The following is a 564,581-nucleotide window of genomic DNA, read 5'->3' on the forward strand; positions in this document are numbered from 1 at the left end:
CCAGGGATATGGGCAAAGTGTTTGCAGTGGTGAGGCTTGGGGTACAAATGTCACCTAGCCGACATCTGTGTTTCTGCCAACCTGTACCTATTCACCCCTGTTTGTGGTAATAGTACCCTGAATCACCTTTCAGGAACTCTTCCTCCACTCTGTCAACACGGGGCTGACCTCACTGCCTGGCTCGTGAGGGCACGTGATTAGTTCAGGAATGGCCATCTGATTCAGTTTAAGTCAATGAGAATCAGTCCTGTGATTTTGCTGCTGCTAGAGAGAAAAATGTTGCTAAGGAGCTACCTGGAGTTATCCTGGCACAGAGCGGGGAAAACCTGACTGAGAATGACCCCAGAGGAGAGCAAAGCCAAAAGATGGAAAGATATTCTGGATGAGTGTTTGAGGCCTGGATCCAGCCATGCCTGAAGCCAGAGTGTAAACCAACTCCCCTTCTTTACTTAAACCAGGAGAGACAGATGTTCCTGAATCTACAGCCAGGGACCTGGTTGGGCACCACGGCTCTCTTACCCTTTCCCTAGGGGTGCCCAAACCCTCTCAGAATGTGACCAAGGTGTTGGCAGTGAGAACTTTATTGGGGAAGGGTGACTTTGGCTCCAGAAAAGGGAGATGATGGGGGCCTAGTAACACTAACCACTCCAAGGAAGCCCTGGCCCTGAACCCAGGGCTGTGACAGGAAGCGGGGCAGGCACCTGCGTCCCCCAGGGCCTGGGTATCTCAAGGCACCATGGCAGCCATGTTCAGAAGGAAGTTTCAGTGAGCTTCATCTTGGGGGGTGCAAGGGGAGCCCCGAGACCCGCGGAGGGCCGGGGGGCTGGTGTCGGTGGCCGCCGGGGCTCCGGCCCGCTCCGCACCAGTTCCTGGCAGCGTTCCACGAAGCTGCCTCCCCAGCGGCGCCGGGCCTCAGCCTGTGGGGGGCTCGGGCTCCCACGGCGGCTGGACAGGGAGGCGCTGCTGAAGGCTGAGTGGAGACTGAGGAGGTGATGAGGGTCAGTGCAGGTCATCAGGGTGGAGCTGGGTCCCCCCTGCCCCCAGGCCACCATGTTCTGCCCTCCGCCTCATTGCTCAGAAGGGGAAGTGGAGTCACGCCTACCTGGTGAGAGAGGTCCGGGGTGAGGGGCTGGGGGGAGCACCCCTCAAGGAAGCCAGCGGGGCTAGTTCGCACTGCTCCAGCTGTTCCAGCAGCTCTTCCTCTGTCAGGCCCCCTGCTGGGGGCGGCAAGGAAGCAGGGTCAGGGGCAAGACAAGGGCACAGGCCAAGAGACAAAGGTCATGTGCAAGGACTGAGGTCGGGATAGGAGGAAAGATGCAGAGGTCGATGGACAGGGGTCAGAAGCTAAGAAAGAGAGGTTAAAAAGCAAGGGCGAGGAGGGGTTGGGGGCCAGGGAAAGGGGCCAGAGGGCAAGGGCTTGGGGAGGGAGCTCATGGCGAAGGAGGTTGTGGAGAGGGTGCAGGGTGAGTCTGTGGGGCTTGGGACGGGACTGGAGCGGGGAGTACCAGGCGCCTGGCCGAGGCCGTCCATGGCGGTGGTCAGGTCCCACATGGCCAAGCTGCCGTTCGCCTGGCCAGTGAGCAGGTAGCGCCGGGGCCGGGAGCCCAGCCTCCGGGAGCCCTCACACTCGAGCACTGTGAAGGCGGTGGTGGGCGAGCCGTCCACGGAGCGCACGGAGCACACCCTGAGAGGGGAGGGGCAGGGGTCACCTTGGCCACACCAGGGCCTGGCCTGGTCCCTCTTCTCATCTTTATACCCCTCCCAGGCCTCAGTCCCCACCGCCCTTGTGGTTTCAGTTCCTGCTTCTCGGATGAGCACCCAAGCCTCTCCATCCCTCCCAAATCTACTGTCTTGGGTTCCAGCCCTGTGGGGACCAGGAGCCTCCTGGATGTCCCCAGCCCCACACACTCACCATGGGGCCCAAATGGGATTCTCCCCCAAACATGTTGCCCTCCCTGTTCCTGTCTCAGGGAGGGCCCAAGACTCATCCTGGGTGCCTGCCTCACTTCCCAGCATTCCCCATGGCCGGCCCCCTCCTCCCCTCCCCATCTGGCCCTGATCAAGCCCTGCCCTCTCAGGCCAGGCATCTGTCCCAGCCTGCTCTCCAACCTCCAGTCCATCCCCCTCAAAGCAGCCATGGCTCCCCAGGACACTCAGGACAGTCTCAGCTCTTCCATACAATTGGCAAGGCTGCGCCCCTCTGCAGCCCCATTTCTCACCTCTTGGTGCTCCAGCCCCCAGAGACCACGTGCATGTCCCTGGTTATCCTCTCTGGCTGTTCCAGCCTTTGCACATGCTGCCCCTTCAGCCAGGCACAGACTTTCCCCTCCCTCCTTTCTTCTGCTCATTCCTATTTATCCTCAAGGTCTCTGCTCAGAGACTCCTCTTCAACAGGCCCCCTTCCCAGGCTGGAGCAAGCACCGCCTCTGGGCTCCCACAGCTTCCCGTCCCTCCCCCATCCTGGCCCTCACCCCCCAGCCTGTGCACACACTCCCAGCCCCCAGCCCGGCCCTGACTACACTGGGCGATCTCTGCTTGCGGTCCAGCAGGGGCACCTGGGATTGTTCCAGCTTCACTCCCATCCACACATGTCACACCTTTGATACCCCAAACTCCAAATCTAGGACCAGGCTTGTGCTCCTTCCCAGCCTCTGCTCCTGCGGTGTCCCTTGGCTGGGATGCCCTTCTGACCTCCCTGGCATCTTGCCTTCTCCTCTGACTGCCCCCCCTCCATTTGACGGGATGGTCCTCACCGCTGACCAGTGGAGGAAAGACGCACGAAGAGCTGGCTGGCATTTGGTACCACCTTCTGAATGAACACTTGCTGGTCGTCCCGCTCGCCGTAGGGGCCTGGGCCAGGTAGAGGGGGGCAGTCAGGGCCAGCTGGGGTCCCTGTGACCTCCAGATTCCAAGACTCTGCCTCCTTCCCCACTGCTGAACCTCCCCCCCAGGACCAGGTCCCCATCCCCAGGTGGCTAGGGTTGGGCGAGGTCAGACAGGGTTGGATGTCAGCAACAGTCAGTGCAGTTCAGGCACATGAGGGGCAGGGGGCGGATCCTGGGTCAGCAGGAATCAGTGGGGGTAACAGAATTCAACTGGGATAGCTGGGAGTAAGTGGCGGTCAATAGGGGTCAGGTGGTGATGGGTGGAGGTCAACCCCATCAGCTGGGTGGGTCAAGAGAGGTCTACAGGGGTCAGGAAAGGGATCAGTGGAGGCCAATGGAGGTCAGGCAGGGTCCGTGCGGTGGGGGACCCGGGGCTAGGAGGCACCAATGTCATTGCCAGCACTGCAGCCGCCATGCCCATCGGCCGATTCCAGCGCCAGGATCTTGAATGAAGCGAGCGGGGTGGAGCCAGGCTGGGTGGAAATCATGCCACGGAAGCGAGTCACAGACCACGTCCGCACATGGTTGTTGTCGGCACAGACTGAGGAGCCAGGGGGCAGGCGCAGGTCAGGCCCGGCCGTGGCATCACCACTGCCCGACCTTCCTGAGCCCCGGGATGACCTCCTTCCAAAGGTGTCAGGATTCAGGCCCCTCTGAATGCTTCCCTTTCAGAGAATTCTCTCTTCCCCAGAACTCCAAATAGTTAACAATCCTGGTGGCTCTGCCTCCAAATCATTCCAGGGCCTGATCTCACTTTTCCCTGTCCACTGCTCCCACCCCACCCCTACTCTGGTCCTGTCCATCTCATCTCCTGCCTGGACCATTGCAGCAGCCTGCTCTTTGGCCTTCCTGCTCCCATCCTGTCCCCACATGCAGTCAGAGGGACCCTGTGAACACCTGTGTCAGGTCACAGCCCTCCTCTGCTGTGAGACCTCCCGCGGCGCCATCTCATTCAGGGTTAAGGACAAAGTCTTCTCCATGGGTTACAAGGTCCCACTGACCTACCCCATCGCCCCCCACCCTCTTCCTCATCCACTCCACTCTGGGCCCAGTGGGCCCCTGCTCTTCCTTAGACACACCAAACATCCTCCCACCTCAGAGCCTTTGCAATGCCTGTTCCCTCTGCCTGGAATGCTTGTCCCCACTGACCTGCACTGCTCATTTCTGTTCAGAGCTCCTTCCTCAGGAAGAACTTCCTGAACCATGCACTCTCCAGTGATCCTGGCACTCTCTTGGCCTCTCACATAGCTTTGTTTTTATTCATGGCCCCCATCCCCATTGCCAGATAGTGATTTATATTTTTATTGATTTATTGTCTGCTGCCCCCGCTAGAGCATCAGCTCCACGAGGGTAGGGACTTGGCCTGTCTTATCACTGTTTCCCCCGTGCCTGGCAATTGCTAAATTGATTAATTTTCCCCTCTCCCTGGCAAATCCACTCTCCCCCAGACTGGTCCCCTTCACGGAATTCTCCAGAGGCCACTCCCCACACACTGTCCCTCCCCAGTGTAAACCCTCATCCACCTGGCTTCGTGCTCACAGCTAAGCCATCCCTCCTGCAGGGAGATGGGCATGCGGGACAGCCGGCCAAGGCTCACCTGAGATGAGGTGCTTCTCTGACAGCATGATCTTGGTGACAGGGCTGCGGTGCACGGTGAAGGTCTGAAAGAGCTGAGGCCCCGAGCCCACGGTCTCGGGATGCTGCACGATGACACGCACACCCCCTGAGCTCGTGCCGTAGGCGATCTCAATCCAGTTCCCACTGTCACCTGGTGAGGGGCCAAGGAGGAAGAGAGGGACAGGGTCACAGAGAGACAGAAACCAAGGCAGAGAGAAGAGGCAACAGATAAAGAACAGATGCAGAGTCAGAAAGTAAAGGGAGAGGGAGAGATGGAGAGAACAAGGTGGCGAGACGTGGGAAACGGAGGAATGGGAGACAGAGGGATGGGGCAGAGAAACCAGAGACAGAAATTAAGACAGAGAGGGAGACAGATTGACATATGTACACTAATATGTGTAAAATAGATAACTAATAAGAACGTGCTATATAAAAAATAAATTAAAATTTTTAAAAAGACAGAGAGAGGGCTTCCCTGGTGGCGCAGTGGTTGAGAGTCCGCCTGCCAATGCAGGGGACACGGGTTCGTGCCCCGGTCCGGGAAGATCCCACATGCTGAGGAGCGGCTGGGCCCGTGAGCCATGGCCGTTGAGCCTGTGCATCCAGAGCCTGTGCTCCGCAACAGGAGAGGCCACAACAGTGAGAGGCCGGCGTACCGCAAAAAAAAAAAAAACAAAACAAAACAGAGAGAGACAAAGCTGAGAAGAGGGGGAAGAGAGATAGAAAAATAGAGAAACAGGGAACCAAGAAACAAATCACAGGGAGGGATACAGAGACAGAGACTGACAGAGAGAGAGATGGAATTCGAGAGAAAGACAGAGAAACATGGAAAGGGACATATAAACAAACAGGCCCGGGTTCAGTCTCTTCAGGGAACTAAGATCCTGCAAGCCCCATGGTGGGGTGGGGTCAAACAAACAAACAAAACCAGACAGACAGCAAGGCAAGAAAATGAAACTTGACACAGCGTGCCTGAGGAACTCCCCAAACTTGCCAAATTTCCACAGGGGAAAGGTATGTTGTAACGTCACAAACTTAATGGACCATCTTAAGGAATGTGGGTAAAATGTGGTTTTAATATTTTATGCAGGAGTTAGAAGCAATGGATTCAGGTTATGAATAGCAACATGGATGGATATTTAACCTAGGGCAGGATGGACAAAAGTAAGATATATAAACTGAGTTATATACCCCATACCATTTATGCAAATTCAAAAACATGTCCATAATATCCATTTTGTAAGGACACAAACAAATGAAAATATAAATGCTAAACGTGACAGAATAGTGGCACGTGGAGAGGAGGGGGATGGGGAGGAAAGGAGTAAATCAATGACATAAAAAAGGGGCCTTAGGAATTCCCTGGCAGTCCAGTGGTTGGGGCTCCGCGGTCTCACTGCCAAGGGCCTGGGCTCAATCCCTGGTCAGGGAACTAAGATCCCACAAGCCACACGGTGTGGCCAAATAAATAACTAAATACAGTTTAAAAAAAGAAAGGGGCCTTATGTGATGACATGCTGTGAAGTTAAGTTTATTATTAATTTACGCCTGCTAGAAAGAAATGCACTGTGACCCCTACCTCACACCATACCTAAAAGTTAATTTGAAATGGAACAGAAACCTACGTGTAAAAGCTAAAACTGCAAAGCTTCTAGAAGAAAACATAGGGAAAAATCTTCACAACCTGGGGGTAGGGTAAGAGATCTTAAGCTCCAAAAAAGCACTAACCATTAAAAAAAAAATTAATCGTTAACCAAAGTGAAAAAAGTCAGACACAAAAAGCCATGTACTGCATGATTCCATTTACATTAAATGTCTAGAACAGGCAAATCCACAGAGACAGAAAGTAGATTAGAGGTGTCCAGGGGCTGTCAGGAGGGAGGACTGGGGTGTGATTGCTAACAAGCATGGGTTGTTTTGGGGGTGATAAAAACGTTCTGGAATTAGATAGTGGTGATGGCGGCACAACTTTGTGAATCTACTAAAACTACTCAGTTGTGAATTTTATGGTATGGGAATTATATCTCAGTAAAAACAAACAAAAAAACTATTTCTCTGCATTTGCAATCAAGAAAACAAAACACAAAGACTGTCTCAAGTGAGAGAACTCAGCTTCATCCACTGTAACCCATGCATCCTCTTTTTGTTTGACTGTTTATGTTTTTTTGATTTTGTTTGTTTTGGGTTTTTGTTTGTTGTTGTTGCTGTTGCTGTTTTGGTGTGCGTGGGGGGGTTTGGCCACGCTACACAGCTTATGGGATTTTAGTTTCCGACTAGGAATTGAACCTGGGCCCTCAGTAGTGAGAACCTGGAGTCCTAACCACTGGACCACCTGGGAATTCCCAAGACATGCATCCTCTTTGTTTCAGGAGCGTGCAAGCATCACGCCCTAATCACAGATATGGGAAAGAAACACCAAGATCAACAACTAGAGGTCAATTTTGCCCCTGGTGAAGAGGCCTGCCATGGCGGAGCACCTAGAACAGTGCCTATATGTAAGTGGTGCTCAGTAACTGTTTGTTGAATGACTGTATGAGTTGAATCTGTCTGCTTCTCCATAAATCTCACTGGGTCATGCTACACAAGTGATGGGGAGACAGCTCCAGGCTGCGGTCGGGGCTGGCTGCTGATGGCAGGGCAGGGAGCTGAGCTATAGCTTACTGGTCTTTGGGGTGAGGTAGACACTCAGGGCTGTGACTCCATCCTCCGCTGGGTCCCGGTAGAGCTCGCTGACAAGGAGGTCATTGTCCTTCATGCGCAGGGGGAATTTCTGCACATCTGGGGTGAACAGGGAGGATAGAGTGGGTTTGTTCAAGGTACCCCAGCCTTTCCCCTCCTCTCCCACCTCTCAGGGGAGGTTCTCAGGCAGCTGGAGTGCCAGCTGCTGCTCACCCACGTAGTAGATGGAGCCGTTGTTGCAGCCCAGGAGGAGGAAGGAGCCTGCAGCATCGTAACTGGTGATGGGCTGCACCTCCTGGACCTGAGGGTGGGGCAGGGTGGGCTGTGGCCATGGTGCCATCCCTTCCTGCCTTTGCCTCTGCAGTGCCCCCCCGGCATGCCCACGCCTCCCTGCTCCAGCACCCTCCCACCAGTTTCTAGGCCCACTCCTCCCCTGCCTTGCCTGCTCCAGGCCTGCATCATTGGCGTCTGTCTCTGAACGGCTCTTGGTTGGCGCTTCTGTCTCGTGGCCTCTCCTTGACTCTGTATTTCTGACATTTCTTTATTCATCTCCCTCTTTCTCTCTGTGTCCCTTCATCTACTACAGTCATTTAGTCCTGGTTTCTCTCCACCCACCCTCTTTCTGTCTCTCTGGCACCTCTGACCTCCTGTTTCTATTTGTCTGTTTCTCTCCATCTCTGTTTCTTTCTCTGTCCTTTCTGTTTGTCTGTCTCTCTCAGCCAAACGCTCACACTTTAGAAAACAACGCTGTGGGTGTATTTTCTGTTTTACATGTTGGACAGAGCTTGGGGCGAGTGCAGAGAGAATGACGGACGTTTGCACGTCTGTCTCTGGGTTTCCGCCTCCTCTACCATCTCCCCTCACCCGGTCTCCCACCCAGTGTCTGGAGAACCCTCTCTTCCTTTCCAAACCCACCATCCTTCACATCAGCCACGAAGGCCTCCTGGATCCTCCTTTGGCCTTTATCATACCCCATCCTACCCCACCACTGGATCTGGCCCACTGCTGGGTCCCCTGGTTCTCTCCAGGTCGGGTGGGGCAGAAAGGAACCCCTCCCTGGGTCTGACTGGTCTGGGCACCCGAGAAAGAGGCAGCCAGGCTGGCCAGTGCCCCGACCTGCCAGTGCTTGGTGACGGCATTCCACACCCCGATGCGCCCTGTGTGGCTTGTGGCGATGAGTTGGTTCCCGACGAAGAATAAGGCCTCCACAGGCACGCCCAGATGGAACACTCCTGCACAGGGTGAGGAAGGCTGAGCCAGGACCCCCTTTCACGGGGGAGAAGCGGGGTGGCAGGAAGAACTCCAAGGGCCAGAGGATTCAACTTGGTCATAGAATCTTTACAGGCTAGAGGATTCCAGCAGGAATTACAGAGGATTACAACGGGCCAGATTCCTGCTGCGGCGGCAAGGGACTCTAACAGGGCGTGGGACTCTAACGCAGCTAAGATTTTCAACAAAGGCAAAAAACTCTATGGGCGGCAGAGGATTCTCACGAGGATTAAGATTTGTTAGCGAACAGATTAGTCTAAGGAGTCAGATTTCTAATGGGAACAGATTCTAACAGGTCTGGGATTTCACTGGCAGGGAGAATTCTACCCAAAGAGATCTAACAGGGCAGTGAATTCTGACGGAGGAGAGAATTGTATGTGGGTGGATTTTTCTACCAGACCAAGGAATGCTAACAGGATACGGAATTCTGAAGGGCTGGAGCACCCTAATAACGCAGAGAATGGTGGCACGTGGGCTGTTTTAACAGGCCACAAGTTGGAGTAGAATTCTAAAGGGCAAAAGGGTTCTGGAAAAAGCCTGGTGCCATACCTATCTCAGAGCCACCGCCTTCTGCCTGCAGAGCCCACAGCAGAATCTCGCTGCCCGTGGCTGCTGCCACCATCTTGTCATGCTCACCCAGGGCCCCACTGAGCACCCGGGCTGTGAGTGCCAGTCGCTCAATGGGCCAGTCCAGGCGGGGACTGGAAAACACCAGCTGCCAGCCAGAGGCTTCCTTCAGCCTGGAAGATTGAGGGACATCGTGAACCCTCACCCTGAGCCCTCCCCATCAACAGGGCTTAAGGTGTCCTCCCACCACCCTCCCTGAGCACCTATAGCAGACAAGAAACTGGGTATAGGCCACGGCGATCCAGTTGTGGTGTCCACACACCAGGCGCACCATTCCCGGCTCCTCTGGTAGCCCTTGCGGGGAAAGGCAGGGATCAGGGCAGGGTCACAGGGGCCCACTGGCTGCCCCAATCTCCCAAGAGACAGAAATGTACCTGATGGGGAGGGAGGGGCTTTCTCATCTAGCATTCGGCCCAGCAGCCCTGCGTTGCCCAGGTTGGGGGGCATCGTGTTGCTCCGTCGAACAGGGGCTGGGCGTCCCCCTGCTTGCTGGGGCCCCACCAGGCTATGCCTGTTCCGCCGCTTCACCGGGAACACTGTGGCAGGGAGAAGGGGCAGAGTGACAATCATTGTAATAATTGTAATAATTGTCACGTAGCAAGCACTTAAAGTGTGCCAGATGCTGATTTTGCCACATGGGTAGCATCGTCTACTAGAGAAAAGATTTTCGGTGGTGCAGGGACATGGCGTTAAATGAGACTGAATCACACAGCGAGCTGCTCCCTTTTCAGTTCCTTTGAGCCCATCACAAATAAAGAATCAGTTTGGGGCTGCCACGATATTAATACCTCTTCAATATTTGGCAATCTTTCCTTTTAAGAAATGGAAGCCTGTCTCATCGGCAGACAACAGTATCTACCCAGAGTTTAATTACACTGTTATGTTTCGGGTTTATTTCACGTCTACTTATTTATGGCATGAAGGTAGTGACAAAAAGCTTCTATTTAAAACAATTAAAAAAAAACAGGGTCAAACTAAGTTAAGAGAACAATACATCTTCATATTTGACAAACTTCATGAAGGTAGTAGGTCTTGACTGAGGTTAGGGAAATAAAGCCATAAACTGAATTTCCCCACTCTATTCCTTCTACCTATCAGCAAAGCCTAGTAGATTACAGTTCCCAATAACCACTGGTGCATATTTTCCATGGCCAGTGGGCTGGCTGCTCCATGGAGATTATAGTCAATAACTCTCCTTTAATATTTCTCCCCTCCATGCAAAGGACACCAGTTCTCCCTAAGCCTCCCTACAAGGAAATCAAACCTGGACTACAACTCCCATTGGGCTCTAGGGTAAGCTTCTGAGCCTCAGGGGGACTAGCTTGGCCCATTGCCTCATTGGAAATGCTGTTTCTTACTTCCTTTCCAAGCATCAGTCCAAGCATCTGATATAGAACTACAACTCCCATAGCGTCTCAGGGCCCACAGCTCAGGCAACCAAGAGCTGCAGCCTTATGGGAAATGTAGTCTTTAGCCCCCCCTCCATTCCTTAGTAGTTCCCACCTGGTGGAGGCAGGTAACCATTGAAGAGGACGTTTCCGCAAGAAGATCGATCCAACTCTTCCCGAAGCTGCAGACGACGAACTAAGACGGAAGGACTCAAAGGCTGGGACTTGGAGAACACTGAGGCAGGTCCCTTTCCCCCTCCCCCATCTCTTTCTCCACAGAGTATCACCACCCTCCTGAGACCCAGGACCAAACCCAGGGCTCTCAGCTCTAACCCAACCTTCTTTCAGGAGAGAGGGGAAAGGGGGAGCATCACTAGTGAGCTGGTTTTCTATGGGATGAGGATGCTAAAGGGGGCCCCACTTACCCAGAGGAGTGAGTCCATAGAACTGGGCTTCGTGGAGGAGGCTGGAACCGTGGATACCCCTGGGTAGTAGAATTGACTAGGGGTCAGGGTCTGGGGAGTGGGAGTGGACAGAGAATGCTGAGGACGAAGTTTTCAAAACTGCACAGAGAATCTCAAGAGGTAGAAAATTTTGATTGGATCAAGATTCTAAGGTGAAAATGTGTGTGTATGTGTGTGTGTGTGTTTTGTGGGGGAGAATTCTAAGGACGCATAATTTAAATATGATCAAGGAGCTTAAGTGAACATTCTGAGGGAAGAAGAGACTTCCCGGGGGGGCGGTGAAGACGGTGGGGGACTCCCCTTTATCTTCCATGCCAACCTGGGGTCCAACTCTTTGGTGCGCAGGAAGTTGAGGATAGGGGCGAAGACGGTGGGGTCCCTGTCGATGAAGATCTGCGGGGAAGGGAGGCAGAGGATAGATAGGGCAAAGAGCCGGGCTGAGTGCGGATCCTGTCCCTCCTCCTACGGGCCGCCCCATATCAGCTCTTGCTCCACTCACGGCTCCGGTCTCATCTTTCAGTGTTGAGATGCGTCCACTCAGAAGACTGCAGGGAGGGGACGCAGAGCAGGTGTCACGGGCCGGGGTGTGTGTGTGAGGGGGAGATTAGGTCTCCCCATACCCTCTCCTCCCGCCCCCCCACCCCAAACTCGCTCTCCCAATCACCTGGAGAAGAAGGAGTCTGGGATCCAGGTGAGAGTCTGGCGAGAGGTACTGAATCTGTGCGGGGACCGTGAGCGGACGCGAGATGATGGAGGGAGGATGAGGAATGGGGCCCCCAATCTCAACCCGGTAAGTTCCCTTCCTTCCCCCAGCACCCATCCAGGCTCCCCACCTCCAGCAGGGGGCGGAGCAATCCCTGACGGACAGGAATTCCCCCGGTAGAGGCGGGTACTCCCACCACGTTCCCCGCTCCTGAGAGTAGCGCCTCAGGAAACTCCTACACTCACATTTTGCCTCCCACGTTCAGATGAATCACCTCCCCGGGAGGTCCCCGACCTGGGACCCCGTCTGCTGCAGGTGCCGCGGCTGCCATGGCCCCCGGGTTAGCCGGCCGGCCTGCACCCGCTTCCGGGTGTGCATCCCGCCCCGCCCCCACCGGGTGCTCATTGGGCAGGAGACTCCCGGAGCCACCGGCGATTGGGTAAAGCGCTCACCCGTCGCAGTTAATTTCTCCGCCTCCTTAAAGGGTCCCGCCTTTCCTGTCCTGGACGGGACGGACCGAACGGCTCCTTTGGGGAAGTTTAGTTACCACGGATAGCAAAACGTTCCTCCATCCCTCTGGGGTTCCCGATTTAGGAATGGCATCTAGGTGATTCGTCGGGGACACGTGTTTAGACCTCGAAATTAGTCCACACCAAGAGGGACATCTAAATGTTCTCCGCAAGACAGTTTCTTCCCCTCGCCCCACCCAGTCCTCCTGGGCGCAGCCCATGAAACGCGAAAAAACCAGCACAGACCGTCAAAGCCAAAGGATTTATTATAGGTACACAGAGTGCGCGCCTGCCACACGCCCCCACACCCCTGGGTCCCAGCGGCTTCTCCAGGTGGCCATGGGGGCTGCCCACAACCCGGTTCCCCCACTCCCCAGGAAAGTGCTCCAGCCAGAAGCATGCAGGGGGAGGGCTTCCCCTCGCCCCTCCCCTCCCGAAGTGGCATTTACAGCTGGAGGGGGGAGGAGAGAGGAAGACAGTTTTGAGCTCTGACGCCCCTCCCATTAAAAGCCTTCGCGGATGCGGGGCGGGGGGAGGAGGAGGTCGACGTTTTGCAAAAATAAACTAAGTCAGGAACTAACCGCATGGCTCTGAGACGGCGGAGCTCGGGGGCTAGGGCCCCTTCACTCCCCCTTCCCAGACAGAGATCAAGGCAGCATTGGAAGTGAGGTAAAGGCGGGGAGGGGGGCGTCCCCTCCCCACCCCCTAGCACCCTGGATGGTCCAGGGGACCTCACCAGCGCCCCCATGCCCATCCCTAGGGCGGGAATTATCGCCCCTACCACCCCAGCTTCTTGGGGCTGGATCTGGGCATTCGGGCAGGGAGCTTGGTTCAACTGGCCCCTTACCCGCCCCCCCCACAAGCTCAGTTATTGCATAAAAATAATGGAGCCCCAGCACCTGGGGTGGAGGTGGCGAGCGGGAAGGGGCCGAGATATGGCTATAGGGGCAGCAATCTCCCCACCACTTCTTGGGGTGCAGGAGAAGTCCCCTCCTTTCCGGTGCCGGTCAGGGCGCGTCCGCAGTGTTGGTGGGACTAGGGCCTCCAGCCCCTGCGGAAGAGAAAGTGCCTTTGTGCCCACAGTGCGGGGAGGAGGGGCGGGGAGGTGAGTCAGGCCCTGCGGGTGGGAAGTCACTTCCGGCGCCCGCTGGCCCTGCGCTCCCCCGCCTCCCGCTTGGGATTGCCCTCGTCTGTGGACGACGTGGTGGGTTGTGTCTGGCCCCAGCGGGCGATCTCGGCGTGTTCCCCCACCGAGGCGGCCACAGCCTCCAGCCAGCCGTTCATCTCCTCCTGGAGAGAGAAACAGGACACAGTCTATATTCGGAAGAGCGGAGACTGATGAATCTAGAATCAGACTGCCCACTCTGAACCTAAGTTTCCTCATCTATTAAATGGATAATAATAACAATAACAGTAATGACGATGATGATGTAAATAGCTACATAGCACTTATTTTGTGCCTAGCTCTGTTCTAAGCACTTTTGTGGATTAATTCACTTAATCCTATGCATTTGGATTATATCTAACTCCCACTATAGAGATAAACAACAGGAAGCAATAATGTCAGCAGACACAAAGCACTGTAATTTTACAGGCCCTGTAAGTGCTCTACCTGTATCAACTTATTTAATTCTCACAATAATCCTATGATGGGAAACTATTTTTATCTCCATTTTAAAGATAAGTAAAAGAGGCATGGAGGGAAGAAAGGCCTACTTCATAGCCTCTTGTGATGATGAATGAGGTAACAAGTGTTACTATTTTCAGCATCTCTTCAAACCACCTCCATGCCTGCTCCTCCTCCCCTGACCTCTCCCCTTAGCCCCAGTCCCAAGGTCCACTCACATTCTTGTCTCTCACCCACCTCCTCCTCCCCTTCCCACAGGCCTGCCCTAATCCAGCCTTGTGGTCTCCCACTTGGGTTCCTGCCCTGGCCACCTCCTGTGCTCCACACCTCCACTCTCACCCTCTCCAATCTACCCTGCACATGGTAACCAAATGGATCTTTCTTATGCATCACTGTAACCCTCCCTTGCTCAAAACTCTGCCATGGCTTCCTAGTGCCCTTAGAATAAATTCCAGCCTCCGAATGACCCACGGTGTCCTTAGAGATCCAGCCTCTGGGAACCTTTCTGAGAACTTTCCTCCTTGAACTCTCTCCTCCAGCACAGTTAACCCTTTGCGATTCTGTACTTCTGGTTCTTTGCACTTGTAGTTCATCTTTTTTTTTTTTTTTTTACGCTAACTCCCTCCCAACTTTCCAGTTTCATCTCAGAGGCCAAGGCAAGGAGGTTGGACGTTGTCCTGGGGCCTCCAGGCCAGCCTCTGATCTTCCACCTCCCCCCAGCTAGATTAGAAACTTCTGGTTTCTCATTGTCCATGGGCTTTCCCAGTTCAGCCCTGGTAACTCTGGCTTGTGCTTCTCCTCTTCACAGCCCCATCACTCTGGGCCAGGAGTCAGCCAGCCAGATGGTTCCTGAGGTCGAATAGGGGAGAGAAAGGAACAGATCTCACCTCATCTTTAGCCTGGAGCAAAAACTCACTGCCGTCCTGGGTTCTGTGGGAGAGGACACAGGATCTAGGGGCTCTGAGGCAGAGGCCCAGCCCACCCATCCACCAACCGTCCTCCAGGGAAGCAGGGTATTGCTGGGAGGGGGAAGGTGGGTCTTGGACCCTCCCTCTTGCCCATTGAGGGGGCTCACTGGAGCTTGAAGACGTGCTTCTTTTTCTTGTAGTCACTAGCCACCTCGCTGGTGGCCTTGTGCAGGCTGAGCAGTGGCTCTCCGCCATGCGTGCCCCCCGATGCTGGGCCCTTGGCGTCCTTGTAGAAGCCCAGCTCCCCCTTGCTGAGCACGCAGTACAGGCTCACCCACGACCTGGGGTGACGACATGGGGCTCAAGGCAGAGTCGCAGCACTCTGCCTGAGTACTCTTCATTAATACCCTTCATGGGCTGAATATGCTTGAGCCTTCCTCCCTGGGGACCTTTGCCCTAGTTGGGCCATACACCTGGAGTGCTCCTCCTTATGGCAGTTGCTGAGCTGAGAGGAGGGTCTAAGTCTCTGGATACCAAGCCTTTGTCCATGCTGGCCCCTGCTGGGGTTGGCCTTCCTTATCCCCTCCCACACTGAATTTCCTGAAGGCAACACTTAAGCTGTCTCCTCCACAGGCCTCTGCTTGGGCATGTTCCTCGCCACTCCTCCACCACCGAACCCCGAATTCCCTGAAGGGAGATCTATTAGTCTATTGGTCTACTGTCTGGAGTGAGGAATTCTTGTCTCCCCATTCAGCGGAAGCCCCAACCGAGGAGGAAGTCTCCCACGATCAAAATACATCCAGGTGCCTCTGTTTATTCCCACCTTGCTCTCAGCACAAGGAGGAAAGACTCCCTCCACAGGCAAAACCTCAATCTGTTCTGCCCAACTCCTTCTGCTTGTTCAACACTTCTCTTATGGGCTCCACCTCTCCCCAGATTCTGCCTCTCAGTTGGACAAAAAAGGGTTGGACAATCCGGAGCTGGACTCCAAGAGTAGACACATCACTGTTAGGCCCCCATCTGGAAACCTATATGAGGTGCCCCCCACCCCTCAGCCCTCAGTTTGGGATCCGCCCCTTATCAGGCCTTTCCTCAATTGAAATTGAAATAAATGAACCCACCCCACTCACTGGTTGAAGGACCTCTCCAGGCTCCACCTCACGAGCCTTGAGAACCCTCTAGACGAGACCCCACACCGTTTGCTATTAGCTCTAGTTAACTCTTGGGTTGGTTGCTATAAGATTGGGTAGTAATAACTTTTTCTTCAGGTCCCGCCCCCATCTAAGCTCCACCCACTCACCCATTGGACGCACTAACCTTAAGCCCCGCTCCTCCGGTTCACTGATTGAGTCTTTGAAGTTAAGGCCCCCTTTACAGGCCTCGCCTACCCCGCCACGGGTTGGGCGCCCTAAAGTTTAGCCCCACCTCCCTCTTCAGACCCACTTATTCACTCATTCGACCCTGAGCTTGGGACCCGCCTTCCAAAGCCCCGCCCACACGCTCACCGGTTGGACGACTTGCGGTTAGCGTCGAGCTCGCGCTTGCGCAGCAGGAAGCCCTCGTGCTGCACTGTATGAGTGGGCGGTGGCGGAGGCGCGGGGGCGGAGCTGCCCTGGGCCGGGGCGGACCGCGAGCGCCGGCTTCCCCCGCCCTCACCACCCTCTCGGGGCCGCGGCCGCCGTCGCGGCTTGGGCCGGTCCCGCGCCCGCGGCCGGTCCGGCCGAGGTGTCCGCTCGGGCGGCTCAAGCCCGTTGGGCAGGCGGCCGGGGGGAAGCTCGCGAGGCTGAGGCAGCGACGGCTGTGTGAAGGGAGGGGGAAGAGGGGTGCTGTCCATAGTGGGGTGTGGGAGCCATCTGTCTGGGGGAACTCACAGGTCTGGGGGTCCCATCTGTCTGCAGGGAAATCTGTCTTGAAGGCGAGTATGGGAGGATCTCAGGGTTGGAGGCCCAACTCTTAAGGGCTCCCCCGGTCTTGGGAGTGGGTCTGTCAGGACTCCTACGTTTGGAATCCCTCTCTATCTTAGGGGGAAGGGAGTTAGACCTATGGAGGTAGGGGGTGCAGGCAGGTAGATGTCCCAGCATCTTTGTAGGAGGAATCTGGGGCCTCCTGTGTGCGTACGGCTGTCAGTAAGGAAATTTGAGACCCCCATTGGGCTAGAGAAAAAGTCCAGGACAGATGTGGGAAGAGTCTGGAGTCTACTTGTGTGTGTGTGTGTGTGTGTGTGTGTGTGTGTGTGTGTGTGTGTGTAGGGCGGTAGGAGTCTCTTAGGTCGGTGGCCTCATCTTTCTAAGGGAGAAAATTTCAGATTGTGGGAGGCATCTGGGAGCCCTCTCCATCCCCTGAGAGCCTCTGCAGGGTTCAGATAGGGGGGCAGGGCTAAGCACTGGTGTTTTTGGGATTCTGACTCCGGTTCTGAGGAGAGGGGCCCCCATACCCCCACCCACACCGAGGCTCAACTTACCCCAACAGGGAGCCCTGGGCCTGCCTCCTTCTCCTGCAGCTGCTCCACAATGTCAGCCAGGGTGGCCTTCCTGGGGGTGGGGGGGTGGGCACAGAAAGACCCAATGGAACTGGGATGCCTTCTCCCAGAGACCAGCCTGGCTGGCCAGAGGAGCCTCAACCTCTTAGCCTGAGATGCCAGGTCCCTGTCCACTTCTGCAGCTGCCTGTCTCAGATGTTTGCCTTACACACCACAGGTGCTCAGCACATGTCTGCCAAATGGAAGATGGAACCTCTCTCCCCTCTTGAGTTTTAAGCAACACAGAGACCAAAATGCAAACTGGTGCCTTCAAGCCTTTGAACATACTGTTGCCTTTTTCCACCCACCCCCTAAGCTTTCAAGCTCCCTGGACTTCCCCCATCCCAGCCCTGATCATTCTGGGTCACACTCTCTGGTGACAAGTCTGTTTCCCCCACTGGACTGTGAGCCCCATGAAAGCAGGGCTGGAGCTGGTTGGGTCATTGCTCTCCCCAGCACATACCACACACAGAGTGGGCACTCAGCCAATGTTCACGAAATACAAAATTAAAAGGGGTCAGGAAGTCATTGTCACTGAAACGTATTTGACCAAAGGCCTCTTTCTGGGGACACAGCTGGTTGAAGTGATGTGCACAACACACTCAGGATTCTGAAAGGCCTGGGTTCCAGTCATGCTTCACCCAAGCTGAGTGACTTGCCCTCTGTGAGCCTCAGTTGCTCCATCCATAAAATGGATATGATTACAGCACCCAGTTTATAAGATTGAGAGAGACTGTGATAAAGGGTCTTAACTCCAATCAGGGAGGTGATGGTTCCACCATTAGCCCAGTGGAGAAACTGAGATGCAGAGAGAATAAAATCCCTGCCCAGGGTCATCCAGGGGATTTGATGCAGGGGTCAGAAACTCAGTAGCAGAGAACCTGCACCTGGAGGAAGCCACTGCCACTGTGGGATAGTGGGAACGACTCCCAACCTCTTCCAGCCTCAGTTTACATCTCTACATAATGGGTGCCACAAATGTATCTCCATCCCTAGGCAGTTCTGAGCCTGGAAGCCCTCTCCGCTGGGCCTGTGTGGCTCCAGGAGCTCTCCGTGTCCCCCTTCCTCCACTCCCTGGGCACATGGGGCCTCACCCCTTGGCCAGGTCTCCTCTGGTGGACATCTCCTGTTCGCTGGACTCCTGCCGCTCCAACCGCCGCTCCCGCCGCTCGCGCCGCCTCTCCATCTGCTCGTAGCGGCCCAGGGTAAGGCTGTGTGCCACCTCATGTTCCGTTGACTCCGGCCGCTCTGGCCGCCGCCTCCGCGCAGCCTCCTCAGATTGCTCGGCCGATTCCTGCCGCTCCTGCCGCCGCCTCCTGGGCAGCTCCTCCGCGCGATCAGCGGACTCCTGGCGCTCTGGCCGCGGCCGGACCTGCTCCGCTGCCGCGGGGGCCCCAGGGGTCTCCGCGGCGTCCTCTGCTGCAGCCGGCAGGGCCGTGGGCTCCACCCTCGCCGGGACCTCCGGCAGCCGGTCGATGCGCGGCTGGAGGCGCTCCGGCTTGAGCTCCTGGCGTACGTACCCCACCCGGGTCCGCACCTCGGCCGAGAGCGTGTCTGAGGCCCGGCGGGCCAGGGGCTCCAAGCCCCTCTCATAGCCCCCTGGTCGCAGCAGGGGCGCAGCCTTGGCCGCCAGTTCCGTAGGGTCTCCAAAGAACTTGCGCCCCAGTAGGGGGGTGGGTGGCTGCTTGCTCTGTTCTGCCTTGAGTTTCTCGATCTGGGGACAGAGGGGCCAGGCTCAGGCGGAAAGGCGGGGTGGGGTCGGGGCATGGGAAGGTGGCTCTGGGTCGTCTGCCTCACCACCTAGTTTATTAGTTATTAGTGAAAAAGCAAGGTTGTCCAGGCCTGTCTCTGCCAGGAGCTTAATTCCTATCTTCTCCTGCAAACACCTAGGGTTCCTTTAAGAACTGGCTAAATCATCACTTTCTCTAGGTGCCTTTCTGCACCCCCCATTGCCTCCTTCCTTCCAGACCTTAAGACTTTTAATTACAATGGTCTCTTCTCCTCATTTTTCAAGTCTCAGATCAGACTCCCCCAGGCCAAGACAAGTGTTTCTGGGCTCTCATGTCCCCCTGTGCTTCCCCCATCCTAGCCCTGGACTGTCATTGGTGACAGGTGACAGGTCTGTCCCCTACCCCCTTCAACCCTCTCCCCCCACCCCCGTCCCCCCAAGGACTGGGAGCCCAATGAGGGTGTGTCCCGGCTCTCACTCAACACAGCGCTGAGCCCGTGTGTTTGTCTCATACAGAGAGATGGGTGTGGAGCCGTGGGAGGGGCGCTGGGGCAGGAAATGGGGTGCTGACCGTGGTCAGGCGCCGTAGAGAGCTGAACCTTTCTTCCCAGGCCGCAGCCGCTTTGCGGAAGGCCTCGTGTCGCCGGATAAGCTGCTCCACCTCGTCCACGCTGCTCCCCAGCTCCCGGCTCTGCAGGAGCGGCTCCTGGGCCGTCAGCCAGGCATCAGCCACCACTGCCTCCTGGGCAAACTGGTGCACTTCCAGCACTGAGGAGAGACATTTGGGGTAAGGGTGCTGGGGGCACCTGTGGGCCCTTCACAGGGGCACTGGCTATTTTTTCTGGCCTTCCACACCCCCTCTGGTTTCCCAGCCCTGACCGCTCTGGGCTCTGCAGGAAGGAGAGAGGCAGGGGCTATTTCCGAGGGCACCAGCTTCTCCCCTAGGTGTCTGCCATCAGGGAGTCAATGATGGGGCAGCCCCCTTGTCCACCCTCCCAGGCCTTCATGTTTGCTGCTGAGGACCCATGGGGTGTGCAAAGCATGACTGTCACCCTCTGGGCTTTTCCTGACACGCCGGGGCATATCCCTGTGCCCTTGAGCCACGTGTGTCCGGGGCCCCACTCACTCTGCTGCAGCCACTCCCAATGGCGGTCCCACTTGTCCGACACCTCCTCCTTCCTGGTTCCCAGCTTGTCCAGCTGTGCCTGGATCTGGGAGTGGCGGGTGGGTAGGGAGAGGCGTCAGGGGTGGCTCCCACCCCGATGGGCACAGATGGCAGAGGGAGACCCCTGCTCCCCTCCCACCTCATCAGCCACGGCACTCCTGTTGAGCAGCAGAGAGCGCCCCAGCTCCTGGCAGGCTGTCAGCTCGGGCACCCGTGCCTCCAGCTCAGTCTTCAGGCCCTGGTGGTAGTTCATGAGCACCTCCACCGATGACACGTCCCTACAGTGGGTGGTGGGTAGGAATCTGAGCCATGGGCCGCCTCCCTCGACCTCCCCCACCCCTCCACGTACACAGCTCCTGATGAACCCAAATCCCTGAGGCTGGGATTCCACACCGCCTTGGGACACCCCCTTCCCATGATCAAGTTCTGAAGGGCCAATCTTCTTCACTGATTCCAACTTTCCCAGAGGGCTAAAATGTCCCACTTTGGTGATTCTAACCTAGAATTTCAAGATCCAATTTTTCTAATTTTCTAAAGCTATACTTCTGAAGCTTCCACTAGCCAATGATTCTAACCTAAGTCTGTGCTGTCCCATATGGTAACCACTAGACATGTGTGGCAGGTGAACACTTGAAATGTGGCTGGTCTGACTTGAGATGTGTTCAAGTGTAAAGTAGACACCATATTTTGAAGATTTAGTATAAAGAAGAAGGTAAAATTATCTCAATAATTTTGACTACATGTTGAAGTAACAATATTTGGGGTATAATGGGTTAAATAAAATGAATTACTAAAATTAATTTTCACTTGCTTCTCTTTACTTTTTCTAATGTGGTTACAAGAAAATCTTTTTTTTTTTTTTGCGGTACGCAGGCCTCCCACTGCTGCGGCCTCTCCCGTTGCGGAGCACAGGCTCCGGACGCGCAGGCCCAGCGGCCATGGCTCACGGGCCCAGCCGCTCCGCGGCATGTGGGATCCTCCCAGACCGGGGCACGAACCCGTGTCACCCGCATCGGCAGGCGGACTCTCAACCACTGCGCCACCAGGGAAGCCCAAGAAAATCTTAAGTTATATATGTGGCTCACATCTGTGGCCTGCATTGTATAACTATTGGACAGTGCCGTTCTAAGCTGTTATACGGTCAAAGCAAATTCCAAATTTCTGAAGGTTCTGTCAGTCAACAAGTGTAGCTTTATAAGTCTTAATATGTCCAGGGACTTCTCTGGTGGTCCAGTGGTTAGGACTCCACGGTTTCACTGCTGAGGGCCTGGGTTCGATCCCTGGTTAGGGAACTAGGATCCCACAAGCCACACGATGCAGGGAAAAAAAAAAAAAAAGACTTAATATGTCCAAATTTATTTTTGATGGTCCCACATTGTAATGATTCCTACCTAAGACTTAGTATGCCTAGAACAATCTCCCTGATTCTCCCCTATCTCCCAAATGTACCCTCCTCGAAAATGTCTACCTCAGTAAATTCACCCATCATTCATCCGTGACTCCTCTTTTTCCCTCAGCCCCTGAAGCTAATCCATCAGTCAAGACTGGACATTTATAACTTGAAAACATACTCTGTGAAATGATACGAAATCTGAGATTTGTTTTAAAATAACTCCGTCAAGGGTGGAGGGGACGTGGGGGAGTGTATAGATGAAGATGGGCCAGGGGTTCACTGTACACACGTGGGTTCCCTATGTGTTACTGCTACATCTGTGTAGAGTTGAAATTTTCCATAATGAAAAGATTTTTTCAATTCCTAAAATCAATCATGCTGCCACATTTCTTCAACGGCCACACTGGGCCAAGCCAACATCACCTCTCACTTGGATGATGGCGGCAGCCTACTGAGTGGCCTACCTGCTTCCACCCTGGCTCTCCATCATCTATTTGTCACAGGTACCTGGAGTGATCTTTCTCAAATGTATATCATATCACATCACTCCCCTGCCCTAAGCTCCCCCATGGCTCCCATCTCACTCCAAGCAAAGGGAAACTCCTCACCATGCCCTATTGCCCCTCTGACGTCATTTCCTACCATTCCCCACTCTCCCCCCTCACTCCATCCAGCCACAAGGACCACCTAGCCTTTGCTGAAACATGTTTAACGACAGCCTACTTCAGGGCCTTTGCACTTGCTGATCCCTCCACCTGGAAGACCCTTCCCCCCAGAACTTTACCCAACTCACGATCACTTCACTTCCTCTTACCTTGCTCTATTTTTCTTTTATTACTCTCTGAAATAACATTACGTGTTTGTTTATTTACTTATCTGTTGCCTGCTTCCTCCCTCAGAATGTAAGCTGCATCAGGGCAGGGGCTGGGCCTTGCTCACCATCTGGCATACAGTAGGCATCAATAAATATTTGCTGAGTAAACGAATGCAGGCTCAAGGGCCCACAGTTCACAAAAACAATGTTACGTATCCACCACTCTCCAGGCCCTTGTTTCCCTGGACACACTGCTGGGCTAACATTTCCCAGCCTCCTTGGCAGATAGGTTGGGACCACTGAGCCAACAGAACGTGAGTGCAGGTTTAATCCCTAAAAGCTCCCACGGTATCCTCCCGCTTTCTTTTTCTCATCTGTAGCTGGATGCAGAAGGTCCAGCAAATCACCCCAGGGCTGATGATGGAAGAACACTGGCTCCCAATCACCATGGGACAGGCTTCTGCTGGATACTTATATCGAACTGTTATGTGAGCAATAAATCAGTGCCTACTAGGTTAAGCCTCCAGTACACCTCCCTGTCCCTATCTTGAGTCAGCCCATCCCATGCTGCGACCCCTCCACAAAGGCAGGAGGATGCACTGTGCTCTGAGCCCCAATGCCAGGCCTGACAAGGGGTCTTAAAACACAAGAAGCATGTAGAACAGTGCATGGTAGGCAGAGGTGCTACACAGGTATTGGCTATTGTGATTTTTTTTATGGGAAGGGGACTGCTGATGGGCTGGGGGTTGCTGCCCAAAGGCAGGTAAGAAGCCCGAGGTGGGATGAGGGGCACCTGGGCTTGTCAGCTGCCCCAATCTGGCCAGCGATGCCATCCATCCAGGAGAGCAGGTCACGGGCCTGGCTGTGGAATCGCAGGGCGTCAGCCGTGGAGCTCACGTGCAGGCGGGCATCCTCGCAGGCTGCCAGCAGCTCCTTCCAGCCCAGCAGCACCTCCTGCTCCCGGCTGGCGATGGCCTCCGCGTACTCGCCCGCGTACACCGTCCGCAGCTGGGCTGCCCCCTCCTGGAGCTGCCGTACCTGAGGGGCATGCCAGGTCGAGCACCAGCCCTCCACGGGGTCCAGGCTCCACCCTCTCTTTCCCCCATCTGCTGGCTGGGTGCAGAGCCTAAAGAAGTAAGGAGCCTGCACCCTTGAGATTCCAACTGGGTTTCATTCCTATCCGCTGCCTGATTTCTTTTTGACTTTCCCACTTTCTGACTTCTTTTAAACCCACTACCGTATTTCTCTCATGTCTGCTGCCTGATGTTTCTTTGACTTACCTGCATTCTGACTTCTTTTACACCTACCATCAGGTTTCTTTCAGTCTACTATCTGATTTCTTTTAGTCTGAGAGCTCTATTTCTATTGGGTCTACCACCTCATTTTTTCAGGCCCACCTCTATCTTGTTTCTTTCAGGAAACCCTTCCTCCACCCTGACATCTATTAGACATGCTGTCCAATATTTTCCACTCAATGTTTTTCAGACCCACTCCCTACTACCCAATTTCCTTCAGAATCGCTCTCCAATTACTATCAGGTCTCCTGCCCAATTTCCGTTGGTTCTGCTGTGTGTGTTAGACCCACTGCTCATGCTCCATGAGCTCAACCACCTGATTTCTTTTGGCGGGACCACCATACTTGTATCAGACCCACCATGTAACCACTATCAGTCTCTCTGCCTGATTTCTAACAGTCGTCTGTACGATGCATATACAATAACTGTCCAATTTCTACCTTCCGTTAGACCTGCAACCCAATTTCCTTCGGTTCTACTGCTTGAGTCCTATTAGGCCCACAGCTTCATTTCCATCTGACGTCTCAGATCCACCTCCTAATTCCTATCAGACCCACTGCCTGATTCTTATTAGCTCTGATTTCCATTCATTAAATCCAAACCCACCAAATTTCTTCGAGGAAAATCATGTGATTTCTGTCAGAGACCTGCTGCCTAATTTCTATCTGCCCCACAGCCAAATTTCTCTCAATGCCCTCGCAATTCCTTTTAGACTCTCCATCTGGATTTGGGTAACAGTTTCTAGGAGAACCCCTGCCCAATCTCCACTGGAAACACTGTCTAATTTCTATCAGGCATGCTATACCACTTTTCTTCCGTCACTGTCTGAGTCTATGCAGCATGCCATCAGTCCGTTTTCCACCTGCCACATCATGTGATTTCTCCCGGTTCCGTGGTCTGTTTTCTATCTATCCCACCATCTAATTTCAATGTGGTCCACAGCCTGATTTTTGCCTGCTCTGCTGCTCCCATCCCTTGGTCACACTGTCCAGGCCCTCCCACCTGTCCCTCCTGGCCGCCAGCTCCCCACCTGGGACACGAGGAGCTGCAGGTCATGTTCAAAGGCGCGCAGGGTCCGCTGCATGGAGCCGGCGCTGGGCCTCGGCTCAGGCGGGGTGGTCAGGCGAGGCAGTCGCCTCCGCTTCTCCTCGATCTGTCCTTGAAGCTCTCGGGCATCGCTGAAGAACTTGTGCAGCTCCCGAGAGGCGGCCAGCAGCTGGGCCCGTGTGCCCATTAGCTCCAGAAGCTCGGCCCAGGCCTCGTTCAGCCCGTCCTTCCACTCAGCCATGGTGGCCGCCGCCGTGTGGCCGCCCTCGATCAGCTCGTCCACCATCTGGTTCACTGCCGCCAGCCGCTCCCGCCCTGCCGTGCCGGTCTCACTGGCGAACTCCGAGAATTTCTCCTGCAGCACCTGCCACCAGGAAATGGGGCCCCAGCGTGGGCAAAGGTGCCGTACACGCCAGCCCCCTCCAGCCCACCATCTTGTGGCAGGTGAGAACAGCAACAACACTAATGATGACAATCAACAAAAAATACCCAACACTTACTGAGCGCTCATTCTGTAGCGATAATAGTAACAGCAAGAATAAAAATAAGACAACAAGAGTAATAACTAACACTGTGTTAGGCCCTGTGTGTGCTCGGTACTGTCCTAAGGGCTTTACGTTATATTAATCCATCTGTGTCTCAACAGAGCCATGCGGTGGTGCTATTACAATTCTCCTATGATGGATGGGGAAACTGAGGCCCAGAGAACCTTAGTAGCAGACACAGCGGCCACTGGATCATTGCTCCTTCCTAATGCTGCTCACCGTGACGTGCTCAAAGTCCTGGCCGAGCTCAGGTGAGCCAGCTACCACCTCCTTCTCTGCGATCCAGTGCTCGAGCTCGTCCACCTGGCGGCTGAGCTGGTACAGCCAGTACTGCTGCTCCAGGCCCACCCTGCGTTCCTCGCCCAGCTCCTTGAGTGCCACGTACAGGCGGTCCACCTGAGACTGCCGCCGGCTGATCTGCTCGCTGCTGGGGGACAGGCAGGGGCAGGGATGGAGCCCCCTGAGACTTCCAGCACAGAGCTCTGACCCCCTGCCACCCCCCGCCCCAGCTCAGGGCAGAGCTGTGCAACCCTTCAGGCAGGCCACCCTTCAGGCAAGGTTGAGTCCCGTCAGACTCCTTCATGCGGGACTCTGTTCTGCAAGCCTTGGATGCAGCCAACCCAGCACTTGCATCTCAGCGCTCAGGGAAAATTCTGCTTTCCTAAGCTCATCACCCCCTCTCACCCCCTCCCAGCCTTCCAGTCTGTGGTCCCACACTTGGCCCCTCCAGCGACCTGAGTGGGACTCCAGACCCCCTACTTGGGTCCCCAGACAACCCACCTCACCTCCAGTCCCAGTCTCCAGGCTCAGGCGGACAGAGGTCTAGCTCTGTGCCTCTGTCTCAGATCTCACCCCTCGGCCCAGCCTCCTAGATGTGGGCCCTGCACTTAAACTCAGGGAGGCCATATGACCCGCTGTCCAAGAGGTCTCAGGCCATGCCCAATCCCAGTGCTCCAGGCTTTTCTGTCCTAGGGAGAGGACCCTTCTCTGTCCTGAGCTCTTACTTCTCCCCTCAGACCTAGACATCACCCCCCTCCCCTACACTCAAATCCTAGTGCTCCCGGCCCCACCCCCTCAAACATCCCTGCGCAGCGCTCCTCTCTTCCCGGCCCCCAGCCACTTGCCAAAATCCGAAAGCACCAGCCCGGGGCAGTGAGGGACCCCACCCCCACCCCAATGTCCAATCCTGGCCTTGCCCCAATTTCCAACAGCGAAGCTCCAGATCCTGCTGGATCATTCCCTAAGAACCGGCCCCGCACCCTTGCGTGGCCCCGATCCCCCGCCCGCCCACCTGTCCGGGTGCCCCATCTCCAGCAGCGCCCGGCACTGGCGCGACAGCTGCGCGATGCTTTCCTCGTAGTTCTCCACGCCCTGCTCCAGCTGCAGGTGCTTCTTGAGCAGCTGCAGGGTACTCTGTTCGTCCTGGGGGCACACGGCGCCCGCGATGAGGAGGCAGGGGCCGGCCCCGGGCTCCAGCGCCCCCAGGCCCCCCCGCACCCCCAGCCCGGGCGCACCTTGCCCTTGTCCTCACTCATCATGAGCAGCTCCTGCTCGCCCAGCCACGCCTCCACCTCGGCCACGTCGAAGTAATACTGCTCCACTTGGAAGGCGGCGTCCAGCACCTGCTGCCGCCGCTCGGCCGCCTCCCGCAGTCCGGCCCAGGCGCTCTGCAGCTGCTCTTGGCCGCGGCGCACGGCCTCAGCTTCGGGGCTGCGCAGCGACACCAGGGCGCCCGCGCGCTCCAGCACCTCCTCCAGGCGCGTCCCGTGCGCCTGGATCTCCCGCCGCAGGCCCTGGGGGTGGGAGTGGAGAGGAGCGTTCAGAGGGCGCCTCCACGACTGGCGCCGCCCAGGAGAGGATAACAAACAGCCGCAGATGGCCCACCACGTGCCGGGTACCACTTAAGCATTTTGCGGTTCCTCGCTCACCCATCCCCCCGCCACGTTGCAGGTGGGAAAACAGGCACGGAGAGGTGACGTATGTTGCCAGAGAACATGCAGCTAGTAAGGGGGTGACAGGATTTGAACACAGGAGGCTGGATCCAGAGACTCTGCTCTCAAACAAGATGCCCGATGATTGCAAGATTACCCCCCTAATGGTTGCAACACAGACCTAAACACAGGTATCATTTACATGCATATCATTTACATACAGTGAAGTGCACAAATCTTAGGGGTACAGCTCGACACATTTTTACACATTATACACCTGTGTACCCAGATCAGGATACAGAATTCTTCTGTCACCCCCAGAAGGTTCTCTCCACCAGCTCTGTAATTGCTGAGTACTTTAGTTAACCTCTCCTATGCCTCGGTTCCCCAACTGGTAAATGGAGTTAATAATAATAGCCAACACCAAGTGCCTGCCAGACACTTTGCTAAGTAAGGGCTTTGCATAATGTAGCCACTCTTTTTTTTTTTTTCCTGCCACACCTCATGGCATGGAGCGGTTCGCGGTGGAAGCGCAGAGCCCTAATCACTGCGCTGCCAGGGAATTCCCTGCAGCCACTCATTTACTCCTCACTCCAACGCCAGGAGCCAGACATCATTCTCATTTTACAGATGAGGAAACTGAGGCACAGGGAGGTTGAGGAACTTGCTGAAGGCACATGGCTAGTGGCGGCCCCCTAATATCTACCTTGTGGGGTTGCTGTACTGTGGAGCACTTAGAACCGTGTCCGGCAGGCAGTAGGTGCTCAGTCAACACCAGCGGCTAGTATGTGTTTAACAGCCCCTGTGTAGCCAACATTCTCTCACACACACAGCTGAGCTCCCCCAATTTTAAGCATTAAGTGCACTTGATCAGTTTCCTCAACTGTGAAAACGATGGGCCAGTTTTGTTTGTTCCCAACACTGTTGACAGCCAGGAGTATTTTCATCAAGATAGAAAAACAAAACTCAAAGCAAAACTCCAGCCTCTTAAAGAATTCCACCAAGTGCAGCATAATCACGAATCTTTCCAAAATAATTTCTGTACTCACCTTCCCACCATCCTTCAATGCCCTATTCTCCCAACTTAGATTTTTTTAAAAATAAAAGGTGGTAATGACAATACCTACCTCACAGGGTTATTGTGGAGATTAAATTAAATAACTGATATAACCCCCTAGGACAGTATTTGACACACAGTAAGTCTTTAATCAATGTATTACTATTATTGTTATCATTATTATTATTTTTTTTTTGGCCATGCCACGTGGCATTCGGGATATTAGTTCCCCCGACCAGGGATCGAACCTGTGCGTGCCCCTACAGTGGAAGCGTAGAGTCTTTTTTTGGGGGGGGATGGGAGTTGTTTTTTTTTAACATCTTTATTGGAGTATAATTGCTTTACAATGGTGTGTTAGTTTCTGCTGTATAACAAAGTGAATCAGCTATACGTATACATATATCCCCATATCCCCTCCCTCTTGGAGCGTAGAGTCTTAACCACTGGACCACCAGGGAGGTCCCATCACTGTATTATTATTACCCCTCTTATATATGTCTTACTTTGGGCTTTGGCGAGAGAGTGGCTTTGATCAAAGGGTTCCTCTGCAATTGAGTTCCTCTGCAAAAGGGTTCCCTAAGCAACTGGAGAACCACGGCTCTAGACCAAGTCTCTACTTATTTAGATGTGGAAATTGAGTCTCAGGGAAGTAAATAAAGGTCCAGAGATTTTTAGCAGCTCAGAAGCCCCCCACTGTGCTCGGTGTAGGTGTCAGCCCTCCGATTATCTCTGTCCTCTCTCCCTATAGGTGTCTGCGGTTCTTGTTGGTTTGTTGTTTTCTTTTTCGTGGCCCAGTAGCCAGTGTCCTTACTTCTAGTCACAGGACCCTAATTTTCATGTGGGGAATCCCCCTGTCTCCATCTCAGCCCAGATAAAGTTAAGGCTGACCCCACCTACAGGTTCCAAGGGCGAGCCCTTAGTCCAGACCAGGCCATTCAGAGCTGTCTAAATCCCTGGCCACCATGATTAGTTCAGTGTGGACATGTGATTCAAGTTGAGTCCAAAAGAGTTATTCCTGGGACTACTGCTGAAATTACTGAGAGAGAAAAATTCTCTTCGGTTTTACTGGTGGGATATAAACTTGAATCTGTTGGAGTTCTTTTACCAGCAGGAGAGGAGAGCTGGCCTGAGAACAAAGCTAACAGGAAAAAAAAATGGAAATGAGAGATTCATGACATCTTGGAAGCACCTAATGCATCTATCTGCGGTCCACGGTCTCCCCAGTTACAAGAGCCTATAAATTCCCCTCTTTGGCTTTAACCACCTTGAGCTGTTTTCTATCATTTGTATCCAAATGTGTCCTAACCCACTCCCTTGCCATGGCTCTGCTCACCTGGTTCTTTTTGATGTACTGCTGGACGGCCTGCAAACCACTGCCTCGCTCTGTCTGCGTGGCCAGTGGCAGCCGCTCCTGGACCCATGCCTGGAGAGGAATCAGGGATAAGGTGAAGGGAAGGACACAGGGAGCAGCGCAAGGACCCCTCCCTCCCAACTAAGCTGTAAGCATCCAAGTCTCCCCGGCATCCAAGCCCCTTCCTCGCCTAAAAGTCTGCTCACGTCTTCAGCCTCCTCTCTGGACATGTTCTGTCTTGCTCTCTGCACTCGAGCCAGGCTCATGCTTACCTCTGGCCTTTGCACAGGCAGGTCTTGCTTCCTGGAATTCCCCTCCCACTCCCTCAGCAGGCTCCCTCAAATGTACTCTTCCTTCACGTCTCAGCTCAGACATCCCCTCCTCCAGGAAACTCTCCCTGACTCTTGAACTTGGCCAGATGCCTCCTCCCGGCTTTCACAGCCCCCTGCTTCCCCATCACATTCCTAACCACACTGGGTTGTCACTGACTTAGGACAAGTCTGAATGAGCAAATTAGTGAATGAGGAAATGAATGGATGAGTGACAAGTGAGTAAGTGAATAATAAATAAATGAGTGAAAGAATGAATAAAGGATGAGTGGATGAATAAATCAATAACTTCATGAATAAATCAATGAGTGATTGAAAGTGTTAATGAAATGTGGAAGAGTGAATTAATGAGTGAATAAGTAAGTGAAAAAGTTAAGGACTGAATGACTGAGTCTATCTGCTTATTAGTGGATAGGTCCCTCAGCCATCTCCACCCTTGAACCCTCTTAAGTCCCATGGCCCCGCCCCCATCCCAGTCTCCACCCCCTCTGCCCGCTGGCCCGCCTCTGGCCTCATGCCCCGCCCCACCCTCGCACACCCCTCCCGCCCCAGATCCCCGCGCGGATCCTCACCAGCTCGTCCTCGACGTCGTGCGCCACCTGGTGCAGCTCCTTGGAGGCGAGCAGCAGGCGGCGGCGCTCCTGCAGCGGCTCGAGCAGACGCACCAGGCGCTCGCCCACCGCGTTCTGCCGCTCGCCCACCAGCTCCTTGCTCGCCGGCTCCAGCGGCAACGCCGCCGTCTGCGCCTGCAACTCTCCCACCTCGCGGTACCACTCCTCCACTTGAGACTCCATCGACTGTAGGGACAAGGGTAGGGTCAGCAGGCCCCACCCTCCCTCCTGATCCCGCTGTGGCTCTCCAGTACCTTTATGGTGACAGCCAAACCCCTGGTCGAGGCCACTATTCCACTCTCCCCAGGCCCAATTCCTTCCAGAAGCGCTGCCCTCCTCTCTGATCCTGCAACCCACTAAGCTAGTTCCTGTCTCAAGGCCTCTGCCATAACTATTCCCTCTACCAGCCATGCTCTTCCCAGTCAATCAGATTTCAGCTTAGCTGTTACCTTTTCAAAGAGTCTTTCCTGACCCCCTGGACTAAAGTGGCCCATTAGTTCATTAGTTCTCAGAAAAACCCTTCGAGGTTGGTGGTATCCCTATGTTACAGAGGAGGAAACTGAGGCCCAGAAAAGTTAGGTAATTTGTCCAAAGAGTCAACCTTTCCAAATATCAAAAATCAATACAAAGCTATAATGGTTGATGTGCCACAGGGATAGACAGAAAGTGGAAAAGCAGACCCAAATACACAGGAGAATTCATACAGTTTATAGATGCCATTTCCAACCTCCGACGAAAGGATGGGTTATTCAATGAATGGTCAGGGGCCAAGTCGCTGACCAATTTAGCTGGATCCCTTCCTCACTCTTTATGCTGAAAATAATTCCAGATGGATTAAAGACTTAAGTGGAATAAGTAAATCCATAAGGCATACTAAGGAAACCGGGTCAAATGCTTTTATAATCTTGGGATGGAGAAAATCTTTCCAAGCACATAAACCGTAAAGGGAAAGATTTATAAATTTGGCCACAAAAAATACTTTTGTTTTTAAAAAAATACTTTTGCAACAACCTAAATTTCTAGATTAGTTAAAGGCAAATAACAAGCTGGAAAAATAGTATGTGTTAGAGCAAGGCACTAGTTTCTTTAACAGTAAAAGAATTCCCTTTTATCCTTCTTCCTTTGTCTCTGCAGCACTTAACCACCATCCGATAACTGTCTTTACTTGTGAAGCCTTTTTTAATTGGTCTCCTGCTTCTGGAATGTTAGCTTCATGAGGGCACAGGCTGTGTCAATTCACCTCTGTATTCCCAAGTGCCTAGAACAGTGTCCAGCATGTAACAGGCCTTCAATTGCGGTTTGTTCAACGCACAAATGAATGACATCAGCAAAGAGAGATCACCCAAAAGAGAAATGGGCATTAGATGTGAACAGGCAACACAAAGAAGAAAAAATAAGCGCACGAAAAGATTCCCAGTCTCACTAATCAGCAGGATAATACAGATTAAAACAAGGTATCCTTTTCTATTCATCAGATTGGCAAAAATTTTAAAGATCAATAATATCTAGTGTTGGCAAAGATACAGGGAGATGGGCACACTCAGCCACTGTCAGTGGTGGCGTAAATTAGTAGAGCCTTTTTGGAAGGCAGTTTGGCAGGTCCTATCAAAATGCAACATGTGTCAAAATGCTTTGATCCAGCACTGGCACTTGCACTTCTAGGAATGTATTTAAAGAAACACTGGCACAGGGACTTCCCGGGTGGCACAGTGGTTAAGAATCTGCCTGCCAGTGCAGGGGACATGGGTTCGAGCCCTGGTCCGGGAAGATCCCACATGCTGTGGAGCAACTAAGCCTGTGCGCCACAACTACTGTGCCCGCGCTCTGGAGCCCGCGAGCCACAACGACTGAGCCCGCATGCCACAACTACTGAAGCCCGCGCCTAGAGCCCGTGCTCCACAACAAGAGAAGCCACCGCAATGAGAAGCCCGCACACCGCAATGAAGAGTAGTCCCCACTCGCTGCAACTAGAGAAAGCCCATGCACAGCAACGAAGACCCCACGCAGCCAAAAATAAAATAAATAATACTAATAAAACTAAATTAACAAAAAAAAGAAACACTGGCACATACGCACAAAGATGTTTGTCTGAGGATGGTCACCATAGCAGAGATGTTTGTCCAAAGACCTCATCATAGCAGAGCTTATAACGGGGAAAAAAAAATGGAAACAACCTCGATGCTCGTCAAGATTGAAACGGTTAAACAAATCCACATCAGTATTGAATAATACCCAAGATTTACTGTTAAGAGGAAAACAATTTGAGAACATACTTATGAATAGATATTTGTAGTGGATTACACATGCATAAAAATTCCCTGGAATAAACAAGAAATTAATAACAGGTGGTACCTATTGGGGGGATGAGAATTTAGTGAATGGGGACAGGGATGAAGGAGAGACTTTTCACATAGGATTTTTTATATAGTTTTTGATGTCTGGACCATGATATTTATTTATTCAAGAATTTAAATTAAGCATGAAATACAAAGAAAATGAAACCATTGGTAATCCATATAGGTACATCTATTAACACATAGAAAGAGACCTAGAAGGATGCACACCAAATTATAGTTGAAGTCCCCTTTGCAGTGTGGGATCCGGAGGCACGTTGAAGTGAGACTTTATGTTTTACCGAAGATATCTAGGTTAGTAGGATCTTCCCCCCCCCCAAATTTTATGTATTGTGTGATTCTAAACAGATGGGGGAAGTCTAGAAAAGAAAACAAAATAATGAAATTAAGTGGTAACAGATTACAGCAAAAGACTGAAACCCAAAGCTGGAAACTTAAGAACCAAATTAAGACTTTTGTTGGGAGGTTCTGTAGTGCAGAGGGGTTGGTTTTGCCTGCCTAACATCCGTCCCTTCCTTTGCAGCACCTGAAAATCCACTCTCAGGTCCTGAACTTCTTGAGGAACTGATAAAACCTAGAGGGCCAAGGTGGCCACGTGATCTAAACCTGGCCAATCAGAACACTGGGTCAGGGATGGTCCTATTACCTAAGCTGGGCCAATGAAAACTATTCCTGTTTCCTAAGGGGCTGATGAAACCAAGCGGTCCAAGAATGGCCATGTGAGTCAGGCCTGGTCAATGAGAACACTGAATCACCCTGGCCACAGGGATTGGGTAAGAGATGGCATGTAACCTATGATCAGCCAATGAAAACTCTTCCCACTTTTGCTGGAAAGGTGTGTGAGCTCAAAAGGGGTGGTCTCCTTCTCATCGTATTCCTAAAGGTAGAAGAACACAGACCTGGGATACTGGAGACAATTTTGCCACCAGGAGGGAACAGGCTCCCCAGTGACGAGGCCAACACAGAGAAAAGCAGGGTGTAGAAACAAAGACAGAGAGAGATTCCTGAGGACGTAATTTGAGGAACTGATCCAGCCATGCCCCAAGCTCATACCCCCTGGATCTTCCAGCTATGTGAGCCAACACTGTCCCCTTTTAGCCTAAGTCCTATGAACTGCACCCCAAAGAATCCCAGCTGATACAGTTCACAATCTGTAGGAGTCATAAAAATGGGTAAAAATCAAACCTTATAACAAGTCAAAACCATGTACAATGGAAAAAATATTAAAGGCACAATTATAAGTGGCAGAAATCAAAGAAAAATGAAATAGTCATCCCCCAAACTTTTTCGCTAAGAAAAACATTGTAGTGATGTGTAGAAAACTAAAAATGCATTAGAATTCAGGAAACTTTCAATATAGTCTGAAATATGCAGGTTATAAGTTCCACTTCCCCATGAAATGAAAACTCCTCTACCACCTCTCCAGCAAGTGGCCGTGTGACCTGAGATGGAATAATTCCAGGGGCTGCCACTTTTCTACTTCTACAAAAATGCCACGTATTTTGAACACCCATTTAATGTGTATCCTTTCCTGCAAACATGGGCTAAGGATACAGAAGTACAATGGTCCTTAAACACATGAAAAGATGTTCAGCCTCCTTCAATATTTAGGAAGATGCAAATTCAAATAACTACAAAAGAATATCTTTCACTTCTCAGATTAGCAGAGGTGAAGAAGCTTGCTAATACCTAATGATGTCCGCCATGTGGGGAGATGGATGGCTCTCACAATGCAGGTGTGTCCACTGCCGTGTCAGGAGGACACTTGGCAATATTTATGAAAAAGTTTAATGCATACACATTTTGGTCCCAAAATTTTACTTTGAGGATTATTATCTACAGAATATTTGCATGTAGGCTCAAATACATATGGACAGGGATGTCTGTTGTGGCATTATTTATACTAGTGGAAGATTGAAAACAGCCCGAAGGTTTCTCAAAGGCTGGTTAATGACATTGTCAAACTACCCCTGGAATACCATGCAACAGTTTAAAAGGACAGACTATATCCTCGATTTTGTGACAAGGAAGGATGCCTAGGGTGTTTTGGCAAGTGAAAAGGCAAGCTTCACTATAGTCTGTATGTCATGTGTATGTGTGTGGGTATGCAGAGAATATTTCTAGAAGGATAGAGCAGAAACAGTTGAGAGCAGTTACACCCCTGCGGAGTGGGACTTGCATGTGGAGGAGGAAGGAAGACTTCACTTTTCACGTCATACCCTTCTGTTTGAACTTCTTGCCATAGCAGCAATAATGGGTAACACACCCTGATTGCTCTAAGCGCTTGACAAGAATGAATTCGTTTAATCCTCACAACAGCATATGAGGTCAGGGAAGATGGGGATGTTTGTACGGTTCACAACTGGAGCCCAGCTCCTGGCTCCATGCCTGGCACACAGTAAGTCTCCATAAATGCGTGTTGATTTTGTTTGTTGGATTGGTCACCGTGCTCTTCTGCTTCTCTTGGTATTAAAGGTTAACATTAAAAAAAAAAAAGGTAAACTAGCTTTAAACGTTAAAACCAAAGAAACAACATGGATGATTCTTGAAAACATTGTGAAAGAAGCCAGACACAGAGGACAATATATTGTACGATTCCATTTACGTGAAATGTCCAAAACAGGCAAGTCTGTAGAGACAGAAAGTAGACTAGTAGAGGGAACTAATGGGTGCGGGGTTTCTCTTTGGGGTGATGCAAATGTTCTGGAATTAGATAGTGGTGAGAGTCACTTGACTTTGTAAATACACTAAAAATCACTGAATTGTACTCTTTAAGAGTGTGTATTTTGGGAATTCCCTGGTGGTCCAGTGTTAGAACTCCATGCTCTCACTGCTGAGGCCCTGGGTTCAATCCCCGGTCGGGGAACTAACATCCCACAAGCCGTGCAGCACAGCCAAAAAAAAAAAAAAAAAGATAAAAAAAGAGATTAAAGGTAAAAAACAAAACAAACAAACAAAAGACAGAAGAGCCTACTTCCAAAAGAGCTTCAGGCGCTCTGCCACATGGTGACACACAAGCCCTGACCCCCACATCAACCTGATTCCTTCTCGGATCCACCTGCTGTCTTCCCATATTCCAGCTGGGGAGACTGAGGCTCAGAGACGATCAATGCCTGGTCCAGAGTAAAAACTGCCAGAACCAGAATTTGAACCCAGGACCAAGTGACCACGAAACCCTAGTGGCCCTCAGTCACTCTGCTTCTCTGTAATTGGGGATGATGCGGCTCAGGAAGGTGGGGTCACTTGTCCTCAGTCACACAGTAGGAGAACGAGGGTTCAAACCCTGGACAGTGTAGCTCTTGACTCTGGGCCATGATGAGCTAGATGAAGAAATGTGGGGCAAAGAGAGTGTTTTCTCGGCCAGAGGAAAGAGCCTGGCTTAGGGTGGGAGGCAGTCTTTATGGACTCAGCTCAGCAGCTGCAAAGACTCCACGTGCATCTTCCCCTGACTGGTCCCCCTTAGATGGCAGGAGACCAGCCCCCCACCTCCCTCCCCAGGCAAGAGCCCACGGCTGAGCCAGGCCAGCTGGTCAGACCCCTGGGACTGGGAAAGCAGGGGTTTGGGACTCTACCATCTGGCCCCTCGGCCGGCAAGGACAATTGGAGGAGGCCCTGAAGGAGGACTCTGGGTCACATGGCCTAGACCTGGGAGGCGGGGTTCCAGGAAGGCTGCTGCAGCAGCTGGGCTGGGGGACAAGGGGAAGGACACGAGGAGGACACAGGGATGAGGAGAGATCAAGGGAGAGGGGCAGAGATGGAGAACTGAAATGAAAAGAGACGGAGAGAAGAGAGTGAGAGAGTAAGACAGAGAGAGGTAAAGAGACAGAGAGACAGACAGACAGGTGAGAAAGAGAGAGAAAAAAACTAAGAGAAAGAGAGACACAGAGGAACTGGGGGAGACTGGGAGACAGGCCCAGAGTGAGGCAGAGGGGGAAGAGATCACTCTCACAGCCACACACCCTCAGACCCGGAGCCAGCACTTCCCCCAGCCCAGCCTGGCCCTGGTGCCCTGAGGGGTAGAGCAGCGAGGAGATGTGCCCGGCTGGACCGACCCCCTCCCTCCTGCATATGCACAGTGTCTGGGATCTCAGGCAGGCCCCAGGGGACAGCAGGGCCTTGGGAGGCCGCTCCCCTCCCCAGTGGCAGCTCCTGAGGCCCAGCTGGACTCCATATGGGGGCCTTGGCCCACTGAGTCACTCCCCACCTCGGGCTCCCTCTGCTGGGGAAAGGGGCCAGGAGTCCTGTGCTGGGCCTACCCATCGCTGCGTGACCCCCCCCCCCCCGCCCCACCCCCCGCAGGCTCTCATCTGCCCTGGGCCTCAGTCTCTCCCTTAAACAACGGGGACCTCACCTCCTGGTCCCCAGGGCTTGGTGGGCCTAACCCCCTCCATGTGGAGGGAAGAGCCGGCTCTGCACTTGTCTAGGGCAGGAGGCCCCAAACCTTCCCTCTGAAACCTAAATGGCCAAAAAGGGAGACAAGGATGCTCAAGGTCACCAGTTCCCCTCAAAATGCAAATGCAAAGACCGCAGTGAGATATGCTGCCTATTCACCAGACTGGGAAAAAAAATCTAAAAAGTCTGCCAACACCAAGTGTTGGCAAGCATGGGTAGAAACAGGAGCTCTCATTTGCTGCTGGGGCGAGAGCATTAAATGGCATCAGGACTCAGGCGAGCAAGCTGTCACACAGGTGAACTATAAACTGGCAGTTGTAACTTTCGGCACTATATTAACGTCTCATATGGCACCTCCCCCCGCCCCGCCAAATACATTTTTTAAAAGCTCCATGGATGGGGGGAAGTGCCAAACTGGAATATAATCAGAAACAAATGAAACAACTATTTCACATAAATAACAGAATTGACGGAAGGCAGAGAAATAACCCAACTTTTGAACACAGTATAGTGACGATGTGCCCTCTGGTGGAAGGCAATTAAAAATTTAAAACCTGTAGGCAAGAATTGTCTCTTAGTTAGATTTGCTGGGTCAGCAATTCTGAAACTACATCATGCAGTACGTCTTGTAATCTTTACAATGTTCGTATGAAATCACTACTGTTATTATGTTCATTTGACTGAAGAAGAAACTGACGCACAAAAAGAGAAATAATTCCAAGTTAGCCAGTTGGTAAGCCACAGAGCTGGGCTTGACCCCAGGCAGCCAGGCTCCAGCATCCATGGCCTTGACCTTGGCATGTACTGCCACCCAGAATCCCGCTGTCACCAAATGGCTTAGCATTAGGGTCCTTCCCTTTGCACAGAGGAGGCGCCTGAGGCTCAGACCAGAGGCAAAGCCACGTGCCCAACATCGCACACCTAGTAAGTGGCAGAGCTCTGATTCAAACCCACACCTGCTGAGTCCTGAGTCTGTGCTTTTACTCACTGCAATAAACTACTGAGGAAGAGTTAGTCATCATCGTAAGACAATGAATAATCGTAGTAATAGTTGCTGCTGTGCTGGAGGTCTCCATTTGCCCCTCCTGACCCACAGTCTAAGCTTCTCCATCCTGCTCTGTGCCCCGGGGTCGCCGGGGGCGGAGTGGGGTGGGCTGACCTGTATGGACCATAGCAACTGGCTCCCCTGTCTTCTGGCTTCCAGGTTGGCTGGGCTCAGGATTGGCTACATAATTTGCAGGGCCCAGTGCAAAATGCAAATGCAGGTCCCTTGATTCAAATGTTCAGAATTTCAGAACAGGACAGGGATTTCCCTGGCAGTCCAGTGGTTAAGAATCCACGCTTCCACTGCAGGGGGCACGGGTTCTATCCCTGGTCGGGGAACTAAGATCCTGCATGCTCCGCGGCACGGCCAAAAGAATTTCAAAACAGGAGAGCAGAGCATAAAACCGAGTGTGGGGTCCCGTGGGGCTGCACCCATGAAGTAAGTCCTGTGAACGTAGCGGAGGGGACCTATCATTTCCCGGCTCCTCCCTGCAGCAGCGGCCATTCTTGCCTAAGGGTCTCCGCTCCTTCCAGGTGACTCTGCACCCCCTGTCCTCCCCCACCCCCCTCACCCCTGCCCGGAAGTAAAGCTCCCTCCTATTGGCCCCAAGGCTTCCCCATTCCCTGCTCACACCTTTGTCAAGACTCTCGATAGGCCCTCTTCAAATCGTCCTCAATGGAGCATGCCTTCTGTTTCCTGTTGGGATCCTGACAGTCACAGATCCCCATTTGCTGGGAACTCACCACATCCCAGTGCACACCTTCACCTGGCCCTGGGATGCCCGCGCTGAGGCAGTCCTACTTAAGATGGGATGACAGAGGTTCAGAGAGGGACTACACTTGCGCCCTGGCTGGGATTTGAACCCAGGTCTGTCTGCCACCCCTTAGGGCTTTCATCACTTGGCCCCTAGCTGCTACTACTCCTTGCTCCCTCCTCTGTCTGACCATCCAGGCCACCACTTGTTTCTGCCGATATTCCAGGTGATCCCTCAGAGCAGACGTGGGGCCGAGTCATCCCTGCGTGACCACTGCCTGCACAGCTATGGACCTCAGGCAGTGATGGATTTTTCAGAGGCCAGTGAGAGGGTCATGTTCCCCACTATGGTCTGGGAGTATCGAGGGAGGAGGGTGGATGGGAACTAAACGTGGTCCTGAATGGCCACTTGGTGGCTGTGTGACTTTGGGAGAGCCAGGACTCTTTCTGTGCTGTGGTTTCCTCACATGTCCAGTGAGGATAAACCACAGCACTTCCCTCGTAGGGCTGCTGGGGAGGAGGGACAGGTTATCAGTGGCTGGCACAGAACACAGATCAGCGGTTCTCAAAGTGTGGTCCGGGTACTCCTGCGGATTCCCAAGATCTTTTCAAGGGGTCTGCAAGGTTACAACATTGTTTAAAAAAATACTAAGCTGTTAATTTGCCTTTATCCCTCTCATTCTCTTCCAGGTGCACAGCAGGGTTTTGCAGGGACCGCATGACCAGTGCTATTGCAAGAGACACTGAATGCAGAAGCAGAGGTGAGAAGCCAGTGCTCTTTTTTTTTTGGCCACACCGGGTGGCATGCAGGATCTTAGTTCCCCGACCAGGGATCAAACCTGTGCTAACCACTGGACTGTCAGGGAATTCCCTCCAGTGCTCCTTTAAGCCGGGCATGAAAGGGAGCTGCAACGTTGAAAACGATGCCAATCTTCTGTCTACATTTTTTTTTGTTGTTTTGGAAAATATAGTTATTCTTCATAAAAGAATGCTTTGGGGTTCATAGGTGATTGATTTATTGTTGTTGTTTTTAAACAAAATCGATCGTTTAAATATGTCCAGTTTTCATTTTTAATATAGTAAATATTAAACACGCAAACAAGCTCTTTGGGGTCTCAGTGATTTGTAAGAGGTAAAGGGATCCTGGAGACAAGGCAGTTGAGAACCGCTGGGGTACAGAAAGCAATGACGTCCCTGACAGCCTATTCAGATCTGTTGCTCTTTGCTTCTTTGCCCGTCTTCCTCACCAGAATGTGAGCCCCACGGGGGCCAAGAGTTTTTGTCAGTTTTGCTTACTGCTGTATTCCAGAAAAGCGCCTAGCGTGTTGACATAGGTGCTCAATAAAGATTTGCTGCATAGATAACTGAATAAATACTAATTAGTGTCATGTGCTTTTATTATCAGTCGACTTTTTTTTTTTTTTTTTTTGGCCAGACACTGTGTCGAGCACTTTAGAAGCATAACTATGCAGGAGTGATGAAGAGTTGAGGGACCTGGATTTGAATCCAAGCTCTGCCATTGGCTACCCTGGGCCGTTAGTTCACCTCCCAGAGCCTCAGACATTGTTCCTGGGATGTAAAGGCAGGAGTTGTCACACCTTGGGAGGTGAGACGCAACTCCTACATTCGCACCTCCAGTCAGCGCATCAAACAGTAAGATACCAAGCACCACAGGCTGCCAGGCTAGGAGCAGAGATAAAGCAGACACGGTGTCTGTTCTCTAAGAGCCGCTGTTTTGTAATGGAGACACTGGCTAGCTGTCTGTCCTTGGGCCAGGCGCTCTACCTTCCGTGCCTCAGTTTCCCCGTTGGTCAAATGGGGGATAATAACAGTACCAATCTCTTAGCGTTGCTGGGAGGGGTCAGTGAGAACTCGGCACAGAGGCTGGTGGGGGAAGCACTCCATGAATGCCGTTATTTTATTCATTTATTTATTTTGGCTGCCCGAGTGGCATGGGGATCTTAGTTCCCCCACCAGGGATCGAACTTGTGCCCCCTGCACTGGGAGCGTGGAGTCTTAACCATCGGACCACCAGGGAAGTCCCATGAATGCTGTTACTATTCTATGCAAAGCCAGCCCCCTACCTCTGGGCCTTGGTTTCTCCATCCAGGAAACAGGTGTCAGGGTCCTGGAAAACCCTCAGTGTGCTTGTTATCTACCTACTGCTTTTTGGCTCTAAATCTTTCCTCCTCCTTTGTACCCCCTTCCCTAGGGGTGGTGGGTGCTTCCAACAGTGGCTACTAGCTGGACTGCCTCAGTATTCCCCTTCTGTTTCCAGCTCTTCTAACACATTTGAAATAAATCCCTATCTTAAATCCCCTCTGTCTGAAATACCTCAACTGGGATCTGACCCTGACTCTGGCCCCACTGTGTTTAGAAAGCCCCCGTCTGTGTCACCCAGGCCGTACCTGCAGCTTCTTGAGCTGGCTGTTGACAGTGGCCAGGTCCCCACCAGGGTCCACATCTTGCAGCTGGCTTTCCATGTGAAGGAGCTTCTTGTCCAGCTCAGCGAAGCTCTGCACCAGCTGGTCGGCTTTGCTGGCCTCAAAGAGCTGCCTCGCCTTGGCCTGGGTGGTGCTCTCCAGCTCCGCCCAGCACTGCCGGATCTCACCCAGCTTCTTCCGCACCGAGGCTGCCAGCTCTGGTTTCTCCTGCATCAGTTGCTGGCCCTCCTGCCCCAGACGATGGGAGGCAGGAAATGAGGGGGAGGGAGTGGATGGTGGGGAGGCACAGAGAAATATGGGGGCAGCAGAACATAGGGAGAGACGTGGAGAGAGAGACAGAATCAAGGAGTTGGAGACACACAGAGAGACAGAGACATGACGGGTGGTTGGAGAGAAAGCACCAAGCATGGAAAGAGAGATGAGGAGAGACAGACAGATAGACAGAGGTGTGGGGAGGGAGACAGACAACACAGAGGCATGAGAAGCAGACAGAGAGAGACAGGTAGCCATAGAGTGATGGATACAGAGCCGTGCACAAAGTTAGAAACATGGGAAGAGGGCCACAAGACAGAGAAGGGGAGCGAGAGACAGAGATGGAAGAAAGAGACAGAGAGAACAAACCTCCATTAAACTCCAAGTCAAGGAGAGTGGCTTTGCCACGTGCCACCATTATGGGGCATCGGTGGCCATTTAAGGGTTTAAGACCCACCTGGGTGCCTCTGTTTGAGTGAAAAGAGTGGGGGGGATCCAGGGCAGCAGGTCTAGGGGCAGTTTTGGGGGTTGATGCTTAGAGCAAAAATCTGCCTGGGTCCCTCCAAGCTGAAGTCAAGCTCCAATGTATGTTGGCCTAGAGCCACATATATCATATTACGTATTAAAAAGAACAATACCATAGCAATTACAGCTCCTAGGTGCCTGGCCTTGTGTTAAGCACTTTATGTACTCAAGAGCCTACATTTCTTATTTCCTGATTTTAAAGCAGAGCATAAACAACAAGGTCCAATTGTATAGCACAACGAACTATATTCAAAATCTTGTAATAAACCATATGAAAAATAATATGGATACATGTATATGTACGTATATATGTATACACATATATACAACTGAATCACTTTGCTGTACACCAGAAACTAACACCACGTTGTAAATCAACTATACTTCAATAAAACTGAGGCTCAAAGGAGTTAACACAATTCCCCCAAGGCCCCAGAGCTGGCAACAGCATAGACAGAATGAGAACCCACAGTTGTAGGAACCCAATGTTCACTTTAACCCCAGCTTCCCAGGGCTGCCCCAACCTGACTACCTGACTTTCTATTTTAAATGCTTCAAATGGTGTGGAGGGAAGCCTGGTGGGGGAGATTATAAGAAGGGGTGAAATATTTAACAACCATTCAGAAGAGATGTTGGCCATTTTACAGACAGGCAAACTGAGGCTCAAAGAGGTTACGTGAATTACTCAAGGCCACAGAACTAGGAGCAGATGTGGGAGTTATCTGAACCAGTTCAGGGGTATGAGAAGAGCGGGCTGGCAGAGGAGGGTGAAGGAGGTGAGACATGGGTTCCCTGGAGGCCCCTGGCACCTGGCATGGGCAGCGGGTCCTTCTGCATACTCACCCTCTCAATCTTCTCCAGCCACTCCTTATTCTGAGCCAGCTCTGCCATGAACGCCTGATGCCGGAGCCATCTCTTATGCAGCTTGTGGCCGTCTTCCCGCGTGCTGTCTCGCGCCATCAGCATCTTCTCATGGATCCAGCCATCCAGCTGTGCAGGATGGGGGAGGGGCTCAGCCAATTCCCCACAACCTGCCATAGCCCCGCCCCCCCCATCCCCTCCACAATGTCCCAGGTTCAGGGCCTAGGCTTCTAGGACTGGGGAAGGAGAGAAGGGTGGGATGGAAAAAGCTGTGCAAGTGAGGCCTTTATGGCAGGGGGGTGCAGCTTAAGCCCTTTCCTAGGGAGTAGGGGATGGATGAAAGGGTCCCCAGAATGCATCATCTCTTAGCCCTCTGTCCTCAGGGCAGCTCTTCTCAACTCCTCATAAGCCCTAAGTCCCAAGGTAGGGTTCCTAGGCCAGTCTTCCCACCCATAGCCAAATCAGCCCTCCAAAACGAGCCCTCCGACCTAATTTAGCTCACTTCCAATTCAGTCTTGCACCCCTCACCCCCAGCAATACTTAGACCCTTCAATTCAGTCTCAGCCACCTCCAATAAGGACCAATTCAAGATCTCCAACCCATTCCCAAAGGTATCAGGTGAAGCCCCCATATCTAGTCCCAGACCCCCAATATAGCCAGATGAACCCCTAAGAAACCTCCCAACTAGGGCCAAGTCTAGTTCCCTCCAAACCATCCCTCCAATGTGGGGTAGACCCATCCCCTGCAACCCAGATCCAGCCTCCTTAATGAGCCCACAGAACTCCCCAAATCCAGCCTTGAGGATCCAGCCCAAGGCCACAGTTCACCAAAACTATGATGCACTGTGGCCCCCAGCCAAAGCCAACCCCCCAAATGCAAGCATCAGGGCTACCTTCTGGCTCCCCAAATGAGTCTACCCCAAATGAGATGCTACAAATCTAGCATCAGGCTCTCCAGCATGGACCAGATAGAACCTCCGCAGCCAACCCCCCCTCCCAAACTAAAGCTATTTCTAGTGCCCCCCACTCACCAACAAAACCAGTCATCCCAAATGCAAGCAACAGGAGTGGGCCCCTCTCACTACCCTCAGCAGGCCCAGTCACAGGGCTGCTTTCTGAGCCACCCCTCCCTCCCAATGAGACTTGTCCCTCAAGCAGGAACCTCCCCACTCATGACCAAACCTGGCACCTGGGCAGTTTGCTCCTCCCCTTTCTCCTCCCCCCTCAGTCACAAGATCCTCCTCCTCCCTCTTGGAAAAAAAAACAACAAAAAACCACGGACTCTGGCTTACAGTCATAGCCAAGGACAAATTCCCAGTCGGCCAAACCCCACTCCATGTCCCCTGAGCATGTGCTCCCCAGGGGTCCAGGACAGCGTCATACTCCCTCATACATACACAGACACACACACGAGCCAAGTCAAATGCTGAATCCCCCAATGCTATCAGATTCCCGACAAGCAGGGAAGAGTTTGCCAATGGCAGCCACAGCGCATAGGGAAGGCAAAGCCCCTGAAGGAGAGGTACTCTGTCATCAAGGTAAAGCCCCCCAAAAGTGATTGACCCCCATCACTGAGGGCAAAGCCAGAGTCCCCAACAACCCAGGAAAAAAGCTCCCAAATGTCAGAGCCCTCCAAACCCAGAGCAAGTCCAAGACCCTCATCGCCCACGGCAGACCCACGCAAAAGTGATTCGCCCCCATCATCTAAGGCTAACAGATTCTGCAAGAACCAGGGAAGAATCTCTCCAAAGGCTGAGAGTCCCCCAACCCCAGGGCAAATCTCAGAGGCCCCATTACCCAGAGGAGAGGCCCCTAGAGAGGTTGGGACCCCCTTAGCCCCCAGGGCAAATCCACACTACCCCAGGAGTAGCCTTAGAAGTCCTCCCTTTCCGCTACTCTCCCTTGGGACCTGGGCCCTCAGTCTGGCCCGCAGCAGCACCGCGGACAGCTCCCGGCATCTGGGCCCCTCCCCAGGGCTGGGGTCCCTGCGCCTTACCGACCCGCCCCCGCGCCGCCGGCGCCCCTCCCTCCCGCGGCGGGCGGGCGAGCACGCGCCCAAGCCCCCTCCCCCGCCCGCCTCGGCGGGGGTGCGCGTCAGCCCCCTCCCCTGGGCGCCCCCGAGACCTGAAGTGGCGGAGGCGTTGGCGGGCGGTCCCTGCAGCGGGCGGGCGGGCTCTCGCCCCTCTACCGCGACGGCGGCGGCAGCGGTGGTGACGGCTGAGTCTCCGGCGGACGCGCGCCCCCTCCCCCGCCACCGCGCAGCGGCAGCGCGCCCGCCCGCGCGCGCCCCCTACCTGCCTACGTGCCCGCCTCTCTGCCGGGCCCCAGATGCGCGTAGAGGAGAAATCATCACCCTCCCTAAAGCTTGGGGAGGGGGGTGTTCCTGCGCCATCTCAGATGATTGTTGCTTGGTCCAGAAGAATCTAACGAGAGGGGGAAGGGGCTCCTGGGCCAAATCAAACGGCGGGGGGGGAGAGGTGGTAGGCTGGGGCCTGGGCTACGTCAACTATGTGAGGGGGTGAGGTGGGGTGGGAAAGGGCTCAGATTCCTGGCTACCTCAGCTATACAGGGGTAAAAAATATGGGAGGGAGCCGGAAATATCTCTTATAAGACTTCAGTCCAGAATAATCTCCAGTGGGAAGAAGGGGGACAGGGGGTTCTTGAACTCATCTCTAGTGGGCTCGAGTCCCAGACCCATCTCTAATGGACTTGAGTTGGGAGGGGGTATATGGAAGCCCTTATCCATTTCATGTGTGGGGAGAACATGGGGGTTCACCATGGGGGGAATCAAATCATCTCTAATTGGGGAGATTCGGACCTGGTTCCTGAACCATCTTTGGTTGGGGGAAACTTAAGTACTGTATCATCGCGGAGGGGGTACTAATTATCCTGAGTCAGGTAGATAGATGAGACCAGGACCATCTCTGTTTGGGTTTAGGAAAATGTTTACTGGGCCGTCTCTCATGGGGCCATCTCTTATGTGGTCAGGGCCCAGGATAGTTTCTATGGAATGCAGGGTAAGGAGAGAAAGGCAGCATATCTCCTGGGCTGTCTCTAATGGAGAAGGGGACCTGGACCACCTCTGATTTGGGTTGATCCTAACGGTTGTGTAGTTCATCTCTAAAGGGGCAGAGCTTGATACCTGGACACTGTTAAAGGGGCGAAGGCTTGGTCGGGGACTGTCTCTGACCGAAGCTGCGCTCTGGGCTTCTGGTCCACCCACGGCTCCCCCGCGACCCCTCTCCTGTCTCCCGTCCCTCTCTCCCCATCAGAGAGCTTCTCACGAACCTCCGGCGGGGAAAGGCGAGATCAGCACGCGTCCCCGCGGGACCTGTGGACGCGGACGCGCGCCGTTGCCAGGGGCACCCAAGGCCCCTCCCTCCTTCCCCAGCGCGTGGGTGGAGGAGACTTGAGGAGCATGCGCACTGAGGCCAGGATCCGCACGCCTCCTGGCGGCGCGAGGTGAACTTCGCTCCGCGACCCACTTAGACGGGGCGCCCCCTCCCCCACTGCGCCTCGGTGCTGGAGCACTTCCCTGCCTAGGAAGGAAGTCCCTGTGCCCCAGCACAGCTGAAGTTCCTACCTCGTGGCAGTCTCGGAGGAAGTGCTGCAGCCCAAGTTGGTCGTGTAGCTTCTGCATCCATTGCTGGGCCCGTAGTTGGTTTTCTTGGCTCCTGGGGGTGGGGAGATAGGAATTGGGGGAAGCCTGTGTCTGGGGGCGCTGGCAGTAGGGCTGTGAGGGCGTCAGGCTTGGCAGGGCTAGGAACCTGGGGCATATGTACAAGCGAGGAAGAGGAGAGAGCAAGGCAGGGATGGGAGTAAAGGCAAAGAAACATCAGTGGGGGCAGAGCCAGGGACAGAGCTGGGGGAGGAAGAGAGAGGAGGGAGGGAGAGGAAGGCGGCGGGGTGGGGGGAGAGAATGGGAGAGAGAGGGACAGAGACAGACAGATATCTGAAAAGAAAGAAATACCCTTAGAGAGACACAATCCCATAGAGAGAGATAACAGACCTACAGAGTAAGAGATACCGAGAGGGAGAAAAACTTAGAGTATGAGAGACACCTAGGGAGAAAGAGAGATCAGGAGGGAGAGATAGATTGACGGGGGTGGGGGGTATGCAAAGGCTTAGAGAGATAAACAGGAACACATACAGGCACAAGACCAGAGATAAAGAGAAACAAAGACTTCAAGAGGGAATGATTGACAGAGACTTGGACGAGAGACAGAAAAAGAAAGAGACCCAGAGATAGAGAAAATAGGAAAACACGAGGGAAGAAATGAAGCAAGCGTAGTGCCAGAGACAGAGAGAGAGATAGAGAGACAGAGAGGAGAGCAGTAGACAGAAAGCAGAGGGAAGGAAAGTGACAGAGAGGGTCAGGGGAGGGACAGCCCAAAAAGGGACAGGAAGAGAAGTGGCCAGATGCCCCCAGTAAAAGACACAGCCAGACAGACAGAAGGCTGCAACAGAGTTGGAGAGAGGGATGAGAGCAGGGCATGGATAGATGCAGCTGGAGCCACACGGAGGCAAGGAGGGGCGGGCCCTTGGCCTAAGTGAACTGGCTGGGCTGGACCCAGGCCCGACCACCCTGGAGCCAGCAAGCACCACAGCCCCAGAAAGTCTGGCCTCCTGCCCACAGTGCAGGGCAAAGTGCCCAAGAGGCCTGGTGGAGGCGGCTGAGGGGGTCCCTCTTTGCTGTGCCTTGAACAAGCAACTCCCAGCTCAGGGCCTTGGCACTGGCTGTTTCCTCTTCCTGGAACGGTCTTCCCCCCAAAGTGTACTCAAATGTCACGTTCTTAGCGAGACCCCCGCTGATCACTCCCCAACACTTTCTGGCTTTCTTTCCTTCTTTAACTTTCTCCTTTGCACTTAACACTATCTAACACACTGTATATGTTACATATTTCTCTTGTCTGTCTCCCCCCCAGGATGTCATTCCATGAGGGCAGGAATTTTTTGTCTGTTTTGCTCACACCTGTATCCCCAATGCCTAGAAAAAGGAGCTGGCACACAGTAGGTACTCAACACATATTTTATGAATGAAAGAAAGCAAGAGAGACAGAGAGGCAGAAAAAAAGACAGAGAGATGCAGGTATAGGTAGAAAAAACAAGGAGAGACAGACAAGGAAACAGAGATACCTAGTTGTACAGGGAGATGGAGGCAAAGAGATGGAGTGTGTGGGAGAGAGTTACGGAGAGAACCAAGGGCAGAGCTGGATGGAAGGGCCAGAGACAAGCAAAATATGTACTCCGTCCTGCCAAGACTCAGCTCAGGAACCAGGAAATAGGAAATGCCTCTGAAATTGAACCAGACTCAATCCCTCCAGGCCTTCAGCAGCCAACTTGTCAAGCATCAGTCCTAGGGATGAGGAAAATCCCTTGTTTCTGGGAGGGTGAGAAAAGAGCTGTGACCTCTGGCAAGTCTGTTCCCCTCTCTGAGCCTCATGTGCCAAATGCAGACAAGATGCAAGAGCGCCCTGCACGCAGGGCTGGGCCAGGTTCCAGGCGAGGTGAGGCTCGTGGAGAGAGAAGTGACTTGCTCTGAATCTACAGGTTGAGAGGCAGAGCTGGGACTAGGACCTGGTCCTCTTTGACCCCAGGGCTCCCATGGCCCCCTGCATCTCTCCCATCCTGGCCCTGACCATTCTGGGCCATCCTTGTCAGACAGCATGAGAGCTCTAATGAGGGCAGGAATCGTGTTCTGTCCTGGTCACCGCTGCATGCCCAGCATTGCCCCACACAGGGCCTGGAACACAGCGTGGACTCAGTACTTGTTTAACTGGCTGAAGAATAAATGAATAGGGACTTCCCTGGTGGTCCAGTGGCTAAGACTCTGTGCTCCCAATGCAGGGGGGCCCGGGTTCGATCCTTGGTCAGGGAACTAGACCCCGCATGCTGCAACTAAAGATCCCACATGCTGCAACTAAAGATCCCGCATGCGGCAACGAAGCTCCCACGTGCTGCAACTACGACCCCTGGCACAGCCAAATAAATTTTTTAAAAGAATAAATGAATAAACAATAGAATGAAAGGAGCCATTAATGACTGCAAAGGAATGAAAGCATGACTCAGAAGAACAGCCCTCCAGGCTCCTCCTCCCCATTCTGCAGAGCCCGGCAGACAGCAGACACTCAAGAAATGCTGGGTAAAAGAAGGAAGGGGCCAGGCCTGGAGCGGAGGATGCTGGATCATGAATTTGCATCCTCAGGATGAGAATCTCCATAAAAGTTTTCCTTTAGGAAACTCCAACCTTGTCCCAAATTAATTTAGGGAAAAAAGACACCAGAGACTGAAAAGCCAAGGGGCTGGGGCCTCGGGGCTGTGGACGGTGGTGGAGGGACTGGGTATGATTTCCATCAGGAGACAGAAGATGGAGCAGCGTTGGGCTCTCTTCCTGCCTCGCTCATGCCAGAGAGGAGAAAGCTGGGGTCACCAGGACGGGCAGAAACAGCAACAATGACGGACAGAAAGAAGTGGGGCTGAAGGGAATCCTCTAAAGGACTCTGCTTGAGGGCTGGGGTTTGTTTTGTATTTTTTTGCGGCGGGGCGGGGTTGCTGTTTTGTTCAGGGCTTAGAATAGTACCTGGCACACAGTAGATGTTAACATTTTAACAACCAGTCCGGCTATCCCAGGCTGAGGGCAGGCTTGGGAGAGAAACTTTTCATTTTTGCAGCTTTTGGGTTATCGACCACAAGTTACCTTTTCACAGATCATCAGTTTAAATCGAATCTAAAGCAATATGGAATTAAATAGAAATCAAAGACACAGAGAGGGAATTCCCTGGAGGTCCAGTGGTTAGGACTCCATGCTTCCATTGCAGGGGGCATGGGTTCGATCTCTGGTTGGGGAACTAAGATCCCGCAAGCCGATTGGCACGGCCAAGAAAAAAAAAAAAAGAGAGAGAGAGACAGAAGAGCAGAAATGTGATGGAAAGAAAGGGAATTCTGGCCTCCTTGCCCCTCCCCTGTGCTGAGATCCCACCCCCTGTGCCCCTGGGGTCTGAGGGACCTACTTCTCCAGCAGCCGAGTCACGGCCTCCTGGGCCTGCTCCCCGTAGGCGTTGCCCTGTCTCAGCAGGCTCTCAGCAGCCTGCACAGCCACCTGCATCTTCTGCTGGTTCAGCTCCATCGTGGTGAGAAAATCCCGGTGCCGTTTCAGTGCCTCCTCCACCGACTCCACGGTGCCCGGCAGGTCCAGACCCGACAGTGCCATCTCCTGGAGTGGGGGAGGGGTAATGCTCCGTTTAGCCCTGCTTCATTCCAGGACCAGGGAGAGGCTGCCAGCCTGCCTTGCCACCACTTTCCTCTCCCCTGCTCACTGTTCTAGCATTGAACACGCCAGGCATGGTCCCACTTCAGATCCTTTTCCCATGCTGGTCCCTCCAGATAGCCCCATGGCTGGCTCTTTCACTTTCTTCAGGTCTCTGACCATCTGTTTAAAATAGCATCCTCCTCCCCCAGCCATATCCCTTTATCTTGCTTTATTATTTTTCATAGCATATACCTGACATGATATTGTATATGCTATTACTTGTTCATCATCTCCTCCCCCACATATATACACACACACTAGAACGCCAGCCACACGAGGGTGGGATTTTGTGTTTTGTTTCCTCTGTGCTCAGCCGCAGAACAGTGCCTGGCACAGAGGAGGCACTCAGTAAATATTGGTTAATTGATGAAGACTGACCTGGGTCCTGTGTGACTTCAAGGAAGTTCTTTCCCTCTCTGGGGTTAGTTTTCTAACTGGTAAAATGGGTGGATCAGAAAGGGTCTCTCAAGGCCACCTCAGCTCCAATGTCTAGTAACCTCATGATTCCAGGGGCCCCCTGTCTGTTTCTCCAGGTAATCCTCTAACTGGGTCAGCTTTCTCTAGATAACCGGCACAGGTAGTCATGCTTTCTAAAATGACCCCTAGGGACTTCCCTGGTGGCCCAGTGGTAAAGAATCCACCTTACAATGCAGGGGACACAGGTTCGATCCCTGCTCAAGGAACTGGGATCCCACATGCCATGGGGCAACTAAGCCCGCGTGCCACAACTGCTGAGCTCGCGCGCCTCAACTAGAGAGACCGTGTGCCGCAAACTACAGAGCCCACGCGCTCTGGAACCCGCGCGCCACAACTAGAGAGAAGCCCACGCCACAACGAAAAGTCCCGCATGCCGCGGGCCACAACTAAGACCCGATGCAGCCAAATAAATAAATAAAATGATCCCTAAAAGCTGGTACCTACTCTTGGACAATCTGAAAACTGGGTGTTCCATCTTGTCCAAATCCTCAAATTTGGTTCCCATCCCGGAAAGTTCCCCCAAATGGATTAGCTGTTCCCAGATAACCACAGCACTTGATTCCTCAAGCCATAAAGGCAGTTACCCTCTCCAGAGAATCTGCAAATTGCCATTCGCAATAAGAAGATAATCTGCTAATTTAGGCCCCCAAAACCACTTAATCCACCATCATTTACTGACCCCAATAATCTCTCAGCCTGAATTCCCTCTACCATAGTCTTCATCCTCTGTTATCCACCCCAAGATCTTCTTTAAACCCCATTGACCATCACCAATCAACCTCATACTCTTATTTCCTTCCAGACAATCCACAAACCCAAGAAGCCACTCCAATGAACACCCAAATGCATTACTTACTCAGAATAGCCCACAAACTGTTAATCACCTAAAATAAGACGCCACCCCACACATCATAATCCTCAAATTCTGTTACACACCCACCCACGCATGTTCACACCGGATGCTCCACAAACCCAGCCATCCGTACCAGATACCTGCCCCCCCCACACACACACACCGCCGCTGACAGCAAATAAGCCACGAAGCCAGTGGTCCCCGCAAACACACTCCTCCATACATTTCCTTGTCCCCGAAATCCCCCGCGGCCTCAGACCCCCGCCCTCGTCAACCCGGAAGCGGGCACCTGGTTGCGCAGCACCGCCCGCGCCTGGCGTAGGTCGCGCAGAAAGAGCTGGTAGACGTGCGCCTGGACCAGCGCCTCCCTGCGCGCCTCCCACAAGCCAAGCAGCTTGTGCCAACCAAGTTCGAGGTGCGGCAGCCACTCGTCGAGTGCCAGGCCCGGACCCAGCTCGGTGCCGTCGCCCGCCAGCAGTGCCTCGCTGGCCGCCACGATGCGCGCGTAGTCCTCCTCGCGCTGGTCCACTTCCTCCTTGAGGGCGGCGTGGCGCGCCAGCAGCGCGTCCGCCTCTTCCAGGCTGCCGGGCAGGGGCCCCTCGCCGCCGCCCGCCGTCTCCTGGGCGCGCACCAGCCAGTCCAGAAAAGCGTCCAGATCATGCAGGAAGCGCTGTAGGCGCCCGGCCGCCGCCACCGCCTCGCCACAGGCCTGAGCTGCGCTAGCCAACGCGCCCCACTCGGCGCCCAGTTCCTCGGCACCCTGATGCAGCCGCGCAGCCTGAGCCGGGAAGCGCACAGCCAGCAGGGCCGCCTCCTCCTGGAGGGCCGCCTGGCGCGGCTCTAGCGCTTGCAGAGCAGCCTCCAGGCCGCTGAGGCGCCACTGCAAGGCGCCGCCCGCGCGGGGCGCGCTCTCCACAGCCCTCCGCTTCTCGCGCACCTGGGCGCGCACCTCCGCCACCTCCAGCAGGTGGTTCTCCACCAGCAGCACGGCGTTCACCTCCTCTTTGCGTTGTTCCGCCAGCTCCACGATGCGGTTCCACCTGCCCAGGGGAAGCAGGGCGGCTTAAGGAGGACGGAGACCCCTCTTGGGTGTGGAGGGCCCATCGACCCTAGGTAGAACCCAGCCACTGTGTGACCTTAGAATGTCACCTTATCTCACCGAGCCCCAGTTTCTGTCTGTGTAAAATGGACTCTGCCAGGTACATTTGCTTAGATCAGCGGTTCTCAAAATGTAATCTAAGCAAGGGCAAAACTATCTTCATCAAAACTCTAAGATGCTATTTGCCTTTTCACTTTCGTTCTGTCCCGAGTGTACAGTGGAGTTTTCCAGAGGCTGCAGGACAGAGACTGAGTGCAGAAGCAGACCTGAGAACTCAGCTGCCTTCTCTTAAGCCAGACATTGAACAGATGTGCAAAAACGCAGAACAACGCCATCCTTCTCGCTACATTCTTTTTGTTTTGAAAGGTTTTTTTTTTCATTAAAACATGTTAGCTATGTTAACAGACTAAGTTTATTATTATTTTTAACGACGTAATATTTTTAAATTACTCAGTATTAATTTCTAATATAGTAAATATTGATAGCTATAACCCACTAAAACAAGCTCTTTGGGGTCCTTAATAGTTTCTAAGAGTGCAAAGTGTTCTGAAACCAAAGAGTGTGGGAACTGCTGGCTTATGACATCAGATAATACGTTGGATGCAATGAATAGTTACTGAGCATGTACTATAAGCCAGGTGCTAAGGCAAACCTGTTTTATTCCAAAATAAATAAATGGGGAAAATTACGCATTGCCCTGTGCCTTCAGGCAAGAGATGATAGTTCTCTGGGCCTCAGTCTCCTTTCATAGGCAGTGTATGGTCCAGTTTATAAGCACAGAATCCGAGCCAGACTGCCTGGCTGTGTCAGGCTCAAAGTCAAATCTGAGCTATGTACCCTTCGGTTAGTAACCACCTCTGTGCCTCAGTTTCCCCGCCAGTAAAATGGACATAGCACAGAACCTACCTCATAGGGGTGTTGTGAGAGTCAAATGAGTTATGGTTTGTGAAGTGCTCAAAACAGTACCTATTAGCTACTATTATTGAGTGGGGATAATAGTCCCCACTATTGATATGGGGACTTGATATGGTCCCAAAGACCATATCAGGGCCTTTGCCTTGGCTGTGCTCCCTGCCTGGAATGCTCTGTACCCTCCCTCCCCTCCCCCATATGTACTCTTCCTGTGGATGGATCCTTCTTGTTCCCCCCCACCCCTTTTTTTAAACCTCTGCCCTCACCATTGAAATCCTTTCCTCAGCCAGCCCCCAGGGAAGTGGCCCCAAAGCAGGCTGCCCTCCCTTCTCAGGGAAGCTGAAGCAAAAGGGCTTCCCCCAGGTCCACCCGGAGCCCCCCGGGTCCCTCACCTGGAGGACCCACCTGATGGGGGGGACCTTCCTTGGCTGCCTTCTCATCTCCTTCGAGGGGCCAGCTCAAAATGTTATGGCTGACCACAAGATCTAAAATCACCCCCAAGCTCCAGTTATGCCCTACCAGGTCACTCTATTTCCTGCATAAATCCTTAAAACTCTCTAAATATCTTGTTCATGTATTAGTCTATTTGTGAACTCTCTGTCACCTCTAGAATGGACACAGCATAAGGGCAGAAATTAGGACTCTGAAATCAGAAGGACTTAAGTTCAAGTTCTGCTCTGGCCAGATTTGCCATGTGAACTTGGGCAAATCGTTTCCATCTCTGATCCTGTTTCCTTATTTGGAGAATGGGGATAATTATGTCCACTTCATTGGGTGTTTTTAATGAGTTCATGTGGCTAAAGCACTTAGCACATCATCTCACTAAACGCCGTAAATCACTATTGCTGTCATTATCTTTTTAGGCCCTGGTGCCCTGGGATTGTTGAGTCTACAGAGACTTGGAAATCACTGGATATTGGGATCTTCCAGCACAGCAGTGAAGGGCACAATCTTTGGAGTCAGACAAATCCAGGCTTGATCCCCATAACTTGCCATGTGACCTCAGGCCACCTTCACCTCTCTGAGCCCCCATTTCCTCCTCTCTCACGTGGGTAATTTACACCCCACAGAATTGCTGGGAAGACTGAATAAAGAAATATGATCAAGAGCCCCAGTTCTGGATTCAGGCAGAACTGGGTTTGACTCCTACTTACTAGACTGAGTAAGCTTGAATAAGGATTTCACCTCTCTGGATCTGTGTCTTTATCCATAAACCCTACTTTGCAAGAACTACTGGCAGTGTTCTAGCGGGAAAGATTTAATTTGTTGCTATTCTTAAAGAGTTCTGAATTCTGGAAACTTTACCATAGAAATTGGGATATGGGGAGATAAAACAAAAGTACTTGGAAAATTTCCTAGCAGACAGTGGATACTCAATAAATCATTCCTGAACAAGTAAGTTAATACCCCATTAAAATGTATTGTGTCCTCATTTTACCACATCACCACTAGCACTGGGTATTTTAATTGTTTTCAAGATTTTGCTAATTTACTAGGTGGCCCTTACCATCTCGGGGATTTGAAAGTGCACGTTCTTGACTTCTACAGTTGGTGAATGAGGAAAAGAATGATGGGAAGAACTGGTGTGGGATACCTAGAGGAACTTCCAGCCCCAGGCCTCACCTACCTGCTGTTGAGGTGGTCCTGGCAGCAGCGCACCTCCTCTGAGCTGGGGTGGCCTCCTTCCACCAGTTCCTGAACTGTGCGGTTCACATCCAGGACACGGCCCATGAGACTGCTCATCTCCTGGTCCAGACTCTCAAATCTGCGGGAGAAGGATGGACGTGCTCAGAGAGGCCTGGGCCCTGGGGGCCTGTTCACTGGGTTTTGGGAAGATGCCTTCCCCTGCTTCTTCTCTTAACTCTCCAACCTCACCTCCTTAGGCTCCTTTGCTGGCTTCTCTTCTTCTACCTGCCACTTACATGTTAGATTCCTCAGGGCTCTGTCCTGGGCCCTCTGAGCTTTCCCTCACATCCTGCCTGGCCCATCTCACCCACTCCCACAGTCCTTGCCCCTGAACCCGTCACTCACACATCTGTCTCCAGCTTCAACCTCATTCCTTTTGAACCTGTTTCCAACATTAAAGCCTGCTGTGCATCTCCCCCAGGGTCCTCACTGTACTCAAACTAGCTTCAGCATCTCCCCCAATTTGTTCTTCCTCTGGGTCTCCATCTCAGGGACAGCCCCCGACCCCATTCCCTGGGCTCTGTTTTGGACACTCCCCCCAAGCCTGTCTGCCCCCATGGCCTGTCTACTTGGGCTCCAGCCCTGGTCCAGTCCTGTCCTCTCCTACCTGAATCCTCACCCCAGCTGCCTCTCTGGGCTCCCAGCCACCACTCTCACACCCTCCAACCTACCCTCCACATGGCAGCCAGGGAAATCTGTTTTAAGCTGGCCATGGTCCTCCATTGTTTAAAACAATGCCCAAGGCTGTGGCTTGGGTAACTGTGGGCACAGTAACAGCAGGGACCAGACCTGTGTTTCCAGGAATGCTCAGCCCAAGACCTGGAACAGGGCAGGAGCTCAGTAAGTACCCACTGAATGAGTGGATGGATGAACATGCTCAGAGAGAGAGGTGCAGAGGGTTCATCCACTATTTTAACAACCCATTTCTAAATCTGCCAACAGACAAATCAGTATCTAATGTGTCACATGGTGGTAACCGCTGTGAAGAAATGTGAAGTGGGGTGAGGGAAGAGAAAGTGACAAGGGTCAGAACAATTTTATAGCTAGGGAGGTAACATCTATGCAAGGGCAGTAGGAGTCACAGGGAGAGGGGTCAGGCTGGGACACCCCTGGAGGAGCTCAGGTTAATTTCGTGCCAGGTGACTGTAAGCCTCATAGTAATAATAGCAGCCACTCATGGAATGCTCCCTGGACCCAGGCATTTGCTAAGTAGTTTGCACATACTAAGTCATTTATTGTTCTCCAGTAGCCTGTGAGGTTGGGGCTAATATCATTCCCATTTTACTGGAACCCCCGGTTCCTGGTGAGTGGACACGGGAACTGTTGAACCAAGGAAGGTGAGACTGTGTGCGTGAGAAAGGGGACCGGGGAATCCCACCAGTGCGCGCTCACCGGTGCTGCACCACCTCGACGTCGTCGAGTGAATCGGGCACACGCATGGCGAGCAGCCACTGTTCCTTCTCACCGATCCACAGCTCGCACGCGTGCACCTCGCCGAACATGCGGTAGACAGCGAGGGCATCCCGCAGCCACTGGCGCCGCAGAGCAGCCACCTCGGTCACCTCGGAGAACAGCTGCTCGGCCTCCACCACGCGCACCTGCAGTGCCACCACCAGTGGCCCGGCGCCGCTGGCGCCCCCCAGTGTCGCCAGCTGACGCCGCAGGCCGCCCACGGGCCCGCGATGCGCCTCCACCTCCCCGGTGAGCGCGCGGTGCTGGCGGGCCAGGCGGCGGCTGGATGCTTCGTCGTGGCCGAAGTCGCCCGCGGCTGCTAGGCGGTAGGCGTCGCGGAGCCAGTCCAGGAGCCCGTCGAGGTCAGCACCGAACTGGTGCAGCGCCCGCGCCTCCTGCAGACGCCGCTCGCGCCGCGCCGCCGCCTCTTCCAGCCGCTGCCAGCGCCGCCGCGCGCTCGCCGCGCGCTCCGCCAGGCCCGCCTGGTGCACCGTCTCGGCGCCCGGGCCCACGGTACCACCGGCCGCGGCCAGCTCCTCGCCGCGCCGCAGGGCCTGCTGCAGCAGCACCCGCCGCCCGCCCACCTCGCCCTGCAGGATCTTGTGCTGAGCCAGGAGGCGCGCGGTGCTGTACAGGTCGTGGGCGCCGTCCGCCGCTCCCGCCGCGCCGCCGCCGCCCGCCGCCTCTAGGAGGCGCTCCTTGTCGCGGGCCCAGCTCTCGGCCTCCTCCAGCTCCTGCAGCAGCGCCCACAGGCTGCGCGAGGCCTCCAGTTCCGCGCGCCGCCCAGCCGCCTGCTCCTGCAGCTCCGCCAGACAGCCGTGCACGTGGTTCACGCGGTTGCAGATGACCTGCGGATCGCAGGGCTGGTAACCTGGACCAGGAAAAGGGGCAGATCCCGGGTTGGGCACGGGCCAGGGGGCGTCCAAGAGAGGGTGGTATAAGGCTACCTGCCTAGTCCTTGGCCCGACTTCATCAGATGCCAAGTTACACCTCCCCTCCTCCAGGCAGCTTTCCCTGACACCCCGAATCTGGAGCAGGCGCCTTCTCTGGCTCTCCCAGGCTTCTCTGCTTCCCATCCCAGCCCGGACCACTCTGCCTGTGACTCCTTCACCCAGCTCTGAACCCTCTGGGCCGTCACTGACAGTCTGTCTCCCCTACTGGATTGGGAGCCCCGTAAGGACAGGGCCAGGGACTGTCTCCAGCACACCATGTCCCCACCACTGCCCAGCACGGGGTGGAGCCCAGAGCAGTCACCTAGTGAAAACGGTGACTTATTGATTGAATGATGAATGGAAACAGAGATTCAGAGAATCCTAGAATGTATATATTTCAGTGTCAGTATACAGTGTTTTCCCTTCAGAAATGGACCCGATGAAACTTCTTCAGAAATGGACCCGATGAAACTTCTCTACTCTTAAGCTATGCTTCTGGGTTCCCTCTCTCATCCTCTGTCACCTTATCTATTAACCCAGTGATGATCTAAACTCCTTTTTTGTCTTCAAATATTTCACCTTCCTCCTGGACCTCTGGTTTGTGACTGAGAACTGTGAGATTAACTTAATGGGTTGCAGCCAGCATTTCTTTAATGAAATGGAATAGAATGAATAGAAAATATCAGAGGTAAGGGGAGGAGCATTGTTTTATAAAGGCTTGGTGTCTCTGTGTGTCTGCGTGTGTGTGTGTCTGCACGTGTGCCTGTGAACTCTGGGTCATGAGGTAAATGTATTTCTTACTGGGTCAAAACAGTATGAGAGGGGCTTCCCTGGTGGTGCAGTGGTTGAGAGTCCGCCTGCCGATGCAGGGGACACGGGTTTGTGCCCCGGTCTGGGAGGATCCCACATGCCGCGGAGCGGCTGGGCCCGTGAGCCATGGCCGCTGAGCTCGGCAACGGGAGAGGCCACAACAGTGAGAGGCCGGCGTACCGCAAAAAAACAAAACAAACAAACCAGTATGAGAGACACTGCCCTAGATGGCCTGGGATTTCTGCATTTGTGGACATTCACTGAAATGGACCCAAATACGGAGGCATCCAACTGAATAATAAACACCAGCAGCATCCATGTATCTGGCCCTTACTCTGACGCACGGTCATTTAATTCTCACAACCATTCTATGAGGCCAGTATCCTCCTTAGCCCCGTCTTGCAGATGAAGAAACTCACACCCAGGGAGGGGAGCTACTTGCCCAGGATCAGCTAAGAAGTAGTCAAGCAGGACGTCACACTCCGGACCACTTATCAGACAGCGCTACCTCCCGTCACCATGACAACACACACCCCACACTAGCCTCTTTGCTGTTTCCACGGTGCTGCTGGCGCATTGTCACCAGGCACCGAGACCTCACAAGGAAAAGACCGAGGGAGCTTCCTTGACAAACATCCGTAAGAATGAGGATGAAGAGTGAAGATGAAGGAGAGGGTCCCAACAGTGTCTCGTGGGGTCATGAGGTTGGCGATGGGCTGAGCTGGGATGGGGATGTCCGCACTGGGGCTTGGAAGGAGACCTCAACATCAGCTCTTAGGACATGACCCAGCCCATGAGGGTGAGAAACCCCCGACCATCCTGCAAGCTGGACAGCGTCTCCCTTTCCTAACAATGCTCCGGGATTCCCAAGGGCCGTGGCTCCAGATAAAGGAGTGAGACGGACCAGCCTGCAAGCCCTCTCTCTGATCAGCTCTGAGGCTCTGGGCCTCAGTTTCCTCATCAGTGAGAAAGAAAAAAGCAGCCCTGATGCTGTCAGCGCTCATACACAGTGGCACAGCACACAACGTCAGACAAGACCACTCTGCAATAGGGATGGAGCGGGACGAAGAAAAGACCGTTCCACAATCACGTCTGAGAGCACCCAAAACAAAGTCACTGTGCAAACCACAAAAGCAGTCACCCCCCTGCCCGCCCCCTCACCTGGCCAAGGTGAACCGCTCCTGCCAATCCTTTTCCTCCCACTACCTGGATAAAAATGATTAAGATGCGCAATCATCTAATTACCCCCACTTCCTGACAGCATCCAATCTGCAGCAAAACACACTATGTTAAATCATCCCAAATCACCTAACACAAGCCCACATCCTACAACAAGCCCGTCTTAACATCCTCTTACTAAGATGCCCCATGGTTCCCCTGGTGTGTGCCAAGAACCAAAAAACCCAGCTTGGTTTGACTACAGCAGGGTTCCTGGTGGTCTTTGGCTGGAGGGCGTTATCATCAGTAAAATGAGAACGGTTTTAGAGCCAGTCTGGGTTTTGCCTATCAGCATCCATGTCCCTGCTTCTGCTAATGGCGCCCCACCCCCCTCCTTCTCAGTTCATGTCTTTGGAGGGAGCTGACCCCACTCTTGGCTCTGGGAGGGCATGTCACATAGATGTGGCCAGTTAGATCACTGGATAGCCTGGGGCCATAATGCTTGGCTGAGTGACGGGAACGGGACCCACAGTGGGCTAATGAAAACTTTCCTTGGACCTTTTGCCAGAATATTGAGAGAAAGGGGGCTGTCTCTTGCTGGGTCTGCGAAGCTGCTGGATGATCCCAGATTTACACCACAAGGGGAGGGACAGCCCAATAGCGACACAAACAGAAAGACTGGAGTCAGAAACAGATGGAGTCTTAAAAGCATCACTGAACTATCCCTGGATCCAGCCATACCTGAAGCAAAACTCATCCTTTCCTGCACATTTAGTTACATCAGCCAGTACATTCCCCTTTCCTCCTTAAGTGAATTAAATTGAGTTTCTATCACTTGATGCTAAACAGGCCTTGACAATAATTACCTTACCCAGTCTTTTTATGGTATTCACTGAGATCGGCTGTGAAAGGCTTAGCACATAACAAGTGCTCAAGAAACATGAACTATTACTGCAGAATCTCAAAGCAGGAAGAAGTCATGTGGTCCAACCTCTCACTCAAGGCACTAATTTCCCATGTGATATCCCTGATGGAGTGTGATCCTAGTTGGTGCTTGGATGCCTCCAAAGATGGAGAGCTCACTCCTTCATTCTGTCTCTCAGGAGACATTCTGCTTCTATTAGCACCAGCCCTGAAAGTCTCCACCCCAATCCCCAACCTCGGACTCACCCTGAAGCTGGGAGAAACGCAGGGCAGCAGCATTGAGTGCCTCCACCCGCTCACTCTGGGCCGAGATGTCCCCCTCCAGCAGTCCATGCTTCTGCAACAGGTCCTCTGCCTCCACCAGGTGCTGCCCACACTCCCGGGACAGCAGCTGAGCCTACAAGTAGGGGCAGCCCTGAGTATATTTTTGGCATTGGCCCTTAGGCCACTCGCGACCCCCCACTCATCGCCCATGCCAGCCCTCTGCTTCTCTACTCCATCACTTGAACTCTGATCTGTCTCAGTCTCCGTGTATCTGTCATCATCTCTCTCCATCTCTGTCTCTCTGGATGTTCCATCTCTCATCGTCTCCACGATTCTGGACTATGTCTATGTCACCGTGTCTCCCTCTCTACGCCTCCATCTCCCTCTTCTTCTGTCTCTCTTTGCCTTCCCCCCTTTCTCATTTACACTTCTGTCTCCATCTCAACCTCTATCTCTTTCTTTGCATGTCTCTCCCTCTTTTTTAAAAAAATACTGGGACTTCCCTGGTGGTCCAGTGATAAAGAATCCACCTTCCAATGCAGGGGACACAGGTTTGATCCCTGGTCATGGAACTAAGATCCTACATGCCGCGGGGCAACTAAGCCCACGCGTCACAACTACTGAGCTCGCACATCTCAACTAAGACCCGACGCAGCCAAAAATAATTAATTAATCTTAAAAAAATATTTATTTGGCTGTGCTGGGTCTTAGGTGTGGCATGCGGGATCTTCTGTTGCAGCATGTGGGATCTAGTTCCCTGCCCAGGGATCGAACCTGGGCCCCCTGCATTGGGAGCGTGGAGTCTTACCCACTGGACCGCCAGGGAAGTCCCTCCATGTCTCTCTTCGTGTCTGTACTTCTCTCTGTCTCTTTGCTTCCATCCTTCTTATCTCCATCTTGCTCTGTATCTGTCTATCTATCTCCAGTAGGTCTCTCTCTTTCTCACATGGATTCCATCTTCCTATGTGTCTTTCTCTGTAGCCGTTTAGATTTCTGTTGCTACCTTTGGGTCTTCTTCTCCAGCTCTCTCTCTTTCTTTCTCTGATTTCTCTTTCTCTCAAATTGTCGCGATCTTCCTCTGACTTAATCTCTCTGCCTCTGTCTGTCCCTGACTCGCTCTGTCTCCATATTACTGTGTATTTTTATCTATTTCTCCAGATATTTTTCTCTCTTTCTCACATTTTCTTTTTCTGCCTCTCTGTCTCTCTCTGTATCTTTCACTCTTTCTTTTTGTCCCCCTTTCTCTTTACCTCTTTCTGTCTCTCTCCCCTTCCCTCTCCATCTTTGACAACCCTTTCAGTGTATATACCCTTTCCTCCCCTCCTGGCATGCCACTCCCATCATTGGCCCCCGATCTGGCCCCTACCTGCATCTCCTCCATCCAGTCCACCATGTACACCATCTCCTGGAAGACTTTCTGCAGGGCCAGGTTCTGCTCGAGCCGTGTCCGCCGGGCACCTACCAGCCCAGTCAGCAGGGCCCACTGCCGCAGGACACTGTCACGCTGGGCTGCTACTCGGCGGGCATCATAGTAGCCTTCAATCGCCAATGCCTGGGCCAGCTCTGCCACGCCCTGCACCCGCTCCTCATAGGCTGCAATGTCTGCCTCAATCGCTTCATGCTTCTTCATGGCTGCCTCCACTGCTGGCAGCTCGTACCCAAAGTTGTCCTGGGGCAGGGCAGGCCACAGACACTCATCCACGTTGCCTCAGCAGTCAACCTGTTACCTTGAGCCTGTGTGACCCTGGAAACTCCCCCACCGGCTCCTGTTACTCTGGAGACCAGTCCCATCCTTCTGTGTTACCCTGGAGACCAGCCCCACCACCCCAAGTTGCCCTGGAGACCAGCTCCACCCTTCCCTGTTACCCTAGAGACAAGCCCCACCATCCCCAGTTACCCTGGAGACCAGCTCCACCACCCACAGTTACCCTGGAGATCAGCGCCACCATTCCCTGTTACATCTCTAACCCTAAACTTGTTACCCAGGAAATAGGCCCCATCCTTCCATTTCCTTAGAGACTAGGGACCAGGCCTACGTATCCTGTTACTCAGGAGACCAATTCTATCCTCCTGAGTTACGCTGGACACCAGATAACAACCTCCTTTGTCACTTAAGAGAAAATTAAATACTCTCCCTACTCTGTCCTCTCTAGTTACCCTGGAGACCAGTCTCACCCTCCTATTACCCTGGAGAGCAGGTCCACACCCCTCCCCCGCCAAACACTTAGGAAACCAATTCTCCCTTCCCACCTTCATTTGTCACCTAGGAGACTAATCCAACACTTCTCTGTTGCTTAGGAGATCAAGTCTCTCTCTCTGGTCCCAGGGCCATCAGCGCCATCCTCCCTCCCTTTCCCCCGGAGCCAAGCCCTACGCCCTGTACCTGGGAGACCAGGCGCTGGTTCTCATTCAGCCAGCTCTCCCGCATAGCCACCTTGTGGTCAAACCTCTGGGCTAGTAGTTCCAGCTTCTCCTGCCGGATCAGCTCAGCCCGTAGGGCAGCCTCCCGCTCATGTTCTGCCTTCTCCAGCTGTCCCCATGCCTAAGGAGGCAGGAGGAGGCAGTCAGATTCCAACAGCTGCCCACAGTTTAATGGCCCTGGCTTCTCTATTTGAGGTCACTCCTAGCACTTATGGCACCTTGGCGCAGATTGGAAAAAAAAAACGTTGCTTCCTCGGGACCCTTTACTGCTGGAAAAACCATCAGAATGAATACCCAGTCCATGATGTCTGCCATGTGAACGGCTCCCCTTGAGCAGTGCACGACCCACACAACTTCACAGAGCAACCCTTCCTCCCCCCGACATCCTCAGCCTCACCTTGTCAATATCCCAGATGCCACAGCCCTCCCGGGGCACGTAGAGGCGACGGTTGCTGGCACGCAATTTGCTCTGGATGCTGAAGAGCAGCACCTCCAGGTTCCCCTTCTCCTGAAACCTAAAGGGGCCTGAGCTCAGGAACCCTGCCTCCACACCCCCACCTGCCACCCTCCCTCCCGGGCTGGGCCTCACTTGACGGGCTTCTCCAGTGTGCAGTAGGCTGTGAAAGCCTGAAGCTGCTGCTGCACCCCACTCAACGAGTTGGCAAACTTCTGGTTGCTGATAAGGCCCACGGTGCGGTGGATCCAGGCCAGCAGCTCGGCTGCCAGCTCCTCGTAGCGCTCAATGATCTTCCCCACCTCCAACACCTGGTCCAGGACCTGACCCGGCAAAGGAAGGTGGGGTCAGCCTCATCCCGGATATGCCCCCATATGGTTCCCAGGCTCCCACCCTCCCCATTCCTTGGCTCCTCTTACCTTCCCAATTCGTTTCCCCTCCACAGCCAGAGCCTTCATCTTAGAGAAATAATGGTAGAAAGAGACCACATAGGTGATGATGGACTTCTCATCCGGAGCCTCCATGTTCACATCTGATAATTAAAGGAGAGTGAGGGAGCAGGAGGATGAGCGCTCTGACAGAGACACTGAAGGTATTAAGTGGTGGGAGGGAGAACTCATTCTTACTTGTTGTGTGACCTTGGGCAAGATAACTAACCTCTCTGTTCCTCAGTTTTTGTATCTGCCCAGTGGGCATCTACCTCATGGGATTAAATAGTGCCTGACACATATAAACCACCATAGAGAAATTATCTCTAATGATTTCTTATTTATTTATTTTTTTGGCTGCTTTGGGTCTTTGTTGCTGTGCACGGGCTTTTCTCTATTTGCAGTGAGCAGGTTTTTTTCTCATTGCGGTGGCTTCTCTTGTTGCGGAGCATGGGCTCTAGGCGCGTGGGCTTCAGTAGTTGTGGCTCGCGGGCTCAGTAGTTGTGGCACATGGGCTTAGTTGCTCCACAGCATGTGGGATCTTCCCGGACCAGGCTCAAACCCGTGTCCCCTGCATTGGCAAGTGGATTCTTAACCACCGTGCCACCAGGGACGTCCCTCTATAATGATTTCTGGAACACACTATTCTACCTTCTACCTCAGGGCCTTTGCACATGCTGTTCTGTCTGAAACACTGTTCCTTTTCTTCATGCCAAACTCCCACTCATCCTTCAGGGCTCCACTCAAGTGTCCTCAAATAAGCCTTTCTGTTCATCCTGTCTAGAGATGGTCTCCTCCTGTTATTCTTCCTCATAACATCTTATCATTTCTTCCTAGAATGAATCACAATTTATAATTACATATTCCCTTATGTGATTATGTTCTTACCTAGAGTTTGAGCTCCATGAGGACAAGGGCTATGCCTGTCTTTTGCCACTGTTCCTTCCATGCCCAGCACACAGTAGGAGCTCAGTAAATACATACACTAAGTGTATGAATGGTATGTGAAGTTTGAGGTCAAGGACACGGGCTCTGGAGGCAGCCTTGAATCCCAGCTCGACCACTTACTCACTGAATATCCTTATAACATAGACCTAACTTCTTTGAGCTCAGTTTCCCCATTGTTACAGTAAGGATAGTCACAATGCCAGACACCTAGAAACACTGTCAGTATTAGAGAGAATAACCTGGCACTGAGGAGAAACTCAGTAAATCCTGATTATCATTTTAATTTACTCATTGAATGCACAGCATTATACTTTGCCCTTATCCTTCCTCAGCTCATGAAACTGACATCCAATAAACACCTGCTATGTGTCAGGCACTGTAAGAGGCAAGGTAGAGGAATGATTCAGACCATGAATTCTGGAATCAGAAAGTCCTTTTTACTGGGTTTTCAGTGTGACGCTGGGCTACTGACTTCACATCTCTGAGCCTTCGTTTCCATCACTTTATGACAGGATTGATGACTTCTATCCAACCAGGTCAGTGTGAGGATGAAAGGGAACAGTGCTGATACAATTCCCAGCCATGTGCTTGGCCCATGGTAGATGCTCAGCAAAAGGGAGCAACCCTTATTCCAGATATGGGGGATTGGTGGGGTATGATTATGGCCATTATTCCAGAGATGGGGGGTTGGTATTGGGTGAGATCATGGACTGGGAATGAGGTTGAAGTCGGGGGTGGGGTTGGAAATAAACTGAAAATGGGAAAGGGGTTGGGGATGAGGACAGAGTTGTGGATGGGGACAGACAGAGGGATGGGCTGGGGCTGGGGAGGGGGGTGGGCATGGGGATAGGGCAGTGCTGCAGATTGGGTCGGGGATGGTGTTGGCTTCAGGGATGGGGCCGGGCTTAGGAAGAGATGGGGGTTGGGTTTGGTGGGGAGCTGATTAAGGATGGGGTTGGGGAAGGGGGGTTAAGCTGAACATGGGAATGGAGATGGGGTTGGGTCTGAGGTAGAGATAGAGAAAGTAGATGTGGGGATGGGAAGGAGGTGGGACTGGAGATGAGGAAGGGGAGGGAGATGGGAGGGAGCTGGAATTTGAAATGGCCTTGGGGTTTAGGATGATACTGCAGCCAGATGGGGCTGAGTTTGGGATGGCACTGGGGCTGGGAGTCCCCCAAGAGGAAATCTGGGCTGGGGCCATGCAGGGCTCACCCTCAGGGTCCAGCAGACGTGCCAGCCCCAGGTGCTGCTCAGCCGTGCGGAAAGCTCTCTGCAGGTTGTAGTTGGCGTTGGACTTGGTGAGTTTGCTGAAGTCCACGAGATCGGGCCTGGGCAGGGGCACAGAGAGGGCAGGCAGCAGGCAGGCTCCAAAGCCAGTGGGCAAATGGATGAAAAGACATCCTTGTCTGAGTCCCACCCAGGGCGAGGGCAGGAGGAGCACGACCCGGCCAGTGGGAAAGCTGTGTGTGCTGGTGTGTGTCTGTACAGCACTTAGCTGTGGGTGTGAGCGCTGCATGAGGGCACATGTACGTCTGACTTCATGACACACACGTGTCTATGTGGGTGCGTTTCTGTACAGTATTATGTAGTGCTTGGAAGTCTGAGGTCTGGAGCCAGCGCTCCTGACTCAAGCCCCAGCTTAGCCATTTCCTGGCTGTCACTCTGGGTGAGCTACTGCATCGTTTTTGTGCCTCAGTTTCCTCGTTTGTAAAATGGGTAGAATAGTAGCATCTGCCTCATAGGGTCATTGAATATTAATGACTTACTGGAAAGCACTTAGACCAATGCCGGTACAGCCAGTAAATGGTCCCCTTGTTAGCAGGACCCTGGTTACAGCTTGCGGGTTTCTGGGTATGTCGGTGGGGCTGGGTCTCCCCATACGTGCATGAGTGTGTACATATGGGTTCTGGCTTCCCTCACACTAGAGCAAGTCCCTCCCAGTCTCTAGGCCTCAGTTTCCCCAAACTGTCACATGGTCAATCATGACGTCGGTGTAATTTGTCTGGGTACCCTTCCTCAGCCAGCTCAGTCCCGGGCCCTGAAGCATGAATAGGTGGGTTCACAGGGAGCCAGATGGGGGGCCTGGGAGCTCACCATGAGGAAGGACTTTCTGATGGGAGGAGATGCTGTGCACACTCCACAGTGGACCATCCATGGGGAGTGAGCTGCCCACCCTGTGGGCATCCAAGCAGCAGGCAGAGGTAGAAGCCATATATGTGCATGAGTATATTCCTGTGTGCACACATCTGTGCAAGGGCACACGTGTTTCCATGTGTGCACAGGGTATGTGGCCCGGGCAGGGGTCTGTGTGTGCATCTGTGTGTAAGTGTGTGTGTTAGAGCATGTGTGTGAACGGAAATGTGTATGTGTGCAGAGGGGTGAAGGGGGTGGGTGCTGTGTCTGTGTGTGTCATCTATGTACATCCGTGTACGGGTGTGTACCTGAGGGATGGGGGCGGGGGTAGCGTGCAGGGCAGGGCTGCCCCAGGCCAGGTGGTACCTGTGCCGGTGAATTAGGGCATTGAAGGCCAAGCCGTCCCGCCAGCTGGTGGTAAAATTCTGGATGTTTACCTCAGGGTAACTGGCAGCATGGAAGGGAGAGACAGAGGCAGAGATGGAGAGAGTCAGGAGGAAAGAGGCAGGAAGGGAGAGACAGACAAACAGAGATGGATTGATGGATGGTTGGATAGATAGATAGATAGATAGATAGGAGATAGATAGGTGATAAAAGATAGATGATATGTAGGTAGATAGAAGGGTAGATAGATACAGATGATATATAAGTAGATAAGGAAGAAAGAAAGAAAGGAAGAAAGAGAGAGAGAGAAAGAAGGAAGGAAGGAAAGAAAGAAACAAAGAGCCAGGAAGATGGAAAGAGAAAGAGAAAGAGAGAGAGAGGGAGAGGGAAGGGGACAGGAGAGGAGCAAGAAAGAGAGAGAGGCAGAGGGAATAAGCAAGAGAAGGAAAGGAGAAAAGAGGAACGGACAGAGATAGAGCAAGATACAGACAGAGATGGGGAAAGAAAGGAGTGGGGAGAGAGATATAGGAGGGGAGAGAGGAGGGAGGGAGAGATCGGAACAAGGAAAAGCAGACATAGAGGTAAACACAGACACACGGAAGAACAGATAGCATTGCAAGACAGACAGAGAGCCCCAGGAGGACAAGAGTCAGAGAGAGCCCAGTCTGCATCCTTACCCGCCCCTCCCGCCTTCCTCCCAGGGCTGCTCTCCAGAGGGCACTTCAGTTTCAGGTCAGGCCCCTCCCAGCAGGGGGACCAGAGACATGCCCGGTGGTGTCTGTGAGACCCTCTTCCCAACCCCACTGCAGGTACCAGGACCCTGAGCTGCCTGAGCCCTGGTGTGTGCCCCCCTAGACTGAAGGGTGGCTGCTTTCAGGGGTGGGGGGCCGGGGGAAAGCTTGGGGATAGGGTCGGGGGTCCACCTAGGTGCACATGAGGCCTTTTGAGGTGGAGGACGAGATGAGGGGAGAGAAGGGAGCAGGATGGGGACAGCCCACCACCTCTGACATTGTTCCCTGAGGAGTCCGAGTTCTAAATTTGAACCTGGCCTTCCGGATTGTTATACAGGTTTATTCATCAAGGTCGGAAGAGTTTGCTACCAGTTTGTTAATTTCAGATATAACTTTTGATGCTGAGGATTTGGGCTGCCCCTTGTGCTCCTGTCCCAGGGGGAAGCCCAGAGGTTAGGGCCTGGCCCTCCTGGGGGTGGGGGAGCTTAAGGGGGTGGGGGAGCTTACCCAGCTGTCTTCATCTGACACCACAAGAGCAGCGCGTCCTTGGCCGAGCGAGTCTCTCTGTTGTCCTCAGTCTCAATTTTGATGACTTGAATCTGTGAGGATACAAAACATGGCTGTTGGGGTGTGGAGGGCTTGAACCTGGGAGTGGCAGAGGAGATGGGGGAGGCAGCTTCAGGCGGAGGGTGGGAGCACCCCTTCTCTCCCCCTCCCCTTCCCTTATGGCATGTCCACTCCTCCCTCCTCCCAGAGTCTTTCCTACCTGGCCCCCTCTTCACCTCCCTATGGCCACACGGTGGTCCGGCTCCAGTCTCTTCCTTGGGCTCCCAGCTTCCAATTTTGGCCATGACCCCCAACCCAGAAGGATCCTTCTAAATCTGATTATGCCCCTCCTCTTGATAAAACTCTCTAATTTCTCCCCATCTCAGACAGAGTAAGATCAAATTGCTAATCACAGATCACCAAGGCCCTGCCGACCCTTCTGAGCTCAACTCCTCCCTGTCTCCCCCCTGCCTCCCAGTCTCTAGCCATACTGGTCTTTCTGTACCTGCAACATGCCAAGCTCATTCCCACCCCAGGGCCTTTGCATCTGCTGTGCCCCCTGCCTGGAATGCTTTCTCCTTTCATCTTCATTCAGCCATCAGCTTCTCAGAGAGCCCTTCTCTGGTCACCAAGGCTAAAATCTCAACACAATCAACGGGATATTTTAGATCGCTTTTACTGCTTTCTCATAATCTATTCTTTGCTCATAGCTCTTTTTACTTCTCTGCCTAGAATTCATTCTCTTCCCATATATGTCTTGTTTGCACGTTGACGTGTTTATTTATTATCTGTCTAACCCCCCCGCCCATGTCTTGCTCCATAAAACAGAAAATTTGTCTATTTTGTTTCTGAACTAGAGCAAGATTGCCTGGATTCCAGTTCCAACCCTACTACCTAGCTGTGTGATCTTGAGCATTTACTTCACGTCCCTCGGCTTCAGTTACCTCACTGCTAAAATGGAATAATGAATAGTACCTCATTTACGCGGTTGCTGTGCATATTAAATGCCAAGTGCTTAGAAGAGAGTAAAAACTATGTAAACGAGGATCATGATGACGGTGGTGATCATGATTTTTTATAACAGGGTTCCTGGAACGTATTAGGAATATTTTTGGAATGATTGATTGAGTGGGTGAGGGACACCCTCCTAAGGCCCCGCCCCGGGGGGTGGGCTGGGCTGGGGTCACTTGGAGATCACCTGGAAGCGCAGGATGATGGTCCAGACCAGCCCGAGGGTCAGTCGGTGGTTCCCGTCCACGATGTCATGTGAGCCCACATTCTCCAGGTGCACACGCTGCTCCTTCAGGAACTGCAGTGCCTTGTCTACATTTTCCAGTGAGTGGATCCTCATGCGACCACGCGTGGGCCTTGGCTAGGGCGGCAGGGGCATTAGGAAATCCGGAACCTGGCCAAGAGCACTGTGCCCTCGACCCCACCCCTTCCAAAGAAGGCCACCCCCATAACTACGCTCCCCAACCCCATGTCCAAGTCCAGGCCACGCCCCTTCAGTCTTATCAAAGACCCAGGACCTAATCCTTCTAAAGAAGGCCTGCCCTGTTCATAGCCAGAACCTTTCAAGTCATGTCCTTTCAGGGCTTTTTCAAGTTCCTGGCCTCGCCCCTTCAACTTAAGCTCCACCTCCAAACTGATAGCCACACCTTTTATTAGAAGCTCCGCCCTCTGCCTGTAGCCATACTCCCGCCCCTTCCATTGGATCTCTGCCCCAGGCCACCAACGTTTTGCCACTAGTTCCACCCCTCACTTTCTCCTTTTCGGGTGCCTGTCTAGAGCCACGCCCATTCCTATCAAGCCCCGCCCCACCCCAGGACTCTCCTCTTTTATTATAGCTCTATTCCTTCCAAGGGTGTTTGTTCTATAGCCATGCTCTTCACGACTTCCTGAGCTTCAGGCTCCGGTCCTTTAATCAATCTCTAGCTCCATCAGAACACCACCCTTTGCGATGAAGTCCCATCCAAGCCCAGAAATACAACTGCAACCCATACAACAAGCCACACCCATACAAGAGTTCCGTCTCGTCCCCCAGACTCCTGCGACCTAGGCCTCACGCTTTCGATGACAACCACGCCCTCAACCATAGACCCCCTACAACAGAGTTCTGCCCGTGTTTTTAGCCATGCCTCCTACTACCGCACACCCAGGCCAGTTCCTTTTAATAAAGCTCCTCCCTTTTCCAATAGCCCCACCCCTTCCAGCGGAGCCCCACTCAAGCCCAGAGTCCCGCCCCGAAGGGCAGCCCTCTCTGAAGGAAACCCGTCTCTGTTCCAAGCCACACCCCCAGGCTCCTCACAACCAGGCTCCATCCCTGGGCCATAGCCCAGCCCACCCAAATGAGGTGCCTTTTACCCACCCAGCCTTTCTAGGTCGCTCCATCCACCCATTAGCCAGGCCTGCAGTAGTCCAGCCCGAGACGCTAGGGCCGCCCCCTTTACCCAGCCCTTCTGGCCCCCTCACCAGCTGCTCCCCGGACAGCACTTCCAGGAGCCGCGTGAGCACGAAGCCATCCCTGAGGTCCGCATAGAGGTCCCCGATGTGGCAGCCAACGCGAGCGAGGTGCGAGTTCACCCACTTGGTGAAGGTTTTCTTCTGCACGGCCTCCCGCTCATCTGAAGGACAGGCCCTGATGAGCCCTCGCCTCCTCCAGGAACTCCCCCTTCCAGCTTCACCCCAGCCCTCCACCGCCCAGCCGAATCGTGCTCAGGCCCAGCTCCCTGCAACTATCAGGTCTTTAGGCAGGCGGCTCCTCCTACCTGGGACGCCCTCCCCCTCTTGCCCCCCATGCCCACCTGGAGACCGCTTCTCTGTCCTTTAAAGTTTTCCTGAGATGTCACTTCCACAGGAAAGCTGCCCTGTTTCTTACCCTAGTTAGCGCTGTTCATTCGTTCAGGAAATATCTGAGCACCCACTATGTGCCCCACACTGTTCTAGACTCTGAATGCGAGGCAGAGCTCAGTTTAGTGGGGACACATAATACGCTAGGGAGCCACAGAGGGTTAAGGAGGGAGAAGGACAGGATGAGAGTTGGGTCTCAGGAATATCTCTGGCTTCTGTGGGAAGGGTGCATCAGAGAGGGCAAGAATAGCAGTCCAGAGCCCAGGGAGGAAGGGATTGGGGAAAGGACCCAGGAGAGGAAGAGGCTGGACCAGGGCAGAAGCTGAGGGGATGGGAGAAAGAGGCATACTGGAGAGTTATTTAGAGATGAAAAAGTAAGAGTCAGCCACTGACAGGCTGTGGGGAATGAAGAGGAAGGAATATGCTATACCGAATGTTCCTTGAGAGCAGGAACCACATCTCCCCCTCTGTAGTAGCTGGACTGCCAGGTTTCCCACATCCCTGGGGCAAGAAGTAGGTGCGGGATTACTTAAGCGGGTGGGGAGGGGGAATGTGTACAACTTCCGCCTTGCTTGCTTACAAAGAAATTGTTTGGGACCTCTCTTCCCTCTTCCCGTTTTTGTTGTTGTTTTTTCGGCGGCGTGGCATTCGGGATCTTAGTTCCCCAACCAGGGATGGAACCCATGCCCCTGCAGTGGAAGCGCAGAGTCCTAACCACTGGACCGCCAGGCAGGGAATTCTCGCCCCATTTTCTTTTTTTTAATAACAGTTTTAGGGACTTCCCTGGTGGAAGATCCCACATGCCGCGGCGCTACTAAGCCCGTGTGCCACAACTACTGAGCCCGCGTGCCTAGAGCCCGTGCTCTGCAACAAGAGAAGCCACCGCGATGAGAAGCCTGTGCACCACAACGAAGAGTAGCCCCCGCTTGCTGTAACTAAAAAAAGCCCACGTGCAGCAATGAAGATCCAAAGCAGCCAAAAATAAATAAATAAAAATTTAAAAAAATAACAGTTTTAGTATGAGCTACATTCCCATACTATAAAATTCACCTTTTTTTAAAAAAAAAATTCACCCTTTTAAGGTGTAAATTCAGTGGCTTTTAGTATATTCACAGAGGTGTGCAACCATCACCTCTATCTAGTAACATTTTCATCACCCCAAAAAGAAACCCTGTACCCATTAGAAGTCACTCCCCATTCTCCCATCTCCTAACCCTAGGCAACCATTCATCTATTTTCTGTCTCTAAGGATTTACCTACTCTGTATACGTCACATAAATGGAATCAGGCAGGCCTCTTGTGTCTGGCTCCTTTCACTCAGCATAATGTTTTCAAGGTCCGTCCACGTTGTGGCATGTATCAGTACTTTATTCCTTTTACAGTCAAGTAATATTCCATTGTATGGATATACTACATTTTACTTATCTATCCCTCAGCTGATGGACATTTGGGTTGTTTCCACTTTTTGGTGATTATGAACAATACTGCTACAAACAATAAGGTACAAGTTTTTGTGTAGACACGTGTTTTCAGTTATCTTGAGTATCACCCTGGGAGTGGAAAGGCTGGGTCATCTGGTAACTCTATGTTTAACCTTTTGAGGAAATGCCAGACTGTCTCCCAAAGCAGCTGAACCATTTTACATTCCCACCAGCAATGTACAAGGGTTCCAATTTCCCCACATCCTCGCCACCACTTGTTATTTTCCTTTTTTATCTTACTTTTTAAAATTACGGTCAACCCGGTGGGTGTGAAGTAGTTTCTCAATGTGATTTTTCCCCCCAGGTTCATAATTTATTGTACAAATTTAGTATAACATGATGAGTTGACATCAGTTTCTCCAGGCATGAGAACTTATGAGATGAGGTACAATTTAGAATCCATTTATGTGGCTTTCACAGCTGGAGTTTTTTTGGACCTTAACTTGAAGTATAAGACTATCCAAGCAATGCCTTTATACGTGGCCAGTACACAGTTCATTCTCCCTGTGAGAGTATAAGAGTTGAAATATTTTTTTGATACCAGTGAAATGGAATTGGGTGTCAGTTTCTGGACCTGCCATGATTTCAGCCTTCTAAAAGGCACAAACCGCAAGCCTGTCTCAAGGTGGTTTCGATTTGCGCTTCCCTAATGATGAAAGATTTTGAGCATCTTTCACATGCTTATTGGCCATTTGTATTGCTTCTTTGGTGAAATGATCTATGCAAATCATTTGCCCACTTTTATTTTATTTTATTTATTTATTTTATTTATTTATTTTTGGTTGTGTTGGGTCTTCGTTGCTGCGCGTGGGCTTCCTCTAGTTGCGGTGAGCGGGGACTACTCTTCATTGGGGTGCGGGGGGCTTCTCATTGCGGTGGCTCCTCTTGTTGCGGAGCACAGGCTCTAGGCACGTGGGCTTCAGTAGCTGTGGCATGTGGGCTCAGTAGTTGTGGCTCGCGGACTCTAGAGCGCAGGCTCAGTAGTTGTGGCGCACAGGCTTAGTTGCTCCACGCCATGTGGGATCTTCCCGGACCAGGGCTCGAACCCGTGCCCCCTGCATTGGCAGGCTGATTCTTAACCACTGCACCACCAGGGAAGCCCTGCCTGGCCTTCCTCACTCTTCCCCTGACTCCCACAGCTTGAACACCAAGGTCCACAGAGCATGGGATGGAAGAAGGAACTGGGAACCCACACTAACTGCTTGGAGCAGAGCCTCCTTGCCAATGAGGCTGCTCGTGTAGGAACTATCCAGGGGAGAGAAATACGCTTCTATCTCCTTTAAGCCACTGTATTGTTGGGTCTCTTGTTACAGCAGCTTAGCCTGTACAGACACTGCTTGCATTTTATCACTAAATAATTTAGCAGTCGCACTTTTAAGTTTCCCATGAGTGCAGAAATCATGATTTATATTGCCAGTTTATTTCCATTTTTAGCCACTTGAAATCTCCCAATAATTTTATTTCCTAACATTAACCATTTGTAACATTACCAGCTACTGCATTTGACTCTGGCAGTAGAAAATACACATTGCTAGAAAACACACACTGACTGCCCTGTATTTTTTTTGTGCTTCAAGTTGGATCTTGAATGTTTGCCTCTAATTTGAAAGTGAATATGCAGAAACGAACAGTAAATCCAAATGGCAATCTTGTTTGCCTAAGTGTGGGTTTTGTGCTGTTTGGATAGGATGGGGGACCTGTGTGAACACATCGATCACACACGAGGAAGTGATGACAGAACAGACGCTGAACTGGGTATTTGTTGATTCTGCCTTCCAAAGGCGATGCCCATAGCAGATTGTGGTCCATGCTGAGGCCCAAGTGGAACTTGAGTGCATCCCCAGCGTGGTGCAGAATGAGGGCAACTGGATTCAGTCCTGCTTTTACTGATGACCAGCTATGTGACTTCAAAAGCACATCCCTCCTCTTTGGGCCTCCATTTTCCCATTTCCAAAATGAGGGTTTAGGACTAGATCAGGATTTCTTCAGTGGGCTCTGGGGGACCCTGGGTGTTTGGGAACTCAAGCTTGGCAGACAAGGACCCAGGAGAATATTTTTAATTTTGTAACTTCATTTCAATGATCCTCAGAGAAAATTAATAGAAACACATCCTGGACTATCTGGATGGTGACTTTATAGAGGACTATGCTGTGAGACTTGGGGGTTTGTGATTACAATCTCGTCAGCATAAAGCTGAGGTCCAGAACTGAAATGCCCACCAGGGCCAGGCAGGCTCCACATGAGAGAACGAGGCCCTCCTAAAAGGGGGCAACGGCCACGTGGCCCTGGCGTCTGGAGTCTCACAGGAATGAAGGCCCAGTGTTGCCATATCACATGATAGCCCATGAGGTACCAAAAATCTGGAGATAAAAATCTCCCTGTTTTTAAATGTTGGCAGCTGATTTACGTTTTTATAAAACACAGTGGGGCTGAAAACCAAATGTGTCCCAGGGTGCCACTTCTGACCTAAGTCGACATTGAATGTTTACTGTGTTGGTGAGTGTGTGTGGCTACCTCACTGGGTGTCTTCCGTCTGCCCCTCAGGTGCCTTCTCCCCTCTTCTGCACCTACTCTGAGCCCAGGGAGGCTGGCTGGCGTGAACTATATGAATGGGCTCCCTGGCCCTTAAAGGCCTCAGACTTCTGGCTGGGTTTCGCTAGCAGGAGATGAGAGGAGAGAAAAAGGGCTGAGGGACTTGTTCCCTCCCTGCCTGACCAGCTTCCCCAGGACCTGGTGCCTCTCCCTACATCCCCCACTCCTCCTGGGGATGCCTCTCTCCCCTCTCACTACTCCCTGCCCTGCCCCAGTCCCTGGGGGTGGGGAGGAATCTCCACACCTCTCTAAATAGTCCCTTCATTAAACTCTCCTCAATTTTCCCCCTTTGAGGGGGCCATCTGCTTCCTCCTGGCCCTCTAGCTGGCACACATACTTTTGGGTTGTCAAGACTCCAAGGCAAATGACAATCGTCCTACCTCTGCCATTGTGCTCATATTATTTTGCCATTTATATATTCTTCCCCACTGTGGTACTCACCGATCACAAGTGAAATGCATTTCCTTAGAATAACACTTTAATTTTTCACATCTTTAATACATTGAGGTTTTCATAGAGTAGGAACTAACTACTCCCTTATCTACCACTGGTTACAGAGAAAGGATGGAGAGAGACAATATGTAAATGATAGGAAGTTAGGAAGAAAAGTTAGGAAGCCGGAGACACTAAGTATTGGTGGAAATGTGAGGACATCATAACCCTCATGCCTGCTGGTGGGGCAGCCATTCGGAAGGCAATCTGAGTCAAATTAAATTAGTGCACAGCCGCCATGAGCCAGCAATTCTTTCCCTATGTATATGTCCCGTAAACTTTTCCACGCTGGTTTATAAAGAGCATGTATGACAATGTTCAGTGTAGTGCTATTAGGGGGGACGGGGCAGGGACAGGTTGGGGGCTGGGGAGAGCCTGGTTGTCTATTATTGGTAAAGTGGAACATGGCGAGTGCACACCATCAGCTCCATGCAGCAGTTAGAAGCCAGAGTAGAGGCGCACAGAGCCACATGGATGAGTCTTGAGGCTATAAGGCATAGCGCTGAATGAGAACATAATGCAAAAAATGTAATCGAGACTATGATAAAACATGCATCGATTAGCAATACCTGCATGTACAAACCCACATGTATAGGGCTCCCAGATTTATGACAAAGTGAAATTGCAGTTCAGTAGGGAAAGTCTTTTCGATAAATGGAGCTGAGTCAACTGGACATCCATGTGGGGGAAAAAGAGAACCTTGACCCACACTGTACACAATAATAAATATACTAAATACCATTTGGCTTGTAAATCTAAATGTGAAAGGAATACAATAAGGCTTTCAGAAGAAAACATCAAAGAATTCTCCATGACCTTGGAGTAGGCAAAGATTTCTTACACAAGACACAGAATTTTAGCCATACAGGAAATAATGATTAAATAATTATCAAATTAGACTACCTTTAAATTAAGAAATACTGTTCATCAAAAGGCAACGTTAAGAGAATGAAAAGGCAAGCCACACAGTGGGAGAAAATATTCACAACACATATATCAGACAAAGGACTTGTACCCAGAATATATAAGAACACCTGCAAAACAATTAGAAAAAGACAGGAAAATTAATAGGAAAATGGGCAAAAGACTTGAATGGGCGCTTCACAGGAGGATATCCAAATAGTCAGTAAATATATGAAGAGGAGCTCCACTTCATTAGTTGTTTTTAGTCATCAGGAAAATGCAAATTAAAACCACAGTAGAATGCACACCCATTAGAATGGCTAAAATTACAAGACTGGCCACACCAAGGGTTGGATGTACAACGACTGAATCATTCATACACTGCTGGTGGGAATGTAAAATGATACAAACTGGAAGTTTCTACTAAAGTTAGATATACACATACCTTATGACCCAACAATTTCACTCCTGGCTGGGTATAAGCCTCAAAAATGAGTGCTTATATCTCTCAAAACACGTATATTTAGAGCAGCAATAATCTGTAATAGTTTGTGATACTACAAATCACTAGTTTGCAACAGTCTAGTTTGTGACATCCCCAAATTAGAAGCAAACCAAATGCTCATCAACAGGTGAATGGATAAACCATGGCATTTTCACACTGTGGAATACTATACAGCAATGAAAAGGAACAACCTACACATACAGGTAGACATGGGTGAATCTCATGAGAAGCATGTTGAGTGAATGAACTCAAACACAGAAGGGTACCCACTGCATGATTCCATTTATATAAAATTCAAATGCTAGCAAAACGAATGTACACTGGCTAGGACAGTGTTTACTCTCGGGATGATACAAAGGCAGCCTGAGAGGGACTTCTCTGGGGCTGTCAGATTCTGTTTCCTGATCTGGTTACAAGGGGGTGCTCATTGTGGAAATGCTGGACACACAATATATCTGCCTTTCTGTGTCATGTAATACCTTTTAGAGTTAAAAAAACATGGATACATGCAAACTAATTAGCAACGCACGTGTTGCGAAGAAAAAGATTTGCGTTAAAACAATCAGAATGATTGCCTATAGGAGAGAAGGCATTGGTGTGAGACATGGGACTAAAAGAGAATAAAGGAGTAGATCAAGAGGAAAGGGGCTTCCAACATTGTGAAGCAACTATAGTCCAATTAAAAAAAAAAAAAAAAGAGGAAAGGGCCCTCCACACAAACTGTGGAGCATGGGACTTCCCTGGTGGTCCAGCGGTTAAGACTCCGTGCTCCCACTGCAGGGGGCTGGGTTCAATTCCTGGTCAGGAACTAGATCCCGCATGACGCAACTAAAAAGATCCTGCATGCTACAACTAAGATGCAGTGCAGCCAAATACATAAATAAATATTTAAAAGAAAAAAAACCCAAAAAAACTGTGGAGCATGATTATGGGAACTCTCTGTAATGGATGGGACCAGACAATTTTTAAAAATATCTCCATGCAGGGACTTCCTGGCGGCCCAGTGGTTAAGACCCCACGATTCCACTGCAGGGGGCATGGGTTCGATCCCTAGTGGGGGAACTAAGATCCCGCATGCTGCACAGTGCGGCCAAAAAAAAAACACCTTCATGCAAAAACATATTACGGAGGACTCTGCTCAAGGGTTTGGCCTTAGTGTGAATAGAGGAAAACCATGAGAGAAGTGGGCAAAGGGATGCAAAAGAAAATGCACCCTAGCTGTCTACGTCATGTTGGTATCTTGAACAGCAGGATAGCAGCATCTCGAAGTCACCGTTAAGCTGAAGTTACTGGTTTTGTGGTTTGGGTCTGGAATCCAATATAATGTGTTTTAGTTGTAGAGAACCATAGGCACAAGAGATATAAACAGAGTTGTGTGTTTTTGTGCATTTAAGAAAACCATATTTCAGTGATAACACTTATGTGTGGAATCTAAAATACGACACAAATGAATTTATCTATGAAACAGAAACAGACTCACCGATATAGAGAACAGACTTGTGGTTGCCAAGGGGGGGGTGGGGGAGGGAAGGATTGGGAGTTTGGGATTAGCAGATGCAAACTATTTTATCTAGAATGGATAAACAACAAGGTCCTACTGCATAGCACAGGGAACTACAATATATTCAATATCCCGTAACAAACCATAACGGAACAGAAAACCATAGTTCTAATAATTAAGTAGACACAGGGAGTATATGAGAATTTTTTTTTTTCTTAGCTGGGTCCCTACATTTCTCTGGACTCTATGCTGTCTGAGGTGTCCAGGGCTGGTGCTCTCTGAATCAGCGGTTCTAACAGTTGAGGAGTCCTTGATCCTCACGTTACCACATCCCACCTCTGCTTAAAATCTCACCATAGCTCCAGGTGCCCTCACACTCTATGGAATGGCCTACAAGGCCCCTCAAGATCTGGTGGCCACTGGCTCCTTGCCTGCCATCATTTACTCACCACCTCGCTCCAGCCACTCTCAACTTCTAGAGGTCTTGCCTATTCTGTTCCCTCTCTCTGGAATATTCTTCCACTCTCTTCCCCAGGGTTCACTCTTGTTTTTCCATTAGGGCTCAGCTCAGCCATCTCTTCCTCCAGAAAGCACTCTGATTCTCTAGACAGGATCAGGCCCCTCATCTGGTCTCCTACAGCCCTGAACTTCCACATCTGGCCTCTGCCTGTGCCTCCCCCATCTCGGCCCTGATCCCTGTGGGTCATCATTTTGGGCTGGATCTAAATTTCCCACTGGACTGGGAGCCCTGGTGGAGCAGGACCAGGGCTGCCTCAGTCACTACTATGCCTCTCATATTGTCCAGGACAGGCCAGGTGCAGAGCAGTCACTGATTAAATATTTTGTGGATGAAATAATAAATTCTAGAATTCTAAGTAGATACGTTCCCAAGTTTTTTAATTTATGAGTCTAAAAATACAATTTTGGGACTTCCCTGGTGGTCCAGTGGTTAAGACTCCACACTTCCAACACGTAGGCGGGGGGGTGTGCAGGTTTGATTGTTGGTTGGGGAACTAAGATCCCACGTGCCGTGCATCACAGCCAAGAAAGGAATAAAAAATAAAAATTTTTTAAAAGTACAATTTTGGGCTTCCCTGGTGGCACAGTGGTTAAGAATCTGCCTGCCAATGCAGGGGACACGGGTTTGAGCCCTGGTCCGGGAAGATCCCATATGCCGCAGAGCAACTAAGCCTGTGCGCCACAACTACTGAGCCTGAGCTCTAGAGCCCACACGCCACAACTACTGAGCCCACGTGCTGCAACTACTGAAGCCCACGTGCCTAAAGCATGTGCTCCACAACAAGAGAAGACACCACAATGAGAAGCTCGCACACCACAACGAAGAATAGCCCCTGCTCACCACAACTAGAGAAAGCCCGTGCGCAGCAACAAAGACCCAGTGCAGCCAAAAATAAATAAATAAATAAATTTATAGAAAAAAAAATTTTAAGTTTCCACAAGTATATGTTTATATTCTTCTAGGTGTCTAAACCAGAGGAAGCTAGCAATCCATGGGCTGAATCTGGTTCAGACTTTATGCACTTAAAGTTGTTTTTTGTTTTTTTGATTGGGAAATTGCAGATAAACATCAGAGCTAGCAGCTCTGGGCCTGCATTTCCCCATGGCTAGAGCAGGTGACTAGGGCAACCACAGTCCCCAGGCCACTCACTCGTGTATGTCACCTGCTTTCCCAGAGGCCCTTGAGTTTAACAACCTGCTCGATATCTTATAAGTTTCCAAGAATCTTAATATTGAAGATCCCATGATTGTCAAATGCTGAGTTACTAAAATTCTGAGATTCTAAGGGAACTCATTCTGACTTTTGGATTTTAAGATTTCGTGACTCTTGACAATATATATTTTATGTGTATAACACTCCATGTTTCTGAGATATTAACATTCCAAGGGTCATCGTGCTAAGGGTCTAATGTTTCAAAGGCTTATGATTTGGAGTTACATGTCTCTGAAGGGTCTTTGTTCATAAAACTTTAATATTGATGATTAAACACTTCTGAGGTTCTAAAGCCCCGTGAATACAAAGTCCTAAAGTTCAAGGGCCTACAGTTCCAAAGGTCTAAGATCGTAAGACTCTAACTATACAGTTCTCCGGTCTTTGCTTATATTGTCCTAAAACGTCCAAGTATGGTGACCAACCATTCCAGTTGTCCCAAGACTGAGGGTTTCAGTGCAAAAAACATGAATGTGTGGTTATTCTTTCTTAAAGTGCTCAGGATAAACGTTTCTTATCTGAAATTCTATAGGTTTAGGATTATAAAGCCCTAAGGATCTATGTGCATTAGAGCTTAAGTTTCTGATGTTCTAAGACCCTAGGAGCCAACGATTAAAATGTCTTAAGATCTGTGATTAAAAAGTTCTGTTTACACGAGTCTCCACTTCTAAAGGTCTTGGGTTCAAAGAATCTCTGGGTATGACATTCCAAGGTCCTAAGATGCGAGGTTTCAGCATTTCGGGATTCTAAAGAAGTACGCTTAGAAAGTCCCCCGTTTCTGGGATTGTATTGATACATTTCTAAGGTTCTATGGCTGCACTGCTCCATACAGCAGCCACTAACCACATGTGGCTATTGAAATTTAAATTAATTAAAACTAAATCAAATTAAAAATTCAGTCCCTCAAATAGCACTGGCCACATTTCAAGTGCTCACAGCCACAAGTATCAGTGGTTAGTATATTGGACATCACAGATACAGAACATTATCCCAGCATCATGGAAAGTTCTATTGGACAGTGCTGGTCTAAAAATTCAAGGTCAGGGCTTCCCTGGTGGTGCAGTGGTTGAGAGTCCGCCTGCCGATACAGGGAACATGGGTTCGTGCCCCGGTCCGGGATCCCACATGCTGCGGAGCGGCTGGGCCCGTGAGCCATGGCCGCTGAGCCTGTGCCTCCGGAGCCTGTGCTCCGCAACGGGAGAGGCCACAACAGTGAGAGGCCCGCGTACCGCAAAGAAAAAAAAAAAAAGATTCAAGGAAGGTCCAAATGTCTGTAACTCTCTTCCCATCCTCCAGGCCATCAAGGTACAAAGACACCACCCCAGCAGCTTCCTCCCTTCCTTCCCTCCCACCCTCGCACCCCAGCCCTCCTCCAGGTACCTGCCAAGGCCTTGATCCGGGAGCACTCAAAGAGTGAGGCGGCTGCGGTGGAGGCGGCTGGTTGCTCCCGCTCCCAGCCCCGATCTGGACTCTCCCAGCGGGCTGCAGGGTTGTTATTGTTAGGGGCTGGCGGCCCCTCCATGTTATCCACTTCCCCTGGTACCTGCGCCATCAGGGAAGGTGAGGCCTGGGGATGAGGAGAGGAAGGTTAGGGCTAGAAACAGGTCCTGAGTTCAGAGGTGCCACTTCTAAGAGCAACTGGCTGTGAGTCCTGTTCCCTCTCACCTTCAATTTCTCTGTCTTTAGAAGGGACATGATAATAATGACAATAATGTTCACCCTGACCACATCATAGAGCTGTGGTCAAGCACCAAGTTTAGTGCAGGGTAGGGGCTCGGCAAATTGTCACTGTTGGGACTTCCCTGGCCGTCCAGTGGTTAAGACTCAGCGCTTCCACTGAAGAGGTCACAGGTTCGATCTCTGGTTGAGGACCTAAGATCCCACATGACACAGACACCCCGCATGCAGTGCGGCAAAAAAAAAAAATTGTCACTGCTATTATTGTTAGAAAGATAACGTTGTTATCAATAGAACTCTATAAGGCAGTAATAACAATAATTCACATTTATCGAGCAGTTGCACTGTGCTCAGTACATTATATGCATTATCTTACTTAATTTCCACAAATTTAATTCTGTAAAGAAAGGTACCATTAAGCCTATTTTACAGAGGAGGAAGCTGAGGCACAGAGGGGGTAATTCACTTGCCCAAGGTCACACAGCTAGTGAGTAACCAGGATTCAAATGTAGTCACTGTGATCAAATAACTGCATTAATGCCCTCAGTTTTTCATCCTTATAGCCACACCCTTTGCCATATAACTCTTCAGTGTTCTCCCACTCTGGGGATGGGAGGAATGGAAGAGGGGGGTGGGGGGACATGCCCTACCCCTTGACTCTGGGTTTGGCCACATGACTTGCTTTGACCAACAGTATTAGGTAGAAGTGCTGGTGAGTTCTGAGCCCAGGACTCAGGAGACATTGCATGTTTTTGCTTGTGTTTGACTGTGGTCATGAGACTACTAGGCTAGTCCAGGTCCAAGGCCTTCATCACAGCCAAGGTCAGCTAGAGCAACCAACAGTCAACATCCCCCTACCCGTCCCAACTGGTGAATAAGCTCATATAAGCCCAGCCTAAGTCGCTGATCTCAGACTGACTCGAGGCTAAATAAATGCTTAGTGTTTTAAGACACTGAGTTTGGGGGTGGTTTCTTATGCAGCATTATTGTGGCAACAGCTAACTGACATACTGTCTGACTCCAGAGCTATGTTCTAGAACACTGCCAGATTGTAAATATGAAATTTAAGGGTGTGGGAGACATTAGATACATCTCCTCCACCCTCTGGAACCCCAGGCCTGATTCTAAGACTAAGAAAGGAGGGAGTTGGGAGGAGATCAGTGTCCGCATTCCCAAAATATTCCGACAGTTGCCAACTCACCAGATTTTAGGCAGGCAGGGTCTAGGTCTTGGTCAGTGTAGTGGAGACTGGCCCTTTCAACAGACACTCAAAAATCCATTATTTTTCCCTTCTTCCACAGAAAGCTGTAAGTGGGCACCTGTGTGACCTTGGCTGAGTCACTTACCCTCTCTGGGGCTCAGTTTGTTCATCTGTAAAGTGGTAATGATAATGGTACCCATTCCCTAGGGGTGTTTGAAGATGACAGGATTAATAATGCAGGGAACATGGTATCTAGTACACAGCAAGCCCTCAATACATGGACTTTGCTATTATTATTCATCCTCCAGTCACATATCTTAGCAAATAAAAGTGCCTGTGCTGGAGTCTGACAGAAATGAGTTCAAGTCCTGCTTTATTCTTGCTGTATCTTTAAACCCCATTACCTTTAACTTGGCTTCTCTGTGCCTCAGTTTCCCTCCCTGTGAAACGGTGAGCACAACTGTTTCCTCAATGGAGGATACTTGGAGATGGAGAGGCACTTAGCACTTCGTGATCTCTCAGGCAGTCTGGAGGTGGAACAGCCCTGGCCATTACGTGATTCAACGGGAGAAGGAAGGGAGAAGGCGGTGGCGGAGGTGGAAGGGGGTGTCCTGCAGACTCCAGGAAAGGTTGGCTGGGCGAGGCTGGGGATGGGACCTGAGATAGGATGCTTTAACCCTTCCAAGCCCGTGCCTCTCTCTCCCTGCAGTCTAGTCACCGTTCCCAAGGAGAGGGGCCTGGGAAGGACAAGGCTTGGATGAAAGACCCACGCATGGCGCGGAGGCTGGACTGGGTTGAGGGATGGGAGCTGATTCTGCCCTCGACCCTCCGCCTCCCCCAGCCGGGGAGACCCTCGGGGCTCAGTCCATGTCCAAGGCGCGCGGGGGAGGGATGCTAGGGCAGGTGGGAAGATGCTGGAGGGAGGGGCTATCCATCCCCAAGCCGCTCACCTGGGCCCGCGGCCGCCGGTGCCGCTGTCCCCGCTGCTGACCGTGCCCGACCGCCCTCCCTGTCGGCGTCCACTGCCCGGCCTGCCCGTCTCTGCTCGGCCCCACCGGCCCAGCCGCGCGGTCAGATCCGCATGCGCCGCGGCCGCCGGCGCGCCTCCTCCTGCTCGCGCGGCCGCCGCGCTCGGCGCGCCCCCGGGACCCCCTCCCGCCCGCGGTGCCCCGCCAACCCCGGCCGCCTGCAGCGCCGGCCCACGCGCGGTCACACACCCGGCCACGGCGTGTGATACACAGCTGCAGGGGCCCGAGATAGCGTCACACACAGTCCACACTCTCACGGGGTCACACAGTCCCACACTGCCACACACACACGGGGTCACCTACAGCGTCACAGACATTATCCACATCCACACACACACTGCCACCCCCTCACATGGGGTCACACAGTGTCAAATATTCAAACCGTCTCACGCAGTCATAAGCTCACATGAGGTCCCGCCCTGGAACAGGGCCCGACAGCGTCACACACCGTAAAGCACTCAAATGCTGTCACCACCATTCACGCGGTCTCGTACACAGGTACACATATGCCGCACACTGCTGCACACCTCCATGGGGTCACAAGGAGTGTCATACACTCACACATCACACACGGCTTCACTATCACACAGTGTCACACACTTTTACACACTCGAACTTGTTACACCCCTTACACACTCACATGGGGGTCATACACCCTGCACTGTCACCCACTTACACATCACACAGTCACAGGTCACAAATAGCACCACAACAACAGTCAACACCCACAGCCACACTCAAATGATGGCACGTTGTCACACAACTTACATGACACACGCAGTGTCACACACTAACAGAGTCACACACTCCCACATAACACAACTCACACATGTCCCACACTCACACCATATCCCCCAGCAGCATGGATGCATACAGCATCACAGACTGACCCACTGTCACCCAGTGTCACTACAAGGTCTCAGAAGAACAGCATCAATGTCTTCCACACGTGGTGTCACACACAGTCTCATACTGTAATACGGTGTTTTACGCAGAGGATGGCACATGGTACCACCCACAATCATGCTCTCCTTTGGCGTTATTCACAGTCACACAGGGCCACACGGGCACATAGACACGCAGTTACACAGTGTCACACCCACACACCCACACTGTCCTCCCTCACTTTTTCCCATTGTAGCCTAGAGGAGGCCTTGGGGCGTAGTGTGAGTCCCACATCAGCCTAGTGGCCCTGAGAGAGGGGGCCTGAGCGAGGAGAGAGATGTGGGTGTGGCCCGCGCTCGCCCCGCCCCGCTCTGGGAGTTTAGAGCTCGGAGGCGGGGCACTGGGTTCACCGTCGTAGACCGCCAGATACGGCCACGCCTCCCAGTCTAAGTGGTGGGCTGGAAGGCGGTGCTGGGCCGCAGGCGGAGGCGAGCCGACTCCCGCCCCGCCCACCCCGTTCTTAACCAGAGGAGTGGCCTTATGGCCCCGCCCCTCGGCCGGAGTCGAGGGCAGGAGGCTGGCTGAGGCGTGGCCCTCTGAGCGGCCCCGCCCCGTCTCTCCCGCTAGGAAAGGACGGAGAGGGCGGCCTAGCACCCAGTCGGTTCCCGCGTGTCCTGCGACTCCGCGGCCTCGCAACCCCACGACCCCGCAGCATGGCCGTCAAGAAGATTGCCATCTTCGGCGCCACCGGAAGGACCGGGCTCACCACCCTGGCGCAGGCGGTGCAAGCAGGCATGAGCTGGGGCGGGCAGGGCGTGTCATGGGGTACACAGACAGAACTTTAGGAACCGGAATCATGGGGTCGGGCCGAGGCTGGTTGGGGCCCTCAGTGCCTTGATGTGTGAGGACCTAGGGGGGCAAAACAGGTGGCCACGGAGGCAGAAACGGGGGACGCTGTGAGGTCCAATTTTACGTGAGCCCAAGGAACAGGTATTGGCCCTAGGAGGCTGGGGGACTGTAGTGACAGGTTTAAATCCAATGCTCTGACGAAATGTAGTTGTTATTGTGGTGCTGGTGGTTGCACACCCAGCAAGGGCTTAACTAAGCCAGGCATTGGGCTGGCCTCCCAGCACTGTCCTCTCTTTAGCACGTGTTAAATCCGCACAGCACTCATGTCGGGTGGGAACTAGTATCACCCCATTTGACAGGTGAGAAAACTGAGGCCCACTGAGTGATCTGCACAATGTCACATAGCTGTAAAGTGGCAGTGCTGGAATTTGTACCCAGCGCTTGCTCTTTGTTTGTTTGTTTTTTATTGAGACCACCAATGGGTCTTTTTCTCCCCCACCACATTTTATTTATTTATTTTTGGCTGCGTTGGGTCTTCGTTGCTGCGTGTGGGCTTTCTCTAGTTTCAGAGAGCAGGGCTACTCTTCATCATGGTGCATGGGCTTCTCATTGCAGTGGCTTCTCTTCTTGTGGAGCACGGGCTCTAGGCGTGCTGGCTTCAATAGTTGCAGCACGTGGGCTCAATAGTTGTGGCTCGTGGGCTCTAGAGCACAGGCTCAGTAGTTGTGGCACATGGGCTTAGTTGCTCCGCCGCATGTGGGATCCTCCCGGACCAGGGCTCGAACTCGTGTCCCCTGCATTGGCAGGCAGATTCTTAACTACTGCGGCACCAGAGAAGTCCCACCAGTGCTTGCTCTTAACTGCCAAAAGACCACCGGCTCTTGGTGTGGGCACCAAGGCTTAAAGTTGAAAAGGCTGAGGGGTGGGTTGCTGTGGGCACCTAATGGAAAGAAGATCACGGAGACAAGGGTGAAGACTTGGGCACACGGGTCCCGGGAAAGTCAATGAGCACTGAAAATTTGCAGTTGCCCCAGGAAAGGGGGCAGGAAAGGGGATCAGTATCATGCAGCAGTACCCTGCCCCCACCGTCCAGACTTCACCAACCCCCATCGGAGCCTGACACTTCCAGATATAGCGCCCCACCCTTGCTGGCCTTGGTGACTCTGAAGATATTGACTATCTGGTTGCCCCAAAAGGGTGGAGGCCACCAGGATCCCACTCTCAGCTGTCTCCTAGCCCAGCTCTCCCTTCAAGGGACTCTGCCTGAAAGTTCCCCATTCAGCCCACTGCTCTCCCCCTCCCTGGGAAGACCTAGTGAGGATCTTGGCTTGTAGGGACAGGAGAAACGAATTTGCTGGTAAACATTTCCAGGGGAGGAAGTAAGAGGGAGATGTTGAGAGTTGCTGAGTCACCCTGAGGAACTGGATTACCGTGTTACTACCTTTCTCTCAATCCTGGATTCTATGAAATTCTGCTCATCCACCCTGCTGGGCACAGCTGGGACTACGCCTGGGGGTGTGGAGCGTTGAGGCCTAGGGGAGTCCGCGGCTTCTCACTGTGGCCCTGACAGCTCTCTTCAGAGCCACAGTGAACCTGAGCCTCGCTGTCCCCATCAGAAAAAGGAAGGGGTTAAATGAGCTCGGCTTTTATTTATCTCAGTGATTCTGTAGGGCTGAGTCCTGACAGGCATAGACTCTGGTGCCTGTGTGTCTGCATTCCAAACCCCAGCTCTGCCACTTAACAGCTGTGTGGTCAAGTGCCTTGTCATCTGTGTACCTAGATATCTGTAAAGTGAGGATGAAACTAGTAGAACTCGACCTGGGGTTCTTGTGATGATTAAATGAGATATTACAATATATGGAAAATGCTTAGAACCGTGTCCAGCATATAGTTGGTGCTCAGTAGGCACTCCTTGGCTGAGAGAACTCAGATTATAGCTGTGTGATCCTGGCCCAATTACCTAAAATTGCCTTAGTTTCCCCATCCTCAAAATGGGCATATAATACAACCTACTTTGTGGGGTTGTTGCAATCTGGGGCTTTTCAAACTGTGGGTCATAATGAGTTCTGAAATATATTTAATTGGTCACAAGAGTGTCAGAATGTATCACATGTTAAATATTGGTTTTATGAAACTTTCGTTTCAATTATATATGTATGGGTTTGTGTATACTGGGTTTGGAAGTGAAATCTATTTTGTATGGAGGGTTGAGATCAAAAAAGCTTAAAAGGGGCATGATCTCTACAACTGACTCTCACATCGTTAGGAAAAAACTTTATACACGTATATAATTATACATGTTATGTGTATATTTTATATATACACAGAGAGAAAGATAAAGCAAATATGCGAATCTAGGTCTTGGAACTTTCCTATAGGTCTGAATTTATTTCAAAATTAAAAATTAATGGAAAACGATAAAGTAAACAAGTCTTTTTTAAACAAAAAAAAGAAAGAAAAGAAAGAAAAAGAAAAGAAATGTTTAGAAATAACCTACAAATGCTCTTGTTCTTTGTGAAGGGCAAAATTTGTGAATTCTAACACTATAGTTTGGTATGGTAGCCACTAGCCACATGTTGCTATTAAAATTTAAATGTGGGTTGTGTTAAAAATTTTTGGAAAAAAACATCATTCATCTGCAGAAAGAGCTTAGCACAGCACTTGGCACATAGGAGGCTCTCTCTCTCTCTCTCTCTCTCTTTTTTTGGCTGTGCCACACAGCCTGTGAGATCTTAGTTCCCCGACCAGGGATTGAAGATTGAACCTGGGCCCTCAGCAGTGAGACTGTGGAATCCTAACCACTGGACTGCCAGGGAATTCCCTAGGAGGCCTTCAATAAATGTCACTAATCACCAATAATGTACCATTAACAGGCACTCTTGTGCTGGGCCTGTGTCAGAGCTCTCACTGTCCGTGAGAACGTTTCTCCTTCAAAATACCCACAGTTTACTAGGGTCCGTTTTAACTAATACAGTGGTAATTAACCAGTGCCTGCGGTGGCATCATGAAAGCTCTCATTGCTCCGCGATGTGTGTGAGGGCAGCACAGGTGTCATTCCCTAATGAAAGGTGGTCACACAGGATGGGGATGCTAGGGATTGTGATTTTCACTTTAGAGAGGAGACTGAGGGCCAGTCAGGGAAGGTGTTTCCTGAGGTTCCTCAGCCAGTAAGTGGAGCTGGGACTTCCCCTGTGGTCCAGTGGTTAAGACTCCGCACTTCCACTGCAGGGGGCACAGGTTCGATCCCTAGTCAGGAAACTAAGATCCCACATGCCCGGCTGGGCCAAAAAAAAAAAAAAAGAGGTGGAGCCAGAGTTCGAACCCAGGTCCGTGAGACAGTATATCGTGTGCTTTTGTGTTGATATAAAAGTCAGGGAGATGGTGGTGAATATGTCACAGTCCCTGGACCCACAGGGCCCTTGCTTGATTCCAGGTCAGCATAAGTAGGGCCATGACAGAGGAAGCACGATTGGCTGGGGGTTCTGGGGAAAGAGGGTAAGGGTGCTCCAGGCAGAGGGGCACGTGCAAAAGCCAGGAGGCAGGAAACAGCATGATGCATTTGAGGAACTGAAAGAAGTTCAGTGTGCGAAAAGGGCCATGGCTCCAGCACAGGTGAGAGAGGAGAGGCCATATCCTGGGGGACCTTGAAGTCTGTCCTAAGGAACATGACTATCTCAGGGCACCGGTGGGGGGGGCGGTCAGGGGAGGGATCTGAGCCAAGGGCACTTTGATATAACAGTGGAAAGCTCTACCTGGCTACCACGTGAAATATGGGTTGGAGCGGTTGAGAGAGGCCAGGAGCCCAGGGAATACTAGACCAGGACGGGAAAAAAAAATTGTGAGATGGTGAAAAGGTATAGTAACAACCAACACCCATATAATGCTCTTTCCTGTGCTGGACACTCTTCTAATCTTTTCATTTGTTTTCGTTTTGCATTTTTTACATAGCAGCTTTTTTAAGATATCATTCACATGCCATACAATTCACCCATTTAAAGTATACAGTTCAGTAGGTTTTAGCATATTCACAGACTCGTGCAAACCTCACCACAATCAGTTTAAAACATTTTCATCACCACCAAAAGAAACCCTTAGAAGTCACTCCCCATTTTCCTGCTCAACCCCTTCCCCAGCCCTAGGCAACCACTCACCTACTTCTTTTCCTTTTTCCCCCCCCCCCCCCGTATGCGGGCCTCTCACTGTTGTGGTCTCTCCCATTGTGGAGCATAGGCTCCAGACGCGCAGACTCAGCAGCCATGGCTCATGGGCCCAGCCGCTCTGCGGCATGTGGGATCTTCCCGGACCGGGGCATGAACCCGTGTCCCCTGCATCGGCAGGCGGACTCTCAACCACTGCGCCACCAGGGAAGCCCACAACTGCTCCTTGTTTATATGGATTTGCCTGTTCTGAACCTTTCATATAAATGGAATCGTACACTATGTGGCTCTTTATGACTGGCTTCCTTCACTTAGCAAAAAAAATGTTTTTTCAAAGTTCATCCATATCGTAGCATGTGTATCATTTCTTTTTATTGTTGAATACCATTACATTGTTTAGATATACCACATTTTATTTATCCATTCGGTTGATGGAAATTTGGGTTGTTTCCACTTTGGGGCTATGATGAGTAATGCCTCTATGAACATTCACGTATGAGTTTTGTGTGCACAGATGTTTTCATTTCTCTTTGGCATATACTTAGGAGTGGAATTGCTGAGTCACATGGTAACAATACGTTTAACCTTCTGAGGAACTGCCAGATTACCTTCCAAAGCAGGTGTATAATTCAACGTTCCCATCAGCAGTGTATGAGGGTTCCTGTTTCACCACATGCACATCAACATTTATTATGTCTTTTTGATTATGGCCGTCCTAGTGGTTATGGCCGTCCTAGTGGGTGTGAAATGGGATCTTGCTGTGGTTCTGATTTGCATTTCCCTGATGGCTAATGATATTGAGTATCTTTTCATGTGTTTATTGGCCATTTGTATAACCTCTTTGGAGAAATGTCTATTCAGATCTTTTGCCCAGCTTTCTTTTTTTTTTTTTTTTTTTAAATTTATTTAGGCTGTGCCGGGTCTTAGTTGCAGCATGCAGGATCTTCGTTGAGGCATGCAGGATCTTTGTTTATTTATTTTTTGGGGTTGCGGCACGCGGGATCTTTTAGTTGCAGCATGTGGACTCCTTAGTTGCAACATGTGAACTCTTAGTTGCGGCTTGCGGGATCTAGTTCCCGGATCAGGGATTGAACCCGGGCCCCCTGCATTGGGAGTGTGGAGTCTTACCCACTGGACCACCAGGGAAGTCCTTGCCCAGCTTTTAATATTCATCTTTTATTATCAAGTTGTAGGTGTTCTTTCTATATTCTAAATACAAGTCTCTTATCAGCTATATGACTTGCAAAATTTTTCTCCCATTTTGTGGGTTGTCTTTTCACTTTCTTGATAGTGTCCTTGGAAGCTCAAAAATTTTTAATTTTGATGATGTCCAGTGTATCTATTTTTTCTTCTGTTGCGTGTGCTTTTGGTGTCATAGCTAGGAAGCCATTGCCTCATCCAAAGACGCAAAGATTTATGCCCATGTTTTATTCTAAGATTTTTTTTTATTAATTTATTTTATTCTATTTATTTGGGGCTGTGTTGGGTCTTCGTTGCTGTGCGCGGGCTTTCTCTAGTTGCAGCGAACAGGGGCTACTCTTCGTTGAGGTGCACAGGCTTCTCATTGCGGTGGCTTCTCTTGTTGCGGAGCACGGGCTCTAGGCATGCGGGCTTCAGTAGTTGTGGCTTGCGGGCTCTAGAGCACAGGCTCAGTAATTGCGGCACACGGGCTTAGTTGCTCCTCGGTATGTGGGATCTTCCCGGACCAGGGCTCAAACCCATGTCCCCTGCATTGGCAGGCAGATTCTTAACCACTGTACCACCAGGGAAGCCCTCTTCTAAGATTTTTATAGTTTTAGCACTTACATTTAGGTCTTTGATCATTTTGAGTTAATTTTTGTATATGGTGTGAGGTAATAGGGATCCAACTTCATTCTTTTACATATGGATATCAAGTTGTCCCTGCATCATTTGTTGAAAAGACTGTACTTGCCCCATTGAATCATCTTGGCACCCTTGTCAAAAATCAACCAACTACATTAAACTTTTAGAAATATTATTTAGGGAGTTCGCTGGTGGTCTAGTGGTTAGGACTCGGCGTTTTCACTGCTGTGGCCCTGAGTTCAATCCCTGGTCAGGGAACTAAGTTCCTGCAAGCTGCATGGCACGCCCAAAAAAAAAAAAAGAAATGTTATTTAAACCCACAATAACCCTATAAGGTAGAGACTATTATTAGTGTCATTTTAAAAATGAAGGCCCTAAGGCCCAGACAGGTTAAGTGAGTTGCCCAGTGTCACAGCTAGGTAGTGGTAGGGCCAGACAGAATTCAAACCCAGGATTGCTTTGAGGATTAAAGAAGCTAATAACTGTAAGGAATTTGGCACCTGGCATATATTGAGTGCTCTCTAAATACTATGTATCATTATGATCATTATCACTGCCCCAGAGTGTACAAATTTCTAATCATTTGTTTTTTACGTATATGATGATAGCTATCAAGAGAAATGTAACAGGGGCGTTCCCTGGCGGTCCAGTGGTTAGGACTCTGTGCTTTCACTGCCAAGGGCCCGGGTTCAATCCCTGGCCGGGGAACTAAGATCCCACGAACCCGTGTCCCCTGCATCGGCAGGCGGACTCTCAACCACTGCACCACCAGGGAAGCCCACCCCATCATTTTTTTCATTTCTTGTACCAGCTGGAGGTACAAGATAAGATGTTCCGGGCTCATCTTGTCCTCTCCCTGGCGTGGCCCAGCAAGCAGCCATTTCTTCAACGAGCTCTGGCTCATTTTTCATGAGAATGCTATTTAGAGGCCGTCTTCATCAGCTCAGGCCACTACAACAAAATGTCGTAGACCGGGTTGCTTAGACAACAGACATTTCTCACAGTTCTAGAGAGCGGAGAGTTCAAGATCAAGGTACTAACAGGTTTGGTTTCTGATGAGGGCCCTCTTCCTGGCTTGCAGATGGCCGCCTTCTTGCTGTGTTCTCACATGGTAGACAGAGAGAGAGCGAGCCTTGGTCTTCCTCTTCTTATAAGGACACTAATTCCATTATGGGGACCCTACCCTCATGACCTCATCTAATCTAATTACCTCCCAAAGGGTCCGTCTCCAGATACCATCACATTGGGGGTTAGGGTTTCAGCATATGAATTCAGCATATGACATAAGCATTCAGTCCATAACAGAGACTACAACTACTAATTTTATTTTTTTTGCGATACACATAAACATTGATATATTTTGCCGTTATTTAAAACAAAGGAAGAAATATGTTGGTTGTAATCTTTAAAAGGGAGGGTATGTGTCAGAAAGGGGACACAGAGTTACAGAGTTATCCAAAATTCTTTTGGGAGGTGACATGCCAAAGTGATGTTCAGACTGTTTAGTAACCACTAAGACAGGACCCAGCCCTTCAGAAGTAAGACCTAGGGAACCAAACCCAATGATGGACAACCTTTGGGCAGCTCATGTCCTTCTCTGTACCTCAGCTTGCTCCAGGACCATGGATGGGGGGCATAGACCAGTGTGATGCCAGGCATTAACCCTTTAGTCACCGGAGGGTGGAGAAATCGCAAGAGTGGGGAGTGAAGGGAAGAAGAGACCCTTGGAGGCATCAGAGCAGGTTATTTATGAATCGACATCAAGGTATCACCTTATTTTAACAACCAGCTGGATATCAACTGTGGGTATGCCAGCGAAAATATTTGAAGACCGTTGTCTCAGAACAGGGGACCTGCGGGATGGATTTGGGGGTTCATGGCACCCTCCAGGACCCAGCCCCTGGAGGCTGGGAGTGCCAGCCCACAAGCCGACTGACCTGCCTCTCTGCCCCTCTTTGCAGGCTATGAGGTGACAGTGCTGGTGCGGGACACCTCCAGGCTGCCCTCAGAGGGGCCCCAGCCGGCCCACGTGATAGTGGGTGACGTTCGGCAGGCGGCCGATGTGGACAAGACTGTGGCGGGGCAGGACGCCGTCATCGTGCTGCTGGGCACCGGCAATGACCTCAGTACTGGGCCCCCCCTCTGCCCACGGCCCACCCCTGCACCTCGGCCCCCAGCGCCACCCCCGCCCCCAGCCCCACCCCTGCCGCCGCCGCCACCGCCGCCGCCCACCAGTGACAGCCACTCTCTGTCTCCTCTAAGGTCCTACCACAGTGATGTCCAAGGGTGCCCAGAACATTGTGGCGGCCATGAAGGCCCACGGCGTGGACAAGGTCGTGGCCTGCACCTCGGGTGGGTGGCGGGGTCATAGGGGTGGGGCTGAAGAGTGGGGGATAGGTACTGGACGGGCAGCCCAGGGGCTCCTACAAGGTGGCATTAGAGCCACTCCAAGTTACTGTGTATTTATTGAGCACCACCTGAGTGCCTGAACCTTGCTGGATGAGGCCAGAGACACAATACAGCCCTGGGCCCTGTGCCATGGTTCTTACAAGGAGGAGGGACGTGGCAACAGAGCCACCATCAAACAGTGACCAGTCAGGGCCAGGGTTGGGGGAAGCACAGGCAGAGAGGTCAAGGCCAGGATTCGGGGGGAGCATGGGCAGAGGGATCAGGGCCGGGATAGGGGAAGCCTAGAGGACTCTGGGGGCCCAGAGGGGTGCCTGACTCATCCTGAAAAAGGGACAGGGGGAGAGCATCATAGAGGAAATGACAGAGCTGTGTATACATAGGCCAGGTCTTTACCCTCACAGAGCTCCCAATTTATGGGGAGATGGTATTAAACAAATGGTTGCCTGGAATAATCTGAAAGGAAGGCTGCAGGGTGTGTAACAGGAGCAGTTAATTCTAACAGCATTTATTGAGCTCTTATTGTGTGCTCGGCACCATCTGAGTGCCTTACAGATGAATGCCACTTAAACCTCTCAAAACTCCTTTGAGTAGCACTTATATTCACAGTGGGTCACAGTAGGTGCTCAGTGAGTAGTAGCTGTTCTTATTGCTTCCTAGCTAAGGGAGTGGAGGCACAGAGAGGCCCATCACCTTACGCGAGATCACACAGCCTGTGGCTGGCAGAGCTGGGGTGTGGAACCGGACTGTCTCCATGGTCCACACTCCTCACCTTTGTTCCATCACACATTGTCTCCCAGGGAAGGGAAGTGACATGAGGGAGCAGTGGGAGGATAAGGGCACTCCAGGCAGAGGGATCAGCATTTACAAAGGCTGTGAGGTGGGAGGGAGTGTGGCTGCAGCAGAGCGGGTGAAGGGGAGAGTGTTGGGTGGTGAGGTCAGGTGGGGCCTCGTGGACCTGATGGGGCCTTTGCTTTTACCCTGAGTGAGATAGGGTCACAGATGAGTCTGACCCCTCTGGCTGTGCCGGGGGAACAGAATGTAGGGGGGCAGGGGCAGGGAGACCAGGGAGGAGGCTGCTGCCATGGTCTAGGCAGGAGGTAACAGTGGACAGGAGCAGGCAGGGTGAGAAGCCTGGAGAAATTGGAGGGCAGTAGTGAGCCCCCGTAGGGGTTGGTCCTGGCAGGAGACCTGCGGGCTATGGGCCTGGCCAGGCTGTCCTCAAGCCTTGGCTGACCCTACCCTGTGTTCCCCCAGCCTTCCTCCTGTGGGACCCGTCCAAGGTGCCCCCAAGACTGCAGGATGTGACTGATGACCATATCCGGATGCACGAGATACTACAGCAGTCGGGCCTGAAGTACGTGGCTGTGATGCCGCCACACATAGGTGAGTGGGTGGGTCCCAGCTGCAGGGTTACCGCCAGCCTGCCCCCTCCTGTCCTCTGTCGACATTCACTGGGCCTTCCCTGGGCAGTTGAAAATTGCAAACCTTCCTCCTACACTTTCTATGCTCCTTCCTGCTTGATTTGTATCTCCTTTCTAACATACTTTTCAATTATCTCTGTTGTACAAACTATCCAAAATTTTAAAATGTAAAACAAAAACCCTCATTTATGATGACTCTCTCAGTACTGGGAGCTGACTAGGCTCTGGGGGCACTTCTTGCTGGCGTCTCGCATGCCGTTGCTCAGTAGCTGGCAATAGAATTGTGTGGAAGGAAGCCACGACAGGGCTCGTGGTAGGTGCAGACTGTCTGTCCCTGGAACACCTGCATGCTGCCTTGCCTAGCGTCAGATCTCTCAGGGCTGCTTCCGCTGTATTCTCTTTATTAGAAGCAAGTTATGGGACTTCCCCGGTGGTCCGGTGGTTAAGACTCCATGCTCCCAATGCAGGGGGCCCGGGTTCGATCCCTGGTCAGGGAACTAGATCCCACATGCATGCCGCAACTAAAAAGATCCCACATCCCGCAACTAAGACCTGGTGCAGCCAAATAAAATAAATACAGAAATAAATATTTTAAAAAAAGAAGCAAGTTATACTGGGGCTGCCCCACATTCAAGGGACAGGGACTTATGCTTCACATCGTCTCTTTCTTTCTTTCTTTTTTTAAACCCATTTATTTATTCATTTATTTGGCCACACCACGCAGCATGCAGGATCTTAGTTCCCTGATCAGGGATTGAACCCATGCCCCCTGCTGTGGAAACGTGGAGTCCTAACCACTGGACCACCAGGGAAGTCCCTCGTTTCTTTCTTTATCTTACTTAGCGCGTGTCTCCCACACTAGAATTTTGTTTGAAGCACAGATTTTGTCTTGTTTTGATTACAGCTGTGTTCCTAGTGCCTAGAACAGGGCTTGGCATGTAGTAGGTGCTCAGTAAATATTTGTCCCATAAGCCAATACCGGAGAAGATGCCTCACCTCCAGGTGGTGCTGTGGAGGGAACCACACCCTCTTTTCCCCTCCCAGGTCTGGAATACACATTGAGAGAGAGTCAGACCGAGGGAGAGATGCATTTACAAATGTCTCTTGCATAGGAAGTGTGTGCCTGGCCACGATTACAAGTACCAATGATGTAGTCTCTGCTCTCATGAGGCTTACATTTCTAGCGGAGGAGACAAACGAAATAGATGATCTATATTACTGTTGGGTTGTGCTACGCTGAATGAAGAAACCATAAAGTTCAGTGAAGGAACTTCCCTGGTGGCTCAGTGGTTAAGAATCCGCCTGCCAATGCATGGGACACGGGTTCGATCCCTGGTCTGGGAAGATCCCACATGCCGCGGACCAGCCGCGGAACAACTAAGCCCCTGCACCACAACTACTGAGCCCGCGCGCCACAACTACTGAAGCCCGCATGCCTAGAGACCATGCTCCGCAACAAGAGAAGCCACCGCATTGAGAAGCCCACTCGCCACAACTAGAGAAAGCCCGTGCACAGCAACAAAGACCCAACACAGCCAAAAAAAAAAAAAACTTGGTGAAGAGAGTAAGCCTCAGCTATAAGCAGAGGCTCGCTAAGGAGATGGCCCTTCCCCCAGATACTCACCTGATTCCCCCGCTCAGGGGACTACATTCAATGTCCTGGGCTAAACCATAATGGAAAAGAATATTAGAAAAGAATGTGTGTGTGTGTGTGTATATATATATATATATATATATATATATATATATATGTTAAAAAAAAAAAGACACCAGACCTGTTATGTTTCATGCTATGAAAAACATTAAAAAAAAAATGATTGTTCCAGGTTAAAGATGACATGGCGACTGAACTGGATTCTGATTTTGAGGGGAGGGGGAGGTCGGAAGATATTTTTTGGCAGTTGGGGAAATCTGAATTTCTAAATTCATCATTCTAAATGATGTCTCTTGCATAGGAAGTGTGTGTCTGGCCACGATTCCCCTCAGGGGGAATCAGGTGAGTGTCTGGGGGAAGGGAGGACATTCTGGGATGAGGGAACCGCAGTGCGGATGCCGGAGCCAGGCACTTGTATCTCCTTCACATTTGCCTGCCTGCTGATGAGCACTTCTGCTGTGCCCTCTGCCTTCTGCTTGGAGAAAGACGAGCCCTGCACGCCTTTAGTTCTTCTTTTTTTGAATATTTATTTTATTTATTTTCCTTATTTTTTTTTTTTGGCTTCGTCGGGTCTTAGTTGCGGCACACGGGATCTTTGTTGAGGCACACGGGGTCTTTTTCATTCCGGCACGTGGTCTGCTCGGGCTGCTCTCTAGTTGTGGCCTGCGGGTTTTTTCTCTTCTCTAGTTGTGGCGCGCAGGCTCCAGGGCGCGTGGGCTCTGTAGTTTGCAGCACGCAGGGTCTCTCGTTGAGGCGTGAGAACTCAGTAGTTGTGGCGCGTGGGCTTAGTTGTGCTGCGGCATGTGGGATCTTAGTTCCCCGACCAGGGATGGAACTCGTGTCCCCTGCATTGGAAGGTGAATTCTTTACCACTGGACCACGAGGGAAGTCCCAGTCCTTTTTTTGTACGTGTATGAAAACTTTGAAACCTCCAGAAAAGTTAAAGAAATTAAAGGTTTGTGAATACCCATAAACCCTTCATCTAGGTTCACTTGTTAACATTTCGGCCTTTTTGCTTTCCCTATCTATCTATCTATCTATCTATCTATCTATGCATGCATCTAATGTGTATATGTATATATGTGAATACATATGTAATGTATATTTTTTAAATAAGTGTGTATTTTTATTTTTTTCTTTTTCTTTCTTTCTTTCTTTCTTTTCTTTTTTTTTGGCTGAACCATTTGAAAGTAGGTTGCAGACATCGGCACACTCTACTCCTAGAACCTCTTGATAGGCATCTTCCAAGAAGGAATATTTGGATACGAACCACAGTACTGTTATCGCACCAAGGGAATTGACATTCACTCTACCACATCATTTAGTATCCAGCCCATATTCAGATTTCCCCAACTGCCAAAAAATATCTTCCAACCTTCCCCTCCCCTCAAAATCAGGATCCACTCCAGGATCGTGTGTTGTGTTTAGTCACTATATCATATTTAACCTGGAACAATCCTCCATATCCTTTTTTTCTTTTTTTTAATGTTTTTCATAACATGAAACATAACAGGCCTGGTGTTTTTGTTCTTTTTTTTTTTTAACATATGTATACAGTCTTTCTAATATTCTTTTCCATTATGGTTTATCCCAGGACATTGACTGTAGTTCCCTGTGCTATACAGTAGGACTTTGTTATCCCAGGTGTCTTTTAAAATATCCCACGTTCTGGATTTCTGTAGTTATTTTCTTACAGACTCAGATTAAAAATTTTGGGCAGGGTCTTCCCTGGAGGCGCAGTGGTTGAGCATCCGCCTGCCGATGCAGGGGACACGGGTTCGTGCCCCGGTCCGGGAAGATCCCACATGCCGCGGCGCGGCTGGGCCCGTGAGCCATGGCCGCTGAGCCTGCGCGTCCGGAGCCTGTGCTCCGCAACGGGAGAGGCCACAACAGTGAGAGGCCCGCGTACCGCGAAAAAAAAAAAAAAACAACAAATTTTTGGCAGGATTGCCACATGGGTGAGGGTGTGTGTTTCTTTTTTTTTTTTTTTTTTCAGTACGCGGGCCTCTCACTGCTGTGGCCTCTCCCATTGCGGAGCACAGGCTCCGGACGCGCAGGCTCAGCGGCCATGGCTCACGGGCCCAGCCGCGCCGCGGCATGTGGGATCTTCCCGGACCGGGGCACGAACCCGTGTCCCCTGCATCGGCAGGCGGACGCTCAACCACTGCGCCTCCAGGGAAGCCCTGTGTGTTTCTTATTGCACATGATTCCAGGTTGTCTCTGCACTGGTATGCTGCATTTGATCCCTAAGTTAAGTTGGTCACTGTCAGAATACAGGCGCTAGATGCCCTGGTAACAGCCAGGTCATGGTGGGGGAGGGCGAGGGGGGACACAGAGCAAATGTAGCCTTTGCCACTGTGAAGTCACCCTCTGCAACCATGGGACATAACTTCCTCTCTCCAAGACTCAATTTGCCCACTTGTAAAATAGAATTAATAATAACTCCTAGCCCATTCTCTGCTTTATTTCTCACCATCTAACATATTATCTATTTTACTTTCTTATCTTATTATTTGCCTTTTCCTAGTGACTGTCTGAATGCTGAGGGCAGGGATTCATATCTGTTTTGTCCCTTTCAGTGTGCCCAGCACCTGACGTATAATAAGTCATCAATAAGAATTTGGCGAATGGGACCTCCCTGGTGGTACAGCGGTTAAGACTCCACGCTTCCACTGCAGGGGGCAAGGGTTTGATCCCTGGTCAGGGAAGTTCTGCATGCCGCGCCAAAAAAAAAAAAAAACTCACTTAGCGAGTGAATGAAGTAAAGGGTACAGGTTAGTGCCCTGCACGTGGGAAGGGTTTCATACATTGTTGGCTGTTATACCATCTGGGCTGGGCACACTGTAGACACCCTGGGATGATCATTTGAAGTGATCACATGTTGGTTGCAGGAGGGGAAAGGACATCTGATGTACCCAGTCCCTTTGTCTTTACCTTGCAGGAGACCAACCGCTGACTGGGGCCTACTCAGTGACCCTGGATGGACGAGGGCCGTCGAGGGTCATCTCCAAACACGACCTGGGCCACTTCATGCTGCGCTGCCTCACCACTGATGAGTACAACGGGCACAGCACCTACCCCTCCCATCAGTACGACTAGGGCTCTGGCCCCGTCCAGGAGGACGGCATCCCAGGAAATAGAGAACAAAGGAAGGGAGCAATAAATCTTGAGCCAAGAGCTTCAAGTTATTTTAGAGCACCCACCTCTGTGACTCTTCCTCTCTCTGGCTCTGTCTGGGTGTCTCAGTGTCTCTGCCTCTGTGTGAGATTTTCAAGGTATTCATTCATTCATTTCCTCGCTTGGTCCTGTGCTGGGGACCCAGTGGTGGCTGTGAGGACCCAGTGGTGACCCTGCCTTCACAGATCTCACAGTCCAGTGGGGAAGACAGCCCTGCCTCTGTCAGTGACAACACAGAGTGGCCAGGACTCTGATAGAGGAAGTACAGTAGGGCTGAGGGACCCAGCTTGAGGAGTGAACAGGGTTCTGTGGAAGAGGGAATGTCCCACCTGAAACCTCGTTTGGTGCGAATGAGCCAGGAGAAGGTTCTAAGGAATGATAGCAATCTGGGCAGAAGATACCACATGAGCAAAGGCCAGGAGGCTGGAGAGCACGTAGCCCCTTTGAAGAACTAAAATCTATCCCCTACAGTTAATAACACTTTGCTCAGAGGAGAGAAGCAATCAGCCCCCAGAGGCTGTTCGAAGGACACTAAACTGTCCAGGGTCATTGTAGAAAGTTTAAGCTTTAGTCTAAGGTGTTATGCAAGGAGTGGAGCAGGGGAGAGGTGGGGAGGGGACAGTCAGGTTTGTGTTTTGTAAAGCTTCCCTTGGCTACTGTGTGAAGGTGGGTCAGAGGATGAAAGAGTGGAGGCTGGGAACCCAGGGGGTTCCCAGAGGCAGAGAAGGGAGAGTGGGCGGGAGGGAGCCTGAGTGGACAGTTCATTGGGGAGGGGCAGGGAGGGAGGCATCCAGAAGGAAGCCTAGGGCTATATCCTGGAGATGGGGTTTTATGGGGGCCACCCTGAGAAGGAAACCCTGGAGGAGCAAGTCTGAGAGGGGGAAGGGGAAGAATTGCCCCTTCCTTATGTCCCTCTTTGGAATTTACCTTTGTTCCCTAGAAACACCTTTCCCAGGCCTGAGCAAGCCAGTGCTCTCTCCCCTCCATACCCCCCGCCCCCCCCCAAATCCATTCCAATCATGTACTGCTTCTGCAAACAGCTGGATAACTTGGTTAACACATTCCAACCGATGAGAACTGGTCTGAGGATCCTTAAACCTTCCTTCCCAGGGGTGGCCTGGAGAAAACTGCCTCCTCTGCCCCTTGGTGACAACTTCTTGTGGAGGTGAGGCAATGCTGGTTCAGGCTTTCAGGGCACTAGCACTGTTTTATTTCTTCCCTCTTTATTTCTTTCTGTCACATTGTCTGGGCATTTAGCAAACTTTCACTGAGTGCTTGCTTTGTGTCCAACCCTGTGCTAGGTGATGCTGTGGACCAAGCAGTGGGTGACTGAGATAACCTTGGTCCATATCCTCAGGAGGCCCACAGTCCAGAGACAGCCCAGGGCCAAGATGGGGGAGGCAGGGGCAGAGGAGTCAAGGCCAAGAGAGAGGAAGCACAGGACACCATGGGAGTCCAGAATGGGTCCTAACTCATCCTGGAGGCTCAGGGAGGGCTTCTGAGAGGAGGAATCCTTTGAGATGAGTTCTGATGAGAATTCTGGGTTCTGGGAAGTGAGGGTGTATTTTCAGGATGGGGAAGCAAATTTAAAGATCCAGAGGCCTTTTATTTTTCTCATTTTTGAGAACTTGTTATGTACCTGAGATTGTTGTAAACACTGGGGATAAGGCAAGAAGGAAAACAGAATCTCTTGTGTTCATGATGGTGGAGAGCACTTGAAGCCATTTTAGAGAACCTGAAAGTCAGTCGGTGTGGCAGGATTGCTGGGATCAAGGAGGAGTGTGTATCAGGCCAGACCTGAAGGGCTTTGAAGCAAAAATATGAGTTTGGACTTTGTCCCCAGGACAGTGGGGAGCCATGAACCAGTTTCCAGCAGCAGGGGTTGCCATCCTGAGAGAGGAAGGATGGGGCGTCAGGAGGACGTATGAGACACCACCAGAGGACACGCTGCGGAAAAGTCCTTATAAGAAGAAGGCCGCGGGGTAAAGTGTGGGGGGCAGAAGGACAGGGGCGGTGTTGCGATCGCCCAGGCAACATAAGCCACGCCAAACTATTGGCTGGTCTTCAATGCGTCATCCTCCCCCGCCCCGCAGCGTCCGCCCTCGGAACCCAGGGGGCGCGGCCTCAGCGAGAGGCTCAGACCCGCCCGTCCGGAAGACGGGTTGGAGTGGGGAGTGCCACTCTTACTCCGCGACGTGGTCCAAGCTGGTATAAAGAGATCGTAGAGAGCAATAATGACGATCTCTGAGCAAGGATAGTAACTGAGTTGAAAGAAACAGCGTTGATATCCCCTCCACTCTAGAGACGTGGCCCCGCCTCCCAGCGAGTTGCAATCCTTTAAATGGTCCGCGGAGCAAGGGAGGGGAGGACCGGTGGGGCGTCTCCTGGCGACGGCCTGGGGGCCCCGCCCAACTAATCCGGGCCTGGCGGCGGGCAGCACTTCAGCCAATCGTGGCTCGCGGCTTGGCTCCCGGGCTGAGCTGGGTGGGCCTGAGGCCAGACTGAGAGTCCCCGGGGAGGTGAGCGAGGGCCCTACCCAGCACTGGAGGGTCGCAAAGCCGCGGGCGTTCCCGGAGGTGGTCATTGCGAACCTGGTAGCGGAGGTGAGGTGTGGCTGCCTGGCTTGGGATCAGCCTTGGGTTGGGAGAGGAGGAGGCGCGCCTCCGAGAGTTGCGGAGGCGGGGTACTGGCGGGAGTAGGGGGCGCAGATTAGGGGAGGGTTAGGGACCGGAGTTTCGAGATCCTGGACGGAAGGCGAAGTTTTGGGGGCAGGATCTTCAAGTGAAGGGAGTTTGAAGCTGGGACATGGGGTGTTTGGAGAAGCAAGAAAACTAGAGAAGGAACTTTTGGGGTAGGAAATCTGAAGATTAGGACAATTCGGGCCTCCGGGACGGGTTGAATTCGGGGTTCTAGTGTTCAGGAAAAGGTGTGAGGGGGTGGGCTGGGATCCCAGGCATTTGGAGAAGCGCGAGAACTAGGGGCAAGGACACTTGGTCTCCAAGACGCCGTGTCGGAGAGGGGGTGCAGGGGAGAGTTCCCTGTCAGGTATTGGAGCCAGAGGGGGAGACTGGAGGTGAAGTCGAGAAGCGTTTGAAAGACGGGAGAACAGGGGAAGTTGACGGGAGAAGGTCTCAAAATTGAGATACCTAGTGTCCCGAACGGAGTGCGTCGTAGAGCATTTGTAAATCTTTGAGAATTGTGTTGGGGTCTGGGTCTCTGGACCCGAGGGCAGTTTGAGGGGAAAATCCAGGACCTTCTGCGGTCCGAAGAAAAGCAGTTTCACAGCCCGAGTCTGGAGTGGGGGAGGGGTGTTCCGGGCTCGGAGCTCAGACCCTCCGCCCTGGAGGCGGTGGAGGGCGGGGCTCGGCAGGCGCCCGGCCGCTGGACGTCCGGGTTCCCTTCCCCCACGTACTGCGGGCCCCTCTGCGCATGCCTTGGGGGAGGGCGGGGAAGGTTAGTCCCTGCGGCGTGCGGAGCCCTCCGGGAATTGTAGTGCGTGCTCAACGTCAGTGCGTGTACCTGGTGGCTATTGGCCCACATTTCCCAGAAGCCTCTGGGCCAAATTGGGGCGTGTCTGAATGCTGAAAGGAGACTCCGTAAAGGGGCGGGGCCTGTTGAGGGCCGACGTCTGGTTGGATGGGCCGATAGGGGCGGGGCTTGGCTTGAGTCGAGTTCTAGCAAGTTTTCCTGCGGGGCGAGCCCTGGGATAATCTGAAGGCACCCGCGAGGGCCTGAGGGAGGCTCCTTCACTGTCATTGGGCGCGCTCCCAAGTCAGTTAGCGAGAGGGCATGGACAGAGAAACATCTTCCCTGTGAAAGAAGAGTGTCCATAGATAGGTGCCCTTACAGGGCTCCAGGTGGTTGGAATATAGTAGGCACTCAAAATATCGAATGAATAAATGGCAACTAACTCTTGTTCATTAAGTGTGTAATGTCACATTACTTCCCGAGATCACACAGCTGAGCAGTGTGAAAGGCAGAATTCAAACCCAGGATTTTCTGCTTTGAGGCCAGGTCTCTGTACTCAACCCCTGTCTTGTGTACGTCACATTTGAAGAAGGGTATTGTGGAAAGAACAGCTTTAAGATTTAGGGGTACTTGAGTTAGGAGGAAGTTGAGTCTCAAGGAGGTAAATTCACTATTTGAGCCCACATGGGCAAGTAAGTGGGACTCAAACCCAGCTGTTTAAGTCCAGATCTTGTTTTCTTTCTTTTTTTTTTTTTTAATGTGGATTTTTTTTTTTTTTTTTTTTTTGCGGTACGCGGGCCTCTCACTGCTGTGGTCTCTCCCGTTGCGGAGCACAGGCTCCGGACGCGCAGGCTCAGCGGCCATGGCTCACGGGCCCAGCCGCTCCGTGGCATGTGGGATCATCCCGGACCGGGGCACGAACCCGTGTCCCCTGCATCGGCAGGCGGACTCTCAACCACTGCGCCACCAGGGAAGCCCTATGTGGATCATTTTTAAAGTCCTTACTGAATTTGTTACAATATTGCTTCTGTTTTATGGTTTTCTTTTTTTATTTTCTTTTTTTTGGCCGCGAGGCATGTGGGGTCTTAGCTCCCCAACCAGGGACCAAACCTGCACCCCCTGCATTGGAAGGCGAAGTCTTAACTACTGGACCGCCAGGGAAGCCCCCCAGATCTTGTTTTCTTTTCTTTTCTTTTTTTAAATTATTTATTTTTGGCTGCATTGAGTCTTCGTTGCTGTGCGCAGGCTTTCTCTAGTTGTGACAAGCGGGGGCTACTCTTTGTTGTGGTACATGTTTCTCATTGCTGTGGCTTCTCTTGTTGCGGAGCACAGGCTCCGGGCCCATGGGCTTCATTAGCTGTGGCACGCAGGCTCAGTAGTTGTGGCGCACGGGCTTAGTTGTTCCGCGGCATGTGGGATCTTCCCGGACCAGGGCTCGAACCCGTGTCCCCTGCATTGGCAGGTGGATTCTTAACCACTGTGCCACGAGGGAAGTTCCAGATCTTGTTTTCTTAATCATATACATTTACTCTCCTCCTTAGCCTTGTGGGATTCATGCTATCTCCATTTTATAGATGCAGAAACTGAAGTTTGGATCATTACAAATCAACAGCAACCATACAGGAGATTCAGGGTTTGAACTAGCCTGGTGTGTCTAACTTGCCCCTCTTCTCTCCACAGGGCATCATGGTAGGAGGCTTGAAGAGGAAACACTCAGATCTGGAGGAGGAAGAGGAGGATGAGAAGTGGGACTGGGGTCCAGCAGGCCTGCGGAGCTACCAGCAAGCCCTGCTCCGTATCTCCCTAGACAAAGTCCAGCGAAGCCTGGGCCCCCGAGCACCCAGCCTTCGCAGGCATGTCCTCATCCACAACACCCTCCAGCAGCTCCAAGCTGCGCTTTGCCTGACTCCTGCACCTGCCCTGCCCCCAGAGCCCCTCTTCCTGGGCGAGGAGGACTTCTCCCTGTCGGCCACCATCGGCTCTATTCTCAGGGAGCTGGAGACCTCCATGGATGAGACCGAGCCCCCTCAGAATCCAGTGGCTCCCCCAGGCCCTCAGAATGAAGTGCTGCCCCAGCCCGATCCAGTCTTCTTAGAAGCTCTGAGCTCCCGGTACCTGGGGGACTCTGGCCTGGATGACTTCTTCCTGGACATTGACACATCTGCAGTGGAGAAGGAGCCTTCACTGGCCCCACCAGAGCCTCCTCACAACCTTTTCTGTGCCCCAGGGTCCTGGGAGTGGAATGAACTAGATCACATCATGGAAATCATTCTGGGATCCTAAAACTTTGATGGGGGAGGGTGCTTCCTCATCGCAGCCTTGGTGGGCTGAATCCCTGGATGCAACTCTCTGTGTGTGTGTGTGTGTGTGTGTGTGTGTGTGTGTGTGTTTTGATGGGGGCTCTAAGCAGTGGCTGTGGCCTCCTCCCATTTCAGGGTTCCAAATTGTCTCGCATGTATGTGTGTGTCTGGTTATCACAACCTTCTGTGAAGGTGGGTCTTCCTGAATTAATTTATCTGTTCCAAATGCCTTAATGAGACTGTTTCTGGGAGTCTGGTTTCCCACTTCCACATTTCTTCTGCCTTTCCCTCCAGTTCCTATTCCCCTTGTGTCCACTGGGGCCTCAGGGAAGATAGTTTGGGCCTGTCAAAGGATGACAGGGATGTGCGCCTGATTGCTATGGAAACCCAGCCTCTGCCTCTCGCACCTCCAGGTAGTGGGAGGGGCAGGCCTCCTCCCCACAGGCTGAACCCCACCTCCTTCACAGGACCGCAATCCAAGCAGCCTCCTGATTCATGACCAGGCCGGACCACGTGCAATAGGGTGGAAACCAAACTGCTCCATGCCACATTATTTAAAAGAAAGGCGGGTTTTGTGGTGGTTTTTTGTTTCTGTTTTTGTTTTTTGATTGTTTGTAATGATTTTTTTTTTTTTTTAAATAAAAGTACTTTGGAAGGAGTGGTGTTGCCTAAAGTTTCTAAACTTCAGTGGGTCAGTGGGAGGGACCTGGTAATTTCCCTAGACTCCTGTACCCCTTCCCTGTCAAAGGTGGGGCAGGTATATTATTAAACATAACATTTATTGAATGCTTTTTAAGAGCACTGTTCTACCTACTTTATTTGAATTAAGTCATCTAATCCTCATGATTATACAGAAATAGGAGGAGCTTGAGTTTCAGAGAGGCCAAGTCACTTGCTCAGGGTCACACAGCCAGGAAGACTGAGGACCAAGGAGCTAGAACTCAAATTCAGTCTACCTCCAGAGCCTTCTTAACAATTGTATTTGTTGCTTCTTTGTAGATTTAGATTCCCCAGACACATGGGTGGACACAGGAGAGAGAAGCTGGGTCACATGAATTACATGTCAAATGATAGAGCCCTCTGGCACATAAAAGTCAGCCCTTTCATTGTATGAAATGTGCTGCTGAGGCCCAGAGGAGAAAGATAATGCCCAAAGACCCCCAGTACTAACAGCAGATCTTTCTAGAAAACTGTTGGCTAGGAAGCAGAGTAAAGTTAATGGTTCTAATGATTTATTTAGGAGGTGCAAGCCCAGGCTGGTGAGAGTGAGGGGAAAAAACAGGAGGCCAGGGAAGATGTGTTGAGATACACTAATGCAGGGACTTCCCTGGCGGTCCAGTGGTTAAGACTCCATGCTTCCAATGCAAGGGGTGCAGCCAAAAAAAAGATATATTGGCTAGGCCTCCACAAAGACCTTTGAAGACATGACAGCAGGTAAGGTTACACAGCACTTAGGGACTTTTCTAGAAGGGTTGCAAGGAGGAACTGCACCTGGATGTAACACAAAGGGAATGGAGGGGGATTTTGCCTTTGTTTTCTGGCTCAAAGCCAGATTCTCACCCTGAGAGGGGCATTGCATCTAAGTCTGAAAACAGCTGGGTAACTAACAGGTGGGTGCCAAGCCGGAGAAAGAGGAGGTGGTCAAGGGATCTCAAGAAGGTACATGGGGTCCACATTGAGATGTGGATGCCCAGTGGACCGTGTCTAACTCCTAGTTAAAACTTTCGGTGACTTCTCACACTCAGAATAAAATCCCAACCCCTGCAAGGCCTATCTTGCTTCTAACTTCGCCAGTTTAATCTCCCATTCTCCCCTCCCTCACGCAACTCCTGTCAGCCCCAGGGCTTTTGCACTTGCTGTTAACAGGGCAGAGGACACTTCCTCCATAGTTTCACCAGTCTAAATGTCCCCTTCTCAGAGAGGTCTTCCCTGTCCTTCCTAGTTCAACATGACCAGGTGCACCCCCAACCCAGCCCACTTCCCATTGTTTGATTTTCTTAGTAGCACCTATCCAATCTCAAGTTATTTATGACCTCTTTAGGCTCCTGGTCTGTTGGAGAAATCTCTCAGAGAGAGGGGTCATGCTGTAGTGCATAGAACTATGCTCGGCACAGATAAGCACTCAAATTTTTGTTGTTGTTGTTGTTGTTGAGAAGGCGAACTCCCAACTTTGCAATGGCCAAGCCTCCTTCCCACCTCCCTCAACTCATCTCCCCCACACCATTCTCTGCTGTTCTTCAAACACACCATGTCCCACCCTCAAGACCTGGAGTAACACCTACCTCACTGAGCGATCATGCCAAGTGTGTAAGAGGGCGTCTGATGCACACCAAGTATTCCAATAATTGCTCAAATTTACTGAGTGCCTACTGTGGACCTGGCACTCTTCCAGGCACTTGAACAAAGCAGAGTTCCCACTCTCATAAAGCATCATAGTGGGAGACAGCTGAGTGTTTACTGAAATAAACAGTAAAATGTAGTCTGTCTAGTCTGTCCGGGGTGATAACTGCTGTGGAGAAAGAGCAGAAGAGTGATGGGGGTGTTGCTATTTAGATGGGATGGCAAGAGAAGGCCTCACTGACAGGATGACATTTGAGAAAGACCTGAAGGAGGTGAGAAGTGAGCCATGTGAATCTGTGGGGAAACAATCCTGTGGCAGGAACACAGTGCAAAGGCCCTGTGGTCAGAGCATGAGTGGAGTGTTTGAAGGACCATTTGGAGGTCTGTGTGGCTGGAGTAGAGAGAACAAGGGGGAGAGTACTAGGAGATGAGATGAGAAAGAGTTGAGGGGGGCAAATCATGTAGAGTCTTGTGGGAGTCCCGTAGGGAGCATTTGAGCTTTACCCTGAACCCTGAGTGAGATGGAAGGCATGCGGCGGCATTGAGCAGTGGAGGAAGGAGATCTGACTCACTTTTACATGGACTCTCTTTGCCCTAAAGATACAGGAGTGAAGAGGAATCATGGAGCTTGTTAGGACCACAGTGAGTCCAGAATGAGGAGCACCCCAACTTTCCAGATCATCACACTGAGGCTCAGAGAGGCCCAGCTCCAGCCGTCAAGAAACTGGCAAGTTAAGTGGAAAGGCTGGCGCTGCAGAGGGAAGCGGGTCCCTGAGGGCAGAGTCCGCGTTCCGCAAGCTGCCCTCCCCCACGGCCCCGCGGTGGGGGATGGGCCTCGATCCCTCCCACCTGCCCACTCTCCGCCCCGAGCTGGATGCCCGGGAGCCCCGCCGGCGCCTCCTCTCTCCCCAGGGGCCAGGTGGGGCGGCCGGCGGGGGGCGGGGCGCTCCCCCGAACCCCCCCTCCCTCCTCCCCAGCTGGCGGAGGCTCCGCCCCAGGGCTGCCTGGTCAGTAGCTTCGCTTCTGGTTTCATTTCCCAAGGCCCGGGCTCTCTCCTTTTCCCTTCCCCCAGCCCTTTGAATTCCTGGCTCCTTTTCCACTTTCTGGTCTCAGCTCCAATGTCACCTCCTCTGGGAGACTCTCCCGGACCACCCTGGCTACAGGCACCGCTCTCCCGGCCTCTCTATTACCCCGTCCTATTTGTATTCTCCAAGTCACTGAACAGAAGCAGAAAGTATCTTCCTCATTTATTCATCTTCCAGGGTCTTCTCATCCCACTCAGAATGAAAAACAAAGGTCCAAAGAGTGCTCTCAGCAGCGGTCCCCAACCTTTTTGGCACCAGGGACCGGTTTCGTGGAAGACAATTTTTCCACAGACGTGTGTGTGTGTAGGGATGGTTCAGGCGAGCGATGGGGAGCGATGGGCAGCGGCAGATGAAGCTTCTGTTGCTCGCCCTCCCGCCACTCACCTCCTGCTGTGCGGCCTGGTCCCTAACAGGCGGGGGACCGGTACCGGTCCGCGGCCTGTAAGTTGGGGACCCCTGCTCTAAAGGGCCTGAAAACTTCTCTGACCTCTTCCCTGGCAGCAGAAACAGCACCTCTCAGCCCAGGGCCTTTGCAGTGGCCCTTTCCTCTGGCTGGAACACTCTTCTTCCACAGCTTTACTACCTCTCCCACTTCATCAAGTCTCTACTCGATGTCACCTCTTCGGAGACCCCTCCGCCACCACCAGCTGCCTGTCCAAACTGCAAACCCTTTCATTACTCTCGTCCTGTTCTGCTTTTCCATTTCCCTTGTCACCTTCTAAGATACTAAGTAATTGCTTTATTAAGTTTATTATTGTCCACCTCCTCATATCAGGGATTTTTGTTTATAATTTTACTGCCATATCTTCAGTGCCTAGAACAGTGCCTGGCACACAATTTATTTGTTTTCATATTTCTTTTTCCACCCCATCCATCCCCTCATCCATAAGAAGAGAGGCTCTGTGAGGCGATTCCAGAGCTGTAGCCCCATTGTCTACAACAGTGCCCACAACATAGTAGATGCTCAATAAACCACATGTTAATCAAACTCAGACTCCTGTGAGCTCTTCTTCCCTTCATGACCTAGAAAGACCCACTTGGAGACTCTGAGTCTCCTTTTCCCCCGGCCAAAAAGATAGGTTGTGAGGGAAATTAGTGAGTTTGCCTAGCAGATTAGCATTTTACTTCTTTTATTATGAAAAATTTCAAGCACAGAGAAATGATAGAAAAAAAAAAAGTATGTCTTCTGAGCACTTGAATACCCTCCCACCTAGGTTTAGTTTTCAACATTTTAAGTTTCCTTTACCTGCAGATGTGTATGTACATTTTTTCTTTTGCTGAAACATTGGAGAGTAAATTGCTGACATTTTGACATTCTACCCCTAATTAATAGCTCAGCAGACATCTCTTAAGAGTAAGGACACTTGCCTACAAACCACAATCCTTTTTCACATCTAAGAGAATTAAGAATTCCCTAATATCATCTAATATTCAGTCTATATTCAAATTTTCCCAGTTTTCTCAAGAAGGTCTTTTGTAGAAGTTTTTACGCCCAAATCAAAACCAGAATCTAATGCAGGTTCACATGCCTATTTGGTTGTAATAAATAAATTATATAGTATCTTTTATTCTGAAACTTCCTCCCCCTCAACCCGACCAATCCCTTCTTGTGATTTCTTGAAATTGAATTTTTGGTAGAACAACCCAGTTGTGCTGTAGATGTCCCATATTCTGTTTTTGTCTGACTGTGTTTGTGTTTAATTTTGTACATGCGAATTCAACTCTTGCAGAAACACTATGTGGCAGGTACTCTTTAGCTGAGTTTTTTTTTTTTATCTCCTTGTATAATTAAACTTTTTTTTTAAAATTTGTCTGTGCCCCACAGCATGCAGGATCTTAATTCCCTGACCAGGGCTCGAACCCGTGTCCCCTGCATTGGCAGGTGGATTCTTAACCAGTGTGCCACCAGGGAAGCCCTAGTTAGCATTTTTGATATCTTACTTTGGTCAGGAGTTTTATTCACAAACAGTTCTTCCCATAGGAGGAGTTAGCAAATGAGCTACTTGAAGAAGGTAAAGTCCCATTGTCGGTTTATCTTACAAGTATTAAACTCCTGCCTACTTGCGCCCCACCCTGAATGTCTCACTTGAACTAAGCACCTGTGCTATTACCACAACTATTACTACTGAAAAAAAGGACACGTTACACACCACTCTGAGCATTTTGCAGGAATTGTTTTATTTAATCCTCAAAACAATCCTCTGAGCCAGACGCTATTTCTCTCACTTTAAAAGTGAGGAAACTGAGACCCTCCTAAGGGACTAAAGCACTTGCCCAAAGTCAAACAGCTACTTAGGGAATGGAGCCCAGGGTGGGATTCCAGTGGCATCCCACCCCCACCCTCCCACTCCAGCCTGTAACCACGATTGAATACAACTACCCAGCATTTGCTGATATAGTGCTCTTACAGGTACTACCTTATTTTAATTTTCCTAATTCTCAAGAGGTAGGCAAGAAGACCCCCATTTAACAGATTTTGTAGGCTCAGAGACCAAGGTCACACACCGAGGGAGTGTGAGTCCGAATTTGAACCCAGGCCTAGCTAGCCTAGAGTGTAGACCCCTGTTGGGGCTGGGTGCGAAAGAAGCTCAGTTACTGGGTTTGGCAGGTGCGTGGGCAGGTGTGAGGGGCCCGACCTTAGGAGACAAAAGCCCCACCCCGCCACTGTCCCACAGGGCAAAGAGCCACCCTACCTTCCCCCGCTCCCCTCACGCAGCTGCCCGGACATGCGCCCTGAAGCCAACTTCCTCCCTCTTCGAACCTGCCCCCTACAGGCTCCGCCCATCACCGTCTAGGACCAATCCCTGGATGAAGGGCGGGGTTGCCACGGGAGTGGGCGGTAGCTAAGGGGAGTCAGTAGCCTGGAGTCGTGAGCCGGAGTCAGAACTGCGTCTCACAACTCAGGCGCTGGCTGCTGAAGGGGACCGGGCGAGCGATGCTGCCGCCACCGCTTCCTGATTGGCTGCGGGTGGCACCCTCTTCGTTCTGATTGGCAGCTGGTGACCTGGGTATGTAAATGAAGGGAAGAGGCCTGGGAAAGAAGGGGTACTGGCCGCGGGGTCCTTTGGCAGGTTCGATACCCGAGTCCGGCAGGTGCGCGCCAGGGCTGCCCGGGATCGAGACGCACGGGCCTCTCTGTGCCGCCCGCCCCGGCCAGGCCGGGTGAATCACGCCGCAGCCCGGGAAGGGGGCGGAGGCGCCGGCTCCCTGGCTCCGGCTGCGTGACTCACCCGCCCCCGCCGCCGCCGCCGCCGCTTCTGGAGGAGTAGCCTCCACTGCCTTCCGGAAGCGAGCGGAGGCCGAGAGGGCAGAACAGCTCTCCGGGGATCCAGGCACGCTATGTCCCGGGTGGCAAGCAGGAAAGACCGCGTCCCGCGGGGCAGCGTAAAGGGTCCCGGGATATGGGGAACCGGAATACCCGGGGGAAAGCCGGCCTAGTTCCGCTAGGGGGCGCCGGGACTGGGGGGGCGGAGTCGGGGGTGGGGGCCGAATTCCTGCGGTTCCGGATGCTCGGGTCTGCTGGGAAGGAGGCGAGGACCCAGTTTTGAGTAGTGTGAGGGGTCACTCTTAAAGTTCTGCTGGGCAAGGATCTGGGTACTGTACCCTGCAGGCTGCCTGGCTTAAAAAAGCAGGTTGGCTCAGGGGCACCCACCCCGCGGAAAGTGTGGGTCCTCAAACTTCTCTCCGTGAACCCCGTGCCCATCAGGATTTTCCGGCAGGCTCTGTCCACTCTGTCTCCCAAATAAATCCTGAATCGACCAACTTCATTCCATGTCCACTACCGCCTTATACTCCCAAGTCATCATCTTTGCCGACCCCAAAGAGTGCAGTAGCCTTCGAATGGATCTCAGGGCCACCCTCCCCGCCGCCCCCCCGCCCCTCTCCATCCCCCTACCCCTTCCTCTTAGCAGCCAAGGGGATCTTCTGGAAACTTAATCAGTCCACAATACCACTCTCCCTGTTCAAAACCATTCAGTGACTTCCCACCACACTCATAATAAAAATCGAAGCTCCTTGCCTCTGCCTACTCTCAGAACCCCCCTGCCCCAACCCCCAGCCTCTCTCTCTCTGTGCACTGACCACAGAGTCTTTTTTCAGTTCAAACTCATCCAGCCTCTAGGTCTTTCTTTGCCTTTGTTGTTCTTTATTCCCAGAATGCTTTCCCCCTGGTTCTTCCGTGGCTGATTCCTTCTCATACTTGAGGGCTCATTTCAATTGTCACCTCCTCAGGGGAGCCTTCCTTGACCACTCTCCAGAACCTTTTAGTATCTTCCTAGCACCATCTGTACATTTCCTGTATTTGTCTATTTATTTATTGTCTGATACTATTAGTAGACAATAAATATTTGATTAAACCATGTGAAACAATTGCTTTTGTGGGTAAAAAAAAAAAGGTTGAATATTGGACATTTCACATGGTTCATCGAAGAAATAAATATTAATAGTTATTATTAATAGTACTTATTCACAGGAGTAATTGCTATGTACCAGGCACTGTTCTAAGTGCTTTTTGTATCTCATTTATTGCTTAAAACAATTATAGGAAATAGATACAATTATCATTCATGTCTTAAAGTTTCCCTAAGAAAGCCTAGGCTCAGAGAGGTTAAGTGATTTGCCCAAGATCACACGGACAGCAGTGGTCCGAACTTCACATTGGCTTTCCATAACTGAGTGACTCTTCCCTCCCCACAGATGATGCTGAGCAAGGGCCTGAAGCGAAAGCGGGAGGAGGAGGAGGAGGGGAAAGAAGCCCTGGCAGTCGACACCTGGTGGCTGGATCCTGGCCACCCAGCAGTGGCACAGGCACCCCCAGCCGTGGCCTCCAGTTCCCTCTTTGACCTTTCGGTGCTCAAGCTCCACCACAGCCTGCGACAGAGTGAACCGGACCTGCGGCACCTGGTGCTGGTAGTGAACACACTGCGGCGAATTCAGGCGTCCATGGCACCCACAGCTGCCCTGCCACCTGTGCCCAGCCCGCCTACAGCCCCAGGCATAGCTGACAACCTGCTGGCCAGCTCTGATGCCGCCCTCTCAGCCTCCATGGCCAGCCTTCTGGAGGACCTCAGCCATATTGAGGGCCTGAGCCAGGCTCCCCAGCCCCTGGTAGATGAGGGGCCACCAGGGCGCCCCACTGGGGGAGCCCCACCCAGCTTGGGTGCCTTGGACCTGCTCGGCCCAGCCACTGGATGTCTGCTGGACGATGGGCTTGAGGGCCTGTTTGAGGACATTGACACATCCATGTATGACAGTGAACTTTGGGCACCAGCCTCTGAGGGCCACAAATCCAGCCCTGAGGATGGGCCAGGCAAGGAGGAAGCTCCAGAGCTGGATGAGGCCGAACTGGACTACCTCATGGACGTGCTGGTGGGCACACAGGCACTGGAGCGGCCACCAGGGCCAGGGCGCTGACTCCCCCAGAGCTGGGATGTTGATCTGGTGTCCAAACTGAGCCTGGTGGCTGGACCAACTCTCCTTTGAAAGGCACAGCTGGCTTCCCTAGAGAGGGGCTTTGGAGAGAAAGAATCCAGTCCTGGGCAACTTCACCTCCGTCCTCGGGTCTCTGGCTGATGGGGGTAGTCTGGAATTGGCCCTTGTGATGAAATGACAGGGCCTGGTGGCTGGAATGTGATTGGACCAGGCCCACTGCTGAATCCCTGGAGGCACAGCTTGGTGTACTCTTTCCCTGATGTGGGAAAAGACCCCAACCAGTTTTTTTGAAATTAAAGCCAGTCGTGGGAAGTCTCAAGTCTGTGTATTGCTTTATTTCTGGGCTAAGGCGAGGGTGATAAAATAACCTCTAACATTTATTGAGCCGTGGACACCCAGCACAGTTCTAAGCACTTGACATGTGTTAACTGATTTAATTCTCATAACAAGATGGGCATGTTATTAGCCCCATTTTATAGTTGAGAAAACTGAGGCTCCAAGAAGTCATCACTTGAGGAGATAGGTTTCAAACTTTACTGCTTTTTGTTCTGAGAAGCAGACCAGTTAGGTCTGGTAACTGGCCCTCTGTTAAACTCCTGGAATATACTCAGCCAGGTCTCCCTGATGTGGCTGTGTGTATACATGGTGGTGGAGGAGGAGCCCCGGGGCACTATTTAAAAACGAAATCTAGTCCTTGCCTGGAGTCCACCTGTGTGTCTTGGGGGCTGGGGTGGGGGCAGATGGGAGCCTTCATAATGAGCCAGAAATACAAGCACAAAGCTAAAGGCTGGATGGATCCTGTCCTTGGAGCGCTGAGAGCCAGCTCTCCAAAAAACACTTAAAGAAAGGGAGCCTCCAGCAAGTTTTAAATAAAATCCACTCTGGGTCTCAAATCTCTCTTTGGGCAAGGGATAAGGCAGCTTGGAAGCTGATTCCGAAATAAAGTCACCAAGTGTGGTGGCTTGACAGAACGTCAGGCGATCCTGCTTTCCTTCTAGCTGGGGCCACCTGCCTGACAGCCTGTGTGATAGGGTTGGCCTGAGCGCCGGGTGTCTGCGCCGCCCCCGCCGTCCAGCCGCATTCCTGGCCCCGCTGGGAGGGGCCCGCACACTCAGAGGCCTGGCACGGGACCCAGGCAGCGTCCTTCCTGGCGGCCGTGGGGGCAGGGCAGCGCCCGGGGTACGGGACGGGGGGAGGGGCACGATGAAAGCTGCAGCTGGGGAGGGTGGAGGTGGGTTGGGGGGAGGGGCAGAGGGTCGGACGGTGACCTGAGGGGCTGGCTGCACTTCGAATGCGGGAAGCCCCGGCTAAGGGACACGAAAATCGTGGGGCTCGGGTGCCTCCACTCTGGCCGGAAGCTTCAGGGAGTCTGAAGCTGGGGTGGAAACGGGGGGGTTGGGAAGGGAGGGGGGACAGGGGAGGGAGAGAGGCAGGCTGCTTCGGCCGGCCACTCGGGCCTGGAAGGGGCGGGCGGAGTGGAGCTTCCTGGAGGAGCGGAGGAAGTCGTGCCCATTTTTGGAAGTGGATGGGATGGCCCCGGGTGGGGAGTGGAAATGGCCCAAAGGGAGCTGGTGCCCAGGCTGAGGATCCTCCGGGTGCCTGACTCCAACACCTGGTGACTCCAGCCCCGGGGCAATGGGACTCAAACTCGGTTTTAACCCAGACCCAGACCTTGGGAGTTTGGACTGAGCTCAGCTATGCCCCCTGGTGCCCAGTCTGGGGGTCTGTCCTGCCACTGCCTTAGATTCCCTGGAGACCTGACCAGTGGTCAAGGAGTCCCCAGTGTGGGGTCAGCATTGCGTTCTGTTTACAACACCCTGAACACCTTTTTCTGATGTCTCTGGGTGCCAAACTGGGGGATAATCTGTGATACCTACTTCTATTTTTTTTTCTTTTGGCTGCGTCTTCCTTGGGGCGCACAGGCTTTCTCTAGTTGCGGCGAACGGGGGGCGGGGGCTACTCGTCATCGGGGTGCGCAGGCTTCTCATTGCGGTGGCTTCTCTTGTTGCGGAGCACAGGCTCTAGGCACATGGGCTTCAGTAGTTGTGGCATTGCGGGCTCAGTTGTTGTGGCTTGAGGGCTCTAGAGCGCAGGCTCAGTAGTGGTGGCACACGGGCTTAGTTGTTCTGTGGCATGTGGGATCTTCCCGGACCAGGGCTCTATCCTGTGTCCCCTGCATTGGCAGGCAGATTCTTAACCACTTGCGCCACCAGGGAAGTCCCTGTGATACCTACTGATGCAGACAGCCTACCCATCTGTCAACGATGGTCCCATCTGCCCCTGTGCCTGTTTGGCAAGCTTTGCTCCCCTCTCGGCAGAGTCTCTGTGTACAGTTTCTCCGGTTGTGCACTGCACATAGGCTCCATATTTATCTCACACACCATGCATTTACATATTTATTAAGGCAGTTTCTCAGCAGATGGAGGTCAAGTGCCTTGGGGAAGGGGTGTGCCTTTTGCACAAAAGCAGCATATGGGCTAGATCAGCCCTGGTCCCATCTCCCTGGTGCCCTCGGTTTATGACAGCTTGTGCCTGAAGACCTGCCCTACTCTCCCCATGTCTGACCCCTGGACGATTGTGCAGCTCCCTGGCTCTGGTGTGCCCCTCCACCCTCAGGCTCAACCCCAGGAGGCCACGCTACCTCAGCCAGCAGATTCCAGGGCCCACACCATTCCTAATGGAGCCACCAGCCCTGGAGCTGGGGCTGCTTTTCACAGAGCCTCTGTGTGCTCCCACCATTACACTCCCCAGGCCAGCTCCCCTCCATGGGCATTCACAGGGACCCCCATCACACACATACAGTTCTTTCCTCCAGCACCTGGGAGAGCTGTCCTTGGTCTCCTTCTCCCTCCCCTCCTTCCCTTCCCTCATTCAGCAAAGATTTATGGGTACCTACCCTACTGTGTGCCTGGCCCTATATAAAAGGCAAATCTGACCACATCTCTCCCCTGCTCTGGGCCCCTCAGAATGTATCCCGGTCCTTGGCGGGGGGGGGTCTGAACCCTGTACCGTCCAAGGCTCACCTTCTGCCCCTGTCCCATTCACTCAATGAGCATTTACGGGACACCCACGGTCTGCAGTCCCAGTGTGGAGAGCTAACGATGCTTAGTCAACAATGATGATTATTATTTTGGCTGCATTGGGTCTTCGTTGCTGCGCGTGGGCTTTCTCTAGTTGTGATGAGCGGGAGCTACTCTTCGTTGAGGTGCACGGGCTCCTCATTGTGGTGGCTTCTCTTGTTGCGGAGCACAGGCTCTAGGCACACAGCCTTCGGTAGTTGCAGCACATGGTCTCAGTAGTTGTGGCACGTGGGCCCTAGAGCACGTGGGCTTCAGTATTTGTGGTGCGTAGGCTCAGTAGTTGTGGCGCATGGGCTCAGTTACCCCGTGGCACGTGGGATCTTCCCGAACCAGGGATCAAACCCGTGTCCCCTGCCTTGGCAGGCAGACTCTTAACCTCTGTGCCACCAGGGAAGTCCAGTCAATGATTATGGACTCAATAAGCCATACTGTGTTGAAAGCCAGGCCACCTGTGTTTGAACTTCTGCTTTGCCGTTCTGTGGCTGTGTGACCCTAGGCAAGGTTCTCAACTTCTCTGGGCCTCAGGGTCCTCGTCTCTAAGCTGGGACGGTAAGAGTACCTACCTCAAAGGGCTGTTGTTCTGAGGGGAGAGTGTTCTAGGCAGAGGGATGTGCAAGGATTAGGGAGTGAGGGACCCTACAATCTTTTCAGGAATCTGTAAGCTGCTGGGTTTGATTGGAAACAGGGGAAAAGTGGTAAGGTAAGTGATGGAGCTGGAGGGGTTGGCAGGGACCAGGGCACACAAAGCCCTGGATGGGGGAACTTTACTCTGAAGGTACTAGGGTAAAGGAATCTGGAAGCAAATGGATCTCTCTGGCTGCCATTGGTGGGAGGTGAGACTGGGGGCCAGGGGTCCAGAGGGGAGGGAGGCCGCAGGGGGACAGAGAAGCCTTGGAGAGGAGACGGGAGGGGAGGGGAGGGGAGAGATGCTAGAGAGGACAGGCTGTGTGGGTGATGAGCTGCAATAGAGGAGGGGCCTAGGATGAGACCCAGGGCTCTAGCCAAGGGACTTGGGGATGGTGGGGCCACCCTGGGATGGTGACCCGGAGGGGGAGCTGGTCTGGGGTTGACACTGAGGCCAGAGGGGGACACAGTGGGTGCAGGGGTCTGTGAGGACACCCAGGGGCAGGCATCCAGGTGGCTGGGCCCCTGGAACTGCAGCTCGGTAGAGAGGGCAGGGGGCGGGAGCAGGCCTAAAGGACGGGGGTGAGGAAGACAGCAGTTTCCCTGGGCTGCACTGGGTAGGACCTGACTCCTGCTTGGCTCAGACTGGGTGGGGAGAGGGTGGTCCCTGAGGAGAGCCTTCCACCTCCTTCCCCAGCTCTACAGGATGTCCTGTGTTTATGGAGGTGGCCTTGCCCGGAACTGGGACACTGGTGCCACCCCTTAAATTCAACTTCCCATGGCCACACCCCCTTGGGTGAGGAAAAGCAAGAGACACAGAGAGAGAGACACAGAGAGACACGGAGAGAGATAAGGAATGAGGACAGAGACATAGAGGGGCACATAGAGAGACAGACACAGAGACAGAGACATATCTTTCACCACAAAAAACTTAGAGAAAACTGGGAAAGAAGGCTCCCTTCACCTGCTAAAGGGCAGCTACAAAAAACATACAGCTAACATCATACTTCATGGCAAAAAACTGTGCTTGTCCCCTAAGATTGGGAACAAACAAGGATATCTGCCCTCTGAGACCCAGAGAGGGACAAGATAGCCTGTACCAGCCTCCTTGTCTGTCTGACCCTGAGCGGCAAGGGGTGAATTTTCTTCCCAGCTCTAGCCTGGTCTGTCATCAGATTCCTTCCACCCTCAACCCTTTGTCCCTCCTGTAGGTACCCAGGGCCCTCAGAACAAAGTCGCAGCCCCTCCTCGTGGCCCTGCTGGCCCTCCCCTCATCTTCCCCTCACTCTCACATTCACCAGTTTCTCAAAGGGGCCCTTTGCACGGGCTGTTTCCTCTACCTGAAACCCACTCTCATTTATCCACCACCCACAGCTTGGCATGAACTCCTATGTATCCTTCAGGTGCCAGCTCAAATGTTACCTCCTCCAAGAAGCCCTCCATGCCATTTCTGATAGTATCAGAGTGCCAGACCCCTCTTACAGACCTCGATCCTTTTCTCAGAGCACTTAGCACAGAGTGTAATTATACACTCATTTCGTTAGTCACTTCTTAGTGTCTGCCCCCCTTGGACTGTGAGTCCTGTGAGGGCACAGTCACAGTCACTGCTGTGTCCCCAGCACCACCCAGCCCAGGGATGGATGGATACAGAGGAGGTGTCTGCAAATAGCTGGTGAATAAGTGTATAAAAGAGAAGGACATGCAAAGGAAGGGGCATGTGTGGCTCTAGAGACACAGCCATGAACAAGGACACAGTTCTCAGCTCCTGGAAATTTCCTATGCGCTGAGCTCTGTCTGGATCCAGATCCTTTGCACAGGCTGTTCCGTCTGCCCATGAAACTGTTCCACTCCCTCTTTTCTCTCTCCCTCTTTTTTGTTTGTTTGTTTTGTTTTGTTTTGTTCTGTTTTTTTGGCCAAGCTGTGTGGCTTGCAGGATCCTAGTTCCCTGACCAGGGATCAAACCCATGCCTCCTGCAGTGGAAGCACAGAGTCCTAACCACTGGACTGCCAGGGAATTTCCACACTCTCTCTTCTCTTGCCTAGATCCTATGGGTCATTCAAGTCTCAGCTCACATGTCCCCTCCTACAGGAAGCCTTCCCTGATCTCCCTTCCTAGGGTGAAGCAGGTACCTTTCCTGGGCTACCCCAGCAGGGCTCTGACCTCTCTGCCTGCAATTCCCCCATCCCAACCCTGGCCACTCTGGGTTTGTCTCCCTGTTGGACTGTGAACTCTGTGAAAGCAGGCCCAGGCTATCTTGGTCACACTGTGTCCCCAGCACCATCCAGCATGGGGCTGGGCACGAGACCAGGTGCTTATTGACTGTTAGCTGACATTGAATAAAGGACTGCTCCCTCTCTCCCCCCTGGTGCTTTCCCCATGTTCCTCCTCCCTCCTTCCGGAAAACTCTTCCCTAGCTTTTTACCTGGCTCCCTCCTCAACCCTCCAGTTTGACTCCAGGAATCCTGTCCTGAGCCTGCCCCCCATGGTGAATTTAGGTCCGTCAGTGTCCCCAGTGCTCAGCAAAGGGCCTGTCACCAAGGGCTTGTGAATGTTTGTTGAATGAATAAATGAACAGATGAATATTTGAATGAATCAATGAATGAGAGAGAGAGAGAGAGAGAGAGCGCACCTGCAATGGAGGAAGGGTCTCCTCAGGCCCATCAGCAGCCCTGACCACACTGTTCCTTCCACCCTTCCCGGGAGGAGGGTTCTGGCTGGGTTCCGCCACACCCCAACCCTTGGTGGCTGCCAGGCCTGGAAGGCATTTCCCAGAGGTCAGCACATTCCTGCCTTCCTTGGTGGCTGAGAGTGGGCAGGGGGCATTTCGGAGAGAGGGGAGGAGGGCCCTAGCATTCTGGGTTCCTGCCAACCAGTTCCTAGTCCCCCATGCCTTCGTGCCCTCGGGAGTAGGCCCCAACTGCTCAGTGTGGGGTGGGGGATGAATTCGCAGAGGGGCCAGAGAGCTGATGTGAAGGGTGAGGGTGCCGGCAGAGCTGAGGGCCTGGTGGCCCTGCCTGGCTGGACAATGGGGCCGAAGCTGCTGACATGCATTTTGGGGGTAATCCCCAGCCTCTTCCCAGCCCCAGCCCCAGGGCCGGGCTCAGAGAGCCAGGAGCATCCGAGGCAGCAGCCGGGTGGGTGTGAGGGGCATGTGGGGGTACTTGTGCTCCCTGTGCCGCCCCCCGGGGTCTGGTGAGTCAGGGCAGGCTGGGGGCCGGGGGTCAGGGGATCAGGGTGAGGCCTAGTGGCCTTGGTTTGGGAGTTGGGCAGGTCTGGGTTCAAATTCTGGTGCTACCTATTACGTGCTGTGGGTGACCTTGGTGTCATTCCCCTCTCTGAGCCTCCTTGTCTGTTTTATGAAGGGGACAGACGTGTGTTGCAGGGTCTTTGGGGTCCAGCAGAACTGAGGTTGGACCCCAGCTCCACGCCCCCCTGCTGTGTAGCTAAAAATTGGGCATAATCTATCTTGCGTCCTTGATTCCAGGAGCCGAGGTTTGGGTGCCCAGCACAGTATTTAGTACATGATAGGTGCCCCCTGAAATGGCAACTCCATTAAACAGAGAAGTGGGGCTCCCCTGGCCCCAGTCTCACTCAGACCAAAAGTCCCCTGACAAGTCTAGCTGGTCCCCTAATTTGTGTGAAGAATACAAAATATGTATAAGTAGCATTCACTCCGGGCCAGGCATTTATTAACGTTTTTAGTCTCTCTTAACTCATTTTATCTTCACAAGAAACCCATAAGGTGGGCACTTTTACTATCCCTGTTTTAGAGATGAAGAAACAGGCCGACAAAGATGCTGCGACTTGCCGAAGTTCACACAGCCGGGACATGGCTGAGCTGGGATTTGAACCCATATTGACCAGGAGAGGGAGTAGAAGTTTAATCTAGGGGCCCCAGGAACCAGCGGGGCCATGCCTGGGTGTGGAAGCCAGGGAATAGTGCTGGTGAGGGGCTGAGTCTCCAAGTGGCACCAGCAACGTGCAAATCCCAGGAGCGGGGCTCATGGTGGAGGTCTCAGCCCAGGCAAGGGAACAGCACCGGGCTGTCTTGGCTTCTCTTCTGTGGTTCCCACCCCCTTGCGGGTGGACATAGCTGGGAGATGGGGATGTTTGTTTCCCTACCACCCACCCCCTGGTGATGTCATACCTCGGCAGCCAATGGCTGGGGTCTCCCCTTCCTCCCCCTCCTCCCCCTCCCCATTCCTTTTCCCCCCCAGCTTGGGGCTGGGGCTGAGCAGACGGACCAGGAGCTCTCGAGGTGTCTGGATGCCCAGTGGTAAGAGACCTGCCCGCCAGTTCCCTTCCTGGCCAGGCTGAGAAGCCCTGGGAATGAGACCCAGGATCTTGGGAGGTGCTGGGAGGGTGTCTAGGGCCCAGGAGGCTGCGTGGTATAGGAGTTAAAGGTACAGACCTTGGAACCAGACCCTGGGTTCAAATCCCAATGTTCTCTTCTTTCTAGCTGTGTCGTCTTGGGCAAGATATTTCGTTCTTTGTGCCTCTGCTTTCCCATCTCTAAAATGGGCTGAGGGAGGCTACCTCCCAGGGCTAACATGAGAGTAAATGCGTTGCTGCTTATAAAGAGCCGGGGCAGGATGCTGAGGGTGGGACAGACCTTTTTGTCCCTGTAATAGAGTGCTGGGGAGGCAAGGCTGATCTTGTTGGTTGGAGGCTGGTGCCTGAGCTGCATTTTGTCCCTCACCCAAAGCTCCTCTTTGGTAGGGGAGAAAGTGGGGCCACTGTGAGCAAAGGCTAGATATGAGACACTTTGAGATGCACAGACACACTTGCTGTCAGAGACTAGTTTATGTTCCTTGAGCACTTACTATATTCTCTGAATATTCTAAGCACCTGCTGTTGTCTCACAATTCCTCAAAGCCAGTCTTACCGGCTCCATTTTATAGATGAAGAAACTGAGGCCCTGCGAGGTGAAATACCTTGCCCAAGTATTCAAACCTGAGGAGTGCTGGAGCAGGCCCTAATAGAGGCAGCTGGAAGCCACTGCCAGAATGCCTCTCCCCGCCACATCACTGGATGGCCTCAGACAACGCCTAGGGGCCCAGATGAGTCACGTCTACCCCCCACTCCCATTGCAAGGGCACCAGATCCCTCTGGTGGTTGGGGTGGCTGAGGCTCTGAGAGGGGAGAATTCCTAAACGAGGTTGACGCCAGCCATGGTGGGGGGAGGAGTGTACAGTGAGGCAGATCTGGGGGATTCCTCAGCAGGCCCAGCTTGGCTGAGGGGCCCAGGGTACAAATGACAACCCTTCACCCCAGCCACCCTGAAGGGCATGAGTGACATCTTAAATGGGCATCTAAGTTGTGATTTCCCCAGGGAGGTGTTTTCAGGAGTTAATGAGCCCAGGCAGGGAAGGATCTTTGCACATAGTAAGTGCTCAAGAAATGGAGACTCTCAGAATTCTGGAAGCTCAGGAATGTACTAGGGCAGCATCACAGGAATTGCTCAAGAAGTGGGCTGTTGGCCTGTGGAGGGTCTTGCCTGGCCTTGATTCTCCAGGGAATCTCCATTAGATCTTCCCCTAACACAAGTCAGCCCCCCCAACCCCACCTCCCTACCCCTCCTTCCCCTGCCTAGTGGGACAGGCAGATCTGGGAACAGAGAGTGCCCGGGGTTGGGCCCTTCCAAAGCTGCTTCCTTCCGAAGCTGCTCCCACCCCATCCCACCCCAGGAGCTGGGTACGTGGCTCAGGAAGGGCACAGCTGGGCTAAATATAACCTGGGCTGGGCAGCTGTCCCGGGCCGGGATGAAGAAGCAGGGCACTCTCTCTTGCCCTCACCCTGGCTGAGCTTCCTGTGCTAGCCTCTGGGTGTGAACTTCTCTGGCCTGTCCTGGAGCAGGGAGCTTGCGGCCTAGGGGATCCTCCCCTCCATCTCCACCACCTCCTACAAGTAGCAGGCTTCTCTCACCCCCAGCTCAGGATATTATGTTATATCAGGGAGTCAGAGTTAGCATTTCAGACCTGGGTTCAAGTCCCAACTCCCTCACAGTGATATCCTGGCTCTATTTTTTTTTTTTTTTGGCCAGGCCATGTGGCACGTGGGATCTTAGTTCCCTGATGAGGGATCGAACCCGGGTCTCCTGCAGTGGAAGCACGGAGTCCTAACCACTGGACCACCAGGGAATTCCCTGTGCTATCCCGTTTCTTAACCCTCATTTACTCATCAGTAAAATGGGGTACCATGAGGCCATGTCTATAAAGTGTCTGCCTGGCTCGGGGCTGGCACCGAGGTCCCTCTAAGAATGCCTGTTCCTGGCACCCTTGATCCCCTCTGCCCAGCCCAACTCCTGCCTCAGCTGTTTTGCTGCTTGGGCCTCCTCCAGTGCTCAGAGCCACCAACACAAGTGAAGGTGCAGAGTTGGGGTCAAGGGCACAGGTCCTAGCTGTGTGACCCCAGACAGGTCACTTGCCCTCTCTGAGCCTCAGTTTTCAACCCTAAAATAGCCATCACATCCAGAGTGATTTCAAGGCCTAAGGGTGCCAGCATAAGGCCCAGTTCAGAGGAAATAATCCAGATGTGGGAGGGGCTGGGGGCTCACAGGGGAGACCAGGACCCCTAGGAGAGCCAGAGAGGAGCCTTCTGACACCGTGGGGGGGCAACCAGTGAAGTGGGTACAGCTGGAGCATTGAGGGGGTCCCTGTGTCCTCTATCCTGGCCAGTGGTGGGCTATGAAGGGCCATTGTGCAGCTGGGGGTGGGTGGGCAGGGGCGGAATGTGACTGGGCACAGCAGATGGGCCATTGTTTGAGGGAATGCGCCGCGTGAGGCCTGACCTTTCCCTGTGGAGTGGGGGTTGGCGGGTTGGCATGCCAGCTGGGGGCTGGGAGGACAAGGCCAGAGTCGGGGGCTCGGAGGAGGGAGATAGGATCCATCCCCTTTTCCCCAGAAGGGCCTGTCGGGGAGGTTTCCCGGCTCTACCTCCTTCTCGCTGTGCTGTGTGACCTTGAACGAGGTCCCTGGCCTCTCTCAGGGCTTAGGGTTTTCTCTTTTTTTTTTTTTAAATTATTTTTTATTGGAGTATAGTTGATTTACAATGTTGTGGGGTTAGGGTTTTCTGCGGTGAGGTGGAAAGTGACGGTCTTAGCACAGGACTGGCAAAGAGTAACCACGCAATGCCCATTAGTTATTATCTGTATGAGCAGCTGGAGCTTTCCGACAAGTTCAAGTCCTGGCTGGGTCATTTGTGACCCAGGAAAGTGACTTTCCTTCTCCCAGCCTCAGGTGTCTTCTTTGTATCAAGCTCAGTAATTGTATTGACCTCACAGGGGTGTCCTGAAATCCACATGCAATGACCCCCGTGGGATATTTGACACAAGATCAAGACCACAGGAAGTTCTTAGTGATAATCATAGCAAGTGCTTATGAAGTGCCCACCATGTGCCTGGCACTGTATATTTACAAACACATCTGACCCTCCTAACAGCCCTGAGAGGTAGCTGCCCTCATTCTTCCCATTTTATAGATGAGGAGACTGAGGCACAGAGAGGTGAGGTGATTTGCCTACAGGGAGTACATGGCAGTGGATATAATGATTTTACAGTGAATTTGGCCCCCTCAGTCAGCTGAGGTGGTTGGCGTAGGGGCTCTGCTGTCAGAAAGGCCTAGGAGTCAGTTCTGGCTATACTGCTGTGTCACCTTGGATAAAGGTCTTCTGAGCCTTAGTGCCCCCACCTGCACTATAGGGATAGAGTACCCTTTTTTTTTTTTTTTTTGGCCACACCATGCAGGATGCAGGATCTTAGTTCCCTGACCAGGGATCAAACCTGTGCCCCCTGCAGTGGAAGCGCGGAGTCCTAACCACTGGACCTCCAGGGAATTCCTGCGGATAGAGTACTGACAGAGTGTGGGAAGGCTCAGACACTCAGGAAGCAATCAGTGGGGTTAGCTGATAGTAATGCTCACGTTATTCTTCTTAGAGCCCCGGACCCAGGAGGCCCAAGGAGCTGGAGGTGACCCTGAGGTGAGCACTGGCTGGTGCCACATGCCCCTCCCTGCCCCTCCCTCGCCTGTCTGGAGCCTCATGACCTGGTCTCTCCCTGGCAGGCAGCGAGACCCCAGAGGAAGGGCGCGAGACCCCAGAGGAAGGGCGCGAGTCCCGCAGACGACTGTGCACCACCCCAGGCTGGGCTCCTGTTAGGAGGGGGCGCTTGTTCCCAGGCAGCGGTAAGAGGACAGCTGGGATGGGGGGGGCCCTTCTTCCCTTCTCATACCCACCTTGACCTCTCCCTTTAAGCCCAGCCTTCTCCTCTTATCCTCTCCTGGCCTCAAGCCTCCATCCCTGCCCCTGCAGGCTCAGAGGCAGCTGCTCCATGCAGAACTGAAACTGGTCCTGCAGCAGAAGGGAGAGAGGAAGCAGGAGCCTGGGGCCCAGGTGACTCCCAGCAGCGCCATGGAGGCCAGGAGCCAGAGTGCTGAGGTGAGCGCCCAACACATCCTGCAAGGGGGACTTGTGGGGCCTTGGTGGGAGGCATGGACTAGGGTAGCAAGGAGACACTTCCTGGCTTCTCTGTGCCTCAGTCTCCCCATCTGTGAAATGGAGATAGCTGCAGGGCCTATTTTATGGGTCACTGTGAAGGAAAAAAAAATTAACATTTGTAATGTGCTTAACACAGTACCTGGCACAGACTAAGATTCAAAGAAGCTAATTCATTGAGCATAATGGAATTATATTAACAATAATAAGCTTAAAAAAATAGAGTAGAAACCCTTCATCAGAAGAGGCAGGATGGCGTAGGGGTTAAAGACATGGGCTTTGGACCCATGGGCTTACATCCCAACCCCATCACTTCAGCTGTACAGTCCTGAACAGATGACCTGAACTTTCTAAACCTCAGTTTCCCCATCGGTGAAACGGGGCAATGGTCCCCACCTCTGAGGGTGCTGAGGGCTCACACTTGTGTCATTTGCCCAGGGCCTGGTACCTAGGAAGCCCCCTCGAATGTTAACGGCTTTCACTGTTATGGAGACAGGGCACTAGCACTGACTGCATCCCATTGGATGCCAGGCACAAAGTGGGTCTCCTTTTACAGGAGTCAAGCTGAGGATGAGGGGTGGCAGGCAGGGAGTAAAGTGCACGGAGGCCACTGCCTACAGGACGGCCTATGGGCTCTGAGGTCACAGACCTGAGGTTGAGGCCCCACCGCTTAACTTGCTGTGTGGCATTAGGCAGTCACTTCACTTCTCTGGACCTTTGTGTCCTACTCAGTGACTGCCCAAGCCGCGGGGAGGATGAAAGGAGATGCCACACATAAAATGCTTAGCCCAGGGCCTAAGGGTGGTGGTGATGGTCATGCTTTTCCCTGCTGCCTCTACCACAACTCTTCCTACCCCTTCTCACCATGCTCCACCCAGCTCTCCAGTCCCAGGGCCACTGCTGTGGAGCATCTGGCCAGACCTGCTTTCCCCTCTCCAAGCCCTGGGCTCAACCCCAGTCTGTACCAGACTCAATGCACTACCCACTACAGCAACCCCTCACACGTCTGTTGCGTCAGGTCTCAGCTCACAGTCAGAGACTCCTTCCAGTACACCCATGTTACCCAACTTTACAGTAGGGAAATGGGTCCAGAGAGGGCAAAGTCCCCCCCCCACCAGCCCAAGACACACAGCAGATTGGGTTCCTGGATGGTTGTGGAACTGAGTCCTTTCACTGTTTCTTCTGGGAAGCCCGGGTGCGGATCCCACAGTGCACTGCTGGGCCAGGGCCAGGTCAGCACCATTTACAGTAAATACCAGGAATACCACGTCTGCCAGCCCACCGCTCATTACCCACGCACCCTTCTTCACTGGATTCCCTCTCCAATGGGCGTTATGCAGGGCTTGGGGTCATAGAGTCCACAATGGGGCACAGTCACACACAAGCCTTCAACGAGGCCAGTCCCACCGGCACCCCTCCATACCGCACCATTAAGGGTCGGCCCTTTCTTCGGGACCCCATCCTCCATCCCACCCCTGTTCTGCTGTTATTAAAGCCCCTCCCCATAGTTCAAGCCCGTCCACAGACTATGGGTCCCCTCCGCACCTCCACGGTTACGCTGTAGCCGCACCCATCTATCTTTCGCCGCTCCTCTCAGGCAACCGTCCTCTATCCGCAAATGCTCCAACCCTAGCCCCGCCCCTAACTGGCCACGCCCCTCGGGGGCACAGCCCCGCCCTCATGTCAGGCCCGCCTCTCAGTCGCAACTCAGGTTCCCTCTGGCCTCCCCACCCCGCCCCTCCTCTATAACACCGCCCCGCGCCCCGCCTCTCCCGATAGCGGTCTTTGGGGCTCCACCAGGCCTGTGAGCTTCGAGAGCCGTTGAACCCTTTCGCGGGGTGTCACTGAGCGAGCGGCCCTCGTGCTCACTTAAAGGGGAGATGCTGGAGAGGGTGGGCCCGCACAACCTGCCTGAGCCCCGCCGAGGCGCCTGTGCCCTGAGGACCCGGTTAAGAGCCGCTTTTAAGCTCAATGGCGGGCTCTGGGCGAAGTCCCGCCCTAGCGCCCCATGGCGACCCCTCGCCGCCCTCCGCAGGAGCTGAGGCGGGCGGAGTTGGTGGAGATCATCGTGGAGACGGAGGCGCAGACCGGGGTCAGTGGCATCAACGTAGCCGGCGGCGGCAAGGAGGGAATCTTCGTCCGCGAGCTGCGTGAGGACTCACCTGCGGCCAGGAGCCTCAGCCTACAGGAAGGTGAGTGGGGCGGGGGCATGGGGCGGAGCTTTCCTGCGGGGGCGGGGTTGGGAAGCTGCCCTGGGTACCGGGACCAGGAGGCGGGGTTAAGGGCTAGGGGCGGGGCTTTGTGTTACCTATCGGCTTTGCGGTTGATCCGAGCAGGAGCTCTGGAGGTTCATTGTCTCGGTTCGACTCCCAGATGTGCAGTTTACTGTCTTGTAATCTTTCTGTGCCTCGGTTTTTACACCTCTAAAATGGGACTAATTCTAGTACTTATCTCATAGGGTTATTATGTGGATTAAATGTTTGAAAACACAGCAAGTAGCTAAGTGGCACTTAGTGGTAAGCACTAAGTAAGTGCTAGTTATTGTTTTGTTGTTGAGGCTGAAGAAAAGAGGCGGAGTTAACAACTTGGAGGGGGTGGGGAGGGGAGCTTAGTAAGGGATATTTTAGGTAACATGGCTGAGGCTGATGCGATTTATTCATGCAACAACTATTTACTAAGTGCCTTCTATTTCCAGATATTATTCTGGGTGCTTGGGCTACTGAAGGGAACAAAACAGATAACACTCTCTGCACTTATGGAGCTTACGTTCTAGTAAGGAGAGACATATTTAAGCAAAATATGTAAAATACACAGTAAATTAGAAGGCAATATATGCTTACGGATGCCAGGACGGAAGCTGCATTTTAAATAATTAATTAATTAACTAATTAATTAATGGCTGCGTTGGGTCTTCATTGCTGCTCCCGGGCTTTCTCTAGTTGCGGCGATTGGGGCTGCTGTTTGTAATGGTGGGCGGGCTTCTCATTGCAGTGGCTTCTCTTGTTGCGGAGCACAGGCTCTAGGCACGTGGGCTTCAGTAGTTGTGGCACGTGGGCTCAGTAGTTGTGGCTCACGGACTCTAGAGCGCAGGCTCAGTAGTTGTGGCGCACGGGCTTAGTTGCTCTGCAGCATGTGGGATCTTCCCGGACCAGGGCTCGAACCCGTGTCCCCTGCATTGGCAGGCGGATTCTTAACCACTGTGCCACCGGGGAAGTCCCAGAAGCTGCATTTTTAAATAGGGTGAGCCAGGAAGAGCAGAAAGGCCTGAAGAAGGTAAGGGAATGAGCTATGTGGCCATCTGGAGGAGACTTCCAGGCAGAGAGAACAGCCAGTGCAAATGCCCCAAGATGGGAGCATGCCTGGCTTGTTGGAGGAACAGCAAGGAAGCCAGGGTGGATGGAGTGGAGTTAGTGAAGAGTAGAGTAAGAGATGGGGCCAGAGAGGTAAGAGAAAGGGTAGTTTTTAGAGGGCTTTATAGGCCATGGGGAAGACTTTGACTTTTAATCTGGAAGGTTTGTGAGTGAAGAAAGAACATGAATTGACTGTGTTGAAATGCTGTGTTAGCGGTAGACTGGGGGTGGTGGGGGGCAGGATGGGGAGCAGGAAAAGAGGCTACTGTGATTTTCCAGGTAAGAGATTGGTGATGCTTGGGGCCAAAAGAGTGTTATTGGAGATGAAGAGAAGGGTTTGGATTCTGGATATCATTTGGGTCTCAAGCAGGGGTTCAAGCAGATGAAGTCTGGGACTTGACCTTTGGACTGAACTACACAGAGGTCACTGCATAGCATCTTGAGAGGAGCAGTTCAAGGCTCTGGGAAGCGGGTGTCAAAAGTGTAATCAGAGAGGTGGAAATAATGCAGCTAGACAACTCAATGAATTTTGCCATCAAGGCGAAGCGCCTTCAGGACTGGATATGGGGTGGGTTGGAAAGAGAGGGATCAAGGATGTGTCCAGGGATTCTTGACCTGAGAATGGAGTTGGTAGTCCCACAAATGGGGAACACTGGGGCTGGAGCTTGTTTGCAGGAAAACCAGGAATATAATTTGGATGTGTCAGATGAGAGGTGGATCCCAAGGTGGAGATATGGAGGGATAGTTGGATATTTGAGTCTAGGATGGAGTGGGGGAGTGCTGGGCTGGAGAGATACACTTGGGAGTCAGCATATTTATGCTCTTCAAACTCCTGAATCTGGATGAGCTTCCCAAAGGGATGAGTGTAGCATGTAGATGGACCAGAGTAGAGGTCCAAGGCCTGAGCTCTGGGACTGTGTGTCTTTAAGAGGTCTGGGAGATGGGGAGGAACCATCCCAGGAGGCTGAGAAGGAACCTCGAGGGAGGTTCCAGAAGGTGTGGCACCCTGGAAGCCAAGCCAAGCAAGTAGATGAAGGAGAGGAGAGTGAAGCTGCGTCTCAAGCAGGAGTTCAAGCAGATGAAGTCTGGGACTTGACCGTTGGACTTAACTACACAGAGGTCACTGCATGGGACCTTGAGAGGAGCAGTTCAAGGCTCTGGGAGGGGGGATGTAAAAAGTGTAATTGGAGAACTGGAAATAATGCAGCTAGACAACTCAATGAATCTTGCCATCAAGCTGAACAGGTAAATGGGGCAGGAGCTCCAGAAGGAGTGAGGTCAAGACAGCCTTTCTTATGGGAGAAAGAATGGTATGTTGTGTGCTGATGGGAATAATGTAGACGAGAAGGACAAATTGATAACGTGGGGAGAGAGGGGAGAATTGCTGGAGTGTGTCCCTGAAAAGGTGGTGGAGGGATTGACCAGAGCTAGGAGTGGGGATGGTTTATCAAATTGATAACGTGGGGAGAGAGTGGAGAAAATCGCCACAGGATCAGAGGGTTGAATAATGGGGCGGGAGCTTCTGGAAGTTCTCTTCTGATTCAAAGTTAGTGTCCGAAGTGTGAGGATGGGGGAGGGGAGTAGAAAGGGGAGGGGTGTGACCTGAATGGGCTTGGATTAGCTCATTGAGGGAGACGGGGCTAAGGCCGAGGCCGTGGCTTTGTCCTTAAGTGTCAGAACCTCAAACCAGGAGGAACTTTGCGTCCCAATCTTGTGCTCGGGTATAGGCGGGGCCAAAAATTTGGGAGGCGCCTCGCTGCACAGGCTCCAGAGAAGTGGGCGGAACCAGGCCTGGGCGGAGCCGAGAGATGCCCACGCCCCGCCCACCTCCACCTGGCCTGCAGGGGACCAGCTGCTGAGCGCCCGAGTGTTCTTCGAGAACTTCAAGTACGAGGACGCACTACGCCTGCTGCAATGCGCCGAGCCTTACAAGGTCTCCTTCTGCCTGAAGCGCACTGTGCCCACCGGGGACCTGGCGCTGCGGCCTGGGACCGTGGCCGGCTACGAGATCAAGGGCCCGCGGGCCAAGGTGGCCAAGCTGGTACGCGTGCTTAGCCCGGTTGCGGCCCTGGACTGCCCCAGCGATCCGGTCTCTGCGCCTTGAGCCCCACTGCCCCACACTGGTGGGCCAGCCTTGCCCTCTGTCTTGTCACTAACCCAGCGCTAATCCCATCCACTGCCTCCTGTTCTCTGCCCCTAAACTCCTCCCTGGGGAGGGGGACCCACCCATCCCAAACCAGGACCCTCACCCACCTCGTCAGGCGTCCTGAACCAGAGAGGCCAGGTTCAAGCCTGAGGGCAGCTCATTTACTGCTGAGTGACCCTTGACAGCTTTCTTTCCCTCCTTGGGCCTCAGTTTCTCCATCTCTAGAGTGAGGGTTTGGGGGAAAATCCTGGAGGAGGAGCCAGAAGTCTTGGGTCACAGTTTCTACACTCCTGTTGATTCACTGTAGGATTCTAAATAAAGTCTTCGCCTTCTGGGGCAGTAAGGGTGCAGTGACAGGCAGGAAGTGGGGATGGTGTTCTGGGGACAAGATGCTCAATCCAGCACATCCCCAGCCTGGTAAAATAACCACGTGGGGCTCCCCCCGTCCACCCCAGGCCTCCCACTGTCCCACCGCCTCCTGCCTCTCTCCTCTCTCCCCAGAACATCCAGAGTCTGTCCCCTGTGAAGAAGAAGAAGATGGTGGTGCCCGGGGCCCTGGGGGTCCCTGCAGACCTGGCCCCTGTTGACGTCGAATTCTCCTTTCCCAAGTTCTCCCGTCTGCGTCGAGGCCTCAAAGCCGAGGCTGTCAAAGGTCCTGTCCCAGCTGCCCCCACCCGCCGGCGCCTCCAGCTGCCTCGGCTACGTGTCCGAGAAGTGGCCGAAGAGGCCCAGGTAGCCCGACTGGCCGCTGCAGCTCCTCCCCCCAGGAAGGCCAAAGCAGAGGCCGAGGGGGCTGCAGGAGCCCGATTCACAGCTCCCCAGGTGGAGCTGGTTGGGCCTCGGCTGCCGGGTGCTGCGGTGGGTGTCCCCCAGGTCGCAGCCCCCAAGGGGGAGGTGGCCCCTGCAGCAGAGGTAGTCAGCGGCTTTGCCCTCCACTTGCCAACCCTTGGGCTGGGAGCCCCAGCTGCACCTGCTGTGGAGCCTGCGGCTGGAGGGATCCAGGTCCCACAAGTGGAGCTGCCCACCTTGCCCTCGCTACCCACTCTGCCCACGCTTCCCTGCCTGGAGACCCGGGAAGGGGCTGCGGCAGTGACGGTGCCCACCCTGGACGTGGCAGCGCCTACAGTGGAGGTGGACCTGGCCTTGCCTGGTGCAGAGGTGGAAGCCCGAGTAGAGGCACCTGAGGTGGCCCTGAAGATGCCCCGCCTCAGTTTCCCCCGCTTTGGGGCTCGAGCAAAAGAAGTTGCCGAGGCCAAGGTGGCCAAGGGCAGCCCTGAGGCCAGGGTGAAGGGGCCCAAACTTCGAATGCCCACCTTTGGGCTTTCTCTCCTGGAGCCCCGGCCCGCTGCCCCTGAAGCCGTTGAGAGCAAGCTGAAGCTGCCCACCATCAAGATGCCCTCCTTTGGCATCGGGGTCTCGCCGCCTGAGGTCAAGGAGACCAAGGGGCCTGAGGTGAAGCTCCCCAAGGCCCCAGACGTCAAGCTCCCCAAAATGCCCGAGGCAGCCCTTCCAGATGTGCGACTCCCAGAGGTGGAGCTCCCCAAAGTGTCAGAGATGAAACTCCCAAAGGTGCCGGAGATGGCTGTGCCAGAGGTGAGGCTTCCAGAGGTGCAGCTGCCGAAAGTCCCTGAGGTGAAACTCCCAAAGGTGCCTGAGATGGCCGTGCCAGAAGTGCAGCTCCCGAAAGTTCCAGAGCTGAAGCTGCCAAAGGTACCCGAGATGAAATGCCCCGAAATGAAACTCCCGAAGGTGCCCGAGATGGCTGTGCCAGAGGTGCGACTCCCAGAGGTACAGCTGCCAAAAGTCTCGGAGATAAAACTCCCCAAGTTGCCCGAGATGGTCGTGCCGGACGTGCACCTCCCGGAAGTGCAGCTGCCAAAGGTACCCGAGATGAAATGCCCCGAGATGAAGCTCCCGAAGGTGCCCGAGATGGCCGTGCCAGAGGTGCGACTCCCAGAGGTGCAGCTGCCAAAAGTCTCGGAGATAAAACTCCCCAAGTTGCCCGAGATAGTCGTGCCGGACGTGCACCTCCCGGAAGTGCAGCTGCCAAAGGTGTCGGAGATGCGGCTGCCGGAAGTGCAGGCGCCAAAGGTCCCGGATGTGCATCTGCCGAAGGCACCTGAGGTGAAGCTGCTCAAGGCTCCAGAGGTGCAGCTAAAAGCTGCCAGGGCAGAGGAAGCAGAGGGGGTGGAATCTGGGTTCAAGATATCCAAGATGACCATGTCCAAGCTAGGGAGGGCAGAGTCCCCATCTCGAGGCAAGCCAGATGAGGCTGGTGCTGAGGTCTTGGGGAAGCTGGGGACACTTCCCTGTCTGAAGCCAGAGATGGGCAGCGAGGCTCGTGTGGGTGTTCCCCCTCTCACACTGCCCTCAGTAGAACTAGACCTGCCCGGGGCCTTCGGCCTGGAGGGGCAGGTCCCAGCAGCCCACATGGGCAAGGTGGAGCAGTCAGAAGCCCCTGGGGTGGTAGCAGGGGTCGGGGAAATGGCATTCTGGTTGCCCTCCGTTGAGATTGTCACGCCGCAGCTGCCCACAGTGGAGGTTGAGGAAGGGCAAGTAGAGGTGACGGAGGTGAAAGTCAAGCCTTCCTCCAAGTTCTCCCTGCCCAAGTTTGGACTCTCGGGGCCAAAGGTGACCAAGGCAGAGGCTGAGGGGGCTGGACGAGCCGCCAAGCTAAAGGTGTCCAAGTTTGCCATCTCACTCCCCAAGGCTCGGGTGGGCACCGAGGCGGAGGCCAGAGGGACGGGGGAGGCAGGCCTGCTGCCCGCCCTCGATCTGTCCATCCCACAGCTCAGCCTGGATTCCCATCTGCCCACAGGCAAGGCGGAGGTGGCAGGGACTGATGCCAAGCTCAAGGGGCCCAGGTTCAGCCTGCCCAAGTTTGGGGTCAGAGGCCGGGACAGCGAGGCAGGAGAACTAGTGCCAGGGGCGACTGAGTTGGAGGGCAAGAGCAGGGGTTGGGATGCGAGGGTGAAGATGCCCAAGCTGAAGATGCCCTCCTTTGGGCTGGCTCGAGGGAAGGAAGCAGAAATCCAGGGGGGGCGAGTCAGCCCCGGGGAAAAGCCAGAGTCCACGGCTGTGCAGCTTAAGATCCCTGAGGTGGAATTGGTTACTCTGGGGGCCCAGGAGGAAGGGCAAATGTCCGCAACCAGGCAGGTGGGCACTGAGGGCCAGGATGGGGGGCCAAGGGTGCCGCTCTGCATCTCCCTGCCCCAGGTGGAGCTGCCCAGCTTTGGGGAGGCTGACCTGGGTGCCACCCCCGGGCAGCAGGCCAAGAATGCACCTCCTCCAGCAGAGGGCACACCAGGCTATAGGATCCAGGTGCCTCAGGTGACCTTGTCTCTACCTGGAGCCCAGGTGGTGGGTGGTGAGCTGCTCGAGGGTGAGGGTGTCTTCAAGATGCCCGCTGTGACAGTGCCCCAGCTTGAGCTGGACGTGGGGCTGAGCCGAGAGGGGCAGGCGGGTGAGGCAGCCACAGGTGAGGGCGGGCTGAGGCAGAAGATGCCCACGCTGGGGGCTAGAGATGCGGTGGGGGGTGAGGGGCCTAGGGACCAGCCCCCAGGGGCCGAGTGCACCTTCCACCTCCCGCTGCCTGACGTGGAGCTCTCCCCGCCCGCTGTGGGCAGCCATGCTGAATACCAGGTGTCTGAGGGCGAGGGGGATGCCGGACACAAGCTCAAGGTGCGGCTGCCCCGGTTCAGCCTGGCACGGGCCAAGGAGGGGGTTGAGGAGTCCGAGAAGGCCAAGAACCCCAAACTCAGGCTGCCCCGCGTGGGCTTCAGCCAGAGCGAGGCGGCCAGTGGGGAAGGCTCCCCCAGCCCCGAGGACGAGGAAGAGGAGGGCTGCGGGGAAGGGGCCTCCGGGCGCCGGGGCCGCGTCCGAGTCCGCTTGCCCCGTGTGGGCCTGACTACCCCCTCCAAGGCCCCTCGGGGGCAGGAGGGCGAGGCGGCCCCCAAGTCACCTGGAGGGGAGAAGTCACCCAAGTTCCGCTTCCCCCGGGTGTCCCTAAGCCCCAAGGCCCAGGAGGAAGGTGGATTCCGGGTCCGGCTGCCCAACGTGGGGTTTTCGGAGACGGGGCCTCCAGGCCCCATGAGGATGGAGGGGGCTCAGGCTGCCGTCATCTGAAACCCCTCAGCAGAGGGAGACTCCCCTCCCGTCTTCCCATCCCCCCTCCTCGTTTTGTGTGTGAGATAACTAGCACTAACCCTCAGAGGGCTGGGAGGCGGGCGACTGACCGGGTCAGGGCCGGGGAGTCCATGCCTGACCCTTTGGCAGGAGTGCCCGTATCTTGCCAAGCCATGTGAATAAAATAATCCAGAGGTAGCTTTGTGTCAGGTCTCCTCTGTGTGTGTGTTTGTTGGGGGGTGGGGCGCGGGTGCAGAGAAAGGAGTCCCTTGAGGATGGCCTGAAAGGATGCTTTGTGCAGTGAGACAGGCCACCCCTGGTCTGAGGAGACTCTGGGAGGCCTTGGGGTGGGCCTGGTGGGAGGGGGCTGTCCTAGCCCTTCAGAATTCCCAGGGCCCTCTGAGCTGGGGAAGTTCCCCAGCAGAACCCAGCTGCGGGACCCCTCTGCGGGAAACTCTGTCTGTGCTGCGGGACCCACTCCTGCCAGGACAACCCCAGGGCCTCCACCCCAGGCACCCGGCTGCCCTCTTAGGACTAAGTCCCAGGGTCCTCAGCCCCTACTGGGGCTGGACCTCAGCCTCCAGGGACCCATCTCCACTCAGGATCCAAGTCCCTAAGCCCCCTCCAGGGTCCCCAGGCTCCCCCATTTCTCTCTGAGATGCCCTAGACAAGCTGTCTAGTCCCGAATCTCCCCCTGATGCCACTATAGCCACTCCTCCACTCTCTTCACATCTCCGCCCTCCCATTCTAGAGGAAGAAGGGCTATAGATCAGTGCCCTTGAGTTGTCCCAAACTCCCCACTTGGCTTCCTTCAAGCCGACCCCGCCTTGGGTCACTCACTACCCATCACATGCTTCCTCTTCATGCGCACCAAACGTGGCAGGAGTTACCTACGTTCCTGGTGCGCACCCCCTGCCCAGGCCCCCAGCATTTGGGGTTTTCCTCCTCTCAGTGGCCTGTCTGTGGCCACGCTCAGGGCCTCTTCTGTCTTCTGAGACTTCTCAGGGCTCCTTCCTCCTTCCTGAGCGCTCTCTTCTCTCTCTCTCTCCCGCACTCCTCCTCTCTCTCCTCCTGTCCCTTGGGCCCTCAGGGCTCCTCCCAGGCCCTCATCCATCCCCACACCCTCCCTGGGCCATGTCGCCCTCCCCTCGGTTTCCACTCCTCACCTCTGTGCTGATAATTCCCCAAATCTCTCCTGGGTCCACTCGGGCCTCCAGTGCACGTCTGCATCTCTGCACACCCCCCTGACGTCTCCTGGACACTAGGAGGTTGTGTCCAGTGGTTCAGAGCTTGGCTCGAGAGCCAGACTGCTCAAGGTCAAAACCTGCCTCTGGCACCCACCTGGGTGACCTTAGGCATTAAAAAAATTTCTTTTGGCCTCTACTTTCTTTTCCATAAAATAGAGGTATTGAGATGTATATTGTAAGGATCAGATAAGGCTTCTAAAGCACTCAGAACAGGGAATTCCCTGGTGGTGGTCCAGGGATTAGGACTCTGTGCTCTCACTGCTAAGGGCCTGGATTCAATCCTGGTCTGGGAACTAAGATTCCAACAAGCCGCATGGCCAAAATAAATAAATAAAAATTAAAAAAAAAACAAACCGGGCTTCCCTGGTGGCGCAGTGGTTGAGAGTCCGCCTGCCGATGCAGGGGACGCGGGTGTGTGCCCCGGTCCCGGGAAGATCCCACATGCCGCGGAGCGGCTGGGCCCATGAGCCGTGGCCGCTGAGCCTGCGCGTCCGGAGCCTGTGCTCCGCAACGGGAGAGGCCACAACAGTGAGAGGCCCGCGTACCGCAAAAAAAAACAAAAACAAAAACCCAACAACACTCAATACCCTTTTAAACGTTTTAATGTTAAATTTCCTAACGCCCTCTCTGCCAAACTGCTCCCGGTCCATGTCCCATCCCTCTCAGGGCCAGAGCCCTGCACGGCTCCCTCCTTCCCCCCAACCTGGCCTCCTGTGTGTCTCATCCATTTGCCTCTTCCCCCGCCTCCCCAACCTTCCCACCTGGGCCCTGCTGCAGGCTGGGGCCCTCCACTCTTGCCCCCTCCAATCCACTCTTCTTCACACAGTAGCTTTCTGATACTCAGATCTGACCCTGGGGAGTTTCCTGGTGGCCTAATGGTTAGGATTCGGCTCTGTCACTGCTGTGGCCCGGGTTCGATCCCTGGTCGGGGAACTGAGAAACTGCAAGCCGCGTGGCGCAGCTAAAATTTAAATAAATAAATAAATAAATATCTGAACCTGCCCTTCCTTGTTCAAAGTCCTTCCGTGGCTCCCCAGTTCCCTCAGGACAAAGTCCAGACTCCTTAGCCTGGCATTCAAGACCCTTTGCAACATGGCCCCCCTGTAGCCACGCCTCCCCAGGGCAGCCACAGGCAGGGGCAGCTGTTTTCTGAACACAGACGCACACACAAATCCCCTAGCTCGGGAAGCCTGCCGTTCCTCACCTCTGTTTAGGAATGTCCCATTCCTCTATGCCTGAGGCCCACGATCAGACTCCCCTCTCCGTCGACCCTTCTCCTGTCCAGCCCCTCTAGGGTTCCGCCACTGGACGGGGGAGGGGGCATTACCTGCCATCCCACCCCCCCATTCCAGCCAGGGGCTCAGGTCTCCAACAACAGAACCAGAGCCACTTAGCAACGCTGGAACCCATTCAGGGGGGCTTGGGGCCCCTCATCCCAAGCCAGGAGGTCTTCGGGGTAGGGGTGCACCCCCTGGCAGACTTGCTCTGTGGCCCAGGTGTCTGGGGGTTGTCAGGGAGGTGGGGGTGAACCTCGCAGGGCGAGGCACGAGTGCGGTTCTCTTTCCCCCACTGGGGAGGCCTCGGGGCCAGTGTTGGGGCAGGAGGCCTCGGAAGCAGAGCCCGTGGGGCGGAGGTGGCGGCAGGGCAGTGTCTGGTGGCAGAGGAACCATGGCCACCATCCAGTCGGAGACTGACTGCTATGACATCATCGAGGTGCTGGGCAAGGGCACCTTCGGGGAGGTGGCCAAGGGCTGGCGGCGAAGCACGGGCGAGATGGTGGCCATCAAGATCCTGAAGAATGATGCTTACCGCAACCGTATCATCAAGAACGAGCTGAAGCTGCTGCGTTGCATGAGGGGCCTGGACCCGGAGGAGGCCCACGTCATCCGCTTCCTCGAGTTCTTCCACGACGCCCTCAAGTTCTACCTGGTCTTTGAACTGCTGGAGCAAAACCTTTTCGAATTCCAGAAGGAGAACAACTTTGAGCCCCTCCCTGCCCGCCACATCCGCACGGTCACCCTGCAGGTGCTCAGAGCCCTGGCCCGGCTCAAGGAGCTAGCCATCATCCACGCCGACCTCAAGCCTGAGAACATCATGCTGGTGGACCAGACTCGCTGCCCCTTCAGGGTCAAGGTGAGCGTGGCCATCCAGCCCTGGACGCTCTCCTGAGGCTGAGGTTCCCCTTGTCCCACCTCCCAACCCTGAGGTCTCTCCCTCCCTGGCCATGATGGCTCTCCCCACCTCCTGGCTCTGAAATCCCCGTCTCCCCACCCCAATTCTGACATCCTCTCCCGCTCAGCCCTGAGGTCCCCCCTTCCTTGTTCAATTCTTAGCTCAGCTCCTCTGGCCCAGTCCTGTCCCTGTGGGGCTGACATTCTAGTTGAGGAGATAGAGTCGCCAAGGTAAACGAGTAAAATATGGTAGGGCTTCCCTGGTGCAGTGGTTGACAGTCTGCCTGCCGATGCAGGGGACATGGGTTCGTGTCCCGGTCCGGGAAGATCCCACATGCCGCAGAGCATCTAGGCCCGTGAGCCATGGCCGCTGAGCCTGTGCGCCCGGAGCCTGTGCTCCGCAATGGGAGAGGCCACAACAGTGAGAGGCCCGCGTACCGCAAAAAAAAAAAAAAAAAATGGTATATGAGTGAGAAGGAGACAAGATAAAGTAGGGAGGAGGAGGAGGTGGGGTGGTGATGAGTAAAACTTTAGACTCTGTGGTCAGGGAGGCCTCCCTGAGAAGGTCACATTTGAGAGAAGTCATGAAGGAGGGAGGGAGCTGTGTCGACATCTGGGAGAAAGAATCAGTGCAAAGGCCCTGAGGTAGGAGTGGACCAAGTATATGTATTTGAGGAGCACTGAGGAAGCCAGTGTGGCTGAAACGGAGTGACTGAGGGGAAGAGGGAGGAAATAAGATCAGGAAGGTGATGGGACCTGGTCGTACAGGGCCTTGTGGGCCACAGAGGGGACTTGGGCTTTATTCTGTATAAGGTGGAGCCATAGGAGGATCCTGGGCAGAGGAGGGCTGTGATTGGACGCAGGTGTTCACAGGCTCCCTCTGGCTGCAGTGGGGGGAAAGACTGAGGGGACAGGAGCAGGAAGACAGTGCGCGGTGACCGCCCCAGTCCAGGTCGGGGATGGGGGTGGGTTTGGGGTAGATCTTTTTTTTTTTCTTTTTTTTTTTGGCCACAAGGCGAGGCTTGCGGGATCTTAGTTCCCTGACCAGAGATTGAACCTTGGCCCCGGCAGTGAAAGTGCTGAGTCCTAACCACTGGACCGCCAGGGGATTCCCTCAGGGTAGATTTTAAAACAGGACTTGCTGGTAAATCTTATGTGAAGTGTGAGAGAGGAAGAGAGGGCTTGAGGGAGGATGAAAGCCTGTTGGCCTGAGCGACTGGAAGGATGGCATCAGCATCCTTCATCATGAGTTTGTTCACCAGCAAACATTTTCCGAATGCCCGCTCTGGGCCTGACCCTGTGCTGGGCACACAGGCACCTCCTCTGCGCTGTCACAGGTCCCTGGATTCCCCCACCCCGGCTCTGACCCTTCTGTCTGCTTATGGGTTTGTTTCTGTCTGGTGATGGTTCTGAACTAGGAGCATCGTGAGGGCGGAGCTAGGGGCATTTTGGTCACCACCGTGTCCCCGGCATCTCCCAGCACAGCGCCTTCATGGAGTCAGTGCTCAATGAATGTCAGAGACACAGGGAGATACAGAGACAGGAAAAGGCAGATCATTCTGTCCCAACAGATGGAGGGTTAGAGACCCAAGGAAGGAAGGTTTTCCACAAACATAGCAGGAGACAGACAGGACAGAGCTACAACACCTGGCCAGTGTTGGCACCCCTACCTCATCTGTGGAGTGAATGAATGAATCCCACGAATGTTGACTGAATGATCAGGGTCAGTCAAGCTCTCTGGGATTCAGGCCTCAGCCATCTGTGTTCAGAGTCCAGGTTAATAACCATTTCGTCATACTGCCTTCTGCAAATAGAAGGTGAGGGATAGCTGAATGAAAAGCAGAGAAACTCAGGGAGGGAAACTGAGGGAGGGACTAAGAGAGTCACAGAGATTCAGAGTGAAAAATGGCAGATCGCCCCAGAGGCATCGGGAGAGACAAGGGCTTTCAGTTGTTCACGATGTTAGTTCAACAGGTGTTCATCAAGCACCTGTATGAACCAGGGGCCCGTGTGGGGTGTTAACAATGCTTGATGGTGAAGACAGAAGAGGACCTGGGTGTCAGGGAGGTGTCCTTCTAGTTGGACGACCCAGAGATGGGGACAGAGAGACACACTGAGAGTTGAGGGACACAGACAAGTGACGAAGAGGCAAAGAAAGAAAAGAGAGAGATACCAACAAGAGTCAGAAAGAAAGAGAATGACAGGAACAAAAAGCCCATTCATTCATTCATTCATTCACTCTTTACTGAGCCCCTACTGCGTGCCAGGCACTGTTCTAGGGATTTAGGGATGCAGCAGTGAACAGACAAAATCCCTGCCCTTGTGGGACTGATATCCTAGTTGGGTAGAGAGACAATGAACTCCATACAAAAGTAAAAATATGTAGTACGTGAAATGGTGTTAAGAGCTATGGAGAAAAGCAGAGGGCTAGGGAGGTGGATAGGAAGGGAGGGGTGTGCTGTTTTTAATAGTGTGGTCAGCAGAGCCCTCCCTGAGAAGGTGACATTTGAGTAAAGACTTGAGGTGAGAGAGAGGAGCCATGTGGACATCCGGAGGAAGAGCATTCCAGGCAGAGGGAACAGCCAGTGCCAAGGCCCTGAACTGGGAATGTGTCCGGCTTGTTCAAGGAATAGCGAGAGGCTGGTGTGGTTGCAGCTGGGTGAGTGAGGGGGAAGGTGGGAGGAGGTGCGGGCAGAGAGGGGACCGGGCAGATTGTTGGAGCCTTGTGGGCCAGGGTGAAGACTTTGGCTTTTATCACAGGATGTGGTAAAGCCACAGGAAGATTCTGAGCAGGAGAGGGACGTGATCTGACTTAGGTGGTCACAGGGTCCCTCGGGCTGCATGTGAGAAGCAGACTGGAGGGAGAGGGAGGAACAGGGAGACCAGCAAGGAGGCCCTTACATTAGTCTAGCCAGGGGGAGGACAGGACTAGGGTGGGGCTGTGGCTGGGATGCAGAGTGGGCAGAACAGAAGGTGTTCTGCTGGGGCTGCCCTTCTTTGAGAAGGTGGACGTGTGGTCCCTGGGCTGCGTCATGGCTGAGCTGCACCTGGGCTGGCCCCTCTACCCAGCCAGCAAGATTTGCTGATGGACAAGGCATGGGGTGAGAGAGAAAGAGACAGGTCTCAACCCTCATGGACGTAAGTTCTAGTGGAGACAAACAGAGACAGAGAGACGAGTATGCAAACCAGAGACAAAGGCTGGAGGAGACAGATAGGGACGTAAACAAGAGATCAAGATTCACAGATGTAGCGACAGTCAGATGGCAGATGCAGAAAGACACTGGCAAGAGAGGCCGGGGAGGCTCAGATCGATCGGCTGTCCCGGCCCACTTGCCTCCCTCCCTCCACTCAGGTGATCGACTTCGGCTCGGCCAGCATATTCAGCGAGGTGCGCTACGTCAAGGGGCCGTATATCCAGTCTCGCTTCTACCGGGCCCCCGAGATTCTGCTGGGGCTGCCCTTCTGTGAGAAGGTGGACGTGTGGTCCCTGGGCTGCGTCATGGCTGAGCTGCACCTGGGCTGGCCCCTCTACCCAGGCAACAACGAGTACGACCAGGTGCGCTACATCTGTGAGACCCAGGGCCTGCCCAAGCCCCACGTGCTGCACGCCGCCTGTAAGGCCCACCACTTCTTCAAGCGCAACCCTCACCCCGACGCCACCAACCCCTGGCAGCTGAAGTCCTCGGCCGACTACCTGGCTGAGACCAAGGTAGGGGGGCAGGTGGGGTGAGGGCCGTCAGCGAGGCAGCTGCCGTATCAAGAAAAAAATCTAGGTTAGATCTCAGAGAGGACTGGAAACTTGAGGGCCAGCTGCGGGGGTTGTCACAGCCAGAGGGATCCGAGGGAGACCCCAGGTGGGACTGGAAGTCAGGGCAGCCTGTCTGCCACCTCTGTGACTGTGGTCATCAGACTTATGTGGCAAGAGTCTGGCTGAGACAGCAGAAAGGACTGGAAGTGTGGACCAGCCGTGGGAGCTGTCACAGCGAGAGAGGGGTCTGAGCGAGACCAAAGATGGGACCGAAAGCATATGGCAGATCCTCTGATAACTCCCGAGCTGGTCGTGGTTAAAGAATTTGGCAAGAATTGTCTGGGCTTGACTCCTCGGAGGCCTGAGGGCTGGGATCAGATGTGGGGATCAGCTGTGGCAGCAAGAGGGATCTGGATTTGATTCCAAGGAGCAGTAGAGGTTTAGGGCAGCCCTTCTGCTAGCTGCTGGTAGGGGCTGGACCCATGGCTCGAGGGAGGACTGGAGGGCTGGGGCAAGGTGTGAAACTTGGGTCAGTGAGACCCCTGGGTTAGACAAGAGGAGGACCAGAGATCACAGTCAGCTGTCCTTCCTGCAGCAGTAGGAGGGGTCTGGATTAGACTAGAGGGGTTCTGGTGTTAGTGAGCAGGTGTGGCCCCCCCAGATGCAAGGGAGCTCCAAGTCAGATCATGGGCAGAACTGGAAGTCCAGGTTCCTGTGGGTGGACTTCATAGCCACGAGAGAGCTCTGGGCCAGGCTGGAGGGCCCAATGGACGCTGGGGGGGTCACATGTGGGATCCACCGCAGAAGTACCTGGGGCCCAAGTCCTGGACTCGATGTCAACCCCTGCCCCACCCTGCGTCCCACCAGGTGCGCCCACTGGAGCGCCGCAAGTACATGCTCAAGTCACTGGACCAGATAGAGGTGGTGAATGGCGGCAGGGCAGTCCGTCGGCTGACCTTCCCCGACCGCGAGGCGCTGGCAGAGCACGCCGACCTCAAGAGCATGGTGGAGCTGATCAAACGCATGCTGACGTGGGAGTCGCACGAACGCATCAGCCCCAGCGCCGCCCTGCGCCACCCCTTCGTGTCCATGCAGCAGCTGCGCAGCGCCCATGAGACCACCCGCTACTACCAGCTCTCGCTGCACAGCTGCCGCCTCTCCCTGCAGGTGGAGGGCAAGACGCCTATGTCTGTCGTGGATGCCGCGGAAGACAGGCCCCCCTACTACGGTCTGGCCGAGGAGGAGGAGACCGTGGGTCTGGGCAGCGGGCCTTTGTTCCGGGAGGAGAAGGCACCGGTCGTGCAAAAGGCCATCGATCAGCTGGACGACTTGAGTCTGCAAGAGGCGGGGAGTGGGCTGTGGGGCGAGACCCGCACCGACGTCGTCCCCGACGTGCTGGCCCCGCTCAAGGCCGCTGCTGCCGGCCGCTGGGTGCCCGAGTCCGGCCCCGAGCCCATCCTGGCCTTCTACGGCAGCCGCCTGGCAGGCCACCACAAGGCCCGCAAGCCACCCACAGGCTCCAAGTCCAACTTCAGCAACCTCATCCGGCTGAGCCAGGCCTCGCCCGAGGAAGACGCCCCGTGCAGGGGCGGCGGCTGCGCGGAAGGAGAGCGGCGAGGGGCCTCTGCGGAGCTGCCTGCCATCCCGCAGTGGGACAGGGATGGGCCGGACATCAAGGACATGACCGTGGATGCTGAGGTGACCCAGGGGGCAGCTAGGATGCAGGTGGTTCTGGGATCAGGGCCTCCTCAGAGCTCTAGGATCGGGGCATAGTGAACCAACTTTGCCTCCCGTACATTTGCATGGCCCGCAGCTGGCTTAGGATCCAACACACACTACTAGCCCACCCTCAGGATGTGACAAGGCTCAGCAAACACTAATATACCCGTAGGATGCGATGAAACTCAGCAAACACTAACCCATATTAAGGCTGTGTAAAAACTCAGAACACAGTAATCCACATACGGGAAGTGATAGAGGCCATGGGACCGCTCAGCCCCCCCACCCCAGGAAGATGTGACAGAGCCTCAGCAAACACACCTTCAGGACACATTAAGGTCTCAACACACAGCATTTAAGCCTCCAAAATGGGATGAGGGTTCAGGATGTACAAAATCGTCCTCAGGAATTGACAAGGATGCAGCTGGGATCAGAAGGAGTCCATGAGGGGCAGCGTGGTTGTTCGGGGTGGGGTGGGGGGCGCTTCCTGGCTGATGCCCATCTCTTCTCCCCAACAGAGGCCAGGCCCTGAGTTCTTCGACCTCAGCAGCTGTCCTGGGGAATGGCTGGGTCAGCCAGACTGGACCCTGGAGGGCGTCGGGGGGCCACGGGCTCAGGGGCTCCCACCACGCCACACCCACCCGCATGGTCCACCCCGGGCCACCAGCTTTGTGCAGCACGTCGGTGGGCACCACTGATGGTGACTCCACCCCTGCCCATCACTGGGTGATGCGCTAGCGGGGCTGGCATCCCCTCCTCAGAGCTATCCCCTGAACCGACAAATTATCCTTACAGAAAGATAATTATCCAGAAATACCCCATTCCCCCCACCCCGCTCACGGTGCATGCCTGCCCACACACCCCGAACACAGGAGGGTTTTGGGGTCTGGCCCGTGGCCCCCTCGGCCAGAGGGACGCAGGAAGGGGGCTCACCCCACTGGCCCTGCTGCCTCTGTTTATTTCAATAAAGCATTGTTCAGCAGTACTGCCTCATGCCTGTCCTCCCTGCCTGAGGCCTGGACTGGCACGGGGGTGGGGTTCAGGGGGGCACCCAGGCCCTGCTCTCTAATGCTGCACCCAGTCAGCCATTGGCTCAGGCTGGAGGCTGTGCTTGGCACACTGACCCATCCCTTAAATATGCTCAGTGCCTGGCACGTAAGAATCCACCCTCAGAACATTCTCAGTGCTCAGCAGGTGCCAATCTGAGCTTGCCAGATGCCAGGTTCTCAGCGTCTGTTGACCTGTCTTTGCCACACGTGACAGGCTTGGCATGCACTCATCCATGCTTGGGACATGCGAAGTGTAAGTTCACTCAGCAGGTGTATGTAAATTCACGCTTGGTACATGCTCTCGTGTCCAGACGTGCGAGTCCACCCTCGGGCTATGGCAGTGGCTCAGCACGCGCTCATCTGGCTGGGGACGTGCCGAGCGTGCAGCACACGCTGTGCCATGCTGGCTCCGTGAGGCTCGGTTCATGCCAGCCCTCAAGGTCACACGCGCCTGCTCAGCACACGCTAGCTCACGTGCATTGTGCGCCGACGGCTCAGCACACGCCAGCCCACGCTGGTCACCCACTGAGGGCTCAGCACACGCCAGCCATGTGCTGAGCGTCCAGTACACACCAAACCACCCACTGAGGGTCACCCACTGAGGGCTCAGCATGCGTGAAGGTGTCCCCACCAGAGGCCCATGCCAGCTGTCCCCTACCCGGCACCCCACCTCACACCACTCAGTCAGGCACAGGCTGTACACACAAGTTATTTACTTCTTATTATGACCTCAGGCCCCCTTTGCCCTGGAAAGTGGGGTGGGCCAGGGGGCCAGGCCCAGCATGCACCCCTACTTCTTCGGGGGCTGATCCCTCCCCCAGCTTGGCTGGGTCCTCTGCGGCCACAGCATCAGGCTGGCGGGGGTGGAGGTAGAAGCGGGAGAGCAAGGGGGGAGCCTGTGGGAGCCACGATGGGGCAGACAGAAGCGGGGGCACGGGGACAGGGATTGAGACCCGGAACACCCGCGCCCGCGGGGCCCTCGCAGGCCTGGCCTGTCCACTGGACCGGGCCTCAGAGCAGGCGACAGGCGTTGCCCACGCTGTCGGCTGAGGTGTCAAGGTCATGGCTGTAAGGGGAGTCCCAGTCCCTCAGGAAAACGGCCTCCAGCTGGCTCCGCAGCCCGCCCCGCCCGTTCTGCGTCACCAGCAGCGAGGTGCCCGCTGTCTCGGTGAAGTAGCTGCCGGACCAGTTGGAGGTTCCTACAGGGAGCGGGGGTCCAGAGAGTCAGGGCCCGTGGTGCTGCCTGGACCCCCTTCCGTCCCCCCGCCCCAGCGGCGCCCAGGACACTCACCGATGTAGGTGGCACGTTCAGTCACCATGTACTTGTTGTGGTTGACGCGGGTGTAAGGGACTCGGGCCTGGGCCTCGTCCGCAGGGACCACAAAGAGTTTCTGAGAGGGAGGGGAGATGCGGGGTTGGGTTAGAGAAGCCCCAGGGTCTGGGGTGGGGAGTGGCACCAGGTCTGCAGGACTGGGGACTCAGCTGCTTCCCTCGCGGGCCTGGGGGCCAGCATGGGTACTCGGTAAATGCCGGCTGAAAGGGAGGACCCTGTCGCCTCATAGGCCGCCTGACCCCTCTAGAATGACTCCTATTCATCCCTTAGGTCTTACCTCAGATGTCCCCTTTTCCAGAAAGTCTTCCACGACCCCTCAGGCTGCGGCAGGAGCTTCTGCTGGGCTTCCCCATCCCAGCCCTAACCCCTCTGCCCGTGCCCTTGATTCTGGCCAATCAGGGCACAGCCCACTGTGGGTCGTCCCTGTCAGGTGACAGGTGAGCTCCACGATTGCTGTGTCCCCGGTACTGCCCCGCATAGGGGCTGATGGGTAGGTCTGGGGTAGTGTTGCTTACCACCTGGATGTCAAAGTGGGTGTGGTTGTCACGCAGGGCAGCCAAGGAGAGCAGGAAGGCCCGCATGGATGGCTCAGAGTGCCCCCAGCAGCTGACCAGCAGGCGCACCTTGACGCCCCGCTCATAGGCAGCCCGCCGCAGCCCGTCGTCAATGGCAGGCCAGAACCTTGGGGAGGGGGGGTGCAGGATGCGGAGGGAGGCCTCACTTCAGCTTTAGGGAGCCAGGCCTGGGGCCCGCTGCAGCTTCTGAGAAGCCCCAAGCCCCCACCCCATCTCTAGCTCCAAGCCCTGCTCCCCCCACCAATCTTCTCATTGTCTTGTCTGCTGCCCCCAGACTACCTGCTCTGAGCCCCCAGAGTCCAGTCATCGCCACTTCCTATCCCAGATCTCAAACCCCAACCCTGCTGCCCCAAACCTGAATACGCTTAGTCCTACCTCCCAAGCCCGTCATCCCATATCCAGCCCACACTCCCTGCCTCCTACCTGCAGAAATCCCACATCCTGCATCCTCTGCCTTAAGCCTCCAGTCCCCCGTCTCCACACCACCCCCCGAATATTCTCATCCTCTTCTCTGTCCCCTTCTCCTTGTCTTGACCATCCAGACCCACTCTCCCTGTCACCTCTGTCTCTCCCCATGGCATCCCCTCCCTCTGTCCCTTGGTCTTGGCCCCGTGACTGCTTTCTGGGCCCCATCGCTCTCTCTCCTGTCTCCTCTTCCACTCACGGTGGATCCCTACCCTAACCCCTGTCCACGCGCCCAGCGGTACCTGTGCGGGTGGGAGAACTCCATGGTGGGCAGGTAGTTCATGATCGCGATGTAGATGAAACTCCGGGCATTGTCCACCGCGTTGAGCAGGGCTTTCAAGTCTGGGGTGCGGCCACTTGGACACAGTGGTGGGGGTGCACTCTGGGGGATGAGGGGACAGTCAAGACACATGTCCTTCACAGTGGACCCCTGCTACAGAGAGCTTGTCACGAGCCAGGTCCTGCGGGTCTCACTAATGCTCAGCCTCCATGAAGGAGAGGGATAATTACCACGTCTTTTTTTGCAGGTGAGCAAACGGAGGCTCAGAGAGGGTAAGTGATTTGCCTAAGGTCACACAGCTGATAAATGGAGCCAGGGTTTGAACCTAGGCTGTCTGGTTCCAGAACTTATGCTCTAACCCAGTGGTTCTCAACATGAGGTCCCTGGTCAGGCAGCAACAGCATCACCTGGAAACTTGTTAGAAATGCAAGTTCTTGGGCCTCACTGCCCATGGCACACAGAACCAAGGTGCTGGGGTGGAGCCCAGGAATCTGGCTTTCCACAAGCCCTTCTGGTGATTCTAATGCATGCTCAAGTTTGAGGACCTCTGCTCTAATCACTTTTGTCCCTGACTTACAGTCCAGCCTGATGGCACTCCTCATGTGCCCAGCCACACCAGGCCCTTCACCCAGCTCTCTCCATCCTCACAACAGGTGAGCAAACTCGAGCTCTGAAAGGGGTAGTGGTAACGGGGGAACCATTAATGTCCCGTGGGAGGTCACAGGAGCAAAGGACCCCAATGAATCGCGTCCCTCCATCCATGCCTTAGTGTGGGCCCTCCAGGATGACACTGGGCTTGGCCAGGTGACTTGCTCGGGGGGACCCAGGTTGGCCACCCCAACTAGTGAAAATACCAACAGCTAAAAACAGCGGTGCCTTGTCCAGAGTGCCAAGGGCAATAGTGGGTGCTGTCCCATAGAACTTTCCACATTGATGGAAATGTTCTCTATCTGCACTGTCCCGTATGGCAACTGCTTGCTATGTGTGGCTGTTAAGCACTTGAAATGTGGCTAGGGTGACTGAGGAACTGAGTTTTTAACTGTAGTTCATTTTAATTGATTAAAAATGCGACATGCAGCTATACTGGACAGGTCACCCAGGGCTCGGCCTGCATGGACCCAGCCGTGCCTCTCACTAGCCCTAAGAGGTGGTAAATGTTGCAATACTTATTTTCTATGTGAAACCAAGGCCTAGGGAGGTTGGGACACAGCCCAGGCCCCGAGTGAGCAGAAGTGGCAGCCAGTGGTCAGGAACCCCCATCCCTACCAAGTCACTAGGCAGGGCTTGATGGGGGCCGAGAGAAGGGATGTGGCCGGGGTGTGACAGGCCCCTCTTCCCTCGGACTCACTGCCAGGTAGGCCAGAGCAGGGGTTCCGTTGAGGCAGATTTCCATTGGTGTCTCTTGATTGTAGCGGGTGTCATAAGGCCGGGGCCAGGTTGACGGGATGGAGCTGCCCGCCTGGCCCAGGTACCAGTAGGCCTCGAAGATCTTGGTCAGGTCTCGAGCTAGGCAACTGCAGTTGTACATGACCACGCCCAGCTCCTTAACCTGTGGGAGGGCAACAATGAGCCCGGGGATGATGGCCTGGCGCCCACAGATGACATGGACACCTGCAGCCCTTCCCCCTGCCCCCCCCAAGTCCCCCTTCCTGCCCCTTGCCCTTCTATCTCCCCCTCTCTCTGCCCCTGTCTCCTTTCTTTCTGCCCCTTAACCGTGCCCCCACCCCCCTTCCCCCAGCTGAAGTCCTGGGATGGACATGATCTTGACTCAAGATTAAAATCTTAAGTTTTGGTGAAAATCAGTTATTCCAAAGCTCCAGGTTTCCTGAACCTTTGCGTACACTGTTGCTTCTACCCTCCACTGAGCTCCTACTCAGTCTTAGGTCTCAGTTGACAGTTTCCTCCTCCGGGAATCCTGCCTTGACTGCCCAGCCTGTGTCAGGCATTCCTTGAGGCTCTCAGGGTCCCTTGGGCCTCCTTCATCACCCTCTCTGATGACAAACCTGCCTCCCCATTGGACTGGGAGGACAGGCACAGGGGATGTCTCAGGGACAGCTGTGTGTTCAGCATCTCCCCGCGGGGCTGGTGAGATTAGGGGTTTGGAAAATGTTTGTTGAGCAAATGATCACTGCCTAAGCTGTTCCTTTTTCCTGTCCTGTGCCAATTCCTCCAGCTCCTCCAGTTATCAGATTAGTTTTCATCTCTTTTGGGAGACTTTCCTTGGTACCCCAGGTTGGGTCGCCCATCCTGGCCCTGACCCCTCCACTTGTGCTCCCGCCTCGCCACCAACTCAGACTTGACCCTTTTGGGCTGACACTGGTGACAGGCCCGTCTCCACCCTGGACCGGGGGTTCCAAGAGGTCCACCACGTCCCCAGCATCAGAACAGGGCTGGGCTTAGAGCAGGCATGTAGAGAGTGAATCGTCAAGGTCAAATGGGTGGACAGGGCCTGGAATGTCCTGTAGATGCCATCGGGGATCAGAGGGGCTTCCCTGAGCAGAGCGAGGGTGGTGGAGGGCTGGATTTGGGGATGTTAGGTAGGAGGTGGGAAGGAAGCCATTGCAGAGACTGGAAGAGAGGACTCTGGGGTTGAGGCGGGGCGCAGCTGGAGGCCGGGTGCCCTGTGGGGCAGGGAGCGGCCTAGAAGGGCGGTGGGCAGGGTGCAGGCAGACCTGGGTCAGGGAACGCCAGTCCATGTTGGCACTGCCGAGGTAGAAGTGGGTCTGGTCTACCACCCAGAACTTGGTGTGCAGGACGCCATGGGTCAGCTTCTGCATGTCCACCATGCGGACCTGGGCACCTGGACAGACAGGGGTGGTGGTCAGGGTGCTGGCTTGGGCAGCCCCAGGCCCAGCCCACCCCCAGCTGCCCCCTAGCTCACCGCTTTGCAGCAGGGCCTGCAGATCTGCCTGGGGCTGGGGCCCACTTGGCTTGCTCACGGCAATGCGGACCTTCACACCTCGGGGTGCCAGGGTCTGTAGCTGCCGGAGGACCTCCTCGCCCTGGGAGGAGGGGAGAGCCTCTGAGGGGCTGGATGAGCCAACTCTCCAACCCCACGCAGGACCCCCCATGGAGCTGTTTTGAGATTAAGCTTCTAGATCTGATCAGGCTTTACATTAGCCGGTACACTCAGGGAAGGCTTTACACAGGTTAAGATGTTAAAACCTGTATCTATTTTATTTTATTGATTTTTTGGGGCCACACTGTGTGGCATGCGGGATCCTAGTTCCCCGACCAGGGATTGAACCCATGCCCCCCGCAGTGGAAGTGCAGAGTCTTAACCATTGGACCACCTGGGAAGTCCCTTTATCTGTTTTAATAATTGGCGCTCTGAGCCCTGCTAGGGCCTCCCTGCCACTCCTGCCCTTCACGGGACCTTCCCAAGATCCTGACTTGGAAGTATCAATGCCCGTCACAGAAGGGACCTCTGGGCACCTTGCAGGATGTTGGGGGCACAGTGCAGGCTTGGGGTCTGGGAAGGTTTGGGTGAGGCCTGATGATGCCAATAACATTAATAGCAACAGCCATTGATTCCCTGGTTTCTACTGTGAGCCAGGGCCCTTCTAAGCCCCTTTACATGTGAACTCACTGACTTCTCACCACTCTCACTGATGAGGCAAATCTGAGTATATCCCAAGGTGCAGATGGGGAAACTGAGCATTGGAGAAATCAATGGGGAAGCAGGATTTGAACTCAGATGGTCTGCCTCCTATGTCTGTGCTTTGTGCTTTGAACCATTCCAGTAGGAACCAGCAGGGCGTGGGAGCTCATGACTTTCTTTTCTTTTTGGCTTGTGGGATCTTAGTTCTCCAACCAGGGATTGAACCCGCGCCCTTGGCAGTGAAACTGCAGAGTCCTAACCACTGGACCGCCAGGGAATTTCCAGCTCATATCATTTTTAACTGTTGTATATTTTTTCAGGCAGTGCTTAATAAACCTCACGATTTTAATACATTTTAAGCCTACCTCTGACAAAGAGTGGCAGCAAGGAAAGGGGAAAAAAAGGGACAAATTCACCATGTCTTTCGATGAAGGGCTTATCCACCTAGGCTGTTCCTTTTCAAATCTTGAAGTTTTATGTTTTTTAAGTTTGTCTGCAGACCCTAACAAGGCTATCAGAGCAAATGCTTATAAAGGGCTGACTCTGTCGGGCATTGTGCTATAACTGGCAGGGATTAGCCCGTTTCATCCTCACAAGAGGGGAGTGCTAGATATTGCCCCATTCTACAGATGAGGAAACTGAAGACCGAGAGGTGAAGTGACCTGCCCAAGGTCACACAGCTGGGAAGTGGCAGCCTGGCCTGAGGCTGGGCTGGTACTCACTCCATGTTTCCATTTCTTTGTGTGACAGGGTCAGGGCAGCTTGTGGGTGAGCGATATCTGCCAGCCTAATCCCTCGTAACCAAACCCATACCCTGACATTCAGAGGCCTCCAGATGACTGTGACAAAACGCCCCCAGTCCAGAGGGCCATGTGAAGACAGTTGCTTCCAAACACCTGTGTCCAACCCGCTGTGTGAGACATGTCCACCTGTCTCCCGGGCTATAGGGAAACCCCTTTCATCCACCTCCCCAGTGCCTCCCTCCAACCCCCCCCCGCCCCCCCACCCGCTGCCAGCCAGGGCCCAGGTTGCCAGGTACCTGCTGAGCAGAGGGCTCCTGAGTGTGGGTGTCGTTGTTGGTGAGGGTCCAGTAGAAGGAGGCAATGTCCAGGCTGCTGTGGGCACCGGCGAGCAGGCCCAGCCAGGCCTGGCTGGTGGAGGGGTTGACCGTGGAGGCATTGGGGAAGTCCAGGCCCTCGGGAATGCTCTCCACCAGCACTGCTCTGGGGTTGGGGGGAGGCAGAATCAGCCATAGGGGGCTGGAATGTAAGTGCTCACTTGTCTGCCCACGGAGGATGGAAGACTATGTGTATTTGTGTCGGTACTCGTGATTCTCTGTGTGTCTGCATTTGTCTGTCTAGAGGTGTGGAAGGAAGGTTGTGCATGTGGATGTCTGTCTGTGTGTGTGTGTGTGTGTGTGTGTGTGTGTGTGTCTGTCCACAGATGTGGATGGAAGATGCCATGTGTGTCTGTTCACAGACAGATAGAAGATGATGCTGTGGCTGCCATGGCAACAGTGTGGGGGAAGGAGGTGGGCATGGAGGGAAGAACCGTGACGGTCCACTTGGGAGTCGGCAATCACCTTATTCTGTCTCGACCACTGGGTGCAGGCCCTGCTTAGTGCGTGTTGAAGTGTCCCCGGCCTGGCAGGGCCCCTCCCCCCACCATCTGAGTCGCCCACGCCCCCCTCCACTTACTCGCAAGGGTCATAGCAGGGGGCTGGGCGCTGGTTGGGCCCAAAGAGATGCAAGTCGCCGTATTCCCATAGAAACAGCTGAGTCATCAGGGCACCAAAGCCCACGACTGCCAGGATGAGGACCAGCAGGACCCAACGGGCCTTCTGTGGGGAGGAGGAGGTGATCAGCCAGCCCAAGGAGGGCAGCCCAGGCCATGGCTGAGACAGAGTGAGGGTGGCGGTGGGCTCCTACCTTTTCTGCAGCTTTCCATGCCTCGATCTCGTTCATGGGTAGTTCGTTGGAGGGCTCCTCAGCAGGCACCTTCAGCTGGGGGACAGGGATGATGGTGTGTGTGGGGGTGACAGGGCAGCTCAGTGGGGCCCCCACCCTCTGCTGGGTCCAGCCCCTCCCCACTGGGTCCCCCATCCACCTACCTCCTGGTACATCAGTTTAGGCTTCATCTTGCTGGGCAGCCAGGGGTTATACAGATTCCAGTGGGAAAGTGGGTGTGTCAGGGTCTCCAAACTGCAGGGAACAAAAGCTGGCACTGTGTGGGGTGTTCTAGGCTTTTGGGGGACATCACAGAAAGCGGATCAGCCTCGGGCTCACGGGACTCCCTGGGTCGCCTTGTCTGTGATCACGGGGGCCACTGGCACTGAGCCTGCCACCCCTAAAGGAGGAAGCTGACTGCTGGTCAGTTGGGATTTCGAAATCCCTCAAAGTCCAACTCCTCTGCTTTCCTCCTATTCCTCTGCGGTGCCCTCCCTGCCCCCCTTTAGTGCCCACCCTGCCCCCCCAAGCGCCCACCCTGCCCCTCATCAGCACCCACACTGCTCCCCATTAGCGCCTTCCCTTCTCTGAGCTCTAACCTATACATTCCCAAAATGACAGCTCCGGATTGGGTCAGCGGAGCCCTAAATCTTTGTGCCTGGCTTCTCCCAGCCCTGGGATTACCCAGAAGTCATTTTCCAGGTGGCTCCTTTGCCCTCACCCTCAGGTAACGACTAGACAGCTCAGGCCGGGAGCCCAGGACCATCGCGGCCTCCCCGCCAGACCCCAGCCCATCCCCGAAACCATCCTCCCCTCCCCTACCCCAGAGGGGCCTCGGCCTTACTCGGCAGGCAGCTGCTGCTACCTCCACGGGGCCCCAGCTTCTGCCCCGACAGGCTGAGCCGGGGCGGAGGGGCGGGGGCGGGGACCGAGGGGGGCTCCGCCCACTGCAGCGGGGAGTCTGCGCAGTGAGCGCGCCGGTCCGGGCTCACCGCAGGGAGAAGGGGGGCCCGGCCGCCCAGTACAGCCAACCTGACGGGGGTGGAGGGAGAGTACATGGCTGAGCGATTGGCTTTGCCAAGGTCCACCCTAGAGCCCCCATGTGGGGTAGGGAGGCCACAGGTAAACAGAAAAAAGACCCCCACATCTTTTCTCGTCTGCAAACCTTGTGAATTTTTGTACCACGGGCATGTATTACCTGGTCAAGAATAAATACATAAATAAGATTAATGACTTTAAAAATTATAAAATGAAATGGAATGATCAAGGCTGAATAACATGATTTAGGAACGTAGCGATGAAATCAGCTTAGAAGACACAGCCCACGCTAAGGGAGGGGAAGAGCGGTGGGGGGGAAGGGGATGGTGGGTTTTCCCTTGGATTGTGGACTGCAGTCAGTGTTTCGTTAAAAAAAAAAAAAAGTCAACTGATATTTTGATAAGGATTTTAAAAATTTTGTCTCTTAAATCCAGGCTCTGGCTGGAGGGGTAAACAAGGTTTCCCACATACCATCTCATATCTCCGAAGCAGGATTTAAGGCCACAGATGGAGAAATAAATTGGAGGTCCCCCTCCCCGCCCACCTTTCTCAATGAAAGAGGGGCAGGACCCCCTTCCCCACATCCAGGCAGGAAGTCAACAGATGCAGAGAAGGATTATTACTGAGGGGAGCAACAGCGTTGGAAGTGGTTGCCTTGACAGCGGGATTTGGGGGTGGGTCAGGATTGCTTTTTATCGTCGGCCTATTTTCTTTTTTAAAATTGTGAAATATGAGCGACTTACAGAAAAGAAGAGAAAACATCTCTGTGCAGGTTAAAAAATAATTATAAAGCCTACACAGGTGTTGCCGCGTCCCAGGTTTTGTCACGTTTTAAAAAATTCATGCGCATGCATTAATGTGTTTTAAAAAAAGGAAGAAAAAAGGAAGGAAATTCCAAAAGGGAGCCAGGTTCTCTCCTCACCGCAATATCCTGCCTAGATCTGAAAGGATAATTTGGAAACCCCTTTCCCCCCAACGTCCGATCCCAGATCGGCAAGGGCGGAAGAACACAGCTAGATCCCCTCCTATCATTGCAGGGAGCGAGCCAAACCGGGATGGGTCAAATGGATCCAGCAAGAAATGGCAACAGATCAAGGTTATTTGGAACTCCAGAGGTCACCAAGAGAAGCAGAAGATAAGTCTTGGATGTGGCTGACCGCAGGGTTGGAGGGTGGGGGGAGGGGGAGGCATGGGGTGCGAAACAAGTTTGCCTTTTATTTATTTATTTGTGAAGGACCGTGGTGAGAAATGTTTTAAGAATATGGGGTTGGAACAGCAGGTGATGTGAAATTAGGGAAGCTGATAAACAAAAACAAAACTGGGCAGAGGTAGGGTGCGGAGCTGTGAGGGACCCTGCAAGGTGAGCCAGGGGAACTGGGATGGCCGGTAATAAATCAAAAATAGGAAGAAAATAGACGCATTTCATTCAGTTTGTTAGCGAGCTTTTGGCTTTCAAATTGTGCCGTGATGACAGGTCTGTAATGATGGGTTTAATTTTGACTTGTTATATTTTTATCAAAGCAATACACCTAAGGTATCAATATTTAAAAAGAAAACTAGTCCTGAAGAGGTGGTGTAGACTGGGTTAGATTGGCGAGGCAGTTAACACTGTGGCTCCCAGAGCCAGGTGCCTGATCCTAATATGAGCCTCAGCATGTACGTGACTGACTTCAGAGAACTGACAGTGCATCTGTGCCCTAGTTTCCCCATCTGCAAAATGGGCACAGCAAGAATAGCACCTACTTTTTACAAGGCTGTTCATTAATTTTGCACACATTTATTGAGTACCTGTGCACCAGGTATTGTTTTAGGCACTGGGGATATCACTGTGAACAAAACTGACATGAGGAAAGACAGACAAAAAACAGTATTAAATTAAATTATATGTTAGAAGGTAATAAGTGCTATGGAGACTCAGGGAAGAGGGACAGGGGTGGGGCCGGGGTTGGGATTGCTTGCAATTTTAAATAAAGAGGTCAAGGAAGGCCTCGCAGAGAAGGGGATCCCTGAGGGAAAAAAACTTCAAGCAGAGGAGGAATGGAGCTACTGGACATCTTGGGGAAGAGTGTTCTGAGCAGAGGGAACAGCCAGTGCAAAGGCCGTGAGGCAGGAGTGTGCCTGGTGTGGATAGGGAAGAGCGAGGAGGCCAGTGTGTCTGTAGTGGAATGGCCTGTGGGAGGAGGCAGAGGAGGTAAGTCTGAGGTGACAGGACCAGATCATGCTGGGCTACCTGGACTGTGGCAAGAAGGACGGGGCCACGGGTAGGTTCTGAGCAGAGGAGGGAACATGATCTCCTTTGGGGATTGTGGTGGGTTGAATGGGGGCCTCAGAAAAGATATGTCAGATGTGGTCATCACTCCTGGAACTTGTGAATGTGACCTTATTTGGAAAAAGGATCTTTGTAGATGTAATTAAGTCAATGATTTAAAGATGAGATTATTCTGGATTATCTGGGTGGGTCCTAAACCCAAGGGCAAGTATCTCTAAAAGAGACAGAAACGAGACATGACCAGGGAGGCAGCGACTGGAATGATGGGCTGCAAACCCAGGTGCACCAGGAGCCACCGGAACCTGGCGGAGGCAGGGAACAGAATCTCCCCTAGAGGCTCTGGAGAGAGCACAGCCCTACTGACACCTTGATTTTGGACTTCTGGTCTCCAGAACTGTGAGAAAATAAATTTCTGTTGTTTTAAGCCACGCAGTTTGTGCTCACGTGTTACAGCAGCCCCAGGAAACGAATACAGGTTTACAGGCTCCCTCTGGCTGTGTGGGTAACTGACTGGGGTGGGCGTGTGATTTGGGGGAACACTGAGGAGGACCAAGTTTGGGGAAAAGACCAGGAATAAATTTTTTTAAAAATATCAAAAATAAATAAATAATGTGTGTCTTTTGAACATGTAAAATTTGAGATGTTTAAAATCTGAGTGGCTCCTTCTAACTCAAGGAATTCATATATATCAAGTGCAGAGAATGGGCATGCAAGAGGTTCTCAATAAATATGATTGTCTCAAGGGTCCTAACAGCCAAAAAGAAAAGAAAAAAGGCATGATTCCCTCCGCCTCCGTCCTCCCCACCCTCGGCCAGGCAAGATGACTGCTTTTTACTGTGGGCCTTTACTCACTATTTTAAAAAATGCACATAGGCCTTCCATGGAAATTAAATTGAGGCTCAGGCTCCTAGCTGCGGGCGCCCTTCCCCAACATCCCAGTCTCCAAAAGGGGACTGTGGCCTCAGCTGGATAGGTATCCAGCACCCTCAATCCCCAGATCCCTAGGGGGAGCAGGGCAGGGTGAAACTGAAGCAGGATATGGACAGCCGGGCCGACAGAGCCAGGCCGGCAAGTGCTGGCCTTCTCAGCTCACCTCAATTCCAGGGTTCCCAGGAACCTAGAACTCACCCTGGGGCTCCAGTGCAATGTCCAGGCTGGTCCTCATGCCCTGCTTCCTCGCTGGTGTAGGGGGCACCTCCACCAGCAGGTGTGCCCCCTCCCAGTGAAACGGGAGGGAAGGGGGCAGGGCACAATCTTTAAAAGAATGACACAGCCGTTGAGGATACAGCATGAACTGGTTAGAACCAACTAGGTCCAAGGTGGCGGAAGATTTGACTTCCAGTAGACTTTGAGCCTCATTATATACGTTAGCACAGGGGTCCCCAACACCCGCGCCACGGACCGCTAGCAGTCCACGGCCTGTTAGGAAGCAGGTCGCACAGCAGGAGGTGATCGGTGGGCGAGCGAGCGAAGCTTCATCTGCCGCTGCCCATCCCTCCGCCTGAACCACCCCCCACCCACCCCGCTCGTGGAAAAATTGGCTTCCACGAAACCGGTCCCTGGTGCCAAAAAGGCTGGGGACCAATGCATTTGCACATGCTAAATGACACAACCATAGGTGCCATGACAGTTCCAAGGTGACCTAAAAGACCAAAAAGTGGGCGGGGCCCAATTCCTGGAAATCTCCTCCCCTTCCCCAAGACAGTTGGAATAATCCTCCCACTCATTAGCCAATGAAATTACCCAGCTCATAAAAACTACCCCATATTTCCGGACCTCTCGCGTTCCGAGACGGCCCACACTCTATGGAGTGTGTTTTTCCCAGGGCCGTTCTTGCCTTTTGAGATGAACCACATTCTGTCTATGGAATGTGTATCTCTCTAAATAAATCCACTTTTTACCTATCACTTTGTCTCTCACTGAATTCTTTCTGCGCTGAGACATAAAGAACCTAAGCTTCATTAAGTCCTGAGACCGGGTGTGTGGTTTCAGTTAAAAGAACGTGGGTTCAAAGCCCACTCTGGGTTTTGGCTGGGTTCGAGTCCCAGCCTGCGGGACTGAGCTGTGCAGTTTCACCAGCCCACAGAATATCTCCCTGTTCCCTTGGCTTGTGCCCTGCCTGACTTGGGTTGTGAACCACAGCGCACAGAAAAGGAGGAAGCAAAACCCACCCGGCTTTTGAGACACGTGTTGGCTCACAGCTCCCTGAACACCCGTGAGGGTTGGGGTGGGAGACTTGATCCCTCTTCCATAGTAGTGTTTTGGGTTGGAGGCGCCAGGGTTCAGATCCCACCCCTGTCACTTTCTTACTCAGTGACATCAGGCGTGGGGCTTTACTTCTCTGAGCTCTGCTGCCCTCATTCATAAAAAGGGGATCACTTGGGCTTCCCTGGTGGCGCAGTGGTTGAGAGTCCGCCTGCCGATGCAGGGGACACGGGTTCGTGCCCCGGTTCGGGAAGATCCCACATGCCGCGGAGTGGCTGGGCCCGTGAGCCATGGCCGCTGAGCCTGCGCGTCCGGAGCCTGTGCTCCGCAACGGGAGAGGCCACAACAGTGAGAGGCCCGCGTACCGCAAAAAAAAAAAAAAAAAAAAAGGGGATCACTTTATACCCATCTGGGGAGTGGTGGCTGGGGGATCTCTGAATGGTTTAAGGGGGTGCGTCTTGCAGTCCCAACCCCCTGGGTTCAGATCTCAGCTCTGTGTGTTACTGGGAGAAGAGGCTCCCTTCTCTGAACCTCACTTGCGTTCCTTGCATTCTCAGAACAATGGGTAGACTAATATACCAACCTCACGTTTGTTGGGCAGTCAGTGAAACCATCCATAGCAGGCCAGGTAGCACAGATACAAGCTGGCTGGTTAGCTGTGTCCCCTAGCACCCTGGACACACTTTTATCATAGATAAACCTATATGTGTCCCTTAAAAAGCTAAGTCTATGTCTAATTTATTCCTCTACCCACCCTGTGCCTAGCACGTTGTAACCACTCAATAAATGTTTATTGAAAACAGAAGAAAAGAAGCAGTAGAATGGAAACCCTTGAGAAGAGACTTTCTTGGATGTCTCCCTAGACATAATGACACTCGTGTACACACAATGTGTAAGTAGCTTGTGTTCTAAGCCCAGAGCAACAGGGTAGGTGCAGATGACACCTCAGCCTGAGGGTAAAATTCAAGGTCAGTTCAAGGTTGATTCAAGACGTATGAAAGTGCAAAGAAGGGTGTGGGGCCAGTTAGCTGCTGAAGCCCACGTGAAGCACTGGACAGGCCATACCTCAGGAAACATTCACTAACCTATGGACCTTCCATACGGTTCAAAACAGAACTGTTCTTGGGTTTAAAGGAGCCGATTTTCATTTGATTGTGCAGACCCCTTCGGACTGACTGCACAATTGTCTGTGGTCAAGTCTACAGAAAACAGAACAGAGCACTGGTTTTGTAAACTTTTTTGTTTTGTTTTTAGCAGTAGACCTTTTATTTCAAAGGACCCCCTAGAAGGTGCCCCTTCTAGGGAGAGAAGATGCTTAGTCTGAAAAACAATTAAATAAGTAAAAAAATACACACGCAACCCCCTGTCCCCCAACACTCCATCATGAATGGCGAATACTTCTGAACTGGAACTCAAAAGTCTAAGCTGTCCCATCCCTACTCAAACCCCCTCTGTGGCTCCCCATTGCCTCCAGGACCAAGTGCAACCATCTTACAATGTCCTCTTGGGCCCTACATGGACAGCCCCTGTGGACCTTCCCCACCATTATAGCTTCAGTCCCCCTTTCTGACTCCAAAGCTGTCTCCGATTCCCACCTCCCCCCTGAATTTCAGCTCCGGAAGTCCCATGGCCTCCTAGACACCTCCACCCAGGTGTCCCTAAGCCCCATACACCCACCATGTCTCCAACTGTCCTTAGGATCTCTCCCAAACCTGCTCCTCCCCCGGGTCCCCCTTTCAAGGAGAGCTGTTCTACCCATCCTTCAGGTCTCAGCCTGTGTGCTACCTTCTCCAGAAAGCCCTGACTCCCCCAGAGTCCTGGGCCTTGTCCTGGACCGCCCACAACTTATCCACTTGGCCTCCCAAGTGTGTCTCCCACCCAACCGTTTTCTCTCCCCTCCATGGCCCCGAACTGGCCTCTCCCACTTGGGTCCCCACTCCAGCCACATCCTGTGGCTCCCAGCCTCCACTCAACCCTTCCAATTCCCCCTCCATCTGAGTCTGACTTGTCCACCCTCTGCTCAAAACCTTTCTGTGGCCCCCTGGTATCTGCAGAATAAAGTCTCAGCTCCTCACTGTGGCTCCCAAAGCCCTGAATGATCTCCCCTTAATAACCTCTTGGGCTTATTCTCTTACAAACCTTATCTAGAAATTGGAGATATAGCACAGAAAAAACAAACAAAAAGTCCCTAGGAAGGAAAAAATTCTTTTGAGGGAGTAAGACAGTAGATTAAATGAGCAAAACATACAGTTGGTGCCTTGGAGAAAAATAAAACGATGAAAATGGTTGATGTCTCAGTTCAAAAAGAACAACACAACACATCTGGGGCAAAGAAGCGTTATTATCTCTGTTTTTCAGATGACGAGGTAGGGCTCAGGGAAATCACTGCCCAGGTCACACGGCGTTGGTCTGTCGGCCAAGAATTTGAACCCAGAGCTCAGTTCTGTGCCAGGACACAACAGTGTCAAACCAATTCCCGAACACAGAATAAGGCAGAATGTCTTTTCCTTGCCACCCTCAGGGAGGTCTGAGCCTGTGAAAGGACAGGATGTGGGAGAGCGGGGTCTCCTTATGTTTATTGAACCAGGCACTGCTCAAAACACTTTATATTCTGTGACGCCCTCCGCCCCTCCCCAGTAGCCTCTCAAAACCCCTACCAACATCCCTCCCCACCCCATCCCACCCCTAATCTTTGAGAGGGACATTTGAAGCTTTCTCCAAATACAAAGGATATGTGAGTGCAGCTTTCAGAAGAGGAGTCTGGCTGTCCTTCCAACCAGGCTGCTCTTGCCAATCCATCCTTGGTAGACGTTCTCCAGCTGCTGCTGCTTCTTCATGTCACGTCATGTCACATCAGATCACATCCCTCCTCTCCTCCAAATCCTCCCATGGCTCCCACCTCACTCAGAGTAAAGCCAAAGTCTTCTCCATGGCCCATGAGACCCCAGATGATCTGCCCCCATCACCCTGCTGACTTCATTCCCCATCCCTCTCCTCCCTCACTGGTCTCCTTGCTATTCCTTAAATATTCCATGCATGCTCCTACCTCAGGACCTTTGCATTTGCTGTTCTCTCTGCCTAGAATGCCGCTCTTCCCCCAGACAGCCATGTCACTCTCTCCCCTCTTCAAGTCTTTGTTCAAATGTCACCAGATCACCCTACTTAAAACTATAATCTTTGCATCCCCCAACTCCCTCCTAACACATCATATAATCTACTTCCCTGTTTGTGTACTGTCTCTTACCCCTGATAGAATGTAAACTCCATGAGGCCAAGGATCTCTGTTTTATTCACTGATGTGTCCCCAATGCCTAGCACAATGCTGAACATGTAGAACATGCTTAATAAATATTTATTGAATGAATTAACTTGCATTTTTCATTCCCATGTTGCAGGATGTAGCAACTGAGGCACAGGGACCTTAAGCCAGCTGCCCAAGGTCATTTAGTACTATTTAAGTACTAAATGCTAGAACCAAGATTGGAACCAGGGTGTTCCAGTCCCCAGACACACACTGTAATGGCTGTCCTACATGGCCATGCTAAGGCAAGCTGAGTGACTAAGATACTTACCTTTCCACCTGGGGATTCAGGGTTGCTGAGGTTTGACAAAGGTGTGGTGAGACCTGCCTCATCTCTCTGCACCCCCAATTCTATAAGTCAAGGAAGGGTTGGGTCTAAGCTTTCTAGAGTCTTCCTCCCACCAAGCGCTCCTCGACTCCTGCCATTGGCTAAGTGCTCTCAATTTGGGGGTGGGAAATCAGTCACTCCAACAAGGTAAGGAGATAGGGATTAAGTATTTACATGAGCAAGGTTCGTGATGGCTGATGGGTCACCCCCTCAGGTGTGGTGATGTGGCAGAGGTGAGGACAGCATAGTGATCATGATGTGGGACAGCAGGGGTTGGCTGGTGTGGCAGAGAGTATCAGGATACAGGGAATGGTGACGACACCACGGTAATGATGAGGGCAGCTGGGGGGAGGGGGAGAGCGGCAATGAGGAGCGGATGAAGGTGACTGGATGAAGGTGAGGGTGCGATGATTAATAATATTAGCTCAAATGGCCACATCAAGCTGGGCATGTCACAAGAATAAACACGCAGGATCCTCACAATCATCCCTGACGTAGGTGTCCTTGTGTGCGTTTCACAGATGAGGAAGCTGCGACTGCAGACGTGTGATTAGGTGGTCAAGGTTACCCAGATGCTTAGTGGTGGAGCCAGGATAACGGGCTCTAGTACCCGGTATGTGAGAGGGGACACGGGGAAATACCGGAGACATGAAGGGAAGAATAACAACTGTAGGGCAGGGTAGGTCCTTATGGGGAAAACTAGAAGCATTAGGCACGGACAGTGACTGTCAGAGGACGGGGAGGGATGGAGACATAAAGGATGAGGAAGATATAAGGGAAGCGTGAGCGTAACTTACGGAGATGGTGACAGGAGGCGTGCGAAGGTGACACGGGGGTATGATGACGATTTATGAGAAGGACTTCGTAAAGGAGTAATAGCAACAAAAGAGGGGTGAAGGCGATATGAGAAGGCGACACGACTTAAAGGGGGGTAACTGCGACATGTGGTGGCCATGGGGACTTAAAGGAACGAAATCTTGTTAAGGGGGTTGACGACGACCTAAGGAGGGTGATGGCGACATAACGGGAGTGGTAACGATTTAAGCGGGATGCAACATAAGGGGAGGAATGGGGACATAAAGGGACAGAGGACGATATAAGAGGAGAGATGCATTATATTCGAAGGACGACACGAGGAGGGCAGCCGAGACGCCGCGCCCCCAGATCGCATATTACCTGCACTCCACGTCTCCCACTCCTGGACTCAGCCCCTCACGCACCTCCTAGGCTGGAGCCCCGCCCGACCGCCCCCGCTGCGCGCAGGCGCACTCCGGCTAGACTGCGGGCCGGCGGGGGCCGGGCAATTGCCTTTCTCATTGGCCGCGCTCCTCGCTAGCGTGGGGAGGGGGAAGCGCCTGGGAGAGTGCGGGTGGTCACGTGACGGTTGCCGCTGTGCTCTCGCTGGTGGCTACCCGGAGGGCTAGAGCGGCCGCGGGCCGGTAAGTCCGGCTTCCGGCGTTGAGGACGGTGCTTCCGGGGCGGGCAGCCGGGCCGAAGGAGGAGGGTCTGACAATTGGCGCCGCCGGGTGGGAGGGCGGGCGGCGCGAGTGGGCGCGGGCCCAGAGGGCCAGGTGAGGCGCGGGCCGTGGGTGGTGGGACTGGGTTGGATGAGGTGGGAATGAATGGCGCCCGGGGTTCCGGACTCAGTCCTGGCGCCGCTGTGCGACTCTGCTCTTGACAAGCTACTTCTTTCTCTGAACCTCAGTTTCCTCCTCTGTAGGATGGGGATCAGAATCTGGCTATGGCATCCTCTTTATGGGTTGGAGTGAGAAGTCAGCTCGTGCATGTCGGAGCCCCTAGCTCAGCGTCTGGCACACTGCTCACTTGGTTGCTATACTGTTATTGTTTGTATTGTTGATGATGTTTGTACTTGGTGTGGAAGAGCTGGGTGTGGGAGCGTGGAATTGGGAGCCAACAGATCTCAGTTCAAGTCCTAGCTACACTTTGTGGTAGTGGAACTGTGCCTTCACCTGTCTGAACCTCGTTTTCCTCGTCTATACAACGAAGGCTAATAGCCCCAATATCATAGAGTCATTGTGAGGATGCTGATGAAATGTGCGTGTAAACTCCTTAGCATAGGACCTGACAGTGTAGAGCAGGAGCTCAGTAGATTGGGACTATAATAAAAATGATTCTGAGAGTCATTGGTGTAGATGGGACTTGCAAGGAAGAGAGGAGGAAGGAAGCTCAGAGACGGCGATAGGAAAAACTTGGAATCTGGAGCTGGGCAAATCGACATCCCGCCACTTACTATTTGATAAATTTTGCCAAATCCCTTAGTATTACGTTTTCCTTTTTCTTTAAAACTGATGCATTTTCCTCCAGTCAGTTCATTTGAGAAAGAAAATTTGTATTGCTTTGTTAATGGAAAACTAGCATTTTGGCCGTGAGAAGAAGGAAAACTTAACCTGAACTCCAATGGAAGCAGAACGGTCTATTAAATTGTAGACAGAAACTGAAAGAATTGAAAAGGGGATAACTTGTACTATTGTGGTTCTATGTTGTCAGATCCCATGGACCCTGTTAAGTTATACTCTGTTCTCAGCTCACACTTTGCATATGACTGACATCAGCTTAGTGACTGTCCTACCCTTTTCCTGACTCACTTAAGATTTATTTAATGCACATGTACAAAACCTACTGAACATTGTTCTACGGGCTTGGCGTTTATAAACTCTTTTAACCCTGCTAAACACTTTAAGAATAGATATGCTTATCCTTTTTTTTTTAATTGAAGTATAGTTGATGTACAATAACTCCTATCATTGTTATTTTATAGTTGAAGGGAGTGAGATCCAGAAAGGTTAAGCCACTTGCCCCAGGGTCAGGGTTAGGAAGTTGGTAAAATCGAGATTTGGAGCCAAGCCTTCTAAGGGCTTAGGGTGAGGAGTCTGGTGCATGGTGATTACTTGAATTGGGGGAGCTGTCATTTTCCTGTTATTGTTAATGTTATATAATCTTCACTGTTCAGAAGGTCAGTGCTGGAGATGGGCTTTTGGTGGTGGAGAGAGGACACTTGAGTCCAGCAGGGAATTCTGCAGTTATAGTGGGAGGATACCAGTACTTAGAGCCTCCTAGTAAGTGTTAACTGAAACTTTGCAAAGACAGACAGACCACAGTGCCTGGCTCATAGTAATCCCTTGACCAGTGTTAATCATAGCCACTGACTGACTTCGGTTCAAACCCTGGCCCTGTAGTTGCTTGCTGTGTGACCTCGGACCTGCCACTCTAATCTGTGACTTGGAGATCACTTTTACTTTTTACCACGGGTGGTTGTGAGGAGTCACTGAGATGTGAACATATTCAGTGCCTGGCACGTAAACATTCAGCAGGAGCTACTGCATGGGCACTGGAATCAGGGAGAACTTGTTTTTGAGTCCTAGTAAAGTGCTTGCTAGATGTGGCATTTGGCAAATGACTGCACCACAATGAGTTGGTTCCTTCATTGATTAAAATGGGGCTAATTATAGTCCTCACTCATGAGGAGGTTGTGAGGCATCAGTGTGATGCCTGGCATTGGTCCTGGTGCATAGGTAGTGCTTGGTGTGTGAAATGCTGTTGCTCTGTCTGACTCACTGAAGCCTCTCCATGCCTTTTGCTCTTTGAGAGATGTTGGTTGTATTGTCTTTGTCCAGTGGTAAAATCCCAAAGGGAAAAGGGATCTTAGGAGCCAAGTACAGGGTGAAGTGATGTCCGTGGTCATGTTCGTCATCCTACTTGGGAGTAGAGGAGAGAGCCTCACATCCGGGGACTTTGGGAAGGCTTCACAAAGCAGGTGGCAGCCAAGCAGAGTGATGGAGAGCTTGCCAGGAGGACAGGAGGAGCAAGCATTCCAGGCACAGGTGACGTTCTGTGTGAAAAGTGGGTGGCAGGCAAAGCACTTGGGTGTTAGAGGGAAAGCTGGGGTGGGAGGCTGGGGAATAAGAAGAACCAGCACTTCTAGAGTAGGTACTTAGTATACACCAGGCACTCTTGAGCGCTTTGTACATAGAAACTCATCTAGCCCCACAGCAGTCCTCTAAGGCAAGTAATGTTTGTACCATCCCGGTTTACAGATGGGGACACTGAAGCCCGACTGGTGAAGTCCCTTGCCAAGGTCACACAGCTAGTAAGTGGTAGAGCCAGATTTGAATCCTGCAAGTCTGGTTCCAGAGTCCTTACTCTTGTACCATCTCTGTGATACCATCAGAATTGTTGGGGGGGGGGGCGGGAATGGGCAGATCGTACGTGATGGTAAACAGAAAGGTGCTGGACAGTGGGCCTTCTGCACCTGTAGAGGAGGCGGAGGCGGGGTGGGTGAAAAGGATCAGAACTGGGGGCTGGAGTGGGTGGAGGGGAGCAGCGTGAGGGGAGAGGGCAGGGACTGAGAAGAGGAGGCGGGCCAGGTGGGAAGTTTGGGCCAGGGCAGCATGGGACAGGTGGTCCTGGAGTCAGGTAGTAGCGAAGCATCAGGTGAGGAAATGATTTCTGTTAGTTCTCTTTCAACACTGCTGTTCATGTGCAGGAGGAAGTCTCCGTTGGGGCTAATATGTCTTTAACACCTTTCTGGCACCTGCTGATCTTACCCAAGCGAAAACTGGTTTTCCATTTCTGCTCTGGGACCCCCTCCTGACTGGTGCCCCACCTCTCTACCCTGGCCGCTCTCACTTGCCTCCTTGCTCCCTCCCCTGTTCCTGCTGCCCCACGGACATGCCAGATGGGTTCCTGGCTCAGGGCACTGGACTTGCTGTACCTTCTCCTGGAACACACTTCCTCTGTAAAACTGCATGGCTCACCCCTCCACCTCCTTCAGGCCTCTACATGTCACTTTAGAGAGCTCTTCTCTGACCACCCATTTAGAATTGCAAGCTCTCCCTTCCCGGGCCCTCTGTGTTTTCTCCATAAGGCTAAAGCCTTTCTGACACGTGATATTGTCAACTGGTTTGCTTGTTTACTCTCTGTCTCCCTGTTTCCCGTGTCCCCACCTAGATGCCAAGCTCTGGAGTTTGTTTGTTTTTTGCTGCGCCTTGCGGCATGTGGGATCTTAGTTCCCCGACCAGGGATCGAACCTGTGCCCCCTGCAGTGGAAGCGCGGAGTCTTAACCACTGGGCCGCCAGGGAAGTCCTCAAGCTCTGGTTTTTGTTAACCTCAGTATTCCTGGCTCCTAGAACAGTGCCTCACACACAGTAGGTTCTCAGGAAAGAGTTTTTGAATGGGTGAATGAATGGGTATTTATGGTTAAGGTCTTGGGCAGGGGGTGTCTTTTTTTCTGTCCCTCTCTTATTCCAGCCAGAAACTTGTGAGGTGTGTGGGAATGGAGATGTGGACATTTGCCACCCCTGGGCCTTATCCGAGGCAGGAGTGATAGTTGTGGTGACAGCTCTGCCCCAGGCTGACTTCCTGCCAGCTGCTCCAGGCTATTCCTGGGCTGTGAGCCCCCAGCCCAGGAACTCTCCCCTGGCAGGCAGACAGGCAGCGAGAGAGGGACGGACACTTAGCCAGCGGCGACTCATGGGTGCTCTCCCCTTGTTCTCTCATGCAGGCTCCAGGGAGCAGAGTGAAGGCGAGGGAGACAATGGTCTCTGTAACTATGGGTGAGTCTTCTCTCTGGGGCCCCCTCTCCCCTCTGCCCTTTCTGAGGTATGACCTTGGTGGGGGGGGGGCAGGCTGGGGAAGGGAGGGCTGGTCACTGGCAGGAACAGCTGTGCTCCGGGGAACGCGGAGGGAGGGCCAGGGCCTGCCCAGGGCCTATCCACCTCCGCTCTGTATCTGGGCCTGCTGACAACGTATTTTGGCCATAAAGAACTTCAGGCCATAAAGTCCTGAAGTCCAGCAGATTTCTCATATGACCTCTCAGAGCCTCGATTTTCTCACCTGTAAAATGGAGATAGTAACATCCTGGGATGTTGTAAGGATTAGGAGGTTGTTGCATGTGAAATCTTGGGCATGGTTCTCAGCAAACGTTATAGCTGTTATTACTCTCATGAGCTTTATCACCACATTCTCTTCGAACTCTGTACTTGGGGATTGCCAAAGCGCGAGATTATTAGCTGGTAGCTTTTAAAGTTTTGGAGATTTGTACGTATAGAAGAGTACGTACAACATATTTGTGTGGTCATAAGAGCAATTAAAAAGCAAACGTCTGAGTGCATCCTTTATGATTCTATTTATGTAAAGCACAGAAGCAGGCAAAATCACTCTGTGCTTGCTAGAAAGTGTTGACTGCCCTTGCGAGGCAGGGAGAAGTGACCGCCTGGGGGATGTGAGGCAGGGGATGCTTCTGGAATGTTGGAAATGTTTCATTTCTTGATCTGGGGACTGGTTACATGGGTATGTTGGTTTATGAAAATGTACTGACTTGTGTGTACTTTCGTGGGTGAAAATGATGGTTCAATAAAGAGGTTTTAAAAAAGCACCCCCCCCTCTAACCACCGTCCAGGTCAAGAACTAGAACATTGCCTGCCCCGCTGAGGGCTCCAACCCAATCATACACCCCCTCCCTCCTCCAGATGGAATAAACCACGATCTTCTCTTTGTGATAATCTCTCCTTACCTTTCCTATAGTTGTACCACTAATGAAAACATTCCTATAGACTTGGTTTTGAACTTACGTGAATGCAGTCGCGTCGTGAGGTCTTCCGCGTCTGGCTTCTGTTGCTCTGCGCAGTGTCTGAGTCATCTCTGGTGCTCTGTGTAGTTGCAGTTCTTTGCTTTGCACTGCTCCGTAGTAGTTACTGTGTGGGCAGCCACCATTTGTTTGTCGATGCTATTGTCAGTGGATATTGCATTGTTTCTGGGTTGCAGACAAGCTGCCGTGAATCTTCTAGTGCGTGTCTCCTGGTGTGTACAGCAAGCCACTCCTCTGAGTCCAAGACACACATCGTGGCCCATATTAATATTTCTGAAATGGGGGTTCATCTTACAGCTGGTGCTTGTGATCATTTAATTGGCAGCATATTTTCCTCCTTAAGTAGGACACGAAATGATGGTGACGACCAGACAGGAGGACTTTTGCAGTGCCTTGTCGTTGCTTCAGGCAGCTAGCTACCCCCAACCTATGTGGTGTTTTTCCTCCCCTTAATAACAGCTTAATTGAGAGGCAGTTCACATTTCATACAATTCACTGAAGCGTACGAGTCAATGGTCTTTATATTCTGTGTTCGCAGAGTTATGCAACCGTCACCACAATCAATTTCAAAATATTTTCATCACTTCCCGCAAAACCCGAATACCCATTAGCGTTCACCCCCCGCCCCCCGCTCTCCCACCCAGTCCCTGGCAACCACTAATCTACTTTCTGTCCCTATAGATCTCTACAGATTCACCTCTTCTGGACATTTCACATAAATGGAACTATTGTGTGGTAGTTTTTGACACTTAGACCAAAGGTGCCTGCTTTTGGCTAAGGGAACCCAGGGCCCCATGCCTGGACAGGTGGATAGTGCCTGTGAAAAGTAGAAAAAGGTCCGCCTTTCCTCTGGGCTGCTGGAGGATGTCCTGAGGGCATGAGCTCCTCACTTGCCTCAGGCCCAGGGGGACTGGCCTGTGGCTGGGTGGGCAGGGGCCTCTTCAGGAGGGGATGCGCCTGAGCCCCCTACCCCCCACCCATGCAGTGTCTCATCCAGAGTGTGTCTCTTTCCCTGCTCTGAGCCTCAGTTGTCTTACCAGCAAAATGGGCATAGTAACACCAAATTTCTTCTTATCTAAAATAGCATGGATTGTTGGATGTACTGTTATGTACCCTGAGAAAGATAAAGAAAACAATGTTGCCAATTAAATTGTGGCACACCATCAATTGTGAGGTAAATCCTAGTTTCAGAGATATTAAAATGTGAAAGAAAAGTTCTCCTTGGAACCAATGATCTTCTCTAACACCTGGCCTGACAGGTCAGGGTCAGCTTGAAGGTCACACCCAAGAGGCCAAGAAAGAACTTTGGAAGCAATAAAGCTACATGGATGGGGTCTGCCTGGTCTTGGCTCCATGTGTAGCGGTGGCACCATCATCACCATTATCCCCTTCATCATCATGATGGCTGCAGTGGGTTGAGGACATCCTCTGGGCCATGTGCCACTTAGAGCCCTTTTTGTGGACTTTCTCTTTAGTCTGCACAATGACCAAGGACGTCAGTGCTGTTATCACTAGAATGTCAGCTCCATGAGGAAAGGGACTCTGTCTTGTGCCCTGCGGTATCCCCAGTGCCTAGAGCAGGACCTGGTGTGTGCCAAGTGCTCAGTACATACTTGTTGAATGTATTACCCTAGAGGACACCGAAGCACCAAGCGTTACCTTGCCCAAAGTCCCTCAGCTGGGAGATGGCAGAACCAGGATTTGAACCCATGCTCCAAACATGCTCACTCTGAGGCCGGGCTGCTTCTGTGTGTGTGTGTAGAGGGGGGTTGCTTCTGACACCCAGGGGTCAGCTCTGCAACCCTTCTTTCCATCCACCTATGAATCCTGTCACCCTCGGGGCCCGCACCTGCTGATGGGGACCTGGATGGAGAACCCAGAGTCCTGACTCCCCCAAACCAGTCATTGGCCAAGCATGGGGGGGGCGGTGATTGCTGCGGGTCACGCTCCAGAGCAGGGCAGAGCTGCAAGGAGAAGGGCCGTATGGAAGCACAGGGCCTCGGGAAGTCTGCTTCTTGTTAGCAGGGTGGCCTGGGGAGGGTCCCCCGACCTCTCCCTGCCTCAGTTTCCTCACTGGCAAAATGGGGGCGTCAATGCTGCCTAACCCACAGGGCTGTCAGGCCGGCTTAGTTGCATCGTATATGCAGAGCTCTCAGGACCAGGGCCTGGCGTTTGATAAGCATTTAATTTGCGGGAGCTGCTGCTGTTGTGGTTTGCTGCTGCTCTTCTCTAAGGAGAGTAATGTGACTAATGAGCCCTGTCCATGCCCCCATCCCCCAGCCACTTCCGAGTGGATCCAGTTCTTTAAGGAAGCCGGCATTCCTCCGGGACCTGCTGTCAATTACGCAGTGATGTTTGTGGATAACAGGTAAGGCTGCCGAGGGGACAGGGCTGAACCTGGGGAAAGGAAGGGAGTCAGGGGGCTGGCTGGCCCACCCACCCTGGCCCACTGTGGCCTCCCTGCTGACCCTCCCCTGCAGGATCCAGAAGAGCATGCTGCTGGATCTCAACAAGGAGATCATGAATGAGCTGGGCGTGACTGTGGTGGGCGACATCATTGCCATCCTCAAGCATGCCAAGGTGGTGCACCGCCAGGTGGGTGCTCCACTCGACCCCTCTGTCTCTGGATTTAGGGTGGGGTAGGGGGGCAGTGGCAGAGCCGACTGGAGGCTTGGAAGTAAAGGTAGGAAGACTGGATTCCAAGGCTGGTTCCACTGTTTGCTGTGTGACATCGGGCATGTTGCCCAACCTCTCTGAACCTTACTTTCTCCACCTGTAGGATGTACGTAGGCAAACCAGTTTCGCAGGAGGGTTGTGAGTACTAAGTTATATAAAGCCCTAGGACAGTGTGAACAGGAGGCCGCAGTAGGGGCTCGCTTTAAGTATTATTATTGCTAGTTTTCATCTTCCTCATGATAGTTATCCATACCAGGACTCTTTCTCTGTCCCCAGAACAGGAGCTCTCTATGTGGGACCCAGTTGGTGGCTTGGCCAACAACATGGTGGTTCCCTTCTTGGCCCTTCTGCTTACAGTGACCTTGGACTAGTGATTTCACCTCCCCGAGTCTCTGAAACAGGCTTTTCACACAGCCCTGCTGCATGGGGTCGCTGTGGCCATTTACCAGAGAGTGTATGTGGCACCAAGTGCCAGGCCTGGAGTGAAGAGCTTGTTTAGTTATGATAGTTAGCACTTACCAAGTACTTGCCGTGGCCTGTCAGGCCCTGTCTTCGTCCTCTACGAATATGAGCTCACTTACTCCTCCCTCCACTTGACTGAGAAGGAAGCTTGCTTCAGAGCTGCGCTCTCCAGCACTCCACTTTACCGAGTGACAGCTGCTGGGGTTATTCTCGTCAATTTTAGTAGCTCCCTCCATCCCAGGGACAGGTCTTCGTCTGTCCACCATCCAGGGCAAGACCCCGCAGCGAGGGCTTTCTCAAGCCAGGGACGTTAGCTGAGTTATCACGGAGGTCACTGAGCAAAATGATTTCTTTAAACTTTTAAATTTGAGACCAATTTTAGATTTATAGAAAAGTTCCAACAGTAGTACAGAAAGTTTCTATACTTCCTTCACCCAGCTTCCCTTAATGTTAACATCTTCCAGAGCCATGGTCCATTTGTCAAAACTAAGAAATGGACATTAGTAGTATGCTATTGTTAACTAAATTATAGACTATTTGGATTTCATTAGATTTTCCACTAATGTCATTTTTCTGTTCCAGGATACCACATGCCATTACTTCTCACGTCTCCTTAGTCTCTTTTGATTTGGGACAGTTTCCTAGTCTTCCCAGGTTTTTGATGACCTTCACAGTTTTGGAGAGTACTGGTCAGGTGTTCTGTAGCATGTCCCTCAGCTTGGGTGTGTCTGGTGCTTCATTATGATTAGAAGGGAAATGTTTTGAAACCTCTAACAGCTCAGGCTCTGATTCCCCGAGTTTTGCTTAGATATCTGGGTTCCCTCTTCCGCCAGCTTATGCCCCTGTCCCCATGGTAACGGGGCACCTGTTTTCTTTACAGGACATGTGCAAAGCTGCCACTGAGTCAGTGCCCTGCAGCCCCAGCCCCCTTCCAGGCGAGATTCGCCGAGGCACCTCTAGCGGTGAGTTCCATGTGTTCGGGCCTCCTTTTCTTCATTCTTACACTCCGGCAGTGAAGGGGACACACCTGGAGTTCGCAGAGGTGGAAGCAAAGCCATCCGAGGCTCTGTCTCTTAGGTGGTGAGCGGCTGTATATACAGTGGATTTTCGTTTGTGGTCGTTCCATTCTACACGGCCACTGCGAACACCGAGTCAGTGAATACTGAATCACTTCTCCCAGGGGAATACGGGGTCACCACGTTTTCATCATCTGACCAATACACAACTTTATTTATGTGTGTTTCTGTTCCAAGACACCTTATTTAATATATGGTGTAGATTCATAAACATTGAACTCACAGCCCGCAGCACTAAAACTGCCTGAACAAAGCTTATTGAACGCACGTATTTTTTCCATAAGGCACATCCCAGCCTTCTTGAACTTGGGACACTAGACAGCACCTTATCACCATGCTTGGGGGCCATTTTAAACAGCAAAACCACTAACAAAAAGCACAAAGATGTGAAAATAGCAATAAGGAGACCGTAAATAGACTGTGGCACTAAATAGACTTGTTTACTAAGTGAGAGCCGCAACAGGAAGGCAGAGCGTCGCCTTGTTTGACCTCAGCTGGGAACGTGTGTTGGGTGACTCAAGTTTTTTGCCTCTCTGTGCGTGTCTGTGAATGACCACAGAGCAGCACGAGTATTCGTTTTGAGGTTACGAATAAATTTGTGAACAGGCGAATTTACAAAATGGAATCTGAATGGTAAGAATCAACTGTATTTATACTTCTGTTTTTTTCAGCAATGTGACACTTAAACAATTTAACATATGTATTAATTAGCTTTTGCTGCTTAACCAGCCACCACAAAACTGGCTTAAACAGACTTTTAAAAAAAATTTTTTATTGAAATATAGTTGATTTACAGTGTTGTGTTAATTTCAGGTATACAGCAAAGTGATTCAGTTATACACACACACACACACACACACACACTCACACACATATATATCTTAGTTCCCTGACCAGGGATCGAACCCGTGCCCCCTGCAGTGGATCGAAAGCTCAGGGTCCTAACCACTGGACCGCCAGAGAATTCCCTATATATATGTTTTTTTTCCAGATTCTTTTCCATTATAGGTTATTATAAAATAGTGAATATAGTTCCCTGTGTTACACAGTAGGTCCTTGTTAGTTATCTACTCCATATATAGTAGTGTGTATATTTGAATCCCAAACTCCTAAATTATCCAGCCCCATGCCCCTTTCCCCTTTGGTAACTATAAGTTTGTTTTCTCTGTCTGTGAGTCTATTTCTGTTTAGTAAATAAGTTCATTTGTATCATTTTTTTAAGTCTGTCTGATTTACTTCACTTAGTATGATAATCTCTAGGTCCATCCATGTTGCTGAAAACACAGACTTTTATTTCTCGTGATTCTGTGACTTGGCTGGTCACTTCTGCTCTGGGACAGCTCAACTGATCTCAGTGGTCACTTGGCAGCTCCTAGATCTCTTGATCTAGGATGGCCTCCCTCACACATCTGATGGTTGGCTTGGTGTCATCTGGGCCAAAAGAGGTGACTTGGCCACATGTCTCTCATTATCCAGCAGGCTAGCCCAGGCTCATCTACACCGTGGTGATTGTAGGGTTCCCAAAAGCAGCATGAGAAGGCAGGACCCAATGTGCAAAGCACCTCTTAAGTCTCTGCTTGTATAACATTTGCTTCTGTCCCATTGGCCAAAGCCACTCACATGGCTAAGCCCGGCATCAGTGTGGTCAGGGCCTACCCAAAGGCATGGACAAAGGGAAGTTGAACAAATTGGGTTCGTTTCTGCAATGGTCCCCCTCAACTGACATACAGAAAAGGGTTCCGATGACAAAGGGGCAGCTGAATGACTTTTCACAAATGGAGCACGCATGTAGCCTGCAGCGTCCACATCCAGAAACAGAAAAGATGACTGACATCACTCAGCACCTCTCAAGGGTATCCACTGCCCTGATTTCTAACAGCTTAGGTTAGTTTTGCCAGTCTTTCAAACCTATATAAATGTAATCAGGTAGTATGTACTTTTTTTGCTATTTTGAGTCTCTTAAATAGTTTAAAATAAGTTTAAAAAATTAAAACAAAAATACTGATGGAGAAAATAGGCAGTTAAAAGAGTAGGGGAAACAGGCACAGATGGAAAAGGGTGGAGAAGAGTACCCCAAAACATTCCGGTCACTTGTGTACACTTTGTAATATTGAACACGTGTGTCCACACTGGGAGGAACAAAGAACAGTTCGTTGTACTCTGGCGTCTGACTGCAACTCAGCTTCAGTGGCTCACAGACAGAGCTGTTTCCCCTCCACCCAGGTGATGCTTACCTGGCATGAGAAAACACCATATCCCTTTTAAGCAAGACCTTGCCCTCTGTGGCCATTGCAAGAGGCAGGCCCTCTCAACTGCTTATGTTTTGTAGCAGAAAATCCCGATCGTGTTGCATTTGGCCTGTCAGAGTGCTGTGAGTGGAGGCTCTGGGCGCAGATTCCACACAGCCACTCATCAGAGAGCCACCCCTGGGAATTCCCTGGCGGTCCAATGGTTAGGACTCAGCGATTTCACTGCCGGGGCCTGGGCGAGGCCAAAAAAAAAAAGAAAGAAAGCCACCCCTATCGGGCTGAAGAAATGTCTTGGGAAGATCACGGGAGGGTGTATGCCAAATCATCAACAGCCGTGAGCAGGCCTGAAAACCGACCATTTCTTCCTGGGTGGTGAGGAGGGAGAAGGTCTTGTTGGGAAGGGCCAATCCCCGGACTTCTGGGTGCAAGCAGTGCTCCCGTTCCTGACCCGGGTGGTGGGTATATGGGAATTGATGTTAAACGATCTGTGTAGGTTTGATGTCTTTTTCTTTATGCTGTAGTTATAATTTAAAAAGTAACCAAGCAATATGGAATTATAATCAGGTGTTGAGGGTCATTATGGGGGACTTCAGGAGACTTTGAGAGACAGCACATGGCAGAAAGAGAGAAGGCTTTTTTGGGGGTAGGTAGGACAAAATATCAAAGTCTGAAAGCCATTGTGGGGGGGGCGTTGGTGCTGGGCCTGCTGAGCAAGCGGTAGTAGCGTGAAGGTTCCCCCTCTCCCCTCCCTGCAGGGCTTCCCCGAGAGCTCAGCAAACCCGCACCCTGAAGCTAGCAGCAGCTGCACCTGGAGACACAGTCCGTCTCCTCCCCCCGCTGGAGTTGGCCCTCCCGTCTGCTCGCTGTAGCCCACCTTGCACCCTGGGACATCCCTTTTCCTGCTCCACAGAATTCAGGGGGGCCAGAGACTGCTTTCCACCTCTGAGGGAGGTCACCTCTTTTCTTGCCCCAGCCCAACTGGAGCCAGACCCACATTGCCCAGGACCCTGGCTGAGTGACCCCACTCCCCGAGTCTCAGTTTTGTCATCTATAAAATTGGTTTACAGTGGAGCCTGTCTAGTAGGGGTGTTGGGAGGTTTGGTGACCATGTTCATCTTTTCAGTAGATGTTTACTGAAGACCTGTGAAGTGCCAGAAACTGTGGTTGGCACTGGGGATACAGCGATAAACAGACAGTGTCTTCTCTGTATTATTATAAATACAGTCTTGTGGGAGAGTCTACCAGTAAACAAATAAATGTAATTTTAATGTCAAGCAGTAATAAGGGCAGGGAAGTATTCTCTGAGGAGATGCCGTCTGAGAGGAGACCTGAATGCAGAGACAGAGCAAGCCCATTGCTACTGGGGGAGCTGCACGCCAGACCTATGAACAGCAAGTGCCCTGAGCGGGCATGTACTTGCTGAGCGAGGAAGATCCTGGAGGCCAGTGTGGTGGAGGGAGAGGGGAGGGAAATGCTCAGTGCAGGGCTGGGTAACTGATAGGTGAAGTGTGCTAGGAACCCATCTGGTCTGGGGCCTCAGGAAAGGCCCCCAGGGCAGGGAGGGGCGGGCTAGTTCCTGGGAAGACAGGCCCACCCCAAGCATGCTTGTCTTGACAGTGCAGCCACAGGGTGCCTCTGGCTGCCCTTTCCCCATGCTGCGGTCCCAAGGTTGCCTTCCCCATCCTGACCCCCTTCCCAGGGCCCCGCCCCACTGGACTCTCCTCTTTCCTCCTGGCAGCCGCCTCCCGGATGATCACCAACAGCCTGAACCGAGACTCCCCACCCGGCACTCCCCCCAGGCGGCCGGACACCAGCACCTCCAAGATCTCTGTCACTGTGTCCAACAAGATGGCAGCAAGGAGTGCCAAGGCTGCCGGTGAGGGGACTCAGGCAGGTGGTGGGAGGAGCTGGGGGCGAATGTGGGTTGGCAGACGGTATTTGGGGGACATGTTCCCAACGTTGCAGAGTGCTTTGGAGGCTACAAGGTGTCCAGAGTGTTCAGACTTGGTCAGATCACTGCACCTCTGTGGGCCTCACTGTAGAAGGGGGCTGGTGACACCCTCCCCAGAAGATGGTTGGAAGCACTCGAGATGGTGTCTTTAAGCGTGGGTGCACTGCAGTTCTCATGCGGTGGCTGTTTCAGTCTTTTTGTACTTTTTATTTTATTGTGGTAAGAACACTTAACGTGAGCTCTACCCTCTTCACAAAATTTTAAGTGTACAGTACAGTATTGTTGACTATGGGTGGTTCAGTCTTTTTTAACAGATGGTCACTGAGCCCCGCAGTGGTGCCCGGCCCTGTGCTTGATGCCTGGGGTCAAAGGTAAAGAAGCTACCTTTCCTCTTAGCGGCCAGAGGGATCCTTTAAAACCTTCAATCTGATCCTTTCACACCCTTGTCTAGGACTCTCCAGGGCTTCCCATTGTTCCACTAATAAGGTCATCTTCCCCCATGGCCTTACTGGGCCCTGCGACACGTGGGTTCACATCTTGCTTGCTGCCTCGGTTCCCCTCCAGGCTGCTTCCCGTCGTGGGGCCTTTGCCCTGATGTTCCCTTCTCCCAGACCTTCCTCTTCCACAGACTTTTCCATGCTTGGCCGCTGTTCCTCTTCCAGGTCTCAGCTGGTAAGCTGGGAATGGGACTCTGGCCTTTGGGCTTCCAGGCCCTCCTGTCCATCACGCTCTCCTGCCTTTGTTGGACCCATCCCCACAGCAGTGATCTTGGCCCAAGTTGAAACAGAGGCCCAGGGTGGGGGCTTGGCTGTCCTGGCCCCCAGCCCCATCACGCCCCGTACACCTCCATCACACGTGCCCCCTTTTGACCACGTGTGTCTGCAAGTGCCTCATCCTCCTTCTGATCTTTCGATTTATATGCCATGAGCAAGAAAGTTAAAATTCATTTCTAAAGTATTGAAAAGATGGGGAGCCTGGGAGGGACTGGCTCTCTTCAACTCAACACATTTGAGGAGAGTCTTTCTTTTAAATTGAGGTGTAATTTACTTATGCGCGATGCACAGATTGTAAGTATATACCTTGACTCATTTTTAAAAAGTGATTACACCTGTGAAAGCACCACCTAGATGGCTTTTCCACCACCCAGCAGTTTCCCCATCTGAGGGGATTCTGGCTGGGCTGGGAGATAAGCCTGCTGGAGGCCAGAGGGCCAGAGCCACAGAGAGCCTGGGAGGCCCGCCACAGCCTTCTGCGACTCCACTGTGCCCAGACCCCTGAGTTTCCCGGTGGTTCAGCCAGTGGCCTTGGGGGTGGCTGGGAGGATAAGGGATTCCAGTCACGTGAACGCATGGCGATAAAGGGCACGTGTGTGCCCTTTGCAGGGCGTCCAGCCCCCACTCCAGGAGAACATTCCATCCCAGAAGATGCTCACCACCCCCTCCTCCCCCAGCAGCCATGGCCCGCCGGGAGGAGGAGAGCTTGACTGGTCCCACCAAGCGGCGCCGGGTCACGGCCGAGATGGAGGGGAAGTACATTATCACCATGCCCAAAGGCACCACCCCCCGGACCCGTAAGATCCTGGAGCAGCAGCAGGCAGCGAAAGGTACTGGCCCCGGTGGGGAGTGGGGGGCACAGACTGTGTTTCCCTTTTGCTGCATCTTGCAGGGTTGGTCGCGTCCTACAGGCATTGGCCCAGAAGCAGGCTCTGATGGGGTCCAGGGGGCCTTGGACCGAGGGGACAGTGATGGTGGCCATGGTAGAGGGGGACGCATCACTGCCTCTGTCTTCTTGTCCCGCAGTTAGCATAGCAGGGCTCCTCGGTGCCTCAGCTGGCGCCTCTTCCCCGAGGGACCGTGGCACGGATTCAGTGCTAGCCTGCCTGTTAAGTGAGTGACTGTGCCTGGCTGAGGGCAGGTGCCCAAAACAGTAGGAACCGTCGTTACAAGCCAGAGGTGTCTGGTTGAGATTCAGTCCACAGGTGGGATTTGAATCTGGTGGTACAGAGGTGGTCTTCCTTACAGTGTTCCATTTAGAATATTGTAAACGTTCTCATGGAAAAGCATCCAGCGGATGCAGAAGCATGTACAGTAAGAACAAACTCTCTCCCCTCACTCCCATATCCCACACGTGTTGTTAACCTTTCCAGACCAGCATCTGTGAATGTAAATGCATCTGTTTGTACATTTACACATATCCAGGCATTTTTTTCTTTTTAAGCACAAATAGCATTGTCCTATATGTATTGTTCTGTAACTTTTTTACTGAAGATCTTTTCGTCTTCTTCATTCTTTTTAATGGTCGTTGAATATTTTCATAGTACTTCTATGCTGTAATCTAGTAAGCATTCTCCTGTTAGTGGCTCTTTAGGCTGTAACTTAGGGAGAGCATTACCATTCATCAGGTTCTCTGAGAGGCCCATGGCCCAAAAAATAGGGAAAGGAACCAGAAGGGATTAAGAACTCTTCCCGCATATACACTTCATGAATTGGTACTAAGGTGTGAGGACCGGAAGTGTCCATTTTAGTTGATCCTTCCCACATTTGGCACTAGCCAGAAGTGTGTGGGTTAAGGTCAGTGTTAGCCGACAACATAGACGTAAAACCTAACTGGGCCCAGTCGGTGCCTGCTTGGACCAGAGCTGCCTGGGGTCTGGGCTGGCTGTGTCGACCCCTCCCTGTCTGCATGGTGCTCAGCCAGGCCTGGGCCCACAGGGGCCGCCCAGCAGGCGCTGGCTGATGGCCTCACTTCCCTCCCAGGTCTCCACAGGACGTCTGTGTTTGACCGCCTTGGCGCCGAGACCAAGGCAGACACGACGATGGGGAATAAAGTGAGTTGGAAATGGGGGAGCCACTGGGGACTCTGAAATTCTTATCTTCCCTGGGTGTTGTTCCTGGCATTTCCCACATACATCTCACCCTGTCTCACCCACCTTTCCAGGCCCAGTGCCCTTCTCTGCACTGGTGGCTTCCCTGTCTGTCTTCTATCCCGACCTCTCTCCCGATTTCCAGCCCCGGGGGTCTGGCAACTCATGGATGCCGCCCTCGGACCCCTCCCCCACCATGTCCCCAAACTGTCCTCAGCATCTTTCCCCAAAGCAAAACGTCCCCTGGGCCCTGTCCCGGGTGCCCCACCGTCCCCACTCCAGGCAGTCTTGAGTCTGATGCGGCCATCTGTCCCCACCTGTCTGCCACCTCTCCCTGCCTGCGTAGGGCAGTGGCCTCCTAGCTGGTCTCTGCACAGCTCCTGTGAACCCCTCCAGCCCTTCGCCCACAGCGGCAGCACGTGCTGCCTCCAGGACAGGCCCTCCCCCCTCGCCCTCGGGAAACCCTTCAGAGGCTTTTCACCACGTGCTCAGGCGCAGCCCGCTCTTCTTCCTCCACCTGCGGTCCCGCAGGCCTAACCACGGCATGTGCTTGGGAGACGCAGCCTGAGCCCATCGCCTGGCACAAATTCGTCTCTGCCACCGCCTGGCTGCATGGCCTTGACTGTGTCACTTAAGCCCTTTGTACCTCAGTTTCCTCCTCCGTATAGTACCTCACAGCGTGGTCGTGAGGACTGAGTGAGGTATAGCTGCGTAGCATGGGGGCTGTCTGGTGCAGTGGTGAGCATCTTTATTTATTTATTTTTAAATTTTTAAAATTTTATTTTATTATTTTTGGCTGCGTTGGTTCTTCGTTGCTGCGCACGGGCTTCCTCTAGTTGCGGCGAGCGGGGGCTCCTCTTCGTCGTGGTGCGTGGGCTTCTCACTGCGGTGGCTTCTTGTTGCCGAGCATGGGCTCTAGGCGCGTGGGCTTCAGTAGTTGTGGCACGGGGGCTCAGTAGTTGTGACTCGCAGGCTCTAGAGCGCAGGCTCAGTAGCTGTGGCGCACGGGCTTAGTTGCTCCGCGGCACGTGGGATGTCCCCGGACCAGGGCTCGAACCCGTGTCCCCTGCGTTGGCAGGTGGATTCCTAACCACTGCGCCACCAGGGAAGCCCTGGTGAGCATCTTTAAGTGGCACCTTTGAGTAACTCTGGTGGAGCTCTCCAGCTGCCTTTTGTTCCTTGCTCACCAGGGCTCACCCACTCTGGCTTTTTCTCACTGCCTAAATCTTATCATGAGTGTGATAATAGCACTCAGGATCACGTGGCTTGAAGGTGCAGCCATGGAAAGAGCTTCGCACGTAGTGAGTGTGCCGTAAATACGATTCTTATTCCTGTCTTGGGGACTTAGACGGCACTCTTTACTCTCTTAAACGTTGATGCCTCAGAGAAGGCTGTCCTGAACTCTGAGAGGAGATGAGGCCTCCCTGTACCCTGCTCTCCAGCGCTCCCCCCTCCTCCCAAGAACACTAATTAAGGCTCACGGGATCTTAATTCCCAGGGATTGAGCCTGGGCCCTTGGCAGTGAGAGCGCGGAGTCCTAACCACTGAACCTCCAGGGAATTCCCTCTCGTGATTAGAGAATTACTTGTGCTGTATCCGATGCTGGGTCTGTTTTCCCCACTGGACTGTGAGCCCCCTGAGAGCAGGACCAGGCCTGTCTTGGTCACCACTGGGTCCCCAGCACTGCCCAACACAGGGCCAGGTATTGACCTGGGACTCAGAGAATGTCTGTGGAGCGAATGACCAAATTTGCCTTTTCTCTCACGTTCGCCTGTAGACCTTTGCAAATGGTCTTCCCTTTCTCCTCCCCTCCCGCTCCCTCTTTATTCGACTCACTTCCACTCGGCTTTCAGATCTCATCTCTGATGTCCCTCTCCAGGGAGCCTTCCTCTCCTGGCCTCCTCCAGCTCCCTGGGCTTGCCCTCTCATGACTCTGATCACTGTCTAGTGCATCACCGATGGGTGTTTTTCCTGACTGTGAGCCCCATGACGTAGGCACAGATGAGGCAGCTCTCTGTGAATGCATGTTGAGCGACTAAGTGACTCACTTGTCCTGTCTCTGACCTCCACAGCCCACAGGGGTCTTCAGCCGCCTGGGGGCCACCCCAGAGACCGACGAGGATCTGGCTTGGGACAGTGACAACGACAGCAGCAGCTCTGTCCTGCAGTATGCCGGGGTCCTGAAGAAGCTAGGCCGGGCCCCAGCCAAAGCCAGTCCCCAGCCCGCACTAACTGTCAAAGCCAAGGCCACAAGCTCGGTGGCAACGGCCGCTGCCCCAACGCTGCGGCGCCTGGCATTTTCCTCACGACCTGGGCTCGAGAGGAAGCCGGAGTCCCTATCCAAAGTCAGCATCATCCAGAGACTGGGCAAGGCTGCCCTCGTGCCGGAGGCCCAGGACAGCCAGGTCACGAGCACCAAGAGTAAGTCCTCGGCTGAGGTCAAGGTCACCATTAAGAGGACTCTGGTGGGGCCCCGGGGGAGCAGCTCCAGCGAGGGCCTTGGTGCCCAGATGGACCACGCGGGCACTGTGAGCGTGTTCAAAAGACTGGGCCGCAGGACCTTCTAGCCCAAGGGCGGGGCGCAGGCCCCTCTCCAGCCTCCAGGCTCCATCAGAGTCTTCAGCGAGGGCGCGCGCACGCCCCCTGCCGGCTGCCGGGTGACACTGCTTGTCTCCCTCAGGCATTCCGCCAGCCTGAGCTTCCTGGGGATTCGCCCGGTGTTTCTGAGTCTGAGACGGTCATTGAGGCCCGGCCTTGCCGCTCTGGGACTTTCCCTTCTCTCGCGTCCTCTGTTCTCTCCTCTCTGACCGTGGCCTTGGCAGGACACACTTTTCTGCCTCTCCAAGTGCCAAGTGCCCTTTTCCTGTCCTCCATTCCCCATCTGCTGCCTCAAACCCCGGCTCCGGGCCTCCCTGTCCCCCAGGGTGGGTGTCGTCTGAAGGGGCTCCCGTATCCCCCACCCCCTGGCTTCCTCACTTCCCTCCCTCCTCTGCCCCCTCCCCCCGATGCTTTGACTCCTCTCTCTCCGTCTCTTCACTCTGTTCATTTCTTTTCTGTTTTCTGTCCCTGTGGCAAGGCCCGACTGTCCGCTGCGTCCTGCCTGACCCTCCTGCACCTCCGGCCTCCCAGCGGCCCCCTCGTCGGCGGCGGTGGCGTCGAGCCTGTAGAGACTGTTAGCCGCCGTCACTCCTAGGCTGGAGGGACCTCCCCAGACCCCAGGCTGCAGCTGGGGCACCTGCCTGGGCATCTTTTTCCCTGAAAGTCGGTGGCGGGTGGCGGGTAAGGGGCACTAAGAAGGGAAGCCAGCACCGAGAGGAGAAAACAGCTATTTTAATATATTTTTGTGACTTTCAGACTGTTTCCCTCCCCTGCTTCAGGGCGAGTCGCAGGACTGTTTTTCTGCATGAAGCACAGTGTGGGCGGGGCACCCACGAAGGGTTGGGCCTCGTCTCTGAGGGTCAAGCTCCCCACATACATAGGTGGGCCGTGTTTTTGCTGCAGGCCCCGAGGTGAAGGGAGTCACGGTCATGGTCATCATCTAGTTGGGCCTCCTCCTCCCCTCGGCAACGCGCAGGGCTTCTGTCCCTCTGCCCTCCCCTTCCACAGATTTCCCCTGTTTCTGCCACTCTGCCTGTGGATGGCTTTCCAGACTGCAGGCTTCATTTGTGTGGGTGCCTGTGGATTTGACCGTTTACCTACTCACCACTGCACAGCACCTGCTCTGTGCCAGGCCTGTTCTAGGAGCTGGGGATCCATCCACGAGCAAGGCAGACAAGTCTCTTCCCGCGTGGCCGACCTCTCTAGCCAGGGAGACAGGCGGTAATCAGTAAACCACAATTTGCCATTTGAACCATTTTTAAGTGTACTGGTCAGGGGGTGCCCAAAGAATTGGAAGGGTGACTGCAGGGCCTCTTAGATGTTTGGGGCAAGAAGGCCTTTCAGAGGAGGTGACCTGTAGGGTGGCCTGTGTGCAGTTCAGGCAGAGGAAACAGCCAGGGCCACAGCTCTGAGGCGGGACAGTGAACACGGAGAACACCAGCGTGGCTGGCAGGTGAGTGAGGGGCCGGAGGCATTTGGACGTCCTCCCAAGAGTGCTGAGGAGTCTGGGAGGGTTTAAAGCAGGCAAGTGATGATCTGAGTTGCCTTTTACGAAGATTGCTTGGGCCACCGTGAGGAGGACAAGTTGCCGGCAGGGCAGGGGCGGAGGCGGGGAGGCAGCGTGGGGAGAGACGGTGGGTGGGGGAGGCAGTGGGTGGACCTTGGGTGCGCTTCGGAAGGGGCAGCAGGACTCTCCACACGGGTGGATTGGAAATTGGGGCAAGGGGAGGGGCTGGATCACACCTAGATGGAGGACTTGAGCATCTAGAGGAAGGTGCTGTTTGTGGAGCCGGCTGGGGCGGGAGGGCGCTCAGCTGTCAGGCGTTGACTGAGAGGTGAGCAGGCTGCTGGGGCAACAGCTTGGGGGGTGCTCAGAGTACAGCCGTGTTCAAAGCCGAGGGCCTGGCGATACCAGCTGGAAAAGGGTATAGAGAGAGGAGGGGACCCAGAAGGGAGTTGGAGCCCTTTTCCCATGTAGAGAACAGGATCTGATAAGGAGATTACCAAGGAGTGGGCAAGGGGTTTGGAGGAGAACTCACTGCAGGTAAAGCTGAGATTAGAACTCATCCATTTTTTTTGTTTGTTTTCATTGTGGTAAGATATACATAACACAGAACTTACCGTTTGAACCGTTTTTCAGCGTACTGTTCAGTGGCATTAAGTACCTTCATATTGTCGTATAACCACTACCATTATCCATCTCCAGACCTGTTTTTGTCTTCGTAAGTGATCATCCACTTATTTTTAGGTTTTTAGTAATGTCATTTGGGGAGGCTACTGTGTGTCAGGCGGCATCCCAAGCACTGGGCCTGTGGTGTGAGGAGCCGGACTTCAGTATGAGGGGCAGTGGTAGAGTGGTAGAGGGAGGACCCATAGACCCCTTTCCTGGTGAGGCCCAGGCCAGACCCTCGTGGACCTTCTGGACCTCAGAAGGACGGCAAAGGACAGCAATGTCAAGAAGATTCCAGAGGCCGCCCTTTTCTGTCAGGGCCACAAGGGGGCGCTCACACATATACACAGGTTTCTTGCTGATCTTCAACTCTTCTTTTTACCGCCCCCCCCGCCCCCCCTCCGCCCGCCACCAGTAATTTCCTTGAGTTCCACTTCATGGATAATTTTAGCAACTGCCAGGGTTAACTGGAAGAGTTCCAGTTACTAAATTTAAGAGCACGGGGTGATTTCTTGATGTGTAATAGGAACTGAAATGATATAAAAGCATGTATAGCTCACTTCTCACGAAAAGCTGATGAGGTTAGTCGAGTCACTCTTGCCTCCTTCCAGAGGCGCAGAGGGGAACGAACTGCTGAAGGCCTCACCAGCTGGGAAGTGGCAGCCCTGGGCTTGCCATCAGGGAGGTGGCCAGGAGCCTCGCCCTTTAGCCCCTGCCCTGTGCTGCCTCAACTGCAGATTTGAGACAAGGCCCTTTTGGAAAGGGGAGGGTAGGGTCATAGGAGAGTGGTTTTGGACTTGCTATAGTTGTCTGTGTGTACATGTTACCCCGCCCCCACCAACTTACCCTAGGGAGCATTTGCAGCTCTGGGAGACCTCGGGCCTTGAGGGCCATGCCCATCCTGTCACCGGCTGCCAGACAGGGTGGAGCTGGACACCTCCTTGGCCTCCTAGCCAGCCGCTCCAGAGTGCCAGTGTCCCACTCATTTGATATGGCGTTTCCTCCAAACCAGCCCAAACAGCTGTGGCCCACAGGGGTGCGTTATTTTTTCTCTGGTTCTGTGAAACGTATTTGAGCATAAATAATACATACACATGGTGCAAAATGCCAAGATACAAAGGGCTTCATGGTGAAAAGTCTCTTCCCAAGTCTCCTAGCTCCCCAGTCCACTCCTCAGAGGCCACTAGTGTTACCAGTGTCTTGGATAAGCCTTCCAGAGATGTGTGTGCGTGCGTGCGCGTGTACACACACACACATACATTCACACATACATACAAGAGGAACACACAGTCGAGCACACACGCACATTAACGGCCTAGCTTACTTACCCAATCCTTTTTGGAAGGGAATTCAGGTTGTTTCCAGTTCCTTGTTATTACAAGTAGTGCTGCAATGGAGAAAGGTGGGGTCGATTCAGGGGTGAATTTGAAGAACTCCAATCATATCACTTTAGTGCAGACACTGTTATTGGGTCACTAGCAGAACTGAATGAGGTTCTCCCCCAAGATTATTGGCACTCTTCAGTTGATTTACTTATACATATATCACCCCATTCCAAAAAGGAATTAAGAGCAGTTGGACTCCTCTAATTGGAGACCCCTGGAGGAAGCAGATCAGGGGATGCTAAGAGCTAATATGGACCACCACCTAGGAAGTATAAAATAAGTGTTTTGCTAAGTTGATAGGGCTTAAGGGGTGCTTTGTGCACTGGGGCCTGCCGTCCTGTGCTGCTTTTGGGAACCCTGCAGCCACCACTGTGTAGATGAGCCTGGGCTAGCCTGCTGGATAATGAGAGACGTGGTATGGCCAAAAAAGAAAAAAAGTAACGGGGGAACCCCAATATATAAAACATGCTTAAAACAGAAAAGCAGTAATTTATTAGCATACATTTAAATGTTTATTTTGCATTAATTCATGCAAACAACACAAAATTCAAAGGTACAAAAGGATATATACAGTAAGACTGTTTTGTGCCCTACTGGGCAAAAGACTAGCAAAAAAAATTAAAGTCTCAAGTGTTGGGGAAGATTTGGAGTAATAGGAGCATCTGTACTGCTGTTGGAATGTAAGTTGGTATCAACCATTTTGGAAAATAGTTTGATAGGTTGTAGTGTAATTGAAGATGACATATTCTCCAACCCAGTAACTACCCTTCTGGAGGAGCTTACACATGCACACAGGACATGTATCAGAATGTTCATAAGATCACTGTTGTAATGCCATAAAAAACTTGGAAACAACCCAAATATCCATCTGCTGGAGAATGGGCAGATTGTGACACAGATGTTCTAATTATCTAATGCATAGTGAATCACCTCAATACTTAGTGGCTCAGATCAATAATCAGTATCTCTTACGGCTCTGGGTGCTGACTTGCGCAATTAGACTGTTGTAACTTGGGCGCTCTCATGCGCTTGCTGTAAGATCTTGGCTGGGGCTGGCGTCCTCTTGAAAGCTTCCCCAGTTGTCTGGTGGTTAACCAATACTGGCACTTAGATAAAACCTGAGTGTGGGCTATCAGCCAGAATGCCTGCATGTGGCCTGGGCTTCGTTACAACATGGCAGCTGGGTTCAAAGAGCAAGCTTCTCAAGAGACTCAGGGAAAACTGTATTGCCTTTTCTAACCTAGCATTGGAAGTCACTCACATTGCTTCACTTCTGCCATAGTCACTAGCCCACCTAGATTCAAGAGGGACCATAGGCCTTACTTCTCAGTGACAGGAATGTCAGTGTCTCATTGTAAGAAGAGCATATGGGATGAGAGATCATGTTGTGGCCACCTTGGAAAATTATATAGGGTTGGCCAAAAAATTCATTCGGGTTTTGGTAAGATGACAAGGAAAACCCTGAACGAACTTTTGGGCCAATCCAGTACATCAATACTGGATGTATTACATTATGTATTGGATGTGGAATATTACACTTCAATGAAAATGAACTAAAGTTGTACATATCAATATGAATAAAGCGAAACATTGGGTGATAAAAGCAAATTACAGAAGAATATGTGTAGTTTTAAAATATGCAAAATAGGGAGTTCCCTGGTGGCCTAGTGGTTAGGATTTTGGGCTTTCACTGCCGTGGCCCAGGTTCAGCCCCTGGTCGGGGAACAGATCCCGCAAGCCGCGTGGCCAACAACAATAAAAGCAAAATAATGCATATTGGTTATACATACTTAGAGTGTAACGAAAGTATAAAATGCGTGGGAATGATAAACTCCAAATGTAGGACAGCAGATCAGTTCAGGGGTGGGATGGGATGTGACTGGAGGGGTGCACATGAGGTCCAACTGTATGGTAGTGGTTTTTAAAGTTGGGTGGTGGGCACACAGGTGTTCATTGTGTTCAAAGTTTTAATACTTTCTTGGTATTTATTACCAGTTAAAAAAAACCAATTCTCTCTCCTACTCTAGATGCCTCAGTCGTCCAGTTCCCCTCTCCAGGAGCAACCAGTGTTACTGGGGTTTTATGTGTCCTTCCAGAAACATTTCATTTATAAACATAACTATATTTTCTCACTCAGATGGTAGAATATATGATAGTTTTACACTTTGCTTTTTTTACTTAATATGTATCCTGGAGATCATTTCATATCAGTACATAAAGAACTTAAGAAAAACACTTTATTGAGATATAATTCACATATGTGACAATTCACCCATTTAAAATGCACACTTCAGTGGCTTTTGGTTATTCACAGAGTTGTGTCCGTCACCACAAGTTTAGAATATTTTCATTATCCTGAAAAGAAACACCCACACTCCTTAAGCATCAATCCCCAAGTCCTCTCATACTCTACCCCACCCCCTGCTCCAAGCCCTTGGCAACCAGTAATTTGCTTTCTGTCTGTATAGATTTTCCTCTTCTGGACATTTCGTATAAATGGAATCATACAATATGTGGCCTTTTGTGTCTGGTTTCTTCCACTTAGCAGGTTTTCAGGGTTCATCCGTGTTGTAGCATGTGGCAGTACTTCATTTCTTTTTGTTGATGAGTAATATTGCATTGTGTGGACATTGGGTTGTTTCCACATTTTGGCTATTACGAATAATGTTGCTATGAACATTCATGTACAAATTTTGTGTAGACATATGTTTTCAATTCTCTTGGGTATATACCTAGGAGTAGAATTGTTGGATCATAAATTAATTCTGTTTTTAATCATTTCAGGAACTGCTGGACTGTTTTGCAAAGTGGCTGTACCATTTTACTTTCCCACCAGTAGTGTATGAGGGTTCCAATTTCTCCATATCCTTGCCAACACTTAATTATCTGTCTTCTTGATTATTGCCATCCTAGTGGGTTTGGAATGATATCACCGTGGTTTTGATTTGCACTTCCCTGATGGCTAATAATCGTAAACATCTTTTTTAAAAATTAATTAATTAATTTTTGGCCGCGTTGAGTCTTCATTGCTGCGCATGGGCTTTCTCTAGTTGCGGTGAGCGGGGGCTACTCTTCGTTGCGGTGCGCGGGCTTCTCATTGCAGTGGCTTCTCTTGTTGAGGAGCGTGGGCTCTAGGCACTCCGGCTTCAGTAGTTGTGGCACGGAGACTCAGTAGTTGTGGCTCGCGGGCTCTAGAGCTCAGGCTCAGTAATTGTGGTGCATGGGCTTAGTTGCTCCGCGGCATGTGGGATCTTCCCGAATCAGGGCTCACGCCTGTGTCCCCTGCACTGGCAGGCGGATTCTTATCCACTGCACCACCAGGGAAGTCCTTAAACACCTTTTAATGTCCGTGTTGGAAAGAGCTTCCTTTTAAACTAACTGCATAGTATTCCCTTGTGTGGATGTACCTTTGAATCAGCCCCTTATTGTGGGCATTTAGGTGGTTTGTAAGTCTTTTTCTATCACAAACAGCGCCTCTTGTATATACCATTGTTTGCTCACGTGTGAACATATCCACAGGGTAAATATCTAGGAGCTAAACTGCAGGGGCAAAGGGAATGCTCCTGTTTTATAAGTTTGAACTTATGCCATTTGTGTATTTAAAAGTAAATATTGAGAACAATCAGATTTGTTTGAGGAACGTTCTAATTTTTCCTCCAGTGTTGACGGCTAGCAGGCTCACATCAGAAGAAGCAGCCATTTTATTTCCCTATTTTATTTTGGCTAAACCTTGCATAATTCAAGACTGACTTTTACATAGACTTGAATGTCAGGTTGAGGCAGGGGTTCAGAGCACATAAACCTACATTCATTTTTCCAAACTTTTCCCCTAGAGCTGCCTTTTCTGCTCCCTCACATTTAATGCAGTCTTCTCCCCTCCCCGTCTCCATAAGTGCGTGACACACACACACACACACACACACACACACACGCGCGCGCGCACTGTGGTTTTTTTTGTTTTGTTTTTATGCTACGCGGGCCTCTCACTGCTGCAGCCTCATCAGCAGGCGGACTCTACGCTGTGCTTTTGAACCATGTGAGAGTTCAGTTGAACATGACGTCCCTTTACCTCGCAGTACTTCAGTGTGTATTTCCTAAGAACAGGAACATTTTGTTTCATAAGCACAGTACAACCATCAAAACCAAGAAATTTAATGAGGATACAGTACTCTTATCTAAACCCCAGTTCATATTCCAATTTCATCAATTGTCCCAATAAAATTCATTATTGCCATTTTTATCCCCGGGTCAGAATCTAGTTCCAATCATGTGTTGCGTTTAGGTGTTATGTCACAGTTTCCTTTTAAACAGTGAATGTTTCCATAACAACACAAAGGTCCAACTTTCTCCCGGAAGGCTTGATGCCTGCAAGTCAGCTGGGTTCCAGCCGGGATGGTCAGCTCACGTGGTGCCATCTTGTGGTAACAGCGCAAATAGAGTTTATAAATCGTCTCCTTGGGCAGCTGTGAAGTGATTTAACCTAAAAAGAAATTAGGTGATATTCATATCATCTCATTTTTTCTTAATAATGTGGGAAACTATGTTTTAAATATTTTTCGGTCTTTCCTGATGGCGCAATGGATAAGAATCCGCCTGCCATTGCAGGTGACACGGGTTCAAGCCCTGGCCCGGGAAGATCCCACATGCCCCGGAGCGACTAAGCCCGTGTGCCACAACTACTGAAGCCCGCACGCCTGGAGCCCGTGCTCCGCACAAGAGAAGCCACCGCAAGGAGAAGCCCGCGCACCACAACGAAGAGTAACCCCCGCTCGCCGCAACTAGAGAAAGCCTGTGTGCAGCAATGAAGACCCAACACAGCCAAAAATAAATAAAATTAAATCTTAAAAATATATTTTTTTCTCAATTCAAATAATCCACATACCTTAGCTTAGCATAAAATGAGATTTTGCTGTATCTCAAATCTGGACTTATGCAGGTGAAGTCCAGTACTGTGGGTAAAAATGAGGGCTTGGCCTGACACATCTTTGGGAATGGATCTGGGCGCCACATTCTGGCTAAGTGATATTTTGCAAGAGACTTCCCCTCTCTGGGCCTATGTTTACTTCTGCAAAATAGGCCTTACAGAGACTTCTACCTGCAGGAACATATTCAGGTCATGGATATAGTTACCAGCACTGTGCCTGATATGTGGGAATCCGTCAATAAAGGTTAAGAGATTATTATTATTTGTTCAACTTTTTGTGAGTAGACAAGTTCAGACCTGAAGTAAAATTCACCCCAGTACAGAGCTTTAACTTTCCTAATCAAAACCACATTCAGTCAACAAATATTTATCGATCCCCAAGTCCCAACTGTGTGTTAGGCATTGTTCTAGATGCTGGGAATACAGCCCAAGACAAGTCTTTGCCCTCATGGGCAAATTTGTGTTCTGGTTTTGGGGGAAGACAGTTACAAACATTTTTTAAAAATTCTTTAGTGTTAAGTGCTAGGTAGAGAATTCAAATATGCTGAAAAGAAGTGACAGTGTGGCTCTTTTGGATTTGGGGTGACCAGGGAAAGCCTCTCTATAGAGATGAGATTTGAACTGAGTTCTGAAAGACAAGAAGGAGTCAGTCATGCAAAGATCAGGATCAGGGGGGTGACCAGTCCAGGCAAAAGGAACAGCAAGTGCAAAGGCACTGAGGTAGGAACAAGCTTGTCTTTTTGGTGGGGCAGAGAAGAGATTAGTGTGTCTAGGATATGGTGGTCAAGGGTGAGAGTAGCTTGAGATGAAGTTAGTAAGATAGGGGCAGCTCACATAGGTCCCTGAAGACCGTGGTGAGGGCTTTAGCTTTTATTTCATGTGGAATGAGAAGCCATCTACGTGATCAGAGCAGATCGATAAGGTGTTCAGTCTTAAGAGTAGAAAAAGTTTTATCCCAAGGTTTGCACTAAAGCACATTTAGCCTCACCTTACACGTTTTGGAAATCTGTGATGTGTTAAAAAGTTGAATGTGTATGGTGCATGGTATCTTCTATTAGAATTTTTGAACGATAAAACATTTTATAAAAAGGAAATTGGAACCAACATTTACAGAATCCCTTATCTGTACTACTGCCAAACACTTAAAATGACTCTAAAAGGATCTTTCCAACACAGTAGCATCTAGGGTGGGGCTTAGTAACTTCTGGCTGCGGCGTCAAAGATACTATTTCAACATTTCTGTATAGTGTGGGAAACTCTTTTAAATAAAAACTTTTTTTTTTTTAACAGTTCCAGTCTTCTTTGGGAATCTGATCAATGCTATGGACTTTCTCCCTTGAAAATGCTCTGCTTAGGATGAAAAAAGGGGAAATCTGAGTATTCCTGCTTGTATCTCCTGATCACCCATGTAGCAGGGAGGGTCCCCCCCTACCAGAGCCACTGCCAGGGATAGACCCCTCCAGACTTTGTCGGGTGGAGTGGAAGCCTCCCCATCTGGGGCTACTAGGAGGTTCTTTATGGCTGGCCCAGGCAGCTTGCCCCATCACCATTGGAGCGCAGTCTTTGAGTAGGGTTGAAATGAACTCTAGGGGCTTATTCCCACTCCCTGGGGACAGAAGGGGACTTTGAGGAGATGCCCTCTCCATCCCTCAGGGCAGGATTCTTCATCTTTTTTGAATCAAGAGGCCTTTGAGCAGACTAAAGATGAGAAGCTTTGGGCCCTTCTCCCCAGAAAAGTGCCTGTGCAGCCCATATTTATAGTCATAGGCGGGAAGTTCACAGAATAGATTAGAGGGTAGAGAGCAATTTGGGGTTTTAGGAAATTTTCTCCTCAATCACCCTTGATGTGGAAATTGAAAGACTGAGACCCCCAAACAATAATTAAGTGGTTTGCCAAAGCAACACAAGGGACAGAAGTAGGGCTATTACTTTTCATTTTCCGGCATGATATGAGTTCAAAGCACAGGCTCTTGTATCAGACTACCTGGGTTCAAATCCCGCCTCCAGCCCTAACTTGTCCTGGGACCCTGAGCAAGCCCGTTAACATACTGTCCCACTTAACCTCCAAGATTGTGTTGACAGCAACAGGATAGCATTGGTGAGATTGTGTCAGGAACAGAACCTGGCCTGTAATAACTGCTAAATGAATTCTATTGCTACTGTTTTGCAACGAGGAAAGGCAGGCTCAGAGAAATGATGTTATTTTGACAAGGACACGGGAGAGGCATGATTAGAACTAGGGCCTGTCTATTTCCAAAGCAAGTAAGTGTTGTTCGCTCCCAGACTAGTGTTTTTCAAACTGCAAGGCACAACCCATTAGTGGGTCATAAAATTAGTTCAGTGGGGTCTCAAACAGCACTGAAAAAAAAATTAAATATCAGAGTGCATCATACATAGGGTAAATAGCATTTGGTTGCACTTTTTTTTTCCTTGGCTGCACCTCACAGCTTGTGGGATCTTAGTTCCCCAACCAGGGACTGAACCCAGGCCCTCAGCAGTGAGAGCACAGAGTCCTAACCACTGGACCGCCAGGGAGTTCCCTTTGGTGACACTTTTGTTTCACGGGATTGTAAGTATACATCTGTGTGTTCTTGGTATTTTTTTTTTTTTTTTGATTGCACCATGGCTTGCGGGATCTTAGTTCCCCAACCAGGGATTGAACCCGGGCCCTTGGCAGTGAAAGTGCCCAGTCCTAACCGCTGGGCCACCAGGGAATTCCTACTAGGTCTTAAAATAGTTTGAAAGCCATTACCCTTTACTACTAGTGCCCCTACAAGTTCAGACACAAGCACACAGAAGCGTTCAGTGATATCTCTGTGTCTTGTAATCCATCCTGTTTCCCAGGAGGGGCAGGGATTCGAGCCAGCCCAGGAAGACTTAGAGGTAGGGGAATGGACTATGAGCTGTTCATCCTGGAGTGGAGTAAATCGAATAGGCCAGAGTAACCTTGAGTCTAGATCAGAGCAGAAGGGCTACTTTTTGAAACAAATATTCCTCGAGAGCCCACTCTGTGCCAGGACCTTTGCTGGTTAGTGTTAGGTACACAGCGATGACTAAGATAGTCCTGGACTCTTCCCTCTTGGGGCTCACTGTGCAATGGAGAAGACAGATCTGTTAACAGGCAGTGAGAGGCTAAAATGGTCAGGGTTGTAAGGGGGGAGGCTCTGGTCAGAGTGTGATGGGGGAAGACCAGGAATTAGGAACACAGAGCAAAGAGTTCCAAGCTGGAGACCCACCAGCAGAGGGCTAGTTCCAGCAGTAGGTTTACCTCTGGGGAAACTACCACCCCTGAGAGGACTTTGCCTGAGACACTCTTGCAGACTTAGGTGGACCCAGGGTTCTTCAACTCCCAGCCAGGCCTTCTGTGTGGCATTACTGGAACCCAAATTCATAAAGTAGGAAGCCCCACCCAACCCATGAGAGAGCAGGAACTGGGATCCGGATGTCTCATAGCTGTCTACTACACTAGCTAATACACGGGCCAGGATCTGTGCTCTTTTTTTTCCAGGGCGATTTTAAGGCATTTGTAGGCCCAGGTTACCCCGTGAAAAAGTTATATCCCATATTTAATTGCATATATATATATCATGAGCAGATAGGATTAATATTTTGGAGTTATAGCATGTCTAATTGACATACACCGTTCTGTCTACATAAAATAGCCCAATAGCCCAGGGACGCAGCTATGATTGTTTTCATTTTGCAGATGTGGCTACTGAGGCACAGAAAATGGTAAAGCCTTCTGCCCACAGTCACCAGTAAGGAAATGCAAAGCTGGGTTTGGGTGCCTTCAGTGCCTGTGCTCAACCATGAGAGGAAATACTGAAAAGGAAACCCTTCCTAACGCCCGCTCCAAGGCTCTTTAAGAGCCTCGGAACCTGAACTAAAGGCAAGAGCGGAGTAAAACCAGATCAAAGCGTATGTAAATAAGGACCAGGGGCTGCCGGGAAATATCATCGCGGCTAGCCTCCAGGGAAAGCGGGCGTCAGAGTCTTACTGAGCCTGCGCAATCTTCTTTTTTTTTTTTTTTTCCGTCCGGCGCCTGTGCGAGGCACATCCCTTTCCCACACCGGTTCAAGCTTGCCTAATGTACGCAGGCGTCCTTCTCTGAGTCGGCCACCTCCCCTTCCTTGCGCTTGCGCTCTAGCTCTCTTCGAGTTCCTTTCTCCCTCTCTCACGTCAGTTCCTGTTTGTGGCGGGAGAAGGCGGTATTTCCGTCCAGAGGGTGGGAGGGGGCGGTAAGCGGGGGCTGGGGGGGGGGGGCGGGGGGGCCGCGCCGCGCGAGCCGTTGGGCCTGGCTCCGCTAAGGCGTTGCTGCTGGTGCTGCCGCCGCCGCCGCCGCCAGAAACACAAGGAGCGGGATCAAGCGTAGCGTGGCGATGGGCAGGAGTAGAACCCCGCCAGAGAGGCTGGGCGGCCGCCGGTGACAGGTGAGTGCGCCAGCGCCTGTCCCCAAGCGCCCCCCCCCCCGCGATGGTCGCGTCCGGACCCCCAGCAAAGCCGCGCTGGGCCGTACCACCGGTGCCCACTGGGCGGGGACCGTAGTCCTTGAGCCCCCCCCCTTCCGGGACTGAGTTGGGGAGGCTGCGCGGGGGCGGTTGGACTAGCCCCGAGGGGGCGGGGGCGGCGGGCAGTACCAGTGAAGCTGCAGGGGGCGCATATCAAAATGTGGGGACCGAACCACTGAAGGGCTGGAGGCGTAGACCCCTGCGTGCTGAGCTGGGGGTTGAGCCAGTGGGCTGGGAGGGGAGAGCCCGCCTGGTGTGCGAAGGCTAAGCCTTTGAGGGGGCGCGTCTTACCAAGTGTAGGGGGCTGTGGAAATAGTTCCTAGAGTGTGCTTAGAGAGGTAGGGGCTTCTGGGCAGAGAGCTGTATCTAGTGTGGCCCGGGTAGCGCCCTCTGGGTTGTACCACTGAGGTCCTGGGGGGAGCCATCCTTAGAACGTAGAGCCGCGGTATATCAAAGGAGGAGGGCTGTGATGTTTATAATTTTGAGGGACGGCGGGGGGACGGGCCCGAGTGGGTGTTCAGGGGAGTTACTTTGGGAGCGCTGTAATGCCGAGCGATGAGGAGGGGGTTCTGCCTCCTGTGTTTGGTGGGTGGAGCTTGGGGGGGTTTACGCTGAGCTGGAGGGGGAATCACCCTTTATTGAACTTCTTATTGACTTTGAGGGGAAGTGGATGGTCAGTGGGACTGCTGTCTACCCTAGAACCTTTTCATGTTATTAAACCTTATTTTAAGTTGTGTTGGGACACTTCTGTGGCAAATTCTTCCAGTGGTTTTGGCTGGGGCGTTGGGGGAGACGTCTTAGAAGCCGCTTGTTTTCTGAGCTTTCGGCTCCATATTAGGGAGGGAAGGGGGTATGGAGCTTGGATTTGAGGATCTGTGTCCCTGGATCTGCTTAAGACTTGGGAGGAAGGAGTGCTTTGAGGGACACTTCTCCCCGAGGGGAGGGTGGCTGGGACATCTTTATCCTTAGAATTCTGAGCACCCCTTTCCTCTCATTTGGAAGGCACTTGGGCTCAGCAAGAGGCCTGGGTGTAATTAGGTCTTCCATGGTCTGCCCTTGAACCTTGTTTACTCTTCCTCTGTCAGAGAAGCATCCGGAGCTCTGGCCTGAGAGTGGTTGGTGGTGGGTGCCAAGGGGCCAGGCACCACCCCAGGCCCCTCCATCCTGGCCATGAGGCCAGACACATGTTTGTGTCTCCTTGGTCCAGCCGCTCATCATGTTTACGCTCCCCACCAGGCGATAACAGTTGGCTTCACCATTAGGCGGCAGTGAGGCTGAGTGCTGTTTCCCCAGCTGTTCCGCTCTGCATAGGCCAAGGGGACTTGGTGGTGGTGCCCCTGCCCCACACTGACCCAGGGAGGCGAAGGACTTGGGGTGGCCAAATCCCCCACGAATCTGGTTTCTCACTGTGGTTGCTGGGTGGGAGCTTGGCTCCTCAGGCCAGCCTGTGACCTTGGCTTGCTCGGTAACCTTTGTCCTGGGTCTGGAGTTCCCAGAGGGCTGGCCATAATCCCTGATTGACCCAGCTAATGTGGGCTGGTGATGTGGTCAAAGGGGGCAGACAGTCGCTCTGGCCCACATCATCAGCTTCGTAGCTACCTGGCTTCCATGGGCTGTGGTTGCTGGAGAGAACGGTCCCTAAGTCTCTGTGAGGCCACGGTGGCTCTGTAGAATTTCTCTGCGCCAGGGGTTTCTTTCTCTGGTTTGCCAGCTTTTAGAGGGTTTGCCTGATGGGATTAACAGCAGTAGTAAAAACAATAATCTTGAGACCAATGGCTGATATTTATTGAGTGCATTCTGTGTGCCATACACTGTTCAGAATGCTTCACGTGGATTAACTTGCAGAATGCCCACAGCCTAGAGCTTTGTGTACTGTTGTCATGATCTCCACTTTAGAAGGGGAAACTGAGGCACAGAATGGGAAATCATTTCCAGAGCTACTGAATTTTATTATTATTATTTTAATTTATTTAAAAATTTTTTTAGAAACAACACTCTTTTATTTATTTTTTTTTTAGTATTTATTTTTGGCTGTGTTGGGTCTTCGTTTCTGTGCGAGGGCTTTCTTCAGTTGCGGCAAGCAGGGGCCACTCTTCATTGCGGTGTGCAGGCCTCTCACTATCGCGGCCTCTCTTGTTGCGGAGCACAGGCTCCAGACGCGCAGGCTCAGTAGTGGTGGCTCACGGGCCTAGTTGCTCCACAGCATGTGGGATCCTCCCGGACTAGGGCTCGAACCCGTGTCCCCTGCATTGGCAGGCAGATTCTCAACCACTGCGCCACCAGGGAAACCCTACTGAATTTTATTGAACGTTCACCGTATGTCAGGCATGTGACAGGCCTTTTACACACATTACCTCATTTATCTTTTATATTTATTTATTTATTTATTTTTGGTTGCGTTGGGTCTTCATTTCTACACGTGGGCTTTCTCTAGTTGCGACGAGCAGGGGCTACTCTTCGTTGTGGCGCGTGGGCTTCTCATTGCGGTGGCTTCTCTTGTTGAGGAGCATGGGCTCTAGGTGTGCAGGCTTTGGTAGTTGTGGCACGCAGGCTCAGTAGTTGTGGCTCGCGGGCTCTAGAACGCAGGCTCAGTAGTTGTGGCGCGTGGGATTAGTTGCTCTGCAGCATGTGGGATCTTCCCGGGCCAGGGCTCGAACCCGTGTCCCCTGCATTGGCAGGCGGATTCTTAACCACTGCACCACCAGGGAAGTACCCCATGACCTCATTTAAATCTCAAAACACACCCATGGGGTAGGTATGGTCATGCCTGTTTTATAGAGTCCTGTGAGCTAGGTAGCAGTGTGATACCCATTTTACAGATGAGGAAACCAAGACACTTGCTATGAAGTGAAATGATTTGCCCGACATCTCAAAGGTGGAAGTGGTAGAGCTGGGACGTGAACTCCTGGCCTGGTTTAGCCTCACAGTAAACCGCTTGTCAACATGTAACTGGAACAGTGGTTTAGTTGAATCCAGGGGTGGATATGGTGTTTCTGTCCATTTTTCAGAGTCAGAAATTGGGGCTCAGAGGAGGAATTGCTTTGTTCTAGGTCTGTCAGACGCTTGGGGGCCAGACTGGGGTTTGAATGAATTCTTTGCTCATGGTCCCAAAGCTGGAGAGGGTCTCTGTCACCTCAAAGCTCCTGCCCTAGACCCTGCCAACGGCGGGCCTTTCCTTCCCCTCACCCTTGGAGCCTAGGGCTGCCATGAGCACCTCTGCCGGCAGCCAGTCTAGCAGTTTCTGGGCTTGCTGATAAAACTTGGTCCCCCCTCAGGGTTGAGCCAGGGCATCTTTTAACCTGGGGCAGAATGTCTGCTGGGAGCCGGGAGGAAACAGCAGGAGAGACATGTAGGGGGTGACACAGCTACTAGGGGACCCGTGTTTGAGGTCCCTGCACAAGGATGGTGTAGTGGGCATGTGTGCAAGTTCTGGTGCTTTCATGTTCTAGTTGTGTGACCTTGGGCCACAGTGTTCACCTCCGTGCAATGGGCTCAGAATGACATCCCCCTCAGGCTTTCATGAGGATTAAATGAATGAATCCAAGAGGAGCTCCTAGAATGGTGCCTGGCACTGAATAAATGCTCCGGTGGCAGTCTGAGGGCCTCGATCCTTCCCCACCGGCCCCACCCTCAGTCCTCTCAGGCATCATCCTGGAATCCAGCCCCCCAGCCTGGCCCAGCCAGGATCCGGGAATCTGCTGTCCTGGTTTCTAAACTCTGTAAAGAGCTGTACTGAAGTGCTTCAGTGCTTCAAATCCAGCCCTACCACTTGCTGCCTGTGCGACTCTGAGCATGTTCTCAATTCTTCTGAGCTCATTTCATCATCTGTGTCCTGGGATGATGATAATTCCCTCCTGATAGGTTGTCATGAAGGTTAAACGGGTTAATTTCTGGAGAGCACTTATAACTGTGCAGGGGTAACAGTAAGCCTGCAGTAAACGTTTCCTGTTATCACTATTTAAGAAGAGTGCTTGGCACATGGTGAGCCCTCAGGATATCTTAACAATTGTAATTCTTATTACTTCTGCTAGGATTTTGAAGGCCCTTCCCAGGTTACAGAGCCTGGTCAGGTAACACCGGGAGGAGGGCAGGGCTGAAATTAGCATCTCCATTTTCCAGGTGAGGAAACAGGAGGTTCTGGAGGCTTGAGGGGTGGGGCAAATGCAGCCCCCAGGTCCCCGCCATCTCCTACACAGTTGCTGCCCGGAGCCCCTCCTCGAGGTCGAAATTCTAGCTCCTTTCCAGATGTTATACTCTGCTAAACCCTTTTCCTACTTGTGCTTTTATTGACTCTCCACCATAGCTCCCAGGAGTGGTGGTAACGGCCTTGACCTGGGTGAGAACAGTCCTTTTGAAGGCTGAGAGGCAGAAGGGTGGTCTCCAACAGGGAGGGTAGCAGCAGTGCTTATGGGAGTCAGGGGCCAGGCCTCTCACAGCCTCGTGGGCCTGGGCAGGAAGTGTGGCTTTGATCCCGAAGGCATTGCAGAGCTGAGGAAAGGTTTTCATTCATCCGCCACCATTTATTGAACACCTGTTCTGTGTCTGGCATTGCTTCAGGTGCTGGGGATACAGCGGGGCACTCAACAAAGGCCCTACCCCCGTGGAGCTGAGGGAGGCAAACCCTAAACCTGCTGAATAAACAAGGGGCAGGTTAAAGGGAGGTGCTTGGCAATTAAAATCAGGTGCGATGGGCTGTCAGCAAGGCCTCTGAGCTGATCTCAGATTGACAAGGTGACCTGAGGAGAAGGAACAGCCTTGGGGTGTGGGGGGAACCACAGTGCAAAAATTGCAGGGAGGACTGAGCTCAGTGAGGTGCAGGGACAGGCTGCGCAGAGGCCCGTGTGGCCCTGCAGGGTGAGGTGAGGTGCAGCTGAGGGCAGGCAGGGTCACTCAGAGCCTTGTAGACCATCTTGAAGAGCAGTTGGTCAGATTTAGGGTTTTAGAAGATGCCTTTTACCATATGAGGGGTTCTCAGGCTTCTGCCTGGCGTGGGGGTAGATTTTAGAGCCGGTCAGGGAGTTTCACATGCCTCCCACTTCCCCCTTGAGTAGAATCTCTGCCGTAGAAAGAGCGAAGGCCTTGTTGGTTGCCTCCCTCCTCTGTGGTTTTCACACCGTGTTTCCCAGGGCCCATGGCTTTTCCCTTTAGGGACAGATGGCGGAGGCTCAGGGGGCTGATTTTCTGCCCACCCTTCCCCAACCAAACAGCTAATATCAGATAACAGCACGGAACAACAGTAATACCTGCTAAAAACTGTACCTGCTGATTCTGCCTTCCACTCAGCTTATGGCCTGAGGGCCTGCAACGTTCCTGGCGCTGCTCTAGAACTTGGAAGACTGGGCCTTATGGGCCTGCCTTCTCCTGGAGGCAAGTACCCAGCAAACAAACGAATAATAGGACATCAGGTTGTGATGAACGTTTCAAAGGCAAAATGAATGAGGGTCAGGGGAAAGAGAGAGTGGGGACGTTATGTTTTAGCTGGAATGATCAGGGAGGGCCTCCCTGGGGAGGTGGCCTGTTGGTAGGACTGGTGTGCAGTGAAGAGCCATGGGAGACTTGAGTGAAAACCCCTCAGACCGAGGAGGAATCAGCTGTGGTTCCCACCTCCCAGGGGTAAGAAATGAGGCCTGGAGAGCCTCGGTAATCTGTGCAGGGTCCCCCAACGCTGACAGGCTTTGTATTTGGGCAGAGTGGCTCCAGAGTCCCCCCAGCCCAGGAAGGTGCTTGGTAACCATGGACTTCTAATCCCACACCTGAACCTGGAACTTAAGGCTTAGCGCAGTAAGCAGGAGCCTGGCTGTTGATTTTCCCAGGCTCAGTCTGGAGTGTCTTCCTGGAAGGAGCAGAGCCCCTCAGAGGATGCATCCTTGGGCCTCCAGAAATCCCTTGGGATGGGGGGGATGGAAAGGAGTATTTTTCTCAGTTGATCTCCAAGCCTCTGGGGGACCCAGGGACACCCCTCCCTGGGCCCCTCTTCAACTTCCCAAGAGCTCTCAGTGGAAGGCTCTCAAGCACCAGGCCTCTGGGCTGCACGGTGGGGTGGTTCCGTGGCAGGCTCTTCTGGACAGCCAGCCAAGCAGCAGGAGGCCCAGCTTGGGGAGACAGCCCTGGGAGCAGACCAGGAGGGAAGGAGGGAGGGAGGAAGGGAGGGAGCAGGGGTGGGAGGGGTGGTGGAGTGGGAGCTCAGCCTGGCCCCTCGGGGGCAGGACCTGCTGCCAACTCGGCACCCACGTCAGGTCCCGGCTGTCCTGGGTGCGGGAACAGGGGGCAGCAAGCCAGGGCTGGCCGAGGAGAGACTACATGTCGGAGGTTCCTGCAGGAAGTTCCTCAGGCCCAGCTGTCCTGCCCAGGAAGCTCTTCCGCAGATGTTGTTTCCAAGGGTGAGGCCAGAAATCCAAGGCTGCCTTGGCTTGCCACCTTGTGGGCCCTTTCCAAACGGGCTGGGGTGGCTGCCGCTCCTTTGCCCCCTCCCCAGGCCTTTGCAGCCTGGTTTCAAGGTGTTCATCATCTGTGTAGTGGTCCGGGCTGGGAGCAGCCCACCTGAGTGTGAACCCTGCTCCTGGCTCCTGTCTTGGTTGCCATGCAACGGTGGGGGCCTGATTTCATCCCTTGGAGATGCATTTTGCTCAGCTGACGGCACATCCCTGCCGAGAGGGGCTGTAGGGAGGATTCAGGGAGCTAACGTGTCAGAAAGTACGTGGCACGGGGCCTCCAAAGAAGGTGCTCAGTGGATCTGAGCTGCTGTTGCTGCAGGTTGTCAGGCTGGGCACCTGAGAGCAGAGAAGGGGCTCTGGATGTGGCCAGCTCAGGCTTATTGGTTGGCAGGGAAGCAGTGGCAGGCCGCTTAGCTGAGGTTCCCACTGGAGAGGGCACCGGACGGGAATATTCATCACGCCCGTCGCTGAGCAGGGGCTTGGCCAGACGCTGTGAGCACTCCATGCATGCTCTTTCAGACACATGGCAGACCGTGAGGTAGGCAGCAGTCACCCCATTTTGTGGAGAGGAAATTGAGGTGCAGAGCACTACACAGAATGCCCGTGTTTTGCTGAGAGCTGGCACGGTGGGCTCTCTGTGCCAGGCACTGCTCCAGGGCTGTACATGCCTGCTTCCCACCACGACCTGGGAGCTCGGTGCAGCTCTTCTCCCCAGATGAAGGCCCGGGAGTTCATTGGATTTACCCAAAGTTAAAGTTTTAATAGGTGACAGACATGAAATTTGAACCCAGCTCTATCTGGGGTCAAGTCTGCCTTTTTAAGACTGGCTCTTCTGCCTCTGACCAATGCCATGGCTACTGTTTCTGGGATTGTTATTTCTGTTCTTTTTTGCTTTCTCTTCTTCTAGACAGAGCTGGCACAAGGAAAGCCTCAGTTGTCCTGGAAATGAGTGAGTTAGATCCACTTGATGGCTGTTTGGGAGAGGGGTTGCGGCTGCCTCTCATGCCCGTGGGGCCCTGACCTTGGCCAGCTCCATCCTTCCCCAGAGGCCAGGGGGAAGGGATGAGGGTGGAAGGCACTGATTCCTGAATGGCCTCTGGAGCCAGCTTTGGCTGTTTCTGGTCATTTGTATATTCCATTCTCTCACCAGATAATTTACTGAGTACCTACTTTGTGCCATGTGTAGTTCTGGACACCAGGGAGCAACACCTAGTCTAGAGGAAGCCGCAGAGAGGTAATGTTTGCCTTACTGGTGCTCTGAGGAAGGGAACAGAGATCTAAGCTGGCCATGGGGGGGGCGGGCGGGGGGCGTTGGGGAAGTCTCCTGAGGTGAGGCATTCAGGAATGGGCCAGGAAGGGTAGAGTCTGGGTAAAGGCCCTGAGGTGGGAGGTACCTTGATGTGGTGGTGATACTGAGAGTAGGCCACTGTGGTGGAGCTGGGGGAGAGGGAGGGAGTGGAGGGTGGCGGAACCCAGGTTGTTCGGGCAGGTCTGGGGTCCCCTAGGGCCGTGCTTCTCAAACTGGTGTCCAGAGACCTAGGTGGGGGGTGGCTGGTGAGGGTGTTGAGCATGTGTTTTGGGGTGGTGTCTGCGAGTTACCTGCTTTCTTTCTAGCTGTGTGTTTTCATTTATATGATATTTTTTAAAAAGTTAATATGGGCATGTCATGAATCATCTGGCTGATTCCTTTTAACCAGCTACTGACAGTATTAACATAGATGCCACTTCCATAGCTCTGGCTAACTGAGGCTCAGGCTGGCCCTTGACTTTGGAGTTCACCTTTGTGTAATTGCTTCCTGTCTTCCAAAGCTCCGGCCTCACCCCCAACTGTGCTGGAAGCACGTTTCATTGGGTCCCCACGACGACCCTGGGTTGTCAAAAAAGTCATCTTTTGAAATAACATAATAAATGCTTGGTCTGGTTGGTATTAAGATCAGATTTTATAGACCGAGGATGCTGACGTTCAGAGAAGCGTCCCTTGCAGCCTGGAAGTGGAAGTCGGGATTTGAGTCCAGCAGGACTCCAGGTATGGGTTTGGGCCTCGGAGCCCTGTTCCAGCTCCCTGGGGTGAGCAGGTCAGGGTCGTGGCTCGGGAGTGATGGTGTAGCGTGGGAGCGTCTCCTGCAGGGGACGATCCAGCCCTGGGCCTGTGAGCATCCATAGTACTTGGCTTGCCCTCACCCCCGCCCCTGCCTTCGGCTCCTGGTGCCTCATTAAGAGAGGTTCTATAGAGCTATACCTCCAATATGCTAGCCACTAAACATGTGTGGCTATTTAAATTTTAAGTAATTAAAATTAAAGTGAAAATTTAGTTCTTTAGTTGGACTAGCCCCAGTAGCCACATTTCCATCATTACAGAAAATTCTGTTGTCTAGATCAGCCATGTCCTGCACTCACCCGCTGTTATGGTCTTGGACACACAATTTATTCTCTCTAGGTCTCTGTTTCCTCTTCCAAAGAATGGGGATAGTAATAATATCTACCTCACAAGGTGGCTGTGAGGATTATTAATATGAATCCAGGCCTGGCACGTTGTGAGCGCTCAGTAAATATTAGCCCTGGTGAGGATCCTGCCTGTTTGTTCCAAGGTGCCCTAGGGATGACGTGGGGACTCACGCCACCAGGCCCTGCCTCAGGGCTCGGCTGGGGAGGCAGGCAGAGGATGGCGGTGCAGAGCCGCTCCTGTGAGGGAAGAACCCCTCAGCCAGACGGGAGGGGCCGTGTGAGTGAGTGAGTGAGTATGTGTGTGTGTGTGTGTGTGTGTGTGTGTGTGTGTGTGTGTGTGTGTGTGTGGCAGGGTGGCCCTGTTCTTCTGCAGGGCATCGAGGATGGTAAGAGAGGGCTGGCTGGGGTGTGGGAGGGGCTCGGTTTCTTGAGAGTGAGGGTAGAGGGAGGTGGAAGAGGCTCAGGCTGGGACGCCGTGATTCAGTCTCCTCAGCTGTGTCCTAGCTGTCCAGCCTTCCTGTCCTCAGTTTTCCCCATCTGTGAAGTATGGGTCCTTGTGGTCCCCAAGTGAGCCAGGTGGTGGGAGTGTCAGGCCAGTGCATAGGGCTTCTTCTGGGCACAATTCCTGGAGGAGAAGGCTGGGATACAGCTCCTGCCTCACTGGGGCCAGGGGATTCCATACATTGCACCCTCTTCAAGCTGACACTTGCCATCTCTCTCCAAGAAATAGCCACAGCCCTTTGTTGGTTGTTTTTTGTTTTTGTTTTTGTTTTTTGTTTTGGCTGCACCGCGAGGCTTGCAGGATCTTAGTTCCCCGACCAGGGACCCGGGCCCTGGCAGTGAGAGTGCCGAGTTCTAACCACTGGACCTCCAGGGAATCCTAGCCACAGCCCTTATAGTGGCCTCCCAGGCCCTGCCCAGCCAGGTCCCTGGCTTCCTCTGTAGCCACACATGCCTCGCTCCCCTCCGCCACCTCCTGTGTCTCACGCAGGCCACACCTTGGCGCTGTTCTTTCTTGGCCTGGACCATTCTCCCCCAGGTCTCCAAGTGGCTGCCTCATCTCTTTCAGGTTTGTGCTCAGATTTCACTGTCTCAGTGAGCCCTGCTCTGACCACCGTTTATAAAATTGGAAACCCTTGCCCGCTTCCCACACACCTAGTCCTCTATATACTTCTTTTCTCCATAACATTTGTCATTCTGGTGTACTGTGTAACTTATCTGTTTATTTAAATTATTTGTTTTAATGCCTGTCCAACCGCCCCCCACCCCATAAATTCTTCCAGGACAGGGAGTTCTGTTTTGGTCACTGCTGACTCTCTGGTGACCAGAGCAGTGCTGACACAGCATGGGTGCCATATTTGTGGAATGAGTGAATGCAGGTTTTTTTGTTTCCCCTCCACTTGGCAGAACTCTGAGCTCAGAAGCTGTGGTTCTGTTTGCCACCCCCACCCTGAATTGATGAAAGCTCTGGGCCTGGCCCTGGCTGGGTGGGGCTGGGGACACAGTGCAGACCAGGACAGGCCCTGTCTCTGCCTTGTGGAACTCTGAGTCTGGTGTGGGAGGTGCCATTACCCGGATAATTAATTTTACGAGTGACTGAGCACGGTAGAGGTGGTAAGTGCTGTGAGGGGACAGGAAAGCTGAGCTCTGAAGGTCTGCGAGTCGTGAGGCAGGGGGCAGTCAGGGCAGGTTTCCCTGAGGAAACAGGGATTTGGCAGGTGAAGATGGGTGGGCGACTAGCATGTGCAAAGGCCCTGGGGTGAGGGAGAGAGAGTGAGCAAAGAGTTAAGGGGACAGTGGAGGGGCAGGGAGAGCATGCTTACCAATGAGGCTGGAGAACAGGCAGGGGCCACCTCAAGTGGGCCTTTGTGGCCTCCATAAGGGCCTGTGATGTGATCCCAGAGCAGAGCTGTTTTTGGAGGGTCCCTCTAACTGCGACATGGTGCTCTCGAGTGTTACGGGTCTGTGGCCAGGCAGACTCAAACATTTGACATGATTTCTGTGGGTGCTGAAAGGCGGGCAGAGCAGGGCAGTGTGGGGCTGGTGGCAGGGAGGAGAAGGAAGTCTGTTCTGGTGCTTATTCTTGTCCCAGTATTGTTTGCAGCCCACCCACGTCTTCAGCCTGCCTCCAGTCTTACCTGCTCCAAGTAGACAGATGGGGCAGTTGTGGGGAGCATGTAGTGCTCAGGAGAAGAAAAAGTGTCTTCAATACTGCCTTCTTACCAAAGAGGCAGTATAGGTAAAAATTCACATTACAGAAGCGTGTCATGTAGGAAGTGATGGTCCCCATGTCTCCACCTGCTGGGGAAATGCTAACACCTGATAGGTGTTGAGCAGTCATCGTATTGGGCTCTGTTTGAAGGCCTTTATGTGGATAAATTCATTTAATCCTCACAGCAGCCTTGGACCTTTGCTCCATTGTTATCTCTAACCTTCGGATGAGGAAACCGTGGTGGAGAAAGGGGAAGTGATTTGCCCAACGTCACACAGCAAGTGGCGGAGCTGAGGTTGAAATGCATTTGGTTCCCGAGGTCACCTTCACTCCTGCTCCCGTTATTCTGCCTCTGTTGGCTCTTTGGCGCAGTTCCTTCTCTGCACGTGACGTTTAACACATACCTCGTGCCCTCCCGTGGAAGACGCCGTTCCCTGGGAGATCCGCTGTTGGTCACATGACCACTTTGCTGAAAAGGATGCTGCAGATGAGACGCACGTCAATCTCAGTGTTGTCAGCCTGTGAAAAAATAAGCGCATCAGAATTGAGGTGATGTGGCGCATACACGTTTGTGCTTCAGAAAGGGATCAGGTCCATGTTGTCCTGTGCCGTGAGCACACTGAACGCCGACAGGCAGTGTCAGCATGTCATGTTGAGGTTGGTTCTTGTGCATGGCACGCCTGCATCATGTTCTCTCTGGTGGGTGGACCTTCACCGAGGGTTGGGTGCTTTGCTGGGCTCTTCCCACACATGAGCCTGTGATGGAGGCACTGCTGTCATCCCCATTGCATTGCAGAGAAAACTGAGACTTGGGGAGGCTATAAAGTTGACGGGCAGGGGCGTGAATCCAGGTGTGCCTTAACTCCACAGGCCACTTGGGCCCGTGTGGTCGCAGCCCAGCTCCATACTTCTTGATCAGGTGATGGGGCAAGTTATTTCACCCCTGTGACTTAGTATCTTCATAAAAATGGAGATGATAATAAGAGTGCCTTGGGAATTCCCTGGCAGTCCAGTGGTTAGGACTCTGCTTTCACTGCCTGAGGCCTTGGTTCAATCCCTGGTTGGGGAACCAAGATCCTGCAATCTGTGTGGCGCAGCCAAAAAAATGAAAAAGAAAAAGAAAAAGTTTAAATATAATTATAGAAGGAGATGGAAAAAAAAAACAAAAACCCTCAGCTAAAGAGTGCCTGCCGCATAGGGTTTCTGCGAGAGTTGAATTCTCATGTACAAAGCACTTAGGTGTGCCTGGCGTGTGCCAGGTGCTGCGTAGGCATTGGCTCTTTCATACCGGCATCATATTAACCGTTGTGACGATACCAGACCCGTGTTGTGGGCATTTAGGTTGCTTCCTGGGTTTCACTATTCCAGCAACAGTATTCTCAGAACAGCAGTTCTCACCAAGGGGATGGCTTTGCCCCCAAGGGACATTTGGTCATGGCCGAAGACGTTTTTGATGGTCAGAACTCCGAGGGAGGTTGAGCTGTTGGTTTTAGCGAGTAGAGACCAGGAATGCTGCTAAAACCTCTTACAGTTGGCAGAGCAGCCCCATGACCAGAATCATCTAAACGTCACTAGTACCGAGGTTGAGTAACCCTGCCTGAGAACCTGTGTGCACCTGCATAAGTGTTTTCTGCAAGAGAAATTGCTCCAAGGACATGTGCATTTTCCACTTTATCAGTTTTGCTGAAGTGCCCGCACAAAACACGGGTCCAGTTCACAGAGCTGCGGGTGGTGAATGAGGGAGTTATTTCGCTTGCCCTGTGCGCCTTTCCTCCCACATTCCCACCGGCAGACACTGCCTGTCGAACCACAGGTTCGTATTGTCTTTGAATTTCTCTCCTGAGCAAGTCCTCCTGGGACTTGTAGGTGCGGCGCAGATTACAGAGCAGGCGACAGAGGCTCCTGGGGGGTCAGGGTGGCAGGACGGAGCCCCACCCCATTGTCTGCAGCTGCAGGAGATGCAGAGCCTCTGCCTCCCCCTCTGCCTCCTTATCCCATCTGTGCTGTCTGGCATGGAAAGCAGGTCAGGGAGAGGGGGCGAGAGAAAAAGGACTTGATAAGGGGCAAGGAAAGGAATTTAACTTACTTTGAACGTGTTCTGGGCACAGAGCTTCACTCTTACCCATGTTCATTCCACAGATAGTCATTAGGTGCCCACTGTGGACCTAGCACTGTGCAAGGTTCTGAGGATGTGAACGTGAGGATCGGGTTCTGCAGTGCCCAAGCAGGCCAGAGCCCCTGCCCTTACCGTGCTGACATCACAGTGGAGAGAGGTCGACAGTAAGCTTGTAAACAAGTAAATATGTACAGTCGAGGCGGTGATGATGAGCGCTTTACCTTCATGAAAGATCACGGGAGGTCCTCTTGACCACGGAGGGTATGGAGGCTTCACGAAGAAAGAGACATGTGAGCTGAGGCTGAAGAAAGTGGGGCAGGGCCCCACGGATACTTGGAGAAGACACTTCTGACTGAGGGGGCAGCATGTGCAAGGGCCCCAAGGTAGGGGGGTCCAGGTGTGTTGGAGGCACCGGTGCCATGGAGGGTTCAGAGAGGTGAAGCGGGGGATGATGCAGAATAGGGTCCTGGGCTCCTGAAAGGACTTTGGCTTCTTTTACTCTGGGTGAAATGGGGGCTTGGGAGGGGTTGAGCAGAGGAGAGGGTTTCCTCTGACTCAGGTGGTCACAGGGTCCCAGATTGTAGGAGGGGCGAGGACAGGAGCACTAGAGCCGCCCACCTAGGCCACACGGTCCCTCTAGTAGCAGGAGCCACTGTGACCTTAATTTTACAGATGAGAAAAGAGGTTTGGAAGGACCCTTTCCAGGACCCAGTCCCTTCCCAAGGCTGCCAGATAGGACGAGGCAGTCATCTGAGGGCCTGTCTCCCCGTGGCCCTGTGTCATCCTGTAAATCACCTCTAATGGACGTGACTCCAGCAAGGTGAGATGAAGCTTCTGAGAGAGCTACAGTTTGGAAACCATTGAGAAATAAGACCTCCGAGGCAGACAGAAATAAAAAGTCCTAAAATTAGGGACTTCCCTGTCGGTCTAGTGGTGAAGACTCTGTGCTTCCAATGCAGGGGGGACAGGTTCAATCCATGGTGGGGGAACTAAGATCCAAAATAAAAGTCCTAAAATTAAAAAAAAGAAATTTACTAGAGTGTTTAAGACATACGCTAGAATGAGTCAGTGACATCCATGTACTTAGCAGACATTTAAAACGTCAGACCTTGCCCTTGCCCCTTAGGGACCCATCTCCAGTTACCTCTCCTTTCCCTGCTCAGAGCTGACCACTGTGGATGGTGATTTTCATTCCCTTTCAGCTTTCTTCTGTGTTAAACATACTCACCAACACTGCAGCCTTGCCCCTCCGGGGTGCACGTCCCTCCTCCGGCCAGATCATTGTACAGATGGGAGCACTAAGGCCCATGAGGGTGTCGCTTGCAGCTGTACAGCCAAGAAGCAGCAAAGCCTGGGGCTGAAATCCAGAGCCTGCGAACCCCAGATTCCTCTTCCTTATTCATTGGTGACTGGCCCTGAGGTGAAAAATCCAGGCAAGCCAGCCTTGGGGTTGGGGGGAGCCCCAGAAGCCAGGAGGCCCGATTTTAGCTCCCCTATATCTTCTGGGCTCCCAAACCCAGGTTGTTTTTTATTGTGACTTCATCATAAAATACAGAAAAATATGTTCAACGTATTTTATACAGTACAGTATAACAAATAACTGTAAAGCTGTGATTCTCTGTAATCACAATAGAACATTGTCAGCTCCCAGAAACCTCCCTCCTCTGTTACTCCCAAATGTAACAACTCTCCTGACTTTTGGTTATTTGCTTCCTTGATCTTCTGCACAGTTTTACAAGTGAGAAACAAATGGTGTCATGTTGCCTGTTCTGAACTTGCTGTCCATGGACTCATACTTGATATGTCATTTGGCGTCTGGCTTCTTTCACTCCGTGTAAAGTTGTTACGCTTCATCCCTGTTGTAGGTATCAGTAGTTCGGTCCCTGTGTGGTGTTGTGCTCTATGAATTTACCTTAGTTTGTTTATCCATTCTCCTGTGGGTGGATACCTGGTCTGTTTCTAGTTTTGAGGTTACTGTGAATGTTGCTGCTGTGAACATTCTAGTACATGTCATTTGGTAAACAAAGGCACTCATTTCTGTTAGAGGGCTGTGGAATTGCTGGTTCATGGGGTAGTTTTTAATTGAGTTTTAATTGTTATTGCCAAACAGTTTTCCATAGTGGTTGAACCATTTTATACTCCCAGCAGTACCGATTCCTTTACATTTTTGACAACGCTTGGAGTTGTCAGTTTTTAAAATTTTAGCCATCCTGGTGGGTGGTTTCAATTTGCATTTCCCCATAACTAATGAAATGGTGCGCGTTCCTTCATTGTGTGAGTGTCCTCTCCTTTGAGGTGCCCTTGCTCTTTTCACCTTGCCTCCCAGGTGGCTCACCTCTAACTGACAGCTGTAGCTCCTGCGCAGACCCTCAGCGATTGAAGCCCAGACACCCTACGGAGCAGTGGGTGGGGTGGGGCCATGCAGACACTCCCCTGCTGTGCTGATGCCTGGCTTCCAGAGGCAGGTCTGGGTGTCCTCCATCGGGAGCTCCCCAGGGAGCAGGCCATCTTCTTGGCTGTGGTGATGGTGTTTCATCACTGCAGGACTGCGTCACAGATACCTCAGCTGACGTGCCACCCTCAGTGGGAGGATGGGCAGCATCCAGGCAGGATGCAGGGGATCTTTCAGTTCCTCCCCCACCCTCGCCCGAGCTGCTGCTTGCTGGCTTTTTAGCCGCTGCAGTGAGAATGTAAAAAGTGGCTCTGGTGTGCCGAGCAGCAGCCAGGGCCTCCACCACTCCTCAGCTGGGAGACCCAAAGTAAACAGTTCCCCTCTCTCAGCCTCTGCCCTGCCCTGGGCATGGTCATGGCCCTCTGGTGGGGTGGTTGGGAGTGATCAGGAGAGGCTCTGGAGGAGCGCCCTCACGCTCAAGGCCACCCAGCTGGCATTGGCTCCTGGACTCTGCAACCCTGACCACTCTCGGCCACACCCGGCTGCCTTCACCTCTCTCTGATCAGCCACGTGTTTGGGTGTTCACTGGGGGCCAGGCAGTGGGCCGAGCCTCTGCACACAGTGGGTGCTTTAATGCTGCTGACAGCCCTGGTGCTGCTGAACCACGGAGGCTCCGAGAGGTGAAGTTGCTGGGTTGGGGAGGGTGGGGAGGGGAGGGGAGGGGAGGGGAGAGCTGAGATTGGACACGAGGCCCCTGTCCTTTACACATCCACCCTTCCTTTGGACTCTGGGTTCTCCATCCCAGCCCTGTTTGGGAACCCAGCCCTATTCTGAGCTGAGCTCGTACCAGGGGAAGGTGCAGTGTTGGCCCCCGTGTTGGAGAGGAATTCCCTAACTCCCCACCACGCCTGCCTCCAGGCCCCAAGTGTGCTCCCTGCCCCGGCTCCTTACCCTGTGCCAGCCACATTCCCCAAGCTCCTTCCCAAGCTTCCTCAGGGGCTTTGCACTTGCTCTTCCCCGGCCTGAAATTTGCTCCCTACACGTTGGCTCACCTGTCCCTCATACAGCGTGGCTAACACAGCACCCATTCCCTGCCCTCCTTTCCCCTGTTCATTTTTCTTTGCTGCCACCTGACGTTGTGACCTGTGTACTGTCTGCCTCCCCCACTGGAATGTGAGCTTCCTGAAGGCAGGGGCTGTGTCTTAGTGACTCTCTGTCTCTGGAACCCAGGACAGAGTCTGGAGCTTAGGACATGCTCAGAAAAAGATTGGTGGCGTGAATAGATTCTGGAATTGTTTCTGAGGCTGTGTCCGGTCCTGGGCTGGGGATCTTTTGGGGAGACTTGGGTTCATTCATTGTGCATTCAACAGAGAGCCAGACACCGGGCTGGTGCGCTGAATTAGTGTTTAGAGGTGTGGGGAGAGTTGACCAGGAGGTGCATGCAGAGGACCCAGTCCAGCCTCTGAGGTCAGGAAGGCTTCCTGGAGGAGGCGTTGGTTCAGCTGAGACCTTAAGGAAGAGGGGGAACTCACAGAAGGTGTTGGGATGGAGGCCAGAGGGAGGACCTGAGTGCCAGAAGCCTGGCAGAGAGTGAGGGTCGGCGAGGAGGGTCGTGGCTGGTGTGGTAATCATTGTCACGGTCTTTAGCCTTTCTTGAGAGCTTTCTAGGTGCCTTTCTGCTTATGCCGGGCCTTCTTGTGGTGGAAAGGACCTTGTTCTGTGTTCTGAGCACACTGGGGAGCCATGGAAGGGTTTTGAACAGAGAGGGACAGGGTCAGATTTAGGATGGAGTACAGGGGTTGAGAGCACAGGCTGGGAACCCAGGGAGAAAGCCAGGGTGGGAGGGGAGGTGGGGAGGGGAGGCGGGGCAGGAGAGGATCAGGAAGCCGGTGGACAGGGCAGAGAGGACAACGGGCGGAGCAGGGGTGGGAAGCAGCAGAGGCCAGGGCCTGAGGGGCCTGGAATCCCAAGCTGAGGAGCCTGGCTCTTTCCCGAGGCCCCGGGGAAGCCACGGGTCAGATTTGAGGGTCCCTCTAGGTGCTGAGGGAGACAGATGGGAGGATGGGAGGCTGGGGAAGAGGTGGGGTGAGTCCTCGTGGGAGAGGACAGCGTTGGACCTGAGCCGCGTTGTAGGGAGGCTGGGGTGGAAACCCTGGTCCCATTGAGACTGAAGCACAGATTGGTGGATGTTTGGGAGCGAAGATCTGGCGGTCCTGGGTGTGTTCAGTCTGTGGGTGTGAGCCCCGGAGGTGCCAGCCATACCTGCTGGGGGACGGAGCCCCTGCTGGACCCTGTCTTTGCAGCTCAGAGTCCAGAACGTGATTTCTCCCCCGCTGTTTACTTCCCTGTCACTGTCCATCTTGTCTTCCTCCGGCTTCCTCCCACTTACCTCCCTTCCCTCAGCCTGGGGCCCGGGCAGCCTGCCACCGTCACATGCCAGGCAGCAGTGTGTCCAACCCACCAGCTCCCCTGGGGCACGAGAGAAAGCTGATGCCCACGGTGTCCCCAGAGCCAGCTGCCACTTCTCTGGGGGCCACCGTAGCTCCTGACCTGCTGTCCGCAAATAACCCCAGGCCAGGAAAGGCGAAAGGCGCCTTGAGCTCCATGGCCCCTGTCCAGGCCTGTGGCTCCAGGTAGGGGCCCAGCTGGTGGCTGCCTTCCCCCATTTCTCCCCTCTGCCCCGGGAACCTGAGACGAAGCAGCGGCCTCGGCGTCCGTCAGTCTGTTGGCTGCTGGTCCCTGAGGACGGAAGCAGAGGTCTCTGGGAGGGGACCAGGGCCTCGGTCAAGCCCCCAGGACTGGCTCCTGGGCCCCAGATAAGTGTACAAGCAGTAGGTTCCTTTCTTGTTGAAGATCCGGAGCACTGAGCCCTTCCTTTCCTCTGTCATCTGGTGGGGACAAGGGGACAAGGAGGGAACTGAGGCTGTGGGAGTGATATGAGGTGGCCTGGTGCCGGGGTGGGGTGGGGTACTCGGTTTGCTAAAGGTGGCAGGTTGGTGGCTCCTTGGTTTGGAAAGGAGAGAGTGAGTGAGTGAGAGCTAGCGAGAGAGGGAGTGTGTGCGTGTGCGTGTGTGTTTGGGGCTGGCAGGCAAGCACTGGTGGCTTTGAGCACTCCCTCAGGTGCCCAGGGCTGTCTGATTCAGCCCAGGTGACCTCAGCACTGGGGCATGGGAGTGACGCAGGGGGCGGAGCTGCAGCTCCTCGCCTGCCTCCCGCCCCACCCCGCCCCGCCAGGAGTGACGGTGGGTGGAGGGGCTGCCTCTGCTCAGCACGAGTGTCCTGAGTGTCCGGGCACAGGCCAGGGAGCTGTGCTCCTTCCAGAGTGGGCTCTGAGGGCAAGCTCGTGTCCTTTCCCCCAAAGACTGGGCTCCCTGGGGACATGGCCACCTCTTCCCTCTCAGCCTGGGCCCCAGGGCAGGTCTCGCCCCACCCGCCCTGGCTCCACCCTGTCAGAGCAGCCCGAGGGGCCTCAGAGGAGGGCTGTCCCGAGGGAAGGCGCTGAGGCCCAATCCCCCTCCCACTCTGACAGGCTCCTCTCTTGTCTTGCAGATTGTGCTCTGTCCACCGCACCTCCTGCATGTCCTGCTGCCCTGAGCTGTCCCGAGCTAGGTGACAGCCTGTCACGCTGCCACCATGAACGAGGTGTCTGTCGTCAAAGAAGGCTGGCTCCACAAGCGCGGTAAGGGGCTGCTTTTGCCCACGGGATTGCGTGTCTCCCCTTTCCGCCCTGGCTCTCCTGGCAGCTGTGCCCTGAGAGGCAGAGGTACAGGGTCTTTACCACCTGAGGAGCCAGCATTCCAAGCCCTGTCTGCCTACCTCCCTGCCCCTGGCCAGTAGCTCCTTACCAGCCCATTTCATGGGATCTTTGAAAGTAGTCTGGACAGAGGGACTGTGGCTGTGCCTGGACCTGAGCCTCCAGGCCTAGCTGGACCTCCTGCATGAGCCTCCAGGCCACGCCTCAAGTTCTGCCTCTGCATTAGTGATCCTGTTTGTAGCCCCATTTTATAAATGAAGAAACTGAGGCTCAGAGAGGGTCAGTCACTTAACTGAAGTAACACAGTGAGATGATATTCAGCATTTATTCATTCAGCAAATACTCACGAAGTGTGTGGTATGCCGGGCTGGCCACCCCAGGCTCCGAGGACACTGTGGTGCCCTCGTGGAGTTTGCAATCCATTGGGGCGGGGGGGACAAACAATAAACAGATAAACAGACATAATGTCAGGTGGTAAGTGCTGTTGTGAAAAATAGGAGCTGTGAGGGAGAACGGGCTGGAGAAAGATGGGGTTCAGTGGAAGCGGCTCTGAGGAGGGGACAGTGAACAGAGGCCTGGAGGAGGTGAGGGAGCGAGCCACACGGATAGACAGGCAAGGGTGTTGCAGGGAATGAGACAGCAAGGACAAAGGTGGGACTGTGTCTGGACCGGAGAGGTGACCAGTGTGGCTGGCGCAGAGCGAGCGAGGGCGAGCTGGAGGAGGTGGGCAGAGCGGTGATGCAGCATCAGACCGTCGGCCCTCGACTCCATGGAAAGGGCTTTAACTCTCCAGGCGTTCAGAAGCCCAGGATGTTGTGAGCCGGCGCATGACCCGGTCTGCTTGTGCTGGTGGGCAGCTGAGAAATGCAGTCATTTACAGGGAAGAGACTAAGAGACTAGACCCTTAGGCCCCAGGCCCCTGCCCCAGAACCAGCACACTTAACGCCCACGCTGCTGTGTGCAGGGGCAGCTAGGAAGAGGCACATGCTGAGAGTCAGCTTGTCCAGGCGCCCAGGAGCGAAGGAGGCAGACTGTCCTGGCTTCCGCAGACCTTCCCCTGTGGAGGGGGACGCCAGGCCTGGGGGTAGCCGCTCTGTGCGCTTTCATTCACTCAGCAGACATCTGTTGAGCAGCTCCTGTGTTCCAGGCACTGTTCTAGGTGCTGGAGACACAGCAGTGAACCAGATGAGCCAAAAGTCCCCATCCTTTTGTCGATGTCTTACATTGGGGGGGAGAGCCCATGGCACCTGAGTAGACAGGTGTGAGCAGGAGGAGGGGTGTGAGGGGGGCTGTCCCAAATGGGGTGGTCAGTGAGGACCTCACTGAGAAAGGGGGTTTGAATAAAGATCTGAAGGGACGCGGGGGAGTGAGCCCCACAGTTAACTGGGGCAAGGGTGAAGGGGGCAGCCCATGAGTCCACAGAGGGGAGTGGGCCAGGCATGTTTAAAGGGGGCGAGGAGGCTGGTGGGGCTGGCCCTGTAGAAACTGGGAGAGGTGCCCGCCCATCCTGCCCTGTCCCAGCCCGCAGACAGGGAGCAGTGATGAGGGACGGAGGTGGCTCCCCAGGCCAGGCCTCCCCCATCACACTGAGCGGGGGAGAATCCTTTCCTGCTGCCCTTTCCAGGCAGGGTGGTACTCAGGACACCTTGGCCTACCCACCCAGATTGGGCCCTGAGTTTGGGGCTGTTGATGGAGCTTTCTGAACCTCGGCAGGTGTCAACCCTGGCTCTGCCACTTCCTCTCAGTGTGACTGGGTAAGCTATGTCATCTCTCTGAACCTTGGTTTCACATCTGTGAAATGGGTCAACAACCCAGGCCTCTGAGATTGCCAGCTTCATGAGGGCAGGGATTTTATCTGGCTTGTTCACTGAGATGTCCCCAGTGCCCTAGAAAAGTGCTTGGCATGCAGTAGGCACTTGGTAACTGTTGAATGAACGTTTGGGATTGTGTGTGTGGATAGTGCGAGTGTGTTAGGGTGTGCCAGGGTCTCAGGCTCCTGAGTTTCCGTGGCCCGTGGCTCGCCAGGCTGGGTTGGCAGAGCCCTGAAGGTGGCCCGAGAACTGTGGCCGGGGCAGGGCTTTGTCTCTGGCATTAATGCTGATGGCATTAAGTGGATCTCAGCCCCTCCTAGACCTTCAGTGTCTCCACTTACCTGCATGGACCCAGACAAGCTGCTGAGATGACCACCTGCCTTGGGTTTGTACCATAGCTACACACATGCGTGCGTGTCACTCCTGGGTCTCTCCAGTGCCTGTCATTCTGAGCAGCAGCTGGCAGAGGTGGGTAAGGCAAAGTGGGCCCTGCAGCTGTTTGGACACCCCCGCTACCCCACCCCACCCCACCCCACCCCACCCCTGGTGGTTGAAATAACAGCAGCTCCGGCTTACTGTGTGCTCACTCTGCCGGACCTGGGGCTCTGCTCTAGGCAGACCCAGTTTTGTTGCATTTCCATTACTGCCCCGTCAGGTGGGCACCGTCTCGCAGACTAGGAAGCTGAAGCTCGGCAGGAAGACTGACTTGCCTGAGGTCTCAGCAAGGAGGTGGTGGTGCTGAGGTTCAGGCTCCAACTCCTGAGACAGCTCCTGGCTCACATGCTGCCTCTTGCTCAGCAAGGTCCACTCAAGCAATGGGTCCCTTATGCCATGTGCGGGTGTCCTTTCTGACACAGCCTCAGCATGCTCTCTCCCAGGCCCCACCAGGCCAGGCCCCGTCTGCCAGTTTAGAGGCAGACAGCGTAGTGGTCAAGAACGTGGACTCTGGACAGAGCAAACCTGGATTCCAATCCCAGCTCTCCCAGTCAACAGCTGTGAGCCTCAGGCAGGTGATGAAACCTCTTTGTGCCTCAGTTTCCTCACTTGTAAAGTGGGATTGTTGTGAGGATATTGTTCCTTCGAGGTTTCTTTTTTTTCTTAGCTTGTTATCGATATATAAAGCACCACAGATAAGTGCCTGGATTATAAGCTTACCCCCAAACCTGTGTCCGGGGCAGGAAATAGAGTCAGTCCGTCCCCAGAAGCCCCTGTGCCTCTCCCAAGCAGTAACCACTCTCCCAACCTCCAATAGAGTAGATGAATTTTTCTAGTTTTGTTTTTCTTTCTAAAATTGAGGTAAAATTTACATAACACGGAATTAACTGTTTTAAAGTGCACAATTCAGTGGCCTTTAGTACATTCACAGTGTTGTGTAACCACTACCCCTGTCTAGTTCCCAAACGTTTTCATCTGCCTCAAAGAAAGCCCTGTACTTGTTAAGTAGTCAGTTCTCATCCCCCCTCCTCCCAGCCCCTGGCAGCCACCAATTTGTTTTCCGTTTTTATGGATTTACTTATTTTGGACATTTCATATAAATGAATCATACAATATGTGGCCACAAAAGTCTGGTTTCTTTCACTTAGCATAACTTTTTTTAAAAATAAATTATTTTTGGCCGTATTGGGTCTTCGCTGCTGCTCACTGGCTTTCTCGATTTGCGGCGAGCGGGGGCTACTCTTCGTTGTGGTGCACGGGCTTCTCACTGCGATGGCTTCTCTTGTTGTGGAGCACGGGCTCTAGGCGCGCGGGCTTCAGTAGTTGCGGCACGTGAGCTCAGTAGTTGTGGCTCACGGGCTCTAGAGCGCAGGCTCAGTAGTTGTGGCGCACAGGCTTAGTTGCTCCGTGGCATGTGGGATCTTCCCGGACCAGGGCTCGAACCCGTGTCCCCTGCATTGGCAGGCAGATTCTCAACCACTGCGCCACCAGGGAAGCCCCTGGCATAATGTTTTTGAGGTTCATCCATTCTGTAGCACGTATCAGTACTTCATTCCTTTTTTTTTTTTCTTTTTAAATTTATTTATTTATTTTTGGCTGTGTTGGGTCTTTGTTGCTGCTCACGGGCTTTCTCTAGTTGCGGTGAGCGGGGGCTACTCTTTGTTGCAGTGCGCGGGATTCTCATTGCGGTGGCTTCTCTTGTTGGGGAGCACGGGCTCTAGGCACGCGGGCTTCAGTAGTTGTGGCATGAGGTCTCGGTAGTTGTGGCTCGCAGGCTCTAGAGCGCAGGCTCAGTAGTCGTGGCACATGGGCTTAGTTGCTCCATGGCATGTGGGATCTTCCTGGACCAGGGCTCGAACCCGTGTCCCCTGCATTGGCAGGCGGATTCTTAACCACTGCGCCACCAGGGAAGCCCCTTCTTTCCCTTCTATAGCCAAACAATATTCCATTGTATGAATATACCACATTTTCTTTATCCGTATGTCTATTGATGGACATCTAAGGTATTTCTGCCTTTTGGCTATTGTGAATAGTGCTGCTGTGAACATTTGTACACAAGGATTTGAGTACTTGTTTTCAATTTTGGGGGGGTATACACCTAGGAGTGGAATTGCTGGGACATATATATCTATTAGATTATATTATTTATAATCTATTGTATATAGTTAGATAATGTGGGTAAGAAATGTATAAAACCTGGGTCATACATTCTGTATGTGTAACGTACAGTATATTCTGTATTTAACTTTTTGAGGAAGTGCCAAGCTTCCACAGGGTTGCACCACTTTACATTCCCACCAGCAGTGCACAGGGTTTCCATTTCTCCACATCCTCACCCACACCTGTTCTTTTTCTTTTAGTTTTTTTGTTTTTGTTTTTGTTTAAATAAAAGCCATCCTGGTGGGTATTAAGTGGTATCTCGTTTTGATTTGCATTTCCCTAATGACTGATGATGTTGAGCATCTTTTTATGTGCTTGTTGGCCATTTGTATATCTTTGGTGAGATGTCTGTTTAAGTCCTTCACCCTTTTTTTTCTTTTAAGATTTGGGTAAATTATTTTTATGCCTATTCATATCTTGTTGTATTGATTATGTTATGTATGTATTTTAAGATTTTAACTCTTCAAAAGTGTCAATACTGATTTTTGGCATATAGTTCATAGTTTTATACAATCAAGTCTGTCAAGTTTTTTTGCTCTTTAATTTTTTTTTTAACATCTTTATTGGAGTATAACCGTTTTACAATGTTGTGTTAGTTTCTGCTGTAAAACAAAGTGAATCAGCTATATGTATACATATATCCCCTCCCTCTTGCACCTGCCTCCCACCCTCCCTATCCCACCCCTCTAGGTGAACACAAAGCACTGAGCTGATCTTCCTGTGCTATGCAGCTGCTTCCTACTAGCTATCTATTATATATTTCATAGTGTATATATGTCAATGCTACTCTCTCACTTCATCCCAGCTTACCCTTCCCCCCCCTTCACCCATTTTTTAATCAGACTGTGTTTTTGTTTCTTAGTTGTAAGAGTTCTTTATATATTCTGGATACTAGACTCTTATCAGGTATATGATTTGCAAATACTTTCACCCATTCTGTTTGGTTATCTTTTTATTTTCTTGATAACATCCTTTGCACAAAAGTTTTTTATTTCAGTGAGTCCACTTGATCTATTTTTAACTTTGTTGTCATATCTAAGAATCTGTTGCCAAGTCCAGTGTCAGGAAGATTTACCCCAGTGTATTTTTCTAAGAGTTTTATAGTTTTAGCTCTTATATTTAGGTAGATCCACTTTGAGTTAATTTTTTTATATGGTATATGGTATAGGGTTCCAACTCTGTTCTTTTGCATGTGGGTATCCAGTTGTCCCAGCATCATTTGTTGAAGAGACTGGTCTTCCCCCCTGGAATGGTCTTGGTATTGTTGTTGAAAATCAGTTGCCCATAAGCATGTAGGTTTATTTTTTGACTCTCAGTTCTACTCCATTGGTCTATATGTTTATCTTTATACCACACTGATTTGATTATTGTAGCTTTGTAGTAAGTTTTGAAATCAGGAAGTATGAGTTCTTTTACTTTGTTCTTCTTTTTTTTGTGTGTGATACGCGGGCCTCTCACTGTTGTAGCCTCTCCTGTTGCGGAGCACAGGCTCCGGACGCACAGGCTCAGTGGCCATGGCTCACGGGCCCAGCCGCTCCGCGGCACGCAGGATCCTCCCGGACTGGCGAATGAACCCGCGTCCCCTGCATTGGCAGGCGGACTCCCAACCACTGTGCCACCAGGGAAGCCCTGTTCTTCTTTTTCAACATTGCTTTGGCTGTTTGGAACCCCTTGCCACATGAATTTGAATTCCATGTAAATTTGAGGGTTGACTCTTCCTCAACAGCAAAAAAGGCTATTGGAATTTTGACAGGGAATGTGTTGAATCTGTAGATGGCTTTGGATAGTATTGTAATCTTAATATCAGGTCTTCCAATCCATGAACACAGGATCTTTGAATTTATTTAGGTCTTTAATTTCTTTCAGCAGTGTTTGTAGTTTTTAGTGTATAAATCTTTGCCTCCTTGTGCTGTTATAAATGGAATTGATTTCTTAATTTCCTTTTTGGATTATTCATTGCTGGTGTATAGAAACAATTTGTTTCTGTGTGTTGCTTTGGCTGAATTTGTTAGCTCTAGTAATTGTTTTGTGGATTATTTGTGATTTTCTGTATATAAGATCATGTTATCTGCAAATGAGATACTTTTACTTATTCCTTTTCAAGTTGGATACTTTTTATCTTTTTCTTTTTCTCTGGTTAGAACTTCCATTACAGTGTTTCATAGCAGTGGTGAAAGTGGACATCTTTGTCTCGTTCCTGATCTTAGGGGAAAGTTTTCATCCTTTCATCATTGAGTATGTTGTTAACTTGTGGGTTTTTCACAGATGTCCTTTATCCTGTGGAAGAAATTCCCTTCTCTTCCTAGCTTACTGAGTATTTTTATCATGAAAGACCGTTGGATTTTGTCAGATGCCTTTTCTGTGTCAATCTGGATGACCTTGTGTTTTTTACCCTTCACGATATATACTGCATTGATTGATTTTCATGTATTTGAACCACCCTGGCAGTCCTGGGATAAAACCCACTTGGTCATGGTATATAGTCCTTTTATTGTGCTGTTGAATTTGGGGTTTTGCTAGTTTCTGAACCTTACATACATGGAATCATTTAGTATCTACAGTTGAAAGAATTTAACAAGTTAAAACCTACAAGATACTTAGGACAGTGCTTGGCAGGCACAAAGTACCGCTGTATAGTACTGTCTGATCATTATCATTAATTAATGGATATCCTCATAAGAGGAAACAAAGACATAGAGAAGTGAGGTGACTTATTGGAGCGCACCCTGCCATGCTGCCTCTCCATGTGCTATGTGAGTGAAGGGCCTGGCACACTCTTTGCTTGCCCAGTGGACTGATGATAAAGAGTATTTATTGATTTATTGGTGTGCTGGGCCCTAGCTAGGCTGGGTGCTTTATGTTTGCTTTATATTTGAAATCTCATTTTTTTTTTTAGCAACTTGAGATATAATTTACATATCATACAATTCAGCCATTTAAAGTGTACAGTTCAGTGGCTTTTAGGGTATTTAGAGCTGTGCATCCATCACCCACAATCGATTTCAGAACATTCTCACTACCCTAAAAAGGACTCCCCCTTGGCCATCACCCTCCAATCTCCCCCCAGACTCGCCCCCTCCTCAGCCATAGGCAACCACTAATCAACTTTTCATATCTGTAAGTTTCCCTATTCTGGACATTTTATGTAAATGAAATCATATAATTTGTGATCCTTCGTGACAGGCTTCTTTCACTTAGCATAAGGTATGATTCATCAACCTTGTAGCATGTATTAATACTTCATTTCCTTTTTTTTTTTTTTTTCTTTTGGCCGCATTGCACGACATGAGGGATCTTAGTTCCCCAATCAGGGATCGAACCCGTGCTCCCTGCACTGGAAGTACAGAGTCCTAACCACTGGACCACCAGGGAATTCCCAATATTTCATTTTCTTATGACTAATATTAATATTCCATCATACGGATATGTCATGTTTTGTTTATCCATTCATTAGTTGATGAACTTTTGAGTTTCCACTCTTTGTTTTTTAAGATTTATTATTTATTTATTTATTTATTATCTTTGGCTGCATCAGGTCTTAGCTGCAACTGCAGCACACCGGATCTTCGTTGAGGCATGTGGGATCTTTTGTTGCAGCACATGGGCTCTTGCGATGCGGTGCTGGGCTTCTCTCTAGTTGTGGCGTGCGGGTTTTCTCTTCTCTAGTTGTGGTGCATGGGCTCCAGGGCGCGTGGGCTCTGTAGTTTGCGACACGCAGGCTCTCTAGTTGAGACGCTCGAGCTCAGTAGTTGTGGCATGTGGGCTTAGTTGCCCCGCGGCCTGTGGGATCTTAGTTCCCCAACCAGGGATCGAGCCCGCGTTCCCTGCATTATAAGGTGGATTCTTTACCACTGGACCACCAGGCAAGTCCCTCCACCCTTTACTATAATGAATAATGTTGCTGTGGACATTTATGTTTTTTGTGTGGATATATGTTTCACCATCTTATTTTAGTCCTTAGCAGCCCTCTGAGGAGTGGGTCCTTATAGTGTGCACCTGTGTGTGTGTGTGTACAGGGTGCCTGGATATTCATGGTTAGAAAAAATGGAAGGGGTCAAGGAGCATTTGGAGGGCACAGCAACAGTTATACCCCGCCTGGCACAGTGTTTTGACATTTGATCCACCTGCACAGCTGTATTGGTGAATACCCGCTCATGGGATTTGGCCTTACAGGGCCACAGGGCATGTGTGTTTGGAAGCCTGGGCCTCCCCTGGGACTGGGCCACGTGCTGGCAAGGATGGCTCACTGCTGGACACACGCTGAGGCAGCTGGTGCCCTGAGGCGCTGCGGCAGGCGCCTTCCTGCCAGGCATGACCTCTGGATCACTGGGCCCAGCCCAGTGCCCAGCCTGCACTAGCAGGGGCCACCTCGAGGGTTTCTCCAGGAGAAGCACCCTCCTGCCCACCCTTTTGTCCATCCTCCTCCCAGTGTGGTGCCCCTTGTGAGGCACTGCCACCCTGGGCTGGCTGCCCTGACCTCTCTCCCTCCCGCCCTGCCTTCGTACAGGTGAATACATCAAGACCTGGCGGCCCCGGTACTTCCTGCTGAAGAGCGACGGCTCCTTCATTGGATATAAGGAGCGGCCCGAGGCCCCCGACCAGACCCTGCCCCCCTTAAACAACTTCTCTGTTGCAGGTGCGTCTCAGGGGCTCAGAGAACGGCTGGCAGGTGTTGGGGACACGTGGGGCTTGATCATTCTTGGGCTATGGGCCTGTCTGGGGCCTCTTTGCCCTCAGATCTATTTCGCACCCTTTCCCTGCTCCACCGCTGTGTTACTGGGCCTGGGGGGTGTATTGGTCAGCAGTGGAGAGCGGGAAGCAGAGAGAAGCTCGGGCATTTTCCGGCCTTCTGTCCCCTCTGTGGTACCCGAAGTGGTGCCTTCCTGCCAGACACTGACCAGTGAAAGCTTGGCCGGTGCAAAGCCCTTGCCTGGGCCTCACAGAACCTGCCCTCAGCCCGCTGCCACCTTCCTTCCCCGCTGACCTGATTGGTCACCACATCCTTGTCCCACTTCCTTAGAACATTTCAAAGATAGCTCCACCGCCACCTCGTAGCCCAGACCACTGTCCCCTCCCCACTAGCTCCCTGCTCTAGCCTCTTCCCCAGCCTCGCCTCTCGAGGCCACCCCACCTGGTCGCTCTGCAATCCAGCCCCCACGCCCCTCTCTGTCCTGCTTAAAGCCTTGTCCTGGTGGCTTTCCTGTGTGCTCGTGACCCCCACGTGGCTGTCCCCAGCCCTGGCTCCCCTCCTGAACTCTCCCCACCTGCGCCAAGGAGCTTCCTGCATGTTTCCCCCTGGGATGCCCACCGTGGGATACCCAACGTGTCCCAAACTGGCCTTTGGGTCTCCTCTCCCTCCCCAACCTTCTGCTCCCCATCTCCTTCTCTGGGAGGGCCCTGTTGCCCCCTCATCCTCAGGCCAGAGGCCAGGGTGTCATCCCAGATGCCTCTCTGTACCTCCTCTGTGGCCCATCTACCTGTCTTTCCCTCCCCTCCCCTGCCACACTCCGGTGTAGCCCCAGCCTCCTGGGCTCCCGGCCTCCATTCTCTCTCACCCTCTGCACGGCAGCCAGAGGGATCCGTCTAAATCTGTTCATGTCCCTTCCCTATTTAAAGCCTTCCATGGCTGCCTGCTGCCCTCAAGACAAAGTCCAGATTCCTCGCCATGCCCCCTGAGCCCCGCAGGCTGGCCTCTGCTCACCTCTCCAGCCTGTCTCTCACTTCTCCCCGCCTCACACGGAATTTGCTCTTCCCTAAGTAAGCTGGGCCCTCTCTCACCTCTAGGCTTCTGTATACGACGCACCCTTCTGCCTTCAGAGCTCAGTGCAGAGATGCCCCTTCCTCAGGGAAAGCCTCCTGAGCCCCTGGGCTGGGTTGGCTGCCTCTTAGGCTCCCCACCCTGGTCACCGCCCTGACCACTGAGCCATCACTGGAAGGGCTGTCTCCCTTCCACATACGCACACTGGACCTTGAGCCCTGTGGGGCAAGGCCAGGGCTGTCTCGGTCACTAAAGTGTCATGGGGCTGGCACACAGGAGGTGACTTGGGGAATGTGGGGTGCAGACTGGCAGGGCTGTCCCTTTACCCTCCCTGCTCACATCCCTCTTCTGCAGAATGCCAGCTGATGAAGACCGAGAGACCGCGGCCCAACACCTTCGTCATACGCTGCCTGCAGTGGACCACAGTCATCGAGAGGACCTTCCATGTAGACTCTCCGGATGAGAGGCAAGTCTGGGCCTCTGTGTGGCGGCCCTTTGAGAGCGGCCAGGCTCTGTGTGAGGAGAAGGGGTGCAGATGGATAGATTGCCCTGAGCCCCTCCTTAGGAGTTTCCCATCTCAGCCCTTTTGCCAGCTAGGACGTGCAGGGCTTCTCAGCCCACAGACTCCCGTCCACACCGCCCCGTGTCCTCAGACTGGGGGCTGCATTGGAATCGTGGGGGGGCTTGTTAACAGTGAGGCGCTCTGGGCCACTTCGGGGCCTCTGATTGTCTAGAGATCTGCAGAGGGTCAGGGAGCTGCATTTTTAATGAGCATCTCCATTAATTTCGAGGCAGGTGGTCTAGAAACTCAGTTCTTTAAAAGATCAATTTAATAATCAGAAGAGATACAGATTCACCTAGTTAAGAAATCAAACAGCAGAAGGAGGTGTCTAGCGAAAGCTTCGCTCTCACTGCAGCCCCGTAACACCCCACCATCCCTGACCCGCAAGTTAACCGCTGTTCTTATGTATCCTGCAAGAGCTTCCTCACCGTGAACGCAGACAAGCTCACTCAGATAGGACTCCGGTGCCCTGCTCCCCTTGTTTTTTCTTTTTACACAAAAGGTGGCATTGTACCCAAACGGTTCTGAACTTGCTTTTTATTTAATGTATGTTGGGGACTCTCTCCACTTCAGTATATATAGAGTTGCTGCTGCTGCATTTTTTTTTTAACAGCTGCACGTCTGTGTCCCCGAGTTTGTTTAGCAGCTCTTTATTCATGGTGACTGGGGTTGCTTCAGCCTTTTGGGCTCATTAGAATAATGAGATAATTATAATTAGATAAGCAATAATTAGATAAGCAGTACCTTGTGCTTATCTTGTTCGACATACTTATAGTTAAATCTGTAAGATGAATTCTTAGATGTGGGATTGCTGGGTCACAGGGGAACATGCATTTGTAATTTTGAGAAATGCTGCTTTTAGGCCATGTCTAAGAGTGTCCTCACAGCCTTGTGTTTTCAAACGCTTGGATTTTTACCAAACGTTTGGTGAGTTTGAGTGTCCTTTCGTGTGTTCAGGGGCCATGTGAGTTTCCCTTTCTGAACTGTCTGTTCATATCCTTTGTCTGTTTTTCTTTTGGGTACTTGGTCTTTTGCTTATTCATTTCTGAAAGCTCTTTATAAGAGAGCTTAGATCTTTGTAATGAGTGGCAAATATTTTTCCCTCACTTTGTCCCTTTGGCTTCACTTTGAGAAATATTCCTTTAGCTTGTCTGTGGGGTGAGGATTCAGCTGATCCTCTGGAGAAACCTAAAACAGTGCCATCCAAGAGAAGTCTCTGCCATGATAGAAATGTTCAACAGCTGTGGTGTCCAAGAGGGTAGCCACTGCTCACATGTGCCTGTTGAGCATTCGAAATGTGAAATGTGGCTAATGAGACTGAAAATGGAATTTTGTATTTTATTTAATTATCTTAAATAGCCCCATATGGCTAGTGGACAGTGCATTTCTAGAGCATACACAGAACAGTATCATAAGACATATTACTGTAATCTATACTGTAATTGTCATTGCAAAGCTTCCCAAGATTAAAAATATACCTGCCCCACCATGGGGAACAGGGTGACCATCGCAGGCCAGCTGAGGTGTTACTCAGATGAAAACTGGGCACAGAAACATGGACTGCCAGTAAAAGCAAATTGAGACCGGTAGGTGCATAGGGTCTAGGTGTTGGGCTGAGTTTTGAGGAATGGGTAGGAGTTGGCCATGGAGATAGGAAGAAGAAGGTGGCTTCAGGAAAAGGGACCAGCATGTGAAAAGGCCTGGAGGCGAGGCAGCTTGTCATTCCAGGGACAAGAGGGTTAAGCATCACTGAAGAATCAAGGGCCAGGGGTCTTGGAAGAGGGGAAGTGGAGGCCTTGAAGCTGGCAAGCTCAGCTGGCGCCTGGACTCCAGATGGAGGTCCCCACAGGGCTTGGCAAGCAGTGAATCGATTGGGGTTTGTCACAGGGTTGCTAAAAGATTCAGGGGGATGATAAACAGGAAGCCCTTGACTCAGCAGTACCTGGCACACACTTCGCAAGCCTGGAGAAGGAGCAGTGGGGAGCTGGCAAAACGTTTTAGTAGGCGAGAGACCTGCTGTAGTTTCCATTATAGGAAGATACCATGCTCTTTGGCATGGGGAAGAATCCCTTTACTAAGACTGTGCGGGCTAGAGAGCCCCCAGCTTCCTCCTCCTCTTCGTACCTGCCACTGCCACTAGAAAGAAATCTGATAGGATTGCTCTGAGACCAAACCCCAGATTGCTGACCTTAACCCCAGGGAAGGTGTGAGCCAGAAACCCAGAAGAGGGAGGCTGCTCTGCTCGTGGCTGTCCTCACTGCCCTGCGCAGGCCTGAGCCTGGGGAGGGGTGGGGGCGGGGTGAGGACCGACAGGGGCCACGCTGGTGACCGGTGGCTGCCTGGATGCTGCAGCGGCCTGCTCGCTTCCTCCCCCAGTCGGCTCTCCCCAGGGCACCTAGAGCGATTCCCCTACTCCCTGCCCCAACTCGTTGTTTCAGGTGGACAGAACAGTTGAAAGAACAGTGTCGTAGATGAGCAGCTAGATACCCTGCACCTAGGTTCAGCAATTCAGCGTCTGCCACGTTTGCCTCATCTGGCTGTGGTGCTTTTTTTTTTTGCGGTACGCGGGCCTCTCACTGTTGTGGCCTCTCCCGTTGCGGAGCACAGGCTCCGGACGCGCAGGCTCAGCGGCCATGGCTCACGGGCGCAGCCGCTCCGCGGCATGTGGGATCTTCCTGGACCGGGGCACGAACCCGTGTCCCCTGCATCAGCAGGTGGACTCTCAACCACTGCGCCACCTAGGAAGCCCCCCTGGCTGTGTTTTATGCTGTATCTTGAACTTCTGTTCGTACTTTGTGACACCTTTCTCCTTAATACATCAGCAGGCATCTCCTAAGAGTAAGGACTTTCTTCTACAGAATCCTGGTGCCCTTATCATGCCTGAGATGATCATTGATAATATGTATTTACTAACATCCTCTCTAGATCTGTGCCGTAGTTGAATTTCCCCAGTTGTCCTCAAAATGTTGTTTTTCAGACCAAGATTTGAAAAACCAAGGTACATGTTGTCTCTGGCCTATTTTAATCTAGTTCAGCCTTTGTCTTTCTTCCCCGACCATGACATTAATTTTTTTTTTTTGACAAGCCAGACTAGTTGTCTTGTAGGATGTCGCATACTCTGGATGTGTCTTATTTTTGCTTTTTGGCACTGTTTTCTTTGTTCCTCCGTGCCTGTATTTCCTGTAAACCAGAAATAAGGTCTGAAGCAAGGTTGGCAAACTATTGCCTGGCCTCCTTTTTTTTTTTTTTTTTTTTTTAAATTAATTTATTTTTGGCTGCATTGGGTCTTTGTTGCTGCGCGCGGGCTTCCTCCACTTGTGGTGAGTGGGGGCTACTCTTCGTTGCGGTGTGCTGGCTTCTCATTGCTGTGGCTTCTCTTGTTGTGGAGCATGGGCTCTAGGCGCACGGGCTTCAGTAGTTGTGGCACGTGGGCTCAGGAGTTGTGGCTCGCAGGCTTTAGAGCGCAGGCTCAGTAGTTGTGGCACACGGGCTTAGTTGCTCCACAGCATGTGGGATCTTCCCGGACCAGGGCTCGAACCCGTGTCCCCTGCATTGGCAGGCAGATTCTTAACCACTGTGCCACCAGGGAAGTCCCTAGCCTCCTATTTTTATAAATAAAGTTTTATTGGAACATAACACACCCGTTTATTTACCAATTGTCTATGACTGCTTTTGCTGTCCTGTGGCAGAATTGAGTAGTGACCAAGCTGTGACAGGGACTGTGTGATCTGCAAGGCCTAAAATATTTATTATTTGGCCCTTTCCAGGAGAAGTCTGCAGACCCTTGGTCTTGGCAGGTACGCTTAATAGTGCATCACTTTAGTGTGATCTTTTTAATGTAAATCTTATATTGTAATTTCTCTGTTTAGGACTCTTAGTGGCTTTTAGTTCCACTTGGAGTAAACTCCAAAGTTGATGCTCTACTCTACAAAGTCCTACGTGATCTGGACTCCTCTCCAGAATCATTTCCTACCACCAATTCCCTCAACTTCAGCCACCCTGGTCTCCATGGTGTTGCTGAAACATGCCAAGCACACTTCCTACCTCAGGACCTTCGCACTTGCTGTTTCCTTTGCTTAGAATCCTCTTTCCCCAGATATCATTACAGTTCTCTTTCTAACTTTGTGAGGTCTCTGCTCAAATGCCACCTTCTCAGAGTGTCCTGCTCTGCCTTCCATGACTGTTACCTTTACCCTGCTTTATTTTTCTTCATAGCACCTACCCTACCTGGTGTGACATTTTCTTTTTTTCTTCTTGTTTTTTCGGCCATGCAGTACAGCTTGCGGGATCCTAGTTCCCCAACCAGGGATCGAGCCCGTGCCCTGCAGGGGCCTGCAGTAGAAGCGCGGAGTCCTAACCACTGGACCACCAGGGAATTCCTGACATTTCCTATTTATTTATTTGTGCCGGGAATATAACTAGGTGTTCAGTAAATGTTGAATGAATAAAAGAATAATTAGAACGAATGCTCTGTTGAGCCAGACCTTACTCTAAGGTCTTTACATGTATTAACTCATTTATCCTCACAACATTTCTAGGAGGGAGTTCCTCACCTGCTGAAGAGGCATAATGATGGTGAAGCTGAGGCACAGAGAGTTACAGAGTAAAAGAAAGAAGATCTGAAGGGCCTGGGTTTTCCCTACCAGGCAGGGCTGGACCTGGGTCAGCCGGGTCAGCCAAGTCAGCCCATCTGAGAGTGTCTGAACAGAGGGAGACCCCAGATGCCCTCCAGCTGTGAACACCCCTCTGGTTCAGAGGAGGGCCCTTGTTAGGGAGAGAGGTCCCCATCTGCCATTAGACCAGCAGTCAACTGTTACTTCTGAGGCTGTGACGAGGACAGGCCTGTGCACTAAGGACAGCTCGGCCACCTCCAGTTCACCGAGCTTCCCTCCAGGGTGCAGTTTGTTCTGCTCAGCAGGGTAGCCCAGGGCTGGGGCCCAGGGTCTGGAGTCAGACCAGCCACCGTGCCACTTTCGCAGTGGGGCTCAGTTCCCTGGCTGTCGTGAGGGACGAAGAGGACATGGACGTGGATGCGCCTGGCCTGGGCGCCCCATGGAATCGCACTTGTTGGTGCCTTTTTTCTCCTTCGTCTCCTGTGCCACTGGCTCCTTTTGCCTCGGTACTACCATAGCCCCTCTTGCTTCCTGTCTCGACTCCCAGTCCGTACCCCACACAGCAGCTGCCTACTTAAAGCCGGAATCAGACCCTGTCACCCCCCGATAAACCCTTCCAGGACTTCCTGTGACGTTAAGGATCAAGACAGAAATCCCTCACACAGTGGCTCGTGGAGTCGGGTGTGGCCTGTCCTCCCTCCTGCCCTCATCCGTTCCATTCCTCTCTCTCTGTTGGCTCCACCCATGCTGGCACCTGCTGTGCCTTCCACAGACACCCCAGGCTCCCTCCTCGGGCCCTTGGCCACGCTGGTCACTCTGCCTGTATTCTTTTCCCTCTTGGCACTTCGAAGGCCTGCCTCCTTCCCTCCGTTTCATTTATTTCACAGCTAAGTCCCTGTTCTTGGCACTGGGGATGTCCCACGTTCCAGGGGTGTCTTCCAGATCCCGGCTTACGTGCCACCTCCTCAGAGCGGCCTTCCCTGACCACCCTCTGAGAAGGGGCTTCCTCTCCAGCCCCTGCCTTTGAGCCATGACATACTTGTCTTCTCCCTTAGGCCTGGAGCTCCAGTGGGGCTTGTTCCCTGCTGCACCCTCAGCACCCAGAACGAGGCCTGGCACGTGGAAGACACTCGGGAGGGATTTGCAGGCTGGCTGGGTGAATTCTCTGTGCCTGGCACTGTCCTGAGCGCTTTGTATCGTGTGCGCCCTCACACGACCCTCTGGTCCCCGCTCCACGTGTCAGCCCACTGAGGCCCCGGAAGGTCAAGTGGCCTGCCCGGTGTTGCCTCCGGGAAGGGGCAGGACTCCCGACAGGCGGCTTTTCCTTCGCCCGCTTCTGGGCTCCTCGGCACGGTGGCCCTTATTCCCTGAGCCTTCCCGCGAGTTTGCCCTGCTTGCTCCTCCGGGGCCTGGTGGGCCTGGTCTGGGAGGAAGCTGCAGCTCATCAGGGCGGGCAGCGTGGTGCCGGGGCCGGGGGGAGCCCAGGCATGGGGCTCAACTCCGCTGCTTCCTAGCCTCGTGACCTCTCCGCAGGTGACTCCATCTCCAAGCGCCTCAATTTTCTCATCAGAAGCACGGCCCCTCCCCCTCCAGCCCTCTTGAGGAGCATGGAATGCGGTGGTGTGCGTTATTTTTCTCTGCGTGTCCCTCGGGGCAGGAGGCTCTTTCCCCTGGGGGCTCTCCTTTGAGGGTTGGAAGGCACGTCAGCCCTGGCCCTGGGTAGGAGCTCCCCTCTGCCCCAGACACCATGTTGCAAACCCTTGGGGAGTATCCTGGACGGAGGCCCTTGCTTTTTCTCTGCAATTCTGAGTGCTGCAACCTTGCCACCTCGGTCCAGTTGGAACAGGATCGGGGGCTTGTCGGGCAGTGGGAGAGTTACCCCCGACCAGCCTCCTGCATCTCCGTGGGTTCTGGCTCCAGATGGGTTGGGTCCAGGTCTCACCAGTGTCTTTAGCCCCATCCTTGAGTCAAGCACTTTCTCTGGGTGCAGGCTTTGCACACAGCAGCTCACTAGCGTCTCAGTGCCCCCCAGTGTACCAAGGAGGGGGCGAGCTGGGAGGCCTGGGCTTGCCCAGGTGGCAGAGTTGCTGTTTGAGCCCCAGCTCTGAGCACCAGCTCTGCTGCCCAGAGAGGCCCCACAGAGCTGCCTACCGTGCTCCCTCCTGTGGTGTGGAAGCTCCAATCTCTCGTTCGTTCAGGCTCCTGTTGATGGACTGCGTTCTCCCTTACAAAGATGATAGCACACTACATATCTTGGTCTGCAAGTTGCTTTTTTTATGTGACAGTCCCTCGAGATCTGTATATGTGAGGTATATATGTATTTTTTTCCTTTTAGTATATTCAGCACGTCTTAGGAGATCGGTGATTTTTTTTTTTTTTTCAGTCCACAGTCATATACCCAAAGTCAACATTTTAAAATTTCTAAGAGGACAGTTATGATCGGATAAAGCCTATCACGGGATATGTTCCCCCTACCCCTATTTTTTTGAAAAACAGGAATATTAATGTAGGGATAGGGATTTGTACTGTTATTTGTTCCAAAGAGGGCATGGGTAAAACGCGTTGAGAAATGCCAACCTGAGGCAGTGGGTCAAGGAGGGAAGAGGCTCGCGCTGCTCTGCCTGGGTGTGCGCTGGGCTTGGGGCCACTCGGGGTTTGGGTTGCCAGTCACTCCCCAGATGCTTACCGAGTACCTGCCGGGGTGCTGGCTCACGCCATGTATGAACAGACCAAATCCCCGGCCTCTGCTCGGGCTGGGGGAGGCTGGTGTGCCAGCGCCTGATGTCTGCGCTCATGGTACACATGCGTCTGTCTTAGGAGACGCGGTCTCATGTGAGGCCACTGGGACGGGCAGAGCTTCTAGGTGTGAGCTGGGGCCCGTCGGCCGGGTGGCTGCTTTGCTCAGCGAGGCACGGAGCTCAGCCAGAACGGTTCACGTGGCTTTTATAGACCTAAGCAAAATCCATGGGGGGTTCAACAGATACTGGGCTCAGCCACCTAAAATTGTGTGGTGGGTCCCAAATGATGGAGAGGTGTGGACAATTTAGTATCGTTCAGCTTCATATTTTTTTCTTTTTGGTGTGTGGTCTTTTTTACTTTTTTCTCCTAGATGCATTTTCCCTCTCTACAGAAAGAACTTTTGCAAGTATCAAAAGAAAATTATTTCCCAGCAAGTTCTAAATCATGAGTGACAGAACTAGTGTATTGTTCTTAAACCCGTCTGCCTTCTGCTGGGACCTGCTTCGTGTCCGCCACCTTCTCTCCCCGGTCCCTGCCCCACCAGGATGGTCCCTGACCATCCTCCCAGCAGACAGGCACCTCCAGGGAGTCATGTCGGTCACCTCTTGCTTTGTAGGATCTGCAGCTTTTTTGGCTAATGAATGCCTCTTTCTGCTCTTGATTCTCTTTTGCAGAACACTGGTCACTTGCACACGTGAGCTTGTCATTCGTTCTGAGGGGCTCAGAGGAGCACTGTCTCTCATTCAGGGTTCAGGGTGGCGGCTTATTTTTAGGGGGCTGTGAAGAAAGGCAATCTCCCCTCTAGTCATGTAATTACTTCCTGACTTCAAGTGGCCCTCAGGTCAGGCCCCTTCTGGGACTCAGATGGTCTCTGTCCTTATTCTGCTATTGCCCTCTCCCACCCACCACAGCCAGAGGGTCTGTCAAATTTCAGTCTGGTCCCTCCAGCTCCACTAGGTCAGACACATCTCAACAAAATGCCCGAAGGTGTTTGACCATTTGCTCGTCCATCGTGGGGCATATGGGGCTCGGCCTTTCCTGCCCCGAGGCACAGGCGCCCCAGGACTCTTAGCTCCCTGGATGTGTCCCCACACAGGGAGGAGTGGATGCAGGCCATCCAAATGGTTGCCAACAGCCTCAAGCAGCGGGGCCCAGGTGAGGACCCCATGGACTACAAGTGTGGCTCCCCCAGCGACTCTTCTGCAGCCGAGGAGATGGAAGTGGCAGTTAGCAAGGCGCGGGCCAAGGTGGTAAGTGCTGGGAAGGCAGGTGGCCAGCGGTTGGGGCCTGCCAGTCTGTGAGCACCCCTTTCCCTCTCAACCCTGGCCCTGCCGCCCTTGATTTCCATACCGAGAGCACGGGCCCAGCCAGGACACTTCATGACTGCCCTGTAGACTGGGTGATTTCAGGTTGTAGATGCCCCGGTACTGCTCTCGGCCCACAGGGTGAGGGGCAGCCTTATCCCGGGGGGTTGTGAAGACCCGTCTACCCCCACGTCAGAACCCTAGGCTCAGCCTCCCAGGGCCCCCGTCCCTGGGAGAGCCGAATGGCGGGAGAGCCTTGGTCTGAAGGCCACTTCAGAACAAACAGTTGCTGCCCGGAGCCTCCCTTCCTGCTCCTGCCTGAGCATTTTGGCAACAGTGTCCTTTGATTTTTCTCTTTTCTTTGTTAAAATTTCTTCCCATGGGCCACGTGCCAAACACTGACTGTCCGACTCTCTCCCCATCCCGGGCAGACCATGAATGACTTCGACTATCTCAAGCTCCTGGGCAAGGGCACCTTTGGCAAAGTCATCCTGGTGCGGGAGAAGGCCAGTGGCCGCTACTACGCCATGAAGATCTTGCGGAAGGAGGTTATCATCGCTAAGGTGGGCCCTCCCAGGGCTGCTGAGGGCTGGCCGCTGTGGGGGACACAGTTCGGAGCCTGACGGCGGTCAGGAGCACGCACTGGGCGGGCCGCTTCCCGGGTCTGCTGCTGTGTCCCCCAACCCGTGAGTCCCCAGAGAAGGGGAGCCTGAGGCCCAGAGAGTGGGGCCCTGCCTGCTGAGTCCCCCACCCTCTGGGCACCAGGAAGGAAGGTGGGGGGAGTGTGACTGGGGTCTCACCCAGCAGGTGCTGTCAGGCCTGAAGGAAGCCTCTGTGGCGGCAGAGGGCCTGTGGGGAGGCCACAAGGGTGGGGCCTGGCTCAGGGTGTCTCAGGAGGAGGCTGGGCCAGGAATGGAGTTCTGTTCCTTTTTTTCCTTATTTAAAGTTTTTAAAATAGGAAATTCCTAATGTACATAACATTTTTTAAAGAAAAATAAATATAATGGACTCGGATTTAGCAGTCATCAGCGTCAACATTAACCAACGTTTGGCTAGTCTTGTTTCATTACCTCTGCCCTGCTCGTTTGTTGTTCTGCAGTACTCTAAGGCATGTCCTAGACGTCACAGATCTTCGGCCACGCCTACTTAGATGTGTATTTTTGACAGTTGGTGATTTTACAGACTGTAATCACGGTACTGTGATCATATCCAACAGAATTAACAACCCCTGGCGTCATCGGCCCACGGCAGGGTCTCTCAGCCTCAGCACTGACACTGGACCAGACCATTCTCTGCTGTGGGGCAGTCTTGTGCATGTGGGACATGTAGCAGCACCCCTGGCCTCTACCAGGGCACCCCTCCACCCCCGAGTTGTGACAGTCAAAAATGTTCTTTGACATTACTACCGATGTTATTACATTACCCCCTGGAGACAGACTTGCCCCTTGGAGAGCCAGTGTCTGGGCACTGCAGCTCTCTGGGCACTGCAGCTCTCTGGGCTATTGCCGTGCACTCAGATACCAAACTCAAGCCCATGTTAGAGTCCTGGGAGGAGAGGGCCTGTGACGCTGTGCTGGGCCCGCACCCTAAGCTTCTGAGTCACGGGTCTGAGGAGGGGCCCAATAATTTGCATTTTTCCAAGTTCCCAGGCGGCGCTGATGCCAGTGTGGGGACCACACGTGGAGAACCACGGCTCACAGCCTAGCGCCCTGCTTAGATCCAGGTCCTTCAAGAACACTTATAGGTGGTGATTCCCGTGGCCTGTGGCATCACCTTGGGGGTCTCAAAATGTCTGCTCGCCCCCCCCCCCCCAGGATGTCAGAATTGGCCCGTGGGTTCAGGTGGTGACAGCCTGATCCTCCCTTGTGAAGTCACCGTCAGCTTCTCGCCTTATGGTTTTGAGAGCGAGCCACGGAGTGTGCTTGCCTGGGTGTGCTATTTCATCAGGGCTCGTGAATGGTAGCATTCTGCTCCTGCCATTCTGTCTGTGTATTGACTAGGAATGGAATTGGATATCACCAAGATGTTGCTCTCCCATCTCTCAAGTTGGGCGGGGGTGGGGGGGGGTGGCTGACGTGGTGGGACCCTCCAGCCCCTCACCCAGCCTCTGTCTGCAGGATGAAGTCGCCCACACGGTCACCGAGAGCCGGGTCCTCCAGAACACCAGGCACCCGTTCCTCACTGTGAGTAGCACTCTTGTCCCAGGCAGGGCCTCGCCTGCCTGTGGGGCCTCCAGGCCGGCCCCCTAGGACAGAGCTCAGGGGAAGAGCCTGACCCCTGCCACTATGAAGAACAAACTTGGTGTTGGCCAGATGGCTGGGGCACGGTGTTGTGGGCTCTCCGGGCAGCCTGAACCAAGACACCAGGGGTGGCAGCTTCTTCGTAGATGGTGCCTTCGGCCGATTGATGATACCAGGTTATAAGATGGCCCCAGGAGAGCATGGCTGCCATCTTTATGGGTTAGAGGCACTTTGTCCGGCTGGTCGGAGTGGGAACGTTATTTTTTTTATGTTTTAAGAGGTAATCCTAGGAGCAGATGTATTATTATTGTGCTGCCTATCAACTTAGGCTGAGCAGACAAGACACCTCTTTGGCTACAGTCTCCATCAAGGCCAGCAGCCATCAGTTGAATGGACCAGGTTGAAGATGGCTTACGGGTTGTTTCTCTAGCTCACTTGTTGGCCAGGTGTCCTGCTGAGCCAAAGCACTTGTTCAAATGAAATCTTACCAGGTTCTTCAGCGTAGAAGACAGGGAGCAGTAGAGTTGTTGTGAGCAGGGGGTCACCTAAGGGTTCTCTTAGGAACTCTCTGTAGGGCTCCTTAGATCGCAGTTTGAGAACTACTTGTTTGTTGGCAGATCGCTTGTCCAGCCTGTTTTGGGGGTTGGCTCCCACTGCCAACTCCCAGCCAGCAAACGTCGTGTGTGTGGATGTGGATGTGTGTGTAGGTTTACCCATTTGACTGTAGCATGGGAGGAGGAGAGATGTGAAACAGCTCTGGTTGCTCAGAACATAGTTTCTCCCCTGGCTGTGCCTCTTGGAGGCCTAGTTGAAGGCAGAATACAGGATCGTTGAGCACAGTAACCCTTTCCCTGCTGTCAGGGCATGAGCTCACTCATACGCCACAAAAGGTGAAGCTGAGATCTGAAACCTGGCCGCCTGATCCCCACGGCCTGAGCCAGGCGGGGGGTGTGTGTGCAGAATCAGCAGCGCCCCTGCCTCCCAGGGCCGAGCGGAGAGCCCTGCTTTCCCCACCTCCTAGCCCGGCCGCCTTCCTTCCCCACAGGCGCTGAAGTACGCCTTCCAGACCCACGACCGCCTGTGCTTCGTGATGGAGTACGCCAACGGTGGCGAGGTGAGCTGCGGCTGCCCCCTGGCTGCCTTTCCGGGTGTGGGGGGCAGAGGGAGACTTGCTGGGTGTCATCTTGTTCCATCCGCCCCCCTCCCCTCGAGGCAGGCATCACCATTTCTGTCGTGCAGGAGGGAAAACAGGCTCAGAGCAGTTAAGTGACTTGTCCAAGTTCCCACAGCTAGTGAGTTGGTAGGCAGGATGCAAACTGAGGTCCAGAAAGCTGTGCAGAGGGCTGTGTGGGTGGTTGGCCAACAGCGCTACAAGGACGTTCTTAAGGGCGCGGAGAAAGCGTCTGCGGGTCAGGATCCCCCGTTCCTCTGCTGTCAGTGCGGCCTCCTGATGAGAGCGCTCAGCCACTTGCTGTTGCTCACCGTCACCCACTCCTCGCCCCTCACACCCTTCTCTCCACGCAGGTGTCACTCACTGGCTTCATCTCTCCCATTTGGTCTCACAGCTTGTCACTTGCTCCTGAGTCGTGGTCCTCTGCTTGCTGGCTGTCGCTCCTCGTTCGCCTGCCCCCTCCTGCCACCCCCCTCACTCTCCACTCAGCGCCTGGTGTCTATCCTTTGCTCTTTATCCCTTGCTCTTTTTTTCTTTCTCTTTTCTTTTCTTTTTTTTGGCTCACGTGAGTTCTTCTCTACTCACCGCCCCTCACTTGGGCTTTCTTGCCGTCACTTGCCGGTTCGTGGGGCAGGTGTCACCTCATCAGTGGGCTGGGTGCCGGGGCCGCACACGGTCCCCTCCTCCCCTCCTCTGGACCGGGGTCTCACCTCCCCTGCCTCCTCTGCTGGCAGCTGTTCTTCCACCTGTCCCGGGAACGCGTCTTCACGGAGGAGCGGGCCCGCTTTTATGGTGCGGAGATCGTCTCAGCCCTGGAGTACCTGCACTCGCGGGACGTGGTGTACCGTGACATCAAGGTGAGCGTGCCGTCGCCTCCTGGCTGGGCAGGCCGTGCACAGGCCTTCTGCCCGTCTGCTGAGCTTCCCCTTCCATGGAGGGTCTGTCTGTCTTGTCCTTCTCGGAGCTGAGCCTCCCACCCAGGCCCAAGGTGGGTGGTTCCACAGCAGTTGGCCCTGCGTGGGGCCCTTCCAGGCTTCCTGCTGTGCAGCCAGAGGGTGTCAGTTGGCCCAAGCGCTTTAGGAGATGGCCCGGCTGAGCCCACCAACGCCAGACACACGTGTCCCCTGTGAGACAGTCATTCTGCCCTAGGAGCATGTGCGGGAACAGGTGCCTGTGTCTATCTCAATGTGGACGCACAAGCTCCTAGCGGCACTGCGTACACTGACCCCAAACTGGAAGCAACCCAAGTGTCCGTTGTCGGAAAGTGGGTAAAAGACATGAAGGTGTATCCACACAGTGGAACTCTGCACAGCAGTTCAAGAGGACAAACTACAGCCACACACGATAGCCTGGGCCGGTCTCACGGGCTAAGGCTGAGGGGAAAGCCAGGACAGATGAGGCGAATCTGCATCGTTTACAGTGTGTATATATAGGTGGAAAAAATGTTAAAAAGCAGAGAAGTAAAGTTCTTTCTGTGTTGGAGGAGGTGGTGGCTAATAACAGGGAAGGGGCACGTGGGGCTCCTAAGGGGCAGGTGGTGGTCTTTATTGACCTGGCGGAGGTTACACAGAGGCCCACTAAAGTGCCCATTTGTGTTAAGTTTAGGAAAAAAGAGGAGAAAGAAAGTGTTCCTTACGTCCAAAGTGTGACAGCCGCAGCCCGCAGTCGGGGAAGCAGTTTGGGCAGGACCTGGCTCCTGTCTCTCCCTGCCCCGCTTTTTACCAGCTCCCTGGGGGCAGGGGGCGCTGGGGAGGTGTCGGGTCTGGCCTTTCCCTGAGCCTCGGAGGGCCTAACCCTCTGCTGGGGTGTGACCTCTGGTCCCCCCTGGAGCCCCTGGCACAGCTGCCACTACCCCAGGCTACAGCCTCCTCCAGGGAAGGGCAGGGGTGTGTGGGGTTTCAGGGGTGGCAGGAAACCCTGAGGTACGTTGTGTCCCTGACTCACTGGCTTTTCCTACAGCTGGAAAACCTCATGCTGGACAAAGATGGCCACATCAAGATCACTGACTTCGGCCTGTGCAAAGAGGGCGTCAGTGATGGGGCCACCATGAAAACCTTCTGTGGGACCCCTGAATACCTGGCGCCCGAGGTGTCTGGGGCTGGAGGGCCCAGGGGCGTGTGAGGCCAAGGGAGGAGGGGGCCCTCAGCCCTGCGTGTTTCCCCCGCCCAGACCCTCTGAGGGCAGGGCTCCAATTCCTTAGGTGGCCCTCCCAGCCCCGGGCAGGGCCGTGCCCCCTCGGGCCCCTCTCAGCGCCTTGGCCCCGGGGGATGTGGGCCTGGCCCCTCATCGCCCCCCCTTGCTCAGGTGCTGGAGGACAACGACTACGGCCGGGCGGTGGACTGGTGGGGGCTGGGCGTGGTCATGTACGAGATGATGTGCGGCCGCCTGCCCTTCTACAACCAGGACCACGAGCGCCTCTTCGAGCTCATCCTCATGGAGGAGATCCGCTTCCCGCGCACGCTCAGCCCTGAGGCCAAGTCCCTGCTTGCTGGGCTGCTTAAGAAGGACCCCAAGCAGAGGTGAGGGCTGGCGTCTGCCCTGCCCAGCCCAGTGTCACCTGCTGCCACTTCCCTCGGCCTGGAGGGGGCAGCGCCCACAGGTGCAGTCGCCCGTGGGGTGCTTGGTGTGTGTTGATCGTCCCCACAGCTGGCACTTAGGGAGCACTCCCTTGGCTAGGCCTGTGCTTAGCCCTCTGGCCTCCCTGCCTTGTTTCATGGCGACACTGAGGAACAGGGTGGCCCTGTACCCAGCCTAGGGTGGCAGAGCCAGGATGTGAAGCGGCCGTCTGCCAAGCCCACCCTCTCAGCTCGCAGGATGTGACCCTGGGCACAGGAGCTCCCTCCTCTGTGAGGTGGTGGTCTGTGGCGGGACAGAATCATTAAAGGTTGTTCAGGGCCTGCACCGAAAGCCCGTCTCCCAGGCCCCGGCTGCCCCGGGAGGCGGGTGCTGATGGCCGTCTCTGCCCAGGCTCGGCGGGGGGCCCAGTGATGCCACGGAGGTCATGGAGCACAGGTTCTTCCTCAGTATCAACTGGCAGGACGTGGTGCAGAAGAAGGTGAGCCCACTGCCTGCCTGCTCCCCGCGGGAGCCCGGCCGCTCCTGGGTGACCTTGGCTGAGGCCTCCACTTCTCAGGGACCTGAGCCTGGACTCGTCTCCTCCACAGCTCCTGCCACCCTTCAAACCTCAGGTCACATCTGAGGTTGACACAAGGTACTTTGACGACGAGTTCACCGCCCAGTCCATCACAATCACACCCCCGGACCGCTGTGAGTGTCTGAGGCCCCCTCTCCCCGTGGGCCTGGCTGGGCGGTGGAGGGGTGGGGTCTGCTCTTGGCCCAGTTCTCCAGGAGGAAGCTCACAGGTCCCCCTCCGTGTCTGGGCATTTTACCCTGCAGTATGTTCGCCAGGGCTTTCGCCGTTGGCCCACCGGTGGACCTGGTGAGGGTCACCAGGAGCCATTGGCCGCAGCACTCGGGGGAGAGGTCCGGGCAGGAGACACTTGAGGAGTCATCAGTGCCCATAGTTGTTTCCCAAGTTGCTCAGGTCTTTGGGGCTGGATGGGTTCAGTGATTCTGTAGCTGTTTGAGTTCTTACTCTCACCTGCCCGGTGCTGGAGACACAGCCGTGACGAGACAGCCCTGGGTCCTGCCCTCAGGGAGCTCAGAGTCCACGTGGGGTGACAGCCCAGAGTGATCAGGCCTGTGGTATTAGAAGTACAGGGTCTGGAGAAGCGCAGAGGAAATGCCTGACTTGGCCTGTGAGTCAGGGAGGGCTTCCTGGAGAAGGAGACTTGCTCTTGGCAGAAGGAGTGGCATACGGGACTCCCAGAAATGGGAGCATTGCAGAGGTCAGAATAGATGGGGGATGGGCGAGGGCATCAGGACCAGAGCAGGAGGATATTGGGGGCCACTGGAGGAGTACGGATGTGTTGCACGGGGAGCCATGGAAGGGTCTTGGGCAGAGGAGGGAAGGGTTGCATCAGGGCTTTAGCAAGTACCCCCGCCTCGGCTGCATGTGGAGGGGAGGATTGCTGGGGGTAGGAGTGGCGCCCAGGTCAGGGGCTGGGCCACAGAAGTCTGGGCTGCACCCCGGCGTGGCCCGGGGCAGAGGAGCTGGGGGGAGCTCGGGAGACTGAGTGAGCAGGCTGTGGGGCCTGTGGGCCAGGGCTCTGGCCCGGGGTGGAGCTGCGGCTGAGAGGAAGCCCCTGAGCCTCGGTCCGGTGGTCCCCGTTCTCGTTCTTGGGGACAGCGCGCCAGCTGGGGGTTGCACTGTGGTCTGGCTGCAGCCCTTCCTGGGGCTGGGTGGGGTGCCCGGGCCCCCTGCAGACCGCTTCTCCCCAATCCACCTCCACCGACCCCCGCAGATGACAGCCTGGGCTTACTCGAACTGGACCAGCGGACCCACTTCCCCCAGTTCTCCTATTCGGCCAGCATCCGGGAGTGAGCCGAGTGAGCTGCCCGCCGCCGCTGCCACTGCCACAGGACGCACGCGCGGCTGCCGTCACCACCGGGGGGGGGGGGCTTTTTTTTTTAAACTTTTTATTTTGCCTTCTTTGTTTGTGTCCCCATCCCTCACCTTCTGACCCCCATTTCCAGTTTTTTCTTCAGCCCTCTGCCAAACTCACCTCAGTGGTCCTAGTGGCCCTGCCTACAGGATCCTATCCTGCCCTCACCTTTGTGCCCAGACCAGGATTTGGGAGACTCTCCACTGCCTGCCCCAGGACCAGGCCTTTGGGCAGTTGGAGAGATGCCGGTTTTTAATCAACATAAAGCCCCAGTGAGGGGCGAAGCATGGAGCCGTGGGGCCCACCTGAATTTCTGGCTGGGGTGCCCATGGGCAGCCCTGCCTCTGGGTTGCTGCTTCTGTCAGAGGCTGCCTTGTGGTGGGCCACCCGGTGGACAGCGCCCTGGTGCTGCCTTCCCTGCCCTGTCGTTAGGCGCGGAGTGGCCTGGCGTGGGGCAATCCAGCCTCCTTCTCCCATGGGGGCGGAAAAGCAATAATGTCCAGGGATCAGAGGTGCGGGAGTAGGCGAGGGCCTTTGGAAGCCGCATGCAGGATTGGGGGTTCAGGACTCCCTCGTGGGGAGGGGGCCTGCTCTACCCTGTGGGGAACCGGGAGGGGGCCCAGGGGATGGGCGCTGCCTCCTGGCCCTGTCTTCCCCCATCCCCTAAGCTGCTCTTCTGACCCTGGGGATGAGGCAGGAGGAGCACCTGGGGGCTGGCTTCCCCACCCACCAGCCCCGTTCCTTACCTCCTGCTGGAGCCCGGGCCTGGCCCCGCCCCTTCTGAGGATGGGGGCCGGGATCTCCCCCTTCTCTCTGCCTGGGGCGGAGGGGCGCCAGCCTCGGCTGTTACACATCTCGCACCGAGACAGTATTGGGCCCGGTGGACTTGGGTCGAAGAGTGGGTGGGGCTGGGTGTCTGGTACGAACCGAGGTAGGGGCCTCTGAGAAGGGAGGCTCCAGGCCACCTCACTCCTCCCCCCTCTCCGGGCCCCGCGTTCTGCAGCCTTAAGGTGAACGTGTCAGTGCTGTGGGCACTCAACGTGCGTGCCTCAGGCTGTGTGTGTCTGTGGGCGTGCCTGTGCATCTGGGATGCAGATGCACGTGGGGTGTGTGTGTGTGTGTGCATGTGTGTTGGGTATGTGTGTGCGAGGGCAAGCGAGTCCCGGCCTCGAGTGCGCGTGGTGTGTGTGGGCTCGGGCCCCGCCCCTGGCTCAAGCATTTCAACCCGAGGGGGAGGGGTGCTAGCTTAGCAGGGGAGCCACACCTGAGGTCCACTTGTTGCCCTGTCCCCCCTGCCCCGTTCCCCCCAGCATCTCTGGGGTTTGGGATTTAGTTTCTGTGGTTTTGATCACCTCAGCCCACCTTCTGTAGGTAGGTCACAGAGAGACATTCTGGGGTGGGGTGGGGGGTTGGTTTGGGTGGGTGGGTTCTGACTTTTCCTGTCTGTGTGTGTATGTCCTTAACCTGACAGTTCTCCCTCCTCCCACCGGCCTGTCCGCATCCCTCGTGTTTGTACGGTACAAGCAATAAAGACACTCATTTCAGCCTGGGGCCCAACCCCCGGGCCTTTCCTTGCTTCCGGAGTCTGGCCCCGGGCATCAGCTGCCTCGGCTCCTGTCCTTCTGGCCCCAGGGCCTGGGAGCCACGAGGAGGGGGGAAGGTGTGCGCAAGCTCAGGGTGGAGGGTGGGGGCCGCTAAGCGGAAGCTGCCCAAGAGTTTGGGGAAGGCGCCTGGGCGGGGGGTACAGTGGACAGAGACCATTGCAGTCCCTCGGAAGCTGCTTGGGAAAAAAGAGGTGGGGTGGAGAGATGGGGGTGGAAGGGGTGCGTGGTGTCGCTGGGCCCTGGAGTGGGTGTGGGAGGGAGAGGACTCATTTCCTGTGGCCCTTGAGCCCTGGAAGGGGGCACTGCCTGCTCACCCCATCTTACCTATGGCCCCCAATTCTGATACACAACCCTTGGTGGATCAATGGGATGTGTGGTGGCGGTCGGCTGGGAGCACCTCAGGTTGGGTTACAGCCTTCACAGCTCTGGGACCGACCCGTCTGGCACCTGTCCCTTTAGTCCTGGAGTCACCATGCTTGAGTCACTCCTCTCAGACCCCAGGGCCAGGGCTGCCCCTGCGGAGCCCCGGCACAGGTGAATTTAACGTCAGATTTTGCCGGAAGGTGTAAGGCCTTCACACACACGGAGGCTTTGAGATTGTAAATGGGGGTAGAGGAAAAGTCAGATGCTACAACCAGGACTCAAGGAATTTTTTTTGTTTTCTAACTTCATATGGACTTTATTATGAATTGAGTTACAAAAGTATGTCCTGGTGGTCATATGATAAACGTCAGAGAGGCTTATAAAGAAAAGCCTTTTAAAAGCAACTATACTCCAATAAAAATTAATTGAAAAGAAAAGCCTTTTACTCTTCCCTCTTGTCCAGCCCCTGGAGGTGACCGGTGCTAGATTTTCTTGTCACACCACACTGTCACTCAGACCTCCGTGTGGGTCCACCCCCGTATCTACCTCAGCCAGCTAGTGGTTGTCTTAACAGTCCGCGGAGACCTCCCACGGGTTCCTCAGCTGCTGCCCTCAGTTGAATGTATATCTGTAGATGTAGTGGTGCTTCTTTTTTCGGTAGGAGAACTTTTCCCAAATAGGGAGTTTTAGAGGGGAGTGTTTTAATAAATTTTACCAATTAGGAAAATTAAATTTTGACTAGATCTGTCTTTTCTCATGTGCATTTAGACAGTTTCACAAGTTTTGTGAAAGGAGGAGGAGACTCAAAACCGCCCCCAGGCCTTGAGTGAGTCATTCTGGTCCTCATGTTACCCCTGTGCCAGTGGACACAGTGCCGTGAAAGGCTGTCCCTCTGTCTGCATAACTCTTTCCTCCCAGCTGAGGTCATCAAGCTGCTGGGCTCTATACTGCTGCATCTTACCCCTCCCCCCACCTCCTGCCAGCATATGTATGTACATCAGTAGGCTTGCTGGGTCATTGGTAGAAATGAGATCCTCCTCTCTGAGCCACTTTTCTGCATTTGGGGGACTCCTCGTGGACACTTGTCATGCCTCCAGCCGCTTCACGAGCTTTCTCTGCTTTCTCGGGTTGGATGTGCCTCAACTGATTCAGCTGCCCCCTGTCGACAAGAATTTACTTGGCTTCCAGTTTGTTTGCTGCCACCAGCAGTGCTGTAATAAACCTTTGACAGTGTAACAATCCATCTTACCGCGCTTGTGCTTTTTAAGTTTTTGTGGCCTACATTCTAGAGTTGCTGTATTTTAATACATGCCAGATAGCTTTCCCCAAAAGTGTAGCGATTCACATATTTTTAACTTTAATTTTGAGATAATTGCAGACTCGTTGAAAACTTTGAAACTTTAAAAATAGTACCACAGTGATTCTAGGACTGGAGCAGAAAATGTACAAGATGAACCCGAACATCTTGTGCCCGAAAATAAGGACCTACTAGAACCAAACCATACCCTCACTGACGGGGCGTTGAAGGGACACAGGAGCCAATGGGAAAGAGCCCCCAGTGGCCACAGCTGAAAGCAATTTGAGCGACAATAAATAGCATAGTATTGGGTTATACCCAAGGGGTAAAATAAATGAGTCTGTGCTGATATAAATGACAAATGGTGAGAACAGACATATCTGTACAGAATTCCAGATAATACCTGTAAATAGTCTGCCTTCAAAGAGGGGAAACGTGGCCCCCACTCCTTTGGTATGGACTGCAAGGTGACTTGCCTCCAAAGAGTACAGTATGGAAAGGGGGGAAGGCAACTGTTTAGTGGAGAAAGTGGAGCTGCATCAGGCAGGTGGTCAAGGTCAACGTCAAGTGGTGAATCATGTCGGCAATGTGTACCTCCTATAGGAGGCGATTAGATGATACTTTACCTCTGGGGTCTTCCTGAAACATACACTCTCAGTGTAATAAAGAGAAAACACGCATCAGGAAAATTCCAGCTGAGGGATGTTCTGCGCAAGACCCGACCACTGGTTCTCAGAACTGTCAAGGTTGTTCAAAACAAGGAGAACCTGAGAAGCTGTCACAGCCAAGAGAAGCCTTAGGAAGCATGAAGACTAAATGTAATGTGGTGTCCTGAATGGGGTCCTGGGACAGAGAAGACATTAGGTGAAAAGTCAGGAGATGTGAATAGTGCGTGGACTTGAATAATACTATGTCCCTATTGGTTCATTAAATTGTGACAAGACCACACTAAAATGTTAATAGGGGAAACTGGGTCTGGGTATATGGGGACTCTGTCCTCTCTTTGCAACTTTCCATAAATCTCCAAAATTAATTTTTAAAAAGTACGAAAAATTTTCATCTACCCTTCACGCAGGTTCTCCGTGATATGCTACACTGACTTTATCCCCCCGCCCCGATATTTATGCATCTGTCCCAAAACAAGACCATTCTCTTACATAATCACGGTCCAGTTATCAAGGTCAGGAAATTAACATTGATACAATGCTTTTCTCTTGGACCTTGATCAGATTTTACTGATAGTCACATTAATGTCCCCAAATACAAAAGAAAAGTCCTGGCTAATGACTCAGTCCAGGCTCACACGTTGCATTCAGTTGTCTGGTTTGAAGCTTACAGGGCAGTTATTTTGCAGAATGCTCCTCAGAGTTTGTTGCCTGATGTTTCCTTGTGGTTATATGTAAGCTGTTTTTGAAAAGAATTCCCCCAAATGAGATGCCCCTCTCAGTGCATCCGTCAGGAGGCACATGAGGTGATCTGTCCTATTCCTGGTGATGACTTTGATTCCTTGGTTAAGGTGGCGTCTGTCAGATTTCTCCTCTGTAAAGTTACTACTTTCCCTTTGTAGTTATTTCGTACAGGCATATCTCATTTTATTGTGTTTTGCTTTATTGCACTTGTCAGATACGGCATGTTTTACAAATTGAAGGTTTGTGGCAACCCTATATTGTCAGATGATGGTTAGCGTGTTTTTTGTTTTTCTTTTGTTGTTTTGTGTGTGTGTGATTTTTTTTCAATAAAGCATTTTAAAATGAAGGTATGCACATTGTTTCTTTAGACATAATACAATTGCACACTTAATAGACTACAGTATAGTGTACACAACTTGTATGTGCACTGGGAAACCAAAATGTGACTCACTTTATTGTGATATTTGCTTTACTGGGGTGGTCTGGAACCAAACCTGCACTGTCTCTGAGGTCTGCCTGTACTGTGTAGAGATACTCTGAGCATATAAATATCCAGGTTCTCATCAGGGGTTCAGGCAAAGGGAACAGCAAGTGCAAAGGTCCTGAGGCAGGCAGGTGTCTGATGTGTTTGGGGAACATAAAGAAGACAGGGTATGTCAGAAAGACTGAGGAATGGGGAGAGTAGAAGGAAATGAGTTTAGAGAGGTAACAATGTGCCCAAAGGACCTTGTGCTGAAGGTAAGGAGTTTGTTTTATTTTAAGTATGACAGAAGGCCAGTGGTCCGGGATCTCACACTCTTCTCTCTGCTCACTTTTCCAGCCTCGCTGACCTCTCAATGCCTGAAAATAGCAAGCTCTCCTACCTCAGGGCCTTTGCTCCTGCTGTTCACTCCGCCTGGGATATTCTCCCCTCGCTTTGTGTTTCTGGCTCCTCCTCTTACAGGTTTCAGTTTCAACATCACCTCCTCAAAGAGGCCCTTCCAGATCATTTAAAAATTACATCCAGGGCTTCCCTGGTGGCGCAGTGGTTGAGAGTCCGCCTGCCGATGCAGGGGACACGGGTTCGTGCCCAGGTCCGGGAAGATCCCACATGCCGCAGAGCGGCTGGGCCCGTGAGCCGTGGCCGCTGAGCCTGCGCGTCCGGAGCCTGTGCTCCGCAACAGGAGAGGCCACAACAGTGAGAGGCCCGCGTACCGCAAATAATAATAATAATAATAAATTTAAAAAAATAAAAATTACATCCAGCCTGTTCATTCATTCATTCAACAAACGTTTGAGTACCGACTATGTGCTAAGCCCTGTTCTAGGCACTGAGAATACAGCAATGAAAAACAAACTAGATAAGCCCTGCCCTCATGGGGTTCACATTCTAGTCAGGAGGGAGACAATAAATAAAGCAGTAAGTGCTAAGAAGAGAATAAGTGCATCGAAAGAATGGGAACAGGAAATGCTTAGGATGGCACTTTTTATGGAGAAGGTAACATCTGAGTAAACACTTTACAGGAAATGAAGGATCTCTGGCAGAAGAGGTTCCACGCAGAGGGAATAGCCAGTGCAAAGGCCCTGAGGTACGACTGTGCCTGGTGTGGGTGAGGATGAGCCAGGAGGCCAGTGTGGTGGGAGAGGAATGAGTGAGGGGGATAGGAGATGAGCTCAAAGGTGTGTTTGGGATGGGAAGCTAATATAGGGCCACTTGGACTTTCAACTTGAGGGATATGGGAGCCACATGTTCTGAAGAGAGGCAGAGTGTGATCTGACTTATTAGGTGTCACAGGGTCATTTCCAACTGCATGTGGGGAGCAGGCTATAGAGGATGGGTACAGGGAGAGCAGTAAAGAGGCCGCTGCACTAGTCCAGACCGATCGCCGGTGACTTGTGCCGGTCACCTCCACAGTAGGCTGTGGGCTTGGTAAAGGCAGCGACCACAGGTGGTTTGCTCATCCCTGAATACCCACTACAGGGGACAGAGGCCCTCTATTAATATTTGTTATGTGATTTTATAGCTCCCATGCCTTGAGCTTTAACTGTATTAATCCCTGTGCTGGACACTTAAACCATCTTACAAATTCCTCAGGATAACTCTGTCGGCTAAGTTTTCAAATCCTTACTTTATAGCTCAGGAGGGTGAGGCTCAGAGGGCCTGCGTCAGTCATATAGTAAGTAGCAGGAAGAGGATTTGATCCAGCTGTCTGACCTAGAAGGTTTGGAGGGTGCAGAGCCAGCCCGCGTAGCATTCGCCATTGCCTGTGCGCCTGCCCAGGTGAGGCGTGCTCAGCGCGCATGCGCCCAGGCGCATTTAAAGCGCCCACCGCGGGTCCTCAGCTCCAGCGGGAAGAGGCGGGAGTTCGGCTTGGCCCTTGACTCCAGCCTGAAGGATGCTGGTGAGATACAGGAGCCAGGTTCCCACCTCCTGGCTTGGGCCTTTCTCCAGGCCCTGACCCCACCCCCTCTCCCTTGCAGAGTCCAACTGCCCACCTCGATCCCGAGCCTCGGAGCACCCCAGTCCCCGACGGCGTCCCCGCGGGCAGGAGGGCCTCCCCAGGATGCCCGGAGAGGACCCCCGGGCCATGCGCGCCGCCGGGGCTGGAGGAGGCTCTGAGCGCGCTGGGGCTGGAGGGAGAACGTGAGTACGCCGGGGATATCTTCGCCGAAGTCATGGTGAGTGGGACCGGGGCGGGACACTCGTGGACCAGCGGGCTTTGGGCAACTCTGGCGCCGCCCACATCCCTGGAGGGCAGCAGAGGCTGTCGGGTTAGAGGAAGCCAAAGCTGACTCGCTCGCCCAACGCCCACTCAGCAAGCATTCCCTAACTCCCACCTCGCCAGCCTCTCACCTCGCTTCCCACCCGACTTTGCAGCTTTTACACCACTGCCACCCACAACTTGGCTTTTCTCTCGCACTGTTACCTGTGTGGTTTCCACTGCCGGGAATGCCCTTTCCCATCTTCCCCAGGCTGTCTGCAGCCCCTCCTTTGGTATTGCATAACCTCTCGTACTTGTCCCTCACATTTACTCACTTACCAACTATTTAGCGAGTTATAACAAATGTTTCTGAGCATGTTCTAGGCACTGGGGATGCTGCGATGGACAACATGAGGTAGTCTGTCCTCACTGTGGGGAGACAAACAAATGCGGGTGATAATTTCAGAAGGGCCACAAAAACCAAACACAGGCCACGGTGGTCCACAGTTAACTGTCTGAGACAGGCACTGCCAGAAGAAATACTGAAGGGATGTGTTTATTTAACAAACATCTTGTGAGCATCTCTCCTGGGTCAGGGTCTCTGTTAGGAACCAAGACACAGCTGTGATCTGAACAGAAATCCCTGCCCTCGTGGTGCCAGCAGTCTAGTGGGGCAAAAAGACAAAACATTCAAGGAAACACAGGGTATCTCTAGACTGAAATACTATGAAGAAAATAAAGCAATGAGATAGAGATGATGGGGTGCAAGGAAAAGTATAGAAAAAGTCAGGGAAATTTTAGCTGAGACTGGAATGACCGAGAAGTCAGCAATGCAAGGAGTGGGGAATGACCATTTCAGCTGGAGGGAATGGCCGGTACATAAGTGCAAAGGTCCTGATTTAGGAATGAGCTTGGCATAGTCTAGGGTCAAAAGAACGCTGGAGTAGGAGTGTGGGTTGTGAGGGGAGAGAGGGAAGAGGTGATGTTGGAGCAGGGCCTGAGAGAGTCTGAGAGCAATTGGGATTTTTCTCCTAAGGGTACTGAAAGCCAAGGAAGGGTTTTAAGCAGGGGAGTTCCTTAGTCAGATTTATGCTTTAGAAAGACCCTCTGGGTGCTCTGAGGAGGATGGGTTGAGGCTTGGTGGCTAAGATTGGAGTCTGGGAACCCGGGAGGAGATGCTCAGGAAGTCCTGTGGCCATGGGGGATAGACTGGAGAGATGGAAAGTGAGGCGTCCAGGGTTCTAGATGGGGACACGGAAGAGCATATTCGGAGGGGATGTCGGAGGCCAGTTTGTGTGTGGCACTCGGGACATCCAACTGGTGCGAGGAGATTGCTGCACCCAGGGCTGGAGCCCGGGAGAGAAGCCGAGGCACAGGTGAGGAGAGTGAGGCCGTTCCTGCCCGACCCCAGGTGTGCCGCGCGCTGCCCCGGAGGGCCCTGCCCCGCACCGTGACCCCGGAGATGCGCGCGCTAGTGGTGGACTGGCTAGTGCAGGTTCACGTACGTAATGGGGAGGGAGAAAGGGCTGGGCCTGCGTAGCATCCTAGAACCGTGGTGATTACCTGCGCCTCTCCCCAGGAGTACCTGGGCCTGGCGGGGGACACGCTCTACCTGGCCGTGCACCTGCTCGATTCCTACCTAGGCGCGGGCCGAGTGCGCCTACACCGCCTGCAGCTGCTGGGCGTGGCCTGCCTGTTCGTGGCGTGCAAAATGGAAGAGTGCGTGCTTCCAGAGGTACTCCCGGGGCGGGGCTTGGGAGGGTGGAGCCCTTCCTCGCCGCATCACAGATTAAATGCCTACTGTGTGCCAAGCGAGCACTTTACCTACTCTTGGAATCCCAGCATGTCTGCCTGTGGTAGAGGCTACCAGTGTGTCCCTTTAACAGAGGAAGAGACTGAGGCCCAGAGAGAGGAAGACATTTGCCCAAAGGCAAGCATTTGGGACTTGAACTCAGTCTTGAATAGTTAGAGTAGTTATAGTCCTTCTTTTTTTTTTTTTTTTTTTTTTTGCGGTACGCGGGCCTCTCACTGATGTGGTCTCTCCCGTTGCGGAGCACAGGCTCCGGACGCGCAGGCTCAACAGCCATGGCTCACGGGCCCAGCCGCTCCGCGGCATGTGGGATCCTCCCTGACCGGGCACGAAGCCGTGTCCCCCGCATCGGCAGGCGGACTCTCAACCACTGCGCCACCAGGGAAGCCCCTATAGTCCTTCTTGAGTAGTTATAGTTAACATGCATAAACTCAGTGCCGTATCAGAACTGCCTGGTGAAGTAGGGAGTAACATCTCCGTTTTATGGATGAAGAAACTGAATCTCAGAGAGCTTCAGTGGATGTCCATGTCACACAGAGAGTAAATGGTAAGGTTTGAGCTCGGGAACCAAGTCTATCTGACTCTGAAGCCTCTGCTTCCCACGATTTCCAGACAACAAATCAATGGCCCCATTTTACAGACCAGGAAACTGAGGTCCAGCACAGGGACTGAACCGATCCCAGGAGCTCAAGGGCAGGGAGTAACGAGCCGGGGTTCAAGATTCCTCCACCTCTTTCCCCCCAATTCCCAGCCCACCTCCCTCTGCCTCCTGGGCGATGGCTCCTTCTCGCGGGCCGAGCTTCTGTGCGCGGAGCGCCGCATCCTGAGCCGCTTGGATTTCCGGCTGCACCACCCGGGCCCGCTACTTTGCCTCGGGCTGCTTGCTGCGCTGGCCAGGAGCGGCCCCCAGGTGCGCGGGGCAGGGGCGTGACCTGCGCGGCTAGGGGCGTGGCCTTCATGGGAAGGGGCGTGACTTGATTGCTCCCCGCCACAACGGCAGGTGTTGCTACTTGCCACTTACTTCCTGGAGCTGTCTCTGCTGGAGGCCGAGGCAGCAGGATGGGAGCCGGGTCGCCGTGCCGCTGCAGCACTGAGCCTGGCACACCGGGTGCTCCACGGGGCGGGTTCCGGGCCCGAGCCGGCGCTTTACAGGTATGGCCGCGGCGGAGGTTCTCTGTGGCTTCAGGGCCTACCTTCTTGGTCGCCGTCTTTCCCGTCTCAGAGAATGTGAGACAATTAGGTGTGTGTGCGGGGGGCTGGGGGCTGGGGTGGGGCTAAACTTGTTTGCTGGGTGCGAGAGAGAATGGGGTGTCTGCCTCGTCTGGGGGGTCCCATTTGCTTTTCCCTGGGGGTGTCTGAGAGACTGGGGTGTTTGTTCAGATGTGGGGGCCCTTAACCTTGCCCCAGGGTGAAAAATAGGATCTCCTCAGGCCCAGAAGATGCTCTAACTGCGTTCCAGGGTTGAGAACGAGAGGTCTGCCAGCCTCGAGTCCCTTAGCTCCCTTCCTGGCCACGAATTGGTGTCCCTTTAGCTTCTGGAGTCCCTCATCTCCTTGTTAACCACGCCACCGCGGGGCAGGGTGAATCATCTTTTCCTCCAGCCCGTGCCCTAGGGTAGAGCTGGATGTCTGTCTGCCCATCCTCAGCCCCAGTCCTTCCCTCTCCGCGGGTCCTGGCTCTCCCATAGCCGCGCTCTGAGGGAAAAATAGGGGGTCTGCCCCTCGTCAGCGCCCTCCAGTCACTCTAGATGATGGACAGCGTGTCCGACCTCGAGAGAACTCCTGAGAAGTCCTCGGGGACCCAAGTCAGCTTGTCTTCTCAGCCTCGAGCCCCAAGCTCCGAGGACAGGTCTTCTCCTATTCCCCGCTACCCCTGCCTCATCTCTGTTTCTCCGTCTCTCCGCCGCAGCCGGGCGGAGCTGGGCCCGGTCGAGCCGTGCATGGTCCGCGCCGCGCTCCGAGGCCCTGCGCCCGGCCTCGCCGCCATCTTCCTCAAGTACGCGCGGCCCCAACGCCAGGGCACCAGCCTCGTCGCCGCCCGCCTGCTCCGCCACCCCCCGGCCGGGCCTCCCTGAGCCCCGAGACCCCAGCAAAAAAAGGCTCTCTTTGTGCGTCTGTCTCCCACTTCAATAAAAGAGTTTTTTATTCCGAGCGCTCTCTATCCTCAGTGGTCGAATTCTGGCCCCTCTGTCGCTTTTGATTGGTCACTTCCCGGGCTTCCCACCCATCTGATTGGATGTTCTCACCAAGTCCCTTAATGGCTGCTGGGAGACGCGATGAGAATTCTGGACTCCGCCGCCAGGGGGCAGTGGCGGGCTTCCGCAAGCACCGCTGAGCGGGACAAAACGGGGATCCCTAACGCAAACGCTTGCGGGAGTTAGGGATGCTGAGAGGAAAATCGCAATGCAAGCGAAGGAAACTCGGTCTTCGGGTTGGGGAGAAGCTAGGAGCAATGGCGACTGTGAGAAGCTGAGAATGCCTGTCCTAGTCATGAGGAATGCTAGCTACCTTGATGTTGCCAGATTTTCAGATTTTGTTCACGAAGGAAGCTGAAAATCTGTGATTCCATAAATATCTCTGCTCTTCTAATGCTGGCAACTAATTCAATATTTTTAACGGTTGCACAAATCTAACACATTACATATACTGGCCTGTGAGGGTCATCAGTTTGTGATAGTATGGGCCTTTGGTGGCAAGAGTTTGTTAAATGGGATCTGATTTACTTAACCTCTGAAGTGCCACAATGTCGGTAGGTATAATATAATACAGACCTCTTGGTGGTGTGATGAGGACGTGAGTTAACATAAACCTAAAGCTTTAAGACCGTGTCTGACACTTAGTAGGTGTTGCGAATGTGCTAGCATTGCATCCTAGCAGGATTGTGAGGTACAGTTGTCCCCTGTTTCTACCGAGCCCCTAGCACCTAGCCATTTGGTAGGTGTTCAGAAAATAATTGTTATGAATCAGTGGGTTTCCAAGTTTTTAATTAAAACAAAAACATGCCCGAGGTGCAGAAAGGTGACCAATGCTGTTCTGGAATCCAATCTCAGGAATATTAGACTCTTAACCAAGCCTGGGTTTGGAGGTGCAGAGAGGAGGAAGTTTTCACCACTGAGGTGTTCAAGTTTGGAGGATTGGGGATCAGGGAGAGACTCAGCAAAGTACAATAAAATATAGAAGCAGATACTGCAGTTGGGATGAAAGGTGTCATGTTCAGGTTTGGGCCTGTTGGGTGGGAACTGCCATGGGACCTCCGGGGGAAGAATGTGCAGTGGGAGGGGGAAGGGACAGTGGAAATGCAGGCTTGGTGCTTGGGAATGAGACTCCAGCTAGGGTCTTGGGTGTGTGTGTGTGGTGGGGGTAATGGTGCTAATACATAGTTACTCATTTATTCAACAACTATATGTGGATGCCGACTCAGAGTCAGGCACTTACGACCACATATCTCAGTCTCATGGACGATAAGAAACACTGGCTGTTATTTGCCCATTACTGTACCAGGCCCTGTGCTTTACGTGCATAATATAATTCAGTTCCTACAGCTACTCTGAAGTAAGCTCACTTGTTACCTCCCTGTTACACAGAAGGAAGGTGGAGGAAGACCAAGGAGCTTGGCCAAGGTCCCACCACTGAGTAAGCAGCTAAGGAGTGTTGAAGGACAGTCATTCACCCTCAGTTTTTCTCTCGAAAGCCTCTCATGTATTTCTTTCTCTACACTCTTTTATTATTGTGTGCCTCACTCTGGGCTGTCACTTGACTGCTTTCCCACTGGTTTTCCTACCCAGACAGCGAGCTCGATAAGGGCAAGAAGCAGATCTCTCTTGTTCATCGAGTTCTCCCCTCTTCCAGGAAGTCTTCACTCACCACCTCAGCCTATGCTGGGTACCTCCTCTGGGCCGTCAGAGCCTGTTGTGCTTCCTGCGTCCCAGCCCCGACCCCCCTGCCTGTACTTCCCAGGCTAGCCCTCTCTGGGCTGCCACTGTCTGGTCATTGGTCTGTCTCCCCCACTTCCCTAGGGACCCAGTGAGGGTAGAATCTGAGGCTATCTCAGTCCCTGCTATGTCCCAGCATCACCCAGCCCCAGAGTTGGGCACAGAAAGATATCAGTGAATATTTGTTTGTTGCATAGATAAATGAATGGGTTCCAAAGTTGCTATCATAGTCCCATGTTACTGATGAGGATACAGAGTTCCAGGTAATTCAGGTGATTTATCTAAGTCATACAACTAGTGAGAAAATAAGCAGGTATTTGAATCTGGGCAGCTTGCATCCATAGCCTGTGTTCTTATCCAATATGCCAAATGCCTAGCGGTCTGAAAACCAGCCTTCCACGAGGTTGTTATCTTCCTGCTCTTTCTCCCAGACTTGTTCTTTCCTTCTAGAAAGGTTTAGGAGCTTTGGGCATGGGAGAGGAGAGCAAGCAGGAGGATTGGGAGGGTAAGGGGAGTGCGAAGAAGGGATTTGAAGGAGACAGTGGGGAGGTCTTGAGGGGTTTCTCTAGACCCATAGGGGGCAGCCGGAGTCGGCTACCGGAGGTGCGGGGGCGGAGAAAGAATGGGGACCAGCCCCGCGGGGGGGCGATGCGGTAGCTGCAGCGGCGGCCGCAGGAGTTTCCCACAATGCAGCGCGGCGCGCTGTCCCCGGTGCTGATGCTCAGCGCTGCCCCGGAGCCTCCGCCGTGCCCGCCTCCCGCCCTTTCCCCGCCGGGCCCCAGCCCCCGCCATGGGTCGGCTCGGTCCAGTCCTGCCCCAGAGCCGTCGGGGGGCCTGGGTGCGGCTCTCGACAGCAGCCTGCGGGCCGCCGTGGCGTTTAAGGCGGAGGGTCAGCGCTGCTACCGAGAGAAGAAGTTCCGGGAAGCCATCGGCAAGTATCATCGGGCACTGCTGCAACTGAAGGCGGCGCAGGGGGCCCGCCCTGGAGGCCTGCCCGCTCCCGCCCCCGCCCCCGGGCCCGCCACCAGCCAAGGGCCAGCCCGCCTCAGCGAGGAGCAGCGGCGCCTGGTGGAGAACACGGAGGTGGAATGTTATGACTCTCTCACTGGTACGGGGCCGTCGGGGAGCGCAGAGGGTGCATATGTGAGAGGGGTGGGACGTGAGAGGCACTAGTCAAGCCTTGGGGGGGCGGCTGGAGGCTTCAAGGGGCTAGGGCTGGGGTCTGTGGTGGGAGACCTCAGAACTTGATCAGGAAGAGGGGTTGGGAGTCTAGGGGACCACAGGGAATGGAAGGAGCTGGGATGCAGGAAATGGGCTTTGGGCTGCGACCTGCGAACCTCAGGTGAGAAAAACCTACCTTGGATGAGCCATTCAAGGACCCGTCCCTCACCTCTGAGATCACCCTTAGTACTCTCCCCTACAGACACCTCCCAGCTAAGCACCTGTGAGCCCCTGTCTGTGTTTTTCGCGCCTTCTAGCGGCGGTGCAGATTGATTCTGTCTTGATTGGTCAGAAGCTTGGCGGCCCCCGGTGGCCTGAGCAATCCCTTAGGCCGGGTTCAGCCGTGGGAAAGGGAAGGGGTCCTCCGCAGCCTGAAGGCCAGGCTCCTCGCGGTCAGGTGAGGCCTGGGGTGTCGAGAGGCTCTGCGAGTGTCGGTCGTGGTGCCCCCGCAGCCTGCCTGCTGCAGTCGGAGCTGGTGAACTACGAGCGGGTGCGCGAGTACTGTCTCAAGGTGCTGGAGAAGCAGCAGGGCAACTTCAAGGCGACCTACCGCGCCGGCATTGCCTTCTACCACCTGGGCGACTATGCACGTGCTTTGCGCTACCTGCAGGAGGCCCGCAGCCGGGAACCCACAGGTGAGGGGGCGGGGAGGGAGCAGGGAAAGGGGCTAGAGAGGAGGAAACAAGGGCAGGAGGATCAGGGCAGAGCTGCTTCAATGAATGCTGTACCCCTCACCCCACGTCCGGCCTCCACCCATCTACTACTTGCACACCCACTCCTCCACTCACCTGCCGTTCGTTCGCGCCCACTCACCCCTCGTTCCTCTGGCGTTCACCCAACCACCTCTCACCTGTTCCATCCTGAGCCCGTCCTGCTGCTTCCCATTTACCTACTCAGCCACTTCCCTGGCCACTCACAACCCCCTCCCCCATCACCATTTTCCCCTCCCCCTGAATTAATTCATCTACTCACTCACTAACCTGTTCACACACTCACCTATTCTTTCACCTGTTTCCTGGCAGTGCCAGGAGATTGGCAGGGGGCGGGGTTGGCAGAGCTGGAGGCTTGTTCCTTGCCCTGTGGGAGGTCATAGGGTGTGTGTGCGGTGGGGTGGCGGCAGACACAATACTCAGTTCTGTATTAGGAGCCACTGAAGAGGGAGCACAGCAGGTGCATGACACAGGGTGTGGGAGCAGGGGCAAGATGAGTTTTCCTGCTGAGCAGTTTGGAGGGAACAGGCTTCTTACAGTTATCACTGGAGGGTAAGAAGTGTGACAGGAGTCTCTGAGAAGAGGCATTCCTGGCAGAGGGCACAGCAGATGCAGAAGTGTGGACGTGTGACACGCCCTGCTCTGCTTGCTCGGTTGGGGCTTTGGGAGAAGGGCTCTGGCTCTACCAGCCGTGGCGGGGTGGGCCGCCGAAGGCCGGGGTCCATGAAGTGTGAGCCGAGGTGGTGCAGATGTCACCTGCTGCCCCAGGACACGCAGATAATGCCCTGCCCACCTCCCCTGCAGACACCAACGTCCTGCGCTACATCCAGCTGACTCAGCTGAAGATGAACCGTTGCAGCCTCCAGCGGGAAGACAGTGGGGCTGGGGCTGCGTCCCGGGGTGTCACTGGCTGAGGCCAACTTGGGGGGACCGTTCCTACCCCCACTGCCCCCCACCTCACCATGTAACTTCCCCTGACTCATGTGTTTGCTGGTAAAGCACTTGTCGCTGGTGACCATAACCTCTCCGCGTGGTATTCTTGCGGGGGCCCGGGTGGGGACATGGGCCTGGACTTCAACCCCTGGACCTCGGAGATCCAGCGAGGCCTGGGAGCATGGGGGGGGCGGGTGTCCCACTGGGCACGATCTAGGATCAGGGCCCGGCACAGGGAAAGACACATAGCCAAGCGTGGTAGGGGGCAGGGGTTACCTTTAATGCTGCATTTTGTGCCGAATCCCCCATGATGCCCTGTCCCTGAGTATCCCTGCCCACCCTCCCCCCCACCGCAGGGCAGGCACAGGGCCCCCCCACCCCCGGGTACAAAGGAATAAATTAATTGCCCTCCCTCCCCCCCCTTCCCCAATAAATAGAGTGAGTATCCTGCCCAGGGCCTCCCCTGCCTTGTGGCACGGTGGGCTGGGGCGGGGCCTGGGGCGCTACATTCATGGCTGCCCAGGCGGGCGGTGGTGGGCAGGCCTCAGAAGGAGCCGTGGGCCCCACACAGGGGCACTGTGCTGTCCTGGCTCTGCCCCTCCATATCCATGTCAAGCAGCGTGGGCTGCATGCTGGGGGGCCCGGGGCTCTCCGGAGTGTCCGGCCTGCTGGGAGGAGAGATGCTGAGTGTCTGGCCAAAGGAGACCAGTTTCCAGGGGTCCAGGCGGGGACGGCTGGCAGCTGGCCGGGGTCGTGGGGCGAAGGTCAGGGTGGTGGGACGGCCAGGGAACTCGGGGGGCCGACGGCGGGTGGGAAACAGGCCCTGGGGGTCGGGCAGGCGGGGGAAGTCCAGAGGATCTCGAGGGCCTGGTAAGAGAGGATCAGATGAGGTGAGTGGCGTGGGCCAGAGGGTGGTGTTTAAAAGCCAGGAGCATTTACATGAAATTGGAATTTGACTTCTCTTGAAAAATCTGCTGATTTTGTTGGGCCCACTTTCCAGCAGGGTTTGGACCTTTACCTAGCCACCCCCCGCCAACTGCTCAATCATCTGGGTGCAACTCTGGGCACAGTCCTTTATCTTTCAGAGCCCATTTCCTTGCTGTACTCTAGACAAAGCCCTCGTCCCTCGCACCTCTCTGACACTGAGCCAGGTTCACAAAGACCCACAGAGACTCCTCAGGCATGTTGCTGTCTGTGAATGGGGATGACAGCACCTTGCTACATAGGTGAGGATTAAATAAAATGATAACAGTAATTGTAGAACAAGTAGCACAGTGCCTGATAGGAAGCTCTTAGCTCCTGTCTGTCCTAATCATCTTTGTGAGTTAGTGAACTGTATAGAACAGGGCATAGCACATGGGTATTAGCTCTAGTAACTGTTGTTGCCATTAATGCCACCTGCCTGGCCCCTGTAGGCATTAGAGTTTGCCAGCCCTACTGCACCCTGCGTCTCAATTACCCAGGGACTCACAATGCCTCACAAAGCAGTGGGGGCCATGGGGACACAGACCCTCCTCGCCATGCTAAGCAGGGGAGGATGCCTTAGCATCCAGGGGGTCGTCGCTGGGCTGGGACACAGGGCTTTGGTGGGGGCACGGGAGATGCGCCTTTTTCTGCGCCGTGGGCGCGTGGAGCCTCACTCACCAAGGCCAGGGCCGGTGGGCTCGGGCGCCCCCCGCTGCCCCAGCGCCCCGTCTGACGGCGTCCTCCGGTGCCCGCGGCTCACAGCGCGCGCGGCCGTGACGTGGGTGGGCGTGAGTGACTGGCGGGGGTCCTTCTTGAAGCTCTCCAGCTCCAGGTCCACCAGGGGGTTGGTGCTGGGCGCGGGTGCGGGTGGGGAGGGCGGCGGGGAGGGCGCGGCCGGCGCGGCCTCGTCGCTGTCGGAGCGCAGCAGCGAACGCGTGGAGTTGCAGTCGGACACGGACGACAGCGACACGAGGGTGGCCGAGGGCGCCAGGCCCGGGCTGGGGGCCGCGTCATCGCGGCGGCTCGGGGAGCGCCCGGGTGGGCTGAGGCCCCGCGGGAAGCGGCCGCCGCGGGGGAAGAAGAGGCCATCGAGCCAGCTCCGCGGCTCCTCGCCGTTGGCCGAGCGCACCTCAGCCACGTCGGCGCCCAGGCCCACGGCGCCCAGCAGCGTGGCGCAGCCCAGCAGCGCGAGCTCACAGCGCCGCCGGGAGCCGTGCCCGGGCCGGGCGGGCGGCGTTGGCTCCCACGGCGCCCGCGCCCCGGGAGAGGGCTGGCTGGGCAACGGCACCGTGAGGTAGGACGGGGTGGTGTAGGGCGAGGGGGGCACGCTGCTGCCTCCGTCCGCCTCCGCGAATTCCTCTGCAACCGGGAGAGGGCCGTCACTGGACTCGACTCACTTAACTCTAGGCGCCTGGCCCCTCGGCCCACCCCCCCTCGGATCTGGAGGCAAGGGGTTGCCCCAATGAAATGACCCCTCCAACAAGAGCGCCAAGGCCCACTAGGTGTGGTTCTCGATTATTTCTCCCCTCAAACCCCCTCCTCCGGGGAATGATCCCCACACCCCAGGGACCAGCTGCTCCCATTCCAGGTATGTGTCCTACCCTCTGGCCCAGTGAAATCCGGCTCCCTCCTTGCAGCCCTGGGGAATGGTCACCCCTTGGTCTTGGGTTACGGTCCCCTTTGCCAGGGAATATTCCTTCCCCCTCCCTTTTAAAGGCACCCTCACCCTCTTACCCATCTCATTGAGGCTAGCAAAGCCTGGGGTGATGGGAGTGTGTTTGGGGGATTTGCCCAGGTTGGGGGCACTTGATGACCACTGTTTGCTTCCTTCTCCCAGGGCCTTCAGCCTGCAGGGGTCACCAAAGATGGGAGGTTATAGGCCTCCTGGCTGCCAAGGGCCTGGGGAAGAGGCACAGGGTGTGGGATGGGCTCCATGTAGCCAATACCTCTCCTCTCCTCCAGCCCGCTCCTTCTGCAGCGTGGAGCTGGGCCCCCAGGTCCGGCCCTTCTTCTTGCCCCCAACCAGTTCTTCCTTCTTTGGGGGTCCACTGTTGCGGCCCCACGTCCCACTGCCACCACTGCTGCTGCCACTGCTGCTACCTCCACCACCATCCACAGGAGTCACTGGGCCGAGAGAAGCCACTTGGTTAGTGGGTCTTAGTCTGTCCCCGCTGAGCTCCCAGCCTTACTCTTCTCCCCTTGGTCCCACCCTCCACCTGGAAGCCCAAGGGAGCTTGGACTCCAACTCCAATCATGACCCTCCCCTGCTCTACATCCTTCCATAGCTCCCCACTGCTGTCAGGACGACGTCCAGCTTCCTCAGTTTCATCACCCGTCACTTCTCACAGCCTAACCTTTCAGCCATCCATTCATTCCCAAAGGTTTACTAGCACGTGCTATGTGCCAAGCCCGTGGCAGGTCCTGAGAAGACATCAGTGGGCAAGGCAGACAAAAGTCCCTGCCCTGGGGACTTCCCTGGTGGTCCAGTGGCTAAGACTCCGCACTCCCACTGCAGAGGGCCCGGGTTCAATCCCTTGTCAGGGAACTAGAGCCCACATGCTGCAACTAAAGATCCCACACGGGGCAAAGAAGATCCTGCATACCACAACTAAGACCTGGTGCAGTCAAATAAATAAATAAATATGAAAAAAAAAAAAGTCCCTGCCCTGAGGAGTTTGCGTTTTAGTGGGTGAAGACACGATCAACAAGAGTCACACTAGGTACATCACCTGGGTGGGGGGCTAGGAGGTGATAATCGCTGTGGGAAATATAAAGCAGGTAAGGGGTTTGGGGAGTTAGGGAAGGTCTCGTGTGAGAAGGAGGAATATGGGCAAAGACCTGAAGGAGGTGAGGGAGCGGGTCAAGTCGATACAAGGGACAGGAGCCTTTCAGGCAGAGGGGAGATGCTGAGGCCCCGTGGAGTGTTCTGGAGCAGACTCGTTCCCTGCAGCGCCAGTTGCTCTCTCTCCTCTGCTCCTATCACATGTTGAACATACCCCGATGCTAGTCCTGACTTACTGTTTGGTCGTTATTTGTCTTTGCATCCCCCCAGGAGAATGACCTCTGGGGCCTGGTACAAAGCAGGTGCCCAAACAGAAATGTGTGTAGGGGGTGGTGTGTGGGGCGAGGCCAGGGGTGAATGATGGGGCAGAACAGACTGGGGAGCCGGCTGGGTACCCTTCAACTCATCAGCAAACCCTGACAGCTGTACCTCTGCCATGTAGCTGACTCACCCTCTCCCCTCTTCAAGGCCCCCGCCCTGGCCCAGCCCCCTCGTCTCACTTGCCTCCCACCTTGACTCCTGCTGTCCTCCAATCCCTACTCCTCATGGTGGCCAGAGGGAAAAGGTTAATTTTACCACATCACTGCCTTGCTCACAGCCCTCCAGAGACTACCCCGTCTCATTTAAAATAAAATCCAGATTCCTTATCCCAGCTCTTAAGGCCCAGTGTGATCCTCCCCTGCTGAACCCTTGACCATAAGCCTAGTGCTGTCTCTCCCATTCATCCTACTCCGGCCAAGTTGGCCTTCCCAGCTGATAAACACACCATGCTTGTTCCTGCCTCTGGGCCTTCGTCTTTGCTGTTCCCTCTGCCAGGGATGCTGTTCCTTCAGATCTCTGCATGTGTCACTCCTCCTTACCATTGCAGGTCCCTGCTCAAACCTCAGCTTCTCTGACAGGCCTTCCTTGTGATTTCAAACCAGCAACTCTTCTGTTTTATTCCCTTCCCTGATTTCCTTTATAGCGCTTACCACTACAGGAAATTATCCTGCTCACCAGCTTGTTTACTTGTTGTCTGTTTCCCCTCATGAGAATGAGGGAGGGGACCCTGCCCACCTGGTCCCCTGGTGTTGCTCTGGCTTGGTACAAGATATGTGCTCAGAGAAGTCTGTTCACTGACTGACTGGTCAGGGCCTTGGGAGATACTCACGGCGAATGGCCCTCAGCCGGGGGATGATGCTGGGGCTTGCGGGCGGGCTGACCCCATCTGATCCTTTCCGTTTGTCCAGGGTTGGAGAGGCCTGGACTGTGATCTTATGTTCAAAGCCTGCGAAAAGAAAGACTTCCCTAAGCACACGGTTCCATGGGTAGCCAAAGAGCGGTTCCCTTTGTAGAAGGATAGAAGGAATGCTACCATTTTGTATTCCTTCATGCGGTGGTTCTCAAAGTGTGTTCCCAGACCAGCAGCATCAACGTCAAGTGGAAACCTCTTGGAAATGCAGATTCTTGGGCCCTCCCTTAATCAGGAACTGTGGGGGGGAGGTGCAGCAATCTAGCTGCGGTGTAAAAGCCCCCCAGTTACCTCTGATGCACACTCGGGTCTGAGAGCTGCTGCTCTGAGGATCTAGGCCTGAGTGTCCAATATGGTGGTCATTATGCCACACACGGCAAGTGAGCGCTTGAAATGTGGCTTGTGCAGCTGAGGAACTGGAGAGTTCTACCTTTATTTAATTGTAAGTAATTTAAGTTTACCTTTCAAAACAGACCCTCAGTTCAGTCATCGGAAACATTTAGGCATGTTTGGAACAACTTTGGTATGTGAATCTGCCTTTTCAACTGTACGTTTTATGAAATCTAAATACAGCTCAAGATTTTTTGATGAAAATTTAGAGCCCAGATTGAGATGCACTGTAAATATAAAATACACCCTGGATTTCAAAGATTTAGTGTGAAAACAAGAAGCTAAAATATCTCATTAACAACTTTTCTCGTACTGACTACATGTGAAACTACAACATTTTGGGTATATTTGGCTAAACAAAATATATTAAAGTTAATTTCACCTGTTTTTTTCCCCTTTTTCATATGGCTACTAGAAAATGTAAAATTACACATGCGGCTTGCATTGTATTTCTGTTGGCTGGTGCTATTCTAGGCACTGCTTTAGGGCTTGTAACATCTCTTGTAACAAAGAGAGAAAAATCAGTATGATGTGCCTTCTGATGTTACCTAGGAAGCAATATTTAAAAAAAAAAAAAATCAAACCTGAACTTGAAACTGATTAAGCCCTGAGATCCAGCTATTAGGTTGAGCCATGTGAAACGTCTGTTTCTGTAGGTCAAAAATGGCTGAACGTCAGCAGTTTCACATGGTTTAACCTAATACCAGTTTATAGGAAATTCAGGGACAGAGCGACATGTTAAAAGATACCAGGGAGATGCAAGCAGTAACATCAGACTGTGGGAAATGCTACAGGATAAATGATGCAGTTCCTCAACCAATTATTGGCAAGGAGGAAAAAAAGGTATTAAACAAATATTAAAAGATATTAAACAAATTGCTGGGAGATAAGACTATAAGGAAAAGTAAGGAAGTGATTGCCCTAAAAGTCAAGACAGGGGTTACTCTTAGGGAGCGGCAGGGGGATGTGTTTGGACAGGGCGTGTGGAGGCATATGGGGTGGCTGTAGGTTCTCCCTGCTTTCATGGGAGAGATTCTACTAAGGTGTGATATATTTAGCAATAAAAAAAGTTTAAAAATAAATAAATAAAAGGAAGAGATAAGCCCCGGGTTAGGGATGCTCTCAGCGGCCTCTCAGGGATGCTCAGGGGACGTGGGCGGGTACCGGAGGGCAGGCTGATGTGGCTGCTGCCTTCTCGCAGCTTGAGCAGGCGGCTGCGCTTGAAGTTGCCCCTGCGTTTGCGGACCCTGGGCTTCTCCTGGCTCAGCTGGCACATGAGCAGGTGCAGCTCCCGCTCCACGATGTCCATCTCACGCTCGGCCAGCTCCTGCTCGCGCCGCCGCAGCTGTTCTTCCTGGAACCGCTGCTCCTGCGCCGCCCGCAGCAGCTCCTCCTCGCGGCTACGGAGCTCCTGGAGAGGAGATGAGGGGCTTGGGGCTAGGAGCTTAGCTACTCTGCCCCTGGGGATGGCTCCAGGGCTGCTGGGTCTGGTTGGTGTCCTGCTCAGGGCTGTCCTGCTGTGGGGCAAACGGGGGGCACAATCCAACTTACACTTCACTAGCCAGGCTGGGTGCCGGGGCAGGGGACTGTCTTAACTCAAAGAAAGGGGTGGCTTTTCTTTTTTCCTTCCTCTTTGATTTTTAATTTTTTAAGTCTTCAATTTGGAAAACATCCACAATGGAGAGAAAAGTGTGCCCCATGTACCCATCATCCAACTTCAACAATTTTCTATACTTTGCAAATCTTTTTTCATGTATCACCTTCCTTCTCTCCTCTCTCCCCATTTTTGCTGTAGGATTTTAAAGCCAGTCCCAGACCTCATGCAGTATCACTTGTAAGTACTTCAGTGCAGGGCACCTTTTTTTTTTTTTTGGTGGTATGCGGGCCTCTCATTGTTGTGGCCTCTCCCGTTGCGGCGCACAGGCTCCGGACACGCAGGCTCAGTGGCCATGGCTCACAGGCCCAGCCGCTCCGCGGCATGTGGGATCCTCCCAGACCAGGGCACGAACCTGCATCCCCTGCATTGGCAGGCGGACTCTCAACCACTGCGCCACCAGGGAAGCCCCTGAGGGTGCCTTTTTTTTTATCAACCTTCCAACAGGAGGCTGTCTTTTCTTAATATGCAAGAAAGGCTCCCTTGGCCCTGCATGGACCCAAAGACCCCTGGGCTCAGGGGAAGGGATTCTGCCCCATCCAAGGCATCAGAACTCAGGGATCTTGCTCCATCCCTCCCACCTTGCCTCCTGCCTTCACCTTCTCCTTGGTCCGGAGGTCATCGAACATGTGTTGAATCTCCAGCTTCCAGTCTTCCTGCAGCGAGTGGAAAGACTCCAGCGGCATCTGGAACAGGGCTGACTGTTCGATGACTTCAAGTTGCTTCAAGATGCTGCCAAAATCTGGCCGCCCGTGGGGGTCTGGGTCCCAGCATTCTGGGGTGGGGGTGGAGAGGACAGCAGTGGGAGTGGAAATGTCAGTGGCCATGCTCTGGGGCATCGGCCTGCTCAGTGGAGGCAGGACTTTAAAGGACTGTGGACAAACAGCTCCCATGGAGCCAAGGGGAAGGAATTCAAAGCCAAATTCCTGGCAATGTTTCACTTGGTGAAACTCTGGGGAGAGAAACTCAGGGACCTGTTCCCTGACTGGTGGTAGAATCGAGGATCAGGGAGGAATCCCAGGGCCAGTGAGTCCTAACAGGTTGCCCTCAAGAGCTGTGGGCCTAGCCAGAACACAGGTCTGGAGGCCATGGAGCCAACTGTGGGGGAGACTGTTCATGGTCCCATGGTTCCAGCCCCTTGTCCCTCACTCCTGGGCCCAAAGGTATGGTTGGGTGTGAAAGAGTGAGGTCTGGGCCTGAGGGCCCCTGCCACCCCTAGCTGAGCCTACCCTCTCCACGGGGCCCTGGCTCACCCTCCAGTAGGCGGGCAAAGGGCTCGGGGCATGTGGAGGGAATGGGCAGAGTCAGCTTGTTCATAGCCACACCATATGCCACGGCCAAGGCGTCGATTTCACGGTAGGGGACCTCACCCGTCAGCAGCTCCCAGAGCAGTACTCCGAAGCTGCAGGTGGGGGAGAGGGAGGGGTGATGCCACAGCCCACCCTAATCCCCACCTACACCCCAGCCCTGCTTCCAGTCCCATGGTGGGCCTCCCTCCCCCAAGCAGCCAGCCCTGGCCAATGAGGCTGCAAGAACCTGATTTGACCTCTATCGGCCTGATCTGGTGGGGTTGGTTCTCTGATGTCTCTCCTTTGCTCTGCCTCTCTCCTGCCTGAAAACCTTCAGTGAGTTCCCCATGCCCACTGAGCAAATCCACCCTTCTTAGCTCTGATCTTGATGACCCCTGTAGCCTCGCCTCTAAACACTCTCAGCCCCGTACCACCCCCAGCTTCATCTTGCAGCCACGCTGAACAGTTGAACAAACGCTGTTCTTCCTAACCTCTGGCCTTTGCACATGCTGTTCCCTTGGTTGAGAACACCCTTTCCTTTGCCTAACAGTCCTTTAAGTCACAACTCGGGTGCCCCCTCTACCTGGAAGCCTTCCTTGATTCCACAGCCTCCAAAGCTGGGTTGGAAGCCCCTTCACTATGTTTCCATAGAACCCTCTGCACTTACCTCTAAAAACAAGTTAACACTATTTAATATTTATAAAGCACTTACTCCAGGCCAGCACTGCTCGAGGCCTCACAACAGTCCTGTAAGGCAGAAGGCACTGGAATGACCCTCATTTTATCCAATGAGCAGGTGCAGGCAGAGAGAGGTTAAGTTGTTTGCTTAAAGTCACACTGCTCATAAGTGATGGAGCCACACTGAGACTTAGGTCTGTCTGATGCCCACGACAGCGTCCTTAATGGCTACACAATTCCAGAGCATGCATCACTGTGCTACGATCACCTGCGTGTCCATCTTCTCCAGTAAACTGTTCTCCTTCTGGATCCTGATCCCTGTTTCATGCAGTGCCCAACACGTAGTAGATCCCCGTGCTCCCCCGTTCCATGCATTCATTCAACATACACTTATTAAATGTCTGCTGTGTGCCAGGCATTGTTCCAGGTACTGGAATAAGATAGACACCACCCCTGCCCTCATGCAGCTGACAGCGTCCCCTCCTCTCAGTGACAGCACTGGTAAATTTGAGCTGGGCAAATGCTGCCTGAAATAATTTTCCATCCTCCTTTGCATCTAAGTGTGCCCATATGGCAACGGTTCTGGCCAGTGGGATATAGAAGAGTGTGTAGTGTGCAACTAACTTCCAGGAAGTGTCCTTAAAGGGGAGGGGTCCCCTTTCCTCTTTTCTCCTTCCTCCTGGTTGGAATATAGACATAAAATCTGGAGCTCAAGCAGCCATTTTGGACCATGAAGTGGACTTGGGGATGGAGGCTATACAAGGTGGAGAAGAGTAACAGTGGCTTGTAACTGGAGGGGGCCAGACCCTCCCCTCACAGCCTCTCCCACGTCTCTGGAAACCTGTGGGGATGTTTTGATTGTCACAATGACTGGGGAGTGCTACTGACATTTGGTGGCTGGGAATCATGGATACTTAACATCCTGAAAGGTACAGGACAGTACCACACAAGGAAGAATTATCCTGCCCAGTGTCAATGACACCACAGTAAAAAACCCTAATATAGGACTCAATCCCTAATGCTGGGGGTACTATATCGTGTAAAAGTCATGGGCTTTTACATGACAGCAAAAACATCAGTCTTGTTTTTATTTTGGGTTTTCTGTTCCTTGCCACTGAAATATGGCTCCTACAAATGTTTGGGACCATAAATGAATGCCTTATGTGAAGCAAGACTAAACTTCCCCCCAAAGGGCTGCGCTGCTCTAGTTGAGAATTCCTGTCTTATTTGTTTGCCCCAATACCATGACTTTCCAGCTTGGTCCATCTGGAGCCTCAGCCGGGGAATGATCTTGGTTTGGCTGCCCACCGCAAGTAGAAGGTTAAGTTTCTGCTGTCACCAGGTCTCGCAGGCAATGAACAGCCTCCTCATTGGCCTCCTGCCCCAACTCCTGTCCCCTACAATCCATCAGGCGAGGGAGCCTTTGCGATGTTAAATCAGATCATGTCATTCACAAATGCCTCTAATGGCTTTGCAGTGCACTTAGAATAAACCTGGATCTACTCCCTCACCTGCAAGACCCTCCGGCTCTCCCTCCTCCATCATTTCCTACTACTTTCCTCCTTGCCTGCTCTGCTCCAGCCACATGTTCCTTTCTGGAACACACCATGCTCGTTCTCACCTCAGTTCCTCCTCTGTGGAAGCTGTTCCCTCTTCCTGGAAAGCCTCTTCTCCTAAACTTTGCATGATTGGCTCCTTGTCATCCAGAACGCAGCTCAAGTACCACTTCTCAGAAAAGCCTTTCCCAAAGTCACCTCCAGCCCTCAGAGTGCCTTTCAATCAACCTCCTAGCTCGTAACACTGTCTAGTACTTTTCTGGTGGACTAACTTACTACCTTTTAAAAATTATTATTATAATTTCAACTTAAAAACAGCCTTTTTTAGCTTCTGAGGTATGTATTATTCCCGTGGGCAGGAAATGGGTCTGTTTTTATATACTGCTGTATCCCTAGCTCCCAGTGCAGTTGGATGGATGAATGAATGAATGAATGAATGGTTTCCTGTTTGATGAGTGGGGGCAGAGTAATGGATGGTGTTTGAGGGGTCTTTGGTGCTGACCACCTATCTTTATACTCCTGGAATTTTCAAACGTAATCCAAGTCCTCCTCAGCTGCCACTTCTGCTGGCAAAGCAGCCACCTGCTTTTGTGCTTGTCTGATGGTCTGACCTTGCTGGCGGGCCCCTTTGCCAGGCTCGGATCCCCGCTGCAGTGGCAGACCGTCCCTCCCACTCTGCCGTTTCCCCCTTCCTCCCTCCTCCCTTCCCAGGAGGCCTCCCCTGTCCCACCGTCAGCACCTCCAGACGTCACTGCTTTTGGAGAACAGGGAGAGACGGATAACCTCCGGAGCCATCCAGGCGTAAGTCCCCGCAGCGCTCATTTTGGTGGTCTTGTGCCACTCACGGGCGAGGCCGAAGTCTGTGATTTTGAGCACCGTATCTGCGAGGTTGTGGTTCTCGATGGCCTCCAGAATAAGGACTGTGGGTAGGAAGAAAGGTGGGTCACCCCAGACCTGCTGGCTGCAGCCCCATGTGTCCTGCCCCCGCCTCAACTGGAATCTCCTACTTGTTCTCTCCCTGCCGCCTGGGGTCGCCCCCCTCTGCAGCAGCTCCTTTCCTGGCCTCGAAGACCATGAACGCTTTCCTGATGGTCTAATCCCTGCCTCAGGCTCCCATGAGGCGTTGGGGAGCTTCTCCTGAGTTCACTGGCCTCCTGACTCCAACTTGGGCTCAGGGGAGCTCAGTGAAATGTCGATGGCCATGGCCTTGGCTCTCCTCGGTCCAGGCCTTGAATTCCCAACCACCGCAGAAGTTGACAACTACAAACCATAAGCAGAAGGGGATGGTTTTCCTTTCCTTTTTGTCACCTGCTGTGGGTAGCTGCATTCATGGCCCCAATTCTGCTCCTTTCTGTGTCACACTCTTTGTATCTCCACATCCTTTACTCTGGGTTGGCCGTATGACTTGCTTTGTCTGATAAAATGAGGCAGAAGGGACAGAATGCTAGTTCCAAGCCCAGGCCTCTCATGTCTGCTTGCCCTCTTGCCCTTCTGCCATCACTATGAGAACATGCCTCGGCTAGCCTGCTGGTCCAAGGAACATGAGAGATACTCGGAGCAAAGCCTCTCCAGCTGAGCCCTGCCTAAATCAGTTTACCCTCCATCAGGCCTGCAAATGTATAAGCAGTAATAAAGGACACTGAGTTTTAAGACACCAAGTTCAGGGAGGGTGGGAGGGTTGTTACACAGCATTATTATGACAAAAATCTGACTGATATATCCCTCAAGCATGTTGAATGGTTCCAACTTACTTGCTGTCTAGGGTTATTACTAACAACAATAATAACCATGGCTAGTGTTTATTAGGAGCCTATTATATGACAGGCACTGTGCTAAGCCCTTTATACAAATTAACTAGCAAGCAACCCACTTTATTGACTAGCAAACTGAGGCTCAGAGAGATGAAGTCACTTGGCCGAGATCACACAGCTAGAAAATGGTGGGGGGAGTTCGCGGGCGGCCTAGCCGTTAGGATTCTGGGCTTTCACTGTTGTGGGCCAGGTTCAATCCCGGGTTGGGGAACTGAGATCGCACAAGGCGCACAGTGTGGCTAAAAAAAAAGAGAAAATGGTGGGGCAAAGACCCAAACTAGATCTGTCATCAGAGTCCAATCTCTTAACTGCCGTGATATTCTACTACCTTCTGTCAAACAGAAGGTAGTATACAGTAGTATCCTGCCTGGGTTTGAATCCCAGCCCTGCCACTTATTCGTTGCATAATCTTATTTATTTTATTTTTAACACTACGATTTCTCCTCTGTTAAATGGAGATGATAATGGCATTGACCCTCTAGGGTTGTAGTAAAGCATTATTTCCTGAAGCAATAGTAGGCCCTCTAAAAGCATCAGCTCTCTTTATTAGTGTGTGATGTTGCCATAACTGTTCCTTATGTCTCCACCTTTATCTTTGGCCATTCCTGGCTACTTCTCCAATCATCATAACAATGAGGCAATCCTGCTGTCATACCCATTTGGCAGATGAAGAGACTAAGTTTTAGAGAGCTCAGACCACTGCCCAAGGTAACACTGTTGGTAATCTTGTCCCTTCTTTAAAACCCAACTCAAATGTCACCTCCTCCTGGAAGCCTCTCGAGACTCTCTAGCATGTGACTCTACCTCCCAGAAGTTCTCCCTTCTCGAGTCACCAACTTCCCTGTTTGTGGAGTGACCCTGTGACAGAGGGAACACCCCATGGTCTTACACTTTATTTCTGCATCTCCCAGGCTGGGCCTAAATCAATTCACTTTAAAAAGCATTTATCTGATTATGCTACCCCTGCTTAAGACCCTCTGATGGCTTCTACTACATTGAATAAAATATCCAAAGCACTCACAGGGGCCCCCAAGGTTAATGTGATCTGGCCCATCTACTTTTATGACCTCACTTCCTTCCACCTCTGCCTCCCTCCTGCTCTTCCGACCTCTTCGGTCTCCTTGCTGTTTCTCCAACAAGGCAGCTTCATCCCCACCTCAGGACCTTTGCCATGCCTAGATCTTTGTAAAGCTGGGTCCTCTGGGTTCAGGTCTCTGCTCAAGTGTTGCCTTCCTGGAGCTCTGATCTAAAGAGCTCCCTCTGCCCCATCCTTAATCCGCTTTGTTTCCTTCAGAGTCCTTGAAACTCTCTGAAATTTTGTTACCTATTTAAATATCAACCATCTATTTTTGTTCACTAAACTATAACTTCTATGGGGGGGGCTCTTGCCTCATTCACATCTGTCTTGGCTTGTTCACATCTGTAACCCCAGAGCCCAGGACAGTGCCTAGTACACTTAATGCTGCTTCAGAATTATTCGTTGAATAAAACAATGAATGAATGGCGTCAGATGAGGATCTCCTCAGGGGAGGCTGAACGGGGGAAGCTGTACTGTGGAGGCCCTGTTTCCTCTGTCTCAGGCATGGAGCAGTTCCATTGCCCAAGCAGGAAGCCCTGGCCTAAGAGCCCCACCAACCCTTTGTCCAAGTGGCATTGGCTACAGAAAAACGTGGGGGCGTGGGAGCATGTCCTGATACCCCACCTGCAGGCTGTGAATCAGCAGGGCTGAGGCAGGGCTGAGAAGGGACCCCAGCCTTCAAGAGGAGCGTGTTGGCAGTCCTGCCTCCATTTACCCAGCATTTCAGGAGTCAGAGCATCAGCATCAATGGAGATGGGGACCATCAGTCTGTCTTGCTCAATTCTCTGGGGCTGGTGCAGGGCTTGGCGCACCCCGGGCACTCGGTAGCTATCTATCTGTTGAGTGTATGAATGCCAGGCCTGCCAGGTAAGGAAGACTCTGTCCCTCTATTCTAGGGGCTTGCAGTTGGTGGTGGTGAGGCCTAGCAACGAACATGAAACAGTGGGATGGGGGTCAAACAAACTTCAAGATGTAGAACTGACAGGAGTCAGAAATAGATGAGATGTGAGGGCTGAGGACAAAGAGAAAACCCTCACCTATCACGTGAGGGCAGGGAACATGCTGGTCCCTCTCACTACTGATCTCTCTTGCTTAGTATATGATTTGGCCCAGTAAATACCAAACGAAAGAATAAACTGAACAAATAAATGCAGAAATGAAAGGGAGTGACATGAGGCAGAGGAAGGACGGGACAGCCAGGAAGGTAGGATTTTTTTCCCTGCTGTATCCTAAGGGTCAGGACAGGGCCTAATACACAACAGGTGCTCGGGAAATATCTGGGAAATGAATGAATATCCGGGGAATGACTGTGAGTGCTGTAAGGGCAGAAACCATGGCTGTTTTGGTCCCTGTTGGGCTTCTACTTGATAGGTGCTCAATTAATATTTGACATCATGAGAAGCTCCTTGAACTAGATGTAGGTTCTGGGGAACCTTGCCTTCCATCTGGCCCCAGACCTCATTCAACCAACCAATCAACTTTTGAAAGTCTATGACAGGCCAGACAGCTTGGATGCTTTTACATAAGCCACATCCCTTTTCCTCCTCCCTCATCTTTCCCAGTGTGTCTTGGCTAGCTGGGGCAGAGGCCTACGAGGACACCAGGAAGTGGTTCTCAACTGAGGGCTAGTCTGCCCTCCAGAGGACATTTGGCAATGTCTGGAGACATTTTTGGTTGTCATAACTGGGGGATGGGGGGTGGAGAATGCTAATGGCATCTAGTGGGTAGAGGCCAAGGATGCTACTAAGTAACCTACATCACACAGGACAGCCCCCTGCAATCATCTGGCCCCAAATGTCAGTAGCGCTGAGACTGAGAAACCCCGACTCTAGGCCAGGTTCTATCTGTCTCTGCCTGGTGGACTCTGGCAGCGTGGCTGGACAGTAAGTGCCATGAGGGCAGGCACTGTACCTGTCCTATTTACAGCAGGGAGCACAGGGCCTGTCACACTGTTCATTTATACATATTTATTGGGCTACTGTGACTGTAGCCTAGGAGGCAGGTATTCCTTCAACCTTTCTGGGCCTCCTTTTTCTCTCTTAATGGGGCAAGGACTGTCTCACCTGGCCCTGAAGGTATACTGCTGCCCCTTCCTGCCCCAGGCAGTGTCTTCTGGTGTCCCCATCCCGCCACCTAGGCTTGTCCTCACAAGGTTCTACGGAAGCAAGTTTTTTGGGGAGGACACCACTTACTGTTGATGGACTTGAGGTCCCGGTGGATGATGGGCACAGGGGCATCATTGTGTAGGTAGTTCATGCCCCGGGCCACCTGCACAGCCCAGTTGACCAGCACGTGAGGGGGCACCCTGCGCCCTGCCAGCACCCTGCTCAGTGCGCCCCCTCTGGCATACTCCATCACCAGGCAGAGGTGTGGGGGGCTGAGGCAGGCGCCCCTGAGGGCAATGATGTTGGGGTGCTGCAGGGCTCCGAAGAGCCGGGCCTCCTGGCGCACCTGCTCTGCTGTCACCGCTGGGTCCCGTTCAGGGTCCAGCCGGGCGGCCTTGACCGCCACCTCCTCGCCATGCCACAGGGCCCGATAGACCTTGCCAAAGCCCCCTACACCGATGATCTCCTCCAGCTGCAGCTCGTGGAAGGGGATCTCCTGGGGCAGCTGGAGGTCCGCGGGCGCGGCGGGGGTGCCAGGGGCCACGTAGTTGCTGGGGAAGACGCCCACACGGCCGCTGGGTAGCTGCCCGGTCCACCAGCCCTCGTCGCCCGACACGGCACAGTCCTGGGAAAGCACCTGGACGCGGTCGCCCCTCCGCAGGGTCAGCTCCTCCTCGCCCGCCGCCTCGTAGTCGAACACTGCGGTCCAGACGGGCCCCGCGGGGGTCGTGCCCCACTCCTTGGCCGCCCCCAACTCCTCCTCCTCCATGGGGGTGGGGCCAGGGGCTGCGGGAGGCCGCTTCACACAGGCTGCCCGCGGGATGCAGAGGGCGGGCCCCGGCGGCCAGGATGGGGGGCAGTCCCTGCGGGTTCTAGGGGGCTCCTGGGGGCCATGGCTGGGGGGCCCTCCGCAGGAGCAAGAAAAAGCCTCTTTAAAAGGGCAGGGTTGTCCCCTCTGATTCAGCTGTCCAGGCAGGGTGGGGTGGGGGAAGGGCGGCGGGTTCACCTCTCCCCCCTAAACGTCAGGGCGCTAAGAAGGCCTGGCCGCGCGGCTGCCGAATTCCTGCCGGGGTCCGCCGGTGGGGGACGAGGGTGAGGGAAGCAGGCAGCCCCCTTCCCCGCGCCTCTCACCCCGCGCAGCTCCACCGGCGGCCCCCGGCTCCGCATCCCGGGCCACGATCGCCGGGCGGGCGGGGCTGGCGGAGCCCCCCCCCCCCAGGACGGGGTGGCGCGCCCCTCGGCCTCCTCACGCGCGGGGCGGCCGGGCGGCCCCCATCCTCAGCATCGGGCTCCCGGTCGGCCCCAGCCCCTGCCCCCGCCCGCGCCGCTTCCCGGGGCCGCAGGCAGTGCCTGAGTGACGTGCACGCTGCCGCCGTGCCGCGGTGCCGCCTGGGAGTTGTAGTCTCCGGCAGCGCGACTTCCTGGTCGGTCCCCAGTCCCCCAGCCTCCAGAGCCCGGCTGCGGGCCTCGGGCCGAAGTGAGGAGTGCGCGTGGGCGAAGGAATTCTCCCGGGGAGATAAGCCTGGCCTCAGGCCCTCCCTGGGACGCCGTAGGCCGGACGCCTGGAGGAGGAGAGGAGGAGAGGGCCGAGCGCTCCTCACAGGCCCTGCGGGGGCCGCGGCCCAAGGTGGGGTTGACGGTGACTGACGCTCTTCGCAAACCGAAAAGTAGCAGCTGCGTGAGTGGTGGTTACTGTCCGGAGCCTCTAACGCAGGCCAGGACTAGGTCGCCGCAGTTGGACTGCCCCTCGGGGCCCCGACCCAAGGTGCACGCCGGGAAGTGTAGTCCGTTCGCGAACCGGTGCTGTGGGGCAGTCCCCCAACCGCGGGCAAGGGAGAGCTGCTTGGTGGCTCCAGCAAGCTGGGGGGTCAGGCTGATGGTGAGGCCTCTGGGGGAAGGCAGGGCTGGGAGGATGTTTGTAGTGTCCCTGGGGAAATCACAACCACATCTGCTTTCCCCACCAGCCCTGGGTTCCTCTGCCTCTGCAGTCAGAACTCGAGAATCCCCGCCTTCCATAATGGGAATTTCAATTTTGTGGGGCTTAACGGTTATCTTATGCTGAGTGCTTTGCATACATGGTAGCGTTAAATCCTCGCAAAGCCCCTAGTTTACAGATGACGCATAGAGAAATAAAGTCACTTGTCCAAGGTCACAACTATAAATGGCAAAGCAACAATCAAAGGCATATATTTCTCTCCCTCTCTCTTTTTCTTTTTTCTTTGGCCGCACCGTGCGGCAGATCTTAGTTCCCCAACCAGGGATGGAACCGGTGTCCCCTGCAGTGGAAGCTCGGAGTCTTAACCACTCGACCGCCAGGAAAGCCCCTCAAAAGCATATTTTAAAATTAAAAACAACTACCACCACGACAATCATGATTTTTAAAAACACTGCCTTCCCATTTAAAGAGTGAGGAAACTGAGTCCTGCAGAGGTTCGATGACTTGCTCAAGATCTGTAAGCTTGTAAGCAGCAAAATTCTGCGTCTTTTCACTTAGCCTCTCCTTAGTGGTCTGGGGGTCTGGCGGGAGGAGAGAAGAGGGGAACTTTGATGGGCTCTGGTGCCCAGACTCCAGAGAACTGCCCCACAGTATCCTGGGAAATTGTTCCGCGCTCAGGGAAGTGGGTACCTGCTCTCCTGTGAGGGAAACTCTGGACCTCTCAAGAATGCTTGTTGGAAGAGAGGCCCCGCTTCATTCTGAGTACAGGCGTTTCTGCTATAACCTGATACATGCTTTCCTGAAAAACCTGTAGTTCTGCAAAACAGTGCACTAAAAATGACAAGGCTTTATGGGAAAAATAGAATTAGGGACAGATTGCTCAAAACGTATGCAACTTAGTAATCAGAGTGCTACAAAACCAATAACGTTTACTTATTTATTTTTTAATATTTGTTTAGTTGCACCCGGTCTTAGTTGCCACACGTGGGCTCCTTAGTTAAGGCATGCATGTGAGATCTAGTTCCCTGACCAGGAATGGAACCGAGGCCCCCAGCACTGGGAGCGCAGAGTCTTATCCACAGCACCACCAGGGAAGTCCCAATAACAATTCTAATAGAAATACTAGCACAGTTAAATATACACGGGGTATTTGTGCTTAGCAATCAATACTTTAAGTGCCTTCTTTGCAGTCTTAAAGGCTGGGGCTTGTACTTCCTTCACAGAGATGCCGGCTGGAGATATTAACTTCTAATGGAGACCATTTTCTTCAAAATTAAAAATCTGATCCAAGGTGTAGTCTTCCTCATTAATCTGTTATTTTAATGTGGGAAAATATCGTTGCAGTTTCTTCATCTGCTTTCACAGCTTTGCCACATACCATACCCTTGTAGCAAGCAACGGGTCTTTGAAATCACTAAACGATCCACGGTGGATCTAAAGGAAGACATTTCTATAGAGTTGCAGCTTTTCCCCTTAAGATCTTCTTTTATCACTAAGGCTTCCTCTTTGCCTGTGAGAAACCTTGCCCTTGATTGCTTCAAAATGTTAACTTCCTAGAGAAAATTGCATATTAACCAACATGGCTGTGGTATGCTGACATCCTTACTCTGTTTACCAATTGTTTATGGGGTGATTCAAGTCAAAGAAGGTGGGCAGCAGAACAGGTGGTCTCCAAGCAGATGCCTAGACTTAGGTGAGGAGAGGGACCCGGCTTGGTTCTAAACCTGGTAGGCTCTATAATGGAAATGGAGAGTGGAATAGCATTTGTCAAATCCATAAAAAAGTCCTTTGGATTTTGATTGGGATTATAATGAATAAATTATTAATTTGGGGAGAATATGACTTTGTAATATTGAGTCTTCTGTTCTTGGACAGGTATAACTTTTTTCCTGGGATATCTTATATGGCTTTCTTTGGTTCACTCACTGGATTTTACTGTTTTTACTTATTTACTTGTGGCCGGGATTTTGTTATTTTTTCCGAATCAGTTACTGCTGTTTTTAATGCTGAACTTGGATGTGGCTGCCTTGTTGAGCTCACTCTTATTTGTTCTAGAATAGCTTGACAGATAATTCTCTATACTGTTCCAGTTAGATGACCCTGGTGTCCAGGGAAAAAGAGACAGTTTAGTTTTTCCAATCTTTATAACTCATTTCTCACCCCTCACCCTTTGGCTGAGGGTTCCAATACAATGTTGAATGACAGTGGTGATAATGGACAATGCTTGTCTTGTTCTAGACATTTTAAAGGAATGCCCCTAAGGTTTCATCATTAAGTATGATGTTTTCAGTAGATTTCTAGTAGATTTCTAAATTTTATTCCTAATTTGCTGAGAAGTTTATTTTTTTTAAAAGCAGGCATTGACTTTTATCAAATGCTTTCTATGCATTTGTTGATATGATCAGATGACTTTTCTGCCTTAATCTGTTAATGATGAACCATCCTCTGTTTCACTATTGCTGGATTTGATTTAATAACATTTTCTTTAGGGTTGTTGTGCATTTGTTTTCATGAATGGAATTGACTGTCTCATGGTTTTCTTTCTCGCGCTGTCCTTGCCCAGTTATGACATAAGGGAAATGCTAGCTCTGTTTTACGATTTGGGGGAACCACCTACCTTTTCCTGCAGTCTGGAATGGTTTGTGATATATTGGAGTTATCTGTTCTTTGAACATTTGGTGGAATTTGACTGTAAGATCATCCATGCTTGGTGCCTTTTTGGTAGGTCTTTGGTTATAATTTCAACCTCTTCTGTGGATATTGGTTTATTCAGATTTCTTACTTTCTCCTGAGATAAATTTTTGTAATTTATATTTGCCTAGAACAATATTTTATCTAGGATTTCAGATTCATTGGTATAACTTTATGCATTTTATTTCTTATGAATCCTATGGATCTGAAGTTATATTTCTTTTGGCTTTCCTGATACTTATTTGTTCCTTCCCTTATTTTTCTGGATCAAATTTGCCAAAAATTTAAATAGAAAAACATTTCTGTTTTTACATTTTTTGCTCAATATTGTTTTATTGGTGTTTAAAAAACTCCCAGCTTTTTGTTCTATTGACGATCTCTTCTACTTATTTGTTTTGAGGGGGGGTATTTTATTTCATTAATTTCTTCCTCAATTGTTGACTCATTTTTTTGCATTTTAGTATTTATTTTGTTGTTATGTATACCCAGGTTTTGATTTGTAGTGCTTTCATTGTCATTCAGTTCCAAAAAAAAGTGTAATTTCAATTCCCCTTAACCCCCAAATTATTTAGAAATGTGGTTTTTAATATCTAGGTATATGGATTTTTCCTTGATTATCTCTTTTGTAGTTGATTTCTAATTTTATTTAATGAATGTATTTCAAATGACATAAATTCTTAGGAATTTGTTGAGATTTCCTTTATGACCTAGTGTGTGGCATTTGTTTGTTTTGTTTTGGAAGCGTGCTGTTTTTAAAGGATATACATTCTAGTTGTTGGGATAAGAGGTCTGACTGTACAAGTTTATTAATGATCTAATTCTTAACTATTATATCCTTACCTTTTTTTTATCTTGTTTTTTTTTTTTTTGCGGTCGCGGGCCTCTCACCGCTGCGGCCTCTCCCGTTGCGGAGCACAGGCTCCGGACACACAGGCCCAGTGGCCATGGCTCGCGGGCCCAGCTGCTCCGCGGCATATGGGATCCTCCCGGACGGGGGAACGAACCCGTGTCCCCTGCATCGGCAGGCGGACTCTCAACCACTGCGCCACCAGGGAAGCCCCTTTTTTTCCTGTTTGATCTATTGGCTTCTGGAAGGTGTAATAAAGTCTCCCATTATGAGTGAGGATATGTTCATTTCTCATTTTAGCTCTATCAGTTTTTACTTTATATATTTTGAAGTTATGTTGTTAGGTGCATAAGGGTTTATGATATTAATATGACACCAGTGAATTATTCCTTTTATCAATATGAAATATCCTTTGCTGTCCTTCGTAATGATTTTTGCTTTTAATGTGTCTTTTTTCATAACATTTCCTTGGTACTTCTCTTTCATTCATTCTTCTTTTTTTTTTCTTTTTCTGTGGGTTGATTTTATCATACTGCTTCATTTCTGACACACTATAGCAATAGTTTGTGTAAAGCTATCCTCTTATATTATTTTTTCTCCATATCCCCATTCCCACTTTTATTTCTTCCTCCACCTCAAAGACACACTTTCTGATTTATGTTTAATTTATGGTTCTTGGATATGTCTATATTTCTAAAACATGTATAGTGCTTTCTATATGTATATGTTTTTAATTTACAAAAATTATACTAAGTACATTTCTATTTTTACATTTTTTTGCTCAGTATTGTTTTAAGAGCAGTCTGTGTTGTTTGTGTATCTAGTTAATTGTGTCTGTTTGCTGCATAGCACTCCAATTTATTAGTTCACCATCCTTAATTATTCACCTACTAATGAAGAAGACCTACATTGCCTTGAATTCTTTGCTACTACAAACAATACTTCAGTCAACAATCTTGTACTTATATCCTTTGGGACTTGTGTGAGAGTTTCTCTGGATTATATACCAAGATTGGGATTGCTGGATCATAGGATATACATACTGCATTATGCTAACCAAAGGTGCATGATAGTTCCAAATTCTATATGTCTTTACTAATACTAGCTCCTCTCAGACCTTTTAATTTTGACCACTCTGATGAATTTAAAATATGTTGTAATTTTCTAACTGATTTTGAGGGAGGTTGAGCATCTCTTCAGACTTGTTAGCTAGCTAGATTTCCTTTTATGTTAATTGCCTATTCATATCTTTTGCCCCGCCCCACACGGCATGTGGGATCTTCCCCAACCAGGGATCGAACCTGTGCCCCCTGCATTGGGAGCATGGAGTCTTAACCACTGGACTGTCAGGGAAGTCCCTCCATTTTTTTTTTTTTTTTTTGCGGTACGCGGGCCTCTCACCGTTGTGGCCTCTCCCGTTGCGGAGCACAGGCTCCGGGCGCGCGGGCTCAGCGGCCATGGCTCACGGGCCCAGCCACTCCACGGCACGTGGGATCCTCCCGGACCGGGTCACGAACCCGTGTCCCCTGCATCGGCAGGCGGACCCTCAAGCACTGCACCACCAGGGAAGACCCGTCCCTCCATTTTTATATTGGGATTCCTACTCCTAAATATTTGCAGGATTTTATTGTATATTCTGGATATTAATCACATTTTTTTTTGAAGCTGAAAATGTCTTCTCCCGGTTTGTCACTTATTAGTTAACTTTTTCAATCATGTCTTTGGAAGAAATCTTTAATCTTAATATAGTCAAATTCATCTCATTATATAGTTTATATTTTCTTGGTTTAAACAACTTTATTCACTCCAAAGTCATAAAAATATTCTGTATTTTTCTACTAGCTGTTCTGGGTTGAACTGTTTCTCTTAAAAACAGATATGTTGGGCTTCCCTGGTGGCGCAGTGGTGGAGAGTCCGCCTGCCGATGCAGGGGACACGGGTTCGTGCCCCGGTCCCGGAAGATCCCGCATGCCGCGGAGCGGCTGGGCCCGTGAGCCATGGCCGCTGAGCCTGTGCGTCCGGAGCCTGTGCTCCGCAACGGGAGGCCGCAACAGTGAGAGGCCGCGTACCACACACACACACAAAACAAAAAACAGATATGTTGAAATCCTAACCGCCCCCCCCCATACTCCAGAATGTGCTCTCATTTGGAAGCAGAGTAGTTGCAGATGTAATTAGTTAAATTAAGATGAGGTCATAATGGCATAGGATGGGCCCCTAATCCGATATGACTGACGTCCTTATAAGAAGACAGTCACTTGAAGACAAACACAGAGAGGGAGAAAACCATGTGATGAGGAAGGCTGAGATTGGAGTTATGCAGTGCAGCTGCAAGCTGAGGAACTCCAAAGATTACCAGTAAACCACCAAAAGCTAAGAAGAGGCAAGGAAGGATTCCCCTACAGCTTCCAGAGGGAGCATGGCCCCACTGACACCTTGATTTTGTACTGGTAGCCTCCAGAACTGTGAGACAATACGTTTCTGTTGTGTTAAGCCACGCAGTTTGTGGTACCTTGTTCTGGCAGCCCTATGAAATGAATATACTAGCTTTATAGATTTATCTTTCATATTTAGGTCTCTAATCCATTTATTTGACCTTCGTATTATGGTGAGAGGTAGGGAACCAGCTTTTCCTTTCTCCTTATAAGGACCCAGTTTCCCCAGTACCGTCCTTTAACAATCCATCTTTTCCCTTCTGATTAGGATGCTTATTCTGAAATAGCTCAAGGTTTCTTATGTACACGTGTCTCTCTCTCTCCTCTCTGTTCTGTTGCTTTGATCCGTTTGTCTGCTTATGTGCCATTCCACTTTTGTCTTTTTTTAACTCTGGCTTTTGGGTATATCTTATCTGATACAGAAAATTCCTCTTTTTTGGGCCCACTCTTATCTATTTGTGGATCTTGATTCTTCCACATGCAATTTTGAATCCATTTATTGTGTTTCTAAAAAAAAATCTTTCTGAAATTTGGGCTTGCATTGAATTTATAGCTTGATTTAGGTAGAAGAAACATCTTAATAATACTAAATTGTTACATTCATGAACATGGTTCATCTCCCCATTTGCTAGATTTCTTTTGTTTCCTTTAATAACATTAAATTCTTTCTTTTTTTCGGCCACGCTACGTGGCTTGTGGGATCTTAGTTCCCCAACCAGGGATCGAACCCTGGGCCTTGGCAGTGAAAGTGCGGAGTCTTAACCACTGGACCGTCAGGGAATTCCCTAAACTTTTTTTCTTCATAAACATCTTGTGGATTGACAGGTGAATTCCTAGATTACTTTTAAACTTTTGTTACTATTCTGAATGGAATCTTATTTTTTGTTAGAGTTTCTGGTTGTTTACTATTATGTAGAGGAATGTTATTCATTTTTCCAGTCTGATATTTTATTTGGCCAATTTGCTGACTTACAGTTTTAATGGTTTTGAGTTTCTGTAGGGAATACCAAATCACATCCAAATAATGACAATATTGTCATCCTCCCTCCCATTCCGTATATACGTATTTATAATGTCTTATTGCAATGGTCAGGACCCCTAGGAGTGAACAGTAGTAGTGATTGTGTTCTTCCTGATCTTAAAAGGAATGAGCTTAAGGTTCCGTCTTTTTTTTTTTTTAATTTATTTATTTTTGGCTGCGTTGGGTCTTTGTTGCGGCTCATGGGCTTCTCTCTAGTTGCAGTGAGCGGGGGCTACTCTTCCTTACCGTGCACGGGCTTCTCATTGTGGTGGCTTCTCTTGTTGCAGAGCACGGGCTCTAGGCGCACGGGCTTCGGTAGTTGTGGCATGCGGGCTCAATAGTTGTGGCGCATGGGCTCAGTAGTCATGGCTCGCGGGCTCTAGAGCGCAGGCTCAGTAGTTGTGGCACACGGGCTTAGTTGCTCCGCGGCATGTGGGATCTTCCCAGACCAGGGCTCGAACCTGTGTCCCCTGCATTGGCAGGCGGATTCTTAACCATTGCGCCACCAGGGAAGCCCAAGATTCTGTCTTAATTGTGTGGTGTGTGGTAGATTTTTAGTAGATAGTCCTTATCAAATTATGGAAGTTCCTTTCTATCCCTAGTTTTCTGAGAGCTTTTATCATAAATAGATGTTGAACTTTATTAAATGTTTTTTTCAATCCATGGAGGTGATCATATGACTTTCCTCCTTTATTCCATAATGTAGTGCATTACATTGTTAACTTTCTGATGTTTATTAAAACCTACTCAATTATGTTTTATTTTTCATACATTATTGTATTTGCGTATCTAATATTTTATTTAGGAATTGTATTTACACTTAGAAAGTAAAATGGGCCTCTAATATTCTTTTCCTAAATTGTCCCTATTCACTTTAGGAATCAAGGATATACCAGCTTTGTAAAATGAATTTCTCTTCTTTTTCTCCCTGTAATAATTTGTATACAGCAGGTATTACTTTTTCCTTGAAAGCTTGGTAGAATTCCCCTGTTAAACCTTCTGGAGCTTCTTTTAACTAAAATTTCAGGTTCTTTAATTGTTGTTGGTCTTTTCAAAGTTTACTGTTACTTGTTTCAGTATTGGCATTTTCTATTCTTGTGGAAATTTGTCCATTTTGTCAGTTTTCAAGTGTATTGGTTTATGTAGTTCAAAAATTTATTTTATCATTTAAGAATATCTATATCTATAGTTTCCCCCCTTTTAGTTATGCATTTTGTTTTTTATTTTATGTTTCTTTTTTTCTATCAGTCTTGCCTGAAGCATTTCTATCTTATTAGAATTTCAAGTTGCCAAGTTTCGGGTTTTGTTGATCTTCTCTATTTTTCTACTTTGTCAATTTCTGCCTTTAAATTTTTTTCTTCTTTTTTTTTTTTGGATTTTTCTCTGTTGTTTCATATTTAAGTTCCTAAAATGAGGCTTCCTTCATTTGTTTTCAATCTTTTGATAAGAAATATTCAAAGCAATAGATTACCCTTGAATCATTGCTTTGGTAGTGCTTTTGTTGCCATTCAGTTATAAGGATTTATTTCTTTTATATTTTAGTTTTTAACTCAATAGTTATTCGTATTATATTATTTAAGTTTCCAGGCTTCTGTATTTTTGTTTTTTAGAGCCATCTACACTGGGATGGATAACTATGGTATAATGAAGAGAGTCCAGAATGCAGTGCCTCAGAAGACATTTATTTATTTCACAAAACATCCCAGAGTAGGTAGGTGGCCTCACCCCAAGAGGTCATCAGGTCCCACCTTTCTTATTGCCCTGCTTTGAGCATCATCCTGACTCACACGGTTGAAGCCATCTTAGGGTCACCAAATCTGTGTTCCCCTCTGTGAGAAGACAGAATGAAGAAGTATGGAACAATTAGCTTCATTTTAAGGACATGACACAGAAGTTGCCCACCTTACTTCTGCTTATATCCCACTGGCCAAAAATTAATCATATGGCTACAGGAGACAGAGTACTAAAAACAGAAAGTGAACCAGTTACGTTAACAGAGAGAATTTAATAAAAGGAATTGGTTGAGTTAGTGAAATAGATGTTGAGATGACAAAATGGGGATATTGTATTAATCACAGATAATAGATGCAGAAATCAGCTTTCACCCCCTAGGACTGGGGCAACAAAGGGAATAGGTTTCTAGTTGTCTACTATTATGTAAACATAATAGAGTTATTAAAATCATGATAGGGTTATTAGAATCTAGAAGGTTGAAGGAATACTCCAGTAGAGCTGGAACCCAGGCCTCTGACAAGGGGACAGCTGGTCTTTGTATGTCAGAGAGAGAAAAATGAGACTGAGAGTATGGAAAAGACAGGAGTCAGCTGCTGCCATCAGGGGGAAGAACCACTGCTGGGGTGATGCTAACAGGAAAGGGAAGCAAAACAGAAAGAAGCACGTACTTTCTCCTTCCAGCCTTTTGTCTTTCTTTCTTGTGCTTCCTCTCAAAAGAACCAAGTAGGGAGCTGGCGGCCTCAGAGCCGCAAAGCAGAGTGCAAAAGGGTGGGTTTGGGTTAAGAAACAATGGACTAGTCACCAACACAGTTCACCCACCCTTTTGACCACTCAGCATCCGTACATATGTTTCTACACATATTTGAACTTCCATTTAAGAACCATAAAACATCATGTTTCACCTAATCTTGAGCAAAGATGCTCTCATCTGCTCTCCAAACAGGGGAGATACAGGATTCCTCCAGTCATATTATCCATTCCTGTTTTGCTTTTTTCTGTCATTCTCCTTACGGCATTCATTTGGATTGAGTCTCCTCCCAACATTTCCATTCTCCCCTCTGTGCTAGTTGCAAGTTTTACACTTACTTGCTGTTCTTTTAGTGTTTACTCTAAAAATATCTTCTTGTGTATTCAATAAAATCCTCTCCATTTATAAGTTTTTCAAGATGTTAGTTCTTTTTTAAACACCTAAATTTGACATTGTTACTGTACTTTTGATAGAGTTTTGATATGTTTACCTTTTTTTGTTGTTTATTTTTTCTTTTCTTATCATTCCTTCTTGTATTTCAGACTTTCATTCTAGGATTAGTTTTATTCTTCCTGAAGTATATCTCTTAGAAGTTCTTTTGAAGAGGGTGTCTTGGGAATCAATTCCTAGTTTTTGGTTTGTCTAAACAATAATTTTAGTTTTTGTTCTTGAAAGACATTCTGCTGGACAAACAGTTCTAGTGTGACAGTTATTTTATTTTAGCACTTTGAGGGTCTCATTCCACTATCTTCTGGCTTCCATTATTGCTGTTGAAAAATAAAAAGTAATGCCTTGGCTTTGTCTAATGATTTTCTCTTTAGTGTGCTAAAGTTTACTATATATCTAGCATGGATGTTTTAAAATATGTTCTGCCTGGGATTCATTGGGTTTCCTGAATTTGAGGAAGAATCTTTCATCAAATCTGAAAAATTCCCAGATATGATCTCTTCATATATGCTTCTCTCCCTTCTATTATCTTTTTTGTTTTTAAACCATGAATTAGGGACTTCCCTGGTGGCACCGTTGTTAAGACTCTGTGCTCCCAATGCAGGGGGCCTGGATTCGATCCCTGGTCAGAGAACTAGATCCCACATGCGTGCCGCAACTAAGAGTTCGCATGCCACAACTAAGGAGCCAGCGAGCTGCAACTTAGGAGCTGGCGAGCCGCAACTAAGACCCAGTGCAACCAAATAAATAAATAAATATTTAAAACCATGAATTAGATGTACGTTGGACCTTCCCACTCTGTCCAGTATATCTTAACCCATTGTTTATAATGTCCATCTTTTTTCTCCCTGGGCTGTGCTCTGTGTAATTCCTTTCTTTTTTTTAATTAATTGATTTATTTATTTTTGGCTGCATTGGGTCTTCTTTGCTGCATGAGGGCTTTCTGTAGTTGTGGCAAGCAGGGGCTACTCTTCGTTGTGGTGCGCGGGCTTCTCATCGCGGTGGCTTTTCTTGTTGCGGAGCATGGGTTCTATGTGTGTGGGCTTCAGTAGCTGTGGCACGCGGGCTCAGTATTTGTGGCGCATGGGCTTAGTTGCTCCGCGGCATGTGGGATCTTCCTGGACCAGGGCTTGAACCCATGTCCCCTGCATTGGCAGGCGGATTCTTAACCACTGTGCCACCAGGGAAATCCCTGTATAATTTCTTCAAGTACATATGTGTTCTAGTTTCTTCTCCTTTCAGCTGTGATATAATCTATTTAATATGTCCACTGGGTTTAAAAGTTTTCATATATGTAATTTCTAGTTTTTCTTGTTCAAATCGTCCTTGCCAATCTTGATACTCTGTTTTTCCTTCAGTATTTTTTAAACGCCATCTTCAGTCTCTTTAAACATTTATTTATTTTATATTCAGTACCTTATAATTTCAATATTTATACCAACTCTGAGTATGGTTCTGAGGTTTATTGCTTCTGCTTGTGTAGTTTGTGGAACTCATGTTCCTTGGGATTTTATCTGTGGAAATTCTTTAAAGCCTGGGTTTAAAATGCATTTCCCTGGATAGAGTTAGTGTTTGCTTATGCCATGTACCTATGGGAATAGCCAATTTGGGACCACTCTAAAATTTTGTCTGGAGGTCTTTCAGGTTACACAGATAGTACAAATTTAGGCTTTAAACCCACAGGAATATGGACTTACTGTTAGGAATTCTCAGGGGAAATCTTTTTCTCTTGATTTACTCATCATAAAGGCGGAGACAAACATATATTCCCACCATCTTTTTCAGATGGAGAGCTTTTTAAAAAAGTACCAACTGAAGGTTTGCCCTCAGGTTCTAGAATTTTTTATATAGATCTCTGATCTTTCCTCTCCCTCTGCTTAAGTCCCAGGACTTTTCTCCTGTGAAAATGGTTCATTAACACCCAGGCTTTATGCAGTTTACCCCAGGAAAAGTGCTGAGTCTAGAGCTCTCTTTACTTCTCTGGAGTCATGTTTCTTGGTTTTGGTCTGCAAGGATATACTTAAGGCACACTGTCTCTCCTTCAAGAATGGCGCAACCAAGAGGAAGTGTCTGGGCCCCCAGGCCTCACCTGCTCTCATTGAATCAGAGAGCTAGTTTACATACAATTAACTGTACCTATTCTTTTTTAAATTAATTATACCCTGTCCCTAGCTTTCATGGACAGCAAATTCAATTACTCATTAATCTGATAGTTCTCTTATTCAGAAAACACTGAAGAACTGTTAATATCCTAAAACTAAGGAATGTTTCTTACGGGTTGGATTGTGTCTCCCCCCACCCCACCCCCAAACTCATATGTTGAAGCCCTAATCCTCAGTACCTCAAAATGACTGTATTTGGAGATAGGGCCTCTGAAGAGGTTAAGTGGACAACAAAAAAAATGGTAATTATGTGAGGTGATAGAGGTGCTAACGAACCTAATTGTGGTAATCATTTCGTACTATATGCATGTATCGAATCGTTACATCACATACCTTAAACTTATACAATTGTTATATGTCAATTATATGTCAATAAAGCTAGGAAAAATAAAAATAGATGCAATGTGGCATCCTGCTTGGGATCCCGGAAAGGAAAAAGAACATTGGTGGAAAAACTAGGGAAATCCAGATAAAGTCTGAAGTTTCACTTAAAAAACATAAAAATAAAGTAGGATAAGTGCTATTAAAAATTTCCAAAATACAGCAAGAGGGAAGAGATATGGGAACATATGTATAACTGATTCACTTTGTTATAAAGCAGAAACTAACACACCACTGTAAAGCAATTATACCCCAATAAAGATGTTAAAAAAAATTAAAAAAATAAATTTCCAAAATACAGTGAGAGGACACACCAGGAGCAACTAATCAGGACACAAAGATTTCAAAGCAGAGTAAAAATCTGGATGTAATTTTTTCAGTGAAAAACCCAAGGTACCTGCCTCTAGAAACAGGCAATTATTCTAAAGGTTAACTGACTTGTTTTATAGTTGCTGTTGTTATTATTATTATCATTTATCATTTTTGTCTCTCCCTTGCTGCACACACACACACACACACATGCACACACACACACACAGACGGACACTAAGCTTCATGATAAAGAGGTCAAATCTATATTATTCACTTCCTTACCCCCAGTATCTAGAACAATGCCTGGCATACGGTAAAACAATGCCTGCCTCGAAAAATATATATGGTGAGCGAATGAATGAGCCATAGAATTGGAAATACCATAATTTAGTCAATCATTTCCCTGTTAACAGACATTCAGATGGTCTCCAATTCAGATTGGTTTTGTTGTGATTGCCTTCTAGTGCTGTTATATACAACATATCTTTAGCTACTGAAGCATATCCTTAGCTACTAATCCCTTTGTTCCTGTAGTATGGATTCCTCAAGATAACACTTCTGTCACAGCTTTATGCCCCCTTTTTAAAAACGTTTAACAGGAAATGCCTTTCCTAAAAGGTTGTGATGATTTACTGTCACGTCAGCAGTGTATAAAACTTTATTTCTTTCCCCACTCTAGATAATGTCAGTTGTTTTAATATTTTCCAACTTGTTGAATGAATAATTGTGTTTCATTTCAAATTAAATTTAAAAATCTTAAAACACTGAAAAAAAAAGAGGTTAAGTGGAAACGAGGCCATTAGGGTGGGTCCTAATCTAATCATGACTGGTGTCCTTATAAGAAGAAGAAAATTGAACACACAAAGAGACACCAGAGGGAGTTCCCTGGTGGTCCAGTGGCTAAGACTCTGTGCTTCCAATGCAGGGGGCCTGGGTTCGATCCCTGGTCAGGGAGCTAGATCCCATATGTTGCAACTAAGAGTTTGCATGCCACAACTAAAGACCCTAAATGCCGCAACTAAAGATTCTGCATGCAGCAACTAAAAGATCCCACGTGCCCCAACTAAGATCAGGCGCAGCCAAATAAATAAGTAAAATATTTAACGAAATAAAACAAAAAAAAACAAAGAGACACCAGGGATGTGTGTGCACAGGGGAAAGAAGGCAGTCATCTGCAAGCCAAGGAGAGAGACCTCAGAAGAAGCCAAATCTGCCCACACCTTGATCTTGGGCATCTAGTCTCCAGAACTGTGAGAAATAAATTTCTGTTGTTGTTTAAGCCACCCAATCTGTGGTACTTTGTTATGGCAGCCCCAGCAGACTAATACTGTCTCCGATGCTATAATTTCAGACACCATCTTAGTAGCACAGAAGGAGGAACTATGATTTGACACTGGGGCCTTTCCAAAGCTGTTGCCATCACACCCATTGCACAGCCTGGTTTGGCAGACAGACTTAACAAGCCCAGGCCTAGGATGTGTCTCACTCATGTATCATGTTTCTTTTTTCAGGGTCCTTCTGCTCAGGAAATGAATCTGAGGCCAGGCAACATCTTGGTGATGCTCCAGCCTTTCCAGCTGACTTGGTGTAGAGGACCTGTGGGATGTGCTGAGGAGGATTGAGAGAGAGGTGAGGACAGCAGGAGTTAGGGAGGGGGAAGGGGGGCAGAAGCACTCTCTCAGGCCCGAAACCAGATTCTCTGAATAGGTGTGGGTGAGGAAGGCATTTTATGACGTCTAGAAACACAGGGGGAAATGCAGGAAGGGAATGATGTCCAGTGAGTTTAGGACTAAGTGATTCAGAGGTGGCGCGAGCATCCCAGCCCTCTTTTGCCTCTCTTGATTAACTCGGGAGGCTCATTCAATCATAAATAATTGCATCTATTCACCTTTATTAATTCCCTCCCCCAGACTTCATGTATGACAAATTCATTCTCTCACTGGAAAAATATTTCCTGAGCACAATCAATGTATTGGGCATATAGCAGCTGAGCAGTCAGTCTCTGCCTTCACACAGCTCCAAATCTGGGAGAGCAAGCTCTCACAAGAGTGAATATTTCACAAAATGGTTTAAAGACTCAAACATAAGACATGACACCATAAAACTCCCAGAAGAGAGCATAGGCAAAACATTCTCTGACATAAATGTAATGTCCATCAACAGATGAATGGATAAAGAAGATGTGGTACATATATACAATGGAATATTACTCAGCCATAAAAAAGAATGGAATAATGGCATTTGCAGCAACCTGGATGCAACACAACTAGAGATCATCATACTAAGTGAAGTATGTCAGAAAGAGAAAGACAAATACCATATGACATCACTTCTGTGTGGAATCTAAAATATGGCACAAAGGAACCTATCTGTTGATCCAGAACAGAAGCAGACTCATAGACATAGAGAACAGACTTGTGGTTGCCAAGGGGGATGGGGGGAGGGAGAGGGAGGGACTGGGAGTTTGGGGTTGGCAGGTGCAAACTATTACCTTTAGAATGGATAAACAACAAGGTCCTACTGTATAGCACAGGGAACTCAATTCAATATCCTGTGATAAACCATAATGGAAAAGAATGTAGAAAAGAATGTATATAAGTGTATAACTGAGTCACTTTGCTGTACAGCAGAGATTGGCCCACATTGTAAATCAACTATACTGCAATAAGAAAAAATTGAAGAAAAAAACATTAAATACATCTACAATATCATTAAAAAAAAAAAGAGTGAGTGTTTCAGAAGGGACAGTAGGGGTGCTGCGGGAGCACAGGCACAGAAAGAACCAACTAGACCTGAAGGCCTCAGTGAGGAAGCTGAGACCTGAAAGATGAGGAGGGGTGGGAAGGGAGAGAGTTTCAGGTTCAAGAGAACTGGGTTGTGAAAGCCCTAAAGTAATTAAAGTATCAATTCATGACACTGAGGAAGCCCCATGTGGCTGGACTGTGGAGTGACAGGGATGGTGGCCCAGGCTGAGGCAGCAAGCAGAAGGCTCCTGGGAAGAGCGATCTGGGAAAGGGAAAGGGTAAGGATTTTAGACTCTCCCTGAAGGACAATGGTCTGGTCTCTGTGTGGGGTTCCGGTGGGGGCCCTGATCTGACCGTGGGGTCCTGGTGGGGCCCTTGTCTGTCCATGGGGTCCTGGTGAGGCCCTGGTCTGTCCATGTGGTCCCGGTGAGGCCCTTGTCTGTCCGTGGGGTCCTGGTGAGGGCCCTGGTCTGTCCATGGGGTCCCGGTGGGGGCCCTTGTCTGACCGTGGCATCCCGGTGGGGCCCCTGATCTGTCCGTGGGTCCCAGTGGGGGCCCTGGAAGGGCCCACAGAAGGATTAAGCAGGGAAGTGACTACTAGATCATGAATGGATTGTAAAGCAAGATTTGGAAGGTTGCTGTTGTAGTAGTACAGGAGAGAGATGGTGATGGCTTGGAGGAGGGTAGCTTCTGTGGGGACCGAGAGAAGTGACAGATTTTGAATCTCCGGCACATGGTAAAGGATCTGATATGGAGTGAGGGAGCAGGTGGAGGTAAGTGTGACTCTCAGATTTCTAGGGAGACAGAAGAGCCAGGAGAGAAGAGAGAGGAGAGAAGAGGTCTAGCTGTTACTCTAGGAGGTCTGTTAAGGGGAAGAAGGATCTTTTTTTTTTAAGAGTATGGAGAAGGAATAATAATATCTGGACACAGCTTTGGGACGCCAAGGAATGGCAGGGTGTATTACTGTCCACAGTGTTTGCTGTCTCTCCTGAAATATACCCACGTGATATCAAGCTTGGCCATATGACTCGCTTTAGCCAATGAAATGTGAACACAGTGATGTACATCTCTTCCAAGCTGAAGCTTCAAGAGCCAGCTCACGGCTGTCCATGTCTCTTTTCCCTCTGCCAGGAGGGTGGCAGTGTTTCAGAGGCTGCCCCATCAGCCCAGGTTAACGAAGGAAGAAGTGGAGCAGAGCCCAGCCCACCCATGTTGGACATGGCACAAGAGTGAGTCTCTACCTTTATGTGAGTCACTGGGATTTGGGTTCATTTGTTTCCGCAGCATATCCTGATTACTTCTCTCCTCCTCCAGACCTTGAGGTGTTTGGCAAGCGGGGGGGATGAAGAGCCTTCAGTTAGGATTGTGGGATTATCTTTGGAGAATGGTCCTGTTTTAGTTAAGGTAAGAGTTGGAGGGAACATTGAGGGAAAGGTTTACAGGGGTTGCAGTGGAAGAGTTTGGGAAGGATGGAGTGAGGCAGGAGCCGGTAGAGCAAAAGACAACACAGAGAATGATGGAGATGAGAGAACCTGAGATGACGAGATGAGCTTGTGTTTTGGGGGATTACCAAGGGAAACAAAAGAGAGGAAACATGATGAATTTGGTCATGACACTGCTTGGAGGGCAGTGGGCTCTCAAGTTCAGAACCACATATTGCCTCCTGGTCCCATCTACTCCCTCTCACTTCACTCTCTTAATGTTCCTCGTCATTCTCATCACAGTCAGCTCACTTCTGAGTTGTTGGTGTCCTTCTGATAGAATGTGACTTCCATGCTGTACGAGCCCGGCCTGAGTTGTTTATCACTGTACCCTGAATTCTAAGCACAGGGGCCCAGCTACCTGTGAGATGAATGAATGAATGAATAAAACTTATGGATCCATCCTGTTCGTCATGGTCTCTCCCATCAGTGAGAAGGGTGGTTCTCAGCAGTCTGTAAACCTAGGTTTGACTCTTGGCTCATAGTTTTCTGTCTTAGTCATTGTGGGCAAGTTACCTAACCTCTCTGACCTTGGTTTCCTTAGCTTTAAAATGGGATACTCATAGATATCTAAGTCATAGGGCTCTTCTCAGAATTAAATGAGATGATTTATCTCATTTAAAGGACTCAGCGTGTTGAACAACTATCCAATTCTTTGGGACTTCTTCTGTCCTAATTTTAGAAAGGCATCTATGCTGATGCCCAGTGCAGACAAATATGCCAGGCCTCTCCACTAGAACTCCACACAGTTTTCCCCATCTCCTTGCTCCTCAACAGAGGAAAAGAGATTTGTCCAGAGACCCACAGGGTATACTGAAGACCCAGCCAGGGCTTTCCCCACTACGCCTTAGAAGGAAGTGGCTCTCTCAGCTAGTGAGGAGTGTGACTCAAAAGAAATATCCAGGAAAAAAAAAGAGAGGGAGAGAAAAAGAAAGAAAGGAAGGAAGGAAGGGAGGGAGGGAGGGAGGAAGGAAGGAAGGAAGGAAGGAGGAAAGAAAGGAAAAAGAAAGAAAGACAGACAGAAAGAAAGAAAGACAGAAAGAAAGAAAGAAAAGAAAAAAAGGAAAAAGAAAGAAGGATCCAGCAGGCAAGTGAGTGGATTCGTTTCCTATAGCTCCTGTAACAAATTACCACAAACTTAGTGGCTTACAAGAACACAAATTTACTGTCTTACAATTCTGGAGGTTAGAAGTCTAAAATCACTCTCACTGGGCTAAAATCAAAGTGTCATAGGGCTGCATTCCTTATGGAGGCTTGAGGGGAGAACCCATTTCCTTGCCTTTTCCATCTTCTAGAGACCACCTGCACTCCTTGGCTCGTGGCCCCTTCCTTCATCTTCAGAGGCAGCGTGACATCACTCCGAGCTCTGCTTCCATCCTCACATCTTCTCTGACTCTCCTGCCTCCCTCTTTCACTTATAAGGACCCTTGTGATTACATTGGGTCTACCTGGATAATCTGGAATCCTCACCCCATCTCAAAATCCTTAGCTTAATCATATTTGCAGCGTCTCCCTTTTGCCATGTAAGATAACATATGGACAGGTTCCAGGCGTTAGGACATGGACATCTTTGGAGGGTCATTTTTCTGCCTACTACAGAGGGCAAGTTGGAAATGTGCTCTCAGGCCTCAGAGCACTCTTTGTCCCTCTCTGGTCTCTCCAGCTGTTGCTGATCTCATTTCTTTCCCCCCTTTTCCCATTTTTTTCCCCCATCCTCACAGCTTACTTTAAAACAGCTATCATCCACTAGAGGCATTTGCTCCAAATTGCCTAATCCTTAAGAATGGTGGTCCAAGTTAAGTCCCCTCTGATTATGTCCGTTAGAAGGAGCTTGATCAGACTCTCCAGGTGGAGCTTCTAGAACAGCACAGTCCAAGAGAAATAGAATGTGAGCCACAAATGCGAGTCACATATATCATGTCAAATTTCCAGGCATCCTGTTTAAAAAAAAAATAGGTTAAAAAGAAATAGATGGAATTAATTTTAATAACACATATTGTATTTAATACAATGTATTGGACATATGATTTTAGCATGCATTTAATAGAAAAATTATTAATGAGATATTTTATATTGTCTTTGCAATCTGGTGTGTAGTTTATACTTCAGGACATCTCAATTCAGACTAGCCACATTCCAAGTGCTTAATATTGATAATATTATACTGGACGGTGCAGGCCTAGAACCTAAACTCTGCAAGAGCCCCAGGGCCTAGAACAGTCCCTGGAGCAGTGGGCACTCAGATTTGTGGAATGCAGGAATTAATGGACTGCTCTGTTCAGGTTTAGGCTCTTTTTCAAAAGCCCTGGGCCACTGACTCAAAGAAGGAAGCCTGGCACTTCCCTGGTGGCACAGTGGTTAGGAATCCGCCTGCCAGTGCAGGGGACATGGGTTTGAGCCCTGGTCCGGGAAGATCCCACATGCCGTGGAGCAACTAAGCCCATGTGCCACAACTACTGAGCCTGCTCTCTAGAGCCTGCGAGCCACAACTACCGAAGCCCGCTCGCCCTAGAGCCCGCGCACTGCAACCACTGAAGCCCGCGTGCCTAGAGCTGGTGCTCTGCAGCAAGAGAAGCCACCGCAGTGAGAAGCCCACATACCACAACAAAGAGTAACCCCCTCTGGATGCAACTAGAGAAAGCCCTTGTGCAGCAATGAAGACCCAACACAGCCAAAAAAAAAAAAGGAAGCCTAACTGGGAGGGGGGGGGAGGGGGGGGAGGGGGGGAGGGGGGAATCCTGTGCATCTTATTTGCATAATCCCTCCCGGGTGTGCTTGCTCTTCAGGCAACTTCCCTGTAGTGATTTCCACTGGGTCTGCTCTTACCCAGGCAACCCTTTTTAATTTATTTTTTGGCTGTGCCATGCAGCTTACAGGATCTCAGTTCCCTGACCAGGGACTGAACCCAGGCCATGGCATTGGAAGCCCAGAATCCTAACCACTAGGCCATCAGGGAACTCCCTAATCCCAGGCAACCTTGAAAAATGCACCGTTGAGCTGTGCTTAGTCCTGTCTGGAAGGTAAAGGACAGAAAGGGACTCTCCATGGAGCCAATTCCCAGGAGACCAGGGGTGGGTGGGTGAAGAAGAAAGCCCCCAAGCCAGCTCTTTATGATCTGATTCTGGTCCCTATTCATCTCCTGCCTTATCACATTGTTCTGGACTGAATAATGCCCTCCCGCCTCAAATCTGTACATTGAAGCCCTGACCCCCAAGTGTGGCTGAGTTTGGAGATAGGGTTTTTAGGGAGGTAATTAAGGTTAAATGAGGTTATAAGGCTGGGGCCCTAATCCAATAGGACTGGTGTCCTTATTGGAAGAGGAAGAGACATGAAAGGCATGTGCACGAAGAGAAAAGGCCACGTGAGGACACAGTGAGAAGGTGGCTGTCTGCAAGCCAAGGAGAGAGGCCTCAAGAGAAACCAACCCTTCTGGCAACTTGATACTGGACTTCCAACCTCCAGAACTGTGAGAAAATAAATTTCTGTTGTTAAGCCACCCAGTCTATGCTATTCTGTTATAGCAGCCCCAGCAAACTAACACCTACCTCATCTCTCACCAGTCTTCAATGCTGCCCTTCAACTCCACTCCATTAGTTCTGGTGTAAACCAGTGTTCCTTCTTTTGGAGAAGAACTTTTCCTCCCCCTGGGTGATACACAAGAAGTAGCGGAGCTAGCCACTCAGCTGGGTGCATTTTGGGGAGACAGAACTGCCCCAGAACAAGTAAAGGGGACAAGCAGGAGTGCCTGCTATATGTCAGATCACTGTCAGTCACTGACCACGTCACTCCATTTAGTCCTTAAAACAAAACACTATGAAGTGAGTACCACTGACCGTGTTTCAAAGAAAATAACTCCAACAGTGAATATTTACGCTCAAAAGTGTCAAGCACCGTGCTCTGGACCTAACATGCATCACCTCATTTAATCCTCACTGCGACGGAGGAGGAGGTGGGAACCATCATTACCACCACTATTCTATAGGAAAGGCAGGCAGGCCCTGGGCAGTTCAATCACTTGCCCAAGTGCACGGAACGGGCAACTGCCAAGTAGAGCAGTCTGACTCCAGAGTGCTCACTCCTGCCCCCTGCACTCCGCCTTCTGTCCGCGAGTCACCGGAGAGTCAGGCAACCATTGCCCAAGTCAAGCTTGCCCAGGGTTAAATAACGATCATCGGCATTGGGCTGCATGGGAACTCGGTTTCATCAAAAGTGCTGTTACATTCACTCACAGGTGTCCACCCTACGAAAGATATTGTGCTACCAATGTGGAGCCTGAAGACCAAAACCCACAGTTACTGGCTAAAAGGAGGATCAGTGTAGGGGAAGGATGGTCATGCAAATAGTTATAATCCAGCTCACTGGAGGAAGATACTGAATCCAGTGGGGTCCTATAAACAGCTCAGTGTTTGCCTTGGAAGTCCTTTTTCACGGGGGAGTTTATGCTGGAGAGAAACCAAACAAGACTGGTCGTAAATCACTTAATTAAAAAAAAAAAGTATTGCAGTAGAAACAGAAAAAAAGCAAAATCTCTCTCTTAACCACATAACCACATAAGGATCTTAATAGACTTTGAATTTGAATTTAAGAACAAGCTTTGTAAATTATTACTGAATCTTTTTTTTATCATCTTTATACGACTTTATAACTGACTCTAATTTTTACGACTTTATAAACCGTCTCTAATTTTTAAAGCAACCATTGCTTTTCACTTATGGATTTCATCTAAAAATATTTCAAGCCTTAAAAAAAATTCAAGTATAAATATCTTTAACAGGACAAAAAAACTAACAAGTTTCATTAACACTGGAAGTGTTCTTATCTTTTTTCTCCTTGGGTGTTAAAAACTTGAGAACAGTAACTACTGTGGAATTCAAAAAACTCATTTGCTTTGAGATTGTCTTTGGCCTTCAAATCCAGCTAACATTTTATGGATTGAAAACTAACTTCCATTCTTAAAGGGGAAGCACATATTCTGATCTTCTGTTTTCCTCTGAAAAAGGAATTTATGTGCTTTTCGACAGATGAGGCAATAGTATATTCAAAGCATAGCGACTTGAGAACACGATTTGCTTTAGGAAACTCAAAAATTTCTGTATTTCTGGAACATAAAGTTCAGGAAAGGAGATGAGACTGCGCTGAAGATAACCTTGAAGAGCCTTTTATGCTACATTAAAAAGTTGGGGGACTTCCCTGGTAGCACAGTGGTTAAGAATCCACCTGCCAATGCAGGGGACACGGGTTCGAGTCCTGGTCCGGGAAGATCCCACATGCTGCAGAGCAGCTAAGCCCATGCCCCACAACTACTGAGCCTGTGCTCTAGAGCCTTCATGCCACAACTAATGAAGCCTGCGTGCCACAACAACTGAAGCCGGCACCTAGAGCCCGTGCTCCGCAACAAGAGAAGCCTGCGCATGGCAATGAAGAGTAGCCCCCGCTCTCCACAACTAGAGAAAGCCCGCGCACAGCAACGGAGACCCAATGCAGCCAAAAATAATAAATAAGTAAATAATTAAATTTAAAAATAAAGTTGGAATTTCACCCTGATTGGCTGGCAGGCAGTGAAAAGGAAAAACGCTGTTTCCTCCTCTAGTCACCACTCAGCTCTCAGTACCAGTCACCAAACCTGTGGAGGTTTTTCCCACACCAAGAAATTCTCCAATTCTCTGGGGACACCAACTGCATGTCTTAGAATTCAATTCAATTCTGACACCACCTACCTGGAGTTAGCTTGAGATCCCACCCAGATTAAGGGCTCAGTCCCACAAGCCTAACCCCCAACTCAGATACCTATTGCAAGCAGTGGGTCTTCAGGTTACCTGCAACCTCTGTCCCACTTGGCTACAAATCGGGGGTTCCCGTCACCCCCTCCTTGGGTTCGATCATTTGCTAGAACAGCTCACAGAACTCAGGAAAACAGTTTACTTACCTGTAAAAAGGATGCAACTCTGGAATGGTTGAATGGAAGAGGTGCACAGGGCAAAGTGTGGGACACAGTGAAAGTTGGCAACAGCCACTGCATTACCATAAACTCGGGTGTGGTTGAAAGGGGCTTGTGAAGAATAAGACACTCTTTTCACTTTTATCGCTCTTATCACTTAAGAAATCCAAGGGTTTTAGGGACTCTGTGTCAGGAAAGGGGACAAAAACCAAACATATCTTTCTTAATATGAATCACAATATCACAGGCAGCTACTGAAAATTTTTTGGCAAGAGTCTGAAGTGATCGGTTATACCTATTGATAAAGTTTCTCTTGACGGCACCCCTGAGGATGGATTGCAGAGGACCGGGAAGACCACGTGTAGTCAGCGTCGATTATGAAGTTATTGTCTCTGAGCTCCCAACCCACCCTCCTATGTTTTGCTTTGTGATGCTGAGCTGGGAAACCACATTTCTGCTTTGCCAGGTGGTTCTGTTTTAGACCCTGGCAATGGGATTTACTAGGAGGTTGCAGAAGTGGGGTGATTAACTCATCCTGGTTTTCCCAGGACTTCTCCAGTTTTAGCACTGAAAGTTCTGCTTCCTGGGAAACTCTTCCCAGGGTGCTTGGTCACCTTATGCAGAAGGGACTGGCTTGCCTGCTGTTCTTGTGAGTGTTGCCCAGCAACGCTTCACTCTGATGGTGGTGGCAGCGGCAGCAGCAGAAGCAGCACTGCCTTCCTGTAGCAGCTGCTGATCCAGTTTGTAGTTTTCTAACTCCGGCAGAACCAGTCTCATCAGAAAGAGCAGCGCCAGCTGGCTAGTGCCCCTTCTTTTGCATCTGTGTTCCCCCAGCTCTAGGTGTGGTCCCTGCTTCCTGCAGTTGCTACTTCTCTCCTATCTTAGAGCTGTAGTTCTCAGAGTGTGGTCCCCAGACCAGCAGCATCAGTATCAGCTGGGAACTTGTGAGAATTGCAAAACTCCAAGCCCCATCCCAGACCCATCAGAGACTCTGGTAGCCGTCCTCAACAGTCTGCCTTTTAACAAGTCCTCCAGGTGATTTGGCTAAGGTTTAAGAACAGCTAAGCTGCCTTAGAATTCTTTTTTTTTTTTTTTTTACCCTTTCAGTTATCTAGATAACAACTTTATACCAAGTTGGCAGTTCCTTGTATTATAGTCCATATGTTAAATTCCCTCTGTTAGGGTACCTGGTGTGGTTTCTCTCTCCTTACTGGACCCTGACTGACTGATCCAGAGCCTGCTGCAGTAATACAAGTTAAAGATGAAGACTGTCCAAACTAGAGTATAGTGCGAGTGGGGTGGAGAAGAGGGACACACAGAAGATATTTAAAAGGTCTTGATTACTATTTGAGCAGAGGGAGGAGTCTAGGACGGCTCCCACTTTCCTGGCCTGGGTCGCAGATGGACTGTGGTGCCCGTTCACACAATACAGGCAATGTAGGAAGAGGGATGGGGTGATGGTGGTGGAGATGATCGATTTGCTTTTGGATTTGATCAGGTTCCAATGGAGATACTCAGGTGCAGGCATCCCATTGGCAGATGGCTATAGGGTCTTGGTGTGTGTCTTTGCGTTAGAATCCGTGAGATTGTGGGGACAAAGGGTAAATTTGCTAGATATTGCCAAATTCCCCTCCATGGAGGCTTTACTTTTTTGCGTCCCACTAGCAAGGTGTGAGAACCCCTGTGTCCCCATGGCATTGCCAACAGAGTGTTGTCAAATGCTTGGAGTTTTGCTAATCTGATAAGTGAGAAAAAGAATCTCTGTGTGGTTTGAATTTGTGGTTTTTAAAAATTATAAGTGGGGTTGAGCATATTTTTGTATATGTAGAGGACACTGGCATTTCTTTTTATGTGAACTTCTTCATGTATCTTGCCCACTTTCGATGGGTTTCTTGGTCTTTTTTGCCTCAATTTTTAGATGCTCTTTATATTTTAGGGATACTAACCCTTTGTGATATAAGTTGTAAATTTTTTTCCTCCATTTTGTCATCTGTAGTTTTTAGTTTGCACCTGGTGGGTTTATGTTTTGAACCTGCAAAAGGTTTTCATTTTTGCTTGGTCATTTGACAAAATTCTCTTTCATTGCTTCTGGATTTTTTTTTTTTTTTTTGGCAGTACGCGGGCCTCTCACTGCCCTGGCGTCTCCCGTTGCGGAGCACAGGCTCCGGACGCACAGGCTCAGCGGCCATGGCTCATGGGCCCAGCCGCTCCGCGGCATGTGGGATCTTCCCGGACCGGGGCACGAACCCATGTCCCCTGCATCGGCAGGCGGACCCTCAACCACTGCGCCACCAGAGAAGCCCCACTGCTTCTGGATTTTGATGAACAGTTTGGCAAATTTACCCTGTTCCCACATTCTCAGGTCATTAGGAGACTCACCAGTGTTTTATTATTTATGAGGTTGTATTTTTCCACTTAGTTCTTTGATATACTTCTAAGTTAATCTGGTATCCAGTATGAGGAACAGACTCAAACTTTTCTTTTTGTTTATCTAGTTGCTCTAATACCACTAAATTAAAACTTCCCTAAAGTTCCCTCCTGAATTAAAAAGTATTATATGATCATATTAATTTCCGTAAGCAATTGTTTCTATTTCTGGATTGATCTGTTTACTTATTGATGCACCAATAACACATTGTTTTATATGGTTTTTTTTTTTTGCGGTACGCGGGCCTCTCACTGCCGTGGCCTCTCCTGCTGCGGAGCGCAGGCTCCGGACGCACAGGCTCAGCGGCCATGGCTCACGGGCCCAGCCGCTCCGCGGCATGTGGGATCCTCCCGGACCGGGGCACGAACCCACGTCCCCTGAACCGGCAGGCAGACTCTCAACCACTGCACCACCAGGGAAGCCCTATATGGTTTTTTAATATCTGTTTTCTCCTCCTCCTTCTTATTTTTCAGTTTTCCCCCCCATATTTGCCTGTTTTACTTTCAAATGAACCTTATAATCAAGTTGTCTAGCTCTAGGAAAAAACCCCAATGACATTTTTATCAGGCTTGTGATACATTTACAAATGAACTCAGGGGCAATGACCTCCTTATGATGTTGGCAGTCATTTTTGTTTCCATCCTTGGAATCCAGGCGCCATCTGGTGACCACTGTTCACAACAGCAATTATTTTCTCTAAAAAAGCTGCTCAAAGCAATAAACACTTGTCACCTCACACACACTTTCTGTGAGTCAGGTTTTGGAGGGTGGCTTATCTGAATGTTCCTGGCTCGAAGCCCTGGCTCATCCTCACTGCCAGGGCCTCACTCGTCAGAAGGCTTGAATGGAGCTGGGGGAATTCCCTCCCAAGGCAGCTCAATTCCACATCTGGAAGACCAGGCTGGCTTGGTCATGTCCCTCTGCATTTCCTTGTCTTTCATGACCTTGACACTTTTAAGGAGTATTTATCAGCTCTTTTATTAAATGTCCCTAAATTTGGGTTTGTCTGATGTTTTTCATGGTTGAAATGAAGTTATACATTTTTGCCAGGAACACCACACAGATAATGCTGTGTCTTTCTCAGTGCATCATATCAGACATGTCAGTATGTCTTGTTATGGGCGATGTTGACCTTGGTCACTAGGTTAAGGCACAGTCTGCTGCACTTCTCCACTGTAAAGTTACTGTCTTTCCCTTTGCAATTAATAAGTATCTTGGGGGAGATACTTCATGACTATACAAGTCTTGATTCTCCTCAAACTTGCACCTGTTAATTTTAGCATCTGTTGGTGGATCTGGTCTGCGACAGTTGTTACTGGGGCATTTGCCTAATAGTGATTTTTCATGTCCCTTTGTCCTTCTACGTCTATTAGTTGGAATTCTATTGAAAGAAAGAGCTGTTCCTTCTCCCCGTTACTTACTTGATTATTTACTTAGATCAACATGGACTCATGGATATCTGTTTTATTCTATGGGTTAAAACCTCATATTGAGAGTCTTTTAAAGTTTTGACAGCCGGCTGGATATGAAACGGTATGCTATTATGGTTTTAATTAGAATCTTTCTGAATACTGAATTCTAATGAGGTTGGGCATCTTTGGCTCTTTCCCTTTGTGGCCTCTAGGAAATGCTTATAGCAGCTATTTTTTTTACACTTCTTATTATTAAAAAAAAATTTCTTTTGGCCGTGCCGTGTGGCTTGTGGGATCTTAGTTCCGCGACCAAGGATTGAACCCAGACCCTCAGCAGTGAGAGCATGGAGTCCTAACCACTGGACTGCTAGGGAATTCCATACACTTTTTTAAAGTTAAAAAAATTTTTTATTGAAGTGTAGTTGATTTACAATGTTTCAGGTGTAAAGCAAAGTACAGAAAAAATATATATATATATTCTTTTTCAGATTCTTTTCCATTATACGCTATTACAAGGTATTGAATATAGTTCCCCGAGCTATACAGGTCCTTATTGTTTATCTGTTTTATATATAGTAATGTGTATCTTTTAATCCCAAATTCCTAATTTACCCACCCTGCCTTTCTCCTTTGGTAACCATAAGTTTGTTTTCTATGTCAGTGAGTCTATTTCTGTTTTGTAAATAAGTTCATTTGTATCATTTTTTAGATTCCACATATAAGTGATATCATATGATATTTGTCTTTCTCTGTCTGACTTCCTTCACTTAGTATGACAATCTCTAGGTCCATTCATGTTGCTGCAAATGCAATGATTTCATTCTGTTTTACGGCTGAATAATATTCCATTGTATATATGTACCACATCTTTATCCATTCATCTGTCGATGGACATTTAGTTTTCTTCCATGTCTTGGCTATTGTAAATAGTGCTTCTAGCAGCTATTTTTTATTCTTCTCTTGTCTTTCAGGTCAGGATGTCAGGCTCACAGTACAGATATGAGTCTGTACTGAAATACAGGCCTGAAATACACTAGGGCTTGTCTATATGTTAAATGCAACTTCTAGGCTTCATAGTCCATCCATATGCCGATAAATCCTGTTGCAGTTTGACACTGAAATGCAGTTTGAAGTGCAAGACACGTGTGGAAGGGAGAGGGAGGCACGAGGGTTGCGTGGATGGAGAATTTGAACTGTGATGCAGGTACAACATTGACCTTGGTTGACCCCACAAGGGGCTCTGGAGTATAGATAGCCCATTAGAGTCGTTCCCTATTTGGCACTAATTCCTGGACCTTATATTTTTTCCCCTTTCACTTTCACTCTCCCACGAGGACTTACACTCTCCCATGAGGACTTCGTGGAGTTTTCCAGAGGTTACATGTATGGTGGTGTCATTACTCTGCCAGCTAATGGAATGTGTGCATAGATTTTTTTTTTTGGTGTGTGTATTATTTTCAATAACAGCTTTATTGAGATATAATTCACATACCATACCATTTGCCTCTTTAAAGTACACTATCCAAAAAAAAAAAAGTATACCATCCAGTGGTTACTAGTATGTCCTCAAAGGTATGCAACTATCAGTACAATTTTAGAAACTTTTCACCTCCCCCCAAAGAAATCCCACACTCATTAGCATTACTCCCTGTTCCCCCGACCCCTAGCCCCTGGCAGTTACTAATCCACTTTCTTCTCTATAGATTCGCTTATTCTGAACATTTCACATAAAATGGAATCATTCAATATGTGGTCTTTTGTGACTGACTTCTTTGACTTAGCATAATATTTTCAAGGTTCATCCACATTGTAGTCTGTATCAATACTTCATTCTTTTTTATTGCCAGATAATATTCCATGGTATGGACGGACCACATTATATTTATCTAGTCATCAGTTGGGGGGAATTTGGATTGCTTTTCTACCCCTGAGCTATTATGGATAATGCTGCTATGATCATTTGTGTACAAGTTTTTATGTGGCCATATGTTTTCATTTCTCTTGAAAAAAAACATATACTTCTGAGAGGAATTGTTGGGAATTCCTTGAGAGGAATTGTTAAGTCTGTGTTTAACCTTTTGAAGAACTTCTCCACTATTTTCCAGAGTGGCTGTATCATTTTACATTCCCGCTAGTGGTGTATGAGGATTCTGATTTCTCCACATCTTTGCCAATAATTATTTTCTGTCTGTTTGATTATAGCCATCCTAGTAGGTGTGAAGTGGTATCCCACTGTGGGTTTTGTTTGTTTGGTTTTGGTTTTGGTTTTGGTTTTGGTTTTGGTGGGGTTTTTTTGGCTGCACTGCGCAGCATATGGGATCTTAGTTCCCTGACCAGGGATGGAACCTGTGCCCCCTGCAGTGGAAGTTCAGAGTCTTAACCACTGAACCACCAGGGAATTCCCGTCACTGTGGTTTTGATTTGTATTTCTTTCATGGCTAATGTTGAGTACTGTTCTTGTATTTTAAATATTTATCAGTTTTAATTTCTAATATAGTAACTATTGACAGATAGAACTCACATAAATAAAAGTGCGTTGGGGTCCTCAATAATTTTTAAGAGTGTAAAGATAGCTTAAAGATTAGGCTATCTAATGGCACAAAGTTTAAGAACGAGGGATTGGGGTTTGGATTTACCAAACCCACTTGGTTCCTGATGGTGGTATCAGATATTGACTCAACCCTGTTTAATAATCTACCCACAAACTTCAGCGGCTTCAGCAAACACTTAGTTAGCCTCCTGATCACTGGACTGAGGTCAGCTGCAGTGTGTCTGATCTAGAGCGGGCTTCAGTGGCTGACTCTGCACCAGCCCCCATGTTAGCTGGGCTTGGCCCTGAGCTGTTGGTTGGATTCAGGTTTATTCGGTATGTGTTTACTCTGCAGCTCAGGCTGAAGGGGGCATAATTTCCTCAAGAGCTAGAGTGTTTAACATCACTAGAGTGTTTAAACCTTTGTGCGCCTAGGTGTCTGCTAACATTCCTCCCTTGGCCAAAGCTAGTCACGCAGCCATGCCCACCGTCAACTGGGAGGGAAACTAAATTCTGCCCGCTGCAGAAGTGGGAGGAGCCAATGTATGCTGATGCCTCATCCCAACCTCAGAGGTAGGGGCTCTGCACTCCAGTGTATGCACGGCTGGTTTCCTTTTCCAGTCAGAGAGCTGACTTGCATCCCTCGCAGAGTGTGTCACCGTGTAGGACACCTCCCTGTGCCTGGTCCCTGTCCCTATATACCACATTCCTAGAGCTGGCTGAACCCAAAAGGTCACCTGCTGCCAAAGTTGTAAACTGGGGACCTGCAGGCCCACATTCTGTTTTTAAAAGCCTCACTTACTTGCCACATATCCAGATGGGTTGTTTTCACATGAAATCCCTATTTCTGTCTTAACTTGAGAAATTCTGAAATCTGACCCACATTCTCCCATGGTGACAATCGATTGAGCTGAGTAGTGATCACCAGCCTGACCTTTTGTTTGCCCCCGTCCCCTTCCCTCCTTATTGCCCTACACTTGCCTTTCTTCATCCATTTACCCTTTCTCTGTGTCCTTTGTGAGCATATTAAAAAAAAAAAGTGGTAAAATACACATTGCATACAATTTTACCAGTTGCCAGCTTAACCACTGTAAAGTGTACAACTCTGTGGCATTAAGTACATTTATAATGTGGTGCAAGCATCACCACTATCTAGTTCTAGAACTTAGTCATCACTCCAAATGGAAACCTGGTACTATTAAGCATCCCTTCCCAATCCTCCTTCCTCCCAGCCCCTGGCAACCACCACTCTGCTTTCTGTCTCTATGGATTATGAACTACTATGAATTTTTTTTTTTTTTTTTCGGTATGCAGACCTCTCACTGTTGTGGCCCTCTCCCGTTGCGGAGCGCAGGCTCCGGACGCGCAGGCTCAGCGGCCATGGCTCACGGGCCTAGCCGCTCCGCAGCACGTGGCTTCTTCCCGGACCGGGACATGAACCCGTGTCCCCTGCATCGGCAGGCGGACTCTCAACCACTGCGCCACCAGGGAAGCCCTCCATATATGTTTTACAATCAACGTAGCACCTTCTACAAAAATGCCTGTTGGGATTTTGATTACCTTCCATTGAATGTACAGGTAAATTTGAGGAGAGTTGCCTTTCATACATTTTTGGGTCTTCTCACCCATGATTATGGCATATCTTTGCATTTATTTAGGTATTCTCTAGCTTCTCTCAGCAAAACTGTATAATTTTTAAGCAGTAGTCCTGCATGCATTTTGTTAAACTTATTGCTATGTATTTTATGTTCTCTAAAAATGGAACTTTTCTCTTTTACAATTCATTTTCACTAGTTTGGTATAATATAAAAATTCAATTTGGGGGCATATATTGTCGTTGAAACTATAAATCTTTTCCACAAAGAAAACTCCAGGCTCAGATGGTTTCAATGGCAGTTTGACCCAGAATTTAAGAAAGAAATAATATGAATCTTACAATATTGCTTTCAGAATATAAAGAACACTTTCCATCTCACTCTATGACATCAACTTAACTGATAATAAAACCTGAAAAAGAGATCATAAGAAAAAAAAGTTACAGATCAATATCAATAATAATCATACACACAGAAATCTCCAAAAGAACAATCAGAAAATGGAATTCAGCAATATATATATATAAAGGATAATACATCATGACAAAATGGGGCATAAGCTAGGAACACAAGGCTGGTATGACATTCTAAAATTAATCAAAGTGATTCACCACATTAAAGATGGAGGGAAACCAAAAGATCATGTCAGTAGGTGCTTTTTATGTATTTGACAAAATTCAACACTGTTCATGATAAAGCTCTCGGTAAGTTAGTAATGAAAAAATCTTTCGCAATCGGATAAGGATATCTATGGAAATGAACAGCTAACATAACACTTTATGATAAAATACTGAATGCTTTTTCCCTAAGGTCAGAAACAAGGTCCATTCTGAGTGCTTCTTCAACACTGTCCTTGCCTGTGCAATAAGGCAATTGAAAGACATAAAAGGAAATGAAAAAGGAATTATCTTTATATTGATATGTGTCTTGATTGTGTTTATAGAAAACTCTATAAAAAAAAAATAAACCCTTCTAGAACTAAGTGAATTTATAGCAAGGATATCAAATACATAGTCAATATATAAAAATTCAACAGGGACTTCCCTGGCAGTCCAGTGATTAAGATGCTGCATTCCACTGCAGGGAGTGCAGGTTCGATCCCTGGTCAGGGAACTAAGATCCCGCATGCCAATTGGCATGGCCAAAAAATAGAAAACAAAATTCAGCATATTTTAGAGACAAGTTTTTTCTAATTTTTAAAGAACAGTTAATTTGAATTCTAAAATCTTATCAAAGAAAAAGGAAATTATAATACTGCCTCACATATGATTATAGATGGAAAAATTCTAAGTAAGATATTACCAAATGTACTTCAGCAGTATGACAAAAATCACAGTATATGACCAGAATTGTTTAAAATTCAATTTTAAATAAAAACAAATCAGTGCATCAATAAATTTATATCAAGGAACTAATAAAAACAAATCAATACATCAATAAATTTAAGGTGAGAAAACATAAGATTATACCAATAAATAACAAAATGGCCTTGGACAAAATTCAGCAATCACTACCAAACAAAGTAGGTATCTTCTGGTCCCCTACAAATATTGAAGGAAATTATTTAGAGGCAACAAAGAGAATTTATCTCCAAATAGAGTGAACATTATGGTAAATGATTAAATGTTGGGAAATTTCCATTAGATTCAGAGAAATTGATGACGGCTATCACCATAATATTCAATTTTGTTCTGAAGAGTCTATCTCAAAAAGAAAAGTAAATAAAGTAATAGACATAAATATTAGAAAATAAATAAAACTTATTATTACACAATTTATAACCTAGAAATCTGTCTCATAAAAATAGAATGAGTGTTCAATAGATACATAACTAATGCTATATTTAAGGTAAGAGAAAATAATTGCAAATGAATTATCCAGAATGCCATTCCAGTCAATTAGAAAACAAACAAACAACAGAACAATAATAATGGAGAAAGTCAAGAATTGGAAATTCAAAGTAAAGGAATAATGATTGGCCAAGAAACACGTTTGAAAAAATGTGCAACTGAGATTGAAATTTGTGAAAATATTTATTAAAACTTATACCTAACATAAGGCTGTAGGAATACTCAATTTGATAGGAGTCTAAGAGAACAATTTGGCAATATCTAATAGAACTGGAAGTGTATGTGACCTATGATCAATGTAGCAATATCTAACATAACTGAAAGAATATATAATGTATGAGCAGTTCTACTTCCACATGTGTACAATTAAAGAAATTCCAGCTCACAGAAACCAACAGTCACAGACAAGGATATTCACTGAAGTATATCTGAAATAGTGAAAAATTGTTAAACACTAAAAAAGAAGAGAAGGTTTAAATATGTCATGGTATGTTCATATAAAAAACTAAACCAAATGGGTTTTTAATTTTGTAGAAAGTATCCGCCCTACATTCAGAGGGCAAGCAACTGACTGCAGAGGAAGAGATGTGAGCAGCAGAGAAATACATCATGCATTTCCTTTCTCAACATAGCTAAGCATCTGCCATGGTTATCTGGAGTGTCCCTCTTTAGGGTCACTGTTTTTCAGTTATGGCAGCCTTGTCAGTGTGGGTTCACATCCCAAAGAAATTAGGTATTGTGAATGGGACTTCCTTAGTAAAGTTTAAGATACAGTAAGATAAACTAAGTTAAGCAAATTTTCTTTATTGTAGGCCTCTTAAGTCCTTTGCTAGCGTGATAATTAACATTTTTTTCTTGGAAGGGATTTAGTATTTAGAAGTTCATAAGTGTCTCTGACCACAGAACATTTTTCAAGTACCATTAAATACTACTGTTCCCAGAAACATTCTTTTAGATATGTTGGGTTAAGGCACTGCTTATCTATCTGTAATATTACAGATATGGTACTGCTGTTACTCTCCTTCGGTGTGAAGTTATATAGTGATTAAGTAGGAGGCAGCCTTTATTCTTAGGAGTTACATGATATATATATAGATAGGTGAAATGTTATAATGTCTATATTTATACTTAAATAATACAGCAAAAAATGTCAAAAATTATACAGAAGCAAACCAAATATGACAACGTTTTAACAATCACTGAATCTAGAGAGGGCATACCAGTGTTCCCTGTACTATTATTTTTTCCCAAATGGACAGTGGCCTTTTCATTGTTAGTTTCTCATTTATCATGAATTTGGGGCAGAAAAAGAAGACTGTAACACGTCTGCTTTATGGATTATAAAAGAAAAAGCTTTACAGCTCTCCCTGATTCTTCAAAAGCTTTCTCTCATAATCTCCATATCCATCAACTCTAGAGATTCCTTTCTCACGTTAGTTTTCAGAAATGACTTCTGAATTTTAGAAGTGAAAGTTTATTTTACTAAACTTTATTCATAATTAATTATTAATTTAAGTAAACAAAATGAAAGGTAGTGGACAGTTTTTACAAATTCTTTATATTCACAGGGTCTTACTCTCACATGAACTTACTAATATCACTAATGATAAAATAATATTTATTGAACAGTGCTCTTCTAAAGGTTTTGTTTTTTATTAACATTTCATCCTTACAAAAGTACTATTAGGTAGGTACTATAATCACCACTTTAAAACTGAGGCACAAAAGAAATTAAATAAAATAGAATAAAATAAAGCACAGAGGGGAGTAGTGTCTTGACAATACCACACAGGCAGGGGTGGAATTATGAGAACTATAGTAAAGATTTGCTATGGCTGAAGTCTTTTCCCACATCTGTTACATTAACAGAATTATTTTCTGTTACAATGCTATATAAAGTGTGGTCCATGTACTGATGCTGGTCCACAGGTTGTTTGCTTCTGGTCTGCAATGAGTTAAGGTACAGACACCGAGAGCAAACATTTAGAGACATTTACAGAAAAATGACAGAGCTAATTTATGTCTGTTAAGTCCAATAATAAAAAATTGGGGGCTTTCATTTTGTATGTTTGTTTTTCTTTCAGTTTCATGTATCTGGTAATCCAATTTCATTGTATCTTGTAAAAGTATTGGTCAACAACAATTTTGAGGGGAGGAGGGGTACCCTTTATCTTGGTTTGAGATGTACTGCAGCAGTATCATTCTCTAAAGTTAACCAAGGCTGGGTGATGCTGTAATTTTTCAACTCTTTAAATCAATATATATAGTATAAAACTACTGCTGTTAAGTTTTGAGCACGAAGCAAAAGGGATTCCCATATGTTCCCTAACAAGTAAAAACTTTCTTAAATCAATTACGAATTCTGTTGTTATAAAAGGCATTTTCTAAAGGCCACTGTATCCTTACATTATGAATGGGGGTTCCTCACTAATATGATTTCTCTGATGTAAAGTGAGTTGATCACTACGAATAAAGGCTTTCCCACATTCTTTACATTTATAGGGTTTCTCACCAGTATGAATTCTGTGATGTCGTGTAAGTTCTGACTTAACACTAAAGGCCTTCCCACATTCTTTACATTTATAGGGTTTCTCACCAGTATGAATTGTGTGATGTCGAGTAAGTTCTGCTTGAAGACGAAAGGCATCCCCACATTCTTTACACCCATAAGGTTTCTCACCTGTATGAAGTCTAAAATGTTGAGTAAGATGATATCGGCGACTAAAGGTCTTTCCACATTCCTTACATTCATACGGAATCTCACCAGTGTGAATTCTTTGATGTAAGGTAAGTTGATAACTACAAGTAAAAGCATCCCCACATTCATTACATACGTAGGGTTTCTCACCAGTGTGGATTCTGTGATGTTGAGTAAGATGATAGTGCCGACTAAAGGTCTTCCCACATTCTTTACATTTGTAGGGTTTCTCACCAGTATGGATTCTGTGATGTTGAGTAAGATGATTGCTACGAATAAAGGCTTTCCCACATTCCTTACATTTATAGGGTTTTTCACCAGTATGAATTCTGTGATGCTGAGTAAGTTCTGTCTGAAAGCGAAAGGCCTTTCCACATTCTTTACATACATAGGGTTTTTCACCAGTATGAATTTTATAATGTTGAGTAAGATTGTAGCGACGACTAAAAATCTTCCCACATTCCTTGCACTCATAGGTGTTCTCATTGGTGTGAATTCGCTGGTGTGAAATAAGTTGATTGCTACGAATAAAGGCCTTCCCACATTCCTTACATTCATAGGGCTTTTCACAAGTATGAATTCTGTGATGTTTGGTAAGTTCTGCTTGAAGACGAAAGGCCTTCCCACATTCTTTACATCCATAGGGTTTCTCACCAGTATGAATTCTGTAATGTTGAGTAAGATGATAGCGACTACTGAAGGTTTTCCCACATTCCTTACATTCATAGGGAATCTCACCAGTATGAACCCTCAGATGTAAAGTAAGTTGATAGCCGCAAATAAAGGCCTTCCCACATTCTTTACATTCATAGGGTTTCTCTCCAGTATGAATTCTACAATGCCTAGTAAGTTCTGTTTGGAGACGAAAGGCTTTTCTACATTCTTTACATTCATAGGGTTTCTCACCAGTATGAATTCTATGATGTCGAGTAAGTTCTGCATGAAAACTAAAGGACTTACCACATTCTTTACATACATAGGGTTTGTCACCAGTATGAATTTTCTGATGTTGAACTAGGTATGAGCCATGACTGAAGGCCTTCCCACAGTCATTACATTTATAGGGTTTTACACCAGTATGAATTTTCTGATGTTGACTAATATGTCGTTGTACCCTAAAGGTCTTTCCACAAATCTTACATTCATAAGGCCTCTCACCAGTATGAATTCTTTGATGTTCAGTGAGCTGATAGTGAAGTCTAAAGGCCTTCCCACATTCTTTACATTCATAAGGTCTCTCCCCAGCATGAATTGTCTGATGTACTCTAAGGTCTCGAACACGACTAAAGGCCTTCCCACATTCATTACACTCATAGGGTTTCACACCAGAATGTATTCTCTGATGTTCAGTAAGATGATAATGAAGCCTAAAGGTCTTTCCACAATTGTTACATTCATAGGGTCTCTCCCCACCATGAATTGTCTGATGTACTCTAAGGTCCCCTACACGACAAAAGGCTTTCCCACATTCCTTACATTTATAGGGTCTCTCACCAGTATGAATTCTCAGATGTTGAATAAGGTATGACTGTTGTCTAAAAGCCTTCTTACATTCCTTACATTCATATGATTTCTCTCTAGCATGAATTTTCTGATGCAGAAGAAGAGGTATATGTTTTTGGATTATCATTTGACTAGCACATCTCATTTGATGTCCTTCTTGTCTCTCAAACTCATGTTTACACTGCAAATCATTTCTGAAAATGGTATCCTCACGGATGTAAGTTTTACTTTTGTCCACTCTCTGCAACTGAAACAGATATATTTCACAAATATCCTTTTCTGGAAATAACTTCTTGGTGACATACTTAGACTCCAAATCTGGAAAAAAAAAAAAAAAAAAAAAAACCAAGAAGGAAACAAATGCTGTGATGTGATTTTTCTATGTTGGGGTAGAATAAGGGATTGCATCTCATAGTCGAAATAAAAGACAAACTAAAAACAATACACATTAGGTGAAAAGGTTTAGAGCAGGGGTCTGCAAACTTCTTCTGTAAAGAGCCAGAGAGTAAAAATTTTAGGCTTTGTAGGGCATGTGGTCTTTGTCGCAATTATTCAGCTCTGCTCTTATAGCTCAAAGACAGCCATAGACAGTATGTAATTGAATAAGTGTAGGTGTACTATATTACCACTTTATTTACGGATACTGAAATTTGAATTTCAAAAATTTTTATGTTTCACAAAATTCCTTCTTCTGATTTTTTTTCAACCACTAAAAATGTAAAAACCAGTTTTAGCCTGTGAGCCACACAAAAGCAGATGGTGAACTGTTTGGCCCCTGGGCCTAAGTTTGCTGGATCCTGATTTAGAGAACTCTAAATTGTAATGCAATTTGAAAGAAGGCAAAAGACTTAATGATGTGACTCTAAAAGAGGGTAAAATAAGCGATTAGAGGAACAAGTTAAGTCAGTGGTCCTCCTACTTAGGATGGATGTAGGGGAGTTCCTTACATAGACTGCTCTTCAGGCACCGACCCAGACAAGCGGAATCAAAATCTATAGAAACAAGTCCTATATATGGGAGCTCATGTTGAGAGGATTTGAATGTTTTCCCAGATTTCAGGCCTTTTCCCCACAGGCCTTGGGCCTTCGAAAGGAACTTTCCAAACAACATCTTAGGGCCATGCCTCTCCCTGACCCAAAGGGCTATAACTTGTGACGGCATCCCCCTCGCCTGATTTGCCATCACTGACCTGTGTACCAGCTTCTTGTTCCTTCTTTCATTACCGTCCAGGGCTCTTTCTCTTGCTCCAATAAAGTAATCACGTCTGGCTTAGGAGAGGAACATCCTGCTCACGGAAAAGAAATGCCACATGATTTAGAACAAACAAACAATAAACCTTAAGTTCTAAATGACTTAATTTAGACTTGGTTACATTTATATTAAATTGTAGGTCAAAATAGTATTTGATAAAATGAAAAAAGGCCATTGAAGAATACTGACATTTACATGGACTCACGGTCATAGGACTAGAGGCCAGATAGGGGAGGGAAAAGGCTTGCTCTGCTTTTAAAGGCAGTATAGAGAGGGGTTGAGGACACAGACTCTGGAGCCCTATGGTCTGAGTTCAGATCCTCTGTCACCCACCAGCTGTTATTCCTTCTGTGTATTATGCTTTTATCAATGTAAATGGGCCTAATGTTACCTACTTCATAGGGCTCTTGTGAGAATTAAATGAATTAATATATGTAAGGGCTTGCAAGGATGCCTAACATGTAGTAGTATTTTTGTTGTTGTTCTTATTATTTTTTTACGTAAAAGAAAAATACTGTTTCCTAAAACACTTCCAAGTTCTTCCTCAGAATTCTTTCAATAGAAAATGCAAAATTCACAGACTAGAATTTTCAAGCACAGAGTAGGTTGAAGAGAATACGACTTTTCTCCGATGGGATATGTTTGCTTGAATTTTAAATGGATATTGTTAACCCAGTTCACCACTATATAAAATGTAGAGGTTGATCTGATCACAAAAACACAAAACCCTGAGACTAGCTAATCTCTTTTCAAGTGAGTCAGACATGAACACAGAGCAGCTACAGGAATTCTGAGCACACCCATTATATGACACCTGGCTTCTCTGAAAATGTCTTGGGACTCAAATCTAGGATTAATTTAGGAAAACAGGCAATTATAGGAAGGGCCAGAGGGAAGAGAGAAGGTCACTGCAGGATGGAGAAGATGGTGCTTAACCAAGTGCCTATTTCCAACCCAGTAATGCTCAAACCATTTCTTTCAAAATAGGGGGCAGACATTCAGCTGGTGTCTTAAAACAGAGCTCTGAAATTCAACAATGGAGAAAACTGATATTCCAGAAAACAGATTGTCAGTTATTTGCACAGATATCCTTACCCAATGAGACCAAGTTGCTGTAGTTCTCCAACATCACATCCCTGTACAAGGCCCTCTGAACAGGGTCCAGGCATTCCCATTCCTCCTGGGAGAGGTCTATGGCCACGTCCCTGAATGACAAGGACATCTGAAATGACAGACCCATGTATCATAAACAACGTTTTAAATGTATTTTCAAGATGGAAAACTGCTTTGCAAGAAAGAGGCCATGATATAGCAAGCAGTAAACTGAGGTTCAAGCCCGTGATATGTAGGGAAGAATAAGAAAATCCGTGACTTCTCAAGTGGAGTGCCTGTGTGCTTTTAAAGAATACAGTTGGTACAAACAGAATGTCCTGTATACCATGGGATGAATGAATGAATAAAATAATCAAAGGTTCCCAATGAAATGAAATCCTATAAATAAGCACACTGCCTATCACGTGCCTGCCGTTTAAGTTCTGAATAAATGTGAGTTCCATTCTCTTTTCCCTTCAAGGAATTTTTTTTTTTAAGGAATTAAAAAAAAATGAAGTAATGAATTGTTTTTCCCCAAAAGTACTCTAAAATCTCTATCTTAGAAAATAGGACGCGATTGACATTTGATTTCCTTAAAACTCAGGTTCATCATTATCCAAGAAAATGTCATAAGCATTTTTCCTTGTTATAACAAATGACAAACTCTTTAGTTAATTTATTTACCGGCTGGCTAATCATCCATCTTGTGGATATATCAGACTAATCCTTCTGTCATATTTAGGCATTTATTTTGGACAAGATGTCTAAGGTCTTCCCCAGTCCCATTAGCCTTTCTTCATGCCCCATAAGGGAACTGGAGGGTCTTCCTACCTGCTACCACCATCCCTCAGGAACACTTGTCTTGATCCTGAGCTGGAGGATGCTGATGTAGGATGATCCACAATGACACTGATGTCACTAGAGACCAGCACATCCTCCTCAACCACAAAATTGACTTTTGTCCTGTTATTCATCCCTCTGGGGACCCCCTGGATAGATCCCTGATATCCCCACGTGCAGGCCTCAGTCACACTCCAATCTTGCCCTATAAGTTTCTCAAGGTATGGGATCTCATCACATGCAGAACACTCAACACTAAATTCCATCTTATCAACCTGTAAAACTCAGGTCTGTGGGGTCTAATGGACCATCATCTCTGTGTCATAGAATCATGACTCTAACAAGGGAAGTTCAGGTATCTCCCTCAAGCAACTTCATCCATCACTGCTCCATCAGTGCTCCTGAGAGAGACCGGGCACTTGGAGAGGTGATGAATAGGTGAACACAGGTGAGAGAGAAGAGGGGCAAAGAGAGAAGAGGGGCAAAGGAGGAGGCCACTAGGCTGTGTGACACCATCCTTCACTGTGATCAGAGCAACTGGGTGCAGCTTCAGCAATCAGGTTGTCTTAGGAAGGAAGTCTCAGGATAATAAAAATGATCACAGGAATTCAAAACCACGACATCTCAAGGAGGATAAACATGGACTTACATGGGCCATGGTTGTAGAACTGCAAGAACTTGTTCTCTTTGGGCTTCCTCCACTCGAAAAGCACAGAGTCCAGAGAAGCCAGGACTGGGGGAGGAACAGGAAGCTTTGAGACCAGGCGTGTCTCAAAGAAATCCCAAGATGACTTAAGTTAACATGATCCTGTTTTGCCTTCTTTCTACTTCTACCCCACAGTGCCCCACATACAAATGAGGAGAGATAAGAGGGAGCTTGGATGAAGCCAAACCCTTCCTATACCACAGGGAACCAGCTGCACAAGTATAGATACAGAGCAGAGGCCTCCTGCATGAAGCCAGACCAGGCACTCTAGCAGAAGGGTCTCTAGTCCACCCCTATTTCTGATGACGTTATCTGTAGCTGTTCCATTAGTCTCACTTTGAATCTAACATCATTAGAAAAAAAACTGTAAGTTATGAAGTTGCGAGATCCAACATGATAGCCACATATGGCTATTTAAATCAAATCAAAATTTTAAATTAAGTAAAATTAAATAAAATTAAAAGTTCAGTGTCTTCAGTTGCACCAGCCACATTTCATGTGCTCGATAGCTTCATGTGGCTAGTAGCTACCATTTGGAGAATGTAAATACAGAACATATCCATCACCACAGAAAATTCTACTGGACAGAGCTGGTATGAATCATACAGCCTAAATTCCATTTTTTTACCATAGAGTTCCTCTGAACTCAGAATAATTTGGTCAAAACCTGACAGAGGTTGCTAGAGATACAATATCTCCTTCCTATGAATTCCCAAGGCATGTGACCTGAATTTCTCTGGTGGCTTTATTACTTCCTATCTCATGCTTATTCTGTCTACTCTGATTTTATATTATTTGCTGTATAACAAGAAACTTAAGGGATAGTAACTATGTTTCAGTGCTTGTATTCCTCTAACTGCTATCATGAGATTCAGCATACTGTGAGCCCTTATGTCTGTTATTTGACCAAAATTCCATTTTTGGCAGTTTTTCTTAGCACACTAAGATACATGCACAAGATGTTTATCATATAACAACTTAGAGTAACCAACTGTTAGAAAAATAAATAGCTACAGGAGGCAACAGGTTGCATAACTTTTGGTCAGTTATGATGGCAAACTAGTTATTAATGTTGGAGAAAGACATTCATGATGAATTACTGACTGATACAGGCAAATTAAAGAATTATAGGGAATTCCCTGGCGGTCCAGTGGTTGGGACTCTGCGCTTTCACTGCCGAGGGCCCAGGTTCAATCCCTGGTCAGGGAACTAAGATTCCGCAAGCAGCACAACGCGGCCAAAAAACAAAACAAAACAAAACAGTATGTAAAATGAAGGGAGGGATTATAATGTCATTCATAAATACAGACTCTGTTGTCAGACTTCCAGAATGTGAGTCCTAGTCTGACAACTACCAACTTTTCAGTTAGTTTATTGATAAACCAGGGATAAGAATAGCACCTACCTCCTACAGTTATCATGAAGGTTGGGATATTACATAGACACCACTTAATGACCTATAATTACTAAATAAAAGTTAGATAGTATTGTTATTAGATAAAATTATTTTCTACTTTCTTTTTTTATAGTAATATTTGAGTCTCATGCCCACTGTTTTCCTGCAGCTACCAAAGAAGAGACACCATTCTTCAACATAAAGCTAAAGTAAAGAACCTAATAAGGTATTAAATGGAGAACGTTAATAAGAGGTTCAATCTTACTCTCCTGTCCTATGTAAAGATTTACATGAATATTTATAATTATTACCATCTTATTCTGTTTTCTACTATTATAAATCTGTCTTCTAAAATGTTACTTGCATTAAAAGATACTTGGACTAGAGAGGGTATTGCTAAGAAAGCAACTTTAAAAATCTAAAACAAGTGTAATCTGAAGCTTATCTTATTTGATAAATTGTGCCATAATGATTACTCTGAATTGATTTATATAACCCTAAAAGGCATAAATCTGGAGATGTAAATACTTGGAAGGTTTGTCAAACTAGAGGGCTTCATTGGCACTTTCCTCTTCTTTCTATATTCATGGAGGTATAAGAAACCTATGGTAGAATTACTTTTTCTAAATAGGAGTTGGGGAGTCTGTGTCCTTTGAATGTTCAATTAGAATAATTTCTGTTCTGTGCACACACACACACACACACACACACACAGCTGGAGAGAAAAAAATTTTGCTAAAATAAACCTCCCCAAAAAGAATTTGAAAAAGAATAGATGCATGTATATATATAACTGAATCACTTTGCTGTAAACCTGAAACTAACACATTGTTAATCAACTATACTCCAGTGTAAAATAAAAAGTTAAAAAAATAAATTATGAGTTTGGGTTCAAAACTTCAATTCTACTAGCTGGGATCTAAATATTTTGGAACTCACTACAATTGGCTAAGGGAGAACTAACAATGTCATTACCTAAGAAAAGACTTCTAGTAGAATTCTAATAAATCTGGCTCAACAAATCACTCCTCATGGAATTTTTGTTATTACTACAAGTTTTGTTGTCACTTTGATCTGAATGAGATGTTCCAAAATAAAATTCAAACAGCATAGTATAAAAAAAACAAACCTCCCCAAAGTATTAATAGTGGTGCTGGGGCTATTTAACTTTCTTTTTTCTAAGTCCCTCTTGTAATATAATTGAATAACTGATTCTTTTTGCAAAAAATGAGCATTAATTCCATAATCTTAAGTATATAATAAATCTATATCCAATTTTAAAATATTTGAAAATTCTTGGAAGCAAATCTGTTTGACATGTGTGGGAATAGTAAGGGAATCAGTGTGACCATTATAATAAAGCCTACCAATTCCTGAACATTCTTCTTCAATACAATGAGAGCTTTTTACTGACAAAATTCTCCTCTGAATGGACATGTCAGGTGAGGGGCATCTGCAGACTAAATAAGAAAATTTGGGCAAAGCAGACAGAACAGTGTTTGGTTCTTTTTCTCTTTCTCCACTGAATAATCAACTGAAATATCGCTTTGGATATAACCCTTGTAAAATGTCTCTGAATTCCAATAACAGTAAATGACATTCATATAAAATTTAAAATTTGAGTATTATTGTTCATCACAATGAATATTACTTTACTCATATGTACATTTTTTTCTTTTGACAAACTCTTTATAAACATAAATCTCAACCCATTGATTCCTTGGAAGAAACCCTTGACCATGATGATACAGATTTCCACGCTCAGACTTCCATTCACATTCCTGCTCCTAAACACCTTAAAAAACAGACGCCCGTGTCATTTACTTACGGACACCAGTCAGACTACCTCTGATCTTGCCTTTTAAACTTAGGTTCTGCAGAAGATCAGTGATGTGATTCCACTTAAATATTAATCTCAATAAAACAAAGCTTTAACTTTAGACTCCAGGATATATATTTCTTACTATTATAAAAAGTGAGTGAGAGAGGGCCACCTGCACGACCCCTCATTCATTGGGAAGGAAGGCCTAGAATAGGCCACTGGACATTTCATGAAAAGAAAAGCAAATGCTTCCATGTACTAAAAACAAAGATGCATTTCTGAACAAAGAGGAAGTAGAAACTCACCTGATCTGTACTTTTAGATGTGCAACAACAATTTTCCCCTCCTGCTCAGGATACTTCTTGGGGGAGAAAGGCAGGACTGGGGAAGAAGGAAATCATGAGACCTTCTTCAGGCCTTTCTTAGAGCACAGAGAGATGGAGAAGTCCCCTCCAGGGCCACATCAGCTCCGACCTCACACATATGACCAGATGAGACAGGGAGGCTGGAACCTGTCTCTGAAATCACAGCCGATTCCTAGAATCAGAGATATGGGAAAGCTGTGGTTCTGAAAAATGTAGCAGCACCCACAGCGCCTCCAAGTAGGAACCCCTCCCACCATTTCGAGCCAGGAGTTTGTCTTGGAGCCACTTTTAGCTCTAAAAGTCCTATACCAAGCCCAGGACTGTGTCTTCTTGCTTTCTGGGACTCTTCATTCTAGGGTTCAATATTTGACTTCCTCTTGGGAAAGTCTGTACAGACACCCGGGCTGTGAGGGAAGGAAGGGGAAAGCAGCAGGGGCGTGGGTCAGTCACACACACCGCTGACCCAAGCACCAGTATCAGAATGACAACCGCGCCCACCGACAGGAGGCCCAACTTGGTTCTGGAAAGCGCGCGGGAGCGCGCGCGCACACACCACACACACACACACACACACACACACACAGCCTGTCACAATTAGTCACACAATCCCCCCTCTCTTCTCCTCATTCCAATACAGGCCTGAGGCTGCGGGCACGATGCGCCCTGGGCTCCTCACTCTGGCTACAGCTCCATCCCTTTCCCTACCCCAGACGAGTCCTGCTCCGCCTCACCTAGCACGAACTTCTCCCCAGGTTTCGACTAACTCACCCGCGGTAACTGAAACACCCAGTACGCACGGCTAGAGGCCCTCCAGGTGGAAGTTTACACCACCCCCCTGGGGCTTCTGGGAAATGTAGTCCACAGCCGGAAGCCGGTGGGCTGGGCTCTGAGTGCGCAGGCGCAGGCACGCTCGGGACCGAGCGACTCAAGTCCCGGAGCCGGGAACCCGCGCCCTCGCGAGGTAAGCTGAGAGAACTCACAGCGGGGACCTGTCCAGGCTGTGCGAGCCTCGACGGACCTCCAGAGTCTTGACCGCCGAGTGCGTCCGTGGGTGCCGTCCTGAAGCCGAGCACGTGCGAGGCGGATTCTGTCAGAGTCTTCCCTCCGGGTAGTCCCCTCGCGTGTTTCACAGGCGTGTGGCCCTTTGTACCCGGCCTCATGAGCGTGTGTCTGTGTGTGCGCACCTGTCTGCACGCGCGCGACGCCGTGAGGGTTGCGGGGCCGACCCCGCCTCTGGCCGAGGGTGAGTTGTGTTTCTGCGTGTGTGTAATTCTTTGGGTGCGAGACGGTGTGTGCCTGCAGCGGCACCTGACAGGAGAGAGGCCACAGAAAGTAGCCTGGAGTGTGATTCGTGACTGAGCAGTGAGGCGAGAGGCGCGGTGGGAGACTGGCTGTGCCGGACTGTGACTGGGGTGATGTGTGTGTGATGGGATGGGTGTGCGGGTCGCTGTGTGACCGGGGCGGTTGGCGAGTGCAGCATAGCTGTGTGAATCTGAGTATCTGCGTGTAGAACGTCACGGGTGCCAGTGGCCTCGCGACTGGGTGTGTGTGATCGTGTGCAGCCACAGGCCTATTATAAAAAGGATATGGTGCATCTTCTTGCAGCATCAGCTGTGTATTTCAAGATTTGGACCGAAGATCTGTAATTTATCTGTCAAACAATTTTGTATAGAATCAAATGAATTTTTTCCTAGAGAAAAATGTAAATCATAGTAATTTTTTTTTAAATATGAAGGAATTCTTTCCACTCTGCTGTGAGGGGTCTCGTGGCAGATACATTTGAGAATCTTGGGCTGAGGGGATAGCTTTATGCTTGGAAAGGCAGCGTGCCATAGTATAGCGAGCCCACAATTAGTCAGACGCTAACACATTTTGCTCTTCCTCTTCCCTTCCCTTTCTGAGCAATTCAGTCCTAAAGCCAAAAGATGGGCTCAGAGCAGGGTCTTTGAGCCTGAGCAGGATGAGGAGGGTGTTCATGCAGCTGGTGGCTTGGTGTAGGGTGACAGGGCTTACTAGGGAGCATTCCAAGTGGTGGAATGGCCCAGCATGGGAGTGTCAACCTGAGCAGGATGAGGAGGGCGTCCACACAGGAGGAATGGCCTGTACGGGATTTCAGAGCCTGAACAGGGTGAAAAGGGCATGTGGGTATGGGTACTGCCCAGCATTGGGTGTTGGAGCCCAAATTGGGGTGTTGGAGACATTCATGTCGGTTGGATATAGGAGGTAGTGAGTCTCAGAACCCAAGTAGGGTGAGGAGAGCATCTGTATGGGGAAGGGCGCAACAGGGTGATAGGAGTTTGTTACATGCAGTGGCAGGCGGGGGTGGAGGTGGGGTTCTGATCAAGTAAGTAAATATATTATTGGGTTGGCCAAAAATTTCATTCGGGGTTCTCTGGAAGCTATTACAAACGAACTCTTTGGCCAACCCAATAAGTGCATTGAGAGCAGCCAAGCTTCTCCCTGTCAGCGGGGAACCTCAGATATGGAAAAGGAGAGAACTAGAATGAACCTTGTGATGGCACGTTGAAACTAGATGCAGTGGTATGAACTCACAATTATATATATGGATCGATATAAAAATAAAAATAAGCAGGTGCTGGGCCACTGAGGTCACCAGGCTCACTTTTGGGGAGAACCCTGCTCTCCCTTGCAGGACTCTGGGTTCAGCGTCTGCCTGGCCTGACGTGTCGCTGCTTTAGCAGGAGGAGTCACCATGCTGAGCGTTCCACTGGAGCCTCCTGTCCTATGACATAAGACAGTAAATATACCTTAAGATCCTGAAGAAGAAGCAAAATGTCCAAGTAATATTTTGGGATAATTTGTGAGGACAAGTAAAAAAACATTAGGTAGTCATTAGGACGTTGAGCACTGTCTTCTTGTGGCTCCTTCTCCTTATGCTCCTTCATCCTCCTCCTCTCCCTTTGAGACTGACATGGAAGACCACGTTTGAGTCATCTAGGTTGGCTTTGGTGTGACCTGTGCCATCATGACATGGCTTCTGGTCTGTGCAGACAGTGGTGACGTTTGTCACGTTGCTGCATTGGTACAGAGTCATTTTTGATCAACAGAGTCCTTTTTAACTACTTAGCAGTACATGCACTGTAGTCTCATCTGAGATATGCTTCCTGATGCTGGTCGTACTCAAAGGAAATGTAGAATACATGAAACCTGGGGAAATGATTGACATTTGTCCAAACTGGCTCTATCAATCCAGGGTGCCCTCTCCATTGCAGTAATTACAGATGTGTTCACAAAATGGATCATCACTGCCTATGGGCAGCTGTGTAGGAATTTCTTTTTCAGTGGAAACCTACAGCCTGGTCCTTGGATGATGGTTACGCAAGTGTTTTATTTATAATAAGTTGTTACATTATACACTTATATTTTGGGCTCCTTTATGTGTATTATTTTTACAATTAAAAACAAATAAACAAAAAGGTTTATATATATTTAAGGGTTTTTTTTTTCCCCTCTTGTCTTTGCAGAGCAGAACAGAGAAAAGCGATATGTGTTTCGCTTGGCAGGAAAACACTTGCTTTCAAGACTACACTTCCAAAATGCACGAGTGTCTGGGCTGTTCAGCAAGCCGGCCTTAGTTTTTCCCTCAACGCAGTAGCACGTACTTGAGAAGAAAAAAAAGCAGCCGCTGACATCCAGGAACTGGCCTGACACTTACAGGTAGGCCTCAGTGGTATTGAAAGCTGGCCTGGTGCTCACAGCGGGGCCTGTTATCCTGTTGCACATGAACAGTCTCACAGAACATCAATATCAAGGTCACTCTGAGACCATGATAATGGTAGGCCATTTCATAATTTTGCCTAAGCACAGACAGCAAGATTGCTGGGCAACCCACAAAATATACCAAATATCCCTTCTCCCAGCTAATGTGAGTGGCTACCACCTCTTACCAGTTATAGCTTTAGCCTCACACTGGTCTGCTGTCATTTCTTAGGTACGTGGCTTTGTTCTTTTCCCAATCTCTTTGCCCTTTATCACTGATGTTTAGGATGTTTGTCACTTCAGCAATTTCCTTCCTTTACCGTCCCTCCAAGAGGACTTGTAAAATCCTTTTTTTCGCGTGGTTTTGTCACTGTCGTTTTTTAAGTACCTATTTTAAAAGGTCAAATATATATAAAGTATATTAGAAACAAAAAGCATTCCCATGTCTCCCTCACCCTGTATTTCCCTGTCTACTTCCAAGAGGCAAGGACTTCCCATCCTCATTTGTTTCTTTTGAAATTCACTTCCATGTGTCTAAGTTACATGCTTTTGTAAACTCATCATTTTAGATATTAGCCGCTGCTGAGTGTGAATGATGAGGACTTTAGGTGTCTTAACAACCCACTTTCCTGTTTCTCTCATGCTGCTTGGTTTCCTCAGAAGGAATCCTTCAATTGCCTACTCAGGGATCTCACTTAATCTCAATCTCGTCTTCTGCACGGCCCAGCTCTCATCCTTGCTCCAGGCACACCAGCCCAGAGACTGCTGGTTCAGCCTTCCCAGAGTAAATCTGAGGTCTTCAGCCAGGCTGGGGAAGGGTCACAGGGCCTGGAGTAACAACAGCTCCTTTGTTTCCTGCATAATCAGTGTATCAGTTCTGGTTTCTATACAGCCTTTCAGGTAGTCCTCCTGTTTCCAGGCCTCACCTTCAGAACCTGGCACCTCTGGTTTCTGAAAGGGGAAAATGACTGTTTCTGGGCTTCCCTTGAGTTCAGGTTCAAGTTTCCTCAGGTCTGCTACATCAATCAGCAGGTATCTGCCCCTTTCCAAAATTGCGTTGCTGCCATCTCCTCTCTCTTCCTGTGTCCATGTGAATTTATACCTTACTTTTGTTTTAGTGAGGTGCCAGGAGAGAGGAAGAATTAACTTCTCCGCTCAACATGCCATGCTTATCTAGCAGAATCACCCCCGTCTCTTCAAGGACCTGTGATTCCTCAACTATTTTTCCTTATATCTTCTTCCCATCTCACTCCCAAATATATAGTGACATTCATACTTTTGTTCAAGGAACATGAACTGAATGTCTACCATGTGTGGGTGCTGGGACTTGAATTGTGATCAAGCTACAATCCCTGACTACTCTACAAGAGGTTCCAGTCTGGAGGAGGCAAGCACTTGGAGATGTAAGGAGTGCAAAGCACAGCATGTCCACGACGCCAGGGCAGTGTAGGGGAAGGGTTACTTCCCTTCGTGGGGCATCAGGAGGCTCCCCAGAGGGAGAGGTGTTTAAACAGATTTCAAGAGAAAGTGGGAATTGGTCCTACCAAACACATCTGTGCCCCAACAGGATGGCATGAAGAGCCAGAGACATTCACAGAACCCAGGCATCCAACCTCCCCCCTACCCCCTCATCCCTGCTCTGGGGGACCCTAATGGGTGGTCTCTCTGTCCTTGATTCTCCCTCTGAGTGTGAAGAAGGCAGGAATTGCCCAAGACTCGAATGGTAAATGTGAGTGGGGAGATGGATAGAGACTTTATTTTCTGGTCAGGGGCTGCAGTCTGCTCATTTTCCATCCTTTTCCCCAAATTTCTGGTCATTTAGTTTGAATTCTTTTTTTTTCGCGGTACGCAGGCCTCTCACTGTTGTGGCCTCTCCCGTTGCGGAGCACAGGCTCCGGACGCGCAGGCTCAGCGGCCATGGCTCATGGGCCCAGCCGCTCTGCGGCATGTGGGATCCTCCCGGACCGGGGCACGAACCCGTGTCCCCTGCATCGGCAGGCGGACTCTCAACCACTGCGCCACCAGGGAAGCCCTAGTTTGAATTCTTTACTTCTCTCTCAAGCTGTAACCCAGACCATGTACCTGCTCATCTGTCAGGAGAGCAGGAGGGGCACAGAGGATCCTATTCAAGGCCCAGCTTCTCCAAAGGAGTTAAACTTGTAAGAAGAAATTAAACAGATTTGATCTTGTTAGTTTATTGAATAAATCAATTCTGGGTAAAGAAAAAACAGAACTAGCTTTGGGGACAGAGGCTGGGGAAGTGAGCGAACCCCCGGCCCCTGTGGTGCGGGCAGAGGGGTCACTTGTAAAACTCATGCTCCTGTTCGTCCTTCTTGATGACTGTCTTGTATGCTTTCTCGAAGTCCTTGGCCAGAACAATGTAGCGGTTCTCTCGGACAGCCAACATCCCGCTCTGTTGAGGGATGACAGTTAAAATCTACTCCCTGCACTCCCCGCCCCTAATGATGGTGCAGGAAGAGACAGAGGCAGCCTAAGACCCAGGGAGGCAATGATGGACAGGACTGCAGCAGAGTGGAGGGTCTTCACACACCCGCTGCCCAATCTAGAGAGAAACCAGCACTCACCTCCTGACAGATGGAGTTGATATCAGCTCCTGAAATCTTATCTGGTCGGGCCACATCTATGGCAGGTGAGTTAAGGAAACCACTCCATGCATGACTGGGTGAATGCCTGGAGCCAGAAGTCGTTCTTGGGCTGTCTTTGTCACCATCCCCCTCCCCAGACCCTGGTCTCCCACCTGCACAGTCTGGGTGGTGGTGATGGCAGAGGTAGAGATCTAATCCCCATTCTCAACGGTGACCCTCCCCTCGCTTCTAGAGCAGGATACAATCTTCCAAGTCAACCTCCTCAGAGAGGTTCATCTTGCTGGTGATAGTGGAGAAAATCAATCTCTTCTGGCGGCGGTCAGGGAGTGGAAATTCAATTTTACGGTCAAGGCGTCCCGGCCGCAGCAGAGCAGGATCCAGGGTGTCTGCTCTGTTTGTGGCCATGATCACCTGGCATCGGGGACAGGCCAGCTCAGACCTCTGTCCCCACTATACTCCATCCTGTCGCAATACCTATCTCCTCACATGCCAGCCTCCATCCTTCCCTGATTCCCACACCACATCTCCCCTCGCCCATCCTGAACCCCAAACCTTGACGTTGACGTTCTGGTCGAATCCATCCATTTGATTCAGTAGCTCCAGCAGGATTCTCTGAACCTCCCTGTCAGCTGGATAGTATATAACACAGTCAGTCCAGGGCATCCCGCATGACAAGCCTGCCCAAGACCCCAGGCCCTGGGACTTCCCTGGTGGCACACTGGTTAATAATCTGCCTGCCAGTGCAGAGGACACGGGTTCAAGCCCCGGTCCAGGGAGCTCTCACATGCCGCGGAGCAACTAAGCCCGTGCGCCACAACTGAGCCTGCGCTCTAGGGCCCGCGAGTCACAACTACTGAGCCCACACGCTGCAACTACTGAAGCCTGTGCGCCTAGAACCAGTGCTCTGCAATGCAGCAAGAGAAGCCTCTGCAATGAGAAGCCTGGGCACCGCAACGAAGAGTAGCCCCTGCTTGCTGCAGCTAGGGAAAGCCCACACGCAGCAACGAAGACCCAACACAGCCAAAAAAATAAAATAAATAAATTCATTAAAAAAAAAGAACCCAGGCCCTGTTTGGGCATCACTCACCCCCTGTCTGGGCATCGAATCTCTTGGTTGCGATGGCATCAATCTCATCTATGAAGATGATGGCAGGTGCGTTCTCCTTGGCCAGGCGGAACACGTCCCGGACCATGCGAGGGCCCTCACCCAGGTACTTCTGTACAAACTCTGAGCCCACAACTCGGATGAATGCAGCTGATGGCAGGATGACAGGGGTTAGACGAGAATGGAACACCTGTAGGGCCCCATAATACTTTAACTGAAACTGAGAATTCCTTGAGGACATCCTTTTCTTTGGATACCCACTCCAAGTAGCCAGGTCATTCTCTCATGACCTGGGCTGGGTTCCAGATCCAGCTAGGCGGACCAGCTTGTACCCCACAGAGACCCAGCAGCACAAATCATGAATCCTGCCTATGGATGTGTCATTTTTTGGCCCAACATTTAAAAATCAGGGTATTAAAAAAAAATGTGTCTGTGCTTCAACATACCGACAAAGAAGAGCTAGAGACATTCATGGAATCCAACATACCAAAAAATGTGAATTCCCGGAGTGCTTGAAAAATCCGTAAGAAAACAAGTTTTCCATACACAGGCATCATGCTGCCTTACCAAGAGCTCAAAGGACCCCTTTTGAATATCATGCAAGAGTCAAGAACCAGGAACACATATTCTGACATAATCAACAAGTGGCAATGGGGTTAAAGACAGGTTTGTTCTGGGCTTGCCTCTCCTTTCCATCTTTTCTTAGAGTTTAACTTGTTTGTTAGTGACTGGATGTGGCTTTGTGTTGCACGGAGCAACCTCCAGGACACTCCTTCCAGCCACCACAGAGAAAGGAGACACAAAGTCCATTTTGTAGATCTGGTCATAAACTAGGAGTTGTGCAAGTTGCAGCCCTGTCCCTCTCTAATGTGGTGGCCACTGGCGACAAGGGGCTACTGAGCAACCGCAATGTGGCTGGTCCCAAATGAGATGTGCTGTACATGTGAAATACACACCAGACTTCAAAAGACAGTACAAAAAAAGTAAAATATCTCAATAAATGTCCGTCAACAAATGAATAGATAAAGTGTGCTATATACATACAATAGGATATTATTTGGCTTTCAAAAGGAAATAAATTCTGGCACATGTTTCAACATGGGTAAGCCCCAAAGACATTATGCTAAGGGAAATAAGCCAGCCACAAAAAGACAAATATTCTATGATTCATCCATGTACATGAGGTGCCCAGAATAGGCAAATTCAGAGACTGAAAGTAGAACAGAGGTTATCAGGGGCTGCAGGGAGGGAGAAATAGGGAATGACTGTCTAATGGGTATGGAGTTACAGTTTGGATGATGAACAAGTCCCAGAAGTGGACAGTGGTGATGGCTGAACAACACTGTGAATCCACTTGATGCCACTTATAAACTGTATATTTATAAAGTGGTTAAAATGGTAAGTTTTATGCTATATATTTTACTACAATAAAAAATTATTGTATTATATATTTTACTACAATAAAAAATTATAGAAAAAACTCAAGTTTTGTATCTGCTGCATGTTAAAATAATAATATTTTTGAGTATACTGGTTAAATAAAAAAACATATTTTAGACGAAGTTCACCTAGTTCTTTTGTTTAAAAAATGAGTACTTAAAAATTTAAATTATATATGTAGCTTCATTATACAGTTGACCCTTGAACAACACAGGGTTTAGGGGTGCTGACCCTCTGTGCATAAAATCTGTGTATAACTTTATAGCTGGCCCTCCAGATCTGCAGTTCTGCCTCTGCGGATTCATACAACCATGCATCATGTGAAAAAAATCTGGGTGTTAAGTGGACCCTCGAAGTTCGCCTCTGTTGTTCGAGGGGCAACTGTATTTCTATTGAACCCTGCCTGTCTAAAACCACCCTGATCTCAGGACAACAGTCGAAATCTCTTAGGTTAGCACTAAGACTATTCATATTCATGCCCATTCTGATCCCTGGACCTGCACAGCTCCTCCTTCAGCCAGCCATTCAACAGTTATTTTCTGAGCACCTACCACAATTCAGCTACTGGGCGGGCACTGGAAACACAAAAAAGGACAAACGCACAAGTTCCCTGCCCTCGTCGAGTTTAGTCATGGTCTACTCACCACTACTCACAACTCCCTAAATGAGTTCTTTCCCACCCCCTGGCCTTTGCAAATGCTATTCCTTCTCCCAGCTGTGTGCCTGACAGACTCCTCACACCTCTCTGGGAACCCCTACCTAAGAGCCTACGCAGAATGGATTGACAACCCTCCTTTAGGGCTATCCCACTACCTTCCTTGCTTCTTTGGAGCACGTGCTACTCTTTAGGCTGTTCCCACCCAAGCTCACCTCCAAGCATCACCCCCTTGCTCACTTGGCTTCAACTACTGGGGCCTCCTCACTGTTCCTAGAACACTAAGCACACACCTGTCTCAAGGCCTTTGCACCCGAATCCCTCAGCCTGACACACTCCCTCCCCCAGAGGTCCACTTGACTCACTCCCTCAAGGCTTCTTCTAGGTCTTCATGTAAATGTCACCTCAGAAAAGTCTTCCCTGACCACCTCCAGTCCCGGCACATAAAGCTGCCGCCCCTGTTATTCCCTATCCCCTGCCCCTTAGTTGTTTTCTTCAGGCATTAGCACCACATGACATATAATCTCTTCATTCATCTGTTAGTGCTTCCTCAACTAAGACATCACCTTTACGGGGGGGACTTTGTTCTGTTCACTGCCATGCCTTCCGCACCTAGAACACAGCTTGGTACATATTAGGTGCTCAATAAATGTTAACTGAGTTCTAAGTGTTTATTTTCCTTTTTTTCAGCCACACTGGGAGATTCTCCAATGCAGGGGACAGGTCTGACTCATCCCTATATCCCAGCACCTGGGAGAGCAGAAGTTCGATGAATGATCATGACAATGGTTAACATTTACTGTCCACTTACTACGTGCCAGGTATGGTTTTAGAAGCTTTATATTGATTTAATCCTCTGAATAATCCAGAAAATTAAGAAATGGAGGCACAGAGAGGCTAACTTCCAAGTAGTTACATAAACTAACTTACATAAGTAGTACTAACTTATATAAGTAGGTGTAGGGGGGGCCAGATTTCAAACACAGGCAGTCTGGCCCAGAAAACACACTGCTTACCCACTGCCCTCTATTGCTCCTTGGCTTAGATATATTAAGATTTTAAGATGAGCTGAGTCCTGTCCTTAGGCTTTACAAACAGTAATACAGTGACTTTCAGACATCTTTGTTTAGAACCTACAAGAAGAAATACGTCTGTAAACAACCACAGCACACCTGTGTACAATGTTTGTGTTCACAAACAATACAAGTTCTTACTATGTGGGGTGGACTCCAACGTTTTCTGTTCTGTTTCATTTTTTTAAATTTTTTTAGCTGGTTGCAACCCATGAATTTGAATTCATAATTACTAATGGGTCATTAGTAATGACCCATTAGTAGGAAAAACATGGCATTATTTCATTAATTCCCCACAATCATGCTGTGAAATGAGTGTTCTATTAGATGAGGAAGTTGAGGCACGAGAGTAAAGTCACTTCCCCAGGACGGCACAGCCACTCAGTAGGACTCACACTGGGTCTTTGACCCTAGAGCCCATGTTCTTAATCGCTGTGCCACACTACTTCCTGGGGAGGATGAGAGAACAAGGAGGATGAGAGGGCAAGGTCGGAAGAGCCCAGAAAGTCAGAGCTCGGGGGAGGGGCCAAGCGGCTCACCTGTCGTGTGATGAGCCACAGCCTTTGCCAACATGGTCTTCCCGCAGCCGGGCGGGCCATACATGAGGACGCCTCGGGGAGGGTCGATGCCGATCTGAAGCACAGAGGTGGACAAGAGCATGAGCCAGGGAGTCCATCACCAACTGGAGACATGGTGGGGACGGCCTCTCCCTTCCCTGCCAGCTCCAGCTCCTCACCTGCTTGTAGAGCTCAAAGTGCGTAAGGGGGAGCTCCACGGCCTCCCGCACCTCCTGCTTCTGGATGTCCATGCCCCCGATGTCCGCGTACATCACGTCTGGCTTCTGATCTGGTGGAAGAGCAGAGCTGGGGCTCCCAGCCTGGCCCGCAGGGTCCCCTCAGGCCTCCCTGGCCCTGGGCTCCCCCTCACCTGAGGTGAGCATCATGATGCTGCTGTCGGCCTCAGGAGGCAGCACGTCCACCAGGGCGTTGCTGTGCTTGTGGAGGGCCACCGAGGCGTTGGGCTTGAGCAGCTCCCGGTCGATGGTGCTCAGGATGCGCACATAGTAGTTGGAGCCTTTGGGAAGAGGACAAGAAGGGAGAGGGGAAAATGAGAAGTGCCAGAACCTCAAAACTGCCGACCTCACAGCTGACAGTATCTCTCACTCAGACCCCAAATGGCCCTCCTGGCTTCTAGTCTTGCCTCCTCCAGTCCACCCCCGGCATCCATCCACACTAACAACTTCCCTGTCTATCCCTGACTCTTGAGCTCCAGCCCCAGGTGACCAGCAGCCCCCTGGAATGCCTGCCCGTGGACATCCCCACGGCATGTCTCACTCACCATGTCTCAGTGTGTCCTCAGTATCTTCCCCCCATTTATGCTGCTCCTCCTGGGTCTCTGTCTCAGGGAGGCCCATGGTGCCGAGTCACTAGCGAGAGCTCTAAGCCTCATTCTGGACTTTTCTCTGCTTCCCTCCACAGCCTGTCAGTCACCATGGCGGTCCACCAGCCTCCTAAAATGTCCCTCTGACTAATCCCTTCCCTCCTGCCCAGGGACCCTGCCCTGATTCAGCACCATCCTCTCCCATCTAGGTCTCTGCAGCAGAATCCTTCTTGCTTGCCCAGCCTCCAGTCTCACATCCCCAGTCCACCTTCTACATTTATGGTAGTGACACACACATCTCTTTCTGGCCTCAGTCTCTCCTGACCTTCAGACCTGGCTGTCCAGTGACCTCCCAGACACTTCCCTGTGATGTCCCAGACTGCCCTCACTGTCTCCCTGCAAACCTGCTTTTCTGCCCATGTCTCCATCTCAGGGATAGCCACTGTCCCCCTAAGTCCTAAAGATCAAAGACACAGGCCTCATTGTGGATATCTCCCTCCCTTCACTACCTCACTACCAGCCCATCAGTCCAATTCCAGGCCCAGTCACACACCTTTCCCCACAAACTTGATAAGAATATGGCTTGGTCCAGAGGAGCAGAGGCCAGAAGCACGAAAAGACAGATAAGATGCAGAGACAACACCCATCATGAAGGCAGAGCCTAGACCCACGGTAATAACAGCAGCTCCCATATACTGGGTCCTTACCAGAGCCCAATCTCTTAACACTTCACCTGTGCTTTCAAATTGTAGGTCCCAACCCAGTAGTAATTGTGAAATCATTTGAGAGTCATGACCAGAACATTGTTTAAAACAAAACAGACTAGAACAAAATGGGAAACTAGTTAGAGTATGTCACACATAGTGTGGCTAACTATCGTTTGGTCAAACTTTTACTATATGAGTTATATACACACAGAGAAAGAAAGAGAGAGAACGTAAAATATATTTCCACTTTTGCATCAGACTCAAAAATACGCTGAAAAACACCATTACACTGTCTTGCCTCATTTGCCATTGTAAGTTCCTGGCACATGGCAGGAAACAGTTAACAGCTGTTGAATGAACAGATGAGTAAACAACCCCCCACGCACCTGTGGTGGAGCCCACGATGGCTGTATTCTGATCCACAGCCTCCAGAAACTGCCCAATAACCAGTGGGATGCTCTGGATTCGCTTCACCTCCTCCTGGGCGTGGAGGAATTCCTTCTTCAGGTTCTTTTGCTCATCCTTGATGTACTCCTCCTGCACCTCCAGGAACTCCAGCTCTTGCTGCAGCTTCTGTGAGCAGAGAGGGAAGAGGTAGGGGATGGCTCCAGGCCTTGCTGAGCCAAGGAGCAGTGGAAGGTGGGGGAAGTATGGGATGCTGGGCCCTGTGCAGGGTCCGGATTGGGTTTGAATGTACCTTGTAGCGGCTGTACAGGTCCTCCAGGTCCTCAGGCTCAGGCCCCAGGAAGGACAGGCCAGTCTGGGGCCGTGACACAGACAGGGCTGGGATCTCATCCTAGACCATGGAGGGAAACTCAGGTTGGAAGAAGAAGGTCCCCTTATGAAAGTATCTAGAGCCCCTCTCCCAATTCACCATGAAGTCACTTGGCCCCTAACAGGCTCCTGACATCATTCAGCTCCCTAAATAGATCCTGGAAACCTCTCAGTCCCCTAAACAGGTTTCTGAAGTCACCCAACTCCTCACAGGCCCCTCGGTCAAACAGCCTTCCAAACAGATCTTCTGGTATCATATGGCACTTGTCACATGTCTACAATGTCACCCAACTCCCATCTAGGGCCTAAATGTCTGATCAACTCCTTACTAGACCCCAATGCCCTCCAGGCCCCCTCAACAGGTTCCTAATATCACATGGCTCTCTCAATTGACAAAGTCACCATGCCTTCATACAGTCCGGGCGTTACTCAGTTACCTCCCGAAGACGCCTCATGTCACAGAACTCCAACTCGCACTAGACCCTTATGTCATCCAGCTCCCAGGTAGTCCCCAAACATCACTCGGCCAGACCACATACATTACTCGGCCCTCCAACACCAGCTAAGCCCCGAATGTCAGTCAGCTCCCCAGCCCAGCCGCAGATATCATTCGGCCCCACGGCCGAATCCCATACATCACTCACTACCGACCCATCCCCAGTGCCGCCGGGTCACCGATGTCACAGCATTCCCAGCTAAACCTCGAAATCATTCAGTCCCAAAGAACCTCTGATGTCACTCGTTTCCCCAGCCCAGCTTTCCGAGCCCTACTGCCCTCCCAGCATCACTCAGCCACAGCCCAGGCCTCGGGACGGCACGAAGCTCTCCACTGAGACCTCCGAAAACACTCAGACCCAGGCCTGGATCCCGAAGTCGCTCAACATCCCATTCAGGTCGGCTTCGCCCTCTCGGACCTGAGCTTTCTCCACCAGGATGCCTATCTCCTCCATAGCGACCAAGCCGGCCTCTGTGCAGCCCGGCCTAAGCCAGTCACCGCTTCCGCTGATGCCACCGGAAAGCCAGGGCCTGGATGGATTCTGGAAAACGTAGTTTAAGACACCAAGGAGAGACGGCCGGATGGCCCGGATAGGCCGGATAGGTGAAGGGCAGGGCGACCTAGTCCTGAGCTCCTCCCCCAAGATATGCTCATGCGCACTCCGTACCGCGCGAGCGCGCGGGCGGGCCCGGGGCGGTGCGCGTGTGCAATAGCGCGCCTTGGCGCAGTCTCGCACTGCGTTCTCGCTCGCGGGTGTTCTCGCCGGCGCGCTGACCTCGTTGCTCTTTGACCTGAAGAGTTTCCCAGAGATCTGTCAGAGTCTGATGGCAAAGTGCTCTTTTATCTTTAGTGGCGGGGCTGGAGCTGCCTTTGGCCGGGTTTCGCAGAGGGGCTCTTTTAGGGGGTTTCCAAGTAGGCTGCAGCCGAGGATTGCCCCCCGCGCGGGGGCGGGAAGACGGGGGCTGCCCCTGAGAATGATACTTCTTATCGGGCTCCATCCCGGGGGTGAGGAGCCCCAAGCCTGCCATTACCAGTTACTTCATTACCGTGAATCAAGTAGAACCCACGCCTTAGGGCTGGAGAAGGTGAGGCAGCGGTGCCAGGAGTTGGGTCACCCAGGAGAACTGCAGGCCTATATAGACCAGGCCCTGTGCTTAAGTCTTACATGCTCACCTCATCGAATCTTGACAGACATTATGTTCCCTCTTTTACAGGGAAAGAAACCAGAGCGTGGGGCCCCAGATCTGTTTGTCCTCAAAGCCTGTTCTTCTGGCCGCTGTTCATCACACCAGCTACAGTTTTGTCAAGTAAACTTTTTATTCAAGTATAAGTACAGAGAAGTATACATATCATTAGTGTGCAGTTCAACGAATTTACACAAAGTAAACACACCCATATAACCAATACTCAGATCAAAAAACCAAACAGAGAAGCCCCCAGAAGCTCTGCACATGCTCTTTCTGCCACCCTCATCCCCTCTGAAAGTTATCATTTACCTGATTTCTAACAGCATGGATTACTTTGTCTGTTTCAAACTCTCTAGGGACCCATACAGTGTGTACTGTGTTTTTACCTTCTTTTACTTAACATGTTTGTGAGATTCATATTGTGTGTAGGGATAGTTCTTTCATTTTCATTTGTGTATGGTTTCCATTGTGTGAATATGCCTAAAACTGGATATTTTCCTGTTTGGGGCTATACTGATGCTATGAATATTTTAATACATTTCTTTGGTAAACATGGGAATATACTCCAGGGCAGGTATGTGTTTAGCCTTAGCAGACACTGTCAAACTATAGTACTAACTTACACTCCCACCAGTGGAGCATACATTTGATACAGTCTGCCATAAAAATTTTTTTTTGTGCAACGTCACTAATTATTAGAGAAAAGCAAATCAAAACTACAATGAGATACCACCTCACACCGGTCAGAATGGCCATCATTAAAAAGTCTACAAATAACAAATGCTGGAGAGGGTGTGGAGAAAAGGGAACCCTCCTGCACTGTTGGTGGGAATGTAAGTTGATGCGTCCACTGTGGAAAACAGTATGGAGGTTCCTCAGAAAACTAAAAATAGAATTACCATATGATCCAGTGATCCCAGTCCTGGGCATATAACCAGACAAAACTATAATTGTAAAAGATACATGTACCCCTATGTCCATAGCAACACTATTCACAATAGCCTAAACAACATAGTGTCCATCGACAGATGAATGGATAAAGAAGGTGTGGTACATATATACAATGGAATACTACTCAGCCATGAAAAAGAACAAAATAATGCCATTTGCAGCAACATGGATACAACTACAGATTATCATACTAAGTGAAGTCAGAAAGAGAAAGACAAATACCATATGATATCACTTATGAGTGGGATCTAAAATATGGCACAAATGAACCTATCTACAAAAGAGAAACAGACTCACAGACATAGAGAACAGACTTGTGGTTGCCAAGGGGGATGGGGGAAGGGAGAGGGATGGACTGGGAGTTTGGGGTTGGTAGATGCAAACTATTACATTTAGAATGGATAAATAACAAGGTCCTAATGTACAGCACAGAGAACTATATTCAGTATCCTGTGATAAACCATAATGGAAAAGAATATTAAAAAAGAATGCAAAAAAAATTTTTCCGCCATTCTCAGCGGTGTGTGGTGGGTTGTCACACTAGACACCGTTTTGTGTGAGAACTTTTAGCCAGGCAATATCCAAACCGTGATCTCTGAATCCTTACAACACTTTCAGGGGTAGGTTTGCATTTCCTCATTTTACAGATGAGGACACTGAGGCTCAGACAAGAGAAAGTCACTTCCACTAAGTCAAAGAAAGTCAGTGGTTCCTGCTCAGTGTCAGCCCTACACAGGGGGAACCCAGAGATTAATCAGATCTGGTCCCTGTCTTCCTAGTTTAAGGTCCCAGTGTTTTTATTTCCACAAAAAAGGGAAAACAATGGCAACAAGTCCTTCCTTTTTTCTCTGCATTGACAGCCCTCAGTTCCATCTTTCTTATCTCTGTCTAACACCCAGAAGGCATCCCAGATTTCTACTTGAGTCTTAGAGTCTATGAGTTATTCCCCCAAGCCCAGTCAAATTGCCTCCAAGTTCTCTTTGCTACCTTTGGCAATGATAAATCAATGTATCCCTTTGGAATCTTTATGGAGAATAATCATAAGTAGCCATTTCCTGAACACTGACCATGTACCTGGTTCTTTGCTAAGCATTTTACCTCATTATCTCATTTAATCTTCTCAACAATCTTAGGGGGTAGTAAAAGTAACCACTTATACAGTGTCCTTACCTTGTGCCAGAGACTCATGCGTGTCTTATATATATCATGATTTAATCTCAGATTCAAGTGGGATTTGAAATGGGAGCTGTTGTCTTCTTTCTTTTTCAGGTCCTACATGAGAAACCAGGCTCAGAGAGGTGAAGTCACTTGCCCAAGATTACACAGCAAATAAATGGTAGACCTGGCATTCAAATCCAGAGCTATCATTTGGATTTGCAGATGATCTTTGACAGGTAAGCCAGTTGTTTTCAAAAAGGAGGACATCAAATCATTTAGGGAGATTTTTCAAGCGAGACCCACCTTTCCTAGCACCCTATCATTATGACCCTCCCCTCCATCTCCCAGTTAAGAACCACACTTCTAGGTCATTTCACAGTGGGCATATTAAAGCCAGGACCAGCCCAGCTGACTAAAATTTAACTCTCCTGGTTTAAGGCCAGGGCTTTCTTCCTCTCGACTACACTGCCTTCTAACAGAAGTCCTGAGCAGCTCTTGTTTTGAGTGAGGGGGTTCATGAGTCTGTGTCTTTAGAGCCCTGGGTGAAGCTAAGTGCATACAGGAGCCAGCAGACAGGTCTGTAAAGATAGCTGGGCTGGCAGAGAACCTATTCCTCATCTACAGAGAGTGGTTGAAACTCAACTCCAGCCACAATAGCCATGCCAGAGTGTTGGCCTATTGTTGCCAGATCTGGTGTTTCAACAGAAGTCAAGAATCTAGAGTTTCAAGTGAAGTCCTTTTCTTTTTTGGCCACACTGTGCAGCATGTGGGATCTTAGTTCCCGGACCAGGGATTGAACCCGCACACCCTGCAGTGGAAGCGCGAAGTCTTAACCACTGGACCTCCAGGGAAGTCCCTGTCAAGTGAAGTCTTCTAATTTTCAAATGTTGACAATAAATTCAAACACAAAAACACCATGCAAGCCAAATAAAACACATCTGGGGGCTTCATATAGTAGATAGATGACACCTGGTCTAGGTTTATATCCTGTCCCCAGTATTACTATCAAAGGTCCAGGAAGGAAGAGATTTACTTACTCCCAGGGTAGAAGTGGAGGGAGAGGTCTGAACTATTCAGAAGGCAGCAAAAATATGGAGTAAAGGTTAGGTAAGTATTAAACTCTGGGAAGGAGCAAATGTAAATGTCTAACAATAAATGATTGGTTAAATAACCTTTAAACCATCCATCCATTATAGGCTATCACAATTTTAAAAAGTGGTGTAGAATATTTAATGATATGCCATATGTTCACAAAATATGTAACAACTAAAAAAAAATAGACAACAAAGCAATACAGTGTAAACCCTTCTCAAAAGTCTTTTTATTTTGAAATTTCAGTTACAGAAACTTCTCAGACTGGTAAATACTCTTTACCCAGATTCCCCAAATGTTAATATTTGAACACATTTGCTTTATCATTCTCTTTTTCTCTATATGTTCATTCTTATATATGTGTGTATGTATACACATACATATTATACATATAGCTTATGTATATTATACATATGCCTATATAATTTGTTTATTTTAACTGCTACTGGGATTTTTATTTGGATTGCATTAAATCGATAGATCAATTTGGAGAGAACTGGCACCTTAACAATATTGTCTTCCCATTCATAATAGTGGTATGTCTCTCCATTTATTTAGTTCTTCTTTGTTTTCCTTCTTTAGTGTTTGTCCCTTTCAGTATACAGACACGGCACATATTTTGCTAGATTTATACCTAATACAATTTTTCAAGCTATTTAAAATAGTGCTTTTTAAAAAACCAGGTATAATTGATATACCATAAACTGCACATATTCAAAGTATACAATTTGATAAGTTTTGGCATACATGTACACGCAATACCATCACCAGAGTCAAGATAATGAACATATCTATTACCCTCAAAAGTTTCTTCACGTCCCTTTGTACTGTCTCCCGCCTGCCCTCTCCTTGCCTCCATGTCCGAAAATTCTCATTCATTTGCACATTTTAGAATTTTATGTAAATGGAATCATATGGTATGCACTCTTTCACTCAGCATTATTCTCACATCCACGTTATTGTGTGTATCAACAGTTCATTCCTTTTTACTGCTGAGTGTTCCATTGTATTGATTGACAATCTTTGGCTATTACAAGTAAAGTTGTTATGAACATTTATATACAAGTTGGATGTGTGCTTTTATTTCTTTTGGGTAAATACCTAGGGGTGGATTGGCTAGGTCATATGGTAGGTGTACGTTTAACTTTTTAAGAAGCTGCCAAACTGATTCCCAAAGTGGTTGTACCATTTTACATTCCCATTAGCAGTGTGAGAGTTCTCATTGCTCCACATCCTCACCAAATACTCCCTGACTTTTGAATCAGTCTTTTCAATTTTAGACATTCTAACAGGTATAGTTTACATCTGAATTTACCTAGTGACTAACAGTGTTGAGCCATTTTTTTTCTTACCATCCATACATCTTCTTTGGTGGAGTGCTTCTTCAAATCGTTTGCCCATTTTTTTTTTTTTTTTTTTTTGCGGTACGCGGCTCCCTCTCACTGTTGTGGCCTCTCCCGTTGCGGAGCACAGGCTCCAGACGCGCAGGCCCAGTGGCCATGGCTCACGGGCCCAGCCGCTCCGCGGCATGTGGGATCTTTCCGGACCGGGGCACGAACCCGTGTTCCCTGCATCGGCAGGCGGACTCTCAACCACTGCGCCACCAGGGAAGCCCGATGTTCTTGATTTTTAAATCCACTTTATCAAATTTTTAATGGATCATGCTCTCAGTTTGCCTAAAAAATCTTTGCCTAATGGAAATTCACAAAGATTTTTCCTCTATGTTTTCTTCTAAAAGTTTTGTAGTTTCATATTTTACATTAAGATCTGTGATTCATTTTGAGTTGTTTTTTGTATATGGTGCAAAGTGTTGATCAAAGTTTATGTTTTTGCATATAGATACCGAGTTGTTCCAGCACCATTTGTTGAAAAAACTCTTCCCAGTGAATTACCTTGAAACTTTGTCAAAATTCAATTGACTATGCATGTGTGGATCTCTCTGCGGACTGTTTTTACTCCTGATCTATTTTTCTATCTTGACACCAATACCACATTGTTTTAAGCTTTATACTATAGCTTTATAAATCTTAAAGTTCAGTAGTGGAAGTCTTCCAACTTTATCCTTATTTTTCAAAGTTATTTTCTTTATTCTACATACATAGCATTTCTATAAGAATTTTGGAATCTGCTTTTCAATTTTTGTAAAAAATTCTTACAGGATTAGATTTGGGAATGTATTGGATCTATAGACTAATTTGGAGAAAACTGACATCTTAGCATTATATTTTCCAATCTATGAGCTCAGTATATTTCTCCACTTATTTAGGTATACCTTAATTTCTCCCAGCACTGTTTTTTAGTTTTTAGTGTACAGATCTTATACATGTTTGGTCAGAATTATCCCTATGTATTTCATATACTTAATGATCTTACAAATGGTATTTAAATTTTTTTTTATTTTTAATTTTTGGTTCCTAGTATATGGAAATATGATTTACTTTTGCACATTATCCTGTGACCTTGTCAAAATCACTTACTAGTTTTAAGAGTATTTATGTAGATTTCTTGGGATCATCTACACATCATGCCATCAATGAATAGAGATTGTTTTCTTTCCTTTTTCTTATAAATTTATTTTTATTTTATTTTTATTTATTTTTGGCTGTGTTGGGTCTTCGTTGCTGTGCTCAGGCCTTCTCTAGTTGCAGTGAGCGGGGGGCTACTCTTCGTTGTGGGTGGGCTTCTCATTACAGTGGCTTCTCTTGTGGAGCACAGGCTCTAGGTGTGCGGGCTTCAGTAATTGTGGCTCACAGGCTCTAGAGCGCAGGCTCAGTAGTTGTGGGACATGGGCTTAGTCGCTCCACGGCATGTGGGATCTTCCCGGACCAGGGCTGGAACCCTGTGTCCCCTGCATTGGCAGGCGGATTCTTTTTTTTTTTTTTAATCATTACAATCGCTTTATTTTTTATTATATTAAATACAACATTTGCAGTATTAAATGCATTTTTTCCTCCTCAGGCTTGCTTTTGGAAGATAACCCTTCAATTCGTGCCATCACTTTGGGACATGGACATATCCTGGTGGGAACGAAAAATGGAGAGATCCTGGAAATTGATAAGAATGGCCCAATGACACTGCTCATTCAGGTACTGTGTTTGCACACATCCTAAACCACAATTCACACCAGAGCTGGAACCAGGGTGAGGCAACGGGGGGCACTTAGGGCGCAAAATTTAAGGAAACACTCACTATCAGGGTCAGGCAAATGCTGTATTAATCATCTATTGCTGTGTAACAAATTGTCACAAACTTAGCAGCTTAAAACAAAAACATTCCTCATCTTATGGTTTCTGCAGGTCAGGAGCCTGAACACAGTTTAACTGGGTTCTCTGTTTAAGGTTTTTTAAGGCTGCAATAAGGGCCAGGGCTGTGGTCTCATCTGAGGCTTAGCTGTGGAAGGATCTGCTCCAAGGTCACTCGAGTTGTTGGCAGAGTTCAGTTCGTTGGGGATGCAGGACTGAGGGCTTCCGTTTCTTGCTGGCTATTGGCCAGAGGCCACCCTCAGCTCTCAGAGGCTGCCTATAGTTCCTCGTCACATGGGGTTCCCCAACACGGCTGCTTGCTTCCTCAAAGAGAGCAAGGGAAAGAGGAAAAACAGGTACTGCTGTGCCTTTAAGTAACTTTAACTAACATAATCATATCATCACATATGTGTAATCATGAACATCCATCCCCTTTGCCATATTTTATTGGTTGGTAACAAGCCACAGGCTATACCACACTCAAAGGGAGGTGGTTACACAAGAGTGTGAAAACCAGGAGCATCATGAGGGTCACCTGTCCAGCACAGTCTGCCCTCTGACCACCAATTATCATGTCTCTACCACATACAAAATACATCCCCCCTCCCAAGGTCCCCAAGAGCCTTATCCCATCATAGTATCTGTTCAAAGTCCATAATCTCATTGTCTAAATCAGGCCCAGGTGTGGGGGGTGCTGTTTGGGTGTATTTCCTCTTGATCTGTCAAAATCTGGCAGGCAGATTCTTAACTACTGCACCACCAGGGAAGTCCAGAGATTGTTTTATTTCTTCCTTTTCTTTTTTAAAATATAGTTTTATTGTGGTAGAAGTCACATAATATAAAACACGATTTTAGCCATATTTAACTGTACAGTTCAGTGGCACCAGGTACATTCACATTGTTGTGCAACTCTCATCATCATCCATCTCCCGACTTTTTCACCTTCCTAAACTGAAACTTTGTCCCCATTCAACAGTAATTCCCCTGGACTTCCCACGTGGTCCAGTGGTTAAGACTTCGCCTTCCAATGCAGGGGGTGTGGGTTTGACCCCTGGTCAGGGAGCTAAGATCCCACATGCCTCAGGGCTAAAACACCAGAACATAAAACAGAAGCAATATTGTAACAAATTCAATAAAGACAAAAAAAAAAAATGGTCCACATAAAAAAAAAAGATAGGAACACTAACTCCCCATTCCCCCTCCCCCTCGAGGGGGGTCCCTGGCATCTACCAATGTACTTTCTGACTCTACGAATTTAACTATCCTAGGTACCTCGTATATATAAGTGGAATCAAACAGTATTTGTCTGCACCTACTGTATATTGGAATGCATTTTTAAGGTTAACTTAATATATGTCCTACAAACAGATTGTACCTTCTTTTTTTTCCACTCTGCTATACAGTAGGTTCTCATTCGTTATCTATTTTATACATATTAGTGTATATATGTCAATCCCAGTCTCCCAGTTTATCCCACCCCCCTCTTTCCCCTCTTGGTGTCCATACATTTGTTCTCTATGTGTGTGTCTCTATTTCTGCTTTGCAAATAGGTTCATCTGTACTATTTTTCTAGATTCCACATATATGCGTTAATATATGATATTTATTTTTCTCTTTCTGACTTACTTCACTCTGTATGACAGTCTCTAGGTCCATCCACGTCTCGGCAAATGGCACAATTTTCTTCCTTTTAATGGCTGAGTAATATTATTTCTTCCTTTTCAATGTGTATATTTATTTATTTTTTCCTGCCTTCTTGCACCAGCCAGGACTCTCAATACAGTATTGAATAAGAATGGTAAAGCAAACATTCTTTTCTTGTTCCCAAAATTACATAGAAAGCATTCTGACCTTCTAACATTAAATATCTGTCCAGATGTCCTTTAGCAGGTTAAGGACGTTTCTATTCCTAGTTTGCTGAAGTTTTTTGTTTGTTTGTTTGTTTTTTACCATGAATGGATGTTCAATTTTGTCAAATGTTTTTTCTGTATCTATTGAGATGACCATGCAGTGTTTATTCTCTAGCCTGTTAATATGATGAATTTCATTGATTGCTTTTTTTTGTTTTTTTTTTGCGGTACGTGGGCCTCTCACTGTTGTGGCCTCTCCCGTTGTGGAGCACAGGCTCCGGATGCACAGGCTCAGCGGCCATGGCTCACGGGCCTAGCCGCTCCGCGGCATGTGGGATCTTCCTGGACCGGGGCACGAACCTGTGTCCCCTGCATCGGCAGGCGGACTCTCAACCACTGCGCCACCAGGGAAGCCCCATTGATTGCTTTTTGAATGTTGAACAATCTTTGTATTTCCAGAATAAACCCTACTTGGCCTTTTTATATGATATCCTTTTAAATTTATTCTTTTTATATATATTGTTGGATTCGATTCACTAATATTTTGTTAGGGATTTTTGTGTCTAAGTTCATGGGGGATATTGATTTGTAATTTTCTTTCTTTGTAATGTCTTTTTCCGGTTTCTGGTAGCAAGGTAATGCTGGTCTCATAAAATGAGTTGGAAAGCGTTTCTTCCTCTTCTATTTTCTGGAAGAGATTTTTTAGAATTCACGTTATTTCTTCTTTAAATATTTGATAGAATTCTCCAGTAAAACCATGGGCCTGGAGATTTATTTTTGAAAGATATTTAACTATAAATTCAATTTCTTTAATATTGATACTTATAGGAGCTCTCAGGTTATCATTTTCATCTTTGATGAGTTTTGGTAGTTAGCGTATTTCAAGGAATTGGTCCATTTCATGTCAGTTGTCAAATTTATGAGCATTGAGTTTTTTGCAGTATTATCTAATTATCCTTTTAATGCCTATAGGTTCTGTAGTAACATCTCCTCTTTCATTCTTTTTTTTTTAAACTAGTTTTCATTTAACGGTGGCATACGTGTTATTCATTTATTTATTTTTGGCTGCATTGGGTCTTAGTTGCGGCATGTGGAATCTTCGTTGAGGCATGTGGGATCTTTCGTTGTGGCATGCAGGTTTTCTCTTCTCTAGTTGTGGCGTGCAGGCTCCAGAGTGTACGGGCTCTGTAGCTTGTGGCACATAGACTCTAGTTGAGGCGTGCGAGCTCAGTAGCTGTGGCCCGCGGGCTTAGTTGCCCTGCGGCTTGTGGGATCTTAGTTCCCTGACCAGGGATTTACCTGCAATCCCCTGCATTGTAAGGCGGATTCTTTACCACTGGACCACCAGGGAAGTCCCTCCTCTTTCATTCTTAATATAGGTAATTTTTGTCCTCTCTCTCTTTCTCTCTCTCTCTCTCTGGTCAGTTTAGGTAGAGGTTTATCAATTGTATTAACCTATCAAAGCGCCACTTTTTAGTTTTATTGATTTTTCTCTACTATTTTTCCCTCTTCAATTTCATTGATTTCTGCTCTATTTTTTTTTCCTTCAGTGCTTTGGGTTTCATCTACTCTTCTTTTTCTAGGATCTTAATGTAGAGAGTTCGATTTGAGAACTTCTTTTATAATATATGTGTTTACTGCTATAAATTTACCTCTAAAAACTTCTTTAATTGCATCCACAAATTTTTATATGTTTCCCTTTCCATTCAGTTAAAAATATTTTCTATTTCCTCTTAAGTCTTCCTCTTTGACTCAGGGATTGTTTAGAAGTGTGTGATTAATTTCTAAATATTTGAGAATATCCTAGATATCTTTCTAATACTGATTTCTGTTTCAGTTACACTGTGGTCAGAGGATATACTTTGATGTGTATAATTTGTGTGTATGTGTGATGTGTATACTTTGATGTGTATATAATTTTGCATAATTTGAATTATTTTACATTTGTTAAGGTGTTTTTTTTAATGACCCAGGATATGGTCTATCTTGGTGTGAATATTCTAAGTGCACTTGAAAAGAATGTGTTTTCTGCTATTCTTGGGTGTAATGTTTTGGAATATCAATTAGGTCAAGTTGCGTGACAGTATTGTTCAAATCCTCTCTATTCTTGCTTATCTCCTGTCTACTTGTACTATTGATTGTTGAGACAAAGGTGTTGAAATTTCCAACTATAATTGTGGATTTGTCTAGTTCTTCTTTCAGTTCTATCAGTTTTTTGCTTGATGTTTTGAAGCTCGGTTGTTAGGTGCATGCACATTTAGGATTATTAAATCTTCTTGGTGAATTTATTTTTGTATCATTATATGATGTCCGTGGTAATTTTTCTTGTTCTGAAATCTACTTTGTCTGATATTAATAGGATGACTCTTGCTTTCTTTTGATTAGAGTTAGAGTGGCATATCTTTTTCCATACTTTTACTTGTAGACAGCTTATAGTTTTTTAATTTAAAAAATTTTAATATAGTTTATTGGTTTATATCATAAAGTTTCATGTATACAATATAATATTTCAACTTTTGTATTCACCAACAAAAATTTAGTTTCCATCTGTCGCCATACAGTTGACCCCCTTTACCCATTTAGCCCTCCCACCACCCTTTTTCCCCTCGGGTAACCACTACTCTGTTCTCTGTATCAATGTGTTTGTTTTGTTTGATTTGGTTTGTTCATGTATTTTTGTTTTGTTTTTATATTCCACAAGTGAAATCACACAGTATTTGTCTTTCTCCATCTGACTTATTTCACTGAGCATAATAACATCAGGGCCCATCCATGTTCTCACAAATGGTAAGATTTCATTTTTTTATGGCTGAGTAGTATTCTATTGTATATATATACCACGTCTTCTTTATCCATTAATCCATCAATGTGCAGTTAGGTTTTTTATATATCTTGGCTACTGTAAATAATGCTTTGATAAACATGGGGTACATATATCTTTTTGAATTAGTGTTTTCCTTTTCTTCAGATAAATACCCAGAAGTGGAATAGCTGGATCATATGGTAGTTCTATTCTTAATCTCTTGAGGAATCTCCATGCTGTTTTCCATAGGGGCACCCCGATTTACATTCCCACCAACAGTGTGTGAGGGTTCTCTTTTTTCTACATCCTCCCCAACACTTTTTATTTCTTGTCTTTTTGATAATAGCCAATCTAATGGGCATGAGATGATATCTCATTGTGGTTTTGACTTACATTTTCCTAATAATTAGTGATGTTGAACATATTTTCATGTGCCTGCTGGCCATCTGTATGTCTTCTTTGGGAAAGTGTCTATTCAGCTTCTCTGTCCATTTCTGTTTTTTTTAAAATTTTATTTATTTTTTAAACAGCAGGTTCTTATTAGTTATCTATTTTATACATATTAGTGTATATATGTCAATCCCAATCTCCCAATTCATCCCCCCCCAACCCACCCCGCTTTCCCCTTTTTTGGTTTCCATACGTTTGTTCTCTATTTCTCTATTTTTGCCTTGAAAACCGATTCACCTGTACCATTTTTCTAGATTCCACATATATGCGTTAATATATGATATTTGTTTTTCTCTTTCTGACTTACTTCACTCTGTATGACAGTCTCTAGGTCCATCCACGTCTCTACAAATGACCCAATTTCATTCCTTTTTATGGCTGAGTAATATTCCATTGTATATATGTACCGCATCTTCTTTATCCATTTGTCTGTCGATGGGCATTTAGGTTGCTTCCATGACCTGGCTATTTTAAATAGTGCTGCAATGAACATTGGGATGCATGTGTCTTTTTGAATTATGGTTTTCTCAGGGTATATGCCCAGTAGTGGGATCACTGGGTCATATGGTAGTTCTATTTTTAGTTTTTTTAAGGAACCTACATACTGTTCTCCATAGTGGCTGTATCTATTTACATTCCCACCAACAGTGCAAGAGGGTTCCCTTTTCTCTACACCCTCTCCAGCATTTGTTGTTTGTAAATTTTCTGATGATGCCCATTATAACCAGTGTGAGGTGATACCTCACTGTAGTTTTGATTTGCATTTCTCTAATAATTAGTGATGTTGAGCAGCTTTTCATGTGCCTCTTGGCCATCCGTATGTCTTCTTTGGAGAAATGTCTATTTAGGTCTTCTGCCCATTTTTTGATTGGGTTGTTTGTTTCTTTAATATTCTATTTCTTTTCTTTCTTTCTTTCTTTTTTTTTTTTTTTTTTGCGGTACTCGGGCCTCTCACTGTTGTGGCCTCTCCCGTTGTGGAGCACAGGCTCTGGACGCGCAGGCTCAGTGGCCATGGCTCACGGGCCCAGCTGCTCCGCGGCATGCAGGATCTTCCCGGATCGGGGCACGAACCCATGTCCCCTGCATCGGCAGGCGGACTCTCAACCACTGCGCCACCAGGGAAGCCCTGTTTCTTTAATATTGAGCTGCATGAACTGTTTATATATTTTGGAGATTAATCCTTTGTCCGTTGATTCGTTTGCAAATATTTTCTCCCATTCTGAGGGTTGTCTTTTCGTCTTGTTTATAGTTTCCTTTGCCGTGCAAAAGCTTTTAAGTTTCATTAGGTCCCATTTGTTTATTTTTATTTCCATTACTCTAGGAGGTGGGTCAAAAAAGATCTTGCTGTGATTTATGTTTAAGAGTGTTCTTCCTATATTTTCTTCTAAGAGTTTTATAGTGTCCTGTCTTATATGTAGGTCTTTAATCCATTTTGAGTTTATTTTCGTGTATGGTGTTAAGGAGTGTTCTAATTTCATTCTTTTACATGTAGCTGTCCAGTTTTCCCAGCACCATTTATTGAAGAGACTGTCTTTTCTCCATTGTATATCCTTGTCTCCCTTGTCATAGATTAATTGACCATAGGTGCATGGGTTTGTCTCTGGGCTTTCTGTCCTGTCCCATTGATCTATATTTCTGTTTTTGTGCCAGTACCATATTGTCTTGATTCCTGTAGCTTGGTAGTATAGTCTGAAGTCAGGGAGTCTGATTCCTCCAGCTCTGTTTTTTTCCCTCAAGATTGCTTTGGCTATTCGGGGTCTTTTGTGTCTCCATACAAATTTTAAGATTTTTTGTTCTAGTTCTGTAAAAAATGCCATTGGTAATTTGATAGGGATTGCATTGAATCTGTACATTGCTTTGGGTAGTATAGTCATTTTCACAATATTGATTCTTCCAGTCCAAGAACATGGTATATCTCTCCATCTGTTTGTGTCATCTTTGATTTCTTTCATCAGTGTCTTATAGTTTTCTGAGTAGAGATTTTTACCTCCTTAGGTAGGTTTATTCCTAGGATTTTATTCTTTTTGTTGCAATGGTGAATGGGATTGTTTCCTTAATTTCTCTTTCTGATCTTTCGTTGTTAGTGTATAAGAATGCAGTGTATTTCTGTGCATTAATTTTGTATCGTGCAACTTTACCAAATTCATTGATTAGCTCTAGTAGTTTTCTGATGGCATCTTTAGGATTATCTATGTGTAGTATCATGTCATCTGCAAACAGTGACAGTTTTACTTCTTATTTTCCAATATGTATTCCTTTTATTTCTTTTTCTTCTCTGATTGCCATGGCTAGAACTTCCAAAACTATGTTGAATTATAGTGGTGAGAGTGGACATCCTTGTCTTGTTCCTGATCTTAGAGCAAATGCCTTCAGTTATTCACCATTGAGAATGATGTTTGCTGTGGGTTTGTCATATATGGCCTTTATTATGTTGAGGTAGATCCCTCTATGCCCACTTTCTAGAGAGTTTTTATCATAAATGGGTGTTGAATTTTGTCAAAAGCTTTTTCTGCATCTATTGAGATGATCATATGATTTTTATTCTTCAGTTTGTAAATATGGTGTCTCACATTGATTGATTTGCTTGTATTGAAGAATCCTTGCACCCCTGGAATAAATCCTACTTGATCATGGTGTAAGAACCTTTTAATGTGCTGTTGGATTCTGTTTGGTAGTATTTTATTGAGGATTTTTGAATCTATATTCATCAGTGATATTGGTCTGTAATTTTCTTTTTTTGTAGTATCTGTGTCTGGTTTTGGTATCAGGGTGATGGTGGCCTCGTACAATGAGTTTGGGAGTGTTCCTTCCTATGCAATTTTTTGGATGGGTTTAAGAAGGATGGATGTTAACTCTTCTCTAAATGTTTGATAGAATTCATCTGTGAAGCCATCTGGTCCTGGATGTTTGTTTGTTGGAAGATTTTTAATCACAGTTTCAATTTCATTACTTGTGATTGATCTGTTTATATTTTCTATTTCTTCCTGGTTCAGTCTTGGAAGTTATACCTTTCTAAGAATTTGTCCATTTCTTCCAGATTGTCCATTTTATTGGCATAGAGTTGCTTGTAGTAGTCTCTTATGATGCTTTGTATTTCTGTCATGTCCATTGTAACTTCTTCTTTTTCATTTCTAATTTTATTGATTTGAGTCCTCTCCCTCTTTTCCTTGATGAGTCTAGCTAAAGGTTTATCAATTTTGTTTATCTTCTCAAAGAACCAGCTTTTAGCTTTATTGATCTTTGCTATTGTTTTCTTTGTTTCTATTTCATTTATTTCTGCTCTGATCTTTATGATTTCTTTCCTTCTACTAACTTTGGGTTTTCTTTGTTCTTCTTTCTCTAGTTCCTTTAGGTGTAAGGTTAGATTGTTTAGTTGAGATTTTTCTTGGTTCTTGAGGTAGTATTGTATTGCTATAAACTTCCCTCTTAGAACTGCTTTTGCTGCATCCCCTAGGTTTTGGATCATTGTATTTTCGTTGTCGTTTGTCTCTAGGTATTTTTTGACTTCCTCTTTGATTTCTTCTTTCTTGGTTATTTAATAATGTATTGTTTAGCCTCCATGTGTTTGTGTTTTTTACTTTTTTTGCCCTTTAATTTATTTTTAATCTCATAATGTTGTGGTCAGAAAAGATGCTTGTTATGATTTCAATTTTCTTAAATTTACTGAGGCTTGATTTGTGACCCAAGATGTGACCTATCCTGGAGAATATTCCATGTGCACTTGAGAAGAAAGTGTAATCTGCTGTTTTCAGATGGAATGTCCTATAAATATCATTTAAATCTATCTGGTCTGTTGTGTCATTTAAAGCTTGTGTTTCCTTGTTAATTTTCTGTCTGGATGATCTGTCCATTGGTGTAAGTGAGGTGTTAAAGTCCCCCACTATTATTGTGTTACTGTCGATTTCCTCTTTTATAGCTGTTAGCGTTTGCCTTATGTATTGAAGTGCTCCTAGGTTGGGTGCATATATATTTGTAATTGTTATATCGTCTTCTTGGGTTGATCCCTTGATCATCATGTAGTGTCCTTCCCTCTCTCTTGTAACGTTCTTTATTTTAAAGTCTATTTTGTCTGATATGAGCATTGCTACTCCAGCTTTCTTTTGATTTCCATTTGGATGGAATATCTTTTTCCATCCCCTCACTTTCAGTCTGTATGTATCCCTAGGTCTGAAGTGGGTCTCTTGTAGACAGCATATAGATGGGTCTTGTTTTTGTATCCATTCAGCGAGCCTGTGTCTTTTGGTTGGAGCATTTAATCCATTCACATTTAAGATAATTATCGATATGTATGTTCCTATTAGCATTTTCTTAACTGTTCTGGTTTTTTTTTTTTTTTTGTAGGTCCTTTCCTTCTCTTGTGTTTCCCACTTAGAGAAGTTCCTTTAGCATTTGTTGTAGAGCTGGTTTGGTGGTGCTGAATTCTCTTAGCTTTTGCTTATCTGTAAAGCTTTTGATTTCTCCATCGAATCTGAATGAGATCCTTGCCGGGTAGAGTAATCTTGGTTGTAGTTTCTTCCCTTTCATCACTTTAAATGTATTGTACCACTCCCTTCTGGCTTGTAGGGTTTCTGCTGAGAAATCAGCTGTTAACCTTATGGGAGTTCCCTTGTATGTTATTTGTCTTTTTTTTCCACTGTTGCTTTTAGTAATTTTTCTTTGTCTTTAATTTTTGTCAATTTGATTATTATGTGTCTTGGCGTGTTTCTCCTTGGGTTTATCCTGCCTGGGATTCTCTGCACTTCCTGGACTTGGATGGCTATTTCCTTTCCCATGTTAGGGAAGTTTTCAACCATAATCTCTTCAAATATGTTCTCGGGTCCTTTCTCTCTCTCTTCTCCTTCTGGGACCCCTATAATGCGAATGTTGGTGCATTTAATGTTGTCCCAGAGGCCTCTTAAGCTGTCTTCATTTCTTTTCTTTCTTTATTCTGTTCCGTGGCAGTGAATTCCACCATTCTGTTTTCCAGGTCACTTATCCATCCTTCTGCATCAGTTATTCTGCTATTGACTCCTTCTAGTGTGTTTTTCATTTCAGTTATTGTATTGTTCATCTCTGTTTGTTTGTTCTTTAATTATTCTAGGTGTTTGTTCTTCTCAGTCTTTGTTAAACATTTCTTACATCTTCTCAATCTTTGCCTCCATTCTTTTTCTGAGGTCCTGGATCATCTTCACTATCATTATTCTGAATTCTTTTTCTGGAAGGTTGCCTATCTCCACTTCATTTAATTGTTTTTGTGGGGTTTTGTCTTGTTCTTTGATCTGGTACATAGTCCTCTGCCTTTTCATTTTGTCTTATCTTTCTGTGAATGTGGTTTTTGTTCCACAGGCTGCAGGGTTGTAGTTCTTCTTGCTTCTGCTGTCTACCCTCTGGTGGATGAGGCTATGTAAGAGGCTTGTGCAGGCTTCCTGATGGGAGGGACTGGTGGTGGGTAGAGCTGGGTGTTCCTCTGGTGGACAGATCTCAGTAAAACTTTAATCTGCTTTTCTGCTGATGGGTGGGGCTGAGTTCCCTCCCTGTTGGTTGTGTGGCCTGAGATGACCCAGCACTGGAGGCTGCAGGCTCTTTGGTGGGGCTAATGGTGGACTCCGGGATGGCTCATGCCAAGAAGTACTTCCCAGAACTTCTGCTGCCCGTGTCCTTGTCCCCACTCTGAGCCACCGCCTCTGCAGGAGACCCTCCAACACTAGCAGGTAGGTCTGGTTTGGTCTCTTGTGGGGTCACTGCACTTTCCCCTGGGTCCTGATGTGCACAGCACTTTGTGTGTGCCCTCCAAGAGTGGAGTCTCTGGTTCGCCCAGTCCTGTCAAAGTCCTGCAATCAAATCCTGCTAGCCTTCAAAGTCTGATTCTCTGGGAATTCCTCCTCCCAATGCCAGACCCCCAGGTTGGGAAGCCTGATGTGGGGCTCAGAACCTTCACTCCAGTGGGTGAACTTCTGTGGTATAATTGTTCTCCAGTTTGTGAGTCACCCACCCAGCGGTTATGGGATTTGATTTTATTGGGATTGCGCCCCTCCTACCGTCTCATTGCGGCTTCTCCTTTTCCTTTGGATGTGGGGTATCTTTTTTGGTGAGTTCCAGTGTCTTCCTGTTGATGATTGTTCAGCAGTTAGTTGTGATTCCAGTGCTCTCGCAAGAGGGAGTGAGCACACGTCCTTCTACTCCAGTATCTTGAACCAATCTGTGTCCATTTCTTAATTGATTGTTTTTTTGTTGTTTGAGTTGTATGAGTTCTTTATATATTTTAGATATTAGCTGTCTGCTAGCTCATTGTTAATGTATAGAAATTAAGCAGGTTTTTTGTATATCGATTCTGTACCCTGCAAGTTTACTATATTTGTTTATTATTTCTAATAGTTTTTTTGGGTGTATTTATGGTTTTCCATATATAAAATCATGTCTTCCGTGAGTAGTGACAGTTTTACTTCTTTCTTACCAGTTTGGGTGCCTTTTATTTCTTTTTCTTGCCTAATTGCGTTGGTTAGACTTCCAGTACTGTGTTGAATAAGAGTGATGAGAGTGGGCATCCTTGTCTTGTTCCTGATCTTAGGAGGCATAGTTTTCAGTTTTTCACCCTTAAGTATGATATTAGTTGTGGATTTGTCATATATGGCCTTTATTCTGTTGAGGTATGCTTTCTCTATACCCATTTTATTGATAGTTTTTATCATAAGTGGGTGAATTTTGTCAAATTTTTTCCTGTATCTACTGAGATGATCATATATTTATCTTTCATTTTGTTAATATGGTATATCACATTGATTGATTTGCTGATGTTGAACCATCCTTGCCTCCCTAAAATAAATCTCACTTGATCATGTTGTACGATCCTTTTAATGTATAATGTTGTATTCAGTTTGCTAATATTTTGTTGGGAATTTTTGCATCCATGTTAATCAGAGATATTGGCCTATGATTTTCTTTTTTTTGTATTGTCCTTGTCTGTATTTGGTATGAGGGAGATGTTGACTCATAAAATGAGTTAAGAAGCATTCCCTTATCTTTGATTTTTTTGGAAGAGTTTGAGAAGGATAGATATTAAATCTTCTTTAAATATTTGGTTGAATTCACCAGTGAAACCATCTGGTCCTGGACTTTTGTTTTGGGGAGGTTTTTGATTACTGTTTCATCTCCTTGCTAGTGATCGATCTATTCATGTTTTCTATTTCTTCATGATTCAGTCTTGGAAGGTTGTATGATTCTAAGAATTTATCCATTTCTTCTAAGTAGTCCAATCTGTTGGTGTATAACTGTTCATGATATTTTCTTATAATCCTTTGTATTTCTGTGGTTTCCATTGTTATTTCTCCTTTTTTTCCTGTTTTTATTTATCAGTCTTCTCTCTTTTTTTCTTAGTGCGTCTAACTAAAGGTTTGTCAATTTCTAACATCTTTTCAAAGAACCAGCAATTTCATTGATCTTTTCTATTGTCTTTTTGTCCTTATTTCATTTATTTTGCTCTGATTTTTATTATTTCCTTCCTTCTACTGACTTTAGGCTTTGTTTCTTCTTCTTTTTCTAGTTCCTTTAGGTATAGAGTTAGATTGTTTATTTGAGATTTTTCTTATTTCTTGAGATGGGCCTGTATTGCTATAAACTTTTCTCTTAGTACTGCTTTGCTGCATCCTGTAGATTTTGGTATCTCATATTTTCATTTTCATTTGTCTTCAGGTATTTCTCCATTTCTCCTTTGATGTCTCCATTGACCCCTTGTTCAGTATCATGTTGTTTAGTCTCCACATATTTGTGATTTTTCCAGCTTTCTTCTTGTAGTTGACCTCTAGTTTCATACCATTGTGGTTGGGAAAGATGCTTGATACGATTTCAATCTTCTTAAATTTACTGAGGCTTGTTTTGTGGCCCAACATATGATCTATCCTTAAGAGTGTTCCATGTACACTTGAGAAAAATTAGTATCCTGCTGCATTTGGATGGAATGGTCTCTACAAATCTGTCAAATCCATTTGGTCTCATGTTTCATTTAAGGCCACTGTTTCCTTGTTGACTTTCTGTCTGAATGATCTATCCACTGATGTAAGCGGGCTGTTAAGTCCCCTACTATTATCACGTTGCTGTCAATTTCTCCCTTTAGATCTGTTAATAATTGCTTTATATATTTTGGTGCTCTTATGTTAGGTACATATATATTAATAACTGTTAAGTCTTCTTGATGCTTTTTCCCCTTTATCAATATATAATATCCATCTTTTCTCTTGTTACCTTTTCTGGCTTGAAGTCTATTTTGTCTGATGAGTGTGGCTACATCTGCTTTCTTTTGGCTTCCATTTACTTGGAGCATCATTTTCCATCCCTTCACTTTGAGCCTGTTTGTCTTTAGAACTGATGTGGGTCTCCTGGAGGCAGCATATAGTTGTTTTAATTTTTAATCCATCCACCTATTCTATGTCTTTTGATTCGTGAATTAAATCCATTTACATTTCGGGTGATTATTGATAAATGAGGACCTAGTACTGCCATTTTATTTTTTGTTTTCTTTGCACTTAAGAAATTCTTTAACTATGGCCCTCAGTTTGGCCTTTGACCTGAAGATCACCTACAGCCTCAGGTGGTCCCATTTCTAAAGGTAACTTTTTTTTTTAGTAGTTCTTTTAAAATTGAAGTATAGTTGATTTACAGTATTGTGCCAATCTCTGCTGCACAGCAAAGAGACTCAGTTTTATCCATGTATGCATTCTTTTTAAAAATATTATTTTCTATTATGGTTTATCCCAGGAGGTTGGATATAGTTCCCTGTGCTATACAGTAGGACCTTGTTGTTTATCCATTCTAAATATAATCGTTTGCATCTACCAACCCCAAATTCCCAGTCCATCCCTCTCCCTCCCCCCCCCTCCACCTTGGCAACCACAAATTAAAGGTAACCTTTTTAATAGTCTCTTCAATTCAGTCAGAGGGTTACTAGAATTAGTACTCAAATAAAGGAGGATAGAGGGGAGCTATGTCAGTCTTACAGTCCTTTGTTTTAGGTACTATTTATATCTTTAATCATTCATTAGCCTTCTACAGCAAATCCTTCCATCAAGCTATTTTGGAATTTTGAAGTCTTGGGGCTTCTGCATACCAATTAAAATAGGTACAATTGTTGAGGATAAGAACTCTCTAAAACTTTACCAGTTTTGAAAATTTTCCAATTCGAATGGCCATCATCTGGCCATTGACGAGTAGGATCTTAATAGTAACTCAAACAAATAAAACACAAGAGACAGCCCCACAAGAGAGTGCAAAGGATGCAGCCCTCACAAGATCCAGAAAGTTCACTCCCAAAAATAGTCTAAGAACTCAAAGACCTTCATTGTACAAGTAGAAACAACAAAGGTTGAGATGACAAAGGCCCCTTATGGACTGAGACCCTCATGACAAACTCCTCTGAGAGCTGACCCAGTTGAACAAAGAACACTCAGCTTGGAATCCCAGTCTATTCAACTGACTGCCAAATATGTGTTGGTACGTGCACCTTCCAGATGGAGGAGATCAGAAAGAATATTCTCACTGGTCAATGAGTGAGTTTCTCAGGACATATATCAAAAAGAAAGGAAAACCTAATCTGGCCAGTGGTTTTCCTCCTTATGACAGAGGACACAAAAGACAGACAAAGAAAAACAATGACCATCTTTGGGAGGAAAAGGATCCACAAACCAGGAATATTCTACCAAACTTCAAACCAAGAGTCACAGAGTCCAAGGAGCTAGATCTACAAATATTTTCTCCTGTGAATCTAGTTTTTAAAAATGAGGAAAATCCTCAAAAAAAAAAAATAGAGGAAAATTCTCACGACTCTTGGTTTCTACAGATGCTGCAGGCAGAGATCTGGGAGACTGACTGACATGGTAAGAATTCTTACCTTTTGCCTGCTTTTGTCAGGTGTCCCAGGATCTCTTAACTGTAGTAGCCTTAGGGCGAGTAGTGTCCAGCCAGTAAAGTTTCATTCCATCCTTGTCATCAACTACTGGGGAGGAATTAATGTCCCTCTATCCTTCTTGGTTCTTCTGGCTGCTCTAAGAATTAAATTGACATGGGATAGATTAACAGGAGAAAATCAAATTTTAATAACATGTATACATGGGAGAGACCCAGAAAAACTGAGTAATCCGTTAAATATCTTAATTATCTCTCCTCTTCTACCTGTATCATTTCTAGATTTCTATCTTCGAGCTCTCTTCCATGTGGTCTGCCCTATTTCCAATGCTTTCTAAAGGTTCTTCATCTCATTTATCGAGTTCTTCAGGTCTAGCCTGTTTGGTTATTTTTTTTAAGTTTCAATCTCTTTAGTAAAGTATTCCTTCTGTTCATTATTTTTATTCCTGAGTTCATTGAGCTGCCTTTTTGAGTTTTCTTGCAGCTCACTGAGTTTCTTCATGACAGGTATTTTGAATTCTCTGTCAATTAGATCACAATATTCTGTGACTTTAAGTTTGGTTTCTGGAGAATTGCCATTGTCTTTTTGTGATACCGTGTTACCATGGTTCTTCAAGGTGCCTGATAAGTTGTTCCTTAGCTGGAGCATTTGGAGTAGTGAACAACCTTCTTCCTCAGGTAAAGCTTTTTTTTCCCCCTTGAACTTGAGGCTAAGGATTCATTAGCAATAAGAGGCCTTTCTTGTGTTTTCCAGTAGGTGGCGCTATAGCAAAGGTTTTGGGTTCTCTTACCAGAGCTACCCCCGGTTATACATATTTGAGAAGGAGTACTTTCCACTCTCCACTGCCTCTGTCAGAGGGGTCCCTTGGTGCCCTCAGTGTAGCTGCTTGGTGCCTTGATGCCGCCAATGTGGCATCACCACCTGGGGCACTGGGATGGTGCACGCCTCCACCATGTTTGGGGTGTCCTGGTTCTGTCAAAGCGGGGAGCCAAGGGGGAGCCAGGGTGGCAGGCATCTCTGTCATGACCAGGCTTTCAGGTTGGTGGGCTCTGCTGCTGCAGACAGGGCAGGGCTGGAGTTGTGGGTCCCTTTGTAGCTGGACCCTGATGGACAGGGTCACAGGCCCTGCTGCTGCTGCTGTGTGGTTCCCTGTGGCCAGCAGCATTGCCACAGCCGGGAGGCTGGTGTCATGTACACTGTCTTCCTGATGCTACTGGGTTCTCTGCAAGATCAGCCACCATGGCCAGGTTCCAGGGGTCAGGTCACAAACTACCTCTGCTGTTCCCCCTGTTCTGCCTCCTCTATGTGTTCCAATCCACCCACCTTTAGATGTACAGATGTGAGGAATTCTCTGACATCCTGATGTGTTGGGATGAGGCACCTTTGTTGAGTTATGGATGTTTCACTGGTTGTAGATTGAAGGGGAGACACAAAGGAGTGTCATGCTGCCATGATGCTGAAGTCACTATAAAGTCAGACAGCATATAGTTTTTTTTTTAAGATTATTCTTTTTTTTTTTAAAAAAAGAGGTGCATTTCTTTTTTAAAATAATTAATTAAGGCTGCATGGGGTCTTCATTGCTACATGTGGGCTTTCTCTAGTTGTGGCAAGCGGGGGTTACTCTTCATTGCGGTGCTTGGGCTTCTCATTGTGGTGGCTTCTTTTGTTGTGGAGCACAGGCTCTAGGTGCACAGGCTTCAGTAGTTGCAGCACATGGGCTCAGTAGTTGCGACACATGGGCCCTAGAGCACGCGGGCTTCAGTAGTTGCGGCGTGTGGGCTCAGTAGTTGTGGCTCATAGGCTCTAGAGTGCAGGCTCAGTAGTTGTGGCGCACGGGCTTAGTTGCTCTGCAGCATGTGGGATCTTCTCAGACCAGGGATAGAACCTGTGTCCCCTGCATTGGCAAGAGGCTTCTTAACCAATGTGACACCAGGGAAGTCCCAGCATATAGTTTTAACCTAACCTGACAATCTCTGCCTTTTAATTGGTATGCTTAGTTCATTTAAGTGTAATGTATTTATTGATAAATTGGACTTAGGTCTATCATTTTATTATTTGTTTTCTGTTTGTTCCCTCTGTGTTTTGTTCTTATCTTTCCCCCTTTTTGTCTTCTTCTCAGTTTGAATTTTTAAAATTTAATTTCTCTGTTGGCTTCCCCAACATCTCCCTGCCCCCCACACATACACTTTCTGCTTATAGGTGATCCTTTCCTGTCCTCTGACTGAAAAGAGAATTTCTTAAAATTTTTCTGCCTTCGTTTGCCTCCCAGATCTGGGATTTGGATCACCATCTGGTTAAAGTAGGGAGATATAGGAGGGGGAAAAAACCCACAGAAACTTCACTACCATATCAGTAATTTTTCGAATTTTGACTTCCCTCCCCAATATGCCTGCCCTCAGTTACTTTTCAGGGTCCTCAGGTAGTTGCTTTATCTATTCTGGCCAGAGCTTTTAGTTGTAATCAGTGAGAAATTATGTATAGTAGGCTTAATCAATCTTAATGAGAGCCATAAGCAAACACACACAAGAGAGTCTGTTGAGAAGACTGACATTGTTTTGAGTTTTTCAAATATCTTTAATGTCCCACTTAATAGAAAACGACTGGATTCTGATAACTGCTTCTGCATTCAATGTGTTGTGAAATGTTGTTTTGGTTGAAGTATATGAGGAAAGTCTGGAGCAGTTACAATATAGGGGTATATTTCATAGTCTCTCTAGATAAACGTGCATCTTCTTTATTTTTAACACTACAGCAAAACTTTACAAATGGTAGTTTCTTAAAGGTTAGTTGCAATGTGCAGTCTGAAACCATATCAACAAACTTTTAAAAATCTGTTGGTCTGTCTTGCATTTTGAATAGCTCTTTTACCTATCTTGAACAGATCCTTTACCTATTCATTTTTTAATAACATCACGCATCACATATCTGGAAAATACTGGTTTACTGAGTTATTCAGATTTCCAAAAATGTTGAAACATTTCCATTATATAATATCAAAAATCATAGTCATAAGTATCCACAATGACTTGGAAATAAATCGATGAATTTGAGAGATGTAAAGGAAGTATAAGTAATAAGACTAAGTGACTCATTAGAAGTGGGGATGAAAGGAAGGGAGAAGAACCAAGCTTGGGCTACTGGATGAGGGCGTATTGTTCACTGAGAAGATACAGGGGGAGAAGCAGATTTGGAAGGAGGGTTATGATGTTGGGTTAAGGTACCCATGAAACATTTATGTGGGAATGTCCCAGAGTCAAATGGATATATGGAACTGGAAGTTACTTAATGTCTCATTCCATTTATAAGACATTCTTGAAAAAGAACTGTAGGAACAGAGAACATACTCAGTGGTTGCCTGGGGTTATGGGGAGAGCACGGGTGGGACTACAAAAGGACAGCATGGGGCTTCCCTGGTGGCGCAGTGGTTAAGAATCCGCCTGCCAATGCAGGGGACACGGGTTCAAGCCCTGGTCCGGGAAGATCCCACATGCTGCAGAGCAGCTAAGCCCGTGTGCCACAACTACCGAACCTCTGCTCTAGAGCCCGCGAGCCACAACTACTGAAACCCGTGCGCCTAGAGCCCGTGCTCTGCAACAAGAGAAGCCACCTCAGTGAGAAGCCTGTGCACCGCAACGCAGAGTAGCCCCCGATTGCTGCAACTAGAGAAAGCCCACACGCGCGCAGCAATGAAGACCCAATGCAGCCAAAAATAAATAAATAAAATTAAAAAAAAGAAAAAGGACAGCATGAGGGAGGTTTGGGGAATGGTGAAACTGTTCTGTATCTTGATTGTGGTAGTGGTAACAGACATCCATATATGTCAATTCTACTGTATATTAATTTAAAAAATTAAACAGGAAAATTACTCTTGGGTTTCTGGCTTGGAGAACTGGTGCCGGTGGTGGCATCATTCACTGAGATTCAGAATAAGAAGAGGACCTGGGCAGGTGGAGGGAGACAATGAGGTTTGGGATATACTAAGTTTGAGGTGCCTTTGAGACATCCAACAGCTATCAACTAGACAATTAGACACACCATCTGGAACTCAAAGGAGAACTGTTCTTAAAATTTTCAAAATCCTCACTTGGTGTAGAATCATGGATTTTTCTCCTGAACTTGCACCCGTGTTATCAAGAACTACTGTGCCATGTTTCTTATCGCTGTACTTATATTGGCCTAGCACCATCAACTTAGTTTTTACATCTCAGCCATTATATGGTGGTAAATAATGAATATTGATAACTTCTGTGTGGGACCTTATTTACAATAAGAAATATAACAAAAGCAGAAGGTCATTAAAACCATTATAGGGTATGACTCACCTTATGGTGGTATCTGAAGTCAGGAAAGGAGAGAAGGCTCCTCGAGACGGCTTAGGAAGAGTATGGAAGGTAAGAAGAGGCAGCAATGACAGAGGCTCGAAGATGAGAAGTGACAAAGGATTAGGAGCTTGAAAGTTCCAGCCTGAGCGGTTAGATGCAAACCAGGTGTGTGTGTGTGTGTGTGTGTGTGTGTATGTGTGTGTACATAAGTATGTGCTGTCAGAGAAGCCAACAGAAGGAGAAAATTCATAAAAGAGGTGCTTGTGAGAGATCACACCAGAGCAGGAAAATGTTCTCTGGATATAATTACAATGATTACTGGTAACCTAGGCTGGCATAAACTCAGTGCAATGGTAGGGGTGGAAACTAGACTGTAGGGGCTGAAGAATGTAGAAAGAATGAATGTAGAAAGTGGAAGAATATAGAAAGTTGAGCCAGAGAGTATACATAGCTCTTTCAAGAAACTTGACTCTGATGGAAAGGGGAGTAAGAGGGCTGTAGTTAGGGCAGAAGGAGTTGTTAGAAAGGTGTGTGTGTGTGTGTGTGTGTGTGTGTGTGTGTGTGTGCATGTGCATATGTATTTTAAAGAAGTTTGATCATCATTATAAGATGATGTGCAGAAGCAGAGATTTAGAGAATGGGGTTAATTGATAGAGCCAGTCTCCTGTCACAGAGGGAGGGAGATAGTATTCTGATTAGGGTGCACTCTATCTTCAGTCCCTTTAACTTTACGCTGGAGCCATTAGCCAACACTAATTAGAGGCATAAGAACTGGAAACTATCTCTATTTGATGATTATATGGTTATAAAAGAATCAGCAAAGAGCAACCACAAATAGGAAAATTTAGTTAAGTAACATGACATACAATTAATGTACAGAAATCAACGGCCTTCAGCAGTATCCAGTTAGAAGAGGTAATAGAAGAGCACACCCTATTCACAAGAGCAAATAGTAATGATAATAAAATACCCAGGCAGAAACTTAAGAAATGTGTAAAACTTATATGAGGAAAACTATAAATACTCATGAAGGACACAAAAGTAAACATGAACAAATGGAAGGGCAGTGTGTTTGGATAGAAGTCTCACATAATAAATATAGTAATTCTTTTTTTAAATTTTATTTATTTATTTTTGGCTGCATTTATTTATTTTTGGCTGTATCGTTGCTGCACACAGGCTTTCTCTAGTTGCGGTGAGCAGGGGCTACTCTTTGTTGCGGTGCATGGGCTTCTCATTGTGGTGGCTTCTCTTGTTGCACGGGCTCTAGGCACACGGTCTTCAGTAGTTGCAGCACGTGGGCTCAGTAGTTGTGGTGCACGGGCTTGGTTGCTCTGCGGCATGTGGGATCTTCCGGGACCAGGGGTTGAATCCGTGCCCCCTGCATTGGCAGGCGGATTCTTAACCACTGCACCACCAGCAAAATCCCAAAGATAGTAATTCTTTCAAAGTTAATTTATAAATATAATGCAGCTCCCTTAAAAATACCATCAGGTTTTAATCTAGAATTAGAAAAGTTGACTATAAAAACTTATTTGAAAGAATAAATAAGAACAGCTAGGAAAACTCTGAGAAAGAGGACCATGATAGAGAGGCACTACCAGAGAGTTATACATACTATAAAACTTCTGTAATTACAACAATGAGGTATTAGCATATGAATGGATAGACCAAAAGAACAGCCTAGAAAATTCAGAAATGGACCCACGTGCATATAGAAATTTAGTAGATGATAAAGGTTGCATCTCAAACCATTGGAGGGAAGAAGGATTTTTAAAATAAGTGGTACTGAGGTAAGTGGAGAATCATATGGAAAAAGATCAGATTAAATCTGCTCCTCACACCATACACTGGATAAATTTCAAAAGGGTTAGAGGTCAAAAAAAAAAAAAAAAGGGTCAGAGATCTGTATTTTAAAAGACGAAACTATAAAAATACTAAAAGAAAACATAATGGATTCCTTTATAATCTTGAAGTGGGCAAAATTTTGCTAACCATGATTCAGAATGTAGAAGCAGTAAAAGAAAAGATTGATACGTTTGACTACATAATAATAAATTTTTGCATGGCAGAAAACACAACGAGAAAAATAAAAAGAAGAACAGAATTCACAGAAAACACAAGTCCTTAAACAAATGAGCAGGTGGTTGACCTCATTTATAATACTTGAAATGCAAACTAAAACTACATTGAGATATAATTTCTCACCTACCGGATTGACATCATACTCTGTTGTCATGTTGTGGGGAAACTGGTATTGCTGGTAGGAATGAAAACTAGTACAAGCCACAGGAAGGAGGATCTGGCAATTTCCAGCAAAGTCACATACATGTGGCTTTTTACCTATCAATCTCACTTCTAACCAAATTATGTATTCCCTTTGATCCAGAAGTTCTCATTTTAATATCATTTCTAGGGTTCTATGACAAAGATACAGTGGCAAAAAATACAAAATAATGAATGCATAAAGTTATTTGTGATATCAGTTTTTGTAACAGAAAAATACTTGAAACCAAAATATCCATCAGTAGCGAACTGATTGAATAAGCCTAAGGTATATTTATACAGTAGAATACTATGCAACTCTAAAAAAGAATGGAGATGATCTTTACATGTTGTTATGGTGTGATCTCCATGATAAAGTGTTACGCAAAAAAGTAAAGTGAAGGTTGGTGTATATGATATGCTACCTTTTGTGTAAGAAAGAAGGAAAATGAAAATACACACATATATATATTTTCAAAAAGAAACAATGGAAAGATGAATAAAAATGGTTTCATATAGGGCAAAAGAGGAAATATGGTAGAGGGCACAGAGATGACAGTGAGACCTCTGTGAAGATAACTCATTATAAAGTTTTGGCTTTGGAATCATGCAAATGTTCTATAAAATTTTTAAAAATTTAAACAAAAAGACAGTTCCCCTGCTAGTGCCCAGATTATGGTCTCTAAATACAACTTGGTAAATTCCTGATAGGAATCAAAGCTCTCTGAGAAATGGCTGATTCCGGATTTGGTCAAGAAATGTACAAAGATGAGTCTGGAACATCTTGCCATACCGTAAATTAAGGAGGCTCCTACTGGCCTAGGGTGGAAATTGAAAGAGCAAATATGTTCAAAACCTATATATTCATAATAATATTAAACACAGACACAGACACACACACACACACACATGTTTGTTTACCTTCAGAGAGAACTGTCTAAATCTGAAAATTGAAGCATTTAAGTTGTTTTTTTCTGTATTCACTGCAACTCAGGATAACCAAAGAATTAATGAGAGATGTTTCTCTGTATAGTAGTATATGTATATATTAGTATACAGATGTTTCTCTTTTAGTAGCTAATAAATGAAGAAAGAATGATAAATTAGAAATCCCCATTTTGTAAACCCCTAAAGAAATAATGAATCTAGGTAGGTTGCCAGATTTAGCATACAAATTTCATGGGACATACTTACAAAGTTATAGTAGCGTTATATGGAACATGCTTATACTGAAAATTAATTTTGTTTATCTGAATTTCAAATTTAACTGAATGTCCTGTGTTTGACCTGGCAACCCTAGATCTAGGTAATACTCAACAATGGATGTTAACATCACTGAGATAGATGCAGAAGAATCATTTAATAAACTAAACATTCATTTATGATTTAAAAACTGAAAATAGAAGGAACTTTTTAAATATAATGATGTGTACCCACAAAAATACTATGCAAGCATTATACTCAGTAGCAAAATGTTGAAAGTTTTTGCTTTCTGTTCAGGAGCAAGACTAGGATACCCCCAATATGCCCTTTTTTCTACTGTGTAATAGAGAGCCTAAAGAAAAGATATAAAGATGAGAAAGAAAGTATAAACTCATTATTCATAAACAATATGATAGTGTACATAGCAAATCCAAAAAAAAAACCCTACAAATAAATTATTAGAATAATAAGTGGAGACTTCTGGTTCCAGACAAGATGGCAGAGGCTCATTTCTCCCTACCCCTTCCTGATAAGTGCAATGAAAAACTCTGAAAATAATACAGCAGACATTCATAAGAGGTCTTTGAAAGGTAGAAAGTAGAAGGCTAGCTGGCTGGGGACCTTAGGACTTGAGGAACAACACAGTGAACCAGCATTTCTCAACTTCTGACCCAGTGACAGGAGGTGGCCCAGGCTCAGTGGCTCTCTAGCCTCCTTCCAGCAACAGAAGGCACCCAAGTAGGTGCTTTTCTTTCCCATGGGCAATATCAGTAGTGATCAAGCAGGAGCCCCACTGGCACTGGGCAGTACAGGAAAGCGCTCTCCACCCCTTTATGCTAGTGTCTCCTACCCCTAATCTAGCAGCACCATGTGGACACTAGGAAATGCTTTCAGTTTCCATTGGTGGTAACAACATGAATTGGGTGCAAGTGCGGCCAGAACTGGGAAAAGGAAAAGGAACAGAATAACAGTACAAGTCCTCTGAAAATTAAAGTGTCATTGGAACCACAGCACACAAAATTAGGCCAGGACCTACCTGCTAAACCTAAACACGGTAACTGCCTGCTAAAATGGAAGAGTTAAATAAGATCCAGAGTTTTCTATCAAAATAATTTAAAATGTTCAAGACATAATAAATAATCACATATCATAACAAAAACCAGGAAAATCACAACTTGAATGAGAAAAGACAATCGACAGATGCCAACACTGAGATGAATTAGATGTTAGAATTATCTGACAAAGATCTAAAGTAGCCATCATAAAAATGCTTCATCAAGCAATTACAAATACTCTTGAGACAAATGAAAACAATAGAAAATTTCACCAAAGATATAGAAAATGTAAAAGAGAATTAAATGGAAATGATAAAACTGAAAACTACCATAACTGATATTAAAGACTCACTGGAAAGACTCAAGAGCAGGATGAATATGATAGAGGAGAGCATAAGTGATTCTGCAGATAGAACAATAGAAATAACCCAATCAATAAAAAAAATCAGAGAGAAAATTGACAGGAAAAAAAAACCCTACCAAATCCTTAGATAACCTGGAGGACAATTACAAAAAATCTAACATTTGTATCACAGAGTATCCGAAGGAGAGAAGAAAGAGCAGAGCCAAAAAAGTATTTGAAGAAATAATGACTAAACCTTACCAAATTTGGCAAAAGACATAAACCTACAGATTCAAGAAGCTAAACAGAATAAATCCAAAGAAATACACACCAAGACAGAGCATAATTACCTTATGAAAGCTAAGGCAAGAAGAATATTGAAAGCACTAGAGAGAAATGATACATTATCTACAGGGAAACGCTGATCAAATTACAATGGATTTCTCATCTAAAACCATTGAGAAGAAAGCATGGCATAATATGTTTCAAGTGCCAGTAGAAAAGAACTGTCAACTGTGGATCCTTTATCCAGCAAAACTACCCTTCAGGGGTTAAGGGGAAATAATGTTTTCATTTATTTATTTTATTTTTATTATTTTTATTTTTAATTTTTTTTGGCTGTTTTGGGTCTTCGTTGCTGCTCACGGGCTTTTGCTAGTTGCGGTGAGCAGGGGCTACTCTTTGTTGTGGTGCACGGCCTTCTCATTGCAGTGGCTTCTCTTGTTGCAGAGCACAGGCTGTAGGCACGCAGGCTTCAGTAGTTGCAGCATGCGGGCCCTAGAGCACATGGGCTTCAGTAGTTGTGGCTCACGGGCTCAGTAGTTGTGGCTTGTAGGCTCTAGAGCGCAGACTCAGTAGTTGTGGCACATGGGCTTCGTTGCTCCATGGCATGTAGGATCTTCCCAGGCCAGGGATCGAACCTGTGTCCCCTGCATTGGCAGGTGGATTCTTAACCACTGTGCCACCAGGGAAGTCCATCTAAGTTTTTAGATGAAGAAAAGCTAGAGGCTTTGTCATCAGAAGAACCACCCTTAAAGAATGGGTAAAGGAAGTCCTTCAAACTCCAAATGATAAGAGAAGTCTCAGAACTTCAGAAAGGAAGGAAGAATAGCAGAATGGGTAAAAACAGGGGTAAATATAATAGGCTACCTTTCTCATGAGTTTTAAAAATCATATATATAATTTAAAATCAATTATAACATTGTTTGATGTGGTGCTTACTGTAGATGGAGGAAATACTTGAAACAATTATATTTTTTAAAGTGAGGAAGGTAAAAGAACCTACATGGAAGTAAAGTTTCAGCACTTCAATCAGAGTGGTAAAACATTGATGTTAGACTTAAGTGATAAGTTACATATTAATTTGTAATACCTAAAGCAAGTGGTAAGAAATTTATCCAAAATAATGTATTCAAAAAGAATATAAATCAAAATGGAATTCTAAGACATGCTCAGATAACCCACAGGAATATTAGAAAAATGAGAAACAGAGGGGACAAATGGAAAATGAATAATAAAATGGCAGTCTTAAGCCCAAACTCATCAATAATTACTTTAGATGTAAATTTCTATCTAAATACACAAAATAAAAGAGTGAATTTAAAAAACATGATTCAACTATAAAGCTGTCTCCAAAAAAACTCACTTCAAATATAACAACATACGTAGGTTAAAAATAAAAGGATGGGAAGAAATATGCCATGCAAATATTCACTTTAAAAAGCCACAAGTTATTATATTAATATCAAATAAAGTAGACTTCAGAGCAAAGAAAATTGCTAAGAATAAAGAGGGACATTACATAATGACAAAAAATCATTCCACCAAGAAGACATTGCAATTCTAAATGTATACTTACAATAGAGATTCAAACTACATGAAACAAAAACCAGTAGAGCTGAAAGATGAAATAGACAAATCCATAATTATAGTTAGGGAATTCAAAACCTCACTCTCACCATTCATAGAACATAGAGAGGAAATAAACAAAGATATAGAAGAACTGAATAACACCACTGATCAACAGAATCTAATTGACATTCATAGAATACTCTATCCAATGACACCAGTATGCACATTATATATATTTATATACATCAAAATACGTGGATGTGCTACAGCAGTGCTGGAAGATAAATTTTTTTTTTTTTTTTTTTTTTGGCGGTACACGGGCCTCTCACTGCTGTGGCCTGTCCCGCTGCGCAGCGGCCATGGCTCACGGGCCCAGCCGCTCCGCGCATGTGGGATCTTCCCAGAGCGGGGCACGAGCCCGTGTCGCCTGCATCGGCAGGCAGGCCCTCAACCACTGCGCCACCAGGGGAGCCCTGGAAGGGAAATTTATAGCACTAAATGCTTACATTAGAAAAAAGGAAAGTCTCGGGCTTCCCTGGTGGCGTGCCCCGCTCTGGGAAGATCCCACATGCGCGGAGCGGCTGGGCCCGTGAGCCATGGCCGCTGCGCAGCGGGACAGGCCACAGCAGTGAGAGGCCCGTGTACCGCAAAAAAAAAGGAAGTCTCAAACCAATAATCTAAGCTCCTACCCAAGAAACTAGTAAAAGAAGACCAAAATAAACACAAAGCAATCAAAAGGAAGGAAAAAATAAACAGCAAAAATTAATAAGATTGAATAGAGGAACATAATAGAGAAAATCAATGAAACAAAAAGCTGGTTCTTTGAAAAGATCAATAAAATTAATTAACATAGAGCAGAACTGACAAGGGTAAAAAAAAAGAGAAAACCCAAATTACCAATATCAAGAATAAAAGATGATATATCACTACAGACCCTGCAGCCATTACAATGGTAATAAGGGGATACTATGAACAACTCTACACTCACAAATTTTACAGCTTAGATGAAATAGATCAATTCTTCAAAAATCATAAACTATAAAAACTCAACCAATATAAAATAGATAACCTGAATAGGCATTAAAGAAATTGAACTTGTAATTAAAAGGCTCTAAAGAAAGAAATATCCAGGTCCAGATGGTTCCACTAGAGAATTCTATCAAACATCTGAAGAAGAATTAGCATCACTTTTATGCAATCTCTTCCAGAAAATAGAAGAGGGAACACTCTCCAACTCATTCAATGAGGCCAGAATTACCTTGACACCAAAACCAGGCAAAGACATTACAAAAAGAAGAAAGAGGAAGAGGAAGAGAGAGAAAGAAAATTAGTAACCCTCGTGAACTTATGTGCAAAAACCCTTAAAAATATTATCAAATAAAAGCCTTCAAAGTGTAAAAAGAATTCTATACCATAACCAAGTGGGATTTATTCCAGGTATGCAAGGCTGCTTCAATTTTAAAAAATAAATCAGTGTAATCTACCATGTCAACAAGGTAAAGAAGAAAAATTATATGATCATATCAATTGACATGGGAATATAATTTGGCAATAACCAACACCATTTATGGTAAAACCCCAACAAACTAGGAATAAAGGGGAACTGCTTCAACCTGATAAAACAGCATTTACCAAAAAACTACAACTAACAGGGACTTCCCTGGTGGTCCAGTGATTAAGACTCTGTGCTTCCACTGCGGGGGGAGTGGGTTTGATCCCTGGTTGGGGAGCTAAGATCTGCGTGGCACGGCCACAAAAAAAAAGAAACAAGAAAAAAAAACACCTACAGCTAACATATTTAATGCTGAAAGACTGAACGTTTTTCCCCTTATTAGGAACAAACTAAGGATGTTCACCTCTTATTTGACACAGTACTAGAAGTTCTAGCCAGCTAAACAAAGCAAAACAAAGATTAAAAAAATACTGATTGGAAAGGAATAAAATTGTCCTTATTTTCAGATGACATGATTACATAGAAAATCCCAAGGATTCTAAAAAAAAAAAACAAAACAAATAATAAACACACAAAAATCAGATGCATTTCTATACACTAACAATGAAAATGTAGAATCCAAAATTGAAAACACAATGCTATTTACAATAGATCCAAAGAAAAATAAAGTATTTAAGTATAAATCTAACAAAACATGTTCAGGATCTGTGTGTTGAGAAAACACACTTTTTGGGCTTAGAATAGAAATGCATTGTCTCACAGTTCTAGAGGCCAGAAAGTCAAGACCAAGATGTCAGAAGGGTTTGGAGAAAGGTTAGTTCCTTTGTGAGGAAGAATATGTTCCATGCCTTTCTACCATCTTCTTGTGGTTTTACTGGTAATTTTTAGCATTTCTTGGCTTGTAGATGATGCATCACCTCAGTCTCTCCCTTTATCTTCACGTGGTGTTTTCCCTGTGTGCATGTTTAACTCTGTGTCCAAATTGCCCCTTTTTATCAGGACACTAGTCATATCGGATTAGGGGCCCACCCTACTCCAGTATGAGCTCATCTTTACTAATTATATCTGCAGCAAGCTTATTTCCAAATAAGCTCACATTCTGTGGTATTGGAGATTAGGGGTTCAACATATGAATTTTGCAGGGACACAATTGAACCTATAACTGATCTCATTTTTCCTTATTAGAAGAGCTATGTATGTGTACATATGCATATGTGTATATAAGTATATATGAATATATAAAGGACTGAATGGTATACATCAAACTGCTAACTGGAGTTATCCTCTGGGAAATGATGGGGAATGAGGAGGGTAGGTGGGCAATACTTATACTTTTTATCTCCACACTTTGAATTGGTTGAAAAATGTTCAACAAGTATGTATAACTATTGCAAATTTAAGCAAACAACTTAAGAGCCTTTAAGGCACCTTATAGATGTCCTTCAAGGTAGATACTGGGCTTCCTTGGAGAGAAGTGGGAACTACAACGATTAAGTGATCCAGAATTGTTCGACTAATTTTCCATGTGCAAAACAGTAATATTTTATATGTCCCCACCAAAAGGTCTTGTGAGTCAGTGGCAGAGTGGAAATAGCACTGCACCTGGAGCCCAGAGAGCCAGATGGAATTCCATTTCTGGCACTAGCCGGCCAAGTGACTTTAGGTTCTTAACCACCAGGGCATTTGCATTTTTCTCTTTAAATATTTCTGTAAATTTCGGATATGTAGTCCTATGGTCTATATTTATTCAGATCTGGCTAATACATATATGTTGTGTGTCACAGCAATATATGACTAAGTTTAAAAATAGCCAACATCACTTTTCCTAGAAAAAGATCTGAACACAGAGACCATTGATCTGAGCTGTGTACTTGAAGTACAGCGTATCCATGTTATATGACCAGGCAGCCTGATTCTCCCACTCTGCCTCTGCAAAGTGTCTATACCACCCTCCATTATCGCTATGGGAAGGACAACTTCCACCGAAGGGCCATACAACAGACAGAGCTGAACCCCACAAACCTGTGTCACCCCTCCAGAGCTTCTCTTCATTTCTCCATTCAATCAGGAAATAATTATTAACTACCCACTACGAGCCAGGACTATACCAGGCCCTGGGGATCCACTGATCAGCAAAATAAACACATCCTTATTCAGATTAAGGAAGTCAAGAAAACAATTACAAGACAATGTGAAATGTGTTTTGGTAAAGGAATTACAGGGTGCCGGGGGTGGAGAACCCAGCTCTCTGAGTTAGGGTCCCCTAACTCAGTCTTAAAGGTTTTCCAAAAGCTTCTCTTCATAGAATTGCATCAACTCAGCTCTGAAATCTTGAGTTAGATAATTTTGCCCACTACCTGCTGCTTTTCCTTTTTCCTTTCAGTTCCATCTGTGGTTGCTGGAGAAGGGCATGGCTCAGGCAGGAAGTTGTCAAATCCCTGTAGTTCACCTATTCAAGGAAGAGAAAAATGGCATCTCTGACTGGGAGGCATTCTTTCAACTTCCTGGATGGTGTCATGTTTTCACTCTAGGTAGGAGGATCCACTCTGCAGAGTCCAGGTGTAAAAGGGTTTGATCACAAGTCCTGAGAATGATGAGAAATACCTATTCATTCCTCATCAGAGTCAGTATCTACCAGAGCCCACTCACTCTCACTAACCATTACATCAAGCACAAAGTGTCCCTTTGAAAGTCTTCAGAGTGCATGTTTATTAGTTTCTTCAGACACAGCACATGCCAAGGTGGCAGGGTTCACATCACTTTTCTATTTTCTCTAAGTCCCCTCAGAATTCTTGCTTCCTGTCCCCATAATATTTCTGAAAAAAATTTAAATACTGGTGAAATAAATCCAAGAAAATCTACATAAATGGGAAAAAATAGAATGTTTCTGGATTAGAAGAATTCAACACAGAAAAAAAAAAGGCCAGCCATGAAATGTTACAGATTGATTAAATGAACTACATTAAAATTAAGAATTTTTTCATCATTAAAAAAGTAAAAAGGGGGACTTCCCTCGTGGTCCAGGGGGCCGGGGTTCAATCCCTGGTCAGGGAACTAAGAGCCCGCATGCTGCAACTAAAGATCCCACACACAGCAACAAAGATCCCACACGCTGCAACTAATACCTGGTGCAGCCAAATCAATCAATATATTTTTAAGTGAAAAAAGGGAATTTCCTGATGGTCCAGTGGTTAGGACTTGGTGCACTTTCATTGCTGTGGGCTCAGGTTCGATCCCTAGTTAGGGAACTAAAATCCCACAAGCTACACAATGTGGGCCAAAAAAAAAAGTGAAAAGATAAGTCACGGAGTGGGAGAAAAAAAATTGCAAAACATTTAACAAAAAATGACTTGTATCCAGAATATATAAAGAATTTGTACAGATCAATAAGAAAAAAACCCAGACAACCCAATTTAAAAAATGGGCAAGAGGGCTTCCCTGGTGGTGCAGTGGTTGAGAGTCCTCCTGCCGATGCAGGGGATGTGGGTTCGTGCCCCGGTCCGGGAAGATCCCACATGCCGCGGAGTGGCTGGGCCCGTGAGCCATGGCCGCTGAGCCTGCGCGCCCGGAGCCTGTGCTCTGCAGTGGGAGAGGCCACAACAGTGAGAGGCCCGCATATCGCAAAAAAAAAAAAAATGGACAAGAGACTTGAACAAATAGATTACTAAAATGAACAAGTACATTCTTGATTTTTTTCACTAAAAAATCAAGGAAGTGCAAGTGAAAACCACAACCCAATACCACTAAACCTCTAGAATGGCTAAAATTACAAAGTCTAACAAGGCCAAATATTGGTGAGGCTGTGGAGCAACCAGATTGGTCATACACTGATCGTGGGAGTTCAAATTGAAACATGTTTGGTAGTATCTACTAAAGCTGAGCCAAATGACCGAGAAATGACCATTAGGAACTCCACAGCACATCCCAACAGAAACTGTGCACGTGTGCGTCCGAAGATAGTATTCATTAGCCCGAAGTGGAAACAGTAGAATGGGTAAATATGTAGTGATTTTTTTTTTTGGCCGCGACATGAGGTATCTTCGTTCCCTGACCAGGGATCAAACCCGTGACCCCTGCAGTGGAAGTACGGGGTCTTAACCACTGGACCACCAGGGAAGTCCCTGTAGTGATTTTTAAACAAGCAAGTACCATATGGCAACGAAAATGAACTATAGTTATGTACACAGGATAACACTGAGTGAAAGAAGCCAGTCACAAAACAACATAGACATATGATTCCATTTGTGTACAGTTCAAAAACAAGCTAAATAATCTGTGGTGTTAGAAGCCAAATAGTGGCTCCTTATGGGAGGTAGGGAGTGGATAGTGATTAAGAAGGAGAATGAAGAGGGCTGCTGGAATGCTGGAAACATTCTCTTTCTTGACCTGGGTGTAGGTTATAAGGATGTACTCATTTTGAGATCATTCAATGAGCTACATACACTTATGATTTGTGCACTTACTAACATGTGTATTTTATTTCAAGAAGACATTAAAAATATTCTCATGAATCACATTAGAATGGTTGCCTACAAGGGGGCCAGGAATGTAAAAATCGGTATAAAAGAGAATAAATAGGTTGGTAGGTGGGTGACAGACATATAAGCAGCTGACTAGGTAGATGAAATGGAGCCTGGGCTAGCAACAATTCTAGAGTTTTGTCTTGTCTAATATGGACACAAGTCACAGGTGGTTACTTTAATTTTAAATGGGTTAATGAAATTAAATTAAAAATTCAGTTCCTCCATTACATTAGTCACATTTCAAGAGCTCAGTAGACACATGGAGCCATTGCCTTCCACACTGGACAGCACAAAACACAGAAAATTTTCATCATCACAGAAAGTTCTATTAGACAGCATAAATGGACATGGATAAGATCTCCTGGAGAAAAGAGGTAGTTAGAGAAAGAAGCAGAGAAAGAGAATCTAGGACCACCAGTTTTTTAAAATTGCAGTATAGTTGATTTACAATGTTAGGCCAATCTCTGCTGTACAGCAAAGTGACTCAGTTATACATATGTATACATTCTTTTTTTATATTCTTTTCCATTATGGTTTATCACAGGATATTGAGTATAGTTCCCTGTGTTATACAGTAGGACCTTGTTGTTTATCCATTCTAAATGTAATAGTTTGCATCTACCAACCCCAAACTCCCAGTGCATCACTCTCCCTCCCCCCCAGCTCCTGGCAACCACAAGTCTGTCCTCTATGTCTATGAGTCTGTTCTGTTTTGTAAATAGGTTCATTTGTGCCATATTTTAGATTCCACATATAAGTGATATCATATGGTATTTGTCTTTCTCTTTCTGACTTACTTCACTTAGTATGATAATCTCTAGTTGTATCCATGTTGCTGCCAATGGCATTATTTCTGAGGACCACCAATGTTAAAAGGGTTATTATAGGAAACAGACCGAAGTAACACAAGATCCAGAAGAAAGTGACATCATGGAAACCAAGACATTAGAAATTTTTGAGGAGGAAGCATTCGTGTCAAATGTTAAAGAGGAGCTAGAATCAAGTGGCAAGTAAGAGGTGACTGGAGGATTTAGCAGGACAGTTTCAATGCACATGGAAGTCAGATTGTGGTGGGTCAAAGAGAGATGGGTGGGGAGGTGAAGAACAGGAACATAGCTGTAGCAGGTCTGAAGTTTCAAGAAGGTAAAACAAATAAAGGGAATTTCCATAAAGCAAGGGAGCAGATGGCCAGTGCCTTATAGGAGGAATAAAAGAGATTAGCCTCAGCTCGGGTTCTCAGGAAATGACACGTGCAGAAAATGATGTCTGGATTCCAGGCATGGAGTTAGCAGGTAGAATATGAAGAACAGTGTTCCAAGTGGAAGGAACTGCACAGGCAGTGACAAGGTGGAAGATGCAGGAAATGGAGCATTAGGGCTTGAGATAGTCCTGCCAAGAGTGTGAACTTGCTTTCACAGGGACAGGGAAGCATGGAATTTCCTTGAGCAGGGGAGGAAAAAGATCAAGTTTGAACCTCAGGGAGGTTAGTGGCAACTTGTGCAAGATGAAGGAGCTCCCCAAGGGGGTCCAGAGACCCTTGTGGGATCCAGAGCATGAAAGAACGAAGTTCAAAATTGCCAGAAAATCTGAATTGAGCTGCAGAGTAAATTGTCCCCACCTGTACCCCGGATCTCTAAAACCCAGACAAGCCAGAGGGTCCCAGGGGTCTCAAGTCATATGACCAGTACAGATCTGTCCCCTACAGATCTTGTCAGCAGGGAGAGGATAGAGGGCTTAGACACACAAACACCCCTTGTTTGAGCTCAGAGCAGGGCTGCCAGTGGCAGGATGGATGTGATTTCGCTGACCACAAGGAAGTGTCCCCACAGGTTATCTCGGGGGGTTCTCAGTGGGGTTTCTGAGAATCGATACGATATGGAGTAGGGTACAGGGTGCGTCATACCATACCCACCCACCACACTCACACCCCTTGGGCTCTGAAAGGAGGGAGAAGGTCCCAGGGTGTCAAATATTAAATTGTGAGGTTTCCCACCACCGCCGCCCCACTTCTGGGGACTCTGGCCGCAGAATGCAACAATGGGTTTTGAGGAGGGGGAAGGCATCTCTCTGGGGTCAACCAGGGGAGACCTCAAGGCTCAGAGATTGGGGGGCAGAATCACCTCTCAGTCTTACTCTAATTTTCTGCTCCCTCATCCTTTATTTCTCTGAGTGTCTCAGGCTAAACAAGGTGTATCCGACAGAAGATTTTGACATCTTGGTTTGCAATAGCTGTTTCCTCCTTAGGAATCCCAGCAGCCCCTCCTCCCGGTCCTTTTCCTCAGGTACTCAGGCACCACTCCCCACAAAGCTCTCACTCCCCATTGGTCCCCTCACCCCTGCCTGTTTCTTAATACGTCTGGCTCTTATCCAGTCTCTTGTTTACTCACCTCATTTTCCTGGTTGACCTTGGGGCCCCTTCAGCTCTGAGCCTTTCTCTCTCCCTCTGGGAACCTGCCCTGGGTGGGGCTCTAACAGCCCCCATCCACCCCGGCCATGCAGAGGCCCAAGCCTTGTGATAAGAGAGGAGAAGTCCTGGGGGCAGCAGCTGCTGGGGTGGTGTCCAAGAGGACACCCAGGCTTTGCAGCTGCTATTTCCAGGGGAGACTCCCCAGGCAATGAGTCCTGGGGCTGGGTGGAGGAGAGCAGGGCATGGGTCAGGTCAGCCCCTCAGGAGGAATGGACTCCACCTCAGAATGCCCACACCACCTCCCAGCTGTCTCTGCTTCTGCTCCCTGTATGGGACCTACACCCCCAACTCCCATCCCAGGCAGATTTTGGGGTGATGGGGGGGCACAGAATCACCCAAAACTTGTTCAGCGAGTCCCGTCTCAGGAAAAAAAAAACAAACACCTCCCAGAAAACAAATTCTCCAGAAAGTGAAGCCCAGTGTCTGCGTGGAACCAGGAAACAGGGGCCTGCATCGTTCTTTACACACAGCTCCAGCCCCCGGCTGCCACCTGCTCCCCACCTCGAACCACACCAGAAGAGCCTGCCTCCCACCTATACTCCTTGAGAGTTTACAGAGGTCCCTCTGGGAGACAAGTAAGCCCAGTGAAGCTAGTTTTGATGTTCCTATTTTGCAGATTAGGTACCCAGGAGGCCCTGTTGGTCTGGGGATGGAGGTATTGTGTCCCACAACAAAGTCCTGAGTCAGGTGCTCAGGTTCCTGCACACCTCAGACACCTGCCCTCCACCCTGAGTGGTTGGAAAGAGGGTATGTGTGGCTGGGGACCAGGGAACAGCTTGTGAGGGGTGGGGACCCGGATGTGGGTCCTTCACTGTTGTTCCTGGCAGGAGCCAAAGGAAAAAAGTTTAGCCATTGAACCAGCAAACAAGACCAAATGCCACCTTCGACTCCTGCTCCCCACCCCCTGGGGACCCAGCTCCAGGCCCTCAGCACCCTGCTCCCCAGCTGTTTCTCTCAGGGACACCACCCTTCCAGGACTGAAGTTTCCAGCAGGCTCCCCAGGCACAGCCACCAGCTGTTCTCACACCGCTCTCAGGACTCAGGCATTCAAGCTTGCCCTCCACCCTTCTCAGGCCTTCAGGCCCCATTCCAGCTGGCCCAGGGATCAGCAGCCTCCTCCAAGAAGTTGGCATCATCTGCCTGGCAGGTGGCCCAGGGCGTGGCCTGAGGAGTCCAGAAACTCCACTATATAGCCCAGCCCAGGGAACCTGGGGCTAGCCCTGCAGCTCCGGGAACCTGCAGGTGAGAGAGGCTGCATCGCCTTTGGAAGTGGGACATCAGGTCCCCTACCCTTGCCCCTGGCTCTAGGCCTCCCCATCCCACTCCCCCCAGACCCACTGGACATCCAACTCCCTATCCTACCTCTGTCCTGCCCTCCCTGCCCAGCCCCCAGGCCCACCAGATGTCCAATTCCCCTTACACACACACTGGCCCTTGGATTCAGCCCACCGCAGCCTTCCTGGTGCCCAGGCAGCCCTTGTCCTGAGACTGGGCCCTTTTGTCCTCTGGCAGGAGGGGCAGACCGCCTCCTATGACCCCCTCTCTTTCTCCACTGCAGACATGGGTTCTCTGCGGAGCTGGTGGATGCTCTGGGCCGGAGCAACCCTCCTGTGGGGTAAGTCAGACCAAAATCCCATCTATGTCCTGGTTCCAGTCTGAAGAACTCTACCTGCCTGGGTCAGCGCCCTCCATTTGAGCCCCCTCCACAAACGCATCTCCCAGTGTCACCCCAGGCTAGCTGAGATGGGAGAGAGACCCTTTAAGTCCTGCAGAGAAATGTGGTGGAATTCACCCATTCTCTCTCTGTTCCAGAGGGAAACAGGTAAAAACTTTAGTCCCCAAATTCAAGTAGGTAAGAACTACTACTTTCTTGATTTTCCACAACTCAACTAAAGTTTTGACTTAGAGCCTCATTCTGCTGAGGTGATGGAAAATTTCACTAAAGTCTTTCTTGGCGGGGGGGCTGGGGGGATTTGGTGCCCAATTATCTAGGGTTATGTCCAGAACTAGAGTCTTAGGTAAAGCCAAAGTTTGGGGGGAGGGATGGGACATCCCGGCCCTCTTTACCAGTGAACATCTATTTAGGTTACTTTAGAAACATTCATTGCCCCTGATCCTCTGGCCCCATGGGACACTGGGATGTCCTTTAAGGCTCCCCTTATTCAGCAGACAGTCCTATAACCACCACAACTCTCTCCAAGATCCTGTAAAGTGATCTCTCTCCCTCCCCCTCTCTCTTCTCAGCCCTGGAGAATCTTTTCCTAGATTGAGGTGTTGAAAAGTCCCCACTCCTCTCTATTTCTAGGAGACATTTTGTCCATACTCCCATAATCCCCTTTTCCCCTTCACATACACCCCCAATCCTATGAAGACAGAAATCACAAACTGGCACCTGAATCCAGCCAGTTTGGGCCCCATAGTGCTTACTTAAAACAGTTTTGGATTGGAGATTTCACATGGAAATTCAGATATCCAATTTCTCTTGAAAAAATGGTAAGATCTGACATTTTTAAGAAAGAGCCCATAAGCCATCATCATAACAACAGATTAAAGCTAATAGCAACACCCCACTTTCCATGGCATGTGAATGCTCTGGCTGCACAGTTCTGTTTCACACATTTACATCACTTGCCTGGCCCCGTCAGTGTTTGAGTTTGAGATCCCTGTCTGAAGTGTTCAGGCTTTTGGAAGGCAAAAGCCAGAAAGGCTGGTAGGTGAACACTGCATGAATAAGGGGAAAGGAGAGAGAAGAGAGAGAATAGAAACCCACGTTAGTATTTCAACATGCGACCCAGGCACGGGGTATGAGGTTACTTCTCTGATGGGGAGGATTGGATAAAGCAGACCCACAGCTGCATTTTCTCACCCCAGGTTTGACCCAGGAGGCCTCAGTGGACCCCAAGAACAGCGGGGGGGAGGAATTCCTCACGGCCTTCCTGCAGAACTATAATCTCGGGTACAGCAAAGCCTACCTCTACCTCCTCCTCTCCAGTCTGTCGGACAACCTCACCTCAGTCTCCATCCTCAGCCAGGTAGACGGCACCTCACAGAAGGTCACTGTGGGGCCCGGGCAGTCAGTCATGGTCAACATCACTGCCAAGGCTGAGATGGTCGGCAGCAATACCTTCCAGCGTGCGGTGGTGGTCCACTCTGACCGCACCATCTCTGTGCAGGCAATAAACGCTAAGCCCAACACAGCAGATGTGACACAGCTGTGGCCTGTCCGCGCCCTAGGCACTGAGTACTTTGTGCTCACACCCTCCAGCGCTTCGTCCCAGAATCTCAAGGAGTTTGCTGTGGTGGCGGGTGCAGCCGGTGCCTCTGTCAGTATACAGCTGAAGGGGTCAGTAACATTCCAGCGCAAGTCCTACTCAGCGGGCAATGTCCTGAGTGTGACTCTGGACCCCTACCAGGTGGCCCAGGTGCAGAGCACAGCTAACCTCTCAGGGTCAAAGGTCACCGCCAGTAGCCCCGTGGCTGTCCTCTCTGGCCACAGCTGTGCCCAGAAGAACACGAACTGCAACCATGTGGTGGAGCAGCTGCTACCCACATCTGCCTGGGGCACCTACTATGTGGTGCCCCCTCTGTCCTTCCAGACCCGCTCCGACCTGGTCTATGTCGTGGCCAGCCAGGCCACAAAACTGACCTACAACCTCGGGGGCACCAATGGCTCCCGTGAGCTCCAGGCAGGTAACGTGGCAGAGTTTGAGATCCAGCAGTCCCAGCCACTCTACCTGTCTGCAGATGTGGGCATCCAAGTCCTGCTGTTTGGCACGGGTACCACCAAAGATGGAGTGACCTATGACCCCCACCTGGTCCTGATCCCAGACGTAGCAGCCTACTGCCCTGCCTATGTGGTGAAGAGCGTGCCAAACTCTAAGTGTGTGGCCCTGGTAGTGGCACCAACAAAGGCTGCTGGTGAGCTGACCATAGATGGGCAGAGGCTGGGGGCCAATCTCACCTGGGCCGTTGTGCCAGGCAGTGAGTTCTCATATGCTGAAGTGGACCTCGGCACTACGGACAGTATCCATGTGGCTGAGGCTGCTACCAACTTTGGGCTGCTCACCTTTGGGCTGAACCAGGACGTGAGCTTTGGGACAGCAGCTGCTTGCGGCCGGAGTAAGTGATAAGAAATGACCTCTGGCCTTGTCCACCTGGGTACCCCTTTGCCAGCTCGCTTGCCTTTTCCCCTTTCCCACCCTCTCTGTGCTCATCTGTGGCTTCCTGGCTCAGGTGGGCTGTCTCCCACTCACCTGCATCCTCCCTGCCATCCTTCTTTTCCTTAAGGCTTCCCAAGCCCTCCCTGTCCCCCCACCCCCCTGCAGGAACAATACTCTAAGTGTTTAGCAACTGGTATGATCCAGGGTCCCAACCAGTCTGAACAGATGCCAGTCAGAGCACTGCAGCAGGGTCCTAGAAGCCCCCAGGGTGTCTGGCATCAGCCCTTTGTCTGTTGCTTTTGTGGGGGGTGGCATTGGGGAAAGGTTCCTGCGGAGAACCAAGGTGCCAAGAGGGAGGGATCTTTGTGGGGGGTCGGGTCAGGTCAGCAGCTTCTCACCAACCAGGTTGGGAATATTTTGTTATTTTAGCTACTGACACACAACCATACCAGTTGCTAACTGCCACTCCCCCAACACCTCATATAGGAATGCCAAACTCAGGAGGTCTAGAAGTATAATAATGATGGCTACCATGTGGGGGGAGTATTTCTCAACATACCAGGGTCCACTCTAGGTGCCTTGTATGTGTTAACATAGTTAATTTCTAGGACCTGGCCCTGTGTGTACTTTTGGGCCCAGCCTGTCGAGGAGTTGCCTCCAAGCAGTGCAGCGTTTGAGGGCACAGATGCTAAAGCCAGACTTCCCAGGTTCAAATCCCACCTTTGCTTGTGTGACCTTGGGCATGTGACTTCACCTCTGTGGACCTGTTTCCACATCTGTAAAATGGGGATCATAACTGCACCCCTCACAGGGTTGTTAAGTGACAGTGCAGTGAGTTAACATTTGTAGCTCATTTAGAGGCTATCGGGCAAGTGAGTATGGCTACATAAGGGTGAGCTATTATTATGAGCAGACAGAAGGCAAGAGCTTCTGCAGACTAGGAGGCAGGGGAGGAAGAGCTGTTTCTTCCCACGTGGATCCCCTTCCCGAAGCAAGGATCCTAGACAGTAGGGTTCCCAGCACTGGCAAAAATGCCCCTTCCATCCATCCTCCAGGGCATGGAAGCTACCCAACTTCAAAGGGCCACTTCAGGCTTGAATAGTAATGTGGAAGAGGTGGGTGATTGATTGTAATAGGTAATAATTAACCTAATTAACACCTGGGATCAGTTCCAAACCCTGCTTATATTTTAGCTTATTTAAGCCGGGCCGCTCCCCCCTCCCCAACTATCCCTGTGAAGAAGGTATTATTATCACCCCCATGTCACAAGTGAGGAAACTGAGACATACAGAATTATAAATTACTTTCCAGTGTCACACAGCTAATTGACTGTGCCAGGATTCTAACCTAGGCAGCCTGACACCACCGTTTCCATTCTATTGAACAGTCTCTGTCTTCCATTTTCTATCTTTAAAAAAGATCCCTTGGGGAATTCCCTGGCGGTCCAGTGGTTAGGACTCCACGCCTCCACTGCAGGGGGCATGGGTTCCATCCCTGGTCAGGGAACTAAGATCCTGCATGCTGTGTGGTGCAGCCAAAAATTTAAAATAAATAAAAAATAAAAACGATCCCTTAGCCTTTTAGCCTGATTGGGAAGGTAGGGGCAAGGAGGAAACAGGGAGAGAAAAGCCACACATTAACCTTTCCATGACTGTTCCTGCCTGGTGGTTCTTCACCACCTTCCAGTTCTTCTGGGCTGAGCTGTGTTTTCTGGGGAACCAGAAAACCTAAGAGAAGTCAGGCCTGAGCAGCTCTCTCCCTCTGAGATTCCAGACCTCAGTCCCCCCACTTCTAGAATGGGTAGTTGTGAGCTAACTGCCCGAACTCCCCCGGGTGGGAGAGCTCCAGGATTCCTGGCAGGGTGGACACTCCTGACTCTTTCTTTGTGGCCACCCCTCTTCCCTCCCCAGCCCTGCAGACCCAGGGGAAGCCCTCCTGCGAAGGCAAGCAGTGCGGTCCCAAGCAGCTCTGCAAGGTGCTGGATGGGCAGGCCAGGTGCTTGGCGGACTCCGCGGCCACCTGCCGCGCCCAGGGTGACCCCCATTACACCACCTTCGATGGCCGCCGCTATGACATGATGGGCACGTGCTTGTACTCGATGGCGGAGCTGTGCAGCGACGACCAGACCCTGCCTGCCTTCAGCGTGGAGACCAAGAACGAGCACCGGGGCAGCCGCAGCGTCTCTTACGTGGGCTTGGTTACCGTGCGCGCCTACAGCCACGCGGTGTCGCTGGCCCGCGGGGAAGTTGGCTTCGCTCGGGTAAGGATCCAGAGGAGGCTTCCGGGTTAAAAAGAAACCCATGAGCCACCCAACAAGCAGAAGGAGGAGGCAGTGCCTGGGTGTCAGGCCCCAGACCCCAGCCCTTTGCCAAGGGGTGGAGGGTGCAGAGAAGTGGGCCGAGGGCGTGGGGGCTCGGGAGGGGGGATTTGAAAATCAGTGGCAGAACCTTAAACCCTTTTTGTCCAGCAGTTCGATTTCTAAAAATTTTTAGAATGCTCAGAGATATGGTTAGGGGAAAAAAGTTTATGCCGATGTGTTTATAATAGCGAGAAGAGGGGGCGGGCAGAGAGAGAAAGAAGACAAAATGTCCAACAGTGGGTAATTTCTTAAGTGACCAAACACTAAAAATGTAGTGAGCACCTCCTATGTGCCAGGTTTGTCTCTTAGCACTTTCCATGTGTTAACGCATTTAATGCTCACAGCAATCTATGGGGGTAGGCGTTATTATTATTAACACTTTTGATGAGGAAACTGAGGTCCAGAGAGATGAATGACTTCCCAAGGGCTTAGGGCTAGTAAGAGATGGAGCTGGGAACGCCCCCAGGCTGGCTCCTGAGTCTCTGTCTTAACCTCTAGGCTATTCTGCCTCTGGTGAATGGATTACTACTCAGCCAATATAAATTACAGAAATATAATAACAGCAAAATAAATAGAAACAATAATTTCCCTTTTTCCTACCGTATTATTATGAACATGTTCAAACACCCAGAAAAGTTGAGATCATTGTACAGTGAACACCATTTGCCAATCACCTGGATTCTAAACATTTTACTCTGCTTAGTTCATCACACATCTATCATCTGTACATCCCTCTGGCCACTCAACAATCCCTCTTACTTTTTTTTTTTTTTTTGCGGTACGTGGGCCTCTCACCGTCGTGGCCTCTCCCGTTGCGGAGCACAGGCTCCTGATGCACAGCCTCAGCGGCCATGGCTCACGGGCCCAGCCGCTCCGCGGCATGTGGGATCCTCCTGGACCGGGGCACAAACCCGCGTCCCCTTCATCGGCAGGCGGACTCCCAACCACTGCGCCACCAGGGAAGCCCACCCTCTTACTTTTTATGCACTTTAAAATAAGTCCTAGACATCAATACACTTCAACCCTAAAGATTTTAGCAAGCATACCGTTAACTAGAATACAATATTTTCACACTTCTTTTTGCTTACTTTTGAAACAAAATTTAAATGTAATAAAATCCACAAATCATAAATAAATCCACAAATCAAAACTTAAACATAATAAAATCCACAAATCACTGTTCACTGAGTTTTGACAAATGTGCAAACCAAACCTCTGTTAAGATATAGAAGGTTTGCATCCCTCTAGAAAATTCCCTCATGCCCCTTCCCAAACAATGGCCCACACACTCCTAGAGGCAATCACAGTTCTGATTTTTTTCCACCATAGATTAGTTTTGCTGGTTCAAGAACTTCATAGTAAAGGAATCATCCAGTGCAAGAAGCCTTTAGCGTAAGGCTTCTTTTGCTCAGCATGATACTTTCGAGTTTCTTCCATGTTGCTGCGATTAATTTTTTTAAATAGCAAAAGAAGTTACAGCTCAAAACAAAAAGGCATGTTGTGAAAGATCCTGCTTTTACGCCTATCTTTACCTGCTTTCCCTGCTCGCCACAGGTAACGGCTTTTACTAGTTTCCTGAGTATTTATCTAGGGTTTCTTTATGCCAACACAAGCAATACATTCTTATGTCTCCCCTTTCTTAGCAAACAGTACTGTACTTGTGCTCTGTTCTGAACTTGACTTTTTGCACTGAACAGTGCATTCTGAAGCTGTTTCCTTGTCAGTAGGAAGGGGGCCTCCTCTTTCTTTTCTACAGCTGCACAGTTTGTCATCGGCTGGATGCATCATAGTTCATTTAGCTCAGGCCCCTGTGGTTGGATGCCTTGTTCATGCTGGCAAGCAGTACTGCCATGAATATTCTTGTATCTCCCTCGTTTTGTGAGTGTGCAGGTGGATCTGTGAGGTTAATAACCAAGTGGATTAAAGTAGTGTTCTTGAAGGCTAGAGAGGTTGAACACAAGCTCAGGGGGACCTCAAATCCTTTGAACTTATGTGCAGAATCTTGCATATGCTGTGTAGTTTTTCAGGGAGAGGGTCCATTACTTTGTCAGATCCTTACAGAGGTCAGTGACCTGACAAAGGTTTAGAGTTCCTGGTAGGATCATGGTAGGATGTCCACAAGAGCTTCTTAGGAGAAAAGAGTTCATGAAATGGTCACTTCAGCATGGTCTCATTATTTTTTTTAAGTATAAATATATTTAAAGGTAGGAAAAAACCTGGCATGATTCATAAATGTGAGTATTTTTTTTAACATCTTTATTGGAGCGTAATTGCTTTACAATGTTGTGTTAGTTTCTGCTGTATAACAAAGTGAATCAGCTATACGTATACATATATCCCCATATCCCCTCCCTCTTGCGCCTCCCTCCCACCCTCCCTATCCCACCCCTCTAGGTGGTCACAAAGCACCGAGCTGATCTCCCTGTGCTATGCGGCTGCTTCCCACTAGCTATCTATTTTACATTTGGTAGTGTATATATGTCCATGCCACTCTCTCACTTCGTCCCAGCTTACCCTTCCCCCTCCCCGTGTGTACAGCAGTATGGGTGATTTTCTCTTTTCTCATTTTTGCTCGTGCGTATTTTGTAAGTTTTCTGTGCTGAACAGGCACTACTTGTGTCATTTAAAAATGAAGATCACTGGACTTAGGGGAAAGACAGATTTGAACAGTGGTCCCTGGACTGAGAGCCTGTGAATGTGGGCTGTCTCGGTCACTGCCTGGCAAAGACTTGGACACACAGGAAGGCTCATGGAGGCATTGCTGACTGAATGAACGATCTATCTTACCTTTGACCTTGCTCATGCTGTCCCCTCTGCCTGTTACTCCTTTTTTCATATCCCATCCTCTTGGCTAAGACAAGACTTTGTAAAGAAAGTATAAGAAAGACATGCTTAGGAAGAGGAAAATGGGCCCAGGGGACAGAGAGAACACACTCCTTATCTCCTGGCTGGACTCTCTCTCCACTCAGGACATTTGCAGAGGAACACCACTCCCCCTCCTGGTTTTCGTGGCTACCTCTCACTGGTCCTTTATGGCTCAGCTCAGCTGTCTCTTCTTCAGGAAGCCTTCCCTAACCTGAAAGTTTGGGTCTGGCTCTTTTTCTAGGCTCCTGCAGCCTCCTGTGCCTCCACTATCCCAGCCCTGATCACTCTGATCTGTCATTGTCTAGTGACAGGTCTGTGTCCCCTATTGGACTGGGAGCCCCATGACAGTAGGGTCTGGGGTTGTCTTTGTCATCAGTGTATCTCCAGGATCTCCCAGGCCAGGGCCAGGCACAGGGTCAGTGCCCAGTGGATGTTTATTTAATACAGCAGGGGCTTCATTCACTTCCTGAGCACCTGCTATTCTACCAGGTACAGTTCTAGGCACTGGAGATGAAGCAGCTGCCCTGTCTTCGTGGAGCTGACAGCATAGTCAAGTTAGAGAGGTGATAAACAGATATTTGCAGATGACACTTTAGAAGGTTAGACACTATAGGGAAAAAAATAGAGCAGGGAAGGGGAATAGGGAGTAGGGAGGAGTTGCCATATAAAATAAGGTGGTCTGGGATGGCCTCCCTGAGATGGTGACATTTGAGCAAAGTTTGTGTAAGAGGTGAGGGAGTGACCCAAGTGTATATCTAGGGAAAGAACATTTCAGGTCACGGGGAAGGCAGGAGCAAAGATCCTGAGGCTTGGTCAGTGGCACTAATGAGAGGAAGGAATCCTCACGCAGCTAGAGCAGGGGAAGCAAGTGGGAAGAGATGAGGGGCTGAAGGCCAGACCACATGGGGATCTGACCCTCCTCTCCTGACTCCCTCTGCAGATCGACAGCCAGCGCTCACGCCTGCCTGCCTCCCTGGCTGAGGGCCACCTGCGCGTGTACCAGAGTGGGACACGGGCCATGGTAGAGCTGGACTTCGGGCTGGTAGTCACCTATGACTGGGATGCCCAGCTGGCACTGAGCCTGCCCGTGCACTTCCAAGGCCAGGTGTGCGGTCTGTGTGGCAACTATAATGGTGACCCCACTGATGACTTCCTTACACCTGACTGGGAGCAGGCTTCTGATGCTGTGGAGTTTGCCAATAGCTGGAAGCTGGATGACGAGGACTACCTATGTGAGGACGGCTGCCAGAACAACTGTCCCTCCTGCACCCCAGACCAGGCCCAGCACTATGAGGGCAGCCGTCTCTGCGGCATGCTGACCCAGCTCGATGGCCCCTTTGCCGTCTGCCGTGATGCTCTGGACCCCCAGCCCTTCCTGAAGGAATGTGTATATGACCTATGTGTGGTCAGTGGGGACCGGGCCAGTCTGTGCCGTGCCCTTAGCACCTACGCCCAGGCCTGTCTGGAGTTTGGCATCTCTGTTGGGAACTGGAGGTTGCCAGCCAGCTGCCGTGAGTGATACCCTGGTGGGGGCTGGGAGCACATGGTGGGAGGCAGGGGACCCCTTGCATCTGCTCAATATCTGAGCATTTACTGTGGTCCAGCCTGGAGCTGGACCATGCCAGGGACGGAGCAATGGCCAAGATGGCCAGGCTGTGCCCACAGTGAGCCTAAGGTTGGGGCAGACGTATCACACTAGACAGTGACAGTCCAGGGCTGGGATGGGGGAAGTTCAGAGGGGCTATGGGAGACCACAGAAGCTTCCTGACTCAGTCTGGGGAATCAAGTGGGATCTCCTAGAGAAAGGGATGCCCAATCTGAATCCTGTAGGAGGGATTGGAGCTAGATAGAAAAAAGGGGGGGCAGGAAGTGGGTTCCAAGCTGAGAGAAGGGCATGTGCAAAGACTTGGCATGAGATGTCCCAAAGCAGACATGCGAACATCTCTTCATTTATAACTCTTCCATGATTCCCCGATGTCTTCTGGATAAAGTCCCAGCTCCATAGCCAGGTATCCATCCACTGAATCATTCATTCACTCATGTATTCATTCATTCAACATGCATTCCCTGAGTCCCTATCTGGCCCCACCCCTGTGCTGACAATGGGCACAGTGGGGACCAAAACACCTGTCTCTGCCCTTGTGAGGCTCCCAGAGAAATGTTCAGGAGGCAGAAAGGCTAGCACAGGAAGGAGGAGGAGGCTTCCAGGCCCAGGCCCATGGCTTGGGACAGGAACTCCAGAGAGGGGTAAGTCTAGGGGAGACACTGAGGCCATTTGGGGATTGTCTGGGTCACTGCTGTGTCCTCACTGCCCAGTAAACACCACTCCCCACCACCGCCGAGTTCCCCAATGCCTGGTGCAAAAGAAGAACCAGTGCATTCACTTATCTACCCATTCATTTTCGAAGTATTTACTGGGCATCTCCTGTGGGCCGGGCCCCGTCCTTGGTGCTGGAGATTCAGCCATGTTTGAGACAGATCAGGTTCCCACTCTCACAGAATTTATAATCCTAGCAGGGGAGACAGAGAGTAAGCAGTAAACTGTGGAATAGCTTCAGAGAGCAAAAGAAACAGAGTTCATGGGATAAGAGCAAATGGGAGACTCATGAAGAGAGTGCTCAGGGAAGACCCTTGGGAGAAGCTGCCATTGGAACAGAGACCAGGATTAGGCAACAGTGTGAGCTCATAATGATGCTCTACATGGGGTGTCTCTACATAGATGAGCCCCCTGTGATATTGGGACTATTATTATCCCATTCTACTGATGGGGAAACTGAGGCACAGAGAAATTGGAGTTGTTTGCTCACAATCACACAGCTAAGAAGGGGAGAGCTGGGATTTGAACCCAGGCCATCTACATTCCAGTAACCTTCTCTTAACCACATGCCATGTGAGGAAAGGCTAATACAGGCACAGGGAAAAGCCAGTGCAAAGGCCCAGAGGAGGGAGTGTGAGGACCAGAGACGATGCCACTGTGGCTGGGGCGGAGTGAGCCAGAGGGAAAGTGAGAGGACATGAGGACAGGGAGGTGATGGGGGCAGATCGTGGATTATGGGAAGCCTCATGGACCAATAGGAGGACTCTGGCTTTTACCCTGAGCGAGGCAGAGCCACAAGAGGCCTCTGAGCAGGAGACGGATGTCATCTAACTCAAGTGTTCACAGGATCCCTCTGGCTGCATGTGAGGAATAGAATGGGATGCAGGATGAGAGCAGGGGGGAGACCAGGCAGGAGGCTGCTGGGGTGAACAGGACAAGGGTGGGGACTGTGGTGAAAGGAAAAAGGGGCAGATTCTGGATAGATCTTGAATATGGAGCTCACAGGATTTACCGACATGTTGGTTGTCCAGTGAATAAAGGGGAAGGAATCAACTATATCTCTGAGGTTTGGGGCCTTCGCACCCAGAAGGGTGGAAGTGTCATTAACTGAGATGGGGAGCTCTGAGGGAGGAGCTGGGTTGGGGAGGGAAGTCCTGGCACGTTCTGACTGTGCTGGCCTGACCCCGCTCCCGTGTCCCCGCAGCCCTGTCCTGCCCGGCCAACAGCCGCTACGAGCTCTGCGGCCCCGCCTGCCCGGCCTCCTGCAACCCCGCCGCGGTGCCGTCCAACTGCTCCGCGCGCCCGTGCGTCGAGGGCTGCGTGTGCCTCCCGGGCTTCGTGGCCAGCGGCGGCGCCTGCATTGCCGCCTCGTCCTGCGGCTGCAACTTCGAGGGCCGCCCGCTCGCGCCCGGCCAGGAGGTGTGGGCCGATGAGTATTGCCGGCGGCGCTGCACCTGTGACGCCGCCACCCAGCAGGTGCGCTGCAGCGACACGCAGGGCTGCCCAGCTGGAGAGCGCTGCCGCGTCCAGAACGGTCTCCTGGGTTGTTACCCCGACCGCTTCGGGAGCTGCCAGGCGTCTGGGGACCCGCACTACGTGAGCTTCGACGGCCGGCGATTTGACTTCATGGGCACCTGCACGTACCTGCTGGCCGGCTCGTGCGGCCAGGCCGCGGGGCTGCCTGCCTTCCGGGTGCTGGTGGAAAACGAGCATCGGGGCAGCCAGACGGGGAGCTACACGCGCGCCGTGCGTGTGGAGGCTCGTGGCGTGAAGGTGGCCGTGCGCCGGGAGTACCCTGGGCGAGTGCTGGTGAGTGATGGGTGCCCAAGGCCGGGTGGAGGGGCAGGGAATTCCCCTTAAAGAGTAGGGGTCTGGCCACTGGGGGAGGGTGGGGGTCTGCTAGAATACCTTGTGGCCAGTGATTAGGCTTGGGGCCCCCCAGCCAGGCGGTGCTGCCTCTCCCTGGCTGTGTGACTTTGTCTCTCAGTGCCTCAGTTTTGTCCTCTGACAAATGGGATAATAAGATGGTGCCTCGCCAATGCGAGCCGCTTCACAAGGTGGTTGTGGAGGTTTGGAGTTACTATTTGTAGGATGTTTAAACTGTTTTTTATTTATTTATTTTTGGCTGTGTTGGGTCTTCGTTTCTGTGCGAGGGCTTTCTCTAGTTGTGGCAAGCGGGGGCCACTCTTCATCGCAGTGCGCGGGCCTCTCACTATCGCTGCCTCTCTTGTTGCGGAGCACAGGCTCCAGACGCGCAGGCTCAGTAGTTGTGGCACACGGGCCTAGTTGCTCCGCGGCATGTGGGATCTTCCCAGACCAGGGCTCGAACCCATGTCCCCTGCATTAGCAGGCAGATTCTCAACCACTGCGCCACCAGGGAAGCCCTGTAGGATGTTTAAAAGAGACATTTGTGCCCAACAAGTGTTCAGTAAATGTTGACTCAATGTTTTATTGTTATGAACCCTCCAAAGTTAAAGATTGGTGCGTTTTCTGGAGGAAAATTGATATTCAGAGAGTAAGGTGACATGTGAAAAGTCGGGAACAAAAGGTGTTGGGGGGGTGTTAAAGGGGTGTGGGGGTACTTACAGATAGGCCCACAGGGTTCTGGACAGAGGGTTCTTACAGGGTCCACCACCCAGTAAATTTTATATATATATATATATATATATATATATATATATATATATATATATATATATAAAATTTACTTCTATGTGTTAAATGCTTGACATACAGTAACTCATATGTTAATCTCTGTAACAACCCTGTGAAATAGGTAATCTTGTTAGAGGAGAAATCTGGGCACAGAGAAGTTAAGTCAACTATTCAAGGTCACACAGCTAATGAGTGGCAGAGCCAATATTTGAAGCCAAGCTGTCTGGCTCCAGAGTCCATACTCTTAACCTCAGCATTCTATTGCCTTTCCTGAAGAAAGAGATGGAACAGGCAGGGATGGAAGTGGATGGAAGACTGTTCCAGGCAGAAGGAACAGCAACTGAAAGGCTCTGAGGCAGGAACAAACATGAGGGGTAGAGGAACAGCATGGAGACCAGTGGGCCTGGAATGGAGAGAGGGAAGGGAGAGCGAGGTAGGAGATGATGTAGGGGATGGCTATGATAGAGGCTTTTGATTTAATCTGAAACCTGAAGGATGAGGAAGAGACCACCAGGTGAAGAGTAGTGGTTGCTAGGCAGAGGGAACAACAGGTGCAAAGGCTGAGGCTGGACTGAACTCGAAGAGTTCAGGAGAACAGCACGGGGCCAAGGAGGCTGCACCTGAAAGAGTGAGCCTGGGGAGATGGGATAGAGAGGTGGGTAGGGGATGAAGTCAGAAAACAGGGGACACACGCAGGGCCTACTGGGTAGAGGATTTGATTTTAAGCTGAGATGTGAAGGGTGATGGGGAGGCAGCCAGACAAAGAATAAAGATGTGGAAGAGGGTAGGTATGTTGCAAGCATAGGGTACATAGCGTATAGCAAGTGCAAAGGCCCTGAGGCTGGGCTGAGCTTGGTGAGTTCAGGAGAATATCAAAATGCCTGCATGGCTGGAGTTCCAAGGGTGGGGAAGGAGGCAGTCCTGAAGAATTAAATTGGAGAGCAGTGAGGCTCAGATCATGTACGGTCTTTTAGGCCATTGTAAGGGGTTTGGATCAAAGCTGATGCCTAGAATACGAAGTAGAGGTGGCCAACTAAAGAGTGATGAGAGGTATCCCGGGAAGAGGTCACAACAAGTGCAAAGGCCCAGAGGTGGGAGTGCACTTAATATGTTCTGGGAGACAGCAAGGAGACAGCAGGGAGCCTGAGTGAGTGATGTGGGAGGTGGTGCAGGCACAAAGGTGGACAAGAGCCAAGGTTAAGCAGGATGTTCTAGGGAAGGGGCTTAGATTTAAGCCAAGTCCTAAAGAATGAAGGGGAAGCAGCCAGGAGAAAAGTGGTAGGCAGTGTTCTTGACAAGGTGAAAAGACCCTAAGGTTAGACTAAACTGGGAGAGTTGGGGGAATCTCAAGAAAGCCAGGGTGGCTACAGCAGAATGAGTGAGGGGGAGAGTGGGAGGAGGTTAGGTCAGGGAGGTAATAGGGAGACAGATCCTGTAGGCTTTGAAGGCCGTGGGTTAGGGATTTGGATTTAAGCAAATACTTGAAGGATGAAGAGAGGTGGATGATTTGCCAGGCAGTGGGAACAGCAAGTGCAAAGGCCCTGAGGTGGATCAAGCATAATGTGCTCAAGGGGATAGCAAGGAGCCCAGAGTAGCCAGAGCTGAGTGAGTGAGGGGTGAGTCACAGAGCCTTGAATACCCTGACCTCTTGGTCCTCCCGCATCTCTACCCAGGTGGACGGCATCCTTCAGTACCTGCCCTTCCAGGCGGCAGATGGGCAGGTGCAGGTGTTCCGCCAGGGCCAAGATGCTGTCGTGCGCACAGACTTTGGCCTGACTGTCACCTATAACTGGAATGCCCATGTGACTGCCAAGGTGCCCAGCAGCTATGCGGGGGCCCTGTGCGGGCTCTGTGGGAACTTCAATGGGGACCCAGCTGACGACCTGGCTCTGAGGGGTGGAGGCCAAGCTGCCAACGCACTGGCCTTCGGGAAGAGCTGGCAGGAGGAAACAAGGCCAGGCTGTGGAGCAGCTGAGCCAGGCAACTGTCCCAAGCTGGACACCCTGGTGGCCCAGCAGCTGCAGAGCAAGAAGGAGTGTGGGATCCTTGCCGACCCCAGTGGGCCCTTCCGGGAGTGCCACCACACACTGGACCCACAGGGTGCTGTGAGAGACTGCGTCTACGACCGCTGCCTGCTGCCAGGCCAGTCTGGACCACTGTGTGACGCATTGGCCTCCTATGCTGCTGCATGCCAGGCCGCCGGGGCCACTGTGCACCCCTGGAGGAGTGAGCAACTCTGCCGTGAGTACCGAGAGTGACGACTGGGGGACTCAGCCTTATGTATATTCATTAATGTATAAATATCATTAAGTCATTGAATTCTTATAACAGCCCCATGAGGTACGGGCTATGGTTATACCCATTTAACAGATGAGGAACCAGAGGCTCAGAAAGTTTGTTACATGCCTGGGATCACGACAGCTAGGAAGTCACAGATGCAGTAAATATTTGTAAGATGGCTGAATACATCTGGTGGCCCCAGGTCTGATTCCCATTTGGCAGCTGTCATTCAGAGATGAGCTCCTAAGGATCCCTGCCTGCACATCTGGCAGTTGTCAGGCTGGTTGGTTTGGAGGATCTCAGTCAGGACTGCTTGTCTCTGCTCTGCTTGGTCTCATCTTCCAGCCGGCTAGCACAGGCTTCTTCACACAGTGGTCTCAAGGTCCCAAAGAGCAGCAAGGGCGGACAGCCCCCAGTGGGCAAGTACACTCCAGGCCTCTGCTTGATGTCACATTTGCTAATGTCCCATTGGCCAAAGTCAGTACCATGGCCAAACCCAGAGTAAGGGGTGGCCAGCGTCAGTCTGTCACAATCCCCATCATACATCTCTGCCACAAACATATGCATGAGTGAGCAACATTTAATAAGTTTTAGAAATGCCTGAGACCATAGACTCTAAGTGTTAAAAAAAAAAAAAAGGATAGAGTGAGTTATCATTGCAAGTCTCGTTAGTACACAACTGATAAAAATATTAAACATGGGGCTTCCCTGGTGGCGCAGTGGTTGAGAGTCCGCCTGCCAATGTAGGGTACACGGGTTCATGCCCCGGTCCGGGAAGATCCCACGTGCCGCGGAGCGGCTGGGCCCGTGAGCCATGGCCGCTGGGCCTGCGCGTCCGGAGCCTGTGCTCCGCAACAGGAGAGGCCACAACAGTGAGAGGCCCACGTATCGCAAAATATATATATATATATATATATTAAACATGTATTGGAAAGACATCTCTTAATGAGATGGATGGCTTTTTCCCCCAGTAGTTCATGTCTGTTGTTGGAAGGAGACAGGGTGTAGCATCAATTCTATTTTTCATTTTGTAGATATGATATTACTAAGTGGATGGAAGTGGCAGGAGTTCTGCTAGAGCAACGTCACTCCGTTCTTTGAACCCCTTTTGAGTTGCAGGGAAGTTAGTCACACTGAGAGATGCCATAAAACTTACTTTTTATGACTTCTAAACAGCTGATTCTATGAGGCCCTCCTTCTGTTTTGTCGGGAGCAGAGCTGGAACTGATTTGATACCAGTAATGATTTGTCACCAGTAATGATTTGTCATCCATTGTCTCCATGCTTATGGTAATATTTGAAATTGTCCCTTCGTGTCCCTGGAAATTTTCACATCCCCACGGCAGCACACTGTGTTAAGATTCGGGATTGTTCTCTTCTGTAAAGTGGGAGAAGCACACTTGCAAAAGGGACAGTGGGAAAGCAGATGCAACTCCATCAGAGGCACATTCTCAGGCTGATCGTTTTTAGGAAGAACTCACATAATTAGAGCCAGGACTTGTGTGGCACACTTCCCACTGGGCAGGTTCTGTTCTAAGGGCTTAACAGCTCTCATTTCATCCTCACCACCACCCTGTGAGGTGGGATCATCAAGGAAATGGAACCGCAGAGATATTAAGTAACTTGCCTGGGGTCACACAGCAGGGCAGCATGATTTGAGCCCAGACCAGTTGACTCCTGAATTTGTACAGTTAATTGTTGCATTCTGTGGCCTCTGTAGTAATTGAGAATCTCTTATTTCCTTAAAACTACTCTTGCCCTTGGACCCCTTGGAAGTTCTAGAAGACTGAGTTGTGAGGACTCAGACACCAGGCAGAGGGAGGCCTGGGGGGTGCCTGAACCCATGTGCCCAGCACCAGCTTCAGCTCTTGTGGGTATTTTGCTATTCTCATTCATCTATCTCCTCCACCACCGCCCCTTTCTTTTTTTTATTTTGTGGAAATATTTTAAAGCAAATTCTAGACATGAATTTTGCCACAAATACTTTAGTAGACATCTCCAGCAGATAGGACTTTTAAGCAACATGACCACAGTGCTGTTATTACCAACAACAAAAATAACACTAATTCTTTAACATCCTCTAAAACCCAACCTGGGTTCGAATTTCCCCAATTGTCTAAAAAATGTGTTTTTTTCCCTTTAATTGAATGAGGATCCAGACCAAATCCACACTGCACTGGGTTGGTTTGTCTGTATTCATTTTTATCCTGTAATAGCCCCCTCCTTTTTTTCTCCATCATATTATTATGAAAATTTTCAAATATACAAAAAAGTTGAAAGAATTTTACAGTGAACACACATATACGTACCATCTAGATTCTACAATCTGTGTTTTACTGTACTCGCTTTATCCCATGTCTATCCCTCTATCCACCCCTTCCTTTGTTCGTGGGAAAGCAGGTCATTTATTCTACAGAATTTCCTACTTTCTGGATTTGGCTAGCTGCTTCTTCACAGTGTATTTAATTTGTCCCTCTGTCCCCTGATTCTCTTGTAAACTGGCTATTAGATCTATAATGGTGCTGTCCAATAGAACTTTGGTGATGGTGGAAATGTTCTATACCTAAGCTGTCCCATCTGGTCACCACTAGTCACGTGTGGCTATTGGGCACTTGAAATCGAGCTAGTGTGACCAAGGAACTAAATCTTCGATTTTACTTAGTTTTAATTAACTTACATTTAAATGGCCACATGTGGCTATCGTATTGGATGGTGCAGATAGAGGCTTGATTGAGTTCAGTTTTAGGGGTTTTTTTTTGTTCTTTTTTTGTGAGGAAACCACCTGTTTTATAATCTGGGATGACTGGAGTTTGGAGAGAGAAACAGGGATTCTTTTTCATTTTTTTCTTTACCACCCTGGCCAAATATTTTAATTTACTATAGAATTACTACCACTACTACTACATTACTGCTTTAGAGTGAAGAAGCTAAACATACTGCATTCACAAATACACTGCATAGATTACACACACACACACGCATTTGCATGGTTAAAATATGTACCACAGATCCACAACTTGTTACCAACTTGAATAAGGTCATTAAAGACATTACAGATAAACCCAGACCACCGTTAAATTGGAATAGTATCTTAATTATCAGGAGTAGATTAACTGTGATATGTTTGCCAGGCCCCACTGAACAGAGGGTCTCCTTGCCGCTGTACCACTTATACTTGTGAGTGTGTGTGAGCATGTGTGTGTGCATGCGTGTGGGGGGGGAGGTCCACGGTGTCCCCAGGGAGCAGGGATTCTTGATCCTGATGGCCGCTCTCCCTGCAGCCCTGAGCTGCCCGCCCCACAGTCATTACGAGGCGTGTTCCTACGGCTGCCCGCTGTCCTGCGGAGACCTCCCGGTGCCTGGGGGCTGTGGCTTCAACTGCAAAGAGGGCTGCGTGTGTGATGAGGGCTTCGTGCTCAACGGTGAGTCCTGCGTGCCGCTGCCCTCCTGTGGCTGTGTGTACCAGGGCACCTACCACCCGCCCGGCCAGACCTTCCACCCGGGGTCGGGGTGCAATTCCCTGTGCCACTGTGAGGAGGGTGGCCTGGTGTCCTGTGAGCCCTCCAGCTGTGGCCCACACGAGGCCTGCCAGCCATCCGGTGGCGTCCTGGGCTGTGTGGCTGTGGGTTCTGCCACCTGCCAGGCATCGGGAGACCCCCATTACACCACCTTCGACGGCCGCCGCTTCGACTTCATGGGCACCTGTGTGTATGCGCTGGCTCGGACCTGCGGGACCCAGCCTGGCCTGGCCCAGTTTGCCATCCTGCAGGAGAACGTGGCCTGGGGCAATGGGAAAGTCAGTGTGACCAGGGTGGTCACTGTCCAGGTGGCCAACTTCACCCTGCGGCTGGAGCAGAAGCAGTGGAAGGTCACGGTGAGAGCAGGGCTGGAACGTGAAGGGAAGGGGCCTGGGGTAGAGGGTGATCTGTGGGTGGAGCATGTGTAGCACTCAGGCCAGGGGCAGGGGGCACAGAGCTCTGAGTAGATGTGGGAGGCATGGGGTCTGCAAAGAGAGGGGGTGCCAGTCAGAGCCTACAGTGGGGGACCAAGACCTTCTCCCATGTGGCTCAGTCTCCACCTCCCTGCCCCTTGATTATCCCCTCCGGACATCTACCCCTTCCACTCCATCTTCCCCTCCCTCCTGGTCCCTGCTTTCATAAAGGTGTTATTACATTGAGACCTGTATTCATTTCCTGAGGCTGCTGTAACAAATTACCACCAACTTAGTGGCTTAAAACAACAGAAATTTATTTTCTCACAGTTGTGGAGGACAGAAGTCCGAAATCAAAGTGTTGGCAAGAGATGCACCGCCTCCAAAGGCTCTGGGGGAGAATCCTCCCTTTCCTCTTGCAGCTTCTGGTGGTTCCAGGTGTTCTTGGCTTGTGGCCACATCACTCCAGTCCCTGTCTTCATTTTCACATGGCCTTTTCCCCTGTGTGTCCCTGTATCTTCTCCTCTTCTGGCTCTTTTAAGGACACTTGTCATTAGATATAGGGCCCACCCTAATCCAGGACGATCCCATCTCAAGATCTTCACCCTAATTACATCTGCAAAGACGCTTATTCCAAATAAGGTCATATTCTGAGGTTCTAGATGGACATATCTTTGGGGAACCACCATTCAACCCACTAGAAGACCCTATTATTAGGCCCATTTTACAAATATGGAAACTAAGACCCAGAGAGGTGAGGTCACACAGATCTTCAGTGTCAGGCAGGGGCTTGATCTAGGGTCTGACCTCTCAAAGTGTACCCTCTGAAGCACGGCATCTCCCACCTCCCAGGTGAATGGTGTGGACAAGAGGCTGCCCGTGGTGCTGGCCGAGGGCCGGGTCCGCGCCTCCCAGCATGGCTCAGACGTTGTGATCGAGACTGACTTTGGCCTGCGCGTGGCCTATGACCTCGCGTACAATGTGCGGGTCACCATCCCAGGCAACTACTACCAGCAGCTGTGTGGCCTGTGTGGGAACTACAACGGCGACCCCAAGGACGACTTCCAGAAGCCCGACGGCTCACAGGCAGGCAGCTCCAATGAGTTCGGCAGCTCCTGGCAGGAGGCAGTGCCAGGCTCTCCCTGCCTGCCCACCTGCAAGCCCGGCGAAAGCTGTGACACAGAGCTGGAGTGTAAACCTGAGCTGCAGGAGAAATACGAGCAGCAGCAGTTCTGTGGGCTCCTCACCAGCCCCACGGGGCCGCTGGCTGCCTGCCACAAGCTGGTGGACCCCCAGGGTCCCTTGAAAGATTGTGTCTTTGATCTCTGTGTGGGTGGCGGGAACGAGAGCATTCTCTGCAGCAACGTTCATGCCTATGTGAGTGCTTGCCAGGCAGCTGGAGGCCACGTCAAACCCTGGAGGACCGAATCTTTCTGTCGTGAGTGAGGGGCAGAGAGAGGAGGAGGTAGAGGCACAGAAGGGGCAGACCCTGGGCCCTGCAGCCTCTCACTCCCAGGGGCTCTGACCTGCACCCCCTCTTTGCAGCGATGCAGTGCCCCCCTAACAGCCACTACGAGCTCTGTGCAGACACCTGCTCCCTGGGCTGCTGGGCACTCAGTGCCCCCCCGCAGTGCCCGGATAGCTGTGCCGAGGGCTGCCAGTGTGACTCCGGCTTCCTCAACGACGGCCAAGCCTGCGTGCCCATCCAGAAATGCGGCTGCTACCACAACGGTGTCTACTACGAGGTAGGGACCTGGTCATCCTGGGCAGAGCTGGGGACTGCAAGCTGGACCCCCCTCCCACTGCCCATTAGCCCCCCGGCCTGTCCGCTTGGCCTCCTGAACGTCTCTCCCACCCACTCCTCTTCCCCTCGCCATGGCCCCACCGTGGTCCAAGTTTGTCCTCTCCCAGCTGTCTCCCTTCCAGCCCTCACTTTTGCTCCCTCTCGTCTACCATCCCCAAGGTAGCAGGTAAGACCCTTCCAAATATGACCATAGGTTCTGCAACTTGAAACCATCCCCTGGCTCCCCAGGTCAAGTTTCGGCTTTGTATCCAGGTCTAGATTTCGTCTCTGTGATACCAGAGGCTAACTCCCTCTGCTTCCCTCTCCCACTCTCTGAGAGTTACTCCTTTTCCTTTGATTTGAGTGTGTGTTTATCTAAAGTTTGTCTCCCTCAAAGGTCTGAGAGCTCTGTGAGGGCAGGAACCCTCTCTGTTTGCCTCCTCATACGAATAATAATAGTACTACAGCAAACAGGTGTATGGTGCTTACTATGTGCCGGTTACTGCTTTAAGTGCTGTATGTACAGTATATATGAATTTATTTATTTATATATAATATATATACTTTTTATATAATGTTATATATAAACTTTTTATTATAAAAATTTTCACACAGGCAGAAGCCAAGAGAAGAGTATAATAAATCTCCATGTACCCATCACTCAGCCTCAAAAATAATCAACATTTTCCCAATCTTATTTCATCGCTACCCCCGTTTCCTCTCCATTCTGGGTATTTAAAGGAAACCCTTTTTCATTTCATCTGTACTTTATATGTATTATTAACTCAGTTATACTTTCATAAGTTGGTGCCATTATTACCTGAAACTTACAGATGAGGAAACTGAGGCATAATGAGGCTAAGTAATTCGAGCAGAGTGGTGTAACTTGGAAATAGCAGAAACAGGCTTCAGACCCAGGCAATCTGCTCCAGGGCCTTTGCCCTTAATTCCTGTGTTTCTCCCATACAGCAGACATCTAGTAGCTATTTCGGAATAAACAAATGAGTGAGTAAATGAATGAAACTGAATGAATGAATAAATTGGGCCCCAAGGCCATGCTGTGCCTTAGACAAGGGGCCACCCTGCTGGAAGATGTCCCTTTTATGTCCTCCAGACCCCTTTATGCCCAGAACACCAAAGTTGCCAGAGTCAGCTCCCGCCCTGAGAGCTGTGCCCTCTGTCCCCACAGCTGGGGCGGACTGTGCTCATTGACAGCTGCCAGCAGCAGTGCGTGTGCCACGCCGGAAAAGGCCTGCTGTGCCAGAACCACAGCTGCAACCCAGAGCAGGTGTGCCAGCCCTCGGGAGGCGTCCTGAGCTGCGTCACCAAAGGTGCTGGGCTGGGGCCAGGGCCGGTGTGGCTGGGGTAACAGAGGATGGGGACGCTGCAGCTGAGGGCGATATGACCCGGCTCTTCACGGTGGGAGGCACAGAGGACTAAGGATTGAAGTCTCAGACCTGGGGACCCCTAAGCTGGGATTCCCAGGGCCAGGGGCAGTAGCCCTTCAGACTGGAAGGCAGGGACTCTTATGGTGGAAACCAGGCTGTGGGAACCCTCAGGGATAGGTTTCCCAGGGCAGATGGCAGAGACCGGCAGTGTAAGGCAGGGACCGGCAAACTTTTTCTCTAATTGGCCAGATGGTAAATATTTAAACTTGCAGGCCATACGGTCTTGGTCACAACTACTCACCTCTGCCGTCACAGCATGAAATCAGCTGTGGACTTTGTAAGTGAATGGGGTGTGGCTCCAATGAAATTTTATTTACAGAAACCGGCAGCTGGAAGTGTATAGTTTGCCGGCCACCGGTATGTGGGTTTAGGCTTAGGGTTTCAGACACCATCCCCAAGGGGTAGAGGAGACTGGGACCCACAGGGACAGAAAGCAGAGTCCTGAGGTCTAAGGCAGAGACCCCACCAAAGCCAGGGTCTTGAATACAGGACCCACCTCAAGTGAAAGATCAGGATTTATAGGGACACACTCTCAGACAGGGGACACCTCTCAGGATTAAGTCTAAGCCACAAAGCCACCCCACAGGACTGACTTCACGGGGTGGAGGGCAGAGAATTATTCCTGAGGATAAAGGGATATACCTCCAGAACTGACTGAGATCTCAGGGCTGATGGGCAGGATATCAGGGACTCCCAGGGACCGGAGTATCTTGGTCAGAGTCCAACAGGAGACAGAAGCCACACAGTAGCTTAAATAGGGAAAGTTTAATAGAATTCTTTGCTTGTAATAGGGATTGACTACTAAGGGATAAAAAGAACGCCCACGAACACAGGAAGAGCAGATGTAGGGAGCAGCCCCTGCCCCCAAAGTTTACAGCAGAGCACCTAAGGAAGGGAGGAATTGGGAAGACAGCCCCCACTCCAAGGCTGAGAGGCAGATCTCATTGGAGGGTGGCAGAGAGGTTGTGCAGGCTGAGCTGGAAGGTGGGAAAACCCCCACTGGGGTGCTGGCAAAACTCACTGGGAAGCCACATGCCGGGGTGCCTGAGTGACTCGCTGGGAAACCAGCTGGGGCCAGTGAACCTCACCGAGTGGGTGTCCCCCAGGCTGCTGGCCCTGCTTGCCACCAGGAGCCTGGAGAGCAAAGCCCACTGGAAGCAGAGCAACCCCTTCCTCCTGCCGTGACCCTCCAGCACCTTCTGCTGACAAAACCTAACTTTATTGGTGGATTTGGAGCTAAGGGGCAGTCAACTGAAAACTGGCACAGGGGGAGAGAGAAGGAAGTTTTAAGGCTGGGGTCTTGGGCACAGGGGTTCCAAAAGCTGGGTTCACAGATTCAGTGGCCCTAGGAACAGTCTTGGACAAAGAGACCCTCGGAGGTAAGGCCTGAGAAATGAGATCCCCAAGGCCAGGGTCTTAGGCACAGCAACCCCAAGGAGATAGAATCTTGCACAGAGGGATTGCCAGGCTATGAGACTCAGATACAAGGACCCCAGGGTCAGGGTCTCAAATGGTGGGACCTCTGGGCTTAGTTTCTCACCAGAAAGTTCCTGAAGTACCTTGGTCTTGGGCACAGAGACCTCCAGGACCTGGGACTCAGGTGTGGTGGCCCTCAGGAGGCTGGGAGCTCAGGTGTGGGGGAACCCGGGCCCGAGGTCTTGGACACAGAGAACCCTGGGCTGTGGATGTCCTCATGGATGCCCACAGGGCTAGCATCACAGACACAGGGACTCCTGTGTCTCTGGTCTCAGACCTCGGTCCTCTGGGGCTGAGATCTCAAGCAAGGGGACCCCAGAGCCTGGGTTTCAGATGTAGGGACCCTAGGACCTGTGTCTTGGCTGCAAGGACCTTGGGGCCTGGGTCTCAGACAACAAACAGCAGGGCCTGGGTCTCAGATGTGGGGACCTTTGACAGGGTCTTGGACACAGAGTTTCAGACGTGGAGGGGTGCCCAGGGCCTGGTCTCAGAAATGGCAGACTGTAGGGCCTGCATCTCAGATGGGAGGAACCTGGAATCTGGTCTCACCCCCAGTTGCCCTTAGAGCCAGTATCCCTCGCACAGATTGGGGCAGATGCTGGGAAGTAGCTGGCCGTATGCTTGGCAGCCCCTCAAGGTCCTCTCTCCTCTGCCCCCAGACCCGTGCCATGGTGTGACGTGTCAGCCACAGGAGACATGCCAGGAGAAGAATGGCCAGGGTGTGTGCGTGCCCAACTACGAGGCCACGTGTTGGCTGTGGGGTGACCCACACTACCACTCTTTCGATGGCTGGAACTTTGACTTCCAGGGTACTTGTAACTATGTGCTGGCATCAACCAGCTGCCCAGGGAGCAGTGCCCAGGGCCTGACATCCTTCACTGTCACCACCAAGAATGAGAACCGGGGCAACCCCTCTGTGTCCTGCGTGAGGCTGGTCACCGTGACCATCCTCAACACCAACATCTCCATCCACAAAGGCGAGATCGGCAAAGTCCGGGTAAGGATGGCCCCTGATCCCCCAGGTAGGGTGGGAAGGGTCCTGCCAGCCACAGTTAGGAGCTCAGTGCTCCCTCTCTTCACTTAGGCCTGAAACAAAATGGCAGCAAGAGCAATAATAATTACAACAAAAACATCACCCCTCTATTGGGAGTTAAATGAGTCTAGCCCTTTGTTAAGGGCTTTAATGTAGGACTTAAATTTTGCCTTTTTAGAATTTGCCTTTTTAGAGATATGGGTTTGAATCCAGGCTCTCCTTATGAGCTGTGTGATGTTGGGCAAATGACTTGGTGGGCCTCAGTTTCCTCATCTGTGAAATGGGGATCATAGCAGGCCCTGCCCCACAGTGAGGTGATGCATGTAAAGTGCTCAGCTGAGAGTCTGACCCAGGTAAGCACCCTTGACTGTTTGTGAGGGAACAAATGAGAGGCCCAGAGCCTCCGACATGAAGAGAAATTGAGAGAGATGGAGAGAGAGAGAGATGGACTGCCCAGAATAATGGAGATGCAGATTAATGTCAGCTCACAGGGAGAGAATGAGGTACGGAACAGAGCAGGCCCTCAATAAACGATGGTGAGTGAGTGGAAGAAATGCCCAGACACACAGACATGCACAGGAGATGATGAGAGAGGGAGGGACTAGGTGAATGAGACCCAGAGAAAGACCCAGAGAGATGGACCTAGAGAGAGAGAATGTCACACACACACACACACACACACACACACACACACACATGCAGAGAGAGATAGTGCACAAGTGAGAGAGACACAGAGAAGGGAGGGGGCCCAGAGAGAGAGACAAATGAGAGAAACTCATAGAGAATCCGGAGAGAGAGAGATAGGTCTAGATATAGAAGGAGGGAGAGAAACAGAGAGAGAGAGAGAGAGATGAGGGAGGGAGACAAAGATCAAAAGAGAAACCCAGGGCTTCCCTGGTGGCGCAGTGGTTGAGAGTCCGCCTGCCGATGCAGGGGACATGGGTTCGTGCCCCGGTCCGGGAAGATCCCACATGCCGTGGAGTGGCTGGGCCCGTGAGCCATGGCCGCTGAGCCTGCGTGTCCGGAGCCTGTGCTCACAATGGGAGAGGCCACAACAGTGAGAGGCCCACATACCGCAAAAAAAAAAAAGAGAGAAACCCAGAAAAAGCAGCAGAGTGGGCTTTCATTCTCCAGGGCCTGGACTAGAGCAGATGTCCATAATGTTTGTCAAATGACTATATGACCAGCAGTCACGGGGAAGGCCTTGGCAGCTCCCAGCCACGGCAGGACGAGCGAGGGAGGCAGGGGGCCAGAGCCGGGCCTCGGCATCTCCAGTGACCTATGTTTGCCTCCCTTCCCCCTCTTCCCCCAGGTGAACGGCGTGCTGACGGCATTGCCTGTCTCTGTGGCCGGTGGGCAGCTTTCAGTCACCCAGGGCGTATCGAGAGCGGTGCTGGCCACCGACTTCGGGCTGCGGGTCAGCTATGACTGGGATTGGCGAGTGGAGGTGACGCTGCCCAGTAGCTATCACGGTGTGGTGTGTGGGCTCTGTGGGAACATGGACCGTAACCCCAGCAACGACCAAGCCTTCCCTAACGGCACGCTGGCTCCCTCCATACCCGTCTGGGGCGGCAGCTGGCGGGTTCCAGGCTGGGACCCACTGTGCTGGGATGAATGTCAGGGGTCCTGCCCAACATGTGCCGAGGACCGACTGGAGGAGTACAGGGGCCCTGGCTTCTGTGGACCCCTGGCCCCTGGCTCCGGAGGCCCCTTCGCTGCCTGCCATGCCCACGTGGCCCCTGATAGCTTCTTCAAGGGCTGCGTTCTGGATGTCTGCCTGGGCGGTGGGGCCCAGAACATACTTTGCCAGGCTCTGGCTGCCTATGCCACTGCCTGCCAGGCTGCTGGGATTGTCATTAAGGACTGGAGGACACAGGCCGGCTGCGGTGAGTGTTGGGGGACAGAGCAGAAGCTGGGGGCAGGGGTCCTGTCTCTTTGGGGCTGGTTTGGTTTCACTCCAGTCCTTCTGGGTCTGTTTGTTTGGTTTTTTCTCTCTGTCTCTCTGTTTTTGTTATTGTCTCTCAGTCTCTTGGCGCTTGTCTCTGTGTCTCCCTTTGATTGTCTCTCATCCTCTCTCTCCCTGTCTCTGGGTCTTTCGTTGTCTCCTGCTCTGTCTCTCGTGGTCTCTGTCTGTCTCCTCCTACCCTATCCTCAGACGCCACCTCCTGACACCATTCTCTCCCTTTCTTTCCCTCCCACTCCTTCATCCACCCACAGAGCTCTCCTGCCCAGAAAACAGCCACTACGAGCTCTGTGGCCCACCCTGCCCAGCCAGCTGCCCGTCTCCTGCACCCCCCACCGCCTCTGCCCCATGTGAGGGCCCCTGCACCGAGGGCTGCCAGTGTGACTCAGGCTTCGTGTTGAGCGCCGACCGCTGCGTTCCCCTGGATGGTGGCTGCGGCTGCTGGGCCAACGGCACCTACCACGAGGCAGGCAGCGAGTTTTGGGCTGATGCCACCTGCTCCCAGTGGTGCCACTGCGGGCCTGGCGGTGGCTCACTGGTCTGCAAGCCTGCCAGCTGTGGGCTAGGTGAAGAGTGTGCCCTACTGCCCTCAGGCCAGCATGGCTGCCACCCTATCAGCACAGCTGAGTGTCAGGCCTGGGGTGACCCCCATTACATCACCCTGGATCGGCACCAGTTCAACTTCCAAGGCGCCTGCGACTACCTGCTGAGTATGCCCTGCCACAGACTACCCCCGGGGGTAGAGAACTTCACGGTCACTGTAGCCAATGAGCACCGGGGCAGCCAGGCCATCAGTTACACCCGCACTGTCACCCTGCACATCTACGGCCACAGCTTCACCCTCAGTGCCCGCTGGCCCCGACAGCTGCAGGTGAGGGGTCAGTGGGCCAGGCAAGAGCATGTGCCAGCCCTGGAGTTGCCTGGGACAGTTAGGGGTCTGCCACTACTCTGATTGCCTTTCACAGGTTAACAGGGCAGATGGAGGGATCGAGAGAGAGTATAGGCCTTGGAGCTGGATGGCTTGGAGTAGTGGCTTCCCCATCTCTGAGCCTTAGTTTATTCCTCTGTAAAATGGGTCTAAGAACAGTACCTGCTTCGGAGGGTAGTGTGAGGAGCCAGTGACATCATGCCTATAGTCACTTATTATTAGTACTACTATTATAATTACAAGGGGGGAGGTCACGTGCACAGGGACCCTACCCGCCACCACCCCCACCACCCCCACCACCCCCACCCCCCCGCCACTAGATAGTGGAGTCAGGATTCGAACCTGTGCCTGCGACGTTCACCACCCCCACTCCCACCCCGACCCTGTAGGTGGACGGCAGGCTGGTGGCGCTGCCCTTCCAGCTGGACTCGCGCCTGCGCGCACACCTGAGCGGCGCCGACGTGGTGGTGACCACGGCCACGGCGATCTCACTGGCTTTCGACGGAGACAACAACGTGCGCCTGCGCGTGCCGGCGGCGTACGCGGGCGCCCTTTGTGGCCTGTGCGGGAACTACAACCAGAACCCCAACGACGACCTGAATGCGGTGGGCGGGAACCCAGACGGCTGGCAAGTGGGCGGTGCCGAGGGCTGCGGGGAGTGCGTGCCCGGGCCGTGCCCGCAGCCCTGCACGCAGGAGCAGCAGGAGCCCTTCGGCGGTCCGGACGCCTGCGGCGTGATCTCTGCCCCCGACGGCCCGCTGGCTCCTTGCCACAGCCACGTGCCGCCCACGCAGTACTTCCAGGCCTGCTTGCTGGACGCCTGCCAGGCTCAGGGCCATCCGGGAGGCCTCTGCCCTGCCGTGGCCACCTATGTGGTAGCCTGCCAGGCCGCTGGGGCCCAGCTTGGCGAGTGGAGGCGGCCGGACTTCTGTCGTGAGTACTGATCCATGCATGGGCCGCATAGCAGGGGTCTCCCCTCCTCCCCCCTTCCCAGGGCTCTAAGACAAGAGCCTTCTCCTCGGTGGGCTTAGGCACCACCCTGCCTCCCCTGAGCCCAGATATCTCCTGTGAAAGAAACACCTTGGCGTTCACACACTGAAATATACCAGGTCACGTTCTGCAGTGGTAGAGACTCAGATACACGTGGTTGGAAACCCTGCGTCCAGTACCCTCTCAGGATTCATGCGCTTAGATAGACTGGGGTGGCTGACCCTGTCCAAGCTACACAGCGAGATAACACCTGGTCAGGTAGACTCTCTCAGCTACCCCTGGTCAGAGAGACCTAGAGAGTTACACCTGGTCAGATGCCCCAGACGGTTTTAAACAGGGAAATACACAGGGTCGGATAGAACTGGTCCCATAACCTCAGACAGAGACTCCTCTGGTCAGAGACACTTGATCACATTTACACTGAGACACACTTAGATATACCCACGTAGAATCAGGACCCTGACATAGCCCCAGGCAGGTACATACAGATTCATGGTCAGATAGTCCTGGGCAGTTCCCCTCAGACAGATCTCCTGGTCAGATTTATCCTGTCAGCTTCACCCAATCCACATACATGTGGTCAGAGTCACACACTGACAGACCCTGTCGTCGAGACCGTGAGCGGCTCCAGGTCAGACATTGACGGTCAAGCATACTCGTGTGGATTCATACCCCAAGGTACATCTGGCCAGATTCATACCCTGAGATACAGTTGGTTCCTGCATATCTTGGTCAGATATATGGGGTTGGATTCACCCAGTCAGATCGACTTGATCTTTAGAAACACTTGATCCGGTTGACACACTACCTGGGCAGAGAGACCCCAGATCCCCACACTGAATCCCCCCGTTAGATGTAGTGGATCAGACACCCCGCTCAGATCCCCGGACAGATTCACTCACGAAATGTGCTCAGGCAGAACATACAGATTCACCTGGGCACGTTCTCCCGCTCTGTGCCTCCCCTGTGTTCCTCCCTCGTGCCTGCCTGGCTCATTCCCCTCTTGTCCCCACAGCCCTCCAGTGCCCGGCCCACAGTCACTACAAGCTCTGTGGTGACTCCTGCCCTGTGAGCTGCCCTAGCCTCTCAGCGCCCGAGGGCTGCGAATCCACCTGCCGGGAGGGCTGTTTCTGCGACGCTGGCTTTGTGCTTAGTGGAGACACCTGCGTGCCTGTGGGCCAGTGCGGCTGCCTCCACGAGGGCCGCTACTACCCGCTGGGCAAGGACTTCTACCCGGGTCCTGAGTGTGAGCGGCGCTGCGAGTGTGGGCCGGGCGGCCAGGTCAGCTGCCAGGAGGGCGCGGCCTGCGGGCCCTACGAGGAGTGCCGGTTACAGGATGGCGTCCAGGCCTGTCGCCCTACAGGCTGTGGCCGCTGCCTGGCCAGCGGGGGCGTCCACTACATTACCCTCGACGGCCGTGCCTATGACCTGCATGGCTCCTGCTCCTATATCTTGGCCCAGGTCTGCCACCCACAGCCTGGGGACGAGGACTTTACCATTGTGCTTGAGAATAATGCGGCTGGAGATCCCCAGCGTCTGGTGGTTACTGTGGCTGGCCAGGTTGTGGGCCTGGCTCGAGGGCCACAGGTAAGTGGACGTGGCCTTGCCCTGGGGGTCTGAGGGCAACCTGGCCCCATCTTGGAGGCTCTGAGGGGGACAGGGCCCACCCTGGGGGTTTTGAGCGAGATATGACCCTGCCCCACGGGGGACTGAACAAGACACAGCCCTGCCCTGGGGTCTCTGAAGGGGACACGACCCTACCCTGGGAAGTCTGGGGGGGACATGGCCCCACCCCAGTGTGACTGAGAGAGAGACAGCTGCATCCTGGGAGTCTGAGGGAACTGCCTTACCTGTGCTTCTGTGAGTCCCTGACGCATCTGACCCTCCATCCAGGTCACTGTGGATGGTGAGGCTGTAGCCCTGCCTGTGGCTGTGGGCCACGTGCGGGTGACTGCCGAGGGCCGGAACATGATTCTGCAGACCACCAAGGAGCTGCGTCTTCTCTTTGACGGCGATGCCTACATCCTCATATCCATCCCTAGCCCCTTCCGTGACCGGCTTTGTGGCCTCTGTGGGAACTTCAACGGCAACTGGAATGATGACTTTGTCCTGCCCAGTGGCGCCATGGCCCCCAGCGTGGATGCCTTTGGAGCCGCATGGCGGGCACCCGGCTCCTCCCAGGGCTGTGGCGAGGGCTGTGGGCCCCAGGGCTGCCCCCTGTGCTCAGCAGAGGAGACGGCGCCGTATGAGAGCCTTGAGGCCTGCGGGCGGCTCCAGGATGCCAAGGGCCCCTTCTCGGCCTGCCATGCAGCTCTGAGCCCCTCTGAGTACTTCCGCCAGTGTGTGTATGACCTCTGTGCCCAGAAGGGCAACAGTGCCGCCCTCTGCCGCAGCCTGTCAGCCTACACAGTGGCCTGCCAGGCAGCTGGCGTGGCCGTGAAGCCCTGGAGGACAGACAGCTTCTGCCGTGAGTGTCCATGGGTCCCTGGGAGGACTTCAGCCCAGGCTCGGGGGCACCCTCTGGCCTGCTCCCTGTCCTGTGTGCATCTCAGGAGCAGTCCCCAGCTCCTCCCACAGCACACCCTGCTGGCTTCCCTCCTGCCTGGCTGACCGGCCCTTCTCAGACTCCTTTCAGGGGCCTGCTCTCCTGAGACCTCAGATACAGTTCTTCTCAAGGCCCATCCTGAACCTTTTTTGTGGTGACCTTGGAGGGTGGGTCGGGCAGGTCAGAAGCTCACACAATAAAGCCTGAGTCTGTGGCTCACCCAGTTCCTCCAGGATGGGACCATAGCCCCTCAGATCCTTTAAGACAAGGCTGCAGCTCCCTCAGACGCCCAGCCCAAGACTATACCTCTTAGATACCCCCAGTTAGGGCTTATATGTTTCCTTCAAACCCCCAGGACAGGGCCATGTCTCCTTGGACTCTTCTGGACAGGGCAGTGGCCACTCATGGCCCCAGGGCAGGGCTGTGTCTCCTTCATTCTCCTCAGGGTAGGACCTACATCCCGGCCCATACCTACCCTTATAACCTTAGATTTGTCCTCGGTGCTGGCAGTAGACACTGCCTGTCTCCATGTCTGACCTCTCTCCTGACTGCCAGCCTCATGGGTCCAGTGACCTCCTGCACACTTTGCACTTGGTGTCCTCAGGGTCCCTCACACACCTCCTGTGTTCCTGTATGACATCAGCATTTCACCCCAAACCTGATCCTCCTATTCCTGATCCTGGTCCTCATCGCGGGGCAGCCACACCATCCACCAGTTGCTTAGCCAGAGCCCAGGCCCTCACTCTGGTTGCTTCCCCTGGGTCCTCACAGCCCCCATCCTGGCCGTGACCCCTCTGCCTGTGCTTGCCGCATCCTGGCCCTGACCTTCTGTCTGTATTTCCCCAATGCAGCCCTGATCACACTGGGCCATCGCTATCTGTCCCACTGACAGATAGGGCAGGGCCTGGAGCTGTCTTCATTGCTGTGTCCCCAGCACCGGCAGCCCAGAGCTGGGTGTGCAGTAGGCCCCATTCATTATTCAGTGGCCGTGTGTAGGCATGACCCCACCCTGCCTTCTCTCTCCGCAGCGCTCCAGTGCCCTGCCCACAGCCACTACTCCATCTGCACGCGCTCCTGCCAGGGCTCCTGTGCGGCTCTCTCTGGCCTCACGGGCTGCACCACCCGCTGCTTTGAGGGCTGCGAGTGTGACGACCGCTTCCTGCTGTCCCAGGGTGTCTGCATCCCTGTCCAAGACTGCGGCTGCACCCATGACGGCCGATACTTGCCAGTAAGCAGGAGCTTGAGATGGGCAGGGAGGGTGGAGGGGCTTGAGGGGGACTCAGAGTTTCTGTGCTGACCCCCTCGAGGATGGGGACAGAGAGGCTGCCACCACTTCCCTGCTGTGTGACTCAATGTTAGTAACGTCCCTGTGTTAGTTTCCTGTGGCTGCTGTGACGAATGACCGCAACTCGGTGCCTTAAAACAAGAGACATTTATTCTCTCACAGTTCTGGAGACCAGAAGACAGAAATCAGGATAACTGGGGCAAGATGTCGGCAGGGCGGCACTCCCTCCAGAGGCTGTAGGGGAAAAGCTGTTCCTTGCCTCTCCCAGCGTTTGGTGGCTGCAGGCATTCCTTGGCTTATGGCCACGTCACTCCAATTTCTGCTTCCATGTTGCATTTCCCCTCCTCTTCTGTATGTGTCATAAAATTTCCCTCTGGCTCCTCCTTATAAGGATACACTTGGTTGCATTTAAGGCCCACCCAGGATAATTTCAGCATCTCAAAAATTCTTAATCACAACTGCAAACACCCTTTTTCCATATAAGGTAACATTTACTGGGTCTAGGACCTGATGTCTTTGGGGTGGCCATTATCGGGCCTATTACAGTCTCCTTCCTGAGCCTCATTTTCTCCATCTGTAAAATGGGGTTAGTCATCATCCTTGCACCATAGGTGTCTGAGGAATCGGGGGTGATTTTGCTTGAAAGGCACCCACTGAGCACTGGGCCTCACCCTCCATGTTCATCACACTCAGTAAAAATAATAGTAATTTATAGCAGAGCACAGCTACAGTCATTTAATAATGGGAAGCGAAAGTTAATAGTTGATTTACTTTTGTGATTGATATTTTTTGAGCCCTTACTATGCACCAAGTTTGTTATAGACGTCATTTGATAGTCACAGCGATTCTACGAGTCACGTACTATTGTTATTTTCCCCATTTTATGGATGACAGAGAGAAGTCAGCCCAAGGCTACCCGTTAGCAAGTGGGGAGTCTGGGATGCACACCCCAGCAGCCTGGGCTCACCTTCTGAACTACTAGGCTGTCCTGCTTCTTCAAAAGCATATTTATCAGATAAAGGAAAGATGGATTACCACATCCCTTCCCTGTTCCTCCCAGTTTTATTAACAGCAGAAAGGTAGGCTAGAGTGTCTAGAAGTGCAGGACTTCTGCAGAAGAAGATGCCAAACTACTCCTACTCCTTCCTTCAGGCCTCACCGCCTACAGGAAGCCCTCTCTGATCCCCTAGGTGAGGTTAGGCTCCTCCTCTGGATCCCCACAGACCCCTGTGCTTCCCCATGCCAGCCTTGACCACTCTGCCCGTGCTAGAAGGTTTCTTGGATTTGTGGGTCTGATATTCAGGGGAGAGGTCTGGGCTGGAGACATAAATGTGGGAGTCATCAGTATAGAGATGGTAATTTTTTTAAATTAAATGTATTCATTTTGTTTAAAGTTCTCAAACTTTTATTTTTAAATAATTCAAATTTAAGAAAAATTGCAAGAATAGTACAAAGAACTCCTGCCTACCCTTTACTCAGGTACCTCGAATGTTGACCTTTTTTGCCACTTTATCACCCCCTCTCTCTCTCTCTCTCTCCATATATATATATATATATATATATATATATGTTTGTATGCATACACACATACTGCTTTTTCTGCACCATTTGAGAGTATGATGCAGACATAGTACCCCTTTACCCCTAAATACTTTTGCAAGGATTTCTTAAGAATAAAAAAACTCATTTGATCTGACCACAATACAATTCAAAGTCAGAAAATTAATACTGACTTGATACTGTTATCTAACATAAAGGTTTTATTTGAATTTCACCTGTTGTCTCAATAATGGTCTCTATAACAATTACCCACACCCGACCCACACCCTGGGCCAGGGTGCAGCTGAGGATCAGACACTGCTTTTAGTCTTCATGAGATTTGGTGAGATCACCAGGTAGTAAATGGTAGATAGAGAAAGAATAGATCTGAGGACTAAGCCCTGGGCAGGATAGTGTTCAGGATTTGGGAGATGAGGAGGAACTTGAAAATGCAGTGAAGAAAGAACAGCCGGTCAGACAGGAGAAAACCAGGAGAAAGTCCATTTCCTGGAATTGGGTTTCCAGAGCCCTCTGTTCTAGGCTGGGGGTGCCAGGACTCTGGAATATCTCCAGTGCCCACTCCTACCTGTATCAGTTAGCTTTTGCTGGGTTGCAAACCACCCCCAAAACATAGTGGCTTAAAACAACGGTTTGTTTAGTTCACAGTTCTGCAGCTCTGCAGTTTGGGCTGGGATCAGCAGGGCAGTTCTTCTGCCACCCCTGGGCTCACTCATACATCTCTGGTCCCCCAGTGGGTCAGCTGAGGGCTGGCTGTCTCTCTTCCACGGGGTCTCTCATACTCAGGCAGGCTAGCCTGTGGTGTCTGGGAAGGGTTCCGAGAAAGAGAGAAGAAATCTGTAAGGTCTCTTGAGGTCCAGGCTTGAACCTGGCACAGCGTTGCTTCTGCATTGTAATAACCAAGGCAGAGTCTTAAGGCCAGCCCAGATTCGTGAGGAAGGGGAAACTCCATTTCTTAATGGGAGCTACTGCAAAGTCACTCTGCATGGGTCCAGAGGGTTGACGGGTTGTGTCTGTTTTTTCAGTCCACCGCACCACTGTAACCTGGCCCCTTTCTGTGCACAGGCGAACTCCTCCCTGCTGACCTCAGACTGCAGCGAGCGCTGTTCCTGCTCCTCGAGCACCGGCCAGACGTGCCAAGCGGCCAGCTGTCCGCCAGGCCGCGTATGTGAGGTCCAGGCTGGGGTCCGGGACTGCTGGGTCTCCCGTGGCCTCTGTTCCCTCTCTGTGGATGCCAACCTCACCACCTTCGATGGGGCCCGCAGTGCCGTCAGCTCCCCCGGCATCTACGAGCTCTCTTTCCGCTGCCCAGGACTACAGGAGACCGTCCCGTGGTACCGTGTGGTCGCTGATGTCTGGCCCTGCAATGGCAAAGCTGCAGTTCTGGGCCACGTTCACATCTTCTTCCAGGATGGACTGGTGACTGTGACCCGAAACAAGGGCGTGTGGGTAAGCCTGGACACAGGGGGCATGTCTCCCCTGGGCTTTGTTCTTCCTGTTGCAGTGTCCCTACATTCCTGGCAGCCCATCTGCCTTGCTGTCTGTTTTCTTTACAGATCTCTGCAGTTTGTTTCTCTGGATTTCTATTTGTGTCAGTACTTCAAACTTAGTCCCTCTATTCTGGCTGAGCTCTTGAAGAGCAAAAGCACATTCAAGTAACTTACTAGTTTTGATTTTAGTGTTAACCAAGACTCTGTTGGTTGCAAGTGACAGAAAACCAAATTCAGAGTGCCTTGAGTAAAAATGAATTGATTGGCCCACATAACTAGAAAATCCAGGGACAGAGCCTCAGGAGTGGCTGGATCCAGGTGCCTGGCAGTGTCATCGGAATTTGTACCTCTGTGTTTTAGACTTGCTGTCCCCCAAATCAGCTTCATTCTCTGTGACTCCCCACAACATACTCATGAGACAGGGACTATTATTATCCCCATTTTACACAGAGGGGAAACTAGGGCCCCGGAAGGTGACATCATTTACCCAAGTCACTCAGAGAGTACCCGGGAGATCCAGGCTTTGAACCCACCGGCACCCAGGCTCTGAACCACTTCGATGGGAATGGAGTGTGGTGGTGACTGTGTGGATATAAGGGACCAAGAGGGACTCCAGGTGCAGTGCTCAGTGGGAACACCCTTTGGACTCTATCAATCCCAGGCCACTCGACCCTTCCCTCAGCCGTCTTTCAGCTTGCTCTTAGGGCCCCCTCAGGCCTGTCATTGTTTGCCTCATGAGTCCGTTCCAGCCCCAGTGGGTTCTCCCTTCTGCCCCTTGACTTCTGTTGACTTACCACTGCCTTGCATTTACCAAACCCCACAGTTCTCACCACCCCAATTCCAAATTTCTAGAGAGAGAATCTGGCCGAACTGAGGGCTGATGCTGGCTCAGAGTCTAACCATCCGTGGCCCAGGTAATAGAGCCTAAGACCCAAACACAGACGTCAGGCTGCCCTAAAGTTCCCATGTCTCTGTTTCCATGACCTGTTCATTGATTGCAGAGACATCCACTGGTGTCCTCTGGGTCTAGTGGGGCGATAAAGCCAATGCTCCACACACTCCTCCCCCAATGAATGGTCTGTCTACATCCCTCCACCAAGGCATCGAGATGGTCCAAGACTCAGCCCTGCTGAAAGCAGGGAAGCTTGAGTTCTCTTGTTAGTGTAATCTGGACCAGTCCCTCTTTTTCTCTGGCCTCTGCTTGATCCATAATTCAGGTGAACAGACCCCTGCTCTTGACCTTCCCTTGCTCCTCTATCAAGAAACGATTCTCTACACAGCAGATGTTCTAGAAATGTGAATCAGATCAGGGCATTCTGCTGCTTAAAACTCTACAGTGACTTCCCAGAACAACATTCCAAACTCAAGCCACCTCCCTTCCATGGCCTTGTGTGATCGGACTGCTGCCAGCCTCACCAACCTCATTTCCTACAGCTCCTTCCCTCATTGGCTGTGCTGATAATAGGCCAAGCTGGCCTTTATCCTATTCATACAGCAGAGCAAGCTTGTTCCCACCTCGGGGCCTTTGCATTCGCTGTTCCCACTGCTGCAATGCAGATTTTCTAAGAGTTGGCTCCTTCTCATCCTTCAGACCTCAGTTCTGGCATTGCTTCTACCGAGAGGCCTTTCCCAACTACCTGTGGAAGCTCTGACTCCATCCCAGTCTCAGTGCTGTTACTCTGTTTTATTTCCTTCAAGGGCTTATCACTATCTGAGGTTATCCATTATATCTTTGTGTTTGTTGCCTTTCTCCATTACTAGAATACAATCCTCAGATGGGCAGGGATCCTGTTCATCTTGATCATCACTTTGTCACCAGTACCCAGATCAGGGCCTGGCACCAAGAGGGTACCCAGGAAAAGTTTGGTTTTGTGAATACATTCATCCCTGTTCCCTCCACACCAGGCCATGTGCTGGGTAACACAGATAACTCAGACCCAGTTCTTATATCGTCGAAGCTTGCAGCCAGGTGAAACTTTCCATCCATCTCTCCAGCTGTCCTTCACTGCATCCATCCCTCCTTCTCTCCTCCTTCTACCTCTCTTTCCTTTTTCCCTCTCTTCCTCACCCCTCCCCTCCCTCCATTCCTTCCTTCCATCCATCCATTTATTCACCCACCCATCCATCCATCTTTTCAGACCTATCTACCTATCTTTCCAGTCTATCTACCCAACTCTCCAATCATCTGGCAGAGGAAGAGTCACATAAAAAAGCATTTAGAAAAAAAGAACTTTTCTTTGAAACAAGGCTTGCTAGGGAATCTAACTTCAGAAGGGTTAACTCATCGAAGAAAACAGACAACAGGACTTCCCTGGTGGCGCAGTGGTTGAGAATCTGCCTGCCGATGCAGGGGACACGGGTTCAAGCCCTGGTCTGGGAAGATCCCACGTGCTGCAGAGCAACTAAGCCCGTGTGCCACAACTACTGAGCCTGCGCTCTAGAGCCCGCAAGCCACACCTACTGAGCTCATACGCCACAACTACTGAAGCCCATGCACCTAGAGCCTGTGCTCTGCAACAAGAGAAGCCACCGCGATGAGAAGCCCACGCGCCACAACGAAGAGTAGCCCCCACTCGCCCCAACTAGAGAAAGCCCGCGTGCAGCAATGCAGCCATAAGTAAATAAATAGATAGATAGATAGATAAATTTATTTTTTAAAAAAAACCAACAGACACAGTTATTTAAAGGGAAAAACTCACAAGGTTACCAAGGTTACTGAGTCAACAGCCAGTGATGGAGAAATAGTCATTTTCTCACATGATCATTATACTTGCTAGGTCATTACTTGTCTTCAGACATCAGCATTGAAAAAATAAGGGATGAAGCTGCCTTGTTAGGGAACCAGTAACTTACAGGACATGCTCAAGTGTTCTTTTCTTTTGTAAACTAGAATCAAACAGGATGATGCTGGGATTTGACTGATTGTTTGTTTATCTATCTGGTACAAGTGCTTCCCCCCAACCCCGGCCGCCCTTGGAATGTTGTGTGCACGCCCGCTTATGCATTGATCCATCTGTTCATCCATCCGCTCTCTGTCTTTCTATCCATCCATCCACATCTCCAGCTACCTTAGGTCTCCATCTCTCCATTTGGTGCACTCATCCAGGTCTCCATCTCTTCATTTGGCGCACTCGTCCAGGTCTCCATCTCTTTCAGAAGCCGCATCTCTGCTTCCACTCCTTGAACTTGTTGTCTTCCTTGGGCCCTCCATCCTAGTAATACCCCAGCTCTCCTGTGGTTCCAGCTCACCTCTGTGTTTCACCCACCCTGCCCCAACCACCAGGTGAATGGTCTCCAAGTGGATCTCCCAGCTGAGGTGTTAACATCTGTGTCCGTGAGTCGGAATCCTGATGGCTCCGTGCTAGTCCAGCAGAAGGCAGGGGTTCGGGTGCAGCTTGGCACCGATGGGCAGCTAGCTGTGGTGGTCGGCGATGACCATGCTGGGATGCTGTGTGGGGCCTGCGGAAACTTTGACGCGGACCAGACCAATGATGGGCATGACTCCCAGAAGGAGACAACACTGGAGAACTGGAGAGCACAGGACTTCTCCCCATGGTGAGGAATGTAGCTTGGAAGCCAGGCTACTTGGAGCAGGGGCACCTGCGTCCTCATGGGAAAGGGGCAGTCGGGATGGGTGCTCAGTCTACAACAAGTGCTAAGTGTGTGTCTCTTGCAGTCAGGACTGATCGGTCATCCACCGGGAATGAGGACTTCAGGACCTGAGCCCCCTGGAGGTTGCAATAATTGAAGGATGCACTCTGTCACTGTATGCCCCTCCTCCACTCTACCCCTTTGCTGAGCCACTGAGGCCAGCTGGGAAAGCGTTGAATAAATATCTCAAGCCAAGCTGCACACCAATGTGCCTGTGTCGTGTCTTCTCATCCCTGATGGTCCTTCCTGCACAGCAGGTGTCGGATGCCTGGGGAACCTGGCACGTGATGAATATTTGTTGGCAGGTGAGGGGATGGATGGATGGAGATAGATGGGTAGATTGGGAATAAGATGGGTGGGGAAATGGGAAAATGGAGAAATGGAGGATTAGAAAAATGGATGGATGAGAAGATGAATAATTGGAGGGAAGAAGTAGAAAATGAAAAGAAAGATCAATAGATTCTGACTTTATCATTTATAACCCTGGCACGTTAATGTCTCTGTCATTCGGTTTCCTCATACGTTTTAGTCCACTCAGGTTGCTGTAACAAAATACCATAAAATGGGTGGCTTATAAACAACAGAAGTTTAAATTTCTCACAGTTCTGGAGGCTGGGAAGTCCGAGATCAAGGCATCAGCAGATTCGGTGTCTGGTAAGAGCCTGCTTTCTGGTTCATAGGTGGCTATCTCATGCGCCCTTGGTGGAAGGACAAGGGTATTCTCTGGGCCTCTTTTATAAAGGCACTAATCTCATTCACAAAGGCTCCACCCTTACGACCTATCACTTCCCAAAGTCCCCACCTCCAAATATTATCACATTGGAGATAGGTTCCGACACATGAATTTTGAGGGGACACAAACATTCAGCCAAAAGCATCATATTTAAAGTAGAGCTAAGGATGGGACTTCCCTGGTCCAGTGGTTAAGACTCTCCACTCCCAAAGCAGCGGGCCCGGGTTCGATCCCTGGTCAGGGAACTAGATCCCGCATGCCACAGCTAAGAGGCTGCATGCTGCAATTAAAGATCCTGCATGCCACAACTAAAGATCCTGCATGCTGCAACTAAAGATCCTGCATGCCACAACTAAGACCCGGTGCAGCCAAATAAATAAACAAACGTTTAAACACATAATAATAAAGTAGAGCTAAGGATAGTACCTACCTCTCAGAGTTGGAGCAAGGATTTAATGTGTTCATCCAAACTACAAGTCAAAAATTGAAGTCTCTCTTCCCTTTGAAACCTGTCTTGTGCCCTGCCTGCAGTGGTCTTCCCCACCTCAGTGAATAGCATTACCAATCCTCAGTCTAGCAGCCAGAAGACGGGGAATTGTTCTTGCTTCTTCCCTCCCCTTTGCCATCTATTCAGTTCATCAACAAATCTTTCTGGATGGTATCAAAACACACCTGAAATCTGTCTTTCTTATTGTGCCCACTGTCACCACCATCCTCGCTCATGTCAACAGTAGCGTACCATCTGCTCTTCCCTGCCTGTAATTCATCCTCACAGCCACTAGATGACTCTTCTTTACATATAAATAGGACCACTGGCTATAAATTTATCTTGTCATAAAATCAAATTCCTTCACCTTGTCCTACAAGGCCCCTGTTAACCTCTTCTGACTCATCTATCACTGTCCTTCCTGCTAACTATGATCTGGGAACCTGATCTTTCAGGGTATTGAACATGCCAAAATTTTTCACTTCATTCCTTTGCGACAAGCTGTCATCACATGACTAGATGCTTCTCATCCTTCAAATGTCCACTTACATGTTGCTACCTTAGAGAGGGCTTCCACAACCACCTCACTTAAAGTGATTTCCTCTGTTCCTTTCCGTCCTTAACCTGTGGGGTCTGATGCAACTCTGGGTAGTTAGTGTCCGAACTGAATTAAAGTATAGGTCAGCAGGTGGAGTCTGCAGAGAACTGGAGAATTGCTTGTTGTGGAGATACATTTGGTGTCAGAAGTGAAGTGTATGAGCACAAAAACAGTTTTCTTTTACGGCATAGGAGGTAACAGGTGCCGTGGCCTGGTAGATACGGGGATAGGAAGATACTGCAGTTCTCTTATGATTGCTTGTATGTTCTCATTCAAGTGGGAAGCGAGGTCATCAGCTAAGAGTAAGAAAGAAAGAGTAAGTTTTGAGGTCTGATGAAAAGAGAGGGCGTAAAATAATCCTTCAAGAAAATGAGCCCAACTGCTTTGGGAAACAGTGTGTCAATTTCTTAAAAAGGTAAACATACCCTGATCACGTGACTCAGCCATTTGACTCCTGGGACTCTTCTCAAGAAAAATGAAAGCATTTGTCCACACCAGTACTTGTAAGTGAATGGTTATAGCAGCATTAATAACCTGCACACTGGAGACATCTCGAATGCTCGACAGGTGAACAGACAAACGAAATGTGGTATAGCCATACGATGAATCCTCAGCAATGAAAAGGAACCAACTCCTGATACATGGAACCATTTGGAACATGATGCTAAGTGACAAAAGCCAGACGCAGAAGGCTACATATTGTCTGGTTTTATTTGTATGAAATGGACTGATGGATCTGTTCTGAAACTGGATTGCGGTGATGGGCGCACAACTTATACATTTACTAAAATGTGCGGACCTATATACACTTAAAATAGGTGGATTTTATGGTATGTAAAGTATGCCTTAATCAGGCATTTTAAAATGAGCACATTTCCCATACTATTAAGAAAAAAAGGAAACGAGAGAATGAATTAATTAGGGACATGTGATAGGATGGCTGGGCCGCATTAGGGCCCACTTGGGTTTGTGGTCGTGAATCCGAAGTGAGACCCACTCTGGCAGTGGGTGTGGGTTTTTCTCCATCCATATTCAGCTTCCAGTGAGCAGGTGCGGAGGAGGTGGAGAGTGGACTCAACTGGGTGCAAAAGATAAAGTTAGAAGTTTGAGGGTGGGAGCAAAGGAGAGAACACTGGATGAGGAATCGGGCTGGGTGGTGAGAGTACTGTGGTCACAAGGGGGTGAGGGGCAGGGAAAAGGAGGTCAGCTTATGGGGGTGAAGGATCCTTGGAGCAATAGGTTTAGAGGGAGTGAGCTGGAAAGACAGGAGGTGATGGGAAGACAGTGAGATGCATGGAACTGAGACTCTGCAGGGGCTGTGGTTTTGTGGTTGCCACTGTATGGGGGTGGGCCTTTCTCCCCCACTGGCCTGGGATCTCGGGGCTGCCACAGTCATCATTGTGTCCGCAGCACAAAGTCTAAGTGTGGGAAGGAAGTGTTGGGTGGAGGACGAGATCGCTAGAGAAGAGGAAGACAAGGCATCTCGAGAGGCCAGAACAGTCAAAGTTTCATCTACCTGAATTTGGAAATCACCAAGAATTATGAGGGGAGCAGCTTGTGTGGCAGTGAGCCTGGAGCTAAAAAGATGCAATGAGGTGCAGTGACTTGGGAGTTGATAAAGCGGGTTACAAGAATGGGAGCAGGTGCTGCGTATAAACTTCAAAGTTAGGGGCTTAGAGAAGAGGCAGAGAATGGTTTAGAAGCAGCAACGAGGAGCACGGAGGAGCTTATGCTATCTAGAGGCCCAGGGGGCATGAAGGCTGAGGAAGAGAAAACAGCCTCTGCTTAGAAGGGCTGCATGGAAAGACATGTCTTCATGGGAGAGCTAGGTTGTGGTCAGAGCAGCAAGGTAAAAGGAAGGTTCAGAGGACATGGGGGACATCCGATAAAGCCCTCAGTGCTTCCTCCATCCCAGCCCTGACCATTCTGCCTGTACTTCCCCCATTCTGGCCCTGACCCCTCTGGGCTGCCACTGTCTGAGGACAAGGGGACTGGAAGCTCCAGGAAGCCTGGACTCTTTCAGTCACCATTGTGCCCCCAGCACAAAACCAGAAGGCACCCCCTAATTACTCACTGGTAGTGGCCATTTCAGGTTGCAAGTTGGCAGGTGAAATACCTCAGACCCAGGAGACGGTGCCAGGATTCCAGAATACAGTCTGCACTGTACACTGAAGATTTTCATCCTTTAGAGAAAAAAACATTTTTAATTGGAAGGCAAACAGTAAAATCCACCAGTAGTAGGTAACATCACCCTGAATTGGAGCCATTTGAATTATTACATAGCTCCTGGAAATCCAGCATAGACTCAGCAGATTTTCCATCTTAATATGTAAACAGGGCTTCCCTGGTGGCACAGTGGTTGAGAGTCTGCCTGCCGATGCAGGGGACACGGGTTCGTGCCCCGGTCCGGGAAGATCCCACATGCTGCGGAGCGGCTGGGCCCATGAGCCATGGCCGCTGGGCCTGTGCGTCCGGAGCCTGTGCTCCGCAACGGGAGAGGCCACAACAGTGAGAGGCCCGCGTACCACACACACACACGCACACACACACACACACACACTATATATATATATATGTAAACAAATTTTCAGGAATGTTTCTGAGACCCTTCACAGAGAACTCAAGATAGCATAGGTTCATTCGTTCCTTCAACAAACATTTACTGAGCACCCACTCCGTGCCAGGCCCTGTTCTGGGTACAAAGTGATACAACAATGAATAGAACAGACCAGTGGATTCTCCTGGAGGTTGTTAGTAACTTCTCTTAGTAGCACTTGTTTTGCTTTGTGGAATGAATATGAGGATGAATATTCAAATTATAAAATTACCAAAAAATTCTCAGTATTTACACAGAATCTTCTCCCTCCTCCCTCCTTCCTCTGCCTGCATCCTGATCTGGTCCATCCTGTCTCCTACCTGATCCACTGCAGCAGGCCCCTCCTTGGTCTTCTTGCTCCCACCCTGCTCCCTCACTCTGTTTCCCACATGCAGCCAGAGTGACCCAAGTCAGATCATATCCCTTCTCTGTTCAGGACCCTCCATCTCATTCAGAGTAAAAGTCAAAGTTCTCACCCCAAGGTCCCACATAATTTGCCTTGTTAACCTCCCTGCCCTCATCTCCTCCCACTCTCCCCTCCTCACTCTGTCTCGACCACATTCCTCAGTGTTTCTGCAACCCTCCTTACTTTTCCTGGCTCAGGGCCTTTTCACCTAAAATCCTAGCTGCCTGGAACATTCTTCCTCCAGATAGGAGCATGCCTCACTCCTTACCGGATGGGGCTTCCCTGGTGGCACGGTGGTTGAGAATCTGCCTGCCAATGCAGGGGACTCGGGTTCAAGCCCTGGTCCGGGAAGATCCCAAATGCCGCAGAGCAACTAAGCCCGTGTGCCACAACTCCTGAGCCCATGAGCCACAACTACTGAGCCCACGTGCCACAACTCCTGAAGCCCGCGCGCCTAGAGCCCATGCTTCGCAGCAAGAGAGGCCACCGCAACGAGTAGACCCCGCTCACCGCAACTAGAGAAAGCCTGCGCACACAAGATCCAATGCAGCCAAAAATTAATTAATTAATTAATTAATTTTTAAGAAAAGTCACTGGATGCATTCCTTGACCACCTCGTAAACAGTTTCACACACACACACACACCCCACGCCCCCGTCCCAGCACCAGTCCCTATCCCCCTTCCTGCTTGTTATTTTCTCCAAAGCACTTACTGCCGTCTATCATTCAGTGTGCTTTTAATAACTTGTCTGGTGTCTGTTTCCCCCACTGGAAGATGAGCTCCAGGATTTGTGTGCCTTGTTCCCTACTGTATTCCCAGTGCCTAGAACAGTGCCTGGTACATTCAGGCGCACAACAAATGCTTTTCCAATGTATGAATGGGAATCCAGAGTCGGCCCTTGTTCTTGGGGCTGGAAATGGATCAGGGAAGGCTTTTGAGTGTAGAGGGAATCTTAGGGAGCTAACTAGGAATAGAGAAGAGAAGCAGAGGGCATAGCCCGTGCGAAAGTTTGGGGATAAGCCCTGATTACTGGGGTGATCGCACCAGTAAAAGGGAAGTGGGGAGCGTATTTAGAGTAGCGAACGCTGCACAGGTCAAGGCAGCTCCAAGGACGGTCGAGGGGGCTGTGCCCTGAGAGGCTCAGAAAACTCCGCCCACAGCGCGCACACCAGGCTCCGGGCGGGGCTGAGGCTCCGAGGGGCGGGGCTGCGTGGTTGCATCACGCAGTGTACGTCGCCGCGCGCGTGCGCTCCTTTCCACGTGCGAAAGCCCCAGACGCGTGGACTCGGGGAAGCCGCAAGAGTACTGAGCCGTGGAGCTCCACGCTCGCTATGAAGCCAGGTGGAGGCCGGGGTTGGGGTCGGAGCTCAGGACTGGGATCCGGCGGGGATCGGGGTGCCGGGCCGGAACGGAGGGGCGGGGTCCTGGCCTGGGGGCAAGGATTCTGAGCCCTGGATCCGGTCTCTTGTGGGGAAGGGGTCTTGTTCCGGTCTCTTGTGGGGATGGGAGGGCTTGGTTCCGCCCTGTGATCGAACCTCAGCCTGGGGTTCGGGTTCCTGGTCTAGAGGTTTGTGATTGACTTCTCAGAGGTCACGGTCGTTAGTAGAGAGTCTTGGGCGTAGAATTGGGGGTGTCCTGAACTGGGGTTCGTTTCATTGAGGCAGTCATTAGGGGTCTTGGATATTGGGCCGCGGGCGGCAGTCGAGGGTACTGAACCAGAATCTAGATCCAGGCATCTGGGGTCTTGGATCTCTGGGCGTGGGATTTGGGGATTTGTCTTGATTGGGAGGCGGAGAGCCCCCGGTCTTGGGTGCGGGGGCTGGGTCTTCTAGGACCCCATATACTCCCCAGTCGCTGCCGCAACAGCGGTACCCTTGGCTTCAAACCTAGCTTCTCAGAGAGGGCCAGCATAGATGAGTATTCCCGGCTTGCCCTCCCTGGCCCACTTTCCCGCTCTCTACTCTCCGGAGGGGGGCGGGTCCCCGAGAATGGAGTGGAGCTCCTGGGCCTAGTGATTCTCAACTCGCGGTGAGAGGTGAGGTGAAACTTCACGCGCCCAGTATAGGATTATCGTGGGGTGGGCAAGGGAGGTAATCACAGGGCGTGAGTGGTTTTATTCATTCCGATTTTACTCGAGATTTTGGTGAACCCTCCACACCTCCCTCCTAGTGGAATGATGAGAGTCCTGGCTTTGACAGCAGAAGGGCCTCAGTTCAAAGTTTCAATCCTAACTATGCTTAACTTACTGTGTGACCTTGGGCAAGTGGCTTTACCTCTCTGAGCCTCAGTTATCTCATCAATAAAATGGCACCCAGTTCTAATTTAGTGAGAGCATGTTAAGAAAAAATAGCACATGGTGGTAATCATTTTGCAATATATGTGTATCAGACAACAGGTTGTACACTTTAAACTTACGCAATGTTACAGTTTGCAGTTATGTCTCATATAGCACGGTGCTTGACATATAATAGTATTTTCTCTAATTGTTATCTTTATCTTTCTTCTCAAGGGGAGCAAAATTAGGGTCCTTCTCCCTGGTGTCTCAGCTCTTCCTAAATCAGGTCGAGCCCCTCTCCCCTCCCCGCAACTTGCTCCCCTGGAGTTGGGGAAATCTTCTGCCATGACTGAAAGGGTCTGTTTCCTAGTACAGGTTTCCTTTTTTCCTTCCTTCCCCCCACACTTCAGCCTGTGGAGAGATGGGGTCATCTGGCGGGGGCAGAATTTGTGGGTCCATGCCCCCTCTCAAGTTCCCTTTCTCTTCAGTGTTTACGGATCTACTGGTGGAATAGGAAGTGCCAGGCAGTGTGGCTCCCACTGAGACCCGGGCAAGCCTGCAGGCATCCTGTGCTCTGATTGTGCCAGGAATGGAGGATACGCCTTCCCAACCCTTCCCTCACTGTGTTAGGATAAGAAGTTGTAGAAGTTGTCCGGAGTCAGCTCTTTAGCGAGGATTTTAGTCTGGTTGAGAGAGGAAGCCTTTGGGAGATTTTGAGCGGGGACCTGATGTCAGTCAGACTTGACTGAGACCTTTAAAAGGATCCTTCTTGCTTCTGTGTGCAAAAGACTTTAGGGGAACAAGAGTGAAAGTAGACACATCAGTGGGAAGTTTGTTGCTGTCATCTACTAGGAGATGATGTGGCTTGGACCAGGGTGGTAGCAATGGACCTGGCTGACAGATTGTCAGGGAATATATTTTGAAGATAGAGCCAACAGCTTGTATGTGGGTGTGAGAGAGAGGGGTCAAGGACAATGAAGGGTTTTGGCGTGGCAAAACTGGAGGGGTAGAGTTTCCAGTTTTGAGATGGGGAAGGCTGTGGCAGGAGAGCAGTTTTACACTGGGGTCGGGGAGGGGGTCTGTGGACCCTCCAGCCAAAACTTATAGATAAAGGTATGTGAATGTGCATTTTTCTGAAGAGTGGGTACTTTCAGTACATTTTTCTAAGAACCCCAGGACCTGAAATGGATTAAGATATGTTTTGAGTATCATGCCCACTGTGCCCCATGCCGTGCCCACACTTTCTGGGTCTCTGTTCTATCAGGCCTGTGTTGAGGGTCTCTTAGGCCTAGTGGTTTCTCCCCTAAGTAGGAAGGAGGAGGGATTCATTCTCCTGAGTTTGAATAATATATTCAAACTGTGTGCAAGGTAGCATATTAAGTGCTCTGTGTGTATTGTCATTTAATATTTACAACTCTGCGAGGTGGACACTGTGTTATTTCCATATCTCCTTCTTACAGGTGAACTTTTCAGGATACCCACAGACCTTCCCTATTCTCTAGGGTCATGAATGGCATGGCCGTCTCCCTGTAGTCAATGCATGAGCTGCTTGAGGGAGGGACTGGGGCTCTGGTCACCATCTGATCACCTGCTTCCTGAATGAACAGAGAGGGTGTTTTCTTCATGAGACAGAACCCAAGGGTTTAAGAGTTATCAGCCCATTTACTATCTGTTGAGCCCATACTTTGTGCCAGGTGTTGTGCAGGATGCAGTGATGACCAAAACAAACATCTCTGTCCATTTGGAGCTTGATTCTAGTGGGAGAGGCAGGCGGTAATAATCTTTAAGATGCCATGTATGATAACTGATAGGAAGAAAAAGCAAGCAGAGTAAAGGTCAGGTAGCCAGAGAAGGCCCTTCTGAGGAAGGAACATTCGGTCAGAGACCTGAGTGCAGTGGGGTGGGTGAGTCAAGCAATGTCCTCTGGACCCAGGCAGTGGGAACAGGAGATGCTCAAGGTTTAGAAGCTGGCAAGCGAGTTTGTTCTTGGGGAGGAAGAGCACGGGGCCCAACATAGAGAAAGGTCAGAAAAGTCAGCAAAAGCCAAGCCCAATGGTGGTGATTCTGTTTGGGCTGCACATTAGAGTCACCTGGGGAACTTTAAAAAGCCCCATGGGGCTTCCCTGGTGGCGCAGTGGTTGAGAGATCGCCTGCCGATGCAGGGGACGCGGGTTCGTGCCCCGGTCCGGGAAGATCCCACATGCCGTGGAGCGGCTGGGCCCGTGAGCCATGGCTGCTGAGCCTGCGCGTCCGGGGCCTGTGCTCCGCAACGGGAGAGGCCACAACAGTGAGAGGCCCGCGTACCGCAAAAAAAAAAAAAAAAAAAAAAAGCCCCATGCCCAGGCCTCCACCCCAGACAATTTACTTGAGAATCTAAGCAACAGCCCTGGGCAAGGATGAGACCCACCGATTTCTAGCTTTGGAAGCCGGAGAAAGGAATTTTGATTTCAGTTAGAATGTGATGGAAAACCTTTGAAGGGATGTGGGCAGGGGAATGATGAGAGCTGATTTGCTGTTTTGCAAAGGTCAGTCACCAGCTGCTGTGTGGGCAGTAGACTGCAGAGGGAGCGGGAGACCAGAGGTCAACAACTCTTGGTGTAGGAGTTTGAAAACCGTTCATTTTTAACAACTAAATTAGGACTAGCTATTCAGAGTTCTACGTTTTCATCTCTAACACCATTAAAACGAATGAAGCCTTCATAGGGTGGGAATATAATGCACCTTTGCAAAAACTTTAGCAAAGTTCGTTATTGAATAGTTTACATCAAGTGACATCATTTTAAACCATCACTAATTTTCACACGAACGATTGTTTGATAATGCAGTTTTCTGAAAGTACTGCAGAGCTTTTGAAGCCATCACAGAAGAGTCAAATACTGAATCTATTAGCACCAGGAGAGTTCTGTCTGCTTCAGACACTGTTTTGTGCTCAGTGAACAATGTTTGCTCTCTCCTGAAGTGATGAAAATAAAGTCTCTCTGAATGTTTTCTTATCCCTTCAACTTCCCATCTTGTTGACAAGCCCTAAACTGCTATGATCAGTCGCCCATCCATAAAGGACAGTTTTGGGTTTTGCTCGTTTTTCCCCCCTGAGTTGGGAGAGACTTGTGCGTGCTTGGAAGCAGGGGGATCAGTTAGAAGGAAAGATGTGATGTCGAATGCCTCCCCTCTGTTTTGGGGTTGGCGCTTTTCTGCCACACACGAGGGCAGGAGTGGGAGGGCATGAAGAAGTTTCCAGGGCCCGGGGGACCCTACTGCCACAGTGCATGTACACACACAGTGCACAGTCTTCTTCGGACTAATTAATATTGATAATAGAACAGATCCTGTGCATTTACTAACCAACCGAGAAAAGCAGAATATTGACAGTAAATCTACCTCTATCTATGTTTTCCTCCCCTATCCTAACCCCATAACTTCTCTCTCCCAAAGCCTAATATCGTGAGTTTCGCATTTATCATTTTCTTGCCTCTTTTTGGGGGCGGGTGGGGCGTGGATTACCACATATATCCACACCGCATAGCACCTCTTAGTTGTTGCTGGCCTTTATAAAGAGGATATTGTGTTAGATGTGGTTTTCTAGGGCTTGCTTTTTCCCTTACCATGATTCTGAGATTTATGTCTCTGTTGTGTGGATCTGTTGATCCTTTTCGTTGTTGGTCGGGAATCATCCCTCTTTCATTTGTCCATTCTGCTCATGGACGCTCAGGTTAGTCCGTTGTTCTGCTGCTGTGGACACACGTGGGCACCTCTCCTGGCGCCCACATGCACACGTTTCTCTCCCGAGTGGAGTTCCTCGGCGTAGGAGTAACTTCTCAAGCTCCATGGCCCCGTTGATGGTTCTTGTTTCTGTTTCCACCACAGGTTTCAGCCCCCGTGGGGGCGGCTTCAGTGGCCGAGGTGGCTTTGGTGACCGTGGCGGTCGTGGCGGAGGCCGTGGAGGCTTTGGCGGAGGCCGTGGAGGCTTTGGCGGAGGCCGTGGAGGCTTTGGCGAGGGCCGAGGCCGAGGCGGAGGCTTTAGGGGCCGTGGGCGAGGAGGGGGAGGAAGAGGTGATGGAGGGGGCTTTCCCTGGGCTTGGGGAGTGGGGAGGGAAGCATGGTGGGGTCTTCCTCTCACTGCATCTCTGCCTTGTAGGTGGCGGGTTCCAGTCTGGTGGCAGCCGGGGTCGTGGTCGGGGAGGAAAAAAAGGAAACCAGTCGGGGAAGAATGTGATGGTCGAGCCTCATCGGCATGAGGGTGAGTGAGGAAGGCAGGGAAGCCCCTGGGGTTAGGGGTGGGGTGTGGCCCGCCGGGGTGTTCACCCCTGCTCTGATCCCCTCACCCAGGTGTCTTCATTTGTCGAGGAAAGGAAGATGCACTGGTCACCAAGAATCTGGTCCCTGGAGAATCGGTTTATGGAGAGAAGAGAGTCTCGATTTCGGTGAGACCTGGGCGCCTGGCTAAGCCACCAGAGCCCCAAGCTGACGGTGTAACCGGCTGCCTGGTCTCCCTGTTCCCACCGTCTGTCCTCCACGTGACAGCCAGGGGATCATCTTAATCCATAAGTCAGATCATGCACCCCCTCCTCAGATACCTTCCGTGATGTCCCGCTGGCTTCAGGTTAAAGTCCCGAGTCCTCGGTGTGGCCTGGAAGGCCCTGCACCTTCTAGCCCCGCCTCCCCACTGTCTCCACCCACTGTCCCCCTAACCTAGTGTCTTCCAGCCACAACGACAACCTTGCTGTTCCCTCTGCCTGGAACACTCTGCTCCCAGCCCTGTGCATGGCTGGTTCCTTTTCATCACCAGCAGCTCTGGGCAGGTGTCACCTTGTCTCTCTCACAAGGCCCCCTTGCACCACCCTGTCTATCAAAAGCTGCCCTCACCGCCTTCCTGCTGGCTTTCCTGCTGCCTGGAATGCGCGTCGCCAGATAATTTGAGCGGCCCCTCAGCCTCAGGTCTGCTTCAGGTGTCTTCTCCTTGGCTCTTCCCTGGCCACCCTTTCTCATTTTCACCTGCCCTCGCCCTGCTCCCCATGCTTCAGATCTTCCTTCCTGGCTTGATATTTTCTCCTTAGCCCCGTCACTAGCTATTATGCCATGTGTGTTAGTCAGTTCAGCGTATCCTCGCTCCTTGAGGGCGAGGCCTTTGTCCCCTTCACTGTGTTTCTCCAGTTCCTAAGCATAGGGGCACGGTCAGTGTTTATAGAATGAATGCATAGGTCTTGCCTTGCTGTTACCTGGGATGATCTTGTTTGTTTATTGTCCCTGTCGCTGCCCCTGAGTCAGGAACCTCCACGAGAGGGCAGGCCCTGCCTCTGCCGTGGCCACAGATGTGTACCCACGTTCGTTTCTTGTACGATGACTGGGCGCCCCGTCCCTTTTGAGGGCCCAGGAGTTAAGAGCAGTGCGGTCTTACAGAAGAGCCTGGCACTGACTTCTGTCCCCATCTCTCCCGGCCCAGGAGGGAGATGACAAAATCGAGTACCGCGCCTGGAACCCCTTCCGTTCCAAGCTGGCAGCAGCAATCCTGGGCGGCGTGGACCAGATCCACATCAAGCCAGGGGCCAAGGTGCTCTACCTTGGGGCTGCCTCGGGCACCACCGTCTCTCACGTCTCTGATATCGTAGGCCCGGTGAGTAGACAGATGGGGGCAGGAAGGGGTGGGAGGGAGGGAAAGGCCACCTCCTCTGCCAGCCTGGAGGTCAGAGGCCCTGGCCACTTCTCTGCACCGTGTGGCTTGGAGCCAGGCCCTTCCTGGTCACAGTGCCTGTGAGTGAAAGGAGCGGCTTGAACCACATCGTCTCCAAAGCCTCATTCAGCCTCACTCCTGAGTTCTCGGCCTGGAGGGAAGGGGCGTGGGTATCGGGGTGACCAGTGATAGAGGGGCCCAGAGCTGAGAGTACGTTTGATTTGATTGCCCTCTTTAAAAATTGATACCCCCCAAATCTGGTCTTCTGGTTTCTCTTGAAAGAACAGAAGACGTCAGTTTCTGGGCCTGTGTTTCTGTGTGGCTGGACAGGCTCCCTGTTGAGAGGGCACCCATGCATCGCACTTCATGACACCTCACTCAGCTACAAGACTGTAGGCTGTGTAATTTAGTGGTTAAAAACCCCAGGCTCTGGTGCGGGCTCTTAACAGTGAAGTGGCTTTTAGCAAGTTACTGTCCCTCTCTGAGCCTCAGTTTACCCGTCTGGAAAATAGAGTCATTGTGAAGATAAAGGAGTTGAATCCTGTAGAGTGCCAAGAGCAGTGCCGGGCCCATTGCAGATATTCGTAGCTGTTACGATGTCATCTCTGTGCCCTAGCTTCCTCATTTTAAGCCTGAATTGGGGGCCTGGGCTCTCAGATCAGGCAAAGCAGGATTGAATAACCCTTGGACCTCAGTTTATTCATCTAAAATGATAACAAGTCATTAAATGGTAGGGTTTGGATTTGGGGATTTGAAGAGATGCATGCAGTATATGGGCCAAAGTAGGCACTCCATACGTGAGAACTAGTATCGTTGCTTTTGTTTGATTTTGATTTATTTTAGGACGGTCTGGTCTATGCAGTTGAATTCTCCCACCGTTCTGGCCGTGACCTCATTAACTTGGCCAAGAAGAGGACCAACATTATTCCTGTCATTGAAGATGCTCGGCACCCGCACAAATACCGCATGCTCATCGGTGAGGGGTCTGGGGTTGGCTCGGGTGGGGTAGGACAGGCCACTCCAGGTTTCCTGGAAGAGGCCTCCAGAGCCCTGATTTGGATGGAATTGGAGTGGATGAACAGGCCTCTTGAGTCTGCAGAAATGAAAAGGGTCGGGGGAGCCAGGTGAGGTTGTGGAGGTGGCAGTCCTGCTTCAGGGCCTGGGATGTCTGGAGGGCCAACCTCCTTTCCTCCAATCTCCTGCCCCTCCCCCTAATCTCCCCCACCCCAGTACTTCCTGCCTCCCTGCAAAGCGTGGTACCTTTTATACTACCCCTGACTTATGCATAAAAGCCTGCTTTGACGGTCCTCATCAGCACCATCTGGGGAGATCATAGCCCAGAAAGCACAAACGGAGTGTGGCCTGGCCCAGAGGGGCCCATTGTGAATGTAAATAACTTTGTTTTAAAAACACATTCAGAAGCATAGTGTAAAAATGGAGTGCATTATAAACCACCCCCAGAGGTAACCAGTATGAACAATTTGATGTCTGCTTTTCCTGATTTTAAAAAAGTCAGTTTTCATTGCACCATCTTTTCATTTTTTTAAGTTTTTTATTTTATTTTATTTATTTTTTTAATTACTCTGCCTTAAAAATACTACTTTGCATTCCCCCTGGTTTCTCTTTTCGTGAGTTTTTTCCCCTGTGCATTCATACCTTACCCTTTGTCCTGCAACTTGTTTTCATTTGACAGTCCTGCAGATGCTCTTGCCTGTAAGTGCTCACCTTCACTTGTCTTTTTGATGACGTGTCTGTCTCCCCCGCCCAGACCCGGGAGCGTCTCGAGGGCAGGGTCCGGGTCTGACTCATCTCTCTGTCCCCCACGCCCGGCCCAGGGCTGGCCACAGAGTAGGTGGCAACATGGTTTACAAGAGGAATGAATGAATGGTGTGACTGTGGGTTTTGGACCCATCTTGGGGGCACTGTGGAGGGAGGGGGATCAACAGGAGGAAGTGAGACTGGAGGCAGGGAAGACTCTGCCAGGAACCTGCTGGTGTTGGGGCGCAGGCCCCATGGGAGGAGCTGGGAAATCCAGTGGATCCAGCTTTTAACCGCTACTTGTTTCTCCCTAGCAATGGTGGATGTGATCTTTGCTGACGTGGCCCAGCCAGACCAGACGCGGATTGTAGCCCTGAATGCCCACACCTTCCTGCGTAATGGAGGACACTTTGTGATTTCCATTAAGGTGCGGGGCTTAGAGGAGTCCTAAGATGGGGTGGCAGTATCTTCTCTATCTGTAACTGCCAAGCAGCCAGTCAAAACAAGGGGGCCTCCATCCCCCAATCCAGTCAGTCTATTCCCAGCTCCCTATAAGCCACCCAATCAAATAGCACATAATGAAAAATGTCTACAAAAGTAAAAAGCTTAGAATTTAAAGAGGCCATAGACTGTAGCGATTAAGCGCATGATCGCTGAGTCTGAATATCTTGAGTTTGAATTGCATCTTGCTGTGTGTCTTTGAGCAAGTTACCTAACCTATATGCCTGTTTCTTCACTTGCAAAATAGCAATGTTAGTCCTATCTCTTTTAACGTTGATGTAAGGACTAAATGTCTCAACACGTATGGAGTGTTGAGAACAGAACCTGGTGTAAAATAAATACCAGATAAATGCTGGATGCGTTTTAAAAGATGTTTCATTTTGAAGTACAGAGGCCTCTCCATTGTCTTCAACCAGATTCACCATTGTTTTCTGCAGCCTTTGCTGCATTTGTTTTAGCATTCTCAGCTGCATTATTGCTATTGTTAAAGAAGAGGAAGTAGAAAAAAGAAAAACCCGGAGTGTAAGATTTAAACACTGGCTTTTAGGAAAATAGGGCTCTGTTGAAGCCTTCCTGTTCCAATCCAAACCAAATTGAAAATTTATCTAACGAAGTCTTTCCCTACATTCCCAAAGCCTAGTCTCCAATGAAAACAAATTCTACTGGTTTAAATAAGCACAAAAAAAGGGAAAACAGCCTAAAGCCTTGCTGTGGACTTCAAATCCTCTTTCTTCTGCAGGCCAACTGCATTGACTCCACAGCCTCTGCAGAGGCCGTGTTTGCCTCTGAAGTGAAAAAGATGCAGCAGGAGAACATGAAGCCCCAGGAGCAGTTGACGCTAGAGCCATACGAAAGAGACCACGCTGTGGTCGTGGGTGTGTACAGGTGAGCAGGGGGTCCAGTCAATACTTGTTAGGAGTGCCCCACAGTGGTGATGAGCTCTGAGTCCCCTCATCTCTTTCCTCTCACAGGCCACCCCCCAAGGTGAAGAACTGAAGCCCAGCGCCATCAGGATCGCGAGAGACTGTGTTGCTACTGTTAACACGTGTGTTTTTCTATTAAAAGACTCGTCAGTCTCTCCCTTTGCCCCTGATTGCTTGGCGACCTCTGTCAACAGGGCGCATGCGCCCTCGGTCAACTTGCGTGGTGGTGGGGGCGGGCGTTTTCATCTGGTCATATAGCGCATGCTCCTACCTTAGCTGCCTCCTGCGCAGCCGTAACGTGGATTTCGGCGCTTGGGCGGGGTTGGTTGCTTTCTGCGTGAAGATCCCGGTAAGCTCTTCTGAGCGCAGGCGCGGAGTGTTTCCCTGGGTCACGTGAGGGGGAAACAGGTTGGGGGGGCGGGAGGCGGAGTCCGGGGCGGGGGGGGGGGGCCGGTTTGTTGTGGTCGCCATTTTGCTGGTTGCATTACTGGGTAATCGGGGCCCTGGCTCGCCGCGTCTGCCGGATATCTTCAGCCAGTGGGCAGGACTGAGCTCGGGCTTCCCGAGCAGTTTGAGTTCCCTTGCCCGCGCCCTCAGGTAACGACGCGGCTACGGGCGGGGCAGCACGCGCTCTCGGGAGGGGGGTAGTACGGGACCCGCCCTGCCCGCGTCGCCGCGAGATTTAGCATGAGGCCGAGGGAGAAGAGGAGGGGGGCGGTGGGCAGGTGCAGGCCTTGCCTGGCTATTCTTAGTCGGATTCCTGGAAGGGGCCGATCCCCGAGGTAGCAGTCTTGGGAGGGAGACTGGGAGGGGGTAGCCGGGCCTCGCTCCCGCTCTTTGTTTGGTCTCGGCTCCGCCGGCCGCATCCTCGTCGCCTAGCAACAGCTCTCCTGGGCTGTAATTGGTTGAGCTGTTGGCAGCAGTGGCCAATGGCAAGGTTGTTGCCATCGTAGGTGTGGACTGCCAAACTCTGTCCGGCCCCGCCCGCCGGGGCTCCGCTGGCCCCGGCGGGCCTCCAGGGTGGGAGGCGGGACGCTGGGGTCCCCTGGGGCGGGTGGCTGAGCGGGGCGGTGCTGGCGGGGCGAGGGTTAACCCGCCCCTCCCCCGTCCACCTGCTTTCCCCTTCCCCCGCGTGCCCCGGGCTGACCCTCGTCCCCTCCTCTCCCCGCCCTTGGCGGGGCGGCGGCTGCTGTTGTCACCCACCGAGCCGCCTGTCCCGCTTGTCCTCCCCGCCGCGGGGCTTGCCGGGCCGGCCGGGCCGGGACAGGCGGCCGATTTCTCACCACAGACACCGCCGCCATGCTGGCCGCTCGCCCACCCCACTGGGGGCCCCACCGCGCCCCAGCCCCCCGTGGGCGCGCCAGCCCCGACCCGGGTAGGGGGTGGGGGCTGGGAGAGAGGGTCCTGGTGTGGGAGGGCCCCGAGGAAGAGATTGTTTTGTGGGGGAGCTCCAAGAGAGAGGAGGGGTCGTGGAGTGGCAAGGCTTGGCATAGGGGAAGAGGATTGACATGGGAGAAGGCCCGTGGGGAGAGGATTTTGGTGTGATAGATGCTCTGGAAGGGGAGAACTCTGTGATATTTGGGGAATTTACCTATGGGGGCCTTCTAGGAATGGGCACAGTTGTGGATTGACCCTGGTGTAGAGGAGTGACTGGAGAAAGGGCCCTGACAGGAAAAAACGATTAGGGAGGGTAGGGGAGACAAGGACCATCCACTAAACCGTGGGAAGGAATGCCTCCCCCTTGCTTCCATCAGAAGGAGTGGGCCTTGATTGGGGGTGGGCGGGGGCTTGGAGTAATGTGGGGAAGGGCCCTGATGTGGCATGGGGGAACTGGAATATGGTTTGGGAAATTACGGAGGGGTGGTCCCCAGTGGGAGGAAATGATAGGGAAGAGGTCTTAGCACCATATGGGGAGGGTCCCCTGGGAAGGGTGGACCCTGGTGGGTGAGAATACCATAGGGTTAGGACCCTGTTATGAAGGGGTCCTCAGATAACCTTGGTGTGATCAGGAGGTCCCTGAGGATCCTGCTGTGGTTTGGAGGGGGCCCAGAAGACTCTCATGTGGTTTGGGGGGATCTTAGAGTTCTCTGGATTGGGGCACCAACTGGGAAGGGTAGATCTTGAAGTGGAGGGACCTTGCTGTGGTAATATGAGGTCATGACGTTAGGGAAGACTACAGGATGGTGGGATCTTGTGTGGGGAGGGCCATGAGTAGAAATGGGGAGAGAAGAGTGAACCCTACTCCCTATACTGTCTGTGGTTTCTCTCTTCTTCTCTTCCTCCCCCGCAATTATTCGTGTCTTTCTGTCCTTTCCTGTCATGGCCCGCATCCCTGCCTGGCTCCCAATCATTCCCTTTTCCATGTTCCTCTCTTTGTGCTGCCTACTTCATTAATTTGGTAATCATTTGCTGGGGACTCCGCTGTGCCCCACCTCTACCACTTCTCTCTGTCCCCTCTCTTCATTGCCGCCTGCTGCTGTGTTGTACCCTTTTCTTCCTCACTCTGTACCCTGACTTCTCTGTGTTGTCCACCTCTTTCCCGCTTGGTACTGCCCAACACATCCCCTTGTTCCATGTTGTTCCCCCGCCTCCCGCCTGCTCTCAGGTCTCAGCGGCGGTGGCAGCCGAGGTGCAGGATGCGAGAAGGCGCCCCCCGGCCGGGCTCCCGCTCCAGGCCTCACTCCCCTGCGGCCCTCTGAGCCCACCATGGCCGTCCCACCGGGCCATGGTCCCTTCTCTGGCTTCCCGGGGCCCCAGGAGCACACGCAGGTACGCGTTCAGCTGGATCCTCACCTGCCTGGGGGTCGGGGGAGGCTGGGATAGAAGGATCTTGGGGCCGAAAAGATGGTGTGGTTGCCCAAGACAGTCTCCCAGGAGCATGAAGGGTGCCATGGGAGTGGAAGGTATAGAGGAGTTGCTGGTGGAGTCAGGGTTTGGAGAGCCTGGGTTCAAATCCTGGCACCACTGTTACATTACTTAGGTTCTCCACGTTTCAGTTTCCTGTTCTGTCAAATGGGGCCTGTAATGATACCTACCTCACAGGGTTGTTGTGAGGATTAAACAAGTTAATGAAATGCAATTGGAAATGCTGAGGACAGTGTCTGGCACATAGTAAGCACTCAATAAATGTTCATTAAGGGGAAAAAAAGAAGTCCAGAGTGAAAGATCTGGAGGGGTTGAAAGGGAAGAAGGTTGAACTGCAGGGTCCTGGAGCCAGCAAGGCCTGGGGGCGCAGGGTAAAGACCTTCAAGGGTAGACTGTTAAGGCTCTAAACTGTAGAGCTGGAAGCAGGATGGAGTAGGTGGTCTAGGGTGCTGGACCCAGATCCAAGATCCTTAGGATGAGAAAACTGGTCAAAGATGCACAGAGTGGGGGGTGAGGGTTAGGAAGGCCCCTAGGGATGAGGATAGAGCAAGATAGGGAGCTCCTCAACATGGGATACCCAGAATGGATGGTCTCAGGTGAAGGATTGGGAGGGTCAGAGCCCAGGTTTCCTATCCGATCTCTCCCACTGAGGTTTAGAAAAGAGTAAAGGTATGTGATGAAAGAAGGGGGTAAATAGTTCACTTCATTCACTCAGAAGATTTCTAATGAACACCCACTGTGTGCCAGGCCTGCTCCAGGCACGGGAGATAAAGCAAGAGCAAGATAAAGTTTCTGCCCTTGGGGAGTTTCTGTTCTAGTGGGGTTGTCAGACAGTGACCAACTAAATAATGTGTGTGGAAATGATGCGCCAGCTGCCCACTGTGTTCTCCTCCTTGAGGTCAGAGGTGAAGGCCTGTCCTCAGTGCTCACCCGTCACCCCGCCTCCCCCAGGTATTGCCTGATGGGCGGCTACTGCCGCGGAGGCTGCCCCTGGCCTTCCGAGACGCGACCTCAGCCCCGCTGCGCAAGCTCTCCGTGGACCTCATCAAGACCTACAAGCACATCAATGAGGTGGGCAGGGGGTGAGGGACACCGGCTGGGTGCTGAGGGGTCCTGGCATCGGTCACTCATCAGTCCTCATCTCCCGGCCGGCCGGGCAGGTATACTATGCGAAGAAGAAGCGGCGGGCCCAGCAGGTGCCACCTCAGGACTCGAGCACCAAGAAGGAGAAAAAGGTCCTGAACCACGGTTATGACGATGACAACCATGACTACATCGTGCGCAGTGGCGAGCGCTGGCTGGAGCGCTATGAGATTGACTCACTCATTGGCAAAGGCTCCTTTGGCCAGGTGCGGGATGCCCCCCACCCGACCCTGATCCAGGGGTTAGGAGGTACGGGCACCCACTGATATTGACCCACACAGCCAGTGGCTCAGTGGCTTCAAGTTCCGTGCTGGGCCACTCACCCCAGTGCAATCACTTGGTTACCTGTGCCTCAGTTTCCTTTTCTGTAAAACAGTGCAAATAACAGGACTCTCCACATAAGGTTGTTGTGTTATCTCATATCCAGTGTTTACACTCGTGTCTGACTGTTGGTGAGCACTCAAATTGAGTTATTAGTGTTACTGATGGTGATACTGGTGGGTCTCCTTACTGGAGGGAGAAGAGTGGTGGTACCTGGCTCTGCCCTCCACGCCCTCGTTCCCTCACTTTGTGGCATGCCTGTGGTCACAGGTGGTGAAAGCCTATGATCATCAGACCCAGGAGCTGGTGGCCATCAAGATCATCAAGAACAAAAAGGCCTTCCTGAACCAGGCCCAGATTGAGCTGCGGCTGCTGGAGCTGATGAACCAGCATGACACAGAGATGAAGTACTACATAGGTGAGGCCTGGGGCAGAGCTGCCTGGGGATGGGCCACCCTCGGTACAGGAAGGGGCTGGTGTCTTCAGGGCAGGGTTTGGTCTGTAATTCCCGGACATCAGTGATTTCTCCTGCCGCTTTCAGGATGTCTACCCTATTCACGTGAGAATGCTGGTCAGAGTTTATCCGGTGCTCACTAAGGGTCGTGCTCTGTTGTGAGAACTTTACATAAAGTCACTTGTTTAACCCACACCGAAGCCCCATTATCATTGCCCACAGCTTGGAGATGAAAAAACAGAGGCACTTAGGGGCTGTCACTTGCAGAAGGTCACAGTGTGTGTACTCAGAAGAGCTATAATCTGACCAGGCAGTGGACTCCAGAGCCTTTACTCTTAACATCTATGCCAGTCTTTTTCCTCTTTCCTGTACTGATTCCTCTTAGAAAAAGCAAGTGGATTTAAGGAATGCATTTCTTTTAAAAGGAAAATATACAACCTTACAGTAAATGGAAAGCAAGCATCCCTTGTCACAAAAATAAACAGAACTGAGACTAAAACAAGATTATAAAATTAAATGAGGAAGTGTAGGATGGTGTTAAAAACCCATCAGCACCAAATGGAAACTTTCTCTTTGGTTTAATCAGGAAGTTTGACAGAGACTTGAAAAGAAAATTAACTTCCTTTGTGAATCAAGTTATAGACATATAAAAACATCCTGATTAGCAGCTGGTAACTGTGGGCACACCACAGTTTGGCCTGTGCTCCAGAAGCAGAGACACAGATCTGGTTCCAGCCTCTCTCCTTATGAGCGTGGGCCCCAGGCTGCCGCTGGCCCTCCCTGAGCCTCAGTTTCTTCTCCCTCGGCCCATTTCCGTCCTCTTCCCGGCAGTGCACCTGAAGCGACACTTCATGTTCCGGAACCACCTGTGCCTGGTGTTCGAGCTGCTTTCCTACAACCTATACGACCTCCTGCGCAACACGCACTTCCGTGGCGTCTCGCTGAACCTGACGCGGAAGCTAGCGCAGCAGCTCTGCACGGCGCTGCTCTTCCTGGCCACGCCCGAGCTCAGCATCATTCACTGCGACCTCAAGCCCGAGAACATCTTGCTCTGCAACCCCAAGCGCAGCGCCATCAAAATCGTGGACTTCGGCAGCTCCTGCCAGCTTGGCCAGCGGGTGCGGCCCCGGGGTGGGGCCAGCGGTGTGGGTGTGGCCAGGCTGTGGGCGGGGTCAACTGGTGGCCTGGGGCTAAGGGGCGAGGCTAGGAGGGGATGGGATCGTAATGTGCAGCTTGGAGTGGCTGATGCCTGAGGGATAGTGCTTGGGATGGGGGTGTGTGCGGGTACGGAGGGTGGGGCCAGTGGGTGAAGGAGAGGGCCACAGGGTATACTGCGGGAAGGAAAGAGGAGTGGAGCCTGGGAGAACAAGCCAGTTTTGAGGCTGCCAGATTGTAGGGTTGGAGAGGAGGAGTTGGGTGGCCTTGAGCGTGGCGTGGCAGTTTACAAAGTTTTGTTTACTCTGTGCTCTTAAAGCTGGGGTTGGAAGGGGGTGGGGCTCTTCAGCTTTGCAGCTTCCTGTGAGCTGGCATTTAAGATGATGCTGGTAGTGGTTTGAAAAGTGTCCAGTTTGGGAGGGTGGGAAGGGCCTAGGTTTACAGACTCCCAGCCTCTGGTGACCAAGAGGGGCTCAGGATCAGGCCAGCAGAAATGGAGATCAGGATCAGATTAGGCCAGTAGAGTGACTCCTGGAAAGCTGGTGTTGATAACATCAGGGTTTGGAGACCCCCGTCCCCAGTTTTGGGGGCAGGAGACCTGTCCTTAGTCAGTCCTCCTAGCTGTGGGGGTGTGTCACTGGTGCGAGTTGGGGAGGCGGGACCTCTGACGATTGCCCTCTCTCCTCCCCCAGATCTACCAGTACATCCAGAGCCGTTTCTACCGTTCGCCCGAGGTGCTCCTGGGCACACCCTACGACTTGGCCATTGACATGTGGTCCCTGGGCTGCATCCTGGTGGAGATGCACACTGGAGAGCCCCTCTTCAGTGGCTCCAATGAGGTGTGCTCCTGAGGAGGGGGTGCGCTGGAGGGGGTGGAGGCCTGGCCGGCCTGATGATCCTGACTGCCTGCCTGCTCTCAGGTGGACCAGATGAACCGGATTGTGGAGGTGCTGGGCATCCCACCAGCCCCCATGCTGGACCAGGCACCCAAGGCTCGAAAGTACTTTGAGCGGCTGCCTGGGGGTGGCTGGACCCTGCGAAGGACAAAGGAACTCAGGAAGGTGCGGCCCCTGCCCCATGCCGCTCCTCCTACCCCGGTGGCCCCTCACTCTCACACTTGGGGCTCCCTGCTCCCTCTCTCCCTGCTTCCCCTCCCTTGTGTCTTTCCCTTCCTTCCTCTTCCCTCCACCCCGTCTGTCCTTTCCTTCCTCCCCCACCCACCCCATCTCTCCTACTACCTACCCCACAACTCTTCTTAGCTCCTCTCTTTCCACTTTCTCTCCTGTGCCTCTGTTTCCCCGTGTGTGTCTCCCTGCCCCTCCTGCCCACTGACGGCCACTCTCTTGCCCCCCCTCCCACCTCCCCCTGCCAGGATTACCAGGGCCCCGGGACACGGCGGCTGCAGGAGGTGCTGGGCGTGCAGACGGGCGGGCCCGGGGGCCGGCGGGCGGGGGAGCCGGGCCACAGCCCCGCCGACTACCTCCGCTTCCAGGACCTGGTGCTGCGCATGCTGGAGTATGAGCCCGCTGCCCGCATCAGCCCGCTGGGGGCTCTGCAGCACGGCTTCTTCCGCCGCACGGCTGATGAGGCCACCAACACGGGCCCGGCAGGCGGCAGTGCCTCCACCTCGCCCGCGCCCCTCGACACCTGCCCCTCTTCCAGCACCGCCAGCTCCATCTCCAGCTCTGGTGGGTGCTCAGTGCCAGATGGGGTAGAACAGGGGTCGGGGCAGCTCTGGCTTGGCCTGATCTGGGGGGGACCTTGTCACTGGGCCTTCACCTAGAGCTATGAAACTGCATGATCCTCAACTCCAGAATGGGTGGGGTAGGCGAGCTCGGACTGGCCCTGATTTGGTCTCTGAAACTGAGCTTGGGTTCAGATCTCTAAAACTGGTTCTGACTCTTTGACACCCCAAACTGAACTCTGACCCCTGATCTCAAAATTGGGTCTGATCCTTCGACTGGGTGCTGGCCCCAAAGCCCAGACCTGGGCCTGGACCGTGAACCAGACTCAGCCACCTGAAAACTCAGCCCTACCTTTCCTCGCTTAAGGCCTCTCCTCTCTTCCCCTGGCACTTCCAGGAGGCTCCAGTGGCTCCTCCAGTGACAACCGGACCTACCGCTATAGCAACCGATATTGTGGGGGCCCTGGGCCCCCCGTCACTGACTGTGAGATGAACAGCCCCCAGGTAATGGGACCTTGGGGACTTTGGAAGTGGGTGGTGGGGTGTCTGGGGCTTCAGGACCTAGGTCTCCATCACCAACTGTTCCTTTGCTCCTTTAGGTCCTGCCCTCCCAGCCACTGCGCCCCTGGGCAGGGGGTGATGTGCCGCACAAGACACATCAGGCCCCTGCCTCATCACTGCCAGGGACCGGGGCCCAGTTACCCCCTCAACCCCGATGCCTTGGCCGTCCCCCGTCACCAACCTCACCACCACCCCCGGAGCTGATGGATGTGAGCCTGGTGGGCGGCCCTCCGGACTGCTCCCAGCCTCACCCGGCGCCTGCCCCCCAGCACCCGGCTGCCTCAGCCCTCCGGACTCGGATGACAGGAGGTCGTCCACCCCTCCCACCCCCCGATGACCCTGCCACTCTGGGGCCGCACTTGGGCCTCTGTGGTATACCCCAGAGCACGGCAGCCAGCTCATGACCCTGCCCCCTCCCTGGGGCCCCTCCTGAAGCCATACCCCCCCACCCACCCAATCTGGGGGCCCTGGGCTCCCATCCTCATCTCTCCCCTTGACTGGAATTGCTGCTACCCAGCCGGGGTGGGTGAGGCCTGCACTGATTGGGGCCTGGGGCAGGGGTTCAAGGAGAGGGGTTTAGGCTCACCTCCCCACTAAGGACTGGACCCTTGGTCCCTTCTCTCCCCTTGTTTTCTATTTATTGTACCAAAGACAGTGGTGGTCCAGTGCGGGGAGGGGGAGATTCCCTCTCACCCCAGGGCCCTAGGAGGGGGTGGGGGCAGGTAGGGGGAGATGGCCTTGCTCCTCCTTGCTGTACCCCCCAGTAAAGAGCTTTCTCACATTCCCGCCTGAGCGTTTGCAGGCCCTCGGCTCCCCTCTCCCAGCCCTCAGAGGCGTGGTGGGGAACGGTGTTTGGGGAGGGGGGGGTGCTGGAAGAGCTTTGTCGTGTGGGATGAGTCCCTGGTCCCTGGGGAGGTTATGGCTATTGATGCAGGCATGGGACTGCAGGAGGTCTGGGGCTGTGGAAATCTAGACACAAATCCTGGATAGGATGCTAGCCCACACTTGCTTTTTCTAGGGTAAACTGAGACCTTGAAAGGTAAAGGCCCAGCTCTGGCCTGTCTCTGGGAAACATCAGGTTCTGCCCTAATAAGCCAGGGCTTCCACAGAGTCTGCACAGGCATGGCTCATTTTGCCAGTCATCCGGTAGGTGCTGAGTGCATGTAGCAGGCCTTATTGGTGCCACCTGGGGAATGGCAGGCAGGCAGTGGGTACGGAATTTACCCCCCACACGTCTTGTCTCACTCTTCGGAACCATTGTGGAGCAAAGCATTTTAAGATTCTCAGGCAAAAAGAAAGTCCCGGGGTTCCAGGTAAGTGGGCCTGTTTCCATAGTAATTTGGAAACTTCTGTCTCTAACCGGCCAATCAAGAGCCGTCAGGTTCAAAGGGTATAGTCCTCCGCCACCGGGGCGCGGGGCTTCCTGGGAAATGGAGTTCTATTTGGAAATTTCTTCTCCCCGTTTTCGTTGCTGAACTACAAAGCCCAGAATTCTTTTCGCTCACGTGTTTAGGGGCGGGTTCTCAGGTAGCCAATGGGCAGTCAGAAGCACTCGGGGCCCGGATGCTTAAGGCGGGCTGTAGAGGAGGAGAAGGCCGTGATTGGGTGACTTTGGCCAGACTCTGCGGGAGTATTGAGTTCTCGAAGTCTTGCGGAAGGTGGGTGACTGCGCTGTTCCGGGAGAGCGTGCAGGTTAGGCGTTCATAGCTACCGAGCAGGAGGTAAGCGCGGAGGCCCGAAGCGGCCCCACCACGTGGGGCGTCACTAGCCTCTGTGTTGGGTCCGGCTCGCGGGAAGCCCCAGTCAATAGGAGAGACGGGCAAAGGCCTCGTTACGGGCCTGCGTGTGTTCGCTAACGGAGGCAGCGTGAAACGCGGAGAGAACCCAGGCCCGGCACCGGTAGGGAAACCTTGCCGGGGGTAGGGGGAAGGTGCTGTCTGAGCTGAGACCTGAAGACGGAGGGACGTTTGGGGGTGGCGGTGGTGCGGTGGAATGGCTTGCGCAAAGGCAACGATGAGAAATAGCCTGGTGTGTGAATGACCTGCAGGTGGTTGGTGTTGGTGGAAATCTTACTGAAAGTGCTGTGTGAATTAGATTGTGGAAGATTTTGTTGGCTCTTTAAGGAGTTTGGACTTTGTCCTGAGGGCAGTGAGGAGCCACGGAGGGTTTTCCAGAAGGGAAGGGGCCCAATTTGCTGCCAGCTGGGAATAGATTGACGGGGAAAAGACTAGGGTCTGGGAGCCCAGGATGGCAGCTGTGGTATCCTAGGCGGGAGATGTCGGGGATGGAGCAGGGCAGGGGCCTTGGATGGGAGGGGAGGATGAGTGTCGGTGGGGGAGACTTCCAGAAGGCTGAGTTCACAGGCTGTGTGGGAGAGGGAGGCGAAGACAGGCGCGAAGGGAATCTCTCCAGCACTGTGGGACGGTGCCTGACATATCAAAAATGATTATAAAACTTTTTTTGAATGAACGGTCATAGGAAGCAGGTACTACTATGATCTCCCTTTTGCAAATAAGATTACTAATGGTAGAGAAAATTAAGTAACTTGCCCAGGATCACATGGCTAGGAAGTGGAGGGCTCAGGATTTGTGTGTGAACTATTGACTTAGCAAGGTGCAGGATGAACCTCAAGACATCAGCAGGAGTCAAATCATGTGGGTCCTGTGAGGAATTTGTGATGAGCATGGAAATGTATATTCCCAATTTCTATTTCTAGCCCAGAACCCCTCTCCTGGCCTGTTGACTGACTGCCAACATGATAATCTCCTCCTGGATATCTAGAGATACTGAGAGTAATCTTTGCGAATTTGAACTCCTGGTTTTTTCCCAAAAACGTGTACCTCCCACATTCTCACTAAATGCCACCTCCATTCTTGTAGTCCTTCAGACCAAAAGCTTGGGAGTTGTCCTTGGTCCCCTCTTTGTCTTTTATCCATGTCTGGTCCATCAGCATATACCTTCAAAGTATATTCAGAATCGGACCATTTCTTCCCACCTCCACTCCTGTCACCCTGGCCCTGTCCACCCTTATCTCCTGCCTAGACCTCAGTGGTCTATTTGCTCCCCACTGTCTGTTTCTCACATGCAGCCAAAGGGACACTGTGGACACCTGGGTCTGGTCACATCCCTCCCCTGCTCAGTACCCTGTGGCTCCATCTCACAGAAAGTAAATGCCACGTTCCTCTCCATGGCCTGCAAGGCCCTGCATTATCTGTCCCTGTTGCCTGTCTGACATCATCTACTCCCTTCTTGTTCCCTCTGTTCCAGCCACACTGGCCTCAGGGCCTCTGCACTTGCTGTTCTCTTTATGTTGAACATTCTTCTCCCGAATAGTCAAGGCTCACCACCATCTCCTTTAGATCTTTACTCAGATTTTACTTTCTCCTTGAGATCTTTCCTAACCACCCTTCTAGAATGGTGCCACAAATATTTGTATCTGGGCTTCCCTGGTGGCGCAGTGGTTAAGAATCCACCTGCCAATGCAGGGGACACGGGTTCGAGCCCTGGTCCGGGAAGATCCCACGTGCTGCGGAGCAGCTAAGCCCGTGCGCCTAGAGCCTGTGCCCTGAAACAAGAAAAGCCAATGCAGTGAGAAGCCCGCGCACCACAAGAGCAGCCCCTGCTCGCTGCAACTAGAGAAAGCCCGCACACAGCAACAAAGATCCAATGCAGCCATAAATATATTTTTAAAAAAATTCATATCTGTCTTCCCTTTAACTTTTTCCTTAGCATTAATCATATCCCTGCTTAACACGGTGCATAATTTATCTTGTTTATTGTCTGTCTCCCCCCCCCACCCTGTAGTAGATCATGAGCTTCATGAGGGCAGGAGCTTTTGTCTACTCCATGCTTTTTGTCTAACACCTAGAAGAGCTCTTGACATGTAGTACAGGCTCAATAACTATTTACTGAATGAATGGATGGATGATTTCAGTAGTACAATTCCTGATCCTAGCATTCTAGGGACTCTGTTGATCCCCTATGCACAGAACCTTAAGGGGCTGCCTTAACGTTTTCTGAGGTCTCAGACATTCAACAAACATTTCATCTTGCCTCTGCTTTGTGCTCAGGATTGAGGATACAGCAGAGAACAAAGCAGTTTCCCTGTCCCCAGAGAGCTCACAGTCTCCGGGGTGGAGGTTCAGATTGTCAACTTCTCACGCAAATATGAAATTACAAAGAAAGGTAGAGTGTCATAAGAGCACTTGACAGGAAGTCTAATCTGGACCCTAGGAAGTGAGGTTTGAGGTGATGGGGTAGGCATTAACTCTCTTAAGAGGTAAGTGTGTGTGTGGTGCTGGGAACCTAGAGGCTGAGGGGGAGCAAGAGGCCAGACCATGTGGATCCTGTAAGGAGTTTGTGTCCTTACCCCCACGTGCAGTGGGCAGTTGTAGAAGATTTTTTTTTTTTTTTTTTTGGCCTCTCCACGCAGCTTCCTGGAATTCCCAGGGAAGTTGTAGAAGAATTTTAAACAGTGGAAGCAGGCATGGTCAGTGTTAAAAACTCCCTCAGGCTGTTGTATGGGGAATTGGCTATTGTGTGGGGATTGAGGATTGAAGTAGACAGACCAGTGAGGAGGCTGTCACCATGAGATTAAAATGGCTGCTATTAAAGGCGGCCACGTGTTCTTTCCTGTTTCTCCCATGAAGAGGTGGAGTCTCCTTCTCCCTTTTTATCTGGGCTGGTCTGTGAGTTGTTTTGACCCACAGAATGCAGTAGAAGTGATGCTCTGCTGGTTGGGAGGACTGGGCCTTAAGAGGCCTGGCAGCTGTGCTTTTTTACTCTCTTGGAGCCCTGGGCTACCGCAGAAAGAAGTCCAGCTCCCCCAGTGGAGAGAGATGTGGAAAGAGAGAGGCCCAGTCATCCCCCAGCTCTTCCACCGTTTTAGCCGATGTGCTAAATCACACATGAGTGATGCCATCTTAGATAGTCTAGCCCAGCTCCCAGCTGACACCATGTGGCATTGAGACGAGCCATCCTGAGTCAGAGCCTTGTCCAAACTACAGAATCAGAAGCAAATAAGTGGTTGCTATTTTAAGCCACTGTGTTTTGAGGATGACTTGTTACCCAGCAATAGCTAACTGAAACAAACAAATGTTTTTTGAGATCTTACTGTCTTATGTATTAGCTCATTTAATCCTCATTAGTCATTCTGTGTGGTAATATTATTATTGCCTTTATATGTATGAGGGAACCAGGGCACAGAGAAGTTAGTGGAGTGCTAGCAAGATACCTGACACATAGTAAGTGCTGAGCATGTGACAGCTGTTAGCAGCAGCACGTTCATCAGCCTTAAAATTTCCATAATTGTTAAAGAAGTGATAGTAAAAGGAATTAGAGCGTTAGTAACCTAGTTACTAGTGGTGTGATTTTAAATAAGTGACTTCACCTTTCTGAGGTTCCATTTCTTCACTGTAAAATGGAAATTATAATACTCTTCATCTCAGAGGACTATTGTGAGGAGCACAGGGTCTTGACAGGGGCAAACATCTAATATACAGCAGGGATGCTAATTACTACAAAGCATGCATCCAAGTGTGTTGTGGCCACAAGGATGAAGCTATTTTCTTGGAAGGCCTAGTGGAGAAACAGAAAGGCATCAGGTCCTTGGTGATGTTGTCAAGTGCTGGATCAGGCTTCACCTGAAATGAGTTACTTCAGGACTTTCTTATTAGGGAATCCAATAAATCTTTTTTTTTTTTTTTTTAATCATTTAAGCCCAGTTGAATTGGGCTTTCTGTTACTTGGAACCAACATCCTGATTCCTGGGTTCTGTTATTTGTTGATTCATCAGATATGGAATACTGTTTAAAGTACTGTTTTAGGTGCTGGTATTATAATGGTGAACAAGACCCTCAAAAGCCCTGTCCTTGTGGAACTTACGTTCTAGTGGGGAAGGTAGATGATTTTTTTTTAAAATAAATTTATTTATTTTATGGTACGCGGGCCTCTCACTGTTGTGGCCTCTCCCGTTGCAGAGCACAGGCTCCGGACACGCAGGCTCAGCGGCCATGGCTCACGAGCCCAGCCGCTCAGCGGCATGTGGGATCTTCCCGGACCAGGGCCCGAACCCGTGTCCCCTGCATCGGCAGGCGGACTCTCAACCACTGCGCCACTAGGGAAGCCCTATTTTATTTTTGTATGCATTGGGTCTTCGTTGCTGTGTGCGGGCTTTCTCTCGTTGCGGCGAGCGGGGGCTACTCTTCATTGCGGTGCGCAGGCTTCTCATTGCAGTGGCTTCTCTTGTTGTAGAGCATGGGCTCTAGGTGCTCAGGCTTCAGTAGTTGTGGCTCGTGGGCTCAGTAGTTGTGGCTCGTGGGCTCCAGAGTGCAGGCTCAGTAGTTGTGGCTCGCGGGCTTAGTTGCTCCGCAGCATGTGGGATCTTCCCAGACCAGGGCTCGAACCCGTGTCCCGTGCATTGGCAGGCGGATTCTTAACCACTGCACCACCAGGGAAGCCCCAAAGGTAGATGATTTTTAAAGATTAATATTAGTGATATGAGCTATGAAGGCTGAGGGTAGGGATAGAGAGTGACAAGAGCTGCTGTTTTAGGTGGAGGGGTTCAATAAGATATCCTTGAGGAAATGTTATTGGAGGAGGGACCTGGCAAAAAAGGAGGAAGCCAGCTATGCACCTGTTTTGGGAAGAAGGACATTCCAGCTGGAAAAAACAGCAAGTTCAAAGGCCCTGAGGTGTGCTCGGTGTGTGGGAGGAGCAGAAAGGAGTGAACTGGACCAGACTGAGCCCGTTGAGCAGGAAGGAGATGAGGGCAAGGGGGCATGCAGGGCTGGATGGGCCTTGGGAAGGGCTTGAATTTGATTGGCAGCGAGATGGGAAGCAGTTGGAGCATCCTGAGCTGAAGAGTGATGTGATCTCACGTCCTAATGGGATTCCTCTGGCTGCCATGTGGGCACCAAGGTGGACGCAGGGCTCCAGCGAGGAGGCTGCTGCACTAGTGCAGCTGAGAGACGATGGTGGCTTGGCCGGCGTGGTAGCAGTGGAAGTGGGCAGATGTGGTTGGTTTGGAGGTGTAATTTGAAGGAAGGAGTGGGCAGGACTTAGGTGTGGGGGGAGAAAGGGGAGTCAACGACTGTAAGCTTTTTAGCCTGAGCTGTGGGGCGGGGGCTGAGGGAGCCTGTGGACATGGTAAGCATCCCAGCGGGGTGAGCATCACCACGATACAGGAGTCTGGCATCCAGGGGCAAGTTCTGGGCTGGAGATGTAAACTTGGGAGCCGTTGGCATTTTCATGGTAGTGAGGCCCAGGAGGAGATCACTAAGGAAGGGAGCACGGATGGAACCGAGGTCTGCGCGTGGGAACAGCGAGCTCGGTGAGGAGGTTACTGCAGTCGTCTAGGCGAGAGATGACAGTGGCCCGGACCAGGGCATAGGCAGGCGTGAGCGGTCGTCTGGATGCATTTTGAAGGCAGAACCCACAATGGATTGGTTGCGGGTGATGACAAAGAAATGGGCCAGGGCCTCCTGAGAACAGAATAGAGTCAGAACGTGGGGCAGCGACTCTGCTTCCCTCCTTCCCCAGGCCCTGTGGTCTGCTGCGCTTTGCATCCGCTGCCTCCTCTGTCTGCAGGCAGCTGCAGTGCCCCACAGCCCTTCTGTCCCCGTCCCAAATTCCCTCAGACAGGACTCAGATTGCTGGTGTCCAGCATCCAGTCTTGCTCAACCCGCTGTAGCTGGAGGATTCCACAGTGATGTCTGTCTGCTGGGAAGGGCTGTGGACTGGGCGGTCACCTCACACATTCACACAGTATCCCTGATAGTTGGTGTATTATGGGCAGGCGTTGGGCGTGATTTGACCCTGTTTTGGTAGGTGGGTGGGACAGACCCTTTACATAGCCTTAGACTCGTCCTGGGTTGGGTGATGGGGCAGGGGAAACCAGGAAGGTGGGGTCCGGCAGGCTCTGGCTCAGAAGGGTTAGGGTCGGCTTGGGAAGGTGGTGGGGATCCAGCACAGCTTCTGCCACCTGTGGGTGCTCCCACAGTAAGGGACACACAGCGATGACTGAAACAGCCTCCATGCTGCCCTCACAGAGCACACATCGCGGGGGGACAACCCCTTACCAGATGGGGTCAGGGCGGGAAGGGGGAGCCCAGAGGAAGCACCTGACCTAGTTGAAGGTATCAGGGAGGACTTCCTGGAGTAGAGACCCCATGAGATGAGACCTGAAGAGTCAGATGAAGGGAGTTAGGGACTCTGCTGGTGACTGCTTGTAGCCCAGTTAGTAGATACTTAAAAAAAAATTTTTTTATATAACTAACTTTAGATTTACAGAAAAGTTGCAAAGATTGTACAGAGACCTCCCATATACCTTACACTCAGCGTCCTCTAATGTTAGCATCTTACTTAATTGCAGTACCTTTGTCAAAACTAAGAAATGAACGTTGATTAGTGTCCTACTACTGAAACTCCCGACTTTGTTCATATTCCGCCCGTTTTTCCACTAATGTTCTTTTTCTGTTGCAGGATGCAATCCAGGGTGCCCTGTTGGGTTTATTCATCCTGTCTCCTTGGTCTCCTCCAATCTGTGACAGTTTCTCAGTCTTTGTTTTCCTTGACCTTGACAGTTTTGAGGAGCACCGGTCAGGTATTTTGTAGAATGTCCCTCAGTCTGGGATTGTCTAATGTTTTTCTCATGGGTAGACCGGGATTGTACGTTTGGGGAAGAATATCACTCAGGTGATGGTAACCCGGATCACTTTGTTACAGCCGTGTCCGCCAGGTTTCTCAGCTGTAACCTGACAGGTTTTCCCTTCCCTTACGCTGTTTAGAAGCAGGTCACAAAATCCAGCCCGTAAGCTCCAGTTCCTGGAGGGAAAATATATGAAAGAATTTGTGTTCATATTGTCAGAACCACTACAGTAACTGATAAACACGGGAAGATCCTTTGAGGCTGTGCAAATGTCCTATTTCTCCTCAAAGTTCCACCCACTAATTTTGGCATTCATCTGTGGACCGTGCCTGCAGAAATCATTACTGTGGTGTGTTCTAATGACACTTTTCTGTTTTCCTCATTTCTCCTACATTAATTACTGGGAATTCTTCTGTAGGAAGGTTTGTCCCTTCTACCCCATTTATTTTATTTGTACAATCATTAATTTATATCAGTATGGACTCATGGGTATTTATTTTATTCTTTGGGTATAACCCAATACTATCATAATTAACTTTTTCACTCAAATTGTTCAGTTTTGGCCCTAGGGGCTCTTTGGGTTTCGCTCTGTATTCTTTATTTTTTTTTCCTTTAGCACTTCCTTACATTTTGGCACTGTGAGATGCTCCAGGCCTACGTTGCATTTTCCTTGCCCCAGCCCTAGAATCAGCCCCTTTCCAGGGAGCCCTGGTTCCTTTGATAGAGAATGGTATTAGACCCCAAGGTCTGGACACTGAGTGTGGTCATTGCTGCTGAGGTCTCCTATTTCTAGTCCCTCTCAGCTAGCTGACAGAGCTGGGGAAAATGTTATGTGTACAAACCCATGTATACACACGTCTATACTTCTGTGTGTGTGTGTGTGTATAGATATAGATATCTGTGTATAAAAATATACCTCAGTCCATACTGCTATCTCTGACTAATCCAGCTCCAGAGGGTTCGTTCTCACCTTCCCCCCTCGTTTTCTTTGTTAACTTCTTTCTCTGGCAATGAGAAACCTGGCTCAGTGGGCACTTTTTGGTGTTCATCTTATGGGCCATCTTGGCAGGAATTGGCAGTGTTGGCCATTCCCACCTTCCGTAAGGATACTCTTTCCTGGGTTTCTGTGACACTCCTGTCCCCTGGTTTTTCTCCTGTGTCTTGCTTCTTTGCAAGAAGTTCTGTTTTCGCCGACCTCTTAACTCTGGCCGGCTTTTCTCCCCTTCCACCCCGGGCCATCTTACCCTCTCCTGTGGTCTGTTTCCTGTCCCTGTGCTGATGATATCCACTCTCTGCCCTTAGCCCCACCTCCTCCCTGGGCCCCAGACCTCAGGGTCCTGAGGCCTCAAGAAGCCCTCTCTCCCCGTCCTGCCCTCAGGCCGGGTGACCCCTGAGCCCCCAATACTCACCGTGTCCCACATTGCAAACCTGCTCCTCCTCTTGGTCCCTATCTTAGGGGTGGTCCCTCCACACCCCAGGCTCCCAGAGAGAGCCCGGGGCTGCATCCTTGATGCCTCCCTCCCCATCCCCACCCTGCAGCCCAACCCATCATCCTCCAGAGCTTGACCACTAGGACTCCTGGACGCTTCTCCCACCTGCCCCTTCTCACCTTTCATGGTCCTGCCTTGGTGTAACCCTGTCCTCTCCCACCTTGTCTCTGCCTGGCCTCCCATCTCACTGTTTAACCCCCCTCCCACTTGACAGCTGAGGGATTTTTGTGAAAGAGAACTGATCATGTCCTCCTGCTTGAAGCCTTTCCATGTTTCTCCAGAGTCCTTAGGACCCAGTCCTAACTCCTTAGACTAATGCTGAAGACTTGGTGTGATCTGGTCTCTGACTGTCGCTCAGCCTGTCTCCCTGACCACCTGAGCTGCAGACACACTGAACTTCCTCTCTTACCTTGAGCATGGCCGGTGTTCTCACCTGGGCCTCCGCACGGACCCTCTCTTGGCCCCAGCAACCTTCAGCCCAGCCATTGCTGCGCAATCCACACACCTCCCACTTTCTTCCCACTCGTATCACCTTGAAACACTCCCAGACATCATCTGGAAAGATGATGAACAAGATGTAACCAGTGGTCATTTCTGAGTGTTGGAAGTAGGGGAGTTGCAAAATTTTTTTGCAACAAACACGTTTTCGCTGACTACTAACATAACACACCAAGAGCTGTTGTGGGAGAGAGAGTTAACTAAACAAGAAAAAAGTCACATGCTGTTTGAGCCTAAGAGGAAGAGACCTCTCAAGAATCATTTGTATTACCTACAGAATCCTGCCAGGCAGGAAGAGAACAGAGGTGTGTTTCTCAGCACAGTGTACAGTCACCCCAGACTGGACTTCGGAGGAGTGCCTGTAAGATTCCTTTCGAAATCACATCAACTTAGGGAACTTTCTACCGTCAATTTTCACAGTTACCGTTATAGACAGGACTTATGTCATTTAGACGGTGTTTGACAAGCATTTGGAACAACTGACTTGTAGAAAAGGACTTTGTACGTCTAAAGGGAGGTTACTAAAGTACGTTGGTGTTGGGAGCATTCTTGTCTTATCCTCTGATATCAGTGAATTCTGTGTAAAGGAACTATGGATGCATCTGCTTTGAGACCTTTTGCGGCTTCACTTCCGGCTGGCACGTGCTTTAATAATCACTGCCCACGTTTACATGGCGCTGCTTCATGCCAGGCACCAGTGTACACCCTTTGCATGTATGAATTCAGTAATAACCTCACATGGCCCTTAGGAGGCAGCTGCTGTCATTATCCCGGTTTTTCAGTGAGGCGTTTAGAGTTTAACTCAGTTGCTTCAGGTTCCGGAGCTAGTAAGTGGCAGGACTGGGATTTGAACCCAGGAATACCGTAGGTTCTGTTTGTGCCTTCAACCCCCTTCCTCCTGGACCTGGACTCCATTCTTAAAGGAGAAGCTCAGGTTCTTTCTTTTTTTGTTGTTTTTTGTTTTTTGGCCTCGCGGCACGGCTAACAAGATCTTAGTTCCCTGATCAGGGATTGAACCCCGGGCCCTCTGCCGTGAAAGCCCGCAGTCCTAACCACTAGACCTCCAGGGAGGTCCCTGAGATGTTCACAGTTCTGAATACTGCAATTTCTTCTTTTCAGAAGAGGTTAAATGACTTTCTTTTCTAGTTGCCAAAAATCTGTTTTCAACATCCCCAATTACTTGCAAAGAGAAACACTTTTAACTTTTTCTTTTTAAGGGAAATTTTATTTCCCTGAATTTTAAGGGAAAATTTCAAACATGCACAAAAGCAGAAAAGTCTAATGAACACCCATCACCCAGCTTCAGCAGTTAACCAGCATGCGGCCATTCTTGTTCCATCCATTCTTGTTCCCTGCTCAGTTAATTTTAAAGCAAATCCAGGTATGTTATATTAAAAGACATTGCCTTGGGCTTCCCTGGTGGCGCAGTGGTTGAGAGTCCGCCTGCCGATGCAGGGGACGTGGGTTCGTGCCGCGGTCCGGGAAGATCCCACATGCCGCGGAGCGGCTGGGCCCGTGAGCCATGGCCGCTGAGCCTGCGCGTCCGGAGCCTGTGCTCCACAACGGGAGAGGCCACAGCAGTGAGAGGCCCGCATACCGCAAAATAAATAAATAAATAAATAAATAAATAAAATAAAAGACCTTGCCTTTAAAGAAAAGGGGACCCACAGTTCCCTGCCCCAAGTCCTCCCCCTTCTGGCAAACTGAACACCTTCCTGATTCTCTCTTCCCTCTCCCCTCATTTTCCAAATGCAGACACACCTGTGCAGGATGTGATACTATCACTGGCTCCGTCCCTGGCTCTCCCATTTCCTGAAACCCTACCCGCACCGGGCATTTTTCCACGTTGCCCTGAAGCCTGAAAACGGCCCTCCTAGTGACCGTGGATGGCTGGTGCTGCCTGGCAGGCCCATCCCCTTCGGAGGAACATTTAATCTACGTGTGGCTTTCTGCCGTGATAGTGGCCTCTTCCTTATTTGGGTTATTTTCTGGATGCCCCCTCCACTCAAGCCAGGTCAGGCCTCCTGTAACACCCCTTGCACTCTGTAACTTCAAGCACGTTATGTTTAACATAGTCGAAAAGAAACAAGGCTTTGGGTACTTATCTATTAATTGCCTGGGAGCTCCATGACTCAGGTCTGTCTTGGAGACCTGAGCATCACCCAGCACAGGGCCTGGCACACAGTAGGCGCTCAGTAACAGGAATGAATGAATGATTGCCAAGGTCAATATCTGGGCGTTTATCATGAGGGCAATAGGAAGCCACAGAAGTGTTTTAGGGAGAACTGGACCCATTTTTCTCAAACTAATGTGCATATAAATCCCGTGAGATCTTGTTAAAATGCAGATTCTGAGTCAGTGGGTCTGGGGAGGGGCCTGAGGTTCTGCATTCCTGACAAGCTCCCAAATGATGCCAATGCTTTGAGTCACAAGGCTCTTGCTGTGCTGTTCAGTAAGGCAGCCACCAGCCACGTGTGGCTGTTGAGGATTTGAACTGTGGCTGGTGTGACCTGCTATGTGTTCTAAGTGTAAAATACCAGCCAGATTTCAAAGACTTAGCACAAAAAAGAGAATGTAACATATCTCATTAATAGTTTTTATATTGATCACATGTTAACATGGTAATATTTTGGATATATCAGGTTAAATAAAATGTTATTAAAATTCATTTTACCTGTTTTTGGTTTTTAATGTGGCTACTAGAAAATTTTAAATTACATCTGTGGTTCTCATTATGTTTCTCCTCTTTCTCACCTCTAAGCATTTGTACATGCTTTTCCCTCTTTTTGAAGCACCCCCTCCTTCTCCCTACCTCCTCTTCACAACTAATCACACACATCTTTCAGGTCTCAAGATGTCTCCTCCTCCAGGAAGCCCCCTTGATCCCCCAGGGTGGGTCAGGTATCCGTTTTGGGCTTCTGCTCTCTGGGTTTCCCCCGTCCCAGCCCTGACCATCTGTGATGTCAGCGTCTAAACGTCTGTCTCCGGAGATTGGAGACAGGATGGCGGAGTAGAAGGACTTGAGCTCACCTCCTCTCATGAAAACATCAAAATCACAACTAACTGCTGAACAACCATCAACAAAAAAAGACTGGAACCTACCAGAAAAGATATTCTACATCCAAAGACAAAGAAGAAGCCACAAGGAGACAGTAGGAGGGACACTTTCACGATATAAATGTCTGTCTCCCTCTTTAGAAAGGTAAATCCATGAGGATGGGGACAAAGTCTCTTCTGGTCACCACTTTTATCTCCAGAACCTGGCACAGAGTCAGTAATATCTGTTAACTGAATTAAGAAATGACAAGTAAGATGTGGGTCGTGTGCACTTGTAACTCTTGAACTGGACCATGAAGCCCACTTTTGAGGCCTTGTTTAATGTGCCCTGACATCAGCGCAGCATTCTGAACTGCTTTAACTTTTACTGGGTGTACAGTAGACATGTTGTGAATCTCATCAGCACATGCACCAGGCGAGATGTCCAAGAAAGTACGTAATAGCACTGACAGCAAAACATCGGAAACAAACCTGATGTCCACCAAAAGGAGAATGGATCAATTGTATCTTCACGCAGGGGAACAGTATGCAGCAGTGAAAAGGACGGAACTACAGGCACGCAAGAAAAATAATGTGTGAGAGGAGCAAAATTCAGAAGATTTCACATAGGATGATACTATTTTATAAAGCTCAAAACCAAGCACACAGAAACATTGTTTAGGCATTTGAAAATATGTGATAAAACTGTATCTTAAAATAGCAAGGGGGAGAGGGAATCTTTTGGGATTGGTTGTACTGTGCAGTTAAAATGGGTATATTTTATTGTGCATAAATTATACCTCAGTAAAGCTGAATTAAAAAGGAGAGTGGGCAGAACAGACTGCCTGATATACTGTGTAAGGAGGTGATGCTGGGGGCATATGCCACCATACGGTGACTCACCTACCTGTCATGCTGAGGAGGTCAGGCAGAAGAAAGGACCTGAGCCACTTAATCACTGAGCCAGGTAAGGGACTTTGCTTTCTGTGCTATGTCTCCAGTTCCAGTTCCATGCCTGGTGATTATTTGGAGCTCAATAAATATAGGTACTTTTAAGTAAAATTCTTTTGGAAGTAAAATACAATTTTCTTAACTGTTTGAATTTAACAACCCCAAAACACCCTGCCTCTGGAGTGCCTGCTGTGTGAAGTAACGCATTTCCTTCTGATTCAGGCCCTTTTGACTTGGATCCTCTTATCTGTAGCCAAACACATCTTAACTGGTGACCGCGTGGTGAGTGAGTTAACTGCTAACATCTTAGGGGTGTTAAAAAACACAATTTATGGGGGGTGGGGTGGAAGGGAGGCTCAAGAGGGAGGGGATGTATGTATACATATAGCTGATTCACTTTGTTCTACAGCAGAAACTAACCCAACATTGTAAAGCAATTATGCTCCAATTAAAAAAAAAAATAAAGACTTAAAAAATATTTCCCTGGGTAAATTGAAATCTAATTGGCACTATTTAAAAATTCATGAATTGGGCAGCATTCTATACGGCAGACAGATATTCCTGGAAGTTACACAACATGGAAGGCTTTTACAGTAAGGAGGATGGGACAAGGAAACGAAGTTATCAGCAAGGAAAAAATGAAAGTTCATTGGTGGAAAACAAAAGTTCAGGTGACACTGGCTTCTCACTGGCTGAGCTGTGGTGTTTTCCATTGGCTGGGCTTGTTGCAAGACAAGAAGGAAGTCTTCCTTCCCCCTGCTAGGGTAGTAAGTAGTTGTGCTTCCTGTTTGGGAGTGCAAGGTACCTCTCTTCCTGCTGGGGTCAGTAACTGGCATCTTCCTGTCTGGGTAATTGATACTCCTCCTGTTTGAGATAACTGACAACGAGTGGTAGGGCATGAGACCTCCCTCTACAGGCCTCTCTGACTCCAATTTTAGTTGGTTTCCTTTTATTAATTTTCACAGGGGATACCTACTGCGTGTCAGGCCGTATGTGAGGCCCTTACCTGCATGATTTCTTTGAATCTTCACAACACCCCTGTGAGGTGTTGTGGGCCCTCAAAGAGACTACAGATTGCCAAGCTTGCTCTTGCCTCCCATTGGATGCCTCCTGGGTCTAGACACACTGCTGTGTCCGCCCATCACCTTCAAGGAATTCCAACACTGCAATCACATATTCACGAGCTCAGCCAACTTCCAGAAACATGAGTGATAATAGTAATCAGTTACCACTATTTTATGTCACTAAGTTTAGGGAGGTTGGGTAAGCAGCAGTAGCTAACTGCTACACCCCCCCTCCCCAAGGATAACCACTGTGCTGACTTGACCTCTAATGCCATAGATTCTTTTTTTTCCCCAATTCTTTACTGTGTATAAATGAAATAATAAAGTGTATCAACCTCTGGGTTTCCTCTTTTATCATGATCTCTGTGCTTGGACCCATCTTACGAGGGTTTAAGGAGTGGGCACACACTTTGGCTTCCTGGTGCCCCTTCCTTTGAAGGCGGTGTAGTGGACATTGGTTATATTGGCCTGTCCAACATCCATTCATATTTCTGGTTGCAGCACCCCAGATTATCCCTCACTCTTCATCTGTGTGTTTGGGGGGCAGCAAAGTCCACCTGCTAGTTCTCTGGGGATGAGCCCATAACCTAGGCCTGGCTAAAGAGAATCTTCCATCTCCCTGACCACAATGACTGTTCAGAAATGGGCCTGTGATCTGAACCTGGCCAATGAGAGCCAGGGTGGGCTTCTGCTGAACTAGTAGGGAAGGGGAACTCCTTTTATCATATGGTTTCCCAGCTGGTAGAATCTAAGGCCAGAGCTGCTAGGGGCCCATTGTGAAAGGAGAGCTTGCCTGGGAATGAAGACAACACAAGAAAGGAAGGCAGAGCTGGGAGATGGAAAGAGAAAGAGAATCCTAGCTACCTCCTTGGCCCTGGGTCCACCTGTACCTGAAGGCAAACTTAACCTGTTTCAATTAGATCAGTCTATAAATATTTTTTCTGCTTAAGCCAGTTTGAATTTGGGTTTTCTGTTATTTGTAGCGCAGAGTCCCTGCAGGGGGTTATGCACATGGAGTTGTTTAAAAAGACCCAGTCAACGTTTCCATTAGCTGGACCCAGTGCTCGTGTGGAAAAGGCAGTGTAACAGTACAGAAGTTCTCACACTGTGAAATCTGGGCCAGGCCCATCAGCATCACCTGGGACCTTACGAGAAATGCAAATTCTTGGGTTCAACTTTAGCGAATCACAAACTCGGAATGGGTTCCGGCAAGAGTGTTTTGAGAAGCCCGCCAGGGGCTGTGTGTGCTAGTCAGAGCATCACCACAGGTGAGCATGGTGGGAGAGAAACAGCACAGGCTTGAGGTCCAAGTTGTGTCTTTGCCTCTCTCTGTCCAGCCCTCTGATTTCAGGTGAGTTACATAAATCACCCTGCTTCACATTTCCTACCTGGAAAATGGTGCACTTCTATCTGATAGTACTGTTATGTAGGCCAGTGAGTTAATAGAGGTAAATCGTTCAGAATAGCGCCTGGCACATAGTCCACGCTCATTAAAGTTAGATCCATGGTTTTCAGACTTTGTTGGACATTAGAATCACCTTGAGGGGCCCTCCCCTCCCCTCAGAATTTCTGATTCTCACTAAGGGAAGCCTGGAAATTTGCATTTTTAACTAGTTCCCAGGTCAAGTTGATGCTGCTGGTACAGGGGACCCTGCTTTGAAAACCACTGCGTTAGATGTTACTGCTAGTGGTCTCCAACTCCCTTTCTGGTGGTTCGGCAGTCACCTCAGGTGCTCTGGAATCGCTCTTTTCCACTGACTCAGGCTTCTTTCTCCTCCTCTCCCTCCCCTCTGGCATCAGTTTTGATAGCTGGATTCTCTGTGCTGGTAACTGGAGCTCTGAGCCCAGCTTTCCACTGGGAGTGGCCCCAGCCTCCACCTGTTCAGGGAACCTGATTGATGGTTCCTTCAACCACAACTGCTCCTTTTTTGTCTGCCTTCAGAACTGTCTCCAGCTTGCTTATATAAGCAGATCCCTTTCCTTCTAACCTCCAGTAGGCTGCATTTGCCACATCATTCCTGACACTGGCTGTCCAGCCCCCATCACAGGCATTTCTTTGCTTTGCTAATAAAAGTGGCTTTAAATGCAGAGCCAGTTAAGCTCCCCTCCAACAAGCTCCTCTATAACTTGACCTGTTAGCTAGGGCAAGGTCAGTGTGGCTGGAGCTGAAAGTGAGGGGGGAGGAAGGCAGGAGATTAGGTCAGACATACAGGCAGAATGTAGATTGTACAAGGCTTTATGTGTCATGAGAAGAACTTGGGCTCTAACTTAATAGTAGTAAAAAATTTAAATCATTAAAAAACTTGTGACATATAGTATATCTGTGTGTATATACACAATTTATACATGTGTGTACAGTTGAAAAAAATTATACACTGAACACACGTGTAGCCACCACATAGGTAAGAAATGGGACATTGCCAGTCAAAACCTTCCCTAACATTTGTGGATCCTGGACCAACAGTGCAAATGGAGGCTCCCTACCTATAGTTCTCACCCTGTCTTCCCATTCCTGTCTACATCCTGAACCCTTGTGGGGTCATCCATGCATGTGTGAGGGCACCCTAATCTGTATGGTGGAGTTGGTCCATCTCAGATCACCTCTTGCCCACCCCTTGGATCTAGAGGTGTGCACACCAGCATGACTTGCCCTGGGTTTGGGGGCGAGAAGGACTATGACAAGGTCCACCCAGGTGCTGGAAGCAGGTTCAGGAGCACTTGGGTAGAGGATTCTAGAGAATTGGGTCCTCTGTGCATGGCCTGGAACTGCATTATTCAAGAAGGTAGCTGCTAGTCGCATATGGCTATTTAAATTAATAAAATGAAAAAAAATTTTAAATTGAGTTCCTCAGTTACGCTAGCCACACTTTAAGTGCTCGTTAGCCACAGCTGGCTAGTGTCTGTTGCACTGGACAATGCAGATACAGAATGTCTTTCTATTGGACAGTGCTGGTTGGGAAGGAGGAGTGGTTTGGGTTCCATAAGACAGGACAGTATGACTCCTCCCGCCCCCCGCAACTGGTAAAAAGGTCAGGCAGGAGAAACTGCCTGTGAGAGAAACCAGATGTTGGATTTAACAGACAAAGTCTTCAAAGTAGCCATTATATAAATAGGTCCCAATAACTAAAGGGAATCATGACTTTAACAGTAAAAGTAACGTATGATGATACTGACTTACCAAATTTAAAATATCAATAAAGAGTCAGATATTATAAAATAGAACCAAATGGAAGTTTGGAGCTGAGAAGTGCATTAACTGAAATGAAAAAATCAGTAGATCTGAGCTGACAGGAGAAGAGAGATATTATGTATTCTAAAGAACAAAGAGAGAAAAGAATGAACAAAATAAACAGAACCCAGAGAAAAGTGGGACACCGTTTAGCAAAACAGTATACACTTAATGGAGTGCCAAAAGGAGAGGAGAGAGAGAGAGCAGAAGAAAAATTATTCTAAGAAATAATGGTGTATACACACACACAACACATGCATACATACATACATGTACATATAGTATTGTTGGGCCTGTAACATATAGAATGGTAATATAACTGCCAACAACAGCACAAAGGAAGTACATTAAACCAAAGTTGTATTGGGCTAAGGAGAGGACTCCAGATGGTAATTTGAAATGAACAAGAACAAATGAAGAGAACAAGAAATGGTAAGAAGGTTAATATAACAAAAGCTATAAATATATGCTTGCTCTTCTCTCATCCTCTTTAAAAGACATAACACTATATAAAGTAATAATTAAAACAACGCATTCTTGGTAACATTTATAGATGTAAAATGTATACCAATAATACAATACAAAGGGGGGAAAGGTAATAGAATTCTACAGGAGGGACTTCCTTGGTGGTGCAGTGGTTAAGAATCCACCTGCCAGTGCAGGGGAAGTGGGTTCGAGCCCTGGTCCAACAAGATCCCACATGCCACGGAGCAACTAAGCCTGTGCCCCACAACTACTGAGCCTGCTCTCTAGAGCCTGCGCGCCGCAACTACTGAAGCCCGCACACTCTAGAGCCCATGTGCTGCAACTACTGAGCCCATGTGCTGCAACTACTGAAGCCCGAGTGCCTAGAGCCCATGCTCCACAACAAGAGAAGCCACTGCAATAAGAAGCCTGTGTACCACAACAAAGAGTAGCCCCCACTCACCTCAACTAGAGAAAGCCTGTGTGCAGCAATGAAGACCCAACGCAGCCAAAAGAAGAAGAAAAAACAACTCTATAGGAGCAATGTTGCTATAGCTCACTGGAATTAAGTTAGTATAAATCTGAAGCTCATTCTGATTAGTTAAGATGTATATGGTAAGCAACCACTAAGGAAATCACTCAAAAAAATTAATGAAAAGAAATTAGTAAAGAAATTTAAATGCTACATTAGAAAAGATTCACTTAATGTAAAAGAAACAGTAAAGGAAGAATAAATGAGCAAAACAGGCATGAAACACATAGAAAATAAAAAGTGAAATGGCAGATATAAATCTAACTATACCAATAATAACGTTAAAATTTAATAGATTAAAACTATCCAATCAAAAGGCAGAGATTGTCAGGGAAAAAAAAAAGAACCCACCAAGATCCAATGATATTGTGACCTATAGGAAACATACTTTAGATTCAAAGATACAAATAGACCAAAAGTGATAGAATGTAAAAGGTATATCATGTAAACAGCAACCATAAGAAAGCTGGAGTAGCTATACTAATATCAGATGAAATTGATTTTTAAAATGTTACTAAATAAAAGAGGGAAATCTTATAATCAGGTCAATTTATCATGAAGATATAACAATTATAAACACATATGCACATAACAACAGAGCTCTGAATACAGAAATGAAAGGAGAAAATACAGAAGTACAGGTCAATGGAACAGGACACAAAGCCCAGAGATAAACCCACACAGTTATGGTCAACTAACCTATGACAAAGGAGGCAAGGATATACAATGGAGAAAAGACAGTCTCTTCAATAAGTGGTGCTGGGAAAACTGGGCAGCTATGTGTAAAAGAATGAAGTTAGGACACTCCCTAACACCATACACAAAAATAAACTCAAAATGGATTAGAGACCTAAATGTAAAAGACTGGACACTATAAAACTCTTAGAGGAAAACATAGGAAGAACACTCTTTGACATAAATCACAGCAAGATCTTTTTTGACCCACCTTCTAGAGTAATGGAAATAAAAACAAAAATAAACAAATGGGACGTAATGAAACTTCAAAGCTTTTGCACAGCACACTATAAACAAGACAAAAAGACAACCCTCAGAATGGAAGAAAATATTTGCAAATGAATCAACAAAGGATTAATCTCCAAAATATATAAACAGCTCATGCAGCTCAATATCAAAAAAACAAACAACCCAATCCAAAAATGGGCAGAAGACCTGAATAGACATTTCTCCAAAGAAGACATACAGATGGCCAAGAGGCACATGAAAAGCTGCTCAACATCACTAATTATTAGAGAAATGCAAATCAAAACTACAATGAGGTATCACCTCACACCAGTTAGAATGGGCATCATCAGAAAATTTACAAACAACAAATGCTGGAGAGGGTGTGGAGAAAAGGGAACCCTCTTGCACTGTTGGTGGGAATGTAAATTGATACAGCCACTATGGAGAACAGTATGGAGGTTCCTTGAAAAACTAAAAATAGAACTACCATATGACCCAGCAATCCCACTACTGGGCATATACCCTGAGAAAACCATAATTCAAAAAGACACATGCACCTCAATGTTCATTGCAGCACTATTTACAATAGCCAGGTCATGGAAGCAACCTAAATGCCCATCGACAGATGAATGGATAAAGAAGATGTGGTACATATATACAATGGAATATTACTCAGCCATAAAAAAGAACGAAATTGGGTCATTTGTAGAGATGTGGATGGACCTAGAGACTGTCGTACAGAGTGAAGTAGGTCAGAAAGAGAAAAATATTGTATATTAACGCATATATGTGGAATCTAGAAAAATGGTACAGGTGAACCGGTTTGCAAGGCAGAAATGGAGACAAAGATGTAGAGGGGAAAAAAATACACAATTCAACAATAATATTTGGAGACTTCAGTACACCACTTTCAATAATAAATAGAACAATTAGGCAAAAGATCAACAAGGAAATAGAAGATTTGAACAACACTATAAACCAGACCTAAGAGACATCTATAGAAAACCAGAATATACATTCTTCTCAGGTGCATATGGAACATTCTCCAGGATAAACCATATGCTAGGCCATAAAACAAACCTTGATACATTTAAAGAGACAGAGATAATTCTCTGATGACAATGGAATGAAATTAGTTATCAATAACAAAAAGAAATTTGGGAAACTCACAAGTATGTGGAAATTAAACAATATTCTCTTCAATAACCAAGAGAAATTAAAGGGAAATTAGAAAATACTTTGAAATAAATGAAAATGAAGACATCATATACTAAAATTCATGGGATGCAGCAAAAGCAGTGCTTAAAGGGAAATTTATATTTGTAAATATCTATACTAAAAAATAATTATTGCAAATAAATAAACTTGCACCTCAAGACACTGAAAAAGAAGAACAAACTATACTTATAGCAGCAGAAGGAAGAAAACAATAAAGATTAGAGCAGAAATATGTGAAATAGATAAAAAAATAATACTGAAAATCAGAAAAACCGAAAGTTGGTTCTTTTAAAGATCAAGATAGGAACATAACATTAGCTAGGTATACCAAGAAAAAAAAGCAAGTAGACTGAAATGATTAGAATTAGAAACAAAAGAGGGGACATTATACAAAGCTTACAGAAATAAAAAGGAATATTATGAACAGCTGTATGCCAATATATTAGCTAATTTAGATGAAAAACAAATTCCTAGAAAGATACAAACTACTGAAATTGAGTCAAGAAGAAATAGGGCATCTGAAGAGACCCAAAGCAAGTAAAAATATTTAATTCATAATCTAAAAACTCTCCACAAAGAAAACCTAGACTCAAATGGCTTCACCACTGAATTTTACCTAACATTAAAATAATAACTAATACCAGTTCTTCACAGATGTTTCCAATAAATAGGAGGGAATACTTCCCAACTCATTCTATGAGGCCATTACCCTGCTACCTAAGTTAGACAAAGATATCACAAGAAAAGAAAACTACAGGCCAGTATCTCTTATGAATACAGATACAGATGCAAAAATCTTCAAATACTAACAAACCAAATCCAGCAACATATAAAAATAACTACACATCAAGAACAAGTGAGATTTTCCTCTGCCTTCTAGCTCTGGCTGGAAAAGATGGCTCCATGTGGGTTTCCCATTATTGCTCCACAGAAGGAGAAGTTGATCATGTCCAACACTTTGCTGCTTTGGGGCCAGTATCTAGGCCAAGAGCAGAGGTGTGATCCACACCCAGGACTGACGGTTAGGAGTTTTCCTGGATAGACCTGGGTATTGTGTCTTAATGGCTGGCCTATAGCCAATTACAAATTTTCTGACATAAAACTGGAATCAGACAAGACTCAAGCCACTTTTCAGCATCTGTAGGAAGTAGGTCATGAACTCTCTGCTGTGTGCCACTGTGTATTACATCCATCAGCTTATAGGCAAACCCTAACTATTCTGAATAAAATTTGCATTTGGACACACACACAAAGAACAAGTGAGATTCATTCCAGGAAGTCAAGATTCGTTTCACATCCCCAAATGAATTAATGTAATACACCACATCAGTAGAATAAGAAGCAAAAACCACATGATTGTCTCAATAGATATAAAGAAAATATCTGGCAAAATCTCATTCATGACAAAGACTCTCAGCAAGTTAGGAATATAAGGGGACTTCCTTAACATGATAAAGGCATCTATGAAACACTTAAGCGACCTCATACTTAGTGGGGAAAGACTGGATGCTTTCCCCCTAAGATCAAGAGGAAGGCAAGGATGTCTGCTTTCACCACTTCTATTCAACATGGTACTGGAAGTTCTAGTTGGAGCAATTAAGGAAGAAAAAAAAAAAAGCATCAAGATTGAAAGGAAGAAGTCAACTGCAGATGACATGATCTTGTACAGGCATAGTTTGGAGATATTGTAGATTCACAGTGTAGTGTGTGAACACACCTAGAGACAGAGCTTTGTCTATGGCTGATTTCCCACAGGGCTACCAAGATCATTCAGTGGAGAAAGAACTGTCCCATCAACAAATGGAGCTGGGACAACTGCATGGTCACACAGAAAATAATAAAGTTGGGCCCTTACCTCATACCATATTAAAAAATTAACTCAAGATGGATCAAAGACCTAAATGTTAAAGGAAAAACTATGAAACTCAGATATGACACCAAAACCACAGTCAACAAAAGAAAAAATTAGACATCATCAAAATAAAAAAATTTTGTGCTTCAATGGACACTATCAAGGAAGTGAAGACAACCCAAAAAATGGGAGAAAGTATTTGCAAATTATATATATAAAAAGGGGCTTGTATCTTGAATATATTATATAAAGAACTTAAAGAACTCAATAATAAAAAAGACAAACCCAGTTAAAAATGGGAAAAGGATCTGAATAGACATCTTTTCAAGGAAGACATACAGAAGACCAATAGGCACATGAAAAGATGCTCAACATCATTAGTCATCAGGGAAAAGCAAACGAAAACTACAATAAAGTACCACTTCACACCCACTAGGGTAACTATAAATAAAAAGTCAGGGCTTCCCTGGTGGCGCAGTGGTTGAGAACATGCCTGCTAATGCAGGGGACACAGGTTCGAGCCCTGGTCTGGGAGGATCCCACATGCCGCGGAGCAACTAGGCCCGTGAGCCACAACTGCTGTGCCTGCACGTCTGGAGCCTGTGCTCCGCAACAAGAGAGGCTGCGACAGTGAGAGGCCCGCGCACCGCGATGAAGAGTGGCCCCCACTTGCCACGACTAGAGAAAGCCCTCGCACAGAAACGAAGACCCAACACAGCGAAAATAAATAAACTCCTAAAAAAAAAAAAAGTCTGATAAGTGTTGGTGAGGACGTGAAGAAATCAGAACACTCATACACTGCTGGAGGAAATGTAAAATGGTGCTGCAGCCACTTTAGAAAACAGTCTGGGAGCTTGTCAAATGATTAAACATAGAGTTATTACATGACCCAATGATTCCACTCCTAGGGATATACCCAAGAGAAAAGAAAACTATGTCTACACAAACCCCAAATGTTTATAGGAGCATTATCCAGAGTAGCAAAAGCTGGAAACAACCCAAATGTCTACTAACTGATGAATGGACAAACTAAATGTGGTATATCCATACAATGGAATATTATTAATAAAAAGGAATGAAGGGCTGACACATGCTACAAAATGAATGACCCTTGAAGACATTACAGTAAGGTTAAAAAAAAAAAGCCACATGCAAAAGGCCACATGTTATAATATTGTACAATTCCATTTATATGAAATGTACATAATAGCCAAATTATATATACATATATATATATTTAGAGAGAGAGAGAGAGAGAGAATTGTGGTTGATTCAGACTGGGAAGGATGAGCTAGAGGGTGATAGCTAATGGTATGGGGTTTCTTCTTGAGGTGATGAAAATGTTCTAAAATTGACTATCATGAATGTTTCACATATCTATGAATATACTAAAAACTATTGAATTGCACACTTTAAGTGGATGAATTTTATGGCCTGTGAACTCTATCTCAATGAAGCTGTTTTAAAAAATGAAACAAAATGTGATATCACTGCACACCTGTCAGAATGGCTATCATAAAAAAGACCACAAATAACAAATTAGGGGGACGATGTGGAGAAAAGGGAACCCTGTACATTGTCAGTGGGAATGTAAATTGGTGCAGCCACTCTGAAAAACAGTATGGAGGTTCCTCAACAAACTAAAAATAGAAATAACATGATCCAGCAATTCCACTCCTGGGTATACATCTAAGGAAAATGAAAACATTTACTCAAAAAGATACATGCACCCCAATGTTCACAGCAGCATTATTTACAATAGCCAAGATATGGAAGCAACCTAAGTGTCCATCAACAGATGAATGGATAAAGAAGATGTGGTGGGAGGGGATCAAGATGGTGGAGCAGAAGGACATGGAGCTCAGTTCCCCCCACAAACACATCAAAAATACATCTACGTGTGGAACAATTCTCACAAAAAACCAACTGAAAACTAACAGAAGATCTCCTGTACAGCCAAATCTGCAAGGAAGGTCTCCAAGTAAGCAGGTACAATGGGGGGAAAAAGGCATCAGGACAGGACTGGTGACACTGGGAGTGATCCGTAAGGGAAAGAAGGTCAACATGGGCAGCCCCTCACCCTGGGGAGCCCCCTCGTGTGCTGGAAAATCTGCTGGGACAGATAGAGGGGCTGGAGAAGTCTAGATTTTATCCATGAGGAGTGCGTGTGTGCTGACTTGCACACCAATCAGGGCAGAGAGAGATCTGCACCTTGCCGCACTTCCCAACCCAAAGGGGCAAATGCCCTGGCCCCGCTCACTCCACACTACAGTCTGGCACAATATCAGAGCAGAGATTCGGTCTAGTAGTGCAGAGACAGACTGGGCTACCTGGAGTGTGATCCAGGCTGAACCACAGAATCCACTGTCGGCACATGCGTGGGCTGGTGGATCAAACCAGGCAGACATTGTCAAGGCAAGCACCGGGCAGAGCCACAGATGGGCACAGTGGCTAAAGAGCTGAATCTCAGGCATACAGGCCCTGGGAGAGGACTACATCTAGCTGCATGGAGACAGCCTGGAGGGCATGGGATGTGGTGATGGTGGGGAACTGTGGAGCCCATTGTCAGCACACACACGGTGGGAGTGGGTCTGGCCCTGGCAGTCATTATTGGCACACGCGCTGGGCAGTGCCACAGAAATGCACAGCAGCTGGACGCTGAGTCTCAGGTGGACAGGCTCTGGGCAGGAGTATGCAGTGGTTTCCAGGCAGGAACTCTCTGACTCTGCCCACTCCACACCACAGCTTGGAGCCAGATCTGGAAGATCTGGAAGATCTGGAAGAGGTCTGCACAGATGCAGCCCAGATCCCAGGCAGCAGCACAGCCACCTTGATTCCTGCAGCAACAGTGCTCCAGCTCTGAGCCCCAGACTATTCCACACCATAGTCTAGCACTAGGTCTGGGATGAACACAATGGAGAAAGGTACATGAACCTGGGCTGATTCTGAGAAGAACCGCAGGACACCTGCACAGGTGGTACGCAGGTTCACTGTGACCACACAGGACTCACTTGCTGCAGCGGTCACCTCCTTTGGGGCATGGCATGCACTCAAGAGCAATGGGGCCTGATAGAGCCTAACCCTCAGGCCTTCTACTCCAACAACTGGGGAGTAGAACCTGTCCCCAGTGGTGGTGACAACCATGGAGCCAAGAGGAGGCCCCGCCCAACATACAGCACAGGCTCTGGACACCAAAACACCAATCACACCCCAATCAAAGGGATAGCATCCAGCACACTCTGAGGAAAGATGTGGCTGTCATTCAAACCAAAACCAGCCCTTGCACCAAAAATACTGGATTCACACAGTCTACACAGGGATGCTCCCAAATAAAAACACCCCTTTGAGACCACAGCAGATAACTTTTTCTCCTAAATTCATAGAGACAGAAAAAGTTAAGTAAAATGAAAAAGAAGAGGAACTACTCATAATTAAGAGAAAAAGAGAAATCCCCTGAAAGAATAATGAAAGAGACCTCACTAGTCTACTAGACCCCGAGTTCAAAAAGAAGGTAAAAATACTAAAGGAATTAAGACAGATTATCGAGAGAAATGCAGATCACTGTAACAAGGAAGTAAAAACTATAAGGATGAACCAATCAAAATTAGACAACTCAATTGCCAAGGTAAAAACCAATCGAGAAGCAATGAATAGCAGACTAAATGATACAAAAGAACAAATAAGTGATCTGGAAGATAGAATAATGGAAATCACCAAATCACAAAGACAAATGGAAAAAAAATCTATGAGATAATATAAGGTTTGCAAATCTACACATAATAGGGGTTTCAGAAGGAGAGAGAGAAAGGGAGATAGAAAATGTATTTGAAGAAATTATGCCTGAAAACTTCCCAAACCTAAAAAATGAAACAGATATCCAGGTACAGGAAGCAAAAAGGGTCCCAAACAAGATGAACCCAAACAGATCTACATCAAGACATATCATAATTAAAATGGAAAAGTTAAAGGTAAAGAGGATTCTACAGGCAGCAAGAGAAAAACAAAGCCAGTTACAAGAGAACCCTCAAAAGGCTATCAGATGATTTCTCTGCAGAAACTCTGTAGGCCAGAAGGGAGTGGTATGATATATTCAAAGTCCTGCAACCTAAGATATTCTACCCAGCTAGATTATTATTTAGAATAGAAGGAGGGCTTCCCTGGTGGCGCAGTGGTTAAGAATCCGCCTGCCAATGCAGGGGACACGGGTTTGAGCCCTGGTCTGGGAAGATCCCACATGCCACAGAGCAACTAAGACTGTGCACCACAACTACTGAGCCTGTGCTCTAGAGCCCGTGAATCACAACTACTGAAGCCCACGCACCTAGACCCTGTGCTCAGCAACAAAGAGAAGCCACCACAATGAGAAGCCCGCGCACTGCAACAAAGAGTAGCCCCTGCTCACCGCAACCAGAGAAAGCCCACGCACAGCAACGAAAAGCCAACGCAGCCAATAGGAAAGAATGAATTTCTCAGACAAGCAAAAACTAAAAGAATTTGGCAATACTAAACCTACCCTAAAAGAAATATTGAAAGTTCTTCTCTAAATAGAAAAGAAGCAAGGATCTATAGGAAAGGAAAAATCACAGTAGGAAAGGCAAATGTATAAAAGGATTGAAGATCACTTAAATAAGCCAGTACATGGATTTTAAGAAATAATAAAAAATTATAAAAGTGATTATACCTACAATTAACAGCATAAAGGATAAGCATGAAGATGCAAAACAGGATATAAAAGTCACAAAATGTGGAGGAGGGGAGTATAAAAATGTAGATCTTTTAGAATGTGTTTGAACTTCTATGACATCAGTTTAAAGCAAGTAGATATAGTTACAGCTCAACATACTTGAAAATCCAGGGTAACCACAAATTAGAAACATACAAAAGATTAAGAAAAACCAAAAAAAAGGATCTCAAGCATACTACAAAAGAAAACCCTCAAACCACAAAAGGGAAAAAAGAAGAAGAAATGAACAAAGAAGAACTACAAAAACACTGGAAAATAAGGTTTAAAATGGCAATAAGTACATACCTCTCAGTAATTAAAAGTCAGTAGACTAAATGCTGTGATCAAAAGACAGAGTGGCAGACTGGATTTTTTAAAAAGACCCTTCAATATGCTGCCTACAAAAGACTCATACAGACTGAAAACGAGGGGATGGAAACAGGTATTCTATGCAAGTGAAAATGATAAAGCAAGGTAGCAATACTCAAATTAGCCAAATGGGCTTTAAAACAAAAGCTATAATGAAAGCCAAAGAAGGACATTATATAATGATACAGGGATCAATACAAGGGATATTACACTCATTAACATACGTACACCCAACACAGGCGCACCTAAATATATAAAGCGGATACTTACAGATGTAAAGGGATAAAGTGATGGGAATACAGTAATATTAGGAGATTTTAACACCCCACTGACATCGATGGACAATTCATCCAGGCAGAAAATCAATAAGGCAACAGAGGTCCTAAGTGATACAACAGACCAGTTGCAATCAACTGGTATCTACAGGACACTACATCCAAAACACCCAGAATATACATTCTTTTTTTTTTCTAAACAAACTTTACTTTTTAGAACAGTTTTACATTTATACAAAAATCGCAAAGAGTTCCCATATACCCTAAGCCCAGAAGCAGTGTGAACACTATAATTAATATCTTACATTTGTATGGTTACAGTTAAGGAACCAATACATTAGTCTCAACTAAAGTCCATACTTCATTCATATTTCCTTAGTTCTTAATGTCCGTTCACTGTTCTGAACACCGGACTTTTTTTTAGACATCTTTATTGGAGTATAATTGCTTTACAATGTTGTGTTAGTTGCTGCTGTATAACACAGTGAATCAGCTCTATGTACACATATATCCTCATATCTCTTCCCTCTTGCGTCTCCCTCCCACCCTCCCTATCCCACCCCTCTAGGTGGACACAAAGCACCGAGCTGATCTCCCTGTGCTATGCGGCTGCTTCCCACTAGCTATCTATCTTACATTTGGTAGTGTATATATATCCATGCCTCTCTCTCACTTTGTCGCAGCTTACCTTTCCCCCTCCCCGTGTCCCCAAGTTCATTTCTACGTCTGTGTCTTTATTCCTGTCCTGCCACTGGGTTCTTCAGAACCACTTTTTTTTTTTAGATTCCATATATCTGTATTAGCATACGGTATTCGTTTTTCTCTTTCTGACTTACTTCACTCTGTATGACAGTCTATAGGTCCCTCCACCTCAGTACAAATAACTCAGCTTCGTTTCTTCCTATGGCTGAGTAATATTCCATTGTATATATGTGCCACATCTTCTTTATCCATTCATCTGTCGATGGACACTTAGGTTGCTTCCATGACCTGGCTATTGTAAACAGTGCTGCAAAGAACACTGGGGTGCATGACTCTCTTTGAATACTGGTTTTCTCAGGGTATATGCCCAGTAGTGGGATTGCTGGGTCGTATGGTAGTTCTATTTTTAGTTTTTTAAGGAACCTCCATACTGTTCTCCATAGTGGCTGTACCAATTTACATTCCCACCAACAGCGCAAGAGGGTTCCCTTTTCTCCACACCCTCTCCAGCATTTATTGTTTCTAGATTTTTTCACGATGGCCATTCTGACCAGTGTGAGGTGATACCTCATTGTAGTTTTGATTTACATTTCTCTAATGATTAGTGACGTTGAGAATCCTTTCATGTGTTTGTTGAAAATCCGTATATCTTCTTTGGAGAAATGTCTGTTTAGGTCTTCTGCCCATTTTTGGATTGGGTTGCTTGCTGTTTTGATATTGAGCTTCATGAACTGCTTGTATATTATGGAGATTAATCCTTTTTTTTTTTTTTTTGTGGTACGCGGGCCTCTCACTGTTGTGGCCTCTCCCGTTGCGGAGCACAGGCTCCGGACGCGCAGGCTCAGCGGCCACGGCTCACAGGCCCAGCCGCTCCGCGGCATGTGGGATCTTCCTGGACCGGGCACGAACCCATGTCCCCTGCATCGGCAGGCAGACTCTCACCCACTGCACCACCAGGGAAGCCCTGAGATTAATCCTTTGTCAGTTGCTTTGTTTGCAAATATTTTCTCTCTTTCTGAGGGTTGTCTTTTTGTCTTGTTTATGGTTTCCTTTGCTGTGCAAAAGCTTTTAAGTTTCATTAGGTCCCATTTGTTTATTTTTGTTTTTATTTCCATTTCTCTAGGAGGTGGGTCAAAAAGGATCTTGCTGTGATTTATGTCATAATGTGTTCTGCCTATGTTTTCCTCTAAGAGTTTGAGAGTGTCTGGCCTTACATTTAGCTCTTTAATCCATTTTGAGCTTATTTTTGTGTATGGTGTTAGGAAGTGTTCTAATTTCATTCTTTTACATGTAGCTGTTCAGTTTTACCCGCACCTCTTATTGAAGAGGCTGTCTTTTCTCCACTGTATACTCTTGCCTCCTTTATCAAAGATAAGGTGACCAAAGGTGCGTGGGGTTATCTCTGGGCTTTCTATCCTGTTCCATTGATCTATATTTCTGTTTTTGTTCCAGTACTATACTTTTTTTTTTTTTTTAAAGAAGATGTTGGGGGTAGGAGTTTATTAACTTATTATTTATTTTTGCTGTGTTGGGTCTTCATTTCTGTGCGAGGGCTTTCTCTAGTTGTGGCAAGCGGGGGCCACTCTTCATCGCGGTGCGCAGGCCTCTCACTATCGCAACCTCTCTTGTTGCGGAGCACAGGCTCCAGACGCGCAGGCTCAGTAGCTGTGGCTCACGGGCCTAGTTGCTCCTCGGCATGTGGGATCCTCCCAGACCAGGGCTCGAACCCGTGTCCCTGCATTAGCAGGCAGATTCTCAACCACTGTGCCACCAGGGAAGCCCCTATACTGTCTTGATTACTGTAGCTTGGTAGTATAGTCTGAAGTCAGGGAGTCTGATTCCTCCAGCTCCATTTTTCGTTCTCAAGATTGCTTTGGCTATTCGGGGTCTTTTGTGTTTCCATACAAGTTGTGAATTTTTTTGTTCTAGTTCTGTGAAAAATGCCATTGGTAGTTTGATAGGAATTGCATTGAATCTGTAGATTGCTTTGGGTAGTATAGTCATTTTCACAGTGTTGATTCTTGCAATCCAAGAACATGGTATTTCTCTCCATCTGTTTGTATCATCTTTTTTTTGTGTGTGTGTGGTATGCAGGCCTCTCACTGTTGTGGCCTCTCCCGTTGCGGAGCACAGGCTCCGGACGCGCAGGCTCAGCGGCCACGGCCCATGGGCCCAGCCGCTCCGTGGCATGTGGGATCTTCCCGGACCGGGGCACGAACCTGTGTCCCCTGCATCGGCAGGCGGACTCTCAACCACTGCGCCACCAGGGAAGCCCTGTTTGTATCATCTTTAATTCTTTCATTGGTGTCTTATCGTTTTCTGCATACAGGTCTTTTGTCTCCTTAGGTAGGTTTATTCCTAGGTATTTTCTTCTTTTTGTTGCAGCGGTAAGTGGGAGTGTTTCCTTAATTTCTCTTTCAGATTTTTCATCATTAGTGTATAGGAATGCAAGAGATTTCTGTGCGTTAATTTTGTATCCTGTTACTTTACCACATTCATTGATTAGCTCTAGTAGTTTTCTGGTGGCATCTTTAGGATTCTCTATGTATAGTATCATGTCATCTGCAAACAGTGACAGTTTTACTTCTTTTCTGATTTGGATTCCTTTTATTTCTTTTTCTTCTCTGATTGCTGTGGCTAAAACTTCCAAAACTATGTTGAATAACAGTGGTGAGAGTGGGCAACCTTGTCTTGTTCCTGATCTAAGAGGAAATGGTTTCAGTTTTTCACCATTGAGAACGATATTGGCTGTGGGTTTGTCATATATGGGCTTTATTATGTTGAGGTAAGTTTCCTCTATGCCTACTTTCTGGAGGGTTTTTTTTTTATCATAGAATACACTTTCTTTTCAAGTGTGAATGAAGAAAAAAAAGGGGCAGGGGGATTCCCTGGCAGTCCAATGGTTAGGATCTGGTACTTTCACTGCTTGGGCCTGGGTTCAATCCCTGGGTGAGGAACTAAGATCCCACAAGCCATATGGAACGTTCTCTAGGGTAGATCACATACTAAGTCATAAATCAAATCTCAACAAATTTAAGAGGATAGAAATTATTTCAAGCATCTTTTCTGTTCAGAAAAGTAATAAACCAGAAATTAACCACAGAAATAAAAATGGAAAAAAAAACACATGGAGACTAAACAATATGCTATTTAAAAAAAAACAATGGGTCAACAATGAAATCAAAGAAGAAATCAGAAAATACCTCAAGACAAACAACAATGAAAACACAACCTTACAAAACTCTGTGGGATCCAGCAAAAGCAGTTCTAAGAAAGAAGTTCAGAGAGATATAGGCCTTCCTCAAGAAACAAGAAAAATCTCAAATAAACCACCTAACCTGCCACCTAAAAGAATTTTAAAAAGAAGAACAAACAAAATCCAAAGTCAGCAGAAGGAAGGAAATAACAAAGATCAGAGGGGAAATAAATAGAGATAAAAAACAATAGAAAAGATCAATAAAACCAAGAGCTGATTTTTTGAAAAGATAAACAAAAATCAACAAATCTCTAGCCAGGCTCTTTAAGAAGAAAAGAGAAACAACCCAAATAAGCAAAATAAGAAGAAGAAATAACAACCAATACCACAGAAATACAAAAAATAGTAATAATAAAAGAATACTATGAACAGTTATCTGCCAAAAAAATTGAAAATGGACAAGTTTCTAGAAACATACAGCCTGCCAAAACTGAGTCAAGAAGAAACATAATTTGAATCTAATTCTAATCACTAGAAGTGAAATAGAATCTGTAAAAAAGCAAAACAAAACAAAAACAAACAAAACAAAAAACTCCCTGCAAACAAAAGTCCAAGACCAGATGTCTTCACTGGGGAAATCTACCAAACATACAGTGGAGAACTTATACCTATCCTCCTCAAACTATTCCAAAAAATTAAAGAGGAGGGAACACTCCCAAATTTATTCTATGAAGCCACCATCATCCTGATACCAAAACTGGACAAAGACACTACAAAAAATGGAAATTGCAAGGCAATATCTTTGAGGAATATAGATGCAAATATCCTTAACAAAATATTAACAAGCCAAATCCAACAATACATAAGAAGGATCATACATCACGATCAAGTTGGATTCATTCCAGGGTTGCAAGAATGGTTCAACATATGCAAATCAATGTGATGCACCTCATTAAAAAAAGAAAAGACAAAAACCACATGATCATCTCAATAGATGCAGAAGAAGCATTTGATAAAATTCAACATCCATTCATGATAAAAACTCTCACCAAAGTAGGTATAGAGGGAACATATCTCAACATAGTAAAAGCCATTTATGACAAACCCACAGCTAACATAATACTCAATGGTGAAAAACTGAAAGCCTTCCCACTAAATTCAGGAACAAGACAAGGATGCCCAACTCTCACTACTTCTATTTAACATAGTATTGGAAGCCCTAGCCACTGCAATCAGACAAGAAAAAGAAACAATAGCTTTCCAAATTAAAAGCGAAGAGGTAAAACTGTCATTATTTGTAGATGACATGATACTCTTTATAGAGAACCCTACAGACTCCACACAAAACTACTAGAGCTAATAAATTAATTCAGCAAGATTACAGGATACAAGATTAATATACAGAAACCTGTTGCATTTTTTAACTGACAATGAAATATCAGAAAGTTAAAAAAAATCCCATTTAAAATCACATAAAATATATACCTAGGAATAAACTTAACCAAGGGGGTGAAAGATCTATACACTGAAAACTATAAAATATTGATAAACGGAATTGAAGATGATTCAATGAAATGGAAAGATATCCTATGCTCTTGGATTTGAAGAATTGGTATTGTTAAAATGGCCATACGACCCAAAGCAATCCACAGATTTAATGCAATCCCTATCCAAATACCCATGACATTTTTCACAGAACTAAAACAAATTATCCTAAGATTTAGATGGAAACACGAAAGACCCAGAGTTGCAAAAGCAATCCTGAGGAAAAAGAACAAAGCTTGAAGTATAACTCTTCCAGACTTCAGACCATACTACAGATCTATAGTAATCACAACTGTGGTACTGGCACATAGATCAATGGAACAGAACAGAGAGCCCAGAAATAAACCCACACATCTACTGTCAATTAATCTTCGACAAAGGAGGCAGAATATACAATGGAGAAAATCCAGTCTCTTCAACTAGTGATGTTGGGAAAGCTGGACAGCTACATGTAAATCAATGAAATTAGAGCACTCTCTCATACCATATACAAAAATAAACAAAATGGTTTAAAGACCTAAACATAAGACAGGACATCATAAAATTCCTAGAAGAGAAGATAGGCAAAACATCCTTGGACACAGATTGTAGCAATATTTTCTTAGATCTAGTATGATATCACTTATATGTGGAATCTAAAAAATAAAACTAGGGGTAGGAAATTAAGAGATACAAACTACTATGCATAAAATAAATAAGCTACAAGGATATATTACACATCTTTAAGGAATGATGAATTTGTGCTCCAACTTCCTATCCTTACAGCTTGAGGAAGCTGGAGGAAGGAGGGAGGTGATTGAATTTCAGCCCTCTCCCTTTAATTTGCAACATTTCTACATCTTTTGAGATGGTCAAATGTTATTGCATCTTTAACCTATAAATGTGCTGGAATGCACTGGCAAATTTTCTAATGTTGAGATATTTCTACATTTCTGAAAGCAACCCTATCATTTATTGTGAATTACTGTCTTAAAACACTGCTGAGGGCTTCCCTGGTGGCGCAGTGGTTGAGAGTCTGCCTGCCGATGCAGGGGACACGGGTTCGTGCCCTGGTCCGGGAAGATCCCACATGCCACGGAGCGGCTGGGCCCGTGAACCATGGCCGCTGAGCCTGCGCATCCAGAGCCTGTGCTCCACAACGGGAGAGGCCACAATAGTGAGAGGCCTGCGTACCGCAAAAAAAAAAAAAAAAATTGCTGAGTTCAATTTGTTAATATTTTATTGGAAATTTTCCGTCCATTTATGAGTGCCATTGCCCTAGATTTTAATTCTACTTTATTTGTCTAGATTTTTAAAGAGAATTATGCCAATGATTAAAATGATTTGAGCAGTGCCCTTTCTTTTTCTATTCTCTGGACCACATTCTATAACACAGGAATTCTTTCTTTGAATGTATAATGAATTGGCTAACAAATCATCTAATGTCTTTCTTTGTCTTCCTTTGTAACTTTGGTTATTGTTCTATTCAGATTTTCTACTTTTTCACACATCAATTATTGTCGTTAATACTTCCATGGAGAAATTCCATTTTCATTTAAATTTAATTTTTTTGGTATAAAGTATCCTTTGCCCGGCTAGGGCCTTTAGAGATCCAACCCTCGTCCTGATTGGACATCAAAGGTAAAGGGTGAGTCTTAAGCCCTGAGCAACAATGCTGGAAACACAGCAGGAAACTTGGATAGAACATCCCTGTGGAAAGCAGGTGGTTGGGTCTCAGCCGGTGTCCACTCGTGTTTACCAACCAGTCTGTGAACCTGAGAAGCATTGGTCCCTGTGCAGAGGGCGGAGGAGGGTGCCCACCGGCAGGAGATGGAATAGAGTACCACACCATCACTAAGCAGGATCTTTCATGTTCTACCCAAATGGCGCCACCTGGAGCTCAGTGTTGGTAGTGACCCTGGAGATAGGCGACAGAGTGTTCATTCACTCTCCCAAACTCTCAGAACATTTCTTGGGTCCGAGGTCTCTACAGGTACCCTCCAGGGTCACACTACCCATTCACGGTTCCAACATCCCCACGCCTATTTAGCTGCATGCAGGATGAGAGGCAGCTCACCAGTTCTTTGGAAGACAGATCCTCTGTAACATGAAGGGAACTGGTTAAATAGTGGTCTCTCCCAAACCCCACCCCCACTTTTTTTTTAAAGTGCAACACAGTGATGCGATATTTATATACACTGTAAAATGATAATCAGGATAAGCCTAGTTACCATCTAGACTTTTTTTTTTTCGGTACACGGGCCTCTCACTGTTGTGGCCTCTCCCGTTGCGGAGCACATGGCCCGTGGCCATGGCTCACGGGCCCAACCGCTCCACGGCATGTGGGATCTTCCCGGACTGGGGCACGAACCCGTGTCCCCTGCATCGGCAGGCGGACTCTCAACCACTGCGCCACCAGGGAAGCCCCACCATCTAGACTTTTGTAGTACAAAGTTATTACAACATTATTGACTATGTTCCCTATGCTGTACATTACATCCCCGTGACTTATTTATTTATTTTATAACTGGAAATTTCTACCTCTTAATCTGTCTCACCATCCCCCCACCCACCTTCGCCTCTGGCAACACCTGTTTGTTCTCTGTATCTGTGAGTCTGTTTCTGTTTTGTTTGTTCGTTGGTTCTGTTCTTCAGATTCCACATACAAGTGAAATCATACGGTGTTTATCTTTCTATGTCTGACTTATTTCACTTAGCATAATACCCTTTGGGTCAATCCATGTTGCTGCAAATGGCAAGATATCATTCTTTTTATGGCTAATATTCCATTGTATATGTATAAGACATCTTTATACATTCATCCACTAATAGACACTTAGTTTGCTTCCATATCTTAGCTATTGTAAATAATGCAGCAATTAACATAGGAATGTGTATATCTTTTCGAGTTAATTCTTTTGTTTTCTTTGGAAAAATACCCAGGAGTGGAATTTGTGGATCCTATGGTAGTTCTATTTTTAATTTTTTGAGGAAACTCCATACTGTTTTCCAAAGTGGTTACAGCAATTTATATTCTGACCAACAGTATATGAGAGGGTTCCCTTTTCTCCACACCTTTGCCAAAACTTGTAATTTGTTGTATTTTTGACAATAGCCATTCTGACAGATATGAGGTGATATCTCGTTGTGGTTTTGATATGGATTTCCCTAATAATTCGTGATGCTGAACATCTTTTTATGTGCCTGTTGGCCATCTGTATATCTTCTTTGGACAAATGTCTATTTAGGTCTTCTGCCTATTTTTTAATTTATTTTTTTAAATTAAACTATGTGAGCTGTCTGTATATTTTGGATGTTAACCCCTTATTGGATACGTTGTTTGTAAATATTTACTCCCAGTCCATAGGATGTCTTCTCATTTTGTTTATGGTCTTCTTTGTTGTGCAAAAGCTTTTAAGTTTAATTAGGTCCCATTCGTTAATTTTTTTTTTATTTCCATTACTCGGAGACAGAGCCAAAAAAACATTGCTGCAATTTATGTCAAAGAGTGTTCTGCCTATGTTTTCCTCTAGGAATTTTATAGTATCCAGTCTTACATTTAAGTCTTTAATCCATTTTCCATTTATTTTTGTCTATGGTGTGAGAAAGTAGTACAGTTTCATTCTTTTACATGTAGCTATCCAGTTTTCTCAGCACCACTTATTGAAGAGACTGTCTTTTCTCTATTATATCCTTGCCTCCTTTGTCATAGATTAATTGGCCATAAGTGCATGTCTTTATTTCTGGGCTTTCTATCCTGTTACATTGATCTATGTGTCTGTTTTTGTGTTGGTACAATACTATTTTGATTACTGTGGCTTTGTAGTATAGTTTGAAATCAGGGATCATGATACCTCCAGCTCCATTCTTCTTTCCCTACAGCTCCGTTCTTCTTTCCCAAATTGTGTTAGCTATTTGGGATCATTTGTATTTCCATACAGGTTTTGCAACTTTTTGTTCTAGTTCTGTGGAAAATGTCATTGGTGTTTTGGTAAGGATTGCACTGCATCTAGATTGCCTTGGATAGTATGGTCATTTTTAAATTATTGATTCTTCCAATCCTAGAACATGGTATATCTTTCCATCTCTGTCATCTTCAATTTCTTTCATCAGCATCTTACAGTTTTCATAGTACAGGTCTTTTGCCTCCTTAGGTAGGTTTATTTCTAGGTATTTTATTCTTTTGATGCCATTGTAAAAGGAATCTTTTTCTTACCTTTCTGTAAGCTCATTACTAGTGTATAGAAATGGAACAGATTTCTATATATTAATTTTGTATTCTACCACTTTACTGGATTTACTTATTAGTTCTAATATTTTTTGGTGGCATCTTTAGAATTTTTTTATATATAATATGTCATCTGCAAACAGTGACAGTTTTACTTCCTCCTTTCCAATTTGGCTTTCTTTCTTTTTCTCATCTGATTGCTCTGGCTAGGACTTCCAGTACTATGTTGAATAAAAGCAGTGAGAGTGGGCATCCTTGTCTTGTTCCTGACCTTAAAGGAGATGCTTTCAGCTTTTCACCATTGAGTATGATGTTACCTGTGAGACTGTCTCTATGACCTTTATTATGTTGATACATTCCTTCCTTTCCCAGTTTGTTGAGACTTGTTTTCATAAATGGATGCTGATTTTTTGTTTGTTTGTTTGTTTGCAGTACGCGGGCCTCTCACTGTTGTGGCCTCTCCCATTGCGGAGCACAGGCTCCGGACGCGCAGGCTCAGCGGCCATGGCTCACGGGCCCAGCCGCTCTGCGGCATGTGGGATCTTCCCGGACCGGGGCACGAACCCGTGTCCCCTGCATCAGCAGGCGGACTCTCAACCACTGCACCACCAGGGAAGCCCCTGGATGCTGATTTTGTCAAAAGTTTTCTTGCATCTATTGAGATGATCGTATGATTTTTATTCTTCAATTTGTTAATGTGGTGTATAACACTGACTGATTTGGTTATTGAACCATCCTTGTATCCCTTGGATAAATCCCACTTGACCATGGTATATGATGCTTTCAGTATATTGTTGAATCTAGTTTTCTAATATTTTGTTGAGGATTTTCGTATCTATGTTCATCGGTGATATTGGTTTGTAATGTTCTTTTTTTGTAGTGTCTTTGTCTGGTTTTGGTATCAAGGTGATGCTAGCCTTGTAGAATAGTTTGGAAGCATTCCTTCCTCTTCAATTGTTGGGAATAGTTTGAGAATGATAGGTGTTAACTCTTCTTTAAATGTTTGGTAGAAGTCAGCTGTGAAGATGTCTGGTCCTGAACTTTTGTTTGTTGGGAGTTTTTATTTTATTATTATTATTACTGATTCAATTTCATTACTGGTATTCAGTCTGTCATATTTTTATTTCTTCCTGATTCATTCTTGGGAGGTTGGACATTTCTAGGGATTTAACTATTTCTTTTAAGTTTTCCATTCTATTGGTGTATAATTGTTTGTAGTAATCTCTTGTGATCCTTTGTATTTTTGTGGTGTCTGTTGTAACTTCTCTTTCATTTGTGATTTTATATGAGTCCTCTTTTTTCTTGATGAATCTGGCTAAAGGTTTATCAATTTTGTTTACATTTTCAAAGAACCAGCTCCTAGTTTCACTGATCTTTTCTATTTTTTTTGTCTCTATTTCTGCCCCAATCTTTATTATTTCTTTCCTTCTACTAACTTTGTTTTGTTTGTTCTTTTTCTAGTTCCTTTAAGTGTAAGGTTAGATTGTTTGAGAGTTTTGTTTTCTGAGGTAGGTTTGTATTGCTATAAACTTTCCTCTTAGAAAAGGGAACCCTCCTACACTGTTGGTGGGAATGTAAATTGGTGCAGCCTCTATGGAAAACACTATGAATGTTCCTTAAAAAACTAAAAGTAGAGTTGTCATATGATCCAGCAATCCCACTCCTGGGCTTAGATCCAGAGAAAACTATAATTTGAAAAGATACATGCACCCCAATGTTCATAGCAGCACTATTTACAATAGCCAAGATAGGGAAGCAACCTAAATGTCCATCAAGAGATGAATGGATAAAGAAGATGTGGTATATAAACACAATGGAATACTACTCAGCCATAAAAAAGAATGAACTAATGCCATTTGCAGCAATATGGATGGACCTAGATATTATCATGCTAAGTGCAGTAAGTCAGAAAGAGAAAGACAAATACCATATGATCTCACTTATAGGTAGAATATAAAATATGAGACAAATGAACTTGTTTATGAAACAGAAATAGACTCAGACATAGAAAACAAACTTATGGTTACCAAAGTGGGGGAGGAATAAGTTAGGAGTTTGGGATTAGCAGATACAAACTACTATATATAAAATAGATAAACAATGAGGTCCTACTCTATGGCACAGGGAACTATATTCAATATCTTATAATAAACCATAATGGAAAAGAATATGAAAAAGAATATATGCACATGTATAGCTGAATCACTTTGCTGTACCCCAGTAACTAACAGCATTATAAAGCAACTATACTTCAATTAAAAAAACAAAGTTTTGTTTTAGAATTGCTTTTGGTGTGTCCCGCAGATTTTGGATTTTTGTGTTTCCATTTTTGTCTCCAGGTATTTTTTGATTTCCTGTTTGATTTCTTCAGTGACTCATTGGTTGTTTAGTAGTATATTGTTTAGCCCTGTGTTTATGGGGTTTTTGGGGGGGGTTTTTTGCAGTTTTTTCCCCTGTAGTTGATTTCCTGTATCATACTGTTGTGGTCAGAAAAGATGTTTAATATGTTTTAAGTTTTCTTAAATTTATTGGGACATTAATATAGCCTAGCATATGATCTATCCTGGAGTATGTTTCACGTACTCTTGAAAAGAATGTGATTTCTGCTTCCTGGACCTGGGTGTCTGTTTCCTTTCCCAGGTTAGTTAAGATTTCAGCTATTATTTCTTCAAATACATTATATGCCCCTTTCTCTCTCTCTTTTCTCCTTCTGGGACCCCAAACGTTAGGCTTGATGTTGTCCCAGAGGTCTCTTAAACTATCCTCTTTTTTTTTTCATTATTTTTTGTTCAGCTTGGGTAATATCCACTACTCTGTCAGATTAGGGGGTCATCTAATCTACTGCTGATTCCTTCTAGTGTGTTTTTTATTGCAGTGATTATAGTCTTGAGCTCTGTTTTGATTCTTCTTTATATTTTCTAACACTGTTAAACTTCTCAGTGTTCATCCATTGTCCTCCTGAGTTCATTGAGTATCTCTGTGATCATTACCTTGATCTCTTTTTCAGGTTGATTGCTATCTCCACTTCACTTAGTTCTTCTTCTGGGGTTTTATCCTGCTCCTTCATTTGAAACATATTCCTCTGTCTCCTCATTTTGCCTAGTTCTTTGTGCTTATTTCTATGTATTATATTAGGTAGGTTGATTACGTTTCCCAGTCTTGGAGAAAACATCCTATTGTGTCCAGCAGCATACTCTCTGCTGGTCACCAGTGCTATATGCTATAGGGATGCCTCCTATGTGGGCTGTGTGTGCCCTCTGTCACGGTGGGGCTGACCACTGTAGGTGTCTTGGTAGGTGGGACTGGCCCCTGGCCTGTTGGCTTCCAGGCTCTGACTTGTGTGGTGACTGCCAGCCCACTGGTGGGCAGGACCAGGTCCTAGCACAGCTAGCTGCGTGGTCCAGCAGGGTCCCAAGGCTGGCGCCAGCATGCTGGTGGGTGTGGCCAGTCCTGGCATAGTTGACTGTGGGGCTTGGGGGGTCCTGGTCACCCCCACCTTTTAATGTTTTACTTTTCTTCATTGTCCATACAACAGAATAATAAGGATACCTGTGTATCCACCATGCAGTTAAAACAATACAATTGTGTTTTGTTTATTCTTTTTTAAAATTTATTTTCAAGATAACTGACATGTTATATTAGTTTAGGTGTACAACATAATGATTTGATATTTGTATATATTGCAAAATGACCACTGCAATAAGTGTAGTTAATATCCATCACCATACATAGTTATAAATTTTTTTCTTGTGATGAGAACTTTAAAGATACTCTCTTAGCGACTTTCAAATATACAGTACAATATTATTAACTACAGTCTCCATGCTGTACATTACATCCCCAGGGCTTATTTTATAACTGGAAGTTTGTGTCTTTTGACCACCTTCACCCATTTTGCCTCCTACGCCCACTCACCACCTTTGGCAACCACCAATCTGTTCTCTAGAAATACTTTTGGTTTTAAATTTCAGAAGTAATCTATGCTTACTTCTGAAAAAGTGTTTTACATTGCAGCAAACCTCCAGCCTCTGGTCTCACACTCCAGCCACAGAGAACAGCGTTATGTGTTCCTGTGTTTGCAAATGTGTACTCACTTAAAGGCGGGGGCGGGGAGGCAGGTTACATAGACGAGACCACCCTGTCCACACCTTCTGCAGCTGTTCCTATCCTGGCGGATGGCTGTACCTTGGGGCTCCTTGGGTCAGTATCTGCAGCTTTACCACTTTCTTGTTTATAGTTGCACAGCGTTCGATGTTCAGAGAAGTTTTCACCCTTTCTCTTTTTTCATCCAGCTTTAGTGCCTAAGCATTCCTTCCTATCAGTCACTTATGTACTATTATTATTTAAGGGTTATAAACTAGACAGGAGGTCCCTGATCAAGCTGAACTGTACAAAGAACAATGAAGTGAGAAGTCATTTTTATAGCCAATTTCAGGGATTAGCCAGCAGAATCCAAGGCCACTGCACTCACTAAGCTCTCTTGGGGAAACATTTATTCCATTTTAATCAAGCTGGACACTTATTTTGTTGTTTTCATTTTTTTGTTTTGGTTTTGTTTTTTTAGTAGATATTTTTAGGTTTACAGATAATTGAGCAGATAGCACCGAGTTCTCATGTATCCTTCACACAACCCCTAAAAGCTTCTCCTATTATTAATATAGTACATTAGTGTGGTACACTTGTTATAACTGATGAAACAATATTGGCACATTGTTATTAACTAAAGTTGCCTTAGTTGTACAACACTCTTTGTGTTGCACAGTCTGAGTTTTGACAAATGCATAGTATCATGTATCCACCATTACAGGATTATACAAGATAGTTTCAGTGGCCTAAACATTCCTTGTGGGACACCTATTCATCTCTCCTCTCCCCCACCCAAACCCCTGGCAACCACTGATCTTTTTACCACCTCTATAGTTTTGCCTTTTCCAGAATGTCATATGGTTGGCATCATTCAGTAAGTACCCTTGGGACTTCCCTGGTGGTCCAGTGGTAAAGAATCCGCCTTCCAATGCAGGGGACGCAGGTTCGATCCCTGGTCAGGGAACTAAGATCCCACATGCTGCAGGGCAACTAAGCCCGCGTACCACAATTACAGAGCCCACGTGCCCTGGAGCCCGTGCACCACAACTAGAGAGAGAAAACCCACACTCCACAACCAGAGAGAAGCCCACGCGCCACGACAAAGAGCCTGCATGCCTCAACGAAGCTCCGGCCTGCGGAACTAATACACGACACAGCCAAAAATAAATAAATAAATAAAAGGTACCTTCACAGATTCACAGACTGGCTCCTTCCGCTAAGCAATAGGTATTTAAGGTTTCCCCATGTCTTTTCATGGCCTGATAACCCATGTTTTTTTTTTTTAAATCACTGAATAATATTCCATGATATGGATGTACTAAAGTTTATTCTTTCATCTACTGAAGGACATCTTGGTTGCTTCCAGTTTTTGGCAATTATGAATAAAGCTCCTATAAACATTCATGTGCAGTTTTTGCATGGACATAGGTTTTCCATTAGGATAAATACCTAGGAGTTTGATTGCTGGGTCATATACTTTGTTTAGCTTTGTCAGAAATCGCCAGACCGCCTTCCAAAGTGGCTACATAAAAGTTCCTCACATTTTACCTTCTTGCTAGTATTTGGCATTGTCAGTTTTTAAGTCACTCTGATAGGTATGTAATGGTTATCTCACTGGTGTTTTGATTTGCAATTCCCTAATGATATACGATGTTGAGCATTTTCATATGCTTATTTGCCATCTGTATATCTTCTTTGGTGAGGTGCCCAGATATTCTGGCCACTTTTAATTTGGCTTTTTGTTTTCTTATTGTTGAGTTTTTTTAAATAAATTTATTTATTTTTGGCTGCATTGGGTCTTTGTTGCTGCACGTGGGCTTTCTCTAGCTGAGGCGAGTGGGGGCTACTCTTCATTGCAGTGCGCAGGCTTCTCATTGCGGTGGCTTCTCTTGTTGCGGAGCACAGGCTCTAGGCGCGCGGGCTTCAGTATTTGTGGCACACAGACTCAGTAGTTGTGGCTAGCGGGCATAGCTGCTCCACGGCACGTGGGATCTTCCTAGACCAGGGCTCGAACCAGTGTCCCCTGCATTGGCAGGCGGATTCTTAACCACTGCACCACCAGGGAAGTCCCTATTGTTGAGTTTTAAGAGTTCTTTGTAGAGGGGGATCAAGATGGTAGAGTAGAGCTTCCCTGGTGGCGCAGTGGTTGAGAGTCTGCCTGCTGATGCAGGGGACATGGTTTTGTGCCCCGGTCTGGGAAGATCCCACATGCCGCGCAGCGGCTAGGCCCGTGAGCCATGGCCGCTGAGCCTGCGCATCCGGAGCCTGTGCTCCGCAACAGGAGAGGCCACAACAGTGAGAGGCCCGCATACCGCAAAAAATGAAAAAAAAAAAAATAATGGTGGAGTAAGAGATTGTGGAGTTTAACCCCCTTCACAAACACATCAAAAATACATCTACATGTGGAACAATTCACATGGAAAACTAACTGGAAACTGACAGAAGAACTGCTATACAACCAAGGCTGCAAGAAAGATTCCCACATAATCGGGTAGGATGGAAAGGAAGGTATCGAGTTGGGACCTGTGCCCCTGGGAGGGGCTTAAGAGGAAAAGGGAGATCACACAGGCAGACACTCACCCTGGGGAGTGAGTTGGTCGAGCCACAGACTGGACCTCCCAGTCCTAGGGTCCTACGTGGAGAAGACAAGCCCCTTTGGCTGCTTGGAGAATCACTGGGATAGATACAAAGGCTGGAGAAGCCCAGAATCCACTCATGAGGAGTGCGTGGGAGCTGGCTTGCCACTAGACAGGGCGGAGGGAGGTCTGCCCCAGTGGCTGCCACCTTGCCACATTCCTAAATCCAAACTAAGCGAACCCCCTGGCCCCACTCACGTCATGCCACAGCTTGGCACTGGATCTAAGGCAGCCAGGTCCTGGGAAAAGACTTGAACTAGGGATGCAGAGGCTGCCTGGGGGCCCGGGGAGCAGTCCAGGTGAGGCAGCAGTAGCCATCGTTGGCACTTACTAAAACAGTGCCACAGATGCAGCCAGACCTCACAGCTGCACAGCCACTGGAACGCCAGTGACCACCATGCCATGATCCCCACTCCCAGCTGGGCGAATGCTTGGGCTCCACACCAGAACCTTGCACTAGAGCTGGGGCAGCCACAACAGGGGAAAAGGTGCAAACTTGAACTGCACCCCAGTGGAGCCGCAGATGCCTACACCCTGGCAGCAAGATGCTGCCTCCAAGGCAGCACCCTGGACCTCTAAGCGCACAATCTCCACTTACTTCAGCACTCCTCTCCTTTGGGGCAGAGGCCCCAGAGTGGGGGAGAGGACAAGAAACACACTTAAAGGGGACAGAGCCAGCTTGAGCCTGACCCTCAGGGCTTCCACTCCAGCAACTTGGGAGCAGACCCCAACTCTGAGAGGTCGGCCACAGCCATGGAGCAGGGAGGAAGTTCGGCCTCACACTTCGTGCAGGCTTTAGCTCCCCCAACACCACCCACACCCCTTTCAAGGTGACAGTGCCCAGCACACGGTGAGGAAAGGCATGGCCAGCACCCCCATCGTATCCAGCCCTTACAAAGACATTGGGCACACACAGTCTACGTAAGACACTCTCACATAAAAACACCAACTTTAAGACCACAATAGATAACTATTTCACCTAAACTCATAGAGCACGTTAAATAAAATAAAAAGGCAGAGGACCTACCCTCAAGCAAGAACAAGATAAAACCTCTGATAAAATAGTGAAACAGAAATAATCAGTCTACCAGAAAATGAATTCAGAAAGTTGGTAATAAAAATGAATTAAGAGAATTGATCTAAGCACAGATCCTTTTAACAAGGAACTAGAAACTATAAAGAAAATCAAAAATAGGTCATTCAATTTCTGAGATAAAAAGCACTCTAGAAGCAGTGGATAGCAGACTAAATGACACAGAAGAATGCATAAGTGACCTGAAAGGTAGAATAATGGAAATTGCTCAATCAGAACAGCAGAAAACAAACGAAAAACCAATAGCAACATACGAGATGTATGGGACAATATAAAATGTGCCAACCTACCCGTAATAGGAGTTCCAGAAGGAGAAGAGACAGAAGAGATTGAAAACATATTTGACAAAATTATGGCTGAAAATTTCCCAACCTAAAGAAGGAAACAGATACCCAGGTACAGGAAGAATACAGGGTCCCAAACAAGATGAACCCAAACAGACACACACCAACGCATATCGAAATTAAAATGGCAAAAGTTAAAGATCAAGAGGATTCTAAAGTCAGCAAGAGAAACAGAGAGTCATATATAAGGGAATCCCCATAAGGCTATCAGCTTTCTCTGCAGAAACTTTGCAGACCAGAAGAAAGTGGCATGATATATTCAAAGTGCTGAAAGGGAAGAACCTGCAACCTAGGATACTCTACCCAGCAAGATTATTATTTAGGATAGAAAGAGAGGGACTTCCCTGGTGGGGCAGTGGTTAAGAATCTGCCTGCCAGTGCAGGGAACACAGGTTTGATCCCTGGTCCGGGAAGATCCCACATGCTGCAGAGCAACTAAGCCCGTGCACCACAACTACTGAGCCTGCACTCTAGAGGCTGTGAGCCACAACTACTGAGCCTGCACCCCTAGAGCCCATGCTCTGCAACAAGAGAAGCCCGTGCACCACAATGAAGAGCAGCCTCTGCTCACCGCAACTAGAGAAAGCCTGCACGCAGCAATAAAGACCCAACACAGGGCTTCCCTGGTGGCTCAGTGGTTGAGAGTCCACCTGCCGGTGCAGGGGACACGGGTTCGTGCCTCGGTCCGGGAAGATCCCACATGCCGCAGAGCGGCTAGACCCGTGAGCCATGGCCGCTGAGCCTGCGCGTCCAGAGCCTGTGCTCTGCAACGGGAGAGGCCACAACAGTGAGAGGCCCATGTACCGCAAAAAAAAAAAAAAAAAAAAAAAACGACCCAACACAGCCAAAAATAAATAAATTAATTAATTTTAAAAAATAGAATAGAAAGAGACAGAAAGAATTTCTCAGACAAGCAAAAACTAAAAGAATTCAGCAATACTAAACCTACCCTAAAAGAAGTGTTGACAGGTCTTCTCTAAATGGAGGGAAATAAGTGTCAATAGGAAAGAGAAAAAATTTCAACAGGAAAGGTGAATACATAGTAAGGACTGAAGATCACTTAAACAAGCCAGTGTAGATGGAAAAAACAAAAAAATTGTAAAAGCAACTATAACTACAATAAACAGTAAAAGGATAAGCATGAAGATGTAAAATACGACATAAAAACACAAGATGTGAAGGAGGGGAGCAAAAAATGGAGATCTTTTAGAATGCGTTTGAAATTAAATAGTTATCAGTTTAAAGCAAGTGGGTATAATTATGGGTCAATATATATGAACCCCATGGTAATCACAAATCAAAAACCTACAATAGATAGACAAAAGCCAAAAAGAAAGGAACTCAAGCATACTACAGAAGAAAATCATCAAACCACAATGGGAAAAACAAAAAGAAGAAGAAATGAGCAAAGAAGGACTACAAAAACAACTGGAAATCGAGGAATGAAATGGCAATAAGTACACACTGATCAATAATTACTTTAGCTCCGCCTGCGACCCTCAGGTGGGTTGACGTGAGGGTCCCTCTCAAGCCAAAAAGCCAGGACCTTTGCACAGCTCCGTCGACTCCAGCGGGTCCCCGCCCCCTGGGGACCCCCACCTCCACCCCAGCCATGGGAGGGACTCACTGGGCCGGTCCTTACCTACACAGATGGTGCAAACATTCTGAACAATGTTGTTTTTGTATCAATATGTTTGTGCAGTGATGAATGTATATATTTCTCAGACTTGGGGTGAGTGAGCAGCAACCCGGCTCTGCCACCGCTCGCTCCCGCCAGAACAAGCCCACCACCGGGGCTCCTTCAGGATTGCAAAAAAGGTAAAGAAAAGACGAACCTTTAAGCAAATACAAATCTCAGAGACTTGCAGCATAGCCATACACCTCCACCTGTGAAACGAACAATCTGGACCCCGACGGACTTTCAGAACCTCACACAGCCGTGTGTGTTACCACCGTTGGTCGCCAGTTGGGGGCTCTGGCCTGTCTGTGACCCCAGCCCCACCCATCAGTATTCACTGGACTGGCCGTGTGTAGGAGTGCAATTGGGGTGGGCTGGCTGGGCAGGCAGACCCCAGCCACACTCCCCACGGCCGACCTGAGTCGGGGTGAGGCCTGGGCAGGCGGGAGGGCAGGGTTCAGGGCAGAGGTGGCCGCATCCGTCCCATCCCCTTGGCTTGGGTGGGGCGGGCCAAAAGCAGAGGCGCCAGGCCTCAGAACAGACCAGGGATCCTAGCCCTGCCAGCCCCCTGCAGGGACCAAGGCCCTCGCTCTTCCCCAGAGCCAGGGTGGGCATCATTGGACATGTGAGCCCGATGCCAGGAGGGGGTGGTGGAGCAGGGCCTGACCAGAGCCTCAGTTTGACATTCCAAATCAGGGGGTGGGTGTGCGCTGTGGGAATTGAGGCTGCCTGGGATCCTCTGCCTTGGACCACCCCCCCCGGCTTGTCACCCCACTTTAATCTTCTACCGGGGACCCCTACCCCTACCCCACCTTGCTATTTATTGCTGTAATTTATTGACCTCAAATATGCTGCACAACAGACCTCACTCAGGGCAGGGAGGATCCCCAGGGCTCCCCCCCTCCACTTGGCAGGGCCCCATGGGGCCAGGTGCTGAGGAGAACCTCTCTATCCCCCCACCCATCACTTGCTTTCCCCCTCCCCCGTTGGGGGACCAGGTTGGGCACTGGCCCATTCACAAATACCTCGAGGGGGAGGGGGAGGGATGGGGTTATAGCTGTTTTGTTTAATGGGAACTGGAAGAGGGTTCATGTTCTGCTATGTGCCCTTCCCTGGAAGCGGGGGGACCACCATCGCATTCCTGTACTAGCCACTGCCACTGTCAGTCATCACACTGAGTTCACTTCCCTCGAGAGTTTGGATAAATTCAGGTCAGAGCTGCAGGTATGTAGCCCTCGAGTGTCACAGTAAAGCAGTTCACCGATCTCTCCATTCAGAAGCGTGCAGTGTACAGTGATGAGGAACCGTTATTTTATGATCTTTTCATTAAAAGCTTGATTGAAAAAAAATAATTACTTTAAATGTCAATGGGCTACCTGCTCCTATCAAAAAATGTAGGGTGGCTGATTGGAATAAAAAAAAAAAACTTGCTCCCTACAAGACTTGCTGCCTACAAGAGACCACTTCAGGGCAAAAGACACACACAGACTGAAAGTGAGAGGAAAGAAAAAAGATATTCCATGCAAATGGAAATGACAAGAAAGCAGGGGTGGCAATACTTATATCAGACAAATAGACCTTAAGACAAAGGCTGCGATGAAAGACAAAGATATAATGATACAGGAATCAATACAGTAAGGGGATATTACACATGTTAACATATACATACCCAATACAGGAGCACCTAAATATGTAAAGCAAATACAAACAGATATAAAGGGAGAAATTGACAATAATACAATAATATAATAGTAGGAGACTTTTAACACCCCACTGACATCAATGGAAAGATCATCCAGAAAGAAAATCAATAAGGCAACAGAGGTCTTAAATGACACGATATGCCAGTTGGACTTAATTGATATCTACAGGACACTACATCCAAAAAAGAACATTCTTTTCAAGTACATATGGAACATTCTTCAAGATAGACCACATACTAGATCACAAAACAAGCCTCAACAAATTTAGTAGGATAGGAATTCTATCAAGCATTTTTTTCTGACCACGATAGTATGAAACTAGAAATCAACTACAGAAATCAAAACAGGAAAAGAACAAACATGTGGAGACTAAACACCATTGTACTAAAAAAACAATGGATCAACAGTGAAATCAAAGAGGAAGTCAGAAAATACCTCACGACAAATGAAAATGAAAACACAATTTTTCGAAATCTATGGGATGCAGCAAAAGCAATTCTAAGAGGGAAGTTCAGAGTGATATAGGCCTTCCTCAAGAAACAAGAAAAAATCTCAAACAACATAACCTATGACCTAAAATAATTAGAAAAGAACAAACAAATCCCAAAGTCAGCAGAAGGAAATAATAAAGGTCAGAGAGGAAATAAAATAGAGATAAAAATAATAGAGAGATCATTGAAACCAAGGGTTGGTTTTTCTGAAAAGATAAACAAAATTGATAGACCTTTAGCCAGGCTCACCAAGAATAAGAGAGGACCCAAATAAGAAATGAAAGAGGAGAAATAAGAACTGATACCACAGAGATACAAAAAGTCATAAGAGAATACTATGAAGTTATATGCCAACAAATTGGACAAATTAGAAGAAATGGACAAGTTTCTAGAAACATACAGCATGCCAAGACTGACTCCAGAAGGAACAGATAATTTTTTTTTTTTGGAACAGATAATTTGAACAGACCAATCGCTAGAAGTGAAATAGAATCTAATTTTAAAAAAAAACAAAAAAACTCCCAGCAAACAAAAGTCCATGACTAGATAGCCTCACTGGGGAATTCTACCAAACATAAAAACATAAACATGTAACTATCCTTCTCAAACTACTCCAAAAAACTGAAAAGGAGGGAACACCCCCAAATTCATTCTACAAGCCACCATTACCCTGATACCAAAACCAGGCAAAGACTCTACAACAAAAAGGAAATTACAGGGTAATATCTTTGATGAATATAGATGCAAAAATTCTCAACAATGTATTAGCAAACTGAATTAGACAGTACATAAAAAGGAACTACACCATGATCAAGCTGGATTCATTCCAGGGTTACAAGTATGGTTCAACAAATGCAAGTCACTGTGATACACCACATTTTCAAGGAAAGAAAAATCACATGATTATCTCAATAGACTCAGAAAAAGCATTTAACAAAATACAACATCCATTTATAATGAAAAAACTCTCATAAAAGTGGGTGTAGAGGGAACATATCTCAACATAATAAAAGCTATATAATGGGATTTCCCTGGTGGCACAGTGGTTAAGAATCCGCCTGCCAATGCAGGGGACACGGGTTGGAGCCCTGGTCCAGGAAGATCTCACATGATGAGGAGCAAGTAAGCCCACGCGCCACAACTACTGAGCCTGCGCTCTAGAACCCATGAGCCACAGCTACTGAAGCCCGTGCACCTAGAGCCCTTGCTCTGTCACAAGAGAAGCCACCGCAAGGAGGAGCCTGTGCACTGTAATGAAGAGTAGCCCCCGCTCACCACAACTAGAGAAAGCCCGCATGCAGCAACAAAGACCCAACGCAGCCCAAAAATTAAAAAAAGAAAATTTTTAAGTACAATTTTTAAAAAAAAGCTATTTATGATAAACCCACAGCCGACATAATACTCAATGGTGAAAAGCTGAAAGCCTTTCCAGTAAATTCAGGAACAAGACAAGGATGCCCACTTTCATCACTTCTATTTAACATAGTATTGGAAGTCATAGCCACAGCAAATCAGACAAGAAAAAGAAATAAAATGTATCCAGTTTGGAAGGAAAGAGATAAAACTGTCACTATTTGCAGATGACATGATACTTTATATAGAGAACCCCTGAAGTCTCCACCCAAAAACCATTAGAATAAATGAACTCAGCAAGACTGCAGGATACATGATTAATATACAGACATCTGTTGCATTTCTTTACACTAACAATGAAATATGAGAAAATAAAGTTTTTAAAAGTCCCATTTAAAATTGCATCAAAAATACCTGAGGAATGCGGTAGTTGCGGTGGGCGGAGGAGAAATATTCCATAGTCCTATGATTAGGTCTCAGTCTTTTAGTGACTCTATGATTCTGGACTATAAACTTCACAACTATTTCTCAGATTCCACCCACCCTTAGGTTGGACAAGATGGCTAGAGTGGGCTGGAGTAGGCATTTCCCTTCTCCCATGCGGCTCCAACCAGCTGAAGTTGGATATTTTCTTCCACCAGGTTAGTGAGACTCTGATAATACCCTAGCAGGTAGGGCTCTGGCTAGTGAGGTTTGCCCTGAGGGCAGGCCTTGTTAAGAACAAAGTGCTCTAGCATATTTCAAAATGGTTCCAGGAGTTCCCTGGTTGCCTAGTGGTTACTGCCATAGCCCAGCTTCAATCCCTGGCAATCCCTGGTCAGGGAACTGAGATCCCACAAGCTGTTCAGCACAGCTGAAAAAAAAAAAAAGGGAATTCCCTGGCAGTCCAGTGGTTAGGACTCAGCACTTTCACTGCCAGGGCCAGGTTCGATCCCTGATCCCTGGTTGGGGAACTAAGATGTTGCATGGCACGGCCGGAAAAAAAAAAAAAAAAAAGGCTCTTTTCTCTTCCCCATGCTAGAAGCACAAGGGGATTTTCCTCCACATTTAATGTGGGAACCTGGTCAAAATCCTCGAGGTAAATTCCACAATACTATAGCAGCCCCGTTATGACTGGGTCCCCCCTGGAGTTAATGCCCAGATTGTGCAACTTGTCCTCTAACAGTTTGTCTGCTACAATTTAGGTTTTCCTACCCCAGCACTGGTTCCCATGTTAGTTTCCCCTATTCCCTGTTCCAGCAAGCAAAAACTTCATGTATTTGCCTGTCTCTCCAATCTTGGGAGCAGCAGTATGCCCTGTGTCCTCCCCTCTCTTATTTTTTATTTTTACTTTTTAAATTATGTTTTAAAGGTATTTTTAATTTTTTAATTAATTAATTTTTTAAAATTTATTTTTGGCTGCGTTGGGTCTTCGTTGCTGCACGTGGGCTTTCTCTAGTTGCGGCGAGCGGGGCCTACTCTACGTTGAGGTGCGCGGGCTTCTCACTGCGGTGGCTTCTCTTGTGATGCGCGGGCTCTAGGCCCACGGGCTTCAGTAGTTGTGGCTCATGGGCTCTAGAGCGCAGGCTCAGTAGCTGCAGTGCACGGATTTAGTTGCTCTGCGGCATGTGGGATCTTCCCAGACCAGGGCTCAAAGCTGTGTCCCCTGCACTGGCAGGCAGATTCTTAACCACTGCACCACGTGGGAAGTCCCTCCCCTCTCTCATATATTCAGGAAGAGTTGTTTGGTTTTTCAATATGTTCATCTTTTCACTTTTTGTTAGGATTGATCGGCAACTTCCAAGCACCTCACATGCCAATAAGAAACTGAAATTCTGAGGTCTGCCTTTTTATAATTAACATATCACATTCTTTCCCCCTAGACCATACTCTGTGTCCTCCCCAGAACTATTTCCTTCCCCAGACAACCTGAGAGTTCTTAGATCAATTTAGCAATTTTCTTTGTCCATTTCCTGATTGAATTCATCAAATTCATCAATTATGACCAACTTTAGCAGAAAACATTCAAATAACAGGTAATAAGATTTAATGAAAGAGGTAGCAGATCCACTTCGGGTGATCCTACCTGGACAAGGCTAGTGACCACCCACTGCCTCCCCCATAGGTGGGAGATACCCAGAACTGAAGAGGGGGTGCTGTGTGTCTGAGTTCATGAGGTGGGGCCAGGAACAAGACATTAATTATGAAACTGAGCAGGAACCTGCAGGATACCCCCAGGCACAGACGCCCCCCCCTCATTTTCCCTGCCTCCTGTTTGCAGAAAAGCTTTAGTCTCCTACGTCTTCCCCCAGTCCAAAGAGCAAATTTCATCAGAGAAGTGAGAAAATGCAGAAACAAAAACAGGCAAGCAAGACAAAATAATAATAGTTAATACCCATAAAACAAAGTCAAGGACCTTTAGTTCCTCCTAAAGGGCTATAGATGATATCCTGAGCCATATGTATGAGTAGTTTTGCAGATACTAAAACCCTACCAGGTGGAAGACGTTAACTGCATGCTGACCACAAGCACATAGACCTCACACCAGCTGGAACGAGAAGGTTGAAGATGTTAACTCCTGAAATACCACCCCGTTACCAATGAATCAGAAGAATGCCCATGAGCTGATCAGGGAGCCTGCATCCCTCTCCCTCATGCCATCTTTAAAAACTCTTCCCTAAAAGCCATCAGAGAATCCAGGTCTTTTAAGCATTCACCTGGCAACAAACACTGGACTTTGCTTCACCACAACCCAGTGTCAAGAGATTGGCTTTGCTACACATTGGGCGAGTGGACCCAAGTTTGGTCCGGTAACAATTACAATGCATGAAGTTCCGTACACACAAGACTACGTATGCAATATAAATCATACATACAAAATTAAATAATCATATTTTAAACGTAATCATCTGCAAGATTATGGAGTACCTGCCTCATACTGTTGCTTGGCCTCTGGGTTCAGCTTTAAAGAAAACACCGGCCTCAGGAAACTCAGAGCCTGGAAAAAAAAAGGAACCATTTGTAACTCACAGAAATACATGGAAAGTCTGATAACCACTATAAAAATGTACCATAGAGCCTAGCTGCTCAAAGTGTGGTCTGTCGACCAGCAGCACCTGCGTTACCTCGGAACTTGTTAGAAATGCAGAATCTCAGGCCGACAGAATCACCGCACCCAAGAAATCAGTATCTGCAGCTTAAACAGATTCCCAGGGAACTGAAAGGTACATTTGAGTTTAAAAAGCACCATCAGGTTCTTCCCTGGTGGCGCAGTGGTTGGGAGTCCGCCTGCCGATGCAGGGGACATGGTGTTCGTGCCCCGGTCCAGGAAGATCCCACATGCCGCGGAGCGGCTGGGCCCGTGAGCCATGGCCGCTGAGCCTGCGCGTCCGGAGCCTGTGCTCCGCAACGGGAGAGGCCGCAGCGGTGAGAGGCCCTTGTACGCGAGAAAAAAAAAAAAAAAAAAGCACCGTCAGAGAGAGATACACACGGATAAAATCTGTCTTTACCCTGAAACAGTCCTGCCTCTCTCCCTTGAAACTTTCTCAAGTAGAATCTCTCCCTTTCTCACTCCTTTTACCTCTGAAATGGGAGCTGGGTTAAAAGTTCTCCCTCCACCTGTTGTGCATTCTAGGTTTCCTCCCCATCTTTATGCAAAATACCACATTCCCTATACCTTTACGTGGCGCACTATTCCCCGCCCCCCCGCCCCCCCGCATCACAGGCTTTTCCCATACCACTAAGTGAGTTGAATTCAGGTGGGTGATGAGTTTATCTCTCTAGCCACTCAACTCAAATAAATGACCTCCTTTCCCAGCCTGCCTTGCATACACACTCAGGACATTGTTGTCACCTGGAGCTAGTCCAGGTGTATTGTTTTCACTTCAAACATCCAAGTCTGAGTCAATGTTGACCCTTCCCACTGATATACTATCACTTCTCGATAAATCCAGCTGCTTCTAGTCTGTCTTTTATACCCTCCAGTCCTGCCACCCCTCATTACTGTCTTTCCCCCTTTCATTCATGTATTTCAGTCCCTCCTTCTACCCACTCCCCATTCTGATGGGGACCATATCTCCATTCTAATTCTCCCCTCTTTTCTTCTCTCCCTCTCTTCATCCACTCCTCTTATGCATAGACTTTTCAATGCACTTTTGCTCACTCTTGTAGTGGTCAAATTCAGTATGTCTCTCAAACTTTAGGTTGGGGGAGCCTAACTCAATTTATAGCTGATTTTGGAAGTGGAAGATGGAACACATGGTACAGGGAAGAACCAGGATTGTAACTCTCTCTTCTTCTGCAGTCTCCTTCAAAATTTCTCCTTATAACCCATAATTCCTGTTCTGCAATTCTCTGATTTGTCTGAACTTCTGTACTCTTTTCCAGGTACTTGGGCCCTCAAGTTGTGATATTGTTATTTATAATAAGAAATATATATTTTGTCTTAGTCTCTGCTTCTGACACAGAGCTCCTAAAACCCTTGGCATTTCCTGTGATGAGAGCCATAAAGGTGCTTTTCACTGTGTTCATGAGGTGACTTCTGGAGGGTATCACTTTGGGAAGTATAAACATTTTAACAATATTAATTCTTCCAATCCATGAATGCTGGTTATCTTTCCATTTAAATATGACTTCTCTAATTTTTATCAATTTTTTATAAATTTCAGTGTTCATGTGTTTTACCTGTTTGGTTAAGTTTATTCTTTTTTTTTTAATAAATAAATAAATTTATTTATTTATTTTTGGCTACATTGGGTCTTCGTTGCTGCACGCAGGCTTTCCTTTTTTTTTTTTTTTTTTTTTTGCGGTACGCGGGCCTCTCACTGTTGTGGCCTCTCCCGTTGCGGAGCACAGGCTCCGGACGCGAAGGCTCAGTGGCCATGGCTCACAGGCCTAGCTGCTCCGCGGCATGTGGGATCTTCCCGCACCGGGGCACGAACCCGTGTCCCCTGCATCGGCAGGCAGACTCTCAACTACTGCGCCACCAGGGAAGCCCAGGGCTTTCTTTTTAGTTGCAGCAAGCGGGGGCTACTCTTCGTTGTCGTGCGCAGGCCTCTCATTAAGATGGCTTCTCTTGTTGCGGAGCACGGGCTCTAGGCACGCGGGCTTCAGTAGTTGTGGCACATGGGCTCAGTAGTTGTGGCACACGGGCTTAGTTGCTCCACGGTATGTGGGATCCTCCCGGACAAGGGCTTGAACCCATGTCCCCTGAATTGGCAGGTGGATTCTTAACCACTGCACCACCAGGGAAGTCCCAGCTTCCATTTTATTCATCCCATTTCTTGAAAACCACCTGATGATTCATAAACTGGTCCCCATACTCACAGAGGGCAAGGAGAGACTGGAGAAAAATGGAGATCACGCTAGATTGGTGGATGACAAGTCTAATGAGCAAAGAAACTTAGTTAAAAGGCTTGTCCTGGGTGGACACAAGACAAGTAGATCCCCACACCCACCCAACAAATCTTAACATGTTTATACAGAGGACTTAACTGGGTTCAGTCACATACTGACTTCAGATGGTCTCAGCAACACCTTACTCTCTCAAGGCTGTGTTCTTGCAGAAGCTTCCGCTATGGGAAATGTGGGCAGAATGTACATTCCAAGGACAGAAGACGGGGTGAGGAGTCTCTCGTTGGCTGGGCCCGTCTCACAGGTCACATCCTCTGGATTACTTCCTCCGACATCACCTAAGCGTCAGCGACGTGAGTGTCCACGCAGTAGGTGAGGGCCAGTGTTTGATGAAGTTGCAGCATCAGTTCCTGCTCTTGAGGGCTCAGGCATGGACTCCGCACAGCTCCATTAGCTGGAATTAGCATATGGGAAGACTCAGGGAGTCCTCTGTGGCAAAACTGCGGGTATCACTGACAGCCACAAGGGCTGCTTGGTACTCCTTGGTGATAGTGGATAAGGTCTTCCTGCTCTTCTTTTCTCCTCCAGTGCGAGGTCACAGCCAAAGGGATCACTCTTGGCAGCAAGATATGTGGGATGGGAGGATGTGGCGACACAGGTAAAATGCTTCTGTTTCCTATAGGGACCTTCTTGGTTTTTCTGTGCCCCACACAGACACTGCTGCTGCTGCTTCTTTTTTTAATATTGAAGCACAGTTGATGTATAATATTATCCAAATGACAGCTGTATGATACAGTGATTCACAAATGTTAAAGGTTATACTTCATTTATAGTTATTATAAAATATTTGCTATATAACCCATGTTTAATGATGCTCCATACTCTTTCCCACTGTGGCTGTACATTTCCCACCAACAGTGTATGAAGGTGCCCTTTTCTCCATGTCCTCGCCAACATTTGTTATTTGTGTTCTTTTAGACGACGGCCATTCTGACAGGTGTGGGTTGGTATCTCATTGTGGTTCTGATTCGTATTTCTCTGATGATTAGCCATGTTGAGCATCTTTTCATGTGCCTGTTACCCTGCCACTTCTTAATTGAACTCCAGAGCTCTCCCAGAGCTATTTTCATCAGTGGATAATTATTAAATCATTGTTTTTTGTCAGGTACAAATGCTGGGACCACCTAGTCCACTATGTTGCTAATGTCACACTCCTAAATGCTTTTTTTCTTTAGGAGATTAAGATGGTCCATGGGAAATAAGTATTTTTACATGGTATTAACGGAGCTAGCTCAACTGGAACAAGCTAGGAAAACTAGTTGGTTTCTGCTATTTCTCCAAAGACACCTGATGACTGTCCTTTATACTGAAATTTGGTTAAGGAGGCACTCAGAGGACAGAAATTGCTGGTAATGATGAAAGATAGAAGGATTTATTCTTTCAGAAAAAAAATAAATTCCTGGGCTGTGACCTGTTTACACTGAAGTGGACCCATTAAAGGTGTTTAGAAATGTATCTCAGTTGATCAAGATTTGGATCACAGAACTTTCTCAGGATCCATGGATGTGTTTGCCATCACTATGGAGACCAGTGCCTGCCATACTCCCTCAGCTGGAGCACTTCGGGAAGAGGTACTGATCTAGACTGCTGGCATCATCAAACTCAGGTAAGACATATAATTGTATAAGTTGATCCATGTCGTAAGGAGTGGAGGCCCAAGGAGGATCAGAGTCGCTGAAACTTATCTGTTGGAGATCGTCAGGCAGAAAATCACAGGATGAATTGCGTGGAGTGGTGGCAGCCCCTTCACGTTGCTCAACACGAAAAGCCTTATGTAGTTCATGATAGGAAGCATCTGAAATGCTGCGACTCATGGGATGAGTGTTTCCTGAAGTGCCAGGTAAGGGCATCTCTTCCCCTTTCACTGAAATGACCTGTTGTGGGTCTTCTAGTGACAGATTTCGCTGAGATTGATCCTCCTTCCTCCTTTTGACACGCTGGTTTTTAAACCAAGTCTGGGAAGGGAAGAGATGAGCGGGTTAATAAGGGGGGATGTGTCCAAAGGGGAATCCTCATGTACCTCAGAAATTAGGTTGCTTTGGTGTGTGAAAGTTACTCTCACATGTCTTCATATTTATTTGAATGAGGAAGGTTCTTTCTATCCTCTCTGTCCTGGGATCCAGGGGGCAAAGGGAGTGTAGGATTGTGCTAGCAATAGGTAGAATAGGACAGAACACTTTAAGCCTTGAACAGGAGGTATATTTAAGAAAGTGGGTTTTGTCTTGGTGGATACTCTGGGTTCTCAGAGAGAGGAATCTGAAGTCTAAGAATATGCAGAGGGATTCTAGCTTGGGGTGCCTTCAGGATTCGTTCAGGGGTTCTTATGCCCTGAATATTCTGTGGGTACTTAGCTGCAAGGCATGTAGATAATTGTGAATGTCATGATTAAGGAGAACCTAGAATAAACAGGAACAGACCCAAATGGGAGTATCTGAGATCCATCACCAAAGGATATCATCTAGCATTGTGGGCCTGGAGTCAGAAAGGCCTGGGTTCAAATTCTAGCTCTTGTGTTTATAATTCTCAGAAGACAATTCCTCTCTGTGACCCTTAGTGTTCTTCAATAAAAGCGGTGGTATTAGAACAAATATATAAAATGCTTAACATCTGTTCTGGCGCACAGCAATTTTTCAAGCAATCAGAATTATATTGATGACTAAATGTGTGTGAAACTCTGAGTTAGGTGTGCTATCTGGCTATATAGAGACAGACTCAGGGACATACCTTTATTATTGACTCATCAAGATGAATATTTGAAGAAAGTTCTTTTATAATGAACCAATTTGGGTACATGGTCTTTTCAAATGTATCTTTTAGTGCTCCAAGCTGTTCCCGGCTGAATTGTGTGCGGAATCGGCGAGCTGAATTTGGATTTCCTGTAAAAAGAATAGACAAAAATCTTTCATAAAAGATATATCCAGGGCTTCCCTGGTGGCGCAGTGGTTGAGAGTCCGCCTGCCGATGCAGGGGACACGGGTTCGCGCCCCGGTCCAGGAAGGTCCCACATGCCGTGGAGCAGCTGGGCCTGTGAGCCATGGCCACTGAGCCTGCGCGTCTGGAGCCTGTGCTCCGCAACGGGAGAGGCCACAACAGTGAGAGGCCCGCGTACTGCACAAAAAAAACCAAACAAAAAAAGATATATCCAATAATAAAGGTAGTGGATAAATCACAAGTAGTAAAATTGATTCAAAATTAATTTTGAGTCCAGAGATACATAAAATAAAAAGATGTAAAATGTGTCATCAAAAATATAAAATGTGGGGCTTCCCTGGTGGCGCAGTGGTTGAGAGTCTGCCTGCCGATGGAGGGGACACGGGTTCGTGCCCCGGTCCGGGAAGATCCCACATGCCACAGAGCGGCTGGTCCCGTGAGCCATGGCCGCTGAGCCTGCGCGTCCGGAGCCTGTGCTCTGCAACGGGAGAGGCCACAACAGTGAGAGGCCCGCGTACCGCAAAAAAAAAAAAAAAAAAAAAAAAAAAAGATATATATATATATATATAAAACATGGGAGGGGGAATTAAAAATATAAAGTTTGGGATGTGTTCAAAATTAAGTTACTATCAACTTAAAAGAGACTATCAAATACATAGTATATTATATATGTGAACCTCATGGTAACTACAAAGCAAACACTTAAATACCTAAAGAAAATGACAAAAGATATAAAAACACTAAAGAAAACAATCAAACCACAAGGGAAGAGAGAAAGAGAAGAAGAAAGGAACAGAGAGGACTACAAAAATAGCCAGAAAATAATTTTTAAATGGCAATGATTACATACCTATCAATAATTACTTTAAAGGTAAATGGACTAAACTCTCCAATCAAAAAACATAGGTGGCTGAATGGATAAATAAAAATTTTTAAAAAAAGAAGCAAGACGCTTCTATATGCTGCCTATAAAAGACACACTTCAAAACTGAAAACACTCACAGAATGAAGTGAAGGGATCAAAAAAATATATACCATGCCGACGGGAAGGAAAAGAAAGCTGGGGTAGCAATACTTATATCAGAAAAAATAGACTTTAAAACAAAAGATTGTAACAAAAGACAAAAAAGGAATTATAGAATGATAAAGGGGTCAATCCAACAAGAAGATATAACATTTGTAAACATTTCTGCCCCCAACATAGGAGGACATAAATATAGAAAGTAAATATTAAAGAAATAAAGAGAGAAATACACAGCAACAATAATAGTTAGGGACTTTAATATTACATTCTTAAGGAAACTACTTTCAAGCTAAAATTCTCTATGCAGCCAAATTTATCCTTCCATGTGACAACAGGATAAAGACACTTTCAGATGCTCATAGGTTCAACCAACTTATCTTCCGTGTACTACACGAAGATATAGTTCAACCCAGCAAAATAAAGAACGGTGGGTCAGGGAGGAGGAATGTCCCTGGAGGTCCAGTGGTTAAGAATCCGTGCTTCCAATGCAGGGGGCATGTGTTCGATCCCTGGTTGGGGAGCTAAGATCCTGTGTGTCACGCAGTATGGCAAAGAAAACAAAAACAAAGGGGGGCGGGATTTGTGTGGAAGAAAAGAGGATCCACACAAAAGGGTAACAAGGGGAATTCCCAGGTTGATTCCTATACACCAGGCCTGGAAAGCAAGCACCTGTGTAAAAGACACAATAGGCCCCAAATGTGCTAAGCCCCATGTCAGCAAACCAAAACTTAATACTTAACCTAACTCTAGTTTCAGCCCCTCTCAGGAATGTGACCTTTAATCAGTTAATCTAGAATTTCCTGGCCAGCACTAGTGAGCTAATCTTCCCTCAGAGGTGACCCCGTCTTCCCCCAAAGGTGACTCTGCCTGAAATAATCCTTTCTTTTATTTATGACTTCCTTGTCTCACCCCTTTCTGCCTTTACAAACCTTCATTTTGGGACTTCCCTGGTGGCACAGTGGTTAAGAATCCACCTGCCAATGCAGGGGACACATGTTCGATCCCTGGTCCAGGAAGATCCCACAAGCCTCGAAGCAACAAAGCTTGTGCACTGAGCCTGCTCTCTAGGGCCGGTATGCCACAACTACTGAGCCTGCGTGCTGCAACTGCTGAAGCTTGCGTGCCTAGAGCCACCACAATGAGAATCCCATGTACTGCAACGAAGAGTTGCCTCCGCTCTCAGCAACTAGAGAAAGCCCGTGCGCAGCCAAAAAGCAAAACAAAAAATCCCCTTCATTTTGTACAGCTCCTCAGAAGCTCCTTTCTTTTTCCTAGATGGGATGCTACCCAGTTCATGAATTGTTGTAATAAATAACAATAATAAAAATAATAAATAAATAATAGAGCCAATTAGATCTTCAAGTTTACTCAGTTGAATTTTGTTATTTAACACACCATATAAGAGACAATCAGGAAAATGGGTTCAATTGATTACCTGATGGGTTTGGGTCATCGGGAAAAAATATTGAATATGCCATAGGCCAAATTGATAAATCACACAGTTGAAAATTAAGAAAGATGCATCTTAAGCATATGAGGAAAAAAGGAGAATATTAACACCTCAAATTGTGAAATTTATGTTACGGGAGTCAATCTGGTATAAATTAATTCTGCAGGGAACAATATTTACATAAGTCTGATTAAAATAAATTGATATTGACTTAATCAAAATATTTTTTAATTTATTTCTTGGTCACACCATGCAGCATGTGGGATCTTAGTTCCCCGACCAGGGATCAAACTTGTGCCCCCTGCTTTGGAAGCATGGAGTCTTAACCACTGGACTGCCAGGGAAGCCCCCAAAATATTAATATTAAAATATTATTAAATTACTTTAACTAACCAATAATCAAGTGTTAAATTATTATTAACCTCTATTAGTAAGGTGTATAGAGTGAAAATGAGGAGGGATGTGGCTATGGATCTAAAATCTTCATCTACCAAACTGAGAGGACAATATATAAAATTGATGAATGAACTACTATTTTCATTAGTTCAGTATCAAACAATAGTGATGGAACATGTATCAGAAGAACCAGTTACAAGTTTTGATGAGTGGGCCTGTTGAGGCACAATACTGCTTTCTTCTATTATTAAAAGAAAATTGTCTTAAAAAAACAATTTAAGGGCTGCCCTGGTGGCGCAGTGGTTGAGAGTCCGCCTGCCGATGCAGGGGACACGGGTTTGTGCCCCGGTGCGGGAAGATCCCACGTGCCACGGAGCGGCTGGGCCCATGAGCCATGGCCGCTGAGCCTGCGCGTCTGGAGCCTGTGCTCCACAATGGGAGAGGCCACAACAGTGAGAGGCCCGCGTACCGCAAAAAAAAAAAAAAAATTTAAGGGGACTTCCATGGGGGTCCAGTGGTTAAGACTTTGTCTTCCACTGCAGGGGGTGTGTGTTTGATCCCTGGTCAGGGAGCTAAGCTCCCACATGCCTCCGGGCCAAAAAACGAAAACATAAAACAGAAGTGATATTGTAACAAATTCGATAAAGACTTTAAAAATGGTCTACATTTTAAAAAACTTTTAAAAAATCTGTAAAAATAAATAGTTTAAAAAGAAAATATGTATACAATTATATTCACATCCCTGGACAAGAAGTAGACTTCTAAACTAGGCTTTCCAAATACAATAATAAAAGGGAAATGTTGATAAATATTCCAACATCAACATTTAAAATATCTGGGCAATAGAACTCATGAGTAAATTTAAAAACACAAGCCACAGATTGGGAGAATATATTTGCAACAAATATAAGAAATACATTATTGGTGTGTAGAATAAAACGAAAATGTTCTACTAAGCCTCAAGGTAAAAAAAAAAAACAACAAACCCACAACACTAGAAAAATGGCAAAGAAGAGAAGTGGAAAATCAGCATAAGAGAAAAGCAAAACTTAAAAATAGACTTTAAAATAGAGTGAAGAGTCTCAATTTCACTGGTTGATAAAGAAATGGAATTGGATCAAATTTCAAGTACCCACTATTAAAAACAAAACCCCCCAAATGGAGTCACTTATGCTAAACTCCACATCATCAAACAGAGACTTAATTTAGTTTCAGCTCTCCCAGAAATGGAATCTTAAACAAATCAATCAGGAATTGCTCAATCAGCACTAGTTAGGTAACTGCCTGATAGACTCCTGCCACCCCATAAAGGGAAGTAACCCTGCAATAATCAATCTGATTTTTTGCCTTGTATAACTTACTAGTTCCTGCTCCCTTCTGCACATAAAAATCATGCATTTTACACAGCTCCTCGGAGCTCCTTTCGATATGCTAGATTGGATGCTGCCTGATTCATAAATCGTTGAATAAAGCCAGTAAGATCTTTAAAAATTTACTCAGTTGAATTTTGATTTTTGAACACCACCAAATGGTTGACATTTAAAAAGTATGCCCGTACCAGGTGTTAAAAAAGGTGGAGAAACAAAAACTCACATTACTGGTGGTGTAAATGGGGAAAACATTTGTATTCTACTACAAGTTAACCATTAAAGGGATGTTAAATTATACATAATAGCCCATCTCTGGGAACCCTGCCTCCCAGGTAATGATCATTAAGCTAAAATATCTTTGTTTAGCTCACAGGAAACATCCTGACCAGGTCAACCTGTAAATGACTGCAGGAAGGAAGAAATTAACACATCTGCTCCTGAGGCGAGGGAAACCAGGAAAGGTTTGACTTTACTCCCTCGCCTTTTAGCATAAAAGAAGCCTGAACTCAGGTAAGGTGATTCTTTGGGACATGAGTCCACCATGGTGAGTCCACCGTGGTAACTCCACCATCTTCTCCGTCTGCCGGCTTTCTGAATAAAGTCGCTATTCCTTGCCCCAACAAGTCATCTCTCGATTTATTGGCCTGTTATGCAGCGAGCAGAATGAGCTTGGACTCCGTAACAGTGGTAGTCCAGTTACAAATTGTTTTCAAATGCTCCCTGTTGGTATAACCCAGTGGTTCCCCAAACTGACAACCCGGTGTTGGCAAAGCCCAGGGGCTACCACAAAGTCTCACCCCTCTCACCTTACTTTATCACAACCCAAACACTCAACCTCTAGCATCTTAAGCATACATTGCCTTTGCCCCAGCTTACCTGCCATGATATTTTTTAGAAGTGCAGTGATTCAACCAGGTGTTTCCTGACTCTGAATTGTCGTCTATGTGTCTGCTGGGCTTAGAAGCCTAATATTTAAGCAAAATTTTAACAAAATCAGGTCTCTGCCCTACCCCTCCCTAATGCCACACCCTCCAATCATCCACTCAACACATGCTTATTGAGAACCTATTCTGTGCCTGGTGCTGTGCAGGGTCCTGGGAATAAAAGTGTGAGTCCAGATTTAATCTCTGACCTCAAATAGTGGAGGAAAATAAATGAAAGTCAAGGAAGAAATGAATAAAATGTTCAAAATTGTCACTCAGGACAAAAGAGTAAGTAAACAGGGTGCTGGGAGAAAGAATAAGTTTTGTAAGACACCTGAAATCGGATGGTGAAGAAGGGGTTCTGTGGGTGGGCAACTCTTGGCCTGACCTGGGGTGCAATAATGAGGTGTCTAGGGGACAGCTTGTGGAGGAGATGGACTGTCAAAGCCCCTGATATCCAGTTCTGCCCAGCTTTCCCACACGAGACAGCAGCAAACTCGGGTGAAGAACTTGACAGGGCTTAAATCATAGAGGAGGTCCTCGTAACTTACATTAAGGAGTTTGGATTTTGGACAGTCGAAAGCCCATGAAGAATTCTAAGCAAGGGAACTTAACATACGAATTGAATTTTTAAAAAATCATGCCTCTCGGGACTTCCCTGGTGGCACAGTGGTTAAGACTCTGCCCTCCCAGTGCAGGGGGCCCGGGTTCGATCCCTGGTCAGGGAACTAGATCCCGCATACATGCTGCAACTAAGAGTTCGCACACCACAGCTAAGGAGCCGGTGAGCCGCAACTAAGGAGCCCACCTGCTGCAACTAAGACCCAGCGCAACTAAATAAATTAATTAATTAAAATTTTTTAAATAAATAAAAATAACGATGCCTCTCTCTTGCCTCTTAGCTTCCCTTTCACTGGCCCTTCGTTCTTCATTTTTCTTCTACCTTCATTTATTTATTCTTCCTCAAGACATTTTTCTCTGTGATGGGTCTTACTCATGTATTTTGGTGAACATATGTAAGCATTTCTGTAATTTCTGAGGCGATTTTCCCAGGATCCAGACTTGGAGCTTACTCTTTCCCAAAGACCATATGTACCTTGTTGAACTTATTTTTTAATAGGTACTCTGTTGAACTGGTCATTGGAGCCTCCTATAGTCTAGATATCCAGGTAGGGCTTGTAGTGGTTTTTTGTTTGTGTGAATAAACATTTTATTATGGAATAATTTTAGATTCATAGAAAAGTTGCAAAGATAATACAGAGAGTTTCCATATACACTTCATCCAGCTGCCTCTAATGTTAAGATCTTACATACCCAAGTACACTTGCCAAAAGAAATTCACATTGGTATGTTATTACTAACTAAATTTCAAACTTTATTTTGATTTCACCAGTTTTTCCACTAATGTCTTTTTTCAGACGTTATTTTTTTTTAGAGCAATTCTAAGTACCACACAAAATTGAAAGTAAGATACAGAGACTTCCCATAAACCCTCCCCATTATTCATGCCCCATTAGAGTGGTACATTTTTTATAATAGATGAACCTACCCTGACACATCATGATCATCCAAAATCCATAGTTTACCTTAGGGTTCACTCTTGGTGTTATACTTCCTATGGCTTTGGACACATGTGTAATCACATATCTTATATGTTATAAGATATTATAACATATTTTATATAACATAATAATAAAATATTATGCAGGGGATTTTCACTGCCCTAAAAATCCTCTGTGCTCAACCTACTCATCTCCCTCACCCTGGGGACCGCTGATAATTTTAGTGTCCCCATAGTTTCACCTTTTACTGAATGTCCTATAGTCAGAATCATACACTATGTAGCCTTTTCAGATTGGATTCTTTCACTTACTAATATGCCTTTAAGGTTCTTCCATGTCTTCTCATGGCTTCGTTCACTCATATTTTTAGCACTGAACAATATCCCAATTGTCTGGATGTACCACAGTTTATTTATCCATTCACCTACTGAGAAACACCTTGATTTCTTCCAGCTTTTGGCAATTATAAGCTATAAGCTATAAGCTGCTATAAACATTTATGTGCAGGTTTTCTATGGACAGAAGTTTTCAACTCCTTTGGGTAGACATTTAGGAGCACATGGTGAATCACATGGTGAGAATACCTTTAGCTTTGGAAGAAAACATCAAACTGTCGTTCCAAAGCGGCTGTACCATTCTGCACTCCCACCAGCAATGAATGAAATTTCCTGTCTCTCCACATCCTCACCAGTATTTGGTGTTGTCTGTGTTCTAAATTTTAGGCATACTAAAAGGTTTGTGGTGGTATATTGTTGTTTTAATTTACAATTCCCTAATGATATTTGATGTTAAGCATCTTATTATAGATTTATCTGCCATCTGTGTATCTTCTTTGTTAAGGCATCTGTTCAGATCTTTGGCCCTTTTTTTTTTTTTTTTTTTTGCGGTACGCAGGCCTCTCACCGTTGTGGCCTCTCCCGTCGTGGAGCACAGGCTCCGGACGCACAGGCCCAGCGGCCATGGCCCACAGGTGCAGCCGCTCCGCGGCATGTGGGATCCTCCCAGACTGGGGCACGAACCCGTGTCCCCTGCATCGGCAGGCGGACTCTCAACCACTGCGCCGCCAGGGAAGCCCTTTTGGCCCATTTTTAAATCGACCTGTTCTTATTGTTGACTTTTTTTTTCAATGATGTGTTTATTTAATTAGCTCAATCACATCCCCCTTTTTTTTTAACATCTTTATTGGAGTATAATTGCTTTACAATGATATGTTAGTTTCTGCTTTATGACAAAGTGAATCAGTTATACATATACTTATATCCCCATATCTCTTCCCTCTAGCGTCTCCCTCCCACCCTCCCTATCCCACCCCTCTAGGTGGTCACAAAGCACCGAGCTGAACTCCCTGTGCTATGCGGCTGCTTCCCACTAGCTATCTATCTTACATTTGGTAGTGTATATATGTCCATGCCACTCTCTCACTTTGTCCTAGCTTAGCCTTCCCCCTCCCCATGTCCTCAAGTCCATTCTCTAGTAGGTCTGTGTCTTTACTTCCATCCTAGGTTCTTCATGACTTTTTTTTTAGATTCCATATATATGTTAGCTTACGGTATTTGTTTTCCTCTTTCTGACTTACTTCACTCTGTATGACAGACTCTAGGTCCATCCACCTCACTACAAATAACTCAATTTCGTTTCTTTTTGTGGCTGGATAATATTCCATTGCATATATGTGCCACATCTTCTTTACCCATTCATCTGTCAACGGACACTTAGGTTGCTTCCATGTCCTGGCTATTGTAAACAGAGCTGCAGTGAACATTGTGGTACATGGCTCTTTTTGAATTATGGTTTTCTCAGGGTATATGCCCAGTAGTGGGATTGCTGGGTCGTATGGTAGTTCTATCTTTAGTTTTTTAAGGAACCTCCATACTGTTCTCCACGGTGGCTGTATCAATCTACATTCCCACCAACAGTGCAAGAGGGTTCCTTTTTCTCCACACCCTCTCCAGCATTTATTGTTTGTACATTTTTTGATGATGGCCATTCTGACTGGTGTGAGATGATATCTCATTGTAGTTTTGATTTGTATTTCTCTAATGATTAATGATGTTGAGCATTCTTTCATGTGTTTGTTGGCAATCTGTATATCTTCTTTGGAGAAATGTCTATTTAGGTCTGTTAGGTTTATTGTTGACTTTTAAGAATTCTTTTATTTTGGACAAGAGTCTTATCAAGATATGTGTTCTGCAATTACTTTCTCCCAACCTGTGGCTTGTCTTCTCTTTCTCTTGAGAGTTTGCAAGGGTTTTTTTGTTTTTATTTTGTTTTGTTGTTTTACCAGAAGAGAGACTTTTTTTGGCCAGTAGTTCTCAAACTTTAGGGTACATGAGAGCCACCTAGAGGGCTTATAAAAACACATAAGGCTGGGTCCCACCCTCAGAGTTCAGTATATATTGGGTTGGTCAAAAATTTCATTAGATGTTGTGGAAAACCCAAACGAACTTTTTGGCCAACCCAATATATGTAGATAGGGACTATGACCCACAAATATACATTTTAAGAAGTTCCCAGGGCTTCCCTGGTGGCGCAGTGGTTGAGAGTCCGCCTGCCGATGCAGGGGACACGGGTTCGTGCCCCGGTCCGGGAAGATCCCACATGCCGCGGAGCGGCAGGGCCCGTGAGCCATGGCCGCTGAGCCTGCGCGTCTAGAGCCTGTGCTCCGCAACGGCAGAGGCCACAGCAGTGAGAGGCCCGCATACCGCAAAAAAAAAAAAAAAAAAAAAAAAAGAAGTTCCCAGATGGGCTGATTTATTGATCTGGGAAACACACTTTGATGACCATTGTTCCTAGCAATCCCAGGGTAGTCCTTACATATATGTGGAGACCTACTGGTGACTTCCTGAATGTACTATAAAGCCTTAGGACAACTCTATGTCTGTTATAAATATTTGCAACATCGAAATTTGATGGCAGTGTTTTCTTTTAAAGAACCATTTTAATTTAGGTCATTGTAGAGTCTAGAAATTTTAGGAATACTCAATTACCTTCTACTATAATATAATTTAATTTCAATGTTTTGTGAAATTGTGTGCTTTCCATAATTTGGAGAGAATTTCGTTTAGAAGGGGTCATTTGCAACCCTGTAAAATTCACAGGTGAGTCACACTGTGGGAGAGAACAGCTAGATATTCAGCAATCACATTTCCTCTTTCCGAGGCATGTAGAAAATACATATGAATATTGATCTGTAATTTTCCCTTCTTGTGATATCTTTGTCTGCCTTTGTTATCAGAGTAACGTTGGCCTCATAGAAATTCAGCAGTGAAGCCGTCTCATCTAGGAGGGCTTTAGTTGGGAGGTTACTGATTCAATCTCTTTACTTCTATAGTTCTGTTTATACTTTATATTTTCTTCTTGAGTCAGTTGTGATATGTTAAAAAAAAAAAATTCGCTGAGTGGCCAGGATGGCAGAGTAGGAAGACCCTGAGCTCACCTCCTCTCATGGGCACACCAAAACTACAACTATTTACAGAGCAACTATCTATGAGAACGACCCAAAGACTAGTTGAAAAGATCTACAAATAAAGATATAAAACAGAATCCACAACAAGGTAAGTAGGAGGGGCAGAGATGCAGTACAGTCAAGACCAACACCTTAGTTAGGCAACCCACAAACAAGAGGATAATTACAACTGCAGAGGGTCTCCCGAAGGAGTGAGGGGTCTGAGCTCTCTAACCCAGGGGTTCTACATCAGGAAGACATACACCCGTAACGTTTGGCTTTGAAGGCCATTGGGACTTACTTTTGGGAGAGCCAGAGGGCTGTAGGAAACAGAGACTCTACTCTCTCATGCTCTGAGACCCAGGGCAGGAGCAGTAATTTGAAAGGAACCTGTGTCAGACACACTTGCTGATCTTAGAGAGCCTCCTAGAGGGGCAGGAGGAAACTGGGACTCACCCTGGGGAAATAGACCCTGCCAGCAGCCATTTTGGGGTGCTTATTCTACTATGAGGACACTGCTACTGGCAAGTGTCATTTTGGAATCCTCCCTCTAGCTTATTAGCACCAGGACTTAGACCCACCCATCAGTCAGTTGGCACCACTCCTGGGATATCCAATACCAAGCAGGTAGATGCCCTGGGACCTGGCCCCACCAACCAGAAGGTCCAGGACCCAGCCACACCCACTAGTGGGCTGGTACTAGCCCTAGGACCCATGGGGCCCCACAGCTAGCCTTCAGGACACGGCCCTGCCCACCAGTGCATGACACCAACTCCGGGACCCACAGAACCCTGGAACAAAGACCCTGGGGCACAGCTCCACCCACCAGTGGGCTGACACCAGCTCTGGGGACCCCAAGCCCTGCAGCCAGAAATCCCAGGACCTGGCTCCACCCACCGGTGGTTCAGCAATAGCCCCAGGACACAGCCTCACTCACCAGTGTGTGGGCAGCAGCCCCAGGACCACCACAACCCTGCAGCCAGCCAGGTCGGGACCTGGTTCACCCACCACCGGGCTGGCACCAGCCTCGAGAAACCTTGGGCTCCTGAGCCACCTGCCCCAGAATCTAGCCCCATACAACAGCAGGACACCAGCTCTGGGACTCTGGCCCCTCAGCCATTCATACCAGAACCTGGCTCTGCCCACCAGTGGGCCAGTACTAGCCCCAGGACCCTTGGGGCTCCACAGCCAGCAGCCGCGTGTCCCAGTCCCCACCCACCAGTAGTTCGGCACAAGGACAGGGACTGAATGGGCCATGCAATCTCAGCTTCTTTGTTCTTCCCTTTGAAAAACAAAAAAACCCTAATTCAAAGACCAGGTCAGAATGGATCTGAGATTTGTCTCATACTCCCTTGCTTGGCACCCTTCAATAAACCTTTACTTTGCTGCAAACACACACTGTCAGAATTTGTCTTTCTGTGCCTCAGGCACAAGAGTCCTTGCTGGTTACAATTTGGCAACCATGAGGGACCTCTCAGTTTCCTCTGAGGTTAGTGTCCATGGTCTGCTGGCCCTCTGCAGGTACGGGGATTTCCATTTGCAGATCCAGCAGATGCCCAGGCCCCTTTGGCCTGGGGATCCAGCTGGGGAATTCCCTTTGCAACAGAGCATCAGCGACCCCAGGCAATGTTTGTTTTTTGTTGTTTTTTTTCTTTTTGCAGTACACGGGCCTCTCACTGTTGTGGCCTCTCCCGTTGTGGAGCACAGGCTCCGGATGCGCAGGCTCAGCAGCCATGGCTCACGGACCCAGCCACTCTGCGGCATGTGGGATCATCCCCGATCGGGGCACGAACCCATGTCCCCTGCATCGGCAGGCGTACTCTCAACCACTGCTCCACCAGGGAAGCCCGTAGGCAATGTTTTAGGCATGCAGTAAAGGAACAGTTTTTGGATTGAAATACATCTTTCGGTAAGCAGCCAGCACGACAGTTCAGGCCAAAAACACTTATCCTTGTATTACGGTGCCCTCCTAGGCCCATTGCCTGGTATTGGGGGAAAAATTAGGTTTGATAAAAGTAATAGTCTAAGGTTGCTTTTGGAATTGCTTTAAATGGCTTTAAACTTTTTGAAATTGGTTTAACTTTAAATCTTTTGGAAGTGGTTTAACTTTTCTCTTGTATATTTGTCTTAAAGAAGGTGTACTATTTAAATTGGCAGACACGGGAAAGTTCAGTTCCTAAAAATAGTCCTTTAAAATGAGTCCTACAAAATTGGATCACCTTTAGTTATGGTTCCATGACTAAGGCCAAAACGATATTTTTTGTGTAACACTGCATGGCCACAATATTCTTCAGACTCCAGAGAAAAATGTCCAAGATAAGGCTCATTTGACAATCCCAAACTGGTTTTGCCAACTCCATAAACATCTTTTCAGAATTCTGACCCTAAGGGAATAAATCTCTGTAGGAGGAACTTGCTTTTCTCTCCCTGTGCCTTGAGATGTAAATGTTTGACGAGGGCCCTCAGGAACCCCTGTCTTATCTCATCTAGACCATCTCCAATTCCTGAGACTGAAGGAAAAAAAGGTCAAAGAGGTCTTTTTACACCTAAATTATTTCAGTATATAACTAATGAGAGCCTACTGTATAAACAGGGAACTCTACTCAGTGCTCTGTGGTGACCTAAATGGGAAGGAAATCTAAAAAAAGAGTGGATATATGTATATGTATAACTGATTCACTTTTCTGTACAGCAGAAACTACACAACATTGTAAAGCATCTATACTCCAATAAAAATTAATAAAAAATAATAATAAACCTAAATTATTTCAACTGTTATTTATAAATGAGTGACTTTTATATAGTAATACCTGATTCATGACTAAATTTTAAAATGAACTTATGAGATCTCTGGTTCTATATATCTATGTGTGCATTATGAATATGATATGTCTTTACCTTGAGACAGCATTATCAAAACTAACTTATAAATGAGTTCTATTTAATTCGCTTAAAAGAAATTAAGTGCTGGCCTTCCAGAATCACCTGCCAATGCAGGGGACATGGGTTTGAGCCCTGGTCTGGGAAGATCCCACGTGCTGCGAAGCAACTAAGCCTGTGCGCCACAACTACTGAGCCCATGTGCCACAACTACTGAAGCCCGTGCACTGAGAGCCCGTGCTCCGCAACGAGAAGCCACTGCAATGAGAAGCCCACGCACCACAACGAAGAGTATCCCCCGCTCACCACAACTAGAGAAAAGTCTGTGTGCAACAACGAAGACTCAATGCGGCCAAAATAAATAAATAAATTTATTTTTTAAAAAAAGGTAAGGGCTTCCCTGGTGGCGCAGTGGTTGAGAGTCCGCCTGCCGATGCAGGGGACGCGGGTTCGTGCCCCGGTCCGGGAAGATCCCACATGCCGCGGAGCAGCTGGGCCCGTGAGCCATGGCCACTGAGCCTGCGCGTCCAGAGCCTGTGCTCCGCAACAGGAGAGGCCACAACAGTAAGAGGCCCGAGTACCACAAAAAAAATTAAAAAATAAAAAAGGTAAGAAATTAACTGCTTATATCAGTCCTTAGAAATATAAAAGAGACTAGGCTGAAGAATTTCAGGATCACATGACGTGGAAAATACTCAGTATTAAATTACTATCTGATATTAAAGTTAACTGATGCTAGTTTAGCTTAATTAATTTAGACATGTCTCTAGAGTCATCACCATTATGTATAATACTTTGAATGTACCTAGGTTTACTAGAAGTCAAATAAGATGTTATTTTATTTGTTGCAAATTTGTCAGCAAGAAAAATAACTTGATATGATGGAAAGTTAAATGTAAATAAAAGTTTTGGGGTGAACTCTTTATGAATAATTATGTTTTATGACTGTCTACTTAAATAGTCTCCCCAGATTTTGGTAACTTGAAACTTTAGAGTTTTGCTAACTTAAGTTAAATGGTGGAAGTTTATTAAATATCTAGATCATTCCCAAATAAAATAAGATAATGGAACATTGATTACTGAACATAGGCTTCCTTTTACAGAAAAACTGAAGATATTTGGGACTACTAATACATATATTTGGTGCTACACTGCACATTTTCTATAAAAAGCACATGGTTTTAGAAATTATGAAGAGTATTTTTATAAGTTACAGAATGCTGTAACTTATAAATAATCTTACAGAGTGCTAATGTAAAAAAGTTTATAATTGCTTACTTCTTAGTTTTCACTAGAAATTAAGGTTTTTCAGAGTTGAGAATTCAAATGTATAAGAAACACATCTTTGTATACAAGGAAAAAGAAGGTATAAGGAATGGAAATCCATTTTGTTAAGGAAAAGAAAGTAATTTAGTCCAAAACTGGTTATTTCTAAATGGGAAAGAAAGTAATATGGATATAGAAAATTGTAGATTTGTAAGGGGAAAAAAAAAACTTTAAAAAGGAATTCTATGTGTGGTCAGGACTAACTAAGATTAGAATTAATTTTATTGAATAAGGGAATTCTAATATTAAAGGTAAAGTAGTACAAACCTTGAATTAGGTTTTCTCCCTCTGTCAGAGGAACAAAGTATTCTTGGAATATTCATCCGCCCTTGATAACAGATTGTAAAATTTCTTTATCTTTTATTATCACTTTGGTTAAGGGACCAAGTATTGTTTCAGAGTGACCTGTGATCCTATTTGACCCAGTGTTTTGAAGTTGTTTTTTTTTTTTTTTGCGGTACGTGGGCCTCTCACTGTTGTGGCCTCTCCCGTTGTGGAGCACAGGCTCCGGACACATAGGCTCAGTGACCATGGCTCACGGGCCCAGCCGCTCCACGGCATGTGGGATCTTCCCGGAACAGGGCACGAACCCGTGTCCCCTGCATCGGTAGGTGGACTCTCAACCACTGCGCCACCAGGGAAGCCCACTGAAGTTTTCTGATATTTTTTACGAATTCCCAAATATCAAATTCTAGTTGAATTCTGTTGACCTCCAGCTACCTTTGAGACGCTTCACAGAGGGAATTTCCTGGCAGTCCAGTGGTTAGGACTCCAAGCTTCCCCTGCAGGGGGCATGGGTTCAATCCCTGGTCTGGGAACTAAGATCCCGCATGCCACACAGCACGGTTGAGAGAGGGAGAGAGAGAGATGCTTCAGAGGAGCCCTGAGGCATCTCAGAGAGATATATCAAACTAATTAGGATTATTCGGTATGTTAAATTACTTGGGAAACGTTGTCAAGTGATTGGAGATAAACATTCTTAGGTTTTACTAAATGTCATTAGTATAGATATTCTGGAAATTATATGAAATTTCTAAAACTTGGATATGTCCTGGCATAATATTATCAGTCATGTTTCAAGTTATTACCTTAAAGTGTTGTATGTCACAAGAGTAACCATTTTTCTTTGTTAATTGCATTGTAATCAGATCTTTAACCACACATTTTTAAGTCTTTTGTCCTTCATAGACAGTTATTGTTCTACTCATGCTTTTGCAAAAATACTTCATCTTCAAGAATATTCATAGAAAGGATTTTTTCACAAGCTCAGGTTTCTGATAAATTTTGGATCATACCACTGAACTGGGTAAGAAATTAAATAATTCTAATGGAAACCCTAATGGTTTCATAAAACCGTTAACAAAGTGGAATTCGTTATACAGGACGGAGAGAACTGGTGAACATGGGCAAAAATTTTACGTCTTATCTGAAATATTACTGGCTTTTAATCTATGTTTTCCAGATATAAGGAAACATTTCCCCTCAAGATAATTATGAATGACAGCAACTTGATAAATTATAACTTTGTAAGCAGAACTGAAACATTTATCTTTTCTCTCTACTGATCCCTCCAGAATTGGAAACTCTTAAGTTCCAAGCAGGTTTATCAACTGAATAAGGAAGGTCACCTCCTGACAGGTGCAGAATTCTCAAGATACTCTGGGGACTTCAAGAAGACAGAAATTCACCTAAGTCTATAGATAGCATAGTCCAAATCTATGGCCAGCTCTTGGCATGGCATTGTGGCCTTGAGAGGCCTTTTAAAAGTTATTAAGATTCCTTATAAAAAGTTCCAGCACAGCTAATTTAAAAGAGCCTATGTAATCAATTACACTTATGTAAAAATCAGAACAAGTTTGCTGAAACCAAGCTTATTTTGCAAACAAATTAGTCTCAATTTGGCTATATTTGGTAGAAATTAGAGTAATTTTAGAGAGAAAAAGATTATGCTTCAGTGGATATTAAATTCTAATTTTGTTGATTGAGGTCTGTATTTACTGTCTAAGACTCACCTCTAAGATAGCTCCTTCCTGTTATATCACATTATTATAAAGTTTAACTGAATTATTGAAGGACATTTTAAGTTTACTTCTGAAGCTGATCACAGCAAGCTGTCTTTGGATGAAGATCAGATGCCCCAAGAACTGCAACCAGGAGATCTGTGCATACTGGAAAAGGCATCATTTAAAGGACTGCCTTCAACCTAGATAAAAGGGCCTTCATCAGGTACTCTTAAATAGCTCATATGCAATAAAACTGAAAGGAATTGACTCTTGAATATGTATTTCCCACTTAAGAAAGGCCTTTGCATTGGACTGGTCTATAGAAAGGCCTGCTGACCCCAAATGACACCCACATCAGGATGCGAAGAAAACCACAGCAGTGGTCGGCAGCTGATCCAAGAATCTGGACCAGGCTTGTAAGACCCATTCAACTAATTTAATTGAACTGTTCACAAGATGTTTATCTTCCTACAACATTGAAAATTATTGTTTTACTTCTAACCATACTGTTAGCCCCAATATTTAAGATGGAAAGAAAATTCTCTAGTGAAGTTGTCACAGAGTATAGCTATTCATGACATGTCTCTGCTTGCTTTAAGTCTATGCTAAAAGCATGTATACAGTGTTTGTATGACAAATTGGTATAATTGATAAATAAAATGTATACTCTAGGGGCTTCCCTGGTGGCGCAGTGGTTGAGAGTCCGCCTGCCGATGCAGGGGACATGGGTTCGTGCCCCGGTCCGGGAATATCCCACATGCCGCGGAGCGGCTGGGCCCGTGAGCCAAGGCCGCTGAGCCTGCGCGTCCGGAGCCTGTGCTCCGCAACGGGAGAGGCCACAACAGTGAGAGGCCCGCGTACCGCAAAAAAAAAAAAAAAAAAAAAAGTATATCCTATAAAATGCTTCCCCATTAGAATACCTTTGAGCTTGTTCACTATGTATGATTAGTTTTCTTCCAATGTGGATAACTAGGCAAAATATATATAAACAATAAGTAGGCTTAGCACCAAAGGACATCATGGCCCCAGGGCAGGCAGCAACCAACCACCCTGGCATCAAAGGACAAACATTTTGATCTAGCTAAAGATCTGCAATCAAAAAATGACAGAAGAAAATTTCACATATTGGGGAAGTCATTCTGGCTTATACATTATTTAACTTAAACTATATGCTGACCAGAGTGGTCTGTTTTTTGGACTATCAAACATGATTGTACACTTGCTTTAACCATTAAGGAAAGAATACATTTAGAAATCAAAATAGAGCTGGATGGCCATTGTGGACATGGTTTTAGACACATGCCTGTATTACTGTGAACCTGAATTTTCTGAACTGTATCGGAATCAAGGACACCACCATCCATTCTCAAAAAAATATCTGCCAACTACAACATTAGAGTCTCAAGGTAACGGTGAAATCTTTCTCTTACTTAAGAATAGTAGTAACAAATGAAAGAGCTCAAGCTACAGCCTCTCAGAATAAAACACTAGATTCTTTATCCTGAATAGTACTCGACAATAAAATTGCTTTAGATTAGATTTTAGCAGAAAAAGGAGACATATGCGTAGTGGCCAATAGCTCTTGTTTTGTATATGTTAATACCACATTACAAAATAAAACCTACTTAGATAAAATTAGGCAACTGGCTACAAGGCTAAAACAAGTCTCCCCAGAAGTGCCAGGTCCAGAGTGTTTCTCAGGATTATTCTCCCGAATTCCTCAGAGAATAGGATCTGTTTTCCAAGGGTTATTAAATTTCTGGTTGTCGCTCCTCCACTTACTTTTAATTGGGTCTGTTGCACCAAAAGGGAGGACCAAGGGACTAAGTTCTTAATCATGAAAGACTCAGATCCAATACTTGGAAGTCGGAAGATTTCCAACTCAGTGCAGATTCCCCAAATTGAGGCAGGACTATGCCGTTTCAGCAGGAATTAGCTAGAGCAATCATTGCCTTGTTTCCTCAAAAATTTAGGGAAAGTTAAAACAGGAGTGGGGATTGAAACTGAATTCCCCTAAAACCAAGTCTCTTTACCAAGTTTTTGATTAATCTCTCTATCCAAAACTTCTTTCTTGTCCCCTCGGACCTCAATCCTGTGCTAACTGAACACTACTCAAGCAGAATCAGATGTACATTAATGTACTAAAATTGCTATTACAGACATCATCATTAATGTACAAACTCAGGTTCTTTCTCCAGGGCAAAAAGGAGCTAAGAAACTCCAGAGCCATGGACCACATGGCCAGAGAATCATAACCAGAGACATCCTGACTCCCGAAACTACATTAAGAAATGTCACAGAAACATGACAAGATGATGATTAACCCCAGCTTCTTTGTTCTTCCCCTTTATTTAAAACAAAACAAAACAAAACCCTAACTCAAAGACCAGGTTGGAGTGAATTGGAGGGCTTGTCTCCCACTCCTTTCCTGGATGCCCTGCATAAACCCTTACTTTTGCTGCACACACTCACTGAGAGTTTGTTTTTCTTGGCCTCGGGCACACGAATCCTTGCTGGTTATACAACTGTCCTGGAAACTTACAAAAATGGCATAACAAGGCAGAAGAATGTTCTAGATTAAAAAGAGACTAAAGAGACATAACCCAATGGAATGCATGGAACGTGATTAGATTCTGGACTTAAAATCTGCTATACAGGACATGTTTTTGGACAATTGGGGAAATTTAAATATGGACTATTATTTAGTTAGCTGGTTTCCAATTCTTAAGCAGTAGCAGAGCAGAACATCTATCAGTCTTGTGGAAGGTACAAAAATTGGAGCTTAGTGCTTGCCAAGGGGGGAGGGGATCTGATAAGCACCTTTGGCTAAAGCTAAAGCTCTGAGAGGAATGCACCCTAGGGGAATAAGTGTATCAATCATCCCTCAAAGCAAGTAAGACTGAATCTAATCAGCTCTGTTTTTATTTGGATGAAAGAATGTGTCCCCACTCTCACTGCCTGAAAAGTTAATCCACTCAGAGGAAGACAACACAGTTTAAATCTTTAAGAATGCCTGCATCCAAAAAAGTACACAAACACTCCCTTCATTAAAAATTTAGCAGGCAAAAAAAAAAAAAATTTAGCAAGCATACCAGGAGATCTATTTGTACAAGTCTACTTGCACACATTAGATTTGTGGAATCTAATTGCATTGAATGATTCAAAGCTCTGAAACCAGCATCCTATGATTATTTTATCTACTTGAGAAGACAGCACTCTCATAGTTTTATAATAAGAGTTAACATCTATTGGGTATTTTCTTTGTGCCACACGAAGTTCTAACGTGATTTCATATGTTTCCTTTAATCTTCACAGAATCCGTGTGATGCAGGTCTATTGTTGATTAGGCTTTACAAACGAGGACTTTAAAGGACAGAGAACTTAACTAACTTGTTACAATTCATGGGATAACAAATGGCAAAATCAGGTTTGTACCCAGCTAGTCTGAACGAGGACTTTAAAGGACAGAGAACTTAACTAACTTGTTACAATTCATGGGATAACAAATGGCAAAATCAGGTTTGTACCCAGCTAGTCTGAATCCAAAGTTTGCTGTCCTAATTGCAATGGCATTAATTGTTATCAGCCTCTCCTCTGAGCTTGAGACTTGTATATATTTACTTGTGAGCTCATCGTGAATGTCTTAAAGGATCTCTATACCTCCTAAATCAAACTGCTGATTTTATTCTCCCAAACTAACTTGCTGCAGTGTCACCCATCTTAGTAACTGGGAGCAACATCCAGCCATGTTTAACAAGTCAGAAAATCAATCTCCTCCCATCAGTCCAAGTCAAGTTTTCCTCCTAAACATCTCTCATGTACGTCCTCGTTCCCATCTCTATCATCATCTCTCAGTTGGACAACTAGTAATTGATTCAATTCCCTGCCCCTTGCACTCCATTCTCCAGGATGGAGGAAGACGTATATTTTCAAATGCATATCATGTCACACTCCCTTATCACACATCAATGGTTTCCTGCTTCCAGGTGAAAACCAAACCCCTCACAATAGCACTCAGCTTGTCATGAAACCCTGGCATACTTGTATTTCCTCATTTTTTCCTCTCACACTTTCTACTCCTACCATGCTGTGTTCTTTAGGTCTGTCATGCCAATTACACCTTTGCACAAACTGTTTTTCCACCTGGAAATTCTTCTCTCCTCTTTTATCCTAGTTAACTCTTACTCCTTTCTCAGATTCTAGATATTCTTCTTCAGGAAAATCTTTCCTGACCTCGCTGGCCAGGTCAATTCATCCTAGAATTAGCCCTCAAAGCCTTGTACCTTCCCTTTGTAAAAATCATCATATTTGAATTTTTTTTGAGGGATTGTTGGGCAAATATTTCCATCTCTAGAACAGGAGAGCAGTGATCCAACCTGCTTTCCCCCACTTTTTAATGAAAAATTACAAACATGCACCAAAGAAGAAGATTGTTAACCTAAAAACAATAAAACAGCTAGTTATTTTACCTGCAAAACAGATTTATTCAGGAGCACCAAAGAAGTGCAGTCCAGGACATGCAACTATGGTGAACCACATGCAAGTCCAGTAAAGAAAAGGAGAGGAAACTCTTTTATAGAGGAGAAGGGAAAGCTGGGAGAGGCTGTTATAAACAAGAAGTCCACTGGAGGAAACAGAGTTTAAAGTGTAGTGGATTTTCACTGGCTGAGCTGTTTCCAAGCAAAGAGAAAATCTTTCTTCCTCCTGTTGGCGTCATAAAATAAGGTCACTTTTTGCCAGAGGTGCAAGGTACATCTCTTCCTGTTGGGATCTATGAAAACAGCCAGTGGTACATGCATGAGAGCTCCCTCTTCTGGCCCTCCAACTTCATTTTAGTGAGGTTTCCCTTTATTAATTTTCACAAGAAAGAATAATATAAAGAACCCCTATGTACCTACTATCGCACTTTAATTATGAATATTCTAACATTCTTGCTTCATTTTTCCTCCTACTTACTTTTCTGGAGGATTTGAAATGAAAACTCAGGCATATTGTCATTTTTCTTATAAATATTCCAGAATGTATCTCTAACAGATAAGGACTTTAAAAACATAATCACAGGGCTTCCCTGGTGGCACAGTGGTTGAGTGGTTGAGAGTCCGCCTGCCGATGCAGGGGACACGGGTTCTAATTAGTACAGACTCAATTAGTACCGAGAGTAATGCTGCCGTGTTCTCCTTGATGCTACAAAAATTGTAAAACAAAAAGGGGGAAATGTAGTGGGATAACTGAGGACATGGAAAGGAGACGTGACCCATGAGCCCCCCCCCCAGCAAACTGGGGGCTGGCGAATAAGCCAGAACTGCAAACAGTCCTGATTGTTTTGAGCACCCCCGCCCCCAACCCCGCCGGCAAACCGGGGCATGCGAATAAGCCAGAGTTGTAAACAGTCCTGATTGCTTTGAGCCCCGCCCCCCAACCCCGCCGGCAAACCGGGGCATGCGAATAAGCCAGAGTTGTGAACAGTTCTGAATGCTTCGAGCGCCCCCCCGGCAAACCGGGGGCCTGCAAAAGAAGCATTGAGTGCTTGGGCACTGATCCATGAGATGTCCTCAGTATAATCAGAGTGGTGGGAACGCAAGGAAATGTCCTTGCGCGACTTCAGTATAATCAGAATAATGGTGGGAACTTTGTGCTGTTCTTGCTCAAGGACGAAGCACGGCAGGTGCTCACGAAAGCCAATTATTGCTTGTATAACTAATAAAAACATAGGCTGCTGCTTTGGCACTTCTGAAATGTTAAGAAAACAAGTCTTAAAGTGTAAACCTAGATAATGCTTTAATAAAAGCTACCACAGCAAGACAGACGGCGCTGTTCTGCCTGAGCGAGCGGCAGCCCTCTACTGCTGTGCTTCGGCACAATTCATCTCGCGTGACGAGCTTACTTTCGGCCCTGTCCTAAGAAACTACAACACATATACAATGTAAATGCCACGCAAATCACTGTAAATGCCACGTAAATAACTGCCAGCATGCAGCGAATTCAAGTTTTGCTTTTCGGAACTTCCTGAAAATTTTTTTTTCAGATATTTTTGATCCACGGTTGGTTGAATCCATGAATGTGGAACCCTCGGATACTGAGGGATGACTATATAGAGAAAAAATGGTACTGTTGACCCTTCAACAACACAGGTTTGAACTCCGTGGGTCCATTTATATGTGGATTTTTTTCAATAAATACATACAACAGTGCTACATAATCCCCAGTTGGTTGAATCTGAGGATGGGGAACTGTGGACACAGAACCACGGGTACAGAGTGCCCACTGTAAAGTTACAGATTTTTTTTTTTACTTTTATTACTGATGTTTCTTTTTTTAACACCTTTATTGGAGAATAATTGCTTTACAGTGTTGTGTTAGTTTCTGCTGTATAACAAAGTGAATCAGCTATATGTATAAATATATCCCCATATCCACTCCCTCTTGCATCTCCCTCCCACCCTCCCTATCCCACCCCTCTAGGTGGTCACAAAGCACTGAGCTGATCTCCCCGTGCTATGCGGCTGCTTCCCACTAGCTATCTATTTTACATTTAGTAGTGTGTATACGTCCAGGCCACACTCTCACTTCGTCCCAGCTTACCCTTCCCCCTCCCCGTGTCCTCAAGTCCATTCTCTACGTCTGTGTCTTTATTCCTATCCTCCCCCTAGGTTCATCAGAACCACTTTTTCTTTTTAGATTCCGTATATATGTGTTAGCATATGGTATTTGTTTTTCTCTTTCTTATTTCACTCTGTATGACAGACTCTAGGTCCATCCACCTCAAGACAAATAACTCAATTTTGTTTCTTTTTATGGCTGAGTAATATTCCATTGTATATATGTGCCACATCTTCTTTATCCATTCATCTGTTGATGGACACTTAGGATGCTTCCATGTCCTGGCTATTGTAAATAGTGCTGCAATGAACATTGTAGTACATGACTCCTTTTGAATTATGGTTTTCTCAGGGTATATGCCCAGTAGTGGGATTGCTGGGTCATATGGTAGTTCTATCTTTAGTTTTTTAAGGAACCTCCATACTGTTCTCCATAGTGGCTGTATCAATTTACATTCCCACCAACAGTGCAAGAGGGTTCCTTTTCTCCACACCCTCTCCAGCATTTATTGTTTGTACATTTTTTGATGATGGCCATTCTGACCGGTGTGAGGTGGTACCTCATTGTAGTTTTGATTTGCATTTCTCTAATGATTAGTGATGTTGAGCATCCTGTCATGTGTTTGTTGGCAATCTGTATGTCTTCTTTGGAGAAATGTCTATTTAGGTCTTCTGCCCATTTTTGGATTGGGTTGTTTTTTTGACATTGAGCTGCATGAGCTGCTTGTATATTTTGGAGATTAATCCTTTGTCAGTTGCTTTGTTTGCAAATATTTTCTCCCATTCTGAGGGTTGTTTTTCCTCTTGTTTATGGTTTACTTTGCCGTGCAAAAGCTTTTAAGTCTCATTAGGTCCCATTTGTTTATTTTTGTTTTTATTTCCATTTCTCTAGGAGGTGGATCAAAAAGGATCTTGCTGTGATTTATGTCATAGAGTGTTCTGCCTATGTTTTCCTCTCAGAGTTTTATAGTGTCTGACCTTACATTTAGATCTTTAATCCATTTTGACACTCAGATTTTTGACTGCACAAGGCGTCAGCCCTCTAACCCCTCCTGCCCCCCACCCAAGTTGCTCAAGGGTCAACTCTATATATAGGATTTGGTACTATCCAGGGTTTCAGGCATCCATTGGGGGTCTTGGAACATAACCCCTGTTGCTAAGGGGGACTGCTATATATCTTTTCCAGTTACACTTTTCATTTCCTTTGAATAAATACCCAGAAGTGGAATTGCTGGATCCTATGGTACTTCTATTTTCCTTTTTGTGAGAAAACTCCATACTGCTTTCCATAGTGGTTGCACCAATTTTCTCTCAACACTAAATATTTCACTCCACTTGCCTCTTGCTTGCATGGTTTCTAAGGAGAAGTTAGATGCAATTCTTATTTTTGCTCCTCTATAGGTGTTTTTTTTCCTATGGCTTCTTTCAGAATTTTTTATCTTTGATTCTCTGTAGTATGAAAATGATGTGCCTAGATACAGGACTTTTGTTTTATTGTTCTGGGGGTGTTTGGGGGAGGAATTTATCCCACTAGGTGTTCTCTGAGCTTCCTGGATCTGTAGTTTGGTGTTTCACATGAATTTGGGGAAATTCTCAGCCGTTATTACTTCAAATATTTCCTCTGTTCCTTTCTCTCTTCTCCTTCTGGTATTCCCATTAAGCATATGTTATACCTTTTGCAGTTGTCCCACAGTTTTTGGATATTCTGTTCTGGGTTTTTTCTTTCTTTCAGTCCTTTTTCTCTTTGTTTTTCAGTTTTGGAAGTTCCTATTGACATATCCTCTAGCTCAGAGATTCCTTCTTAGCTATATCTAATCTACTAATGGGCTCATCAAATGCATTCTTCATTTATGTAAGTTTTTTTAGTCTCTACCATTTCTTTTTCATTCTTTCTTAGAATTTCCATCTCTCTGCGTATATTACCCATCTGTTCTTCTTCCTTAGAGCCCTTAGCATAACTCTGTAGCAAGCTTTGAAATTGAGTTGTTTGAATCTTTTGTTCTTTCTTCAGAATATTTTGGCCCTTTGGTTTGCCTTTCACTTCCATATGAATTTTAGGATCACTTTTTCCATATCTGCACACAAAGGCCACTAGCATTCTGATAGGGATTGCACTGAATCTTCAAATTGCACTGGAAAGTATTGCTACCTTAACAATATTTATAATTATTAATTATAAATATTAATTATATTAATATTTATAATTATTAATATATAAATTATTAATTAATAATTATTAATAATAAATTAAATAATAATTAATAAATTATTAATATATAAATTATTGTATTAAATTATATTAATATTTATAATTATTAATCATACTAACAACATTAAATCTTCCACCCCATGAAGATGGAATGTCTTTTCGTTTATTGAGGTCGGTTGTCTGTAATTTCTTTCAATGGTGTTTTGTCATTTTCAATGTAGAAGTCTTGCACCTCCTTGGTTAGATTTACGCCTAAGGATTGTATTCTTTTTTATGCTATTCTAAGAATAGCATATTAAGAATTGGTTCTTAATTCTATTAAGAATTGGTTTCTTAATTTCCTTTACAGATTGTTTATTCCTAAGGTACAGAAATAGGGAAGAATGCTCAGAGGGCCTGAAGATGACAAAAGCAACCAGCTTTCCTTTATGTATGGCGCATCTGGGAAATTGTGGGAATGCAGGGTCCCCAGAAACTTAGGAATTCATCAGGTCCAGAGACTGTGGTTTATCTGTCTCCAGAGGACCTCAGTCTGGAGGGGTCTGGAAGGATGTGGGCCCAGCTTCCTAGGTCACACTTCAGAACCCCGGAAAGCTTCTAGGTCTTCCTAAGTGAGAGAAGACAGAAACCAGGAAAGCCATGTACCAGGGTTTAAGTCATGTCTGCCTGAACACCTGACATTCAGCTCCTGAGTTCAAACATCCCTCTAGGGCTGATTTCATCCTTGACTCATCAGTATCAAGTTCCTTTTGCCAATAACATCATTCTCTGGTCCTCTCAGCGTCACATAGGGTTCATACTGGAATATCTGTTGTGTATAAAGGTATATTAGTGTAAGAGGTAGTAATGGTTAAATTTAAGTGTCAACTTGACTGGGCCATGGGGTGCCAAGGTACTTTGGTTACATATTATTCTCAGTGCGTCTGTGAGAATGTTTCTGGACGAGATTAACATTTGAACTGGTGGCTTGAGTAAGGCAGATTGCCCTCCCTAATGTCGGTGGACTTCATCCAGTCACCTGAAGACCTGAAGAGAACAAAACAGCTGACCTTGCCTAGATCAGCTAGGCAAAAATCAGGGAGGATTTTTCCTGCCTTCAGAATGGAACTGAAACATTGCCTCTTCCTGGGCCTCATGACTTCAGACTGGAACTACATTATTTATTTATTTTTGGCAGCACCGAGCAACTTGCAGGACCAGGGATTGAACCCGCGCCCTCAGCAGTGAAAGCGAGGAGTCCTAACCATTGGACCACCAGGGAATTCCCTGGAACTACATCATTGACCCTCCTAGGTCTGCAGCTTGCTGACTCACCCTGAAGATCTTGGGACTTGTCAGCCTCCATAATCATGTACACCAATTCCTTATAAAAAATCTCTTTATATATATAATTATGTATGTGTGTGTACACACATGTATAAACACACACACTCACACCCTATTGGTTTTGTTTCTCTAGAGAACCCCAACTAATACTTGGGTCCAATAATTATTTGTGGGTGAATAAACAAGTGAAAAGAAGCTCACATACAAAGTTGTATCCCTCCCTTACACATCCCCAAACCTGTTCAATTTCTTCATAACATCCTGAGACACTCTCACTCTGTCTCTGTTTCAGGGACAGCACTTGAGATTTTGGCCACCTGGGCCCTTCCCAAACCACACTCCTCATTCCATACTTGGGACAACTTTCCCTTTGTGCCAAATCTGCCCTTGATGTCTTCCCTATGAGCAAGAACCAAGTCCTGGTTCATACTAGGAAGATTTTATTATCATTAGCATAAGTGTGGCAACAGGGGGATATCCTGGCATCTTCTGGGAGCTGCTCTGATCCTGCACATTATAAAAGAGTATAACGGGGTGGATATTTTCATTGCAAGATCTTCTGCCCCTCAACATACTTCCACTGAAGTAAGCACAATATCTCCCTTCACCTCCAGCATTTTTACAGACTGTGAGGGCAGGCGGTGGGCAAAGACGTAGGTGGACTTGTTAGTCACAAACACCTAAGGAAAGAGATATACTGCTTGTGAGTGCAGAACAATTAGGCCTCCTCTTTCCCTTTCCTCTTTTCATTTTTACTCCGTAAAAGCAAAGCAGTTCAAATATCTCCTTCTCCAGGAAATCCTGCCGTGACACTGCTGTAGGGAATCATCCCCCAGTGTCCACTTCCTTGCCTCCAGAGCTCCCCACCCCTGCTTTACCGTGATGACAGTGGGCCTGCACTTCTCCCTCCACATTCCTGATTGTCCATGAGAGCAAGAGGCATATGGAATTCAGCTCTGAATCTCTGCTTGCACAGCATACATGGTAGTGCTCAAAAAGTTGTGTTCAATGATTTTCAATGCATAGGAGATATGTCTTCTGCCCTGAAGCACGGAGGACTGGGGGAGAATTGGCCTGTGACATAAGTGTCTTTGATAAGGAAGAGATGTGGCCAGTAGGGATTGAGAGATGTGATGTTTGAGCTGCAACTACAAACCTGGCACGTTTTTGTTAAGACAAGATAAGCATCAGACCGGGAGGTAAACTTTTGTGGTTTAGCCCTATGAGGAGGAAAGGATGTGGCAGCACATATCGAATTGGTGTGCTAAAGATGGGCTTAAGAAGATGTGCTGTGTGTGTGTGTATATATATATGCACACATACAAATAAAATGGAATGTTACTCAGCCATAAAAAAGAACGAAATATTGCCATTTGTAGCAACATGAACGGACCTAGAGAATATTATACTTAGTAAAGTTAAATCAGAGAAAGACCAATATGTTACGGATGTTACGGAAAAACCCGAACGAACTTTTTGGCCAGTCCAACGTGATATCATTTTTATGTGGAATCTAAAATAAAATAGAAATGAATCTATATACAAAATAGAAACAGACTCACAGACATAGAAAATAAACTTACAGATACCAAAGGGGAAAAGGGGGGGGTCATAAATTAGCAATATGCAATAACAGATAGAAACTACTAGATGTAAAGTAGATAAGCAACAAAGATTTACTGTATAGCACAGGTAACTATATTCAATATCTTCTAATAACCTATAATGGAAAATAATCTGAAAATAAATAAGTGAAGATAGAAATATATAGTTGAATCACTTTGTTGTATACCTGAAACTAACACAATAATGTAAATCAACTAAACTTCAATTTTAAAAAGCACATGTGGCCTTCCCTGGTGGCACAGTGGTTAAGAATCCACTTGCCAGTGCAGGGGACACGGGTTCAAGCCCTGGTCCAGGAAGATCCTACATGCCACAGAGCAACTAACCCCGTGTGCCACAACTACTAAGCCTGCACTCTAGAGCCCACGAACCACAACTACTGAGCCCGAGTGCCACAACTACTGAAGCCCACACGCCTAGAGCCTGTGCTCTGCAACAAGAGAAGCCACCGCAATGAGAAGCCCGTGCACTGCAACAAAGAGTAGCCCCCGCTCGCTGCAACTAGAGAAAGCCCGCGCACAGCAACGGAGACCCAACTCAGCCAAAAATAAATAAATTTGTTTAAAAAATAGAAAGCACATGTATTAAAACTACAAAACAAGGCTTCCCTGGTGGCGCAGTGGTTGAGAGTCCGCCTGCCGATGCAGGGGACATGGGTTAGTGCCCCACCCGGTCCGGGAAGACACCACATGCCACGGAGCGGCTGGGCCCGTGAGCCATGGCCGCTGAGCCTGCGCGTCCGGAGCCTGTGTTCCGCAACGGGAGAGGCCACAACAGTGAGAGGCCCACGTACCGCAAAAAAAAAAAAATACAAAACAAAAAATAGGTGTGTTGACATCAGATCAGATCGGATCAGAGTTGGACTCTTGTTTCTCCACAGCAGCCCCACCACAGCCATGGTGCTCCACGCCCCTCACCCTTAGGGCCCACACACCTGGTATTCATTCTCCAGCACCAAAAGTCGAAGCTCAAATGGCTGCCCACGGCTTCCCTGGCACAAAAGGGTCAGAAGAAGCTATCTCTTCCTCTTCCCATCCCCCTTTCATGGAGGCTGTTCATCACCATCATGTTGTTCGTGTAGACTCAGAAATGGAATGCGACGTTGCTGCCTCTCTCAGGACACATGCACAAATCCACCACAAATTCTGGGTTCTTTCTGCAAAGACAAGAGAATGGCTCCCTCATCCAGGCCTTTACTGAAGAAAACAACCTCCTCAGGGACAAACACAGTCCTTCTCTCTCTCTCTCCCTCCCTCTCTCTCTCCTTTCCCTTCCCCCACCCTCTTTCTCAAAATATATACCTTTCTTACTTTGCCATCTCTCTCTCTCTCTCTCTCTCTCTCTCTCTCTCTCACACACACACACACACACAGGAAGGAAATTCCCAGTGTAATCTCACACTTTTGCATGAGCCACCTCAGCTCATTCTGGTGATTAAAGAAGACCAAAATGTTTCCAATGAGTGTTCCCCAAAATGCTAACACTCTCCCCTTGTGCTTCACCCTCCATCACACAAAAACTGGGATCTACTCACCCAGAGGGACACAGAAGATCTGCCTTGATCTTCACCGTATAACCCACAGTAAGGGAAACAGACTGCCAGTAGGGGTTCGGCTATGGAAGAGATGGATACATCGGTGAGTGACAGGCCAGTGTTTTCTCTCCCACACTGTTGCCCAGGGAGAATCAGGACATATAACATGGTTTTCTCTTGTAGCTCAGAGACATTAGCAGACCTCCAACAAGGAGACATTAATCTGAGTCCAGACATGCGCTCAGAGGCACAGATACACATATTACATACAAACACCTCCAAATCCAGAGAAAAAATATACAAAAGGACAATTATGCAAATCCAACGATTCCCACTGACACACATATGTACACATTCTCTTTCCCATCCTCTACCAGTATTCATTCAATGATTTGTTCCCAGGTGACCTGGCACAAGAAGCAGAGATAGCCAGATTCCTTCTTCCCATCCTTTATACCAAGGATTCCATAGTCTCCAGTTGGGTCTTTCTTCCCTATTGAAACTGTTGTGTGCGAGTCTGTCTGGAGAAGGTGCCCTATAAATGCTGTTAGGAGGTGGGTCACCCCTGATCCTTTTGCTCAGGCTATAGAGCCCTGCCTGCTATTCTTTTGAAATTTCTGACTCCAAGAGTGTATTCAGTCCACACTATCCAAAGTCCACTGTGATAATAAGAAGCAGCTTCTAACTGGAGATGCTGATATGCTTAATCTAAGTGCGGTTCTAGGTGTCTACTGATAAGCCACAATGATAAAATTATAACGAAGAGCTCCCTGGCTACCCTACTTCATAAAATTGGTGGCTGACCCATGCTATATGCAACTCACTCTTCCTCTGACATCAAATCTATTCCAGAAACTTTGCTGGCAATTTCCCCATTCACCCTAGACTTGGAGGAACACACCACCTGGATAAGGGTCCCAGCTCTGCCACTGTGGGACCTTATTAAGGAAATTTAACCTCTGCTAGACCCATTCTTCTTATATGTAAAATATTTGATGGACATAATCCCAAATCAAAGGGTTGTTAGTAAAGCAATCAGAGGGATCCATCCATCATTTATCTATTCATCCATCTATCCATTCACTTGACAATTGCTTATTGAGTGACTAACTGGCAGCAGGCTTTGTACTATTTGCATAAATGGAAAAGAACAGATAAAAATCTTGCTCCATGGAGCTTATACTCCAGTTGGAAAATATATGCAGTAACTTTTAAAATATAATACACAAGCAAAATATATAATGTATCAGAAGGGGATAAATGTCTTGAAAAAGATGTTGGTGGACTTCCCTGGTGACACAGTGGTTACGAATCCGCCTGCCAGTGCAGGGGACACGGGTTCGAGCCATGGTCCGGGAAGATCCCACATGCCGTGGAGCACCTAAGCCCGTGCACCGCAACTACTGAGCTTGCGCTCTAGAGCCCGCGCACCACAACTACTGAGGCCCACACGCCTAGAGCCTGGGCTCCACAACAAGAGAAGCCACCACAATGAGAAGCTCGCACACCGCAATGAAGAGTAGTCCCCGCTCGCTGCAACTAAAGAAAGCCTGCGCGCAGCAATGAAGACCCAACGCAGCCAAAAATAACATAAATTAAATAAATTAAATTTTTAAAAACGCTTAAGAAAAAAAGATGTTGGTAATGGAACAGAGCAGTCCACAGAGGGCTTAATTTGAAATAGGCTAGTTAAGGTAGTCCTCATTGAGGAGATGAGATTTGAGCAAAGGCTTGGAGAAGGTCAATAAAAGAGCCATGTGTATCTTGGAGAAGAACTTCCAGTCAGAGAGATCGGCTACCAATATGGACCACAATGTGAGAAGGCAACGTGAAGTTTTGAGGAACAGCAAGGATGACAGTATGACTGGAGTAAAGGGGGAGAGAGGCAGGACTTGAACTCGGGATATGGAAAAGTAGACCATAGGATGTTTGCTTTAAGTGAGATGGGAGCCCAAGGTAGAGGAGAGGGATCTGGTCTCATTTATGTTTTTTTGTTTTTTTATAAATTTATTTATTTAATTTTGGCTGCGTTGGGTCTTCGTTGCTACACGTGGGCTTTTCTCTAGTTGCAGCGAGCGGGGGCTACTCTTTGTTGCAGTGTGCGGGCTTCTCATTGCAGTGGCTTCTCTTGTTGTGAAGCACAGGCTCTAGGCACGTGGGCTTCAGTAGTTGTGCCTCGTGGGCTCAGCAGTTGTGGCTTGCGGGCTCTAGAGTGTAGGCTCAGTAGTTGTGGTGCACGGGCTTAGTTGCTCCGTGGCATGTGGGATCCTCCCGGACCAGGGCTCGAATCCGTGTCCCCTGAATTGGCAGGCGGATTCGTAACTGCTGCGCCACGAGGGAAGCCCTCATTTATGTTTTAAAAGGATTTCCTCTGCTGCTGTGTGGAAAACAGACTGTAGGTGGACTGGACAAAATAAGAAAGACTACTCATAAGGCTATTACAGTAATCCTGGAGAGCGGTGATGGGGACCTGGATGAGGCTTGTGGAAATAGAGTTGGTAGAATTGTGGAGTTCAGTAAAGAGTCTCCCACCCATAGCAGTGAAGCCTGCAAGCCTTACAACACTGGACATGGCAGAGGCTCCCCATTCATCCTCTCCCTTCCCTCACAGTGATAGAGGTTATGAGTTCACCACCCCAGAAGAGCTCACCATCCCAGTGTCCCAGGCACTGAAACCAATGACACTGGCATCTGCAAGGCACCAAGAACCTTGGAGGCACAGGAAGTCATAATCAGGGCATGGAGCCTCACCTCTGACACAGACAGTGTAAGGTAGAAAGTGCTGACTCTCTATAACCAGAGGCATCGCAGGCAAGAGAAACCAAAAACGTGTGCTATAGCACCACCTACTGGAAAAGCCTCTAATTTCTAACTTGTTGAATTGATAGAATCAAGAGGAAGAGTGTTTGCTACTTCAAAAGTACAGGCAGAACAACAATTCATCAAGCACCATGAAGAACCATGGTAACACTGTACCACAAAAAGAAAATGCCAATTCTCCAGAAACCAAACTTAAAGTCAAGGAATACTGCAATCTAACTGATAGCGAATTTAATACCTATCCCTCTCAAACTCTTCTAAATTATGAAGAGGAGAGAACGCTTCCTAACTCACTTTTTTTCGGCCAACGTCACACTGATACCAACACCAGACAAAGACAACACACACCAAAAACAATTCAGGGCATTATTTCTTATGAACATAGATGTAAAGATCCTCAACAAGGGAATCCCTGGCAGTCCAGTGATTAGGACCCAGCGCTTTCACTGCTGGGGCCCGGGTTCAATCCCCGGTTGGGGAACTAATATCCCACAAGCCATGTGGTGCAGCCAAAAAAAAATCCTCAACAAAATATTAGCAAGCTGAATAGAACATGTTACAGGATCGTACACCATGGTCAAGTGGGCTGTATTCCAGGGATGCAAGGATGGTTCAACATCAAGATATCAATAAATGTGATACACCACATTAAAAAAATAAAGGATAAAAACCATGTGATCATCTCAATAGATACAGAAGAGTCTTTGCCAAGATTCAACCCCCAATAAGGATAAAAACTCAATAAATTGGGTATAGAAGAAACGCACCTCAAAATAGTAAAGGCCACATATGAAAAACCCACAGCAAACATCATGCTCAAGGAAAGCTATCTCCCTAAAATCAGGAACGAGACAAAGATGCCCACTCTGCCACTCCTATTATACATAATACTGGAAGTCCTAGCCAGAGCAATTAGGCAAGACAAAGAAAAAACGGCATCCAAATTGGAAAGGAAAAAAGAAAACTGACACTGGTTTTGTTTTGCTTTTTGTTGCTTAGTTTTTTGTTTTTGGTTTTGTTTTTAATATTTATTTATTTATTTATTTGGCTGCATCGGGTCTTAGTTGCAGCATGTAGGATCTTCGTTGTGGCATACAGGATCCTTTGTTGCGACACGTGGGCTTCTCCCTAGTTGCAGTGTGTGGGCTTCTCCCTAGCTGTGGTACACGGGCTCCAGAGTGTGCGGGCTCAGTAGTAGTTGCAGCACACAGGCGCAGTTGCCTCACAATATGTGGGATCTTAGTTCCCCAACCAGGGATCGAACCCGCGTCCCGTGCACTGGAAGGCAGATTTTTAACCACTGGACCACCAGGGAAGTCCCTGACACTATTTTTGGATGTCATGATTTTATGTACAGAAAACTCTAACGACTCCATCAAAAATTATTAGAAATTATAAATGAATACAGTAAAGTTGCAGGGTACGAAATCAACAGACAAAAATATGTTGCATTTCTATAAGCTAAAAATGAGCTAGCAGAAAGAGAAATTAAGAAAGAAATTGCAGGGAATTCCATGGCAGTCCAGTGGGTTAGGACGCTGCACTTCCATTGCAGGGGGACGAGTTCAATGCTGTGCAGCATGGCCAAAAAATAAAAGAAAGAAAGAAAGAGAGAGAGAAAGCAATTGCCTTTACAATCACAACCAAGACAGGAATAAATTTAACCAAGGAGGTGAAAGACCTGTACGCTGAAAACTATACGACAATGAAAGAAATTGAACAAGACACAAATAAATGAACAAGACACAAATCCATGTTCATGGATTGGAAGAAATAACATTGTTAAAATGTCCATATTACCTATACAATTTACATACTCAATGCAATCCCTATCAAACTTTCAAAGACATTTTTTACAAATAGAACAAAAAATTCTAAAATTTATATGGACCCACAAAAGACCCCAAAAGCCAAAGCAATCCTGAGAAAAAGGAACAAAAGTGAAGATCATACTCTCTGGTTTCAAACTATATTAAAAAGCCATGGTACTGGCAGAAAAACACGGTAATCAAAACCACATGGTATTGGCAGAAAAACAGATACATAATCAATGGAACAGAATTGAGAGGCCCAAAAGAATCCACCATATACGGATAATGAATTTATGACAAAGGAGAAAAGAACATACAGTGGAGAAAGGATACTCTCTTCAATAAACATTGGAAAAATTGAATAGCCACGTGCAAAAAAAAAAAAAGAAAAACAATTACCTCATACCATACACAAAAATCAACTCAAAATCGATTAAATACTTGACTCTAAGACCTGAAACCATAACACCCCTAGAAGAAAACATAGCCAGTACACTGATTGACATGTCTTAGCAATATCTTTCTAGATATGTCACCTGCCACGAGGGAAACAAAAGCAAAAATAAACAAATGGAACTACATCAAACTAAAAAGCTTCTGCACAGTAAAGGAAACCATCAACAAAATTAAAAGATAATCTACCAAATGAGAAAAGATATTTGTAAATGATATATCTGGTAAGAGGTTAATATCCAAAGTATATAAAGAACTCCTACAACTCAACAACAACAAGAAAACAAACAACCCAATTAAAAAGCGGACAGGGGGGCTTCCCTGGTGGCGCAGTGGTTGAGGGTCCGCCTGCCGATGCAGGCGACGGGGGTTCGTGCCCCGGTCCGGAAGGATCCCACGTGCCGCGGAGCGGCTGCGCCCGTGAGCCATGGCCGCTGAGCCTGCGCGTCCGGAGCCTGTTGCTCCGAGGCGGGAGAGGCCACAACAGCGAGAGGCCCGCATACCGCAAAAAAAAAAAAAAAAAAAAGCGGACAGGGTATATGCCCAGTAGTGGGATTGCTGGGTCATATGGTAGTTCTATTTTTAGTTTTTTAAGGAACGACCATATTGTTCTCCATAGTGGCTGTATCAATTTACATTCCCACCAACAGTGCAAGAGGGTTCCCTTTTCTCCACACCCTCTCCAGCATTTATTGTTTATAGATTTTTTGATGATGGCCATTCTGACTGCTGTGAGATGATATCTCATTGTAGTTTTGATTTGCATTTCTCTAAGGATTAATGATGTTGAGCATTCTTTCATGTGTCTGTTGGCAATCTGTATATCTTCTCTGGAGAAATGTCTATTTAGGCCTTCTGCCCATTTTTGGATTGGGTTGTTTGTTTTTTTAATGTTGAGCTGCATGAGCTGCTTGTAAATTTTGGAGATTAATCCTTTGTCAGTTGCTTCATTTGCAAATATTTTCTCCCATTCTGAAGGTTGTCTTTTCGTCTTATGGTTTCCTTTGCTATGCAAAAGGTTTTAAGCTTCATTAGGTTCCATTTGTTTATTTTTGGTTTTATTTCCATTTCTCTAGGAGGTGGGTCAAAAAGGATCTTGCTGTGATTTATGTCATAGAGTGTTCTGCATGCAGGATCTTTAGTTGCAGCATGCGGGATCTTTTTTTGTTTAGTTGCAGCATGTGGGATCTTTTTTTAGTTGTGGCATGGGACTCAGTTGCAGCATTCAGGCTCCCAGGTGCGGCATGCAGGCTCCCAGATGCAGCATGCATGCAGGATCTAGTTCCCTGACTAGGGATCGAACCCGGGCCCCTTGCGTCGGGAGCACATAGTCTTAACCGCTGGACTACCAGGGAAATCCCTAAACTTGTTTTCATTCATTAAAGATTAATCCTATCCAATACAAATTTAAAAAAAAAGATTAACCCTAGATCAACACGATACTTTAAAAACTTGGGATAGTTTGTTACATTTAGAAATATTTTATTGTAAGTACTCATGTTTAAGTCAATTAAATAAAGCTCTTTTACAAATTAATTTTAATGACACCATCTGGAGGTAGGGACATGTCATATTTACAATGTACAGATAGACAGACATCCAGATAAAAACAGACAGATCTCATGGCTTTCCTGCTTGAGTTAAAAAGTCCTCTTGGGGCTTCCCTGGTGGCGCAGTGGTTGAGAGTCTGCCTGCCAATGCAGGGGACGCGGGTTCGTGCCCCGGTCCGGGAGGATCCCACATGCCGCAGAGCGGCTGGGCCTGTGAGCCATGGCCGCTGAGCCTGCACGTCCGGAGCCTGTGCTCCGCAACGGGAGAGGCCACAGCAGTGAGAGGCCCGCGTACCGGGAAAAAAAAAGTCCTCTTTTACCTTTTTATCTTTCAATTTTAGGTTATACTAATTCTGCCAAGGCTGCAGTCTCAGGTGATGTGGGCTTTTACATTTCAAGAACATGATAACAGTTATAACTTTAAGTTTTCTCCTTGGAAGACTTTTGCTCTCTCAGGCTCAAAATTTTGAAAAAATGTTTTATCAACCCAACTTTCTTTACAGTTTTGGAATGTCAAAAGAGCTCCATCCTGGCCATTTAAGAGTTAAGAGAAGTGCTTACAAGCATTGGCTTCCTTCCAGTTGTACATGAAGCCAGGCAGAGTTCCAGTAAGTGATTGTTCATCATGGAGCACTTTGGCCTTTGAGCACAGTTTCCCATTATTAATTTCATAGCCTAATTTGCATATGATCTGAACAACTTTCTAAGGGCGGTGTGATGGATTAAATGTGTGCTACTTCTGAGTCTATTTCCCCAAGGGCTTACCCTTGGGAGGGTTTGACTCTCTTACCTGTCTCGCTTTCTCCCTCTGACAGACTGAAACTGCCGTGGCTGCTTGAGCTCTAGGTGATCAGCCCATCATGCACCTCCATCAAGCAGAATTTACTTAATGACTGTAGAAGGATCCCCTGTGGGATGGCTGCACGTCACAAGGACTGATCCTCAGACACCTCTGCCAAGTTCTCAGTCACCTGAGAATGCCCTGTGCCGGAAGGAGCAAAAGTCCCTTAGGAGCTGTGCAGGCTCAGTCTCTAATTTCACTAGCAAACAGTTTGTTCAGAAAATATCTATAAAATCTTTCCAATATAAGCCAAATTTTTACAAAGGCCAGCCAACCTAGTTTACTCCAAGTCCCAAGAAAAACAGCTCAAATAAAATTCAGGACATCATTTAAAGTAATGATGTCTGGGGCTTCCCTGGTGGCGCAGTGGTTGAGAATCTGCCTGCTAATACAGGGGACACAGGTGCGAGCCCTGGTCTGGGAGGATCCCACATGCCGCGGAGCAACTAGGCCCGTGAGCCACAACTACTGAGCCTGCGCGTCTGGAGCCTGTGCTACACAACGAGAGGCCGCGATAGTAAGAGGCCCGCGCACCGCGATGAGAGTGGCCCCCACTTGCCACAACTAGAGAAAGACCTCACACAGAAACGAAGACCCAACACAGCAAAAATAAATTAATTAATTAATAAACTCCTACCAACATCTAAAAAAAAAAGTCTTATAAATAAATAAAGCAATGATGTCTGGATATTAGGAGAAATCAGCAAAGCGCCTGAGGAATACCAGGAAGTGGGTGGAGCTCAAAGGGCACCAAGCTGGTACCAAGCACCTGTTCAGGGTAGACTCTAGGTGTCCTCCAGTGGGTGTCTTTAATATCCTGCCAACTATTCCAAGAATATGTCAATGGAAATTTAATTTAAAAGTTTTTTGTAAGGGGTGCAGGGACTTCTCTCAAGCCAAACTGAGAATTACAACCCAGGAGTCAGACTCTCAGAAAGCACTCAGAACTGTTCCACCTGTTAGAAGTTGAAGGCACACTCATACATATTTTCTAAACAAAGGATAGTACATCAAAATGGCATATTGATATTTTACATAAAGTTCACCAAGGATACACAGTCCAGGTAAACACTTACAAAGCAAGCAACAAGTCACCATGACGCCCTGCTGAGATGGGAAAGAATGCTATTCTTTTAAGAAGTTACATTGCTAGCATCAGAATAAAGGGGAAAAAACTCTTTACGGTCCAGTAGGCACTCCCATCTTTGACAAGCTCTGATTAATGTGTAATGCAGATGCACACTGCACATTAGGGAGAGAGGGAAGAGGCCCAAATGGACACCTTTCATGTTTACATTTTCTTTTTTTTTTTTTTTTTTTTTTTTTGGTGGTACGTGGGCCTCTCACTGTTGTGGCCTCTCCCGTTGCGGAGCACAGGCTCCGGACGCGCAGGCTCAGTGGCCATGGCTCAAGAGCCCAGCCGCTCAGCGTTATGTGGGATCTTCCCAGGCCGGGGCACGAACCCGTGTCCCCTGCATCGGCAGGTGGACTCTCAACCACTGCGCCACCAGGGAAGCCCCATGTTTACATTTTCTTGACCTGCCTTTAAATATAAATTTTATTTCGTCAGGGCCCTGGTTTTGACCCTCATTAGGAGGTCCTGTTGCAGGGGGACCCCACGGGTAGGAGAGAAAGGAAGTAAAAGGATTAATCATTCTCAGAGACACTCCTGGTATTGACCCTTGCTAGAGGACCCTGGTTTTGACCTTCATTATAGAGTCCTGGTAATTTGAATGTGGTCTAGATACTGCTGGAAACTGATAGCTTAAATTTGGCCTTGGGTGTGATTCAGAGCCAATAAGTTCATCTGAAAATGAGGCCTGTGAATGTGAATGAGTGATGTGTATTATTATCTATTACTGTTATTTGTTTAAACTAAATTGGCTATATGCAAACTAAGGAAATCTTGCCCTTAAAATGGCCAACATGGGGCCCTTCTGATGTTCTAAAACTGGTTTTCGCATATGCAGTTTAAAAAAACTTGGCTTCTAGGAGGAACCTGCATTTCTCTTCCTGTGCCTCTGAGATGTAAATATTCTACCAGGGCTCTCAGGAACTCATCTTATTTGACCATCTCCAATTCCTGAGACTGGAGGAAAAAAAGGTAAATGAGGCTTTTTAAAAACTGAAGCAGGGAGACTTCTCTGGTAGCCCAGTGGTTAAGACTTCGCCTTCCAATGCAGGGGGTGTGGGTTCAATCCCTGGTCAGGGAGCTAAGATCCCACATGCCTCGCAGCCAAAAAAAAAAAAAAAAAAAAACCCAAAACATAAAACAGAAACAATATTGTAACAAAATTCAATAAAGGCTTTAAAAATGGTCCACATCAAAAAAAAAAAATCTTAAAAAAAAAAAAACACTGAACCAGGAAAACTATGAGATCTCTGTGTCTATACGAATGTATGTCTGTGTACATTATAGATATATGTCTTTACCTTTGGATGGTATTATATCAAAATTAATTTGTAAATGACCTCTATTTTTTTTGGTTTAAAGGCAATTAAGCACTTATATAAATTCTCAAAAATATAAAAGAAACTAACCCAAATGCATTTCAAGTTCACATGATCTGGGAAATATTTAGTATTAAGTTAATGTCTGGTAATGAAGATAGTTTAAGCTTGTTGGTTGTATTAATATAGACATGTCTTTAGGGTCATCAAGATTAAGTATGACACTTTTATTATACCTAGGTTTACTGAAAATCAATAAGATATTCCTGTTGTAAAATTTGTCAACAAGGAAAGTAACTGGATAGGATGAAATGTTTAAGTAAGTTAAATGTAAATAAGATAAGAGTTCTGGGGTGAACTCTTTGGGAATAATTACACTTTAGGAATGTCTACTTAGAAATAGTCTCTCCAGACTTTTGTTGGTGGTGGTGGTAACTTCAAACTTTAGAGTTTTGCTAAATTAAGTAATGGGAGTTCACTGAATATCCAGATCATTTCAAATAGGATAAAATACTGCAATATTAATTCCTCAACAGGTCTAAGTTTACTACTTTTGTCTACTTACGAGAGAGAAATGAAAGATGTTGCATTTATTAGACACACATTTATCAGTACCACACTGAGGAAAGAGGTTATGTGATGAAAAGATACATCTTTCTAGAGGTAATAGAATATGTTCATAAGTTTGCCAATCAGGAAATGCTAATATGTTCACAACTGCTTGCTTTTTGGTTTTCATTAGACATTAAGGTTTTTAAGAGTTAAAACTGTAATGTAAAATTGAAACTACTAGAAACAATAAGGGAAACATTTCAGTAGGCAAGGAAAGTAAGAATGTGTGTTTTCAGTAAAAGAAGGCATGAGGAATGGAAATGCATTTTGTTAAAGGGAATAAAAGTAATGTGGTCCTCAAGCTGCTTATTTCTAAATGGGAAAGAAAATAAGGGACATGGGCTTCCCTGGTGGCGCAGTGGTTGAGAGTCCGCCTGCCGATGCAGGGGACACGGGTTCGTGCCCCGGTCCCGGAAGATCCCACATGCCGCGGAGCGGCTGCGCCCGTGAGCCATGGCCGCTGAGCCTGCGCGTCCGGAGCCTGTGCTCCACAACGGGAGAGGCCACAACAGTGAGAGGCCCGCGTACCGCAAAAAAAAAAAAAAAGAAAGAAAGAAAATAAGGGACAAACCAATATGGATACAGAAAGTTGTGTACAGTTTTTTAAAAAGGAGCCCTTGCACTTTCCCTGGTGGCACAGTGGTTAGGAATCTGCCTGTCAATGCAGGGGACACAGGTTCGAGCCCTGGTCCAGGAAGATCCCACATGCCGCAGAGCAGCTAAGCCCGTGTGCCACAACTACTGAGCCTGCGCTCTAGAGCCCCCCAGCCACAACTACTGAGCCCGTGTGCCACAACTACTGAAGCCCATGCGCCTAGAGCCTGTGCTCCATAACAAGAGAAGTCACCGCAATGAGAGGCCCATGCACTGCAACAAAGAGTAGCCCCCACTCTCTGCAGCTAGAGAAAAGCCCGCGCACAGCAACGAAGAGCCAACGCAGCCAAAAATTAAAAAAAAAAAAGGAACCCTGAAGCATCTCTTACAGAGATGTTAAACTCACTAGGATTATTTGGTATGTTAAATTATATGGGAAGAATTGTCCAATGAGTGACAAGCCTTCTTAGGTTATACTCTATGGTTAAATGTTATATACATTCTAGAACTTATATGAAATTTCTTTAAAAATCTTATATGTCCTGGTATAATGGTATTAGTCATAACTCTAGTTAAAATATTGTATGTCACAGCAATAACCAAGTTTCTTTTTCAATTGCATTGTAATCAGATCTTTAAGTATGCCTTTTAAAGTCTTTTGTCATTTATAGACAGTTATTGTTTTACTGTTTTTTTCCCAAAAAAGCTTCGTCCTCAAGGTTCATAAAAAGGAATTTTTGACAAATACAGGTTTATGATATACTTCAGAAAATACTGCTGAACTAGATAAGAAATTGATTAATTCTAATGGAAACCCTGATGGCTTCATAAAACTGTTAACAAAAAGGAATTAGTTACATAGGACTGAGTGAAGTGGTGAATATGGTTGTAATTTTTATGGGTTTTATCTTAAATATTACTGGCTTTTTAAAAAATAAATTTATTTTATTTTTGACCGTGTTGGGCCTTCGTTGCTGCGTGAGGGCTCCCTCTAGTTGCAGACAGCGGGGGCTACTCTTTGTTGTGGTGAGCGGGCTTCTCATTGCTGTGGCTTTTCTTGTTGCAGAGCACGGGCTCTAGGCACTCGGGCCTCAGTAGTCGTGGCACGTGGGTTCTAGAGCACAGGCTCAGTAGTTGTGGCGCATTGGCTTAGTTGCTCCGCCGCCATGTGGGATCTTCCCGGACCAGGGCTCAAACCTGTGTTCCCTGCATTAGCAGGCAGATTCTTAACCACTGCGCCACCAGGGAAGCCCTATTACTGGCTTTTAATCTGTGTTTTCCAGATATAAGGAAACCTTTAGCCTCAAGCTAATTATGATTCACTGCAACTTGGTAAATTATACCTTTGTGAGCAGAGTTGAAAAATCAGTCTTTTCTCTCTATTGATCCCTTTAGAAACTGGAAACTCTTAGGTTCCCAGCAGAGTGAATAAGGAAGGTCACACCTCCTGACAGGTGCAGGAATCTCAAGATATTGTGAAGACCTCAAGAAGCGAAGAATTCATCCAAATCTATAGACAGTGCAGGCAAAATCTGTGGCAAGCCCTTGGCATGGCTTTTCTGGCCTTGAGAATCCTTTTAAGAGCACAATCTGAGGTTCCTCATAAAAAAGTTAAAGCACAGCTAATTTAAAAGAGCCTGTGTCATCAACTACACTTATGTGAAAATCAGGACAAGTTTACTGAAACCAGACTTATTTTTCAAACCAATTAGTCTTAATGTGGTTATATTTGATTAAAATGAGGGTAATTTTGGAGAGAAGAACATTATGTTTCAGTGGATATTAAATTCTAGTTTTGTTAACTGAGGTCTGTATTTATTTATTTTTTATAGGGTCTTTTTTTAAATTTATTTATTTAATTTATTTATTTTTGGCTGCATTGGGTCTTTGTTGCTGCATGGGCTTTCTCTAGTTACAGTGAGCAGGGGCTACTCTTTGTTGCAGTGTGTGGGCTTCTAATTGCGGTGGCTTCTCTTGTTGCGGAGCACGGGCTCTATGTGCACAGGATTCAGTAGATGTGGTGCTCAGGCTCAGTAGTTGTGGCTCGCAGGCTCAGTAGAGCATGGGGTTAGCTGCTCCGCGGCATGTGTGATCTTCCCTGACCAGGGCTCAAACCTGTGTCCCCTGCACTGCCAGGCAGATTCTTAACCACTGCACCACGAGGAAAGTCTGAGGTCTGTGTCTAGTATCTAAGACTCACCTCCCAGGTAGCTCCTTAGTGTTGTGTTACATTACTGTAAAGTGTAATTGAAATACTGAAAGGACACTCTAAGTTTCTTTCTGAAGCTTATCACAGCAATCTATCCTTGTATAAAAATCAGATGCCTCGGGCTTCCCTGATGGCGCAGTGGTTGAGAGTCCGCCTGCCGATGCAGGGGACACAGGTTCGTGCCCCGGTCCCGGAAGATCCCACATGCTGCGGAGCGGCTGGGCCCGTGAGCCATGGCCGCTGAGCCTGAGCGTCCGGAGCCTGTGCTCTGCAACGGGAGAGGCCACAACAGTGAGAGGCCCACATACCGCAAAAAAAAAAAAAAATCAGATGCCTCATGACCTGCAACCACATTATGCATGCTGGAAAAGGCATCATTTATGACTTTTTTTCCTTTTTTGGCCATACCATGTGGCATTCAGGATCTTAGTTTCCCGACTAGAGATCAAACCCGTGACCCCAGCAGTGGAAGCACGGAGTCCTAACCGCTGGACCGCCAGGGAATTCCTGGAAAAGGTATCACTTAAAGGACTGTCGCCAACCTAGATAAAAGAACCCATACCAAGTATTCTTAACTAGCTCACACACAGCGAAACTGAAGGGAACTGACTCCTGAATTCATATTTCCCGTGTAAGAAGAGCCTCTGCAGTGGACTGGTCTACAGAAAGGACTGCTGACCCCAAATTACACCCACACTAGGACGAGAAAAAGGCAACAGCAGTGGTAGGCAGCTGACCCAAAAATCTGGACCCAGCCTTTAAGAGCCATTCTACTAATTTAACTGAACTGTTTACCAAATGTTTGTCTCCCTATCAACACTGAAAGTTATTGCTTTACCTCTAACCATACTATGCCCCTAATGTTTAGGATGGAAGGAAAATTCTCTGGGGAAGTTGTCAAAGACTATAACTACTCATGACATGTATCACTGCTTGCTTTAGGTCTGCTGTTAAAAGCACATGTACAATGTTTGTGCAACAGTTCGATATAATTTATAAAATGAATAGCCTATGAAATGTTTCCCCATCCGCATATCTCTGAGCTTGTTCACTATGTCTGATTAGTTTTCCCCCAATGTGGATAACTAGGCAAATATATATATGAAGAAAAAGGAGGCCTAGCACCAGAGGACATGGTGGACCCAGGGCCAGCAGCAACCAACCTGGCATTGAGGGACAAATATTGTGCTCTATCAAAAGATTTGCAGACAAAAGGGAAAATGATAGAGGAACTTTTCACCTACTGAGGGATGGCAAAGTCATTCTGGCTCTCACATGATATAACTTGAACTGTATGCTGACCAGAGTGGCCTGTTTTGTGGCCTATTGAACATCCACTGTACATCTGCTTTGGCCACTGAACACGAAAATGCATTTAAAAAATGCATTTAAAAGTCAAAATGGAAAAAAAAAGAAAAAGTCAAAATGGAGTGACCATGGTTCAGGCATCCAAGATGGAGCCGGGCGGCCATTGTGGATGGGATTTGAGACCCACTCCTGCTTTGCTGAGAACCTGAACTTCCTGAGCTGTGTCAGACTCAGGATGGCACCAGTTGTTCTCAAAGCAGTAGTCTGCTGACAGTTGTAACCTTACGGTCTCAAGGTCTCCTCTTACAGCTATTAATTTTTTTCTTACTTTGGGAATAGTAACAAACAAGAAGGCCGAAGACATAGCCTTCTAGCAGAAGGCACTAGAGTCTTTAGTCAGAGGAGGGGATGAGGGAGTGTGTGCAGAAGTGCAAGGAGGTGAGGCTGTGCATTTGTCTTCATGGCTCTGTGTGTGTGACTACAGCACACCAGTGCATGTTACGGTGAGTAAGAATGTAGGGAGGCATGCGTGACATGATGAACTGCATGTCTTTGTGTGACTATATGTAAATGTGTGTGTGTGAGAATCTGTGACTGGGTGTCGATCGGTGAATATGTGTGTGGATTTGTCTGCATGTGAGGGTTCTCCCCTACACAGCAGTGACTGTTTAAATGACTGTGGGTCTTCCCATGTGTATCAGTGTGGATCCTGGTTGGCAGAAGTGGTGGCCCTGTGGCCTGGGAGTTACCCAGATCTCATCTCTGAGCATTAATGAGAGCAGAAGGAGTGATTCCTTGGATGCCTCTTCTCAAGAAGAGTGAGAGAAGGTGACCTCAGACTGTAGGGCGCTGCATCTCCAGTCTGGGTGCACACACAGTGACCACTCGCTCCACCTCAGGTATCCTCCCCAAGTCGGCCCTTCCCATTGCCTCACAGGAGGAGGGTGAGCAGATCCTGGACCCCAGGGGAAAGCTGTTGGGAGACTTGGTTTCAGAGAATCAAATCACCTGAAGCTGGAATGAACACATTCAGCCTCGGTCCAGACAGTTTACAGCGGATTTCAGTCAACAACTTGTAGATTCTCCCCAATTCCTTTCCTGTCCCACACCCTTTGTACAAGTACTGACTGCGTTCTCAACAACATTGTATACATTCTTGAAAGGACATGCATTCCCCTTGATAATTCCGATGCATATACATCTACATCCCACACACAGGGGTTTCCTTTTCCATTATTACGTCCCTCTCTCTTTAAACAAATGTTTTTCACTGGAGTGAATTTTTACACTTTCATATTTTTATATCCTCAAGTCTTGTCTTCAGAGTTTCAGATGGTAGAAAATAATTGCAGGCAGTATTCCTGAAAGGGTCCTCCCCCTTCTGACAGGTCGCCCCTGTATGGACCCTGCATGTGCCAGTGATTAGGCTAAAGGTTTTGCTCATCTATTCCTGAGAACACCCTATGAAGTGGGAATTTCTGATAATCCTCCTTGTACCAAGCAAACTGAGGCAGGGAGAGTTCAAGTAATGGATCTAAGATCTCACTGCTCGTAAGGGGCAGAATCAGGATTCGAATCCAGGCAGCCTGGCTCTTGAACCCTTGCTCTTAACTATGATCCTCTCATCTCTTCAAGGACACAGGGACCTGACTCTCGTGAAGTGGGGAGATTGGGGCCCTCAGAGTTTGTTCTTTGATGTGTAACCTGCTGCACCCCTGGGAACTGCTGTAGGAGGGGAGCCCACACCTGGCCTTGCCCCTCATCCACTCTTGTCTCCCCATGGCAGGTCCTGTACACATGGCATGTGTCCTTGTCTATTGGTTCTTCAGTGACAATCAGAGGGAAACCTGCCATATCTTTCAGGTGGGTACGCTATAGCCCATGGGTGGGGAGGTGAAGGAGAAGTGAGAATATTAGAGTATGGGGGCGGGCAGGTCACTTCATGTATGAGTGATGTTAAAACATGAAATAGCATAATGGTAGCACAATGCAGATGCAGGTCCTGGAGACCCCTGCAGTACCAGGAATTATGCCTGCAGTTGCAGAACTGTTGGCAGGTCTTGGGGTCTGGGAAAAGGGGTCAGGGCTTTGGCTCTTCATCAAGGGGCATAGGACTTCCAGCAGATAAAGAACCAGTAGCCCCAGGCCAGTGACTTCTGCTCAGTTTGAATCTTGGGCCAAGGAACAGGGCATCCTGCTATCCTGGGCAGGATAAGCTGAAGGAGGCCCACAGGAACAAGGATTACAGTATCCCCCAGGAAGGCCTTCCTTCTACCAGGGAGGAATTGGGAAAGAATGTGTATGTGTATGCCAAATGTGGGTTCCCCCACAAGAAGAGGCCTATTCAACATGCTATGTGCTTGCCCATCAGCAAGAACCCAGAAATGCAGGTGGATTTCCACACTGGGACTGATGAGAACTCAGACGTTGCCTTCCATTTCCAAGTGTACTTTGGCATATCTGTGAAGATAAACAACCGTCAGAATGGGAGCTGGAACTGTGATGTGGCATCCTCTGGAATGCCCTTTGTGGATGGCCAACCATTTGAACTGCACATCTCGGTGCTGCAAAATGAGTACCAGGTAAGTGCACCCAGGAACCATCCATTCCACGGCCTCTACAAGCTCTCAGAGGAGGACACAGCTCTCCCTGGCCTTGCCCCAAGTGTCCTTCAGGGTCCATCTCCCATAACTACTCCTGCCCCTTTAATCACAAAGCACCCTCTGCTTGTACCGCCATCCTCAGGTCTTTTCCTAAATCGAACCAGGGTCAAGATCAGCTTACCTGCCACTTCCCTCAAGGTGGAGAATTTGCTCTGACTTCACCCATAGTTATCATTTCTACCTATGCTGTTATTATTTGAATTTTCATGTCACTAAATAGTTAAGATATGCATATGAGTAATTTTAATCCATCCAATATAAGTCTTTCTCTCACTCTCAAACCAGGACAACTGTTACCAGTTTCTTTACACTCATTCCAGAGGTAATATATGCTTATACAAGTACATCTAACTATCTACCCCTTTATATATAAAGTATATACTTTTATTAATGGATAAAAATATATACTTTTATCCATTTTATATATATATATATATATACTTTTTTTTTAAAGAAAAGGTGTCATGAGTTTCTCTATATATCACACCATGAAGACTAGAGTTTATTTGTGATCTAAGAATATATCTTAGGGGCTTCCATGGTGGCGCAGTGGTTGAGAATCTGCCTGCTAATGCAGGGGACACGGGTTCGAGCCCTGGTCTGGGAAGATCCCACACGCTGCGGAGCAACTAGGCCCGTGAGCCCAAACTACTGAGCCTGCGCATCTGGAGCTTGTGCTCCGCAACAAGAGAGGCCGCGACAGTGAGAGGCCCGCGCACTGCGATGAAGAGTGGCCCCCGCTCACCGCAACTAGAGAAAGCCCATGCACAGAAACGAAGACCCAACACAGCCAAAAATAAATAAATAAATAAATAAATATCTTAGATCCATGACGTTTCATAATTTAATGTTTGCATAACATTCCAATAGAAGGATTACCAAAAATGATTTAACTTGACCCTTATTAATGCACATTTAGGTTGTTTCCAATATTTTGCTCTCAAGAATGATGCTGCAGTAAGGTTTCTGTACGACACTTTTGTCATTATCAACCTCCCAATACTTACATTGGAGGAATAACTGGTTCAAAAACCATATGAATTTTAAATATGACAAACTAACACCCAAAAAATGACAGCTTCTGAAGAGTCTCACCAATAAAGAATATGTTCAAATATTCTGCCCTTTTTAAATGGCTAGGCAAAAAAAATAATATTTTTTAAGACTGAGGTAGAGCATCTTTTCATATGTCTATAAGCTGTTAAAATAATATCCTATTTTTAAACCATCTGTACTATTCTACCTCTTTAAGACCACTTGAGTTTCATTCTTCACCACCGTCACCCCAAATCCAAGGTACTCAAAGAAAAAACTGGGTGATCAGAGAAAATGGCAGCAAAGTTTGCAGAACTGAAGTGTATGCATTCAGTGAACACTTACCAACCCCTTAGCCTGTGATGCTCTGTGCAAGAGACAGGGAGTCAAGATTCATGAGACACAGTTCTTGGCCATGAGAAGCTTCTAAGCTAGAGGAAAGGCCACGCAAATATAGACCGTGCAACAGAGAGTGGTAGAACCTCCCTGGAGGAATAAGAGAAATACAGAAAACAAAGCGAACAAGTCTCCAAAACAGTCCCAAAAGTTAGCCTATAAAAAGAAGCATATCTACTGGGTTTCGAAGTTTGAATAGGGGTTTTCTGAGTGGATAGTGTGTGTACTAGGGCAGAAGGAGAAAGGAAGACTGAAAGTTTGTTTGGTGGCATACTGTATTTCTGACCCATTTTCCCTTCCAGGTAACGGTAAATGGCCAAAAATATTATAGCCTTGCCCATCGACTCCCACCACAATCTGTGAAGTTTGTGCAAGTGTGGAGAGATGTCTCCCTGTCCTCAGTGTGTGTCTGCTAAAGAGGGATGTGACCAGACTCCCCATTATCAAGGAGGTCCCTCCATCTAAGTGACCATGTGACTCCCAGAGTTCGCTAACAGATTGGCTCCTCCTCACCCTTCCCCAAAACTTGATCATTAAAACTTCTGAAAACTTAACAGGGTTTGGTTCTTGCTTTGGGGGAAAAAAGAGTAAGTGGTCATCACCAAGAGGGGTGTGAAAGTACTATAGAAAAGATCAAGGAATCTAAAAGCATAGCTATTGCTCTGACACAAGGACTAAGGGACAGGGTCACTGAAATGTCTGCAAAGACATTAGTAAAAATATCCTTATATAGTACCTACTATATGCCAGACACTGAACCAAAACCCTTCCCCCATTTCAGACAACTAAACCAAGATATAAGGCATCTGTCTATATACACAAAGCTATAATTGGTGATATGGGGAAGAAACTTTGTAATTTGAGGGAAATCAGGTGAAATTCATAAAAACTACTAGAACTGATAAACGAATTCAGCAAGGTAGCAGGATACAAGATTAACATACAGAAATCGGTTGCATTTCTGTCTCCCCAGGAATAGGAGAAAATAGGATAATAGTCACGTTTACATCAAGCCAGATTTACTGCTATAACTGTCCTGATATCCCTATAGAAGTTGTGCTGTGGTTTTTTTTGTTCTACTTTAATAGAAAGTTTAAAGCAAATATTTAATTGCTGACCTCAGAAATTTTGATAGTTACACACATATTTGGGAGTTTGTTGGTCTCATTTGGAGACTTCTTTGGACCCTCCTTTATGTACCTTTTAAAAATAAAAGTGGAAATACCTTTAAAAAAAAAAGAAATTGGTTGCATTTCTTTTTTTTTTTACACCTTTATTGGAGTATAATTGCTTTACAATGGTGTGTTACTTTCTGCTTTATAACAAAGTGGATCAGTTATACAGGTACATATGTTCCCATATCTCCTCCCTCTTGCATCTCCCTCCCTCCCACCCTCCCTATCCCGCGCCTCCAGGCGGTCACACAGCACCGACCTGATGTTTACACTAACAATGAAATATCAGAAAGGGAATGTAAAAAAAAATTATCCCCTTTAAAATCACATCAAAAGAAAAACATACTTAGGAATAAACCTGACCAAGGAGCTGAAAGACTTCTATGTTGAGAACTGTAAAACTTAATAAAGGAAATCATCCTTTCCTTAGGGAGTATTCTACTTGCCACTTCCATAGTTTTTCAGAGAGTCAGATTTATGAATAACTCTGAATCACTTTTTCTTCTTATGTGGTTCTGTTTATTTAAAGGAAGAGACATATACTTTGATAAAAAAAATTAAAAAGGAGAATGTTTAAAAGATATAAAAGAAATCAAAGATGATTCAAAGAAATGGAACGATATCCCATACTCTTGGATTGGAAGAATTAATATCATTAAAATGGCCATACTACCCAAAGCAATCCACCGATTTAATGCAATCCCTATCAAATTACCCATGATATTTTTCACAGAACTAGAACAAATAATCGTAAAATTTATATGGAACCATAAAAGACCCAGAACTGCCAAAGCAATCCTGAGGAAAAAGAACAAAGCAGGAGGCATAACCCTCCCAGACTTCAGACAATACTACAAAGCTATAGTAATCAAAACACTGTGGTACTAGCATATGGATCAATGGAACAGAATAGAGAGCCCTGAAATAAACCCACACACCTACAGTCAATTAACCTTCAACAAAGGAAGCAAGGCTATCTTTGGACTCAGTGACTGGCTTCCACCAGTGAAGCAGAAGGTACAAGATATAATAGGACCTAGCCCTGGGAGTCAGGCAGTGCCACTCCCATCACATCCTATTGTTCAAAAGCAAGTCAAAGAGACAGCCAAGGGCTTCCCTGGTGGCGCAGTGGTTGAGAGTCCGCCTGCCGATGCAGGGGACGCGGGTTCGTGCCCCGGTCCGGGAAGATCCCACATGCCGCGGAGCGGCTGGTCCCGTGAGCCATGGCCGCTGAGCCTGCGCATCCGGAGCCTGTGCTCCGTGACGGGACAGGCCACAACAGTGAGAGGCCTGCGTACCGAAAAAAAAAAAAAAAGAGACAGCCAAAATAATGGATGCTTACTAAACTAATTGTGGTAATCATTTCATGATGTATTATGCTGTACACCTGAAACTTACACAGTGCTGTGTGTCAATTATATCTCAATAAAAATGGAAGGAAAACAACCCAAGGGAAAAACAAAAGAGAGACAGCCAAAATCATGGGGAGGAGGCTACATAGGGCATGGGTCTCCTGACTTATGGTTCTTGGGAAGTCATCCTTGGCCACTAGCTACTGTTCCACCCTCAGGCCCCAGTGACTTCACACTTCCCACATACCAAAAACACTAACGTCTCTCTAAAGAATTCCCAAGCGTAGTACAATCACAAAAAAACAGGCTCAGGAATGATGTCCAGCATCTCATTATCTAAACCAGGACCTGGTGCTCACGAAGTCAATGCTGAAAGAGACACAGGGGAAAAATGCAATCAACACACCCATTTTAAGAGGGGGCAGCAGGAGATGTATAGCAATCCTCGGTCCCTATCATTTCTGAAACCAGCCAGCCTCAAATCTATCATTCTCTGCGGGAATCCCTCTCTGCAGCAATTGGCACCACCCTCCATTCTCAGCTTCTATGAGTTCTTGCAAGACGGTAAAACGGGAGCTCCTTCCTTCTAGAGGCTCTGATCACCTGCTCCTTAGTTAAGTCTGGAGAACCACTTAGGAGACACGAGATATTGCCTGCAAATAGACCAAGACAGACTTAAGAAAGTCCTCTGTGTCCACAAGGACTATCTCAGGCATCAGTTTTGATCATTCATATCATCTCTCACCACGCCCACCGTCACAGCTTGTAGATCTTCAACTGTAACCTTATTAACTGGTCTGCCTCTTTCCTTAACCTTCTCAACGTAACCTCCAGATACCTTGAGGTGGCAACTCACAGCTCACCGTGCTCTTCAGGCCTTTCTTCCTGGTTTCACTCCACAGGGGAATGAAATTTCCTCCTCTCTATCTGTAAACTCTTGGGTTCTGATTTGGCCCAATCTCCTTCTTACACCTGCCCTGTCTCATTCTTGGTCACTTCAGCATTTTGAAAATGGATCGTAGAACCCCATCAGTAGCCTGTAATTCATGTTTTGGGGAATCAGGCAATTCTTGGTCTAAGTGGATAAAAACTATCCTGTGGCCCATAGCTTACTGAGCAGAGCATGAGTTAGATTTTATATCAACTTGTCCCTTGGCTGGTGGCTACTTTATTTGCATAAACTACAGAACCCTGCACAGTGGCCCTGCTAAACAAACATGTAATAACTGCCCTTCCCTGAATGATATTTGTCAACCAGTCCACTTCACATAGATCGGTACATTCATCTCTATCTTAGATACTGCTCTGTGCTCAGGGTGGCCAGTAGAGATGTTTCAGATACAAATATATAACATAGAGAGTCCAGGGATCGATGGTCAACAAAAAACTTTGAAGTGCCTCTGGTGACTTCCCCAGCCCCCATTTTCCTCAATCCTTCTCAATCCCTGATCATTTCTCAGCTAACAGGGCATTTCTCAAGAAATGGAAAGCCAGCCTTGGGTCCTAAAGCCTTCCCTTCTCAGTGCCTTTTGCTCTTCCCAGTCTGTGCCAGAGTCCCCAAAAGAAGAAGTTCTGTTCTGTGATAATTCTACTCTTTTTTTTTTTTAACATCTTTATTGGAGTATAGTTGCTTTACAATGTTGTGTTAGTTTCTACTGTATAACAAAGTGAATCAGTTATACATATACATATATCCCCATATCCCCTCCCTCTTGCGTCTCCCTCCCACCCTCCTTATCCCACCCCTCTAGGTGGTCACAAAGCACTGGACTGAACTCCCTGTGCTATGCAGTTACTTCCCACTGGCTATCTATTTTACATTTGGTATATATGTGTATATATGTCCATGCTACTCTCTCACTTCGTCCCAGCTTACCCTTCCCCCTCCCTGTGTCCTCAAGTCCATTCTCTAAGTCTGTGTCTTTATTCCTGTCCTGCCCCTAGGTTCATTAGAACCTTTTTTTTTTTTTTTTTTTAGATTCCATATATATGGATAATTCTATTCTTGATGCCCAAGTCCCCAAAAGCCGTTTCCCCTCTGTGGCGTGTCCATGGTGCTGACTAATGATGGCTCTAATGTGGAAGCACGTCTGTTTCCAAGTGAGGGAGGGGCAGGCAACACAGAATAAAAGGGCCCTTTTTTCTGATGAGTCATAGCACTAAATCTCTTTGATGGACGAAACATAAATTCACTTTGGATTTTCTGTACAAAAATTTGCAGGGACTTCCCTGGCGGTCCAGTGGTTGGGACTCCATGCTCCCACTGCAGAGGGCACGGGTTCGAACCCTGGTCAGGGAACTAGGATCCCACATGCCGTGCGGCCACACACACACACGCACACACAAAAATTGCAAATTGTTTCAGGTTCTTCTAACAGGAATTCTTACGCAACAGAGTTTAGAACTGGAGAAAAACTCAATTTTCATCAGCATTTCATATATTGATTACTCAACAACTATTAAAATATTTTACATATTCTTCCTCCCAAAGAACCAAGATGCTGTAAAAGTTGCTCAAAAACAGCAAAAAATTTGCTGTTTTCATTTTCATAAAACTGCAATGGTAAAATAAACCTACATTCCATACTATGGTCTCATAAGCCATATATCAAGACAGATGGGATTTCCTTACCCTTCCCTCACAAAATAGATAAAACATTAATATAGGGATAATTCAACAAGAGTTGGCAATTACTCTGAATATTAAAGTACTAGTATGTTCTATCAATAAAGGGCTGATGTAGAAATTAAGCAGAAGTTACAATATTACCAACAAAAAAAAAGAAATATACCACAGCATGTTTATGGCACTACTTCAATATTTTATTTTTAGGGACCACAAGATGTGTTAAGAAGTTCTGGTAAATATCAGAGAGGCAGGATCCCTATCACAAAGGCTTTGAGTACCAACATAAGAGGCTTATACTTTGTCCTGAGGACATTTGTGAGCCTTAGGAAGCTACAGAGCCGGAAAGCAACAAGGTCGTCTTCTGCCATCAGACACTATTTATTAAATAGAACAATTAATGAAGACCAAGTGTCTACCAAATCTGAAGACTGTCCCATCCCCAGGGCCCCTGCTGTGAAAGTTGTCACACGGAGAGAAAGCATGGTTTGGAAATCAGGGGATGTTAATTACATGGGCCCTGTCGCAGAGCAGCTACTCAAAACAGATGTGTGCAAGGAGTGCAGGAATAACCAAGTGAATGAGTGTGCCCCAGTCCTACTCTGAATATTCAACCAGGGACACTGTTTTTTGTGGATCTCTCTGATATCTCCTCCCATCTCTCTTGGTAGTAAATGGCTGGTGCAGGACAGGAAGACAGAATCCACTGGCATAGGGAGCAATTCTGGAAAACAGCCCAGACCCTAATGGGGGCGCACCTTCAGATCTGAATGAGCTGAGTACTGAGAACAGAATCCAGGCTTCACTCCCTGCCTTCGTTTGACCTTTTGCAAACACAGCTAAGGCACCAACTTGGAGATTATACCCTGTGGTACTGGAGTACTGTCCCTCAAGATGCCTTATACCAACAACCATTGTATAGTATAGTTCTCAATAAGAGGTAGACATAGAATTGACCCCTCTCACCATGACTCCCATGACCCATTTTGGGGAATATGTGTTTCTGTTCCTGCGATTCCAGACCCTGCAGATCTAGAGGTCCTGGTTCCCAGGGGAGGAACCACTTCCGCCAGAGGACACAGCAAAAGCTCCATTAACCTTAAGCTTTTGTTGCCACCCAATCACTTTTGGGCTCTTCGTGTCAAGAGAACAGCAAGCAAAGAAATAAATTACTACACTGGCAGGAAACAGGACTGCTGCTGTGTAATAGGAACAAGGAAGAATATGTCTAGAACTCTTGATGCCTCCATGCCCAGAACTAACTGTAGATGGGGAATTGCAGCATCATTAGTGTGATGAGGGAAAAGTAACCAGGGTTCAGATTGCTCAGACAGGAAGGTATATGTTTATTTCAACAAGTAAGCAACATAGATCAAGAGAAGTACTGGTCAAGTATGAGAGGAGTCTTGAATGTTAATATACAAACAAAATTCTGACCAAGACCAACTATAGCAGTGAAGACCTTGTCCAACTGTATATCTTTAAAAACAAAACAAGGGCTTGCTTGGTGGCGCAGTGGTTGAGAGTCTGCCTGCCGATGCAGGGGACACGGGTTCGTGCCCTGGCCCGGGAAGGTCCCACATGCCGCGGAGCGGCTGGTCTCATGAGCCATGGCCGCTGAGCCTGCGCGTCCGGAGGCTGTGCTCTGCAGCGGGAGAGGCCACAACAGTGAGAGGCCCGCGTACCGCAAAAAAAAAAAAAAAAACAGAAACAAGTGTGACTAGCTGCCAACTTGATAGAGCAGTGGCAGGATGGAGTGAACTTCAGTGAGGCACCAGTGGCCCTGAGTGGTGCAAGGGGTGACTCTAACAGAAACTGTCAACACCCTGCCCATACTCCTTGGACCTGCAGTGTGCACCAGTAGATTTCCAACTGCCAGTATCTTCATCTGTGCGTTATTATCCTTTTCTGGAACTACAGAAAGCCATACTGCCCACATATGCATGGCAATCTGGAAATGCCAAAGAATTAACATGTACTATACCAGGAAATAACCCTAATCAATGACACTTAGGAGTTGCTGTATAAATAGCCCAACACCCTCAACCCTCCAGTGAGATCATTCTGAGGCCTGTTTTGCACTGCTTTCCAAAGTTTTCACGTGGGCTTAAATTTCAGCTTTGCACTGTAGTTGCTGGCTTAATAGAGCACTCTTTATTGGCTGCCTTCCGTTCCCTGTTAACACACCCCCTAACTCCCTTCTCTTCCCAAATAAATTACTTACACTTGTTCCCGGGTCTAAGGGTCTACTTCTGAAAAAACCCAAACTAAGAGAAGTTATGCAATGTTTTTCAACAGTTTCCCTTGTTTGTTGCAACTTACGGATAGTTTATCTTAAATTTGCTTATGCATGAGACTCTTCATACTTTTCCCTTTGGATTTCATTTTCTAGTCTTCTAAATACAAATGGTGCATTATTTGTTTTGTTTCAGGTGAGAAAGCTCTTGATGTGTTCCTAGAGCTTACACTTTTTATAAGCATTTCCACTGCATATGTGCCAGTTATTATTCCTAGTGTTACTAAAATAACTGTAAAATATGTATCCCCAAATTCCCTAAAGGCTACAAGTTATGTAAACAGAACCCAGCTCCCAGTCTTGTGTAGCCTCAATGCTTCTTTATGGACATTTTCTAGTTTCTGAGTCATATAGGCCTGACATTCCTTATCAGTGAGAGTACACATCCCTTCCACTAGTTAAGGTCTATCATAATTTGACAATTGCAGTATTAATTCCTCCTGCTATCCAAGCAAAACCCAGAGCCATGAATTCTGTAGACTTTAGTTCCAATAGCCACCATCTCCATAGGTATCTGATTTGAAGAAGTTATCAGCAAGATCTTTTAGCTACTGGAATAGGCAACCCCAGTGATGGTAGTGTTATTCTCCAAATACATTGTCCTTTTCTTATATAACTGTGATGGACTCTGCTAGTCTTTCACTAAGTCCCTTTCTTCTTTTGTCCTCAGCACAGAGCTAAGCACACTTCCTAACCCCGCTACCAGTTAAATATTTACATGGCTGACTTCTAGCCAATGGAATATAAGTGGTAGGCACCATGTCCAAGCCTGTCCCACAAAAACCTCCTGTGCAGGCTCCATTCTCCCTCTTCTGGCTGACTGGGATGCAAACCTCCAGGGTGACCTGGGAATCCAGGTGTTAATGATGGCAGGGCTGAAACCAACCTGGTTCCCTGAATGACAGCATAGAGAACTCCAAGTAAAAGGCAGGGACTGGTAAAATTCACTTTTTTTATGATTCAAATATATGCTATCTACAAGACACAAATTAGATTCAAAAACACAAATAGACAAAATTAAAAGGATGGAAAGACATACCATGCAAACAGTAAACAAAAGAAAGCAGAGTGGCTATGCTAATATTTGAGAAATAGTCTTCAAGATAAAAATTATTACTACAGGGCTTCCCTCGTGGCACAGTGGTTAAGAATCCTCCTGCCAATGCAGGGGACGCAGGTTCGAGCCTTGGTCTGGGAAGATCCCACATGCCGCAGAGCAACTAAGCCCGTGACCCACAACTGTTGAGCCTGCGTGCCACAACTACTGAGGCCTATGCACCTAGAGTCCATGCTCCACAACAAGAGAGGCCACCACAATGAGAAGCCCACGACCACAACAAAGAGTAGCCCCCACTCGCCACAACTAGAGAAGGCCTGCACGTAGCAACGAAGACCTAATGCAGCCAAAAATAAAAACAAATAAATAAATTTATTTTTAAAAAATTATTACTAGAGACAAAGAATGACATTTTAAAAGGGGTCATTTCATCAAGAAGATATAACAAACATATAAGCACCTAACAACAGAGCCCCAAAATACATGAAGCAAAAAGCAGACTTGAATGGAGACAATTCAACAATAATAGAAACTTCAATACTCCACTTTCAATAATGGACAGACCAACTAGACAGAAAACCAAGGAAATATAAGACTTGCACAACACTATAAACCAACTAGTCCTTACAGAAATCCACAGATCACCCAACAACAGTAGAATGCAGATTTTTCTCAAGTGCACATGGATCATTCTCCAGGAGAGATCATGTTAGGCCATAACACAATTCTCAAAATTTTTAAAGCACTGAAATCATACAAAGTATGTTGAGTGCAATGGAATTAAATTAGAAATCAATAACAGAAGGAAATTTGGGGAATTCCCAAATGTGTGGAAATTAAACAACACACTCCTAAATAACCAACTGGTCAAAGAAGAAATCATAAGAGAAATTTTCAAATATTTTGAGATAAATGAAAACAAAATCACAACATACCTAAACTTATGAGATGCAGAAAAAGCAGTGTTTGCAGGGAAATTTATAGTTGTAAATACCTATATTAACAAAAACGAAAATTTTCAAATAAATAAACTAACCTTCCACCTTAAGAAACTAGAAGAACGAACTAAACCCAAAACAAGCAGAAGGAAATCATAAAGATTACAACAGAAATAAATAGAGAGGAGAAAAACAGTAGACAAAATCAAAAACCAAAAGTTGGTTCCTTGAAAAGATTCACAAAATTGACAAACCGTTAGGTATACTGACCAAGAAAAAAGAGAGAATGCTCAAATTATTTGCAATTGGCAAAGAAACTATTTTTTAAAGTCTGTCAGAACTTACAAACATTCAGCAAAGTTACTGGACAAAACAACATGGGAACCGTCAGCATTCTTAAAGAGCAGCGTGAGAGTCCTTTTGCAATAAAGAGCCTATCCACAACAGCAACTAAATGCTTGATGTTCCTAAAATTCAATCCAATAAAAGGCAGGAGAGATTTGTTTAAACTGTGAAATATATCATGCACATAAAACTCATAACAAACTAGAATAATTAAAATTAAAAAAAACACACACACAAAATAGTCATGTACCCACCACCAAGCTTCAGAAATAAAAACATTAGTACCTGTGAGACAGGCTGGGACCTGGGACCCTTTGCTGCAGTGCTTGCACCTGGACAAACATCTCCTAGAGCAGTAAAATACAAAGAAACTATAAGGGACTAAAAATAATTTCGGGCTGTACAGTTGAGGCAAATTATGAACAACAAGATACAAAAAGACCAAAAACCCACCCAGCACCACCAAGGGGGTGGCCTAAGCCAAGCCTCTGGCCTAACCCCTGCACCCACCCACTCTTACCCTCACCCCCATAAAAGGAACCAGCTGGCCACCCCCTCAGAGAGCCAGCAAGAGAAACTGTTACTTGTTTTCACTCCCTCCTGCTGCAGCAGGAGCCCCGGTAAAGCCTTGCCTGAATTTGTCTGGCCTCTTATCGATTTCTATTGATTAAGGAGGCCAAGAACCCTGGTCGGTAACACCTGTGAATTTCTCTAGGCGTCCCTCCCCACTGCCTCTACTTGCTCACTTTCCCAAGTAAACTCCATTTTGAATTTCTCATTTATTGTTTTTAGTTACAGTTTTACTATCTACATCTAAAAACAATTAGAAAGAAAACTATAAAACTTTTATAATGTAATAGAAAACCTTAATAAGTGGATACATACATACATCACATTAATGCAGGAGAAGAATCCATTTTAAAGATTCCAGTTCTTCCCTGAATTAATCTAAGAAGTCATGAATTTCTAAGCAAAATCCCAATAAGATTTTAAGGAAATTCTCAAACTGACTCAAAAGTTCACACACAGTGTAAAAGTCCAAGGAGAGCTAAGACAATCTTGAAGAACTAGGAGGGAGGATTCAGCCTCATCCGATGTCAATAAGTCACGTATTAAAGTGTTTGATATAATTATAGTAAGACGATTTGTATTGGTGCAGATAAGCACATAAATTAACAGGAAAGAACAGACGTGCAACTTCTCCAGCGGTCCAGTGGTTAAGACTCCAGGCTTCCACTACAGGGGGCACGGGCTTCGATCCCTCGTCGGGGAACTAGGATCCTGCATGCCACACAGCTCGGAAGAAGAAGAAGGGGAAGGGGAGAGAAAAGAGCAGAAGTCCAGAAACAGACCCAAGCAGAGAGGTGGCATTACAAGGGAGTCTGGAAGACAGTTCCCCTAGAAATTAGAAGCAGTCTGGGCTGAAAGTCTGGGACGTTACAACAGTCAGGTAGGAAGAGGAGCCTGCCAGAGACTTAGACTTAAGACGAAAGGCAAGGGGTGGGGAGAAAGAAATGGAAGGGAGGGAGGCTGGGAGAAGAAGGAAGATGAAAGGGTGGGAGGACAGAGGTAAAGAGAGAAAGGGGGAATGGAAGGAGAAGGTAGCAGGGGAAGAGAGGAGGAGGAGAAGGGAAAGAGGGGGGAGGGGAGGAAAGGAAAGAGAAAAGCGGGAAAGAGAAAAGGAGGTGAGGAACGCCAAGAGGGGCAAGAGTTCATGACGCAACAGCATGCATGGGAGGGCAGTTTCAGGTTTCCAGCATCAAAAGTTGCACAGCTT

At 48.8% G+C, this 564,581-nt stretch overlaps 20 protein-coding genes and 2 pseudogenes across 44 annotated transcripts; 13 read left to right on the forward strand and 9 right to left on the reverse strand.

The window, feature by feature from the left end:
* Nucleotides 1–565: 565 nt before the first annotated feature.
* Nucleotides 566–12,008, reverse strand: SHKBP1 (SH3KBP1 binding protein 1). 3 transcript variants are annotated; one of them, XM_022585622.2, is made up of 18 exons: nt 11,878–12,007; nt 11,594–11,647; nt 11,429–11,474; nt 11,249–11,322; nt 10,891–10,949; nt 10,581–10,661; nt 9,452–9,613; nt 9,281–9,371; nt 9,000–9,190; nt 8,298–8,413; nt 7,395–7,482; nt 7,164–7,280; nt 4,483–4,653; nt 3,271–3,426; nt 2,754–2,850; nt 1,506–1,684; nt 1,103–1,217; nt 566–981 (listed from the first exon to the last, which is right to left on the reverse strand). In XM_022585622.2, the coding sequence occupies exons 1-18, from the start codon at nt 11,961–11,963 to the stop codon at nt 750–752; spliced, it is 2,115 nt and encodes a 704-aa protein (XP_022441330.1). In that variant the 5' UTR covers nt 11,964–12,007; the 3' UTR covers nt 566–749. The 3 variants fall into 3 exon arrangements, with proteins under 3 accessions (XP_022441330.1, XP_089758941.1, XP_089758942.1); XM_089902815.1 differs by lacking the exons at nt 11,249–11,322; nt 11,429–11,474 and having other exon boundaries at nt 11,878–12,008; XM_089902816.1 differs by lacking the exons at nt 11,429–11,474; nt 11,878–12,007 and having other exon boundaries at nt 11,594–11,764.
* A 381-nt stretch (nt 12,009–12,389) lies between these two features.
* On the reverse strand, nt 12,390–82,627 carry SPTBN4 (spectrin beta, non-erythrocytic 4). Its single transcript, XM_022585624.3, has 35 exons — nt 82,441–82,627; nt 71,480–71,631; nt 70,206–70,379; nt 68,969–69,060; nt 67,713–67,793; nt 66,426–66,541; nt 64,257–64,369; nt 63,973–64,160; nt 63,781–63,898; nt 63,346–63,504; nt 62,329–62,631; nt 60,945–61,095; nt 56,815–57,745; nt 55,364–55,501; nt 52,015–52,765; nt 50,097–50,299; nt 46,670–46,760; nt 43,070–43,216; nt 41,414–41,677; nt 30,423–30,647; nt 29,504–29,593; nt 26,697–26,975; nt 26,474–26,604; nt 25,402–25,606; nt 24,621–25,001; nt 23,089–23,333; nt 20,228–20,366; nt 20,050–20,134; nt 19,495–19,691; nt 18,289–18,908; nt 17,138–17,207; nt 16,182–16,474; nt 14,844–15,017; nt 14,656–14,698; nt 12,390–13,431 (listed from the first exon to the last, which is right to left on the reverse strand). Exons 1-35 carry the CDS (start codon nt 82,610–82,612, stop codon nt 13,273–13,275), a joined length of 7,680 nt encoding a protein of 2,559 aa, XP_022441332.2. The 5' UTR covers nt 82,613–82,627; the 3' UTR covers nt 12,390–13,272.
* Nucleotides 73,310–73,972, reverse strand: LOC149744599 (ATP synthase F(0) complex subunit k, mitochondrial pseudogene; annotated as a pseudogene).
* A 3,845-nt stretch (nt 82,628–86,472) lies between the features above and the next one.
* On the forward strand, nt 86,473–101,363 carry BLVRB (biliverdin reductase B). The gene is made up of 5 exons (XM_022585626.2): nt 86,473–86,643; nt 94,643–94,807; nt 94,944–95,033; nt 96,345–96,473; nt 101,107–101,363. The coding sequence occupies exons 1-5, from the start codon at nt 86,565–86,567 to the stop codon at nt 101,262–101,264; spliced, it is 621 nt and encodes a 206-aa protein (XP_022441334.1). The 5' UTR covers nt 86,473–86,564; the 3' UTR covers nt 101,265–101,363.
* An 806-nt stretch (nt 101,364–102,169) lies between these two features.
* SERTAD3 (SERTA domain containing 3) lies at nt 102,170–107,768 on the forward strand. 3 transcript variants are annotated; one of them, XM_022585628.2, is made up of 2 exons: nt 102,170–103,324; nt 106,491–107,768. In XM_022585628.2, the coding sequence occupies exon 2, from the start codon at nt 106,497–106,499 to the stop codon at nt 107,091–107,093; it is 597 nt and encodes a 198-aa protein (XP_022441336.1). In that variant the 5' UTR covers nt 102,170–103,324; nt 106,491–106,496; the 3' UTR covers nt 107,094–107,768. The 3 variants fall into 3 exon arrangements, with proteins under 3 accessions (XP_022441336.1, XP_089758951.1, XP_022441335.1); XM_089902825.1 differs by lacking the exon at nt 102,170–103,324 and adding an exon at nt 103,837–103,861; XM_022585627.2 differs by lacking the exon at nt 102,170–103,324 and adding an exon at nt 103,840–103,945.
* A 5,621-nt stretch (nt 107,769–113,389) lies between these two features.
* Nucleotides 113,390–116,284, forward strand: SERTAD1 (SERTA domain containing 1). Its single transcript, XM_022584869.3, has 2 exons — nt 113,390–113,543; nt 115,231–116,284. The coding sequence occupies exon 2, from the start codon at nt 115,231–115,233 to the stop codon at nt 115,945–115,947; it is 717 nt and encodes a 238-aa protein (XP_022440577.1). The 5' UTR covers nt 113,390–113,543; the 3' UTR covers nt 115,948–116,284.
* Nucleotides 116,285–127,491: 11,207 nt separating this feature from the next.
* On the forward strand, nt 127,492–137,979 carry PRX (periaxin). 3 transcript variants are annotated; one of them, XM_089902824.1, is made up of 6 exons: nt 127,492–127,647; nt 127,752–127,850; nt 127,978–128,103; nt 130,196–130,352; nt 133,355–133,551; nt 134,158–137,979. In XM_089902824.1, exons 1-6 carry the CDS (start codon nt 127,582–127,584, stop codon nt 137,779–137,781), a joined length of 4,269 nt encoding a protein of 1,422 aa, XP_089758950.1. In that variant the 5' UTR covers nt 127,492–127,581; the 3' UTR covers nt 137,782–137,979. The 3 variants fall into 3 exon arrangements, with proteins under 3 accessions (XP_089758950.1, XP_022441337.3, XP_022441339.3); XM_022585629.3 differs by lacking the exons at nt 127,492–127,647; nt 127,752–127,850; nt 127,978–128,103 and having other exon boundaries at nt 128,338–130,352; XM_022585631.3 differs by lacking the exons at nt 127,492–127,647; nt 127,752–127,850; nt 127,978–128,103; nt 133,355–133,551 and having other exon boundaries at nt 130,245–130,352.
* Nucleotides 137,980–140,474: 2,495 nt separating this feature from the next.
* Nucleotides 140,475–147,596, forward strand: HIPK4 (homeodomain interacting protein kinase 4). Its single transcript, XM_022585643.3, has 4 exons — nt 140,475–141,161; nt 144,552–144,908; nt 145,815–146,645; nt 147,185–147,596. The coding sequence occupies exons 1-4, from the start codon at nt 140,697–140,699 to the stop codon at nt 147,362–147,364; spliced, it is 1,833 nt and encodes a 610-aa protein (XP_022441351.1). The 5' UTR covers nt 140,475–140,696; the 3' UTR covers nt 147,365–147,596.
* Nucleotides 147,597–148,411: 815 nt separating this feature from the next.
* PLD3 (phospholipase D family member 3) lies at nt 148,412–166,295 on the reverse strand. 2 transcript variants are annotated; one of them, XM_022585634.3, is made up of 12 exons: nt 166,233–166,295; nt 156,080–156,170; nt 155,898–155,972; nt 155,667–155,809; nt 155,009–155,192; nt 153,250–153,370; nt 153,041–153,168; nt 151,717–151,917; nt 150,331–150,470; nt 149,564–149,729; nt 149,007–149,106; nt 148,412–148,914 (listed from the first exon to the last, which is right to left on the reverse strand). In XM_022585634.3, the coding sequence occupies exons 2-12, from the start codon at nt 156,104–156,106 to the stop codon at nt 148,727–148,729; spliced, it is 1,473 nt and encodes a 490-aa protein (XP_022441342.1). In that variant the 5' UTR covers nt 156,107–156,170; nt 166,233–166,295; the 3' UTR covers nt 148,412–148,726. The 2 variants fall into 2 exon arrangements, with proteins under 2 accessions (XP_022441342.1, XP_022441341.1); XM_022585633.3 differs by lacking the exon at nt 166,233–166,295 and adding an exon at nt 156,760–156,888.
* Nucleotides 166,296–166,537: 242 nt separating this feature from the next.
* C20H19orf47 (chromosome 20 C19orf47 homolog) lies at nt 166,538–198,042 on the forward strand. 6 transcript variants are annotated; one of them, XM_089902832.1, is made up of 11 exons: nt 168,848–168,898; nt 169,112–169,164; nt 170,025–170,222; nt 170,579–170,630; nt 173,945–174,032; nt 174,145–174,259; nt 175,683–175,764; nt 179,866–180,003; nt 181,529–181,681; nt 182,835–182,905; nt 185,014–185,809. In XM_089902832.1, the coding sequence occupies exons 4-11, from the start codon at nt 170,612–170,614 to the stop codon at nt 185,506–185,508; spliced, it is 1,161 nt and encodes a 386-aa protein (XP_089758958.1). In that variant the 5' UTR covers nt 168,848–168,898; nt 169,112–169,164; nt 170,025–170,222; nt 170,579–170,611; the 3' UTR covers nt 185,509–185,809. The 6 variants fall into 6 exon arrangements, with proteins under 6 accessions (XP_022441346.2, XP_089758957.1, XP_089758956.1 ...); XM_022585638.3 differs by lacking the exons at nt 169,112–169,164; nt 170,025–170,222 and adding an exon at nt 166,538–166,627 and having other exon boundaries at nt 166,777–168,898; XM_089902831.1 differs by lacking the exons at nt 169,112–169,164; nt 170,025–170,222 and adding an exon at nt 193,700–198,042 and having other exon boundaries at nt 166,635–168,898; nt 185,014–185,362.
* Nucleotides 198,043–198,268: 226 nt separating this feature from the next.
* On the forward strand, nt 198,269–250,196 carry AKT2 (AKT serine/threonine kinase 2). 3 transcript variants are annotated; one of them, XM_089902828.1, is made up of 15 exons: nt 205,885–205,909; nt 206,111–206,194; nt 217,675–217,804; nt 226,793–226,921; nt 228,398–228,513; nt 237,058–237,207; nt 237,693–237,824; nt 239,379–239,444; nt 240,547–240,615; nt 241,407–241,529; nt 242,632–242,760; nt 242,977–243,191; nt 243,640–243,727; nt 243,837–243,939; nt 245,037–250,196. In XM_089902828.1, the coding sequence occupies exons 3-15, from the start codon at nt 217,759–217,761 to the stop codon at nt 245,114–245,116; spliced, it is 1,446 nt and encodes a 481-aa protein (XP_089758954.1). In that variant the 5' UTR covers nt 205,885–205,909; nt 206,111–206,194; nt 217,675–217,758; the 3' UTR covers nt 245,117–250,196. The 3 variants fall into 3 exon arrangements, with proteins under 3 accessions (XP_089758953.1, XP_089758954.1, XP_089758955.1); XM_089902827.1 differs by lacking the exons at nt 205,885–205,909; nt 206,111–206,194 and adding an exon at nt 198,269–198,448; XM_089902829.1 differs by lacking the exons at nt 205,885–205,909; nt 206,111–206,194 and adding an exon at nt 206,968–206,986.
* Nucleotides 207,771–209,695, reverse strand: LOC149744600 (uncharacterized; annotated as a pseudogene).
* Nucleotides 250,197–251,663: 1,467 nt separating the features above from the next.
* Nucleotides 251,664–256,495, forward strand: CCNP (cyclin P). Its single transcript, XM_089903492.1, has 7 exons — nt 251,664–251,667; nt 252,243–252,508; nt 253,943–254,032; nt 254,111–254,266; nt 255,093–255,251; nt 255,342–255,493; nt 256,250–256,495. The coding sequence occupies exons 1-7, from the start codon at nt 251,664–251,666 to the stop codon at nt 256,413–256,415; spliced, it is 993 nt and encodes a 330-aa protein (XP_089759618.1). The 3' UTR covers nt 256,416–256,495.
* Nucleotides 256,496–256,572: 77 nt separating this feature from the next.
* On the forward strand, nt 256,573–261,213 carry TTC9B (tetratricopeptide repeat domain 9B). The gene is made up of 3 exons (XM_089902836.1): nt 256,573–259,380; nt 259,913–260,128; nt 261,008–261,213. Exons 1-3 carry the CDS (start codon nt 258,960–258,962, stop codon nt 261,115–261,117), a joined length of 747 nt encoding a protein of 248 aa, XP_089758962.1. The 5' UTR covers nt 256,573–258,959; the 3' UTR covers nt 261,118–261,213.
* A 334-nt stretch (nt 261,214–261,547) lies between these two features.
* MAP3K10 (mitogen-activated protein kinase kinase kinase 10) lies at nt 261,548–278,362 on the reverse strand. The gene is made up of 10 exons (XM_022585650.3): nt 276,764–278,362; nt 272,422–272,602; nt 269,413–269,561; nt 268,759–268,934; nt 267,670–267,916; nt 266,035–266,151; nt 264,049–264,226; nt 263,837–263,949; nt 262,781–263,461; nt 261,548–262,003 (listed from the first exon to the last, which is right to left on the reverse strand). The coding sequence occupies exons 1-10, from the start codon at nt 277,443–277,445 to the stop codon at nt 261,681–261,683; spliced, it is 2,847 nt and encodes a 948-aa protein (XP_022441358.1). The 5' UTR covers nt 277,446–278,362; the 3' UTR covers nt 261,548–261,680.
* On the forward strand, nt 277,825–420,907 carry FCGBP (Fc gamma binding protein). Its single transcript, XM_089902835.1, has 28 exons — nt 277,825–278,303; nt 292,902–293,019; nt 295,266–295,363; nt 309,238–324,002; nt 326,527–326,719; nt 333,258–333,388; nt 338,212–338,304; nt 340,405–340,529; nt 344,344–380,701; nt 381,958–383,205; nt 385,157–385,506; nt 389,411–389,981; nt 391,992–392,596; nt 395,116–395,683; nt 399,004–399,596; nt 400,506–401,091; nt 401,199–401,398; nt 402,626–402,767; nt 405,020–405,357; nt 406,706–407,279; nt 407,611–408,227; nt 408,674–409,217; nt 410,290–410,861; nt 411,168–411,741; nt 412,848–413,047; nt 415,727–416,110; nt 419,435–419,706; nt 419,828–420,907. The coding sequence occupies exons 9-28, from the start codon at nt 380,647–380,649 to the stop codon at nt 419,835–419,837; spliced, it is 9,003 nt and encodes a 3,000-aa protein (XP_089758961.1). The 5' UTR covers nt 277,825–278,303; nt 292,902–293,019; nt 295,266–295,363; nt 309,238–324,002; nt 326,527–326,719; nt 333,258–333,388; nt 338,212–338,304; nt 340,405–340,529; nt 344,344–380,646; the 3' UTR covers nt 419,838–420,907.
* ZNF546 (zinc finger protein 546) lies at nt 309,805–323,869 on the reverse strand. Of its 4 annotated transcripts, XM_022585654.3 has the most exons (6): nt 323,810–323,869; nt 322,982–323,213; nt 319,402–319,485; nt 317,916–318,042; nt 316,759–316,854; nt 309,805–315,887 (listed from the first exon to the last, which is right to left on the reverse strand). In XM_022585654.3, the coding sequence occupies exons 3-6, from the start codon at nt 319,408–319,410 to the stop codon at nt 313,771–313,773; spliced, it is 2,349 nt and encodes a 782-aa protein (XP_022441362.1). In that variant the 5' UTR covers nt 319,411–319,485; nt 322,982–323,213; nt 323,810–323,869; the 3' UTR covers nt 309,805–313,770. The 4 variants fall into 4 exon arrangements, with proteins under 4 accessions (XP_022441362.1, XP_022441363.1, XP_022441360.1 ...); XM_022585655.3 differs by lacking the exon at nt 319,402–319,485; XM_022585652.3 differs by having other exon boundaries at nt 317,916–319,485.
* On the reverse strand, nt 328,937–337,597 carry PSMC4 (proteasome 26S subunit, ATPase 4). Of its 2 annotated transcripts, none has more exons than XM_089902834.1 (11): nt 337,356–337,597; nt 336,425–336,523; nt 336,114–336,300; nt 334,568–334,714; nt 334,377–334,486; nt 334,180–334,273; nt 330,455–330,622; nt 329,920–329,996; nt 329,610–329,778; nt 329,347–329,402; nt 328,937–329,174 (listed from the first exon to the last, which is right to left on the reverse strand). In XM_089902834.1, exons 1-11 carry the CDS (start codon nt 337,449–337,451, stop codon nt 329,061–329,063), a joined length of 1,317 nt encoding a protein of 438 aa, XP_089758960.1. In that variant the 5' UTR covers nt 337,452–337,597; the 3' UTR covers nt 328,937–329,060. The 2 variants fall into 2 exon arrangements, with proteins under 2 accessions (XP_089758960.1, XP_022441364.1); XM_022585656.2 differs by having other exon boundaries at nt 337,416–337,595.
* A 4,933-nt stretch (nt 420,908–425,840) lies between the features above and the next one.
* FBL (fibrillarin rRNA 2'-O-methyltransferase) lies at nt 425,841–435,903 on the forward strand. The gene is made up of 9 exons (XM_022585665.3): nt 425,841–425,964; nt 430,763–430,948; nt 431,034–431,135; nt 431,225–431,319; nt 432,339–432,509; nt 433,410–433,542; nt 434,639–434,751; nt 435,565–435,710; nt 435,797–435,903. Exons 1-9 carry the CDS (start codon nt 425,955–425,957, stop codon nt 435,819–435,821), a joined length of 981 nt encoding a protein of 326 aa, XP_022441373.2. The 5' UTR covers nt 425,841–425,954; the 3' UTR covers nt 435,822–435,903.
* A 295-nt stretch (nt 435,904–436,198) lies between these two features.
* On the forward strand, nt 436,199–465,091 carry DYRK1B (dual specificity tyrosine phosphorylation regulated kinase 1B). 7 transcript variants are annotated; one of them, XM_022585659.3, is made up of 13 exons: nt 436,389–437,123; nt 438,354–438,517; nt 439,565–439,684; nt 439,774–439,962; nt 440,348–440,495; nt 441,363–441,649; nt 442,379–442,525; nt 442,607–442,747; nt 443,059–443,094; nt 443,179–443,374; nt 443,768–443,874; nt 443,970–445,652; nt 452,413–465,091. In XM_022585659.3, the coding sequence occupies exons 1-12, from the start codon at nt 437,048–437,050 to the stop codon at nt 444,333–444,335; spliced, it is 1,977 nt and encodes a 658-aa protein (XP_022441367.1). In that variant the 5' UTR covers nt 436,389–437,047; the 3' UTR covers nt 444,336–445,652; nt 452,413–465,091. The 7 variants fall into 7 exon arrangements, with proteins under 7 accessions (XP_022441370.1, XP_022441367.1, XP_089758964.1 ...); XM_089902838.1 differs by having other exon boundaries at nt 443,059–443,374; nt 452,413–452,533; nt 456,322–465,089; XM_022585662.3 differs by lacking the exon at nt 436,389–437,123 and adding an exon at nt 436,199–436,345 and having other exon boundaries at nt 443,059–443,374.
* Nucleotides 465,092–503,158: 38,067 nt separating this feature from the next.
* On the reverse strand, nt 503,159–531,137 carry LEUTX (leucine twenty homeobox). Its single transcript, XM_022585666.2, is given in 3 exon segments — nt 503,159–503,623; nt 504,393–504,544; nt 531,101–531,137. Coding segments are annotated over 3 exon segments (654 nt in total).
* An 18,279-nt stretch (nt 531,138–549,416) lies between these two features.
* LOC111180527 (galectin-10-like) lies at nt 549,417–553,790 on the forward strand. Its single transcript, XM_089903493.1, has 4 exons — nt 549,417–549,424; nt 550,653–550,784; nt 551,293–551,503; nt 553,318–553,790. Exons 1-4 carry the CDS (start codon nt 549,417–549,419, stop codon nt 553,429–553,431), a joined length of 465 nt encoding a protein of 154 aa, XP_089759619.1. The 3' UTR covers nt 553,432–553,790.
* The last annotated feature ends 10,791 nt before the right edge of the window (nt 553,791–564,581 follow it).

This window comes from Delphinapterus leucas, chromosome 20, assembly GCF_059928025.1.
Source record: "Delphinapterus leucas isolate spDelLeu-1000000601 "Yukka" chromosome 20, BTC_Dleu_Yukka2, whole genome shotgun sequence".
NCBI lineage: Eukaryota > Metazoa > Chordata > Mammalia > Artiodactyla > Monodontidae > Delphinapterus > Delphinapterus leucas.

Excerpts from the sequence above, each read along its gene's own strand:
- SHKBP1 (XM_022585622.2), bottom strand. The coding sequence starts at position 11,963 with ATGGCAGCCGCGGCACCTGCAGCAGACGGGGTCCCAGGTCGGGGACCT. Across the intron at positions 2,851-3,270 it reads CAGTGCTGGCAATGACATTG|GCCCCTACGGCGAGCGGGAC; the intron begins GTGCCTCCTAGC and ends TACCTGGCCCAG. Across the intron at positions 1,218-1,505 it reads CGGCCTCGGCCAGGCGCCTG|CAGGGGGCCTGACAGAGGAA; the intron begins GTACTCCCCGCT and ends TGCCGCCCCCAG.
- SPTBN4 (XM_022585624.3), bottom strand. The coding sequence starts at position 82,612 with ATGGCGCAGGTACCAGGGGAAGTGGATAACATGGAGGGGCCGCCAGCC. Across the intron at positions 64,370-66,425 it reads ACGTCTGCTGGACCCTGAGG|ATGTGAACATGGAGGCTCCG; the intron begins GTGAGCCCTGCA and ends TTTAATTATCAG. Across the intron at positions 63,505-63,780 it reads GCATCTGGGATATTGACAAG|GCATGGGGACAGCTGGAGAA; the intron begins GTGAGGCTGAGG and ends CTGCCTCCTTAG.
- BLVRB (XM_022585626.2), top strand. The coding sequence starts at position 86,565 with ATGGCCGTCAAGAAGATTGCCATCTTCGGCGCCACCGGAAGGACCGGG. Across the intron at positions 86,644-94,642 it reads GGCGCAGGCGGTGCAAGCAG|GCTATGAGGTGACAGTGCTG; the intron begins GCATGAGCTGGG and ends CCCTCTTTGCAG. Across the intron at positions 94,808-94,943 it reads GGGCACCGGCAATGACCTCA|GTCCTACCACAGTGATGTCC; the intron begins GTACTGGGCCCC and ends GTCTCCTCTAAG.
- SERTAD3 (XM_022585628.2), top strand. The coding sequence starts at position 106,497 with ATGGTAGGAGGCTTGAAGAGGAAACACTCAGATCTGGAGGAGGAAGAG.
- SERTAD1 (XM_022584869.3), top strand. The coding sequence starts at position 115,231 with ATGATGCTGAGCAAGGGCCTGAAGCGAAAGCGGGAGGAGGAGGAGGAG.
- PRX (XM_089902824.1), top strand. The coding sequence starts at position 127,582 with ATGCTCACGTTATTCTTCTTAGAGCCCCGGACCCAGGAGGCCCAAGGA. Across the intron at positions 127,851-127,977 it reads GCGCTTGTTCCCAGGCAGCG|GCTCAGAGGCAGCTGCTCCA; the intron begins GTAAGAGGACAG and ends CTGCCCCTGCAG. Across the intron at positions 128,104-130,195 it reads CCAGGAGCCAGAGTGCTGAG|GAGCTGAGGCGGGCGGAGTT; the intron begins GTGAGCGCCCAA and ends CGCCCTCCGCAG.
- HIPK4 (XM_022585643.3), top strand. The coding sequence starts at position 140,697 with ATGGCCACCATCCAGTCGGAGACTGACTGCTATGACATCATCGAGGTG. Across the intron at positions 141,162-144,551 it reads GCTGCCCCTTCAGGGTCAAG|GTGATCGACTTCGGCTCGGC; the intron begins GTGAGCGTGGCC and ends CCCTCCACTCAG. Across the intron at positions 144,909-145,814 it reads ACTACCTGGCTGAGACCAAG|GTGCGCCCACTGGAGCGCCG; the intron begins GTAGGGGGGCAG and ends GCGTCCCACCAG.
- PLD3 (XM_022585634.3), bottom strand. The coding sequence starts at position 156,106 with ATGAAGCCTAAACTGATGTACCAGGAG. Across the intron at positions 155,973-156,079 it reads CTAAACTGATGTACCAGGAG|CTGAAGGTGCCTGCTGAGGA; the intron begins GTAGGTGGATGG and ends CCTGTCCCCCAG. Across the intron at positions 153,371-155,008 it reads AGGAGCCCTCTGCTCAGCAG|GGCGAGGAGGTCCTCCGGCA; the intron begins GTACCTGGCAAC and ends CCCTCCTCCCAG.
- C20H19orf47 (XM_022585638.3), top strand. The coding sequence starts at position 168,746 with ATGTCCGTGGTCATGTTCGTCATCCTACTTGGGAGTAGAGGAGAGAGC. Across the intron at positions 168,899-170,578 it reads AGCAAGCATTCCAGGCACAG|GCTCCAGGGAGCAGAGTGAA; the intron begins GTGACGTTCTGT and ends TCTCTCATGCAG. Across the intron at positions 181,682-182,834 it reads GCAGCAGCAGGCAGCGAAAG|GTCTCCACAGGACGTCTGTG; the intron begins GTACTGGCCCCG and ends CTTCCCTCCCAG.
- AKT2 (XM_089902827.1), top strand. The coding sequence starts at position 217,759 with ATGAACGAGGTGTCTGTCGTCAAAGAAGGCTGGCTCCACAAGCGCG. Across the intron at positions 217,805-226,792 it reads AGGCTGGCTCCACAAGCGCG|GTGAATACATCAAGACCTGG; the intron begins GTAAGGGGCTGC and ends GCCTTCGTACAG. Across the intron at positions 241,530-242,631 it reads TGGTGTACCGTGACATCAAG|CTGGAAAACCTCATGCTGGA; the intron begins GTGAGCGTGCCG and ends CTTTTCCTACAG.
- CCNP (XM_089903492.1), top strand. Across the intron at positions 252,509-253,942 it reads ATATCTTCGCCGAAGTCATG|GTGTGCCGCGCGCTGCCCCG; the intron begins GTGAGTGGGACC and ends GCCCGACCCCAG. Across the intron at positions 255,252-255,341 it reads TGGCCAGGAGCGGCCCCCAG|GTGTTGCTACTTGCCACTTA; the intron begins GTGCGCGGGGCA and ends CCACAACGGCAG.
- TTC9B (XM_089902836.1), top strand. The coding sequence starts at position 258,960 with ATGCAGCGCGGCGCGCTGTCCCCGGTGCTGATGCTCAGCGCTGCCCCG. Across the intron at positions 259,381-259,912 it reads ATGTTATGACTCTCTCACTG|GCTCTGCGAGTGTCGGTCGT; the intron begins GTACGGGGCCGT and ends GGGTGTCGAGAG. Across the intron at positions 260,129-261,007 it reads CCGCAGCCGGGAACCCACAG|ACACCAACGTCCTGCGCTAC; the intron begins GTGAGGGGGCGG and ends CCTCCCCTGCAG.
- MAP3K10 (XM_022585650.3), bottom strand. The coding sequence starts at position 277,445 with ATGGAGGAGGAGGAGTTGGGGGCGGCCAAGGAGTGGGGCACGACCCCC. Across the intron at positions 266,152-267,669 it reads CCACATCAGCCTGCCCTCCG|GCTTTGAACATAAGATCACA; the intron begins GTACCCGCCCAC and ends TTCTTTTCGCAG. Across the intron at positions 263,950-264,048 it reads CGGGCTGGAGGAGAGGAGAG|GCTGAAGGCCCTGGGAGAAG; the intron begins GTATTGGCTACA and ends TGACCCCTGCAG.
- ZNF546 (XM_022585652.3), bottom strand. The coding sequence starts at position 318,060 with ATGGGTCTGTCATTTCAGATGTCCTTGTCATTCAGGGACGTGGCCATA. Across the intron at positions 316,855-317,915 it reads CAGCAACTTGGTCTCATTGG|GATGTTCCTCTCCTAAGCCA; the intron begins GTAAGGATATCT and ends TTCCGTGAGCAG. Across the intron at positions 315,888-316,758 it reads AACAAGAAGCTGGTACACAG|ATTTGGAGTCTAAGTATGTC; the intron begins GTCAGTGATGGC and ends TTTTTTTTCCAG.
- PSMC4 (XM_089902834.1), bottom strand. The coding sequence starts at position 337,451 with ATGGAGGAGATAGGCATCCTGGTGGAGAAAGCTCAGGTCCGAGAGGGC. Across the intron at positions 336,524-337,355 it reads ACTTCGGGATCCAGGCCTGG|GATGAGATCCCAGCCCTGTC; the intron begins GTCTGAGTGTTT and ends TCCATGGTCTAG. Across the intron at positions 329,779-329,919 it reads ACCAGAACGTCAACGTCAAG|GTGATCATGGCCACAAACAG; the intron begins GTTTGGGGTTCA and ends CCCCGATGCCAG.
- FCGBP (XM_089902835.1), top strand. The coding sequence starts at position 380,647 with ATGGGTTCTCTGCGGAGCTGGTGGATGCTCTGGGCCGGAGCAACCCTC. Across the intron at positions 389,982-391,991 it reads GAGGTTGCCAGCCAGCTGCC|CCCTGTCCTGCCCGGCCAAC; the intron begins GTGAGTGATACC and ends GTGTCCCCGCAG. Across the intron at positions 395,684-399,003 it reads GAGGAGTGAGCAACTCTGCC|CCCTGAGCTGCCCGCCCCAC; the intron begins GTGAGTACCGAG and ends CTCTCCCTGCAG.
- FBL (XM_022585665.3), top strand. Across the intron at positions 433,543-434,638 it reads CAAATACCGCATGCTCATCG|CAATGGTGGATGTGATCTTT; the intron begins GTGAGGGGTCTG and ends GTTTCTCCCTAG. Across the intron at positions 434,752-435,564 it reads ACTTTGTGATTTCCATTAAG|GCCAACTGCATTGACTCCAC; the intron begins GTGCGGGGCTTA and ends TTTCTTCTGCAG.
- DYRK1B (XM_022585658.3), top strand. The coding sequence starts at position 437,048 with ATGCTGGCCGCTCGCCCACCCCACTGGGGGCCCCACCGCGCCCCAGCC. Across the intron at positions 439,963-440,347 it reads GCAAAGGCTCCTTTGGCCAG|GTGGTGAAAGCCTATGATCA; the intron begins GTGCGGGATGCC and ends CTGTGGTCACAG. Across the intron at positions 443,875-443,969 it reads GTGAGATGAACAGCCCCCAG|GTCCTGCCCTCCCAGCCACT; the intron begins GTAATGGGACCT and ends TTGCTCCTTTAG.
- LOC111180527 (XM_089903493.1), top strand. Across the intron at positions 550,785-551,292 it reads AAACCTGCCATATCTTTCAG|CAAGAACCCAGAAATGCAGG; the intron begins GTGGGTACGCTA and ends CTTGCCCATCAG. Across the intron at positions 551,504-553,317 it reads TGCTGCAAAATGAGTACCAG|GTAACGGTAAATGGCCAAAA; the intron begins GTAAGTGCACCC and ends TTTCCCTTCCAG.